The 576,716-nt window shown below is 39.7% G+C and overlaps 1 protein-coding gene and 1 non-coding gene across 2 annotated transcripts; both read right to left on the bottom strand.

Moving 5' to 3' along the window:
- Positions 1-124,180: 124,180 nt before the first annotated feature.
- UST (uronyl 2-sulfotransferase) lies at positions 124,181-499,888 on the bottom strand. The gene is made up of 8 exons (XM_049787764.1): positions 499,042-499,888; positions 351,927-351,970; positions 271,245-271,400; positions 258,926-259,005; positions 248,263-248,416; positions 190,209-190,306; positions 186,956-187,113; positions 124,181-124,605 (listed from the first exon to the last, which is right to left on the bottom strand). The coding sequence occupies exons 1-8, from the start codon at positions 499,886-499,888 to the stop codon at positions 124,322-124,324; spliced, it is 1,821 nt and encodes a 606-aa protein (XP_049643721.1). The 3' UTR covers positions 124,181-124,321.
- Positions 499,889-564,124: 64,236 nt separating this feature from the next.
- LOC126031823 (U1 spliceosomal RNA) lies at positions 564,125-564,288 on the bottom strand. The gene has a single exon (XR_007503647.1). It is a non-coding gene; the product is annotated as a U1 spliceosomal RNA (small nuclear RNA).
- Between the last annotated feature and the right edge of the window lie 12,428 nt (positions 564,289-576,716).

Below are 576,716 nucleotides of genomic sequence, written 5' to 3'. Positions count from 1 at the left end.
TTCTATTTTAATATATACATTTTTTCTCTATCCTTACTATTTTTGGTGCTGCTTGGTACAAAAAGCCTTGACTAGGATAAAAGCTCAGAACAAAACCAGATGACAGAGACTGTGTGTGCAGCCTGTCACCCTTACCCAGAATAGCACCAGCAACACAGTATTACACCATACATTTTTGTATGGGCACAGTAAAAAAGGGGGGAAACCATAGACACAGAAACAAGATCTTATCTTCTAGGGATAAGAACTCACTTTTTATAGCAGAAGGGTGCCTCCCATCCTGAACATATGTCATGTGGATACAATCAGTCCCCAGGAGATTGGATAGTGTTAGTCCAATCCGAAACCCCAGATTCCCGACGTAGAAATGATACAGCTCCAGGCAACACCACTAGGAACTAAGCTCCATTGGGAGATTTATAACACCACTCTGGCACCAACTTGTGCCAGTTTTGATATGACAACGAGGAAAGGAAAACTTGACCTAAGACCAGACTGTCCTATCACATCACCTAACACAAAATGGAAATCAGAAGAGCTATCAACCTTTGAACTGTGAAAAATCAGAGCATCAACAACAGAAAACTGACTTGGACAACTGTGACTGAACAGAGCCTACCTTGGGACTAATAAGGGAAACCCTACCCTAGGCTGCAGTCCAGGACACATAAAAAACAACAACAAGATGTCTTATTGCAGAGGTCCAACTTGGACAACAGAGACTGAGCAGAACCTTTGGATCCTAGGCTTCGGCTTAGGGACTGAACGAAAAGGGGGAGCAAGTGTTACAGAAGACTGAACACCACAACAACAATGGATAGGAACCTCTAGATTAGAACCTAGAGACTCTATCCTAGACCCTGACCTATAACCTGCACAAATACCAAGATCGCTAGCTACAGTGGCTTGATTTTCTCACACAAAACCGAGGGAAACTTTCCTGGCATCACAAAAAAGCCTTTGGGATGGGGTAATGAGTATATATGGAGCCAGGGGTTGATCCCATGATGGTATGCTTCAAGGATGGAGAAACCCTGAATCTCTTAGGCCATGGGAATTCCCTTTCTTCCCCAATGCTTACTGTGCCTATGCAAAAAAACAAACAAAAAAAAGTGGGGGGAATGCCAAACCCTACCACTCCAGCACCCATACTTTTTTTTGTTTTGTTTTGATTTGTTAGTTTTTGACTTTATTTTCCTTCTCTTTTTTCTTCCACTTTTTCTTTTTCACGCTGTGGTCATTATTTAGAGATTTATTTTTATTTTTATTTGCCGGGTCCATTTTTTTCTTTTTTCTTCCATTTTTCTTTCTTTCTTTTTTCTCTCTCTTCTTTCTTTTTTTGGTAGTTGTCACCAAATTTTTTTCTCCCCCCTTTTTTAATCCTTTTTATCTCCAATGACAGTGGAATGGATGCTCAATCTACAACAAGCTGTAAAGTGGAGACCAGTTGCACTAGCATAGTGCGGGGTAGAGGAGGGAGATATGGGATACATACTGGGAACAGGGGCGAAGGGAGGACAGCACTGGTGGTGGGAATGCCCCTCATTCATTGTCACTATGTACCATAAATGATTCAGTGAAAGATTTGTAATGCACTTTGGTCGCAATAAAAAAAAAGTTAAATATTTGAAAAATATCCTTGAATTCCAAAGGATATATGCATTTTTATCTATGTTCATTGAAGCATGTTTACAATAGTCAAACTATAGGGAAACACCTTATCAGTGCATTGAATGATGAATGGATAAAGAAGATCTGATATTTATATACTCCATGGAATACTGCTCAGATGTTACAAAAAGATGGAAATTTTGCAGTCCGTACAACTTCCATCAAAGTGAAAAGGCAACATTCGGACTTTGAGGGCATTATGCTACATTAAATAAGTTAGACTGAAAATAATGGGGCTAGAGAGATAGCATGGAGGTAAGGTCTTGCATGCAGAAGGTCAGTTGGTTTGAATCCCGGCATCCCATATGGTCCCCTGAGCCTTCCAGGAGCGATTTCTGAGCATAGAGCCAGGAGTAACTCCTGAGCACTGCTAGGTGTGACACAAAAACCAAAATAAATAACACACACCATCAAGTTTTAATCAGATGTAGGAAGTAAAGAAACAAAGAAAGTAAATAAAAGAAGACAAAACTAAACTTTTAGCTGCTGATGACAGAATGGCAATCAGAGGGATGGGGGTGGGTGAGAGATAGGTAGAAGGATACAAGGGCTACAATATTTTATTTGCTGGCATATGTTGTATATACAAATGGTACTGAAAAGCAAGTAACATTTCCTCAATTTTGAACATGGACAATTAAACTTGGTATCAAAATTTGCTATACAGCTGTCAAAGGTTTTAAAGACTGAGCAGGAGACCACATGTTAGTTATTTCAAACCTTTTCTTTAAAGGAAAAACTCTTTGCTTTTAGAAACCTGTTAATTTATGTGGTTTTCAAATACTAATTCATAGTCCAATGCTAGGTCTATAGGTAAAAGATGGTTGGAGACCACTAGGGTAAATATGCCCAGCTTGTTGATTTCAAGCTACTCACACATCAATATTAGATAATGAAGCTGGACAGAAATAAGAAATAATAGCTTGCTTTTATTTCGTACCTCACAACACACACAATGCCTGTAAATAATCTTAGAACTTACATAAAAGTCAAAGGTGTTAAATAAACAAAGGATTGCTTTAGTAATTGTTTTTTAAAATTGAGATTTATTATGTCATGTAATTTAATTTACAATAATGGCTGTATTTAACTCTTAGCCCCCAGAGCTTATAAAAATTTGACAATTGACTTTTGTAAACTGGAGCTAGCTGGTCCTAGCACAAGACTACTTATATTCCCAAAGGTGCTGGGTAAGTAAGGGGAGTATTATATGAGTTCTCAAAATTACTTGGCTCAGAAATCTTTCTTTAGGTAGTATTTTATAGGATTTATTTTGTGGGGGAGCTCATTTTGAAACTGCTGATCTAGTTCAGTTTTGTCATTTTTCCCTTGAGGTCCCCTCACCACCCAGGTTCATAACTTGTATAGATTTTCTGACTATTCACTGGGAACTTAACATACTACACTCACTTCTATTTACTTCAACAAATAACTCTTGTTGTGCAAAATATCACACTAGCATTACAGAGACTTTGAAAAGACTAGACAATATTGCTGTTGTGGGTAACAGAAGACCATAGAGAAAGTGATATCTGGTTATTATCCTAATGAAGATACAAGCAAGTAATGTGAGAAATATAAAGAAAAACAAAATGATGCCTGGTTGGAGGTGTGGTAGTGGGAGATGCCAGGACAAAACAGGTCCTCTTAGCTGGGGCTGGAAGAGGTACAGGTTGTCAGGGAAGCCAGTGAAGTGTATCTCATAACTCTTTTATTCCTTCTGCAGTAGACAAGTATGTGTAGACTGCAAGACCTGCCAACTATAGCTTTTTAGAAAGTTGTATTAACAAATGACCATTTAGATTGCCTACACTTTTTTTTTTGTTTGTTTGTTTTTGGCGGCACACTGGTGGTTCTCAGAGGTTATTCCTGGTTTGACATTCAGGAATCATTCCTGGAACTGCTCTGGAGGACCATACAGAATGCCAGGAATTAAATCTGGGTTGGCTTTGTGCAAGACCAGTATCTTACCCATTGTACTATGTCACAGGCCCTAGGTTGTTCATACTTTTTTCTTTTACCTATTTGGGTCTTCTGTAAATTGTCTACTTGCATCTGTGGACCATTTTCTACAGCTTATTTATTTTGTTTCATTGAAAATTTGCAGGCATTTTTGATCATGTAATAGATATTGAAAGTACTTCCTCCCTGTCTATTCATTGTCTTATTTGTCTGTGTTGTCTTGTAGAGATAATATTGTGTAGTGATTAAATATCGGGTTCTCTAGCTCACTAAGGTTGATCTTTCACTACCACACTCCTGTGACTTAAGATCAGTGCCTGATTTCCCGTCTGTTACATAGATAGTGATAGGTTGTATAATAGGAACCTTTGTCATTGGAAATCAATATAAGTAAATATTTTGTAAAATATTAACTGAGTAGACATTAATGTTTAATAATTGATCCAAAGTCTTTAAATTTAAACCCATTCACTACACTTTGATGACTTTTGGGGGCACTTTTAAGAAAGTCTCCTATGTTTATTGTACTGAATTTAATCTTTATTTTTACCTTTATATGTTTAATGGTATGAGACACTGTAAACTTAGTACTTTCCATGTAATGGCATTTCTAAATAATTTTTGTTAATAGGTATTAATATTAATAAGTCATTTAAAATAATTTATAAACACCATTTCAAAATTACATATGCTTTTAGTAAGGAATATACTTTGTTACTATCTTTACCTTAATGTTTTTGCCTGATAATAGTATTAGATTAAATATAATGTGTTGCACATCCATAAATATTGAACTAGTTACTGCATGTTTCTTTGGTACAATAAACTGGTGCATTCCCCACCCCACCTCATTTTTCTGTATTTTTTTAAAGGTGCCCCCTTGATCAGGCTCCTCTTCACATTCTCAGACCCTCTGCTTGCTCATCCAGCCTCTCAGTGGTTGCTTAAACTCTGTGTCACATGGCCACCACATGGCAGTCTGTACAGCAAATTACACATTACGCAGTTATTCTTCCAGTCACCTGATGAAGATAGGCAGGTAAGGAAAAGAACAACTGCCAGTAGAATTCTTCAGAGACTCCAGGCAGACTACAAAGATTAATCTTTAGCCAGCAGGAGCACAATAGACATAATGGAAAAGACACATAAAAGCCCATCAAATTCAATGAATGAGAACAATAACCTGGAAGGCTCAGACAGAACTAACCAGATCTACATATCCTTCTAGAATGATTTTAGTGACACCATGTTGAGGATGTTCAATTAGCACAAAGAAACAATGACACATTCAGTGGAGTACAAACAAATGTGAAATCTAAAATGAGAAAAGTACAACCAGAAGTGACCGAAATGAAGAGTATAATAGCCTTGAAACCAATCTTGCAATGTCAAAAAGTTCAATATAAGGTCTGAGTAACAGAATATAGCAGCTGAAAAAAAGATCAAGAAGAGATGACAACTTCTAGAAAATAACAAAAGATAGAAAAAGTCTGATAATGATATTTGGAAATAAGCACTCTGGACAAAAACTAGGTGTTGAAAAGAGGTTAGGGTTAGTGGGAGTGAGAGAGAAAAAACTGTCTTCTATATTGTCAAGAAGGGGGAGAAGAGCAGGGGAGTGAAACTGGGGTCATTGGTAGCAGTAAATGTGGGAACCACTTATACTAGCAGCCTGGGGGGCAAAGGAGAGGGATATGGGATGCATGATGGGAACAGGGTTGGAGGGAGGACAACACTGGTGGTGGGAATGCCCTAAGTTCAATGCTGATATGTATCTAACATATTACTGTGAAAGATTAGTAATCCACTTTGGTCACAATAAAAATGAAAAAAGCTAAATAGAATGTTTTTCTGCCTACAAGAAACACATTTGAATAGTCAGATCAAACATAGACTCAAAGTCAAAGGTTGGAGGACAATGCTTCAAGCAAACAACTCCCCTAAAAAGGTTGGAGTGGCCATATTTTAGACATAAACTATATTAGACACAGGCTTTAGACAAAAAGTCTATAAGGGAAAAAGATGGACATTAACAAAGGATATGTGTACCAAGAAAAAAAATCACACTCTTAAAAATATCTGCACCCAGTGAGAGCCAGCAAAATATCTAAACAATTGCTGACAGATTTGAAGAAAGAGATCAATGGCAACACAATAATAGTAGAAGACTTGAACACTTCCCTGTCACCCCTTGATAGGTCAACCAGGCTAAAACCAAATATGAATATACCAGTTCTGAAGGAAGAAATGGAAAAGAGTGGCTTAGTAGATATATATGAGACCTCCATTCTAGAAATCTGGATACACATTCTTCTCAAATGCACATGGGTCATTCTCCAAAATATGGCCCATAAAACATACCTCCATAAAGTCAAGAGGATAGAAATTGGGTCAACTACCATCTCAGATCATGATGCACTGAAATTATAAGTAAATCACAAATAGACACAGAGAAAAATTTTAACACCTGGAAATTAAACAGCCAACTACTGAACAACCAGTGGTTCAGAGATTAAATCAAAAAAGAAATAAAAAATTTCTGGAAACAAATGAGAATAAATACATTAATTATCATAATTTGTGGGACACAGCAAAAGTGTACCAAGAGAAAAATTTATAGTTTTGCAGGCACTCATTAGGAAGGAAGAAGGGGAATTCATAAATAATTTAATAGCGCAGCTTAAAAATTGAAAAAAAAAAAAAAAAAAAAGGGCCCGGAGAGATAGCACAGCGGTGTTTGCCTTGCAAGCAGCAAATCCAGGACCAAAGGTGGTTGGTTTGAATCCCGGTGTCCCATATGGTCCCCCAAGCCTGCCAGGAGCTATTTCTGAGCAGACAGCCAGGAGTAACCCCTGAGCACCGCCGGGTGTGGCTCAAAAACAAACAAAAAAAAATTGAAAAAAAAAAAAAGAGCAACAAATGAACCAAAAATAGCCAGGTGGAAACAAATAATAAAGCTTATAGAAGAAATTAATAAATTGGAAACCCCAATAGATCAACGAACCAACCAATAGATCAACCAACTCAATAGATCAACGAAGCAATTTGGTTCTTTGAAAAAGTAAACAAGTTTAATAAACCACTGGCAAAAATTACAAAATAAGGGAGAAAGAAAAAATTAATAAATCAAATTAGAAATAAAAAGGAGATTACTACAGACACTACAGAAATTCAAAGGTAATCAGTAATTACTTTGAGAAACTCTCTGTCACAAAACAAAAGAGCTGGAAGACATGGATAAATTTTGGACTCATTACCCCCCAGGGTTGAACTAAGATGATCTAGAATATCTGAGCATACCTACCACTATTGGGGAAATTGAAATCATAATCAAAAGGCTTCCTGAAAACAAAAGCCCAGGCTCAGATGGATTCACTAATTCTTTCAAACTTTTATTTATTTTTTACTTTTTATGTTTTTTCATAATAATATCTAGTTAAGCACCATGATTAAAAACGTGTTTGTAGTTGGGGTTCAGTTATAGAAAAACTTTTAAAAAGAACTTCCTACCAGTACTTTTTAGAATCTGCCAGAAAGTTGAAGAAACAGAAACATCCCTCCCCAAATTTCTAACAAACAAACATCACCCTAATACTGAAAGCAGATATAGATGCCAAAAAAGGTAACTACAGATCAGTATCCTTGATGAACACAGATGCAAAGATTCTGAACAAAATCTTAGCAAATAGGATCCAACAACTCATCGAGATCATACACCATGTTCAAGCATAATTCACTCTAGAGATGCAAGGATGGATTAACATATCCAAATCAATCAACATAATACACCATATCAACAAAGGAAAAAGCTCATATTGTCATATCAATAGATGCATAGAAAGCATTTGATAGGGTCCAACACCAATTCATGATAAAAACTCCCAACAAATTGGAAATAAAAGGAACCCTTTTCAATATAGTTAAGTCCATTTACCACAATACCATAGAAAATACTATATTAATTAATCTCTTCAAGGCGTGTCTCGCTGGGGCTGTGAGTTTTCTGTTGGAGTTGTGGATTGTGCTGGTTTCTTTGCTTGGCAGACACTTGGGGGCCTCCCCAGGCATCCCCTGACGGCTTGCCTCGGCTGAGGCGTGTCTCGCTGGGGCTGTGAGTTTTCTGTTGGAGTTGTGGATTGTGCTGGTTTCTTTGCTTGGCAGACACTTGGGGGCCTCCCCAGGCATCCCCTGACGGCTTGCCTCGGCTGAGGCGTGTCTCGCTGGGGCTGTGAGTTTTCTGTTGGAGTTGTGGATTGTGCTGGTTTCTTTGCTTGGCAGACACTTGGGGGCCTCCCCAGGCATCCCCTGACGGCTTGCCTCAGCTGAGGCGTGTCTCGCTGGGGCTGTGAGTTTTCTGTTGGAGTTGTGGATTGTGCTGGTTTCTTTGCTTGGCAGACACTTGGGGGCCTCCCCAGGCATCCCCTGACGGCTTGCCTCGGCTGAGGCGTGTCTCGCTGGGGCTGTGAGTTTTCTGTTGGAGTTGTGGATTGTGCTGGTTTCTTTGCTTGGCAGACACTTGGGGGCCTCCCCAGGCATCCCCTGACGGCTTGCCTCGGCTGAGGCGTGTCTCGCTGGGGCTGTGAGTTTTCTGTTGGAGTTGTGGATTGTGCTGGTTTCTTTGCTTGGCAGACACTTGGGGGCCTCCCCAGGCATCCCCTGACGGCTTGCCTCGGCTGAGGCGTGTCTCGCTGGGGCTGTGAGTTTTCTGTTGGAGTTGTGGATTGTGCTGGTTTCTTTGCTTGGCAGACACTTGGGGGCCTCCCCAGGCATCCCCTGACGGCTTGCCTCGGCTGAGGCGTGTCTCGCTGGGGCTGTGAGTTTTCTGTTGGAGTTGTGGATTGTGCTGGTTTCTTTGCTTGGCAGACACTTGGGGGCCTCCCCAGGCATCCCCTGACGGCTTGCCTCAGCCGAGGCGTGTCTCGCTGGGGCTGTGAGTTTTCTGTTGGAGTTGTGGATTGTGCTGGTTTCTTTGCTTGGCAGACACTTGGGGGCCTCCCCAGGCATCCCCTGACGGCTTGCCTCGGCTGAGGCGTGTCTCGCTGGGGCTGTGAGTTTTCTGTTGGAGTTGTGGATTGTGCTGGTTTCTTTGCTTGGCAGACACTTGGGGGCCTCCCCAGGCATCCCCTGACGGCTTGCCTCGGCTGAGGCGTGTCTCGCTGGGGCTGTGAGTTTTCTGTTGGAGTTGTGGATTGTGCTGGTTTCTTTGCTTGGCAGACACTTGGGGGCCTCCCCAGGCATCCCCTGACGGCTTGCCTCGGCTGAGGCGTGTCTCGCTGGGGCTGTGAGTTTTCTGTTGGAGTTGTGGATTGTGCTGGTTTCTTTGCTTGGCAGACACTTGGGGGCCTCCCCAGGCATCCCCTGACGGCTTGCCTCGGCTGAGGCGTGTCTCGCTGGGGCTGTGAGTTTTCTGTTGGAGTTGTGGATTGTGCTGGTTTCTTTGCTTGGCAGACACTTGGGGGCCTCCCCAGGCATCCCCTGACGGCTTGCCTCGGCTGAGGCGTGTCTCGCTGGGGCTGTGAGTTTTCTGTTGGAGTTGTGGATTGTGCTGGTTTCTTTGCTTGGCAGACACTTGGGGGCCTCCCCAGGCATCCCCTGACGGCTTGCCTCGGCTGAGGTGAGTGTTTGGGGGCCGGAGTTGCAGATCAGGCTGACTGCTGGACCCCTAGGCCCGGCAGACATTTTGGGACCTCCCCCAGCCTGCATCAACCTGGGAACTTTGACCTGATTCAGCATTAATCTCTTCAAGGCGTGTCTCGCTGGGGCTGTGAGTTTTCTGTTGGAGTTGTGGATTGTGCTGGTTTCTTTGCTTGGCAGACACTTGGGGGCCTCCCCAGGCATCCCCTGACGGCTTGCCTCGGCTGAGGTGAGTGTTTGGGGGCCGGAGCGCGGCCGCTCCGCTGCGCTTCGCGGCCGCGCACTCCACCTCGCCAATGAGTACCACCACAACACGTAGAAAAACCCACAGCGTAAGCGAGACAATGGGGAGACTACGCAGACCAACTTCAACCATAGAGAATGAAGATGGAAACTCTGATGACCCAACAACGACCAACTACCTAAGCAGTCTTTCAGAAATGGAGTTTAGAGACGAAATATGGAGGTTGCTATCAGATATCAAAGAAAGTATAAATCAGAGCACTAATAAAAATCAAGAGAATATGAAGACAGAAATCAGAAAACTCCAAACTGAAATATCAGATCAGATAACAGGTCTGAAAAACTCAATAGACGAATTGAAGAACATAATGGATGAGTTTTCCAACAGGTTAACAGCAGCTGAGGATAGAATTAGTGCTTTAGAAGATGAGATGCATAACAACTTTACACAGCAGAAGAGATTAGAAAAAAACCTCAAATCAAATGATCAGACAATGGAAAATTTACTCAAAGAATATGAGAAGATGAAAATAGAAGTCTTTGATAAGCTCAACAGAAACAACTTCAGAATCATTGGAGCTCCAGAGACCCAAGAAGAAAATCTTCAGGAAGAATCAATGGTTAAGAACATCATCACAGAGAAACTACCAGAGCTAAAGAAAACATGTGACCAAATCCTGCATGCCCGAAGAGTACCAGCTAAAAAAGACCCCAGTAGAAACACCCCAAGACACATCCTAGTCACCATGATGAAACCCACCGATAGAGATAGAATACTGCAAGCAGCAAGATCGAAAAGGGAAATTACATTCCACGGAGCATCCTTGAAATTTACAGCAGACCTGTCACCAGAAACACTCAAGGCCAGAAGGCAGTGGTGGGACGTAGTGGCAAAACTCAATGAAATAAATGCTTCGCCAAGAATATTGCACCCAGCAAAACTAAGTTTCAGGTTTGACGGATGTATACACGGCTTCACAGATAAACAACAGCTCAAAATCTTTGCAGACTCAAAACCAGCCTTAAAAGAAAAACTGAAAGATCTACTCTAAAAACAAGACAGAACAAAAAACACACCAAACTTCTACACAAAGATGGCAATAAATCCCATGACAATTATTTCTCTCAATGTCAATGGACTAAATGCACCAGTTAAGAGGCACAGAGTGGCGAAATGGATCAAAAAACTGAAGCCAACCTTCTGCTGTCTACAAGAAACACACCTGAATAGTCAGAATAAACATAGACTCAAAATCAAAGGCTGGAGGAAAATCATTCAAGCAAACAACACCCTTAAAAAAGCGGGGGTGGCCATACTAATATCAGATGACACAAACTTTATACTCAGAAAAATTGTAAGGGACAAAGATGGATATTATGTACTAATCAAGGGATTTGTACAGCAAGAAGAAATCACTCTCCTAAACATATACGCACCGAATGAGGGTCCAGCAAAGTATTTAATACAATTGTTGACAAATCTGAAGAAGGATATCAATAATAACACAATAATTGTGGGAGACCTCAACACAGGCTTGTCAACACTTGATAGGTCAACCAAATGGAAACCCAACAAAAATATACTAGACCTGCAAAAAGAAATGGATGAAAGAGGCCTAGTAGATATATATAGGGCACTCTATCCTCAGAAACCTGGATACACATTCTTTTCCAATGTACATGGATCATTCTCCAGGATAGATCATGTGCTGGCACATAAAACATACCTCCATAAAATAAAAAAGATAGACATTTTGCAGGCTGCCTTTGCTGACCACAAGGCTCTGAAGTTAGATGTGAACTGCAAAGGGACACAGAAGAAAAAATTTAACACCTGGAAGTTAAACAGCCTCATACTCAATAACCAGTGGGTCCGAGATGAAATCAAGGAGGAAATCAAAAGGTTCCTGGAAACAAATGACAATAAAGACACAAACTATCAGAACTTATGGGACACAGCAAAAGCAGTACTGAGAGGAAAATTTATAGCTTTGCAAGCACACATCAGGAAGGAAGAAGGAGCTTACCTGAGTAGCTTAATGACACAGCTAATAGAACTAGAAAGTGCTCAACAAAAGGACCCAAAAATAGGGAGACAGAAGGAAATAACAAAGCTGAGAGCAGAAATCAACGAAGTGGAAACCCAAAAAACAATCCGAAAGATCAACGAAAGCAGAAGTTGGTTCTTTGAAAAAATAAACAAGATTGATAGACCATTGGCAAAACTCACAAAGCAAAAGAAAGAGAGAAACTTGATAACGCGTATTAGAAATGAGAAGGGGGAGATCACTACAGATACTGCAGAGATTCAAAGGGTATTCAGAGAATACTTTGAGAAACTCTATGCCACTAAATATGAGAACCTGGAAGAAATGGATAAATTTCTGAACTCATATAACCTTCCACGGTTGAATAAAGAAGAGGTAGCATATCTAAACACCCCCCATAACTATTGAGGAAATTAAAACTGTAATCAAAAATTTACCCAAAAACAAAAGCCCAGGCCCTGATGGATTCACGAATGAATTCTTTCAAACCTTTCAAGAGGAACTACTACCAATTCTGGCCAGGCTCTTTTATGAAATCGAAAAAACAGGAATACTTCCAAATAGCTTTTATGAAGCCAACATCACCTTAATACCAAAACCTGATAGAGATGCTGCCAAAAAAGAAAATTACAGACCAATATCCCTGATGAACACAGATGCAAAGATCCTCAACAAAATCCTGGCGAACAGGATCCAGTGCCTCATCAAGAAGATCATTCACTTTGATCAAGTAGGTTTCATCCCAGGAATGCAAGGATGGTTTAACATCCGTAAATCTATTAATATAATACACAACATAAACAACAACAAAAATAAAAATCACATGGTCATATCAATAGATGCAGAAAAAGCATTTGATAAGGTTCAACACCCATTCTTGATTAAAACTCTCAGCAAGATAGGAATAAAAGGAACCTTTCTCAATATAGTCAAAGCCATCTACCAGAAGCCAGTGGCAAATATTATCCTCAATGGAGAAAAACTAAAATCCTTTCCTCTAAATTCTGGTACAAGACAAGGCTGTCCTCTCTCACCACTCCTATTCAACATAGCACTGGAAGTACTTGCTATAGCGATTAGGCAAGAAAAAGATATCAAGGGAATTCAGATAGGAAAGGAAGAAGTCAAGCTCTCACTGTTTGCAGATGACATGATACTCTACTTAGAAAACCCTAAAGACTCTACCAAAAAGCTTCTAGAAATAATAGATTGGTATAGCAAAGTGGCAGGATACAAAATTAACACACAAAAATCAATGGCCTTTTTATACACGAATAATGATAGGGAAGAAATGGACATTAAGAGAACAATCCCATTCACATTAGTTCCACACAAACTCAAATATCTTGGAGTCAACCTGACTAAAGATGTGAAGGATCTATACAAAGAAAACTACAAAACACTGCTCCAAGAAATAAGAGAGGACACGCGGAAATGGAAACACATACCATGCTCATGGATTGGCAGGATCAACATCATTAAAATGGCAATACTTCCAAAAGCATTGTACAGATTTAACGCGATTCCTCTAAAGATACCCATGACATTTTTCAAAGAAGTGGATCAAATACTTCTGAAATTCATCTGGAACAACAAACAACCTCGAATAGCTAAAGCACTCCTTGGGAAAAGGAATATGGGAGGCATTACTTTCCCCAATTTTAAGTTGTATTACAAAGCAACAGTTATAAAAACAGCATGGTATTGGAATAAAAACAGACCCTCAGATCAGTGGAATAGGCTTGAGTACTCAGAGAAGGTTCCTCAGACATATAACCACCTTGTTTTTGATAAAGGAGCAAAAAATCCTAAATGGAGCAGGGAAAGCCTATTCAACAAGTGGTGTTGGCACAACTGGTTAACCACTTGCAAAAAAGCGAACTCAGACCCCCAGCTAACACCATATACAAAGGTAAAATCCAAATGGATTAAAGACCTTGATATCAGAACTGAAACTATAAGGTATATAGAACAACATGTAGGTGAAACACTCCAGGACATTGAGACTAAAGGCATCTTTAAGGAGGAGACAGCACTTTCCAAGCAAGTGGAAGCAGAGATAAACAGATGGGACTATATTAAGCTGAAAAGCTTCTGCATCTCAAAGGAAATAGTGCCCAGAATACAAAGGCCACCCACTGAGTGGGAGAAATTATTCACCCAATACACATCAGATAAAGGGCTAATATCCAAAATTTACAAGGTACTGACAGAACTATACAAGAAAAAAACAACTAACCCCATCAAAAAATGGGGAGAAGAAATGAACAGACACTTTGAAAAAGAAGAAAGGCAAATGGCCAAAAGGCACATGAAAAGATGTTCAACATCACTAATCGTCAGGGAGATGCAAATCAAAACTACTATGAGGTACCACCTCACGCCACTGAGATTGGCACACATCACAAAAAAGGAAAACAAGCAGTGCTGGCGGGGATGTGGAGAGAAAGGAACTCTTTTTCACTGCTGGTGGGAATGCCGTCTAGTACAACCTTTATGGAAAGCGATATGGAGATTCCTTCACAAACTGGAAATTGAGCTTCCATACGATCCAGCTATACCACTCCTAGGAATATACCCAAGAAGCACAAAAATACAATACAAAAAACCCTTCCTTACTCCTATATTCATTGCAGCGCTATTTACAATAGCCAGACTCTGGAAACAACCAAGATGCCCTTCAACAGATGAGTGGCTGAAGAAACTGTGGTACATATACACAATGGAATACTATGCAGCCATCAGGAGAGATGAAGTCATGAAATTTTCCAATACATGGATGTACATGGAATCTATTATGCTGAGTGAAGTAAGTCAGAGGGAGAGAGAAAGACGCAGAATGGTTTCACTCATCTATGGGCTTTAAGAAAAATGAAGGACATTTTTAACAATATCTCAGAGACAAGAGAGATGAGGGCTGGTAGGTGCAGCTCAGGACATGCAGCTCATCACATAGAGTGATGAGTGCAGTTGCAGAGATGACTACACTGAAAACTATCATAAAATGTGAATGAATGAGGGAAGTAGAAAGCCTGTCTCGAGTACAGGTGTAGGGGGGTGGGGAGGAGGGAGATCTGGGAAATTGGTGGTGGGAATGTTACACCGGTGAAGGGGGGGTGCTCTTTACATGACTGTAATCATACAACTATAATCATGTTTGTAATCACGGTGTTTAAATAAAGATAAAAAAAAAAAAAAAAAAAAAAAAAAAAAAAAAAAAAAAAAAAAAAAAAAAAAAAAAAAAAAAAAAAGAAAATACTATATTAAATGGAGATAAACTGAAAGCCATTCTCTAAAATTTGGCACAAGACAAGGCTGCCCCATCTTGCCACTTTATTCAACATAGTTTTGGAAGTACTTGCCATAGCAATCAAGAAAGAAAAAAATATCTAGGACATTCAGATAGGAAAGGAAGAAGTCAAACCCTCACTGTTTGCAGATGACATTATACTATATTTAGAAAATTTTAAATATTCTACAAAAAAATCTTCTAGATTTGTAATAGAAAAGTGAAAGCCTACACATTTATAGGTGTGTTCCCTAGCACAGAAATGAAACAATACAAATGGACATAAATATAAAGGAGTTACAAAGGTTTCAGAATATATAATTTTGTTTTCTAAATGAAGTCTAGCTATTTTAGTACAGCTACTCTAACAGATCACTATATAGTGGATGACTTAAATAGCACTATTCCCCACAACTCTGGTGGCAAATGTGCAGAATTAAGGTCCTAATCTATTTTACAGCTGATGAGGGGCCCTTCCTAGTTTGCAGATGACCATCATTTTATGTAATAAAAGGTGGAGAGAAGATTGGACATACTTTATTTTTGGTAGGAGTTTGGGGACACACCGGGTGGTGCTCTGGGTTATTCCTGACTTTGTGTTCAGAAATTATTCCTGCAGTCTTGGGACCATATAGGATGATGGGAATTGAATATAAGTTGGCTGCCTGCAATGCAAACATACTTTCCACTGTGCTATCACTACAGCCCAGGAATACTTACCTTCCTCATCTTCTTTCAAGAGAAAAAAAATCCTATCAAGAAGGTACAATCTGTGATAACTACTCACTCCCCTTATGTTCCTACCAATTTACCAATATTAGGGCCTCATAACTGAGTTTCGTGGGGACAAAACTGCTCGATCCAGAGCATTTCTATCTTTTCTTCCTTCCTTCCTTCCTTCCTTCCTTCCTTCCTTCCTTCCTTCCTTCCTTCCTTCCTTCCTTCCTTCCTTCCTTCCTTCCTTCCTTCCTTCCTTCCTTCCTCTCTTTCTTTCTCTCTTTCTTTCTCTCTTTCTCTCTCTTTCTCTCTCTCTTTCTCTCTTTCTTTCTCTCTTCCTTTCTCTTTCTTTCTTTCTTTCTTTCTTTCTTTCTTTCTTTCTTTCTTTCTTTCTTTCTTTCTTTCTTTCTTTCTTTCTTTCTTTCTTTCTTTCTTTCTTTCTTTCTTTCTTCTTTCTTTCTTTCTTTCTTTCTTTCTTTCTTTCCGTTCTTTCTTTCTTTCTTTCTTTCTTTCTTTCTTTCTTTCTTTCTTTCTTTCTTTCTTTCTTTCTTTCTTTCTTTCTTTCTTTCTTTCTTTCTTTCTTTCTTTCTTTCTTTCTTTCTTTCTTTCTTTCTTTCTTTCTTTCTTTCTTTCTTTCTTTCTTTCTTTCACCTTCCTTCCTTCCTTCCTTCTTTCTCTTCCTTCCTTCCTTCCTTCCTTCCTTCCTTCCTTCCTTCCTTCCTTCCTTCCTTCCTTCCTTCCTTCCTTCCTTCCTTCCTTCCTTCCTTCCTTCCTTCCTTCCTTCCTTCCTTCCTCCCTCCCTCTCTCTCTCTCTCTCTCTCTCTGTTTCTTTTTTGTTTGGGGGCCACACCCAGCGGTGACTCCTGGCTCTAGGCTCAGAAATTGCTCCTGGCTTGGGATACCATATGGGGTGCCAGGAATTGAACCCAGGTCGGTCCTGGGTTGGCTGTGTGCAAGGCAAACACCCTACCACTGTGCTATCTCTCCAGCCCCCAAGGCCTACTATATTTCAAAGCAAATAAAATAAAATAAAATAAAGGAAAGTTCTGTGCTCTTATAAGCTATTTTTATGTAAATGCTTAAAATATATGACTGGCCTAATTTATTCCTCTATGTATGTTGTCTAAGCTAGAAAAAGTTTAATTTTTAGCTCAACTGTGGTCACAATGAGTTAACAGTCCTGAGTCCTGATTGATACTATTGGATTGTGTTCATTTGCAAGATACAGGAGGAGGAAACAGAACTTTAATTTCTCAATCATCATTTAGATCTTTAGACCTGTTCCAAGAGGAAAGAGCCATGAAGAGATTCAGATTTACTCAAAATCATTTCATTTTTTTCTTTCTTTTATGAACCATTTAAATTTTAGCTACTGGTCAGTCACTCACAAGGCTGTGTAATCAATGAAACCCGACCTTTTGAGTGGCCATCTTCCATTAGAAAAAATTGCATAATATTCCATGAAATTATAGTTTTGCATTGCATTCCTAAAACAGGCTCGGAAGCCACAGAGGGAAAGCAATGGGAAGTGAGTTTGGAAGAGGCAGATTGTGAAGCCAGGTCTTGAGGTCTGGAAGCCAAACTTTGGTGATGGAAATCACAGCCTCCAGAGGGCTTCGGGAACAGGGAGCTTCCATGGCCCCCATTTCCAGCTTTGATTTATGTTCCACTAAAACAAAATACCTCGCTTCCTGAGTGCTGCTTTGGCTTCATTTCAGCAGAGTAGCAATTCTTAATCCAAAACAATCAAGAAGAATTTGTTCAGTGGTCAAACAGCATTCTTCTGAGTGCTTGGAAATCAGAAAGGTCCACTTTTGTACAATAATCTAGCAAATAAGTCAGAGAAAAGAGTAAATGTGCCAGGATCAGACTTTCAGCTCTGAAACTGACCATGAAGCTTGTGAAGTGCATGTCTGGATTCCATCAGCTGTGAAGGAAGAATAGAACACAACTGGCTGGAATTTGAAAGTGTATTCTAATGGTGTGTGTGTGTGTGTGTGTGTGTGTGTGTGTGTGTGTGTGTGTATGTGTGTGTGTATGGGAGTAAAGCTCATCCACTTTTTAAAGATCGTTCCAGTCTAATAAAAAGGGAGCAGCAGATACAACTTTTGTTATTTCTCAGCATTTTAGGAATATACTATTCAAAAAAAATAAAGCAATGCACTTTGACAGTACGGCTAAGGTTACCTGAGGAGAATGGTGAGGGGATTGGGAGGAAAATATGGTAGATTAAAAATTAAAAAGAAAAGAAAAGAAAAACAAAAACAAATAACTTGCCCCAAGATGGAAAGTTCATTAAGAGCATGGAAGAAAAGTAAATATCAAGAGTGTTTGATCTCACAGAAAATCAGACAAATGCCAAGTAAAACAATGGGATACTAAAATGCTTTCTTAAAGGGGCAAACATTAAATCGTTGGAGAAAAAGAAGGATATGTTATTCACTATTTCCTCTGTCCCCAAAGAACTCTGTCCACATTTTCATATTTGTCACATTTCTGTTCTTGTTGGTAATTTATTATCCCAACAACTTTAAATTTTTTGAAATATGAGACTTTTGCTGTATGGAGTGGGTGTTCTTTACATGACTGAAACCCAACCACAATCATGTTTGTAATCAAGGTGTTTAAATAAAATATTATTTAAAAAAGAAATGAATAAAACTAAACATAAAAGGGTGAACTTCAAAAAAAAAAAGAAAGAAAGAGAGAGAGAATTGCAAACCACAGTACTTAAAAGAAAAAAGGGTAAACAAGAAAAGTATCTACCAATGAAGCAGGCTGGAGGGATGAGCAGGGGAGAGGAAGAAAATTAGGAATGTTCATGGTGGAAAATGAATACTGATAAAGGGCTTGGGTGTTGAAATAAAAATGCAATTCAACTATCAGCAACTTTTTTTAATCAGCAACTTTTTAACTCAAACTCATGGTGATTCAATTAAAAAAATTCTCCCACACTGGTGGAGGGGTGTATTCTGTTTATGACTGAAACCCAACTACAATGCTTGTAATCATGGTGCTTAAAATTTTATTATATAGAAAAATAAATAAATAAATAAAATTCTCCCAATGGTGTCACTAAAGTCATCATCTGAGTATTTATGGAAAAAAAGATGAGACTTTGTTTACATCTATGAATTTTGAAAGCTAATCCTGGAATACATTAAGCACTATATGTCTAAAGAATAAAGGTTTAAACCAACAGCTCAAGCCAATCTACATTCATGATAAGCCACTAAATTTGCAGTTACAAGATACTTTACTAGAATACCTTTGAAAGAGTAAAATACATAATCTATTTTATTTATGCACCATTTATTTTGCACCAAACTAAAGCAGGTATCTGATGGGATAGTAGAAGACAAGATATAGTGGAAGAGTATTTATTGGATAACAAAGAAGAAAAAAGCACAAATATATCATTATTGTTTTACTTATACAAAATAAAGAGATTTTATTATAAACATTCATTTTCTAAATTCCTGATCACTGAGAAAATTGGAATGTATAAAGTGGTATAAAATTTCAATATTAAAAAAAGTACATTTATACAATATGGGAATGGACAGTACTGGACAATGCAAACCCTTGCAGTTGAATGGTAAGACAGAAGATCCCCAAAGGAAAAAGAGAAGATGGAGAAGGAATACTGGACTAGAAATAATATTGGGTCATTGGTAGAGGTGTAGGGACTTTGATGGTGATGAGATGTGACAATTTGTACATTAACAGCCTAAATATTGGTCAGAATTATAGTATAGCAGGTAGGATGCGTGCCTTGAAAGTGGTTAGTCCTCGTTTGATCCTTGATATTCTAAGTAATTCACCCAAGTTTGCCAGAAATGATCCCTGAATGCAAAGCCAAGCTAAGCTCTGCACACTGCTGAATGTGGTCAAAATGCAAAAGAAACAAAAACAACAACAACAACAACAACAAAAACAAACCCAAACAAACCATAAAATATATTAGTACTATTGTCAAAGTGTTAACTAAAAGTATTCAGGGCATACTTTTGCTTCTGTACACAGAGATAACTCTTGGCAGTGCTCTGGAGAGCATATGTATTACTGGCGTTGAAACTGAGGTTGGCTACATGAAAGGCAAGTGGCTTAACAGCTATACAGTCTCCTTGGTCCAAAAGAGATCTTTAGGGAAATAAGTGAAATCGCAGAAACACCACTGGCACAAGTCAATTTAAATATCTATTTTTGGTAAAAAAAAATTATTAAGAGAGGAACTCATTTAAATTCTTTTTTTTTTTTTTTGACCACACCCGTTTGATGCTCAGGGATTACTCCTGGCTAAGTGTTCAGAAATCGCCCCTGGCTTGGGGGGACCGTATGGGACGCCGGGGGATCGAACCGCTGTCCTTTCTTGGCTAGCACTTGCAAGATGATACCCAGCTATTAATCCAAAACAAAGGCCTTCCCACATCTTCTTCTTTTCTTTAAACCTATCCTTTGATATGTAAAAGTCCACCTTGATCTTACTTCACTTTCTCTCTCACCCCTGTCCTGGTGAATTTTGTATTGCGACTAAAAAAAATATGTTAGTCTGTTTTTTGTGGGCAGGGTCTCCATGAGGTGAGGCGAGAAGCCACTAACTCCATGACTCTCTCCTGACTGATTTGGTTCATTTTTCTCCACTATCCTGCTTCTTCAGACCTGTTCACCCAGGGGTGGAAATATGCATGTGTGGTGATGTCACGATGTGGGATTGATTTTACAACTGGCACTCAAACTGTGACCCAGGACTTGAGAAGACAATGCTGAGTGAATTGATCCTCTGAATATGACCATCACAGCCTCTGGACTGAGTGTACAGTGCCTGTCACCAGAACATTGGTGCATATGGTCCCATTCTTTTTTTTTTTTTTTAAGTTTGCCTTTCCAGACATTTTTTTATTGTTTTCTTTCTTTCTTTCTTTCTTTCTTTCTTTCTTTCTTTCTTTCTTTCTTTCTTTCTTTCTTTCTTTCTTTCTTTCTTTCTTCCTTCCTTCCTTCCTTCCTTCCTTCCTTCCTTCCTTCCTTCCTTCCTTCCTTCCTTCCTTCCTTCCTTCCTTCCTTCCTTCCTTCCTTCCTTCCTTCCTTTCTTTCTTTCTTTCTTTTATTTTATTATTATTTTTTATTTAAACACCTTGGTTACAAACATAATTGTGGTTGGGTTTCAGTCATATCAGATGACATCCCCCATCACCAGTGCAACATTCCCATCACCAATGACCCAAATATTTCTCCTTCCCTCCCCGTCCCTACCTGTACTTTAGACAGGCTTTCCTCTTCCCTCATATATTCTCATTGTTAGGATAGTTCGCAAACTCATCACTTAGCCACCACGTGTGTGTGGCCTATCTCATAACCTTTTAAGCATTCGGCCATTCTTAGCCCTGCATCTTATAATTCAGTCATCTTCCTCCGAGAGCCCACCAGGGCCAAAAGGCAAAAGCCTTTAATCCCCTGGCTTCCGGGTTTATCTACCAATTTCAAGACCCCTCCCAGGAATGGGCCGGGTCTTGGAAGTAAGGTCACACCTATTATCCAGTTCCCAAGACCCCTCCCAAAAATGGGTGGGTTTCAAATAGGTACCCTACAATCACTCTTTGTGGTGAGGTTCATGAGGTCGGCTGTAACATCTAACCCTCCTCTCTTTTGTCTCTGAGAATTGTTGAGAAATGTCTTTCATTTTTCTTAAAACTCATAGATGAGTGAGACCATTCTCCCTCTTTCTCTTTCTCTCTTACTTATTTCACTCAGCATAATAGATTCCGTGACTTCATCTCTCCTGATGACTGCATATTATTTCATTGTGTATATGTACCACAGTTTCTTTAGCCATTCCTCTATTGAAGGGCATCTTGGTTGTTTCCAGAGTCTTGCTATGGTAAATAGTGCTGCAATAAATATAGGTGCAAGGAAGGGGTTTTTGTATTGTAATTTTGTGTTCTTAGGGTATATTCCTAGGAGTGGTATACCTGGATCATATGAGAGCTCGATTTCCAGTTTTTGAAGGAATCTCCATATAGCTCTCTAGAAGGGTTGAACTAGTCGGCATTCCCACCAGTAGTGGATAAAAGTTCCTGTCTCTCCGCATCTCTGCCAACACTGCTTGTTCTCATTGTGATGTGTGCCAATCTCTGTGGTGTGAGGTGGTACCTCGTAGTTGTTTTGATTTGCATCTCCCTGATGATTAGTGATGTGGATCACTTTTTCATGTGCCTTTTGTCCATATGTATTTCTTCTTTATCAATGTGTCTGTCCATTTATTCTTCCCATTTTTTGATGGGATTAGATGTTTTTTTCTTGTAGAGTTTTATCAGTGCCCTGGATATTTTGGATATTAGCTTCTTATTTGATGAATATTGGGTAAATAGTTTCTCCCAATCAGTGGATGGCTCTTGTATCCTGGGCACTATTTCCTTCGAGGTGCAGAAGCTTCTCAGCTTAATATATTTCCATCTGTTAATCTCTGCTTTCACATGCTTGGAGAGTGCAGTTTCCTCCTTGAAGATGCCTTTAGTCTCAATGTCATGGAGTGTTATACCTACGTGTTGTTCTATATACCTTATGGTTTCAGGTCTGATATCAAGGTCTCTAATCTATTTGGATTTTACCTTCATACATGATGTTAGCTGGGGGTCTAAATTAGCTTTTTTGCAAGTGGCTAGCCAGTTGTGCCAACACTACTTTTTGAAGAGGCTTTCCCTGCTCCATTTAGGACTTCTTGCTCTTTTATCAAAAATTAGATGATTGTATGTCTGGGGAGCATTCTCTGAGTAGTCAAGTCTATTCCACTGATCTGAGGGTCTGTCTTTATTCCAGTACCAAACTGTTTTGATAACTATTGCTTTGTACTACAATTTAAAGTTGGGGAAAGTAATGCTTCCCATATTCTTTTTCCTAATAATTGCTTTGGCTATTTGAGGGTGCTTATTGTTCCAAATGAATTTCAAAAGTGCCTGATCCATTTCTTTGAAGAATGTCTTGGGTATCTTTAGAGGGATCGCATTAAATCTGTACAATGCTTTGGGGAGTATTGCCATTTTAATGATGTTAATCCTGCCAATCCATGAGCAGAGTATGTGTTTTCATTTCCATGTGTCCTCTCTTATTTCTTGGAGCAGAGTTTTATAGTTTTCTTTGTATAGGTCCTTCACATCTTTAGTCAAGTTGTCTCCAAGATATTTGAGTTTGTGTGGCACTATTGTGAATGGGGTTTTTTTCTTAATGTCCATTTCTTCTCTAATATTATTGGTGTATAGAAAGGCCATTGATTTTTGTGTATTAAATTTGTAGCCTGCCACCTTGCTATATGAGTCTTTTGTTTCTAGAAGCTTTTTGTGGAGTCTTTAGGGTTTTCTAAGTAGAGTATCATGTTATCTGCAAACAGTGAGAGCTTGACTTCTTTCTTTCCTATCTGGATTCCCTTGATATCTTTTTCTTGTCTGATTGCTATAGCAAGAACTTCCAGTGCTATGTTGAATAGGAGTGGTGAGAGAGGACAGCCTTGTCTTGTGCCAGAATTTAGAGGGAAGGCTTTTAGTTTTTCTCCATTGAGGATAATATTTGCCACTGGCTTGTGGTAGATGGCCTTAACTAGATTAAGAAAGGTTCCTTCCATTCCCATCTTGCTGAGAGTTTTGATCAAGAATGGGTATTGGACCTTATCAAATGCTTTCTCTGTGTCTATTGATATGATCATGTGATTTTTATTTTTCTTGTTGTTGATGTTGTGTATTATGTTGATAGATTTATGGATGTTAAACCATCCTTGCATTCCTGAGATGAAACCTACTTGATCATAGTGGATGATCTTCTTAATGAGGCACTGAATCCTATTTGCCAGGATTTTGTTGATGATCTTTGCATCTGTGTTCATCAGCGATATCGGTCTGTAATTTTCTTTTTTGGTAGCATCTCTGTCTGGTTTAGGTATCAAGGTGATTTTGGCTTCATAAAAGCTATTTCAAAGTGTTCTCGTTTTTTCAATTTCATGAAAGAGTCTTGCCAGGATTGGTATAGTTCCTCTTGTAAAGTTTGAAAGAATTTATTAGTGAATCCACCTGGGCCTGGGCTTTTGTTTTTGGGCAGACATTTGATTATCGTTTTAGTTTCATCAATAGTGATGGGGTTGTTTAAACATGCTGCATCCTCTTTATTCAACCTTGTGAGGTTATAAGAGTCCAAGAATTTATCCATTTTTTCCAGGTTCTCATTTTTAGTGGCATAGAGTTTCTCAAAGTAGTTTCTGATTACCCTTTGAATCTCTGCAATATATATGGCCCCATTCTTAATGGTTTTATGTTGCTTTGGTCTGGTCACTTAGCTGCCCCACTACTTATGTTAGCAGAGGTTCCCTCAGGAAGGACAGAAGCAGGCAGTGAAGGAGAGATACCTGAAGACTGAGCAGCATCCCAGAGGTTGATGCCTACCTCCTTTCTTCTAGCAAAAGTTCTTTGTGTGAGAACCTCAGCCTCCCAACCTACAGTAGATTATCAAGGTCACTGATGGGATAGAAGCCAAAGAGAAAGCCCTATATGAGGGGATCAACAGCAAGAAGATGAACGTCTCTTCCCACCCAGATCCCAGCCCAGGAACCCAAGGCCTTTCCATCCTAGAAGACCTCAGCAGCCTACCACAAAAGGTGAAGATGGAGAAGATGGATAATCTAGTCGCAGGCACAGCCCAACTGAGAGAAGCTATCAGAACCTCCTGCAACTTTCTTCTAAGTTAATCTCTTTTTTTGTTTATTTGTTTTTCTGCCACACCTGGTGATGCTTAGGGGTTACTCCTGGCTATGTGCTCAGAAATCGCTCCTGGCTTGGGGACCATATGGGACTATAGGGGATCAAACCACGGTTCATCCTAGGCTAGCATGTGCAAAGCCTTATGGCTTGTGTCACTGCTCCATCCCCCTAAATTAATCTTTTGATCCTATTTACATCAGTCACTATATTGTTGGTTAAATTGTGTTCTACCTGTATAGATACTAATAACCACTTGTTTTTTCTATGCCCCACTGGAAACAGATAATTATGTATCCAACACTCATGGTTTAATATTAGTTTGCACAGTTCTGGGGAAATGCACAATATTGTTAGATTTTAATAGTTCTCAGATATCCTAGTAAATGTTTCCAAATTTCTGTGATTTGGGGGGGGAGGTTGGGCCACATCTGGTGATGCTCAGGGGTTACTCCTAACTATGTGTTCAGAAATCGCCCCTGACTTGGAGACCATAAGGGACGCCAGGGATTGAACTCAAGTCCATCCTGGGTCAGCCACATGCAAGGCAAATGCCCTACTGCTGTGCTATCACTCTGGCCCCTGCTGTGATTTTTGATTATGTATATTATTTAGCAATTTATTCTTAAAATTATTACAAAGGCAAGCACTTGTTATGAAAAATGTCTAAGTTGTTTTCTGATGTGGAATCATTCTTGAGGACCTGAGGGAAAAAAAACTAGTTGGAAATGGGGCAGGAAAAAAGGATGTCATCCTAGGGGATTAGCTGAATTGCCTTATTCCCAAATTTGGGGGTAATCTGAAAAAGAAGAGACATATTATGGAGTGGTAGGCTGGAATTCCCAGCAGGACTAAGTTCTCCACTTAACATGAGCTTAGGCTCTGTGGTATGACAGGCAATTCTCTTTTGCCACATTCTGGTCAACTATTGAATGGGATTGCAAAACTGCCTGCCTATTTATTGTTATTCAAGTGACTGCCATCTCGTAAGTAAGATTTTGTGCCCCCACCTAAGACACCACCACGTTTAGAACTCTCCAGACATCTGGCTAGGTGGATGCATAGAGTAAACTTCCAGAACTGGGAAAGTGTATATCCCTATGATATTGTCAGCAAGGTTTTCATACTTAAAGTGATTTAGACGAGCTACTTACCACTGCAGAAATTTCACCAGAACATTTATTTTTTTTTTGCCTACCCCTATCTTTACAACCATTTCTGTTATTTAAATTGTATTTAGTGGTCAAACAGATCGAACAAAAATTAGTTTTGATCTTCCTGAACTATTTAACCTTTGTTCCTAAATGTGGCACATCTCAGAGGCAGTAGAGAATGAAACTACCACTACTGCTGGTAACAGACATTCTTTCCTTAAACTGTACTTGTGGCTATCAGTGGCTCAGTCCTGCAAAGCATGTGCTCTACCACTGAGCCACACCCCAGGCTGAAACAGCATTTTTAAGGATTTAGACTTTTGTTTTCTATCAACCACAGGAGAATAGTAGGTAGTTTGCTCATCTTTTCCACTTTGTAGTTTCCTAAATTCTCCGAGTCTATCTGGAGGAATTCACAAGTTAATTGAATTGCATATTTATTTACTTTCCTGTTGTTTTCCTCTTCCCTTTTCATAATTGTCATTGAGGTCACACTAGGGAATCACAATGGCAGTGCCTGTGGTCACATTCAATGGCCTGGGGCAGACCCAGGGATCAAACTTGCAACCTTACTCAAATGACACAGGAATTTGTTCTACCACTGAGCTTCATCCTCCACTCAGGTCTCTCTATACTTTCATGACTTATTTCAAAATCTTGCACAAAACAAACAAAAGTGAAGGGGTAAACTTCATAAAGTTCCTCCATACTTTGCAATTTTGAAACACTCTTTTTCTGAGATAGTTAACATTAACACAACTCTATAATAGCTATTGAGATCAATTCTTAAAATCTGTTCTTTCAGGATTGGTATTATCACAAAGTCAAGATGAAACCTAATACATACTTGCTGTTGCCTACCCGGGAACAGTGTCTGACACTCATTCACTAGTAACTGAATGAAAGAACAGTATAATTAACAAAACAAAACAAAACAAAACACACATTTCCTGACACTACAGCCCCAAGTGTCCACATTAGAAATGGTAAATTGGAAGGCAGAGTACTCTTTCTATGTGGTACTAGGATGAAATACTGAGCCTTATTCTAATTTCTGGTGAAATTCTCTTATTGGAATTCCTGTCTTAGACCAAAGCATGTGGTTTTGAAGGATTTATTGGTGGCAAACTTTGGGTTTTGTGAGAGTATCTGGTATTTAGAAAAAGCAAAAGGCATCTGGAAGTCGGTCTGGTAAATATATTGAGTAATCTGGCATTTTAATCTCATTCTTACGTGATTAGAAGCACAGAAAACTGATGTTCAGATTCATTTTGCAAATTATGTCTGATAAAAATTCCAATCAAGGATTCCACAGATGTTTTGAAGAATATAGCCATCACTGGCATAAGAGTATAGTTTCGGGAAGTAACTATCATCAATGGAGATGCATTCTTCTAAGTGTCACTAAACAAATCTTTTGGGAACTAGGGATGTTGCTCAGTGGCAGAATGAATGTGCAGAGCCAGGGATTTGATCTTATTTATATAAAAATAAATAAAGAGGGCCCGGAGAGATAGCACAGCGGCGTTTGCCTTGCAAGCAGCTGATCCAGGACCAAAGGTGGTTGGTTCAAATCCCGGTGTCCCATATGGTCCCCCGTGCCTGCCAGTAGCTATTTCTGAGCAGATAGCCAGGAGTAACCCCTGAGCATCGTCGGGTGTGGCCCAAAAACCAAATAAATAAATTAATATGTTTATAAAAATAAATTTTATCAAGTTTTGTCAAAAAAGCAAAATACAATTCTAAGGGGGCCTTCCTCCATATTCCTGGGCTCCAACTGTAACCAGTGGGCCTGACTTCTACTCTGAATTTATTTGTGGTTATTGTCATCGGACCTTCAGAAAACAGAAGGAATGGCCTTAAATTTTTGTTGCTTTAACTAGTTATGTTTTTTACTTAGAGACTGAGTCTCTAAGAGACTATTGGTCTAGCAGGGGTCTGCAACCTTTCAGACATAAAGAGCCACTTGGACCCGTTTCCGAAGGAAACTGGGAGCCGCAAAACCATTGCAACATTTAAAACAAATATAACACTGCATATATTGTTTCTTACCTTAATGCTATATACGTCACCAGGTACGGCTGCCTCCATTGGCTCCGCTCCTCAGCTCCGCCTCACTGCTATAGATATAGCGGAGAGAAGCGGAGCTGAGATTAAAGCAGTATTTTTTTTTTCTGACATCGGCTCCGGAGCCGCGGCAAGCCTTCAAAAGAGCCGCATGCGGCTCCGGAGCCGCAGGTTGCCGACACCTGGATGGTGATGCCTGTTAACTTCCATCATAGTGTGATGAGAACAGCTTGAAGCTGTGGAAAATTGCTGATATACTTAAAATAAAGAACCAAAATAGCCATATAAACAAACCTCAGGGAATGTTAACCAAGAAATCATTGCCAAATCAATCTTCAGATAGTCATAATGCTGCATATTTTTGTTTGAAAAGAAATTACATTTTTAGTTACTGTCACAATGGTCAATGCTCAGTTATAACACTAAATTTAATCACTTATAAAACTCTTTTTCCAAAAGATTTTTTACAAACCTAGTTAACCTTCTCATAGATCCATGAAAATTTAAAGATACAATTGGTTATTGGCAATAACAAATGTTAGGTTGGGGATTGATAGAATGAGAATGTAGATAGCTACTCTCCTAGATCAGAAGATGGCTTTTTAAACGACCCTGGCTTCTATGGGGCTTCTTTCCACAGGAACAAAAGATGGCCTGAAAAATAAAAAGAAACTCTGGTCATTTTTCATTAGGGTTCACTAGAGCCTCTCCTTTCTTTTTCACTTTAGTTTTCATTTTATTGAACCCACTGCTAGGAAATGGATATGCAAGGCAACTGATCAGAAAAATTAGTTATGAAAATGTAAGCCTTTAGAATATGTTATTATTATTTAGTATTATATAGTGATGCTAAGATTTGAACTCAAGCCTCACACATGCCAAACAAGTGCTATGCCACTGAGTTACATCTTCAGCCTTAGAATACATAGTTTAAAGATATTTGATATGAAGTCCCCAGTTATACCTACTTATAATAAATATTTTCCTTTAGAATATTGTGTGTATTGCTAGATTATCTCCTCTCTAAAAAATACCACTGAGAAGTTGACTTTCTAAATCAAAGGGATAAGTTACATGCTTTCGTTACTATAACAATAAATGTAGCAATACTGACTTACTGAAAAAAAAAACAAAGAAATAACCTCTCCTCCATGGTTCTTTCAGAATTAAACAACTGACATTCGAACATTGTATTAATTAGTTTCATCTCTGTTGGGTACCACTTTGCAACTACAAACACTCTAATAAGTTCATTAGATAGTTGGTCTCTCATTCCACAATCTGCTATAAGGTATATTTACTAAGATCCTCAGATGCAAATGTAAAAATAATAGGGAAACATGGTTGCAGGGCCTGCAATAATCATCCTTCATTTTTACATAGACTTATGTAACTTTATTGAGTGTAGTGGGGCAATTTTTATAATGGATAGACCAGGAATTTATAACTCAACTCAACTCATACAAATGACATAAATTGGGCTTACTAGTAATCTGGACTACAGAAGCCTTTTTGGGCCAAAAGTTCTGCCAAGAGAAGGCAGAGAATGGAGCTAAGGTGTTGGGAAGAAAGAGAGAAGAGATCATTAGGACAGGGTAGAGAAGGTGGCAATAACAACACATGGGGTTACCCTGTTGGTTATCTGAGCTTTCTCAGCATGCATTTTTCCAACCTCACTAAAGACATTTTTTTTTTCATGAATCAACCTCCTGTTTCTAAAGCTGATTCAACTGGGCTTCTGTCTCCAATGACCAAATTGCCTCTATGAAACAATGGAACTAATATTGATCAATCAGTTCCCCTGGCCTAGAAATCTCAAGCACATGTTTTTTACTTACATAGTAGGATGCTAGTCAAGCAATTTTTTTTTATAAGAGCATCCCTATAAGCACCAATACTGTAAGATACCATGCAGACATATATACACACATGTGTACACACACACACATATATATTTATATATGCTCCTTTCAGAAAACCAATCAATGGAAGACAAAAGGGGTTGAGTGCATTGGCTAGGTAAGTGGATTTATGAGAGATTGTCATTGAAATATTGTATGCCTAAAGCTCAGTCATTACTGATTTGGTCATTTCACTGTGTTTATATAAAACAAAATATAAAAATGACTGGATAAAATATCTTAAATAATCTATTCAATATTTTCATTCTAGCATAGAAAAATTTCCATTATACATAATATTTTAATAGTTAATGGTTCTTTAAAAACTTGGTTAGGTCGTACTGTACTATATTTGGTGTACATATATATGCAATAGCTTGCATATATTTTGGGGGTTTTTAGGAATTTTTATTTTTTTAATTTTTATTTTGATCATAATGGCTTACATATCTTTCACAGTAGTATTTTTTTTTTTTTTTGGTTTTTGGGCCACACCCGTTTGATGCTCAGGGGTTACTCCTGGCTATGTGCTCAGAAATCGCCCCTGGCTTGGGGGGACCATATGGGACACCGGGGGATCGAACCGAGGTCCTTCCTTGGCTAGCGCTTGCAAGGCAGACACCTTACCTCCAGCGCCACCTACCCGGCCCCTCACAGTAGTATTTTAGGTACATATTAACATTGAATCAGGGGAATACCCATCACCAAATTTGTCCTCTCCCATCCCAGTTCCCTTTCTGTAATCCATATACCTCACCATCCTCCGCCCGTGCTGCTAGAGTAGGTGGTCCCCTCTTTGTCTAGTTTACTATTAGTGATCATATATCTGTTTGGTCCTGGTACCCTCCTTTGTTTCACCCTCTATTTAAGAGGCGGAGCTAGATAAATCAAGTTATGTGGTTTTGTTAGAAGGAAAGAAAAGCAATAGATTGGGGTACAAAATAAAAAAAAAGTCAAATACGCTGAAAATGGGCAGAGTCCTTCTAGAGGCTTTCAACCTCAGTTTGAGAGAGGATGTGAAAAAGGTAATTGAAACACCACAACAATACAGAAAGAAATATTAATTTAAATATCCAGTGAGCACTATAGCAATAAAGACAAGCACCACACAATAGTCTCGGTTCTGAAATCAAATCATGCTGGAGTGCAAAAAGAAAGAGAAAGATAAGATAAAATAAAGTAAAATAAAATAATATTGGAGACATCAACTTCAATCTCTACACCAAAATAAGGACGTCAAAAAAATCGATCAACTGATAAATAAATATGTGGAAAAATGATTGTTTTGTGCTTTTTTTCCCCTTTTCTTTTCCCCCCTGCATAGGCACAGTAACTCTTGGGGATATTATAGAGGGAATTCCCTTGGCCTAGGGTTTCTCCATCCCTGAAGTATACTGTCATGGGATTAACTATAGACTCCTTGCATGATCATTTACTCTCCCCTCGGTGCTTTTGTGGTGTATGGAAGACTTCTGCTTCATCTTGGATGGTAAAATCAGACCTCTGTATCTACTGTGACTGTGCAGCTCAAGGAATGGAGCTTATGGTGAAGTCTTTCTTTGTGGTTCTAGCAGTTCTGCTTCTTCAGTATCGTTTTAATCCATCTTCTGTAGTTGGTGTTCTTGGTCATTATGTTGCTCCTAGGATGGAGCCTTGGATAAAGTCTTTCATTATGTTTCCGGGAGACCCGTTCAGATGTGGTCCTACCTCATCAGCCAACGATAAGACAAAATCGGGAAACATGTCACCTTTGATCTGTGCAAAAGCCAAGATCGCTATCTACAATTTTTGTCAAGCAATTTTTAAAGAATAAAGAAACATTAAATCAAAAATGTGGAACTGCTGAATATATGATAATTTGAAAATACTATTTTTTTTCTCTAAGTGGATAGATAAAATTGGGCAGACCACATGCTGACATATGAATTTGTTTTCCCCAAAACAAAACAAAAGACCAAACACCTCCCAATTGTTCTGGAAGATGAATTAAACTCTCTCTCTCTCTCTCTCTCTCTCTCTCTCTCTCTCTCTCTCTCTCTCTCTCTCTCTCTCTCTCTCTCTCTCTCTCTCACACACACACACACACACGAATGAACCTCCCCCTCCCCCCAGCAAGTGGTTTTTTTTGGCTAGTACTAACAAAAATATATTCCCCCCAAACTTGGATTCTATATATTCAAAACAATAATATTAGCTGTTTCTTCTACCCCAGTGGGAAGACAGATGTAATAAGCTGCATGCTGTCTGAACTGGTGTAATAGTAACACGGCAGGGGGTTGAAAAGTCCTTGTTACCCATAGTCCAAGGCTGAAACAGGGAGAGCAGATTCTCTTTTATTCTTGTTTCTCTGAGAAGGTCTCAGTGCACAGAAGGTGCCTGGCTCCCAGCCCCTAGCAGCTGAACCTGTGCCCCGTCTCCCCAGATGGTACGAGAACCAGGAGGAGAGAGTCCAGAGAGTGGTGTCTTTGTTTCATGCTTTGGGTTTTATTTTGGAATGGCATAATAAGGAGATAGTGAGGTGATTGTTTTAGGAAAAAAGAAATATAGGAAATTCAATGGTTTTTCCCAGAAAGCCTCCTCTTAACTGAATTTCTCAGGTGCCAAAAGAAAAAGCAGAAAGAGCCAGTTTGCTTGATCCCCAAATTTTACACTCTGAGAAAACCTTCTTCCTGAGGAAATTGAAGTCAGTGGTGTCTTAAAACTACCTGGGCAAATTTGTTTATGAAAAGGTATGTGTGGCGTTTTGTGGGGGACATTTGAAAGAATTCAAATAGAATTTAGAGGCCCCCAAGTTCTTAACAAGCAGGGAGTGACTATGACTGATTACATTTCTAAGGCTCCTATCAAAATAAACATCGCTATCCCCTTTGCTAAGGTTCATGTGACATATTTTCACCTTCTGGGCAGTTATGATTTGACTTTTCGTACTGCTGGAAACTCTGATGTTGAATCACAATGTCCAGTTTGATGATAGTTTTGGGGACTGGGGTCTTGGAAGGGGGATTGGATCCCTAGGATGAAGCCTTACAAACAAGAGGAAACAAGAACATGATATCTTCTTTGGTTGTTAGGGTTACAACGAGAAGATGGTACCTTTGAATTATGAAGTGCGCTGTCACTAGAAATCGAATCTGCCTGAGCCTCCCTCTTGGACTAACAATCACAGGAAGTGTGAAGAATAAATATTTCTGGCTTAATTTATTCAGTTATGGTATTTTTTGTTTTACAGCTCAAACTAAGCATGCAAAAGATTTGACTATCAATTTCTGCTTGTCAATAATAATTGGGAAACTTTCTTGCTCAGAGTTTTGAGATGTATGTACATTATTTTGCCTAAGTTACTTTGTAGATACCTCATATTTTAAGAATATTTTCTCTGACCTAATCTGGGTTCAATTGCTATCGAATTACAGAGCATTAATTTCTTGACTATGGGTTTGCCCTGTATCAATAAATGATTATGGGAATGATAAAACAGAATACAATATAAAATAGAAAGAGGATGCAGAATTTCATAAGGAAATGGCCATAAAGCATTACAATCTGGAGCCAGAGAAATAGTACAGGGGTAAGGATGTACAGGGGTAAGATGCATGCAGCTGACCTTAGTTAAATATTTAGCACAGCATATGGGTCCTGAGCACATTCATGAGTGATTCCTATGTACAAAGCCAGGAAGGAGTAAACACTGAGCATTACTAAGTATGGCACCCCCCCCAAAAGAACGAAACTAAAAACGTATTGCAACCTGATGTTGGTCAAGGAGCTCAAGCTTTCAGTTCCATGCTAAGTAAATTTTGGATACCTAATTATAGCATGGCGACTGTTGAAAAAATGATGTAATGTATATTTGAAATTTGCTGAGTGTAGATTCCACGTGTTCTAATCATACATATAAAGCCCAATTCGAGAGATGTGAGGGAAAAGATACTTTACTTCATTAATCTTGGCAGTCATTTAATAATATCCATGCACATCAGCATTTCATATTGTAAACATTGAAATATACATATTTTATTTATCAATCCTTAACAAAACTTTAAAAATAATAACCAAACAAGAAACTGCATGAGCCTTGACATTGCATCCCTGATTATAATGATAAAAGAACAAAGACAACACAAATATCTATTAGTAGAAGAGAACCTAAATCATGTTATAGTTATCCAGAAAAAAAATGCATTTTAGCCATTAAATTATTGAGGAAGTTTTTGTAAATTGTTCTGGAAAAATCTACAAATTATATTGTTGGATTTAAAAATGTTGCAATCTGGGTGGGGCAGGGAATTGGAGGGGAGTTTGGGTATGCAGAAAAATATTATGAAAGAATTTCAGCAAATGATTGGGAAAGCAGACAGAGTCTAAGGTTAATCCAGGGCTCTCCTTGCTGGATTGTGGCTAGGCAATTTACTGGGCCAGTCCTATGGCAAGATCTACACAAGGTCCTTGCCTAGTTGATGTAGCCAGACTGAGGTGCTAATGCTTGTCACTATTTGCTACAACTGTAAATCCAGATTAAAATATTAATGCAATATCATCATGTAAGGTATGTATTTGTGAGGGTGATATAAATATGATAAACTATGCTACATTGAATATGCATGATCTAATTTTTAGATTAAGCTATCTTGATTAGTTTTCTTTTATTTTAAACTGAAGTCACAAAAGTTGATTAAAAGGTAGGAAAGAATATGCTTATTAAATTTGTTAAACCTACATGACAGCATTTGACTAGGTATATTAAGTGTATTTATAATACAATTATAATTGTATTATAATTGAAGGAAACTTTATATATTTAGGGGTGAAAAATGTAATCTTTTAATGAATTAATTTAAGAGTCATGAAAATGAAAAGAACTTCTCAGACATGGCTACATTTATAATTGTAAAAGAAAGAAGATTTGCAAGATGCATTTAAACACAAAAATAGATTGTTTATTTACGGATTTGATAAATTGATAAGATTTTTAAGCTCTGCTATAGGCATTCTGTCCGGATACAAAACTTCTCAATGAATAAACTTGACTGCCAACAAAATTTTAAAAATAATTTTCAAAAATACATAAAATCAAATAAGACTCAATTGATCATTCCCACTGTAATTTCAGAGAGAAAGAAACATTTGTGCTTGAGATTAAAAAAAAAAAAACCTTAGGAAAAAAATTTATGCAACATACAGACGAAGGGAGTTTCCCTCTGTCTTTGTGATCCTCACCTTGAAGCATTCCTATCTTTCTTGATTTTCTCCTGGGGGATGAAACTGCAGACCAGGTAGAAGAAGCTCAAAACTCCCTACATGGCTTTCGAAGAGGAACGAATTTGAAACACCTCCATTTCCTTCCTCACTGCTGGACCACTTTTACTGTTTTCTATGTAATTTTCTAATCTCACTTTTCTTCTGTCACTAAGAAGCAGTTCTCCAGGAGCATTTCTCTTCCACAGAACTGTCCTTTCTTCAGAGAAAGGTTTCAGGAAGTGAATTGCTGTCCACCAAGTTCCCATTGGAGTAACATGCGATAGGGGTGGGATCAGTTCCTAATTGGGTCAGACTGTTCCTTCTCTCTGTCACTGGAATGTTCTGTTCTCTTTTGGTCTAGCTTATTTCTCGTTTTTCAATATCTCATCTTGCCTGCTTTGAATTTCTTTCCCTCTTCAACATTATTGAGACCCACTGATGCCTGCTGCTCTAAGTTGTTACGTGGTATTCCATTCTATGAATTTATTCTAGGTTGTTTATTTCATTCACTGTTGATGAAGATTTCAAATTACTACCAGTTTTTTATTTCTTACAAACAAATAATTTTATCTCATGTATTAATGTATTAGAAGTTTGCAAGTATCTGGTAATTGGAGATTTTGACTCCACTTGTTTTTACTCTAGTAAAATGAATCTTCCTGGTGTTATGTAACTTTTAGTTTATTTTTTTATTAAGGCACAGTGATTTATAAATTGCTTATAATAGATTTAGTGTAGACATACTATATTCCAATACCAATTCTACCACTACTATGACCTTCTCTCCACCAATGTCTTCAGGTTCTCTCATATTCCTCAGCCTGCCCCCTTAGCAGGCATATGACAAATTTATTTACTATTTGCTTCAAGAAAACTTAAAGAAATGGCAAATGGAATTTGTCAGAAAATCTATAAAAGTCAACTTGTGATGATTGATTGCTGTAGGATTTTAACCTGTGAAAATTAAAGAAGTTTAAATACTTAAAATATTTATTTTTTTTGAGGGGTCAGACCCGGCTGCTCTCAGGGATTACTAGTCTCAGAAGTCACTCCTGGAAGGCTCGGGGGACCATTTGGGTGCCGGGATTTGAACTGGGGTCTGCCCTGTGGTGGCTGCGTGCAAGGCAAACGCCTTACTGCTATGCTATTGTTCCTGCCCCATATTCAAATAATTTAATACAATATAATATAATGCCTATTCTCATTCACATAAGTATGTTTTAAACCTGGCATCTAAAATATACTGCATTAAGTCTTATTTTTGTAGTTAGATCTCATTATGCTAATTATCATGTTTTCCTTATCACCAATAAACCTTTTTTATAATTCTACGCAAATATATTTTAGAGTTTACATGATTTAGGTAAAACCTACAAATGTAAATTTTAATAAGTGAAGATAATTAAGAAAATTTAAAGGAAAAAATATTCATAGGCCTATAAAATACCAAGTATTTTATTCTAGAAAGGGATTATTGGCTTTATTATAGTATAGATATTGCTTAAGTATCTGCATTCATAAGCAAAAGCCTGCAATGAATATGTCTGTGGATGTAAAATATTCTCTGGAACATTCAATATAAGTGAGATAATAATTCATTATTAAAATATATAAAATTCCTTAGCAAACTAGGACTAATTACACTTTATTTTGGGGGGGTCACACCAGGCAACGCTCAGGGTTACTCCTGACTCTACGCTCAGAAATCTCTCCTGGCAGGCTAGGGGGACCATATGGAATGCTGGGATTCAAACCACCGTCCTTCTGCATGCAAGGCAAACACCCTTGCCTCCATGCTATCTCTCTGGCCCCTAATTATACTTTTCTAAAGCTAGTGGAGGACAATCATAAACTCCATGAGTGAATCCATTACTCTATGCCATGTACTGAAGAGTTGGCCATGCCTTTTTTGGGGGGAGGGGTTTGGGTTACACTCGGTGATGCTCAGGGGTTACTCCTGGCTATGCGCTCAGAAATAGCTCCTGGCTTTGGGGGACCATATGGGATCCCGAGGGTCAAATCGCGGTTCCTCCTAGGTTAGCATGTGCAAGGCAGACGTCCTATCGCTGTGCCACTGCCCAGCTGGAGAGTCTGCCATGCCTTTTTAAGAAGCTGTTTAGGGCAGAGAAGAGACCACTATGACCATAATAGTTGGAAATGATCATTCTGGACACTGGGTGCCAAAAAGAGGTAAAGTGAATACATGATACCCCTTTAGTAGAAATATTGTAAACCACTATATCTAAAAGGGGGAAAAAAAGGGACTATAGTAAAATCTTGTTTCTATCAGTCAGAATATAAATCTCCTATTGTTGGCAGAGAATGTCTATGTCCTGATGAAGGGATGGGTATTGGACATGTAAGGCTGAAAATCAATACTAAACAATTTTGAAACTACAAAACAAAAACTGAAAAATCTTTAATGAATACATCTAGCAAAGCATATTTCAAGGTTTTGAATCCCTATCCTGTTGCCTGCCTCTGAAGCTCTGTATTGTTCCTTCAGAACTAAATGATAATGTAGCTGCATGGATATTCTTGATGTTCATTTCACTGAGTTTCTGGACTGTATTTATTTCTCTCCATTCTCTTCTGACTCATTTGATAGATAGTCTGTAAATCTTATGGGCTTTCCTGTGTATGTAAGTTCCTTTTTTGATTTTGCTGTTTTCAACATGCTGTCTTTATTTTGGATTTTGTCCTTCTAAGCAAATTCTGAGTTCAATATCTTTGAGTGTTTTTATTTGAGACTCTCTTCTCTGGGACCCATTGAGCCTCTTGGATCTCAGTGCCTCTGATCTCAATTTTGTGAATTCATTTCTATGATTAACTATATTATATTAATATTAACTATTCATTAAGTATTGTTTCATCAATTTTTTTTCTTCAGGTCTCCAATGATCTTTATATCTTTCCATTTGAATTCATCTTATAGTTCTTTTTATACTGTTAATTTTCAAACTTCTTCCTACTTTGGTTGTTTTCTAGAGGTTTTCTCCATCTCATTTTTAAGTGCCTCAATTATTTCCTCAGATGGTTTATTCTGTTTCTCATAGTTTCTATTGAGTTTTTTAAAATTATTTTTGAATATATATATATATATATATATATATATATATATATATATATATATATATATATATATATATATATATTTGGTTTTGGGGCCACACCCAGCGGTGCTCAGGGGTTACCCCTGTCTATCTGCTCAGAAATAGCTCCCGGCAGGCAAGGGGGACCATATGGGATGCCAGGATTTGAACCAACCACCTTAGGTCCTGGATCAGCTGCTTGCAAGGAAAACACCGCTGTGCTATCTCTCCGGCCCCTATTGAGTTTTTTTAAATATCACCTACTATTCCCTTCATTTTTTCATATAGTTTTCTCATTTAAACTCTGATAATTTCTTGTGTTTTGCTGAATAGTTATTCTATTGTTTCTTCGAGTTCAATAAACATCTAAAAGTCATTGCCTAAGGATTTCACAAACTGGTACTGATTGAGCCTTTTGTGTTATTATTTTGCTTACTGAGCTTGGTAGGTGTTAGTAGTGGCTTTGAATTGGTCTTCATATTGCCTTCTAATTAGATGTCTCTCAATTTGTTCCTTTGTTTTTCCTGTTTAAAAGATGTTTCCCCATTGCCTCCTCATCTGGCTTTCCCTCTTCCCCTTTGGTGGTGGGCTTTATTTTTACCCTATAATGGGTACTCAGGCAGCCTGGAGGGTGGCTGCCATCTTGGCTCGTGCTCTACATGGTGAAGCAACTGGCTTGTGGTGAACAGCTTGTGGTTAGTTTTCTGGCCTTCCTTCCTAACTGTGTGTGAATGATTTCTTGCATAGGAGTTGCTACCTGACCTGCATCTCTTGTCTCTTGTCCTACCTGTACAGGGGACATGGGAATACCTTTCTCTCTCTGGGGATTTGGAACACACAACCCGCCATTCAACCAGGTGGGATTTTAGGTGTCTTTCCCATTGGGTTTGTGGTGCTCCTGTTGTGCTGAGTGTGAATCTTTTTTTTTCTTTTTTTGGGACACACTTGGTGATTCTCAGGGGTTACTCCTGGCTATGTGCTCAGAAATCAATCCTGGCTTGGGGGACCAAATGGGATGCCAGGGGATTGAACTGTGTGCAAGTCAAATGTCCTACCACTTGTGCCAGTGCTCTGGCCTGCTGAGTGTGAATCATTGTAGCTAGTCACCGCTCTCTGCCTCCTGACTCTCTGAGAAATTCAGCTGGAATTTGAATCATCTTTTCCTTTCCTGCTTATCTTCACTTAGTGATAGGAAATATAATGCAAGCAGGTGGTGTGGGATATGATGAGGTGCTGTAGTTCAATCTTGTTTCTGTCAGTCAGAACATAAATCTAGTAACTTAGTGAGATGTGTCTGGAGCACTCAGTAGTTGTGGATGTAATGGCCTGGTGTTTTGTGTCTTTGTGAAAATTAGTATAGTCAAGATTGTTAGTATTTTGACAGTTATGTGTATCTCAAATGATTTATTTGTGCATGTCCTGCTTACTTATGTGTTGAGTACCTTCAATATTTATTAATGTGAAGATTGCTTCCTTTGTAAAATGTGCTCATTTTTCTATTGAATTGCTAGTTGTCTTTTAATAAAGTTTAGCAATTAGCGGGCAGAGTGAAGCATAGTGGTAGGGCGTTTGCCTGGCATGCTGCTGATCCAGGATAGACCTGGGTTCGATCCCTGGCATCCATTATGGTCCCCTGCCAGGAGCGATTTCTGGGCACAGAACCAGGAGAAATCCCTGAACACAGCCAGGTGTGCCCCCCCAAAACCAAAAGGAATAGAAATATATATGAAACTATCTTTCTAAGCCTATTGAATATTAAAAACATTGCCATGAATATTCTTTATATTTTAATAATTCTAACTCCTTGTTATCTTTGTATTTGGCAAATATCTTTCAAATGAAGACTTTTTTGATCTTATATTGGTTTGGGGTATACCAAAATCATACCATACCCAGTGGTGCTCAGAGTTATCTGCTGACTCTGTCCAGAGATCATTCCTAGAGATGCTTAGGAGAACATATGCGATTCTGAGGATAAATTGCAGGTCAGTTGTATGCAAACAGAGAACATTAACTGTCATATTATTCTGTCCCAAGTTGAAGATATTTATTATCTGACATTTATATTCTATGATATAATATATTATAATATATTATTTATATTATTATTTATATTATGTCACAATAAATAATGACAAAATCCTATCTACTGGTCAGTTAATTGTTGATAAAAGTGTTGATACTGGGGCCAGAGCCATAGCACAGCGATTGAGCATTTGCCTTGCCCGAAGCTGACCCAGGAAGGACCTTGGTTCTATCCCCAGTGTCCCATATGGACCCCAAGCCAGGAGCGATTTCTGAGCACATAGCTAAGAGTAACCCCTTAGCATCACCGGGTGTGGCCCAAAAACAAACAAACAAAAAAAGTGTTGATACCATGTAATAGAATAAAGAAAGCCTGTTCAAGAAATGGCGCTGGGAATCTTGCTCTACACAAAAGTTAACTCAAGTGAATTAAAGACCTTAAGATCTTCGTGAGGGCTGAGAGAGAGAGAGAGAGAGAGAGAGAGAGAGAGAGAGAGAGAGAGAGAGAGAGAGAGAGAGAGAGAGAGAGAGCAAAACGAGAGACCTCACAACCTGGAACACAGGAGCAATAGAAATAGCAGGAACACTACTAAGCAAGCAGTCTGGCAAACAGGGAGGCAGGCACTCTCTGGACTTGATTCACTGCAGCATCAGGCTGACAAATACATGGGGAGCTTGGCCAGGCCCCCTGAGCCCTCAGGCCAGCAGGCTCCCCTTGACCAACAGGCAGGCTGTGGCTCTATATACCCCAGTTCCAACTGCCCTCCTACAGACAGCATTTAAACTTTGGGAGCATTTCATCATCACCCTTAAAGGGTCAGGAGCAGGCTTATAGCTGGGTTCCTACAAGACCTTACTAAAAAACTATGAAATGCATTGAGGAAAATATAGGCAGATTCCTCCATAATTTGGACGACAGTGGTATTTTCAGTGATCTGATAATACTGGTAAAGGCCATTTCCTTATCGTAAAGAACACCAGTATGCTTCAAAACTTATTTGCCCTTATCTTATGGTCCCTGATGTGGCTCTACTATACCAGTGCCTCCCTTAAGCTTGCTTTGGTCCTCATAAAACGTAATGACTAAGACTGACTTTGCTTTTGCCTGAAAAGTATATAAGCTGAATGGTCAAGGGCCTCGGGGTCTCTTGTCTCTATCTCGTTGTGGACATGCATTAGACCCTGACTGGCCAAAAATAAAGGACTCGCTTGAGAAAAAAAAAGGCAATAAAATAAAAGTAAACAATTGGAACTACATCAAATTAAAGAATTTCTGCCTGATTAAAAAAAAAACATGACCTTAAACTAAAAGACAGTTAAATGAATGGAAAAATATTTGCATTCAACAATCAAATGAAGGCTTAATATCTAGGATATATAAAATAGTCACAAAGATAAATAGTATATTTCAAAATCTCTATCAAAAAATGGGGAGATGAATTGAGCAGACACTTCTCAGAAGACAAGTGAATCATAAGTAGACAGATAAAAAAGTACTTAGCATCATTTATCAAGACAACAATAAGACGTCATCTCACACCAGTAAGAATGATCCATATCAAAAGTAGTAGGAACAATCTGTGCTGGTGGGATTGTGGTAAAAAATGAACTTCATCTAATGCTGGTGGGAATGTTATCTGGTTCAACCCCTGTGGAAAATGATATGGCGAGTCCTCAGTGAATTTCAAATTGAGATGCCATATGAACCAGCAATTCCATTTTTGGGTATCTACCCCCAGAAATGAACATTTATTCAAAAGGATAGATGCACATCATTAATCATTGCTGCACTTAGTGCAATAGCTAAGGTATGGATTTAACCTAGAGGTTCAATGACAAGAAAGAATTATGAAGACATAGTATGGAATGGAATACTATGCAGCTATAAGGGATAATAAAATCATGCAACGTGCTGCAGCCTGGTTGGAACGAGAAGATATCATGTTGAATAAAATAAGCCAGAAGAAGAAAAACAAACACAGGATGATCTCACTTATCTGTGGTATATAGAACAACTGGATAAGGAGATTTAGTGTAGTAAAGGGGGTTGGCTAGATCACTCTTGATCCCAAAACGTAGGGTGAAGGACAGAAAAGGAAAAACATCAAAGTAGGAAGGAAGTTAAGGAAGGGAAAAGGACTGGGGCTTTAGTTATATCGGTGATACAGGAGAATGATTCAACTACAAATCCGAAGCACAGGCTCAACAACAGGATATCTAAGCTGTGACCACCAACCTTTGTTATGTGCCTGTCATGGTGGCCAGCAGAGGGTGGCACGGGGTGGGTGAGAGATGACAGAGTATGGAAACAGTAGTGAAGGGAACTGACGGTGGTGGTGGTGGGATTTGTGTTGAAGTATTATATGTCTAAAACTCAACTATGAATAACTTTGTAAATCACAGTAGTTTAATAACAAAACTTTTAAATCCTCTTACTTTGAAATAGTTTATGGATAAATCAAAAGGATTTATCCATAGTACACCCTCCATTCAGGTTTATATATTGCTTATATATTTTTTTATCTCCATTTCCTTTGCCTTCACTCTCACTCTCTCAAAACATTAATATTTTTCTCTTAAAGATATGATAAATAAATAATGATAATATATTTCAATATATGTACTTTTTAAAAACAGGGTTATATTCCAAAATTAAAAACTATTTCTATCTATATTAGAATATCAATTCCCAGAAATTAATATATTGAATAAGTTATTAGTAGAGCTTCTAGGTTAGAAAAATAAGTGTGATACGCAATCTAAGCATATTCTAAACACTTTTTGTAATGCCCAACAAGTTTTTTTTATATATTTGGGTCTATGTCTGTCCCTCTAAGCCTGTCCTATTAGTCTGACAATTGCCTTAAAAATGAAAGTTTTGTAGTTAGTCTTGAAATTTGATTGAGGAAGTCCTCTATCTTTTTCATTTTCTTTCAACTACAGTATGTGTTTTGACCTTTCACTTAAAATATAAAATTAGTCAACTTCCAAGGAAATTCACTTGGGTATTTTTATTGTGTTTTTATTAAATCTATAAATCAATTTTTCAAGCACTGGCATCTACAAACTGAACTTTATAAAGATGCTTTTCCATTGATTTATACTTTTGAAATGATTTTTGATACACATTTATGGATTTTTTGGTAAAAATTTTTGCTTTTTTGGGATATATTTCTAAATATTGTCTATGTTTTTAATATTATAATTGGCTATCTTTATAATATTTAATACATTTTTTTGTTGTTGGTTCATAGAGTACTATGAAACATAGTTCATAGGTAACTTTTAAAAATTCCATTATAACTATCAACTACAAACATTTTTAGAAGAAATTAATGTCAATCATTTTCTTGTAGGCCTATTTGAGTTTATGTAAACATAATTTGCATATAGAAACAATTTTATTATTCCACATCTAATCTTTATATATATATTTTTTATTTTTTGTTTTTTTTTTGGGTCACACTCTGCAGCGCTCAGGGGTTACTCCTGGCTCCACGTTCAGAAATTGCTCCTGGCAGGCTCTGAGGACCATATGGGATGCCGAGATTTGAACACTGTCCTTCTGCATGCAAGGCAAATGCTCTACCTCCAGGCTATCTCTTCGGCCCATAATCTTTATATTTTTAATGAAATTTTTCCTGCTTATCAAGGGTGACTTGTATGATTGGAGCAATACTAATAAAGTCTAAGAATGATGTCCTTAAATTGTTCCTGGAGTCAAAAAATAGTTTACTATTTTTACATAAATATGACAAAAAAATTTTGGAGGGTCACACCAGCAGCGCTCAGGAGTTACTCCTGACTCTATGCTCAGAAATTGTTCCTGGCAGGCTCTGGGGACCATATGGGATGCTGGGATTTGAACTACTGTCCTTCTGCATGTAAAGCAAATGCCTTACCTCCATGCTATCTCTCCAGCCTCGACAAAATTTGTTTATTATTATTTTTATTTATTTAAACATCTTGATTACAAATATAGTTGTGATTAGGTTTCAGTCATATAAAGAACACCCCCCTTCACCAGTGCAATGACAACATTTATTTTAACAAAACCATATTTGTTTATTTTTGATTTGGGGACCACAGTTGGTAGGGCTCAGGGAAGGGAGAATATCTGATTATCTGATTACCTGAATATTAACTAAATACCTGAATACCTGATTCATGGATCACTCTGGGGGGGGGTCTTGGGGGACAGATAGGATGCCATGTGCAAACAAGCACTTCATTCATTTTTCTCTCTCAACAGACTCATAAATACGATATTTATTGCATTTTAGAGGACCTTTGATCAGATGAAGAAAGTTCCATTATTAAGCCACTGAATATTGAATCATTGAATGCTTTTTCTGAATCTGAGATTGTCATATACTTTCCTCCTTTTTTGTCTGCTATGTAAATTATATTAATGGTTTATTGCAACCCACAAATACATTTAACTTGATTTTGCTATAACATAATGCAGTTAGCATTCTATATTAGCATTCTATATTAGCAGTTAGCATTCTGGGTCCAGAGAAGGGAGGGCTGAGAGGAGGGTTACTCTTCTATGGGTGGGGACAGAGTTTCCCTTTTGTAAGACGAAGATGGTTGGGAGATGGATGATGGTGGCGTTCCTACTACAAACTGAATGCTTAAGGCCACTGAACTGTGCACTTTATAAAGGGTATGGATTTGGGATGCAGCTGAAGGGTAGAACAAGTGCTTTGCAAATGTGAGACCCTGGGATTAATCCCTGGTGGGGGGGGGAGGGAGGAGAAGGAAGAGAAGGAGTGAGAAAGACGAGAGACGAGAGATGAGAGATCCAAATCCAAACAAATCAAAACAGAATTGCACTGGCCCAAGGCTGCCAGGGCTGCAGGCTACAGAGGTCTAAGACTGCTGGGGCCTAGTACTGCAAGGCTCGCAGGGACCTATGGGGCCCAGCTGCATGGTGGGGCCTCATGCTCTTCCAGGGATGCCCACCTGGGACAAAGAGAGAAGAGAGGAGATAAAGAGAAACCAAGTATGCTTTTTATTCCTCTTGGAGTCTGAGGCCTGCTGCTGTCACCAGGGAGTTTCAGAGAAGGAGAGAGATAGATGGAAATTCACCAGCCAGAGATGACTGGGAGAGATCTGATACAAAGAAGAAAGAAGAGGGAATAAAAACAAAACAGGCAGCATCTCTCTGATGCTTATCTCTGGCACCCCATGGACCAGCAGGCACTGTTTGGTTACTATCTCCCCCGCTAACAGTCTAAATTTTTTTTCGTTTTATACCCTGCATGACAGGGGGGCATGTCCAGGCTCAACAGTCATAACAGTGGGAGTATCCAAGGGGCTTGTCCAAGTGCAACTGTTGAGTGGGGGTATCCAAGGGCATGTCCAAATCCAACTGCCATACACAGAATAAATCAAAATTTTGAATTAACTCAAACAACAAAAATAGAATGAATCAAAACATTCCATTTTAGGTTATATAAGTTTTACTGCAATAAAAACAGGCAGAGTAACAGAAAACATTCCTTAGAGTTCTTTTCAACAGGTCAGTGATTTAGTGAACACAGAATATATCTACTTGTCACTAGAAGTTACCAGATTATGAAAATGCAGTGTTAAACTGTGTGGGAGTAATTCTCTGTGTGTGTTTGTGGGAGAGAGGGGTTCTCAACTTGGAGTTTCGCACAAGAAATCACACAGTCAGAAGTGCATTTTTTGGCTAAGGGTGTTGAGCAGCTTCTTGGATCTGGCTGAGCCAGCCAAGTTTCTTTTCTGTTGCTTCCCTGCCACTTTTATTAATCATCTGAGGGTTAGGGTTGATGTAATTAAGGGTACTTGTGCTAATTAACTCAAAAAAGGTAAAGGAAAAAGTAAAGTTATTTTAAAGATGTATGACAATATTCAATTACTTGAAACCTGAAGAACATGGTGCATAGGGGTGGGAGTGTTGAGGGGGGGATTGACCTAAATCAATTACAGTAAGGAAAAGCAAATTACACACATTTCAGATTGGGGTATTGGTAGGAAAGAGATTGGAGGTATGTCTGGAGCTAAGTCAGGAGATCCTCAGAAGGACCAACTTTTTGCTTCACAGAAAGTTCAGGAATGGGTTTGAAGAGCTTTGAAGAGTCGCAGCTCAGCATAAGGAAGGGTTCTCCTCATCAGTTTTCCACTTCTCAGTGGCTTGTAGGTGATGGTCTGAGGTTGCTGCATTGTCTGGAAGCATTACAGCTCCACTGCCTCTGTGGGCTTATAACTTTCAACTGTGCTGTCAGGAGAGTAGCCCCCCATAGCATTAATCCTTTATCCATACCCAGGATTGCATATTCAGCCTCCACACCAATAATAATACCTGTATGTTGTTAGAATAGCCATGATGTGATCTGGGCCTGTGATACACTTCCATCTTTGTAGCAGTAATCCCCTTCTTCCAGGATCAATTATTCTATTTCACTAATAAAGGCTCTTCAATACATACGTTTGGAGCACCCTGTACATTTAATTCACCAATTTTCTTCCAGTATTGTTCTAGATTGATGTTACTTGCTTCCATGCTTAGGCTCTTCCAGATCAGTACACCCCTATTTTATTCCTAATGTCATTCCAGCAAGAATCAGTGTGTGTGTGTGTGTGTGTGTGTGTGTGTGTGTGTGTGTGTGTGTGTATTGCCTTTTGGGACTTGCCACATGGGATCTCATGTTTTTTCAACCCATTCTTTCCCCACTCATCCCTGTGTATAATCTTTAGGAAGACTGAGCTCAGACTATGCTATAAGGCAGAAAGACATGGGTTGAAGCTGGCACTTGGCTCCCTCTTGCCTTATGGTCTCCCTATGAAGGACTTTTATTACTGGTCTTTTATCAACCTTAAGTGCTACTCAAAACATAAATCTCTATGAGAACCCTTCTTCCTGCCTGTGCTTAACTTTTATTTTTATGTCCCAGTCCTCCCTGGTTTACCTTTTAAAATATAACTCTGTTTTAAAACAAAGACATCATTACAGGCCTCTTTCCTCAATCCTTTTAGCCCAGTGAGCACCTTTCTCAACTGTCTCTGTCTTTATGTCTACCACTTTGATATTTGAGTTACTTACTTTTCATTTCTCATTATGTCTAAATGAGGACAGAGCACAGGATATATTTGTGTAGTTTCATAGTTTGGTAGGATGTTCTGCACAAATCAGGTACTCTAAAACTCAATGTGCTCTTCTGAGATATAAAAAGTGATAACTTATTTTGGGCAGGGGTTTGTGTCAGTATATTTGTGTATAGTTACTTAGCTCCATGTATACATGATACATTGATATGTTGAAATATATCTAAGGAACCCATTTAAGTGTGGGTATCATCTGCATCTTTTTCCTATGCTGGTAGATGTGGGTAAGTTCTTTACTGGGCTGGTCCAAAGTGATCAGTTTCTTGCAAGTATTTCCAGGGAAGGACCAGCTGATGCCATCATATCTCTTGGCAAAAAGTAGAAGGAGTCAGGTAGGACACAAAATAAAATAGAGAAAATTCTAGAAAAAGGGATGCACTTGGGGCCAGAGCGATGGCACAGCAGTAGGGTGTTTGCTTTGCATGTGGCTGAGCCATGATGGACTGTGTATCTCCCAGCATCCCATATGGTCCCCAAGCCAGGAGTGATTTCTGAGCTCATAGCCAGAAGTAACCCCTGAGTCATAGGATGTGGCCCAAAAACAAAAAAGCAAACAAACAAAACAAAACAAAAGGATGCACTTAGGGAAAGGAGCAGAAAGAATAGGGTGCAAAAGATCACTTCTCTCTCTCTTTTATAATATATTTAAACACAGTGATTACAAACATGATTGTAGTTGGGTTTCAGTCATAAAAAGAACACCCCCTTCACCAGTGCAATATACCAGTCACCAGTGCCCTATCTCCCTCCTCCTCCTCCTCCTCCTCCTCCTCCTCCTCCTCCTCCTCCTCCTCACCCCTCCCTTCCCCCTGTATTCGAGACAGGCTTTCTACTTCCCTCACTTCACTTCTCTTAATTAAAATTCTTTTTCCTGATCTGGATATGCCACGTTCTAAGAAAAAATTAAATCAAATAGTTTAGACAAAAGAATTCCTCACCACACTTTTTATGTACATAGTGAAATATAAATTTTTTCATTTGAACAGTTACCTCTGTGTTCATTGTTATGAAAAGGACACCCCCACCTGAATAGCATATCAACTTTGTGTAAGCTACCAAGACTTTTGAGCTCTGACAGGGGAAAAAAACTATCCAAATGAAAAAAATATTATGATTGTTACTTTATTACATTCAAATTCGGCCGAAACTTCAAATGGAAGCCAAGGAGACATCTTACAGACATCGCTTTGATCTCTACATTATTTATTTCCATATCAGCGTGAGTGTTTTTCTCAGGGAGTTTGTCATTTCTGGCATGGGGTTTCTTTGGCAGTGCAAATGCTGTGTCAGAAAGTGGGGCCCAGAGGCTTGCCCTTTCATTTCAACATGTCCATCTACCTTTGAAGACTTATAAACAATCCAAAAAAGAGTTGGAGAGGAAAAGAGTTATTTTTTCCCTTCCTACCTCTGAGTCCAATTACCTAATAAAAATTTATCATCCCTTTTGTCCAAGGAGCTCAGTGACCTAGTTTTGCTCCTTGCCGCATAGCAGTTATCACAACCTATTTTTATGCATTCAATGTTCCTAATGAAATTCACATGTCTTAAATCAATAAAGCTATTGTTTAGCTTCCTCTCTTTTTCTCTAGGGCCTTTTGCCCAGTCTATTTTGCTCTCATATTTGTTTGTAGGAAATATAGCTCTTTATCTAGACTCTAGCTCTTCCTCCATTTGCGGGAGCAGGGGGGAGGTATTCTTTCTTTTTCTGATGATCCGTTTGCGGATGTGTAGCTACTAGTGCAGGAAAATCTAGAGCAGTGGTTTCAAACTTTTAAACAGGGGGCCAGTTCACTGTCCCTTAGACCGTTGGAGGGCCAGGCTATAGTAAAAACAAAAACTATGAACAAATTCTTATGCACACTGCATATATCTTATTTTGAAGTAAAGAAACAAAATGGAAACAAATATAATATGTGGCCCATGGACCATAGTTTGAGAACCACTGGTAGAGGGAAATATGTTCACACGATTGTCCTTATTACTTGTTTTAGTTAGGTTAAGAAGTTAATGGAATATGCAATGTCTTTTGTGCAGTATCTTAGAATTTTACAAATAAAATTTCAGGGATTTCTGTGTAAAATTCAAACTTTCTGTGTAAACTCAGCATCTATGGCTTGACAGTGTTTTTTTCCCTTTCCCTCAGAACCCTCATTCTGTCCCTTCTTCCACCCAGAAGTCAAGCATTACTGAATCTGCAGAGATTTTTATATTCTTGAGTCCTCACTAATTATGCCTCACTAGCCAGGGAAAGGCCTCTTGTTAATGTCTTCATTTTTTTTTTTGTTTTTGGGCCACACCCAGTGATGCTCAGGGGTTACTCCTAGCTCGGTGCTCAGAAATCACTCCTGGCAGGCTCTGGGGTCCTTCTGGAATGCCGAGGATGAACCTGGGTGAGTCCTGGGTTGCTGTGTGCAAGGCAAATGCTCTACCACTGTTCTAGATCTTCAGCCCCACTTTTTCTACTAAGTGAATTGCAAACTCATGAAAGAAGTCTATTGGATAAGTAGGCTAATTTTTGCAAACATTTTACTTATTGGAAAATTCAGAACTAAAAAGGAAATCTTTTAAAAAGGAAAATAAGGTTCAGAGAGAATATTAAAGTTGGTAGTCAGGGGATTGGGTGGCGATTGGAAACAAATTTCAGAAAGCTTTTAGGTTAAAATGTGATCTGAAAAGGAATGATCTTTCCCTGTCCCAGGCTTAGGCTTAAGAATTAGACAAAGTACAGTGGGTAAAGCATTTGCCTTGCATTGGCTAATTTAGGTTCAATTCCTGCTCCCCAAATCCCATAGGGTTCCCTGAGCACTGCCAGGAATAACTCCTGAGTTCAGAGCCAGGAGAAACCACTGAATATTGATGGGTATGGTCCCAAAACAAAACAAACAAACAAATAAACAAGAATTAGATAAACCATCCCAGACTTATTTCAGCTTGATATTCCACATTAAGATTGACCTAGACCAAACAACCAAGATGCCCTTCAACAGATGAATGGCTAAAGAAACTGTGGTACATATACACAATGGAATATTATGCAGCCATCAAGAGAGATGAAGTCATGAAATTTTCTTATATATGGGTGTACATGGAATCTATTATACTGAGTGAAATAAGTCAGAGAGAGAGAAAGATGGAGAATGGTCTCACTCATCTGTGGGTTTTAAGAAAAATGAAAAACATTTCTCAACAATTTTTAGAGACAAAAGAGAGGAGGGCTGGAATTTACAGCCCACCTCATGAACCTCACCACAAAGAGTGATGAGTTTAGTTAGAGAAATAACTACATTGCGAACTATCCTAACAATGAGAATATATGAGGGAAATAGAAAGCCTGTCTAGAGTACAGGTGGGGACAGGGTGGGGAGGAGGGATATTTGGAACATTGGTGGTGGAAATGTTACACTGGTGATGGGGGGGGTGTCATCTTATATGACTGAAACACAACCACAATCATGTTTGTAACCAAGTTGTTTAAATAAAAAATATTAAAAAAAAGATTGACTCAGACCAAAATAGAATAATGTACACCCTCAGGAGACAATTCAGTAGGAGCAAAGGCCCTGAGAAGAGCCGAATAAAGATCACCAGAATTGGCGATTGCCCTGGCAAAGGGTGAGTATCCACACAGAGAATCCTAGGCCAAGGCAGCATAAATATGGCCCATATAATCAGCTTACCAAGCAACTCCCTGTGTACTCCAGTCTGAACTCTTCACATTCCAGGTCAGGGTGATTTCTTTTCTGTAGTGAGAGACAGAGTCTAGATCCAGTGGAGATACTGACTGACATCTATCTTGTTTAGAGATGTTGGCCTAAAGACTATGGCTCCCTAAAGACCTGGGTGGCTGGAACCAGCTCTCATACCAGGTAATTCAAGTGGATCTCAAGTATATCTTGGTATCTACCTTAATGAGGCCAGCAGGACTTTAATGTCCAGGTGGGACAGGAATGTGTGCATACTATTGCCAAATTCATGTCCTTGGACACTCACCTCACTTGCAACAGTACCATAGGATGCTTTCTTCCTGAATCATTCTATCCTAGTCTTCCAAACATTCTTTATTTTACATATCTTTTTATTTTAGGAGTCATACCTGATAGTGTTCAGAGATCACTCCTAGCAGTGCTTTAGGGACCTTATGAGATACTTGGATTGAATTATGAAATATTCATACTGTGACATACTGGGATTTGTGCATTCAAACATGCAAGACAAGTGTCTTAACCCTTGTGCTATTTCTCTGGCTCACGCTGTGGTTTTGTTTTATTTTGTTTGTTGGGCTGTACCCCACAGTGCTAAGACCTGGCTCCTTGCTTAGGGAACACACACACACACACACACACACACACACACACACACACACACACACACTGCCCAGCATCAGTGAGAATAGCACATAAAATAGTAGGAACAATTTATGTTGGTGGGAACTTGGTAAAAAAAAAAGCAACTCTAGTCAACTGGTAGAAATGTTGTCTGGTTCAACCCCTGTAAAAAAGGTATGGAGAAACCTCAGTAAACAATTTAAATACCATATAATACAGAAATGCCACTTTTAGGTATCTACCCCAGGATTTAAAAATATTAATTTGAGGGAGGGACTCCAGAGCATGAAAACCGGCCAAGCTTTGCAAAAGCCGGCTCCCTGTGTGTGACACCAGGCGGGGAAAATCCGAGAAAGTACACCGGCCCAGTGGGGCCCAACTGTGAAAAACTGTGAGTGTGACCTGTCTATGTCTGTCTACTGTCCTCTGGCGTGAAACTCTTGCGAGTGGGGCAAAAAGAGGCTCCAGAAACCTCGCTCGCCCAGATGCCATTTTCAGGGAGGGACTCCAGAGCATGAAAACCGGCCAAGCTTTGCAAAAGCCGGCTCAGCTTCGCTACGCGGCCGTGCATTCTTTCTAAGGAAAGAACTCCATTGCAACAAGAAGGAAAAATCACACTAAGAATGGCGCTATATCACAGAAGAAAACATTTCTCTCCGGACTGTCTTCTCTGTTGCATGCTCGGGCCTAAGATTTGACCCAGTGTGAGGCTTCATCCACGGAGGACTCCCCTCCCTTAGAGGCAAGTCAGCCCATCCAGAAAGGGAGGAGCCAGAGGAGTGTGCTGCCTGCATCATATAGACAATGAATACCACCACAACACGTAGAAAAACCCACAATACAAGTGTGACAATGGGGAAACAACGCAGGCCAGCATCAGACATAGAGAATGAAGATGACAATTCTGAGGACCAGATAATGACCAACCAACTAATCAACCTCTCAGATAAGGACTTTAGACTAGCAATATGGAAGATGCTCAACGGACTCCAAGAAACCATGGATCGAGTTGAACAGAACACTAATAATAACCAAGAAAATATGAAGACAGAAATCACAAAACTCCAAACTGAAATAACATGTCAACTAACAGGACTGAAAAAGTCAGTAAACGAAGTGAATGACAAAATGGATAAGCTCTGGGACAGGGTATCAGAAGCTGAGAATAGACTTGGTGCTGTGGAAGATGAGATACATAACAATTCCATACAGCAGGAGAGATTGGACAAAAAACTTAAAGCAAATGAGCAGACAATGGAAAAATTAGTCAAAGAATGGGAACAGATGAATATAGAAGTCTATGATAAGATCAACAGAAACAACTTAAGAATCATTGGAGTCCCAGAGACCCAGGAAGAAAATTTCCAGGAAGAATCAATGGTCAAGAACATCATTAAAGAGAAACTTCCAGAGCTAAAGAATATATGTGATCAAATCCTGCATGCCCGAAGAGTACCAACCAAAAGAGACCCCAGAAAAACCACCCCAAGACACATCCTAGTCACAATGACAAATCCCACAGATAGAGACAGAATTCTGAAAACAGCAAGATCAAAAGGGGAAATCACGTTCAAGCAAGCTTCCCTGAGATTTACAGCAGACCTGTCACCAGAAACACTCAATGCCAGAAAGCAGTGGTGGGATATTCTGACAAGACTGCATGAAATGAATGCTTCACCCAGAATACTATACCCAGCAAAACTCACTTTCCGGTTTGACGGAAGAATACATGATTTCACAGACAAAAAACAGCTCAGAAACTTCACAGACACAAAACCAGTCTTAAGAGAAAAACTGAAAGACCTAATCTAAGACAAGACTACCCAAAAGACACACCAAATTTTGAAATAAAGATGGCGTTAAATCCCAGGACAATTCTTTCTCTCAACGTCAATGGACTAAATGCACCAGTTAAGAGACACAGAGTGGCTAAATGGATCAAAAAACTCAATCCAACCTTCTGCTGCCTACAAGAAACGCACCTGAATAGTCAGAACAAACATAGACTCAAAATAAAAGGCTGGAGAAAAGTTATCCAAGCAAACAACACCCATAAAAAAGCTGGAGTGGCCATACTAATATCAGATAATGCAAACTTTATACTCAGGAAGGTTGTAAGGGACAAAGATGGACATTTTATATTAATAAAGGGGTACGTAGAGCAGGAAGAATTCACTCTCCTAAACATATATGCACCGAATGAGGGGCCAGCAAAATATTTAATACAACTGTTGACAAATCTGAAAAATAATATCAACAACAACACAATAATTGTGGGGGACCTTAACACGGCTTTGTCAACACTGGATAGGTCAACCAGACTGAAACCCAACAAGAATATACTAGACCTGAGAAGAGAAATGGAAGAAAGAGGCCTAGTGGATATATATAGGATACTCCATCCCCAGAAACCTGGATACACATTCTTCTCCAATGTACATGGGACATTCTCCAGGATAGACTACATGCTGGCACATAAAACATACCTCCATAAGATCAAGAGGATAGAAATTTTGCAGACTACCTTCACTGACCACAAGGCTCTGAAATTATTTGTGAACTCCAAAGGGACTCAGAAGAAACACTTTAACACCTGGAAGTTAACCAGCCTCAAGCTCAATAACCAGTGGGTCCGAGATGAAATCAAGGAGGAAATCAAAAGGTTCCTGGAAACAAATGACAATAAAGACACAAACTATCAGAACTTATGGGACACAGCAAAAGCAGTACTGAGAGGAAAATTTATAGCTTTGCAAGCACACATCAGGAAGGAAGAAGGAGCTTACCTGAGTAGCTTAATGACACAGCTAATAGAACTAGAAAATGCTCAACAAAAGGACCCAAGAATAGGAAGACAGAAGGAAATAACAAAGCTGAGAGCAGAAATCAACGAAGTGGAAACTCAAAATACAATCTGAAAGATCAACGAAAGCAGAACTTGGTTCTTTGAAAAAATAAACAAGATTGATAGACCACTGGCAAACCTAACAAGGAAAGAGAGAGAGAGAAACTTGATAACTCATATCAGGAATGAAAAAGGAGAGATCACTACTGATATGACAGAGATTCAAAGGGTAATCAGAAACTACTTTGAAAAACTCTACGCCACTAAAAATGAGAACCTGGAAGAAATGGATAAATTCTTGGACTCTTATAATCTTCCACGGTTGAAGGAAGAGGATGTAGCATATCTAAACACCCCCATCACCATTGATGAAATTAAAACAGTAATCAAATGTCTGCCGAAAAACAAAAGCCTAGGTTCAGATGGATTCACTAATGAATTCTATCAAACTTTCCAAGAGGAACTACTACCAATCTTGGCAAGACTCTTTCATGAAATTGAACAAACAGAAACACTTCCAAATAGCTTTTATGAAGCCAACATCACCTTGATACCTAAACCAGACAGAGACGCTACCAAAAAAGAAAATTACAGACCAATATCACTGATGAATGCAGATGCAAAGATCCTCAACAAAATCCTGGCAAATAGGATTCAATGCCTCGTTAAAAAGATCATCCACTACGATCAAGTAGGTTTCATCCCAGGAATGCAAAGATGGTTTAACATCCATAAGTCTATCAACATAATACAAAACATCAACAACAAGAAAAATAAAAACCACATGATCATATCAATAGATGCAGAGAAAGCATTTGATAAGGTCCAACACCCATTCTTGATCAAAACTCTCAGCAAGATGGGAATGGAGGGAACCTTTCTCAATATAGTGAAGGCCATCTACCACAAGCCAGTGGCAAATATTATCCTCAATGGGGAAAAACTGAAAGCCTTCCCTCTAAATTCTGGCACAAGACAAGGCTGTCCTCTCTCACCACTCCTATTCAACATAGCACTGGAAGTACTTGCTATAGCGATTAGGCAAGAAAAGGATATCAAGGGAATCCAGATAGGAAAGGAAGAAGTCAAGCTCTCACTGTTTGCAGATGACATGATACTCTACTTAGAAAACCCTAAAGACTCTATCAAAAAGCTTCTAGAAACAATAGACTCATATAGCAAGGTGGCAGGCTACAAAATCAATGCACAAAAATCAATGGCCTTTCTATACACCAATAGTAATAAGGATGAAATGGACATTAAGAAAACAACCCCATTCACAATAGTGCCACAGAAACTCAAATATCTTGGAATCAACTTGACTAAAAATGTGAAGGACCTATACAAAGAAAACTATAAAACTCTGCTCCAAGAAATAAGAGTGGACACACGGAAATGGAAACGCATACCCTGCTCATGGATTGGCAGGATTAACATCAAAATGGTAATACTCCCCAAGGCATTATACAGATTTAATGCCATCCCTCTAAAGATACCCATGACATTCTTCAAAGAAGTGGATCAGACACTTTTGAAATTCATTTGGAACAATAAACACCCTCGAATTGCTAAAGCAATCATTGGGAAAAAGAATATGGGAGGAATTACTTTCCCCAACTTTAAACTGTACTACAAAGCAACAGTTATCAAAACAGCATGGTATTGGAATAAGGATAGGTCCTCAGATCAGTGGAATAGGCTTGAATACTCAGAAAATGTTCCCCAGACATACAACCACCTAATTTTTGATAAAGGAGCAGGAAATCCTAAATGGAGCAGGGAAAGCCTCTTCAACAAGTGGTGTTGGCACAATTGGATAGCCACTTGCAAAAAATTGAACTTAGACCCCCAGCTAACATCATGTACGAAGGTAAAATCCAAATGGATTAAAGACCTCGATATCAGCCCCAAAACCATAAGATATATAGAACAGCACATAGGCAAAACACTCCAGGACATTACAGGCATCTTCAAGGAGGAAACTGCACTCTCCAAGCAAGTGAAAGCAGAGATTAACAGATGGGAATATATTAAGCTGAGAAGCTTCTGCACCTCAAAGGAAATAGTGCCCAGGATACAAGAGCCACCCACTGAGTGGGAGAAACTATTCACCCAATACCCATCAGATAAGGGGCTAATCTCCAAAATATACAAGGCACTGACAGAACTTTACAAGAAAAAAACATCAAACTCATCAAAAAATGGGGAGAAGAAATGAACAGACACTTTGACAAAGAAGAAATACTCATGGCCAAAAGACACATGAAAAAATGTTCCACATCACTAATTATCAGGGAAATGCAAATCAAAACAACGATGAGATACCACCTCACACCCCAGAGAATGGCACACATCACAAAGAATGAGAATAAACAGTGTTGGCAGGGATGTGGAGAGAAAGGAACTCTTATCCACTGCTGGTGGGAATGCTGTCTAGTTCAACCTTTATGGAAAGCAATATGGAGATTCCTCCAAAAACTGGAAATCGAGCTCCCATACGATCCAGCTATACCACTCCTAGGAATATACCCTAGGAACACAAAAGTACAATACAAAAACCCCTTCCTTACACCTATATTCATTGCAGCACTATTTACCATAGCAAGACTCTGGAAACAACCAAGATGCCCTTCAACAGACGAATGGCTAAAGAAACTGTGGTACATATGCACAATGGAATATTATGCAGCTGTCAGGAGAGATGAAGTCATGAAATTTTCCTATACATGGATGTACACGGAATCTATTATGCTGAGTGAAATAAGTCAGAGAGAGAGAGAAAAACGCAGAATGGTCTCACTTATCTATGGGTTTTAAGAAAAATGAAAGACACCCTTGTAATAATAATTTTCAGACACAAAAGAGAAAAGAGCTGGAAGTTCCAGCTCACCTCAGGAAGCTCACCACAAAGAGTGATGAGCTTAGTTAGGGAAATAACTACATTTTGAACTGTCCTAATAATGAGAATGTATGAGAAAAATGGAGAGCCTGTCTAGAGTACAGGCGGGGGTTGGGTGGGGCGAAGGGAGACTTGGGACATTGGTGATGGGAATGTTGCACTGGTGATGGGTGGTGTTCTTTACATGACTGAAACCCAAACACAATCATGTATGTAATTAAGGTGTTTAAATAAATTTAAAAAAAATAAAAAATAAAAATATTAATTTACAAGCCAAGGTTGACAGTCAGGAGACCCAGATTATAACAAGCTAAACACAAAATGGATCTGTTACACTGGTAGTCCATGGGGCTAGGAGTGGAGATTTTGAATGCATGTGGGAAACTTGGATGGAGGGAGATCAACACTGGTGGTTATGTAGTAAAGAGGGGATGTCTATATTATTCTTGACTCCACAGCTTCAAGAGGAAGAGGACAGAGAAGAAAAGGAGCAAGAAGAAAAAGGAAAGTAATGGGAAAGTAAGGATTGGATTTCAGTTATATCAGTGATGTAGGAGAGATGTATAGTTATAAATCCAAATCACAGGCCCAACAACACTGAAAAAATGAGATCTATAGAAACTTCAGCAACCAGATCTTATGATGTATCTGTCAGGCAGGAATTGGTGTGGGTGAGTGAGAGATGATGGAATATGGGAATGTTAGTGATGTGAGTGGACACTGTTGAAGATAGGATTGGTGCTGAGATACTATATGCTTAAAACTCAACTATCGAAAACTTTGTAAATCATGGTCCTTTAAGTAATTTTTTAAATTTATTTTTAAACTTATTATTTATTTATTTTTGGTTTTTGGGCCACACCTGGTCATGCTCTGGGGTTACTCCTGGCTATGCACTCAGAAATTGCTCCTGGATTGGGGGACTATATGGGATGCCAGGGGATCGAACAGCAGTCAATCCTAAGTTAGTGTGTGCAAGGCAAATGCCCTACTACTTGAGCCACCACTCAGGCCCACATTTTTAAATTTTTAATTTTTTTAACTTTTTAATTTTTTAAGTTTTTAAATAAAAAAACACACAACTAACATAGAAGGTATCTGGTGCACTGTGTATTAATCTTACATACCTTTCACAAGGATTCAGAAGTTAGCCAATTTACAATGTACCTTTACTCTTTTTTTAAATCTTCTTTTTGTGGATCTTGCTAGCCATTGCTATTCTTCCTCATAGTGGTCTTTTTCTACAATTTTATTTAAATTGCATCCTCAGAGTGCATTTTTTTCCTGTTTCTGGAAACATATCAATTCTAAATTTCGTGTATGAAGGGAAACTTGGAATTAAACCTCAACTTGCAGCATATACACCAACTTATAAAAATATCTCAAATCTACTCACAATTATTTTAGTCACATCTTTCTGAGGACAAATAAAGGCAAAACAATAAACTGAACATAACACACAATGTTTTTTTTCCACCAAAGAAATGCTATCAGCTTTCAGAATGCTTTGTTTTTATTTCTTTGGAGGAGGAGAAAGAATCTTGTTTGATTTGTTGGGATGAAGAAGTATTTGCCAACTTCCTTTTCCATCTTTATGTTCTCTCCCTCCAGACTCTTTACTCTTCTAAAATGTTTCCTCTTCAATATTTAGAATTGTTTTTTAGTCACTTTTGCAAACTTGGCAGACGATTTCAAGTCCTATGTATGGGCAAATGTTGCCTGCTGGTGGATATTTTTTGTCTCATTAAGCTAATTTTCTTAGGTCAGTAAAAGAACAGCAAAAGAGGTACAGGGGCTGAGGAGATGGTTCAAAAGGCTATTACTAATGTTTGATATCCTCAACTTTTCTGAGAGTAGATACTGTAGTAGTACAAACAATTGCTAAATAAATTAAACTTGGCTTCTCTAGTGCTAAATATTCTACCAGTGGGTGACTTTCCTGGCAAAGGATCCTAGGCCTTCTGCCTTTAGATGGGAACAAGGTGCTTGAACTGGTTGGAGTAAGGCTGTAAAAGCTCCTAAAGATTCTACTCCCTTGATGCCTCTCTTTCATCATAGTGCCTAATCTGCAGGTCATTCATCATAGATCCCAGCTGCAGGTCAAGATCCAAACACTATCTTGTCTTCACACAGCTATTTGCTTATATACCTCTATCATTAATTAGCCCAGGCAACAAAAAGGGGATGTTCTTGGAATAGAAAGCCTGTTTCAAGTATGTTAAAGTCTAGAACCCTATTTTGGTGAATTTGGAGACCTGACAGTGCCACACATAACCAATCAACTACAAGACCAACATGCCTAATTTCTCCCACTGTTTTTCTTGTCCCTGAAACTGAGAGTTCCTACAGATATTATCTATACCAGAAAGGTATACTAGGATATCAGAAAGGACATGTAATCCTCCCCTCCCAGAATGCACTAACAAATCTTCCCTTCTTCTATTTTGTTTTCTAAGAAATCTTTTTTGTGTCCAAAATATTCATAATTTCTGTTTGAGGTTAACAGCATCAAACACGAAGAAAGAATGATGAACCGGGCTATGTGTGACCTGATCACACCCTTGTCATCATTGTTATGATTATTGTGCACCTCTTCTATGATAACCGTTATGCCTGAATTATTCATGGATTTGAGATATATTAAAGAAAACAGACTAGGGGCTGGAGAGATAGCATGGAGGTAAGGCATTTGCCTTGCATGCAGAAGGATGGTGGTTTGAATCCCGGCATCCCATATGGTCCCCCGAGCCTGCCAGGATCAATTTCTGAGTGTAGAGCCAGGAGTAACCCCTGAGCACTGCCGGGTGTGACCCTCCCCCCACCAAAAAAAAAAAAAAAAAACCAGACTGTGGTAATGCACATGCCTTCATGCCTTGTATGAATGCGGTCCTGGGTTGAGCCCTGATAGCACAAAAGAAAAGAAGATGAAAAATAAAACACCCAAAATCCCAGGCTGATGTCCTGGCCTGCAGGACAGGTTATTTCGCGGGTATAGAGGGGTCCCAGCCTGAAAAGAGAATGGGGAGAAAGAAGGGGGCCAAGCAAAACGAGGCTTGTCAAGGTTCCGGTTTATTGGTTAGTACAGGCTCTTTTTAAGCACGATTTTACAGGGGGTGGAGAGAGAGCAGGATGGAACAGCCTGCATTACAGAGGTAATCTTTACATGCCATCTTTACATAAGGAGCACAGGAACACCTCAGGGTTAGTGAAGTTTCAAGGATGTTACAAGCTTCCTGGAATGTATACCTGATAGGAAACTGTGATATTTCTTTGGGCTCTGGGGCTAGCCAATGCCTTAAGTTATGTATTCTGGCCACACAAGACTGGTTTGTCCTGCTGAATTCCATATTAGAGTTTGGTCTCTGACAGGCTGGGTGCAAGGACAGAGACAGAAAAAAAGAAGTTTTATTTTGATGGCCAGCTCTCGTATTAGAATCTTTGATCTAGTCAGCAAGTAAGGGATTGTCTCTGGTAAGCATGGGAGAGAGAAGTGGCCACTAGAATTTTAACTCTTTGGTTCTGATACCTTCTCTTATCAAAGAAGGGAAAGGTCATGGCAAGTCTTTATTGACTTTTCACAGGAACAACAACAACAACAACAACAACAAAAAAGCTTCACTGGCAGTTGTTTAGCTCACATGTAGAGAAAGCTTCAGAGAAGTTTGGTTTTATACCCCCAAATTAGAGGAATACAACATCTACATATATATAAGCTTTCCAGAAAAAGCATGCATATTTATGAGATGGTGTATACTGCTGAGAAACCATAGGTAAGAAACATACAATAAGCATACATGATGTGGATAGAAAATGGTAGAGCAGGGCAGGTTTTTGTAACGTTGCAATGCAAAACAGGCCCAGCAGGCAATCCCTGTGAGGTCTCCATGGCTGTTTCTGTCCACATGATAAGGAATGATAAGGGGTCTGGTGACCTCAGTACAAAGGTTTTTGTAAGGTTCTAAGTCCAATCAAAATCAAAAGAAAAAAGGCTTGTGACTGCTTGAGATGTTGTTTATTTTTTCTTCTACCAAGAAAAAATATTTGGGGAAGAGGATTTTATGCCCCTTCTCCCCCATCCTCCACCTCGTGCTTTCCCTGTCTGTTCAATATTTTGCCCTGTCAGGATGTTGGCATTTGTATCTCAGTTAACTCCTGCCTGTTCTGTTTGATCCATTTTTTTTTTCCCTCTGCCCTCAGTGGAAACAGTAAACAGCTGAGTTCTACACACAACAAAGGCTTCTGGCTTTTGAGGAGATTTGATGAAAAGGTTATTGGCTAGACCACCACCCACAGTACGGACCTCTTGGGCCCCCGCTTGGAGCAGGCGGGTAGGGTTTTGCACTTCAGGGAAGCCAGGGGCACCACCAGGCACCAGTTTAATGCCATTGCCATGTGTGTGTGTGTGTGTGTGTGTGACAAATCCTGTGTTTAACTTGGGAGCACTTCAAAAGGTTCTCATTGCAGCACATTTCAGCTCAGAGCCTGCCACCAAAGGCCTGCATATGAACCCTGGGGAACATTTTCCGCAGCCCCTCAGACTTCCTAAGGGCAGTCAACAGAGTAACTGCGATGGCGGTGGCAGACGTGGACAGTGTCACCATTGTCAAAAAGTCATCTCAATGCTTTTATTACAAAGGGGCACTCGGCAGGGTGTTGACAAGGGAAACTAAAAAACCCAAACTCAGTGCAGACTCGCTGAGAAGATTCTGAGTTTCCTGCAGCACAAATCCTTCTGGGTCTGGGGGAGAAAACAGACTGAGCTTCAGAAGCAGATTCAGAATTTTCACTTGAAAGTGGTCACAGTACCAGTCTGTGCCCAGAAATTCTTACAACACTCCTCCATCCAAGACGCTCTGCCTCTAAAATTATCATCCTAAAATAAGATTTATTTTTTTCAGATGACTTTTAGTAGTTTTAATTGATGTAATTTTGGGTTTTGGAAACATGCCTGGCAGTGCAGAGAGGCTACTATTGGCTCTGTGCTTGGGGATTTGATGCTTTCTGTGGTGCACAGGGCTCCTTATCGTTTAGGAAATAGAACTGGGGTCTTCTTCATACAATGCACGTGCTTCACATCATTGAGTGAACTCATGGAGCCTTGAGGTTGTTTCTCATCTTACACCTTTCTCTATGACTGCTTTCTGAGTGAGATCTATGGGGTGTAAAGCCAGAGATAAATCTATAGGATGTGTGTCTAAAGGACTCTCAAGCAGACTCTATTGCTAGCTTCATCATGTAGAAAAGTAAATAGAGACATAGAAAAGTTAGCAATGTGTCCATGGCCATGAAGTTATCCCCAGGCACAATCCTAAGGGTGCAAGTTCCAGATCTTCAGGTACAGAATGGTATGGCATGACCAAAGCTAGTGTTGTAGTCAAATATTTGAATACATCTCTGATAGGCCAGTTACTGGAAGATGAGTCATTTGACCCATCAGCTTTCATGTGAAGAAACAGACAGGATGTGGAGTGGAGAGTCTTATGAAATCATGCAATCTCAAAGAAATGTTCATTGTCTGACTTTAGGCTATGCTTGGGATGTCCAGAGGGTATGTACTTCCTGGTCTGGGACAGACACTTTGGTGAAGTTTAGGAAGTCTGATGTTATACTTTATGCTGCTGTCCATTCTCCATTATGAAGCCCTAAATCAGAGATCAGGCATTAGTGACTGAGAATAAAGCTACTATTCTTTCCCTTAGACTTTCCTCTCCTCCCTATCTTCTTGGCAAGGTTAAGGGGTTGAGGATGGAGGTATTGGGGAGAGGTTGGTGGTGCCCGTGGCTCTACTGAGCCATTACTGTCCACTGAACCATTGAGTTTATTACTGTCCATTGAACCCCCTTTCTTCTTCAACCCCTCTAGCAACCTAGTTTTGTGTTCATAATCTAAGGGTTTGATTCCCCTTGGCTTTTTACAAATTTCAGCATAACTTTGCTCTTTTATAACCCACATATGATCACTATCATCCTACATATGTTTCTTTCCTCTGACTTGGTGAATTTATTATGATTTCCAGTTTTATCTATGTCATCTTAATAGGCAAGATTTTACCTTTGGTTGGAGCCATAACACAGAGGGTAGAGTGCTTGCCTGGCAACCCTGACTCAGGGTTGATGCCTAGCACCTCATATAGTCCCCCAAGCTCCTCCAGGAAAAATCTCTGAATGCAGAGCTAAGAGTAAACCCTAATCACTGTTAGATGTAGCCTAAATAACAAACAAATTTTTTTTATCTTTTTTTGAAAACCCAGTAGTATTCTCTAGTGCATATTTGCTACCTCTCTCTATACTTCCATCTGCCATGGGTCCATTGGATTGTATATATCAAAAAGATTGGGGCCGGAGCGATGGCACAAGCGGTAGGGCATTTGCCTTGCAAGTGCTAACCTAGGACGGGCCTCGGTTTGATCCCCCAGCGTCTCATATGGCCCTCCAAGCCAGGAGTGATCTCTGAGCGCATAACCAGGAGTGATCCCTGAGCAACACCGGGCATGGCCCAACCCCCCCAAAAGATATATGAAAATATGTATTGGATTATATGCATATGCAAAAGGTATTTACAAACACATATGTGGATATGTATATATCTCTTTGAATTAGTATTTTTTAATTTTCAGACACATAAATGAAAAGAAGTTGCTGAATCATATGGTAGTTTATTTGTAAGTTTTGGAGGCATCTTCATATTGTTTTTCACAAAAGTTGAACTCTTGAGTATAGCAAGGAGAAGGAAAGAAACTGAGTGAAAGAGGAGAAACACAAATATGAGAGGATGGGGACCAGGGACCAAGTGGTCTCAGGTGCATTAGTAATGATAAAAAAAGGACAGAACTAAATATCTAAGCCAAAAATTACAACAATGAAATAAAGAGACCCAAACTTGAACAATCTCAACTTAAAATGGTCCTGTTATACTGGCAGGCTAGGAGGTGGTGGTGGTGGTATGGGATACAATTGGGAAACATTAGTGGAAGGAGGTGGACACTGATGGTGGAATTGGCCCTGATTCATTACATGTCTGAAACCCAACATACACAATAGTTTCAATTTAAAAGATTGAACTCTTTTTTAAATTCTTTTTTTCTTTTTTTTTTTGTTTTTTCGGGCCACACCCGTTTGATGCTCAGGGGTTACTCTTGGCTAAGTGCTCAGAAATTGCCCCTGGCTTGGGGGGAACCATATGGAACACGGGGGAATCGAACCGCAGTCGTGATCTTTCCTTGGCTAGCGCTTGCAAGGCAGACACCTTACCTCTAGCGCCACCTCGCCGGCCCCTTTTTTAAATTCTTAGTAAGAGAAATATGGGTTCTATTTCTCCACACCCACGACAGGAGCTTGGGTTTCAGGACTTTTTGTTACAGACAGGTCTCCATGATGTGAGATTTTATCTTACTGTTGTTTTGATTTGTATTTTTCTGATTAGAAGTGATGCTGAGCTTTTTTTTTTTCATATACCAGTTGACCGTTTAATTGAGAAGTGTCTGCTTAGCTATTTTTTTCTACTTTTTTCTTCCGTTTCTCCTTTCAGAGCTAGTATATTCTTGTTAGGTTTCGTTCCGATTGACCTCTCAAATGGTGACAGGGCGGTGTTAAGGTCTCCCACTATTATTGCATTACTATTGATGTCTTCTTTCAGATTTGGCAACAACTATATTAAATATTTTGTGGGTCTATCATTGGATGTGTATATGTTTAAGAGTGTCATTTCTTCCTGTTGTACATCTCCCTTGATTATTACTAAATATTTATCTTTGTTCCTTATAACTTTTCTAAGTCTAAAGTTGTGTCATTTGATATTAATATGGCCACTCCAGATTTTTTAAGGGAGTTTCCTTGGATGATTGTCCTCTAGCCTTTGATTTTGAGTCTATGTTTGTTCTGACTATTCAGATGTGTTTATTGTAGGCAGCAGAATGTTGGATTCAGCTTTTTGATTCGTTTTGCCACTCTGTGTCTCTTAACTAGTGCATTTAGTCCATTGATGTTGAGAGAGATCATTTTCACGGGGATTTAGTGTCAGCTTTATGTAGGAGTTTCGTGTGTCTTGTCTTAAAGTAGACCTTTCAGTTTTTCTTTTAAGGCTGGTTTTGAGTCTGTAAAGTTTTCGAGCTGTTGTTTATCTGTGAAGCTATATATATTTTATTCAATCCTGACTATTAGTCTGGGTGGGTGAAGTATTCTAGGTGAAACATTCATTTTGTTGAATTTTGTCACTATATTCCACCACTGCCTTCAGGTCGTGAGGGTCTTTTGCGACATATCTGCTGTAAATCTCAAGGATGCTCCTTTGAATGTAATTTCTCTTTTTGGTCTTGCTGCTTTCAGTATTCTATCCCTATCTGGGGAATTGGTCATTTTGACTAAGTTGTGTCTTTGGGTGCTTTTCTTTGGATCTCTATTAGCTCTAGCAGGATTTGGTTGCATGCACTCTTTACTCTGGAGTTTCTCTACAATGATGTCCTTGCCTATTGATTCTTCCTGGGTATTTTCTTCCTGGGCCTCCAATTATTCTTATGTTTATTCTGTTGAGTTTATCAAAGATTTCTATTTTTGTCTGTTCATTAATTCTTTGAGCATTTTTTCCATTGTCTGATCATTTGATTTAGGCTCTTTTTCAATCTCTGTGTTGTATGGAGTTGTTATACATCTCATCTTCCAGTTCACTGTTTCTGTCCTTAGCTGCTGTCCTTAGCTGCTGTTGGAGAGGCTCTCCAGTGAGGTTTTCATTTGGCCTACCAAGTTTTTCAGTCCTGCTAATTCAGTTTGGAGTTTTCTCATTTTTATTTTCATATCCTCTTGATTCTTATTTGTGGTTCATTCAGCTTGATCCATGCTTTCTTTGAGTTCTCTGAGGATCTTCCATATTTCTTCTCTGAACTCCTTATCTGAGAGGCTAAGTAGGTGGTTGGCACTTTTTGGGTCATCAGAGTTGCAATCTTCATTTTTCTATGCCTGGTGTTGGCTTACATTGTTTCCCCACTGTCATGCTTATAGTCTGTTTTTTTCTGAGTGTTGTGCTAGAGTTCTTTGACTAGGAGATGTGTGCAGCCATGAATCGAAGTGGAACAGCTGCATTGAAAAGCCTACAGTGGCACTGGAGAGATAGCATGAAGGTAGGGCGTTTGCTTTGCATTGCAGAAGGATGGTGGTTCAAATCCCAGCATTCCATATGGTCCCCTGAGCCTGCCAGGAGCAATTTCTGAGTGTAGAGTCAGGAGTGACCCCTGAGCACTACCTAATGTGACCCTCCCCCCAAAAAAAAGAAAGAAAGAAAGAAAAGAAAAGAATAAAGAAAAGCCTATAGTATATTTTAAAGTGGAAGCAACTAAACCTGGAATTTATTTTGTAGTTCCTATTGTTACTCTCCTCTAACACATTGTCTGTTTTTAAATTATCTTGATATTTTAACGTAGGATTTCTTTTTCTTTTATAGAAGTCATTTCAATATATGTTGGCTAGTTGATTTAGTGGAAATGGATTCCTTTAACTGTTGTTTGTCTAAAAAGCTCTCTTGTTTGTTCAAATATGAGTGGTAACCTATCTATGGAGAGTGTTATTATTGCAGGTCCTTTTCATTAAGCGTTTTTGCATCTATCATGTCACTAGCTAGTAAAATCTTATGGAATCTTATATGTATATAGCTGTGCTATTGCTCTGGCCCAGAATTCTTTATCTTTAAATTTTGCCACTTTAATCATAATGCTTCTTGCTGTGAATTTGTTGGGTTTATTTTGTTTAGAATCTTTGAGCTCCTCGAAACTGGATAAATTTCTTTTTCTCAGTAGATGAGTTCTAGTTAGCATTACTTAAAATAAGAATTCAGCTCCTGGGGCTGGAGAGATAGCACAGTGGTAGGGCATCTGCCTTGCATGCAGCCAACCCAGGATGAACAGTTGTTTGAATCCCAGTATTCCACATGGTCCCCAAGCCTGCCAGGAGTGATTTCTGAACACAAAGCCAGGAGGAACCCCTGAGCACCACCAGGTGTGACACAAAAACCAATAAATAAATAAATAAATAAATAAATAAATAAATAAATAAATAAATAATATGAAGAATTCAGCTCTTTTTTCTACTTTAACCACTTGCATGTGGGTGCTGATATTTGTTATACTCACCCATAAAGCTATTATGTTTTCTCTATTGAAGTTATTTTTATCCTGATCTTTTTGGATGGTTTCTGTACTTTATTTTTAAACATATTGATTACATTTTTGGCTTCTTGATTCCTCTATTGTAATTTTTATATTAGTTACTGTATCCTCTGGTGTAATGATTTTCTTTGGGTATTTCTCTTACATTCTGGTAGAATTCTCTTCCATTGATAGCCTCATTTCTATGAGCATCATAGACTGTTGCATTGAAATCTTTAGATAATTTGCATAGCTCTCTTATATTAGGACTTTCCCCCAGACTGTTGTTTTGAATCACTTGTGAAAGTGAATTCTTCAGTGCCACATAATGTCTTCTCAGTATTTCCAGTGATGCACTATGGCTTAGGTAGGAAACTGGTGCTTATATTTAAGCAGTTCTGAGCAATGATTAGACTCTTCTCTATTGCTAATGCCCAGCTGTAGTATTGTCAAGACCACATGAGTCTAGACAGTGACCAGGGGATTTACATTTATGAGTGTTTGGCACTGGATTGGGTGCCAACTTTGAGCAACTCTTACTAACATCTGGATGTTTACAGTTTCTGAACTGGCTGTGGCATTGAGATCGAGTCAATCTGGGTGATGACCAGGGCTCTGGTTGATAGTCAGGCATGCCTTATATCAGCTATGGTGTTGAATTTAAGTGGGACTAGATAGTAATGGGATGGTTGACATAAATGAGTTGACATAAATCAATAATGGGATGGTTGACATAAGTCAGTTCCTGGCTCCTGCAGTTGTGCCAAGGTCAAGAGGACCAGGTGGCAATCAGGAATTTGTAGTTATAAGTGTATACAAAATTCTAAAGTTCTGTGATTCTGAACACCTTGGGAATTTCTAGGAAGCCTATGGTAGAATAGGTCTGAAAAAAGGCAGGAGATTCAGGTATAGTATGGGCCATCAAGAGTGGAATTTGCCTGGCAGTAGACTGGCTAGCATAAAAGCACAAACACTGTAGAGCCATTTTGCAGAATAGCTATCTTTTTGCCAGGATAACAGGGTTCTGGCTTTCTTATTTTATAGCAGTCTGGTGGGGTAGGAATTGAGTCTGTTTGCCAGGAATAAGTACTCCTGATAGTTTTACACAGTCATCTATTTTTCTAGGAGTTTCTAGGACTCCCCTTTTAATTTGTCCTCAGGGTCTGACTAGAGCAGTAAGACCAAATATGGCTGCTTCCAGTGCTGCAAGGTCGTGGAAGGTCATCAAGCCTGTCTGACCTCAGTTTATATCTTATAGTTTCTTGTCTCCTAACCCAGTGTTGTTTATAAGAAAGGAATTGCAGGGTTGGTTGGAGCACCAGCTTTCACAACTCTGCCTTGATTGTTCCACTTTAGAAATCTCTACTTGATTGGGGCATTTTTGTCCTATGGAACAGTTTCTTTCTTAATGATAATGATCTCTTTCTATTTTCCTGGATTTTGTCTCTTTGCCCCTTGCTAGAGAAATTATGTTTGTCTGGTTTTAGAGCAGTTTCTATGTAGACTGAGCCAGATGTTGGTATAGATTAGCTGAGATCATAGGATAAGATAAATACAGGTTTCTCTATTCTGTCTTCTTGGTTCCTCCCTGGGTTTATTTGTTAAAGAACCTGCCAAACTGTTTTCAAATTGGCAGTACCATTCTATATTTCCCCAAACAATGTAGGGGGTGGCAGTATCTCTTTATGACTGCTCTCCAGATAATTGGGTAGTGATAGGCTATTGTGGTTTGAACTTAAATTTCCCTGACAACCAAACAGGCTGAATATTTTTGTATACTTATTTATCTGCATATCTCTTCTCTGAAATATGTCTTTATGCATTTTGTCTGTTTTCATTTCTTTTGCAGTGCAGAAACTCCTTAAGTTAGATGTAGTTCCCTTTGTTTATCTTTGCTACTGTATGCTTTTTTTGATTTGATTTTTGACATGATGTTAGTAAGTTGTCTATGTTTATTTTTTTGGCATATGACTGAAAGAGGATATAAGAAAATAGAAACACATCCCTTATTCATAGATCAGAAGGGTCAATGTTTTCAAAACAGCAATATTACCCAAAGCAATATACAGAGTTAATCTTGTCTCAATAAAAATACTCATGACATTTTAAAAAAAGAGATAAATCAAATGCTTTAGAAATTTTTATGGAACACTAAAACGCCCAGAATAGCAAAAGCAATTCTCAGAAAAAGAAGATGGGATTATTTTTCTTAGCCAATTTTATATTATACTATGAATCTGTAAAAATCAAAACAGTTCAGCAACGGAATAAGCACAGGTTATCAGACCAATGGAATGGGATTATAAATCCAGATACGGATTCACAGGTATATGGACAGCGCTTTTACAAAGGAGCAAAACCTATGAAGTGTAGAAATTTCAACAAATGTTACTAAGAAAACTGCTCAGTCACATGCAAAACAATATTTTCTTTCTTAATTAAGATATGCTAAGTATATCATAAAAGCACAAAACAGATCATTGGAAACACTTCTCAATTTTTTGGTATACACCATTGTAACTACTATTCAGATGAAGATAAGAGCAGATATCCAATATATTTGTCTAGAAGGTTCCTTATTCTTCTAGTCAATTTGTATCTCTCTACCTGGAGAACATCTATTCTCTAATATCTTATAAGTGGAATCAGAAAATAATAATCTAGCTACTGCTGCTGTTCACCATTATGTCTGTGAGACTTATCTATGTGTGTCTGAGCTGTCTATAGACTTTATTTTGGATTAGTAGCCTGCAGAAGTCATCCATTCTCTTGTTGACAAACCTGTAGGGTGCTTCTGATCTGAGATTATTATGAAAGAAGACGCAATGAATTTTCTTACATCTATTGTTTGGCAGGTCCCTTCATAAATTTCTCCTTGGGTATACTAACCTAGGAGTAAAATTATTGGTCTTATTAAATCTACTTATTGAATTAAATTTGATAGCAGACACAAGTAAATTTAGGCCACTTTTTCCTTTTGGTTTTCTTTAATTTTTATTTTGACCAAAGTGAATTATAAATCATTCACAGTAAAATTTTAGGTATATAGTGACATTGAATCAGGGGCATTCCCACCACCACTGTTGTCCTCCCTCCTCCTCCGTTCCCAGCATGCATTCCATATTCTCCTCCTTTGCTCCCCGAGCTGCTAGTATAAGTGGTCCCCTCATTGTTGATGGGAAGTTTTTGAGGAGGCAGCCTGAAGACCCTCTTTGCCCCAGTGTCTTTTGTTTGCCACAAGCACTTTTTTTTTTTTACAAAGGTGCTATTTGTTACTCAAGATGACTCGAACTAAATCATGTGAGAAAGGAGAAGAGATTTAACCAGTCACTATAGTTTTGATGAGTGTGAGTTGAAACATGGCCAATACCAGGAACAACATGACTCCTGGCAGAAGCAAGACTCAGAATTCTTATCTTATCAGCTTGATCTAAGTACACACCAGGGATAGTTTCTTTGGCTCTTATCAAATACCTAAACTCCCAAAACATCCTTGATCTAGCCAGCAGGATATTAGGTCTTGAGGAGGGGGTAAAGGGTACAAGAAAAGGCTCCAGGAAATTTTTTTTTGAGTAGCCTCTGGAGTGGTGTCAGGTTCTGTAGGACATGGTATCTATCCTTCATCCATCCCCACACACTACAGGCTCTCTTTGATGGTACTATACAGGAATTTAGTAAAATAATCTGGAATTTTTAAGTCTCAGCATTGCATGACTGGAAAGAGAGGTCTGAAATTCAGACAGATGCTGATAAGCCAAATACCTGTCTTTTATTTTCATGTATTTAAGTTTTTTGCTCACACCAAGAAGTACTTCTAGCTTTGTGCTTAGGGATTCCTCCTGGTAGTGTTCAGGGCATCATATGGAATGCGGAATATTGAATCCAGGTCAGGTGTGTGCAAGGAAACCACTTTTCTATCACTTTAACCCTTGTCTTTTACTTTTTATCAATCTTTGCTTTTTCAATTATATAGAAAGTAACAGAATCTATTTCCTAGGCCTTTATGAGGCATCCCAGTGGATTTGTGTCCAAAGCATCTGCATAGACTTTGGGATATAGCTGGTATTTTTCTAACTGCAAAGTATGTTCCCATGTCACAGTTTCTCTGTGCCTTTGAAAACTTAGAGACAGTGGAAGAGGGAAGAACCAATGAAGAGATGTTTGAGCTGTACCAAAGCACCTTAAAAGGCTAAGGCTTCTCAGAACTGACTCCAAACCTACAGTCTGAACCATATGCATGTGGAGGGCTGCCCTGTGTGAAGAAGTTCTGCTTGGGTCACATATACCTGAATCCAGAGGATTAGGATGGAGCCAGGTTTGAGCATGGAGAAGCACAATGAGAGTCAGTCAGCAACCTGTCATTGTCATGAAATGGTCCCAGTTAGAATTGTGAATCAAATCCAGAGTGTATCCCTTCCAAGTAACTCCCTGTTTACTTTCTGATAGAATTATCATTGCTTTTGAAAGTACTTCCAGCTTCTCAAAAAAGATCACAAGACAGTATTCTGGACTAGTAACTGGGCAAGACAGTTGTGTACCTACCCCCTTTTATTGGTAGTTTTATTTTCCAAGGTTCATTTAACAGAGGTCAACTGCTATGTGAAAAATATGACATTAAGTGTGATCTGTTGCTAGAGAGACCACAGCACATAACTTTGATTTTAATATATTGTTATAGTTGTCCTATCTTATTGTCTATTTTTGTTGTTTATTGTTTAATGAGCCTCAAACATTGTTTGAGTTATTCTAAACGTTCTAAACATTCTAAAGTTGTTTATTAAACTTTATCTGAAATATGCATGCATTGGAAATAAAACCTAGTGCATATGCTGTTATCTATGGTTTTCAGGTCCTATGTTGTTTTCCCTGTATGGTATTTGGATCCTGTGTATTAAATATTAAAGTAAAATCTTTTAGACTGCTAACAACTCATGAGTGACAAAACTACCATAGAGCCCAAGGCTCCTTGGTGATGGGCAGCATACTGTCTGCTGATTTCCTCCAGAAGTCCTCCACTTCACAATGATCTCAGCCTTGTGACTTCTTGTACCAAAGAAGTAGACATTGGGGGTAAATTGGATAGGAAGGGAGATAGTAGCTCTTTGAAAATTCTTGCAATTCTGTGCAAGTACATGACCCCTTACCTGATTGTTATACCACTGCCTAGTTTTTTTTTTTATTCTTCTAACACTTGCCTCTTTTTTCTGTTCCTAGATCTGGCAGGGCTGGGGCAAGGCCCCTATCATTTATTGCGGTGTAGTGGTGCTGAAACCAGCAATGTGCTTGCTTTTCAGTCAATTCTTAGAACATAGGTAGAATCTATGACAAAATATATTGGAATCCTAAAGATAAAATCAAAAGAAGTCTGCAGTGAAGGCTTCTAAAGTTAACATGTCTAAGAAATAAGAGCAATGTGCTTTCATTTCAACATCAGGGTGGAAAGCCAAACAAAACCACTTTCAAATGCTTGTAATAAAATTCATGAAGCTGACATTGAAAGACTGTTCTGGAAATATTGTTAATAAGTTGAGATAATTCCTATATCAGAAGATGAATACAGGTACTTGCTTGCCTTGCATTCCATCAGCCTGGGTTCAGTCCATATGGTTTGAACATGCATAAAATGCATATCCCTGGATCCCACCAAGAGTATATCTGAACACAGAAAGAGTAACTCCCACCTTTCAGTATGGAGATACTTCCTATCTTTTTATGTTCAGAGTGTCTTAGCTGAGGGGTGGGGGTTAGTGGGATGCTAATCAACTCAGGAGCCTAAATTCATGTCTTGGGAATGCACTTTTCTTGATGGATTTTAGACGAGGAATGAATGTGTAATTGAAAGTGCCTATGCACCGTGTATAGAAGACTTATAAAGCAGAGAATGAATGTGGGGGTGGAGTCCCCATCTTTAGATGAACTGAAGAAGACAAAGGAAATATGATGTTGAGCAGGCAAGTTACGTCAATGAAAGAGGCATTTAATAGGAAAGAAATTGAAGGAACATAAAATATTCTCTGAAAACCTCCCAGAAATGAAGACTGTGGAGAACAGAACAGCCAGGGGCTACAAGGTGAAGTAACATCATTAGTAATCCTGCTGCTTCTTTGCATAAATAAAGGTTTCCTTATTCATGATTTTCATAAATGCTTGACTATTTGTGATGACGAGATGACCAAAAGGATACTTTTTCAACCTGCTGAAACATATAGAGCTCTTTTTTTTCAAGGAAAAGATGCTTCCATTTAAATATTTCAGAACTAGTTGGTATGTTCCTTAGCTGCAAGCCATCATATCTTAACTCCAAATCTATATGTATGGTCTTTACTCATATATTTGTGTATTACCCTACCCCTGAACTGGGCAGCAGGATTAAGGAGACTTATCAATAAGTTGTTGGCCCTCTCTGTCCAGAGTCATATCTGGCATCTTGGGGATGGTTAGTGGGAGAGACATAACCAACACTTTAATGTATAGGTGTTTTCTGTCAGGAGGGTAACAATGTGATTTCTAAAACAATATTCTTTCAACCATCTTTGCCTGAGACTCTTTTCCAAGAAGGTTCGTCTCATTGAAGAAGTGTACTCAACTTTAGGAGTGTTCTTCAGGGACTAGAGAGGTAGACAGAATAAGGCGCTTGCCTTGCATGCTGCATAAACCAACCTGGTTTGGTTTATGGCCCTACATATGACTACCTGAACCCTGCCAGGAGTAAACCCTGAGCACAGAGCCACAAATAAGTCCTAAGCATCACTGGGTGTAGCTTCAAAACTAAACAAATAATGTCTTGCTTCTAGTCTCCCTTCCAGCTCAGCTGGCCTGGAATTCCAGCTGTGATCACTGTGACATCAAAGTCTGTTGGAGAGTTCTGGGCAAGTTTTACTTTCCAAATATAGCTATTGCTCCTTTCTCTTATTTGTTTTTTATACTTTCTTACTACAATGTAAATTCAGACACAAGATTGCTGCAAAAATTAATGGAGAGTTTGGCCTTCCCCTCAGCAGTTTTTGTAAAGCAATATGGAAAAGCAAACTTGCCACTTGTCAAGTCAATTTTGTGGTTACTTGAACTTGAACATAAACTCTAATTGACCCAGGAGTTGGTGATGATAAAGAGATACTAGAAAATGAAGAGCAGAATCAAAGAGTAGAGAAGGGATGAGAGTGAGAACAAGGTTGGACAAGTGCGCCCTGTAATATTGCAAGCTACAGTTTGGAGAAGGAGATTTGTGAGCAGTCAGAGTTTATTTGAATAAGATTCTGAGTCAGATGGGCATTTCTGAACCAGAGAAATTACAAGTTCTCTAGCTGGCTGAGCAGTTTTATTTTTCTGAATGAGTAACTACTTTGGGCTTCTTGGCCATACCCAATAAAAACTTTTCACCTAAATTGGGACCAGAGCAATAGCACAGCAGATAGGGTGTTTGCCTTGCATGCAGGTGCTTTGGGTTTGATCCCTGGCACCTATTATGGTTCCTGAAACCTGCCAGGAAGGATTTCTGAGTGCAAAGCCAGGAGTAATGCCCAACTACATTGGGTGTGGTTCCACTAAACCAAAACAACAAATGCCATGTAAAAATTTTTATAATGTCTTTATTTAAACACCATGATTACAAACATGATTGTAATTTGGTTTCAGTCATACAAAGAACACTCCCCTTCACCAGTGCAACTACATTCCCACCACCAATGCCCCTTATCTCCCTTCTCCTGTATTCGAGACAGGCATTTTATTTCTATGACTCATTAACATAGTCATGGTAGTTAATGTAGTTTGTTTTTTTAACTGCACTCACCACTCTTTGTGGTAAACTTCATATTGTGAGTTGGTCCTTCCAGCCCTCATCTCTGGGGATTATAACAATAATGTCTTTATTTAAAAATAAACAAACAAACCATAGATCAGTGAGATTATTTTGTGTCTCTCTCTTTCCCTCTGGCTTATTGCACTCAGTATAACAGTTTCCATGTACATCCATGTATAGGAAAATGTCATAGATTCATCCCTTCTGATGGCTGCATAATATTACATTGTGTATATGTACCACAGTTTCTTTAGCCACTTATCTGTTGAAGGGCATCTTGGTTGTTTCCAGAGTTTGGCTATTGTAAATAGCGCTGCAATGAATATAGGTGTGAGGAAAAGATTTTTGAATTGTATTTTTGTGTTCCTAGGGTATATCTCTAGGAGTAGTGTAGCTAGATCATATAGGAGCTCAGTTTCCAGTTTTTTGAGGAATCTCCATATTGTTTTCCATAAAGGCTGGACTAGACGACATTCCCATCAGCAATGAATGAGATTCCTCCCCACATCTCCACCAGCACTGATTGTTCTTGTTCTTTGTGATGTGTGCCAGTCTCTGTGGTGTGAAATGGTACCTCATTGCTGTTTTGATTTGCATCTCTCTGGTGATTGGTTATGTGGAACATTTTTTCATGTGCCTTTTGGTCATTTGTATTTATTCTTTGACAAAATGTCTGTTCATTTCTTCTTCCCATTTTTTTGATGGGGTTATATCTTTTTTTATTGTTAAGTTCTGTCAGTAACTTGTATATTTTTGATATTAGCCCCTTGTCTGATTAGTATTGGGTGAATAGTTTCTCCCATTCTGATGCCACATAAATGGTTATTTAGGCTTGACTACCCTTAGTAAAATAATATCATTTGCTTCCTAATATAATTATAACTTAATTTTAAACATGGCCATTACTTTGGATGCAACAATTTTCTCTTCAGGCCCATAGAAATAGCTCAGTGGCTTAAAAACCTGTCTTGAAGCATATGATTGTGAGTTCAATCCCTGGTGCTACCACATGTATCCACTGTTGCTACTTGAGTTTGACAGCTCTGCTCTCTGTGATAATTAGGGTCACACACGATGTCCAGGGCTATCTCACCCAGAATTGTGACTCAAGAGAGCACAATAACAAAAAAAGGTATGAGAATTCATTAGCCAGGAATTTAGAACCCTGGCAAGCAAACATGTGAGTACTTTAGAGGCTCCTGATCATCTCTACAAGCAGAATGTGCTTGAACACCACAACTAAAGGAGCACAACCCTTGGTCAGCACCCTCACCTGGTCTTGGCCCCCTATGAGCACCACAGCCAGGTGTGTATGTGATCCTGTCATTGCAATAACAAAAACAATTAAGAAAAGGGGATATTTTTAATTATTAGAAAATACTGTATACTGTGCTTAAGGAAAAATCAACCCTACTCAATAATGATTAAGACACATCTTAAACATTTTTTGCCATGCATCTGGACTGGAATCCATTAGTTTTCCTAGAATTGAGCCCCTATTGGACAGTGGAAAAGTCAAGTCTTGGAAAAACCCACCTGCTTAAAGCTGTACCCCAGCCAAGCAATTCTGACCTTGACCAAATCGGGCACACACACACCCCTTTCAGTTCCTCATCAGCTCAAAAACAGTAGTAGACCCAGCTTCACTGCTATGTCATGGGAACATGCTTGTGCTAGACTCAGGATTGGCAGAGAGCCGGCATGGGTTATGTCCAGCTCCCCAGCCCTCCTCCCTCAAGGACTATGAACTTTACTGGTCTTTTCCATCTGACACCAAATCAGGAACAGCCCACTTGGAAACTCTTGCAGAGGTATTTGGGCTGTGTGACCCACTCCTCTACATTGGGGACAGAGTCTGACATTCCTTCCCTGTGTCCTAAACTGCCTGAATACTTTCGTTCCAGCCACAGATTATTGATCCCCAACTGAGAGACTCCTGCGTTTAGGATTATATTTTTTAATTTATTTTTTTTTTATCCCCAGATCCCACTACAATTCTTGGCCTCTAATTTACACTCACAGATTAACAGAATACATGAGTGAATGAATGAATTCCTTGAGCATGATAACACATCTTGGCAGCACAGAAATGTTCTAGCAAAGTGCTTTGGGCAGACAAGTGCTAGGATGATGCTGCTATAATGAAAATATTCTGGTGTGAGCTTTCCTGTCTTGGGGAGCTCCCCTTATTTGCTCTCAATTTCTTGTCACTTGCTTCTGTCAATACTTCTGTCTAGAATTAAGCAAGGATACCACAGAAGATCCCATAAGCATTCTAGAATCCTGTAACTATGCCATAGAATAGCTCTGTTATTTCACAAACTTTCTCTCTTTCATCTTCTCAAGGGAGAGAAATGGAGGTCCTCATCAAAATTGCATTGACTTGGAGGTGTGGGGTGGTGGCTAAAAAAAAATATTGCACTGACTTAGCTTTGAAGAAAGCAGTTTAAGTTTACCCTGGTGCATCAAATTGAGCTTAGAAAGTTGTGCATTAAAGAGATTACAATCTCTTAAAAGGACAGGGAGCTAGCTCCAAAGGCAGAGCATTTGCTTTATAGATAGGGGTTCCGTGGCACCTCTTGGTTCCTTGAACAACCTGGGAATACCCTTAGTTCTCAAATACTGAATTAGTAGCCCTAAACACTGTTGGGTGTGGTCCCTAAACAAGCCCCCAAGTAACTAGCCAAAACAAAACAAAAGATTACAATAAGACTCACAGTTACATTTTTTTTGATAAGGAAATGCTGGCTGTCACACTTGGCATTAACAAGTCATGTGTCTCCACATCAGACCATAGTCTAAACATTCCATGCACCAACTTTTCCCAACAGTCTAAGGAGGTAATCACTCATTACCCATTTCTTCACCTGTTTTACAGATGAGAAAATTTTAAGACACAAAGAAATTAAAAAACTTGCCTAAACTGACCAAAAACTGAGTAAGGCTTAGATTTGAAAGCCTTAGAAAGATCGAAGCACCCAGATCTGAAGTAGAACTGAAAAACCCTTAACCAGTGAGTTAGATTAAAATACATAATCAAATACCAAATAAAATATATTATTTGATCAAATAATATAGTGACTTCAATCCAAAAAAAGAACTCTTAGGTTTTGATGTATCTGATGAAATTCTTGAAATTTCATCCCTGCATTTGCTCTCCCCCTCTTGATAGAAACAGAATCCCAAAGATGACAGTGACGTTTGACCCCAACTAGCTAGTCTTCCCATGATTTGATGAATATTTTTCTATTCTATTTAGAAGATTCTGTTTAGATCTAAAAATCTTCCTTCTAAATCTAAATCTTCTATTTAGAAGATTCTGTCATCTGGCTCTCGCCTTCCCTTGGCATATCAGACAGAACGATCCTGCTTGTAGAGGAAGGCAACCAAGCAGTCATGATACCATGATGCAGTGAGTGCATGGGCCAGGAATAAAAATGACACCAGAACCATAATCTGTCATTCTGTCCATCATACTTATGGGAGCGTACAATTGCTCCAATTCAACTTTAAAATCTCTGTCTAAGGCCTTGTAACACTTGGCGTCCCGAGGAGCCTGCCTGAGAAGTAGGACTGCTGTTAGGACTCCTAGTGTCCAGCTGCAAGTTTCTTCTGGAGGGAAACAAGCCAACGGTTCATCAGCCACTGTGAAGTTTCCTTTCTCCATCAACCCTCTCAGTCAAGGAGGTGAATACCTGGGGGCAGGGCACTTACTTCTCCCTCCCTTCCTCCTTCCATACCTTCGTCCTTCCCTTTCTCTCTACCTTCCTCCCTCCCTCCCTCACACCTTCCCCCTCCCTCCTCCATTCGTTCATCCCCCTTCCTCTCTCCCTCCCTTCCTCCCTCACTTCTTCCCTCCCTTCCTTTCTTCCTTCCTCCTTCCCTCCCTTCTTCTCTCCTTCCCTTTCTCTCTCGCTTCCTTCCTTTGTATTCAGCAAAATAAATGAAATGAAGAACAAATACCAGATTATCTCAAGGAAATACAGTTTCAAATGAAACAGACACTTGACTTTAGATTACAAAACTCAGGTGCCAAGCAGTGGAGAGAATGTCCACTGAACGGGTGGATTAGAAGTGACATAGGGTGGGCCCGGAGAGATAGCACAGCGGCATTTGCCTTGCAAGCAGCCGATCCAGGACCAAAGGTAGTTGGTTCGAATCCCGGTGTCCCATATGGTCCTCTGTGCCTGCCAGGAGCTATTTCTGAGAAGACAGCCAGGAGTAACCCCTGAGAACCGCCGGGTGTGACCCCCCCCCAAAAAAAAAAAAAAAAAAAGAAGTGACATAGGGATGGGGTGGAGAGTCTTGGACATTTTGGTTGTGGGGAAGTGGTGCCAGTAACAAAAGCAAAAATGTTAGCACCATTGGAACCATGTCATCTAAACTATAATAAAACAGAATTAAAAAGTCAATCAGGAGTTGTGTACAATTATTGTACAAGTATAATCCTTGTTGTATACCTATACGGAAGTCATGAAATAGGCCACAGGGCCATCTTTTACTTTTATTCTTTGAACACGAAGCTTGTTGCTTTGCTTTGGGATCACGTTATGACAAGAAACATGAAAGAAGCCAGAGAATCAAATAGACTAACCACACAATCTTTTCATACATCTCTGATTGATGTGTAGACACACACATTATTCTAAAGGCAATGTGTACTCTTGTTTTTGATGTGTGTTTAATCACTTTCATTCAGGTACTGTAGTTTTCAATACTGATATCTATAATTTTCATGCATACATCAGTCCAACACCACACCTATCACCAGAGAGTCCACTTTCCTTCATCTGTCTCCCCAGAACCTGTTGCAGCCACTTTCCTAACATGTAAGCTCACTTCTATAGATGATATTTTAAATTATGATGATTTTGACCACTTTTTAAATTCTTTTTCATATGTCTGATACCTCTAATAAGAAATATATTTTTTAAAAAATGTTTGTTTATTGTGGAGATGGTGAAACCTACACACATCAAAATGAAAGAAACTAACTTGCCTAAATTCCATAAAGTTGTAAATCATTGATGAATAAAAATATTTTAAACTGTCTATATTTTATGAGTATATAAGTTAAAACTAATATTATGAATAAGGTGCTCATAGATTTTAACATTTATATAAAATAGATTAAATCCTACACATGTAAAATTTAGTAAAAGTGAAGAGATTTAAGAAAATTATAATTGGGGTGAGAGGCCCTGCACCTGGCAGTGCTCAGAACTTACCTCTGGCTCTGCATTCAGAGATCTCTCTCTCTCTGTGTGGAACTCCAGGGACTATATGGAGTGCCTGGGACCAAACCTGGGTCTGGGAACCAAATCTTGGTCAGCTGCATGCATGGAAAACACCCTACTATGAGGAGGAAAGGGATACTGCCTCACCTTCAGGAATGCCCAGGAGATGTTATCCTTTGAGAAGTTGTGGGAACAGCAGACACTCCAGTTTGCTTTTATTTTTTTAAATTTTGATTGTGAGTAATTCTGTCATCTTGAGTAGCAAACACTTCATATTACCAACATCATTTTCTTCCCTCTGACCGTTGCCTATAACCCACCTCTAATTAAAACAGAAATGATTGGCCTTCTCCTCTCTTGTAGTTATGGGACTCTGATTCTATTTGGACCAAGAAAATTGTAAAGAAAGTCTTCCCAGTCCTCTGTAATTAGAGATCTTGGTATTTACACAGGTCAAAGGGCAAAGATATACTCTTTCTTTATGGATCAGACCTAAACACCAAACCTAAAGTCAATGACAACAGAATCAAGATACCCAGTCTACAATAAGCTATACACAAAGGGGATCTGTTACAATAGCAGTCCAGGAGGCTAAGGGGGAGGTGTGGGATGCATGCTGGGTGAAGGGAGGACAACACTATTGGTAAGAATGGCCCTAAATCACTGTCACTATGTACATTAAATATAACTATGAAAGACTTGTAATTTACATTGGTCACAATAAAAATGTTAAAAAAAAAAAAGAAAGTCTTACCAGGAACTTCTATAAAAGTCTTCCTTTTTGATTAAAAAAAAATAAAGAACTGTACCAGGGAAAATAAGTGACTCTTTTGGAAGTCATTGGAATAGTTGCAGTCCTGAAAGGAACAATGCTGGAGGGTAAACATCACTGGACACAAAAAGGGAGGTCACCTTGAGATGGGGCTTCATGTCATTAGGCTACAGAGCCTACACTGAGATGACCCCCTCCCCCTGGGCTTTTGTTATAAAGAAAACATTCTCTTTGTGCTATGTCTAAGCTGTATTCGCACACTGCCAATTATATCTAAGAACTTCCTTCATGAGTCACCACTTAAATAGGTTAATATAGTTTGCTATGAGTTTTATCCTGCCTGCATTTTACTAAAAGGAGGTGGGAGGGAACCTTCTTGGTGGTCCAGGAGAGCTTGAAGTATCATGGTGGTACTTGGCCTTGATGAGATGATGCCCAAGTCTGTAGGGTTGCTCTAACCTAGCAGTTCTCATAAGCTACCAGGGCTGCACTTAGTTTCAGAATCAAACTCCAGACTTCAAGCATACAAGGCATGTTTTCTGCCTCTTCAAACTCTTTCCCTGACCCTGATCCCTTTTTCACAGTAAAGTTTTGTATTCTTTTTACTCTCTTGAGATTCAATATATGGATATGGGGGGCAGAGAAGCAGAGCAGGAGGTAAGGCATATACCTTGCATGTGGTTGACCCTGGTTCATCCTCTGGTACCATAGATGATCCCCTAATTTCTTCTATAAATAATCCCTGAGAACAGAGCCAAAAGATGCCCCTGAGAACCACCACTGAACATGACTCAAAACCCATCTATTTGAAAAGAAAACTATTTAAAAAACCTTTCCATATACTTTTTTGTTTTTGTTTTCTTTGGGATTTTTTTTTTGGCCACATTCACTGATGTTCCTGGCTATGCGTTCAGAAATCGCTCCTGGCTTGGGGGACCATATGGGATGCAGGGGGATTGAACTGGGGTCCATTCTAGGCTAGTGCTTGCAAGGCAAACACCTTACCTCTAGTGCCACCACTCCAGCCTCTACCTTTCCATATACTTGTTTAAAAAAATCTATAGGCTCCTATAACATAAAGGAGAAACATTCAGCATAACATTAAATTGGAGAGAATATTTAAATGTGCATATTCCGAGGTTAACTTATACCCCAGGACATGAGGATGTGGTCTGAGCTCTCCCTCTGTAGAGCAGCCCTGCATGCAAATGCTCATACTCACATCCTCCTCAGACATGCTATGCTGGCTGTGCAAATCCCTTCTGAGATGTAAACACCATTATTGTGATTTTTCAAAAGGTGAGCAATTTCTGGTAAAGTTCCAAACCAAACAGTATACAACAGTATGCTGACTCAAGTGGAAACTGCATTCTTGGAAAATCCAGGAAGCATTTAAGCCAGACGAAATGACTTTGTGATGATAAGTAACACAGAGCTAGGATCTAGGACCACAGACCAATTAAAATGTTCCTTCTCCACTTTGGTCAAAATAAAAATTATTATTATAAAAAAATGTTCCACCTCTAGGCGTGCCTGAGAATGGGAAACCTGAGGTCAGGTGGGGTTTGGGCCCATTCTTGGCTCTGTGAAATTTGAAAAATATGTGGTCTCTTAGCGAGTGAGCATGTATGGTGATTGCTAATAATTGTGACAATTAAATGATGTCTTTCTAAGTTTTGAGTGCTTTCTCTGGAGATGGTGATGCCACATTTCTTCTCTTCTCAAAGGCTGCAGCATGGAAGACAAATGCTGGTGCTTGAGTCCTGGAAGCATCATTCATTTCCCATCTTATAAGTTATAGAAATATTCCCTGGTATTTTATCTAGGGCTTGGGAGGCAGATGGAGAGAAAACTGCACCAGTCACAGAAGGGAACCAACTGTATTCTGTGGCTTCCAGAGAGCCAGTGACTCATCCTTTCTCTATATAAGTGCATTCACCCTCCTCTGATCATTTACTGAGTAAATACAAAGAATGGTGGTGGTGGTCACTGTTAGTAGACATGAGATGACTAAGACTTTCTTCCTGCCCTCAGGGAGATAAATTCTCAGGTAGGAGTGGAGTGAAGCATCCAATTAAGATGTAGCAGAGCTTCTTAGCCTGAACTATAGGAATGCATGTCAACCAATACTACTAATCTCTTGGCATTGAAGAAATTGCATGTGTGTGTGTGTGGAGTATATAGGTTTGGTCACATCCTCAGAGGATGCCAGAGACTATAAAAGCTACCCTATTTAATGTTTTTATTTTTCACATTTTACCTCTGCTCTAAACATCTATTGCACTGAAAATTCACCAGTAGATTAATTTCTTGTTGATGGCTAGTTCTTTTGGGACTTTGGAAGCATCATCTTTCCAACAGCTTTCAGGAAATGCTTGCCGAGCTTCTGCTGTGTGTCTGGCACAAGTCTGAAGACTAGAAACCAGCAATGAGTAGGGTGGAGATCTCAGCCCCTTGCAGAATATGGAACAGAAGAGGGATGCTGGGATAAAGGCAGCAGAACTAATCTTTTAAGAACCCAATACAGGGTAGCGGAGACATCATACAGAGATCCTTCCCTGCTTGGGTGTATGGATGTAGATCTGTGTACCAACAATGTCTCCTGTGTAAACAGAAGGTTTCTGGTAATGAGGAAATCTACCTTGGGTCTATGGATAAGGTCCCAGGAGACACAGTAGTAGAAGATTCAGCTGTCTCAAATTGCTTGGATGAACCTTCTAATGAACAGGTTTGGACTTTTCAGGATGTCTCTGATACATGACTTTCATTTTGATGCATGTTGAAAAGTCCCTTTTTTAGGAGACTTTGCTACTTGTTGCAAAACTGTATAAAAATCAGGCTGGGGACTCTATGGGACTAGAGAATGAGGAGGAGGATACTTTATAAGTGGGAAACTATGTGCTGACTATAACCATGTTGAGAAGCAGTGTGGTTTCTCTGGGATTCATTCTGGAAGCTAGTACACATTTCTGTTTCCCTCTGGAACAAGGCTTTTGCCAAAAAGAAAGCATACCTTGGTCACACACACACACACACACACACACACACACACACACACACACACACACATACACACACACACACATCACTCAAATTCCTTCAAAGCAGTTCTGTTCATTGAGGGTTAACTTGTTCTAAAGCCATCTTGTCTTTGGAAACCCCAAAGTAGCAAAACACAGATCTTTTTATGCCTTCCCCTTCTTTGTACAAAAGGAACAGGAATAATTGCCAATTCAGTAGGCTTCTTGCTCTTTTGTGCATTTTAAAAGCATTTGCTGTTTGGGATTTGGAAGAAAATCATGAGAAAAGAGAATCTCTTGCTGCTTTGGCTGGGAGCAGTCTCATTGTTTGCAGAGAGAGCTGGTTTCCATGGTTTGGGATTATAGACAACTGTTTTTTTTTTTTTTCAAATAATTTTTACTTGTGATGGGATCTAATAGCAAGAGATCTGGTCTGCCAACAATGAAAGTCTTGAAGTTATTTGAAAATATACCAGGACATTATCATTCACAACAAACTCTCTGTACTTATTTTTTTTTTTTGTTATTAAAAGTTATACATTTCACTGTGGCCAGGCCCCTTTGACCCAAATTCCTGCTTTATAAAAAATGTCCAATCAGGTTTTGGGCTTAGAGGCCTAGTTTTTCAAGTAAACACATTCCTCTTCTCTAAACTACAGGAGGCCCAGAGGATGAAGTGGGATTGGAGAAAAGGGCAGGCACCTGCAGTCTGGGAGACTGAAGCCACCACTTTGGAAAGGCCCTTTTAAGCCAAGATCATTATGACCTCACAGCCCATGTGGTCCTCCCAGTGGTGCCGCTGCAGGCTGGTCTGCTCTGGGCCCACATGATTATTTAAATGAACCACAATGTGGAAACTGACTGCTTTACCTTCTTCCCTCCTTGTTATTGTGTGCAGGCTAAGCATTTTCTTCTTTCTTTCACGATATTGGGAATAAAGAGGAACAGGCCACAATTTCACGATGCCTGTGGTTAGAAGCAATTCTAAAAGAAGTATCTTGAACTAAAGGCTCTATTCAGTCATTGATCCAAAAGCCTAAGTCTCACTACTATGTCCATGAAACTTGTATTACTCATGGCCCAGTTAGCTAAAACTCACGTTCTTTTTGTTAAGGGAGAAATGAGAGACTCTATTCAGATTGATAATATTACCATAATTTATTTGTGAGGTTATGTTTTGTGTTTTCCTTTCTCTGAACCTATGGATCTTGCACTGTGACATGTTTCATTTGATTGGCTCTCTTGTCATTTGACGTTTATTGTACTATTTTTTCTTTCATCTAATTATTACTACTATAGATATTTAGTTCCCTGAAAGCAGAGATCATATAATCTTTGAACTTTTCTGCATGCTGTTTCCTCACTGAGGGTGGATTTCTGGGGTTCACAGAGTAAATCAGTTGACCTGTGCTGGACTGTCTTTTTGTGGCCTTGTCGTCAAATGGAGTTAAAGATGATCTTTTACATCTCTGAATTTTTTTAAGGATCAATTAAACTCAACATTACCCATAAATGTACAAAATAAGAACAAAATCATGAACAGATTAGCTAAAAATTAGATGAATGATGAATGAGAGTAGAGTTTGAGAAGCTAAAATAAAAGCTTACCGCTTGTACGTAAGATAACTATTGCAGCACCTTAGTTTTTCAAGTCACTGCTGGTCTCCTAGCTAAAACTAGGTTTCTCCTGTAAGAAGCCTGGATAGTCTCATTTGCAATTCAGTATGTCTTAGGCTCTGAAATGTTGATTTTTCTCCTTTAAGGACTCATTAGAGGATAGTAATGATAACAAGCATATCTTTCCAAAGACTGAGCACTAAGCCATTCAGAACTGGGTCAAAAAAATGGTCAAAAAAAATTTGATTCATCCCAGAAGACTATTTCTTGGTGATGGAGAATCCAAAGATGGATTTTCGAAGTAGGTACCACAAGCCCCTCACTTGATGCCCCTCAACATTTAAAATGTAGTTGACACCATCAGAAATACTGCCTCTAATTTTAATTCAATATTTAAAATGATATAAAGTTGCTCGCTCAAGTATACTTTTGGGAAGTCCACACTAATTTAATAAGTCACTGCAATCTCCACAATTGCACTTAAAGATAAATGAGTTTCAATGATCCTTTGACAGAAATTTTTATTCATGGAATCTAAGTACTTGGAGATAAAAGCTTTCTCAGCTGAGGGCTTCTGATGTCTATGCCTAAGGGAACCATATGGATGGCAAAGGGACCACCCCTTATCTTGATAGTAGCACCTCTGGTACTGAACACTACTAGGAGGAATTATGTATGGTCATTGAATTTAGCCTCAGAGCACCTGGATTAAATCCCATCTTGTTTCTTTCTAAGCAATGTGAATTGACAATTACTCCTGACTCTGCTCTCAGAAATCACTCCTGGTGGCCTCGGGGACCATCTGTGATGCTGTGGATCAAATCCAGGTCAGCAAGCACCTTACCTGCTGTACTATCACTCCATACCCTACTTCTGCACTAATTTTTATTATCTCCTACTTTCTATTTGCAATGCTTGTTGTTTTTATAAGAAACTTATCAGCATAATATAGATAACTGACATAGAATATGTACTTTTAAATGAATGATTAACAATATAGAGAAAGTTTAATGTCTTGAAATAATGAATAAACAAACATCAGAAAAGATTAAATTATTTAAATATAAATTATATTTCTGAAGACTGTGGGAAGCATTTACTGTTTCACCTAATACATATTTATTGAATGTTTATAGTGTCACGCACAGAATACCAGGTAGGAAGACCAATAAGGAAAGATGGACAGGAGCTCAAGGGTAGTTGGAGGAGCCAAAAATGAACACAAATTTTAAGAGCCGCATACTAGAGTAACATGTTGTTGAAAAGAATAGATCATTAGGTAGACTGTATATTCTCTCAGTCTTGGTATCAGTGGGAATTTATTAGCTGTTCTTCCTGCTCTTCCCACAAAAAGATGGGCAATGGATGTGGACAATCTAGAATCTCAGTTAAAGAGAACTAAGTAAACAGTAGTTAGAAATACTAGGCATCTTTTTTCAACTTTGATTTTTTTTTTTGAAGAGGAGAGCATTTATTTTGATCTGATAGTTGGTATACAATTTCACTGTAATTCTCAAATAAGCTTGGATCAAGGTATCATAGATTAATATAACATTAAAATCAACTTTTTAAATAATTGAAGAGCTATGATTTTAACTTTCCCACCAATTCTTCATGATCCCCCTACCTAGACCTCAGTGACTTCACACTTGTACCCCCCCTTATCTTTCTCTATTAATCATGTCTCAGGATTACTGAACATTGGAGAATTTTCACATTGAAGAACATTGGAGAACTAGACACTGGAGAATTCACCGTTTCTGAGTTTCTTTCTATTGCACATCTGAGTAAAAATAATGCATTTTCCTTTCTGACTCCTTCCACTTAGCATGCTACCCTTGAAAACATTTTCAAACTGTAACAGGCTAAGTGCAAACTTAGAAAAGAGGAAGTAGGTGTCCGGATTGATGCCTGGTAGAGTTAGAGTAAAGCCATGTTACAATGACAAGTTGGACTAGGTCTCTGTAGCTTTGGTTTTATATAGACTTTTTTTTTTATTTAAACACCTTGATTACATACATGATTGTGTTTGGGTTTCAGTCATAAAAGGAACACCACCCATCACCAGTGCAACATTCCCATCACCCATGTCCCAAATCTCCCTCCTCCCCACCCAACCCCTGCCTGTACTCTAAACAGGCTCTGCATTTCCCTCATACATTCTCAATATTAGGACAGTTCAAAATGTAGTTATTTCTCAAACTAAACTCATCACTCTTTGTGGTGAGCTTCCTGAGGTGAGCTGGAACTTCCAGCTCTTTTCTCTTTTCTGTCTGAAATTTATTATTGCAAGAATGTCTTTCATTTTTCTTAAAACCCATAGATGAGTGAGACCATTCTGCATTTTTCTCTCTCTCTCTGACTTATTTCACTCAGCATAATAGATTCTGTGTACATCCATGTATAGGAAAATTTCATGACTTCATCTCTTCTGACAGCTGCATAATATTCCATTGTGTATATGTACCACAGTTTCTTTAGCCATTCGTCTGTTGAAGGGCATCTTGGTTGTTTCCAGAGTCTTGCTATGGTAAATAGTGCTGCAATGAATATAGGTATAAGGAAGGGATTTTTGTATTGTATTTTTGTGTTCTTAGGGTATATTCCTAGGAGTGGTATAGCTGGATCGTATGGGAGCTCGATTTCCAGTTTTTGGAGGAATCTCCATATTGCTTTCCATAAAGGTTGAACTAGACGGCATTCCCACCAGCAGTGGATAAGGGTTCCTTTCTCTCCACATCCCCGCCAGCACTGTTTGTTCTCATTCTTTGTGATGTGTGCCATTCTCTGTGGTGTGAGGTGGTATCTCATTGTTGTTTTGATTTGCATCTCCCTGATGATTAGTGATATGGAGCATTTCTTCATGTGTCTTTTGGCCATTTGTATTTCTTCTTTGTCAAAGTGTCTGTTCATTTCTTCTCCCCATTTTTTGATGGGATTAGATGTTTTTTTCTTGTAAATTTCTGTCAGTGCCTTGTATATTTTAGAGATTAGCCCCTTATCTGATGGGTATTGGGTGAACAGTTTCTCCCACTCAGTGGGTGGCTCTTGTATCCTGGGCACTATTTCCTTTGAGGTGCAGAAGCTTCTCAACTTAATATATTCCCGTCTGTTAATCTCTGCTTTCACTTGCTTGGAGAGTGCAGTTTCCTCCTTGAAGATGCCTGTAGTCTCAATGTCCTGGAGAGTTTTGCCTATGTGTTGTTCTATATATCTTATGGTTTGGGGTCTGATATCGAGGTCTTTAATCCATTTGGATTTTACCTTCGTACATGATGTTAGCTGGGGGTCTAAGTTTAATTTTTTGCAAGTGGCTAGCCAGTTGTGCCAACACCACTTGTTGAAGAGGCTTTCTTTGCTTCATTTAGGATTTCCTGCTCCTTTATCAAAAATTAGGTGATTGTATGTCTGGGGAACATTTTCTGAGTATTCAAGCCTATTCCACTGATCTGAGGGTCGGTCCTTATTCCAATACCATGCTGTTTTGATAACTATTGCTTTGTAGTAAAGTTTAAAGTTGGGGAAAGTAATTCCTCCCATATTCTTTTTCCCAATGACTGCTTTAGCTATTCTAGGGTGTTTATTTTTCCAAACAAATTTCAAAAGTGCCTGATCCACTTCTTTGAAGAATGTCATGGGTATCTTTAGAGGGATAGCGTGGAATCTGTATAATGCCTTGGGGAGTATTGCCATTTTGATGATGTTAATCCTGCCAATCCATGAGCAGGGTATGTGTTTCCATTTCCGTGTGTCCTCTCTTATTTCTTGGAGCAGAGTTTTATAGTTTTCTTTGTATAGGTCCTTCACATTTTTAGTCAAGTTGATTCCAAGATATTTGAGTTTGTGTGGCACTATTGTGAATGGGGTTGTTTTCTTAATGTCCATTTCTTCCTTATTACTATTGGTGTATATAAAGGCCATTGATTTTTGTGCGTTGATTTTGTAGCCTGCCACCTTGCTATATGAGTCTATTGTTTCTAGAAGCTTTTTGGTAGAGTCTTTAGGGTTTTCTAAGTAGAGCATCATGTCATCTGCAAACAGTGAGAGCTTGACTTCTTCCTTTCCTATCTGGATTCCCTTGATATCTTTTTCTTGCCTAATCGCTATAGCAAGTACTTCCAGTGCTATGTTGAATAGGAGTGGTGAGAGAGGACAGCCTTGTCTTGTGCCAGAATTTAGAGGGAAGGCTTTTAGTTTTTCTCCATTGAGGATAATATTTGCCACTGGCTTGTGGTAGATGGCCTTCACTATATTGAGAAAGGTTCCTTCCATTCCCATCTTGCTGAGAGTTTTGATCAAGAATGGGTGTTGGACCTTATCAAATGCTTTCTCTGCATCTATTGATATGATCATGTGGTTTTTATTTTTCTTGTTGTTGATGTTTTGTATTATGTTGATAGACTTACGGATGTTAAACCATCCTTGCATTCCTGGGATGAAACCTACTTGATCGTAGTGGATGATCTTCTTAATGAGGTATTGAATCCTATTTGCCAGGATTTTGTTGAGGATCTTTGCATCTGCATTCATCAGCAATATTGGTCTGTAATTTTCTTTTTTCGTAGCATCTCTGTCTGGTTTAGGTATCAAGGTGATGTTGGCTTCATAAAAGCTATTTGGGAGTGTTTCCACTTGTTCAATTTCATGAAAGAGTCTTGCCAGGATTGGTAGTAGTTCCTCTTGAAAAGTTTGATAGAATTCATTAGTGAATCCATCTGGGCCTGGGCTTTTGTTTTTGGGCAGACTTTTGATTACCATTTTTATTTCATCAATGATGATGGGGGTGTTTAGATATGCTACATCCTCTTCTTTCAACCGTGGAAGATTATAAGAGTCCAAGAATTTATCCATTTCTTCCAGGTTCTCATTTTTAGTGGCGTACAGTTTCTCAAAGTAGTTTCTGATTACCCTTTGAATCTCTGTCATATCAGTAGTGATCTCTCCTTTTTCATTCCTAATACGAGTTATCAAGTTTCTCTCTCTCTCTTTCTTTGTTAGGTTTGCCAGTGGTCTATCAATCTTGTTTATTTTTTCAAAGAACCAACTTCTGCTTTCGTTGATCTTTCGGACTGTTTTTTGGGTTTCCACTTTGTTGATTTCTGCTCTCAGCTTTGTTATTTCCTTCTGTCTTCCTATTTTTGGGTCCTTTTGTTGAGTACTTTCTAGTTCTATTAGCTGTGTCATTAAGCTACTCAGGTAAGCTCCTTCTTCCTTCCTGATGTGTGCTTGCAAAGCTATAAATTTTCCTCTCAGTACTGCTTTTGCTGTGTCCCATAAGTTCTGATAGTTTGTGTCTTTATTGTCATTTGTTTCCAGGAACCTTTTGATTTCCTCCTTGATTTCATCTCGGACCCACTGGTTATTGAGTATGAGGTTGTTTAACTTCCAGGTGTTAAAGTTTTTCTTCTGAGTCCCTTTGGAATTCACAAATAGTTTCAGAGCCTTGTGGTCAGCGAAGGTAGTCTGCGAAATTTCTATCCTCTTGATCTTATGGAGGTATGTTTTATGTGCCAGCATGTAGTCTATCCTGGAGAATGTCCCATGTACATTGGAGAAGAATGTGTATCCAGGTTTCTGGGGATGGAGTGTCCTATATATATCCACTAGGCCTCTTTCTTCCATTTCTCTCCTCAGGTCTAGTATATTCTTGTTGGGTTCAGTCTGGTTGACCTATCCAATGTTGACAAAGCAGTGTTGAGGTCCCCCACAATTATTGTGTTGTTATTGATATTGTTTTTCAGATTTGTCAACAGTTGTTTTAAATATTTTGCTGGCCCCTCATTTGGTGCATATATGTTTAGGAGAGTTATTTCTTCCTGCTCTACATACCCCCTGGATTAATATAAAATGTCCATCTTTGTCCCTTACAACCTTCCTGAGTATAAAGTTTGCATTATCTGATATTAGTATGGCCACTCCAGCTTTTTTATGGGTGTTGTTTGCTTGGATAATTTTTTCTCCAGCCTTTTATTTTGAGTCTATGTTTGTTCTGACTATTTCAGGTGCGTTTCTTGTAGGCAGCAGAAGGTTGGATTGAGTTTTTTTGATCCATTTAGCCACTCTGTGTCTCTTAACTGGTGCATTTAGTCCATTGACGTTGAGAGAAAGAATTGTCCTGGGATTTAATGCCATCTTTATATCGAAATTTGGTGTGTCTTTTGGTTAGTCTTGTTTTAAATTAGGTCTTTCAGTTTTTCTCTTAAGACTGGTTTTGAGTCTATAAAGTTTCTGAGCTGTTTTTTGTCTGTGAAACCATGTATTCTTCCGTCAAACCGGAAGTGAGTTTTGCTGGGTACAGTATTCTAGGTGAAGCATTCATTTCATTCAGTCTTGTCACAATATCCCACCACTGCTTTCTGGCATTGAGTGTTTCTGGTGACAGGTCTGCTGTAAATCTCAAGGATGCTTGCTTGAATGTAATTTCCCCTTTTGATCTTGCTGTTTTCAGAATTCTGTCTCTATCTGTGGGATTTGTCATTGTGACTAGGATGTGTCTTGGGGTGGTTTTTCTGGGGTCTCTTTTGGTTGGTACTCTTCGAGCATGCAGGATTTGATCACATATATTCTTTAGCTCTGGAAGTTTCTCTTTAATGATGTTCTTGACCATTGATTCTTCCTGGAAATTTTCTTCCTGGGTCTCTGGGACTCCAATGATTCTTAAGTTGTTTCTGTTGATCTTATCATAGACTTCTATTTTCATCTGTTCCCATTCTTTGACTAATTTTTCCATTGTCTGTTCATTTGCTTTAAGTTTTTTTGTCCAATCTCTCCTGCTGTATGGAATTGTTATGTATCTCATCTTCCACAGCACCAAGTCTATTCTCAGCTTCTGATACCCTGTCCCAGAGCTTATCCATTTTGTCATTCACTTCGTTTACTGATTTTTTCAGGCCTGTTAGTTGACATGTTATTTCAGTTTGGAGTTTTGTGATTTCTGTCTTCATATTTTCTTGATTCTTATTAGTGTTCTGTTCCACTCTATCCATGGTTTTTTGGAGGTCTTTGAGCATCTTCCATATTGCTACTCTAAAGTCTTTATCTAAGAGGTTGATTAGTTGGTTGGTCATTAACTGGTCATCAGAATTGTCATCTTCATTCTCTATGTCTGATGCTGGCCTGCGTTGTTTCCCCATTGTCACACTTGTATTGTGGGTTTTTCTACGTGTTGTGGTGGTATTCATTGGTTATATGATGCAGGCAGCACACTTCTCTGGCTCAGCCCTTTCTGGATGGGCCTGCTTGCCTCCAAGGTAGGGGAGTCCTCCGTGGATGAAGCCTCACACAGGATCAAATCTTAGGCCGGAGCACGCAGCAGAGAAGACAGTCTGGAGAGAAGTTCTTGCTTCTGTGATCCAACACAGTTCTTAGTGTGTTTTCTTTTCTTCTTGTGATGGTGTTATTTTTTAGAAAGATCGCATGGTTGCGTAGCGAAGTGGAGCTAAGTGCCTTCTGAAGCCTCTTTTCAGCCCACTCTCAAGAGGTTCACGCAGCAGGATAGTAGAGAGACACACACAGGCAGCACTCACAGTTTTTCACAGTCGGGCCCCACTGGACAGGCGTAGTTTTCACTCGCTTGCTTGGCAGCTTCAGAATGCTGTATTTTTGGGGTCGCTTCCCAATACTCTGAGGAGAGTTGCTGGGTACTTCAGTTTTTGGGGGGTTTGCTTCCCAGGGCTCTGAGGTGAGCTTCCAGAGTTCAGGAAAGACAGAGAAGAGTAGGACAGGGCTCCCTTCAGGTCCTCAGTTTCCTCAGAAGGAGCACAGCCGGGTAGAGACTCTGCAGGTAGAGCAATCAGCACTCTGCCTGGAAACCCCCACATCCAGCCATTTCTTACTCACTCACTGGCTCGCTGGCTAGCTTCCGAATGTAGTTTTTTTGGGGTTCGCTTCCCAGGGCTCTGAGGAGGGCTTCCAGAGTTCAGGAAAGACAGAGAAGAGTAGGACAGGGCTCCCTTCAGGTCCTCAGTTTCCTCAGAAGAAGCACAGCCGGGTGGAGACTCTGCAGGGAGAGCAATCAGCACTCTGCCTGGAAACCCCCACATGCAGCCATTTCTTACTCACTCCTCAACTTTGATTTTAACATGGCCAATCCCCAATATCTCAATGATTTGTTCTCCAATAACCAAGAGTGTGGCTTGTATGTCTCTCTTTGTGTTTTTATGATGTACATTGTCTGAGGACTAATGAAGACTCAGGAATTTAGGAGTCTAGTGGTGGGGAGGAGAGGAGACAGTGTCACTTAGGAGCCCATGAGCCTTGCTATTAGTTGAGGGCTGATTAGAGGGTACCATGGTCTTCCTGAAGGTGCAGACAAGCATGCAGTGATGTGTAAGGAGGTAGAGTTAGAGTACTCTACCTAACATGGAAGGAAAACTACAAAACCGTTTATGTATATGCCATATATACATAAAAACACAAAAATCAATGAGCTGACATATAACAATGTTAATTTTACCAGTTCTGCCTTGGAACTAAAGGACAACATTCCTGAGCATGTAGCATGCAGCATTTCCAAGCGTATAGTCACTGAACACTTGCTCAAAACTGATTCAGTAAATTCCAGAACAAATGTGTTTTCCCCCCAATGTTGGCTTAAAATTCAAAGAATTTCTATTGAAGTGTGACCTTCAGTCAATTGTAGCCTTCCTGTGCTGTCTCCTCTACTTTATATACTGACTATGATTGATTATATGTGGATATATTCTTCCTCATCACATAGGTATGTGTGCAAACTGGCATCTGTAGAGTTAATGTTTCATTGAGTTCTTTTTTTGTTTGTTTTTGGGCCACACCCAGCAGTGCTCAGGGCTTACCCTTGGCTCTGTGCTCAGGGATCACTCTTGGTGTGACTCAAGGTACCATACAGAATACCAGGATTGGGAGGCCGGAGAGATAGCACAGTGGTAAGGTGTTTGCCTTACATGCAGAAGGACGGTGGTTCGAGTCCTGGTGTCCCATATGGTCCCCCGAGCCTGCCAGGGGCAATTTCTGAGCATGGAACCAGGAATAACCCCTGAGTGCTGCCGGTTGTGACCCCAAAACAAACAAACAACAACCACGACAAAACCCACCAAAAAACAGAATACCAGGATTGAACCTAGCTCAGCTACTTGTAAGGCAAGTGTTCTAACCACTGTGCTCTCTTTCTCTGGCCCCCCAGTCAAGTAAGTCCCTTTTAAATTTCTTAGTAAAAAATTATGGAGAAAACTCAGTAAAAAGAATTTATATTTTGCTTGACAATCTTTAGCTTATTGATATTTTAGGATGATAAACATTCTTCATGTTTGCACATTTACAAAATGTGCAAAATTTATAAATGTATAAATAAGTTATAACTTATAAATTTGTTACTCAGATTTAGCTGTAGCTTCAGGTTATTGTTTAACTTGAGAACTAGACTTCTTGAGCTCTGCTTAGTAATGCCATTTGTTTCAGAGTACTAAAATTAGGGTCCCTGTCTGTCCACCGGTCTGAGGACAATTACATTACAGGACTCTTGATCTCTTTGCAAAAAATGTTTAAAAAACACACAAAAATCTAAGAGAGCTGAATTTTTAAAGCCAAAGGAAAGATCAGGTTTTTCAACTTAAGAGTACCACTGCTTAACTAAGAAGATGTAGATTCAAAGGTGCAGAAAGCTTAGTGACTTCCAGGAGTGTACTTACCAATGAACACAGTGATACTGTATTTGCTAAGTTGGAACATGCAGGCATTCACTTGCCACAAGACCTGCATCATTGCTTGGGCTTGTTCTGTGGTCTAACATGAAAAGTGTTTTTTCTTCTGTAGCACCTCTGCTATTGGTCCGTTGATTTTATGTTTCCCTTCTCACCTCTACATTTTACCCACCATTTCCCTCTACACAGAAATTTGTGATGAAGCAGTTTCTCTTTTTAACAAATAAGAAAAACTGAAAATTCTAGATGAATTCAGTCCTAGGTTTACTTTCCATTTTTCCTCGTCTTTATGGAATAATTAAGTTGTTACCTAGATCATACTTTACGCACTATAAAACTACTGTATTTTCTTTAGTTTAATAAAAATCCTAATAAAGACACTAATCAACAACCTTCTAAGTTCCCTAAATTCTACCCAGGTACAAGACTGGTAAAAGACAACTTTCAACTCAAGCATTGGTGTTTTATAAGTCAAGCTCTTCAAAAGATCTATGGTAACTTTCTTTTACTCTTTCCTTTCTATCCATTCATCCACTTAATCATTTATTCATTCTTTTGTATGTGTGTGTTTGTGTTGTGTCAGGTTAGGACACTGACTTTTAAGCAAAGACACAGTTTTTATTTCCAATGTCGCAGGGGTCCTCAAACTTTTTAAACAGGGGGCCAGTTCACTGTCCCTCAGACCATTGGAGGGTCTGACTATAGTAAAAACAAAACTTATGAATGAATTCTTATGCACACTGCATATATCTTATTTTGCAATGAAGAAACAAAACAGATACAAATACAATATGTGGCCTGTGGGCCATAGTTTGAGGACCACTGGTCTGAAGGTTTTGTACTTCCCTCCTCTTCAGTCAATCTTCTTTGAAGGGACATGGCCTAGGTTTCACTTGTCTTTTTCTTACCTCCCACTGCTCTTAGGATGAAGTAGAGGGCCTTTTTGCCCTTTTTGATACGTGCGTCTGGGTGGATTGGAGAAACCCCCCACTTCAAAGAAATCCTCAGACTCTACTGTTGTGTTAAATATGTCAAGAATAAATGGAAGAAGAAAGGTGTGTGGGGGGGGGGGGGAGGAGGAAGACAAGTCCCAAAGAGAGAAATGAGTCAAAAGCAGCCTAAAGGAACATGGGACAGCAAACCACTTCCTGCCCTTGCTAGAGGAACAAGCCATGCACTGAGGAGAAAGACTCTCTTCAGTTTCCATGGCCGAAAGACTGCAACCCAAAACCCAGCCCTATTTCCTGCTAGGCCTACATCTTTGCTGGGCCCTATGCCTCTAGCTTCCTGCTTTGGGTAAGTATAATTTCCATTCCTGGAATGAAGGTTGCTGCAACATTTTCCCTCCTTGTGCTGGAATGTTAAATACCTTGGTTACAAACATGATTGTGGTGTGTTTCAGTCATATAAGAGGACACCCCCCCCATCACCAGTGCCACATTCCCACCACCAATGTCCCAAATATCCCTCCTCCCCACCTGTACTCTGGACAGTCTTTCTATTTCCCTCTTACATTCTCATTGTTAGGATAGTTCATAATGTAGTTATTTCTCTAACTAAAATCATCTCTCTTTGTTGTGGGGTTCATGAAGTGGGCTGTAACTTCCAGCCCTTCTCCCTTTTGTCTCTGAAAATTATTGCAAAAATGTCTTTCATTTTTCTTAAAACCCATAGATGAGTGAGACCATTCTGTGTCTTTCTCTCTCTCTCTCTGACTTATTTCACTCAGTATAATAGATTCCATGCACATCCATATATTGGAAAATTTCATGACTTCATCTCTCCTGACGGCTGCATAATATTTCATTGTGTATATGTACCACAGAGGGCCCTTTCTTGTTCCTCTGCTCCACACTAAGGTCTTCTTTGTAGTTTCTGCAGACTTGAGGTTCGAACCATAAAATCCCATTAATTACCTTTCACCAGAGAGGGGTCGAGAGCTTGGAGTCTAGGTTTGAGAGTAATATCTAGGAGGGAGCCCTCCATTCCTACACTGTTGCCAAGTGGTACATTATCTGTGTCTTCCCTGAATCATTCAAAACCCAAGCTACACATAAAGAATCGCATTCATTTGCTACCTTACATTGTTTCTCATGGCTGCTGCTTTCAAGTCAGGAGAATAACTGGGTATTTTATATTGCTTCCTCCTCTTCATAAGCCTTCTGAGTTGGGCCAAATATACTTTGTCTATTCAGATTTAACAGGCATCAATTGAACCCTTGCTACAAACCAGCTGGAGATGAGGTAAGCAAGAAAATCAGGCTTACACCTCCATGATTCTCATTCTTCAGAATCGGCAGCAAAGTCCCCAGAGATGGAAACATAGATAACTGAGCTATAGCTTTTGAGTCTCTTACATTGTGGGTCTCCCCCAAACAAATTCCCAGGGGAAGCCAAGGCAGTTGTGGAGAAAGAGGAGAAGCAGGTTTGGAGAACTGGTTTGTTCCTGTGGTTAGTGACAGTGCAGATACGGGCAGGTGCTCTTGGTGTCATAGTGGGAGCAACAATGCTCTCAGAGAAGTGATACCAAATGCCAAGTCCTGATTGCTGCCCTTTGAAGGCCAGTATTCAGGAGACAAGTTTTTGTGTGAGAAAAAGAGGTCTCTTCAGATGCTAGGAACTTGAGAAAACAATGAACTTATTTGTTTATACTTCCCCTAATCTTACTCTTAAACTGAAGCTATAGTGGTTTATTTGGGACTGGTTGGGACAGTTCGCAGAAAATCTCAGGAAGTGGGTCTACAAAAGGAAGAAGTCTGCTCATCTTCAGGAACCTTCTCAGAGGATCTGTTGTTTTTTTCTTATCCCCCTCCCACCCCTGGTTTCACTATAAATATGCGATATACAAAACCACCGTTTCAGTTTGGGAAGCAAGATAGAGCCAAAGGGGGAGTGACATTATAAGGAAAATGTTTCAGAGAAACAAGATGGAGGGCCTGAGACAATAACACAGTGGGTAGGTCATTTGCCTTGCACACCACTGTCACAAGTGGGTTCCTTGGCACCTCATGTGGTCCTCTGAGCTCATCAGGGGTGACTCTTGAGCATAAATCCAGGAATAAGTCTTGAACACTGTCCAGTGTGGCCCCCAAACAAAACCAAAACCAAAACAAACATAAAGCCTAAAAACAAAACATCCAGAAAAATAAGATGGAGTCTCTAGTGCTTTCTCACTTACAGAAGGATCAGCCATTGCTGTAAAAACATGTTTGAACAGGAAATGATAGACTTTGTAGTCAGAAGTACTAAGCTACCAGGAAAGGGAAGACATTCCTTAGCAAAATGGCAGAATCAGTGGAACATGCTCCTGAAGGGGAACAAGGAGAAGTCTTGTGGGTGGAAGGTAGAAGCACATGCATCAGGTTTAGGTGCAGGGCCCTCCATTGCTTGAAGAACTTTGTGTGTGAGTATTTCTTCTCCGTGCCAATCTGCTCTTTTCTTATCTTCAAACATGAAGCCCTAGAAAAAGAGAAAAGACCATGAGAAGTGAAGGTCTCTGGGATCCATGAGGCTCCTACAGAGATCCTGAGGTAGAATTCATAGGTGTGCTTGAGCCTGGGATGCCTAGCTTCCTCATCACAGGCATTTGAATTCTATCATGGCTAAAGTCAAGTTTTCCACGAAGTCTTTAAAAACCTCAATAAACAGTGATCTGTTCATTCTCAGAGAAGACCAGGGATGAACCAGGGCTTTAAACATGCAAATCATGTCCTTTGCCTCTAAGCTATATCCCTAGTCTATAAACATTTAAAAATCATTAATATTCTATAATCACAGTTAATCCATATTGTTCAAGTGATCATTATCAAAGGTACAATTCTTTGATCTTAAGCAATCTTACCAGAGATAGAACTGGAGTTCATTGTATAGTCCTACTGAAAAACTGAGGCACAATTGTTAGTGTTCAGAAATAGAAGGACGAGACCACACAAATTGGAGTGAAATTTAAACTTTATTCCATCTGCCAATAGCTCCTAACTGACCAGCCAGGGTTCTCTCCCACGAGGGATGAAAGAACCCCACCCAAGGTTACAAATGAGATTATATAGGATAGGGATATAGGGAGGTTCTAGCTTTCTGATGATCCTTAAAATGATTGGCTGTCGTCTAGGAGTATTTCCCATTACTGCCTTTTGTCCCTTCCAGATAGGTTACCGGATATGGCCAGGTAGCTTGGGATGGTACAAATGGAAATAGACTTGTGAAGCCTCAGCATGTGGCCTACACCATGTGGTCCTTACAAAATGATATCTCTCCCTGCTCAGAACCTAAGAAGAAGCCTGCCATGTGGCTTTTAAAAAATGGCGTCCCTCCTTATTCAGAATTCAGGTCCCAACATACTGATGAACAATATGGCTGCCAGTCCCTGGAGCTTCCGCCAGATGGCCCAAAAAGGGTTCTGCTCTTATTATCTTTTTCTGTTAATGAGTGGCTACATTATACAGGTCTAATTCTGTGCAAGTAAACATTTAAGACAGCATTTCACACCATCCCAGTGAGGAGGTGAGACCAATTTTGGCTTTAACCAGCTGACTTTCACTTCAAGAGCCATTGCTTTGTTCTTTAAACTACCTGCCATTTGTCTGCAAAAGGAGCATAGGAAGGAGTGTCATGTCACTGTATATTATACAATCCCATACTGCACTCCCACATAAATCTTGCAGCTAAGAATGTCTATTGGATATAAGAACCAGCCACAGGCCAAGTCCTCCCCACTTTTTTGGGGAACAACATTGACTCCTTGTTCAACAAATAAATCAATTTTACCTTAAATCAAAGGATCTGAATTTGGACTGTTTCTAGACCATATCCCATCCAATTCAATCCAGGGCTGCCTTTAAAAAAAGAAAAATAATGACTTTTCCATATCTTTGTCCTTCTGAAGATTGTGTTATTTGGTTATATATTTTTTATTTTAAACTGCACTTTTATGAGAATTGTGGAGACCCAGGAAGTGCCACCCACTGGCTCAGATGGTTCAGTGATCATATCCAGAAAATGTGAACTACTCATACCTGGAAGTAATCACCAGGACACACCTGCAAGTGCTCAAGGGTTTGTTTATACTCAATTATGCTTTAGGAGGTAGGGGTGGGAAGCAAGTAATGCTGGAGGTTGAGGTAAGGTTATTGTGATACAAGGCATGTGCCCCAGTGCCTCAACTATACATTCTTTTCCTGGAATCAGACCATTGAAAGGTGGTGATTTTCTCCTCCTACTCTTTCTGCCTTCTCTCTTTCTCCTTCCTCTTTTGCTTTCACTGGATTAAGAAAATCAACACACACAATCTTATTTTGGTTTCAGATTCCCATCAAATCTTTTTCTTTGTTCATAAATTCTAAGAACCTGAGACTTCTGCTGTAGGTCAATCAACTCATCCAGGACTACCCCAACTATCTGAAAGTCTGACTTAGGATCCATTAACAGTACATGTTCATGTTTGATGTACTATTAGAAGGGCTTCAGGAGAAGGTCATTTCTTCTCCAAGTTTCTTCATCCCTTAGATTTATACTTGCCTTCTCAGGACATCTCTTTATTTGCGTTTTGGCTTCTTAAATCCATAGAATGTATTCATTGGTTCACATATTGCTAAAATCACTTTTATTCTGTTTCCTTCATGGTTCTTTTCTTTGTAGGGTGAGGCATACATTTATTTCTTCTTATTTGAAGAATTCTCATTTTCAGGCAGTATGAAATTGTATTGGGTCATATTAAATATGGCAGCTTCTCCTTCCTATTCATAAAGACAATCCAAATCAGGTATGCACTGAAAATATCTGCAGTTGGATCAGCAGCCTCCTTTGCAGCCCTACATCCTTCCATTAAATCAACCATGAGGCATAGTTCTATGCTTTGATCTCCATCATGGTCCCCATGCACATGCAGGCAGCTGTGAACCTCTCTGTTCTCTCCACTTTGGAGACCTGTCTTCCAGTACAGCTCTATTGGCACCATCCCAGTTTCAGACATTCTGGAGTGCCTCTCAACTCCAAGTTCTTTAATTTCCTTTATGGAGGTAGTAAATCATTCCACACTCCATGGAGCAGAGGAAAGCCTGATTTATTAGACCTACCTGCTTGATTCTTTCAGAGCAAGACTACCATATTGAATGATTCTCCCTCTTCCTTTTCAAATATCTATATGTTTGAAAGGTTTAGATAAAATATCCCTGGACAGGTTGGAGAGAGCACAGTGGGTAGGATGCTTACTTGCATGTGGCCTACCAAGGTTTGATCTTAGGCATCCCATATGGCCCCCCCAAGCACTGCTGGGAGTAATTCTTGAGTGCAGAGCCAGGTGTGGAGCACTGCTAGGTATGGCCCCCGAACTCAAATAAATAAATAAAATAAATAAAAATTTCATAAAAACTGACTAGAGGAATTTCAGCCCTGTTTGGTCACTTGTGATAATTTCCAAGAGGTGGCAAGCTATTGTCATTTCTTCTTTACTTTTTCCTTTCCCCCCCTTTTTTTGTGTGGGGCACACTAGTTGGTGTTCAGGATTCTGTGCTCAGGGATCACTTGTGGCAGAGTGCCAGGTACCATATGTGCTGCTAGCGGTTGAACCTAGGTCACCTACATACAAGGCAAGCATCTTACCTGCTTATCCCTTCAGTCCCTTTCTTCTTTTCTTCTCTTTGCTTCTTCTTCACCTTTTGCACTGTATGTGTTCTTTTATTCTTTCATCCATTCATTCTGACTACTTCTTTAGGTGCTGCAAACCCATCAATAAACAAAATAGCAGGGCCTGAACCTCTAGGGATCCTCAAACTTTGTTGGAGGGCCAGATTATAGTAAAAACAAAAATCATGAACAAATTTCTATGCACACTGTATATATCTTATTTAGAAGTGAAGAAACAAAATGGGAATAGATACAATATGTGGCCCGTGGACTGTAGTTTGAGGACCATTGCTAGAGAATATGGTCTAGATTAAGATCTGGTGAAAAGGTTATTTACAATATAGTTTGCTATGTGAGGGAGGATACTGATGAGGCCCTAACCCAACCTTGGCCAGAATCAAGCTGGGATTCCAAAAAAGTCTCCACTAAATATAAAGCTAAGCCCTGGGCACTGGGAAATGAGCCAGGCCGCTAGGCAGAAGCTGGCTTAGCTGGTTTTCTGACACTGTTTGGCTTTGCTTACCTGTGAGCTGAAAGATTCATATTTTGTGACTTTAAACTGTGCTAAGAAATTTGGCAGCAGATGTAACAGGTAGAGAAACAATGCTCAAGAGAAATCTGGGAGACAATATTTTAGAGTTCAGTTAGTCCTGGTTGAAAGAAAGGTAAATCATCCGAAATGCAAATGGTAATTCTTGTGTGTGTGTGTGTGTGTGTGTTGTGTGTGTGATGTTTTCCTGTGTCTGCATATTTCATGTGTCCATAATTAATAAAATCAGTTTCATCCAAACAAATCAATTTGAATTATAAACTTCACCTGATATTAGATTTTTCCCTAAGGCCTAAAAACAGTACTTAATTAAGAGACTAGGTATTTAGGCATTTTAGTTGCCAAATAAAGTTCAATAATATCTTACTCTTTGATTTCTTTTTTTTCTCTTGAGAGGAATGCTGTCTTAATATATTTTTACCATCTGTGTCTTGATGAGAGAGGTCTACATTTATTTCTTAATGTGAATTATTTTAAATCAGTTCAATGTAAATGTATCCAATTAGTTTCCTTAATGAGTTAAAGAACCAATTGTAATCAGTCTTGCTTTGCTTCAGACTTTATTTCTCACTCTGTGTTCATTTTCATTCTTAGGAAATAGATGAATTCCCAGGACAGGGTAAACTGAGACTTATTAGGAAGTAGACTAGCACTTTGTCTTTAACATGATCCAGGCATTTATTCCCTAAGATTTGGATTTAGGGAAGAGAGACCACTAGAAAGCAGAAATGCATAAATGATATCTGGAACTTTGTTTTCCTAGCTGCTGAGTCAGGAAGTGGTCACAGACTTTTCAGTAGTTGCTCTTACTTTTAGAAAAAAACCTTAATCTTTTCATCAGTCTTTAAAGGGAGAAGAGAATGCGAATATGGTTCTCTCAGTGAAATTACAAAAAGCAACATAGAGGGTTGGAGCAATAGGGCACTTGCCTTGCATACAGCCAACCTGAGTTCAGTCCCCACCACACCTGAGTCCATCAGGAGTGATCCCTAAACATAGCTCTAGGCATAAACCCTGAAAAACACTGGGTGAGATCTCTCCAAGAAAAACAAGCAAACAAACACACATTATGGAATTTTGGTTACTAGAAATATATAATTACAAATTTATCTAGAAGTTGCATAAACAAATAGTCCTTACTCTTCATGGCTTTGTAAGAGTACACTTACGATTTAAGCTGAAATTGTAAGAAGCAAACTAACTCAAGCAATTCTCAGTCCAATCCAATGTTACTGTGCCCTCATGGCATATGTTATTATATATTATATATATTATTTTCCTCATGGCATATATTATTATAAAATGACCTTGCTTATTTACTTGCTTGAAAACCAGACCCTGGTTGAAAAGCTTATAGGAAAATGTTTGATTGGAGATACTGGATTGTTTTTAATATCCATTTGTCACTTGAAAATGTGACTTGGTTTAAGTGACATATTAATACTTCATGAGATATCACTATATGTCTGAGAAAATCAAATTGATAACCAAAAAAGGAAGAAGGTAGCAAATAAGGAGTTTGGAACAATAAAGACAACTACAGTTATTTCTATAAATAAGAAATTAAGTGGGGCCGGGAAGGTGGCGCTAGAGGTAAGGTGTCTGCCTTGCAAGCGAAAGCATAGGACGGACCGCGATTCGATCCCCCCAGGTCCCATATGGTCCCCCCAAGCCAGGGGTGATTTCTGAGCACATAGCCAGGAGTAACTCCTGAGCATCAAACAGGTGTGGCCCAAAAACCAAAAAAAAAAAAAAAAAAAGGAAAGAAAAAGAAATTATGTAATTTCTGAGGCATTTAAAATTTAATGGAATTTTTTTATTAATTAAAATTTAGTTAGAAAAACTGATAGGACCAGAAGTGCAAACTAAGTATCCAACATCTCATATGGTCCTGAGTTCTATCAGGATTGATCTCTGAGCATAGAGCCAGGAGAAAGCCTTGAGCACAGCTGGGTAAGGAAGGAAGGGAGGAAAGAAGGAAAAAAGGAAGGAAGGAAGGATGAAAGGATGAAAGGGAGGAAGGAAAGGGAAGAAAAAAGGGAGGTAGGGAGGAAGGGAGGGTGGGAGAAAGGTGGTAAGAAAGGAGGGAGGAAGGGAGGAAAAGGAAAGAAAGAAAACTTGGCAGGTATTTTTCAAGTAAATTTGTCAAACGTGAACCTTGCTTACTGGGTAAAACAAATCTTTAACTCAATTCTAGGGAAGGTATGCATTCTTATTGCAACTGAAAGTTATTTTAGTAGTATATTCTTATGTGTCACTTTTTTTGAGAAAGCTCAAAGCACTCAAATGATTTCAGAATTTCACAATTTCTTGAAAACCAATAAGATGAAAGAGAATCTGTACCACTAAAAAGCATGAGAAACATGACTAGGAAAGACTATATCAAAACCTCTGAGACCTTTTTGTATATTATAACATGGTCCTTATAATTCTCAACTCTCTCCACTAGAATTTCTAGTGTTTTCATCTAATTGCTTTCCATGTAGCAAGGACATATGAACAACCTTTCATTTATCAAGATAAATTCTAAATTCTGCTCTCCTAGTGCAGAACAAAACCAAATCTAAAAGAGCATGGTATGTATTTTGCCTTGAGAAGCTTAAAAGAATTTGATGGTAGGAAAACTTTAAATAATGGCATTTTGATGACCCGAAACAAGGTGGGCTTTATATACTGAGAACGAATCACTAAAATGGTGACTTGAATTTGTCCTCCTGGGATTGACACAGTATGGCAAAGCTGATTTGATCCTAAGCATGTCCTAAGTTTTTGTTGAGAAAAGATGTTCCTGTGAAAAGTAATGCTTGGGTTGGAAAACAAGGATTAAGATAACAGTGAGTGTTTCCTTCTGTCAACAAAGAAAATGAGGACTTATGGATACTGAAGAAAAGAGGCTTCAGGAAAGTTTGCTTCCATCCAAGTTCTGCCTAGCAGAATCACCGAGATAAAGAACTCTGATGGGTTAAGTCCACTTGAGCTGTATTCAGTCTTCCAGGGAAGGAAGACTTGAATAACAATTGGTTACTTGGAGGAATTTATATAAGTGAACTTGATAGGGTGTCTGAAAAATACAAAACTTTTGATTTTGAAGTATCAGAATGATCTTGCCCTGAAGTCAGGCTCCAAAATCTGTCTGTGCCTTTAGAATTTGCAGAGATTCAGTCTTTAAATTAGTCTTAGACTGAACTGGTTCAGTCAAATCTATCCTGGTCTCCCTAAATCATTGATTATATTCAAAATATCTATTACTCAGACCCAATATTTCTCTCAAAAATCTCAGGTCCCTACTCCTGTCCCATGTCAGGCCAGTTCTTTTCAGCCTTAAAACACTACCCCCACCACCCCATTCATAGAAAGAAGCATTTCCTAAGCGTTAGATCTGTAAAGCTAAGGGAACTTCAGTAAGGCTCATTCACCCATGAGCTAAGGGTATGGTTTGAACATTTGTGATTCAAATTCATGCATTTGTAAGTTATAGCTTGCCAAATGTCAGGAACCTCAATGTCACTTGAGACTATTTGAAAGTAAAATATTACATATGCAGCAGCTCTGAGTCTATTGTAATTTATATGGAAGTGCTTTGAAAATTTGAAGACCGTAGCTCTTAACCTTTTTCTTGGTTACAGACCACTTTGAGAATGTGGTGAAAATATGAACCCCTTCCCAAGAGGATCACACACCAACATGCATCTACTTCTTTAGATTGTGCAAGTAAATTCAACAAGTTTGTGAATATACTGGTGTGCCATAGATTCCTCTAGCCAAAGGAATCCTTTTTTTAAGTATGAGGGGCTCCTCAGAGGTATTCAGAGGTGTGGGGGATTATGGGACTCCCACTAGAGTCTGGGCCAAGCTGGCTGTTGATTTCACAAAAGAGCTGGAGGAGAACTGAATACTCCTTGGGCTTTGCAGTACTGGGATTTTACCTGGGCCATCCTGGTTGGTGCTGAGGGCCTCTAGAACTGCATGTATGATGCTCCAAAAATCACACAGTGCCAGGAATTGAACTGAAACGGGGTAGGGGCATACTAGGCACAGGAACTTTTAAGTGCAGTATTCTTTAAAAGACACATGTGAAAATGCTTCATATCACTAATCATCAGGAAGATGTAAATCAAAACAACAATGAGGTACCATCTCACACCACAGAGACTGGCACACATCACAAAGAACAAGAACAATCAGTGCTGGCAGGGATGTGGAAAGAAAGGAACTCATATTCACTGCTGGTGGGAATGCCTCTATGGGTTTTAGGAAAAAATAAAGACATTATTATAATAAGCCCCAGAGACAATAAATAGAGTTAAGGCTGGAAGGGCTGGAAGGGCCAGAAGGACTGACTCACAATATGAAGCTCACCACAGAGTTATCTTAGGGAAATAACTACACTAACAACTAGCATGACAATGTTAAAGAATGAGAGAAGAAAATGCCTGTCTCAAATACAGGCAGGAGTGGGGAAAAAGAGAGGCTGGCATTGGTGGTGGGAATGTTGTACTGGTGAAGGAGGGTGTTCTGTTTATGATGAAATCCAACTACAATCATGCTTGTAATCGTGGTGCTGAAATAAAGATTAAGAAAAAAAAGAATGTACACAGAGAAAAGACAGTATTCTTTCTGTGTTTAAGTGAATAGTTCAGTGTAGAGGGATATATTTAGCATTTGCCCAGGATGCAGCATGTACTAAAAAGATTTGTGTACCTAGAGATCAGAAAAATATTACTATAAGGTAAGTATTGTACATATTTGGGTGATTGCTTGGGATTTTAATTGTCCAAAAATATAGCTACCATATTTTCTGTCGTATAAGACGACTTTTTAACCCATGAAAAACTTCTTAAAAGTTGGGGGTCATCTTATACACTGTATATAGCATGCTGAAACTTATTCCAGCTTCAGGGATGACGAGTAATCCACTCCCCTTTTAAGCCTCATCCCATTCAGCTGCCAGGCGTCATCACTCAGTCCTCTGCTTCTCCTGATTCATCTTTCAGGGCCCACAGAGGAGTTGACTTAACGAGCACTGCATCCCATTCAGCCACCCGGTGTCATCGCTGGTATGTGGCTTTCTGGTTTTCAGTCCTCTGCTTGTCCTGATTCATCTTTCAGGGCACACAGAAGAGCTGAGTTATTGAGCACCACATCTCATCCAGCCACCAGTTGTCATAGCTGGGATGCAACTTTCCTGTGCTCAGTCTTCTGTTCAGCTTTTATGGGACACAGAGGAGGCACTCTGTCTCCCTCTAGCTGTCCTATTAATCACTGCACCCCAGCCAGCTGCTCTTGGAGGAGCCCCTTCTCCCTGCTCTCAATGTAGATCACAATTTAAAAATCAGTCACTCACTACAAATGACAAATGTAAAATGATTGCTGACATGCCAAAGTCTAGCTTTATTAAACATATACTGTTAACCTTTGAGGATTCTACTATTTTTCTCTTATGTTTATTTATTTATTTGTTTGTTTTTGGGCCACACCCATTTGATGCTCAGGGGTTACTCCTGGCTAAGTGCTCAGAAATTGCTACTGGCTTGGGGGGACCATATGGGACGCCAGGGGATTGAATCACGGTCCTTCCTTGGCTAGCACTTGCAAGGCAGACACCTTACCTCTAGCACCACCTCGCTGGCCCCTTTCTCTTATGCTTTTTAACTTCCTCTTGGTGTGCATTAAAAGAGAGGTAGTCTTATATGGTAAATATAGCCCAAACTCTGTATTTTAACAGGAAAAGTAGGGAGTTGTCTTATACATACAGTCGTTTTATACACCCAGTTGTTTTATATGCCAGAAAATATGGTACTTGTGACTAACTGGAAATATCAGACAAAATGTTCAAAAGCAAATTTAAAAAAGGCACTATAACAACAACTCTTGGGTCAAAGCACCTTCTCTTTCTTCATATCCTGGGATCTATATCTCAGGAAACTTCCTTTGGGCTTTCTGATGGGTTCACAGTTTGATGATGATACAGCTAAACCAATTAGCAACTTACCCTAAGAATTTTCTGACTGATAATTAGCAAGGAGTCAGTTCTTCCTGAGTGAGGGAAGCTGTGAGTGAATAGGATCTTTGTGTGTTGAGAGGAACACATTACCTGCTGGGTTGCAGCAAAAGAAGGACAGTGAGACCCTCAATTATTCTTGGTTCCTATTCAGATCCTAAGATAACTCTGCTCCTTTGGGGGCAGAACTTAACTTCTAGGCTGTTTCTCTCACTCATTACCTTTGTCATGATAGTTGTCAGTGTAGCTATTTCTCTAAATGAACTCAACACTTCCTGTAGTAAGCTTAATGTCTTAGGCCAGACCTTCAGCCCTCATTTCTATTGTCTCTATATATTATTACAATAATGTCTTTTTTTTCTTAAAACCTTTAGATAAATGAGACTATTTTGTGTCTATCTGTCTCCCTCTTATTTTGTTTGAATCAGCATAATAGTTTCCATGTCTATCTATGTATTGGAAAATTTCATGACTTTATTCTCCTGACAGCTGCATAGTATCCCATTTATATTTGTACCACAATTTCTTTAGCTACTCATCTGCTGTCGGTTGTTTCCAAATTCTGGCTATTGTAAATAGTGCTGTAATAAATATAGGTGTGTCAAAGGCATTTTTGTGTTGTGTTTTTATGTTTCTAGAGTATATACCTAGGAGTGGTATAGCTGGATCATTTGAAAGCTCAATTTTCAGTTTTTTGAGGAGTCTCCATATTGTTTTCAATAAAGGCTGGGATAGGCGACATTCCCACTAGCAGTGAAGAAAGTTCCTTTCTCCACACATCCCCGCCAGCACTGATTGTTCTTATTCTCTGTGATGTGTGTCAGTCTCTGTGGTGTGAGATGGTACCTCATTGTTGTTTTGGTTTGCATCATCCTGATGTAAATGCGGAGCATTTTTCATGTGCCTTTTGGCTATCTGTATTTTCTCTGAGGAAGTGTCTGTTAATTTCTTCTCCCCGTTTTTGATGGGGTTAGATGTTTTTTTCCTTGTTAAGTTCTGTCAGTACCTTGTGTATCCTTAGATATTACCCCTTATCTGGTGAGTTTTGGGTGAATTGTTTTACCCATTCTGTGGATGGCCTTTTTGAAGAGACTTTCTTTGCTCCATTTTTTGCCCCTTTATCAAGGATTAATTGATTGTATGTCTGGGAAACATTATCTGAATACTCAAGTCTATTTCATTGATCTGAAGGTCTGTCTTTATTCCAATATAATGCTGTTTTAATGACTGTTGCTTTGTAATACAATTTAAAGTTGGGAGAGTGATGCCTCCCATCTTCTTTTTCCTAATGGATGCTTTAGCTATTCGATAGTGTTAATTGTTCCAAATGAAGTTCAGGAGTGTTTGATCCATTTCTTTAAAGAATGTCATAGGTATACTTAGAGGAATTGCATTAAATCTATACAATGTTTTGGGGGAATATTGCCACTTTAATAATGTTAATTCTCCTAATACATGAATAGTGTATGCGTTTCTATTTCTTTGTGTCTTCTTTTATTTCTTGAAGCAGTGTTTTGTAATTTTCTTTGTATTGGTCCTTCCCTCTTTAGTTGACTCCAAGGTATTTGAGTTTGTGTGGCACTAACATGAACGGGATTGCTTTTTTAATGTCCATTTCTTCATTATTGGTGTATAAAAAGGCCATTGATTTTTGTGTGTTAATTTTGTGGCCTGCCACTTTGCTATCGAATCTTTTATTTTTAGAAGTTTTTTAGTAGCGTCTTTAGGGTTTTCTGAATATAGTATCAAGTCATATGCAAAGAGTGAGAGCTTGACTTCTTCCTTTCCTATTTGGATGCTCTTGATACCCTTTTCTTGCCTAATGGCAATTCTAGTATTATGTTTATTATGTTAAATAAGAATGGAGGGAGCAGCCTTATCTTGTACCAGGTTTTAGAGGAAAGGCTTTTAGTTTATCTCCATTGAGAATAATATATGTCTTTGGTTTGTGGTAGATGACCTTGAGAAAAGTTCCTTCCATTCCTACCTTGTTGAGAGTTTCTTTTATTATGAATGGTATTGGGACTTATCAAGTGCTTTCTCTGCATCTATTAATATGATCATATAGTTTTTATTTTTCTTTTGTTGATATGCTGTATTATGTTGCTCAATTTTCTTATGTTAAACCATCCTTGCATTCCTGGAATGAAACCTACTTGGTCATGGTGTATGACCTTCTTGATGAGACAGTGGATCTTATTTGTGAAGATTGTGTTAAGGATCTTTGCATCAGTATTCATTAGGGATATTGGTCTGTAATTTTCTTTCTTTGCAGCATCTCTGTGTGGTTTTGGTATCAGTGTGATTTAGCTTCATAAAACTATTTGAGAGTGTTTCTTTTTCTTCAATTTCCTGTAAGAACCTGAAAAGGATTGGTAGTAGTTCCTCTTGAAAGGTTTGAAAGAACTTAGTGATTCAGTGATGTGTCTGTTTATATATGCTAGATCATTCTGATTCAACCATAGAAGATTATGAGTTCAAGAATATAGCCATTTCCTCCAGATTCTCATGCTTTGTGGCATAGAGTTTCTCAAAGTAGTCTCTGATTATCCTTTGAATCTCTGTAGTATCTCTAGTAATCTCCCATTTTCATTTCTAATCCAGTTTATTAACTTTCTCTCTCTCCCTTTCTTTGTGAGTTTTGCTAGTGATTTATGATCTTATTGATTTTTTCAAAGAACTAAATTTTTCTTTCATTGATTTTTCAGTTGTTCTTTGGATTTTAACTTCATTAATTTCTGCTCTAGGCTTTCTTTCTGTACACGTATTTTTGGTTCATTTTGTTGATCACTTTCTAATATTATAAGTTGGGTCACTAATGTGGGCACCTTCGTTCTTCCTGTGGCTTTTGGTGTTTCCCACACATTCTGATAATTTGTGTCTTTGTTATAATTTGTTTTCAACAATCTTTTGATTTCCCTTTTTTTTCTATCTCTGACCCATTTAGTGTTCAATAGTAAGCTGTTTATTTTCCAGGTGTTAAAGTTTTTTATTCTATGCCTGTTTGTAGTTCCCATCTAATTTAAGTGCATTATGATCTGAGAAGGTAATCTGTATAATTGATTATATGAAGGTATGTTTTATGGGTTAGCATGTGGTCTATCCTGGAGAATGACCCATGTGCACTAGAAAAGAATGTGTATCTGGTTTTGTGGGAGTAGAGAGCCCTATATATACCTACTAGTCCACTTTATTTCAGTTTTCCTTTCAGAGCTAGTATATTCTTGTAAGATTTCATTCCAGTTGCCCTATAAAAGGGTGACAGGGTGGTCTTGAGGTCTTTTACTATTGTTTTTATAAAATTTTAATTTAAGCACCATGATTATAAGCATGATTGTAGTTGGGTTTCAGTCATAAACAGAACACCCTCCTACAGTGCAACATTCCCAGCACCAATGCCCCCTCACTCCTCCCTTATCCCTGATTGTATTAGAGACAGGAATTCTACTTCTATCTCTCATTAACATTGTCATGCTAGCTGTTAGTGTAGTTATTTCCCTAATTGCACTCACCACTCTTTGTTGTGAGCTTCATATTGTGAGCCAGTTCTTTCGGCCTTCATCTCTATTGTCTCTGGGCATTATTAGAATAATGTCTTTAATTTTTCTTAAAACCCATATATGAGTGAAACTATTCCATGTCTGTTTCTCTCCCTTTGACTTATTTCACTAAGCATAATAGATTCCATGTACTTCCATGTATAGGAAAATTTCATGACTTCATTTCTCCTGATGGCTGCATAATATTCCATTGTGTATATGTACCACAGTTTTGTTAGCCTTTCATCTGTTGAGGGCATCTTGGTCTCCTACTATTATTGTGTTGCTATTGATGTTTTCTTTCAGATTTGTAAACAAATGCTGGCCTCTCATTGGGTGCATATATATTTAGAAGGGTAATTTATTTTCATTTTACATATGCTTGATTATTATGAAATAGCTAAAATTGTTCCTTATAGCTTTTTTAAGTTAAAAGTTTGTGTCAACTGTTATTAATATGGCCATCCCAGCTTTTATAAGGGAGTTCTTTGCTTGAATATTTGTCTTCCAACCTTTGATTTTGAGTCTACGTTTGTTCTCAGTATTCAGATGTGTTTCTTGTAGGCAGCAAAATGTTGAATTCAGTTTTTTTTATTCATTTTGCCACTCTGTGTCTCTTAACTGGTGGTGCATTTAGTCTATTGATATTGAGAGTGATCATTGTCATTGAATTTAGTGTCATCTTTGAGAAGGAGTTTGGTGTGTCTGTTGGTCTGTCTTGTCTTAAAATACATCTTTCATTTTGTCTTTTAAGGCTGGTCTGGAACCTGTAAAGTTTCTGAGCTATTGTTTATCTGTGAAGCTATGTATGCTTCCTTCAAACCTGAATGTGAGTCTGGCTGGGTGAAGTATTCTAGGTAGAGCATTCATTTCACTGAATTTTGTCACTATATTCCACCATTGCCTTCGGACTTTGAGGATCTCTGTGACAGGTCCTCTGTAAATCTTAAGGATGCTCATTTGAATGTAATTCTTTTTTTGATCTTGCTGCTTTCAGTATTCTATCCCTATCTCTGGGATTTGACATTGTGCCTAGGATGTGCTTGGGGTATTTTGGCTGCATGTTCTCTTTAGCTCTGGAGTTTCCCTGTAATGACGTCCTGGAATATTGATTCTTCCTGGGTTTTTTTTTTTTTTTTTCTTCTTGCTTCTCTGGGACTCTAATGATTCAAATGTTGTTTCTGTTGAGTCTATCAAAGACTTCTATTTTGTTCACATTCTTTTTTTGTTTTTGTTTTTGTTTTGTTTTGGGGCCACACCTGTTTGATGCTCAGGGATTACTCCTGGCCCCTGGTTTGGGGGGACCATATGGGACGCCGTGGATCAAACCACAGTCCTTCCATGGTTAGCGCTTGCAAGGAAGACACCTTACCTCTAGCACCACCTCATGGGCCCCGATTCTTTGAGGATTTTTTTTTCTATTGTCTGATCATTTGCTTTAAGGCTCCTTTCCAGTCTCTTGTGTTGTGTGAAGTTGTTATGCAGCTCATCTTCCAGCTCACTGATTCAGTCCTCAATAGTTACTCTATTGGACAGGCTGTCAAGTGAGTTTTCCATTTTGCCCACCAAGTATTTCAGTCCTGTTATTTCAGTTTGGAGTTTTCTCATTTTTATTTTCATATCCTCTTGATTCTAATTTATGGTTCATTCAGCTCAGCTCAATCCATGCTTTCTTTGAATTCTCTGAAGATCCTCCATATTTCTTCTCTGAACTTTTATCTGAAATGCTAAAATAGTGGTTGACACTTTTCAGACCATGAAAGTTGCCATCTTCATTCACTATGCATGGTGTTGGCCTGAGTTATTTCCCCATTGTCACGCTTGTAGGGTCTCTCTTTCTTTCTTTCTTTCTTTCTTTCTTTCTTTCTTTCTTTCTTTCTTTCTTTCTTTCTTTCTTTCTTTCTTTCTTTCTTTCTTTCTTTCTTTCTTTCTTTCTTCCTTCCTTCCTTCCTTCCTTCCTTCCTTCCTTCCTTCCTTCCTTCCTTCCTTCCTTCCTTCCTTCCTTCCTTCCTTCCTTCCTTCCTTCCTTCCTTCTTTCTTTCTTTCTTTCTTTCTTTCTTTCTTTCTTTCTTTTCTTTCTTTCTTCTCTCTTCTTTTTCTTTCTTTTTTGTTTTTGGGTAACACCCGGCAGCGCTCTACACTTAGAAATTGCTCCTGGCAAGCTTAGAGGACCATATGGGATGCCAGGACTTGAACCACCATCTTTCTGCTTGCAAGGCACATGCCCTACTTCCATGCTATCTCTCTGGGCCATGATGCTTTCTTCATGTTTGCTGGGGATTATTGACTAGGGGATGTGCACATGTTGTGGAGTGAAGTGTTACAACTGGCTCCTCTATCTCCACCTTTCATGAGCGTGGCCAGCTCACCTATGTTGATGTGACTTCCACAGGCTCTTCTGGGTGGGGTTGGTCCTAGCACAGGTATCTGTGGATTTTGGATGGCAGCTGTGTTGAAATGTTTGTAGCAGGGATTACATTCTACCCTTCATGCTCATGTTTTTTTTTTTATTTATGTTTTTTTTTTTTTAATAGAGAAGCCAGGGGCCTTTTGACAAGCCTCTAAGCTGGGAGAAAGATAGAGGGAGAGAGAGCTGGGTTTGGGATCAAGGTAAGGTCAGATTGATGACCAAGTACAAGGAATAGGCATAAAAAGTAAAGGATAAGTAGTCTAAACTCTACCTGACCTCAATTGTGGGTCTGAACTTTATTTGGTTTTTGGGCTACACCTGGCTGCTCTCCAATGTTACTCCAGGCCCTATGCTCAGAAAACATTCCTGGCAGGCTTTGGGGACCATATGAGATGCCGAATATCAAACTTGGTTTTCATCCCGGATCGACCGTGTGCAAAGCAAACACTATAGTGACAATCTATTGCTACAGTCCCTGAACTTTAAAAAATATATTTATTTATTTATTTAATATTTATTTAAGGACCATGATTACAACCATATTTGTAGTAGGATTTTAGTTATAAAAAGAACACCCCCCCTTCCCAGTGCAACCTTCTCACCACCAACGTGTTCTATCTTTCTCCTCCCCACCCCCTGCCTATATTCAAGACAGGCCTGTCTTGAATTTTATTTTTAAAGAGAGAGAAACAAAAATGAGAAGAGATATTATAGAACAAACAGTCTAGCCCCTGAGGCCTGAGTATTGGTTGGATCAGAGCTTCTGTGTAGAAGAGGAAGCTGGCAGCGACTTGCCTTTCTCTTTCCCTGTTTCTGGGTTTCAGGTTAGTGTTCTGGACAGAAAAATAGTCAGAGTCAAATTTGCTAATAATGCCTCAGCGCAAGCTACAAGGAGAGCATTAAAAAACCAGTCTCTCCTACCTCACTTGATTGTCTTGGGGATTAAGTGCTTGGGAATTTAGCAGTCAGCTTTGGGAGAAAGGAGATTGTGGAGGGAGGTGAAGGAAATCTGATTCCTGCTTTTGTATTCTGCCCTTGCCTCCTCTTTCCTTATTCTTAGGTTTTTGACCCCAAGATTTGAAAATTTCATTTTGAAAAAAGGAAATGGCAACTTTTTCTTTCAGCCAACTTTGGAAAGCAGCTAGTTATATTCACTTCTATTCCACTAGTATACACTCCATTCAACCAACGTTATGTTTTAAAACTACACATTTAGATTTTTTTTGGCCCCTCACCTCCCATGAAATTAAGTTCTATGCTACAAGTGATAGGGAGAATGTAGTAAAGATCAAGCCAGCTAACATACAGGTCTTGTCTCAGATTACCAGTACAGTGGGTAAGTAATTTGCCTTGCATACAGCTGGCTCTAGTTAGATCCCAGCACCACATATGGTGATCCCTGAGCACAGCATGGTATGCCTATCCCCAGAAAAATACATAAAATAAAATAATATATATTTATCTTAGCACAATTCATTCATAACTTCCTTCCTTCTTTCCTTTCCTTCCTTCTTTCCTTCTTTTTCCATCCCCTTTCCTTCCCTTTCCCTTCCTCCTTCCCTTTCCCCTTTTCTTTCACTTTCCTTTCTCTATCCCATCTCCTCCCTTCCCTATCCCTTTCCTTCCCTTCATAACTAGTGGTGATCAGGGCTTACTACTGATTTTTTGCATTCTGCAAGCAAACACCTAATTTGCTATACTCTATTTCTGGCCCTCCATAAATTATTTGTATTGGACTGGAACTTTAAAATTTACCTCCAAAATAGAGGGACATTTTATATTACCTTAGGGTTGAAGTTTAATGTTATCCTCTCATGACTAGGAATTCTGTTTGTTTGTTTGTTTGTTTTTGAGGTCATATCTAGCTGTGCTCAGAGCTTATTCCTGACTCTGTGCTTGTGATAGTCATTGTACCCACTTTCTTGAGAGCTGTGATGAGGAATATCTTAAGAGACCTGGTTTTGATCCCTAGCACCCCATATGGTCTCCTGAGCTCACCAGGAGCGATTCCTGAGCAGAGTCAGGAGTAATCTCTGAGAACGATCAGGTAGGGCTCCAAAACGAACAGAATGAAACCCTTTCAAACAAGAGCAACAAACTAAACAAACTAAGAAAGTAAATAAACTCTTGATCAACTGAGTTTGTGTGAACTATATTTTAAATACTCGAACCAGGATTTCCTTCTTGCTCATAGTGTTCTAAAACTTTAAAGAGACAGATATGCAACAGAAACTAAATTTAAAAAGACTTCAGGTTCTTGAGTAAATAATTATGAACACAGCTCCCCCTACTGTACTGACCACCACCAGTACTTTTCTGTGCAAACTTAAGTTCAAACTTAAGTTTGAATTCAGGGAGTGAGTGGGTGAGTAAAGGGGGAGGGATAGAATTCAGCATTTTCTCCAGTCACCAACCTGACCTGCCATTACTTGCCATTTCTATCTTGCCGTTCCTCCCCCACCCTCCCATTTTTTTTTAACCACATTCACTAACTAGAGAAGATATAGAATTGGGCATGCAGCCTTGATCTGCTTCAACTTGAGCACTGAACTCATGATATGAGGTACTGAAATTTAAAATGATGAACAATTCATTTCAAAAGAGCCTCTCCCTTCTCACAGGGTAGGAAAAATAACCAGAAAATAAGTAAAAAGGAAAGATTTTCTTATTATTTTACAAAATATGTTATCTGCCTTCTAGTTATCCAAGTGTTAATTTCCCACAAATATAATTTTCTCCACCTGGACCATTTGAAGACCAAAAATAAAGGATCTTAAAAGAAAGGATGCAACTCTTTCAGTGGTGGTTGTAATGATAGTAAGGATCACTTATATTTAAGCATGATCTCCAGATTATTAGTTCAATAGACTATTTGTGCCTCTTGATTGAGGAAGATAAAACTATATGGATGGCAAAGGGTTTTAAGTAATGGGTTTGACAAAGATAAACTCATTTTTTTAAAGTTGTAGAAATCCTCTGGGTCCTCCATGTATTAAAATATGCCTTGTATTACGCAGTACTAGGCTTAGAACTGCTGTTTCCTTAATAGTGGACACAAAAATGACTTACCTCAAAATGATCCTTTAGGATCATTTAATTTAGAATTTCATTTTAGGAATTCATTAACATTCAATCAAAGTTGGGGGACCTACAGGAAAAGCAAGGCGAGAGGCAAAAGAATCAGTAGTTTTGATGAAACAACAAATAGGGTTTTATCAAACCCTATATGTATGGAAGTTTGTGATCTGTGTTCCAATTCTTTCTCATGCAAGAGATGAAGAAGGTGGCCTCAAAAAGTCATGCTGTATGGCAGTCCTAGTATGGGGTCAGAAGGGTCTACAGGTTAGTTTCTATTTAAGACATGAAGTACTTCTATGAAGTTAGAGAAGAGTTTTGTTATTTTTAGCTAGAGAAATTTATCCAGAAGAGCAAGTGAATTGGAGACCCTAAGAGTACTTTGTCCTGGGATAAGAATGCCAATGCATTTATGAGAGTGTACATACATATTCCCTTCAGCTCAATCCACACTTTAACAGTAACACTGTCAATTTCTCTGGATTTATTGATGTGTTAGGGCAACAACCCTGGTAGATATTGGAAGAACAATTGGATCTAATGGGGACAATGGGTAATGGGTATTAAATTTGTTGTTCTCTTGCTGGGGATACAGCATTGTGTAGGGAAAACAAATACGTGTCAGCTCTAGAAGGATTGTCATTTCATGGGTCTTAGCTTATAGTGCAGATGCAGGGGTGCTCAAACTACAGCTCATGGCCTACTATTGTTCATATGTTTTTAAATTATAGTCTGGCCTCCTGTTTACAAAGTTTGAGGATCCCTGTGGAATGAGACCAGGTTCATCCAGAAGCAGCCCTTGGATTTCAAAGGCCATACCATCTCCCTCCTCCTGCTTTCCAGCTGGGTAGACTTTAGTCCTGGGGAGTTCAAGTGATTTACTCAAGCACCCTGTGAAACAGGCCAGCTGGGACTTGAACTCATTTAGAGTTTTCTGTGCATAGCCTTTTCTCTTCTCAGTCACCTGCTTTGCTTCCTGGGTTAAGCTGCTTCCAATGGCACCACAGCCAGCGTGCTGTCTGGTGAGACTTGTCCTCCACTGTCTCTGCTCACGAGAATCAGAGGTGTGTAACAGGTCAACTCTGAATGCTCTGGCAGCTCGTGGCAAGGCAGATTGCTCCGTGCCTGCTCAAAGCACACAGAGTCTGGTGAAAGCCAAACTGAAGATAGTTGAGCTCTTAATGCCAAGATTCCAAGAGGAAAATCTTAGCTCACATTTTTCCTTTGCATTGTGGTTTTTCTTGCCCTCCTCCCCACTTCTGTTTTCATGATTTTGTTTTTCTTCCAAAGGGAATTCCCATGTTTACACATTGAAACCCAAAATGCACCAGTGGACAGTTGGCAATTTTGTGACCTGGGAACATCTATGGGCCTGGGTGTTCCTTGGGAATTGGCAGGACTTAGAGCTCTGAGCCAAGCCTGCCCTAGACAGAAAGGAATTCTCCAGCGAGGGAGCAGGCATCGAGCGAGGTGGCCTGTAAGCAAGCACTTGAGCTGGTTAATCCCCCAGTCCAGGGGCATGTCCACACTCGACTAGAACTAGCTTTATGAGCTACTTCTGAGGAAATTCCGTCCAAAACTCCTTATAGGAAGTTAGACATGCAGCTTCATTTGCCTTTAAGAAAAAAGAAAATTCTATCGTAACAGACAGATGTGGTCCAAATCTGTTACACAGAAACAAGAACTGCTGTATGTTCTTTATATAAAGAGAAAACTCTAGAATAAAACCAAATTATTCTGACATCTGTTTCGGAGGTTTTAAGTGATGGAAAACAATATCCCCTCCCCACCACTGACAGGGGTTCCATAGGCCTGACTCATGGGACAGAAGCACAGGGAAGAGACTGGTGTGGGTGGAGGGGGTTGAGATCGAATGGGCCTTATGTATCTATTACAGAATTTAGATTTTACTTTCGATATATCAAATTTTTTTTGTTTGTTTTGAGACCATATCCAGCAGTGCTCAGTACTTACTCCTGCCTCTACACCCAGTAATCACTCCTGGTGGTGCTCTTGGGACCATATGGGGTGCTGGTGCTCAAACTCAGGTCAGGTGTGTGCAAGGAAAGCACCTTGCTCACTGTACTATCTCACTGACCCCTTATATCATCTTTTTTTTTTTTTTTTAGTTTTAATTTCAATAGAAACTTACCTCTCCTGGCTGGTGAAGCACCAGGATGCTCTCTCACTGTAATGGGAGGGACTAGACCAGTTGATTGCTGGGTTGGTAAGACTTTGAGAAGTCTACAGTGTTAGGTTGCTTCTTTGCTCTTTGGAGTTTTGTTCCTTTATTCTAGCTTTTAAATAAAATCTGGTGTGATGGAACAAACACAAAATTTTGTGTTCCCATAAAATTTTTATGTTAAAGTCCACACACCTCTAAGATCTCAGGATGTGACTGTCTTTGGAGCTAGACTAGAGCCTTGGCAGGGGGCATTTGTGTAGAATGAGGCCTTTAGGGTGGGTCTAATCCAATAGGATAGGTGTCCCTATAAACAGGGCCTGGCTTTTTAGACACAGACAAAAAGAGACATTCTAGAAAGTCTTCAGGGACACTCCAAAAAAAGATGGAGACTCCAAGCTGAGGAGAGAAGCCTCAGGAAAAAGTGGCCACAGTCATTCCTTCATCTCAGACTAGTTTTCTCCATATTTATGGAAAAATATATGCCTATTGCTAAAATATTCAGTCTGTGTGAAAAAGTCATACAGTAGGTCATATCACAGTGAATTTTCTGTTGTGAGAAAGAGGCTGTGTGTTTTCCAAATAGAGTCTCAATGACGCTTTTCTTTTATGGGATGTTCAAAGTATTTTTAGAAAAAAATTCTATTTCTCTGTCATCAAATGAGAAGGAAGTCATTTATTTAGTTCTAATTTCTGTTAAAGGTGATTTTATCATTTTGACTCAAGAATTACTTTTCTGAATGATCATGAATTGAGGAAATACTACCATTATCTATACATTATCTATACAACTAATTTTCAGTAAAATAGCTCATTGGATGGTGGGGGATATGGGTTGCAAAAAGGGAACGGGGAAGGGGGGAGGACAAATTTGGTGGTGGGTATTCCCCTGATTCAATGGGGATATGTACCATTGATATGTACCTAGAATGTACCTAGAATACTAATGTGAAAGATATGTAAGCCACTATGATCAAAATAAAAAAAATATTAAATATTAAAAAATAGCTCATTGGATAAAGCCCCCTCCAAAGCTGCATATTTATGTGAAAAAAAAAAACTTTAGAGCAAATAAAGAAATCCTAAAGAGTAGTTTTATAATTTCACCCTTCCAGTTCACAGAGTGGGAACAGAGGTTGGGAAGAGCCCATAGAGTGAACAAGTAAGGATAGACTCTTATGGCTATTATTTCAGAATCCAAGATTCTTTGCTAGATCTTTAGATTTTTTTTGTGTGTGTGGTTTTTGGGTCACACCCGGCAGTGCTCAGGGGAAACTCCTAGCTCCATGCTCAGAAATTGCTCCTGGGATGCACGGGGGACCATATGGGAAGCAGGATTCGAACTGATGACCTTCTGCATGAAAGGCAAATGCCTTACCTCCATGCTATCTCTCCGGCCCCCAGATCTTTAGAATTTTTTACTTTATTTTTCCTCTTTTGCTATGCAGGGGATGAAACTCAGGCCTCACTCCTGCAAAACAGATACCATTGACCACATCCCTGCAAGGTTACCAGATTTTTACCTAAAGTGCAGCATCCTATTCCCACTGCTGATTTTTTCTTTCACAGCAGTGCTAGAAATCTGATTCTTTGCTTTGACTAAATAGACCCATCTAGTTGGCCTGGAGTGCTCAGTTAGAAAACTGAGTTCATAGCTAAGTCCCAACTTGTCTGAGAGAGTAGAGGACACACTAGGCAGGGTATGTGGCACATGTGGCTTTGCCTTTCTTACTGCAGATGCAGCTGAAGCACCTGGAGCCATAAGTCAACTATAAAACAGAGCCTTCTAACCCAGAACTAATTAGGATAAATTGCTAAGTCAGCTGTTTGGTGTTTATGATACAACAAGGCGAGTGAATGACTAGCTCATTTGCTTAGTAGCCTTGCTGCTGTCATCTAATTAGAAGACTGGGAATTTATTATTGATTGAAAAATATATACCTTTCCAGAAATCACATCTTGAGGGAAAAACCTTGGCCAATTAAGGCGGATGGAGCTGAGAAACTGTAGGCACTTTTATTTCAAGCTATCAACAGAAAGGAAAAAAAAAGTCAACTTATTTATATTTATTTATTTATATGGATGAATAAGTTAAGGAACACTTTATCTCAAACACAGATTGCTTTTATTTTAGCTAAGTTTCAGTTCTATATATATTTTTTGAATTTCCATCAATGTCAAATACATTTTTTTTCTTTCTTCTTAAAAAAAAAAAAAAGATTTACAAGCACTTTTACAGCACTCAAGGAAAGTAGGCTGAAGGTTCCTAATAATAATTTTCCTTTTAAAAAAAAATCCATCAGACCAAAATAAAATCATTTTAATTAACTCCTTCCTGAGTAACTAAAACCTTGGAATGTGCTGAAAGGTTATAATAAATAAGGCAGTCAAAGATCAACCAGCTTAAAATGTATTTTTTTAAATTAAACTATGTAAAATGTACAATATATTTCAAGAAATTCAAACTGTGTTGGGCTCAGAGCCAAAAAAAGGTTGTCACTTGTGTCAAATAAATGGATGAAGGGCCTTGAATCTAAGGACTTAGGAGACTGTTTGTTGGAACAAAAGAACATTGAGGAGGCCCAGCTAGATCAGACTGGATCTTGAATTTGGATGTTCCACTGAAAAGTTCCACTGCTGAAAAGAAACCTCTGAACACACTGGTAGGAGTGCTCACAGGAGCTCACACCAAGGGGTTGTGTCTTTTAAATGACTAATGGTCCCAGATTCCTGGCAACAGCAGAGACCACCACGCCAACTCTGCTCTTTCCAGATAGTGAGATTGCAGTGTGCAAACTAATGATCATTTCCTCAATGCAGTCTCATATAAATGACTCATGGCACCCCAGTCAGTGGCTCTTGCCTTCTGGGTTGCTTTGTAAAGTATGTCTGTGGTAGAGTCTCTCTGATCAAGATAAAGGCTAGTTCTTCTAAGAAACTCCTTTACCTCAATCATTTGCCTGCCTCAGTCCTCCGAGGCAGAGAGGGGCCTATCAGTGGCCAGATGCCAGGAAGAGAGGGTTTGTGAAGGCTGAAGCCTTCTTCCTATAGCTGTGATAGCGTAGCTCTAGGGCACATTTGACAGATTCCCAATCACTTTCTCTCTTGGCTATCATCCAATTTTAGTGACTAAAGGAAAGATTTGTAGAGAGACTGATTGGTTTCTGAAAGGTAGAAAATGTGCAGCTTGTGGAAAGTCAGCATTTCAGGTCTTATAAAGTATTCCCAGTTTACACTTCAGTGCTCTGGGAGGGATTAGGTGGGGTGGGGTAACCAGAAGGAGAAACTGCGTCCTAAGTCTCCTGCTGCTTCTCAGTGGGTTGGAGATTATCTAACCAAGAAGTACATGCATTGTTTTTAGAGGTGAGTAGCTATAAAGAGGAAATCAGCTCAGAATCCAAAGAATAGGTTTTTGATGACTAAACTGAAGGACTATGGGTAGGTGATAGGTGGGAAGTAGAGAGTTCAGAGCAACTGAACTTTTAGCATCTCCTCAGATCCTTCAGGAGGCAGGTGCCTATGCCTAAACCTGGTTAAGCTGTCCCTACCTCAGAAACTTGCTTCTTCTTGCTAATCTCCCCAATCTGAACTCTCAGAGCTAGTAGCTTCTGTATCAAATGAAAATTCAGTTCATTGACTGCTGCATAGAAGACTCATTGTCCCCCTTTATCTAAAATACCACTAGACTAGAAGGTACTAGAAGGAGAACCAAGTACCATGATTTTTGGCAAGGATTGTACCTGCTAGATTATGCCTTGTTTGTGGTTAGGCTTCAAGCATTTGCCATAGGAATCAAAGACTCATGTTGTATTGGGGGTCCTCAATGTCTAGTGAATACAGTGCTAGGGAAACAGGCATTTTGTACTCTGTGCAAAATACAGCACTTAACCTTTTTACACAAGACACCCAGAGTTTCATCTGTTTTGCCTCCATTTCTTCTCTGCAAAACCAAGAAATTCTTTCCCCAACTGGGCAGCTTTACTATCAATCTGACTTATGCTTGAACCCAGACTACTTTAAAGGAGTTTGCCTTGCATTTTGCCTTGGAAAGGTGCTCAAGGATCCGATTTATTGGGAAGTTTGGCACAGGCTCACTTGTACTCTCAGTACCTGCTGTAGTGAACTGTCCCCTGAGATGACCCAGAGGCACAAATGGGTTCTCGGAAACTAGGACTTCCCTGGTCTATGTTCTAAACTGACCTTCCTTCCCTCTAGGACCCTTGTAGAGGAGATTCTCTGCAGGGCTTTTGCATTTCTTCTGAAATAGGCAAACATTTCTATTTCCTACCACTGAAGAAGTTACCTAACAAATGAATTGCTGAACTGTTGCCTAATTATTATTATTATTCTAATAATAATAATTCCCTTCCCTTATTATTTTAATAACAAAAGTTATTTGATGACAAGATACTGTAGTAAAGAACCATCTAATGAACCCAGGAGAAACCCAAGGAGCCAGGAAAACACACACACACACACACACACACACACACACACACTCACATACACACACAATAAAATTAAACAGATAGACCCCACAAAACCGGGCATCTCCCAATGACCCCAACATGTGGGAATGTTTGGTTCTTTTTAATGCAATGGAGCATTAATTCAGTCCTGAAGGAATTTTTTCACTCCAAACAAAAACCTTTCTGCAAAAGGGAGAGAAAGAGTCATCAGAGGTGGCATGGTGCTGGCATCACCTCTTATAAATATCTTCCAGCCACTTCTCATCATCTTGTTCCTCTTCATCCATAGGCTCCTCTGTTTCCAGGGGAGCTGGAATAAAAAACTGGGGTCTCAGAGGGGGCTTGCTGATGTGTGACTTCAGTCCAAACTTCCGCTTGAGTAAATGGAACTGCTCCTTGACGTAGTGGTAGAATTCGTACTCATATCGCATTCGCTGGTAGAGAATTTGCACGGCCTCTGGAGAGGGAACAGTCTTCCTCACGGTCACAGTCATGTTTCCCTGCTTCCTGTGCTCTGGAAAAGAAGAAGGATGCACATGAGCCATTTTTTGGGCTTTTCCTGCTTCCATGTGCATGGGAAACCCTGAGTGACCACCTCAAATTGGCAGCTCCGAGAGACAGAAACTCAACGCCTAAGACCTGGAAAGGAAATTTGGTTTTCAGCAATGGCTGGAAAGATTTCACCATATTGGACTAGGGTTTCAGATCAAAGTTAATTGGCAAAACGTGAATGAGCCAACTTCCTTCTCACAGGATGTAAACTATGAGCACAATCTCATTGTTTGTTCTGAGTGACACATAATTTTGAACAGCAAAATCTACCACCTTGGGTCCAGAGTGAGAGCACACGAATAGTTAGGGTGCTTGCCTTGCACTCGTCAGACCCTGATTCCATTCCTGATGCTGTATATGGTACCCTGAGAATCACTCTTGAGCACAAAGCTAGGTGCATCCCTGAACACTACCAGGTCTGGTCCCCAAACCCAGTTCTTCCAAGCTACCAACTTTTCATCATGTAAGTCCCATACACAGATCAAGACCTTTACTTTCAGAAAGAACAACAACAACAACAACAAAAAAGCTGTCTTACCATCTTCTTCTTTTTTTTGTTTTTTGTTTTTGGGTCACACCCGGCAGCACTCAAGGGTTACTCCTGGTTCTATGCTCAGAAATCGCTCTTGGAAGGCTCAGGGGACCATATGAAATGCCACTGTCCTGCATGCATGGCTAATGTCTTACCTCCATGCTATCTCTCTGGCCCATCTTATCATCTTCTAAATATATAATTTTATAAATTTTAAAACATTGGTAGTTGTTATTATTGATAGTTTAATTTGATATCAAATCATCTGCACTTATGTCAACAAGGCAACTGTCAAGAAAAGTAAAGAGCTGAAAATGAAATTTTAGGAACTTTGGTATATTTTGAGTGTTTATTCATTTTGCTGTGGTAAAGTAAATAAATAAATTATGCTTAATTGTTTTTTATGTTGATGCTCAACAAAATGTTACCTATAGATAGTATACTTAATGCCACATATAAACTATACATGATATAAAATTTTAACAATATTTTAAAGCTTACATTTTGATGACAGTAGTTGAATCTGCATTGTTTGGCAGCAATCAAAACCATTTCTAGAATGGAATTATTTTAGCATTCCAAGTGAAAACTCTAAACAACTATCTAAACTACCTCTTCCCTACTCATCCCTTCATAAGTCATTTCTCATGAATTTCTACGAATTTTACTATTTCAGGTTTTTCATAAGTGAAAACATACAAACTTTTATTTTAACTTAGAGTGATTCAAAAATTGTAGTAAATATCAGCACACCAAGTTCATTTTATGGTTGAATAATAGTCCACTGTATGAATAGAACACAACTGAATTTTACATTCATCCAGTGATGGAAATATGTGTTGTTTCCCTTGTTTGGTTATTGTAGAGTATGATATGAACATTTCTGTCCATGCAGGTGAGTTCTTGTTTCTGATTATTTGGGGGATATACATAGGAATGTCATGTTAGCTCTTGTGCAACTCCATATTTAAAAACCACCAATGGCTGTACCATATTAATTTCAGCTTTCCTGGATATGACAATCATTGAGAGTATTTGACATGTTTTCTGATGCTTCTGGTTGCAATTTTAATGAAGGGACCACAGAAAAAAATATTCTGAGTAGTATCAATAGGTAAAAATGTATACTTGGATTTATCCATTGTAGAATTTTTTTGATTTGTGGTGTGTGCCCAAAACAGGGTAGTAAATCCAGGGCTGACCACATACAAAGCAAATACCTTCCACAGTTGTATTTCTCTAGCTCCAGCTGTAGAATTTTTGTTGAAAGATTTGCAAAGAGCTTTATGTCTATTTTCTGTAAATATCAACTATGAATAATTTGCTTTGATACATATTAATAGCTTTTCAGTATAAAATCCCTTTGATTTTCGTAAACATGACTAAAAAAAAAAACAGTGCAAAAATGGCAAACCAGGCCCAAAGAGTTGTGAGTCAAATAAGAGAGACACAGGAAAAAAGGATTCATTCAAAGAAAGGAAAACAACAACAACAAAAAACAACAACAACAACAAAAAAAAAAAGAAAAAGAAAAAAAAAAGAAAAAGTATTCATTCATTTCTAGTGAATCCTTTTCTCTTTGGCAACACCAATCTCTATTGGGTTTTGTTACCTCAAAACAAAACTGAATTAAGAATCTTGTGATTCTTAAAGTCTTTAGTTATTTGGCCCAAATAAAATATGTAAAAAACGGTGGTTGGAGCAATAGTACAACAGGTAGGGTGCTTGCCTTGCATCAACCAACCTGGTCGGCCAACCGGACATCCTAAAAGGTCTCCTGAGCTCCACTAGGAATATTTCCTGAGTACAGAGCCAGGAGTAACCCTAGGGCACTGCCAGGTGTGACCTCCCCTTTAAAAATAAGAAATAAAAATGAAAAGAATTTTATCAGTAAATATCTGCTACAATTAGCTAACTACTAAAAGAAAATTCTACCAAGATAGAATGAAAATAAGAAAGAAAAAAATGAAGTAATATTGGTGTGGAGGCCATGATCTCTCCTACCCCTAAGAAAAGTCTTCCTTGGGCAATGTTGATAGCTTATGTTCCAGCCTCTCTATCAGGTAGAACTCTATCCTCTCTATCAGGAACTCAGGTAGAATGAGTTCCAGAACCTTTGGAAGAGAGTTTGGGATGATCATCCTCTGGGGAGAATAAGTCAGTCTGCAAAGACTTAAATTCTTCTGCAGGAGAGAGAGAGGGAGGGAGGGAGGGAGAGAGGGGGGGAAGGAGGGGGAGAGAGAGAGAATGAGAGAGAGAGGGTTCTCACTATGCCAGGCTTTCATTTTCTAGTCCTGTTTGTCTAACTATAGATGGAATATTACTTTCTCCTTAATCCTAATACAAATTCTCCCACCATGCTTCATTGTTAATGAAGTGACACCTGAATCTCTATCTGTCTTTGGTGTCTATTTCTCAATTAATTTAGAGCCCAGGCAAGGAAAAAAAAATGGGTATTATTTTCTTGAGCCCCAATTGTAAGGTGAAATGCATGCCGGGAAGACCTAACTACTTAAGTAGGAAGCAGGTTAAGACTTTGGCTCAACCAAACTTTTCAGCAGCAAAAAAAAAAAAAAAAAAAAAGTTAAATTAAATTAACTCAATTTAATAGTTTATTACTCTTCATTTAAAAAAAGCATTTACAAGGGACTGGAGTGATAGTACAGCAAGTAGGGCAACTGTTGCATGCACTGACTAGGATTCAATACCAGGCACCCCATAGAATTCTTGGTGCCCGACCAGAAGAGATCCCTAAGTGAAGAAAGAAAGTTCTGAACATAGCTGGGTGTGATAAGAAAAACAAACAAACAAAAAGTATTCACAACTATCCCAAGTTGTGAAACCAGAGGAAAAATATATTCTATGAATTTTCTTAAGATAAATACTGAAATGAAATTGGAATTCTGCCATGAATCATAGGGTCAACAGAGGGAGAAGGCACATTCCATATATTCAACTCTGTATTAGTCTGACTTCATCAGGGAATTATCTATACTAGTAATTGACAAGGGAGTCCAGAATAGGGGCTCTGCAGATAACCCAGAGTAGGGGTCCTAAACTCTCTTAAAAACCTGAGTAAAGAAAGAAGATGAAGATGAGGAGAGAATTTGAATTTTGGAAGTCCATATATAATTATTGTTATTTATTTATTTATTTATTTATTTATTTATTTATTTTTGGTTTTTGGGTCACACCTGGCAGAGCTCAGGGGTTACTCCTGGCTCTATGCTCAGAAATCGCTCCTGGCAGGCTCGGGACCATATGAGATGCCAAGATTCGAACCAATGTCCTTCTGCATGCAAGGCAGACACCTTACTGCTGTGCTATCTCTCAAGCCCCTATTGTTAGGTATTTATGGATATTTTAAGTAGCTTTGGTTTTGAGAAAGTGGTAACTCATTTTCTTTAACAATCTTTCCTATGTACTCTTTATTTTAGTAAGTATGACACCCCCCTATGTTCTTGACAAAAACTGGAATCAGTTATTTTACATGTAGATCAGATGTATAGATATAAATATTGCAACAGCTTAGAGGGGAAGAACTGGAGTTACATCTTCTGAAAGGTGAGAGGCTTACTAATCTCTGGCATAGAGTGCATTTGGCCTACCCTTTGGATGTGTATCTCATTATGGTGAAAGATCAAGGGAGAGATCTAGAGGAGCCCAGATTTTTGTAAAGATACAATATAGGACCTACTGTCAGACCTCAGAGTTCTTTGTCTTTTTTGTTTGTTTGTTTTGGTTTTTGGGCCACACCCGGTGAAGCTCAGGGGTTACTCCTGGCTATGCGCTCAGAAGCCACTCCTGGCTTGGGGGACCATATGGGACACCGGGGAATCAAACCCTGGTCCATCCAAGGCTAGCGCAGGCAAGGCAGGCACCTTACCTCTAGCGCCACCGCCCGGCCCCAGAGTTCTTTGTCTTAAGGTTGAAATACCTTTTTTTAAAAAAATGCACAGTGAGTGTAATCATTGACAACAAAATCATTCAAGAAAAGACCTCCTTGAATTTTAACATTAGAACAAGTTTACTTAGATAAATGGGTGGCATGATGTTGTTTACATATTGAATTAAGTTGACATCCTATAAACTTTTTTTTTTTTTTGGTTTTTGGACCACACCCTGTGATGCTCAGGGATTACTCCTGGCTATGCGCTCAGAAATCACTCCTGGCATGGGGGACCATATGGGATGCTTGGGAATCAAACTGCAGTCTGTCCTAGGTTAGCGATGCTTGTGCCACTGCTCCAGCCCCACTATAAACATTTTTAATGTCAAGTTAGTAAAATTTTATGAAGATGAAACTAAAAGGTTATATGATGAATTCATAGATTCTCCTCTTTTATTGTCAGGGAAATGGGCCAAGTGCCACAAAGCTATTTCTTCCATATATTATTTCTTTATGTCTGGAAAGCTGAGTGGGGTACAGTAGGTTACCAGTTCTGCCATAAGTAACAGTATGTTAGTAAAACATAATTGAAGGAAAAAACAGAATATGCACATATGATTGGTGAACTGATACTGACAGGTACAATTCTCATTGAGCCTGGTTCATTGTGATATACTTTGATAGTAATAGCTAAACTACTGAGGACCACGGGAAACAGCACTAAAGTAAGCACTTGTACACATAACTGTACTGAATCCTCACAATAACTGCTTTGTGGAAGAGTTGCTTTATTGATACAGATGCTGAGGCTGAGCAAGGCTGCTATGTTCAGAACAGCAGCTGGAAAGTGCTGAGCTAAAAGGATCCACGTGATAATCATCATTCGTCCTTTTGCTGTGTTTTTTAGCTGCAGAAAGACCTTATCATTGTTCCTCATTTATTTCTCAGCAAGACCACTGAGCATAATAGTGACCAAGAGTTGGGCCTTGGTAGTGTTTCCTACTCATATGGACCAGAATGCTCAGATTAAAAGATTAGGAAGCAAGTAGGCATTTTAAAGGTAACGGCTAGTTTGGCTAATTCAGAGAAAGAAAAAGGTTGATTGGGGAAAATCTACGAATCTATGCCTGCCCAGTGGGGCCTGACCGTGAGTGCTGCCTGTGTGTGTCTGTCTCCTGTCCTGTTGCTTGAACCTCTTGGGAGTAGGCCGAAAGAGGCTCCAGCAGAGCACGGCTACTCTGCTTCACTATGCGGCTGTGTGCTCTTTCTAAGGAAAGAACACCATTGAAACAAGAAGAAAAAATCACACTAAGAACTGTGCTGGAGGCTGAACTCTGCTGGAACTCAGAGGCCAGCACACCTATCTGCCCGTCTTCTGTGCTGTGCTCCATTTTTGGTCTGATTTCATCCTGTGTGTGGCTCATGTGCAGACGGCTCACCTTCCCTGGAGCCTTCTCTGGAGCTGAGCTTACACACCCAGAAAGGAGAAGCTGCTGAACTCTGCTGGAACTCAGATGCCAGAACCTCTATCTGCCTGTCTTCTGTGCTGTGCTTTATTTTCGGTCTGATTTCATCCTGTGTGTGGCTCATGTGCAGACGGCTTGCCTTCCCTGGAGCCTTCCCTGGAGGTGAGTTTACAAGCCCAGAAAGGGGAAGCCACTGAACTCTGCTGGAACTCAGATGCCAGCACCCCTATCTGCCTGTCTTCTGTGCTGTGCTCCATTATTGGCCTGATTTCATCCTGTGTGTGGCTCATCTGCGGACGGCTCACCTTCCCTGGAACTGAGCTTTCACGCCCAGAAAGGGGAAACCACTGAACTCTGCTGGAACTCAGATGCCAGCACCCCTATCTGCCTGTCTTCTGTGCTGTGCTTCATTTTCGGCCTGATTTCATCCTGTGTGTGGCTCATCTGAGGACGGCTCGCCCTTCCCTGCAGCTTTCCCTGGAGGTGAGTTTACAAGCCCAGAAAGGGTGGAGCCAGAGGAGCACAGCGCTCCACTTCACTTACCGGCTGTGCACATCATTTAGCCAATGAATACAACCACAACACGTAGAAAAACCCACAATACAAGTGTGACAATGGGGAAACAACGCAGGCCAGCACCAGACATAGAGAATGACAATGGCAACTCTGATGACTTGAACACGACCAACCAACTAGTCAGTCTCTCAGATAAGGAGTTTAGAGTCGCAATATGGAAGATGTTCAAAGAAAGTATAGAAGAGAACACTAATAAGAATCAAGAGAATATGAAGATAGAAATCAGAAAACTCCAAACTGAAATTTCAGGTCAAATAACAGGTCTGAAAAATTCAGTAGATGAATCAAAGAAAAACATGGTTGAGCTTTCCCACAGGTTAACAGCAGCTGAGGATAGAATTAGTACACTGGAAGATGAGATGAATAACAGTTCCATACAGCAGAAGAAATTGGAAAAAAGCCTTAAAGCAAATGATCAAACAACGGAAAAATTACTCAAAGAATGGGAACAGATGAAAATAGAAGTCTATGATAAGCTCAGCAGAAACAACTTAAGAATCATTGGAGTCCCAGAGATCCAGGAAGAAAATCTCCAGGAAAAATCAATGGTCAAGAACATCATTAAAGAGAAACTACCAGAGCTAATGAATACATGTGATCAAATCCTGCATGCCCGAAGAGTACCAACCAAAAGAGACCCCAGAAAAAACACCCCAAGACACATCCTAGTCACAATGACAAATCCCACAGATAGAGACAGAATTCTGAAAGCAGCAAGATCGAAAAGAGAAATTACACTCAAGGGAACATCCTTGAGATTTACTGCAGACCTGTTACTGGAAACACTCAAGGCCAGAAGGCAGTGGTGGGACATAGTGACAAAACTCAATGAAATAAATGCTTCGCCTAAAATACTGCACCCAGCAAAGCTCACTTTCAGGTTTGAAGGAACAATGCATGGTTTCACAGACAAAAAACAGCTCAGAAAATTTACAGACTCAAAACCATTCTTAAAACAAAACAAAACAAAAAGAACTGAACGCCTACTTTAAGACAAGACTGACCAACAGACACACCAAACTCCGATATAAAGATGGCACAACTCCTAGGACAATTCTTTCTCTCAATGTCAATGGACTAAATGCACCAGTTAAGAGACACAGAATGGCTAAATGGATCAAAAAAACTCAATCCAACCTTCTGCTGCCTACAAGAAACACACCTGAATAGTCAGAACAAACATAGACTCAATATAAAAGGCTGGAGGAAAATCATCCAAGCAAACAACACCCATAAAAAAGCTAGAGTGGCAATACTAATATCAGATGATGCAAACTTTATACTTTAGGAAAGTTGTAAGGACAAAGATGGACATTTTCTATTAATCAAAGGATACATACAGCAGGAAGAAATCATTCTCCTAAACATATATGCACCGAATGAGGGGCCAGCAAAATATTTAATAAAATTGTTGACAAATCTGAAAAATAATATCAAAAAAACACAATAACTGTGGGAGACCTCAGCACAGCATTGTCAACACTTGACAGGTCAACTAGACTGAAACCCAACAAGAATATACTAGACCTGAAAAGAGAAATGGAAGAAAGAGGCCTAGTAGATATATACAGGACACTCCACCCCCAGAAGCCTGGATACACATTCTTCTCTAATGTAAATAGGACATTCTCCAGGATAGACTACATGCTAGCACATAAAACATACCTCCATAATATCAAGAGGACAGAAATTTTGCAGGCTACCTTCGCTGACCACAAGGCCCTGAAATTATATGTGAACTTCAAAGGGACACAAAAGAAAAACTTTAATACCTGGAAGTTAAACAGCCTAATACTGAATAACCAGTGGGTCCGAGATGAAATCAAAGAGGAAATCAAAACCTTCCTAGAAACAAATGACAATGGAGACACAAACTATCAGAACTTATGGGACACAGCAAAAGCGGTACTGAGAGGAATTTTTATAGCTTTGCAAGCACACATCAGGAAAGAAAAAGGGGCATACCTGAATAGCTTAATGACGCAGCTCATAGAATTAGAAAGTACTCAACAAAAGAACCCAAAAATAGGGAGACAGAAGAAAATAACAAAGCTAAGAGCAGAAATCAATGAAGTGGAAACCTGAAAAACAATCCAAAAGATCAACGAAAGCAGAAGTTGGTTCTTTGAAAAAATAAATAAGATTGATAGACCACAGGCAAAACTAACAAAGAAAGAGAGAGAGAGAGAGAAACTTGATAACTCGTATTAGGAATGAGAAAGGAGAGATCAGTACTTACTGATATGGTAGAGATCCAAAGGGTAATCAGAAACTACTTTGAGAAACTCTATGCCACTAAAAATGAAAACCTGGAAGAAATGGATAAATTTTTGGACTCATAATCTTTCATGTTTGAATGAAGAGGATGTAGCATATCTAAACACACCCATCACTATTGAGGAAATTAAGACAGTAATTAAATGTCTGCCCAAAAACAAAAGCCCAGGCCCAGATGGATTCACTAATGAATTCTTTCAAACCTCCTGGCAAGACTCTTTCATAAAATTAAAAAAACAGGAACACTTCCAAATAGCTTTTTTGAAGCCAAAATCACCTTGATACCTAAACCAGACAGAGATGCTACCAAAAAAGAAAATTACAGACCAATATCGCTGATAAACACAGATGCAAAGATCCTGGCAAATAGCATTCAATGCCTCATTAAGAAGATCATCCACTACGATCAAGTAGGTTTCATCCCAGGAATGCAAGGATGGTTTAACATCCGTAAATCTATCAACATAATACACAACATCAACAAGAAAAATAGAAATCACATGATCATATCAATAGACGCAGAGAAAGCATTTGATAAGGTCCAACACCCATTCTTGATCAAAACTCTCAGCAAGATGGGAATGGAAGGGACCTTTCTCAATATAGTTAAGGCCATCTACCACAAGCCAGAGGCAAATATTGTCCTCAATGGAGAAAAACTGAAAGCCTTTCCTCTAAATTCTGGCACAAGACAAGGCTGTCCTCTCTCACCACTCCTATTCAACACAGCACTGGAAGTACTTGCTATAGCGATTAGGCAAGAAAAAGATATCAAGGGAGTCCAGATAGAAAAGGAAGAAGTCAAGCTCTCACTGTTTGCAGATGACATGATACTCTACCTAGAAAACCCTAAAGTCTCTACAAAAAAGCTTCTAGAAACAATAGACTCATATAGCAAGGTGGCAGGCTACAAAATTAACACACAAAAATCAATGGCCTTTCTATACACCAATAGTAATAAGGAAGAAATGAACATTAAGAAAACATGTGCCACACAAACTCAAATATCTTGGAATCAACTTGACTAAAAATGTGAAGGACCTATACAAAGAAAACTATAAAACTCTGCTCCAAGAAATAAGAGAGGACACATGGAAATGGAAGCACATACCCTGCTCATGGATTGGCAGGATTAACATCATTAAAATGGCAATACTTCCCAAAGCATTGTACAGATTTAATGCTATCCCTCTAAAGATACCCATGACATTCTTCAAATAAGTGTATCAGGCACTTCTGAAATGTATATGGAACAATAAACACACTAGAATAGCTAAAGCAATCATTGGGAAAAAGAATATGGGAGGAATTACTTTCCCCAACTTTAAACTGTACTACAAAGCAATAGTTATCAAAACAGCATGGTATTGGAATAAAGACAGGCCCTCAGATCAGTGGAATAGGCTTGAATACTCAGAGAATGTTCCCCAGACATACAATCACGTAATTTTTTATAAAGAAGCAAGAAATCCTAAATGGAGCAAAGAAAGCCTCTTCAACAAGTGGTGTTGGCACAACTGGCTAGCCACTTGCAAAAAATTGAACTTCAACCCCCAGCTAACATCATGTATGAAGGTTAAATCCAAATGGATGAAAGACCGCGATATCAGATCTGAAACCATAAGATATATAGAACAACACGTAGGTAAAACACTCCAGGACATTGAGACTAAAGACATCTTCAAAGAGGAAACTGCATTCTCCAAGCAAGTGAAAGCAGAGATTAACAGATGGTAATATATTAAACTGAGAAGCTTCTGCACCTCAAAAGAAATAGCGCCCAGGATACAAGAGCCCCTCACTGAGTGGGAGAAACTATTCATCCAATACTCATCAGACAAGGGGCTAATCTCCAAAATATACAAGGCAGTGACAGAACTTTACAAGAAAAAAACATCTAATCCCCTCCCCTCAAAAATGGGGAGAAGAAATGGACAGACACTTTGACAAAGAAGAAAAACAAATGGCCAAAAGACACATGAAAAAATGCTCCACATCACTAATCATCAGGGAGATGCAAATCAAAACAACTATGAGGTACCACCTCATACCCCAGAGATTGGCACACATCACAAAGAATGAGAACAAGCAGTGTTGGCGGGGATGTGGAGAGAAAGGAGCTCTTATCCACTGCTGGTGGGAATGCCTTCTAGTTCAACCTTTATGGAAAACGATATCGAGATTCCTCCAAAAACTGGAAATCGAGCTCCCATATGACCCAGCTATACCACTCCTAGGAATGTACCCTAGGAACACAAAAATAGAATACAAAAATCCCTTCCTTATACCTATATTCATTGCAACACTATTTACCATAGCAAGACTCTAGAAACAGTCAAGATACCCTTCAACAGATGAATGGCTAAAGAAACTGTGGTACATATACACAATGGAATATTATGCAGCTGTCAGGAGAGATGAAGTCATGAAATTTTCCTATACATGGATGTACATGGAATCTATTATGCTGAGTGAATAAGTCAGAGAGAGAGAGAGAGAAAGACGCAGAACGGTCTCACTCATCTATGGGTTTTAAGAAAGATGGAAGACATTCTTGCAATAACAACTTTCAGACACGAAAGGAAAAGAGCTGGAAGTAACAGCTCACCTCATGAAGCTCCCCAGAAACAGGGATGAGTTTAGTTAGAGAAATAACTACGTTCTGAACTATCCTAATAATGAGAATGTATGAGGGAAATAGAAAGCCTGTCTAGAGTACAGGCGGGGGTTGGGTGGGGAGGAGGGAGATTTAGGACATTGGTGATGGGAATGTTGCACTGGTAATGGGTGGTGTTCTTTATATGACTGAAACCCAAACACAATCATGTATGTAATAAAGTTGTTTAAATAAAAAAAATAAAATTTATATACATATAATATAAAAAAAAAAAGAAAAAGGTTGATTGGGAAAAAAATGGACCAGGTCACTTTTGGTTCAATACCCACAATCCTTGAAAACTCACACAAATGACACTCTTTGGGAGAGTTTCTTATTGTCAGAAAATCTCTTGTTGGGTGCTTTACTTATTTTGAAGTTAGTGTGTCTTTCTAGTAAGCAAGAATATTTAGAAGCTCAACCAAAAGTTGAGCTAGTCGAGAAAATTGGAAAAGTTCAACTTCTTGCTGAGTGTGAGCAATATCAGAAATTTATGCTCTTTATTCTCCACTGAATCTTCTCTGGAAATCCCACCACCCAATTTTTTTTCCAAATTTTATAAAGTTGTGAGAGATTTCTGATAAGATTTAAATTAGATAATATTTCATTTGTTATTTCCAAACAAATATTAATTACACCTCAGAAACCTAAGGGAAATGCTGTCGGTATTTTAATGCAGAGAATTTCCTTCAGAAATGAAGGAAATACATCCACAGACAGGACAGAATTTCAGGAGAAAAAGTAGAGAAACATTTTTTGGGGAGGGAGAAAATGAGGGGAAAAAGGTAAGCGATATCCAATAGTGTTCAGGGCTACTCTTGGCTTGTGTTCAGGAACAAATTCCTGGAAATGTGCAGGGGACCACATGTAGTGTCAGGGATTGGACCATGCAAAGCAAGCACCTTCATCCCAGTACCATCTCTCCAACTAAACAAAGGGAACTTGAATTTTCTTTTGCTTTCTTTTTTTTGGGGGCGGGGAGCCCAGTAGTATTCAAGTATTACTTCTGGTTCTGTACTCAGGGATCACTCCTGGTGGGCTGTGGGACCATATGCGGTTCTGGGAATTGAACCTGGGTTAGCTGTGTGCAAGGTAAGCCCTTGTCCACTATCCTATTGCTCTGCCTCAGGAACTTTTAAATTTGTGGCATAAGACAAAGTTTTGAATGACCTCTTGGCTACCTTAACCTTATTACTCTTCTTAGCTAGCTTCCCAAAGACCCTGTATTTGTGTGAGGGACAGGAACAGAGGGTTAAGAAGAATTAATTTTTGATTAATTGCCAGTTTTGCATTAAAAACCAATTCTTGCTTTAACCATCATCTCTCGAACTCAATCTACTTTGTCCTCTTCTCATATATCAATTTCTACTTTGCAGGTGGATCTTCCTGTCAAAATTCATTCTTGTTCAAGTCTCTGTTAAGAAAAATCTTTATCTCTATGTATCCCCTACATTTTGTCTTCTTTACTCCACCCTAGAAAAATAACTTGGAGACTGGTCTCTAAGTTTATTGTCACTCACTTTCCAATGTACACATTTGACTGAACTCATCAGAATCTGGGTCTCAGACTCTCAAGGCTCTATTAAAATAACTCTTGCTTCCTTGCTGAGAATTTCAATGGTCATTCCTTGGGAACTTCCACAACTTGTTAGCATGACCTCACAAACCTGATGGCTACAAGCTCCCAGCCAACACCTCCACTCTTTGTGACATCTCTACCCCTTTTCCAAGCTCTCCTTTTCATTGGGCCTTCCAACTCTCAACATCCATCCTCCTTTCCTGCCATTTATTATTTATTTATGTATTTATTTACTTATTTAATTCAAAGAGTTGTAATGCAAAGTCCTTCATAGTTGGATTTCAGGTATACAGTGAATCAGGGTCAACACCAATGTTGACCTCCCTCCACCAATACACTCCCAAGAGTGCATCCCATACCACTACCCCCCCCCCCCAGCCTGCTAGTATAACAGGCTCGTTTTAAGTTCAGATTGTTATAGTTTGGGGCTCTTGATTCTATTGTTGTTGACTTTGGACATTTAGTTCTGTCCTTTTTTTTTTTCCTCTCCACCAATGCACCTGAGACCACTTGGCCCCTGGCCCCCATCCTTTCTTTTTATTTCCTTCTTAATTTTACTAAAAAAATGCAGATATAGGAGATAAAACAAAGTAATCTGTACCCCAATATTCCATGAAAAAGGTGGGAGACCCTATTTAATAAATAAAAAAAATAAAAAAATAAAAAAATAAATGTGAGTGGCAGTTTCTTTGCATAGGTGCAACAAAAGTTGGGTGAAATAGAAAGGTGTCTCTACCCATAAAGCATCCTGCCATATGACCAACTACAGGCTCGGGTATATTAAGTTGCCTAACCCAGAAGTCTTTCTTCATGATCCCAGGAAAAGTTCTCCTCAATCACGGTTGTCACTGCCAGGCTTCTGTACTTAGAGATCTTGGGTTTTGCACGGATCCTATGTCAAAGTCAGGGTGTCACATAGTGTCTTTTGATTTCATCTCACTGTTAGGTGGTGAGGCAGGGAAACCTGTCCTGAGAACAAGTTGTTGTTGTTTCCAAGTCATCAGTATGAACCAACCCTAGAGCAAATCAGTGACAGGGCAGCATTAGGGCCTCCCCGGTAGAAGTTTGATTCCTGGTGCTGGTGCAGAAAACCATGCCAGTTCCAAAGATGGGATCCAAGGTTTGGGGATGAATGGCCAATGTCTGATTAACTGAAGCCTATGTCACATCACCATGACGAATGTTCAAGGTTAAATACTTCCCAGTCTTCTCTTCTCACCTCCCTGCTTCCTCCTTTACTGCTGAGTGGTGTCATCCATCCCTATAGCATTTTCATTTTCATACCACAGAGACACAAAACTAAAATTTAATATGAAATAATTTCAACATTTTGAGGTACTTACCTCACACCTGAAGAAATTTAGTTGGAAGGTTAATGATGCTGCCAAAAGGTTATGTCATGGTCAGATATTTGAATGTTATTTTTTTGAGATGTGAAGCAGAACTTTGACTTAACTAGCATTAATGGAAAATACCTATTGTGGCTGTGGTTTCTGACCATCTGTGTTATTTTATTTAGTAATCCCAATAATCCTGTGGGGGTCATGACCTCTGTTTGACAGCTGAAAAACAGAAGCTTTTAGATAAGGCACCTAAGATTATACAGCTAGGACCGACAGAGCTGGAATTATATGTGGTTTCTATCTCCATATGCAATAAAGTTGTCTCACACCAAGAAACGAGCCATAATAAGTCAAGTTTTTGTGTTCCAGTAGAAAAGGAGCACCGGCATAAGGAAAGGCTAGAGGGAGATTTGCCTTTGTGTAGTAAGGAGAGAATTTTAAAAAGTCATATTTCAAAGATGTATGGTTATGTGTCTTGCTGTACAATAATTGATGCTATGGAAAACTCATTCCACTGCTAAGGCTCCCACATTTTTCTAAAATGCCAAACTTTCCCTCCAAACATAACAAAGCTATGTGAACTATGGAATCAGTCTCTTTCCAGATTGCTGTAATAGTGGTTCTGGAGGAAGCTGTTATTTCAGGCTCGGCACCATCACGCTTTAAAAATTAGATTTACTATTAGCATCCTTGGGGAAAGTGAAGCAGCCCTTGTCAGGTGGCAGACTCTAGTGCATGGCCATCCAAAAGTGAAGAAATTCTGATTATAAATCATTTTTGAAAGATATAGAAGCTGACAGATGATCTCAAGGGGCTTGGGCCTCCAGGACCCACCGGTGAACATTTCACAAAGAAATTCCATGGCCCACATGGAATTTTTAATTTTAGAAACTGATTCCGTTGTTGTAAGACTTGGTCTATTTCACATGGACATCTGAATATTAAACTTCTTTCAAAGTGGCTAATTTTCTTTGGAAGTGTGACTGTGCCCACATAAAGAAAGGTCACTGGTCTCCAATGCAGGCCATATCTGCTTGTCACTTTTTATGTACTATAGGCTTTTTAGTTTTATTGCCTCTATTTGGAAGTTTTGAAATTCTGGTTTGGGGAACATAAGGATTTAGTAACAACCATAAGGCTTCATGCATATGTCTAATGCCATCTTCTTTCTGTTTTGTAGTGAATATTTATGGAGGCACTAATAATGTATTTAAAAGTTTCTGCCAGAGGTGGGTCGGAGCAATAGCACAGTGGCAAGGTGTTTGCCTTGCATTCGGCCAACCCCAGATGGACCCTGTTTGATTCCTGGCATCCCATATGGTTCCTGGAGCTTGCCAGGAGCGATTTCTGAGTAACCCCTGAGCGCCACCAGGTGTAACCCAAAAACCCAATCCCCCAAAAGAAGGTTTCTGAGGATGATTTTCCTGATCATCCACACCAATCTCTACCCAGGTGTTCTCAAAAGAAAATTGTTCTCTTAGGCTAGGAGAGAAATGATACCTCATTCTTGCATTGCAGTAGTTCAGTATTTGGGGAAACAGCCTAGCACCCATCACCATTTATGCATGTGTGAATCAATGAAAGAAACCAACAGCAGGAAGGGTCTGGGATTTTACGATTCTGTGGGAGACACAAACATTTACCAAGAGAGGACAAAGGAGCTATCTGAATGTACTTGAACATTCCAAGAGACTCATGCATGCTGTGTCTTTTGCAGGGAACAGTTTATCCTCACATCGTTGGGACCAAAGGGCCTAATTTTTCTTTATTTTTGTTTTGGGACCACGCCTGACTCTATTCAGGAATTACTCCTGGTTCTGCTCTCATGTATCACTCCGGGCAGGCTCTAGGAAACATATAGGGTGCCAGGGAGGAAACCTGGGTCTGCCATGTGCAAAGGAATAGCCCTACTCCCTGAACTATCTCTGGCCCTAATTTTGCCTTATTTATGCTGTTCGATTGTTTCATGTGGCATCCATTTTTATATTTTTATTTAATTAATTTATTGGGTTTTTGAGCCATGACAGCAGTACTCAGGGCTTACTTCTGGCTCTGTGTTCAGGATCACTCCTGATGGACTCAGGAGACCATACTGGGATGCCAGAGCTGAAACCCAGGTTGATGGGAAGCAAGGCAAATGCATACCTACTGTACTATTGCTTCTGCCCCAATTTTGATTTTTTTTGTTTGTTTTGGGGCCACACCCGGCGGTGCTCAGGGGTCACTTCTGGCTGTCTGCTCAGAAATAGCTCCTGGCAGGCACGGGGGACCATATAGGACACCGGGATTTGAACCAACCACCTTAGGTCCTGGATCTGCTGCTTGCAAGGCAAACGCCGCTGTGCTATCTCTCCGGGCCCTATTTTGATATTTTTTAAACGGTCCTTTTCCCCTCAGCAAAGGAGAATTACCTTGAGAGGTAAAACACTTATTCTAATCACATACATGTAACTCAAGTGAGCACAGGGCTTGTCTGTGAATGTAGCTGAAAATAAGATTCCCTGTCAATCCTTTTGTTTTGGGAGGTGGGTGGCTGGGCCATACCCAGTAATGCTCTGGGCCAGTCTTGAAGGCTCCCTGTTCGAAAACTTAAGGCTAGGCTGTTAGGAGTATTTAAACAGCTATTTCTGGGGTAAGAAGTACAAAGAGCATTCTATCACCTTCTTGGAAATACACTTTCTTACATGCCAAGTGCACCCTTCCCATGCAAAGAACATATATGCAGGTCTACTTCCTCCACTCGGTTTCTCCAAGGAACTACTGAGCAAAGTAGGAATTTAGTTAGAGTGTGAAGATAAACATAATTAACTCAGAATCCATTTGTTTTCGAGACTCAGCAGCCACAGGCATGGTGCTCCCAGCATGATCTCAAAAAGGTGCTTTCCTGCCTGAGAGCTGGACAGTTTTGCAAAGGCAAAACAGACTGTTTGCTGTTGCTGCTGCACTGGTCTGATGTTTGGCCCGTTCATAATCTTCAGAACTCTGCAACCCTCCTTTAATATAAATAAAAGGGAAATCACAGTCCTGCTTCGTGAAGTCCCCCTTCCCACCTCTCTTGATCTGTCAAACATGCATAATGGAAAATCGATGTACCCTTGACCAGAGGCCAAACCAAACACTGGGAAAAAAGACTGTGTAAACCCAGCTGCTGCATGGGAAGACCAGGCTTCACTTGAGGTCTACAAAGACCTGGGAGGTGGTTGGTTACCTGCATGCAAAATAACACAGCCTCCCACCCCGCCCGGGCTTTCTGTGGCTGCAGAAAATCTGGGCTGCTTTTGGCAATGTCTACCTGGATCTAAGAGCATGCACCACTCTCACCAGCCCCAACCCCCTCTCATCAACAATTTGGGTGGGTTTGAACCTGGTCCAGCCCCGATGAGGTGCAAGAAAGCGAGTCTAAGTTGAAAAGTAACCCCGAAGCAGCCAGATGTGACCACTGCAAACCAATCAGCATCGTGCAAAGGAAGGCAGTGAGGCTCCCTCCAGTCCCTAAGAGGCTGGGGAGTGAGGCCTTCTCATGAGATCTAAGAAGTTCCTAGCATGTGCAAAAACATAGACACAGGGTACATCTTCCCAGGTGGAAGGTATGATGTCAATCCCCCTGGCAGGGGGGACCAGGGATGGTGCTGCTCTGGGGAGACTGTGCATACTTGTTGTGCATGCCAGGGCTACACCTACAGGACCCACAGAGGGCTACCTCCCTCCTCAATCTGTGGGCTGCTCGCGACACTGTGTGGCCTGACGCTTGTCCCAGACAGAGTCAACCCTTTTCCTGAACCGGCGGGGAGTTCAAACAGGCGGCCCACCAGCAGCCGCCATCTGCAAAGGAGCGTGTGCGCTTGGAGAAAGGCGGCCTTTGATTTGCCACGCGTGATGGATGGCACGAGAAGGCCAGCTTCTCGGAGGTCTGGAATTAGGGGAGCGAAGAACAAAAGAGCACTTCATGGTTCACTTGGAGCCTGGGGATGGTAAAATCAACAGAGATGATTGGAGCACCTCCTTCCTCACCCTTTTCAATCTTCTCAGATCTGGAAATAGAAATAGTTTAAACACAAACAAGGTCCCTTTGGATTTCAAAAGGACCCTTTTACCAGGTCCCCAAGTAAAAGGGAGGCATGGCTTGTCTTTTACTTTCTATTTTTAAAGGCCCTGAGTGTGCAAGGCTCCCTGATGCACAGAAAGAACTGCTAATAACTGTGATGTGGGATGTGGTCTGATTTGGGGATGGGGTAGGGTATGCCGAGTTTGGGCTACCTTAAGCTTAAGGTTTTCTCTTGGCTCTGTGCTCAGGGATCACTCCCGGACATGCTCAGTTGGCCACACATGGTGTCCAGGATAAAAGCAGGGTCAGCCTCATGCAAGGAAAGTCCCTTAACAGCCTGCTTTTTTGGCTTTAATGTGAATTTCTGGAACCTAGAGTACCACCAAAGAAGTCAGAAGGAAAAGTAACTGAGTCATATGGGATGAGCCATGAGGCTAGATGAGGATGGAGCACTGTCCACTTAGGGAAGGAAACATGCAAAAAATAAAATAAAATAAAATAAAATAAAATAAAATAAAATAAAATAAAATCCTCCAGGGCCAGAGAGAGAGAATATAGTAATTGAAGAGCTTGTCTTGCATGTGGCCAATTTTGGTTTCATTCTCTGCTCCATGTATGATTCTTTGAGCACCAATAAACAGGACTGATTCATGAGCATAAAGAGCTAGGCATAAGCTCTGAGTACTCCTGGGTGAAGTTTCCATACTAAAACTAAAATGAAATACTTCTGTATGCATGTGCATAGTAAGAAGAGACAGGTGTATTTTTCTTGGCAAGAATTGTGCCAAATATTTCTATTTGAAATATACCTGCCTTCTAGGGGGTGGAATGATTGATTAGAAGCCTTCTTATGGCAATAGTAATAAAGTGTTTGTTTTGGGGCCACACCCGGCAGTGCTCAGGGGTTACTTCTGGCTCTGGAAGGTAAGATTCCTAGAAGGCATGAAGGGACCACGTGAGATGCCAGGGATCAAACCTGGGTCAGTCGCATGCAAGGCAAATGCCCTACCCACTATGGTATCACTTTGGCCATATAAAGTGTATTTTTTTTGTTTTGTTTTTGGGCCACACCCGCCAGTGCTCAGGGGTTACTACTGGCTCTCTGCCTCTCTTACTCAGCTTCTGGCAGGCACGGGGGGGGGGGGGGGGGGGGGAGGGAAAGGGGTAGACCATATGAGATGCTGGGATTTGAACCACAGTTGGTCCTCAGTTGGCTGTTTGCAAGGCAAATGCCCTACCACTATGCTATCTCTCCAGCCCACATCAGGTTTATTTTTTGTTGAAAATTCACATGATTATTTGAAATCATTATTGAGAAATGTATCTTATGACCTTTGTCATTTGTTATTTTATTTGGAATCATAATATGGCGACTCTTATTAATGACTGATGAAGGATCCCAGTTAAGTGGATTTATTTCTACAAAGAAGATCAAGAGTAACAACACTGACCTGGTGATTCTTGTTATAAAGTAAAATAATTTGGAGCCTACACTATAAACACACCTATTTATAGAGATACACACACACCTCTGTCAACATATAGTCAAATCTGGGAGAAGAGATTTAAAACGTAAAATGACTTTATGTCAAGTAACACTTATTGTACTGTCTTCGGTATAGTTTTATTGGGTTGGTTGTGAAATTGGACGCAGATTGCTGTTACATAATGATACATTATTCATGCCGTCCTCTGTTCTCTTAGCTGATCACAAGCATTTGCCTATAGCAATATTCCACCTAATATTCCACAATACGTTTTTATGGGTACTTTAGTAAGTCATATAACCAGTTTGCTACTGTTAAATAACTGAGTTGTTTTCAGTTTCTATGCCACTGAATCATATGAAATAAACATCCTTCTATAAAAGGGTTCATGTGCTTGTTTGGACTGTCTCCCTAAAATATAACTTTAGATGCTGGGGGGTGAACATTCTTGCCATTGCTGATAAAGTTTTCAATGCTGGCAGCTTTAAGACACCATCCATTGTATTTTGTAAAAGATACTAAAATTTGCATATGGAATTTTTTTAATGATAAGATCTTTTCTTGACTGTTACATAATGTCAATCTAATTATTACCTCACATACACTCTGTAAAATGCTCGCTGATTTTTTTATTGTTTATCTTTGTGCAATATTTGGCAATGCTTGGGGCTTTTTTTCTGGCTCTTCAGGAATCACTCTTGGTCAGTTCAGGGGACAAAAAGGGATGCCAGAGATCAGACCTGGGTCAGTGTCATGCAAGGCAATTACCCTACCCATTGTGCTGTTGTTCCAGCCCTGCACATAAAATTTTGAAAAACTTGTATCTTCTGCATTATGAGCATAGAAAGGACTATAACAATGCATTTCATATGAAAAAAAATGGTTGCTTGTAAAACATTAGTGCACAAAAAATATTTAATAAAGTAAGCAACAGGATTCATAGAAAGACAGTAATAAATGCCCTCTCATGTTTGGATTCTATGACTGGGGCTAAGACCAGAATCTAGGTTTTTATGATTTTTATAGTTAGTTCAAAATACATGCTCTTGAACAGAATATAATTTCGTTATTGTTGCCTTTACAATAATCAGCCTTGAGGAACCAACGGCGAGCCTCAAGAATCAGCAACCTGAATGTCCTCTCTGGAATGTTAAACATGGAGAGATTCTGACACATGCTTGAAGGGCTTTGGAGGAAGAGGATTATTCAGGGAGGTCAACCTTGCGATAAATGAGATATTTCACCTTTTGCCCAGGCATGAGGAAGTTAGTTGAGAGAGAAAGTGCTACTCAAAATAACCATTGCATCTTGCACCCCATGTCCCCAGATGCAAGATGGGAATGGGGGTAGAGGGAGGACAACTTTGGCGATGAAAATTCCTTGATTCAATGTTAATATGTACCTAAAATATTACTGTGAAAGAGATGTAACCCACATTGGTCAAAATAAAAATTACAATAAAAAAAAAAAACCATTGCTAGGTCAGGAAAGTGTGAGATAACGTTTCAAGGATAATGTCAGTTTTCATGAAAGTGTCTGCAATATTACTTTAAAATTTGCTTTTATCTAGGCTCCCCTTAGTTCTCTGGTAGCATCATGATTTGGGAGGATAGAAATTAGCATGTATATAAAAGCATATATACATATATGAAAGATATATATATATATATTCACCCTGCTAGCTATCAGATTTTCAACCACCTGAACTCTAAAACATCCAAGTTATTTTAGTCTTAAGAAAGCCTCATAGAGGGACCAGAGTGGTGGCACAGGGTGTAAGGTGTCTGCCTTGCCAGCGCTAGCCTAGGACAGACTGTGGTTTGATTCCCTGGCATCCCATATGGTCCCTCAAGACAGGAGCGATTTTTGAGCACATAGCCAGGAGGAACCCGAGCATCACTGGGTATGGCTGAAAAAAAAAAAACAAAAGAAAGCCTCATAGAACATTAGGGTGAAATTTTAAACTGTAGATTTGCTCTGAGAAGAGGGTCCATTTTTTTACCTAAAGAAGGTCTGAAAATGGACAAGCTAGTGAAGGCCAAAATTATGTGAGAGAAAATGCTTGGATGTCATGGTTACTACATTAATGAACCATGGGAAATGCTGGATATGAACACTTACGTACTATTCATATTTTATAGGCATGTCAAAATTTATAAATTCAATCTGGGGAAAAAGGAAGTTCCTTCAGAATATGTTATAAGGGGGGCTGGTGGTCACAAAGTCTTGTATTTGGAACTGGAGTTTTCTTATAAATATGAGAGAAGTAACAACAACAATAACAATAACAACAAACAATTTACCATACTGGAAAGACCATTTGGGGGATTAGAAACAATCAAGAAAGAGAGTAATCCCAAAAAGCATATCCCTAATGGAATATATACAGATATAGCAGAAGTAGAAATTAGAGACTGTGAACCTAAATTTTTTTTTCATTTTTTATTTTTAATTATGAGAACAAAGATGCAAAGAAAGAGGACAAGGTAAAGTTACAGTGGAAGGACAATCACCCATAAACAGAATTCTTAGTAGTTCCATTGCTGATATCTTAACTTTGAACTTTCAGCCAAAGAACATTAAGAAAAATAAAACAGAACCCATGCACAATTACTTTGTCCCTCAAGTCCCCAGATTGTAATACATAATATTTCTTAGCAGCACACAAAGCAATCTAAAGACATAAAACTTATGTAACTCCTTAAACATAGAAGGCAAAGTACTATTTTACATTTCCATGCACATGCATATTAGTTTAAGTTAACCTCAAAAGTTTAAGTGGGTTGTTTTTCTTAAGGATTAGAGTCAAAGGAGCACAGTAAAAACGGTGTTAGAGAGGCAATTATTGTTTGCATAGACCCACCAAAATATGAGGGACATGGAAAGGAAAAGCCTTGGCCTAAATACAAGGAGACCCTACCCCTGAAGTTTCCTGGCAAAAGACCAACTCTAGGCTCCAGGCAAACTAGTTTGTCCAATCCAAGTCATTGTCTGTAGTGCCATTACACTTTTATTTTTTACAAGTCTCTGTTGTTGGTATCGTGTTTATGTATTAAAGATCCTGGAATCTGCATATCCTATATTGCAGTTAGGATGGTGCAGAGTGTCCTCTCATATCACCTCACAATTAAAGGGCAATGCAGAGAACCTTGTCCTGTAAGCAGGTCGTTGTTTTGTTTTTGTTTTTTTTTTTTTTTGGGCCACACCCGGTGACGCTCAGGGGTTACTCCTGGCTATGCGCTCAGAAGTCACTCCTGGCTTGGGGGACCATATGGGACGCCGGGGGATCGAACCGCGGTCCGTCTCCTAGGCTAGCGCAGGTAAGGCAGGCACCTTACCTCCAGCGCCACCGCAAGTCTTCTGAGTGTTAAGGGAAGTCTCTTTTGAGCAGGTCGATGTCAGAGCCGTGGTAGTGTCTTCCCTGGTAGAGAATTGCTTCCAGGTGTTATAAAAAACCTTGGATGTTTCGTAGATAACTTCCCTGGTTCAGGGGAGAATGGAGGATGCCCATTCTTCTGAGGCCTGTGCCAGGTCATTATATCAATGTTCAGGGTATAAGGTCCCTTGCACTACAAGATTTGTGTGTTACAATCTCTATTAGATCAGAACTTATTTGTATGTATAGTATTTTCCCATTTTAATGTGCCTATGCAAACCAGGAACAATGCCACGTGGCGTTATCGGCGCATATGGGGGCTGTGAACCTAAAATTTACCCAGTGTTATAAACACCAATGAATTTTGGTTTTAAAAAAAGATGTGCTAAAGTTTTAACAATAAGTGCCCAGAGGTATCCTTAGGTTCTGTCTGGATCAGTTCTCCTTTAAAAGTGCTTTAAAGATAAGCAGGAAGGGGACAGGACAAAAGGATATTTTGGTTTATTAGTTTTCGGGACATACTCAATAGTACTGGAAGTTTGCTGCTGACTCTGTGCTTAAACTGGCAGGGTTTGGTGAACCCTATGGGGTGCCAGGGATCAAACCCAGAATGGCCATGTGCAAGGCAAGTGCACTACCTACTGTATGGTCTTTCTGGTCCACAAAAGAATAATTAGGGTTTTATTTTACATTTTAATTTTATTTTTTTGGTGTTGTGGTCACAACTGACATGTTTAGGACTTACTCTGGTCTCTATGCTCAGAGATCACTTCTAGGGCGCCAGGATCAAAAGTAGATTAGCTTCATGCAAGCAAGGCAAGTGGTTCACCTACTGTACCATCTCTTCTACCTTAATGCTACATTTTTTGGCCTTTATCCCCATTATACACAGGCATATTAATTAAATTGCTGTGAGATATGCAGTCACAAAGTTGATGGTTGAGTTTTGGTCAAACAATGCTCTAACACCCATCTCTTCAACAGTGTACCCTTCTTGACACCAATGGCCCCAGTTGCCCTCCTGCTTTCTTACCCCCAGCCTGCCTCTATGGCAGACACTTTTCTTCTTTCTCTCTCTCCTCTCAACCACAAGTTTTTTTAGACACTGTGGTCTGCAATACTATTACTGAAAGTCTATAACAGATATCACTTTATTTCCTTTCAGCACCCACTTCCTATCCAGAATGACCATTTACAATGTTCCTTGTCATAATGGTCCCTTCTCTGTCCTAACTGCAACCCACCCCTCAGCTCTTTGTACCACGCTTCCTACCATGGACCAGTCCTACTGACCCTCATTTTAATTATCCAAAAGGTAATTAATTTAGATGGCATTTAAGACATTCTTCAAAAATCTGTTCAAAGGATGAAAAGCCAAAAATATGTAAGAAGAAAAAATCAACAAGGTGAAAGTTGTGATCCATTACATTTCAGCTCTATTGGAGGCATGGAGGGAAGTGTCATGGCCTTCTAGAATCACCTAACTTTATAAAATTGAGCAAGTGAATTAGCATTAAATTCATACAAAAATTTTATCTCAGTTTGGAACACAATAAGAGAAACTGGTTAGTTGCAGTTTTTTTCCTCACACAGTTAAAGAAACATTAATTTTTTTTGAATTGTCATTATATTCCAAAAAAACCATCCAGAGGCTGGCTAGTTGATTTATGACTTTAAGTAACCTTTATTCCCTAATGGCTTTCACCAAATGATTTATTTATTTGGTCTCTGCTGAGGTAACATGCTGGCAGTACCCTCTATACTCTTCACAGCTCTGGGTCCAATGACTGAGTCTTCTCACACATGCTTTTTGGGTTTTTTTGTGGGGTTTCAGAGTTCTTGTGCAAAAAAATAATGAGGAGTCTCAAGTTCAACTTTAAAATGTTTCTTCTTGGGGTGGGGATGATAGTATAGAGATTAAAGTATTTGCTTTACATACAGCCAATCCTGGTTGGAACCACAGTACCTCATATGGTCTCCTGAGGACTACCAGAGGTCACTCCTGATCAGAGAGTCAGGAATAGCTCTGATCAGCATCACATTGAGCCATACCAAGTGACCAAGATTCTATATTCTTGCGGTCTATTTCTTGCTTTAGCTACCTTTGGGGTTCTCACTCACCTTCCTTTTGTCTTGATTGTCCAGTTCTCTTTCTGGGATTACAAAGAAATCTACTACATGCTATCTAAAATAGCAGAGAGTTATTGATTTAATTTTCTTAAATGGGGTTGGGGCCACACCCAACAATGCTGGGGTTTTACTCCTGACTGTATTCAGGGGTCACTCCTAGTGGTGTTTAGAAAGAACATGCCATGACAGAACTGGAGTCAGCCTAAAGAGCCAAGGACAAGACCTTTACTCTTGTACTATTTCTTCTTTCTGCCCTTAAGAGCAAGGTTTTAGACAATATTAGTGTGTTTATGATACAAGTACATGACCCCAAGGAGATGATACAGAAGTTTGGAGCTTGCTAAGTAGGTGTTAGCATTTCCTCTTCAAGTATCTTCATATCATCTTAATAAAAAAAATTAAGTTCTATTTTCATGATACTTAATTATCATTTCTGGGGCTTGATTTAAAGCAAGTCTAGTACCGTGTTGAGGATTGGGCTTGATCTGTCAAATTGTGTCTCTGTTTCTGCTCATCAAACTTGGCTTATCCAAATTTGCCACCAAACATAGCCTGGATTTCTGTACTCTTTGGCTAACTCTTGGGCCTTTGAAAGAGTTATTCCTGAAGACTTTTAAGGACTCTTTGCATTCCATGAAGTCTTTAGTTTCCATTTTTTGATATGTCATTAGTTCCACTTGAAGCATGTAACTCTATAATATGTGTATAAGGGAAGATGTTTTCAGTACCAAACAACAACTTTGGTGCATACTTAGACTGATGAGCTATGAGAGACCATTTTTTTCTTTTTTCTTTTTTTTTGGCACACCCGATTATGCTCAGGAGTTACTTTTGGCTTTGCGTTCAGAAAAAGCCAGTCCTCCTGGCTTGGAGGACCATATGGGAAGCCAGGGAATCGAACTTTCGTCTGTCCTAGGTCAGACGCATGCAAGGCAAATGCCCTACTGCTGCTCCACTGTTCCAGCCCTGAGAGACCATTTTTTTCTAACTACTGTAACTCTGATGAAATAACTGAGCAGACACTCTTGTACCATATGCCTGAGTATTAAAAGCCATCTTCATAATTGTCATGAAAACAATAAAGACACCCACACACCTGTAAGCTTGGAACTCTAGATGCAAATGAAAGAGAAGATAGTAAGAATAGTATCATTTTAATTGATAAAGAGAAAAATACCCTGAACTGAAACTTATTGATATTCATAGCTCTTCATCAGTAATAATCATAGGTAATAAAGTGCTTTGAAAAACAATAATTTTAATAGGCTAACAAGATGAAGTGGATGTAAAATTGATTTCACTACTCTGTAACATATTTATTTGATATGTTATTTACTTCAATAAGTAATTTTAGAATTAAATATTTCTATAATTTTAACAGAGAATATATCAGAGGCCATTTTTCCTATCTCCATTGGAATGATGCTGAGAGGATACCCCCTAAAGGATTTTAAAGAAATGCTCATTAATCATCTCTTGGTTCTATATGATAAATCATGTACTCGGAATTTTTAAGACTTTAACAGACATTTGTTGCAGCTAGACTAGAAAAGATTTCCACTTTTGCATTTGCTATTTTAGAAAAATAAGTGATTTTCCTGAGGCTGTTTGCTTTCTTAAATTCCAATCCCCAATTCATTAAAATCCTTAAGAAATCCAAATTTGTTGACAAAACGGAAACAAATGGATTTTCTGTTAACCAGATTGAGTCTACTGTGCAAGTGTCTTATTAAAACAGACAATTTCAGTAATTTCTACTCCTAAAGTTGTTTTTCCAGAAAAGCAGAACAAAGTAATACATCTAGAATATCAACGAACATCATCTCTATAGAATTTCTAAACTTTCCGGGGCTGGAGAGATAGCATGGAGGTAGGGCGTTTGCCTTCCATGCAGAAGGTCATTGGTTCGAATCCCGGAGTCCCATACGGTCCCCGAACCTGCCAGGAGCAATTTTTGAGGTGGAGCCAGGAATAACCCCTGAGCACTGCCAGGTGTGACCCAAAAACCAAACCCCCCCCAAAAAAAAAAAGAATTTCTAAACTTTCCAGAAACATTGGGTCCTTAATCTAGCAGAATAATTTCTTAGAAACCTAACTTCTAGTAATGACCCCATCTGCAATTTTGCTCTTTACCTACAGAGATGGAAGAATGACTCAGATCTAGGGGAATTGAAAACCCAAGCTGGATGTGAGTCCTGGTTCTGCCAATGATCAGCTCCAGGACCCAGGAAAATTAGAAATTCTCTCTAACATGACAGTTTCCTCATCTGTAAAAGAAGCATAATAATAGTATAAACCTTACAGGACTACTGTTAGTGAAATGATATATCTGAAGAGCTTAAAAAGTGCTATGGACACAATAAATCCTTAATTTATGGTAACTATAAAAGCCATGAAAATGATGATAAAGATCCACTTCTCAAAATATGTTTCTTGGCGCATCACGATTTTGTTGCTAAAACAAGAAAGTCCTAATCTTCCCACTTGAAACACAGAATTTGTGTTTAACTTAAGTTGAAACTTGACGGCCAAATTGTACTACTTGTAATTATACAATCAACAGTGGTAGCTATTTTAAAAGTTTAAGAACTGGTGGATTCTATAAATACAAACATACATTTATAAACTTAATCTACTTACACTACTTGCCTAATAAAAATTCTTAAAAATGTAGTTTGCTTACTAATCCGACACAATCTAGAATTTATTATATGATACATTAAACATCAAATATATATTTTGGATGATTCAAGTTCTTATGCTTTCTCAAAGTTCCATTTGAGTAGTACTATGATTTTTCTAGCCTTTTGATATATTATTGTATTTTATCTTAGGATGGGAAAATAAAAAAACTTGGAAAATAATTCATGTGTCCAACATTTAGAGAAAAAAGTAAAATTTTTGCAAAAGTTCCTTCCACCACTATAATAACTATACAATTTAGGTTAGAGAAAAGTGTGAAGAATTTTCCGATTTGTTTTCTTACGACATAACATATTACTTAAACTCATAATGCAATACAAATTGAAATTTGAAATTGTGGGTCAAATAACCTAAGTCCTAGCAATGATCATTAATTGATATTAGGAAAATCAGGTTCATTCCCAGATCCTTCCCTTTTCTATGCCAGCCTTCCTATATTTTTCCAGAGTCCTGAGCACAACAGGACTGGAGGGCAGTTTTGGAGTTGTCTTCTCTCAAATGTAGGGTTTCTTTAAGAATAGGACTGTACAAAACATACACATAGCACAGTGTGAAATTGAGATTTCAATGATAATTAAAATAGAGATTTTCTGATGCTAAATGGGATCCACGGTCCACCATATTGGGCTCCATCTTTCAGTCTCATCAGTCCCAACCCTAACCCTGTTATTGCTTCCTGGATGAGTATCTTGTTCTGTCTTGAGGCTGCACACATGTACCATGAACTAGATGTACCATGAACTTGCATCACTTCTGTTTTCTGCACCAACTGCCTTTGCAATCTGCTAACCACTTGCCCATTTGTTGTTCTGGCACTAATTTCTCAATTAGTTTTGGCATGTGAGCCTTTACAAATATTCTAAGCAAAGTAAGAGAGTTGTGTACCTTAATCCATGTCAAAAGGGAGAACAGATATCCCCAATAATTTTACATTTCCTTAGACTCGTGATTGTCAATAGTCTGGTACAATTAATCAACACTTTCTATAAAAGCTCAGAATAAATATATTTCAACCTGGGGTAGGACAGATAAAGCTAGTAACTATCCAAGGAAAAGTTCTTAATTTTATCCAAGGGAAAGTTCTTAAAAGTAATTGATTTTTGAGGGGAATTTAAAAATATATTTATATTAAAAATACCCCACAAAGTCCATATTTTGCTCCTGAATAATGCTAGTGTTTAGCTCTCAGAAAAGAACCTCATAAGTCAAGAGGGAAAGCAAACAAGCAAATGAATTCCTTGAGAATTGTACCATGGAATATGAGGGAGGCTGAGCAGAATCCTGTGTCCACACCTACCAAGCCTAATAAATCAATGACCTCAAGACACTGTAGCATGAAGACTTTATTAGGTGTCATCTGTAATCACTCAATTAAAAACAAATAAAGAATGCATAGTGAAATTTCTGTCTCTAACATAGAAATCGCTGCACAGACTGAGTCTGGTTGACTAAAACTGCAATGCTGGAATTTACTCTTTATATTCTGATGTCTTGAGGGAGAAAGGTATGTCAGCTACCAGATAGTCAATTTGTTATCAGGTTAAGGACAGTCACTCTGCAACAAAAAGATCTCTGAGCTACCATTTTGTCATGTAGCCATAATAATATGGTGCCTGCTTGGCCCCAAATGATGAAAGATCTGAACTGGAAGCTGATTGCTGTCTTGATGGGATAATTTATTTGTCAAGTTAAGAATTTCAAGATGAGGGGACAAAGCCAAAGTACAACAGTTAGGGTGTTTTCCTCATGTGCAGCTGATCTAAATTCAATCTCTGGCAACCCATGGGTCCCCTGAGCCCCCTAGGAGTAATTCCTGAGTGCAGAGGCAGGAGTGACACTGGGTGAAAAAAGAAAAACAAAAAAATTTTTGTTTTTAAGATTGGTAAAGAATTATATAGTCATAGAACGTTAGTATTTCTGGGCTAAAACCTTCACACAATTTCTTAGTTTTTAAATATACCTCAGTAAGAGTGTGTGTGTGTGTGTGTGTGTCTGTCTGTCTGTCTGTCTGTGTCTGTCTGTCTGTGTCTGTCTGTCTGTCTGTCTATGTGGATAAAGGAAGGCTTTTTTAAAATAATTTTTATTGTGACCAAAGTAAATTACAAATCTTTCACAGTAATATTTAAGACTTTTAAGGGACATTTGGTTAGAATTTGTCAGGCAATTTGATGAAACTCATAGGAGAGCTGCTGATAGAAGTTTTAAAGTGTTTAGAGAGAGGCTGGTAAAGTGACTGGCAAAGAGTTGGGTCTTGAATTCTATCTTCAGGAAGTCATGCTGCCTCTGGAGAATGGTGCTGTTCATCTGCTTTTCTCTGTGAATGCGGCTGGTGTGAAGTAAAGGAGATGCAGGAGAGAGGGGACACAAATTGATTCCCTGTGAGCTGAGTGAGGCACACTACCTAGTAGACACTGCTTTTGCTTCCCTATGGTGTGTGTGTGTGTGTGTGTGTGTGTGTGTGTGTTTGTGTGTGGCATACCCAGCGATATTCAGGTATTACTCCTGGCTCCTGGCTCTGAACTACGAAATCACTTGTGAAGGGACTCCAGAAACCATATGTGGTTCTGTGGTCCCAAACTTGGATCAAACCTAAGCCAGGAGCAGACAAGGATCACTTCCAAGCTATATCCAAGTACATCCAGTACATCCAAGCTGTACTGTCTTCTGGAATCCTGCTTTCCACTTACCTGTGGACTTTCTATCTATTCTAAGAATTTGCCCAATGTGAGTAACCATTCCCTACATTAAAAAATATTCAACATGCTTATTCTGCAATTGTTGGAAAATGAACTAAATATTTTGCCATATTTATTGAAGATCTGGAACTTATAATATTGTCAATTATTCTTTTTATGCATTTATCTTCCAACACTACTCCCATCACCAGTGAGCTGGCTTTTCTCCACGAGAGTCCCAAGAGTCCCTCACAGCCAACCACTCGATGCCATTTAAGCTCAGTTCCATAGACAAAATCTCCAATTCCCATGACTGTGGCCACTTGTTGTTCCCTTACTATTTCTTTATATCTTGCATCTGAGACTTTGCTTGCTTGTTTATTTATTATGGAGGTGGTTACACCTACATATAGATGAATAAAGCTAACTTCCAAAATTCTACATAATTGTAAATCAATAAGCTGATAAAGAGAATATTTTATTCAAGCAAACCATTTTGAAATTAGGAGTTGGGGTAGATAGTACAATGGGTTAGGCATTTGCCTTCCACGCAGCTGGTCCAGGTTTGATCCCTGGTTTGCTTGCTAAGCCCCACCAGGAGTAATCCCTGAGTGCAGAGCCAAGAATAAGCCCTGAGCACCAATGAGTGTGACCCACAAACACACTAAAAATAAACCCCAAATTTTAAATTAAAAAGTTGAAAAGGAATCAAGTGTAATCCTGCTCTGCAAAAGCATGACTAACCAGCAAAAAAGCATTGAGAGATTTCAGTTTCGTGGTTGTTTTCCTAGGCTTAGTTTTCCTAGTAACATTGGTGTCATATTGTAAATATCATCCTTTTCTCTCTACTTCATATTTTTGAGCATCATCCAAATCATACACTATTTTGGAAGGCATGATACTACTAGTGTAGCATGTGATAGCCTCACATGGATGTACTAACATTTACTTAGCCATTCCTTAATGTTTACATATTAAAATATTTTTTGTTGTGCAATAGTAAATATATTGTGAGGAATACCTTTATATTATATTTGATGTGCTTGTCTGAGTTTTTCTCTGGAATAGAATTGGCTAGCTGACTCTGCAATTATGAGCATATTTTCCTCATTAAGAAGAAATATTTTTGATCAAATAATTTTCCCTTTAAAGTATACAGCTGAAGCTGAATGAGTTTTGACATCATAGACATATCTATGTGTGAATCCACTGCCACTGTCAAGATAGAGGATAATTTCTACCACTCCCCTAGGTTGAGAACATTCTGAAAGCTCTTTTTTTTTGTTTGTTTTTTGTTTTTTTTTGTTTTTTGTTTTTGGGCCACACCCGGTGACGCTCAGGGGTTACTCTTGGCTATGCGCTCAGAAGTTGCTCCTGGCTTGGGGGACCATATGGGACGCCGGGGGATCGAACCACGGTCTGTCCAAGGCTAGCGCAGGCAAGGCAGGCACCTTACCTGTAGCGCCACCGCCCGGCCCCGAGCTCTTCATCCCTAATGTGTATTATCAAATTACACAGAACTTACTCTTCAATTTCTTGGGGCCTCCTTTGTACCAGGGCCCCCTCCTGCAGAAGTCTTATCAGGGCTAAGTTCTCTCCATTTTTTCCCAGCAAAGGTACACTTATATTGCTTAATGTCAGTGTGCTGAATAGACAATAACAATTCAGTAGAAAAGATAGTCTCATTGTCATGTGCAGTTCCCAGACTATTACGAGGAAGGGCTTATTTTGTAATATGCTTCCTGATCTCTATTTCTTTTCACTATTTTTTCTGTTGGTATTTTTCTTATGAATTTATAAAACTCTATATTCATGATAAGCTATAATACTGCTGTCACAAAAATTTTTTGCCAACTTACATGCGTCTTAAATATGCTGACTGTAACATTTTATTGCATATATACATTTATTATTTGTATGTATTTGTGTGATTTATTGTTTTTGTACCAAGAAAGTCCTTAGTAAAACCCCAGCACCACAAAAATAGTCTCTTATGTTTTCTTCTATTTCTTTTGTTTTCATTTAAAAAAAAAAAAAGCTCTCTAGACCATCTGGAACTTATTAAAGCTCATAGTATAATATGAGATCCTATTTTTGCCTCTAGACCTTAAGCCAACTATTTTACACCTTTTCTTAGTCTTTCTCCTCAACCATACAGCATACCACTTCTTATCCTGGCATCTACTTCTGTTCCAGTGACTTGTCTGTCTGGGCTTGTACCTTTACATAATTATGTAAAACCCAGGAGCTTTCTAATATTTTAGAATCTTATAGGGCCAATCTCCTTTTTAAAAAAGTAATTGCTGGCCATCTCATGTGCTTATTTTTCCAAATGACTTTAACTTTAAGTTAAAGTTTCTATATGCTAATCTGAGAAAAACATCATTTCCCTTATATTTCCCATGGTCAGGCAAGAATCTGGATTTCCTTTTGTTTTACCCTAAGTTTGGGATCTCATCAGTTAAATATGCCTCTGCTGCAAGGAGAAATCTGAGATCTCTCAAAGCTAGAACTACTGAGGGGAAATTCAGAGTTTCACAAAGGCAAATTACTAAAATCTGATCAAGGAATGGGAGAGCACAAAGTTGATTTCAGAATTTTACAAGCAAGTTTTCATTTTCAAATGGGTCATAAGTTTTAAAATCATTTCCCTTCCTTTACTAGTGAACTTTGGATTTGTTAAAACCCAGTTCTCATACAGAAAGACAAAAGAATGATGACCCCAATCTGTCCACAACCCTTAATTTGCCCTAAAACTCAGGTTTCTGAGGATGACTCGGAGCTAAGAGTGTTTGTCTTGCAGGTGTGAGATACCACGAGTTCAACCCCTGGCACTGCCCTGTATGTCCAGTACAATTCTGGTGCTGTTTGTGGTCCTTGCTGCCACAATAAGGGTTTGCAATCTGGGGTGCACAGCAATGGTATGTGCGAGACTAACTTGTGGTGAGTGCAATTGGAAGTGCTAATCATGCTATTGCAACAGCCAAACATGCTAATACAGTAACAAATAGGAAAAGAAAGGGGGGGAGACCCTCAACATTCAACTGGTATTTGCAGCATACTAGAATATGACCATATATTTCTCTATTGGCTTACTTCCTCTATTTTTTAGGGATGTTGAAACAAAGCCAAAATAGTGTGAATGTACTTTAACTCTTAGTTTAGATTAAAAATAAATTAGGAAAGCAAGTGAGAGTGTGCCCTAGGATGTGGTCAACAGGCTGCAGGAGACCTTAACATTTGCATTTGAGAACAGCTCTAATTTTGACTTCAAAGGTGACATTCAAAACAGGCAGAAGGAAAGTAACTCAATTCCAAAGACACTTCCAAGAAGCCAGGCAGTTGAGATCAGTAGGTAGGAACTAGGCAGGATTGTTCCCATAAGAAAAGCTACAGAGATAGAGATCTAGTGCAATACACTATGACCAGCTGCTACAGGGAATGCCAGTGTTGGACCTCCCACATAAGTCTGTGGCAAGTAGTCTTTCCAACAATTGTGTCGCTGTCTCCTTTGAAATTTGAAGATGGGACTTGACTAAACAATTACAAAATGGGGTCTGGATCTTGGTCACCATTATGGTCAGTGGCCTTGGTGAGAAATGGGTGATTCAGAGTGGATTCTAAACCCAATTGCACTGGTTCCCACACTCCTGATTGTGGCTTGGTTTCTCAAATCAGGAGAGGACAAGTGAACCTATTAATAGGTGTCTTATAGGACAAAATGACCATGTACTGCTTACTGTCTATCAAAACAAGATGAAGTGAACAAAGTTCAGTTAGTCTTAGCATCTGCTCAAAGGCCTTGGTGAACTGAACCTTGGTAGGTAGTGTGGTTCTGGGACCAACTCATAACACTACAGCATGTGGCTTGCACAATGCCACTAAGAAGATGATTTAGCATATACTTTTGTTAATCTTCCTGGATGAAATTAAAGCCAGTGCCATTCACTAATAGATTTTGTTCACCAAATACAACAAGGTTCCATAAATAGGGTTACAACAAGGCTCCATAAATAGGGTTGCAACAAGGCACTTTTATCCCAAGTACATTCTAAATGCATGAACCCTCTAGTATAGATTTTAGGGGGAAATCCCTTTCCAATTCTGTTGAACTTTTCTTGACTCTGGCCTGCAGGAAAGAAGAGTTCTTGAGAGACACAAGCCTGCCACCCAGTGATGTGGCATCTGGGCTCTTTATGATGAGCTGGGAAAGGTCCGTTATGCCCCTAAATAGGTCTATAAAGGGGGAGGAGTTCTTTTAGTTAGACTTAAAGTATCTTTTGGTTTCCAAATTTGGGTGACTGGTAATAAGGTCGGGTAGGCAAATACCTTACCTTCTGTGCTATAGCTCTGGCCCCAAACTGTGCATAGGGCTGGAGAGATAGTGAAGCTGCATCTCCCTAGCCCTTCAAGATAGCCTTATTTTATTTATCTGTTTATTTATTTATGTACTTATTTATTTACTTATTTATGGGTTTGGGGCCATGCCCATCAGTGACTTCAGAAGTTACTTCCTAGCTCTGTGCACAGGAATCACTCCTAGTGAGCTCAGCACACCATATGGGATGCTGGGAATCAAACCTAGGTTGGTCGCATGCAAGCCTTACTCACTATTCTATTGCTAGGGTCTGTTTTGTTGCTGCTGTTGTTGTTGTTGTTGTTGATTTTAAGTGTTTTCCAAACTCAAATGACCCCACACCAGGATCTTTGGGGTAACCCAGATTGATACTCTTAACACTTTACTGAAAAAAGTCAGCAAGCTTAGTAGTATTCTGGATACCCTTCCAGGAATTTAGCAACCCTTCTGATAAGTCCCTGAACCTAGTAGGGTGAATAAATACTAAGCTATGCCCCCAAACATGTGTGCCATTGGATTGAGTATGTGAACCAAATAAAAGCCTCTCTTTATATGCTGGAGATATGGAATCTTCGGTAAAAGAAGTTACTGAAAAAAAGAATGAAAATTTGGTGTCAGAGAGATAGGTAGTATTTGTGACTCCCTAAGTCCATAAGGAGTGATCCCTGACCACAGAGCCAGGAGTAAAACCCAATATAAATATATAAAATAGAAATATAAAACCCCAAACAAAAACAAAATATATGTAAAATAAACATTTATCAAATAAGACTATAATATTCAAAAGAAAGTCCACTTTTGTTTTTCCTCGAAGCCAATTATTACTTTAATAGCTAGAAAAGTCTTACAGAAAAGTCCTTATATTCCCTTTGCTCAGAAGCCTGTGCTCTAAAATTCAACCTCAGCATTCCTGAATCTCTCTGAATCCGAAAAGAGCATCAGGTTTAGTTCCACACCTAGCAAGGAATAGAAGACACCAACTTAGAAAGTTTGCACTCTCCACTGAGGTGACATGAAATATTTTAGCAATAGGGTCTCACTATGGGGTAAGAATCTTTTCCATTTTGAAAAACATAACAAAACAAGAAGCTTTCCAGGCCCAGAGAGATAGTACAGCAGCGTTTGCCTTGCAAGCAGCTGATCCAGGACCAAAGGTGGTTGGTTCGAATCCCGGTGTCCCATATGGTCCCCCGTGCCTGCCAGGAGTTATTTCTGAGCAGACAGCCAGGAGTAACCCCTGAGAACCACCGGGTGTGGCCCAAAAACAAAACCAAAAAAAAACAAAAAAAAAATAACAAGAAGCTTTCCTTCCAGACTGACATTTTGGCCTGTTTTTTTTTTTTTGTTTGTTTGTTTGTTTGTTTTGGTGGAATCCTCTTTGTGTCTTCCTGTCCCCAATCAATCTAATATTAGTGGTAAGTGTTACTGAAAGGAAGTCTGGTTACTTATGTTCAAAGACCACCAGGCACACTATGAAGCAAACTGAAAAAGGAATTGTAGCTTTGTTGAGAGATCTGCAGAGAACACTGCCATCTTTCTGAAGAACCCAGAGTTCTTGCCTCCATGAAATGTTATAGGCACCATGTTTTTCCATCTCATGGCTGAGTAGGATGGTCCCCATACTACTCGATATGTGATTGGACCTATATGTGCAGTAGTTACCCTTCTTAACACATTTTAAAAAAAAATGGAGAATGTATTTTTTTTATAAATAGAGCTTATGATTATGAGTCTTTACTACTGTGAGTTTTTAACTACTACCAAGAAAAGAAGGAGTGAAGAAAAAGGAGCTGTCACCACCATACCATCATTGAGGCTACAGTTAAACTACTGTACATCAATAGATACAAGTTTTTTTCTAGTGGAAAGGCATGGACATTTTCAGAGACTATGATAATATTTCTTCAGGATTACGAATGAGTCAGAATCTCAGGCAGTTCAGAGGCAGAACTCTCATGATATAGATTTAAAGTTTTATGTGGAATTAAGTTACAGTTTTTTGACGTTGGGTCATTAAAACCACACGTTGGCCAAAATGTATTTGGGATTTAACATTTTCTTTTGGAACAACAGCTTAAAAGTGACATACATACCCTAATTACTTAAAGGTTGTGAAACTCTATTTTAACAATATGATGGGGCCCATTTTCAGCCAAAGGGATATTAATAACAATATGGTCTAAGATGAGGACTAACAACACATGCGGTTTTGTATCTACTTATAGACTCTTTGGGAGTTTGTGGTCTTTCTTTGTAGCTATGAGGGTTGATTCTGGGTTGGACAAAGTAAGTCACTCTTTCACAGTCAATGCCAGGAACCAACGCTCATGCCCTATTATACTTAGGTCAACAATATCCTATGCTATAGTGTTGAAATCTAGAAGTGTGGCAGAGCCAAAACTTTCCCAGAGTCCAGTATTGGAAAGGGAGAGTGGAGTTGAGTTGACTGATAGAGACTGGGAGTTGGTTGTTTTGTTTTGGGACCACATCTGATGGTATTCAGAAGTAACACTTGACTCTGCACTCAGGAATCACTCTTGGCAGTCTCAGGGGACAATACAGTGTACTGGGGATCAAATAAGGGTCAACCACATGCAAGGCAAATGCCCTGCCACTGTACTATCTCTCTGGCCACTCTATACTGAGAGTTGAGAACAGTAGTGTAAATCTGAAAATATTTCAAACATTTTTCATATAAAACCTATAATTATGGGACAGTTGACAGATTTCCTAAAAATCACTTGGAATCCTTCAGGTTAAGAACTTTGGGGCCAGGGATGTGACTCAGGGGTAGAGCACATGCCTTACCTGACTGACAGGTATGAGGCCCTGGGCTCAGTCCCCTACCCAACTAAAACAACAAAACAAAGACAAATAGCCTCTTAAACTAGTATTGTGGTCTTATTTTGAATATCTTCAATTATTCATTTTCCAAAAGTACCTATAGTATTAGGTTGTTCTAGGGTTTAATTAAGTCCACATAAAATGCTGACATCAATATTTGCTTTCATTCTTAATTCAATATATATTCAATGCTCACAAGATTCAAAAAACTGCTTTACCTATTTCTATTACAATAGTTATTTTTCGAAATTTGAGCTACATGTTTCTAGAATGTTTTATTATGACTCTGAGGGAGAGAGTCACATGACAGCTACATTTCAGGAGAGATTTATTCTGATAACAAAAGTTATGAGTATCAGAAAACCAGCTGAGAATGAGTTACAGGTACACTGGAGGTTGGAAGCAGAGAAGAGAACATATTTCTAAAAGGCTTGAGGAAGATGCCAGTGGGAAACTCCATTTACTATCGGTAGAAAAGGCCATTATCACTCTTGAGAAAAGAATTAGGGTGTCCAGTCCTACAAGAGCACAAACATCATAAAGGCATATAAGGCATGGCCTGGGCATTTCACAAGGACCAAGACCTTACAGTGAAAAACTTCCTGACTGAAGAAGACTTGGTCTAGGGGGCTTGTTGGAAAGAAGAGTTCCTTCTTGAAGAGCCAAGAGCTGGGACAAGGGGACACAAAGCAGGAATGCCTTGGATCTAGAACCTTTCTTGCTTCTGCATCTTATAATGCTTGTCAGCAGTTGTAAACAAGTCACCCAGTTTCAAGTGCTTGACTGTTGGCATCTTTCCCTTCTGCTTGCTCTGCAGAACTTTGCAGGACTGGAGGGAGGTAGGAAGGAAGCTTTCTTGGGACACCGTTGAACTGGCGCCCTCTGGAGGGCAGTACGGATGTCAGCAGTGGTGAACAAGGAAAGAAAAGAGTTCCACAGCTGGAGTCACAAGATTGGATGATGCTCATGGGGACTGTGGCATCAGTGTTTGGTGAAGAAACCTCTGAGTTTCCCTCTCAGAAACTTTCTTTTCCCCTTCTTACATTTTAAGAAGGTAAGTATGAGCTTGGCTTATATTTTACTAAAGAAGGTGGTATTTTTCTCTACCAGACACTAAAAGATAATGCGGTTTTGGTTCCAGACCACTGCAATAAAGCAACCATTATAACAAATCCAGTCCTAATTTTTTTGACTTTCCAATGCATAAAAATCTTGGAATTATATAATACATAGTAAGAAAGTAAGCATGCATAAACACAATATCTGAAAAAAAAAAAACCTACAACAACCTGCATCCACCCATCAAAGCATACTTTATTGCTAAAACTAGTCATCATCTAAGTCTTTAGCAAGCTGAAATCTTGCTGATGTGAGAAACTCAGTAATTGCAAAGTTCAATAAAGCAAAAGCACAATGAAACTTTCTGTCTCAGCAGAGCAAGGAGCATCACGCATGGTCCATCCAATGGACAGAGAATGTACCAGTAATCCGGCTAAGAAAATGTACCCAGAGCCTGAAAATGACTTCTGGAATGAAGATCCTAGGCTTTTGTGGCCTGGAAGTTTCTGGGTACTTCCAGCCCAATAGAAACACAGCAAATTTGATGCAAATGTTGAATTGAAGCCCACCAAGCTGAATGAGTAAAAACAATAATGCAGAACACTCAACTAGCACCATCCTACTGGGAAACCCTCAATGACTTGGGAACACCTGGTGAGATATAATAGCTAATCATCACATATTGACTCACAGATTTTTTTTGATGATGAAGCAAGCAATGTGAAGTCAAACAGTTAAATGTCTGCTAAGAAGAATGTCCTAGGGTGATGGAGGGAGGGTCACACCTGTAGTAAGACTGCTTTTGGAACACAGTATGTCTAAAACAAACAATGACTGTTGTAAATCATTGTTACATATATCTAATATGATATAATATATTTGATATATTTATATATAATAAAAGCTCTGCCATGGAGTCTAATATGTGGGAACTCAGAGAATGGCACCACTGCTGAAGGAAATATGTGCCTGAAAATAGACTGAAGCACATGTATTCTAGGATAAAGAAAGGTTGTTTTTTTTTTTTTTAAAGAAAAAGATCACAAATATTACACATAAAAATTAGGCAAAGAAGAGCTTGTTGAGAATTAAAATTCTATGATGAGGGGCTGCAGCGATAGGACAGGGGTACATATCTTGAATGTGGCCAATTCCTGTTAGATCCTAGCTACTAGCACATGATCCCCAAGCTTGGCCAAATGCAGCTTTAGAGGTCCCTGAACACTTCTAGTATAAACTTGGAGCCCTCAAGCTTGACCAGGTGGTCCAGGTAATCCCTGATACCACAGGGCCAGAGCACTGCTGTATCCTTGGTACTTAGCATTTAACTGACACTGAAGGGCCTCCAAGTTTCCAAGTAGCACTTGGGAGGCATGTTTCCCTCTCCCCACATTCTCTGACAAAACTAGGAGATAGGTGGCACTTAAATGACTATGATGACATTGTATGGTAAACTAAGTACATGATGTAGCCATGTATCAATGGTTTACCATTGATATATATATATATGTATATATATACATATACCAATGGTTTACACAGCAGTGCAATCCTACTCCAAATGAAGTCTGAATTATTCAAAAATGGAAAGGACAACTGTTGCAAAATGTTTGTGCCATACTCAGAACGTTTGGTAGCAGGAAGACAACACCTGGGCACCAGGTCACAAAGATGCTTAGTGAGTCACTATGTGAAAACTCAGTTATTTCAGAAAAAGAGTAGCCAGGACCCTGTCTCCAAGGACCAAGAGGGTCAAACTTCTGAAGAAAGATGATGTCTTAGCTCAGGCAAAATGATTGAGACAGGTAAGGTAAGGTCTATTGAGGGAGCCCCCATTCTGCTTTCTTTATCCATCACTACCTTGAGAAAAGCTTAGATTTTTATAGTCCTGAAAGGGGAAGAAGTCACAACATCTGTGGAAAGCTCATACAGTCTGGGACCATTCACATTTTCTTCTCACCCGCCAGTAGAAATACTTCTCACTAGGCCAGGGTCCTGACACTGGACAGATGTGTTTCTTCCTCTGCAAATGGGCATCCTGGCAGTGAGCTGGCTGTGCCCTTGGGTTGATCAGGGTCAGGCCTGGAGCTCACAGAACATAGTGCAGGACATGGGAGGACAGTCTAAATGTCAGTGCTCTGGGGGTACACTCTAACTAGAGCAAAGGGAGACTGTGTGTATTTATGTATGTATATATATATGTATGTATGTATGTGTGAGATGGGGTCATCTTCAAAATAAACATCCCAACAGGCCAATTATACCTTAAGTTCTTGTTGTGATTTTTCCTTCTAATTTGTTTTAAGATGATTATGTGAGAATGACTATTTTAGAGAAAAGTTTAAATATTAAATTATGTAAATGTAAGTATAATGTCGCCTGACTTTTCATTCATTGTTCTCTATTTTTTCCGATGACACAAATGATTTTTGTGTCATTGGAAAATAAAACAAAGATATTTTGTTGGTCTCATACTAGATTGTTGAATCCTTACAAAATCACTTGTTTCCCTTTCGATACAAAGAAAGGCTGCTGACAGCAGGAGTTGGGGCTCATGTTTGGTGACTTGTTAGCTTCCCTGAATCATGCTTCACTCCTTGTAGACCATCTGGGTGGTGTTGGGGATCAAGCCTAGGTCATCCAGGTGCTTGGAAGGCAAGCACTCAATCCACTGTACTACCACCCTGGCCCTTCAAACTGCTCTGAACATGGACCATTCCTACTGCCTCTGGAGAGGAGAAAGAAGGTGTTGACCTGCCATGGTTTCTCAGAACTGACACAGAATTACCATAAACTGGGTGTAGTCAGTAGAGATTGACTTGTGCTCAGTTTAAGACTGGGAAATGTCCAAGAATCCAAGTGTCAGTGGAGCATTCTCTCTTCCAAGGCATGGAGGGCTGGAGCTATACTACAATGGGTAGGACACTCTCCTTGTATGTGGCTGATTTAGGTTTAATCCCCAGCACCCAATATGGTCCCCCAAACACTGCCAGGAGTAATTCCTCAGTGCAGAATTAGGAGTAGCCCCTGAATAACACAGGGTGTGTGGCCCCAAAACCAAGGCTCAAAGAAAATCCCTTCCCACTTTTTCCTAACTTTTGCTGGTTTCCAATCATCCTTGGCATCCTTTGGCTTGTGGCAGTGTAATCCCAACCACAGGCCTTCCTTCCCAGGCCTCCGAAGCTCTCTTTTTACATGGATGCCAGTCACTGGGCAGTGGGCCAGCCCTGATCCGGTATGATCTCATCCCAGTGCGATGCTTTCTGCAAGACCCTATTTCCAGAAAGGTTCACATTCATAGATACACAAGTGGACATGTTACCAAAGCTTCAACCTAGCATATTTTGGGGATGACAATTCAACCTACAATATTCCCTGAAAGAGCCATGAAGGAGATGTGAATGGATGTAACTCTTATGTACTTTGTTCATTATTAAATTTCTAAAAGGCTTAGGGAAAAAGTCTTAGGAAAATAAGCTTCAGACCTCATTTTTAGAGTCTGCGCAGCCCTTCGAACTTGGAAGCAATAAGGCAAAGATCCGATGGAAGAATCCAGACATCTCTAGCACACTGATGCCCTAGGCATAGTCTTGGGGCCCAGCAGGCCTCTAACTCACTTTCTCCAGAGTCCATATAGGTGCCAGTGCTGAAAGGAGGGAAGACTATTAACATCTGCACTTCTCAGTGGATATTGGAAACTGAAGTGGCAGGCCTGGACCTCACCCAGTGGTACTTAGAAATGTCTCAGGACTCTGTGCTCATGGATCACTCCTGATGGTGCTGAAATCAAACCAGGCCTGCCATGAAAGAAGCAAGTGCCTTCCTTACCTGGCCCCAGTTCTCAGTTCATCTTGTTTTCCCTTCACACACACCCCTCCCCGACAGTCCATTCTGAGATTCTTTGACAACACAAATCAGTTTTTAAATAAAGAATCACAGTCCTGTCAAGCTATCATTCACATTCCCTGAGGCATAAAATTTCAATGCTGCACTTTGCTCATCATGGAGCTGGCACAAGTAGCTTCAGAATAGTTCTGGTCCTTTCACCATACTCAGAAGTGGGGTGTGGCTGTCTCTGTGGCAGACCTAGAGTTCCCCCACACCCGCTCACCCCAGGAATACTCCCAAGCTCTCAGGCTTTAGAGAAGGCTTGAATAATCAAGCCCAGATGCCAGCTACACCCAGCAGGGAGGTGCATGCCACGGACTGGAGAGACCAATACAAGTCCAGCCCCACCAGTCGAGTCACATGCAGTGTTGCCTGGATGTTTGTTTTCACCCTGATTGAGACTTTCCTTCCAATAGGCCTTGGATGGATTGTGGGCCATCCCAAGGATCTCCACACAATGGTGCATATGGAATGCATTTAGCGAGGAAAAAACTGCAGCCCAGCAGCCCTAGAATTTGGAATGGGCTCAGCCATGGCAGGCTGGAATGTCAAAGCTGGCTTTGGTTTGTGTTCGACAGGAGACATTTGTTGGGGAAACTGCTGCTGCCATTGCTGTGAAGTGGTCCCTGGACAATGCTTGTTGATGGGAATACTGGCTGATTTTGATGCTGACAGCAGCCACTGCTTTTGCCCACCACCAGGGAAGTACTACTAGGCAGTGAGAAAACAGAGGCAGGTGGAAGGACAGGCTCCTATGCGGAACTGGAGGAAGTGGTGTCCCCTTTCCTCAACTGGAGTCTTCTTATTGAGTCTCTTCTCCATTCTCCCCTCCCAAAGGGCTCTGAGAAGGGTTTGGGGGTGAGGGTGGGGGAAACTGTCTGCTGATTCATTGTGGAAACAGGAGCTGGAGCCTTATCAGAGCAATGATCATTGAAAAGATCCAAGTTTCTGTTGGTTTGTTTGGTCTCTCAAAGTCTCCCTATACAATATCTCCCAGTGTGGTGCTTTTATATCATGATTTCCACTACAGTGAGGCCAATCTCCTGGAATAGAAACCTGTCTGGTGGGTCAGGCTAAGAGCTGCAAACTAGAAACTGGTGAGAGTCCTAAGTGAGGGTGGTTGGAACAGCAGGCAGTGAGTACACTTCCTTTGCTCCTATGAAATGACAGTCATGGACTGGGAGATAGAAGCGTGGGTGTATTCTGGATTTAACCACCTCCAGGCACTATGCTTCAAGTGGGTATGATTAACCTTCACATAAAGGGGTACAATTTTTGAGTGTCTTGCCCTCAAAGTTGGAGGTTGCTATGACCCAGGAAATAGAAGTACTTTAGATATGTGAATCTGAAGAGAATTGGAGGAATCAAGGAATCCTAAATAAGTTCCTAAATAAAGTGACTTATCAAATTGTTCAAGAGCAGACAGGGGTGGTGCTTTGATGAATTCAGTGGGAACTACAATCATCAATTTTCTTTGAGCAACTTGTGACAAGTTTTTAGTCGGCAACATGGCCTATGAGTTTAAAGACAATGTTTTTCCTGATTCTCTAGCATCTTCTTTTTTTTTTTTGACAATGGAATTGGCATTTGGACCACACTTAGTCATGCTTGGGTCTAGCTCTGAGCTCTATGCTTAGGTTACTATAGGAAGTACTCAGAAAGAATATCATATGTGGTGCCAGGATGCAAATCATGGTTGACCCAATGCAAGGCAAGTGTCTACATTTTTTTTTTACTGTTTCTGGCCCCTGTTCTCTCTTGTACACTTATATTTACATTTACCTTTATTGTGTAACTGGTTTTGAGCATAAAAGGGTTATGTCATTGAGATGGGGGTGATATACCCAGCAAAGGCCTAATTTGGTCCAATCATTGCGAAGATCACTGGGGAGTAGCCTCGCCTTAGTTTCTTCTTCCTTTCTCTCTCTATTTCTCTCTCTTTCTCATATGGTCCCCTGAAAAAGTCAGAAGCACTTCTGGGTATCGTCCTGGTGGTCCCCGGCATTCTAAGGTGACGCAGGTATCCCTGACCTGCACCCTTAGGTCCTCTCATTTAACCCCGAGCCTGGTTGGCCAAGAATTATGAGTGTCCCTTACCTCTCCTCCATAAATAAAATGACAGTCGAGGAGAGTCACTTTAGAAGAAATTGAGGGTCAGATTACCTGCTGAGAAATGGGTTCTGATGTGCAGAAAATATCTTCCCAGGTTTTTGAGCGATGAAAGGTGGGGAAGTGTATCTGATGTGGCAGATGGTGGCATATATAAGGAATCAGTTCACTGATGAGCCCTCCAGCTTCTAGTGAGAGCAAGAGACAGGCCCTGTTGTCTCATATGGAAAGATTGAGCATGAGGCTGGCAGCATGGGTGAAAGCAGGGTGGGGGTGGCATTTCTTTACATCTTTTCCATTTTGCAAGTGAGCATACAGTTGAAACTAGTCCCCTGAAAGAAGCTCCAGACTTATGTGCCAACCCCAAGATAAGCAAAGGAATCAGGGCCCAAAATTTAAGCAATTCAGGGAAAAGATCCCCCACATGTGCACATGAATGCATGCACACACATATACACAAAGACATGCCACATATATGCATATGGACAGACACACATGTACACTCTCTCTGTTTCTCTCTCTCTCTCTCTATCACACACACACACACACACACACACACACACACACACACACACACACACACATACACACACCATTCCATCTCCAGAACTCAGGCAACACTCACCCTTCCCTAACCTACTCACTCCCCAGCCCCCAAGTGGTTGCTCCTAAAACTCTTGAGGAGTGGACAGACTCCAGGAGACAGAACTACAACTGTGAACTAAAGTTTTTTTCCCCTGTGAAACTTGGTGTTGATCAGCTTTCACAGACCACACAAAGTCAGAGAGCTCTCAGTGAATCACTCTGTGATTAGACTCTCACAAAGCTCCCCAGAGGAACCCTTTCAGACGGAAGAGAACCCCAACCAATAGTGAAAAGGATCCTGGATCAAAGAGAGATAATATGAAAATGCATACAAAAGCTTTTTAAAATTGTTCAAACTCCAGCTACTTAAAGTTGCAGACAATAAAGGAGAACATGTATTGTGTGAAAGGATACTTTTTCCGAAAGAGAAGAATTCAACAGCATGATAGGAATCTAAATTGATACATGCTTCCAGAGGAAAAAAGGGACAAAGAGATAAAAATTAAGAGAGGAACTAGCAAGGAGACACATAGCCAGAAGAATCTTGAGGTTCAATTCTTCCAGAAATGAAAGAGAATGGAGCTCTGATGAAGATATGTGATACACAGAAGAATTCCCAGACATGGAAGATGTGAGTTTTAAGCCTAAAATGATTTTCTGAGTACTTGGAACCTAGTTGTCAAATTTCACAAGAGGTAAAAAGGGAAGCCCAGGAGAGGGTGTGTGTGCATGTGTGCGTGTGTGTGTGTGTGTGTGTGTGTGTGTGTGTGTGAATGTCAGAGAGAATAAAGTGGGAAATGGAATGCATGAAGACAGAAATCCTGATGCAGACAAACTAGAGATCAAATGACCGGGAGTGTCTCAGACATTCAGTGACTCAGAGAAGTCCCCCCACCCCCACCCCATGTACCTTTGATCAAGAAACAATAAGGGATTGCCTTTGAACTATGAGTCATTCCATCAAGAAACAGGATTCAGAGGACCCAAAATCCAGGAATCCAACATGCATATATGACAGACAGACATTGCAGGAGAGCTCTGAGCAATCATCCCAGCATGCAGACAGGGATGAAAGTTTGGGTGGGAAGGAAGAGAGAGTCCTTGGGAGGAGGTGATATAGGGACGTGGAGGAAGAAGGCAGGAAGAGCGAGAACTGTTATGTTTTTCTAAGGATAATGAAAGAAGAAGTTTTGATACAAAGATCCAAGGACACAGGAAAATGTTGATAAGTATAAATAAATCAAAACATATTTAAAAATCAAGGCAGTAATACATTTCAGGAAAATCAGTCAGCTATGAAATGAAATAAAGTAACAGTGTACTACTAGGATCAACCCTGAATAAAGCAAACATAGATAGTCATAATTATGGGTGATACCACTAGAATGTGGATCAAACCATTTGAAGAAAAGGGGGTAATGGACGTGGTAGAAGTATTAACAAATAAACAAATTTAGAGGTAGTAGCTTAGTTATAAATACTGAAGCTTTCAGGGTCAGAATGGTGGTGCAGGCGGTAGGGCATTTGCCTTGTACGTGCTAACCTAGGATGGACCATGATAGATCCTCTGTCCCATATGCTCCCCCAAGCCAGGAGTGATTTCTGAGTGCATAGTCAGGAGTAACCCCTGAGGGTCACCGTGTGTGGCCCCAAAACCAAAAAACCAAAAATCAAAAACCTGAAACTTTCAGGAGAAACATTTATGCTAAGCATTTGCGTCTTCAAAATCAGACTTTGGGATGGGAGAGTTGGAACAGAAGGCAATTTCATTTCCTATGCTCCTTTGTACTATTTGATTTTTTAAATTATGTACACACATTAATGTGTAACTTATAGTAAAAATCCAGATATATATAAATACTATAATATATTAATATATATTATATAAAATCTGTAAATATATTTTGGGTCACACCTGGCAGTGCTCAGGGGTTACTCCTGGCTCTATTCTCAGAAATTGCTCCTGGCAGGCTTGGGGACCATTTGGGATGCCCAGATTCGAACCACCGTCCTTCTGCATTCAAGGCAAATGCCTTACCTCCATGCTATCTCTCCGGCCTGAGAAAAGTGATATTTTCAATGAAAGTATCATTCAATAGGAAGAATATTCCTCTTCTCATCAGTGGGAATTATGCTGGGTTTCTCTGCGAGTTTGCAGATGATTTGCTTAATACAGGTCTATGAAAATACACACACCCTCCAGCAACCACCACCCAAACAATAACAACAACAACAACAACAAAAACAAAACCCACAAGTGTTCTGTGCACAGATATTCCTGTACTTTTTTGTATGTTTCTTCTTCAATTCAATACCACTGTCAAGAAGTGAAAAGCTAGGACATCCTATGTTGACACAATTGTCTGAGTTATTAAAAAAAATTGCACAGACTACAGAATGGCATTTTCATTTGAAAAAGATTTAGCTGAACACAAATAGAAGTTTCCTTTGTAAAATGTTGAGTCATGCAAAATGGGTCAGGATTGTGCTTCAGCCCAGCTGGGGGTACACTTTCTGTGCCAAGAATGTCAGTGAAACAAGCCCTAAGGCCAAGGAAACAGAAATTCTGTCTAATGCTCTTTCCACACCACTGCACTAATCCTCGAGGGAAGAAAAAGACCCTAGTGGTTTGGACTTTAAACAGGAAGGTCACAGGGTAATCTATCGATCAATTCATGTTGGTATGTCTGTCTGCTTGTCTCTGTTCATCTGTATCCATCCCTCTATCCATCCATCAATTCATTCATCCATCTGTCCATCCATGTCTGTCCATCCATCCATCCTTCCCTCCTTTTGTCCCTCCCTCCATCCGTCCATCCATCCACCACCCATTCATCCATCTATCCATCCATCCATCCATCAATCATCCATCTGTCCGTCCATCTGTCCATCCATCCATCCATCCACCCACCCATCCCTCCATCTATCCATTCATCCATCCACCCGTCCATCCACCCATCCACCCATCTATCCATTCATCCATCCATCCACCCATCCACCCACCCACCCATCCACCCACCCACCCATCCATCCATCCATCCATCCATCCATCCATCCATCCATCCATCCATCCATCCATCCATCCATCCATCCATCCAACCTTCTATTTGCAAGGCCACTTCTGAGAACCCAGGGCCTCACACATGCAAAGCAAATACTCTTCTATCCAATCCCATCCCCATTTCCCAGTGTTTTGGAAAGACCAAATACAGGGGGGTCAGGTCTCTACTAATTTCTTTTGTCTGAGCTTCAGAAGCCTTTCAGCTTTGTCAAGTTACCAAGGAAAGCCCCCAAACTGACATTTTCGGTGACTAATTCCACCCTCTTACTCAATGCAAAACAAATTATGGTCAAGTTTAAAGAGAAACTTGTCGAAGTAAAAGAGATGGAATTCAAAAGCAGGAGAAATTTACCTTCAGACTCAAGAATGCTGATACACTACCAAAACCAGCCAGTGCTTCCCTGGGGAAGTGAATCACAGACATAAAACTGTGACCACACCCTTCATGCCTCTCTGTGGGAGGTGTTATTAGGGTTCTGCAAACCATGAGGGTGGGACTCATGAGGTTTGTTTCCCCCGGGTGCATGGTGTTAGAAGAAATGTGGAGGGAACTTCCAGGGGCATGAGCCCCAAGTGTGTGTGTGTGTGTGTGTGTGTGTGTGTGTGTGTGTGTGCACACGCGCGCGCGCGCGCGCGGCTGGGGTCAGAAGGAGCAAAGTGTCATCAATGGCCACAATCCACTCACCAGGACACAGAGTATGACACTGCAAAGTGGGCAAAAGAAGGCCAGAGAAAGGAGGTTCAGTAGTGTCAGCACCTGATGCCAGAGTACAGTCATGAGAATAGTCATAAGAATCGCGTAGAAATGCCACCAGTTCCAACACTAGCTTCCTGGGTGCACAGGGTTACAGAAGATGAGAAATGCTCAGGGGTCTTTAAACTTTTTAAACGGGGCCAGTTCACTGTTCCTCTGACCATTGGAGGTCCAGACTATAGTTTAAAAAATTATGAACAATAGTGGTTGAGGGCCATAGTTTGAGGACCCCTGCCTGAGACTGAGAGGAGGAGTAGAAACAGAGAGAAGGAAGGAGTCAAAGTGTGGAGCACATCCCACTCATGCGCACTGTGGCCTGGGGTGAGTTGGCTGCTAAGCAGGACAGGTAGCAGTGGCAAAAATACACCATGGACTGGATAAATGCCAGGCCAACTGTGGCCTGCAGGTTGTAGTTTGATGACCCCTGGCTTAGGGCAACTGCATCTTAGCTACGGAGCAAGTAAAAAAGCAGGGAGGGGACACTTTGGTATATGAAATCAGGGGCCTTGGCAGTACTTACAACTGTCAGGAAGGGAGGAAACCTGGGGTTGTGATCAGGCTTGGCAGGGAATGGAGAAATGGGGAGGTGGCCCGGAATCTCTGGCAACCTTTGGGTAGGCTTGAGTCAGATCCGGGTGGTACCACATAGAGAGCAGAGAGTTCTGGGACCAGAAGGATTCAGCATGAAAAATAGGGTCACTAAGAGGCAGGGGTGGGCCCCTTAGACCTCTCAAACATCCCATACTGTGGGATCATCTGTACCCATTCCCCTGCCAGGTTGTCCCTAATATCCTACCCCTGCACACACCCCTTCGATCATACCTGGGCTCCAATCCATGCCCACTGCAGGGCCACAGAAGTGCTCTCCAGCCCTATCATATCTGGGCCTGGCTCCCTGGTTCACTCTGCTTTTATCACCTTTCAGGGGGCACACACCCATCGGTGCTCTAGGCTACTCCCTGCTTTGTGCTCAGGGGTCACTCTCCAGGTGCTTGGGGAACCACACAAGGCTGGGAATTGAACTCGTGGCTGCTTTGTCTTTCTATCGCTTATCGCAAACCCTACCAGTTGGTGCTGGTGGCATTTTTGTGCTGTTCTCAGCGTGCATTTGCCAGACCAAAGAGCAGCTTCACCACAGAAACCATTTCATAGGAGACCTTTGGGGAAAAGTTACTAGCAGAAATCTGAGTCCTGAATGATACACTGTTAGCCTGGGATAGTAAAACTGGAGTCCTGGTCTCTCCAGGAAGGCTCATTCCTGGGTCAGAGACAGGCAGGGAGATAGGACAGGGGTCGTGGCATGGTCTTGTGGAGGTTCACTGAAAGCACTGATATGGTCCCCTGAGCAAGCACTGCTAGGAGTGACCCCCACTAAGGACAGAACCAAGAGTAGCACTACCAAGGGCTCAATTTCCCACCCAAAAATGAAAAAAAAAAAAGAAAAAAAGAACCAGACTAAAAAAAAAAATTTTTTTTTTTTGGTTTTGGGTCACACCCGGTGACGCTCAAGTGTTTACTCCTGGCTCTGCGCTCAGAAATTGTTCCTGGCTCGGAGGACCATATAGGATGCCAGGAATCTAACCTAGGTTGGTCCTGGATTAGCAATATGCATGCAAGGCAAATGCCGTACCACTGTGCTATTGTTCCGGCCCCTCGACTAATGGAATTCTTGAAAAAATACTACAATAGAAAAAAAAATTTGTGAAAACTGTTACATTATGGATTTTTTTTTCTAATTTTGGGCCACACCTGGTGACGCTCAGGGGTTACTCCTGGCTCTGTGCTCAGACATCGCTCCTGCCTTGGGGGATCATATGGGATGCTGGGGATTGAACTGAGGTCCGCCCTGGGTCAGCCACGTGCAAGGCAAATGCCCTACTGCTGTTATATCACTCTAGCCCCCAAAGTAAACATATATTTTAAAGGAGTTTCGTTCGCATAAATTATTCTTTCTAATAAAACAAATAATAATAGCTAACACTGGGCCAAAGGATATAATTAGAGATAGAAAGATAATTGCAATTGAAATATTCATATGATGAATGAGATGTTCTCAGGCTGATTTCTTGTCCAAAAGTGATGCTTTTGTAAGCTCTGAATAAAACTGTTGGTGGTTTATGGGATTCACTTCTGGAAAAGTGTTCCCTGTACCCTTCTAAAGTGCCTGTGAGTTCATTTACAAGACACTAATTTCAAACTCTTCAATCCTCTGTGACAGTTGAAACGGTTACAAGCCTTCTGGGTTAGTTTTTAAGGTTGTTTTAAGAGCCTCATGCTATCCATCCCCACCACATCCAGGCCTACCAGCAAGCTCCCAGCTGCTGCCCCATAAATCCTTCTTAATGGGGCCAGAGAGATAGTGCAGCAGGTAGGATGTTTGCCATGCATGTGGCTGATCCTTGGCATCCCATTTGGTCCTTGCGTCCCCAGGAGTAATTCTTGAGGAATGCAGACCCAGAAGTAACCCCTGAGCATTGCTAGGTATGGCCCAAAATTTACCCCCCCAAAAATATTTCCTTTGTGGATTAAAAAGGAACTGGTTTAAGATAATAGCTGAGTGATACATAATTTCTGAAAAGTCCTTAGTTGAAAGCCCCATGTATAGACTAGAAACCCTCTCTAAATTGGTTATTATTATTATTATTATTATTATTATTATATCGGGGGCCTCAGATCAGTTTGCAGGGTCCTGGGGGCTCTCTCAGAGATTACCCATCAGGGCTTAGGTGCTTCTCTGGCCTCCGTGGTGCCAGGGAATACCAGGGTCATCTGTCTGGGCTTGGGGATCTCCAGGGCGAAACTAGGATCAGTCACATGCAAGGCAGGGTTAAGGCACTTATTGCCTAATACCTACTAGCTGTTGATTTGGGGCTTTAAGATGAGGCCTCTTAGGTCACAGGTTCCTGGTGTTTATGAGGATCTGAAAAGAGAAGCTCAGCTCTACCAGCTATTATTGCTAAGGACCTGAAAAACCCGGGGCAAGTTGTTCAACCTCTTTGTATCTCCTTCTTTGTTTAGAAAGTGGACAGATGATTGGTCTCCCTTAGTGTCTAAGGTGGGATACATGGAAAAATCAACGAACACAATCCAGATGAAAATGTTTCATAAACTCAAACAGGCAGGCAATTGATGGCACTTTGTGACTGTTCCTGAGTTTGTATCCATGGCTATTAACTCAGGTTTGCTTCATTCTATGGAGATGAATTGTTGCAAGAAGAAGGCGGGCCCGGAGAGATAGCACAGCGGCGTTTGCCTTGCAAGCAGCCGATCCAGGACCAAAGGTGGTTGGTTCAAATCCCGGTGTCCCATATGGTCCCCCGTGCCTGCCAGGAGCTATTTCTGAGCAGACAGCCAGGAGTAACCCCTGAGCACCAATGGGTGTGGCCCAAAAACCAAAAAAAAAGAAGAGTGAAGGCATGAGTGCATGTACTCTCTGTCTCTCTGTCTCTGTCTCTGTCTCTGTCTCTCTCTCTCTCTCCCTCTCTCTCTTTCTCCCCCTCCTCTCTCTGGTGTACACATTATTAGAATCTGAGCAGAAGACCTGACCAGCAAAACCCCTATCTTTATGGACAAGATTGACAGCAGATGAATTATAGAAAAATGGGCTGTTTTCTAATTGGAAATAGAGCCACATGAAAACGTTATTGATTTCTGGAGACACTCATGTAAATTTTTCTCATTCATCAGTTTTATATTTATAAGTTTCAAAATGCTTTCTTTCTAATTTAGTTGTGGTACAATTATTGTATGCATATATGTATGTATGGTTATAAAAATAAATTTATATGTATATGTAATTTGGGATCACACCACACCATGCTCAGGGGCTACTCCTGGCTCTGTGCTCAGGGCCACTCTAGGCGGTTCTCAAGAGATCATTTGAATTGGGGTTGATTATACACAAAGTCTAACCCCTGAACTATATCTCTCCTGTTATATATATATATATATATATATATATATATATATATATATATATATATATATATATATATATATATATATATATAACCCATATAAGATTATTGTTTGCAAAATCTGGTATTCTTCCTCTCGCCAATTGGCTTTCATATAAGTAGTTTGGACTATTGTCATCAAACATCATACTTGAGGGACTGGAACAATAGCAGGTAGGGTGTTTGCTTTGCACAAGGCTGACCTGGATCCCTCATTGAATCCCGAAGTCCCTGAGCCTTGTCAGGAGTAATTTCTGAGCATAGAGCCAGGAGTAGTCCCTGGGTGTGGCACCAAAACAAAATCGTACTTGGAATCCGCTTGGTAAACAGCATTTTGGTTTCAGGTCCCAGATTAGGCATGATCATGCATCTGTATTTGTTGAATGGTAGGTTGAACATTCCAAAGTCCCTAGAGGGGAAAAGGGAATCCCATGCTTCCTATCCGGGTAGGACAGGAGAAGCTGGTCTGATAGCAATTCCCCACAATAAATAATCCACACAGATATGAAGATTTTAGCAGGCAAGAAACTCACACCATAAGTTGTTCACACACACGCCAGTCGCTCAACCACATGGAACCACAAACCTGGACGGCAGCTGCCAGCTAAGGTCTCCTGACTTGCATTTCTTGAGATCACAAACTAAGGCCCACTCCCCAAAGGGAGGGAAAAAAGACAGATAAAAAGGCAATGAGGAAACAAGACCAAAGGAAACCAATTGAGATACATATGAGGACTGATTCAAAGGCCTCTATCTACATGTACTCAAGCATTATAGTGACAATTCCTGTCTGCAAAGGCAGATTGAGACCACAGTGGCAACATGGAGAGACAGCGCCACCTACCGGACCATGGTGACTGTTTTAAGAGCCTTTAGGGAAAAAAATTCCTCAAAACAGTCTCGGGTCCTAAATTAAACTTCAAAACTCCAGACACCCAAGCCATGACTACCAAATAACATGACAGACATATTTATGAAAAAAGATAGTCAACACAAGCTAATTGTCACTGGTCCTGGTTATTTATCTGCAGTTGTGCCTCGGGAGGAAAAGTGGCTCAGTGTTAAATAGGACACATGCTTCGCATGGTGAGGCCTGAGTTTGTTTCTGGCACCACACACAAACACACACAAATGGTCGAAACCATAACTTTATGATAATAAATAATATTAATAATAAATAATAATAAATGTGATAATAAATTAAGGCATTAAAACAGAAAACAGATGATCTTACATACATTAAAAAAAACTCAGTGGTATGTGTGATGTTTTTCAGCTCTTAAAAATCTGATTGCAGTAGTAATGTTTCCAGTAAAATGTTTTTGCCTAAGATTATTTAAAAAAACAAGGCATTAGACAAAATATCATGTTTCCATCCTACTAAATCTGAAATACAACTTTTTTTTTTTTTTGTATTTGTAACCCTGGCAACGTTCAGGGGTTACTGCTGGTGCTGTATCCAGAGATCATTCTTGGCAGGACTTAGGATCACATGGGATGTCAGGGATTGAACTCAGGGGTTAGCCATATGCAAGGCAAGCACCTCTCCACTGCATCTTTTCATGTAGATAATAATGCTTTGAAGACATGAGACTGACAACTTCCAACCCACTGGTTTATTAACAATAAAGCTCTTTCTTGACTCCCTCACTCTCCCTTTCCATTAGCCCTATGGGTAACTGCAGAACCAAACCTGCAAGGTTACAACTATTTGTAGAAACGTATCAGCAACTACAAATGTCTACTGAAAAGACATTTCCATAGAAATCTTTGCATCCAACAACAACAACAACAACAACAAAAAACCCACCCTATATGGGAAATGAACTTACATCCTCCAAAGCCATATTGTGTTTGAAAAGACACACTTTTAAAACTATGTCACCCTTAGTGGGTGGGTGGTGAGAATCTCAAGTCAGCTTTTACATACAAGTCTAGAAAATTCCATTCTGCAGCTTTCAGGTTTACATCTGTAACAGATACCAAGTTGAACCATGAACAGTAATATAAGTAACTAAACTTGTAGGTATTCAAAGCGACGAGCCATTCACAAATTTAGAAAGTATTATTATTATTATTTTTTTTTTTTTTTGGTTTTGGGGCCACACCCGGCGATGCTCAGAGGTTACTCCTGGCTGTCTGCTCAGAAATAGCTCCTGGCAGGCACGGGGGGACCATATGGGACACCGGGATTTGAACCAACCACCTTTGGTCCTGGATCAGCTGCTTGCAAGGCAAACGCCACTGTGCTATCTCTCCGGGCCCTAGAAAGTATTTTAAACACAAAGACAAATAATGAGAAACCCAAATTTTAGATTGAGTTCCCAGGACTTTCAAGCAGCAGAAGTCCGGTTTATGTTTTCTAATCCAGTTCTCTAGTATATGTCTTTTAATGGGAGAGTTTAGACCATTAACATTTAGGGAGATTATTGACAGAGAGGGCTGTTGTGTAGTTGTGTTGTGTAGGTTGTTGTTGTTGTTGTTACAATTGGGGATTTGGATTGTGTAATTCGTCTCTGAGTAGGTCATTTAAAATTGGTTTTGTTTGCGCAAATATTGCAAGATCATTTTTATTTGAGAATGTTTATAGTCTTCCTTCCCATATGAATGAGAGTTTTTCTGGATATTGGACCCTAGGTTGGAAATTTCTTTCATTCAGTCGTTTAAATATGTCATTTCACTGTCTTCTTGCTTGAATTGTTTTAAATGGGAGATCTGGTTTGATTCTTATGTCCCTTCCTTTGTACTTGAGGTTTATTTTCTCCCTTATGGATTTTAGGAGTTCATCTTTCTCTTTGTTTTTTTGCCATTTGGATTACTATATGTCTTGGTGTTGGCTTATTAGGGTCTATTTTATTAGGGACTCTTTTTTTACTTCCTGGAATTGCATTGAGGTCTCTTTCCAGAGGGTTGGAAAATTTTCTGCTATTATTTCCCTTACCACTTGTTCTTCCCCTTTCCCTATTTCCTCCCCTTCTGGTATATCTACAATTCTTAGATTATTTCTTTTGTCTTCGTTTATTAAATACTGGACTTTCTCTTCCAGTGCTTTGCCTTTTATTTCCTTGTTGGTTTCCTGGACGGTTTTTGATTGCAGTTTTTCTTCGAGTTGTTCTATACGCTTTTCCAGCTGTGAGATTCTGCTTGTATGGCTTTTTACATTATTTATTATTTCCTTAAATTTCGTTTGTATGGAATTTCTCATATTCTGTAGCAGTGCTTCTCTTAGTTGGTTGATTTGCAAAAGCCGGCTCCCTGTGTGTGACACCAGGCGGGGAAAATCCGCGAAAGTACACTGGCTCAGTGGGGCCCAACTGTGAAAAACTGTGAGTGTGACCTATGTCTGTCTACTGTCCTCTTGCGTGAAACTCTTGCGAGTGGGGCAAAAAGAGGCTCCAGAAACCTCGCTCGCCCAGACGCCATTTTCAGGGAGGGACTACAGAGCATGAAAACCGGCTAAGCTTTGCAAAAGCCGGCTCCCTGTGAGTTGGTTGATTTTTCATCCATGGTTTTCTTGTACTCGCTGGCTAGTGCTTCTTTCATTTCATTTATTTACCATGATTTGCATTTCTTTTTTCATGGCTGTTTTCAGATCTTCATCTCTTGGATCTTTTCATTTTGGTGGACTTGGAAACTTGTTTGTGTTTCCTTCCGTATCTCCAGATGTTAGGGTCTTCCTTGGTTTACCCATATTTCTTTGCAATTCTTGGTGTTGCCTGGTTTGCAGGGCCTTTCGATTAGAGCTCACTTTTGCCACCTGTCTTGTTTGATATAGGTATTTCTGGCTTGTTTGGTATTTTGCTTCCAATTTTATGGGCTCTTAATTATTTATGAAATTTGGATGTTAGGTCTGAGCTGGCTAGACCTATATGTTGTGTTAGGCTAGGTTCCTGCTGTCGGTGTGGGTGGGCGGGGCTTCCCTACCTGGAGCAGGCCGTGTGTGTGTGTGTGTGTGTGTGTGTGTGTGTGTGTGTGTGTGTGTGTGTAACCAGGCAGGAGGGGGCTGGCGCCTTTCATGCAGCAGCATGGGTGGGCAGGGCTTCGGTTGACACTGCATCCTGTAGTCTCCCACTACAACGCCAGGTGGCAGTGTTGGACTGGACCAATCACAAACCTAACAACTCAAACTCATTCTCAGATGTTCTCTGTCTTGAATTCGTTTGTGTATTTCTTTTGGCCTCTAATCTTTTTTGGCCTACATAATATTTTTAAAAGTTTTTAACTTCTAAACAAATTACGATGGAAGAGGCTGGAAAGATATGACAGCTGGAGAGGCACTTGCCTTGCACGTGGCAGACCAGGGTGCATTGTCAGCAATAAATTTGGTTTGTTTAGGGACCCTCCTAGGAGTGATGCCAGCACACAAAGCATAGAGTAGGCCATGAGCATGCTGGGTGTGGCCCCACATCTTACACACACACCCAAAAGGGAGAAAATTATAGGAAAAAAAGGAGGAAATTATGATGGAGACACGGTGTATTCACCAAGGCAAGAATGATCAGGGGTCAGACATGGCTGGGCCAGTTTCTGCCCCGTCCTTCCACAATGCAGGGTGACAGGGCTGGTTCTCTCGATTTCTTTATAGTAAAGGGAGAATTGGGTCACGCCAGATACTAAGAGCTACTCCTTTTTTCCGTGCTCAGGAATGATTCCTGGCAGTGCTCAGGCACCATAGGTGGTGCTGGCTGGGGACAGACCAGGAGTTGGCTGTAGGCAAGGCAAGGGACCACTCTGTACATTCTCCTGCCTTATTTCTCATTTTTGACAAGAGATAAGTACAGGTAATTAAGATTAAGCAATAAAAAGAAACTGTCTATCACTCTATGTCAAAACAACAAAGGGGTTCTCTCTAGTAATTCTGTGGGGGTCTTGCTTTTCCCTAATTCAAGCTCTTGCCCAGGTGTGTGTTTTGTGGGGTAAGTTTACAACAAGATCACTCCAAGGTACTTGCCCCAGGTGCCGACAAACTTGGTACATACTTTCCTGGTTGTACAACATGCAAAAATTGATTTTTATTTCATCTGAAGTGCTATCACCAGCTTCTTCTGAGAGACAATAAAGGAGCCTCTGAAGAATGCAAAGATGAATTACTATGGATTAGAAATTGGGAAGACAACAAACAGGCTACAATAAATGGACAAGTGGGCAAATCATCCAGGAGGTTATTTATTTCCCTTTGGTATGAGTTACTGAAAGAAGCTTGATGTGGGAGAATGACTGAAAATCATTCCAATCGAGACAAGTGGCAACCTGTTTTACTACCAGAGATTACTACTCTTTCACCAGCTCTTCAACAAGGCTTTGCTTTTGAAGCTTTTCCTCAACAAAGAGACTGATGGCAATATTTTTCATATTGGGAGAGACAGATATTTCTAAAAATCAGCACATGACTGCAGTTTTAAAAAGAATTTTAAAAAGCACTTAAGAAACATGGCCAGAGCAGTTTTCTCATCCCCCAATTGCAGTAAGTTTATCAACAAGAATTTAGGGCCACTGGGTCCTCTAGTAGCTTCAATTAGAATTTTTCAGTTTGCTGTTCCAGTCTGCTCAGTTCTAAAATTCTGGGTTTTTTTTTTGTTGTTGTTTGTTTGTTTTGGGTCATATCTGGTAATGTTGAGTGATTTACTCCTGGCTCTACACACAGGAATCACTTGTGGTAGGACTTCGGGGACTATATGGGTTGCCAGCGATCAGACTTGCTGCTGTGTGCAGGTCTGTGTGACAGGTCAGCTGTGTACAAGGCAAGTGCCTCACCAATCATACTACTGCTTTCTTCCCTGGCTCTCAGTTTTAAAATTCTGGGGAAAAGGTCAGCGTAATCATCTGAGTGGGCCATCACCCAGAGAACTGGGTAGAAAGGATGTAGGTAGAAGGTTCTGGCAGGAGATGACTAACAGGACTTGAAGGTTCTCCTCTGTAATGTGTTTGGCACCAACATCCCATTTTCAGGCCACATGGAAATGACAGAATCTCTCGCTGCAGGGGCTCTAATATATGGAGAAGCTGATTTTGAAGGAAGATTTCTCCTGTCCCTCCTTGGGCACATGGAAACTGTGGAGCTGCTGCCCTTCAACAGTCCCAAAAGGACATTTCCTCAAATGAACACAGAACTCAGCAGCAGTTAGTAAATACTTCAGAGGAATAGCTGTGCAGTGTAGTGTTGGGCAGAAGGACTTAGCCTGGAGCATCACTCAAAATGCTCGATCTGGGGTGATAGGACTGAAGGGATGGTGCTTGCTTTGTACACAGTGAATTTGGGTTCAAACCTGACATCCCAAATAGTATCTTGAGCTCTGCCAGGAATAATTCCTTAATGCAGAGTCAGTAGTAACCCCTGAGCACTGCTGGCTGTGGTCCTAAAACAAACAAAAAATGGTAACTACTGTTCTTGAGATCTAGCTGACTGGGTCATGGTCTGTGCACTGTGATTGACATCTCTTTGTACACAGCAACTCCTTTTAATGCAGGATGGGGAAGATGTATGCGATATATGTGTGCATGAGTGTAGATGTGTTGATCTGTATTGTGGATGTGCATGTCATATGTGTGCTGAGTATTTATGTGATATTTGTATGTGTATTGGGGAATACAAAGTGTGGCAATGTTTTAGAGTGGTGTGGGTGGTGTAGTGCATAGTTATCATGTGTGGATGGGTACATGCATATGAGGGTCTTTGTGTGTGATATGTGTCATGTGTATGTGCTTGGCATGTATTTGTGGTGTGAATGAATATTGTGTGGTATATTATTTATGTGCATGCATGTGGGGAAATGTTTTTGTGTGGTGTGGATGGTATGTATGTTTGTGGTATATTTGTGTGGGTTTTTTTTTTTTGTGTGTGGTTTTTGGGTCACACCTGGCAGTGCTCAGGGGTTACTCCTGGCTCTATGCTCAGAAATTGCTCCTGGAAGGCATGGGGACCATATGGGATGCCAGGATTTGAACAAATGACCTTCTGCATGAAAGGCAAATGGCTTACCTCCATGCTATCTCTCTGGCCCATATTTGTGTTTTTATGTTTTGATTTGGTTTTGGCCCCAAAACTTATTTAGAGTACTTAGTACTTTGGGCTTATTCCTGGCCCTGTACTCAAGAGACTATACAGTGCCAGGAATTGAACTAGGGTTTGTTGTTATTTGTGTGAATAAGTGCCTCAGTCAATCTTTCTACTATCTCTTCCACTCCATGAGGTATACTGTATATTTTTATGCATATCATATGGTGCATTTGTATGTATGTATGCATAGATGTGTGTTTATGTGTTTGGTTATTAAGCCACACTAAGCAGTGCTCAGGGCCTACTCCTGACAGGTTCAGGGACCATATGGGGTGCAGGGGATAAAACCCAGATCACTCTCTTGCAAGACAAGTGCCTTACCACTGTCCTATCTTGTAGGTCATTGTTTCTAAGAAGCCTCATATTAAATGGGGAAAAGATTTGAGAAGCCAAAATGGTACCCTTGACAGCAGATAAATGGGTCATTGGTTGAAACTCATGGTTGATATCGATTTATATGTCAGAAGAGCAAAGATAAAAATGGGCTTTTCTAGATTTTGTCCACACCTCATAAAGGAGCTTGGGTCAGTGTTGAGCCATGCTGGTAGCAGACTGTGAACTCAATCAGAACCCTTTCCAAAGGCTGGGTCAGAGCCTGTTTCTTCTCTCTCAGGCTGTTGTGCATCCCACACATGCACCTGTACACACAATCATGTACATACAATCACATATTCACACATGTGCATGCAAACAAGGGAGAGAAAATACAGAATCACAGAAATCTTTCTTCAAAGGTGTCTGATTTGGGATAAGTTCTTGCCCAAAGCTGAGAGTTAGATATGCTATCTTAGCTATAGAAGGGTCACAACAAGGCTCTTTCGATCTTTAAATTGAATTTTTTTCTGAAAGGACAAAGCAAGACCTAGTCTTAAAACCTGTCTATTCTGGTCTATCATCTTGCTGGCTCTTCACCCCCCATTTCCTGCCAAGGAGACATGCTTGAGGATGGACCTCGAGGGCCTCTTCATGCTCTTGGGTGCAGGTACATGGCATTGAGTCGGAATGGGAGAGAGATAGAGGGGCACAGCCCTAGACAGCTGTCTGCCTACAGCCAATGAGAGGTGGTGATCACCTCTCAAGTTCACCCAGGGTGCAGGAGAGAGGGCCCTCTGCAAAGACCAGCTCCCGGAGTCATCAGCATCTCCCAGGATGGTGGCAGGATCTGCCTGCCAGGGGTGAGAGCAGCTGGATACAAAGCAAATCCTTTACCTGCTCTGAATGTCTACAAGGCAGAATCACAAAGCAGCAACGATACATAGGCATGATGTCAGCAGGAGATTAAGGAGAACAGGAGGGAGACATGCAGTCATCTTTATCCTTCTCACAGGCTAAAACCAATGAGGAAAGTCAAGGATGGATTTAAAAAAAAAACAAAAACAATTATGACAGTGACACTCCATACAACCTGCACCATTGCTTCACAGTACCAGGCCTATATTGGGTCGAATAAAACCCAAACTGTATATTCAGTTTGCTCCTCCATCTCTTCTTTTGCCAGAATCTGGCGCCTCAGAGCATGTGTGTCCTTGGACATGCTTCCATCCAGCACACTGGGCCATGCACACGCCCATTCACTCCTCCACTCAACAACATACACAGGCCAAAGCCAAGGGGAGGAGCTGCCATATTCCACTTCTCGAAGGGAGAGACCAAAACACCAAACCACCACAAGGGAGAGTGTGTCCACAAGAGCTGAGCACCATAATGCTCTGTGCGCTACATTCAGAAGGGACACGTGGGGTGTGTCAGGCCACTGTCATTCAGTCTGCCCTTCTTTGGCCAAGCAGGGGAGCCTCCCCTCCTGAACAGAAGGACTGATTTTATACCTTCACCTCTTCACCCTAGTCCAGAGCCCCTTGACACAGCTCTCTGGGGAAGGGAAAGAAGCTTCCAAGGAAAGGAAGTTACCTGGGTCTTTGTATATACTGAGCACACCCTTGAAGTAATGAGGTAAAAATCTTTCCAGTAAAAGCAGCACATCTTCCAACTCTTCCAGAATCCCCACGAGCAGGAAGTTTTCGTTGACATTCAGTTTGGCTCTTTCTAGCGCCCACTCACCGGGTTCTCTGGAAGAATAGGAAGATGGTTTGGAATCAAAGACTCATCACATAGCAACCTGGCACTGGAAGTTGATTTCTGTTTATTTCTCTTTGCTTACCCCTGCCCCCTTTGCCTCACTTGAACTGATCTTTCTTCCAGCTGGGGCCCAGGCCTGCCAGCTGGATCTCCACACTCCTTCTCTACCCTCTCACCTGGACCCAAGGTTCAGCCCACGGCTTTGAATTTGGTGCATCTGTCTAAGTATGTCAGAGAAGAATACAGGCACAAGGTATGTGCTGAAACAAACGTTGATCATGGGGTAATTTGATATGTGGGGTTGTTTTTGGGGTGGGAGAGAGGAAGGAACTACTCCTAGCAGTGCTCAGGGCTTGCTTCTGGCTCTGTGCTCCGGAATAACTCTTGAGTTACTCCTGGTGGGGTGGAGGGACCATATGAGATGCAGGAGATCGAACACAGTTATCCACATGCAAGTCAAGTGCCCACCCCGCTGTGCTATCGTTCTGGCTCGTGTGTGTGTGTGTGTGTGTGTGTGTGTGTGTGTGTGTGTGTGCGTGCGTGCGTGTGTGTGTGTGTGTGTGTGTGTGTGTGTGTGTGAGTGTGTGTGTGTGAATTTTATAACAGTAGCATCGACATCTATGCTGGGGCTCAGGGACCCATTCCAGGGATACTTGGCTCAACTGTGGCCTGACAGTTCAAAGGTTGGGGCTGGGTGTTTAGGCATGCCAAGTAGAAATTCAGCCCTTTGGATGATCTCCCTGCCTCTCCTCTGTACCCCACCCCAGCAACATGGTTTTTAGTGAGACCAAACTCGACCCATACTATTAAAGTGGAAACATTATTGACACAATTGTATGAAAAGAATTTCTGTAGAAATAAAAATAGATGTCATTTCATATCTGTTCATCAGCTTTAAAGAATTTAATGGAAAGTATTTAAATAAATCTTACAATTAGTGATAAAAGGATACTTCAAATGTCTTAATGAGGGAGGAGGATCAGAAAGATATTACAGGAATTAAGGAATTAGCCTTATAGTTCCCAATCTTGAGCATCAGCCAGGAGTAGCCCCTGCATAAGGCCAGTGAGTAAACCCTGAGCACCACCAGGCATGGCCAAACCCATTCTCTTCTTTATTCCATTTAATTGTGAATGGAAAACAACCTTTGCTTCTTAATCTCTCTGAGACAGATCTCAGAGCCCAGGCCCAGCATTGGCATCTCAAAAACTGTGCTTTAAACTTGAATGCCACTTAGCAATTGGGAGCAGGGGCTCTGAGCAAATGAGAATTGTCTTTTAGAAAATTGCAATAAAGGACCTTTCAGCCTAAAGGTGAGTGGTCATAGTGGACTCGCTGGGATTCTGAGTTCTGAAAATGGTGGTGTGAAGGCTAAGGCAAGAGGTCATGAGAATTTTCCCTGAGATGAATGAATCTAGAAGTTTGAAAAAGAGGTGAAGGAGTATGAGGCATGTTTGGGGGAAGATAAATATCTTGTTGGTGATAAAAAAAATGAATCATCTGGTCCCTGAACTTCCCATCTGAACTGACCATGAATTTTGGACCAGTATTCACGAAGGGGGTAAGGATGCTGGAGCCTCCTAAAATCAGGAAGTGTCAGATGAAGCAGAAAACAGAGAGCTTCTAGATGCTGAATTCTGATGTTACACAGGCTAATGCTATGGTAAACCAAACCAAACAGTGAAATAGCAACACACACACACACTTATTGGGCGATTATCACCATGGAGACAAAAATTAAGATAGGAATAACTTGTGGTGTAGAAATAGCTGGGAATACAACTGACCTTTCTCATTCATGTGCCCTAGGGTAAAACATCTCTTCTATTTCAAACAACTCATGAAGTAGGAAGAGCACAGATTATCATCAAGCCAAGAGACCATTAACTGTTCCTGCCTTTTTTCCCCTGGGGCTGTACATTTGTCTAAAACAAGGAATTTCACCTTTGACAATGGCCCAAATTCCCTGGGAAGATGTAGAAATACGGAAAACAAAGTTCCAAGATTGGGTTTCTAAGAAGAGCCTAAGTTATATGGAGGAAATGGACAGACACACTTGGAAGCCTTTATTCTCTGAGTCTGCCCATTTTATATTTCACTAATTAAGTTGGGGTTTGGGGTCACACCCAGCTGCCTTCAGGGCTTACTCTTTTCTCTGTGCTCAGGGATCACTTTTGGTGATGCAGAGGAGATGACATACAGTGTAGGGATCAAACCAAGGCCAGTCCTATGTAAGGCAAATGCCTTGACCTCTTACTATTATCTTCCCATAATACCTTACTAAGAGGATCTTGCACTCTAGTGAGGCCAAGGGGTGGTCACAAGAACACATGTTGTGGGCTAGAGCCACAGTATAGAAGATAGGGCATTTGCTTTGCACACACTCTGCCTGGGTTTGATCCCCAGAACTCCCATAGTCCCATGAGCCTTCCAAGAGTAATCTGAGTGAAAGCCAGGAACAAGTTCTGAAAAGAACTAGGCATGGCACAATAAGCAAAAGTAAATACTAATAATAAAACGTGTTGTTTTCTATTATTATGATTATATTTTCTCTTATTTGTGTATAGGGGGGTTTTAGGACTATACTCTGTGGTGCTCAGGGAATATTCCTGGCTGTCTTCAGGAATTGGTAGTGATCAAAAAGCTATATTTGGAACTAGGGGACATCTCTTTTTCTATTAAAGAAAGGAAACATCTCAGAAGACACAGTGTGAAAAATGGGACTGGAGACACCATGTTTCAGACAGTTATTAAAAACATTCAGTTCCAGGAAAAAAAAGCAGTCTGTGTGATTGCTCCTCTCTCCTAGTCACCATGCCCTTCTGCACCTTTCGTTACTGTGTCCCAGTATACAAAGAGGATTTCAGTGACCTTCCAGCTGTACAGCCTTATGGACTGGCTTCAAGGTCTCTTAGACTCCAAGTCCTCAAAGATAGTGTGGATCTTTCAAGATTATTAGTTGATAGTAATGGAGCAGATTCCCTTAGGTCAGATGATAGGGGCCATAGAAGACTCCCAGAACAGTCCAGGGAGAGGCTCTTGGTCACTGCTTTTCACTTCCATTCAACAAGCCTTAAACTCTTACCTGCATCTGGGGTGCTGTCCACAGAAATAAGGAATTATGTAAAACAACCTGGGGTTGGAGCACTCAGGATAGTTCTCGAGAATGCACTCGTTGATATCCTAGGAGAGAAAACACAATAGAGGGATGTCTCTTGGTCTCATACAACAATCTATGCATGTTCACTAAGGCCTAAAAATCCACGCGGATCATTCCTGTGCACCTGTTTGTCTAGCAAACATCGACAGTCATCATACAGGGGGCTAGAAGAGTTAGAAAATCTATTGTTTAGATTTGGGCTGGACAATCACTTCTAATGTTCTACAAGGATGGGAAGTGACAGTGTTTGTCATCATTCTTGAACTTTGAAGGAAACAGTTGATTGGAAGGAAACAATGGCAATTCCTGCTGATTTTTTCCTCTTTCTTTGAAAAGTGTTTATGAAGTAATATTGTATCCATAAGCTAAGTTTCAGGTAGGCATTATCAAATCACCATTTTATTTTAAATTCACCACTGAGAATTATTCATCACTACAATGAATGAATATGAGGTTGAACAGATAGATATAATGTCCCTGTTCACTGGTTGATCAATGTGAATTAGAAGGGCTGAGAAACCAACTTTCAACAAGATGGACCAGGGAAGACATGATTTGTTCTTAGGCATATTCAAGGAAGAAGGAGAAATGAAATCACATCAAATCAAACAGGGCATGCTTCTCTATTGAGAACAGTGGCAAGGCAGATTAAAAATGCCTACAAATGGACTGGAGTGATAGCCCAGCTGGTAGGGTACTTGCCTTGCGTGTGGCCAACCTGGGTTAAATCCTGACAACCCATATGGTCCCCTGAACCTGCCAGGAGTAACTTGAGAACAGCACCAGGAGTAACCCCTGAGCATTGCTGGGCATGGTCACACTCCCCCAAAGTAATTAAAAATGCCTATAAACATGGTCACATTGTCAAATGGAGTTGCCCTGTATCTAATATATTTGGGATAAATGCTTAAGTATTCTTGAACTTGCCATGTTAGGTTTTTGTACTAATTCAATAATTTGCAAATTCAACTGGGATAAATAGGTTCAGCAGCAAACACACTCTAGCTAAGTTCTGGAGTCTCTTGTGAGATGCAATGTGCATGGTTCTATGAGAAGATCATTCCAGAAGCAAATCAAGTCCATCCATCCACATGTCAAGTCAAGGGGGGCTAAGAATGTCTTGTCATATGAGAAAGCACATGAGAGCTGGAGAGATGTCTGTATTTGGGGATTCATTGCCACCTGATTTATCATCACAAAATATAACAGGATGCTAATGAAACTTGATTTCTAGGGAAATTATGGAACATTCCTACAATAAAATACTGGGCTTAGAAGGATCTCTAAGTAATGTCCTGAAAACTGTCCGTGACAAATTTTTGGATGAACAAAAGTCAACTGTAGGACAGCATAAAATGTGGGATGGTAGAAAATAAGCAGATGCTTAATTAACAACAACATCTGGAAACATAAACATAATAACCAGCCTGGTATTATGGCGATCAATACAAAGGAAAATGAAAATACACAAATTGACTTTTCACTGTGTTTATTCTTGAAGTCTTAGCTCTTCTTTAACCTTATGTGGCCTACATTCAGCATGACACAATGCAAAGAATATTTTGCCTTGTGGGAGGAGATGGCCAGATCATGAGGATGTTAGGTCTCCTGTATCCTTTGGCCTCAGCCTTTCCCTAGGGCTTGGTAATATGCAACAGAGATCAACACTCACATCCCTGCCAGCACTGATTTGTTATTTTTTGTTTGTTTCCTTTTGTGTGTGTGTGTGTGTGTGTGTGTGTGTGTGTGATGTGTGCCATCATCTGTGGCATGAGATGATACCTCATTGTTGTTTTGATTTTTTAATCTTTCCTATTTTTCTTCTGAATCCTTTTTAAAGGCGTATCTTTGACCTTATCTGTTGATTGTAACAACCAATTTAAATTTAAGGATTCCTCATGATTGCATGTAAGTTTTTTTTTTACAGTATTTGATCATTTTATAGATGTTATGTTTTTCTCTAACTCTAAAGAAACAAGCATGTCTCTTATTTAAAGCTTTCTTTAAACCTGAAAGCTCTATTCTCTATCAGAATTCTTTATGTTTGCTTATCTTAGCCATTCTCTTCCAAAAGTCACTCTCTTCCAATATTTCTCCAAATATTTGCAATTTTTTCCTATTTATATGTAATATGAGTCTATAAAAACTCATATTAGAAGATGTATGCTGATACTGGTAGGTCTATTCATCAGTAGGTTCTACTGTTTTCTTGAGGATTGCTTCATTTCCAGATTGGGAAGTTTTTCCTCTGAGACAATTTATACTTTTTAGGGAAAAACCAATTTTGAACTTCCAGGAGATAGGAAAGTGGGAGAGATAGAAGAACACATGCTTAGAGTGCACACGACAGGTTTGTTTTCCAGACCATCCTGTTCAATGCTGGGTGTGCTCCCAGAAGCTCGTATCATCACTGTGGTCACCTAGGCATCCCTGGCACTGAAAAGCCTGATCAGCATTATATCCATGGACCTTAAATTGACCCACCTGCCTGGTTGATCAAAAAAATCACAGGTGGATCCCCAAGCTTCCTGAACACCCCGTGAGGGCACCATTCCCATCTTAAAAAAAGTTTTTCACGTGGAACACATCTAAGGCATGTGCATGTTATGGGAGAGCTTCAATTAATCTCCCTATGGCAACTTCTTACCTTACACTTTGCTTTCCAATGTGTCTGGTATTTCGTTATAGGCCTATGCAGTATCCAGGAGCTAGATTTTTATTCAGCTGTGTTTTCTTACTCAAATGAACTTCAAAACTGTGGCTACTATGGTCCCACCTTATCAGAAATTGACACCCCAGTCCTTCTCCTCCTTATTTGTCTCCTCCCTTTGTTTTCCTTACTGTCGTTTCCTCATAGTCTCTATCTCTTTATAAATTCCTCTTTCCTCCTCCTCATTTTCCTCCTTCATATCCTTCACCTCCTCTACCTTCTCCTCCTCCTCCTCATCATCATCATTATCATCATCATAATTATGGTGGTCCTAGGGGAGAACTAACTTGCTATGGTCCTCTTGCCTTCTTGAACAGAAAACTGCCCAAGAAGTCCAAGCTTTCTCAGGCCTACAAGCACACAGAACATTATTTACATACCAATAAAGATGGTGAAATAAAATTGATGCAAAGAAAATGCAACAGCAAATACTAAGCCCTCAGATAACTACTTCTACATTCCCCAGTACTTCAAGTTATTCTACTTTCATATTAATGTAACATTTCACATGTTCAAATGTCTATAAATATTAAACATGTATGGGTTTGGGACATAAACTCCTGCCTGTATGGGAGATTGCTCTTTATCTTTCTCTAGCCTATGGCAAATTGATAGAAAATCTCCTTTTACTGAATAAGTCGACTCATCAACAGCACAGCAAGAGACATTAGCCAGTAGGAACTTTACAAATCCACAGTTTATGTAGAGACAAGAAGGCAAACGTAAACAAAAATGTGCAAATAATGTATGGAAAGATGGACTCAATAAATGGTACTGGACTTTCACTCCACCTGAAAACAGGGAAATCACATCTTCAGTTTCAAATGCATAAGGGAGCACTTGGTCGGTTCAGATAGCTTTCAGATTCTTCAGCTCTTGAGGGCTGAGGATAGCCTAGCATCTGTCTCTATCAGTCAAGAACTTTACAGTTTCAAATGAAGCTTGGGATGCCTTTTCCATTACTTCTCAAATTAAAAAATGAACTCACTGAATGCATGAATCGAACCATTATTTTGTAGTAGAACTCCAGCAAGGAGGAATCATTCACTCATTTTCTCCATTAGACTTGATGTTCCTAAGCATCACTCAGAGAATTGCTGAGGGGGAATGTTTAAAGGAAGTCCTGCATACACTGGGCAGGACTCACACCACATTCAGGTAAAAACCCACACCACATTCAGGTAGCATTGATGATCAAGACTCCATAGCTGAGATGTGGGAAAGGCTTCACAGTGGTATTAGAGGCACAGGGTTCGTCAGGAGAGGCTATGACTAATTATTTTTAGTTGGCCATAAGCATTTTATGGGCTTTGGTGAAAACCTTAATTGAGGCCACTCTTTTAAATCCTTGATAGCAATGACAAGGTTCAGCCATAGAGACTAGGCATGTACAATGAGGCCACAAGAAAAACAGCCATGCTGAATCTTCCTTCCTGCTTAACGTAGCTCGACTGATTGGGTATGATTGTGGTCATGGAAAACTGGCCTTCTTGTTAGCCACCCCCTGGCTCTGAGAGGACCCTTCACCTTCCTATATGCCCATATTCTCTTTCTGATTTCCCCCTTTAACTCTTACCTCTCAAATATGGTGGTCTGAAAGAAATAGTCACATAAATTAATGCACGAATAGATTACAATGTCAATTAGCCTAATCTGATCCTCAGAAACATTTATATTTTAAAATGGAATTATCTGTGTGTTGGGGTAAGAGGTCCTGAGTGGTGCTTGAGAAGCCCAGAGGCTTGGAAAGTTCACTTGGTTGATTCTCAGCCAAAGATACTGGCAGCTTAGTGCAAGGGCCCAAATGTGTGGTGCTTCTGGGAAACCAACCTGAATAGGTGAGTGCAAGGCATGTGCCTTAACCCTTTATGGACTATCTCTTTGGCTCCTACGGAACCAAAAGAAATCATAAGGGGGCAGGGATGGTGCAAAGGAAATGAGAAGGAAAGAGAGAGCTACCCCGATAGAACTTTGACTTATTCATAAAAAAAGTCTGGAATGAATGAGAAATGTATAGGGGATGCTTCATTATTTTACCTAAATAAATGAACAATATTCAGGAGTCACATGGTGAGAGATAAGTAGACTCTTAGAAGGTTGGAGTAAGATGTGTGATTGCCAGAAACTAGTCATGTAGGTGCTGGCTCTTTATTTACGAGAATACCCATCCATGACCTTGAACTTAATGTCAGATACTGAACTTTAGCTTCTAGAATCTTCCCTATTGCCAAAGTCACTCATCCCGAAGGAGGAATTGAATGTGCATACATCAAAAGAAATAAGGAGGTACACAAGAGATGCCTGGTAGGGGACAAGGATCTGAATGGCAACCCCTCTGAGACTGGAAGTGCTATGATTGGTTAAAAGTAACTTATTAGGCTTTGTATACGATTTAATTTCATGAACAGGATCCAAATCTGAAAATTCATTGCTCAAGATTCCGGAACACCTAAGAAGACCCTTCTCTTGGGTTGCTGGGTGACCCCTTACTTATACTCCCATTGCAAGTTGTGGGTCCTCTTAGTTATCTATTTCTGGTACCAAAGACAGTTTCCTGGGTGTGAGTTTCTGTCTTAGCAGCTTTCTGGGAACTCAAACTTTCTTTAGGTCTTCTTTGGAAGAGGGTTTTCTGTCTCCCTTCTCCTTGGGAACCACTAGGACTCTAGTACATAGAGTGATGATTTTGATAGATACATCTCTTGATTTTATGAATTGGATATGATGTGTCCTATTGAGTGTATGAACTTTTAATATTGTCCACTCTTGGATTCTGGGCTAATAATTGGGACCTTGCTGGAACATACCTATTTGTCTTCTGCCACTGATTATGTATGAACTTTTAATATTGTCCACTCTTGGATTCTGGGCTAATAATTGGGACCTTGCTGGAACATACCTATTTGTCTTCTGCCACTGATTATGTGTCTGTAGGATTGACCCTGCTCCCAGAGGACAACAGGGCCCTGCTTCTCATCTCATCTCATCTCATCCTTGTCCTATGTGGCTGACTGCAGGACCTAGAAGGTTTGATCTTGCAGAATGGATGATGAGTGCTTGTATTCTCTCATTAAATAGAATCTCACAGAAAAAAAGGGCAAAAAGAATAAAATATTTGTCCTCTTTTTCTCTTTCCTAGGGATCAGGCTATAGAGAATTCTATTCCTCCATTCCTCCAACTTTTTAACTTTTAAGGAAATATGCGGGTCTTACACCCATGTGAAGTCAGGGAAGAGAAGGATTCTCAAGTGCCCATTTAAAAGTTTTCAAGGCTTGTGTCAAAATACTCTCCTAAAAACACATGGCATCCTTTATGAAAAAGAAATTTGATCTATTGTGCTTTTGGCCTCTGGTGTCTGTACCAAGCATTTATAGCAAAATATGTCAATTCCTTGGTTATTTTTGTTTTCTCTAGTCATTGTGAATCAACAGTGTCCCTTTGAGCCTATGAAGCACTGGGACATCAACCTGGCCTTCAGGAAAGAACAGGGCTCACAGGTGGTGGGCTGGGCAGGAATCCTGAATTCAATCCCCCAACCTTCTGCAAGCCACACCTGCTCCATCCATTACTGTTCCAAGACTCCAGGGCAGGCAAGGCTGCCAAGTATGCAGTTTGGCCAGATTGTGTGGTTAATTTATTGGGTGGATGAATGTCTACAGAGTCTAGTGTAAAAGCACTGGGTCCAACCCAGTTTTGTACAAACATTTTCAAAAGTAAAAGTGGAATACATTATCAGTTACTACTTCTCTTTAGTATAGTTGTTTTGGCCAACAATCACTTTCCTTCCTTCTGCATTTAATTTCTGGAATAGTAGCACAAAGACCGTCTTTAAGCAGAGGTTAGCACCATGGGTGTTAATAAAGAAATCATTGGAGAACCTAAATGTTGTCCCAAATGTGGCATTTTAGGAAAGTCTCTCTCGACACAAAACACCACCTCAAACTCTTCAGGCTTCAGTTTTATAGAAGCATAAATTATGAAGCTTAAATTCAGTTGATTAGTTGAAGCAACACTAAGAAAACAGAGGTAGAAGGAGCCCTCAATTTCTTCATGTTCTTAATTCAAAATGAAACCCAAGATAAACTTCACTTGAAATCTTAATTTTAAATGTTTAACTTTCAGTTTTCAATTTCAGGTTGATAATGATGTTCTCTTAGCACTTTGAAAATACTAATTTATATAATCTGGTGCCTATTAATCCTGATCAGAAGTCTTATCAGCTGATATGGTTTCTTTTTTGCTCATCTGCTTTTCTTCCTTTACTTTGATAGCCTGCAGTTAAGTATTTAGCAAACTAAAGAAAACTAGAAGAGACAAGAATAGAAATTTTTATTTAAGTTATAAAAATAAAAAAAAGAGTCACATTTTTTCTTTTCCGTACTAAGTCTGAATTCAGAATCACATTTTTGGGTAATATTCTGTTATCTCCTTCAAAAACTAGTTCCCAATCATTTCATCCTGTTCTTTTTTTTTTTTTTGAACTCCTATGGACGATGATTGAAAGCTTGTAATTTCTTTTCCATATCCTTCATTTCTCCTATCTGCCTATCTCTCTCTCTTTCTATTTTTCTCATTAATTTTATTTTGAACAATTCCTCATGGCTATTTTCTAATTACTAATTTTTCTAATTCTATTTATTTTAGGGTTAGTTTCATTACTTAAAGTTTATTTCAGTGACCACATTTTTATTTTGCGATTTACAACTAATTCTTTGTAATTATTCTCATTTATTTCATGTCTGCTTTATTTATAATTTCCTGCTTTTTTTTTAAAATGGAAGTTGTTCAGTCTTTTATCTTTTCAGACATCATAGTTTAAAAAGATAAATATGCTTACTTTAAAATCTTGCTCAGATGATTCCTAAAACCATCAGGAATAAATGTGTCTTCCATTTAGTAAATGTTGCTGCCTTTTCTTCTTAGATTTTTCAAATGTGTCTAGAATACTTGGCTTATATGTTACTTTTGAGTAGAGGATTCCTCTGTCTTTTCCTTCTCTCCTCCTTTTCCCTTCTCTCTTTCACTCCCTCTGATGCTTCCTTTCTTCCTCACTTGCTATCTCCCTCACTCATATGCTCTCTCTATTGGTTCTCTGATAACTGCCATCTGTATAACTAGACATTTTGTTCAGAACCAGGCCTCATATGCAACCTATGCAATCTATTCCAACCTAGAAGAAGACTGGAAATATAACAGACCTGGGTTCCTTAGAAGCAAGAGTTTGAGTCATTTCTTACTTGCCAGTTGGTATTATAGTTTCCCATTTCTCTGGAGCTATGCTTGTATCATATGCACGTAAGATGGCAGGTCAGGGGTTATTCTGTGCAGTGTCTGTACTGGGGAACCAAGGAAAGTGGGGCTCCCCACCCCAGCCTTGGATTAAAATACTCTTGAAAATGAATCCTCTAGGACTTGTCCAATTCCTGTCTATTGTTACCCTATTCTATTTTATTTGTCTCCAGGACTCTAGAGGTTGAGGCATCAGCAGCATAGAAAGTGGATCTTGTAGGTCAGCAAAGGGAGCTTGGTGAAAGATTAAATTCATTTACAAACAAGGTGAATTGCCGGTTGAAATGAATTCACTGCTGTTTCATGAGTAATTACAAAAGCATACAGGTCCTTGCATAGCTTGAGGGACACATCAATGTGGTTCCTCTCACAAACCTGGCAAACTACTAATATGTCACCCCTCACCCCAACTTCCTTTTTATCCCACCTGGATGGTCAGACCCACCCACACCTAGAAGGGGCTGTTTGTTTGGGATAGAGGATAATAGAGGCTAGCTGTGGGAGGGGAAAGGATAGCAGTAGGGATCAGGGAGGTCAGCAGGGTAAAAGCTGCTTGGAATAAGTTTAGCCTAGAAGCCACTTGAGAAAATGTACTTGGTGTTAGGGCTGTGAAATAAAGGTGGGTGACTCCTGAAACTTCAGCTCACTGCCTGTGAAATCATTTCTCTGCCATTACCCTGCAACCTTCAGACCTGCCAGCTGAAGAGGCTACAGGCACCAAATTAAGTCAAGAAAGGCCTCAGTTCCCAATACTAGGACTCTATATTTTATATTTATTAAAGACTAATATAGCATAGCAACAACCTAATATAATGATTCTACTTTGAGTTTTTTAATAGTTACAACATGTTTCTCAAAGTTCTAATGCTTGAAGAATAGCATATATATAGAAATAACTCCATCTTTACTCCATCTTTGTTTTTTTTCTTGGGGGGTGGTGGGTGGATGGGTGGGAGACCACACCTGATGGTGCTCACAGCTTACTCCTGGCTCTTGTTAAGAATCATTCCTGGCAGGCTCAGGAACGTAGATGATGCTAGGAATTGAACTCAGGCTGAACATATGCAAGGCAAGCACTTTTCCCACTATACTATTTCTCTAGCTCCCTGCTCCACACATTCTTTTTGCATAGCATACAATCTCTAACTTACAGAAGTCAAGCTTCATGTTCCTCCTTCTTCTGTATTCTGAAACCCACCCAGAGTTTGGCAGACGAACTCTTAGAATCATAAAAGAAACCTTTGAAGATGAGTAACTCTGTCCACACTGTGCTATGCCTAGCAAATTACCATGAGAATGTGATGAGATCTTTCAGAAGAGGATGCTATTTTTCACAAACAATTTTGTAACTCCACCCTGGATTTAGGTGTACCTATCTGAGACCCGCCCATTTCTGGGAGTGGTCTTGGGAACTGAATATTAGGTGTGACCTTACCTGCAAGACCCCGCCCATTCCTGGGTGGGGTCTTGGAATAGGTAGATAAGCCTTTGAGCGAGGGGATTAGGGGTCTGCCCCGCTGGGCTCTCTGGCTTTTGGGTCTTTGCCTCTTTTGGTCTTTGACCAGGATGGAGGTCAAAGGAAGATGGCTGAAAGGAATTAAGATGCAGGGTAGCTAAGAATGGCTGTGCTTGAAAGGTTATGATAGAAACCACACATGTGGTGGATAGGGATGAATAAAGTTGATGCTTCCTGATGCCTGTCTCTGGATGAGTGATTCCGCCGTTCACCTGGGCCTGGGACCCAGCGGCTGGATGGGGGTTGCGGAGCCATGTGGCCTGGGATGGCATCCACTTCCATCCAGCCCCATCCTTAATTATTTGATTCTTCAAATTTTTTAAAGAAAATTTTCACCAGCAAAAGGAATCGCAGAACGCTAGTATTGACACTTTAAACACTTTAAGCACAAATTCTTGAGTGATGGACATAAAGACATAACCTGGTGATGACCTAATTTTTCAAGTAGAAATCCATGGATTCAATGACTGGAGTGTCACTGATTGGCATAGAAACTACTTCCTAGGCATGTCTGCAATGCAAACTCCACTTGTGGAATGGCAGCTTCAGGTATTTGTGGTTCTGGTTTCCAAGATCCATAAGGAGCCATGTGACTGGACCTTTGCCCTGGACATCTCTGCCAAGAGCTCTGAAACACAGTCTCAGGGAACTAGGCTCATTCTAGTTCCTCCTATGCCCAGAAGTCTTCTGCCCCTGCACTCAATCCAGAGCATGCCAAGGGGTCGATGCTGATTAAATCTGCAAACATCCAGTCAATGGAACTATTTATCCTTCTTTTTATAAAATAAATTCTTTCATTAAATCTCCACGAGATCCACAGTCACAAAGCTGTTCATGATTGAGTTTCAGTCATACAATGTACAATACCCTTTGCCAGTGTGCAAATTTATTTATTTATCCTTATTTATTATCTTATTATTTATTACCTTATTTATCCTTCTAACAGGACTAATGTTGAGCTGCTGAGCAAGACATTATATAGAATAGACTGGAGTTCAGAGTTATGGACAGCCACACACGCCTTCCTGCTGTCTTGTCATAAGTCAATGCTCTTGGGACTTTCTATACCTGGAATGGGTTGCCAGAGGACTCAATCAGAGTCTGCAGTTTTCCATTCTAGATCTTTAATAAGACATTCTTTTACTTTTTATGCATTCTTTTACTTTTGACAGTTCTCTGCATGAAAACCAGAAGGAAATAGTGTGGCTAAAATGTAGGCCTGCCTGTGATCAAGATCAATGCAAGATTATGCTTAAAAGCTGAAAAGGGGAGGGAAATGAGTCATGCCCTGCTAATCTGTTCATTCACCTACTAAAAGCAGATCAGGAGGGTAAGCCAAATCTAAACACAGTAGGTGTTTCCTGGAGCTAAAAGTCAGGCTCCAGTGGATCTTCTCGACCAACATGAAACGTGGTAGGTATAAGAATGACAGGAATTCCTGGGAAACCAAGAGTGTTCTTTGAGTTTTATGCCATAGAAATTATTTACAACCCCTTTGGGCCACACAAGTTTCTCAAAGCCACAGAAACTGTCTTAGCCTCATGGAATTTAGATTATTATTTGCATTTCCAGTCAAAGAAGTTCAGAATTCCTCTCTCTTTATTATACATTCAATATTCTTAACAGCTTTGGCTTAAGAGACCAAAACAAACCACAAAAGTCACACTTTCAACTCTCAGTTAAAACTCTTAGGGTATAAACAATGTGTTTGCGGATTTAAAAAATTATTTTTATTTGGCTTTGGGCCACACCAGCTGTGCTGAGCTTACTCCTGGTTTTGCATTCAGGAATGAATCACTCCTGGTGGACTTTGGGAACCATATAGGGTACTATGGATTGAATTTGGGTGCCCAGCATGCAAGGCAGCCTCCCTACTTCTGTGCTATCTTTCCAACCCCATATTTGTAGCCTTTTTTCAGAACTACAGCCTCTCTGTTCTTTTTTTGGGGGGAGGGGGTCACACCCAGCTGTGTTCAGGGATCACTCTGGGCATGCTAGGAAGAACCATCTGGGGTACTGTGAGATTGAACTCGAGATGGCTGCATGCAAAGAAAATGCCCTACCCATTGTACTATCACTCCATTACAGGCTTTCCTTTCAATAGCTCGAGAGTTGCAACCTAGATGTTCACCAAGGAGTCACAACTGGATTAATAAAGAGATGCTGAGGCCAACTCATCAGAGGATGGTTTTTGGTTCGTTGGTAATTTCAAATTTTTAAGACCTTGCTGTCATGAGAAATAAAGTCTGTGGGTTTTTTGTTCTTTTTAATGAATCCTTTACATTTTCCACAAAGAATAGTAAAAGGACAACAATACTCTACCCACTCCAGTAAAATATTGACTATATTTAGTTCTCAGGTATGTACCTCCACTTTTTTCTGCCTCTTTTCTCCCTGCACCTCATTTTAATATCATAGTGTAATTCATTAGAGTTAAGTCATTTGCTTTGTATATAACTGAACTTGGTCTAATGCGCCCCACTGCATGTGGTCTCCAAACACTTCCAGGAGTGGTCCCTGAGCACAGAGCCAGGACTAAAACCTGAGCACCGGTGGATGTAGCCCCCAAATAAGCAAAACAATATCTGATTGAGCAAATATCTGATTTGCTCATTCATGCATACTCATCCCTACTTCCTTCCTAATGAATCAGTACTTGGAATGTTTTTCAGAAGGGAAAATGCTTCATGAGCCCTCAGAGTTTTCCTTTGTGACTTCCCTTTCACCGTCCAACCTCACTTTGTCTAGAGATCTCATTGATGGTCCCATCACTGACCCTAGTTCCTTGAATCTTTCTGCTATGAATGAAACACAACAATATAGAATGCAAGAAATAAAAAGAGTTACAAAGGCAAGACTGTTATGGAGGTTTCCTGCTCTGTGGGGCGCTCCCTTCCAATGATACTTTCACACTTTTACAATATGCTGTGTTGAAGGGTATACAATTAACAAACCAAGGCAAACCCAAATTCTTAGCTTTTAAGGGTGTTATTATAATAGTTTTTCTTTGATCTCTTTTTAAAATTCATTTATTAATGTTCTATTCCCCCCTTTTATGTCTGAGTTGATTTAGGTCATTACCCATCACTGCTCAGGGGGTTACTATTCCTGGCCCTATGCTCAAGAATTATTTCTTGTGCTGCTCAGGGATCATGTAGTACTGGGTATAGAAGAGGGAACAGCCACATGAAAAGCAAATATCTTATCCCTTATACTGTCTTGCTGGTTCGTCTCTCCACCTTTAAAACTATACATTTATGCAAACTCTATAAAATAATGGAAGAGTTCTAATTTCTACCATAATTTTATGCAAAGAATCACATTTAAATAAAGAACTATTGAAACAGTTTCTTTGATTTTTGTGGGGGGCCACACTTGTGCTTAGGAGTTACTCCTGGCTCTGTGCTCAGAAATTGCTCCTGGCAGGCTTGGAAAACCATATGGCATGCCATGGATCAAACCTGGGTCTGTCCTGAGTTGGTTGCATGCAAGGTAAACACACTGCCACTGTGCTATCACTCTGGCCCCTGATTTTTTTAAATTTGGTTACCAGGAACTGTGTGGTGGAAAGGGAAAAGTGAGAATTTAGTGTGAATTATTTTAGTTCCTTATATTGGTAACAAGAATTGGAGGCAGAGCCTCATGCCTTTGAGATATAAGCTCTATCACTAAACCATCTTCTCAGTTTTATTGTTTCTCAGTTCTGTTTCCTCTAAGCTTATCAAATTTAGATCCTAAGGCAAGAACAACATGTAGGTAAAACACTCCATGACATTGAGACTAAAGGCATCTTCAAGGAGGAAACTGCACTTTCCAAACAAGTGGAAGCAGAGATAAACATCTCCAAACAAGTGGAAGCAGAGATAAACAGATGGGAATACATTAAGCTGAGAAGCTTCTGCACCTCAAAAGAAATAGTGCCCAGGATACAAGAGCCACCTACCGTGTGGGAGAAACTATTCACCCAATATCCATCAGATAAGGGGCTAATATCCAAAATATACAGGGCACTGACAGAACTTTACAAGAAAAAACATCCAATCCCATCAAAAAATAGAGAGAAGAAATGAAGAGACACTCTGATAAAAAAGAAATACAAATGGCCAAAAGCCACATGAAAAAATGCTCCTCATCACTAATCATCAGGGAGATGCAAATCAAAACAACGATGAGATACCATCTCACACCACAGAGATTGGCACACATCACAAAGAATGAGAACAATCAGTGCTGATGGGGATGTGGAGAGAAAGGAACTCTTATCCACAGCTGGTGGGAATGCTGTCCAGTCCAACCTCTATGGAAAGCGATATGGAGATTCCTCCAAAAACTGGAAAGTGAGCTATTCCACTCCTAGGGATATATCCTAGGAACACAAGAATACAAAAAAAAAAAAAAAAAAAAAAAACCCTTCCTCACACCAGTATTTATTGCAGCACTATTCACGATAGCCAGGCTCTGGAAACAACCAAGATGCCCTTCAACAGATGAATGGCTAAAGAAACTGTGGTACATATACACAATGGGATATTATGCAGCCATCAGAAGAGATGAAGTCATGAAATTTTCCTATACATGGATGTACATGGAGTCTATCATGCTGAGTGAAATAAGTCAGAGGGAGAGAGAGAGAAAAATGCAGAATAGTCTCACTCATCTATGGGTTTTAAGAAAAAAAAAAGTCATTTTTGCAACAATCCTGAGACAATGAGAGGAGGGCTGGAACTTCCAGCTCACTTCATGAAGCTCACCACAGAGTGGTGAGTGCAGCTATAGAAATAACTACACTGAGAACTACCATAATCATGTGAATGAATGAGGGAACTGGAAACCCTGCCTGGACTACAGGTGGGGATGGGGTGGGATGGAGGGAGATTTGGGACATTGGTGGTGGGAATGCTGCACTGGTGAAGGGGTGTTCTTTACATGACTGAAACCTAATCACAATCATATTTGTAATCAAGATGTTTAAATAAAAAATGATATTGGAAAAAAGATCCTAAGGCAAAGAACAACAAATTAAAATTAAATAAAAATAGAAATTATTAAAATAAATAAAAATAAATTAAAAATAAAAATATAGGAGGGTTGCAGCAATTATGAAGAGACTAATTACACAGACGAAGTGTGTAATGTCTTTCTTATTGAGACACTCATTAAAGAGTCTGCATGATTCTCTGTAGAAACGAGTCTTGGCAAACAAATTGATCAAACACATTTTACTCTCATCATCACTCTCATCATTCTACTAAGCCACTGTCAAGGATTGGCAAATATGGAGGCTGTGTAGGTGTGGTGGAAAAACAACTTTTTGTAATGGTCAGGAGAACACTTTCAACACTCAAGGCTGTAAGGGTCAATAAAAGCTACAAGAGCTGTAGTCATTTAGCATTACTCTTACTTGACTCCTCAAAATGTGAGCCATCGTGTTATATACATACATATGGTCCATTTACTACTCTGTTCCCCAGGACTACAAGTCTTAGAGCACAACAGCAAATATCAAAGGTCAGAAATGCCTGTCAGGTGCAATGAATGCAATTATAGGACTCTGTGGCTGTGCCCGCTCCCAAAGTGGACAAGCCTGGATGCAAGTAAAAAGCACAGACCTATCACTGCTACACAGAATTTGTGCTAGGTTTCTCCATCTTCTTTTTATTCAAGAAAGGTTAGAAATCTGGAGTTTGTGGTATATAAGCCCCCAATTCCTAAACATTAGTACTGAAAGGAAACAAATTTGGGTACGACATAAAACATGTCTATAGGTCATTTATGATCTATAAAGGAGCCACTGTCTTGAGTCAAAGTCATATCAAATATGGATCTCTCTGAAGGAATAAAATACCCAAAATCTTATCATTTGCTTCTTTATATTTCTGACAATCATAACATTGGTAGGTAAAGCACAACTGAGATTTTTTATTACACTAGCTGGGGACCAAAGAGATAACTCAATGGCTCAAGAGACAGCTCAGGGCTGAGGTGGGGATGGGGACATGAAAAACCTGTTCTGGATCTGAACCCAGCAATGCCCCAGTACTGCTAGATTAAATCTTTAGATCCCTACCACTGCAGGTGAAAGGCTCTATATCCTTGGCCATCTGAATGAACCTCCCATGCTAAGTTTATAGAGTATCACCAGGAATGGCCCCTGGGTCTCCTGAGAACTGCTTGGAAGGTACTCCTAAAGAGATGCAAGTTAGGAAACAATGGTTTTGTCACTAGATGATCCAAGCTTGTTTGACTCTTGGTCCCTATTAGCTGACTGGATTATAATGGGCAAGTTACAAGATTATAATGACTGGAGAGTTAGTTCAAGGAGAAAAAAAGAAGGAAAGAGAAAGAAAGAAAGAAAGAAAGAAAGAAAGAAAGAAAGAAAGAAAGAAAGAAAGAAAGAAAGAAAGAAAGAAAGAAAGAAAGAAAGAGAGAGAGAAATAAAGAAAGAAAAAGAAAGAAAAGAAGAAAGAAAGAAAGAAAGAAAGAAAGAAGAGAAAGAAAGAAAGAAAAAAGAAAGAAAAAGAAAGAAAGAAAGAAGAAAGAAAGAAAAAGAAGGAAAGAAAGAAAGCAGGCAGGCAGGAAGGAAGGGAGGAAGGAAGAAAGAAAGGAAGGAAGAAGGAAGGGAGGAAGGAAGGAAAGATGGAAGGAAGAGCTGCATTTGTAAGTATTTTGGAACCTTAGGTAGAGATGTAGGAGGAGGACTTTTTGTTGTTGATTTTGGGCCACACCCAGCCATGATCAGGGCTAACTCCCTGCTCTGTGCTCAAGGATCAGTCCTGGCGGTGCTCGGAGAACCATATGGAATGACCCCAACTTGACTGCAAGCAAGACAAGCCCCTATCCTTGGTACTGTTTGTTCTTCTTGTCCCCTTGGAGTTTGCTTTTTGAATATGCTGATTAAGGTCTGGGAAAATCAGCAAGGGCTGGGCAATTGAACTTCCCCTTGGAAGGAAAGCGAAACATTTAGAGAGACCAACACTCAGAGCCAGCTTAAGGGGGTGGGAGGAGAGGGGGGTAGGAAGCTGGGCTGTGGCTTATTGGGAGATTGGTCTCCTCAGTGAGAAAACTTACTAGGACTCTAAAGCCCACAATGAACTCCTTGACTAGAGAAGGGGTGACTGTCCCCCCTGATGTATTATTTGTGGCACATTTCAAATCACAGGTTGGCTCCTTACTCCTGAGATATTTTCAAACCACTGCCTTACATCTCCACCCTTAAGTCAAAGAATAAGGACTCATTTAAGAATAGCCCAAGAAAAACACAATCAGAGGAGATCACGCTGCTGGCATGCCTTTCCTAACTCCAAGACTAAATATAGAGGATTTGGGGATTATCAGCTGTTTTCAATTATTAGCACCAACATTCTCTTTTCTGAAAGTGGATAAATAAGTTATTTTTCAATAATTCACAAACGTTTCACCAGGAGAGTGGAAAATTTCACTATGGGTTTATTATGGGCTTCACCCTCTCAGTAACCACATGACTATAAATTCTTTGCTTCTGAAGTTTTAGCACTTTAGCTAGATAGTTTCTTTATGTATAATAAGCCTTAAAGATACTGGCTTGGTTTAAGAAACAAAAAAAAAAAGTGGTAGATTGCTATACAGCCATATTTGTCTCCTATCTACTACCACTATCTACTATCTATTACTGGCTTTATACTTTTTAGCCAACGCCAGTGGACAGTTCATAATGATATAATAGACAGATAGTGCCATGATCTCATCCTCTGCTTAGGAGAATCTGCTATAAGAAAAGTCTACATTTATCAGGAGAGATGCAACCATATAGAAGGCACAGGAGAAACTCATTCCCTTTCTCTTATTTCTTGCCCTGAACTTGTTAGATCTAGAACTGGCCTTAATAACAGTCAGAATTTGGAACTTCAAGTTGTTACTTGAAGGAAACTCAAATGCAAGGTAATCCTTGGTATTTTCTCTTGCCAAGAAGATTTGGGGACTGGGGTGCAGGTGGTAATTAACAGGTACAAAAACCTGTCTCCTCGCTCCACCCCAACTAGAGGGTCTGTGGATAGATTTGTATTTTGTGTATCTACTTTCTTTGTGAGCAGAAGTAATATATTTCTGAGAAGAAGCCTATGGGCTTCACTAGCTTCATAAAATGAACACATGAATGAAAGATGAAGATTCCATCTTTATTTCCCATTGGGCAGAGAAGCCACGTATATCTGTTGTATGGTATATTTTTCTGAGCCCATCTTACACATACAAATTGAACTTCTTGGGGCTCATCAAAAATTGTTAGCAAAAGGAGCTGGAGTGGTAGTAGAGTGGGCAGGATTCTTGTTTTGCATGTGGCTGACTTGGGTTCAATCCTTAACACCCATATGGTCCCCACAGCACCACTAATACTGAGTACAAAACCAGGAATAAGTCCTGAGCACTGTTAGGTTTGGCCCCAAACAAGCAAAAATGTCAGCAAAGATTATTTTTGACTGAGATTTAAATGTTCCCTTAAAATTTTTGGAAAGACTTCCAGATCAGAGAGTTGTACAGCAAAGGACAACCAGGAACAATTTTACTTTTCGTGCAAACAGAATTCTCAGGATTGTTCAAGTGTCCAAAGAATATCTTTACTTGCCACTCAATCTGGTACAATGGTTCTCAAAGTGGGAATCCTCAGTAACACATTGAGATTTTTTCAAGGCTCTACAATATCATAACTATTTTCATAAAAATGCTAAGCTGCCAGGCCTGAGTGATTGCACAGATGGTAGGGCATTTGCTTTGCAATCGGCCTTCTCACGACCAACCTAAGTTTGATCCCCAGCATCCCACATGCCCCCCCCCCCCCAGGCCAGAAGCAATTTTTGAGCACAGAGTCAGGAGTAACCTCTGAGCACTGCTGGGTGTGGTCCAACATACCCCCCACCACACACACACCAAATGCTAAGGTGTAATTTATACTTTGGTTTTTGGGCCTCACCTGATGGTGCTTGGGGGCTCCTCCTAGCTGTGCACTTAGGAGTCATTCCAGGTGGTGCATTTGGGACCATATGGAATGTTGGAGATCGAATCTAGGTCAGCGTGCCCTACCTACTGTGCTATTGCTCAAACCCCTTTCATTTGTACTTTTGATAGTGTCACTATTTGTGCCCATGATGCAAAACTGTGGTGGAAATAAAAGGCTGACTCATTTACATTAATTAAGAAAAGTGACTAAACTAGAGTTAAGGCCATAATGTTCTTGATCTACCCAAAGACCTACAATAGAAAAGAGTTTGTATCATCATATGCAAAAAAATACCTCTAAATGGATTAAAGACATGGATATGAGACCTCAAATAAGAAAACATACCAAAACCAAAACAAACAGGTTCTCTATATACTCCAGAACTTCAATACAATTGACAGATTGCAAAACTCTACTGGCAAGAGAAACAAAAATAAGAATAAATATCTAGAATTATATTAAATTAAAAAGTTCCCCCACAAAGAAACTACCAGGAAAGCAAAAAAGAAAACCCAGTAGCAGAAAATATTTGAACATCGTGTTTAATAAGGGGTGATAACAGAAATATATAAGGTTTTCTCTCCTACAACTACACAAAAATCAAGAACTTCAATAAGGAAGAAATGGGCAAAGACCTGATCGACTTTTCTACAAAGAAGACATACAGATGGTCCACAGAGCCATAATATATGTATTTATAATATATATTAAAAATGTAAGTAAATAACATATAAATATACATATTTTATATAAAATGATTTCATATAATAATTAATATATAATATGTAAATATATGGTATGTATTTATTTATTTTATTTATATTATATATTTACTTACATATAAATATATAATATAAATAAATATCAATATTCAACTCCACTTAGTATTAGGGAAATACAAATAAAAAATAACATTGATGTAGAGAATTCTTGACAGCCAGTATTTCTTTGGAAGGGTTGGGAGTGCAGTCTTGGCCACACCAGCAAAACTCAGAGGCGACTTCCGGTTCTGTATTCAAGGAAGCATATACTGGGGACTGAACCAATTGACCAAGGTCGCCACATACAAGGAAACTATCATCTAACCCTTGATGAACAAATGAGGAAGTACAATCAGCCTCCAGATCCCATTGGGTATTCTTGTCTCCTCTTTCCTGTCCTAGCCCACATTCTCCATAGAATACCATCTCAGATATCAAATGTTATGCCTCTTACTACCGTTCTGCTTTGCAGCTATTTTCCCCCACTTAATCTGCATTGTTTTAGAAAGAAGCTTTGTAAAAAGTTAAGTCTGGAGCTACTGTTCCCTACTGCCTTAGGCTGAGAAAAGGCCAGTGACTGCAACCCAGCCAGAATTCTCAGCAAAATCCCTCAAGGAAAAGCTTCTGAGGGCAAAAATGGAAAATATGCATTTGAAAGTCTGAATTTCTGGGATTGTAATTTTAATGCCTTGGAAATACCCTGGCGTCATGTGGAAGGGGTCAAATAGCTAAACGGTTTAAATCTACCACCCAGTTCACTGAGCTTGGGATGTTTTCTTTGGCTTTTCAGTCTTCATGTATACATAGATTTGTCTAGCTTCAATTTTTAAAGAACACATTGGCATTAAGTCTTAGTCTTAATTTCTCATATGCTTTTGTTATCAAAATCAGCCCATGCTTATTATGAACTACACAGTTAATAAAACAGAAAATAAGAAAACAATCATCAGTCTATCACAGAGATATTAATATTTAAACATGAAAATGAAAAAGAATATAAAAATACAATGCATTAACAGAAAAATATTGTGGTGCCTAATTCTCTTTGGTATTTTTTTTAATATGGAAGCCTATTTATTTATTTTTTTACTTTGCAGTGTCTTGACTACAATGCCAAACTTCAGATAAAATATTAAACAACTGAAGCAAAAGCCTTTCAACTTTCTTACTTTGTACTTAATTCTTTTTAACATTAAATGTGAGATTTCTATACGACGGGGCCTGCTTTTGCTTGGTTGGATTTTCATCGACTTAGATGTTCTTCCATCTAAATGACAAGTTGAGAGGATGAAATTAATGAAGCAGAACTCATCTAATTCTAAAGCTCAGCAAAGTTTATGTCTTATTACATGAACTGACAACTTTTTGTTTGTGCTTATATAGAGGAACAGACACGAAGAGTAGAGAGGGTCTGATCTCTTGTATCAGAATGGGTGGCAGCCTTTTGGGTTTTGGGGGGCTCTGTAGGAAATGTCTGGAAGAGTGAGGACTTACTTTATTGAATCTATTAACCTGGAACAACATTACAGGGTGTGTGTGTGTGTGTGTGTGTGTGTGTGTGTGTGTGTGTGTGTGTGTGGTGTAGGGGTTGTCTGTTATCTTTGTAGATTTTGCAGAGACCATCTTCCAAAACCAATGAAGACAATTGTTTCCCATTTGTCTGGTAATTCCATGGGTTATTTTTTCTCCTTTAATGCCCGAGCCTATGTGATTTGGTAACATAGTAAATGCAATCTGTAAAAACGAAATAGTGCTTTCTGCCTTCCTTTCCCTTCCACTATTCCCAACCTCCCTCCCTCCCTCCCTCCCTCCCTCCCTCCCTCCCTCCCTCCCTCCCTCCTTCCCTCCCTTCCTCCCATCCTTCCTCCCTCCCTCTTCCTTCCTTTCTTCCTCCCCCTCCCTCCCTCCCTTCCTTCTACCATCCCTTCCTCCCTTTCCCTCCCTCCCTCCCTTCCTTCCTTCTCTCTCCCTTCTTCCTCCCTCCCTTTTCCTTCCTCTCTTCCTTTTCCTTTCTCCCTCTCTCCCTCCTTCCCTCCCTTCCTTCCTCCCTTCCTCCTTCCCTCCCTTTCTTCCTCCCTCCCTTTTCCTTTCTCCCTCCCTTTTCCTTTCTCCCTCCCTTTTCCTTTCTCCCTTCCTCCCTCCCTCCTCCCTCCCTCCTCCCTCCCTCCCTCCCTCCCTCCCTTCCTTCCTTCCTTCCTTCCTTCCTTCCTTCCTTCCTTCCTTCCTTCCTTCCTTCCTTCCTTCCTTCCTTCCTTCTTCCTCCTTCCCTCCCTTCCCTTTTTCTCTTCCTCCCCTCACCTGACAGTGCTTTGGGAGTTGCATCCTGCTCAGTACTTCTGGGTTGCTCCCAGACCAGAGAAACAGCTACTTCAGAAGCTTCGAGAGGTAATAATAAAAATGTGATAGCTTAGGGGGCTGAAAAGGTAGTATAGCAGGCAGGGTGCGACTGGCCTGGGTTCAATTGCCAGCATCCCATATAGTTCCCTGAGCATTGCCAGGAATAATTTCTGAATGCAGAGCCAAGAGTACATCCCGAGTACTGTCAGGTGTGACCCCAAACCAACCAAACAAAAATGTGATACCTTCTATTTCTTTTGAAGGGATTGAATCTATCTGACCCCATTTGGATTGACTGAGGGAGAAATGATGAAGTTCCCACATTACCGGAAGGGCCTTTGTGTGTGTGTGTGTGTGTGTGTGTGTGTGCGTGAGCAGCAGAAGTGACTGGAAAGCTCATTGCCTGGCTCACTAGTCACTCTGATGTAGAGAGGTGGGTGGGAGAGAACAGATGTTTGAGGGGCCTCTCCTGGGCCAGTGACTTAGAAGTGAATTACCAGAACCAGGGAAAAGAGGAAGAGGAGGAGTCAAGGGACTGTATTCCTGAGGTGCATCCTTTCGAGGATGGACTTGAAATGGAAAGAGGACAAGGTGGAGTGGAGTGAAAATGGCATGGCAGGAGGTGTGGTGGGTGGTCGGTCTTTTATTTTTTTAGGCCTTCTAGTTGGCAATTAGGAATGTGTCTTCTTCTGACTTGCTGAGTGTCCTTCAGAGAAGAACAAGAGCAAGAAGATGGGAGGTTTGATGTCCCTGGGGTTAATGAATGAATGGATGAGTGAAATAGATTTTTCCCTTTCTGTTGTTGCTCTGATGACTGTGAGTTGCACACACTTGGCTAAGAGGATCAAATCCTTGATTGTGGTCATCACAAATGTGTTACAGTACTTGTCAAAGGTGGGGGGGGGGAGTGCATACTTAATTATGGCACCAGGGGTCACCAAGGCAGAGCAGCTGAGATGGTACTTGGCATATGGGATGGTGCTGTGGATAGGACTTGAGGTATCTTTGTAAGGCAAAATCTAAGCAAAGCTATCCTAGGGCTCTGCTGTTGGATTTTAAGTTAAGTAAAAAAAAAACAAGGGAACTGATATATAGTACATATTTATTATTGCCTCCAATCCCAGATTTAAGTTCTTGTCCTTTACTGCACTGGACTATCACCCAGCACCATTTGCTTCCTTGAGTTCCTTCTAGGCATCTAACTTTCCACAGAGCTTCAATACCCAACTACTTTCTATATACCCTGCCAAATTCAGGTGCCATGTTCTTCAGGGAGTTTCCGTTCACATAACTACCTCCTTACCTGCTCACTGGTGCTTGTGGAAATGCTTTCTTGTTAGAACCCAAGAGTACTTTTAATATTTTCCTTTTTTTGAATGAATTCTTTGTAGGGGGAGTGGGATGTACTCAGCAATCCTTAGGAACCACACGTCACTCTGCTCATGGGTTACACCTAGTGATGCTCAGGGATTCATATGAGGTACTGGTATTTGAACTAGGTCTGGGTTCTCAGCCAAGGATAAGCAAGTTCCTTAATCTTTGTACAATTCCTCAGGTCCTAGAATGAGTAATATGAGATCTGAATCTACCTTTATTTTTTCAGCCCTGCTCTATCCCCCAGTGCTCACATGTCATGGAATGAAGCAAATACCTGTTGAGATGAATGAGTATGTATTTGATAAACACACATATTCACTCACACACACAAGAAAGATCAAGAGGCTACAAAAGTAAATTTGATTCTATTCTCTCAAAATTCCTAAGTACTAGAAAAAAGGGCATGAGTGAATAAGCAAAAAACATTTGGGAGATGGAGCACAAGTAGTGATTTACAGATCTTTGTTATGCCAAGAGATTTCTGAGAGCTCTGGCAGAGGGTTAGGGTTGTTTTCTCAGGAACTGCTCTATACTGGAACAGTCTTCAGGGCTTCCAACTCCATACTCACAGGCACTAGAAATATTTTTGTGGGTCATGTATCATGCTGTTTAAAGGGACTGTAAGACCTAAGACTTGGGCTCTCCTGGGCTGGAGAGAGCAGAGCTAGAAGGAGGAATACTTTCACAATAAGCTGCCAGTGGCTAGGGAGGCAGAAAATTAATGTATCTCTTGGTTTGTGGGTGGGAGTAGGCAGAAGGAAAATTGAACCACGTGACTGGGTTTTAATGGATGTCACAGTTCTCTTCAAAGGTCATCCTAAGTTTGAAACACATTTTTTCCAGAAGTATCTGCCTTCGAGATGTAAGGCAATCAGATATAATGCAATTAGGCTTTGAGTAGTAACAGATACAACCATAGCAAAACTACCTTTAAAATGGTTTCATTGAGGTCACTGATTCCGGTCACTCCTATAGGTATGCATAATAGTGTTGCCTACCATAGCAAACACTGTTGGGATTTATGGTGTTTGGATGGGGAGAGAGTGGGGGCTGGGAGGATAAGGGGGTACAGGAATATTTCTTTGCTGTAGGAACTTCATATGCAGGAACACACCAAGATGCAGATATTAAGAGGCAGATGCCACAAATTATGGGATGCAGAAAAGGACACAGCCTGGGGTCATGAATCTCTGCTGTAGGGACTCAAAGGAAAGAGGTGACTGGAGGAATTTTCCCCTATTTGACTGCCTCAGAGACTCATAAAGCCAATTCCATGTAGCACAGAGGTTGGAGGGGCAGTTTGGAGTTAGATGACCTGGCTTCGAAACGGCAATGAGCTGGTCACTGTGCCACAACCACCTTTCCAGAACAAATAAACAAAGGCTGGCCTGATTTATAGCCATTGCAGATTCCCATGGTGGAATATTCCTGCCACAGCCAGTCATACTACCATCTGGATGGCTGCTGACCAGCCCAATTCCTGAAAATTTCACTATTGCCTGGAAGCTAGACTGAGTCAGCTCCTGCCTGCAGTTGCTCGACAGCAGGCTTTAGCTTTTTAACTTGGTGTGACTCAAGAAAGTTCAAACTTTTTGTAAATCTGTCTCTCCCTGTGGGCACAGTGTTGCCTATCTCAATGGGCTGAGATAGTGCAGCAGGGAAGGTGCTTGCTTTGCACATTCTGTCCTAGGCATTGCATTTAGTGCCCTGAGCACCACTCAGGGTGATCCTCGAGCACAGAGTCAGGAGAAAATCCTGTGTATTGCTGATATGACTCAAACACCAAAACAACAACAACAAAAACAGCAACAAAATGAGATCATGCAAGGGGGGCAGCCCACTGTAGGCAGAGCAATTGCAAAAGGCAACTTTTCTTTGAATTCATTCATTACCTTACTTGTGCTGAAGTCATGCTTCTCAGGGATTATTCTCAACCAATGACTAAACAAGGGACCCTGCCAGCCCACTGGTGTAAAACACAGGACAGGTCAGATCTACACACATCTGATGATTGTAGTCCTCTTTTTTCCTTACTGACAATTTTCCTGGACAATCATCTGCACATCAAATATCCTTCAGGAACTTGATTTCTTAGAGGACTTTAATAAGATAATCACTTTAAACAGCGTCTAGTAATATACTAAATAAAAGTTTGATTTTTTAAAAAAGTGATATGATGTAGAATGCCTTTATTTTCTCATTTCTGGGCAGTCATCTAGATGGAGAACGCTCTTTTCTAGGACAAGGACACCTGCTAAGCCAGGTCTAGCCCTGTGTCTAGCCTCATCAGGACCCTGCAGGTGTGGCTTTCCCATAATGCCGTGTTTCAATTTACCTAGTCTTTCTTGCTCTTATCATCAGTTTCCTCTGACCTTCATCATCACTAAATGGAAATCTCCCTGGTCCAAATAACTTTCTCTTTCATTGTTCTTTTTTTTTTTTTCTTCTTTCATTGTTCTTAAATTAAAAAAAAACATGGCCATCTCTTTAGAAGTTTTATTTTGTTGGCTTCTTCTATGAACTTCCAACAGGGATGCACAACCCCTTCCCAAAATTCTTCCCTTCTGCTTCTGTGATGCCCTGTTTCTGTGATGGCTTCTTCCTGGGTCTTTTGTCTGGTTTCTTTTGCTTTCAAGTTTTCAATGAATCCTGAAGAATGGGTGACCCTATTGACCCTTTATCCTCATCCTGGATATCACCCCATGACTTTATTCAGCAATTGTCAGCAATACTTCTTGAGCACCAACAGAATATCACTCCTCATGTAACACATAATTTGTTAAATGAATTCTCTTTTATCTGGACACTGCAACTTTCAATTCTATACAGCCAGCCTAGATTTTTCTTCTGATTATTGGTTGTTTGCATTCACATGTCTTGAAGCATCTGAAATGCCATAGATATAAAAAGAAATTATCTTCCTGGCCCTCTGCCTCTTAATTTCCCATTCTGAACCATATCATACACTGAATTACTCCAATCAAAAGCCTAGGCTTTCCCTTAACTCCTTCTTCAACCTTATGCCTTATAATCCGCACTTGATTCTATCTCAGATGTGTCTTTCTCTAATCATTCCTGTCTACTGCCTCTATTATGACCATCTTATTCCAAATCAAAATAATTTAATTTGGAGCCAGAGTGATAGTACAGTGGGTAGGGTTCTTGCTTTGGTTCAATCCTAAGCATCCTGTATTGTCCTCTGAGCACTCCAAGAGTGGTTCCTGAATGCAGAACCAGGAGTAGTAAACCTTAAGTACTGCCAGGTATGGCACAAAAGAAAAAAAAAATTAACTTGCTCTACACCAAACATCTTCCCCTCACACAAGATTCCAATTGTAAATATTGCCATATTATCTTCCCTAAACATACTCAGTCTTTCTAGACTTTTTATTGTCTTCATCTTTAAAACACCACATTTCTTTTTTCAGTTTTTGAGCCACACCCTATGAAGCTCAGGGGTTATTCCTGCCTATGCGCTCAGAAATCACTCCAGGCTTGGGGGACCATATGGGATGCTGGGGGATTGAATCGCGGTTTGTCCTAGGGTAGTGTATGCAAGGCAAACACCCTACCTCTTGCACCACCACTACAACCCCAAAACTCCCCATTTTTAAGATATGTTTCAATGCTTTTGGTGATATAAACCTTGTCCACTTTGCAATATTCATATCACATCCCTTAAACCTCTTTCTAAGCTCTGTACAAATCACATTCTTATAGCAGTTAAGGTTTTTAACCTATGGCATACTGTGCATTCCCACAGCCTGCTATCTCTCCCAGCAACCTATTTGGCACCAAGTGTCCCTCAGAAATCACACGCCTTCTGAAAGCAAGAACCACATCCTCATTGCTTACTGCAGAATCCCCAATCTTTCAAAGTGCTGGTGGTAGAGTAGTTGCTGAGTGTTTGTTGAAAGAAAGAACAAATTAATTAACTAAAAGGGAATGTAAATAGTCCAAACATTTATATGTGTCATGCATACACCAGTTGTAGATAGGTGGGGACATTAAAGTTGTTGGGGGTCAGAGAGAGAATATGATAGGTAAGATGTTTTCCTTGTATTAACAGACCCAGGTTCAAGCCCTGATACCACCAAGTCCCCTAAGAACACCAGGGGTGATCAGTGAGCATAGCACCAGGAATATCCCCTGAGTACTGCCAGATATGCTCATGAACCCCACCATCCTCACACACACACACACACACACACACACACACACACGTGCGCACACACACAAATGCACACACACACACACACACTAATAATGGGGCTGGAAAGTCAGTACAGGGGTTAAGGCACTTATATTGCATGTGATTAATTTGACCCCAGTTTGATCCCTGGTATAGCATATGTCCCCTAAGCACAGAACTATTCTTTAGCCCCTAATCATCAGCATGTGTGGCCCAAACTTCTCCCCCAGATCCCCCACGAAAGATGTTGGTAACAAATGCTACATCTCCCATGAAGAAGGCTTCACTTTAACCAAAACAAAAATGGATTTTGACTATCCACAGGAGCCCCAAATTGGGAAACAACCCCAGCATCCAAGAACAGATGAATGGATAAAGAAACTATGATATGTTTGCACAATGAAATACAACTAGGAAGAAAAAATAGTCACTGAATTTGCTGCTACATGGAAGGAACTGGAGAATCATACTGGGTGAAGTTAGTCAGAGGGAGAGAGACCAACTCAGAAAGTCTTTCTTTCTCATATGTGAATATATAAAGACATCATGATGAAATTACAAAAATCCAAAAACAATGGAAACAAAAGTTATGAAAAATGATGTTCAGTAGGTGGGGATGGTGGTAAGGGGTAGGAAATACCAATGTTGGAGGAAAGCATTCAAACAAGAAGAGGACGTGGTGCTGAAAGGCAGTAAAGTGTTATATATAAAACCCTATAAGCAATAGTACTATAAACCACAGAGTAAAAAAATTTATATGTATATATATATGTGTGTGTGTGTATATATACACACACAGTATATTCTGGCATATTTTCCTACTTTTCCTGTTAAAATATAGGGTTTGGGCTATATTCGCTGTATCAGACTATCTCTCTTTTAATGCACACCAAATGGAAATTAAAAAACGTAAGAAAAATAGCCTGGAGGTAAGGCGATTGCCTTGCATGCAAAAGGACAGTGGTTCGAATCCTGGCATCCTATATTGGTCCCTGAACTTGCCAGGAGTGATTTCTGAGCATATAGTCAGAAGTAACCCCTGAGCGCCACTGGTTGTGACTCAAAAAAAAAAAAAAGTAAGGGAAAAAGCGTAGAACTCTTAAAGGTTAACAGTATATGTTTAATAAAGCTAGACTTTGAAGTGCCAACAATAATTTTACATTTGTCATTTGTAGTGAGTGACTGTGATTTTTTAATTGTGATGTACATTGAGAGCAGGGAGAGGGGGCTCTTCCAAGAGCAGCTAGCTGTGGTGCAGTGATGAATGGGACTGCTAGAGGGAGACAGAATGCCTCCTCTGTGTCCCATAAAAGCTGAACAGAGGACTGACCACCGGAAAGCCGCATACTAGCGATGACACCTGGTGGCTGGATAGAATGCAGTGCTCAGTAACTCAGCTCCTTTCTGTGCCTTGAAAGATGAATCAGGACAAGCAGAGGACTGAGTGATGACGCCTGGCAGCTGGATGGGATGCAGAGGTAAGAGGAGGGCGGATCACTTGTCCCTGAAGCTGGAGTAAGTTTCAGCATGCTGTATACCAGCATATAAGATGACCCCCGACTTTTAAGAAGTTTTTTATGGGTTAGAAAGTTGTCTTATGTGCCAGAAAATAGGGTGTATATATATATTAATTCTTGTAGTAGACTAATGGGAGATAACTAGAGTGAGGGGAGCACTGATGGAAGGAAATGGGCACTGGTGAGGAGACTGGTGTTGAAACCCTGTATGCCTAAAATCCAATCATGAATAACTTTGTAATTTCACCTTGGCTATGTATATATACATATATACATGTGTACATTATATAATATATATGTATGTATAAATATATACAATATATTAATATGAACTAATATTAATATAATATATATAAAGCCCTAAAACTTAAAATGTGAATACAAATAAAACAAAAACAAAGGCCTTTAAATTTCACTGTGTATGTGTAAACGAGAAAGTATTCATATGTATGGGAGGAGAGAGGGAGCCAACAGGATCCAACCATGATGATTTGATCACTAAGGAAACCATGTCCTCCTCTTCTGGACTGGTGTGGCATTGAAATAAGCTGTTATCACAAGTAGATTGGCAAGCAATTGACTGGGCATACTAAGGTGATGGCCATCATTCTCAGGGTTCATACTTATACTTCAGAACTCACCCCATATCCCTTCCAAGCTTCCCTACACTTCCTACAATTGCTCCTGACACAATTTAAGTTCATTTTTTTCTGGAAAACACTTTATTTGGCTCAGGTTTGGCAGCCAAGGGTGTCCTAAAGAGGTCTCTCTCCACATGCGGTGCCCAACCTGCCAGCTCCAATGAGTGATTGAGATCATATAACTTCTATATTTCTTTGTTCCCTGGCAGAGCAATGCCTAATTGAGGTCTGGTTTTTTTCTTTCTCCTTTCCTTTACTTAGATCCTTGGGACTACATGTTCAAAGGCTCCAATGAAAAATTCTGTCCTAAAATTTGGCCTCCTCCTGTAGATCATTTTCCCTTTTGCTTTGTTAGTGGCCTCTTCTTCTAATTTGCCAATAATGATTTGATCATAAGTCAAGAGCCTACCCAGCACGACTCCACTTCCATAGAGTTTGGTAATGGTCTTTAATTGCTTCTTGACACCATTTGTCACTTGAAAAGTGGAATAATAAGGCTATCATGGAGAACAGTGCTTTATTTGAGAATACTGTAGACTTAATGAGGTGCTTCTGAATTTCTCAAAAAAGAAACCCTTTGAAATCTTGGTGTTAACTCAGACCTGATGTAACATAATTTATTTTTGACTACATTTTTAAGATTCTCAATGTTAACTGTGGCTTTGTAAATAAATTACAGATTGTGCTCAGCAAAAATCTGACCATCAATAACATTTAGACAGGATTAGATGAGGCATCTCTTCCTCAAAACATTAAACTCAACACTGAATGAAAAGGGGAGATTGAAACCACCATCTTCAGGCAGAAGGTATGAAGCGAAAAATGTCTTTCTCCAGTTTAAAAGCAGCTTCTCATGAAGAAGAAATATTCCTTGTAATTACATGTTAAAGATTTGCTGAACCAATGATACTGTTTACTTATAATTAAGGAAGAGCTTTAGATCTGAGGTTTCAAAGTATGATTTGCTGGATGACTGAAGCTTCATATCTCTTTTTGCTTTTGATACAAAATCTTAGTTTAATTAAGTAGGGGCTATTTCATTATCCACTCTAATACAGAGAGACATATCCAAATCCTCTGTGCTTGCTTATTGCCTTCAAAACTGGAGATCCTGAAGCTAACTTAGCTAAGGGCAAGAAAGCATCTCATGTTTTAGAATCTAGAAAAAAGTTCGGCTACTCCTTAGTAGCCTACAGGCATATACATAAACATCCAGCTGAACATTTTTGAGTGGAAAAACTTGAGATGTGTACACAGACGTGATCGTATGTTGTCAAAATTAATCAATCATTTACTTAGCATTTTCTTCAGTCAATAGGAGTTTGAGCTCTATAGCATACCTAGATTTTCTTGCAGCCTTTGAAGGAAATTTGATAAGTAATAAGTTTACTACCCATGTACATTGAATTCTATTAAGACATTTCTAGGGGTGAACGAATGGGATGAATTAGAAGGAGGGAAGGTGACAGGTGCTCTCAGAGCAATAACCAGGCCAGGGAAGGCCAAAGTAAACAATTATGGAGTTAGTTACATAGGGCAAATAAGATAGTCTAGGAGAGTGGTTAGGACCTGGCCCTTGAAGTTTGACGGTCTGTTATTAAATTCAAGTTCCATCATGCAATGCATGTAACTTCACTCTTAGTAAGCAACTTAATCTCCCTGAACATCAGTCATCCCATCTCTTAATAAGAGATCACAATAATATGACAGTAATCTCATCAGGTTGCACAGAGAATAAAATGAATCAGTCACCTGCTAAATCATGTGTGGAACAGAGCAGAAACTCAAGGAAAAGAGATGGGTCAACAAAGCGTGTAAGTAACTGAGACCCTGAGATAGGGTTCTGGGACAATATAGATGAGATTGTTTAGGTTGGTTAGGATTGGGCTGGAGAGAGAAGAGGAAGATGGTTCTAATCTGGGGGAATAAACACTAACAAATATGGAAAGGGGACAGAGTTTGCTCCAAGGAAGAGGATATCAGTGGCATGCTGTGATGAGCATTGATTGGGGATGGCTGTAAGTCAAGGTTGGCAAGAGAGCCTGAAACCATTGAGTCTGGAAAGTCTTAGAAAGGACCTTAGGCTTCATAATAGAAGCAGCTTTGATGAACTTATCAAACTTTCTGAATAAGGCATGGACTGGCATGAAGTGAATAACTGCTTTGGAAAATTGTCAAGTATTTTGGTCTTTAAGGCGAAAAAAATGGAGGACACCTGGATTCTAGGGAGGGTTATCAGCTAAAAGCAATAATAAAGACTGTGGGGTTGGCAGTAGCCATGGAGACAGGGAGGAAATCTGAGGAGCATTTCAAGGAAAATACAATGGTTTCTAGTGCATATTAGACAGAAAAAGACTTTGTCCATTTTTCCTTTTTCATTTGGACTACATCTGGCAGGGATCTATCGTGCTCAGGGAACTATTTCTGGAGCAGTGCCCAGGGGTATCACATGTTGCCAGGAATCAAACCTGGTGCATTGCATGCAAAGTTCTTTGAACCATCTCCCCAGTTTTGGAAAACTTTCTTCTTTAAAAGAAAAGACCACAGGGTCAGAGTGGTGAGTCAAGTGGTAGGGCATTTTCCTTGTTTGTGCAAACCTAGGATGGACTGCAGTTCATCCCCCGGCATCCCATATGGTCCCCCAAGCCAGGAGTGATTTCTGAGCCAGGAGTAACCCCTGAGCATCACCGGGTGTAACCCCCCCAGAAAAAAGACCAGGACTTGATATATTAATGATAATGACATATCTTTTACTCAAATTGTGTTAGATAACCTGAGTAGTTAGAGGGAAGGCAGGATGGAAGAACCTGATTTTGTCAAACCACTACAAGGGATCAAGTCTGTGGATATGCAAGGAAGAAGCAGTGCAAGGCATTTTTGGAAAGGTCCACACTGGGAGACAGGTGCCCATTAGAGAAGGGATAAAAACAAAATCTGCATTCAACCCAAAGAAGGAATTACCCATGCTTGCAAATCTGGTCTTTATATACAAAAGCCAAAGTCACATACTAATTTAGGACATAAACGAAATGAAGTAGTCAGAAAGAATAAAAAAGGGAAGTCTTTGATATATTTAAAGCCAAAACAAGTCAAGCAAGGAGGGTTGTCTACTCATGTCAACCAGAAGTAAAGAAAAAAAAATCAATCTAATTTAATTACCCAGCATGCTTGCAAACCATAGGGGTAAGAGGATTATGGTGGGAATCTGGTGGAGGGAGGTATAAATGTTATTTTGAGATACTCCCAATGTGTTTCTTCAGTCCCAAATATCAACAGGCATCACTTCCAACCACATGTCTAAAGTCAAGCTTCTTCATGGTCTTAGCTTATTTGCCACCATCTTTGCTTTGAGTGGATAGATTAAAAACTAGTCCATGGACTAGAGATAATACAGGGAGGAAGACACTTGCTTTGCTTGTGGTCAACCTAGGATTGATCCTTGGCACCACATATAATCCCACGAGTACCACTAAGAGTGATGAGTAGGTACTAGGATTTGTGAGCACAACTAAGGGTATGCCCTGAGCACTGACAAATATAGTCCCGCTGAAAACAAACAAAAAAGAAACTAATACAGTATAGAGACCTAGTCAATATTTGGTGTTATCAGGAATACTTCTGGGTCCCTTTGTCCTTATAGGAAGACCAAAAATAACTATGGAAGTGGTCTGACCCCAGTAGAAGGACAAACATGGGCAGAAGACCAACATGATCTTGACCTTGGACCTCTTGTTTTCACGTTGGCTCTGAATTAGAAACAAAGCAGATAGGTCCAGAGAGATAGTAAAATGGTTAATGTACTTGCAAAGCAAGCATTACCCCAAGTTCAGTCCCCAATATCACATATGAAGTACCATCACTGCCAAGAGTGATCTCTGAGCCACAAAGCCCTGAGCACAAAACAAAAACAAATCATAAAGCAGAGGTTTACTTAAGTCTAACTTTGGGCCTCCCAAGCATCTTTCCTCTCTATTACAAAGTTATAAAATGATAATTTCATCCTACCTTTATTGTAATTTAGAAACGATGGTTGCCAGGAAACTGACTGCCAGGAAAACCAAATCTGGGAGAAATAAACAATTACACGTACTGATCATGGAGCTTTTTGGGAGCAAGACAGCAGATAGCAAAGGCCTCAGATAGAGCAAAGAATTTAGTGTTACTATGTGTCATGAATTATAACAAAAATCTTGAAGGACCCCAGAGAGAAGTTTTTAAAGAATAGTTTCAGAGCAGCTTCAGATTTCTAAGTTAGAAGTAGGACTTGACCTCATGCCATTGCCTTCCTTGTGCAAGTAGCTTAGTGAATGCTGCTTCTGTGATGAATCCTAACATCTTTTTTTGGGACTTTCCAGACTTGGTGGTCTCCTGCCAACCCAATTTACTGCTCTTTCTGATCAATGCTCATCACAGCCTAACTCCGCTGTCTTCTTCCCAGAACTGGCTCTGCCCACTTCCCTTCAGTAGCCACTACTTACAGATTCCACTGCTTACTGCTCCCTTCTCTATTCATTGTGATATTCTTTTGTCAATAAAATATTTCAATGAGATGCCAGTAGCTTCACTCTTCACATGTGGCCTGATGCTTTTTTGATCAGAGCATGAGCCTTTTATTAATCAAAACAATAATGGGAGCTAGTGTTTCATCCTGGGAGCAAAAAAAGAAGAGTTCAGTGGAGGAAGAGGGTGTCATTTGGATACCAGTCAATGAATTAGAAGAAGATGGCTAGAGATAGGGTGGGTTGCAGGTGACAAGCTATCTGGGGTTATTCTGTATAAAGTCAATGATAAATAATAACCAACAGTGTTGGCAACTGCATTTAATCTCCACATTCTCTGCCTAACATCCTCTTATGTACATGTTACTCCAGCAATTGCCACAGCAAAATTCAGGAATGTTATTAAGAACAACTTTGCTGAAATAATCAGAGGATATCTCTCTTTATCTCTGTTGCCAGGGCACTCAATGTCCCCGTGTGTGTGTGTGTGTGTGTGTGTGTGTGTGTGTGTGTGTGCCTTCCAGAAAGAGGGAACTCAGACTTCATGAGACACTCTTGGAAGAAATGCTCCCTTCATTTTTTCTTCACACAGCAAAGCTTGAACCCAGATTTAGAGAGAACAGAGAAGGAAAAAATAATAATCAAGGCAGGAAGAAGATGAGAAAGGGAAATCATGCTGGAACAGGAATTAGGGTTTCGTTATATTGGGGTTGTGGGAGAGTGGAATAGCTTTGTACCAAAGCACAGACTCAACAAAACTGAAAACAGGAGATCTAACCTGCAACCACTGAACTTTGCAATGTGCCTGACCAGGTGGCAGGCAGGGGTAGGGTGGTGGGGGATGATGGAGTAAGGGAACAATGGTGATGAAATTTGACACTGGTGGTGGGACTAGTGTTGAAATATACAACTCAACTATCAATCATTTTGTAAGTCATGATTCTTCAATTAAATAAAAATTTAAATAAAAATGGAGTCAACTATAATCCAGTAAGTAATTTTAATAAAAATGAACACAGAAAATAAAGCTCTGGTAAAAATGTTATTGTTCTTGCTATTCGAGGGTGTTTATTGTTCCAAATGAATTTCAAAAGTGTCTGATCCACTTCTTTGAAGAGTGTCATGGGTATCTTTAGAGGGATGGCATTAAATCTGTATAATGCCTTGGGGAGTATTGCCATTTTGATGATGTTAATCCTGCCAATCCATGAGCAGGGTATGCGTTTCCATTTCCATGTGTCCTCTCTTATTTCTTGGAGCAGAGTTTTATAGTTTTCTTTGTATAGGTCCTTCACATCATTGGGAAAAAGAATATGGGAGGAATTACTTTCCCCAACTTTAAACTGTACTACAAAGCAACAGTTATCAAAACAGCATGGTATTGGAATAAGGACAGGTCCTCAGATCAGTGGAATAGGCTTGAATACTCAGAAAATGTTCCCCAGACATACAACCACCTAATTTTTGATAAAGGAGCAGGAAATCCTAAATGGAGCAGGGAAAGCCTCTTCAACAAGTGGTGTTGGCACAATTGGATAGCCACTTGCAAAAAATTGAACTTAGACTCCCAGCTAACATCATGTACGAAGGTAAAATCCAAATGGATTAAAGACCTCGATATCAGCCCCAAAACCATAAGATATATAGAACAGCACATAGGCAAAACACTCCAGGACATTACAGGCATCTTCAAGGAGGAAACTGCACTCTCCAAGCAAGTGAAAGCAGAGATTAACAGATGGGAATATATTAAGCTGAGAAGCTTCTGCACCTCAAAGGAAATAGTGCCCAGGATACAAGAACCACCCACTGAGTGGGAGAAACTATTCACCCAATACCCATCAGATAAGGGGCTAATCTCCAAAATATACAAGGCACTGACAGAACTTTACAAGAAAAAAAACATCTAACCCCATCAAAAAATGGGGAGAAGAAATGAACAGACACTTTGACAAAGAAGAAATACACATGGCCAAAAGACACATGAAAAAATGTTCCACATCACTAATCATCAGGGAGATGCAAATCAAAACAACGATGAGATACCACCTCACACCCCAGAGAATGGCACACATCACAAAGAATGAGAATAAACAGTGTTGGCGGGGATGTGGAGAGAAAGGAACTCGTATCCACTGCTGGTGGGAATGCCGTCTAGTTCAACCTTTATGAAAAGCGATATGGAGATTCCTCCAAAAACTGGAAATCGAGCTCCCATACGATCCAGCTATACCACTCCTAGGAATATACCCTAGGAACACAAAAATACAATACAAAAACCCCTTCCTTACACCTATATTCATTGCAGCACTATTTACCATAGCAAGACTCTGGAAACAACCAAGATGCCCTTCAACAGACGAATGGCTAAAGAAACTGTGGTACATATACACAATGGAATATTATGCAGCTGTCAGGAGAGATGAAGTCATGAAATTTTCCTATACATGGATGTACACGGAATCTATTATGCTGAGTGAAATAAGTCAGAGAGAGAGAGAAAAAAAACGCAGAATGGTCTCACTCATCTATGGGTTTTAAGAAAAATGAAAGACACCCTTGTAATAATAATTTTCAGACACAAAAGAGAAAAGAGCTGGAAGTTCCAGCTCACCTCAGGAAGCTCACCACAAAGAGTGATGAGTTTAGTTAGGGAAATAACTACATTTTGAACTGTCCTAATAATGAGAATGTATGAGGAAAATGGAGAGCCTGTCTAGAGTACAGGCGGGGGTCGGGTGGGGCGAAGGGAGACTTGGGACATTGGTGATGGGAATGTTGCACTGGTGATGAGTGGTGTTCTTTACTTGACTGAAACCCAAACACAATCATGTATGTAATTAAGGTGTTTAAATAAATTAAAAAAAAAAACAGAAAAAAAATGTTATTGTTCTTAAAGAATCCTGGCAACATAAAACAAACTCCTTTCTCACAGGTAATCCTGCTTCTCTCCCAAAAATTGATGTTTTAATGAACCTAGGCAGAGTGAGCCTTGGTTCCCACAGGACTAATCACCCCAAGTGTTAAGTAACCACTGTAAAACCTTGGCCTTCAGCAATATAACTTGTTTTTTTTTGTTTGTTTGTTTTTGTTTTGTTTTGTTTTGTTTTGGCTCACATCCTTTGGCGCTCAGGGGTTACTACTGGCTCTGAGCTCAGAAATCACTCCTGGCAGACTTGGGGGACCGTATGGAATGCTGGGTATCGAACCAGTGCTCATTCTGGGTCACCCGCATGTAAGGCATACGCCCTACCACTGTGCTATTTGTTCAGCCCCTCAATATAGCTTCTTGGTGGAGTTGTCACCTAACAAGAAGTTCTGAAGTGAGATCTGGGACAGACAGAGGCCCACTTAAAATCCCCCGAAAGTGAGCAGGTGAATTAGTAATCTGTGTAAGGAGTTTGCCTTGCACAGGGCAAGGCCCTGTGGTTCGATCTCCGGTTTCCCATATGGTCTCCTGTGCTCTGCCAGGGGTGATTATTGAGTGCTGAGCTCAGGATAATCCCTGTGCACCACTGGCTGTAGCCCCAAAAGCCAAACAAATAAACAAAGAATCATTTGGAAGGACCCAAAAGGACATAGAGAGAAACCAATATCCAGAAACCATGCTCAAGCTCTGTGCATGCATTCAGGAAAGACTGGCTATGAGCATAGGCCAAAATGACTGGCTAGGAGCAATCAGAAAGCCAAGGCCTTTAAACAGAAACCAAATCAGCTGCGGAGAAGCATGGCTTCCTCTCTGGGTTCCTGGAATTAAAGAAAAAACCGTTACTCCCCTCGAAACGCCCCCCCCCCCCCACAATGAACTCTCTTGTTTTGGTCAGTCTCCAAGTCATTTCCAATCATCCTTGGTGGGAAGCTTTGGGCCACATGCAATGATGCTCAAGGGCTGTTCCTGGCTCTGCGCTTAGGATGGTCAAAGGACCACATGTGATACCAGGGATTTGAACCAACCAGGGTCTCTGGGATGCAGGCAAAGTGCTTTAATACTTGCACTGTCTCTCTGATGCCTCAAATCATGATTGAAAATGATAAAAACTTATCTCTGAGCTAAGAGTTATGACACACAGACAACCTTATATTCCTGATCTTCCCGTTTATCTAGTTCTATCTCCAAACCCCCATTGCGGTTCCCTAAAACAATGCTTCCTCTTCCCTCTTCTCCACAAGTGCTTCTGCCGTCTGTTGTAAGCAGGATTCCAGGCCAAGTTCATGGTGATCAGGTGTGTATGGGACAGCTAGAGAGAGAGACAGCCAGCAGGCCTGCGAGGCTCCAATTTCTTGTTTAGATGACTGAGCAGATGGAGGTTAAGAATGGAGGTGTGGGGGCAAGGAGGGGTGCCAGGTAACCTAGTGGTTACAACTGGTCATTTAAATCTTGCCAATATGGGTTAGTCAATTAAATAGATCATGGAAATGGCTCAAGGGCAGGAATAATCACACTTTAAAGGAGAACTCAGGTCAGAAAACTTTCCATTTGACTCTCAACTTGTGCCCAGATGAATGAGAGACTCCCTCTGAATTCTCACCTGTTACAGGTCAGATGACAGAAAAGCATAAGCCCCCACTGCCATGGCCAGAAAACAAACACCCCCAAAGGAACAAAGAAAGAATTAGGGGGCTCTGGGCCCTGAGAGCAGCCTGCAGTACCCCAGGACAGAGCAGCAGGCACCAGCAAGGGGCACAGCAACAGGACTCCAGCCATAGACCTCAGAAGTAGAAATTTTCCAGGGGGTCACATGTACAAGCACACAGCAAGAGGCAGGGCTTGGGAGGGGAGAAAACAGTTTAGAAATGAGATCACTAGTATCAGTGATGTCATACATGGGAGAGAGAGACAGAGACAGAGACAGAGAGAGACAGAGAGAGACAGAGAGAGACAGAGACACACACACACACAGAGAGAGAGAGAGAGAGGAGAGAGAGAGAGAGAGAGAGAGAGAGAGAGAGAGAGAGAGAGAGAGAGAGAGAGATTTGGACCTGGGGGAAAAACTAGAACCACCTACTTAAACTAAAAAATAAACTTCACAATCAACTGGAGTTTGAAGTGTACTTCTACATATCCAACGCAAGGCCTCACTCAGCAACAGGTTCATTTTATGGTCACCAGAGAGATGGACTTCTTGGGATGTGGTTGGGGGGAGACCCAGACACAAACTCTCAACTTGTCAGAGATCTTTCATCATGGTTCCTGGCACTTTTCAGGTGCAAAAAATGTATCAAAGTTGCACATGAAAGTTGAAGAAAAAAAAAGACAAGTAACATTGGTTTCTATGAGCTGGCTCAAAATGGCTCAAGGTGCAGGGATAGTGCTAAGATGATGAGGATAAATTTTTGGATTTTTGTACCATATCCAGCAGGTGCTCAGGGGTTACTTCTGGCTCTGTATTCAGGAATCATTCCTGGTATTGCTACAGGGACCATAAAAATGATAAAAATGATAAAAATGATGAAAAGGGATGGAACCTGTGTCAGCTGGCAAGCACCCTACCTACTGTACTATTTCTCTGAACTCTGGAGCAAAGATTAAAGGAGGAAATCATGTCCCTTCTTCTGAAAGATGCCATTTTATTTAAAAATATGAGCAACACCAGGACCCAGGTGATAGTACAACAGGTTGGGTACTTGTCTTGCAAGAAGCCAAGCAGGTTTATCTCTAGCACCACATATTGCCCCTCATCCAACACTGCCAGGAGTGATCCCTGAGTACAGAGGCAAGAATAATCTCTGACACTGCCAGGTTTGGCCTTAATGCATCCCTCAAATGAACAAATACACAAACAGAAAAATCATTGTGATTTTAAGAGTCCATATGCTAGCAAATAGTAATTCTTTGCAAAAAGAAATATGAATGCTAGTCCATGTTGACTGAGGCTAATTTTATTGACTAGTTTTTTTTTTTTAAGTGAAAACAAGAAGAGAAACCTCTGAATGTCCTTTCTTTACACTATGAATGCAGAGTCTTGAAAACATTTTTTTTATGTTTAGGCCACACCAGGTGATGCTCAGGGATTACTCCTGGCTATGCTCTCAGAAATCACTCCTGGTTTGGGGGAACACACGGGATGCCGGAGATCGAACTGCGGTCTGTCCTGGGTCAGCTGTGTGCAAGGCAAACACCCTATCTCTCCACCATCACTCCGGCCCCAGAGTCTTTAAAACATTTTAAATTTAATTTTAATGTTTTAGTTTTTGGGCTACATCAGCAGTGCACAGGGCTTACTCCTGACTTTGTGCTTAGGGATCACTCCTGGTGGGTTTGGGGGCCATCTGGGGTGCTGGAATTAGAATGCAGGTGGAATGTATTCCAAGCAAGTGCCTATCCACTATATTGTTGCTCTGGGCCTCCAAATATTTGAAAAAGCTTTGTCATGAAATTGAGTAGGCTCTGGTTACAATTTTTTTCATGCAACCACTCATATCTACAAGGTTTTCAGGTCAGAGAATAAGTAGCTTGAGCCTAGAAACGGCATGATTTTATAGCTAGTTTATCCTCCACCTTTCTTGTTCATTCCTGGCTGCTTTCCTGGGAAATCAATAAAAATGTCATGAAGGATAAAAATCAACCTTCCCATTAAGCCCTCCCTTCACACACACACACACACACACACACACACACACACACACACACACACAACACACACACACACAAACACACACGCCAGTTAGCAGCATCATTTCTTCCCTTCGACACTCATTAGTCACAAAAGAGAACTAAATAAGTTTTTTAACCACTTTCTACAAAACTGGTTAATTGTGAGCCATGCCTATCACTATGGCTTGGCATGATTACCTAGAACTTTTCCAGGCCTTTAATTCTTAAAAAATGTGAGAGCATTTGCCTTACACTTGGCTGATTCAAGTTCGATCCCTGGCAGCACATATGGTTCCCCAAGTCTCACCAGGAGTGCCTCCTGAACAGAGTCAAGAGTAAGTCCTCAGCATTGCTGGACCAAAAACAAATTTAAAACATGGTATAATTCTTGTCTTTCAGATGCCTTCCAGGAGCTTATGCACCTAGAATCTGTTTCTATTGAGAATGGTTGAAAACTCTAAGGTAGTTTGTATGTTAGGGGCCCCCATTCCCCCCATCTTTTGCTAGTAACCTTTTCAGAAGATGCCTTGCCAACATCCACAGGGTGGAAGATGCCTTAGGCAAAAGTGCCATCCATTCTCAAAGGATGCCCTATAGTCAGCCTTCTTTTCACTTCAATCCTTCCTGTAGCTCTAAGTATTGCATCTTGCCCTTCAATTTACAGCCATTAGAGGGCAAGGCTGCAGCAGCTAACAGGTTTCTGAGACTTGTTTTGAAAGAGCCTGAGCGAAGCAAACATTTTTCCAATTACACACTATCTAATTCAATTTACATTTATTAGAACAACTGCCAGCTATTTCATGTTAATATTGACATTTTCATAAGTGCTTGCAATTAGAATTCAAGCTGAGATTTCAATAAATCTCTTAGATGTTTTATACTTCACTTTGCTGCCTGTCTTCAGACTTTGCAAAATATTTTTAAGACCACGTTTTGAGGTCATTCTGTCTTTGGGGAGTTTGATGCTGTGTATGGAAGAGTCGGGCAGAGCACAGCTTTCTAAAACTAGCTCTTAAATGCATAGAGTAATAGGATCTTTGGTTTCTTGACAATAAATATTATACCTTCATGTAGAAGAAAGTCTGATTAAAGACACACACAGATCTTTCAATATCATTAAGCTTCTCTCGTGATATTTATTTGCATGCATCAATTAATGCAGAATGTAATTTGGCAAAGCAAATGGAAGACAACTACAGAGGTGTTCCAGGTTCTGAAAAACAAGTGTCAAGCATGAAATTCAAAATGTTTATGCAGATTAATTGAGCCATTAGTTTTCACTTCTATAAAAATGTACCCTTCCAACTTGTTGAACTAGAAAATGTCCCAATGTATTCCAAGAACATATCTCAACTGCACTTCAAAATGAAATTCTGAGTAGGAGAGAGATAGCTTAATGAGTGGAGCACATGTTTTTGCATGCAGGAGACCTGGATTCCATTCCTGGCACAATATTATACCCTAAGCACTGCCAGGATGACGCCTGAGCACAGAGCTGAGAGTAGCTAAGCACTGTCAAGTATGATCCCCAAATAAATAATAAAATGGAACTCTATTTTTCTTGTCTCTCTATCTACTGCTTATATGCATTTGTACGAACAAGCTGACCTTTAAAGACCGGCACATCTCTTTGGCAATCAATCTTAAATGGCTTTGTTTGTTAAATAAAAAGTTGCTTTTTTTGTTGGTCTATGGAATTCACTACCATGAAAGGATGGTGTGGATGAGGGACCCTGAAATAATAATACAGGGAAGCAGATACTCTAGTGGAGGGTGTGATACTGGAGCAGAGTATGCATGGAACTATAATGAATAGTAATGCAAGCACAGAGTGGCAAGTAAAGAAGAAAAAAATGTCTTTATGCTAAGAGAGTTCACTCATCAAAGTGCTCGCTCTTTGCCTAAAGCACAACTTTCTAGAGAAGCTCTTAAGTGTACAGGGTAGCAGGCGTTTTGGTTTCTTGATAATAAATGTTATACCTTCATGTAGAAGAAAGCCCAATTAAAGACACACAGAAGATCTTACACTCTACCATCATACTGCTGTAGTGATAGAGAATCTACATCTTTTCAGAGTGAGTGAGTGAGAGAGGAAGAGGGAGAGAGAGAGAGAGCGAAAGAGAGAATTCATGTGACAGTCAGGAGGTACATCTGTCGGGGTAAACAGCTCTTGTAAAGCCAGCCAAGAATGAATGTGTCATAGCTGCATGGTCTTTCTTAGCTACATATTAGTATCATGTGGACCCCTGATCCTTCCAACCTGAAACTTTGGGTGTGGAACACAGGCATAAATTAGCTCCCAGGATGATTCCAAGGAATGATCAGGTCAGTCCCCCTCCTAAGTCTGAGTCATCTGTTCCAGTAGGGGAGCAGCCCTGAGCCCCACTGAGATGCACAGCAGGAGGACTGATGAGCTCAGCAGAGAGATGGTCTGCTGAAGGCACCTGGATGTGCTTGGGCTTGAAGGTTTCCAGTGGATCCTTCTATAGGGAGGGCCAGTCAGGCAAAGGCTGATTTTAAAGTTAGCAGAGCCACACAGTTGCCTATTCCTAGGGACCTCAGCAAAGACTGCTTGTCCAAAAAGCACCTGTCCCAAATCACTTCTCCCAAGCCTCTACCCTATCCAAGCAAGGCAGTTCACCATATAGCAAGCCCCAGGCTCTCCAAATTTTACACAGACACATCTTCTCCTGACATTATTATTATTATTAATTATTATTATTTTGATTTTTGGACCACACCCAGCAGTGTTCATGGGTTACTTCTAGCTCTGCGTTCAAAAATCACTCCTGGCAGGCTCAGGGGACTATATGAGATGCCAGAAGATCAAACCCAATTTGGTTGCATACCAGGCAAACACCCCACCAGCTATTGACTATTGACCTGGCTCCTCCTGACATTTTTTCTATTATTCTCACCTCTCCCATCTCTTTTATAATGCTTCTCCCAAACCCCAACTCTCAAGGATGGGTGTCCTGCCCAGATGTCAGCTTGTACGTGTCTGCATCAAGATTTCCTAATTAGGGGCCAGCGAGGTGGTGCTAGAGGTAAGGTGACTGCCTTGCCTAGCCAAGGAAAGACCACAGTTCGACCCCCCGGCATCCCAAATGGTCCCCCCAAGCCAGGGGCAATTTCTGAGCACTTAGCCAGGAGTAACCCCTGAGCATCAAACGGGTATGGCCGAAAAACCCAAAAACAAACAAAAAATATTTCCTAATTACTATACTAGCCTGTGACAATCCCTTAATGCTACATGGCTTAAGTATGGGTCCTTTCGGTGATGGCTGAGCAATCAGTTAGCAACTGGGAGGACAGTGTCTTACACTTGTTTGGAAACTCCCCCATTGATACCCTGAATCCCACCAGGAGTTTGCATTGGGATTACTATAGGGGGTTTGGATTAGCAGTCTATCTGTATATCCTCCAAGACCTTTGACTTGATAGTTGCAGCCAAGTATTTTTGGTTTGATTTTTCTCCAGAAATTCACATAAATATTATACCCCTTCCTTACATTAAGTTTTAGTGTCTCTAACAATGACCCACTCTCCCTTTTCTCATCTTGGCCTTAAGCTTTTCTATCTCCAAGTGTTCCCTAATTGGGCCTTGAAGTCTCTGCTTGTTTACTGCATTCAGCTCTTCTCTTCCTTCTTGGGCTCCCATGTTCCAGCTTCCTTTATTTATTTATTTTTTATTTCTTTGGCTAAACTGAAAGATGTTCAGGGGTTGGGGCCGGAGCAATAGTGCACTGGTAGGGTGTTTGCCTTGCATGCAGCTGACCCAGGACAGACTGGTTTTATCCCCGGTGTCCCATATGGTCCCCCAAGCCAGGGGCGATTTCTGAGCACATAGCCAAGAGTAAGCCCTGAGCGTTACGGGATGTGATTAAAAACCACCCCCCCCCCAAAAAAAAAAAAAAGAAAAAGAAAAAGAAAGATGCTCAGGGGTTATTCCTAATTCTACACTCTACACTCAAGAATTATTCCTGGCAGTGCTCAGGGGACTGTATGGGTCACCAGGGATTAAACCTGAATCATTCTCATGAAAGGAAAATATACCTGCTCTACTATCATTTTGACCCTAGATTCCCTGATTCTTGTCCCATTCTTTTTTTTTTTTTTTTGTTCTCTTTCCTGCCACAGGACTTTTGTGTGAGCTTTTTCCCTGGCCTGCCTGTCCTTCCTCCTCTTTCCCTCTACATCTTAGTCCAACTATTCTAATTTCCATTCACACTTATCACCACTTCCATCTTCTGCCTGGTCAGTGCCTTTTCTCTCTCTTTCTATAAGGTAGCTTGAGATAGAGACTATTTAATCCAGGTTTTTATGGTTTGAGAATTAAAGTGCCCTTCCCTTGTAAGATTAGGAGCTCTATCAAGCAGACACCAGGTCCATTTTTGCTCAATATTTTATCTCTAGTTCCTAGGACCAAGCCTGTTACAAAAGGTTCAATATTTCTTGAATATAGGAATCATAGAATGATGAATGAATATATGAGATAATGCCAAAGTAGGAGAGGAACAAAAAATGTAACTGGGCACTTGGCTTGGCAGATTACAGACAGGATACAGTTGGGTGCCACGGCATGGAAGTGGCAGGGCTGAAAACAGAGCTGGGCTGTCCACTTGTAGGTGGAATAGGCTATGCTCAAGGGTCACTCCATGGTTCCCACAGCCCTTGCTTAGGCAAGTTTTTAGGGTAGGAAAAAATAGTATAGCAAGTAGGGCGCTTGCCTTGCTAATGGACAAACTGAGTTCATTTCTTGGAACCCCATATGATTCTCCGCTGCCAGGAGTGATCCCTGAGTACTGAGCTAGGCATGAGCTCTGAGCACTGTTGGGTGTGGTCAACTCCCAAGAAAAGGCTTTAGGATTACAGTGAGAGTACAGTGGGTGAGGTGCTTGCTTACCGTGCACTGACCAAGGTTTTATCCCTAGTATTCCATATGGTTCTCTGAACCCTGCCAGGAGGGATTCCTGAGCACAGTGCCAAAAATAACCTCTGAGCATTGCTGAATGTGAATAACCTTCCTTTTCTCCCCAATAAAGGAAATAGGCCTTGGTGATGCTCAAGGAAATCCAAGTCCATACCGCTATCTCTGGAACCTCTCACTATAATGTCTTATATGGCAAAAGGAAGATGTGAGGAAGGTCCTGGTAGATGGGAAGAATGTTCTGGACTACCTGTGTAGACCCAACGGAATCAGACACATTCTCAAAGGTGGAGAATGTTTCTCAGCTGGACTAGAAAACTGAGGTGCAGGAAGTATGAAAGGGACTCAACCCACCATCACTGCTGAAGCCAGAGGAATCATGTTTAAGAAACGTAGGTGTTGAAGCTAGAATAATAGACAGTGGGTAAGGCACTTGCCTTGATGTGGATTCAGCCTAAGCTGGGTTCAATCCATTTCCTCACTGTTCAGTTGCACAATACTAGGTTCAATCCCCAGCATCCCGTAAGATCCCTTGAGCACTACTAGGAGTGATTCCTGAGAGCAACACCAAGCATAAGCCCTGAGCTTCTCCAGGTATAGCTCCCCCACTCCCCAAAAAGAAGAAAAATGGAGAGATGTGTCTAGAAACTAGTACTGTGCAACTGAACAGTGAGGAAATGGATCTCAATCCTATAACTTTAGGCTATGGATTCTATCAGCCACTCCAACAATCTTCCCTGGAAGTTCCTTCCCTGTACCCCCACACACCACCCCAAAGAACTCAGTTCTGCCAGCACCCTGATTTTTGCTTCTGTGAGATCCATGTGTTACTTTGACCCTCAGCTTCTAAGTGCCCAATTTCTGTTTTCTAAGTCACTTTCTTGGCTCAGATGCCAGGAAGTTCCAGGCACTGAATACAAACAATGTATATATAGGGGTCACTATTAGGGCCACCACTTGGGACTTGTCTCAAGCATAGTCAATGAGAACCTACAAGTCAGGTGAGCAGAAAACACCTAGATGACGTGGAGTCATCCTCAGGGGCATGAAGGAGAGCCCAAGAGAATATGAAAGGCTTCTGCCAAGAGCATTAGGCTCTTCTCTCATGCTTAGAAAAGTTAGGCATTTGGTCTGCAGAAGCTACGTGTCTGAGTGCACTATTTGGGAACCTGGGATAGGCACAAGTCCTTGAGTACGCATGATAAAACCCAGGAGAAATAGTGAAACCTTGGAAATGGGACCTTGGGAACAAGCCCCAGGCAAAACAGTGAAACTCTGGGGACTTGAGAATGTGTCTCCCCTGCAAGTTTATAGAAATGCTATGGCAGGAGTCGGCTTTGTTCAGTTTCCAAAGAGAGAAGAGTTCATTAGGACTGTGTGGGACAGAGAAGGAGCAAGCCAGCTGATGTACAGAAATGTCAGAGTTGCTATTACGCTGCCACTATTTTTGGCACAGAAGGGAGGAGCTGCCCCTTCTGTAAGAGATATGGAGGCAGAGAGCAGGCACATTGTCATAGCAGAGAGGAACCCCACAGTACTGGAGCTTCAGCCAAGAATCAGACTAAGAGACAGACAGAAGAGCCAAGGTCTCAGTGACCAGAGAGTGTGTGGTTAGAGAGCCCTGACACTACATGGTCCAATGAAAAGGGAATGAGGTGGATTATTCAAAAGGAGGGAGCTAAGGCAAAAAGAATAGGCTAGTCCAGACCTCTGTCTCCCCAACTGGTATTAGTTGTTGACACTTTAGATGGTGACAGGGTATTTCTTCTCATCCTAGAAGACTCCCAGCTTTTCTCTCTCTCTCTCTCTCTCTCTCTCTCTCTCTCTCTCTCTCTCTCTCTTTCTCTCTCTCTCTCTCTGTTTCTCTCCTCTTCTGTGTGTGTCTCCTCTTCTCCAGAATCTCTGTTGTTTTCCCATTCCCTGTCCTCATTATGCACTTTCTCCTACACTATTACCTTCCTTGTTGATTTAGACCTATCACTCGTCCCCAGAAGTGTCTTGATTTTCTCACAAACTGTTGATCCCTGCCTCCAATTCCCCTCAGAACCAATGAATTCCAAAGTCAGTTCTCTCTAGACAGTGAGGGGAGAAGGGGGGTTCTCTCGTCCACTGTGCGGTGCTTTTCCTCACCACCCCCTGAGAGAATGACAGAGCTGTTCCTATGACATTATTCCTTTCTGCCCACACCTGCTTAGGTTTCCAAATAAACAAACTGAGGGTCCAAGGTCTGGGCTTAGAAAGGGCAGCTCCAGCTGTTGTGAACACAGAGGGAAGCAGTTTCTTTGGAGAAAAAAAATTCCAGGGAAGGACTTACTGGGGCCACTGAGAGTCCAGCAATGGTTGGCCTAAGAGTCAGGCCTGGCACAGCTTGCATGCACCACATGGGAATAGCAGCCTCTCCTGCCTCCCCAGCTGTGGCTTCCCACAGGGAGAGGAAATGGTTTCTAGGCCTCACAAAACCACTGACAGACTCAGAGGATGGAAGAGCCAAGTCCCCCCTGTGCTTTGGAAAGTCTGATTTGGAAGCATACTGGACAGAAGAGTTCACTGATTCTATACTCTGAGCTAGGCAAGACCAGGGCAGTATTCCTGAAGTGCAGATAAGGAAAGTGAAGTTCTCTGAAAGTGAGTGAGGTTCTCTTCAGCTAAATTACTGCCCCAGGGGAGAACCTAACTGCACCATCTCTGAGGTTACTACCTCTGACTACAATCAAAGGCCAAATCTCGATGAGTTGGAGACAAAGAACAAACTTTTCTTAAGAGCCAGAAGACAGATATTTCCTGAAACACTTCAAAACAACAGATCATCCAAATCCCTCATTCATGTTCTTTCTCTAAGAAAAATGATGTTTCAGGGAGGAGACAGAGCCTGAGGTTTCATTCACAGGACAACTCTGGCTGGTCAGGTCAGAGTGGAAATTTCCAGAAATGAGTATTTCTTATATACAGTTCCAAAAACTTAAGGATATTCTGAGTCCAAAACCTTGAGGCAGATGAAAATGCATAGCTTTCTGGAAACCTTTGCTGGTGCTGGCCAATGTTCAGCCTTCTCCAGAATCCAATGGGGCCAGCATGACTCACTGAATTCCTTATGAACTGAGAAGTTGTAAATTAGACATCTTTTCTTTTAAACATGAATTATTTTCTATGCGTTATAGCCAAGCAGAATCAACAGTATCACAGAAGCAGCTTTCTAGCTGGGGTGAATTTTTCCCTCTAGCCTCTGGTTGTTGACATGGAAGATCTCCTGGAAAAATGTCTCTACACCTGACTGAACTAGATGCACTCTACTTGAGTAAGGAGTCCAAGTTGACACTTCTATGGAGTTGGAAAGGGCCAAGAGCTCTCTAATGCAGATTTCACCGCAAAACTTTCCAAAGCCAGGTTTGAGGCACATGTTAAGAAGATGGCATATGTGAATGGCGGCAGGAGAAATCCATTTTCAGGGAAATGCATGAACTGGCAGAGGGAGGAGTGTGGTTGACTGAAGTTGTGCTCCTTCACTTGTAAATAATAACAGTTGCTTTTTATTAGCTGTCATTCATCCTTCCATTAACTAAGGTCTGGGAACCAGGTACTTCCCTACCCTGACAGAAGGTGGCTGGGCCCCTGCAAGAGATGTCTCATGGGCAGTGGTGCAGTGCAAAGCTCTGGGCCCAGATCTGCCAATCATCCAATTGATTGTAAAACAGGAGTAAACCACCTTTAAGCCCCAGAGAACTGGTTTCTGACAAAGAGAAATTATGCAAACAGAGAGCTGTCCTTTCATGGGGTTGAAGTGTAGGCAGGAGGGACTATTTTAAATTAATTTGGTTCCCACTGATTATTGATTATTGAATTTATCCCATTGATGATTGGTTGGTTGAGGAATTGAATTTTGGTTTAGTGGTCACACTTAGTGCTCAGAGGCTTTTTGGCTCTGTGTTCAAGAGCAATCCCTGGTGATGCTCCAGGGAGAATATGTTGTACTGGGGATCAAATCAGAATCTGGCTAAAGCAGCTGCGTTCTAAGTAGCTTATCACCTTCTATACTATTGCTCCAGCTCTTTCAATAATTGGTTTTAAAATTACTACCTGGTAAATTCAATTAAAGAATGTAATAGGAAGAAACAAAACAGAAACAATTCTTGGACTCTGACAACAAAGTATTGTTTCACAGTGGGGAAGGGGTGTGGAAGCAGGGGTTATGGGGTTCAGAAGGGCAGAGTGAATGGGACTGGAACGATGGGGTGGGAGTCCTCTGGTCTCTATTTATTGAGATGTGAAGCTCAACTCTTAAAGCCAATAGAGAATAATAAACAATGGTTATAAAACTTCGAAACGTTAAATACTCTAATTCTTTCCAGAAAATATTTGGTGCAGCTTTACAAAGCTTAGATTAAAAACAAAAGGTGTTGTCATGTTTGTTAAGATGTGCAGATAGCTCAAACAAACTAGCATTCCCTCGCTCTTTTCTCTACTCTTCTCCCTACTGTTTTTTTTCTTTTTCTTTCCTTTTCTTTTTAATTTATTTTCATATACTTTCCCCTTTCATCCCTTTGAAAATTCGACTATCCCTTCACCCTGCAATCCCATCCAGATTCCCCACCTCATTAAAACTCTTCACCCTCAGTTCCTAATCCATTAGGCATCAAGAATGACCTCCTTCCCCAGCAAACCAGTACCCAGCACCCAAGCGAAGGGACAACCAGTCAAACCCACACCTCGCCCCTACAAGAAAAGGCAACCAACTCCCTTGCTGACTCATGCTGCGTGGTCCTCCTTACCAACCCTTCCTAACGTGGACTGTTACTTGAAACCGGACTTAGCTCTACAAGTATACCCCAATGCATGAACTCTTCCCAAATCCTTCCTACCGCAAATCTTTTGCCAATCTCAAGAAGGTCAGATTGGGAGATGGAAAGCTGCCCGGGAACCCACACACCACAAGAAAATCTCAAAAGACAATGGGGAAACCTATACTACCATCATAAATATAAGACCTGTATTATACTACCTCTTTACCTGCTTTTCCCCAAATGCAAGATACTTTCTTGCATCACCTTGTTCCTTTAATTAATTTCTTACTTCATTTCTTAAAAATCTTTTTTTCTTGTCATATATATACATGAGCACTTATTTTTTTATTTCTATTTTTATCTTTTTTGGGTGTGTGACATGTTTTTGTTTTCTTCTCTCTCCACCCTCAAATGCACTGGCAATATAATGTAGCACCATTTCTCCCTGCAAAGGCACACTAAAAAAAGGGGAAATCTTACGTATAAAAACGAGCTCTTATTTACTAGGGATAAGAACTCATACTTGTTTACAATACAGGGGTATCTCCCACCTTGAAAATATGTCACATGGACCCAACTTAGACCCCAGGTGATTAGACACCAACCGTCCAGCCTTGAACCCTGGACCACAGACATAGAAACGACACACTTCTTCACAACAGCCACAGGAAACAAATCCCAACCGGGACATCCTTAACAGTGCTCGGACACCAACAAGTGCCAGCCCTAATATGATACCCTGACAACGAGGAAAATGGGAACAACTTGACCTAAGAGCAAGTTATCCTACCTCACCAGCTAACGATAAGACAAAATCAGAAGACTTGAGACTTGTCACCCTTGTCACCCAGGGGTAAGGGAAGAGATTATGGGAAGAAGGATGGGAACAGAGGTGGAGGGAGGACAATTCGGTGATGGGAATTCCCCTGATTTTATGTTAATATGTACCCTTTGGTCTGTCCAAATGCCAAGATCACGATTTACAGATGACTGGCTGACAGAACCATGACCAGACTGTATGTATCCTGGGACCAATAAAAAAGCCCTAGTCCAGAGTGTGAGCTATGACCTGCATAACAACTATGATCCCTAGTTCCAGAGGTCTGTCTGACACTATTGCAATGGAAGGGGACCTCTGGAAACATAACGGAAGACGCTATCCCAGCCCATCCTAGGATCAGCGCAAAGACCAGGACCGCCAACCACAGAAGATGGATGACACTGAGGGAACAGAACTTCTAGACCCACAAAGAAAGACATAATCATAAGTTCAACTCCTTGACTCGTGCAGATTCCGAGACCTCTAGATACAGAGGTCTGATGTTATCACCCAGGATGGAGCAGTCTTCCATACACCACAAAAGCACTAAGGGGAGAGTAAATGAACCTGAAAGGAATCTATAGTTAATCCCATAACAATATACTTCAAGGGTGGAGAAACCCTGTATCTCTTAGGCAAAGAAAATTCCTTTTCGAATGACCCCAATATTTATTGTGCATCTGCAGGAGGGGAAAAAAAAGCACAAAACAAATTTTTATTATTATTTACTTATCTATTTTTTTGTTGATTGCATTGTTGTGGTTTGGCTATTGAAGTGGATGTCTCCATTTATATTTATTTATTTATTTTCTTCTTTTCTTTTGTGCTCTGCCACATTTTTTTTTATCTCAATACCATGGCTTTTATATGGTGCTTACCCATTTGTTTTGTTTTGTTTTGTTTTGGAATGCTCACTGGGTATTTTATTTGACAGTTCTTTATGTACTGTTGTGGTGTTTCACCTTCTTTTTCTCCTTTATCTCTCAAACCAAGGATGAAAACCTCTAGAAGGACTCCGTCCATTTCCGGAGTATCTGATTCCTTTTTTCTTTTTTTTCTCCAGGTTATTACTTTTCTCTTCTTCAAACAAAACCGCATAACTTAAACTATCTAGTCCCGCCTCCCAATTAGGGTGGGGGAATAAGGGAAGTACCAAGACCAAATAGGTGTAAGACCACTAAGTAGTAAGCTAGGCACAGAGGGGACCACTTATTCTAGCATCCCCAGGGGTAAGGGAAGAGATTATGGGAGAAGGATGGGAACGGAGGTGGAGGGAGGACAATTCGGTGATGGGAATTCCCCTGATTTTATGTTAATATGTACCTAAAAATTATTGTCAATGATATGTAAGCCACTATGATTAAAATAAAAATTATATTTAATTAAAAAAAGATATATAGATAGGGGCCAGAGCGGTGGTGCAAGTGGTAGGGCATTTGCCTTGCATGTGCTAACCTAGGATGAACCTCAGTTGGATTTCCAGCATCTGATATGGTCCCCCCCAAGCCAGGAGCGATTTCTGAATGCATAGCCAGGAGTAATCCCTGAGCGTCACTGGGTGTGTTCCAAAAAGCAATAAATAAATAAATAAATAAATGTGCAGATGTCAGACTTAACAATTTTGCCTAAAGAGTAAAAAGCTTGGCTTCATCCCCCTTCTATACTAATTAGTAGGTAAAACCTAAGGCCCTAATGTTAAAACTGACGGGAACAAAATAAAGGGGGGTCTTTCTTCCTACTAAAAAGCAGTTAGGTATGGAGAGGCTCCAACTTCTCACACCTTAAGCAAAAGGGCCAGACTACTGAAGGTCTGCTAGTTCAAGGGTCCCCAGTTCTTTCATTGTCTATGAACAGAGCGGTGTAACTCCTTCATCCACATAGAGCTGGCCAATCACAAGGAGGCCCACAAGTGGGGACTTTAGACTGGGGACTCTGTAATCCATCCCTTTATCCTCAGCTGCAGCACCCCAACATCTGCCATGACAGTTCCCAGTCATTTGGAATGAACAGAGGTACAAGTCCAATTCCAGGTAAAGAAGCTGAATTTTCAGAGACATACACCTATAGGCCACCTCTGAATCCAATAGTGCTCCCCTAGAGAAGGGGATGTGAGCCAGCATGCCAAGACCAGGGCCACCATGGTTACTCACAATGGGTTCTCATGGTTTATCCCATCAACTCTCTCCATTCTAATTCTCATGGATCATCCTATCATTCTCTTCTCCATTCTAATCCTCATGGATTACCAAATGGTTTCTCCATTTTAATTCTCAGGGACATTCTCTCCTCCATTCTACTTCTCATGGACTAACCCATGGATTCTCTCATTCTGTTTCTTATGGGTTATCTTTCTCCTCCTTTCCTCCAATAAACTTACTTAGTGTGGAGAGAACACTGGAGAGTTCATACATTCCTTATGCCTTTTTTCTCAAGACCTTTTTATTATCCCAACCAAACCATGCAGGTGTGGTGTCAGAGCTTGGCTCTCACTCCCAGATGGGGTTGGAGAGTAGTCCTGGTATTCTTACTGCACCAAATTCCTGACCCCCAACGACTGCAAAACTCTATCATGCCTTTACCCTACTCCATTTTCTTTTACCCCATCCAGAATCACAGGATGATATTATTTGACCACCCATCCTCCCCACAATGAACTCTGAGGCTCTCAGCTGTATGCTAATAGCTCTGCCAGGCTGCAGGCCAAGAGCAGAATGGTCTGCTTTTTGGCAACTGAATAAAACAAGTGGCTCCAGAGAGCAGAAAGCTGAAATAACATGGACGAAAAGGCAATGCCACTATATGAGGCTCGAACCCTGGGCTCTGAGTGTTCCTGTGCAGGTAAAGAGACTCTGTTGGGTCTCCAAGGTGCAATCTGTGGGTCTGCCTCTTCCAGGCAGTGATATTCCTCAGGTCCTTATACCCCCCTCCCCAGGAGAGGGAATTATGGGCCCCTCACAGTGGCCCTGCACCTAGGGCAACACAAACAACACCTTTGGAATAAAGCATTGAACCACTCAGGCTTCCTAAAATGCAGACAAGGCTCCGAAAGAGGACAGGAAGGGGGACTGGAGCAATAGTATAGTGAGGAGGGGGCTTGCCTTGTATGTACCTGACCTGGGCTCAATCTCTGGCATCTCATATAGTCAGTCCCCTAAGCCCTGCCAAAAGTAGTTCTTGAGTGCAGAGCCAGAAGTAACCTTAAACATTGCCGGGTGAGGCCTAAAACCCCAAACCAAACCAAACCAAAGCAAAAAACCCCAAAGGGAGAAGAGTTCAATAGGCCATCTTTCTACAAATAAATAACTCTCCTCTGCACAAGAAAACAGTTTTCTCATGGGTTAAGCTGGGCCAGATAGTGAAGGCATCATAACAGCCCCGGCCCACTTTCTACCTTCTGTTTTTCTGATTTCTCCCTCCCCTGCTTTGGAGGCCTTTTCCAGAGGCTGGTTCTCCCATTTTGGAGGGGTGTGTGTGCGCGCACTATAAATCTCTTAGGGCAGAATTCCAGGTGAGGAATTTCCTGGAATCTCTCAAATCTCACCACAAAGGCAGCCCTTCAAAGCTATGCGTTGCCTTCACTACCAGCTTTTATTTTTGATCTTAAAACTTTCATGTTTACATTAAATGGATGTTTTCCACATTTATGATCTTGCTTGCTAATTACTCTTTGAATGTGAATGTGTGATGCCTAGGGTAGGGTGAATGATTTATAGGTTAGGAAAAACTAATTGTTAGGATAGAAAATTTTCTTCCATTCCCACATTAGCATTTGCAGCACTATTTACCATAGCAAGACTCTGGAAACAACCAAGATGCCCTTCAACAGACGAATGGCTAAAGAAACTGTGGTACATATACACAATGGAATATTATGCAGCTGTCAGGAGAGATGAAGTCATGAAATTTTCCTATACATGGATGTACACGGAATCTATTATGCTGAGTGAAATAAGTCAGAGAGAGAGAGAAAAACGCAGAATGGTCTCACTCATCTATGGGTTTTAAGAAAAATGAAAGATATCCTTGTAATAATAATTTTCAGACACAAAAGAGAAAAGAGCTGGAAGTTCCAGCTCACCTCAGGAAGCTCACCACAAAGAGTGATGAGTTTAGTTAGGGAAATAACTACATTTTGAACTGTCCTAATAATGAGAATGTATGAGGGATATGGAGAGCCTGTTTAGAGTACAGGCGGGGGTCGGGTGGGGAGGAGGGAGACTTGGGACATTGGTGATGGGAATGTTGCACTGGTGATGGGTGGTGTTCTTTACATGACTGAAACCCAAACACAATCATGTATGTAATCAAGGTATTTAAATAAAAAAAATAAAATAAAAATTAAAAAAAAATAAAAGGCTATTAAGAAAGGTCTCTCATTGTTCAGGTCCTCTTCTGGGTGCTGGGGACACACAAACCCTAAATTGTCCTCAAGAGATTCTAGACCATTAAAGGTGAAAAGCTAAGGCACTGACCCTGAGAAACAACAGAGCTAGCACAGAAGTTGGTGACAGCGGAGGAAGAACATTAAGAGCTTCATGTACAGTGTATAGTCTGTGCACAGTACTACTCTGCCACCTTCTCTTCCCACCGTCTCTCTATGCCAGCTCTTTGTGTGGATGAACTGACCATGAGCTTTGTTTCTGCTGCCCCTGGACTTGGAGCTGTGCACTCGGAGCTCCCACTAGGCCAGTGCTTCTCAATTATTTTCTGATTTCATGCCCCCCTAGGAAGAAGAAAACGTTTTTTTGCGCCCCCCCCCCCCCCGCGCAACTGTAAACAGTATCTTTATTAAAAAAAACTTTAACCAAAAATATATAAAATAATTTGAGCTGATTCTTTTTTTGGGGGGGCCACACCCGGCGGTGCTCAGGGGTTACTCCTGGCTGTCTGCTCAGAAATAGCTCCTGGCAGGCACGGGGGACCATATGGGACACCAGGATTCGAACCAACCACCTTTGGTCCTGGATGGGCTGCTTGCAAGGCAAACACCGCTGTGCTATCTCTCCGGGCCCTTGAGCTGATTTTTTAATCAGAGGTGATGTCTGGATTAGTGGCTACAATGAGCATGTTTTGCAATGCATAGCTTTTTGAAGTGGGCTTTGAAGCAGGGCACAGCAACTCTCAGCTCCAGAGACATATAGAGACATAAACACGGGGCTTAGCTTGTTATGACAGTGTTTGCTGAGGTCAAACGCGCCCCCCTTTACAGAGCCTCACTACGCCCCCCCTGGGGGGCATGTCCCACTATTTGAGAAGCATTGCACTAGGCCAACCACATCTTAGACTAGCCTTTTGCTCAAGTTCAAGCACCACTCTCTCAGCAAGTTTCCTAACCTGCAGATGAATATCTTCAGCCTGTTCCCACCTGCTCAGGAATCCCAGATGCCAGGCTTTCTCTTGTTTTTCCAAATCACTTTCACCAACAGGTAGACTATGAGCTTAATTATAAGTGACATTAATATTGGAAGAACAGGATTAAGCCACCTTGTTTCCATCACTGGCTTTAAGCTGTTCAGCTTTAACTTGGGTCTAAATGTCCTAATATCAAGATGAAGTTAAAAGCTGCTTTGCTCAAGTGGATTATGTTCTATGTGTTTAAGAGATCACATAAATACTATTCAGGATCTAATACAAACTATAACGATAATTAAAACATATATTATTCCTATAATAAGTAGCTCTATGCTCAATATATATCGGTATTCATCACTAAACAATGTCCAGACATTTTCATAGTAGAGACTTGAACAAATAAGTGATGGGTATACAGCCTTGGCTTCTGGTCTTGGCCTACCTAAACACTAGTTGTATTGGACAAAACAACTCACTTCTCTAAATTTCCATTTTGCTCAGTTCTAATCCAGCTATGGGCGTATTTTTTTTATAGAAAGGCATCCCAAAAACAACTTAGGAAATTGGGGACCACTCCTACTGATAATCAATGAGTGGAATTAGATGCTAGGATGCTAATGCTTAATAAGGCAGCCCTATTCAGACACAGATGGGCCAAAGGCCACCACAGCTACACATCCAAAGGAGCCAAAAAGACCATGAGGTACTAGAGATAGAACTTGTGGCTTTGGCTATTGTAAAACATATGTTCTAACTCCAAGTTATTTTTCCAGACACAATCAGGAATTTTCAGGCACAAAGGAGATATCATTCTCTAAATACATACTTCTAGTATGTCTTGAATGGATGCAAGAGGATATGGAGATCAGGTATGGTGAGTGACTCTTCCCTTCAGCTATTGAGATGCTATCAGGTTCTGGGTCATTGTCTGGTAGAGGAGAAAGATGAATATTGATGTTGTGCCTCTTTCTTCTTGTCTCCAACAGGCATGGACTTGGGCACAACTGGTGAGCTTGGGCTCTCCCAGACAAAGGCCAGGATTTCAGCCTCCTTTACTCCCAGCTGTGTTCCCATCAAGTGAGAGAGATACCTTTTACTCAGGCTGAATGGAATGGTTAGCAACTCTGGTTGGAAGAAATTATTAGGATAACAAACACAATTCCTACAATGACAGGGATCACAAATTAAGATGCAGAGAGAGTAACAATGTGTGTTGAGAAGACCTGACTCTGTTGTTTAGAATAAACCCTGAATTTGAGTTTAGTGGCCCAGAAACAGTACGTCATGATGGAGCCACATTTGCTTGGAATCTCAGGGTTGACATATAATCCCTCACCTGCCTCTCAGAACTGCCATAAAAGTGAGAGAGGCTAGAAAATGCACCCTATGACCTCTGTGACAGCTCCCCAGATACCTCAAAACAACCATGATAAGGCTGGTCAGGGTTCCTTCTTTTATCTCTGAGACCAATTCTCTAGCCAGAAACAAACCTAGGAAAACAAGACTCAAAAGTTTTTGTGGAAATCTTTCTAAGGCTCTGGAATAAATTTCCAATAGAACAAATGCTCTCCCTCAGCACAGGAAGATGTGGTGGTTTTGTAGCTTGTTTTGTAGGAGGAGGAGGTGAGCCCCCAATTATTGGGGAGTTGCTGTCAAGACAGGGAAGGGTTCATCTCTTGGACCCAAGCAGACTTACCAGATAGCGCTCCTCCTGCCTCATGCTGGGGGTGCGGATCATGTGATTCTGTTCCCCTCTCCAGTCTCCAAACCGACGAAAAAAATAGTTGGATAAGAACCGGTTGACCGGATCTCTGATGATGTTGATATAGACAGGCTGGTCTCCTCCAAACCTGAGACACAAACATGGCACTCATTATACAACCCATTCCCTATCAGTGAACATCTTTCTCTCAGCTGCTAAGATGCCATAGACAATTCAATCCACAAGAAGGGTTTTCTGGGATACATTTCATTATCAAACAGGAAGTGCAAAAGGTGATGCTTGCTCAGGCATCGAAGAGGCTGTGAAACTGTTCCTCAACAGCAGGTCTAGACCATCAATATAATGATTTGGTACCATGATCACTGGGCTGTAGATACTGAGGGTAGGGCAGCATGATTGTGAAGTCTTCTATTCTGGTATTAGAAATGTGGTTATCTCTCTGTGAGTGTTTCAACTGATGGTTCACTTTTGACTTCCACAACAGTGGCAATAGGATGTTCTTTATGTTTGAATGAATTCAAGTGAAAAGGAGCTCTGAAGCCAGCAGATTAAAAATGGCCAACATGCTACTGTTCGCCTAGTTGGAAACCCTTTATTTACATGCCTGAATCACTGATGTCTTACAGGAACTCAATGGCCTAGGAGCCCTAATGATCCCTATGATGCCTGAGGAAATGGGGACAGAGTGAGATAAGTTACTTGAGGCTGAGCCAATGTATGAACCCAGGTCATGTGTCTCCATAATGGGTGTTCTGAACAACAGAGAATATTCTAAAGTTGAAAAAAGTAATAATAGTATAGTGGGCATCATGGCCACAATAAAAATCTCACATAAGTACCATTCATTGATAGCAAGTGGGTATAAGATAAAAATATAACAAGCATCTAGATGTTCCATTAATGATTCCTCCCACAGAAAGACTAGACACTGGTGCTGAACATCGGCCATGAGGAAAGTCTTCCTACAAGGATCAGGCTGGCTGGATTTTTCTCAAGTATTCCTTCCCTTTTTCTTTGCACTGTTCATGAAGAGGCAGGTAAACATTCAAGGCATAGGGTGAAGGTCTTAATCCAGAGACCCCTTAGGTATCCTCAGGCTTCTCTTCATGTGAGCCTTCTCCTGACTTTCTCATGAAGAGGACCAGACACTCTGTGGGGAGTCAGGAAGAGCTCCAAAAACTAGCTGTCTTGACTACTCCCATCTCTTGCCAGCCTTTAGACTCAGCCTTTCACAACAGCTTGGATTCTCCATCCCCTTCTTCAGAAAGTGCTGTCACCCTATATCAACCCTTCCTCCTTTGACCTCTCCCATCAAACTGTGGGCCAACTGAAAACAGGAATGATGTCATTTAACATCACTGTGACACACAGAAGGCACTTAACTGAGCCAGAGTGGTGGCGTTAGAGGTAAGGCATCTGCCTTGCAAGCGTTAGCCTAGGATGGACCACGGTTCAATCCCCCAGCGTCCCATATGGCCCCCTCAAGTCAGGAGCGATTTCTGAGCGCATAGCCAGGAGTAACCTCTGAGTGTCAATGGGTGTGGCCCAAAAACAAACAAAAAACAAACAAAAGAAATAGAAGGCACTTAACCAAGGAAGACTTTGTCCAGATGCGTGCCTCTGAGCTTTCCCTTTCTTTTTTTTCAGTGACAGGGATTAATCTAGGACCTAACACAACATAGATGCAAGGCATAAGTTTAGCAGCTGAGCCACATCATACCTTCATAAGTCCTGTCTTCTAAGTTTGTGTTACTATTACAGGACTCTATTATCAGAGGAAAAGGGGACATACAATTCTTAAGCAATCCTTTTGTTAGAATTTCAATAATGTCCTCCTGGTTTATGTGTAATTTACTTTTTGTTTGTTTTTGAACTATACCAGGTGCTACTTCCCAGCTTTGTGGTTGGGGACCACATGGAACCTCAGATCAAATCTAGGTCTCGCTCATGCAAAAAGTACACATTCAGTCCATTCATCTATCTCTCTGTCCCTTTATTTGCCACTTAAAATAGAATTATCAGGGCTGGAGAGATAGATCAGGGGTCAAGGCACTTCCTTGCATGCAGTTCTATCCCTGACAGCATATATGGTCCTCCAGCTACTACCAGGAGTGATCACTGAGCTGAAAGCCAGGCGTAAGCCCTAAGCACTATGTGGCCCAAACCCCAAACTCCACCTTTCTCCATCCCTACAATAAATAAAAGAGAATCTTCCAAGAAATAATAAGGAAGTTTTTTCCAATTGTGCAATAGCAGTAATAGTAAAAACTATTTTGAATCCCTTGAATACTATGACTCTAGAGAGACATACCTATGAGTAAGGTTAATCTGGACAATTTGGAACATGTCACCTGGACCCAAGATGACATGGAGGTAAGTGGGTGAATAGCTCACTAGTCCCAGAAGCCAGTTGTACCAACCAACAGTTAACCACCACCATCCTGAATTATCTATTTTTAAAAGGCCTTCTTATCTATGATAAACAACACTAAGCCAATAATGCTAGGGATTTAGAACATGCACTCCAGATGTGAATGCAATTAAACCCTCAGAAATTGCATCATACGTTCCAAAACCTCATGTGTACTTCATCTCCATGGAAAACAATGCACAGCTTCCCAAGATGACTCTCAGTTCTCAGTCATCTTTCATAGAAGATTATGGATGGATAAGTTGGACCAGGCTGGTTGAATAGGGATGACCAACTCCTGTCTGTATACTCTAGTCCAAGGCAAGAGTTCCAGAACAATACTCTGAGAAAATAGTTTTCAATGATTTAAGAATCTATTGACAAGTATCAACAAAGTGGGAAAATCTCTCTCTAGAGAGTTTCTAACAGTGAAAATGTAAATTCTCTAGAAGTTTCTAACAGTGAAAATAGTAGATAACTTTTATCTTCCCCTCTATAGAAAGCGACAGTAATGATGGCTGTATGCTGTCAACTAAACCTTTTTCCTAGGACACTAGAGCTTCCACCCAAATAGGCACAAGCTAGGTTGGCATATCAGTTACATGACAGAGGAAAGAATACCACTGAGGTGTCCTACTACCTGAAAAGAACACATTCTGTCCTGATAAACACACACACACACACACACACACACACACACACACTCATACTCCTGTACCTTCCATTTACCCATCTACTCTCAGCATTAGTTTCTCTTCTCTCAGTAATATCTGAATCCTGTTCAAAAGTCTGGTAACACTTAGAAGATCTCTGAATCATCTAAATGTACTGCTCAATGCTGAATCTGTTTTAGAATGAAGCTGCGTTGTAACTTGCCTCACCCCCAATGCTAGGTAGAACCACACTCTGTCTTATTTATAAAACCCTGTGGAGAAGACACACAACTGTATCATAAGGTCCATTCTACTGGCAAGCCCAAAGTTGAGGGGGTCTTTGTTCATTCAGCCCAAATTCCAATTCTTTTATGCACACTTCTTTTGATTTGATTCATCAGAGGAGGATTAGCTCTTCCTATGTTACAACAATTTTTTAGTATTTTCAGCTTCAACTTTAATTCCTCCAATGCTCTTTGTGGGGTGTGTATATGTGCGTTTGTGTGTATGTGTGTGCATGTGAAATTCCTTTAGCATTTGTTTTGATGCTATTTCCCTTCACTTTTGAACCTACAAGTTCTAATTTAGTCTTTTACAAGTTCTCATCACAGCTGATGGTAGGTTCTGTACGTGTAGAAACTGGATGGTAGAGAAGTCAAGCCACATTTTCTTTTTATTTAAAAACACGCATTTTTGTCCCTTGCTTACTATCATAGTCTTTGTAAAATTTAGATTTAAGTCAACCTAAAAGAACAGTTATTACCAGTCTCTTTGACATTTGCTTATAGGCTGTAGTTAGCAACTCTCTGATCCCTCCTGTGGGTCCTGCTCCAATCTTATTCAAATTGGCCATGTCCTTTTTATGTTATTTTTATAGATAAAAAGAGGAAATAAAAGGCTCTTGGTATAATAACAACCTGGTTCCCTCTGCATTCTTAAATATCTTATTTTGCACATTTTCTTCAACATATGTCCTTTCCTAGTTTCTCAATCAACAAATGCATCAACATTAGTCACCGTATATAGTTCACAAAGCAGTTGGATCAGATTTTAGTTTAGATTTTATCAAAATGTTGAAATATCCTTTCTAGAATATTTTGCTTATATTAGATAAGAGAACTTAAGACCTGAATTACTCTGGAGAATTAAGCCAGCTTTATATTCCTACCATAATAGTTTTCTACAACTCAAAATAGTTCTTGAAAACATATTTTCTTTTTAAAATTGTGATGAAAAAGATATACCAAAAGTTCTCACTCTTGGTAAAAGTACAGATCAATAACATTAAGTACATGCATTCTATTGTGTGTGACCTTCACCACCACCTGTCTTCATTACTTTCCCATTATCTCCAACTGAAACTGTCCCTGTTAAACAATATATCTCTTTCCCCATTCCTCCAAGCTCCTGGAAATTTGAATTTTAGGTAAGTATATCTTCTTTTTAACCTCAGAACTGAAAATACAGAATTTTTTTGGATTATATCTATACTAACAATGACTAATACCTTGAGACTCGAAGCCCCAAGGCCTTGATCCTTGACCATGCAGCAAGAAACCATTTGAGGTAAAGGAGAGATATCATGGAAGAAAGATATGACTGTTTGGGTAATGGGGGCCAGTATTTAGAATTGCATGCAGAGGAGACAGATGGTTATTTACTAATCCTGTACTGGAAATTAACCCCAGTAAGGACCAGATCCTATGGAAAGTCCCATTTTTACCCCATTTCTCTCTATAGTGAGTACGTGAGCACCTTCACTATTCAGAGTAGAGTCTCTTATCATGAAATACAAACAGAAATAACTATTTTCTATTCCTCTACCCTCTGAGTAGCTCCAAGGTGGAGAGGTAGAAAAAAGTGGATACATATGGATGGGGAAAGGATGAGGCCATTGCAGCTGGGGAATGAATGACTTGATCATGTAAGAAGTAAGTATATAGTAGGAAATAAGGTCATTTTTAGTGTCTGATAAGGTGGATTCAGGGCAAGTCCAGATTGCAGTAACCCTACAGTGAGGGACCAATGCAACATGTGTGCCTGTTCTCTGCTCTCTGTACAATGAAGAGAGAAAGCCAAGAAGGAATGAGCCTTTTTTAGGAGGTGTTGACAGCATTTCAATCTTAACTTCAAACCCAACTTAAGAGAAAGCTTTCAGCAGGGAATGATTGTTAATATTAATTTTCATTTTGAGGCTCTCTTCAAAGTGTGACGCTCTCCATGATGAAAGATTCAAAGGGCACAGCATGCAAAAGGATAACTTAAAACAAAGCCAGTGTTTGAATGAAGAGAATTAACTAGATCAAATTTGTTTTGATACATAATGCCACCAGAGAGTCGATCTGGGTCACCTGCTTCAACAAAACTTCCTACTAAGGGAAGAGACAAAATGAGGACACAGATCTAAAAGCAAAAGTAGCTGAGGAGGTGAGTAAGGACAATGGCCTAGTATGGGTTCAGACAAGAGGTTTCTATCCATTTATTTTACATATTGTTATCTCTGGAGCTATTCTGAGAGTCTTCAGCCTAGATACAAAAGTTCACCTTTTCCCAAGTTGTAAGACTCAAGTTGTAAGTTTGAGAAGAACTATAGATCTAGATTGGATAAAGACTGATTGCCCCTCTCTATTTCCAAGCTCAGAAACTAAACAGAAAGTGGGGGCGGGGGACAGAACCAAACAGTCAAGCAAACTTTCCAGAATCTCCATCTAAAGTTGGGCATGAATGTGGAAGAGCCTCTTGGTCACTCTTTGGCTACTTCAGCCACAGGGAACAGACAGTATGGGAAACCAGAGCACAGCGATGAATATTAAGATTCAAACAGCTCAGAGGAGACTACTGTGGCCCAGTCAGTTTTGACTCAGTTCTTCAGGCAGCTCAGGTAAAAGGAAGGCATGTGGCTGAATTTTCAGTTCATTCAAAAACTGCATGAAAAGCAGGGTAGGAGGTGACCTCAAGAATCCAAATTGGTCTGAAGGGTGGTGTTTATCTCCCCAGTAGGAAAGCTTTCTAAGGCAGCTACCCAATCCGCACTGTGGTCTACTAGGATTGCTTCTCAAGGCTGGGTGAGTAAAACTGGATCTGGGATAAAACATTCTTCTTATCCTTAAAAAGTAAAACTGGGAAGGGGCTAGATGCCTCAATGGTGCATACATGAAATAAGTAGTTAACTACTGAGTCCCATTAAAGCTACGAGGGCAGCAACTGACATCAACCTGGGTTTGAATTTTAAGGTGAGAATGCCTTTAGTAGGAACTTTAGTAGGAGCAGAAAGGCAGGGCCCTGATAAAAAGTGTTGGCATTATATGTTGATACTATATTTGAAAGATCCCCCTAAAAAAGCTATTCCCTTCTACAGAACTAGCTGACTAGTTGGCTTTCACTTCCTGAACAATGACAAGAGGTTCCTTGGGTGAGAATATGGGGATGAGCCCAACAGTTCAGGCTGATTGAGGCACTCTGGTTTTTCCTGATGAAAATTCCCAACTTCATATCCTCCCAGCTGCACCCACTACTGGGCCTTCTTAGTAAATGCCTTCCAGTCCAGTCCTTCTCAGTCAGGCTTGTGTTCTCATGGGTCTCTGGGCTGCCATTGCCTTTCATACCCTTCTGCAATGAGGAATCAGGGCTTCTCTCCCAGACTTTGCTTTTCTAGAGGGAAGCTGCTAAACTAGTATATATATATATATATATATATATATATATATATATATATATATACACATATATATATACACATATATATATACATATATATATATTTCCAAAAATGTGTGATTATCCCTTAATGGAGAAAAACTAAAAGCTTTCCCTCTAAATTCTGGCACAAGACAAGGCTGTCCTCTCTCACCACTCCTATTCAACATAGTCCTGGAAGTTCTTGCCATAGCGATTAGGCAAGAAAAAGATATCAAGGGCATACAGATAGAAAAGGAAGAAGTCAAGCTCTCATTGTTTGCAGCTGACATGCTACTATATTTAGAAAACCCTAAAGACCCTACCAAAAAGCTTCTAGAAACAACAGACTCATAGCAAAGTGGCAGACTACAAAATCAACACACAAAATCAATGGCTTTCTTGTACACAAATAATGATAAAGAAGAAATGGACAATTAAAAATAATACCATTTACAATAGTGTCACACAAACATAGTTACCTTGGAGTCAACCTAATTAAAGAGGTGAAGGACCTATACAAAGAAAACTACAAAACCCTATTTCAAGAAAAGAGGACACAAGGAAATGGAGACACATAACCTGTTCATGGGTTGCAATAAAAGGGCAAGGAATGCAAAATGGAGCAAGAAAAGCCTTTTCAACAAGTGTTGACCAATGTTGGGACAATTGGTCAGCCACATGCAAAAAAGTGAACTTGGACCTCCATCTAACACCATGCACAAAGATTAAATTCTAATGGATTAAAGGCCTGGAATTATAAGGTATATAGGTATATAAGGTATATAGAAGAACACTGAAGTAAAGCACTCCATGACATTGAGACTAAAAGAATCTTTAAGTAGGAAACACAACTGTCCAAACTAGTGGAAGCAGAGTTGAACAAATGAGACTATACTAAGATGAGAAGCTTCTACACCTTAAAGGAGATAGTGATGAGGATACAAGGTCACCCACAGGATGGGAGAAATTATTCACCCAATACCCATCAGATAAGGGGCTAATATCTAAGATATACAAGTCACTGACAAAACTTAACAAGATAAAAATCATCTAACCCCATCAAAAGTTGGTGAGAAGAAATGAACAGACACGTCTCAAAGAAAAAATACAGATGGTCAAAAGGCATATGAGAAAACGCTTCATATTATTAATCATCAGGGATATGCAAATCAAAATAACAATGAGGAACTCTCATTCACTGCTGCTAGGAATGCCTTCTAGTCCAGCCTTTATGGAAACAGTATGGAGATTCCTTAAAAAAAAAAACAAAACAAAACAAACTGGGGCCCGGAGAGATAGCATAGCGGCGTTTGCCTTGCAAGCAGCCGATCCAGGACCAAAGGTGGTTGGTTCGAATCCCGGTGTCCCATATGGTCCCCTGTGCCTTCCAGGAGCTATTTCTGAGCAGACAGCCAGGAGTAACCCCTGAGCACTGCCGGGTGTGGCCCAAAAACCAAAAAAAAAAAAAAAAAAAAAAAAAAAACCTGGACACTGAGTTCTCATCTGATCCAGCTATACCACTCTTAGGGATATATCCTAGGGACACAAAAACACAATTCAAAAATTCCTTCTGCATGTGTATACTCATTGCAGTGCTATTTACAATAGCCAGAATCTGAACACAATCCAGATGCCAACAATGGGTGAGTGGCTAAAGAAACTGTGGTACATATGCACAATGAAATACTTGGTATCTGTCAGGGAAAATGAAGTCATGAAATTTGTCTATACATGGATGGACATGAAAATTATTGTGTTGAGTGAAATAAGTCAGAGGGAGAGAGACAGACACAGAATAGCCTCACTCATCTGTGGATTTAAGAAAAATAAAATACATTATTGTAATAATACACAGACAATAAAGATGAGGGCTGGAAGAACTGGCCCATGATATGCTTACCACAAAGATTGGTGAGTGCAGTTAGAAAAATAACTACACCAACAACTATTATGATAATGATAGTGAGTGAGAGAAACAGGCATGGGGTGGGGTGGGGGGAGGAAGACAGGGAGTATTGGTGGTGGTAAGGCTGCACAGGTGAAGGGAGTGTACTTTTTATGACTTAAACCCAACTACAAGCAATGTTTATAACCACTTTTATAACCAAACAAAGGTATTATAAAAAATAAAGTAAAAGATAAGAAATCAAAAATATTAAAAGAAAAATAAAGAAAAGAAAAAAAAGGGGTGCTTGTGGCAGTTTTTTGTTCATTTGTTTGTTTTGTTTTGCCTTTTTATTTTGGATAGGTGCTGCAAAAGATAGGGAAAATAGAAATATAAAAAATTTTGGACTAAAAACAGAAGCATTCTGCCATAAGTCCAACTACAGGTTTTGAGCTACTAAATTCTATAACCTCAAAGTCTTTCTTTGTGGTACCAATAGAAGTTGTATTTCATTCTCTTTATCTGTCATTAGTATGGCCTGGGACATAATGGAGAAGTCCTTCTGGGTTATTAGGCATAGGAAGGGGTTAATGCAACTGTGCCTGGCCAGTGTGAACTCAAGAGAAAAGTAATGCCATACTGGAGGTCTTGCCCTGGGGCCAGAAGGTCAGTACCAGACAGCAGCTCATTTGCAGTGCTGTTTCTTTAAGTCCTGAAAGACCACTATGGAGAGCTGACCAGTGGGGCCCAAGTTGATCAGCAGAACTATGGTTCATGGGCTCAGCCAAAAGCAGTGTGATCAGAACACCTCTGTGAATGGCCCCAAGTGAAGAGAAGGCTCCAAACTTAAAGCTAGTCACTTAATACATCAAGGACCTAAAACTTCATTTGAAGATTTATATTAATAGCTAAAGTTCCCTGAAGCTAAAGGAAAAAAAGTCAGCTATCTAAAATATGCAACAAAAGATCAAACATGTCAGACATAGAGAAGTCTCAGGGAATATTAAACAGGTAGTCTAGCATTCCAGGTCCTATAAAATCCACATCTTTTCACCATGGAGAATTATTCTCAGGATTTTGTGAAAGTTCAAATATATAATTATGTGCAAAAAAAAATCTCCATTAAAATATTCATCTCTTTGCTTCCAAACTTATTTCAATACAAAACCCAATTTTTCCTTCCTTCCTTCCTTCCTTCCTTCCTTCCTTCCTTCCTTCCTTCCTTCCTTCCTTCCTTCCTTCCTTCCTTCCTTCCTTCCTTCCTCCCTCCCTCCCTCCCTCCCTCCCTCCCTCCCTCCCTCCCTTCTTTTCTTCTTTCTTCCTCCTTCCCTCGTTCTCATCTCCCTTCTTCTTGATTCTTTTAGCAGCTATTAGGTCAAAAGTTTCTCATTAAAAAGCAATTAAAAATTGTTTTTGGTTTTTGGGCCACACTCGGTGATGCTCAGAGGTTATTCCTGGCTATGTGCTCAAAAATATCTCCTGATTTGGGGAACCATATGGGACACCATGGATTGAACTGAAGTACATCCTGGGTCAGCCATGTGCAATGCAAATGCCCTACAGCTGCGCTACTGCTTCGGCCCCAGCAATTTAAAATTTTTAGAAGATTTAAGATGAGTATTCTAGAAAGAAAGCATCTTTCCAAACATTTTAAAATCTTTCCCTCTGCACAGGTTCTCAAACTTAATTGGCCTATTGTCCCATTTTCAAAAGAAAAATAAAAGTCACCGAATTCCCCTCTTCCCTGGAAATCTATTTTCTTTAAGTGAACAAAATGTGACTCCAATTATAACCAAGTCAACTACTGCTCCACATATCTAGAGATAGGGCAGTAGTTGGTCACTTTTGGAATCACTGCTTTATTCAAAAATTAATGAATTAAAAATCTCCTTTCAAAAGCAATCACACTTTCTTGGAAATGAAAGTAGATTTTGAAGTGATTGTTCATAAGAAAGGAGTTTTACATGTTAAAAAGACATGAAAGAACCATTAAATTAGAAAATATCTTACCTTGAGAAGTTGAGGAAGTGAACATGTCGAGTGAATAAATAGGGCTGTTCAGCAGTACTTATATTTTTAATCAGTTCCATCTATGAAAAAATGTACAAAATTAGCATATATAGGATCTCCTTTGCCAAACTATTTTTAGCTAACAGGTATTTACCCAACTCTTTTATCCTTGCTTATTATCCTTGGCTCTTGAACCAGGGCAAGATACTTGTGTTTTGTGCAATGTTTATGAACTTTCCATCAGGTTTCTTGCTGTATCGAACAGTGCTGACCCTGCTTTTAATTTAGCTGACTGCTACCATGAAAACTATGTGACAGTCACTGGCATCAAAAAAGCCAGGGTTGCTGAACTGAAAATGCAAGTACGAAGACACATTTAACTCTTTCCCAATAAAGCAATAGTGAAAACAAAACATTAAATGTTATTTTCTCTTCCAACAGTACCATAGTGTGAGGATATCTCGTGCTTGTTTCGTACCTCAATTATAAAAATTACAAAGCAAATATTTCTTGGCATATATATAAGATTCTTTCTCCCCACACTTCCTGTGTATGTGTGTATTTTGGGGTGGTTATATGAATTATTTATTTGCAGTTGTCAGCAAAGCAAAAAGTTGTATTTGTATGAACTAATGTTTATGGATCTTCTGGAACAGGCCATGAAACAGAAAGTGTTAAGCAAAAGTTGATAGTAATGTCATGCTTTCTGACTTCCTGAAATCATCGTGGCTTAAACTTTCCGCTGAGTCCCATCAAGAGAGAACCACCTTGGTCTTTGTTCAAAAACTCTTGAATATACATCAGAAGTGCAGTAGTCCCTATTTTATGAAACAATTCCAACAGGAGACTAGAAACAAATATGGAAGTGCTATATTGACAATAACATTGGAGTCTAAACTTCATGCCTTTCTCATGACAAAAGTCTTGTAGAATTAATTAAATTAAGAAGAGGCCTGGATGGATATGGATGATGGTGGATGGAGTGAAGAGGCCTTTCTTCTCCATCCCAGTGCCTGCTTCCCCTTCCAGCCAGCGGGTCTGCAGGTTCAGAGTAGCAATGAGGAAATGACCCACAGCAGTTAGATTTCAGGAGACATCAGCTTTATTACAAGGCTCTAACCACCATGCATGTATTAGACAGGAAGTTGTGGGGAGGGGTAACAGATCTCACTAGCCTTGCTCCCTCAGATCTAATTACCCAACACACATGGTCAATAATTATTAAATATTTGTGGAATAAATGAACTATGACACTACATGCTATAGACATCAGCACACTCATTGAGAGCTTGGTATCCAAACCCTTTCATTTGCGATTCATGGCTACAGTGCTTACTTGAAAAATACAATTGAACTGGAAAAGTAAATAAGCTGTAGTTTATCACCCTATGCTTCTCTTGGTCATGGTAGATGTGGGGAATAAAGGTGTATCTGTTTCCAAGGAGCATAAAGGGAAGTTGTATTTTGCCTCTTTATTTGACATTTATCCTCTCCATTTTATCCCCATCCACACCACCACCACACAGATACATGCCCCAGAACTTGCTTCTGATAACACAACTTCTGATGTGCTCAAATTGTAAACATGTGTTTTTGGTGGGTCTACCAATAGAATTACCATTTTGGAAGCATGGCCAAGGATACTCCTCATCTTTGTGAATATCTTCTGAGAAATGTAACACTGTGCTGTGTTATGATTAACATAAAAACTATTTACATCTGGAGATTATTTTTATACAGACATTCCTCTACACACCTGAAGAGAATCTGAGCCATAAAACCTCCGCTTATTGTACAAGAAGACTGGGAGAACAGGTCATGCGAAATGTCATTCCTTTTATATCATCAACATTCTATTACATTCTGAAACACATGTCAGTGTGTTCAATTTGTGAGAGAACAGTAGTAGTTAGGTTTTGAGAACACTGTCATAATAGTCATAAAACTTCTTTTCCAAAAGGGAATAAAAGGATCAGTAATAACTATATTAACTCTTTCTAGATGCATCTTTAAACATAGGAAAAATTACTAAAACTTCTCTTTATCACATTAGTAACCTGAAGTCACAAGTTACATTTCGGCTCTCCTCTACTTTATCACAACACATTGAGTAGTTAAGTCACTTAGGAAGAACCAGGAGCCCAGTTTGTTATTTGACCATTATCACAAAAGCTAATTCCTCATTTTTTAGAATGAGCAAGTTTCCTGATTCATGGTTGCCAATCACCTGGGGTCCCTCTCCTGGGGTCCTATCTCTTGGGGTCCCTCTCCTCTACAGGTCCCCTGTTACCTGTAGTTGGCCTAGTTTCTACTGAGTCCCACCATCATGATGGCAGTGGCTTGAATCAACAAACTAACCTTCCTTCTCCTTGTCTCAGGAGGGGACACTGTTGGCCTTTATTCTAATTCCACTGCTCACATTCATTTACCACGTATTAACTTGGCATTTATTGAGCACTTATGAGGTTTTGAAGAGAAAACCATTGTGAGGAGAAGCATAAAGGCAATCCAGTGTGGGCTGAAGAGATAGTACAGAGAGTAAGGCACTTGCCTTGCAAGTGGCTGACCTTGGTTCAATGGTGCCCTGAATATTGCTATGAGAAATCCCTGGGGTAAGACTTGAGTGCTGTTCATGTAATGCCTCAAAACCCAGCCCCTACCTCAACCTTCCCTGCCCCTCTCCCCACCTGCCAAAAAGTTGTGGGGTATGTGTGCACAATACTTCTAGATCTACCATGGCTTAAATCATCCTCTTGTTCCTTGACTGACTTCACTTATGTAGCTCTGTCCATCTCTGGAGGGTCTTCCGGTGCTGGTACTCTGCAACCCTTACTGAGTTGTGTTCTACCTTCAGTGACTCCTCTGAATGTAGTTTCCCATGGCTAGACATTATAGACCTGACTCTTTCTTTCCTCACACCAGGTCCAAATTTTGGCTCCAACTTCTTCTGAAATTCATATCCAAGTCTGGCCCTCTCTGCATCTAACCAAGTTCCTTCTGACAGGCTCTTGCAACTACTCTCCTTCCAGGCAGCATGCATTGATCTTCAACTCCATGTCAGACAAGTTTCTGCTTGGGATGCAATTATACCGGAAATGATTGAGTGCTTGGTCTCAGGAAGTCCAGTCTTATAGATGAGCTGGGCTAGTAGGCAGGCACCCTCCTGTGATAAGGAACAGCAATGAGGCACATCTCATGGCCTGTGCATGGAGAAGCAATGCTTCTGAGCAGTGTGTAAGGGTGTACAAAGTCAGCATTGCAGACAGTGTGAGTAGCATATGCAGAGAACAAACAAAACATATAATAAATGGAGATGGAATAATGTTCAATTCAAGCAGCCAGAACTATGTTCCTGTAGCACTATTGATAAGAGTCAAAGCCCAGAAACAACCCAAATGTCTAAGAACTAGATAAGTGACTAGATATAGTAACTATGGCATATATTACACAATGGAATACTACTGGGCTATAATCAAAAATGATATGAAATTTGTCACAATGTGGATGGATCGGGAGAGCACTCTGCTGAGAGAAGTTAGTCAGAAGGAAAGGGACAGATAGCATGATCTCGGTCATATGTGGATATAAAAAAAAAATAGTAAAGATATAACAACTGCTCAAAGGCAGGATCCAAAAGCTGTTTCTGTTGAGAAATAGATTTACCAAGGGCATGGTGCACAGAAGGGGGCAGAAGGAAATGTTGGGGCAATGGTGGAAGAAAATGAACACTTTGGTAGAAGGTGTGGTATGGGAACACTGTATTCATGAAACCCTCTCAATAGCGGTATTCTAAATCATGGGTGCTCCAGATTAAAAACAAAACAGGCAGATATTCAGTAGACAGAGGATCAGGAATGGACTCAACAAGGAAGTAGGTATGACTACAAAGCAGTCATATACAGATTTTTATATTTAAAAATGCAAAATCTATAGCTAGAATGATTTGGGGGGCAGGTGGGTAGTGCTCAGGGGACATTTCTGGCTTTGGACTCAGGAGTGGTCCCTGGTGCTTTGGGAATTGAATGAGTATCCCTGGGGTGTAAGGCAAGTGCCTTAATCCTCTGGCTTTTTGTTTGTCTGTTTGTTTTGAAAATCAAAAGATAAAGTGAAAAATGAAGAAAACTGGTAGGAATTAGAGACAAAGCTTGGCTAGGAAGACAGAAATCCAGCAGGAAATGAGAAGGGCAAGAGCTAAGTCACTCAGCAGGGTGTGTAGAGTAGCAAGGAGAAACAGGCTGAATAGTATGTTCAGACCCACTAGAGACCTGAAGTTAGAAGAGACTCCAAGGCCCCTTCCTCTGTGATTTAACAAGCTCTTGGGGGAGATCTGAAGGCTAAAACATTTGAGAATCACAAAATGAAGAGGATGGAGTAGTCTGATGGAAGAGCTTGCTGGGTCCTAGGCTGCCAGTAGAGAAGAGAAGGAGTAGATGGGGACTTGCTTCTGTGCCTGGCTGCATTGTGCACACATAGTGGTGGCCTTTCATGGGGATGGGGCATACAGCAGAGGAGAAACCTGAGTACAGAGAGAGCCTGGCCCCTACCTAGATCATATCCCCATAGCTGCTTATGGAACACAGATTGCCCTTTGGTAAGACTTGCATGGGGATCAGGAAATGCACAGTGCATAAAAGTCAGTTCCTGCTCTCAATGCCTGATTTTTCTGGGGGTAGATCTGTACCCTTGTTATTCAAGTGTCATGGAAAGTAATCATTACACTATTCTGACATGCAGGATGGGACCATGTGTGCTGAGGATTTCCGGGATACATTGTGTATCTGACACTCTCTGGACACATGCTGTTATTCCTTTCCAAACCCATAAGATGAGAAAATAATGTTATCCACATGCATTGGGAGGCTTCATCATTGGCATAAACTGTAACTGAAATAAAAAGATGGAACTAGAATTCAAATTCAAGTCTATCTGACATCCTCAGTTTTGCTCTCTATCACTCAGTGGCAGTTTTCTCCTGTTGGCGGTTTTTTTTATTTTTTTGTTTTTTTTTTTTTTTTATTATTTTGTTTTGTTTATTTATTTATTTATTTTTAGCCTCACAAAAGCTCTCAAGATGAGAGGAAGGGTTCATTTACAAAAATAACACTGGAGAATAAGGAGGGTTTAAAGGGATATTATATTTGACTTTTCAGGATCTGTGTCAAACAATAGACAGGTACAAGAGGTGGAAAATCATTCCAGAATACTCAAAAAGTAAAAGCTTAAAATGCTCAGAGAGAATGATTTTTAAAGTTCTAAGTGGAAAGGAGGGTAGAGGAGAACAAGAACAGGAAGAATTTAAAAATGCTCAAAAAGAAAAAAATAACAATAAAATGGAAGGTGTTCAAGGGAAGCAACTAAGTCACAGAGCCTGAGAATGAGTCTGGAAGAAAGTTTAAAAAATGGGTGATGGTGGAACCAAATGGGTTAATTACACAAAAGAATTTCCAGGAGTAGTTGGTAAATATTTTGCTTTCTACCTGTCAGACTTGATAGAGTAGAAAGCCCTGTAAGTAGATTTTGCTCCTGTCTACTCTGGAATGTTTATCAGCAGTGACAAGCATTGACCCTTCATTGGTCTGAATTCCTTAGTCTCTCACAAACAACATGATGTCCTCTAAATGTGCAAAACATCTTTAAAAAAAATGGTTCTGTGTTTTTTAGAGATAGGGACGCCATATAAGGATTAGCTCAGAGAAGAACTCCAAGGCAGGTAATTGTAGGCTCAGATTACTCTCAATTCCTCTTGCATCTAGGGCTAAGTCCCTCCAGCAGGACTAAGATCCTCCAGAAGTCTTCCAGCCCAACAGATAACGAACAGGTCAGAATATGCATGTAGTACACCAGGGGGGCCACAATGAAGAGGAACTCCACCAGGGGGCGCCATGGCATGAACAAGGCAAAGATTCTGAACAAAAGTGAATAGAATTTGTCTCAGAGATACAGTTGGGTAGAGAGAAGAAAACATACTTTGATCAGATTGTTTGCCCTTCGTTTCATCCTCTTCTGTCCCCCGAATTTCTATAAGTCGGCCCAGCTTTTGTCCAGAAGATGCCAAAATGAGACTTTGTATGAAGGGTCTCACCCCTCAACTTGGAGGTAGACTAGGACTACTACTCTGGCCAGTTTGATTCCCCGGCCAACTGGACATCATTTGGGAGTAGGGAGTACCTTCCTCCTATTCTAAAGTAAGGAGGCTTTCTGGGTCACTCTAAAAGACACTTGGCCAAGATGGTTCCAGCAAGGGGATGACTCTGGAGATGCCAGACTGTGCCAGATTCCAAGAGAGACTACTTATGAGATCTGCACGGAGGATTCTTTAGAAGTTTCAGGCCTTGTTAATGGAAAAGGGAGTTTTGGGGCTTGGTGGGAAATTCACTTTAATCAGGGGAAGTTTTTCTAATAGAGTGTCATGATTCTTCATTAGAATATGTGTCCTCACATAGGAAATTTCTTTTCCTTAAACCTATATATCTTGGGGATCAGGGCTTTAAAAACTTGGCTTTATTGAAACTTGCATTGGGTGAGTGGAGAGGGGATGTCTAAATATCACAAAGGAATGAGTACTGCTATTGAACAAGAGTTCAGTGCAAGGCCAGGGATGTGTCTTAAGTGATAGAGTATATTTCTGGCATGTGTGAAGATAAATTTGATCCCTGGATGCCTGCCCCCTTTGCCCACCCAGTACCACCAAATGTGGCCTGAACATCACTAAAGGCAACTTCTCTAATAATAACAAGAGAGATTGAAGAGATGGTAGAGGGGTTAAAGTTGGTGCCTTGTATGTGGCTGACCATGGTTTGATCCATGGCACTGTATGGTTCTGTGAATCACCCAGAGCCTGAAGTAGGCCCTAAGCTCTACAGATGTGATCTAAACCCCCTCCACATGGAGAGACTAAAGAAATGTAGAGCACAGGAGGACACAGGCAAAGGATCCTTTACCATCAACCCTTTGATTATTTGTCAAGGTTTTGATAATTTGACAGGAAGGAGTCAGAGCGGAGGGTAGGGTCATAGAATCAGCTGCCTTTGCTGACAGGCCTGACCAGCGACATAAGCTGGTCCAGCCTTTTGAAAACTCAGAATCTTAGCTCTGTGGGATGCAAATGAAATCCACCTGTATATATATATATATAGATCTTTAAAAATTTTTTTTGGGGGGTCACACCCGGCAGCACTCAGGGGTTACTCCTGGCTCTATGCTCAGAAATCTCTCCTAGCAGGTTCAGGGGACCATATGAGATGCCAGGACTTGAACCACAGTCCTTCTACATGCAAGTCAAAAGCCTTACCTCCATGCTTTCTTTCTGGCCCCAAGAGATCTTTAAAATTTTGATGATGGGAAGGTTGCACTGGTGAAGGGGGGTCTTTTTATGACTGAAACCCAACTACAGTTATGTTTGGAATCACGGTGTTTAAATATATTATTTAAAAAAAATAAAATTTTGGTTTTAACATTATCGTAATAATGCCTAGCAAAATAGATATGAGGCTCATGATATGAAGTTCACCACAAAGAGTGGTGAGTGCAGTTAGAAAAAAAAGTTAGCTACTATCATGACAATGGTAATGAGTGAGAGAAGTAGAATGCCTGTCTCAAATACAGGTGGAGTGTGGAAGGTAGGTAGGGGGCATTGGTGATGGGAATGTTGCACTGGTGAAAGGCAGTGTTCTTTTTATGACTGAAATCCAACTACAATCATGTCTGTAATCATAAAGCTGTGCATAGGTAGATTAACATTTTTTTGTCTTAAATGAAAAAATTTAAATTTACAGTCAAAAATGTAAACACTCCTAGTTAAAAAATATATATATATTCTCAAGTGAATCAGTGGATCAGTACTTCCCCAATTTATGTAATGTGATTTATTTTTCTCTTTTTCTCCCGAGTGCCTTACACTAGGATTTTCTGGAACACACTTGGAACTGCATAAGTGGTGTCTGAAAAAAAGGGATTTGGCACTATTAGTATTAAAGCAGTTTGGGGCACTTCATTTCCAAAAAAACATTTTTTGAAGACTCAACTCAGAATGCCCAGTGGGGCATTGCGACTGTTTGTTTCAAAGGGTTCAGCTTTAGATCTTGTATGGCAGCAAGTCCCGAAACCAGTGCCTTAGGAACAGGAGCAGTGTGGTTAGGATTTTGAACTTGGCAAGGCTTAAGTTCTAGTCAACATACACAACTAGTCATTCTTCTTCTATTCTGCAGTAGATATGATTGTCTTCATTTTCTCACCGATAAACAGGGAAGCAGACACATAGACAGATATAATTTTAAGTTCAAGGGAGGTCAATAAAATAACCAAGTGAATAATGAAGATGCTGTGAGTGCTGTTTCCCATTTACATTCATCAGTTGTTTCTATGATTTACTTTTATAATCTTTTTGGTCCAGGTGCTACATGCTGGAGATATTTTGCTCTTCCCCAATAAAAAGAAAATGCTTGGAATTCCTGTGGCTTTTCTTAGTTTTTGGCACTCAGACCTTTACTGTAACAAGAAGGATTTTCTAAAAGAGCCATGGGCCATGGTCAATCTGAGTCTTGGTTCTTTCACACTCAGGTCTTATAGGAATTAAGTCCCTTGCTTTCAAATTGCATAGTCTCCACTTTCCAAGGCATGCTTCAAGCATACCCAAGAAATGGAAATCTGGTCTTGAAGCACACAGAAATGACATCATCAAGGGATTGTGTAACTTGCCCCCCTCCCAAAGTGTCAACATTTGGCAGTAGCAGCTGTCCATGCTCTTCTGTTGAGTTAGAGTTCTTAAAATATGAGCTCCAAAGGTATTTCTATTTCTATAAGGGCAGATGTAATAGGATTTTTATAGGTATCGTAACATTTGGTGCCTTCATGCTCTCTTTCCTCTTTAAATAAGTCCTTCAATGTCTTGTTCCATTAAATAGATGTTTAAAATTTAGTATTATGTGTGTATGCAGTGTGTATGCAGTGTGTGTGTGTGTGTGTGTGTGTGCATATAGTCTCTGGTGAGAAATATCAGCTTCTGGGGATCTGTATAAATGAAGCAGTATAGTTAACTTTAGTCCTCTAACTGGAGAATCTTTCAAAGTTCATTTGCAAGTCAGTAGTTTATATTTTCTCATAAAAAAAATAGTTCCATGTAGTGGCTGGAACTCTGAGCCAGCCCCCATTCCCTGTTTACTATAGAGTGCACCTGAAGCAGGCTTGCTCATCGTTCTGAGAAAGTTTCTATTGGGAACACATTTTCAGAGTTCTTTTCCTTGAAAGCTGAAATCCAAGAGTTAGAAACTGAACTCATCTCCATAATCCCCAGCTCCCTTTTCTATTAATAAATTACCAAGAAGAAGAGGTCTTTAGCCCAAGTATTTCTCAAATATAACAGGTTTAAATAACATGTCTGTCTCTGCTTCTCTTACACACCTTGAAACTTTAATAAACAGGCTGTGTGTGCCCAGGCAAAGATTTCTTTAAACTTCCCAACTCCTTCAAACCTGATTTTTTTTGTTGTGAAGACTTTTCATCTAAAGGCAGTCACTGTTGTTCTCATTTATTTTTAGATAGAAACATGAATTTGATTCTTCAACCCCTCTGTGCCTTTCATCTGGGTTTTTTAAACTTGCCTTACAATTGAATAAGAATGTGGAATAACTAAGTAATGAAATTTATTCTAGGTCACGCTGACCACAGGAATCAAAAAGGTCTCCACTACACCATATACAGATTATGCTAGAAGTAGTATAAATATATCACAGAATCACAGGGCTGGAAAAGAACCTTAGCAGATTGTCTAGTCTATTCCCTTGGCTTGCAGACAAGCCAATCATTCCAAACAGATGAGGGCAAACCAAGACACTGTCTTTAACCCTTTCTAGATTGCCACGACTACACAGTAACACACTGTTCTTTTTTTTTTCTTTCTTTCACGAAATCCTTCTCAACTAAAGCTGCATTTTATTTCCTAGTAGCTGTTCCTCTTCACAAAAGTGTTTTAATTTATGCAAAATGTCACGATATATTTTTAATATTATGTGATGTGCTCTCTTCTCTGGTATTCCTAATTCTAGCAGTGTCTAAGGAAGGGACACCCTTCCTATCTCTGGTTGTTTTCCTACATTTCTCAGCATGGGTTACTAAAAGGAAGTTTCTGTGTTTACTGATTTATCTGAGAAATGAGCTTATTTTCCTCACATGGAAATGTTGGGTACACTATGATAAGCAGACTTGAATCTCGTTTTCTAAATAAGAGAAATTCAGTCATAAGAAATTTGAAATAACATTGGGTATTTCAGTATAGTTTCTTCTGACACTGAAAAAGACATACCCAATCTCAACCTATTAGCTCTTTATTCTGGTAAGATGATTAAAAGGCACTCCCCTAGTGAGCTGTTCAGAACATTGTGCTGACCTTAACATCACCAAGCAGAGTATTTCTATCAGAGGGAATCTCCAAATACACATTTTGCTGTTGTGTAATGACTACTTGGAGTGGAGACTCAGATGCCTTTTTGTGGGAAGTTTCCAGAAGTGTTTGAAGCTGGATGATCTGAGCGTGAAAGACAGTAAACATACTTTATCTTGCTTTGTGTGGGCTCTGATACCATCTTAAAATAGTGCTCACCTGCTCCCAAGAAAATAAGAGAAAGAGGTATGGGAAATTCCTCTGTGAGATCAGAAATGCCTCAAAGGTGAGGATGATGCCAGAAAGAAGGTGATGAGACCTAAACATTGTTATTACATTCCCAGTGTAAGAACAAACCAGGGGCCTTTTCTATCCCCCAGATGTAGTCACTTGACTGATTCTGGGGTAAGCTTCATTCATGGGTATGTTTGGGGGAGGAGTGCATCTGAATGGGGGGAAGGGTCAGTAAAGTAACTTTTCTCCTCCATGAGGGGGCCATTGTCCACTCTGTCTGGACCCTGAGTGGCCTAAATAGAATATTATGGAGAGGATGGAGGAATCTCTTTCCCCCCCAACTTACTGAATGTGTTGGGACAATTTCAGCTCCTCCATAATCCCATACTAGGACTGGCTTCATCAGCTTCACTGGCTTGCAAGCCTTGGTTCTCTAGGTAAATTAGATAGTTTTTCTGGGTCTTAAATGGCAGATTGTGAAATTTGTTTTTCATTAAATTAAAAATTTAAATTAAATTAAAAAATTAAATTTTTCATTATTGTGTGAGCACATTTTTCATGATAAATGCATCTCAGACAGACAGCCACTCACTCACCTACATTCCCTCCCTGTCCCATTCTTCCATCCTCCCATCTATCTCTACCTATTAATGTGTGTATTTAAATATATATGTATATGTACATATATACATACACACATATATCCATCCTGCTGATTCTGTTTTCTGGAAAACCTTGACTAATCAGGTCAGCCTACAATTCAAGTGGAGAGAGCAATTTTTAAAATTTTTGTGTTAATTTTTTCTTTGGGGTCAGGTCTTTGGCACTCAAGGCTTACTCCAGACTCTGTACTCAGTGATCTCTCCTGATGGTGTGCTCAGGGGGCCATATGGGATACCAGAGATTGAATATAGGTCATCCTCAAGCAAGTAAAACAAGCTACCTGCTATACTATTGCTCTGGCCCCAGAGAGAGCAACTTTTTGAGACCAAACCTAATGGGATTGAAATATTATGAGAGCACTCAGCCTAACTTTTCTCACGTTATTAACGTACCTGTGTGATGACTTGTGGATCTTATCACTGAATATGATTCAGAGTTGAGCCCCTATTTATAGCTTCCTGGCAAAATATAGCAAAACATGCCTACTTACATAGTTCATTTATATTAGAGCAGACTTGTGCCTGGAAATGAAAAATTTATTTGCTATCACTGCCTGTACTAAATATTTTAGAAACTCAAGGTCAGTTATATCATTCCACCAGCAACAAATCACGTTTCGAGACCGGAAAAGGTTTCTCTTGATTGTAATCATACAGATGGAGGGCACGTATGAGAAAATGCAGAGAAAGAAATAGTTGAATAACATTTTCTTATAGCTGCTCTCAGGATGGCAACATTATTTATAACTCAATTATGAGACCACTTGAAATGTATGCATTGTTAGGTTTATAAGCAGACAATGATGCATAAACACTGTTCTGCATTGGTCTTCAGAAAAGACAAATGGAAAGTCCCTCTCAGGGCATCTTCTTGGGTTAAAAACTTTCTCCAGGAAACTTCATTTAATTTTCTTCCACATTGGCATAGGTAGAATTTAAAATGGCAGCTCTGGTTCATTGGGCAGAGGATCCTGGGAGGATGAATACTAACAATACAATTGAAGGGAAGGCGAACACAATTCAGATGTGAGCAAAGACAACTGACCTGTTCATTTTTGGTAAGCCTGGTTTTGTTGTGAATGTCTGACGTGACCAAATTAAATCCGTGCCTCTCTGATAAGATTCTCAGAAGCAAAACCACAGTTCGGCTCCCACACTTGCCAACTCTGTTATACACCACCTGGCTTGGGAAAGGCAGCACCTGGGAGAGAACAAGAGCAAATATGAGGCTGTAGGCTTCAGTGCTTAAAAATTGTTCCCTCAGTTTCAGAACAACAAATGCTTTGTATCAGTCTCAATGAGAAAAGCTGTATCTGATTGAAGAGAAAACAAAAGTGATCACTTATATTTAACTTAGCAACAGAATTGAGAAACTTGCTAAATTCATTGCTCCATGGATACCTGAAATTCATCATATTTCTGGACCAGAGAGACAGTGAAGGGGTTAAAGCATTTGGCTTGCCAGCTGCTGACCCAGTTTGATCACAAGAACTGTACATGGTTTCCCTGAGAAAATCCAGGAGTCACTCCTGAGCACAGAGCCAGGAATATCCCTTGAGCGCTACAGGTGTTACCTCAATACCCACCCATCTCCCAAGAGAATAAGCATTAAACTACACTGTTTTTCCTTAAGAACAAAAATCATGCACACACATATATGTTTTAATATCAATATTATTAAAATGGCAAGCTATATCATGCTTAGTTATGACAATTAACTTATAGTGGTCAAGGAAAATGATATTTTAAAAATATTTATTTAGGAACCATGATTACAAACATGTTTGTGGTTGGGTTTAATCCATAAAAAATACACTCCTTCACCAGTTCAACCTTCCCACCACCAATGTCCCCTATCTCCCTCCTGCCTGACTCCCTGCCTGTCTTGGAGGGAGGCATTCTATTTCTCTCACTCACTACCATTGTTATGATAGTTGTTGGTGTAGTTATTTCTCTAACTGCACTCACCACTCTTTGTGGTAAGCTTCATAGATTGGTCCTTTCAAACCTCATCTCTGTTGTCTAGCTTTAATTTTTTTTAAACCCACAGATGAATGAGACTATTCTGTGTCTATCTCCCTCTGAGTCAATTCACTAAGCATAATATTTTACATTTTCATCCATGTATAGGAAAATTTTATGACTTCATTTTTCCTGACAGCTGCATAGTATTCCATTGTGGATATGTACCACAGTTTTTTAAGCCATTCATCTGTTTTCGGGGATCTGGGTTGTTTCCAGATTCTGAATATTGTAAATAGTGCTGCAAAATTATAGATGTGCAGAAGGCATTTTTGTTTTGTGTTTTTGTGTTCCAAGGGTATATCTCTAGGAGTGGTATAGCTAGAAAATATGGGAGCACAATTTCAGGGTTTTTTTTTTTTGAGGAATCTGATATTGTTTTCCATAAAGACTGTACTAGATAGTATTCCCACCAGTAGGGAATGAGAGTTCCTTTCTCCCCACATCCCCACCAGCACTGATGGTTCTTGTTCTTTGTGATGTGTGCTAGTCTCTGTGGCATGAGATGGTACCTCATTGTTGTTTTGATTTGCATCTCCCTGATGCAAATCATGGATCATTTTTTCATATGCCTTAAGGCCATCTGTATTTCTTCTTTGAGGAAGTGTCTGTTTATTTCTTCTCACCATTTTTTGATGGAGTTAGATTTTTTCTTATTAAGATCTGTCAGTACCTTGTATACCTTAGATATTAGCCCATTATCTGATGGGTATTGGGTGAATAGTTTCTCCCATTCTGTGGGTGGCCTTTGTATCCTCACCACTTCTTCTTTCCTGCTGTGTTCTTGCAAAGCTATAAATTTTCCTCTTAGTACCACTTTTGCCGTGTCCCACAAATTCTCATATTTTGAGTATTCATTCACATTTATTTCCAGAAATTTTTTTATTTCCTCTTTAATTTCATCTCTGACCCATTGGTTATTTAGTAGTGATGTTTATTTTTCAGGTGTTCAAGTTTTTCTCTGTGTCCCTTTGTATTTCACTTCTAATTTCAGTGCATTGTGACCTGAGAAGGTAGTCGTACAATTTCTATCTTCTTGAGTTTATGATGGTATGTTTTATGGGCCAACATGTGTTCTCTCTACATACATATATAAATTTATTAGGCCACTTTCTTCCATTTCTCTTTTTCAGAGCTAGTATATTCTTGCTGGGTTTCAGCCTGGTTGACCTATGAAAGGGTGACAGGGAGGTATTGAGGTCTTCCACTATTATTGTGTTGTTATTGATATATCCTTTCAGATTTTTTTAACAATTGTATTAAATATCTTTCTGGTCCCTCATTTGGTGTGTATATGTTTAGGAGTGTGATTTTTTTCCTATTTTACATATTCCTTGATTATTAAAAATGGCCATATTTGTCTTTTATAATTTTTATGTCTAAAGTTGTGTCATCTCATATTAATATGGCCTCTCCAGGTTTTTTTTAAGGGAGTTAATTGCTTGGATGATTGTCCTCCAACCTTAGATTTTGAGTCTTTGTTCTGATTATTCAGATGCATTGCTTGTAGGCAGCAGAATGTTGGATTTAATTTTTTGATCCATTTTGCCACTCTATGTCTCTTAACTGGTGCATTTAGTCCATTGACATTGAGAGAGATAATTGTCATGAGATTTAGTGTCATCTTTTGGTAGGGGTTTGGTGTGTCTGTTTTGTTTAAAGTAGAAATTTCATTTTTTATTTTAAGGCTGGGTTTGAGTCTGTAAAGTTTCTGAGTTGTTTTTTTTCCATGAAGCTATATATGCTTCCTTTAAATCTGAATGTAAGTCTGGCTGGGTGCAGTATTCTAGGCAAAGCATTCATTTAATTGAGTTTTGTCACTATATCCCACCACTGCTTTTTGACCTTGAGGGTTTCTTGTGACAGGTCCATTGTAAATCTTAAGGATGCTACGTTGAATGTGATTTTCCTTTTTGATCTTGCTGCTTTCAGTATTATATCCCTATCTGTGGCATTTGTCTTGAATGTGTCTGAGGGTGCTTTTCTTCAGGTCTCTTTTAGCTGTTACTCTTTGGCCATGCAGGATTTGGTTGTATGCAATCTTTAGCTCTGGGAGTTTCTCTGCAATGATTTCCTTGACTGTTGATTCTTCCTGGGAATTTTTTTCCTGGGTTTCTGGGACTCCAATGATTCTTATGTTGTTTTTTTTTTTTTTTTTGAGTTTATCAAAGACTTCTATTTTTGTTTGTTAACATTCTTTGAAGATTTTTTCCATTGTTTAATTGTTTGCTCTAAGGCTATTTTCCCATCTCTTCTGTTGTATGGAGTTGTCATGAATCTCATTTTCCAGCTCACTGATTCTGTCTTCAGCCACTTTTACTTACTGGAGAGGCTTTCCAGGGAGGTTTTCATTTCACCTACCAAGTTTTTCAGTCCTGTTATTTCAATTTGGAGTTTTTTCATTTCTATTTTAATATCCTTTTGATTCTTATTTATGGTTTGTTCAGCTCATTCGATGCTATCTTTGAGTTCTATGAGATCCTCCATATTGCTTCTCTAAACTCCTTATCTGAGAAGCTAGAAAAGTGGTTTGCACTTTTCCAGTCATCGGGGCTGCCATCTTCATTCTCTATGCATGTTGGAGGCCTACACTGTTCCCCATTATAAAGCTTGTAGTGTGATGATTTCTATGTGTTGTTTTAGGGTTCATTGGCTAGGAGATGTACGTGGCCATGAAGCAAAGTGCAGCTGCTGGGCTCTTCTGGTTCCACCCTTGATGGGGAGTGGCAGCTCACCTCTGCTGCCACTCTTTCAGGAGGAATTGTTTCAAGGCTGCAGCAGGGCCTGTTCATAATGGCCCATCTGTTGCTGAGTAGTCAGAAACTCTTTCAGGCAGGAACTTTTTCATAGCCACAGCAGAGCCAGTTCAAATCTAAAATGGTATTTTTAAACTGAGATAATATACCATAAATTTCACCTTTTTAATATGTAAAATTCAATGATTTTAGCATTTCCTATGGCTTGTAGCCATGATCATCATTTATCAAAATGTTTTGATCACTTCAGAAAGAAACCCCAAAGCTACTACATCATTAAAGAGTTTCTGCCTGGCAAATGAAAAATGAGCCAAAGTTAAAAGACAGCTAACTGAATGGGAAAAAATTCACATTTAGCATTTCAGATAAGGCTTAATATTAGAATACCTGAAGTACTAAACAAAGATCAACAAAAAACCCCTCAAAAGTTCTATTAAAATGGGGAAAGAAAATGAATAGACAGGTTTCAGAGGGAGACAAGAGGATAGCCAGTAGACAAATGAAAAAGTGCTCACCATCATTTATAACTAAGGTATGGAGTCAGTGGTTGGTCCCATGACAATATGCTTCAAGAGTGGAGAAACCCTGAATCTCTTAGGCCATGGGAATTTCCTTTCTTCCCCAATACTTACTGAGCCTATACCAAAAAAAAAAAAAAAAAAAAAAAGGAAAAAAGGTGGGGTAACACCAAACCCTGCCACTGCAGCACTTTTTCTGGTTTTGTTTTGTTTTATTTTTGTTTGTTTTTTGATATTATTTTCCTTCTCTTTTTTCTTCCACTTTTTTCTTTCTTTTTCACTTTTGTGGATATTATTCGGTGATTTTTTTTTCTTTTTTAGTAGTTGATACCAAATTTTTTCTCCTCTTTTCCTTAACCTTTTCATCTCCAACATAATAGCATAACTTGAATCATTCAGCCTCATAAATTGGTGGGGGGAAGAATGATACCAGGACCAGTCATATGAACATGTAGTGTAAATAAAAAATGACCAGACTGGAACACCAAACAGAATACATACCCAACCTGTAACAAGCTGTAAGGTGGAGACCAGTTGTACTAGGATTCTGGAGGGTAAAGGAGGGATATGTGGGAGACATGCTGAGAACAGGAGTGGAGGGAGGACAACATTGGTGGTGGGAATGCCCTTCATTCATTGTCACTATGTACCATAAATAATTCTGTGTAAAGAACTTCAGTCACAATAAAAAAAATTGAGGAAAAAAAAAAGAATCCAAATCAAGGTAACAATGAGATATCACCTCACACCAATGAGAATGCCATGTATCAAAAATAGTAGGATCAATATATGCTCTTGGGGATGTGGTGAAGAAGAAACTCTCATCCACTGCTGGTGAGAATGTTGTCTGGTTTAACCCATGTGGAAAACAATATGAAGAGTTCTCAATAAACTTGTGACTGATCTTTCATTTGACCTAGCAATCCCACTTTTCAGTATCTATTCCCTGAACTTAAAGAAACATTCGTTCAAAAGAACATATGTACAAGATTATTCATTGCTGCAATGAGCACATTAGCTAAGATAGAGAATCAACCACTATGATAGATGACAGGTGAATGGATTATGAAGATGTGGTACTTATACACAATGGAATACTATGAAACTGAAAATCATGCAATTTGCTGCAACCAAGTTGGAACTAGAAGATACTGGAATTTTTGAGTGAAGTAAGACAGAAGAAGGACAAACATAGGACAATCTCACTTATCTGTGGTATATAAATCAGATTAGGAAATGTAATCTAGCAAAGGGAGGATACCTAAATAACCCTTGGCCCCACAGTCTAGGGAGAAGGATAGAGAAGGAATGAAATTGAAGGGAGGACGGTAGAAGATGAGAAAGGGTAATGAAGGAAAAGGGATCAGGGGCTTTGGTGATGTAGGAGAGTGAGATAGCTCTGCATCCAAAGCACAGACTCAGCAACACTGAAAACATGAGATTTATGCTAAAACCATTGCACTTTAATTTGCTTGCCAATATGGCAAGCAAAGGGTAGGGTAGGTTAGTTGGGGGTGGGGAATGAGAGTATGGGAACACTAGTGATAGGAGTTGTCACTTGTGGTGAGATTGGTGTTGAAATGGCATATGCCTAAAACTCAACTATTAATTACTTTGTAAAATATGTTCTTTAACAATTTTTTAAAAAACAAACTCCAAAGCTACTAGCACTCACTTTTAATTTCCCTTATTACTTACACTTAAATCTCTTGAGGTCATATCATGTTTTACTTTTATGATTTGACTATACATTCTGGATCTCATAAATTGAATCACACAATCTGTGTCCTAAAACATCTGACTTTTTCACTCAGCTTAAATTTTTTTTTTTTTTTTGGTTTTTGGTTTTTGGGTCACACCCGGCATCGCTCAGGGGTTATTCCTGGCTCTATGCTCAGAAATCACTTCTGGCAGGCTCGGAGGACCATGTGGGATGCTGGAATTCAAACCGATGACCTTCTGCATGAAAGGCCTTACCTCCATGCTATCTCTCTGGCCCCAGCTTCATGTTTTTTAAGTTTTACCCCAAAATATGGTATGAATCAATATTTCATTCCCTTAGATGACTAAAAATGATTGCATTGTAAGAATCTAGCTTATTTTGTATATTGGAATTCATTAATTGATGGACTTTAGTATTGTTTCCATTTGGGGGTTACTATAAAAGATGCAGTTCTTAACATTTGTGTACAAGTTTTGAGTAAACATATGCTTTTAATTTACCTTGAGTAGAAGTACGGAGTTCTAATTGTTGATCAATCTGGGCAACTCTTAGTTTTCTGGAGAACTGCCAAACTGTTTTCAATATAGTTGCACCATTTTATATTCCCACCAGTAATGTAGGAGAGCTCCAATTTCTCTACTTCCTTGCCAATACTAGTTGTGCACTTTTTAAATTACAGTCAATTTGATAGGTGTGAAGTGGTATCTTGTTATAATTTTGATTTGTATTTCCTTAATTATTAATGATGTTGGTCATGTTAAAAGTTCATGTTGGCCATTTGTATACTTTGGAGAAATGTCTATTTCCATTCTTTGCCTATTTTAAAATAAGGTTAGCTGTCTTTTTATATTGAAGTTTAAGAGTTCTGTATTTTCTCTGGATTTGCAAATATATGATCTGAAAATATTTTTGTCTGTTACTAGGAGCTGCCTTTAACTTTGTTAAAAGTGTCCTTGGAAACAAAAAGTTTTAATATTTGATGGAGTATGATATATCTAACTTTCTTTAGTTGCTTGTGTTTTTGGTATTATATTAAAGAAACTATGGCTTAATTTAAGTTCTCCAATATATATTTATGTTTTCTCCTGAGAGTTTTATAGTTTTAAAGCTAACATTTAAGTTTTTACTCATTTGGGTTAATTTGGTTGAATTAACTTTTAGTAATTTTGTATACTATGTGTGTTGGTGATATAACTTATTTTTTCATTGTTTGCATGTAATACAGCTATATATAATAATTTTGTATAAAGAGGTTAGAGAGATAGTACAGTAGGTAGTGTGCTTGCCTTGTATGCCTTGTATGTTGCCAACCCAGGTTTGACCTGAGCTCCATTGGATGTGGCCTCCAAACCAAAAATAATTAAAATAATTTAGAATATAACAATATTTATAATTGTTATCATTCAAGCATGTATTTGGTGGTTTTAAGTCCATTTTATTATTGTGTAACTATTACTGCCATCTCCTGAACATCACATTGGAAAAACTAAGTCATTTTCAATAAATGAGTATTCCTTTCTTCCTTGGCCTTTTTTTTCTGAATGCCTTCTCTGTCTCCTGTATGTAAGTAATTCAAGAATTCATTTTATCTACAGCATCTCTCTTTGTTGTTGTTGTTGTTTTTGGTTTTTCGTCCACACCTAGTGGTGCTCAGAGGTTACTCCTGATTCTGCGTTCATGGGTCATTCCTGGTGCTATAGGGACCAGACTGGTTTAAAGGAATGCTAAGTCTTGAACTCAGGTCAGCTGCATGCAAAACAAACACCTTCCTGCTGAGTTATTTCTCCCTTTATCTACAGCATCTCTTATCTGAAGTGAGTCTTAGACGAAAGCAGACCACACAATTTTTTGGAGTCTGCCAGGCATTAATGGGATCAGTCACTAATTTCATTCTTCTGAAAGTACATAGTCATTTGTCCCAGGTTTATTTATTACAAAGACTATTCTTTTTTTATTTAATTGTTTGCTACCTTTGTTGAAATCTATTAATAATGGATGTAGGGATGATTATAGATGATCAAAAATCTCTGATGACTAAATTGATATCAATATCAAAATGTCTGAATCATATTGCTTTTATTTTAAGTTTTGAAATTGGAAGAGTACTTTTAATCTTGTTCTTTTTCAAAATTCTTTTGGCCATTCTGTATCTCTTGCGTTTTCATATAAAATTTAGGTAATCTTTTCAACTTCTGTATTAAAAAAAAGCAGAGATTTTGATCATGTTGAAACAGTAGATCAATCTGTGGACTCTTGTCACATCAACAATATTTTCTTCCAATCCAGGAGTAAGAGATGTTTTTCTTTGTATATAGTTCTCTTTTAATTAGTTTCATTGACACTTTCCAGTTTTCACTTTATAAGTCTTAAACTCTTTTTTCATATGATTGTAAGTAACTTTATTTTGCATTGATAACTTACAGAAACTTGATTGATTTGTTGTTGTTGTTGTTGTTGTTGTTTTTGGATCACACTTAGTAGTTCTCATGGTTACTCTTGGTTCTGCATTTAAGGATCATCATTCCTGCTGGTGCTTGCAGGGCCATATGGGCTGTAGGGGATTGAATTTAGGTTGGTCGCAGTAAGGCAAATGTCCTAATTGCTGTATGCCATCTCTTCTGAAACATTACTGATTTTTATAGATCTGATTCTATACCCTTAAATCTTACTGAACTTATTGGTTAGTTCTAATAGCTTTTGTGTGTGTATGAATTCATGAGGATTTTCTCCATGTAAAAGCATTGCTTGTGTAAACAAAGTGACTAATCCTTTCTAATCAAACAGTTATGATTTTGATAGGCTGAGGAGCCATTATGAAAAGCATCTGTTTAAGAATCTATAACCCCCAAAAGACATTAATTACATTTTGAATTATCAACATTGAGCAACAAATGATAATCATATTATTTCATCACTCTGTGCATAATCAGAACAGAAGGTCACAGCCTAAAGCTAAATAAAGAATATAGTACTACACAAATATGAATATATCCCAGATTTACTATGGCACATAATTTAATTTGTTCTTTGTAATCACTTATTTAATGCAAATTTTCTTAAGTATTTTATTGAGTGACATTTCATATATTTGGAGCTTTAAAAGCTAATTGCCATTGGTAAAATATAATTTTTATTTTTCTCACTTAGCAACCAGTCATGCATCTTTTTAATGCAAAACTATTTTCTTTAAGGTCTGTCAGTCTTGTCCAATTTTTGTTCTCACATTGAAGGGACATCGATTGGTTCTTGGCAGCTGGGAGGGAAACTAATGTGCTATTTAACACTCAATAGCACAGGACAGTAATGACTCAGCACAGTAATAACTTAGCTAAACCTGAGAATGGGAGAATCTTACTAGAGCACGGATCTTTCTGACCAAAAACTACTAAAGGCTTCAGAGTAAAGAGATAGTTATTAGAATAGGTCATGTAACTTAAGAGTTCAGTCAGTGGGGAACTCAAAAGTTTATTCTCTGGCAGTGATGGCAGAAATTCAGATATTTATATTTCTATTTTTACAAGGCTATACATAGGGAGTCTAAACCAGGCTTTGTGTTTAATATAATGCGTTTTGAAAACTGGACTTTCCAAATAACCAAGCTGGGGTGCAGACTACAATGTGACAGAGCTGCCAACATAAATAGCAAACTTAAATTTCTCTGGGGGAAATAAACTTCTCAAGGGATTGGGAATTAATGTGTTTTCTTGGTCATCTTCTCTGAACTTATGGCCTTTGAAAATGAGTACTTTATTCCTGGATCGCTTGAAGTTCTTTATTAAAAGACTTGAAAAACTTAGGCAGTTACATAGAAACTTTATATAAAACACTTTAATTTTCCAGGATCCCTTGAGTTTTCAATGTAATAATAGATTGAGTATCTATTCATTTCCCTTTGCTAGTAATGAAAGATACTAATTACATTAAGGCTATTGGTGAGTCTCTTAAAAATATGTTCATTCCAGGGCTGGAGCAAATGTGCAATAGTAGGGCATTTGCCTTGCATGCACCTGACCCAGATGGACCTGGGTTTGATCCCAGCATCCCATATGATCCCCTGAGCCAGGAGTGATTTCTGAGCACATAGCCAGGGGTAACCCCTGAGTCTTTTCATTCTCTCAAGTACTCGGTGAGTAGATATTATGATTTTTTATAAATGAGTAAACTGAGACCCAAATATATTAGGCAGTTCCTTCCCTCTCATTCATTTTTTTCTTTCTTCCCCTCCTTTCCCCTCCCTTCCCCTGGAATTCCCTACCTTCCCGTCATCCTCTATCTTCTTTTTCTCTTTTCTTCCACCATTTACTTGTACCAGACCACTTTATGCACCTTGGAGCCATCAGGTGTGTTTACTGTGGGAGTCCAGGCTCCCAGAATAAAGCTGCTTGCAAACAGGCCCCCAAGGCTTTCATCCAAATAAATTAGCCACACTTGCTTCTAAGAAATGTCAGGAAAAGTCTAAGAATGTCTAAAAATGTCTAAGAAAACAGTCAGGACCAAGGTTGAAAACACCTAGGGATAGAAGACAAAGCTATACCCAAGCCAGTTGTTCCAACTGTCACCATCTTCCCCTCCCTGCAACTGTTTCAGGAAAGCATTGAAGTACTGCCATGAAGATGAACCCCCTGTGTGAGTCCATGAGACACTTTATCAGAAAGGGACACAGAAAAAGGACATTGATTTTAAGAAATCAGTTCAACTTGACTGAGCAATGTCATGCTACTAGGCTTTCTACAGCTCCAATGCCATTGGGATCTTTGGGGGGCATTAGTAACTTGAGGGCTGCCAGTGGGAACTGAAAATTTCCTGGCAGAAATAACTTACCATGGAAAGAGATTGAGTTTCCTCTGACCTAGCTTTCAAGTTTTACTCATCCCTAAAAGAAATACCACTCTGGGGCCAGAGCGGTGGTGCAAGTGGTAAGGCATCTGCCTTGCCCGCGCTAGCCTAGGATGGACCAAGGAAAGGAAAGGAAAGGAAAGGAAAGGAAAGGAAAGGAAAGGAAAGGAAAGGAAAGGAAAGGAAAGGAAAGGAAAGGAAAGGAAAGGAAAGGAAAGGAAAGGAAAGGAAAGGAAAGGAAAGGAAAGGAAAGGAAAGGAAAGGAAAGGAAAGGAAAGGGAAAGGGAAAGGGAAAGGAAAGGAAAGGAAAGGAAAGGAAAGGAAAGGAAAGGAAAGGAAAGGAAAGGAAAGGAAAGGAAAGGAAAGGAAAGGAAAGGAAAAAGGAAAGGAAAGGAAAGGAAAGGAAAGGAAAGGAAAGGAAAGGAAAGGAAAAAGGAAAGGAAAGGAAAGGAAAGGAAAGGAAGGGAAAGGAAAGGAAAGGGGAAAGGAAAGGAAAAGAAAAAGGAAAGGAAAGGAAAGGAAAGGAAAAAGGAAAGGAAAGGAAAAAGGAAAGGAAAGGAAAGGAAAGAGGAAAGGAAAGGAAAAAGGAAAGGAAAAAGAAAAGGAAAGGAAAGGAAAGGAAAGAAAAGAAATACCACTCTGGTGGTCAGTTGAAGGAAAGAGGAAAGGAAAGGAAAAAGGAAAGGAAAAAGAAAAGGAAAGGAAAGGAAAGGAAAGAAAAGAAATACCACTCTGGTGGTCAGTTGAACTTTGGAGATTTCAAGGGTGATGGAAAGAAAGAGGGAAAGGCTGGCTTCCACTCTACCTGGGGGAATCTGTCTGTGCCAGGACAGGGAGAACAGGAGCAGCTGGGTAGGATCTTAGGGTCTGGGCCACGGGTCTGGGGAGTGACTCAAGTGGTAGAGTATATGATTTTCAAATGCAAGACCTGGGTTTGATCCCTAGAAGCTCAAGGTCCCTTCTGCCCTCACTGACCCCACAATCCTTGCTTGCTCTATTGCTCACATTCCCAGGATGCTCAAGGAGAACAACTAAATCATTAAATTTCTCTTTTGATTTCTTAAGGATACTTTAAGAAGACTCTGAAAAGCCAGATCATGGGGAAAAAGCAGAAAGATGTTCTCATTTCACTCCTTCTTCTTCCTTCCCAGCTGCTGGGGACACAGTCAACCACTGCCACCCAGAATGGGAAAGGTCAGGAAGCAGGAAATTCATGCACATATAACATGTAAAATGGTTCTCAAGACAAACAAGGGCCCTCTTTTCATGATCCTCTTAAAATGCATCTCAAAATCACCAATTTCAGGCAAAAAGTTCTAGCCCGCTAAAATGCTCCTATCATTATGAGCACGCACACTGCAAGCACTTACTCTGTCTTTGGATGTCTTGTAGGGAAGTCTATACTACTGAAAGGCTTCTCCCCCAACCCCAATGATTCTTAGATTCTTGGCAACTTGAGTTCCACGAATGTTATGTCTGTGGTTTCTGTTTTATGGCCAGTTCATAAAAATGAATGGAGCTCCAAACGATGTCATTTCATGAATTATATATTGTTTTTATGCTGCCTGCCTTGTAAGCTGTGCAAAAACCACAAATCCTCGGGAGCAGCCAGTCTTGTACACAACAGACCAAATAAACAGAAGTCTCCCTAGATTCTTGAGCATTAAAGATTCCTACCAGATGACAGCTACCACTTCCACAGCTTATCCCTGGTATGAAATAGAAAGGAATAAGATGCCCAGGTAAGAAGCAAATAGGAACTGGATAGAAACATCCAGGGCCTCTGATTTGAGAACAGTCTGGAGACTAGTTTTGTTAATCATCATCGCTGCTTTCAAATCTTTGTAAAATGGTATTTAATACAGTGTATTATAACCTGTGAGCCCAAGTGGTGGTATATTCAGAGTACCTATGGAAGTTGACATATACATTTCTTTTTTAATGGAATTACTGTGAGATGCAGAGTTTAAAAAGCTGTCAATGGTTGAGTTTCAGTCATAAAATGTTCCCACATAAATCAGTGTACATTTCCCACCATCACTGACCTCAGTTTCTCTCTCACTAACACCCCCACAGACCTGCCTCAATGGTGGACATTTTTTTTTTGTTCTCGGTTTCTCTTTTGTTAGCCCCCCCCCTTTTTCTGTTAACATTGTAGTTTATGTAGGTCTGAAATAGCACAGCCGTAAGGTGTTTGCCTTGCATGCGGCTGCCCTGGGAAGGACCAGTTCGACAACACTCCCCACCTCATTTTTGGGCACGCTTCCTATCATGGACCAGTCATCTTGGACCTCATTTTTATTGTCTTTGGGATACTGTTTTTTTTGTTGTTGTTGTTTGTTTGTTTTTGTTTTTGGGTCACACCTGGTAGCGCTCAGAGATCACTCCTGGCTCTATGCTCAGAAATCGATCCTGGCAGGCCTGGAGGACCATATTGGATACTAGAATTCAAACTGGGATTCGAACCACTGTCCTTCTGCATGCAAGGCAAATGTCCTAACTCCATGCTATCTCTCAGATCCTGGGATACTTTTTATTTACCTCACAAATAAGTGTGACCATTCTATGTCTGTCTCTCTCCCTCTGACTCATTTCACTCAGCATGACATCTAAAAGATGCTCCCAGGCTTCAGTCACCAGATGATTCTTTTCAAGATCTCTGTGATATTACGAAAGGTAAAGGAGGGAGAAGTGGGATGCATGCTGGGAACAGGGGTGGAGGGAGGACAACACTGGTGGTGGGAATGCCCCTCATTCATGATCACTATGTGCCTTAAACATTACTGTGAAAGATTTGTAATTCCCTTTGACCACAAAAAAAAAAAAATAACAACGAAACAAAACAAAACATTTCTATGATAGAAGATTTCTAGCCTTCCAGTGAGAAGGCTGAGTGATAACCAATGTAACTTCAGGAGGGATTCAGGTGGAGGAGAGGGCCAGAAAAATGATCGTACATGGGGTCTCTGTAGAGGACCCTCCTAACTACTTGGATTCCTATGGCATGCTGATGGCCTCCCCTGCACAATTAAATCATGCCAATAGGTAGAACTTGGGACTGCTAGCTAACTAATGAGCTGAAACTCATCAAAGCATCAGACCGTCACTGCTAATACCACTGTGAAGATGAAATGCTTTTATGAGATGAAAGATACTGCACACTGGTTTGGTAGCACCTCCTACTCATAAGTATGCATACCATGAAGGGGAAAGGTCAAAGCCTGGTCAGACATGATCCCACAATGCTGCTTTCTTTTGAAATAATTGTCTCGTTTTTAACATAGATGATACTGTGATATAACTTGGAAACATCTCAAAATTAAAAGTAGATGCCAACCCTTGTTTTTCTTGTCAAACTCATCAAATAAATAGGAACTATGGAAGATTTAGAAGTTACTGTTGATACTATTACTTATAGCTAATACGTGTTCATGGTTCTCCTTTGGGGTCTTTGGCATTTCTGCTTATGTCACTATGGCATTTCACAATATCTGCCTTGCCTCTATTGTCTCTTCTGCCTCTTCTTTCTATAGCTGTCATCATTTCCAGCTCAACAAAGCCTGCACAAGACCTCAACTTTCCAATGACCCTTTCCAGATCTCAGTGGTGATACTATGATTTTTTAGTCATTAAACTATATGGTTCTACTTATAGATCACCTTTGCTTTCTGTGCACAATCATTGTTAGAGTCCAGGCTCAGTTCCTGCCTTCTGCAGGAGGAAATATTTACAGTCCATTTAAACAGAAAATTCTTCCTATCTATATCTCTCATATGACATCCCCCAATCTTATTCAAAATCCATCTTCTCTCTGCAGCCTTGTCAAGTCAGAACCTTGTTCTTTACATCCCGTCCATACTTGAAACAGCTCTATGTCAAATGATATCTACAGAAAGGCAAATAGCTATAAATTCATTTCTGGTCCATTTTTTATTGTTGTTCTTTTTGAGCCACACACAGTGGTCTCAGGGGTTACTCCTAGATCTGCACTCAGGAATCACTCTTGGAGAGCTCATGGGGATCATATGGGATGCAAGGAATCCAACTCTAGTCAGTGTGTGCAAAGAAACACTCTTCTCACTGTGCTTTAGCTCAGGCCCCGTCCCTTTCTTTTATTTCTCTTTTAAGCACTCTTATCTTTTTATTCATGCAGTTAATTAGTAAATAAGTCTGCTAAAAAGATAGGCTTTTGGGATAGAAATATGCTAAAATGTTGCTGTAGAATCAGTCATTTTTATTATTACTGTTTTACTTTTTGGAAATTTATGCAATGTGGTTACAATAGTTTAACTCATGCAGTGATACACAAAGTCACTGCACCTTCATCACCAATAAAGTGTGAAGCTGACCCCCCTCACCCTTTCACCCCCCTCCACTATTCTCAGGTCACTCCCTACTCTATCATCTCTCACCTTCACTCTTCTTCCCCCCATTACTTTGTAACCAATGCTATCTTAATTACATTCTAAAGCTTGTTCTTTTGTTTCATAAACCTAGAAAGGAAATCTACATTTTTTTAATAGTTTACCCAAACGGGGTGGGGAATTCTGCCCAGGGCTTTTGAATATTAAGCAAAAGCAAAACCATGCTAGCCTTTAGCCCTTTGAGCCATCATCTTATCCTCCCTATCTCGTTTTCTTAATGCTCACATTTTGAAATACTTGCCTTTGATGTTATTACATAAGAAAAAGGATGATCAAGTGGAAAAAGTATTCAAAACTAAAAGTTATCAGATGTTTTGCCCTGATCACAGGAGTCGAATGACCTTGAACAACTTTTCTAGAAGGTTTCTGACATAAACTTCAGCTTTTCAGGCTCGTTCTTGTTCACATTCCAGGTTGCTAAGGCTGAAACAACATTTTCAGAAGTTCATGGAGCTATCTGAAAAGCATTCTGCGCTTTAAATATTCCTTTCATTCTGTCCTATCAAATGCCCCTATCTCTTCCATGTACAACATCATTACGCTAGTTCCAGAAATGTAATACCCCGCACATTGTAACGAAATCCTCCCACAAAGAAGCAATTTTCACAAGGAGCCAGAAGTAATTTTTGGTGTGATGATTAAACTATCATAGTTGGAACTTTGAAGTATTCTTCGGGAAGAAATTACTTTGGCTTTGATTAAAAACTTAAATTTCAGGTGACCTTGCATGAATGCTATCAAGGTCGTATGCGGAGGAGGAATTTATCTCAACTAGAAAATGACACAGGTGTAAAAAGGACATATTCAGAAAAGGAAGAATTAGTTTGAATCCTTCAGTATTGTTCCTACCTCTTTCTTTATGGTGTATACAAATTCCAGACAAGAGAAAGTCCATAAAGGGAGCTCCTAAAGGAGGTATATTTTATTTCTATAGTATGTTATGGGTTATAAAATGCAAGTCTCCTTTTAGTCTATAGGAAGTTCAGTTGGTGTAATACTTTCATGTTTGACAGAAAAGAGGAATGAACTCCACTGGTGACATAGGTGAAACATGAGCAGAACAGAGAGAATGCAAACATTTTCAAGGCTGAACTATCCTGAAGAAGTATTTCAGGATGTTTTATGGGTCTTGGTTTTGCTTCTGCAATGTTTTCATGGGACTTGGTTTTGCTTCTACAAACATATGGTAGCTGATCAGACTTCTGCCTGGCACCTCTATTTTCGCTTCTGAAAGCAATTTAAACCACTACAACTTTTACAATCAAAATGAAATGGAGAAACCCAATATGGTTTGGGCACTCTATTTAATCCTCATCTTCCTGTCTATACGTGTGCATATATGCCTATGTACATGCCTAATTCTTTGAGCTCCAAAGCACTGCAAGTGATGTTGTAGTAGTAAATCTGAGTCCCTTCCAACCATTCTGGCACTGTCTTATATGCTATATATTCAGTGGTCCAAAGATATTAAGCAAACTTTTGGGAATGAGAGTTGCAGATTTTCCTGGTAAGAATAGAAACAGTCTTGTGTTCCTCAACTAAGTTCTAGAATTGGAGTTGTTTCATTTTTCATATTAATAAATTTAATGGACCTTTAACATAAACTTTTGGAGTAGAATATGGAATTATGCAGATCCCTTTAGGTAGCTAATCTTTCTACCAGATCCCTTACATTTGTTTAATTCTCCATTCAGAAATAGATGACATGTTTTCTTTTAATCACCCACATCTCCAAACAAAACATACATAGACACTCTATGTGACTTTGAAGATTTAAGAGTCTGCTCTAAAGTTAAGCTATTTGTTAAGAATGTATATAATCTTTTAGTACAAGCTGAAAACTCATTTGTTATAATGCAATGGGGGAATATTGATTATTGATTTATATTATAATATATATATAAATATTTATAATTTATAGCAGGTACTATTAGTATGAGCCAATCATGTGATTTAGATTGGTCTCCTTTGGACTTTGTAAGGCGAAGTGTCACAGATTCTCAAGAAACTTGTAGGAAGCAACTATCTTCAATGGAAATAGTAAAAAGGGAAGGAAACATGGACTCAGTGGATGAAAAGTATCAGAAATTCAACTTACACATCAAATAAAATGGAGAACTAAAATTTTCCTATTTATTAATTCTGCTCTGCACTCAGAATCACTCCTGATAAAGCTCTAGGCACCAAATGGTGTACCAGAGATGGATCCAGGCTGTCTACATGCAAGGAAAGCACCCTATCCTCTGTACTATCACTCTCACCCCAAAATCCATCAACTCTATGGACTAGCAGTATCCCTCATGCCCAGTAGACTTGAAAAGACAGAGAAATCCAATTATGAACATGAGATAGCACAGCAGTATTTGCCTTGCAAGCAGCCGACCCAGGACCTAAGGTGGTTGGTTCGAATCCCAGCGTCCCATATGGTCCCCCATGCCTATCTGGAGCTATTTCTCAGCAGATAGCCAGGAGTAACCCCAGAACACCACCGGGTGTGGACCCCCCAAAAACAAAAAATAAAAAAACAAAACCAATTAGAAACATATTTGTAATCATATTTAAGTAAATAAAGATAAATATATGTGCTTAAATAAAGATAATAATTTTAAAAAAGTAATAGTTAAGCTTTCCTTCTATTAGGCCAAAGGTAATCAAACTTTCTTTTATAAAAAGTCAAATAGGACATATTAAAAAATATTGAGGAGACACAGCATCTATAAATTGGCTTAGATGTGGCTAAAGGATTTCCGAATTGTTTTGTTTCCTATGTCCATGAATCAAGAGCATGGGTCTACTGCTTTCTGCAATAGAAAAATATACTCTCAAAAATGCATTAGTAAAAGGGAAATATAATATCTTCTTTTTTTTCTTTTTTATTTATTTATTTATTTATTTATTTATTTATTTATTTATTTATTTTGGTTTTTGGGCCACACCCGTTTGACACTCAGGGGTTACTCCTGGCTATGCGCTCAGAAATCGCCCTTGGCTTGGGGGGACCATATGGGACGCTGGGAGATCTTTTTTTTTTTTAATGCATAATTTTTTTATTTAAACACCTTGATTACATACATGATTGTGTTTGGGTTTCAGTCATAAAAGGAACACCACCCATCACCAGTGCAACATTCCCATCACCCAAGTCCCAAATCTCCCTCCTCCCCACCCAACCCCCGCCTGTACCCTAAACAGGCTCTACATTTCCCTCATACATTCTCAATATTAGGACAGTTCAAAATGTAGTTATTTCTCTAACTAAACTCATCACTCTTTGTGGTGAGCTTCCTGAGGTGAGCTGGAACTTCCAGCTCTTTTCTCTTTTGTGTCTGAAAATTATTATTACAAGGGTGTCTTTCATTTTTCTTAAAACCCATAGATGAGTGAGACCATTCTGCGTTTTTCTCTCTCTCTCTGACTTATTTCACTCAGCATAATAGATTCCATGTACATCCATGTATAGGAAAATTTCATGACTTCATCTCTCCTGACAGCTGCATAATAATCCATTGTGTATATGTACCACAGTTTCTTTAGCCATTCGTCTGTTGAAGGGCATCTTGGTTGTTTCCAGAGTCTTGCTATGGTAAATAGAGCTGCAATGAATATAGGTGTAAGGAAGGGGTTTTTGTATTGTATTTTTGTGTTCCTAGGGTATATTCCTAGGAGTGGTATAGCTGGATCGTATGGGAGCTCGATTTCCAGTTTTTGGAGGAATCTCCATATCGCTTTCCATAAAGGTTGAACTAGACAGCATTCCCACCAGCAGTGGATAAGAGTTCCTTTCTCTCCACATCCCCGCCAACACTGTTTATTCTCATTCTTTGTGATGTGTGCCATTCTCTGGGGTGTGAGGTGGTATCTCATCGTTGTTTTGATTTGCATCTCCCTGATGATTAGTGATGTGGAACATTTTTTCATGTGTCTTTTGGCCATGCGTATTTCTTCTTTGTCAAAGTGTCTGTTCATTTCTTCTCCCCATTTTTTGATGGGGTTAGATGTTTTTTTCTTGTAAAGTTCTGTCAGTGCCTTGTATATTTTGGAGATTAGCCCCTTATCTAATTGGTATTGGGTGAATAGTTTCTCCCACTCAGTGGGTGGCTCTTGTATCCTGGGCACTATTTCCTTTGAGGTGCAGAAGCTTCTCAGCTTAATATATTCCCATCTGTTAATCTCTGCTTTCACTTGCTTGGAGAGTGCAGTTTCCTCCTTGAAGATGCCTGTAATGTCCTGTAGTGTTTTGCCTATGTGCTGTTCTATATATCTTATGGTTTTGGGGCTGATATCGAGGTCTCTAATCCATTTGGATTTTACCTTTGTACATGATGTTAGCTGGGGGTCTAAGTTTAATTTTTTGCAAGTGGCTATCCAATTGTGCCAACACCACTTGTTGAAGAGGCTTTCCCTGCTCCATTTAGGATTTCCTGCTCCTTTATCAAAAATTAGATGGTTGTATCTCTGGGGAACATTTTCTGAGTATTCAAGCCTATTCCACTGATCTGAGGACCTATCCTTATTCCAATACCATGCTGTTTTGATAACTGTTGCTTTGTAGTACAGTTTAAAGTTGGGAAAAGTAATTCCTCCCATATTCTTTTTCCCAATGATTGCTTTAGCTATTCGAGGGTGTTTATTGTTCCAAATGAATTTCAAAAGTGTCTGATCCACTTCTTTGAAGAATGTCATGGGTATCTTTAGAGGGATGGCATTAAATCTGTATAATGCCTTGGGGAGTATTGACATTTTGATGATGTTAATCCTGCCAATCCATGAGCAGGGTATGTGTTTCCATTTCCGTGTGTCCTCTCTTATTTCTTGGAGCAGAGTTTTATAGTTTTCTTTGTATAGGTCCTTCACATATTTAGTCAAGTTGATTCCAAGATATTTGAGTTTGTGTGGTACTATTGTGAATGGGGTTGTTTTCTTAATGTCCATTTCATCCTTATTACTATTGGTGTATAGAAAGGCCATTGATTTTTGTGTGTTAATTTTGTAGCCTGCCACCTTGCTATATGAGTCTATTGTTTCTAGAAGCTTTTTGATAGAGTCTTTAGGGTTTTCTAAGTAGAGTATCATGTCATCTGCAAACAGTGAGAGCTTGACTTCTTCCTTTCCTATCTGGATTCCCTTGATATCCTTTTCTTGCCTAATCGCTATAGCAAGTACTTCCAGTGCTATGTTGAATAGGAGTGGTGAGAGAGGACAGCCTTGTCTTGTGCCAGAATTTAGAGGGAAGGCTTTCAGTTTTTCTCCATTGAGGATAATATTTGCCACTGGCTTGTGGTAGATGGCCTTCACTATATTGAGAAAGGTTCCCTCCATTCCCATCTTGCTGAGAGTTTTCATCAAGAATGGGTGTTGGACCTTATCAAATGCTTTCTCTGCATCTATTGATATGATCATGTGGTTTTTATTTTTCTTGTTATTGATGTTGTGTATTATGTTGATAGATTTACGGATGTTAAACCAGCCTTGCATTCCTGGGATGAAACCTACTTGATCGTAGTGGATGATCTTCTTAACGAGGCATTGAATCCTATTTGCCAGGATTTTGTTGAGGATCTTTGCATCTGCATTCATCAGTGATATTGGTCTGTAATTTTCTTTTTTGGTAGCGTCTCTGTCTGGTTTAGGTATCAAGGTGATGTTGGCTTCATAAAAGCTATTTGGAAGTGTTTCTGTTTGTTCAATTTCATGAAAGAGTCTTGCCAAGATTGGCAGTAGTTCCTCTTGGAAAGTTTGATAGAATTCATTAGTGAATCCATCTGGACCTGGGCTTTTGTTTTTCGGCAGACATTTGATTACTGTTTTAATTTCATCAATGGTGATGGGGGTGTTTAGATATGCTACATCCTCTTCCTTCAACCGTGGAAGATTATAAGAGTCCAAGAATTTATCCATTTCTTCCAGGTTCTCATTTTTAGTGGCGTAGAGTTTTTCAAAGTAGTTTCTGATTACCCTTTGAATCTCTGTCATATCAGTAGTGATCTCTCCTTTTTCATTCCTGATATGAGTTATCAAGTTTCTCTCTCTCTCTTTCTTTGTTAGGTTTGCCAGTGGTCTATCAATCTTGTTTATTTTTTCAAAGAACCAACTTCTGCTTTGGTTGATCTTTCGGATTGTTTTTTGAGTTTCCACTTCATTGATTTCTGCTCTCAGCTTTGTTATTTCCTTCTGTCTTCCTATTCTTGGGTCCTTTTGTTGAGCATTTTCTAGTTCTATTAGCTGTGTCATTAAGCTACTCAGGTAAGCTCCTTCTTCCTTCCTGATGTGTGCTTGCAAAGCTATAAATTTTCCTCTCAGTACTGCTTTTGCTGTGTCCCATAGGTTCTGAGAGTTTGTGTCTTTATTGTCATTTGTTTCCAGGAACCTTTTTATTTCCTCCTTGATTTCATCTCGGACCCACTGGTTATTGAGCATGAGGCTGTTTAACTTCCAGGTGTTAAAGTGTTTCTTCTGAGTCCCTTTGGAGTTCACAAATAATTTCAGAGCCTTGTGGTCAGCGAAGGTAGTCTGCAAAATTTCTATCCTCTTGATCTTATGGAGGTATGTTTTATGTGCCAGCATGTAGTCTATCCTGGAGAATGTCCCATGTACATTGGAGAAGAATGTGTATCCAGGTTTCTGGGGATGGAGTGTCCTATATATATCCACTAGGCCTCTTTCTTCCATTTCTCTCCTCAGGTCTGGTATATTCTTGTTGGGTTTCAGTCTGGTTGACCTGTCCAGTGTTGACAAAGCCGTGTTAAGGTCCCCCACAATTATTGTGTTGTTGTTGATATTATTTTTCAGATTTGTCAACAGTTGTATTAAATATTTTGCTGGCCCCTCATTCGGTGCATATATGTTTAGGAGAGTGAATTCTTCCTGCTCTACGTACCCCTTGATTAATATAAAATGTCCATCTTTGTCCCTTACAACCTTCCTGAGTATAAAGTTTGCATTATCTGATATTAGTATGGCCACTCCAGCTTTTTTATGGGTGTTGTTTGCTTGGATAACTTTTCTCCAGCCTTTTATTTTGAGTCTATGTTTGTTCTGACTATTCAGGTGCGTTTCTTGTAGGCAGCAGAAGGTTGGATTGAGTTTTTTGATCCATTTAGCCACTCTGTGTCTCTTAACTGATGCATTTAGTCCATTGACATTGAGAGAAAGAATTGTCCTGGGATTTAATGCCATCTTTATTTCAAAATTTGGTGTGTCTTTTGGGTAGTCTTGTCTTAGATTAGGTCTTTCAGTTTTTCTCTTAAGACTGGTTTTGTGTCTGTGAAGTTTCTGAGCTGTTTTTTGTCTGTGAAACCATGTATTCTTCCGTCAAACCGGAAAGTGAGTTTTGCTGGGTATAGTATTCTGGGTGAAGCATTCATTTCATTCAGTCTTGTCAGAATATCCCACCACTGCTTTCTGGCATTGAGTGTTTCTGGTGACAGGTCTGCTGCAAATCTCAGGGAAGCTTGCTTGAACATGATTTCCCCTTTTGATCTTGCTGTTTTCAGAATTCTGTCTCTATCTGTGGGATTTGTCATTGTGACTAGGATGTGTCTTGGGGTGGTTTTTCTGGGGTCTCTTTTGGTTGGTACTCTTCGGGCATGCAGGATTTGATCACATATATTCTTTAGCTCTGGAAGTTTCTCTTTAATGATGTTCTTGACCATTGATTCTTCCTGGAAATTTTCTTCCTGGGTCTCTGGGACTCCAATGATTCTTAAGTTGTTTCTGTTGATCTTATCATAGACTTCTATTTTCGTCTGTTCCCATTCTTTGACTAATTTTTCCATTGTCTGCTCATTTGCTTTAAGTTTTTTGTCCAATCTCTCCTGCTGTATGGAATTGTTATGTATCTCATCTTCCACAGCACCAAGTCTATTCTCAGCTTCTGATACCCTGTCCCAGAGCTTATCCATTTTGTCATTCACTTCGTTTACTGACTTTTTCAGTCCTGTTAGTTGACATGTTATTTCAGTTTGGAGTTTTGTCATTTCTGCCTTCATATTTTCTTGGTTCTTATTAGTGTTCTGTTCAACTCGATCCATGGTTTCTTGGAGTCTGTTGAGCACCTTCCATATTGCTAGTCTAAAGTCCTTATCTGAGAGGTTGATTAGTTGTTCAGTCATTATCTGGTCCTCAGAATTGTCATCTTCATTCTCTATGTCTGATGCTGGCCTGCGTTGTTTCCCCATTGTCACACTTGTATTGTGGGTTTTTCTACGTGTTGTGGTGGTATTCATTGTCTATATGATGTAGGCAGCACACTCCTCTGGCTCCTCCCTTTCTGGATGGGCTGACTTGCCTCTAAGGGAGGGGAGTCCTCCGTGGATGAAGCCTCACACTGGGTCAAATCTTAGGCCCGAGCATGCAACAGAGAAGACAGTCCAGAGAGAAATGTTTGCTTCTGTGATATAGCGCCGTTCTTAGTGTGATTTTTCCTTCTTGTTGCAATGGAGTTCTTTCCTTAGAAAGAGTGCACAGCCGCGTAGCGAAGCGGATTTTCCCCGCCTGGTGTCACACACAGGGAGCCAGCTTTTGCAAAGGTTAGCTGGTTTTTATGCTCTGAAGTCCCTCCCTGAAAATGGCGTCTGGGCGAGCGAGGTTTCTGGAGGCTCTTTTTGCCCCACTCGCAAGAGTTTCACGCAAGAGGACAGTAGACAGACATAGACAGGTCACACTCACAGTCTTTCACAGCTGAGCCCCACTGGGCCGGTGTACTTTCGCGGATTTTCCCCGCCTGTTGTCACACACAGGGAGCCAGCTTTTGCAAAGGTTAGCCGGTTTTTTATGCTCTGAAGTCTTTCCCTGAAAATGGCGTCTGGGCGAGCGAGGTTTCTGGAGGCTCTTTTTGCCCCACTCGCAAGAGTTTCACGCAAGAGGACAGTAGACATAGACAGGTCACACTCACAGTCTTTCACAGCTGAGCCCCACTGGGCCGGTGTACTTTCGCGGATTTTCCCCGCCTGTTGTCACACACAGGGAGCCAGCTTTTGCAAAGGTTAGCCGGTTTTTATGCTCTGAAGTCCCTCCCTGAAAATGGCGTCTGGGCGAGAAATATAATATCTTTTAAGACAGAAATCTTGGTTGTGACTCTTGACAATGCTCTGGAGAATACAAGGCAAGAGCCTGGACCAATCTAGCCAATCCTAGTTCCATTTTTTTTTTTTTTGTAATCTCTCACTCTTCCATCCTAATATGCCAACATTTTCCTCAGACTAACTTTTCTTACATTGCAGAATGACTGCTGCAGTTCCAGAATTCCAGTGTTCAAAGAAAGATGAGATTATTTTGAGGGTGCTTTCTTTAAGATCTGAAAATATGACTCTGAACACTGAGACAATTTCCCTTTCTGTTTCTCTGACCACACACAAGCTACCAGTCCACATCTCAACTAAATATTAACATAGGAAATGAAGAAATCTCATAAGCTTAAACTAATGAGGATTCATCCTTGGGTTGGGTTAGGATTATCTTCCACACTGAGTAAAGCTTTCTTCTAAAAAGGAGGACTATGTGGGAAGTGGATATAGAGTAAACGCCTGGGTTCACTACACTAAAGGTATTATTGTTCTTAATTTTCAACATTACTGTATTTTCCGGCATATAAGTCTACTACTGGGCGTATAAGACGACCCGCTAATTTTGCAGTTAAAACATAGGGTTAGGCCTGTATTCGCTGTATCAGATAGAACGTTCCTGTGCTGCAACTGTATGTACCACAGTGAGCCAATCACAACAAGCAAAGGTTCAAAGGGTATACGGTCATAGACTTCCTCTCTGATTCTGGCCAATCTGAGCAGGCTTTTGACAGTGTAGATTGGGTCCAGAACATTGTCTAATTTGCATGCATAAAAAGCCTGCTTGGATTGGCTGAGTTAGAGAGGCTGTCAGAGCAGCCTGGCAGTGATTGGTGCAGGATCGAGTTGGAAAATTCGTTTTGTGGCAATATTCAGAGAATTTTCGTTTAGCGGCATATTGAAACATTTTTCGGGATATTCTCCGCGTATAAGACGACCCCCGATTTTCGGTTGACTCTTTTTGTTTCAAAAGTCGACTTATACGCCGGAAAATACGGTAATTCATGAAAACTCCAATACTCACTGAAGAAAAAGAAGTTCGACTAAGTGATTAAAACACAGAGAATATTTCTAAACACTTGAGGAGGGTCAGCTTTTTGGTGTGTCCCAGGGCTTTTCCCTCTAGCTAGCTAGATAAGTAGCTAGAGAAGGTAGTGAAATGTGCCTCTTCTACATAAAATAGTTCAACCCCCACTCCCACCCTGAAATGTGATGGAGGATTAACAACAACCTGAAGTAGATGATTAAATCCACAAAGAATCTAGAACTCATAGGCATTTTAAGCCGTGGGTGATCATGAGATATTTAAATTGCCCTCAGATAAGAAATATCATACAACAACATATTGCAGACTTTTCAAAAATGTGACTTTTTTCTTGTTATTTCATTTTGAACAAACATAGCACACATAGAGACTTAGCCCTCCAGAAAAACCTGATCCTTTCCCCACAGTATCTGTGGGCTGGTTTTATTTGTTTTCTCTCCTTACTTGGTGATAGGCAAACACATTTTTTCAGAAATTTCTACCAATCTGGAGGAAGGATTCCATTGCCTAGAGGAAATTATTATCATGCTCAGGCACTCAAACAAAGCTAAGTGAAATAAATCATGACTTCCCCCTCTTCATATTTTAAAACTTTGACACATGTTACCCCATCAGCATTTTTCTGTCTACAATAAAGAGGAGAAAAGGAAGACAATTTTCAGAATAACAGCAATCTTGAAAAATGTTTCAGTTAAACCAGGGCACAGAGATGATGGAGCCTGGCACTCTCACCCCTAAATGCACCAGCAATATAATATACCACCATTTCTTCTTGCAAATGCATACTAAAAAGGGGGAAATTTTGCATATTGAAACAAGCTCTTATCTACTATGGATAGGAACTCATATGCTTTACAATAGCTCCCACCTTGAACATATGTCATGTGGTCCTAATTTAGACTCCATGTGATTAGATAGTGACCATCCAACCCTGAACCCTAGATCTCAGACATTGAACTGACACAGTTCTCCACAACAGCTCCAGGAACCAAACTCCCTCTTGGACATTCTTAATACTGCTCTGACACCAACATGTGCTAGTTTTGATATGACATCCTCATAATGAGGAAATGGCAACAACTTGGACTAAGAGCAGGTTGTCTTACCTCATCTCCTAATGATAAGATGAATTCAGAAGACATGTCATTCTTTGATTGGTACAAAAGCCAACTTCAATATCTACAGAAGACTGACTGTGATAACCATGACTAGGCAGAACTTATCCTGGGACCAATAAAAAAAGACCCTAGTCTAGGCCTTGGCCTATGATCTGTACAACAACCAAGATCTCTGACTCCAGAGGTCTGAATGAGACAACTGCAACCGAGCAGATCTTCTGGAAATACAAGGCAAGACTCTATTCTATGCCTCATCCCAGGATCAGGGCAAAAACTAACTATAGAAGACTGATTAAAACAATGATGGAACATAACTCCTAGAACCACAAAGAAAGATTCCATTCTAGGCTCCATCCTTGAACTTGTGAAAATACCAAGATCTCTAGCTACAGAGGCAGGATTTTATCATCCCCGATGGAGCAGAAAGTTTCCAGACATCACCAAAGGACCAAGGGGAGAGTAAAAGAACATGTATGGAGCCTGTAGTTATTCCCATGACAGTATACTTCAAGGGCGGAGAAACCCTGTATCTCTTAGGCCAAGGGAATTCCCTTTCTAATTTCCCCAATATTTATTGTGCCTATGCAAGAAAAAAAAAAAGAGAAGCACAAATTAACATTTGGGGGGGGGTTGCTATTGGTGTTATTTGTTGCTTGTTTCTCCCACCCCCACCCCGTGAGTTTTCTTTTGTGTGTGTGTGCTTTGTTGTTGTTGTTGTTGTTTTATTTCAGGACCGTGGTTATTGTGTGGTTGGTATCTTTATTACTGTGGTGCTTTTTGAGTTTTTTGTTTTTTTTTTTTAAATTTTTTTTAGTATTGTTGTTAGGTTTCTCCCTTTCCCCTTTCTTCTCTTAAACTGATATTTATAGCCTATAGAAGAATCTCTCCCATTTTTTGCTTGTTAGATTTTTGCCCCATTTTATTTATTTTTCTTTTCTTCAAACTGAACCACATAATTTGAACCATCTTATCTCGCCTCACAAATTGAGGGGGTAATAAGGGAGGGTACCAAGACCAGACAGTCATATGAACATTAAGTAGAAATAAATAAATGATCAAACATGCTAGATACAGAGGGGAACACTTATACTAGCAACCCAGGTTGTAAAGGAGGGGGATATGGGATGCATGGTGGGAACAAGGGTGGAGGGAGGACAACATTGGTCATGGGAGTGCTCCTGATTCAATATCAGAATGTACCTAAAAATTACTGTGAACGATTTGTAATCCACTTTGGTCAAAATAAAAATTAAAAAAAAAAAGAAAAATGTTTCAATTGAGGCAACATGGTTGCAATGGTTTAACATTTATATTTGGTAGAAATACCAAAACATTTATATTTGGTAGAAATATTAAATAAAAATACCTTGCCAGATCAAAGTGTCCAATATACTCCACCACTATCTTTATGTAACTTCTTTTTATTAATCTTTTATTATTTGTTTGTTACATTTATTTCTGCTCTGATTTTATTACTTTCTTCCTCCTCCTGACTTTTGATTTTTTTTTGAGAAATTTTTGTTTTTATTTTTAACACAGTGGATTAAAAATCTTTCACAGTAATATTTTTGGTACCTAGTGACATTGAATCAGGGGCTTTCCCACCACCAATGTTGTCCTCCTACCACCCCTGTTCCCAGCATATATCCCATATTCCCCTTCTTTGCCCCCAGGCAAAGTGGTCTCCTCTGTGTCCAGTTTGTTGTAGATTGGATATGAATTTTGTTGTCATTGGCTTTGGATTTGGTGTTTAAGTCTGATCATTTTTTATTTCTACTTGATGTTCGTATGACGGTTTGATCTTGGTGCCCTCCATTTATTTTTTATTTTATTTAAACACATGATTACAAACAGAAATGTAGTTGGGCTTCAGACACCAAAAGAACACTCCCCTTCCCCAGTGCAACATTCCCACCAACAATGCCCCCCCATATCCATCCTCCCACAGACCCTGCCTGTATTGGAGACAGGCATTCTACTTCTCTTATTCATTGACATTGTCATGGTAGTTATTAGTGTATTACTTCTGTAACTACATCACCCCTCTTTGAGATGAGTTTCATATCGTGAGCTATCCTTCCAGCCCTCATCTCTGGGCATTATCACAACTGTCTTTTATTTTTCTTAAAACCCATAGATAAATGAGACTATTCTGTGTCTTTCTCCCCTGACTTATTTCACTCAGCATAATAGTTTCCATGTCCATCCATGTATAGGAAAATTTCATGACTTCATCTCTCCTGACGGCTGCATAGTATTCCATTGTGTATATGTACCACCGGTTCTTTAGCCATTCCTCTGTTGAAGGCATCTTGGTTGTTTCCAGAGTCTGGCTATTGTAAATAGAGCTGTGATGTCACTTCTTATCTATCTCTTCCTACCCCATCTACTCCTGATGGTGGGCAATCTCAACCCTGAAATCAAAGGTCAAGGGTTGGTATTCATTTGACATTGTCAATGTCTTTTTTTCTCTCTAGACCATGTGCAAACATCCAGTACTTGTCCTTTTTCCTCTGACTTATTTCACTTAACATAGTAGCTTCTAGTTCTTTCATGGCGATAACTATTTTCGTAGCTCAAAAGTCCCACTTGGATTGTAAACCTTCATTCCTCCTCCAAACTCCTCATAAGTGTCAAGGACTTTAGGGCTGAAATAGAAATTAGAAAATCCTTGTAAGGTGAGTTTAGATTATGACTATGATTAAGTGCAGTAAAATAAAGAATACTGAAATAGGAAGCTAGAGAAAGAGCCACAGGCTTTATGAATCCAGGACTAGTTCTCAGTCAATTCTCAGTGGAGCAAAATCCATCACTATATTCATGTCCGTAGACCAGACTCAGGTTAGCCTGATATACCACTCACATCTTTTAAGTACAAGGCTCATGATCCCCTAGCAAGACCAATACTTACACTTCAGGCTCCCACACGAGAGTAGAGAACACTCTTATCTACCTAAAGTTTGCTTGGCACCTATGAAAGGTCATTTGAAAGACCTAGAATCCATCCATTTCTCCTGAGAAATGGACACAGTGAAGTTTTAGTCTTGGATCAAGTTGGGTCCTCACAAAGCTGTCTATTGAGGCATAAATTTTTGGCTTCACCTCAAACTGCTTTGGCTGAGTGTCATTTTGGCTTTATACCCTTGGCAGCCAACATGTGGTAGTCAGCATCATAAAGTCTAGTTCTGTCTTTCTGATAATAGGAGTGCCCTGATCACTCTCATTTCTAAATTCTCAGGGATTTTTCTTAGACTTCTTATTTGTTTGCACTTTATGTGCAATTATTATCTCAATTTCTAAAGCAATTCAACACAAAGAGTAAGGTACTCCTCCATTAAAGATTAAAAAATCCCACACCTTGGAAGTGGATTAAATAATTGGTTCAAAGCCAATTGCAGAGTTGGTAATCAAGTCAAAACTTTGCTCTCTGACCTACTCTATATACTATCTCAAAGACTAGGATAGTTTTGCTTAGTGGAAAATGGAAAGTGCAGAATTCTCAGGACCCTTTTTTCTACTAGCCACCAGGAAATTCAGGTGAAAGTTCAATCATAACAATTGAGAGGTATTTAAGGTCTACCCTGATTAAAGAGTGGGGTGTTTTTGGTCATACTTGACAGTACTGAGGGATTATTTCTGGCTCTACACTCAGAGACCACTCTTAGAGGAACTCAGAAAACCATATATAATGTCAGGGTTTGAACCAAGGGCAGTCTTGTGCAAGGTAAGTACCTCATCCACTGTACTATTTTTCTCCAGCCAGTTTTTAGTTCAATTTATATTTTTCATGAGCCTGATAAGTTTTCATTTATAGTTCATCATTTAATTGCATATTTTCTAGAAATGACTCCAATTTGTTTAAAGAATGATCAAGGCATTAAATAAACCTGCCAGTGAACAAACAGAATGCATATGCATTATAGTTTGTTGCCTCATAAGACATCAATATATAATAAATCATTATTTTTCTTTTGGCCTGTGGTCATTTTCACAAGTTCATGGTAGACTAGCTCAAACCTGATTCATGTACTGGAATTTATTGTAGTTACTCATTTTAATAGTTCCGTCTCTACTGTAGTTACTCATTTTAATAGTTCCTTCTCTTCTAGTAATCACATTTCTCTGTTCTTTTGTAGCATCACTTCCTTCCCTGATCTGTATAAGGCATTTTGGACAACTTCCTTCTGTGCACACTTTAGGAAGGGTGCTTAAACTGGGCATGGTCAACCAGAATATTCCATTCTTTGAATAAAAGTGACCAGTTCAGATAGAGATATCAAATACACCCAGCAAAATTACACCTTAGAATTTTGTAGGGCTGTTGAAAATGGAACTATTTTTTCCTATGATAAATAATACTTTAGGGGGGGCATTAGTCTTAGCTTGGATCTGAGGGAAGCCATTTAACCAAAAGAGAGAACTTAGCTAAGAAATAATTTGTATAAGAGCTGAAGGTAAGGCTAGAACGGGGCTGGTGATACAGTTTGTGTTCTGGATTTAGCCATATCTGATTGAGATATTTTATATATTACTTTCCCCGGAAAGAGCCTCCACACACGTGTACATGTGCACACACATATGTACCCCTTAGTATATGTTTAAGAAGCTTCAGTTGGATTTTTATCATTTACAAAACTCAGAGACCTAGCTTAGATTTGGACAAAGTGGTGGGAAAGCTTGTGGTGAAGTTGATTTTACTGTGAAGTTATCTCTGACTCTGTGTGTCACACTGATGTTCTGGATCTCTGAACTCAACTTCAGTTTAGACCTAGTAACTCATCCTTAGTTATGTGCATGATGTATACTTTAAAATTAGTCTTGTAACTAATTAGATCAACCTAATTCATTCAGTAAACAGCAAAGAATTGGGAATACAAAGAAGACATTAATGCTATGTGTGATTTCTTCCCTTCTTTTCCATCCCTATTCCTTATTTCTTTTTCCCATGGGACTATCACAGAACATAACAGAGATAAAATGCAGTAACCATTGATTTATTAATCAATTATTATTGCATTCCAGCATTAATGTCTCTATTGAGTATTTTATGTGGAAGTTAAATATACACTATTTTTGTCCTAATAGCTATGTTCTCTTATTCCCACAGTCTCTTCACCTTTGATATGGAAAACTAGGAAGATTTTCAAACCTATTACCAACTACATTAACTATTTTGAAATGCTGATTATCTGTTTGCTAACATAGCTACTTTCCCTCTTAGATCCATTATTTCATTCTAGGTAACATTGTGTTCAACTAAAATTATTCACCCTCCTAGAGCCAGTTGAAGCTAGAAGTAACCAAGTGATTAAGTTCTGGCCATTCATTCAAAAAATGAATAAGATATAAATGAAAATTGCAGATCTGGCCTTTTAAGAAATGCTTTAACAATGAATAGACTTGGGCCTGGAGAGATAGCATAGCAGCGTTTGCCTTGCAAGCAGCCAATCCAAGGACCAAAGGTGGTTGGTTCAAAACACAGTGTCCCATATGGTCCCCCGTGCCTGCCAGGACCTATTTCTGAGCAGAGAGCCAGGAGTAACCCCTGAGCACTGCTGGGTGTGCCCCCCCCCCAAAAAAAAAAAAAACCAAAAAAAAAAAAACAATGAATAGACTTCACTGACATCCTTTTTCAATCTTTTACTTTGGCATCCAATTTCTTCATCTTCCTGGAACAGATTCAATGCCTAGAAGGGGAGAAGTCTTCTCATGACCATATGGATAAGCGCAAAAGCTAATAGAAACAATGAAAGGAGCAAAGAGATAGATGCCCAGTGATGTTACTGGGCCATTAAGGCACCATGGTAGCTAGATTGTTCACTGAATATAATTAATTAAGTCTTTTCATCTTTGAAGCCCCTGCTTCTTTTGCTTCTTGCCAAAGTACTTCCTACTTTTTCTTTCTGTATGTGTATGATTTTATTGCTACTATTTTTAAATAACCGAAGGTATTAATTTCCTATGAGAAAATCAAGGGTAATCCCAGTGGAAAAGTGTTTTAGGTCTCAAGCCACTCCGTTAGGTCCCAATAGAAAATCAACACTACATATCATGGCATATCATGCCATTCACTTAAAAATTCTCTCCAAGGGCTAGAGAGATGATATAATGGGTGAGATGCTTGGTTTGCATGAAACTACCTTGTGCTCAGTCACCAACACCACCGAGAGTGATCTCTGAGCACAGCACCTAGAAATATTCCTGAGGATAACTATGGAAAATTCTCTACTTACTTATTGAGGGTGTCTGGGCCACATCTGGTGTGATTAGGGGTTACCCTGGCTCTGAGTTTTCTGTACTCAGGGGACCATATGAAATGCCTGAGATTAAATTTAGGTCAGTCATGTGCAAGGCAAGTACCTTACCCACTGTATTGTCTCCTCAGTCCTGTTTATTGCTTTAACTTGAAAATACTTCATCTTTTATAGTATTCTCTCTTCTAGAACAGTTTATAAAACATTTATGATTAGAAGTCAAATGATGCTAGAGAAAAGCTTGCTATAGACTCATTTGTACAAGCACCCTGTCAAGTTTAACACTGTAGTGCTTTTAATCTGCTCATGGATGGTAAAGATACCCTCAGAAATACAACTAAAGAAACCTTCAGTTTACATGTGCCCTCACCACAAATGTAGAGTAAATGCATGACATATTACTCTACATACTTTACACCTGGAAGATTATGTGGTTGATCAGCAATATTTGATCTAGCTCTGTGAGTGATGCTCAAAGTCAAACTCTGACCCTAAACTATCATGGGCCCTGATCTCATCCAGTGGACTACTTGCCTCCATGGACAAAAGTGCAATTTATTTTTTTAGGATTTATAAACAATGCCTTTGAAACTTCTGAGGAAGAATCCTTGGTCAGCTTAGATATAAATTGTTTAGAAACTGTGACTTGGCAATATCTCTCTCTTGCCCCCACTGGACAATGTTTATAAACAACCTACATGTTGTAAACCTTTGGAGAAAGTCAATTATTATGTGTGATTATTTCTTTCCTACTTTTCTATTTTTGATGAAAAGCCAACAAGTCATTGTGAGTTACAGATCCTTTGTTTGCATCTGTCATTTTTCTTTTCAAAATATTTCCAACTAAAAAAAGCCGTACTTATTTTTCCCAAGAGGTATAAGCTGCTTGACTCAGATTTCTGACAGTCCAGTACCTTGAACAGTTTGTCCCCTTTACCATGTTCTGTCTTACTTGCAAATTGCACCTCCATCTGTAGGCCAAACATGTGGGTTAAGGAATCAGGGTCCAAAGCAATCTTCCTCTTTCTGTCTGATAAACAGAGCTTAAACATTGCTATATTATCTAGCTCTGAATTCCGGCCACCAAATCCACCAATGAGCCAGATTCTTGGATGGTCATTTTAAGTCTCATATTTCTTTTGAGAGGAGCACAGCCAGTGATGCTCAGCACTTACTCCTGGCTCTGTGCTCAGAGATCTTTCCAGGAGGATCTTGGGGGGAACCAAATGGGATGGCAGGGACCAAACCAGATTGATTATGTGCAAGGCACACCCTACCTGCTATAAAATTGCTCTGATAATGAAATAATATTTTATATATTAGGTAACCATAATGAGCTACTATGATTAATAAGATAGATGACCACAAATCTTGGCAACAATGCCAAAAAACTGGAATCCTCATGTGTTGTTGGTGTGAAGTAAAAATAGTGCACTAAGTTGGAAGAACAGTATAGCAGATTCTTAAGAGGTCAAGCTCTGGGGCCAGCGAGGTGGCGCTAGAGGTAAGGTGTCTGCCTTGCAAGCGCTAGCCAAGGAAAGGACCACAGTTCGATCCCCCGGCGTCCCATATGGTCCCCCCAAGCCAGGGGCAATTTCTGAGCGTGTAGCCAAGAATAACCCCTGAGCATCAAACGGGTGTGGCCCGAAAAACCAAAAAAAAAAAAAAAAAAAAAGAGGTCAAGCTCAATGTATGACCTTGAAACTCTGCTAGCTGCTAGCCTAAGTACTTATATAGGATTCTTGAGCTGTGCTTTTGGAAGGTTCTTGGAGCACCTGGAGGAAGGAACAACCAAACATCCAGAAAAGGGTGCCAACCCACCCAGGAAATCATCAACAGTTGAGACCAAGAGGAACACTACCACTTCTGTACTTTGGTCCCTACCAACGCAAAGGCCACTTTCCCCTATTTCTAATAGAAAGTTCTCCACTGCTGGGTAGGATTTACATTAAAATGAGACATATGATGTAAGCTGAAGCATGTGTAAGCTGAAGCATGTGAGCCAGGATGCATTCACACCATGATCTTCAGGCAAACACAGAAAAAAAAAAACAAACCTGGGGTCCAAAGAGACTATGAGACAAAGGAACACAGCCACTCAGTGACTAATACAGCCCTTTCTATGCTGCCTACACAAGAGTCTTGCTTGTTGACTCACATCTCTTGCCTCTCAATTCTTTCTTAAGTAAAGACAAAAACCATGGAATGCACTCATTGCGGCTAACAATACTAAGATATTGGCCTCACTAAATCGTCTACACAGGAAATCAAAGTAGCATGATCATAACAGCTCCACATCGGAAACAATCCAGCTGTCCATTAAATAATCTGATGAACACAATCCAGTAGCGCTATACACAACAATTAAAAGATTATTTCAATTCCTCATGATGGAAAAACAAATTGATAGTGGCTCTCACATAAATGAGCCTTTTTAAAAACCTGACCCTAAGGAAAAGACTATCAGACCAAAAAAAAAAAAAAAGTCTACACATTCTAAGCATACATTTCTCTGAAATGTCCAGAAGAGGCAAAACTTCAAGTACAGAAAATAGATTCCTGGTTGCCAGAGGCTGAGATAGGGAAGCAGTGGGACTTCCACAAGTACAGAGTTTCTTATTGGGTGAATGAAATTGTCCTAAGATGGAAGAGTGGCAAAGGTTGCATTACTTTATAATGACATTAAAAAAATTACTGGACTGCATGCTCTACAGGAGATATTTTATGGTTCCTTAATTATATCTCAAGGCAGGATGGAAACTGATCTATTTTCCCAAACAGAGTCTTCCCAGCTCTTTTCCCCCACATCCCTTCCATGACATCCTACTGAAGTGAGTTTCCTGTGCTAACAGAGCAGTTTACGAGTCCAGGTTCAAACCAGGCTGTGTGTGGAGGAGAATACATGGTGAGAGTCCATGTCTGGAAAGACAGGAGTGACTAAAAAAGCACCATGTGCTCCCAATGATAAAGCAGAAGAAGGAGTGAACTTCTATGGAGATGGTGGAGGGACTCGGGACCACAAAACAGGAGATGTGGCACTCAGGGGCAGCTGAGTCTTTGCCCCTTCTGTCTCCTCCACTCTCTCCTCACAGGGAGCTTCTGACCCAGCAATCTACATTGCAGTGGATGCTATAGGCTCAGAAGAGTGCCACACATGGGTGAGGTGGAAGGGGAGAGTTCCAAAAGGTTTAACTCTATCATCATAGTTTGTTCATGGTGGAAACCAGGTACTAAAGTTTTCTGAAAGTAAGAGAACTCTATTGGCCAAACTCACTTGAGGAGGGATTTACTTAGCTTTTCACAACAGATTCATCCAAAAGTCTTTTTGGTTTTTGTTTGTTTGTTTATTTGTTTTGGTGGAGGGGACCCACAGTCATGATAAGGTCTTATACCTAGTTCTGTGCTCAGGGATCACTCCTGAGGAATCTGGAGACCATATTGGGAAGTAGGTATCAAAACCAGGATGATCGTGTGCAAGGCAAGCACTCTATCTGCTGTACTATCATTCCTACTCTCCACAGTCTTTGTCATACAAATATAAAATCATGGGGAAAAATTTATGGTGTGTGTGTGTGAGGAGTGCAAAGTAATTTGTATTCGGCACAACTGCCTTTGTTGTTCACTGTACTGGTGAGCACAAGTACAGATCTGGTTGTCAAAACATTTATCTTCATAATCTACATGTGTTTAGCATGTGCTCAGCAATTTATGTTAATTAAACCGCATTCAAGTCTGAGCCATTGGTGGTACGCACTAAGTACCAATATGTTACTCTTTTCCAACAGAATTCAGGTTCCCAGAGGCCACTGCTCTGTCTTCATGGATCTCTTTTCCCTCCCTAGGGGAAGAGAAAGATGTTCAGTCCTATGCTTTCTGCCTGGTCACTGTAGCAGGTCAGCCCCTGAAGAGGTTGACTGATGGAGGGATGGAGAATGAGGCCCTTTTCTTCCAGCTCGGAGCACGCGTCTGCCACCCTGTCTAGCCCACGGTTCTGAGGTGAAACGGCGGGTAAACAGCTCGCAGACAATCAGGCTCGTGGAAATATTTGCTTTATTCGGATGGACAAAACTGAAGTCCAAAGACTCAGATTCAGTTCCAGCCAGCAAAAAGCCCCTCGCCTTCCACAGACCCTTGCTCTTATAGTCCAGAGTCAGGTCCCACCCAATGGTGGGATCAGATACCAACCAATGGTGGAAGCAGAATCAGGTCCTACCCTAGGGTGGGAGCAGAATGCCAGGTCACACCCTAGGGTAGGGCACAGATTAGGGTGAGCAACATAGTAATCCCCCAAAATATTTACATACACAACAGTCACCACCTCCAATTGGCCAGTAACTGATTTTATTTAATCCTAACATCCTTGTTAGAAATAATTAGCAGGCTTAGGAAAACACCCCAAAGTCTTCAGCCGGTTAATTCCACCTAATTAACTCTCAGGCCTTCTATTTTAAGTGCTGGCAATGTAAGCTTTAAGAAAGACTTATAACGGGGCCTGTGAATAACCTCACAGGGCTGGGATCCACAGCTGCTCTTGGTCCCTTCGACACACCTGATAGAATACAGCCAAGCTACCAATGCACAGGAAGTTGAGCTGAGTAACTCAGACAAGCCCCCAGTCATAAATATTTGAATATTTTAAATATTTTAAACATTAAATATTATTAAACTATTAAATACTACAACTTTATAATTATTATAAAATGATATGGTTATCATACATAAATATTTTATTATTATAAAATAATATTATAATTATTATACATGAATATTTTATTATTATAAATATATTAAAGAAAGCCTCTCCCCTATTATGGAGAGAGAGCTTGGAGAGTTGGGGTAGAACGCTGTATTCTGAGGGGAATCAGAACAGATGAAGCTGGGATGTCCCCAGCAAATGCTTAAAAAATGTAGACTACTGCAAGGGGAGAGAAGAGTTCTGGAACAATTCAAAGGGGCAGTAGTAGCCTTGGGTGCTACTAGAAGGTAAATACCTTCTGTTTGTTTGCCTAGAGAAGAGATGCCTGTGTTTTTAAGTTCCTTATATTAAAGACGTTTATATTGAGTGTCAGTCATTTTTGGTAAACCAAAAATCTTTGGGAACATCTGGTCTAGATAGACCACACAAGCAAGTATGGAGAAGATGAGAGGAAGATAGAATTGAAGTAGGCAGCCAGGTATGGAGACCCCTTGACAATGAATCTCAAATAAGACCAAGGGGAAGAGGTTTAAACTATAGTACAGTGGGAAAGTATTTGCCCACTTGGCTTGATCCTCGCATCCCATATGGTTGGTCCCATGAGCTTGTGAGGTGAGATTCTCTGAACAGAGCCAAGAGTAAGCCCTGGTGTGGCCCCAAAATCAAAAACAAAAAAATACAAGATAAGATCTGAAAAGAATTTTCCTCAAGGATCCCTAGCTCCAATGGAAAACAATCCAAATATTTCCCTGTATAGATAATCCCTCAGGATAGAAGCCTGATGAGTTTAAATGACACAGGCCCAAAGCATGCAGCAGGGCTCACACTAGGAGAGATCTTTCTGCAGGAAGCAAGGTGGAAATTAAACTGAAAAAAATCTTCTTCCTTAACAAGTCCCTGGCAATGAATACTGACCAGGCACAGAGTCAAAGTTAAGGTGGCCTAAAGGAGGCCTATATAACCAACCTTGCGACAGCAAGCCTGGCACAATTTATCCCTGAGACACTCACATTCTCACCACCACCCAATTCTGGTTGCTTGACTTCTTCCCTTGACTTTATAGTTTGCTCCATTCATGGGTTGCTCATAGCCTACAATTTGGATTGGAAATTCCTTTTCTATTTTATTAAGTATTCTTTACTTTTCCAAATTTTCTCAGTAAAACTATTTTGCTTCACTGCCTCCTGACATTCTTTTCAGTAACAAAGAGCCTAGCCCCTGGGTGAAATATCGGTGGTTTTTCATACACAGAATTCCAACACGACACTCATCACCAATGTAGGCACCTCCTTCCTCCAAGGATCCTAGCACCCCTCCCTTTCAACCCTCCCCACCAATTCAATTGTGTAGTTCCGTTTTCCTGTTGTGTTACCTTTGACACTTTGTGCTACCTCACTGTGTAAATTTAGGTCCCACATATAAGTAATATCATTCTATTCCAGATCTTAATGCCCAAGCCATTGTAGGAACTCAGGCAGGCTTTTGAGTCTGAATATCTCCAGCACTTCACCAGTAAGGTTGAGATGGGAAAAAGTGCTCTCCGTTGTGCATACCTTCTCCCACTCACCCTCTGGGCAATAGAACAAGAGCATAATAACAACTTGACAGAAGACAGGTTTACAGAGAGCTACGGTGTCTGATGTGAGGATATGTCCATGCACCCCTTCAGGGTGGGCTGATGCCTGGGTGGTATCTACTGGTTCAAGTTAAATGCCATGAGACAGGGCAGTGAGGCATATCTATAGACCTGACTGCACTTGTTTCTCCTACAAGCTCTAGGAAACAGGAATCACTGCCTTCCACAATTTACAGGGAAAGAACTCTGGAGATGTGAATAATTTGTCAAACTCACCCTGCCACTACATCCTGAGTTGGTCCTCGAAGGAAACAAGGGCCAGTAATCACTGAAGAGGGACCATTATGACAATAATAGTTGGAAATGATCACTCTGAACAAGAACTGGGAACTGAAAGGAAGTGAAATGATATGCATGATACCCCTTCAGTAACAATATGGCAAACCACAGTGCCTACAAGGAAAAAAAGGTATATGTGTGTGAGAGAGAGGGGAGGGTGAAGAGAGAGAGGAAGGAGAGAGGGAGGAGACAGAGGGAGGGGGGGAGAGAGATGGTGGGCAGAAGAGGAGAAATCACTGGAAAGTCTAAGAGGCTTCCCTGACACCAAAACTGTAAACACTGAAATAAATCCAGGGCCTTCGGGATGTGACTCAGTGGCCAAGCTCATGCCTGGTAAGTGTGAGGCTCAGGAACTCTCTTCCTAGTACCACACAGAAAAACTAAACCTTATGTAAAAATTTGGAGACTGATTACTTGCTTTATTAATGATAAGGAATTATTAGAAGAAAAATACCAAGAAAAGGTTGGTACTGAACAGCTGTCTTTAGATAACCAATTCTTCTAAAAATTCAAGGGTCCTACATCTTGCTGTAACCACCATACTTTTCAGTATTGCTAACCTGATTCTGAGTATGGGAGCACCTTACATAAACCTTTCCTATTCTACTGTGAGCTCACCATGGAAACCAAGCAGGTATTCTCTGCCACCCATTTGCACCCACCCACGACACCATAAGTTCACACACTTGCACGTGCTTGCATTCCACTCCAGCAGGGGGAAGAGGGGGGGACAGTCTCCCCCAGCTTTTCCACGCTCCTCTGACACTTCCCTTTCTTGTGCTTGAGTGAGTTGGGGCAGCAATCACCACTGCCAAGATGAGCTGGTGAGAACTTTGGCTGTGGCTGCCATGTTGGAAAATACACTTGAGAGGGCACTTGGGTTCTTGGCAACCTTCTTGGTGGGAAGGAGGAAGCAACCCTTGGTGGTATGTATGGTTGACACATCCTCACTGGCTAGAGAAGGCATCTATGTGTTGGGTAATATTTCTGATTTAGAGAGTTAATATCAAGGAGGTAGTTATTTTATTTTTCCCCCTCTTTCTGGAGGAGATTAAACTTCTGTGGAGGAATTACAAGCCTATAGCAATCTTCAGGCACAAATAAAACAAAATGAAGATTGGCAGCTCTTTTTTACTTTTTTTAATTATAAAAAGTTAACGCAATTTATGTATACATAGCCTAATTTATTCTAACCAAAGATACAAGGTAGCCCAGAAAAATATCTTGCAGATGACAAAGAAGTACACATTTAAAATGATTATTTGGGGGGGGGGGGGCGTTACACCCAGCAGTGCTCAGGAGTTACTCCTGGCTCTGTGCTCAGAATTCACCCCTGGCAGGCTTGGGAGACCATAGGGGACATCGGGGATCAAACCCATGCCTGACCAACATTAGCCGTGTGCAAGGCAAATGCCCTACCGCTGTGCTACTTCTCTGGCCCTAAAATGACTATTTTTAATTAATAAAAAATATATAAATATAACACCTGGTCTCCAACATGGTTTTAGTAATTAAAGCTAAAAACACTTGTCCTTAGATGTTACTGATATATTTCCATTATCCTGTTACAGGTGATTAGGGTCTTCTATCTGAGACACATTAGAAAATGTCCTTAGGGGCTAAGAACACCCATTACACACATGTTCTAGGATGCTTTAATCAACCTAGGAAAGCCAGTGAGAAGAATAAAAAAGGAGCATTTAGCAAAGAAAAATCTGAAGATGTCCCTATGAGATTGATATCAAAAGCACAACACAGCCCATTTTTGAAAAATCCCCATGAATGCAGTCAATGCAGGTGCAAGTTAACAAAGAATCACTGATAATCACGCTTTGTTCTAGCAAATGGATTTCTAATAGCGAAGAGCAGCAGATAAAGATGGGGGTAATTTTGATAACTATCAGATAAAAATACTTCTTCTCCGGGTTATATTCTTCAAGAAAATAAGTTACCACGAGCTCTTTCCATAGACATGTCATCTTAAAACTCACTTATAGGTAGTCAATAAAGAATCTAAATGGAAATCACAAGTTTAATTGATTTGGGAGTAGGTCTAGGAATCTAGTTAGTACCCCATTCATAAAGCATTGTGTGTGCTTGCTTGTTTTTTCCTCCTATGGGTTTTATTTCTGTGTTTTTGTTTGTTTGTTTTTGTTTTGCAGCAAATACTAAAGGTCTTCCAGGAGTTTTATCATGTTGAAGGACTCAAAATAGCCCATACCACAAAGGGGACTCTTCTGATATGTGTCCCATATGGTTCATGACCACTGAAAAATCCCAGTTATTAATGTCAGAAAGATCAAAACATGCTATTGAGGTCTTTTCTCAAAGCAAATTTATAGTCAATCCATGTTAGAATCACAGGAGACACAAACTCCAAGTTCAGACCTGTAGCCCCAGACCAGCTCCACCCTACCTGGCCCTCATCTCTGTGGTGTGAGCTAATCTGTCCTTCAAATAGTAAAAGTCCTGGAAGAGCTTTAGTATTCACTGCAAAAACAAATAATCTGTAAGGAGGAAAACAAAGAAGCACACACAATGCGTTATTTTTCAAGTGAGGTCTGAGAACCTGCATTTCTACCAGCTTCCTAGAAACTGTTCTGCCTACAACTCTGGGGACAATGTATAGTATGGAGAGTAGTCATTGTGTTTATTTCCAGGTCAGAGAAAGTTTTAACATTCTTAAGTTGAAGGTTGATGATACTAGTGAATGGTTCATTAAATATTTATCGGAATGGGGCCATAGAGATAGCACCGTAGGACACTTATCTTGCATATGACTGACTCAGGTTTGATCACTGGTATCCCATATGGTCCCCTGAGCCTGCCAGGACTGATTCCTGAGTGCAAATCCAGGTGTGGCCCCCAAAGAAGCAAATAACAATTATCAAGGGCTGGTTATGTGCAAGGCCCAATACACTAGGCACAGTGACAGATTTAATAGACATTAAGGTGATTAAGACAAGGCAGTCCTCCTCAAGGATTGTCCCTGTGCTGGTCAAAGAAAGAGATGTTTATTTTCTGGAAAACTGAGTGAAATACTAGGCTGATGCCCAGAGTATGAACACCTTGCCTTCCCCAAGGCTGCTAATTGGAGGCCAGAACCCTGACAGAACCCTCTCTTCAGTCCTTTCCCCACTTCTCTTTGGTCTACAAACACTGCTTGTGGCTGGCCCACATGATCAGATCAGAGAAGAATGGGAAGATGGATATTCATGGGCATTGGGAGGGGGAAGAGGAGGCAGCAGGAAGGTTGGGAAATGGGTAGTTGGAGAGAGATAAAATCAATAAGATCATCACAGTACAACAAGAAAAGCAGGACTCTTGTTCAGCTGTTCTCCCAATGTTGGTTTCTGCTAAGCCAGAAGTATTTATCAGCTTATCTCAGTGGAAATCAGAGGCCACTTACAAATCCTAATACTGTACACAAAACAGAAGCCTGCAAACTCTCAATGGTGGCATACTCCAATACAAGGGCTTGGGCTGTGCCTGTGGGTCTGTATAGGGCAGAAGGCTGTGTCTCCTGACACTTAGTGTCTAAGGAAATGAAATGGCAGAAGGAAGGGCCCTGAGTTCAGACTACTGAAAAGATTTGGTCTAGGGCCTTTATTAAATTTCTGAAACCTCAACATACCAGCAAATCCTCTTTTTAGTGCTGACCACTAAACTCACCGAGAATTAAACTTGCCTCAACTATGAAACCCCGGCCACACTTACTGTCAACTGCACATTATGATGCAATCAAATTGCAATTATCACTTATTTTTTGATTCAGAGAGAACACTCCCTCTTCCTCTTCTTGTTTTCTCAAACAACTCACAAGAAAACAGTTAAGAAGGTGGTCATGTGGATCTGTAACCTGTTATTTCAAAAAGCCAGCATTCAAATCCCGGCTCTATATCTTACCAGCAATGTGAATGTAGGGGAGTAACTTGGCCTCTCTGGGGCTCAGCGTCTTCTATCTATAGAATGAGTTAATGCATGGGGCTCCCACTCCCAAAGTATGTGCTCCATCGCTTTAAGTGATCTCATCAGCCCTTCAAGTTTTAATTTTAGTGGGGGAAAAAGGTACAACTGTTTACAGAAGTGACAGCCTGAAAACTATGGTTTCTGGAGAAGCTGTCTACTCCTGTTCCATCTTAGGTAACTGCACAGCCCTCACATTTGGCTCAAACACCCTTCTCCCAACCACCCTATTCTCCTATTTTTGAAAGCCATCTTTGACATCTTTTACTCTTTAGATTAGAAGTGTTCTTGCTTTTTTGAGTGATGAGTGATGCTAAGGGTTTACTCCTGAGTTTATGCTCTAAGATCTCAACCTGGTGGGTCATTAGAGAACCATTTGCTGAGCCAGGGATCAAAAACCTGGTTGACCACATGGATAGCAGTGCCTTGATTCCTGTCTTACCTCTCCAACTTGATGTCTTTCCTTTCTTTTTTTGCACAGAACTGACTTTAGTTTCTACTTCATTTTTTGGACATAACCAAACCACTGACAGTTGTCCTTCATCTATAAAAACTTCTCAGGCATTGCAAGTCTATGCATGTAGTCTACCTACCTCTTGGATTATATGTTTGGTCTCTGGAAATTATGTTTTTGTTAAAAAAAAGACATTTTTTGACTTTTTTGTGTAACCAAGTCATTTTTTTCAGTTATTGTAAAAACATTATCATTATTATTATTATGTGCCATGGTAGTTTTGTAATCTGTAAATAAAAATGGATTATAGCAAAAAAAAAAAAAACTTCTCAGGCATTAATAATATTTTTGCCAAGAATTTATCTTCATTTATAAGCATGCCTCTAATTTTATACCCAAATTAATGTTCTTCCAGAAGTTAACAATTATATTTATAATAGTGGCACCAGGTTACAATCACATATTATACAAAATGAACAGTTGCATTTGTGCCTGCCTTAAATATTTGGAACACTCTAAATCAGGGATCTCAAACTCAATTTACCTGGGGGCCGCAGGAGGCAAAGTAGGGATGATCCTTGAGTGCAAAGTCAGTAGTAAGCCTTGAACATTGGGGGGTGTGACCGAAACAACTAAAACAAAACAAAACAAAACAAAAGATTCCTCTAGGGCAGGGCCACAAAATATTGTACGGAGGGCCACAAATGGTCCGCGGGCCACGAGTTTGAGACCCCTGCTCTAAATATTGTGCCATTTTCTCACAATGTGAATTCTACACTTTTAACTTTTTTTGCTTCCTTGAACTTATGGGTGACCATTTAGAACTAGACAAAATTCTTTGGTGGATGTTCTGAAATGGTATCTTCTTTATGTTTAACTTAATATGAGAGCTTCTCCTAATAGTATTAAGGGTAACCAGGGCTAGTCTTAAAGATGTGAAGGGGACATCTAATGTGGAAACTAAACCCACATTCCTGCCTATGCAAAGCATATATTCTATCAATTGAGCCACATTCCAACTTCTTAAAGTAAATTAACTCAGTTGAGAAAAATGTACTTTTTCCAATCTATTCTTCATCCATGCAACCATCCTGGTAAGTAGAGTACAGAGCTGATGCTCTAGGAGTCATTTTGGGACTGTGATACCCTCTTAAATATAGGAACCATCTACAAAAACAAAGGCTCCTAGATGATTGTGACTATCATGCCAGTCTATACCTGCCTATCTATGAGTTTTACAAAAATAAAAATAAACTTCTATCAAATCTAGGCCTCTCTTTTTACTGTTTGTACCCAATATTTTTGTATTTTTCTATTCTGTACTTATACCTTATGTTCCACTTATCAAAGGTAGACTCAAATTTCGATTCAGACTTTTGAACTTTCTTGTATGAAAGATAAAGACCATTGCAGCAATATTTCAAGAGAGAGAAACAGATATTCTGTTTTTCCTCTGAAGCAATAGAAAGCATTTAGCACCAATATGATGTATTCTTACCAAAACACTGAACTGGATTCTGAATAAGAATCTACATAGAACTACCAACTTAAGAGAAATATAAGCAATAGTGTGGGGAGCAGAACTATTGGAACCTAGAACAAAGGTGCCTCAGAAATCCCTGACCTTGTCACCCAGGTGACCAGAGGCGCCCATGCCCTGAGGACAAAGGAAATAGACAAACACTAAAGTAAATTCAAAGCAGCCCAATACATCCAGCCAGAAAGGAAATTAGAGAGCAACTTGCCTTTGTGTTAGCAAAAGATTAATATGTTTACAGCTGATGTTTTTTATTTATGCTTGCTGAGTAAAATTTATAAGACCCTGTTTGGATCTTGTGCTTTCAGTATAAACATGTGCTCAGGTCTACCTCTTTACCCCTCCCTATTACCTGCCCTCAGCTTATGCTAATGAGTGCTTGCAGTTGTAATTGGTGGAAACCTGTAACACCCTCTGACGTATTTCGCCCTTAAAAGCTGATCTCCCCGGCAATAAACCCCTTTTGAACAGCATGCGTTGTCTTGAGGGTCTTTCTTACTAACTTCTTAAGTCTTCTTCACAGATCAGACCTGCTCTAGTAAACTCACAAATTACTAGCGACCCTCATTCCCACACCCCCGCGGGTCAGAGGTCCCCCACCAAGGGTTGCAAGTAATAGCTTCTCTAATACCATATGAATATAATCATGTAAGAAATGTAAGAAATTCTAGTCATCAAATCAAAATATTTCATTTTTAGAAGCAACACATTTCTATAGTTGTTGCATATTATCAAGACCAAAAAAATCTTCGAGGAGAGTTTGGGTGACCTGCAAATTAACTAGAATAGGGCAAATATCATTATGCTATTTAATCAAAAATACTTCTATTGCCAATGAGACAAGTTCCTAAAACTTGGAAATTTCAATGGTAGGTTATACATCTCCTGGGATTTTTTATTAGTTCACATGAGTTTCTGATTCCAATGCTTTTTTTTCATGCTAGTTTATAGGAAATAAACTGCTAATTCTCTACTTACTGATTTCATAGAGAAAAATCTACCATCTTGATTGTTCTATCAATCACTCAAATCTATTAAAAGTCTACCCAATAAATAAGTTGTTTTTAAATTTTTTTCCTAAATATTTCTTTAACTCACAGAAAAAAATCAAATTTATATAAAAATTAGACTCATTTGACAAGACATTTGATCCCATCTTTCAACTACACATGAAAATTAGGGATTGAATATTGTGTCCCCTCAGAATTCCTATATTAAAGCCCAAATCTCTATGATGACAATATTTTTTTTTGTGGTTTTTGGGTCACACCCGGCAGTTCTCAGGGGTTTTTCCTGGCTCTGTGCTCAGAAATTGCTCCTGGCATGCAGGGGGACCATATGGGACGCCGGGATTCGAACTGATGACCTTCTGCATGAAAGGTAAATGCCTTACCTCCATGCTATCTCTCCGGCCCCATGATGACAATATTTTAAGTGATAGGATGCTTTAGAATTAGAGTTTGAGAGAGATATGAAAGAAATGAACAATTTTTTCACTGTCACATATATAGCAATTCAATTATAGGCAAGCTAGAAAGAGGCCTATAACATGAAAGCACCCAATGGTCCACACTATGACTGTGGACATCCCATCTTCAGAACTGTGGAAATAAGTTACTGTTTGAATCATTCAGTCTATGCTCTTTGTGGGTAGGTGAATATAGCCAGCAGTGTTCAGGTGCTAGTCCTGGCTCTGTGCTTGGGGGTCTCTCCCAGAAGTTCCTGGGGACCATGTGTTACTTCAAAGGTTGAGCCTGGGCTTCCTGCATGCAAAGCATGGGTTCAGTCTGTTGAGTTATCTCTCCTGCCCCAGTGGTATTTTTGTGATAGCAACCAAAGGTGGCTAAGACATGGCCTTCATCATTTATATTCTGAAACATCTGAGCTATTGAATTATTTTATATCAAATCCCAGATAACATGTCCTTTATATGCACGCAGAACTTTAAAAATATCACAGTAATACTATGATTACAACTCTAAAAATGAACAATCATACTTTAATGATATTGGAAATTTATAAAATCATTGTATTTTCCTGATAGCTTCAATAGATAGTTTAGTTATTGTGTTCACCCAGTACATGAAGAAGATTCTATATATGCATTTATTGATATGCCTCAAATCCCCTTTTATGTGTAAATTCCTTTCCTTTTACACTCCAACTCCCTTCAAGTTAATTTTGAGAAAACACAATTATCAGCCCCCATAGATTTTCCTACATTGGGGATGTTAATAACTGCATCCATGTGGTGATGTAGAACATGGTACTCAGCTTTTGATCAAATGTAAGAACCAATTTTGAATGGATATTTGCCAAGATGCTGCTGCATAGTATTTACTGAATTCCCTTGCTTATGCTACTGTTCCAGTTAAGCAAGTCCTTTAACGATCAGTGAGCTGATGGGTCTGAAAAGCCCCTGACAGCACAAGTCCCTTCCAGACCCAATAATTCAGTAAGAAATGTCTGCATAAAGCTACTCTAGATTATCCAAAGTTCCATTAGACTTTTATGTACACACAGAAATTGAATGGTACCAGAAATGTAAACTGGAAGCATGCAAGAAAAATGCAAAGTCTTGTGTCCCCCACAATTCTGAACAATGTTGTCGATGTCAATGCCTATTACAATTTGGTAATTGATCTTTATTGTGCCTTTGCAAAAATAAAAAAAAGAAAAGAAATGAAAAAAAGAAAAGAAAGCCTTTTTAAGAAGTTGCTGGTTTGGGTATTTATTTTTTGTTTTTGTTTTTGTTTATTGTTTTGATTTGGGTTTTTGTTGTTTTTATTTTTGTTTTGTTTTTGCTTTTTGTTTGTTTTTTGTAGTTGCGGGGTTTTTTTTTGTATTTTTGTTACTACTGCTTTGTTGTTTTTGTTTTCGTCTTGTTTTGTTTTGTTACCTTTTTCTTCTTTTTTCCCCTTCTTCTAAATTGATATTTATAACACTAGACGAACTCCTAACAGTTTATTTTTTCTCTTTTCCCTTTTCTTTTCTTATATCTCCAACAGAACCACATTACTGAAATCATCTTGTTCAGCCTCATAATTAGAGGGGGGAAAAATGGATGATACCAGAACCAAACAGTCGCATGAACATTTAATGGAAATTAAAAAAATGATCAGACATGAACACCAAACCCAAAGTCAAGACAACAGAATCGATACCCAATCTACAACAAGCTGTACAAATGGGGACCAGTTACACTACCATTATGGGGGGTAAAGGGGGATATATGGGATGCATGCTGGGACCAGGGTTGGAGGGAGGACAACACTGGTGGTGGGAATGCCCCTCACTCATTGCCACAATGTGCCTTAAATGTTAATGTGAAAGATTTGTAATTCACTTTGGCCACAAAAAAAAAAAAAAAAAAAAAAAAAAAAAGAACATGAAGGTGCACTTACCTGGAACGATACTCATTTAGTGATCTATTGTGGAACTATCACTAATTGGCTTTCTCTAAGAGAATTCAATCCTTATTGGAGCTCTAAGAGACTTCCCTCAGAACTTATTAGTAAGTGCTTCATCGGAAGCTAAAAACACCAACTCTCAGGGAGAATCTACCACACCTGAGCACTTTTTCTCTACTTTTCCTACAAAAACATTCAGTCTATGAATAGTCTGTGGTTGGCAATATTTTTCTGATTGCCTGTTCTCCCTCTAAATAAATCATGGAAGCCATTGCAAACAAAGACAATGTGGACCAGAGCTGCTTCTCCGGGATCCTTCTGGTTTTCTAAATTAAATGCTACAGGGTTAGAGCTATTGATTAATCACAGCAAGCCCTGAAGTTCCCCCAGTATAGAATGTAATAACACACAGTTTGGGACTGAGGAGGAAAATAAGCTGTGTTCTCTGTTTTTTATTTTCCTGCCTTTTTTTTATATGTTATGCTGTGTCATATGACTGGCAGTGAAAGAAATCACTCACCAACTGAAAATTCCTTGGAGATATTTTTTAGTGATACATACAAACACACACACACACACACACACACACACACACACACACACGACATGCACAGAAGAGCCTCCTCCAAGACTATATGTTGGGCATTTGAATGCATTTTTAAATTATATATTTGAATATATACATTTTGAATGTATTTTTAAAAATTTACAGCTAAAAATGATTCCAAACTGTTTACTATTCTTTTCACCTTACAATTCTTCCCACAAAAGCATAGGCTCTGTAAGACAAAAAATAGAAACAAACCAAACTCTAAACACAAGAGGATGATTTCCATTTCACATCTGATTTTTTTTTTCCTCTGATGATTTCTACTTTGTGCTTTCTTTGTTGAGCTTCTAAGTTTTCATCTGTGACTTTCTTAGAAAAACTGAATTCGATGATCTCAAAGCCAAGTGAGTTAGAGGAGAGCAATTTGGGAATTTTAAAAAGTGAAGTCAGGGGATAAAGAAAGAGTATAGCGGTTAGGGCTTTTGCTTTGTATGCAGCAGACCCAGGTTTGATCTCTGACACCCTAGATGCTCCCCTCCCCAAGTGCAGCCAGAGAGACAGGCTACTTCTTGAATGCAGAGCCAGAAGAGAGCCCTGAGAACAAAACCAGATGTGGCCCAAAGACTAAAAGAAAATAAAGCTAAAAAGGAGATCTGAAGTCCATCCACATTGTCAAATTGGGTCTAAGAATCTGAGGAGTTGAGTCCATGAGAAGAAGGATGGTCAATGGGAGAGTATGAAGAGTAAGAAGACTATCTTGGGGGCTGTTTGTCTCTGAGAAGAAACTCCACATTCTTTTTGTTTTGTTTTTGGATCTCACTCAGTGACACTCAGGGTTTACTTCTGACTATGTGCTCAGAAATCGGTCCTGGCTTGGGGGACCATATGGGACGCTGGGGAAATCTAACCTTGGTCCGTCCTAGGCTAACGCGTGCAAGGCTAATGCCCTACCTCTATGCCACTGCTCTGGCCCCAAGAGATTTCACATTCTTATCCAGACTGTTTGGATCCACTGAAAGAAACCTCAGTCTATCACTGTGAGCCAAAGACAGGAGGTGCTACCCAAGGTATGTTCAGTGAGGCTTTAGGCCACACTAAGAGGCCTCACTTTTACCTAGAGTTGGACTTCAGAAGGGCAATGGCCAACAGAGCCTCTCAGGCCCTAAACTATCAGGTCTGGAAAGAGAAGTCTTCTGGTATTTACTAGGAGATAGAGTTGAGGAACATGGGTTGGAGACTGATGGGACAGCAAGTGTGGACTATCATGCCAGGTATCCATGTGAAACTGGGATTAGCTGACTCAAGTGGAGAAGTCATAGCTGAAACATAGGCCTGGTGACCTGCCTGGGAGGCAGGGGGCAGCATCCGGTCAGTGGATCAATCTCCAGAGGTCACACAAGTCCCCATCCTTCAAGAATTGGAATGAGTTACAGGGAGAAGGGATCAAAGGAAAGGTAACAGGGACTCTGGAAAGGTGGATTTATACAGGAAGAAACTGAGCTAGAATTTTACCCTCCATGAAAATGGGAATCACACCCTAGGTTTATTTATAAGGGAATGATATAAGGAAGAAATCTGAAAGTTCCAGTTTTGCACATCCATTTACAACTATATTCACTTAGGTACTTTATATGTAGAAATATGTGGGCATGTGGATATGAGTGTGGGTATGTATATGTAATGTGTATGTGTGTGTATGTCTATACCTAAATTTACTGAAAGGTTTAATGGAGAGTAGGGACAAGAGAAGTCCATGTAATGGCTCTGAGTACAAGTCTGAAATGCATTCATGGGGAGCCTGGGGGTGGGGCCCAGTGAAAAAGTGTCTGCTGATGAAGCTCCTTCCCTGGCTGTGCCCACATCAAGTGCACGTCAAGTGATTGTTGGCACCACAGTGAGTGTGATTCCCAAGTATTTGTGAGCACCATAAACATGCGCATCATAAACATGCGCACTATCCTGGACAGCACAACAACAACAAAAGGGTAAGTGGGGGGAGAGCTTAAGGTTACTTTAGGAGATTTTCAGAAGCTTATTTATTTGTTTGTTTTGTTTTATGGTCACACCCACCTGTGCTTAGCTCAGGCTCTGCTTCAGGGACAACTACTGGCAGGCTTAGGGGGCCATATGGGATGCCGAGGATCAAATCGGGTTATTTTATTAAGTTATTAACTTAATATTTATTAAGTTATTATATTAAGTTTTCTATCTACTATACTATAGCTCTAGCCTCTCAAAAGCCTATTTTGATGCCAAAAATCTATTTGCCTTTTTTCCAATGCAATTAAATGAATTCTAGACTCCATCAATAGAAAACAAAATTCAAAGTCATTAAATAAAGTCAATTTTATGCCTTCCCCCAACAAAGCAGTGGCTTACTGCTCTTTCTTTTAAGTAAGGTCTAGTAATTTCATAATTAAAAGTTCTTAAAATAATGCATACTTTTTTATCCTGGGAAAAATGGAACTTGTCCATTTAGTCATTCTAATACATTGCACCTGCCTCCATTTCTGAAGGGAGAAAAGAACTTAAGGAATTTCTATCTAGTAAAAAAAAAAATTGATCTTTCTTTTCTGGTACTGCGACCATAGTCAAGTAATCACTTAGAGGGCAGGAGCACAAGTTGCCAATTTTCTAAGTGCAAATAGAGTTGGTCTGCCAGTCACATCACCTCCATGAAGGGTTGCACTACTGAACCAAAGCATGAATAATGCAGATTTGAAGAGCTTGGGGAAAGAAGGGATCCCTGGGGACCTTCAAACTCTCCTGCAAAATCAGAACCAAATCAAGAATTCTGCCTTTCCAAAGCTTCTTTGGATGCCTAAAATTAGCATACCAACAGTTTTTTTTTAAGTTAATAGAAGAAAAAGTTGCAATTTTTGCCCACAAACACATGCATGGAAGCATTCAAAATCAGGCATCTCCCCCAAAAAGAATATCAGCCATCTATTTTTATTGCCATTTACACACCTACTAAGGAAGCCTAGGGGATTGTTTTGTTTTCTATGACTTACTGTATTTTTCTCTCTATAAGATGCACCTGACCGTATGATGCATATACTGTATTTTCTGGCATATAAGACGACTTTTTAACCCATGAAAAACTTAAAAGTCGGTGGTCGATTTATACGCCAGTATACGGCATGCTGCAACTTACTCCAGCTTCAGGGACAAGTGATCCGCCCCCTCTTACCACAGTTCAATCCCCAGGCGTCCCATTTGGTTCCCCAAAGCTGGAGTGATTTTTGAGCGTATAGCCAGGAGTAGCCACTGAGCACCACCAGGTATGGCCCAAAAAAACAAAACCAAAAAAAAAAATAAATAAAGCCTTAATGAATCCAAGTGTTTTGGATAGTGCACCTAGTGTTGCATTTCAAGGTAAGACTTTGGTCAGGGGGCATAAACATTCAGACTCTTATGTGGATTATTATTTTTGAATGTCTTTTATCCTCTGTTCTTTTACCTGTGTAACAGAGACAAAAGTTCCTATTTAACAGATTTGCTAAGAAGATGGATATCAGGTAGTAGCAGCAGGGGGGAAAAAGACAGATGCAAAGAAAGAATACAAAATGCTTAGCCCAAGCCTATTACAAATTTTTTACTTGAGTTATATTTCCCAATGCCACTGATTGATGAAATGGGTTTGCTGGCCCTTGATATTATTTTTTAACAACTACTTATAATATCTGCCAAGGTTTATTAGGATAAATATTTTCAACAAATATAATCATACATTTTTATGACATTTGGTTCAGGCTAGATTTGTTTGTTTGTTTTTTGTTTTTGTGTCACATCCGGTGACACTCAGGGGTTACTCCTGGTTCTGCTCTCAGAAATAGCCCCTGGCATGCTCAGGGAACATATGGGATGGTGGAAGTGAACCACTGGTGATCTGCTGGGTTGGCTACATGCAAGGCAAACACCTAACACTGCTATCTCTCCAGCCCAAGACTAGATTTTTTCTTCTTTTTTTTCTATTAGCTAGTATTTTTCCCCTTTGCAAAAAGTGTGGGGTTTGATACAGAACATTTTAATAGGTATAACCAATTATTAATCAGTGTTATATTAAGATACCTGTAGATTACTGTTTCATCCAATCAGAAAAACACATAAGGAACATCGTAATTTTACTATTAGCATCAAAGTCAGTGAGCACACTACTGAAATGTTTCAGAGAAGACCCATTTCATTTGAACATCCTAGGTTTGGATGTGGGTAGGGTCCTGGGCCCACACCTAATGATACCTGACCAAAGGGTCAGATAGTTCAATGTTTGGCCCTTGTGATATGCTACTGCTCTGACTTAAGCATTGCTGGGTGTCTCTAGGACTACAGCCAGTGATGCTTTGGAAGGGGGCATTTCACAGCCAGTGATGCTTTGGAAGGGGGCATTTTACAATGTTGAGATCCAACTCAGAGCCTTTCTTGCAGTTATCCCCTCTTGCCCTTTGAGCTGTCTTCTTGGCCCCTAACTATCCTGGATTTTTGAAAATGTATTTTCAGATTGGTATTGGTGACACTTCACCATTATGGGAGTCCAAATTACAAGTTATTACTTTACTGATTGCATTATATTAGTATACTTATGCCTGACATTTATATTTTGAGTATCTGTAAAAGAAATCCACAGATTTGTAATTTCATAGTTTAGTTATAAATATAAAATTTCTTTGAGCTGTATGAATGCAAATTGGATTCTACATTATGCTTATAGTAGAATTTTAACAACATACTCAAAAAGTACAAATGGAAGATGAATTTCTCTCATTTTAACTTCCAAATGATTTTGTAGTATAATGTTTGAAAAGAAGAAAAATTTTACACAGAATCACAGAATTGCTTGTGTTTAAAATTCTGAACCAGTTATTAAAATGCTGAGTCATAAAATATTAGATGAATTCATGTGGATCTCATTCTTCACTCATACCAAAAATAGTTTCAGTGGTTTGTTCTCAATCTTGTAATTACTTACAGTTGGTATTAAGATTGTGTGATCCTTGAATGTTTGAGCTATAACTTAAAGCTATAGTTTATTCAAAGTTAAGAATGATAAGGATGTGTTTTTGCACATTCTTTTGACTCTATTCTATATTTCAAAATATGTGAGATCATATAATTATCATTTTTATAAGCCTTTCTTGAGCAGTTATGTGAATGTATTGTTTCTGGTGGAAATTTTATTGGAAAGTATACCTTATAATGTTCTTCTAGAGAATAAGTATATTTTCTATATAAATTTCTCAATATATTTTGTCAGAAACTCAACCTTAATGGGAAGTAATTCAACTTTTTTTCAATGTAAAAAGCTATGATTGTAACCAATACTAAAGTGTATAAATGGTTATGCTATCTACTTTTGACCTTGAAGAGTTTGAACAATAATAACTCAAGAAGCATTCTAAACTCCTGCTGCCAACACAGGGACAGAGTGCCTCTTGATTCTCAGAAGTCACCACATACCGTATTTTTTTGAACGATAGGATGCACTTCCCCCACAAAAAAAGCTGGTGGAAAATGCCTGTGTCTTATGGAGTGAATGCCACCTGGAGGTTGGGGTTCCCAGAAAACTTAAACTCTCTCCATTTGGTTTTGTTGTTGTTGTTGTTTTATTTGGGGGGGGGGGTTACACTGGGCTCTGATCAGTGGTTATTCCTGGCTCTGTGCTCAGAAATTTCTCCTGGCAGGCCCTAGGGACTATCTGGAATGCCAGGATTCGAACCACTATTCATCCTGGTCAGCTGCGTGCAAGGCAAAACATCCTACCACTATGCTATCTCTCCAGCACCAACTCTCTTCATTTGTTAATGACAGTATAAGAATTCTTTTGGTTTTGGGGCCATACCCAGTGATGCTCAGGGTTTACTCCTGGCTCTGCACTCAGAAATTGCTCCTGGCTTGGGGGACCATATGGGACGCCTGGGTATTGAACCGTGGTCCATCCTAGGCTAGCGGGGGCAAGGCAGATGCCTTATGGCTTGTGCCACCGCTCTGGCCCCAAGGCTTTAATTTTGAATTAAGTTTTGATGATTGCATAATCAGATACCTTTACTTTTGCAGCAGTTTTTTTTTTTTTTTTTTTTTTTTTTTTTTTGTGATTCCCCCCCAAGCATTCACTCGACTCTACATGGGGTGGCAAATCACAGTTTAAGAAGCTACACTTTAGACTCTGAACTGTTAAGAATATTTGACCTTGAGATAATTAGTCAAAAATAAGATACACCATTTATAGATGTTTCTAGATTTTAGCCTCTAGTAGTCATCTTTATTGTGTGTATGTGTGTGTGTGTGTGTGTGTGTGTCTATGACTCTATGAATATTGGTGCTCAGAGACTGCTCCTTGCTCTGTGCCAGGGGTTCACTCACAGAGATGCTCAAAAGGAGGATACTGTATTTGGCATTGAAACTAGAGCCTCTTTCTGCATTAAGCATGCAAACCATGCATTTCTCCCCTCCAAACTATCTCTCCCACCATCTAATCCATTTTTAAATATAAAAGTTGAATTATTTCCCATTAATGAGTTTCTGACAAAAATAAATGAAACTTTTATTAAGAGTATGTTTGCCCTCAAAGAGATCATACGATAAACGTAAATTCCAGTGACATTTTAATGGAAACAGTATATGCACATGGCATTAAGATGGAAATTGAGTTCCCATCCAGCACCCCATAGGGCTATGCTTAAGGGTGCCTACTTTCACAAACTACCTTGCACTATGAAAGATTTTGAAATTTTAGAAACATTGTTGGGAGATCCTCACTACTTACCTGTTAAGGGCACAACTGACAACCCCATGTCTGTTTATTTCTCCCTATTTTTCCAAGATCTCATTACTTAGGGGTACAGAATTGACTCTCAATCAAGGGACCCCAAATCCTCATAAAACTACAAGGTGCTTGAAATGCCAAACATACATATTATCACTGTAATATTCCTGTTGGCCAAGGTTTGGCAGCTTCTGGTTTTGAAGAAGGAGGAAAGCTCAGGGATTAACATCATTTGAAAAAAAAAAAGTAAGAGCAGAAGGATCACCATACTATTACCTGGCCAAACTTTAATGAGTTTTTTTCTATGGTACCATCTAAACTATTTGAGCCTGGAGTAATGGGCAGACCTCTAAATATACAAGTTCATTTAGGCTATCCATGATTATCAAATTAAAGGATTCCTTTAAGTATACATAACTTCTATATAACCATTAAACAAACAAAAAGATGTATAAAACATATTCCATTTGGAATAACAACATAGTTGGGGAGATAAAGATATCAGAGTACAATGTATAAAAATGTGTGCCAACTATCACAGGAAATTGTTATAAGATCGTATTAATAGTTGTAGTGCTTTATCATTTTGCCCACTGTGATCTCCAATAACAGTTGAAAGTCTTCCTCCTCCCCTGGACAATTTCTGTCAGATTATGATTATTCCACAGGTATAAAGTTAGGCCATTGTTGATAAGGAAGAGTCTGTCGGGGGTGATACCAAGGCTTAAAATTTTTTTCCACAGGGAAAAGTCAAGAGAGAGTCTGGTGAAAGCTGAAGGGAAAGGTCACAGGGAATGTCTAAGTGATTCCACTCTGCCCTGGGTCTTGGAAGAATGGCCATTTCTTTCCTGCATCTTTTTGCCCACCATGAGGGGTAGAAAAGCTCAAGATGAGAATCTTTACCTGGGAAGAACTACCTCTGCCTCCCTGTGACTAGGATTTGGGGCTAGAAGAATCACTACAGCTCCCCAACCAAACAATCCAAGCAATCTAAACAATCCATCTAACCCCACTGAAGTTCACCTGTGGGGTTCCCTTAAGGATGTGCAATGAAGGATATTTGAGAACTCAGAATTTCAGGGATGTGGATAAATCTCTCTATTTACCCATCATGACACAGCCAGCCCTCTCTAGCCCATCTCAAGCATTCTACAAATACATCTTCTTTTCCTAAAATGACATTGTGATGAACACAGGAAAATCATGATTACTTTCCATATTACATATGAGGAAAATAATAACTCAAAAAGAGGGTTTTTCTTTGGCCAAGTGTAGGAATTAGATGAAGGTGGAATTCTGTAGTCACAGAAGGTGCTAGATATCAGCAGAGGCTTCAAGGTAGGAAATCTGAAGAGTACTGTTTAGAGAAGGGTTTGAAAAGCTTCAATAATGACTAAACTAAAAAGAAGAACCAACAGTTATTGTCCTTTTAGTTTACTCCTATGAGAGGAAAGAGGAGGTTGAGTCATAGTCACTGGTGCTCAGGGATCACTCCTGGCAGGGTTCAGGGTACTTAAGGTGAAACTCAGGTCAGCCACATGTAAGTCAAGCACCTAACTCTTGGATTGTCTCCCCACCCCACATTTTATTCTTCTTAGAAAAAAATTTATTTTCTATTTTATGCAAAATACAAAAGATTTCAATGGGTTCAGGAACATTGGCTCTAAAACATTAGACTGTCTACACACACAACCTTGCTCCCTTAATTCATTGTGAATTTGTCATCCATGATTAATCAGTCCTTTTCATGGGCACTGAGTTACAGTTTTAGCCTGTGCTGTCATTTGGGCACATAAGAAATAGAATATTCATTTGTCCTTAATGCACCTTATTTGAGAACTGAGGGATCCTGTGTCCATTTACTTCAAAGCAAAAATCTGTTCAAGGCCTTTGTGAATAGTTTTGAGTTTGCATCAAATACATTACTTCTGGTTTTATTGACTTTGATAATTTTCTGGGGCCAATGTCTTTCCCAACAAGAATCATAATAAAATTTAGTCTTTTTTTCCTCCTTCCAAGATCACTGTAGTTTTTTTCTGGATGTGTTCCAATTCAATAAAGCCTCTTTTGATCTTTGTTCAATGAAATTCTGTAGGATCTTTTGAGTGTATATAAATTATATATAATTTACTGTCCTGAACTATACTAGAACATGGTCTGTTAGAATACTATCTGTTTACAAGGGAGGGCACCAGGACCAAACAAATGTATGATCACTGATAGTAAACTAGACAAAGAGGGGACCACCTACTCTAGCAGCCCGGGGAGTGATGGTGGGGGAAATGGGTTGCAGAAAGGGAACGGGGAAGTTGGGAGGACAAATTTGGTGGTGGGTATTCCCCTGATTCAATGTTAGTATGTACCTAAAATGCTAATGTGAAAGATATGTAAGCCAGTATGATCAAAATAAAAAAAAAGAATACTATCTGTCTACTAGAATATGGTCTGCTGTAATATTGTCTTCTAGAATACTGTCTTTAAACTAGAATATGGTCTACTAGAATAGTCTGCCTACCAGAATACTGTCTACTAAAGCACTGCTTACTATAATACTATTAGAATACTATCTACTAGAATACTGTATGCAACTAGAATACTGTCTCCTAGAATACTATATACTAAAATACTGTCTGTCAACTATAATACTCTCTACTAGAATATGTCTCTTGCTGCTATTACCTCTATGGGCTGTAGACCCACATTGGTTTCCAGTCCCCAGGTGGTTGTGTACAAAAGCTCTAGCATCTCTAAATGGTGCTTTGGCTCAGTACTATCAACACCTTCCCCCTTTCCCAAGCCTCCTACAATTTCTAAGATGTAGTCTACACAGTTCTCAGCTCCTCCTTTTTCTCTCACAATGACTTTGAAGGTCACACACTGAGATCATAAAACCATGAAATGGAAAGAGCCTGGATTCCTAATCAAATTCCATTCAGGAGCTTCCCTAAGAGTTAAGAGTGACTAAACCTACACAATAACTTAGACATAAGGAAGGCCATGAGATTTTTGCACTGCTCTAGCCTAGCCTGTCATTCCATTCTGGACTCTGATGTCCTGTCAAACAGTCAGTGAAGGATAAAATTAAGCCATTTTCAGAAATGAAACATTTCAAAAAACTTCTATCCCATGTACCTCTTTATTCAGAAACTACTGATGGCAAGGAAAAGGTAAACCTGAAGGATCGCAAAATGACTGTCACAGAAATGTACAAGTCCTAGTCTCTAGCATTTATTAATGTAAGTTACCATATATGGCAAAGGCAATTTTGAGAGTAGGATGACTCCAGTAGACCCAGGGTCCTTTTGATTTGAAGAGAGAGAGATCAAGGGTCTGAATTGGGGATTTACAATGTTATAGTGCTAGCTTTTTGTTGTTGTTGTTGTTGAGTGTTTTGGGGAGGCATAGTTGGCAACGTTACTCCTGACTATGCACTATGAATTACTCCTGGTAGTGCTTGGAGACCATACATGATGCCAGGGATTGAACCCAGGTCAGTCACACATGTAAAGCAAGCCACTTTCCCTTCATAGATTTGCTCCAGCTGTACAATTTGGACTTTGAGGACTCACAAAGGGGTCACAAGCCAAGGAATACTGGTGGTCTCTAGAAGCTGAAACAAGCCAGGAAACAGACTTTAGCCTGTAAGGTCAACATTCATATTCTTGGGTGACTTTTAGGTTTCAACCCAGTGAGATCTGTTTCAGCTTTCTGAATTCCTGAAGCATAAGAAAACACATGTGTAATATTTAAAAGCACTAGGTTTATATGTTGACAACTGGAAACATATAACATGTGGGACTTGGGACATAGAAGTAGACATAGAGGTGAGAGAGACATAGTGTTTTGAGGCACACTCAAACTGGAGAGAGAGCCTATGTGAAAAGTACCGAGAGGTCCAGGAGAGAAAATATCAATTGGATGTAAGTGGTAAGATTCCCACTGAGTTTTGAGGCACTAATGGAGTTTTGCACACTTGAAGCAGAGTTTGAAGATAACTTGGAGAGTGTAGAAAGGATATAGCATACAGAGCAAGAAAATTAACTTCCACAGAAAACAAGATACTGAACAGAAGAGAAAATAATACCCTAATGATTGAGTTAGCCCAAATAAGACAGGCCCCATTTAAGAAGTTGTGGAAAGAGAAGACAGGGTCTCTAAATGAATTAAATCCTCCTATTCCACAGAAGGCTGTCAACAGAAATACTCAAAGCTAAGAAAAAAAAATATGGTAGGTTATTTAGAGATGTTAAAGGGAATAATTAAGGCTGGATTAAGAGAGTTTAGTCATTTGGATGAAAGGCAGGAAGTTTGGGGAGAGGGGACACTTTCTAAGAATAAGTTTATGAGCTATTTGGTGCTAAAATGGGCAGTATGTCCACCCATGACTTTGACTAAATAGAAAAACAAACATCAATAGACTAGCAAAGGACTCGCAACAATAAAGAGTAGGCTTTAATAATATTAATGTGCTCAGAGATGGTTAAGAATGGTGAAAATTCTTCATTATGGTATTACTTTCAGATACTCTCTCGGATCCTTTACTTCAGAAGCAAAACAAAATAGGGATATGTATAACTTTTATGTAAACTTTAAAAAAAATGAAAAAATGGACTATAGACTTCAAGAGAAATTAAACACACAAACAAAAATATCTGGGAACTATATTGGGGATATTTAGAAAGAATAAAGTCCCTGCAATTGGAGAACTCCAAAGCAGTATAATCCTGCCAAAGAATGCCAGCCTGGGTTTTTCTGAATGAACTAATGCAATTTCTTGATTAAATATTCCTAGCAGCAATATGCAATTTTAACATTTCATGCTTCATTTAAAGCTTTCAGTTTGTGTTAAAAGCAATCCAGCCATGATAACCTGCAGAGGCCATGGTGGTAATTGGTACCAGTTTACAGAAGCTTCAGAGACAATATGATCAACCACAACTGGACTTTGGATCTTGGGGAGTGGGGTGTCAAATAATCTGAAAGAATAACAACATATTTTAAAGCCTCACCAATTTTTTTACTTTAAAATCTCAGCAGTGGAAGCTGCATTTATGGAGTACCATTTGCTGAGAAAGAAATGGATTTCCATGTCCCTTTTCTGGAAAGACTGGAACATTGCAAGCTTATGACATTGATAAATTTTGGATCATTTTCTAAACTTGGAATCCAGATCTCAAGGAAAAGTTCAATCTCAGGAAGTCTCAGAAGTCTGGGACCAAGACATCCTGGTTAAGAGCTGTGATGAGGGGCCAGCGAGGTGGCGCTAGAGGTAAGGTGTCTGCCTTGCAAGCACTAGCCAAGGATCAGGACCTGGTTAGATCCCCCGGTGTCCTATATGGTCCCCCCAAGCTAGGGGCGATTTCTGAGTGCTTAGCCAGGAGTAACCCCTGAGCATCGAATGGGTGTGGCCCAGAAAAAAAAAAAAAGAGCTGTGATGAGAGCACAGAGTGAAATACAAATGCAGGTGATTTTATGAGAAGAAAACAAGAGTCTACTGAGGGATGGCTGACATTTTCCTCTTTGACATATTTTTGAAAATATCTATGCTCCTAGTGACCCATCTCAAACAAAAGACCAAAGAATAACACACACTGAGCTCAGAAGCTCTTAGATTTATTTAGAACTAAAATATGCAAGTCAAAAAAAAAAATGAGAGGATTGAGGGGGACTCCTGGAAGGTCATATTCATCAGAGTAATCCTGCTTCCCTCACTCCTGGTCCCTTTCTATCCTGCTAATTTTCTTTCTTCCTTACAACCTAATATATTTATCATGAATCATTTAAAACAGCCATATTCACTAATGCAATGGATTCAACCAGAAAGTATCGCAAGAAGCACCTTTATTTCAGCAGTTGTCTGAAATGAGGACAATCAGATGTGGACCTAAAGGACAGGTTACAAAAAGTTAAAGGGGTCATAGAAAACCTGTTGCATAACACTTGCCCAAGGAATAAAATGAGGAATCTGAAATGTCTTTGAAGTTAGGAGATGCTCTCTAGAGTGCCAACTTATAAGAAATTGGCTTTCAAATCCAAAAGAAAATAGGTTTGGGGCCTTGGGATTGGGGCTTACTCTCAGTTGTAGCAAATTAATTCTCCAGAATCTATAACCAGCTGTATAAATGTATTTTGTTTAGTATTTCAATCATGGTTATTATCCCCCCATTCATGAAATAGAAAATTAGAACTCAAATTGATGGCTGAGGATTTAAACTGAGTTCTTATACCCAAATCCATGCTTCTGACTTCTGGCCACCAAGATGAAAGACTCTTGGGAATGAATACTCTGGGAATCTACATAATGGGAGGATCATGGGATGCTTGCTTTTTAGGTAGAACCAATTCTTTTGTACTTGGAGAATTTCATAACTAAAATGTGACTATAGGGGCCTGAGTGACAGCACAACGGGTAGGACATTTGTTTTGCATGCAGCTGCCTGGTTCTATCCCTGGCATCCAATATGGTTCCCCAAGTCTGCCAGGAGTGATTTCTAAATGCAGAGCCTGGAGTAACCCTTGAGTGCTGCCAGGTGTGACCCCAAAACAAACAAACAAAACAACAAGAATTGGCACTGTTTTATATTCAGAAAAAAAATGAGATATTCAGATAAAAATGATGTGGCTGTATCAATAGCACAGTGATAGGGTGTTTGCCTTGCAAGCAGCCATGAAGGGATTGATCACAGCAACCCATATGATGCCTGAGCCTGCCAGGAGTAACAAAACAAAACAAAACAAAACAAAAAAAAGAGTTGAAAACTTCATGAGAATGACAACTTATTCTAAAGAATACCAGCATGCGGATCTTTGCCACCCTGAATGCCAGTCAGAGCAGAGTCAAGGCAGCTAGAAAATAAGGAGGACATTTATCAGCAATGATTTTAGTAATTGTCTGAGTAGAAACTCAATTTACCTGGGGGCCGCAGGAGGCAAAGTCGGGGTGATCCTTGAGTGCAAAGTCAGTAGTAAGCCTTGGGGGGTGTGACCCAAACAACTAAAACAAAACAAAACAAAAAATGATTCCTCTAGGGCAGGGCCACAAAATGTTGTATGGAGGACCATTTGAGACCCCTGGTAGATGCTTTGAGGGAAAGGGATCCCACGCCCACACCCAACTTTTGTCTAAAAATTAATTTTCTTCACAGGGTTCCTCACAGATGGAAGGGAAACCAGCTAGGTACCAATGTCTATGTCTGGCAAAATATGTTTTGAAACCTGGAGACAGCAAATCAGGAACTCAACTTTTCTCTTCAACATAACAAAGGATTCTGAAAAATCCTCAGATCTCACACAAACCTCAGCTACTCTGCTCTAGGAATGGGGTGCGGGGGGATGTTCATGATCCAAAAACCCTTTCCAAGTCAACCCATGCTTAGTTATGACCCTTAGAAATAACTTGGCTCTTTGGGGCCGGTGAGGTGGTGCTAGAGGTAAGGTGTCTGCCTTGCAAGCGCTAGCCAAGAAAGGACAGTGGTTAGATCCCCCCAGCGTCCCACATGGTCTCCCCAAGCCAGGGGCAATTTCTGAGCTCTTAGCCAGGAGTAACCCCTGAGCATCAAACGAGTGTGGCCCGAAACCCCCCTCTCAAAAAAAGAGAGAAATAACTGGGCTTCAGCATCTTAGGAAGAGAACTCCTCTCCCAATTTAAGAGTGATTGATAAGGAATTATGAACAGAAACCAAAATGTATCTTTTTGGGGAGTGTGGGGGTTGAGGGGATAGGTAGTTTTGAGAAAGTGTAGGAATAAACGTCTCCGATAAGAAAGGAGGCAAGAATTTTAAGTGATAACAGATTTCTTGACACCTCTTTATTATTCTCATAACCCCTGGTCCTATAAAAATAGAAGTTCCCCTTTAATAATCTCTTCAGTTAAATCTCACTGAAGTCCTTTTACATGAAAAAATATAATCTATAATTGATTTTATAAACAATTACTCTAGTAATGTATAGTGGATTTTACTTAAAGATAAAAGTGCAAATAGAAGAGGAAAAGGGATTTCAGAGAAAAGATTGGATTGAATATTGGGGTAATAATATAGTTAAATGAGCATTACAAAGGAAAAATTACAAAGAAATATGAAGAAGGAATATGGAGTGGAGAATGTTAGTATTGTGTTGAAACAAGAAGAAACACATGATAACATGATAGAACTAAGGGTTCATTGCTAAGCAATATAAGTGTGGAGGAGGGAGGCAAAACAGGATGTTCTTACCAATGTGTGATATAAAAATTAAAAAAAAATCCAAGGAACAAATAATATTCAATGGAAATAAACCATTAGATTCTGACTACACAACTTAAGTGACCAGAAGGCAGTGCCAGAAAGTGTGGAGGATGTATTGGGCCTGGCATGATATTGGGTCTGGTATGCTAACCTTGTACCCTTAAAACGTACAAACATCAAGGGGGCCAGAGCGATAGCACAATAAGTCGGTCTTGCACAAGTCCAACCAGGTTTGACCCCCAGCATCCCATATGACCCCGTGCCTGCCAGGAGCTATTTCTGAGTGTAGAGCCAGGAGTAACCACTGCCAGGTGTGGCCCATAAAACAAACAACAGCAACAGAACATATAAACAGCCCTATTTTTGTAAATCAATGTTATATCAATGAAAAGTAACTAAAAAGAAAAGAATTTATCAACTGTAGAATCATTTGCTGTCATAATCTTTGATTTTTATCAGACCTTAAGATGCAACGTCGGTTGGGCCGGAGAGATAGCATGGAGGTAAGGCGTTTGCCTTTCATGCAGAAGGTCATCGGTTCGAATCTCGGCGTCCCATATGGTCCCCCATGCCTGCCGGGAGCAATTTCTGAGCATGGAGCCAGGAGTGGCCCCTGAGCACTGCCGGGTGTGACCCAAAAACCACAAAAAAAAAAAAAAAAAGAAAAAAAGATGCAACGTCGGTTACCTAATGGATTATTAGGTAAAGAAAGAATCTGTGGCATTGAATAGGCACTCAATAAGTAATTACTAATAAAGATAAATTAGTTTTTGAGGAAATGGGCAAGAAGAACCAGGCTTCACTTAAGCAACTGCTTGTGGCCTGACTTGTTAGGTGGCTTTTATTTTTGTTTTTGGTTTAGGGTCACGCCCAGTGGTACTCAGGGGTTACCTGGCTCTATGCTCAGAAATTGTCCCTGGAGGGCTTGGGGGACCATATGGGATGCTGGGAGTTGAACCACCATCCAATCTGGGTTGGCTGTGTGCAAGACTAAAGCCCTATCACTGTGCTATTGCTCTGGCCCCATTGTTAAGTGTTTATCTCAATGAATATTACAATTTTTTTTATTCATTTAAGGGTTTCTTGCTCAGCATATAAATTGTGACACCTCTTCTATTAAAATCTGTTTAAAATAGATAAATAAATACCAATACTAGCTATTACTTTATATACAATATAATCTATAAATATTATCTAATACATAAATATTTTATGCAAAATAGAAGTCAAAAATATATCTTAAACCTTGATGTATATCCATTGGGCCAAATTTAGATATTTTTTAGAGTTTGAGAGCTGATTTTGGCAGTTCTCCGTATTTGTGAGAATTCATATTTCTTGACTTTATAATTCTTAAAGCTAATGCACAGAAAATATATTTTATTTTAATAAAGAGAATAAAAATCATTCTACCTTATAATGGCCATATGTGTCTACTTCTCAATTTAAAATAAAATCTAAGATCCATTATGGGTTCTTAATGACTTTAATTTTCCTGTATCTTAAAATACTTTGATATCTCATCATCTTAAAATAATTACCTACCAATTATGCACCAATTATTCCCAAATATGCTTTAAAAATACCAATGTGACAAAAAAATGAAAGACAGAGTAAGACTGTAGTCAGAAATGAGGAAAATATTCTCTTCTGTATTTTTCAATATAAGAGTTCCTAGCCACAGATGGCTACAGTGTGACTAATACATCAGAGAAAAATTTAAAATTAATTTAAATTTAACTAATCATTTGAATCTAATGGCTACTGTAATTGAAGAGTGTAGATAGACTCAGGAGGAGAATAATTTGTAGGAATATAAATCATCAGAGTTACACCCCTCACCCTATTATTTATTATACTGTCCAGAGTATTGCATTATCTCGCAAAAAAAAAAAAATTAAAAGGATGGGGGCCAGAGAGATAGCATGGAGGTAAGGCATTTGGCTTGCATGGAGAAGGTCGGTGGTTAGAATCCCGGCGTCCCATAGCCCCCCCCCCCCCCCCCCCCCCGAGCCTGCCAGGAGCGATTTCTGAGCAAAGAGCCAGGAGTAACTCCTGAGCGCTGCTGGGTGTGACCCCCCCCCCCAGAAAAAAAACACAAAAAATTAAAAGGATGATCGAAGGCACCAACTTTGTAATTTGCTCTTCATTTTTATTGAGTAGAATAGAATGTATTGTTTTTCTTTACCACTTATAATGACTAAGAGGTGAAAACAAATAGAGTTATTTCCCAGGTAGCAGAGGAGGTAGAGATCAGAGTTAAACATCAGCACTCAGGATGCTAATAATGATTATAACAATGATGGTGTGACTGAAATCTCACACTAGGAAACTCCAGGTGATGACATAGATTCAGTCTCTCAAATTCAAAGAGTTGGTCACTGAACATTGCATATTCTTTTTATTTGGGGGGCCACACCCAGTCACACTCGGGGGTTATTCCTGGCTCTGTGCTCAGAAATCGCTCCTGGCTTGGGGACGCCAGGGATTGAACTGAGGTTCGTCCTGGGTCAGCCGTGTACAGGGCAAACACCCTACCACTGCGCCATCACTCTGGCCCTGAATATTGCATTTTAAGGAAACAACAATGTGAGATTCTAATGCAGGTAGTCTTCAAAGAGCAAGAACATTTTCGAACACTATTCTGACAAATATTCGGACCATTCTGTTGCTCAATGATCATGGGATAGAATTCTGTCACCCTTTACAATGTTTGTACTCCCAAATTTGCTTTGCACATTTTGCAAATTAACAAATATTGAAGGTAGATTCAAAGAAGGAAGATGAGATAGAAATTTTAGAATTCACTGGGTTGATTTTAAAAAAGTTAAAAACATCCATCAGATGCAGAAGGTAAATAAATAAAAAATAAATAAATACAACCCATTTTATTCTGGTATTTTATTCCAGTAAATATTCCGACAAATAGAGGACTAAAACTTGATTATAGCAATAATCAATATAACATCTGAAGAGGTAAATTTTTAGAAATAATATAAATTAAAAGAATGCATTTTAATTTAAACTTATAACCCTGTAATGCCTGAAAGTATGAAACCTGGAGTGACCAGGGCCTGGATCATGACCTGGAATTCCAAGTTCAATACTTAGTACATGACCTTTGGCTGTTATTCAGCCTCTCTAATAGACTGTGCCCTCAAGTGTAAAATAAGGATTAAGTAATGACTTCCTCTTTTGTAGAGTTTTGTAGAAATAAAGCTTATGCGCCAAAAAGATTAGCATTTTGTCCCGCACATAGGAAGTGAAGGACACCAGCTTCAGAGAGGTTTTATCTATCTTGAGTTGTTCAACCAAATCTTGCTATGTGTCAGATCTGGGAGTACAACATATGTGAAATGATAACTGGAATCTATTTGTCACCACCAGAATTTACGTGAATTTATGTGACTAGCCCATCCTGTTACTCTGATGCTCCTGATGGGGTGAAGTCGGGAGAAGAAAACAGCAAGCTGGTAAGGTCAACTGTGCTAATCAGAATTGAAATCAGACCCACTGTTATTTTTTCTTATGCCCGGACATCTTTTTCCTTTGATATTTCAATTAAAGAGCCAGTGATCTTTTGAGAGGAGTTAGGGGATAGTTTGAGCTACAGTCAGAGGTCCTTAGGGCTCACTCCTGACAGTACTTAGGGGATCATATATAATATCAGGGATCAAAATGGTCAACTACATGCAGAGCAAGTGTCTTAACCCCTTCCAGTCACAAAAGCATTGCTTTGATGAATTCAAAATGAACCCAAGAAGTATAAACAAATAGGGGCAAAAATCTCCAGAAATCACATCCATAGAGCCTCTTAATTTTACAAGAAGTGCAATCACTTCCTACTTGCTGTTTCCTGCCTGTTTATGTAGCAGGTCTCTTTCTACCACATTCTGTAGAGACTCATGTGTTCATGACCTAAGTCTAACCTAGATTTCATGCAGACCCAGGGTGCTAGTAAAAAAAAAAAAAAGAGTCCTCAAAAGAGGTAATTAACAGCCACCTTCACAATAATTGCTTAGCTCAAAAATGGTGAAAAGAAATTTTAAACAAATGGAAATCAGAAGTGTTTGGGTCTTTCTGGGGAAAATCTGGGCGGCCTGGGCTGCGGGTGTGCTGGGAGGTACACACCCCAGTCCCTAAATGGCAATTAGTTGTGGAATGTGAAACTTGGGGAGCCGGACTTTTAATAACACAAGAGCTTGCCTGCAAGCCTCAGACCATTTTCAGGGCTTGAAAATCATTTTATCTAGATCACAGCTCCTTCAGGATTGGCATAAAAAGTTATTTCTGGTGCTAAGCAAAACATAAAGATATGGCCTTGGACTTAGTCTTGCTTTTCCTGCCAGGCTGGAGGTTCATTGCAAAGGTTACACCATGTGTGAGGCCTTATCCTCCAATGCCACTATGTCCAGGAGGTAGGCCTGTGGCCTGGAGCATTAAATAATTGGGGTGCCCCCTCAGAGGAAATTTCAGGGACCTACATCTGGATCCCTGACCACAACACTTCTGAAATTAGTTTTCCTTCCAACAGAATAAGCATGGATGAACAGACGCTAGCACACCTGAACTGTTTCCCCTACTCTCTTGGTCTTCTGCTTAGGCTACAGCTTAGCCAGGCAAAAGCATTTTACACAGGCCTAGATAAAACAAATAGAGAGTGAAATCATCTCTACTAGAGAAACTTCCACTGATTTAAAGAGAAGACCTTCTCATTTTCGAACTTGAAAGATTGCCTGATTAACAGATATACTTTAAAAGGGCTCTAACGGAATTTGCCTGGATCCCATCTTTATGGAGGGTATCACAGGGAGGGGGTGGAAGCTGGGGGGAAGGGAACAGAGGATTTAAGATTTAAGACCTGAGTGCAAGAATGAGAGAATACATACCGGAGCAAGGCCAATAGGGGCAAGAGGACAAAGAACCTAGCAAACATGGAATCCAGGCACCAAAAAAATGACTTGCAAAGAGGCAGCTGGAAAGTCACCCCAGCAAAAGTCCTTTAGACCTTAAAAGGGGAACTTCCTAGATGGACACCCAGAATTGAGCTTGAGAGAGTAATTTGTTATAAAGTGAGTGTGCATTGCAGCAAAAGCAATAGGATAGCAGGAAGGGAGCCTGACTTTCACGTGGACAACCTGGGTTCAATCTGGCATTCCATGTGGTCCTTGGAGGAGTGATTTCTGAGTACAGAGCCAGAAGTGACCCATAAGCATTGCTGGGTGTGTCCCTCAAACAAAACAAAACAAAACAAAAAGTGGATCTGCATCTCTTTTTTTAATACAATTTATTTATTGATTTTTTTAATAATATATTTAAACACCATGACTACAAACATGTTTGTAGTTGGATGGATCTGAATCTTCTGATTAGAACGAATCCTAATTGCCAAACCTGGAGTCAAAGCAACATCTCAACATGCCACTGAAGAATTCAGACCAGTGTCTAAAAGAAAAAAAAAATAACAAAAAAGGAGAGAGACAAAGAGACAGAGACAGAAAGACCAAAAATGTTTGCCCCAGAGGCAGCCAGGGGGAAGGGGAAGGAAACGGACATTAGTGGAAAATGTGCACTGGTGAAGGGGGTTGTACACTGTCTGACTGAAACTTAATCATGAACAACTTTGTAACAAAAAAAAACAACAACCAGATTGTAATATGAACAACCTTATAAACCATGATGTTTAAATATGGTAATGAAAAAAATAAAATAAAGCAGCTGGCAGAGCCTAAGCAAGCTCTTGTTCGCTCATCTCTGCAGAATAGAGAGTATAGGGAGGGTTCATTTGGCCACTACTTAGGGGAGAAGGAGGTAATGGGAGAAGGCACTCAGTCATCTGCACCATTCTGCCCCCCACCCACTCTACCCAATTTCTTCCTATGAAGTAGACTGAAAGATCCGAAGAGATAGCACAGCAGTAAGGGTGTTTGCCTTGCCCAGGATTGACCCGAATTCAATATTCTATATGTTCCCTCCAACCTGCCAGGAGTGATTTCTGAGCATAGAGCCAGGAATAACCCCTGAGTACCACTGGGTATAGCCCAATACCCCTTACCCGCCCCCCCCAAATACCAACAGAAGTATACTGACCAAAGAAAAATTTTTATCAGCTAGTATGGAGAGTAGAACATTTGTTTTGCAAAGAATTGAGAGGAATTTAATCTTTGGCACCACATTTGGTTCCTTGAGCCTGTGGACAGAGCCCAGAGCAATCCCTGAGCACCAGGGTGTGGCTTCAAAACAAAACAACCAAAAGATTAAAAAAAAAAAAAAAGAAAGAAAGAAAGAAAAGAAAAAGAAAAAGAAAAAATTTTTCCACTAAAAGGAAGGTTAAAGTGTGAGCAATCATCACTGGGGCCTTTACCTAGTAATTAGAACCTCTTGAGCCTATTCAACACACACACACGCAAAAAAAAAAAAACAAAAAACAAAACAAAAAATGGCCAGGAAAAAATGGTTTTCTTCTAATTCGTGGCCTTCGGTCTCAACTGTGAACCTCTCCTCCAGCTTCTGCATCCTGGAGAGCTTGTTGCAGTCTTGTTCTCATGAATTTCTCAGACCTATGCAGACACTTAAGGCTCTGGGTCCAGGATTTGTTGTTTTAACAAATCTCCAGGAGCTTTGGGCTCTAAGAAGACAGGACCAGTGGAAAGAACCCAGGAGGAAGCCATTGACCTAGTTCAGGTTCCAGCTTGGAACATCAGCAGTCCAGTTCAGTAAAATTTAATGAACGATTTCAACATGGCTCTCAGCGTATCAAGACTGACTGCAAGGCCCTGAAGACTCAGAGAGGGATGAGCGAGGCAGGGTTATCATCTTCAGATGGGGTCTGATCATCTACCCTTCTGATCCTCCCCGGCAGGGCCTATTTTGTTGTTGCTTTTTTTTTTGTTTATTTGTTTGTTTTCATGTATATGTGTATTCCCTGTGCCTACAGCATCACCAACCTGGATGCAAGGTATAGGTAGAACCATTTAAGACTGTAAGAAATATTACTTGATTAAAAAATATCTACATAAATATCCTAATGCTGCTCCAGACTAGTTAACATATCCCTGTGCAGGGGATGTCCATCACTTGCCAGACATGATCAGCTCTTTTCAGTTTATCAACTCTTTATTTTTTTTTAATTTTTAATTTTTTGTTTTTTGTTTTGGGGTCACACTTGGCAGCATTCAGGAATTACTCTTGACCTGTGATCAGAAATTGCTCCTAGCAGGCTTGGGGGACCATATGGGATGCCGGGATTCAAACTGTGGTCTGTCTTGTGTTGTCCACATACAAGGCAAATGTCTTACCACTGTGCTATTGCTCTGGCTCCTAACTCACTCTTTCTTTTTCTTCTCTTTCTTTTTCTTCTCTTTCTTTCTTTTCTTCTCTTTCTTTCTCTCTTTCTTTCTCTCTTTCTTTCTCTCTCTCTTTCTTTCTTTCTTTCTTTCTTTTTTCTTCTTTCTTTCTTCTTTCTTCTTTCTTCTTCTTCTTCTTCCTTCCTTCCTTCCTTCCTTCTTCCTTCCTTCTTCTTTCTTTCTTTTTCTTTTTCTTTCTTTCTTTCTTTCTTTCTTTCTTTCTTTCTTTCTTTCTTTCTTTCTTTCTTCTTTCTTTCTTTCTTTCTTTCTTTCTTTCTTTCTTTCTTGTTCTTCCTTCCTTCCTTACTCCTTCCTTTCTCTTTCTTTTTTCTTTTTCTTTTTTTTTTAATTTATTTAAACACCTTAATTACATACATGATTGTGTTTGGGTTTCAGTCATGTAAAGAACACAACCCATCACCAGTGCAACATTCCCATCACCAATGTCCCAAGTCTCCCTCCTCCCCACCCGACCCCCGCCTGTACTCTAGACAGGCTCTCCATTTTCCTCATACATTCTCATTATTAGGACAGTTCAAAATGTAGTTATTTCCCTAACTAAACTCATCACTCTTTGTGGTGAGCTTCTCTTTTGTGTCTGAAAATTATTATTACAAGGGTGTCTTTCATTTTTCTTAAAACCCATAGATGAGTGAGACCATTCTGCGATTTTCTCTCTCTCTCTCTGACTTATTTCACTCAGCATAATAGATTCCGTGTACATCCATGTATAGGAAAATTTCATGACTTCATCTCTCCTGACAGCTGCATAATATTCCATTGTGTATATGTACCACAGTTTCTTTAGCCATTCGTCTGTTGAAGGGCATCTTGGTTGTTTCCAGAGTCTTGCTATGGTAAATAGTGCTGCAATGAATATAGGTGTAAGGAAGGGGTTTTTGTATTGTATTTTTGTGTTCCTAGGGTATATTCCTAGGAGTGGTATAGCTGGATCGTATGGGAGCTCGATTTCCAGTTTTTGGAGGAATCTCCATATCGCTTTCCATAAAGGTTGAACTAGAGGGCATTCCCACCAGCAGTGGATAAGAGTTCCTTTCTCTCCACATCCCCGCCAACACTGTTCATTCTCATTCTTTGTGATGTGTGCCATTCTCTGTGGTGTGAGGTGGTATCTCATCGTTGTTTTGATTTGCATCTCCCTGATGATTAGTGATGTGGAACATTTTTTCATGTGTCTTTTGGCCATGTGTATTTCTTCTTTGTCAAAGTGTCTATTCATTTCTTCTCCCCATTTTTTGATGGGGTTAGATGTTTTTTTCTTGTAAAGTTCTGTCAGTGCCTTGTATATTTTCGAGATTAGCCCCTTATCTGATGGGTATTGGGTGAACAGTTTCTCCCACTCAGTGGGGGGCTCTTGTATCCTGGGCACTATTTCCTTTGAGGTGCAGAAGCTTCTCAGCTTAATATATTCCCATCTGTTAATCTCTGCTTTCACTTGCTTGGAGAGTGCAGTTTCCTCCTTGAAGATGCCTGTAATGTCCTGGAGTGTTTTGCCTATGTGCTGTTCTATATATCTTATGGTTTTGGGGCTGATATCGAGGTCTTTAATCCATTTGGATTTTACCTTCGTACATGATGTTAGCTGGGGGTCTAAGTTCAATTTTTTGCAAGTGGCTATCCAATTGTGCCAACACCACTTGTTGAAGAGGCTTTCCCTGCTCCATTTAGGATTTCCTGCTCCTTTATGAAAAATTAGGTGATTGTATGTCTGGGGAACATTTTCTGAGTATTCAAGCCTATTCCACTGATCTGAGGACCTGTCCTTATTCCAATACCATGCTGTTTTGATAACTATTGCTTTGTAGTACAGTTTAAAGTTGGGGAAAGTAATTCCTCCCATATTCTTTTTCCCAATGATTGCTTTAGCTATTCGAGGGTGTTTATTGATCCAAATGAATTTCAAAAGTGTCTTATCCACTTCTTTGAAGAATATCATGGGTATCTTTGGAGGGATGGCATTAAATCTGTATAATGCCTTGGGGAGTATTGCCATTTTGATGATGTTAATCCTGCCAATCCATGAGCAGGGTATGTGTTTCCATTTCCGTGTGTCCTCTCTTATTTCTTGGAGCAGAGTTTTATAGTTTTCCTTGTATAGGTCCTTCACATATTTAGTCAAGTTGATTCCAAGATATTTGAGTTTCTGTGGCACTATTGTGAATGGGGTTGTTTTCTTAATGTCCATTTCATCCTTATTACTATTGGTGTATAGAAAGGCCATTGATTTTTGTGTGTTAATTTTGTAGCCTGCCATCTTGCTATATGAGTCTATTGTTTCTAGAAGCTTTTTGATAGTCTTTAGGGTTTTCTAAGTAGAGCATCATGTCATCTGCAAACAGTGAGAGCTTGACTTCTTCCTTTCCTATCTGGATTCCCTTGATATCCTTTTCTTGCCTAATCGCTATAGCAAGTACTTCCAGTGCTATGTTGAATAGGAGTGGTGAGAGAGGACAGCCTTGTCTTGTGCCAGAATTTAGAGGGAAGGCTTTCAGTTTTTCTCCATTGAGGATAATATTTGCCACTGGCTTGTGGTAGATGGCCTTCACTATATTGAGAAAGGTTCCCTCCATTCCCATCTTGCTGAGAGTTTTGATCAGGAATGGGTGTTGGACCTTATCAAATGCTTTCTCTGCATCTATTGATATGATCATGTGGTTTTTATTTTTCTTGTTATTGATGTTGTGTATTATGTTGATAGATTTACGGATGTTAAACCAGCCTTGCATTCCTGGGATGAAACCTACTTGATCATAGTGGATGATCTTCTTAACGAGGCATTGAATCCTATTTGCCAGGATTTTGTTGAGGATCTTTGCATCTGCATTCATCAGCGATATTGGTCTGTAATTTTCTTTTTTTGTAGCATCTCTGTCTGATTTAGGTATCAAGGTGATGTTGGCTTCATAAAAGCTATTTGGAAGAGTTTCTGCTTGTTCAATTTCATGAAAGAGTCTTGCCAGGATTGGCAGTAGTTCCTCTTAGAAAGTTTGATAGAATTCATTAGTGAATCCATCTGGACCTGGGCTTTTGTTTTTCGGCAGACATTTGATTACTGTCTTAATTTCATCAATGGTGATGGGGGTATTTAGATATGCTACATCCTCTTCCTTCAACCGTGGAAGATTATAAGAGTCCAAGAATTTATCCATTTCTTCCAGGTTCTCATTTTTAGTGGCGTAGAGTTTTTCAAAGTAGTTTCTGATTACCCTTTGAATCTCTGTCATATCAGTAGTGATCTCTCCTTTTTCATTCCTGATACGAGTTATCAAGTTTCTCTCTCTCTCTTTCTTTGTTAGGTTTGCCAGTGGTCTATCAATCTTGTTTATTTTTTCAAAGAACCAACTTCTGCTTTCGTTGATATTTCGAATTGTTTTTTGGGTTTCCACTTCGTTGATTTCTGCTCTCAGCTTTGTTATTTCCTTCTGTCTTCCTATTCTTGGGTCCTTTTGTTGAGCATTTTCTAGTTCTATTAGCTGTGTCATTAAGCTACTCAGGTAAGCTCCTTCTTCCTTCCTGATGTGGGCTTGCAAAGCTATAAATTTTCCTCTCAGTACTGCTTTTGCTGTGTCCCATAAGTTCTGATAGTTTGTGTCTTTATTGTCATTTGTTTCCAGGAACCTTTTGATTTCCTCCTTGATTTCATCTCGGACCCACTGGTTATTGAGCATGAGGCTGTTTAACTTCCAGGTGTTAAAGTGTTTCTTCTGAGTCCCTTTGGAGTTCACAAATAATTTCAGAGCCTTGTGGTCAGCGAAGGTAGTCTGCAAAATTTCTATCCTCTTGATCTTATGGAGGTATGTTTTATGTGCCAGCATGTAGTCTATCCTGGAGAATGTCCCATGTACATTGGAGAAGAATTTGTATCCAGGTTTCTGGGGATGAAGTGTCCTATATATATCCACTAAGCCTCTTTCTTCCATTTCTCTCCTCAGGTCTAGTATATTCTTGTTGGGTTTCAGTCTGGTTGACCGATTATCCAGTGTTGACAAAGCTATGTTAAGGTCCCCCACAATTATTATGTTGTTGTTGATATTATTTTTCAGATTTGTCAACAGTTGTATTAAATATTTTGCTGGCCCCTCATTCGGTGCATATATGTTTAGGAGAGTGAATTCTTCCTGCTCTACGTACCCCTTGATTAATATAAAATGTCCATCTTTGTCCCTTACAACCTTCCTGAGTATAAAGTTTGCATTATCTGATATTAGTATGGCCACTCCAGCTTTTTTATGGGTGTTGTTTGCTTGGATAATTTTTCTCCAGCCTTTTATTTTGAGTCTATGTTTGTTCTGACTATTCAGGTGCGTTTCTTGTAGGCAGCAGAAGGTTGGATTGAGTTTTTTGATCCATTTGGCCACTCTGTGTCTCTTAACTGGTGCATTTAGTCCATTGACGTTGAGAGAAAGAATTGTCCTGGGATTTAACGCCATGTTTATTTCGAAATTTGGTGTGTCTTTTGGGTAGTCTTGTCTTAGATTAGGTCTTTCAGTTTTTCTCTTAAGACTGGTTTTGTGTCTGTGAAGTTTCTGAGCTGTTTTTTGTCTGTGAAACCATGTATTCTTCCGTCAAACCGGAAAGTGAGTTTTGCTGGGTATAGTATTCTGGGTGAAGCATTCATTTCATTCAGTCTTGTCACAATATCCCACCACTGCTTTCTGGTATTGAGTGTTTCTGGTGACAGGTCTGCTGTAAATCTCAGGGAAGCTTGCTTGAACGTGATTTCCCCTTTTGATCTTGCTGTTTTCAGAATTCTGTCTCTATCTGTGGGATTTGTCATTGTGACTAGGATGTGTCTTGGGGTGGTTTTTCTGGGGTCTCTTGTGGTTGGTACTCTTCGGGCATGCAGGATTTGATCACATATATTCTTTAGCTCTGGAAGTTTCTCTTTAATGATGTTCTTGACCATTGATTCTTCCTGGAAATTTTCTTCCTGGGTCTCTGGGACTCCAATGATTCTTAAGTTGTTTCTGTTGATCTTATCATAGACTTCTATTTTCATCTGTTCCCATTCTTTGACTAATTTTTCCATTGTCTGCTCATTTGCTTTAAGTTTTTTGTCCAATATCTCCTGCTGTATGGAATTGTTATGTATCTCATCTTCCACAGCACCAAGTCTATTCTCAGCTTCTGATACCCTGTCCCAGAGCTTATCCATTTTGTCATTCACTTCGTTTACTGACTTTTTCAGTCCTGTTAGTTGACATGTTATTTCAGTTTGGTGTTTTGTGATTTCTGTCTTCATATTTTCTTGGTTCTTATTAGTGTTCTCTTCAACTCGATCCATGGTTTCTTGATGTCCATTGAGCATCTTCCATATTGCTAGTCTAAAGTCCTTATCTGAGAGGTTGATTAGTTGGTTGGTCATTATCTGGTCCTCAGAATTGTCATCTTCATTCTCTATGTCTGATGCTGGCCTGCGTTGTTTCCCCATTGTCACACATGTATTGTGGGTTTTTCTACGTGTTGTGGTGGTATTCATTGTCTATATGATGCAGGCAGCACACTCCTCTGGCTCCTCCCTTTCTGGATGGGCTGACTTGCCTCTAAGGGAGGGGAGTCCTCCGTGGATGAAGCCTCACACTGGGTCAAATCTTAGGCCCGAGCATGCAACAGAGAAGACAGTCCGGAGAGAAATGTTTGCTTCTGTGATATAGCACCGTTCTTAGTGTAATTTTTCCTTCTTGTTGCAATGGTGTTCTTTCCTTGGAAAGAGTGCACGGCCGCGTAGCGAAGCGGAGCGGCCGTGCTCTACTGGAGCCTCTTTTTGCCCCATCGCAAGAGTTTCACACAAGAGGACAGTAGACAGACATATACAGGTCAAACTCACAGTTTTTCACAGTTGGGCCCCACTGGGCCGGTGTACTTTCGTGGGTTTTCCCCGCCTGGTGTCACACACAGGGAGCTGGCTTTTGCAAAGTCTTGCCGGTTTTCATGCTCTGCAGTCCCTCCCTGAAAATGGCGTCTGGGCTAGCGAGGTTTCTGGAGCCTCTTTTTGCCCCACTCGCAAGGGTTTCACGCAAGAGGACAGTAGACAGACATATACAGGTCAAACTCACAGTTTTTCACAGTTGGGCCCCACTGGGCCGGTGTACTTTCGTGGGTTTTCCCCGCCTGGTGTCACACACAGGGAGCCGGCTTTTGCAAAGTCCTCCTTTCTCTTTCTTTCTTTCTTTCTTTCTTTCTTTCTTTCTTTCTTTCTTTCTTTCTTTCTTCTTTCTTTCTTTCTTTTTCTTTCTTCTTTCTTTCTTCCTTCCTTCCTTCCTTCCTTCCTTCCTTCCTTCCTTCCTTCCTTCTTCCTTCCTTCCTTCCTTCCTTCCTTCCTTCTTCTTCCTTTCTTTCTTTCTTTCTTTTCTTTCTTTCTTTCTTTTTTCTTTCTTTCTTTCTCTTTCTCTCTCTCTCCCTCCCCCCCTCCTTTCTTTCTTTCTTTCTTTCTTTCTTTCTTTCTTTCTTTTTCTTTCTTTCTTTCTTTCTTTCTTTCTTTCTTTCTTTTCTTTCTTTCTTTCTTTCTTTCTTTCTTTTCTTTCTTTCTTTCTTTCTTTCTTTCTTTCTTTCTTTCTTTCTTCTCTCTCTCTCTCCTCTCTTTCTATTTTTTTATTTCTGAACCATACCCCATGATGCTCAGGGCTTACCACACCTGGCTGTGCTTAGGAGATGAAACCTAAATCAGTCACATGCTAGGCAAATGTTCTACCTGCTGCACTATTTCTCTTGCCTCTTATCAGTCCTTTTAGACATCCTATATATAGGAAGCCTTTACATTTATTTTTTACTTTAGCCTCTGTGATTTAAAATACTAGTAATGGAAGGGTTTCATGTATCCAAGTCCCAGCACCACACCCTCCACCAGGTATCCACTTCCCTCCACTAGTTTATTACTGTTATTGTTGTTTTGGGGTCACACCCAGAGATGCTCAGTGGGCAACCCTCACTCTGTATTCAGAGAGGGTGCTTAGAGATTCAATGGGATGCTGAAGAGCAAACCCAGATTGGCCACATGGCAAGTGTCCTACCAGCAGTATTACCTCTGCTATTCTTCTATTGTCCCCTCCCAATCCATTATCTGCTCACCCTACCCCTCTGCCAAAGTCACCTTCCTACTAAAGACAAGTTCTTAGTTTATGTTGCCTTTGAGCATTTATTACTTCCTTACTCTTTTTTTATATCCCATATATGAGGGAGATCATCCTGTACCTGTTTCTCTCCTGAGCTGCACTCAGCACAATATTTCCTAGACCCATCCACATATCAGCAAATTGCACGATTTCATCTTTTCTTAAAGCCATGCAATTTTCCATTGTGTGAACATAAAAAGGTTTTTTTGTTTGTTTGTTTGTTTTATTTTTGCTTTTGGACCACACCCATCGCTGCTCAGGGGTTACTCCTGCCTCTGCACTCAGAAATCACTCCTGGCAGGCTTAGGGGACCACATGGGATGCTGGGAATTGGAGCTGGGTCCATCTCAGGTTGGCAGTGTGCAAGGCAAATGCCCTCCTGCTGTGCTATTACTCCAGCCCCAGTAACAGTTTTTTTTTTATCCTTACCTCTGTTCCAGACACCTAGTTTCCAGATCTTGGTTATTGTGAATAGTGCTGCAATGATCGATCCTACAATCTTCAGTGTCTTTTCTGAATACTTGGGGACTCTTGGAGTGGATGCTAAGAAGTGGGACTGCTGGTCATATAGAAGCTCATTCCTAGTTTTTGGAATAGTGCTCCTTTTGTTTTCAAGAAGGGTTAGATAAGGGGTCCTCAAACTTTTTAAAGAGGGGTTAATTCACTGTCTCTTAGACCTTTGAAGGGTCAGATTATAATTAAAAAAAAAACTATGAACAAATTCCTATGCACACTGCACATATCATAGTTTGAAGTAAAAAACAAAATGAGAACAAATAAAATATTTAAAATGAAGAATTAATAAAGTTAAAAACAACAAATTTATTAGTACTTCAATTGGAAGTGTAGGCCTGCTTTTGGCAGGCTGTAGTTTGAGGACCCCTGCCTGACTGAGAGGAGGAGTCAAGAGACAGAGAGAAGGAGGGGAGACAGAAAGTGTGGTGTACATCTCACATATGCACACTGTGAGCCTGGGATAAATCGGCCTGGGATAAGTCAGCTGCTAAGCAGGACAGGCAGCAGTGGCAAAAACATCTGGTGGGCTGGATAATGTCTTCAGCGAGCTGCATGTGGCCTATGAGCCAGAGTTTGAGGACCCTTGTGTTAGACCAACAACATTCCCACCAGCATAGATAAGGGAGGCTCAAATTACTACAATATGCTCAATCATATCACAATATAAATGGCAGAATCAGTGACAAACCCAGAAACATGGTATTGTAAAGCTCTTTCTCTTAAAAGGTGGTGGAATTTGCATTCAAAACTACAAACTCAAATGCTGGCTTTGGGGTCAATTTCCTCCTCTCAGATAAATGGTAGATAATCTCAAAACATACTTTGAAGGCATTTGCAATCATCTTCTTAAGGCTTCCCAAGGCTAGTCTCTCCACCTCCTATTTTTGGGAAAATGAATATTTGGTTTTCACTGAGCTGAAGAAAGAAGACTGCGGTAGAGAAATACACTAATATTTTTCTAGACCATCCAGGTCCTTCAAAGTCAGGCCCTAGCTGATGATAAGAAGAATAAAAATAGGCCTGTGACCTGGAGAAGGCACTGGCAGAGAGATTAATGCCAGAGGGTAGAACCTTGGGTGGAGGATCCCAGTCAAGACAGATCAGGAAAATGTATTAGGGGTGATTCTAGGCCTATAGCATTAAGATGTTGGGGGCCAAGTAGAAAACACCAAATCCTAGGTCTGTCCAGAGATCAAGGCAATCACAAGCAAACAGGAATAAGTCCAGGTTTTGTACATACAGGAGAATTCTTGGAATAGTATAGCTCTTGCTTTCTTTTTATGTGGGTTCTCTTCCTACCTCTCCTCCTCTCTCTTGCTAGGATGAATCTGACACCCACGTCAACATGTTAATGTATGCATTTCCCAGCTATGAGGAGGAATCTGGTTGGGCACAGGGAAACTAAGAGTGCTAATAAAAGGGGAAAGGGATTTATACCTGGGGCAAAGACCTTACCTTACTAGGAGGTGGCCCATGGTCATCCAAGTACGTAGAATTTCCTAGGGAAAAAAATATAAAAAAATCAATAAATAGTCTTTTTTTAAAATCTATTTTGGCTTGCTTTAGTGTTAGTTTTTGACCCACACCTATTATGCTCAGGACTGACTCCTGGCTCTGTGCTCAAGGATCACTCCTAGCAGTGCTCAGGAGCCCATATACAGTGGGGACTGAACTGGAGTCAGTTGCATGCAAGGTTAGCACCTAACCTTGATATCTCTCCAGCCCATTGAATCAATGATTTTAAAGTCACAATGGATTTAGTACCAAATCATTGAATAAAAAGATTCTAATATAAACTACTCATATTTTCCTCAAGAAAAATGAGAAATGAACTGCCAGTGTGGTGGGATTTTGCAAGCAGTACAACCCTAGGTTAATAGTCTCAGTAGAGAAAGCCTTGGTGGTTCCTTGATCACAGAGAGGTTGCCCTGTTATGCATTTGATCTCCAATAACACACCACACTGCTAGTATAATCATCTCTCAGTACCAACACATGCACCTTATATATTAAGCCCAGAACCCTGGCCCGGCAACCTCAGGGACCCCCAAATTGGTCCCTTTGCAGTTTCATTTCAGCAGGTATATTCTATAATTTAGTGTGCGCTCACTCACAGCCACAGAAACACATTCTGCTATACTCTCCAGATGTCTGCTGTCTCTCTTTTCATTTGTATTTAATTTTTAATAATTTTATTTGAACACTGTGGTTACAAATTTGTTCATAATGCAACTGGATTCCCTCCCCCAACACACACAGGTACAAAGTTGTTCATGATTGAGTTTTGGTCATAAATGTCCAACATCCCTTAAACAGTGCACATTTCCCACCACCAATGTCTGAGTTCCCCACCCCCCACCTCATTGCTTGCCTCTGGAGAAGGCATTCTCTCTCTCTCTCTCTCTCTCTCTCTCTCTCTCTCTCTCTCTCTCTCTTAATTTTTCCCCTTTTAGACTCTGTGGTTTGCATTGTTGTTACTGAAGGACTATTATGCCTATCACTTTATCTGCTTTGAGCACCAAGTTCTTGTCCATAGTGCTGCTTCTACTTTTCACCAGTGGCTGGCAACTTACTCCTGCATCCAAAATTAGTAGGGCATTTTTGTGTTAGTAGGGCATATTGTGTTTTTGTGTTCCTAGGGAATATTCCTAGGAGTGGTATGGGAGCTCAATTTTCAGGTTTTTTGAGGAATATCCACATTGTTTTCCAGAATGACTGGACTACTTGGCACTCCTACCCACACAGACTATGAGTTCCTTTCTCCCACTAGCACTGGCTGTTCTTGTTTTATTTGTATGTGTGTGTGATGTGTGCCAGTCTCTGTAGTATGAGATGGTACCTCATTGTTGTTTTGATTTGCATCTCCCTGATGATTAGTGATGTGGAGCACTTTTTCATGTGCCTTTTGGCCATATGTATTTCTTCTTTGAGGAAATGTCTGTTCATTTCTTCTCCCCATTTTTGGATGGGGTTAGATGTTTTTCTTGCTAAGTTCTGTCAGTACCTTGCATATATTAGATATTAGCCACTTATCAGATGGCTATTGGATGAATAGTTTCTCCCATTACATGGGTGGTCTTTGTATCCTAGTCACTGTTTCCTTTGAAGTGCAGAAACTTCTCAGTTTAATGTAGTTCCATTGGTTTATCTCTGACTCCATTTGCTTGGACAGTAGTATTTCTTCCTTGAAGATGCCTTAAGTCTCAATGTCATGGAGTGTTTTGCCTACATTTTCTTCTATACACCTTCTTCTATATACTTTATATTATATCAAATTTATAATGTATATAATTTATATATTAAATAATATTTATTACTACATTAAAGACATAAAGGTCTTTAATCCCTTTGGATTTGATTTTGTGGATGGTGCTAGATAAAGGTCTGAGTTTGCGTTTTTTGCATGAGGCTGACCAGTTGTTCCAACACCACTCCTATGCTCATTGCAGTGCTATTTACCGTAGCCAGAATCTGGAAACAGTCCAGTGCCCAATAGCAGATGAGTGACTAAAGAAACTGTGGTACATCTACACACAGAATACTATGCAGCTTTTAGGAAAAATGAAGTCATGAAATTTGCCTATCCATGGATGGACATGGAGACTATTATGCTGAATGAAATGATTCAGGGAGAGAGAGAGAGAGAGAGAGAGAGAGAGAGAGAGAGAGAGAGAGAGAGAGAGAGAGAGAGAGAATAAAGGATAGCATGGTAATATTATCCAGAGACAATAGAGAAGAAGAAGGCTGGACGGACCAGCCCATAATCTGAAATTTACCACAAAGAGTGGTGAGCAGCACAGTTAGAGTACTAACTGCACTGACAACTACCATGACTATATTAGTGAGAGAGATAGACAGAGAGACAGATAGAGAGAGAGAGAGAAGAGAGAGAGTGAGAGAGAGTGAATACTTGTCCTGAAGACAGGCAGGTGATGGGGGAGGTGGGAAATGGAGACTATTAGTGGCAGGAAAATGACACTGATGAACGGTGGTGTACATTCGATGACTGAAACCCAACTATGAACATTTCTATAACCGTGGTGCTTAAATAAAGAAATTATTAAAATAAAATCAAAGGGACAAGAATAAACATCAGATGATGTCATTCATCAATTCAGATCTCATTTCTTTCTCAAGTCAGATGTGTATTCAGAATAGTTGCTTAATGGCATGTATATTTGCAGACAAACAACAATTCCAAGCTGAAAACGGAGAACACCAGGTTATTGGATTTCTTATGTTACAGATACTCTGCTAAGTGTCTGATTGCATTTAATTCAAATGCAACAGGTCTGGATTCATTCAAATACAGGTCTGATTGCATTTAATTCAAATATCAGGGATGGTTAAGAATAATCCCATTTACAGAGGAGAGAAGAGAGGAGAGGCTGGAGAAGTCTCTGCTCTCAATCACATAGAAACCACAAAGAGGAACGTGGCTTTTTTCTGAGAGAAACAGGCAGCAGTTCATTGGAAATCTAGCCTAGAATCTCCTATTTCCTTCTTTTGTGCTGCCTGGGCTCAGCCAATGATACCATCTGGCTAAGTCACATAGGAGAGGGAGCCAATCCGAATGGATCCTCCCTAAGAGGGGAGTGTTTATCAGTTGGGAGGAGGAGGAATCATCTTCATAAAAAGTGAAAATGAGCAGACTTCTTAGCTAAAGAAGGAAAACACAGGAGCTAGAATGTTCCTTGAAGAGGATAGTAGTCAAGGGCTGGGGTCATGCCCTCGATGGGTCTTAGTGAAAGGAGCTTTATCAGGAGGAAATTGGAATAAAATTCAGAAGGAATTGGAAGAAAAGGGAGGAGTTGGAGTTGAAATCACCCACAGTTCAAGTGGAGGCACGTGTCCAATCATAATACGAATGTGGGTCTGACTTCTAGGCTTTCCATCTTGAGTCATCTTCCACCCTCTTTTCTTGCTCGTCTTCTGGGTGGTCACCCATTTGGTGTCCACAGTGGCAGGCTACCTACCATATCTGGTCAAGGCACCAAGGGATCAGGTTCTCAGTGCTAAAATCCTCAATACAAATTCCTGGCAGACCCGGGATTGGGTTATTTCAGGAACCTTCTCAGCAGGAACATGATGAACAATGTGTTAGATTTAATTACATTGCTGCTGCTCCTGGGAATCCACCTAAATATGAAGTTAGACCAGCAGCCAAGTAAAGAATGGAGAGGTACATAAAAGAGAACTCATTACCTAATTCTACTGAAATATTTGAAATGATTCCATAACAATACAGGGGGAATCACTGTTGAAGGGTCCTGTTGGCTCATCGTGTGAATGAGTTCCACCCAGGATGGAGACGAGGAGTCACCACACACGCTATCATGCTCTTTGGTTGTCAATCTCAGGGATCAATTATGGGCTTTTGGAATGCCGAAAGTTTCAAAATGAAGCCAAGTGTCCCCAAACTCCCTAGGTGCTATCTCAAAAACTCCACAGTCATCTCGATTCCTCTGTGTCCTAGCTTGGATGTCTGCAGAAAATTCACACTTCTCCAGTTTCAAAAGAATTTATTTGCTCCCATTCCAGCTCCTGAATTGTGGCCTTGCTTGTTTTTCCTAACCAATGATGTATCCCTCCTTCCCCAAGGTGCTAATGCTCAAAGTCTTTCTAGATCCATCTCTTCCCCTTAAATTCTCTGCTTCCACACAGTAACACCTTTGTGGGATTGACCTTCAAAGTATCAGTGGCTGAGTACTTTTACCAGGTCCCTGCTCCCAAACATCTAGAAGGCCGTAAATCCTCCTCATGGGTAGCCAACTATTTCCTTCCTCATCCAGGAGCCAATAGACCTTGTAAGTCTTGTCCATAAGGCAATATCAGTCCGCTACTGAAAAAACCATTTCCTTTTTACTGTAGTTACAATAACACTTTTATTGGAAAATACAATATCTTTTGAACCTAAAATTTAACAGGCCATGAATAAAACAATTTTTCAGTAAAATCAGAGAGTTACTTCATGTACGTCTACTGTGGGTAGATATGTTTTTCCTCAATAATGACCCAGTCTTTACAGAGACTGTTACAATTTGGTGCTCTTAAGGAAATCATTGTATAGCTAGCTGATCTCTCCATATTTATCTAGAATTTTGTGGGAAGAAAGACTTAGAAAGCAAAGAAAATTTTCCTTAAAAACCCATTTTTTAAGAACAAGAAAGTCAACGTTTTCCTAACAGGACCCAGGCCCTGCTTCCTAACATAACCAAGTTCCATTTACATGAGCTTTCTCTCAGCTCTGGCACACAATCACTTGTTATCAGCTAGATATTGGTCTGCTGCTGTTGTTTGAAGTTTAGGTCAGATGGTTTTTATAGTGTTAAAGTATATCATATTGATGTACAGAGTACTGCATCCCACCACTAATAGAGTGCCCATGAGCCTCCACAGCTGAGCTAGGAAACTCTGAGACTACTGGAGGTTCTTTTCCAAGTCCTTTATTCAAACGCAGATCAATTGTCCTATTTTCCTCCTCCCTTCCTTATAGAAGACAGCACTTATTTTGCCCAAAAGAAAAAGCATGGAAATGATTTATAGATATGGCCAGTTGGCCATGCGTACCATGGGGAAGGTACCCCTTCCCCAATGCCCTAAGCTTTCTATTGAAATGTTACTATCGCCTGGATGGTCAGACCCACCCACACCCGGGAGGGGTCTGAGTGTTGGAATCAAGAATAAAAGATGCTGACTAGGGGCAGGGGGAGAGGCAAGGAAGCATGGAGAGCAGCTGAAAGGGAGACAGAACTCCTGAGAGAAAGGGAAGAGTTAGGCAGACATGGCACAGAGTCTTCACAGGGCAGATAGGGCATAGAATAAACTGAGCTGTCTTCAATGAAATATAACTGACTGTGATTATTTCTCCATCGTTATCTTGTGTCTTCAGACCCATCTGCCAAAGGGGCTAAAGGTGCCCGGCCAGGCCATGCCGAGAAAGGCCTCACCCAGACACATGGTCATTAGACATTATATTTAATTAATTTATTTACTTATTGGTTTTGGGGTCACACCCAGTGATGCTCAAGGGTTACTCCTGGCTCTGGGCTCAGAAATTGCTCCTAACTTGGGGGACCATATGGGATGCCGGGGATCAAACCTAGGTCCCTCCTGGGTCAGCTGAGTGCTAGGCAAATGCCCTACCGATGTGCTATTCCTCTGGTCCCTAGACATTGTAGTTTAAAATAATCAAGAGGTACCATTGCACTGCCATCAGAAGATCCCCAAGTTCCTTTTATAGCATTATCCCACTGGTTGACTAGAACAGTGACTTCAACTGTCTCATGTGTGACAGGTACAGAAATGGAAAAGAGGGGCCGGAGATATAGCATGGAAGTAGGGCATTTGCCTTGCATGCAGAAGGACGGTGGTTTGAAACCCAGCATCCCATATGGTCCCCTGAGCCTGCCAAGAATGATTTTTGAGCATAGATCCAGGAATAACCCCTGAACGCTGCTGGGTGTGACCCAACCCCCACCCCCAAATGGAAAAGAAAAGCCACTCAAGTAAAAAAGCATTTTGATAGTTGGAGAATTTTCATTCTCCTAAGTATAACTATGTTATTAGTTGGTTGGGTTTTTCCTCCTAGATTTATACGCTTATAAAATGCTTATAAAGTAAACAAAACTCTCCAAGTTTTCAGATCAGAGACTGCTAACTTGTTAGCTTGGAAGATCAAAAGATAAGCCCTGGTGTCATATCAAACTTTGCTTCCTTAAACTGACTTCTAGTACCAAAGAATACTCCAGCTGCAGAGTTTAGGGAGGTAGAGATGAATTTTAAACAGGGGAGAAGGAAGAGCAGAGTCAAGCTCTCTGGACCCTGAACTTGGGAGTCAGGTCAAAAAAAACAAAATCTGGCCTCACGAGAGGTAAGTGGTGTCAATGTTTGCTACCAGCTAAACAACATATTCTTAATTCCATCCTTCCTAATGCTAATGTGCTAGGGAGGATGTCAGCAGAACATGAGCTCACTGAGAAACTCTCAATGCCAGGTCCATGGAAACTACAAACTGGACACATACTCACCAAAATCTTAAGCCACAAAGTGTCACTGTCCTACAGAGTTAATATCTACCTACTTTAGCCATCTGACAAACTCTGTAAATATACATTTCAGAAAACTCATGTGACTCTGATGCTAAAAGTCTGAAGATCAGGACATATGTCCTGCAACCTGTACGTTCCTGATGACCTTCATTGTCACATTCAGGTCTCAGTGAGTAGATAGGAAGCAAATTAGCTGTTCAAGAACCATAAATGTCTTAGGTATGAGCAGAGCAATGATATGAAAATTCATAATATATCATACTTGACAAAGGAATTGACTCTCCCTTTCCCAACAGAGGCCAAGATTGTCATCCCACTCAAATAAGAAACCCACTCACTCATCATTTTCCATGTACACGTGTGTCAAAATACTATTTACTCCTGCATTATTGTACAGAGTGCATGGAGATTACTTTATTTCAGGAAAGACTCATAGAACAAGCCTGAACATAAGAAGCACTCATGACTTTATTAGCAATGCTAGCTGTTCAATGAGTAACCACAGTAGCAGTGCAAGGACCTCCCTCACTATTTCTTCCTACACCAATACCCATGTCACTTGCCAATAGATTTTAAGAAAATGCTAGACCCCATTTAGCTGATTTAATTTTTCTTGTGCAAGTCATTTGGAATTTGTTACTTTCAAATTTTTTCCAGATCATCCACTATCTAGCTAGGGCTACAAATCACCTAGTTACCAAAAACAAAAAACAAAAAAACAAAAAAACAAATATAACTATTTCCTAATAGAGACCACAACTCATTTTCTAGAAGTAAAAAGTAATAAACCTGAATTAACCTGCTTTTGATCTCAGATCATGTCCCTCTTCCTGGTGAAAGATGCCCCATACTGACTTTTTGCTGATGGAGCACAATGAGGAACAGAATGATCCATCCCTGAAGAGCTGTTAACTTATCAGGCATTTCCGGTTTCTGCACCTGCTCCCAGGCTTGGGCTGCTTCAAAGTGGGTTGGCTTATGGCATCTCTCAACTTAATTCCGCATTTTTTGGGACTCCAAAAACTTGTTTCAGGAATGATCCTCAGAAATTTTCAATTCAGAACAGGAAAAGCTCAAAATTAAACCTCCAAATGCATCGTTTTCCCCAGATCCTCGCTGATATGGATGCATAGGAAATATTCTTACAGGCTCAGAGAGATTCATGTTTCATTCATTCCTACACATATTTGAAGGATATAAAGGGAAGAAGTCTCTTGAAAATTCAAAGTAAAGGCACTGTCTATTCCCTGTGTTGTGTGATACCCTCTCTTTCTAGATGAAAGTGAAGAGAAAGTAGAGGAATCTGATGGAACACCAGTGGCCATGCCCAGGTGGATCCAATAAAGGCCAAATAATGGACAAAGAAAATGCCTGGAGCAGAGGCATAAAGGATTACTGAGGAGAAGTTCCAGGATGCCACAGAGAAGCAAGAACAAAGCTCTCTTAAGTAAGAGGGATGGTGGAAAAGGTGACCTGGGGACATCAACCAAAGGATTTGGATGACATCCCTAATTCAGTGTCAGTGGCAACACAGTAGTAGTTTGGGGTCATTGAGGGGATTCTGCTGACTTAAAAAAAAAAGGAAAAGGACTCGGGTTCAAATGCCAGTCATAGCCCTTAGGGTTCAGTGACTTCAAAAAGATAACTTAATTTCCCAAATGCTTAATGTTCCCATTTGCAACATGAGGACACACAAGTGGCAGAGTTATTATGCAGACAAAACAAACCAATCTTTGAGGATAAAACTTGCTCTGGTATCCAGAAAATGTGCCAAGAACAGTAACTCCTTCCTCAGCTTTTATTGCCTGATTTTTATCACATTGACTTCATTTTACTTACTACTGAGAAAATCAAAGGGATCCTTAGACCAAATGAGCAGATTATCATAAAGAATAATTATTAATCAACTTGTATTTCCCATTACTTTCTAAAACTGTCCTGATAGGTTTTCAAAAATTGAGCACGAAATTTTTTTTTCACCAGTTGTTTAAAATACCTTTAGCAATGTGCAAATGAACTTAAAGAACCTTTGGGGGTTATAATTTATTCTTGATGTTTCAGCCGTTCATTATCAGGTCTATTTTTTGTCTAAAGTGGTCCCTGTAGAATAAAAATGTTTTACATTCTAATTGCTCTTACAGAAACCATAATATGCATTAGTGTCACTGTCAAAAAAAAAAATAGCTGCCTTTAAACTGTGTCAATTCTGATCCAACACTGGCAATTCTTAGTCTTTCTTCCACAGACCCTTCTAAAATCATAATCATTAGCAATTGGAATCCCTTCTTTTTCATCCAGGAGCAGCCGGTTCACTTAGGCTCTAGTTACCTCCAACACAATCCTGGGGTGCCCCGACCCCCAAGACAGAGGCTCCAATAAGACATTCCTAATGAAGGGATCACTGTTGAAGGCTAGGCTGCAACTTCAGCTCTGTGCTTGCCAAAAAATTATGCTAATGCCACCCTTTCCCCCATGAACCACGAGTTACATTTCTCTAAGAGGCAGCTGTCAGCACACAGCAGTTGTGGGTAACAATGAGGAGTTTGTGTGCAGGGTAAAAGTCTCCAATAGCCCCATTTCTTATAATTAACGCAGCCCCCAAGACACTGAAATGGAGGAAAATTGCTTGTGCAGCTTTACTTAAAGGCTTAATAAAATTATTTCCCACTGAATTGAAACAAATGGCTTGACTGACAGTCAATACTGAAATTATTTTACCCCCCCCAATACCTTTTACAAAAATTCTGACTGTTTACTCAACCATGGAGAACATATCTTGAAAATAATTTTCTTGGTGGTAAATGAGAAAAGGAGCATTCCAGACATGGAACAATAACAACACAAAGTCCAAATACATACATTACCAACGGCTTTTATTTCTAAAAAAAATATTAAGCCCATTCATTTTCTCTCTGTATTTCAGGTTCCAAAGCACAGCCTTGTTTTATAATACATCTCGCTTTTATTTTTTCATTAAATCTGAATGTACATTTTCAGATGTCAAGGATACATGTGTAGAATGAAAATTACTTTCGAAATTAAATGATTTGTGCACCACTACTCTATGACCTGAATATAAATATGAATTCTTGCCAAATGAACTCATATTTCATTGTAATCATATTATAGGATCTTATGCAGCTAGGTATGGAATATCAGAGAGAGATGGAATCACTTCAGTTCCTGCTTCATTCCATTAAATTCTTCTCCGAAAGTAACAAACACAGCCAAATGACCCCACCAGTGTAATTCTAGCACAGCTATTAGTGGAACGGCCTGGTTCTGCACACCACAGGCTCACAGAAGCGGACAGGTGAGTTATTTTCTATTCTGGACATGTAATCACTCATAAGAATCAACACTTCCGGGGCCGGAGAGATAGCATGGAGGTAAGGCATTTACCTTTCATGCAGAAGGTCATCGGTTCAAATCCCGGCGTCCCATATGGTCCCCCGTGCATGCCAGGAGCAATTTCTGAGCACTGAACCAGGAAAAACCCCCGAGCATTGCCGGGTGTGACCCAAAAACCACACACACACAAAAAAAAAAAGAATCAACACTTCCTGGCACAGGCTCATGGGAGCAAGCACCACTAAGTGTAGAAGGTTGGTGGGATGATGACAGAACAAGACACTAACTTAGGACCTAAATGCTACTCAATATACTGTGGAAAACAAAGCTGTGGTCTGTATACTCAATGAAATATTACTTCACCACTAAAAAGATGGCATAGTACATATTTGGGGGCCTAAGTGGATGGACTCTGAAGCAACTGTACAAAGGGCCTTTTATTATTTTTAGTTTGGGAGTCATACATATTAGTGCTCAGGGATTACTTATTATATATATATATAATTTTTATTTAAGCACCATGATTACAAGCATGATTGTAGTTGGGTTTCAGTCATAAACAGAACACAACCCCCCTTCACCAGTGCAACCTGACACTGTCATGGGGTCATATGCAAATCAAGGTTGGCCACATGCAAAGAAAGCACTTAAACCTCTTTTTTAGTAAGGCAGTAGAATGGTGGTGGAGTACTGACAATAAAGCAGTATTATATACATATAGAGGTGTGAAACTTTGAGCTCTGTCACATTGTGAAGTGATGACAAATCAATCCATGGACACAGACATAGAAAAGAATTTATCCAAGGCAAAGCCAAGAATCAGCATCATCATTCTCCTCCAAGCTTGACATTGAAACTTATGAAGCTTTATGCTATACCCTCTACAAACAACATCCCATGGAACTCCTGTGAGGAGCTCTGAGGCCAGAGCTACAGGTATCCTCCTTCTCAGCAGAAGAATCTGAGACCCCGAAATACTGAGTATGGCTAGTGACACAGCAGGAGCTCCGGAACCAAACCCCAGTTACCTGACTGCAGGCATCCAGCTAGTCAAATATTCTGCTAGGCTCTGAGATATCTGTTGGGGAGCCCTGTGTGCTTGGCGCCTCACTCAGCTCACAGGCAGCCCAGGCTGGTCAGTCAGGGATTGTCTAAGCAAAGCAAGGTCATCCAGCATGGACCAGAAAAACAGGACCTCAGAAAGTCTCTCCAGCTCACAAGAGACCAGAGGAGGTTGCTAACAGCTTAACATCCACAAAGGTGCAAGGGAGCATTTGGGGTGGGGCAGGAACTAATTAAATGTGGCCCAGGTTCTAGGGATAATTCAGAACCTCTGACTAGCTTGTACCCATGCTAGCTTATGTTCCATCTTTGTGCAGTCTGCAGAATGATAGCTCTGCATGCACCCAGTGGTCAGAGTTGTCATTATTTTTGAAATATTTGATTTAAATAGCTTAGATCAGAAATCCCATCTCATTATTGCAATTAATTCCAACATTGCATTTGTCAACCCAAGAAAATAAAGCCTTGGGTAATTCTATAGAACTTCCATTGGTAGGAACTTCTGAAGGAGAGTGGGGTAAACTAGCTCATGATCCCCTGAGCTATCACAACATAATTCCTGAAAACGGTGACTATGTAATCATTGCTACTTGGCAAATGGGATTTTGCAGATGTGATTAACTGAAGGACTCCAAGATCGATAAAAGTATTTTCTAAGTATTCCATAACTGGAAAAGTTGTAACATATTTCTCCATTTCATAAACACACAGACATCAATGTAAAAGAGGTTGGTCTTAGAAAAAACAAAGTCCTTCGTTCCAACCAAAGTGCTTCTTCATAAACCAAAGATTTCTTCCTAATCTGGGGTTTCTCTTTGGCTTTGTCATGAAGCCAGCATGGCCACCTGCTCCTCCACACACTCAGAAATAACACCTGAGCCCATAACAGGAAACTAACCACAGACATGACATAGTTCAATTGCTCCCCTTCCAAAGAAACAAACTGAATCAAACTGAATCAAGAAACATGGCTTCATAACATCGAAGGTGCAGACTAGAACAAGATCATTCATATCTGTTCCACAACTTCATGATCTCACTATATACCAAATGGTACCTTCAGACTCCATCACTTGTCTAATTCTCTACTCTGGAATCAGAAAGACTTAGATATTTTTATTAGATAATCAAATTCTTTTTCTAAGGACAAGGAGCTATCATTACTAAAAGGAATTAAAAAGAAAATATTGCCTCAAACATGGAAGACAATTCTCAATGAGAACATAAGAATGCCCCCACATAGTCTGTGTGTGGTTACAAACATTCATAGCAAATAAGTTCATTCAGATGACAAAGTTGTATGACATTTTTAGGCTGAATGATTTTGAGTCATTCCCATATTTGCTCAGACTTTACGCTGTACCCTGAGATCACTCCTGTATGTACTTGGGGGATCATATGATGTGTTAGGAATTGAACTCAGACTGGCTGCATGCAAGGCAAGTGTCTCACCCACTATACACTGTTCCCCCAGATCTTTGAGTTTTAGCACGTATTGTGGGAAAATATGTGCAAATTCTCCAAAGGAATCAAATACTGTGAGTGGGAGCTGTATAGAAACATCAGTGGAAATAAAATGCTATATAACTGAAAAATGCAAGGAACACGGTGAAAGAGGAACTGAAGAGTTAGAGGATGTTCCATTGTTTGCCTATCAGATATTTATTGAGAGATTCCGCTGTGATAGACATTGCTCTGAGGGTTGGGTAATAGATAATGATTTTCAAAAGTGGATGATACTGATCTCTACCCAATGGCGGTGGGAGGTAGTATCTTTAGGTGACTTTAAGAGACATTTTGTGTTTGCTTGCTAGAAGAAGCTAGCTGGGGGGTGGGCGCTATAAATTATTTTATACAAAGGGAAAAATAAAGTTCCCCAAAAAGGTTGGGAACCTCTGATATAGACATTATTAAAAATATATGATCCCTGGGTTGAAGAGATAGTATTGGTAGGATGTTTCCCTTGCCTGCAACAAGCAATAAGATTGAAGGATCTCCTGAGCCCCATCAGGAGTGATCCCTGAGTACAGAGATAGAAATAATATCTGAGCACTGCCAGTTGTGATCCCCAAACATATGTGTATATGTACACACATATATATTTATATATTCCCTAATTGTCTCAGTTTGACAGTTATAACCAATGACCAATGGCTAAAACAACAAAAATTTACATCTTACAGTTGGGGAGACTGTTTGAGATAGGGGTCCCAGCTGGTTGGGGTTCAGATTTGAATGTGCATGCCTGAGGGAGATCTTGCTGTATCCTCACAGAGGAAGAGAAAGATCTGTGTTCTCTTCCTCTTCTTAGGACACAAATCCCCTCCAGAGGTTTCATCTAAACCAGATTACCTCTCCTCCAAATATTAGGTGCTTGGGGCATCAACACATTGATTTTGGGGGGGAAAATAACATTTTATTGATTACAGTAATCAATCAATTACTGAAGTTTGTAGTAAAAAGAGGTTTCAAACTTTAAACAGTTGTAAAATAAGTAATTGAGATTTTGATGAGTCTCCTTTTATAATTTGAAAAATTATTTTAATTGAAGCATAATTGACACAAAACCTATTGGTTTTAGATACACAACAGCATGGTCCCATTTGAATATATTGAAAAAATAATAGCTTCAATCAATCTAGTTAAAATCTATTATCTTATGTACATTTTTCTTCTGGTGATGAGAACTTTTAAGGTCAACTCTCTCAGAAACTTTTGAATATATGATACAATCCTGTCAACTGCAGTCATCACACTGGACTTTAGATCCCTAGGCCTTGGTCTGATAACAGGAAGTATGTGATTTTTGCCAGCTCCCTTACCTGTTTTATAGCTCCATCTCCACCCACTTCCACCAGTCACCACAAATCTGCTCTCTGAATCTGTGAGATTTGTTCGGTTATTGGGCTTATGTTTGATTTTTTTCACTTAGCCTAATGCCTTCAAATCCCTCCAAGTAGATGGAAGATTGGCAAGATCCCCCCTTTTATTATTTCTTTGGCTAAATAGCAGTCTGCATTGGTTGATAGGGACACTTTGTAAGAAATCTGTTGACTATTTTTTGTTTGTTGCATTTTGGGCCACATCTGGCCCAGGGATTCTACTAGCTCTGCACTCATGAAACACTCCTGGCAGTGCTCAGGGAACCACATAGGATGCTTGGGATCAAACTGGGGTGAGTTGCATGTAAGGCAAGAGGCCTTTCCAATATATTATCTCCCCTGCTCCATTGTATGACAACTTTTATGATAAATGCTAGAGATTGACTTCTATTAGATAAGCCTAGATGGTATAATTTACATCGTACAGTCTTTTGGGACTATTGTCCTATATGTGGTCTGATGTTGACGAAAACATCATGAAGAAGTATTTGACTGTATGTGTATACAAGTGTATGTTTATGTTTCTTTTGGTATTACTTTTGATGTTCTTAGGGAGTATGGGTTTAGAGTCACACCTAACAGTAGCCAAGGCCTACTCCTGTCCCTGTGCTCAAGAATCACTCCTGACACTATATTTTTGGGAGACCATAGATAACACCAGGGTTTCAACTGGGGCCAGTCACATGCAAAGCAAATGCCGTATCTAATGTACCCACTGTCTCATCTCCATAATCTTTTCTGTAATCATCCATCCATCAATAGATCAAGGCACAATGTGGCAAATTTAGAAGGATTAAAGTATAGGGTAGTATGAGATGGAACAGAGACCTTTAACTTCAATGATAAGAAATAATTCAGGAATAAATCAGACAGATGAAGGGTTGTTCATATTGGGGCCCCACGTAGAAGCACCCCAGCAATGAATTGTCTGCAACTCCATGCAAACAACTTCAGAATCTCCCCAGCTGAGTCTTGCAGAAAAGAGAAATAGGTGCCTCTGTTATAGTGGCAGTATTAGGAATGCAATGCCCAGTGGTAGGCAAGGCACTTCCATATCTCTACAAAAAGGCAAGTTAATAAGCTAAGGATTCTTTCATAGCCTACAAATTACAATAGCAGATACAGTGTCACAAGAGGCAAAGGGAAGTTCTTGCAAAGAGGCCTATGGCATCAGGTCACACACCTGAACTGAACTGAAGTGTGTATGAAAAGCTAATGTTCCCGTGTTCTGACAGCAACCCTTCCCCCTATATCTTGGGAGATCAAGAGGGCAGAGTCAGGGCCCCCCTTTACAGGAAGGAAGGTGAGTCAAGTTCACATGGCTAGGAAAGATCACAGCTAGACTTGAATTTGGGTTCCTTCTCCTGGGACCACATTCACATTACTCTTAGCTCTGTTCACAGAGCAAGAGTAGGCAGACTTGAGGGGCTTCTGTGAACCAATTTCCCCTCTGAGTGAGAGTCTCTCTTTCTCTCTCTATCTCTCTCTCTCTTTCACACACACACACACACACACACACACACACACACACACACACACACACACACACACACACACACACACACACACACCCACCACCACTGTGGCCTTGAAAGTAGGCAGGCCAGCTTGGAAACTAAGAACCAAGAAGCTGGAAGGTGTCTAAGTTGTCTAAGAACTACGCTCCACTAAGTTGAGCAGCACCATGAGAAAATTACTGGCAGACCCTGGTGAAGTTCCATGAGTGAAATAACTTTCAGGGTTATGGATCATCCCTTGCTTGAAGGTTTCAATCAAAGCATACACAGTTTTAAATGGATAGGGAAACCCATTTGTGTTTCTACTTCCATCTCCTATTTGATAGGTTTCTGGGCTGTGGCCTGAGGCTAGTGGCAAATGAGTGTCAATGTATTCTACATTCTAAACAAATAAGTCATATGTCTGACAGAGAAATTACTTGCCTACTGCCAATTCTTTCCCCGTTTTAGGGAAATGAGTAGGAAGGAACTTTCTACAGGGGGTTTCAAATAAACAGCACTAAATTGATATGCATGCGAACGAGAGATTTGAAAAGCAGCTCATAAACCCTGATGTGGATTTGGAAAGATTGTAGATGAAATTGGTTTGAAGGCAAAGTCAGCCTCACACAGATGTTGTGGTGCAGACAAATGATCCCATCTGGGATTATACTTCCACATAAACTTTCCAAAAAGCACAAAAAAGAGATCAACGTTTCATCTCTATTAGGTCCTCTAATGTAAATGAGGATCTTTTTAATAGAGCATTAGAAATTATGGAAGTCATTCAGATCAGTAATCCTCAGAAAATTAACCAACAATCTCACATATGAGCCTGTTGGTAACTCTTAAAGAGTGAGTTTCAATAAATTCATCATCTCTTCTTTTTTTTCTTTTAAGCTATTGTGCTTATTCTATTTTGCAGCAGATTCAATAGGATTTGGGTGAGATTTTGTAGTTCATAGCACTAGAATATTAGAAGATAAAAAAGGATTTTTATACTACCATATGCTATTCTGTAGCACAGACAGCCACACTCTCCCCATATCCCCCACAATAGGAAAAGGCCATTCAGTAAATCAAGTTCTCTTTGCCAAAGATGAACAAAAGGGACAGAAGAAAGAGTGTAAACAAAGAACAACAGCTTTGCAGTCAAAATGTCCAAGTAAATTCACTTACTGGATATGTGATCTTGAGCAAGGTCATAATATTTCTGGGTTTTGATTTTTTTCCACAGATAATGCATGAAAGAGAATAAAAAGGCTGGAGCAAAAGTACAGCAGGTATGACACTTACCTATGTACACAACTTATCTGGGTTCAATCCCCAGCATTCCATAAGGGGGACTCCTAAGCCTCACCAGGAATGATCCCAGAATGCAAAGCCAGGAGCACTGCAAAATGTTATCCAAATATAAACAAACTAACAAACAAACATAAAAGGGAAGAAAACTCATCTCATAGGACTAAACAACTAGAATAAAAAGTGCACTTTAAAAAGTGCCTGGCAAGAACAAAATAAAGTATATCTCTTATGATTATGTTTAGAATAGAACTTACTTTAAAAACTTGTGCATAAAATAAAACCTCTTCCAAGTATTCACAATCATAAATATCAGTATCAGCACGGAACTATGTCTAACTCATTATGCACTGAAATGCCCTGACACTGTCATGCTCCACATTTTTTTTTCAAAATTTATGCTGGAAGGTTATACCTGGGCATAAATGAAATGTGATTTTTTAATACCCTGGCAGGATTTGGGCATCCGTGCTTGTATTAATATTCTGAAAGATAAAGTGTTTTGAGAGTCATAAAAACCCTTTGGCACTTAGTAGATCAGTTTAATCCTACCTTTTAATAAAATGAATTGGATAAATATACTTCCTTTTTTCCTTTTTGGGACACACTCTGCTGTGATCAGGGATCACTCTTGGTAGGGTCTTGGGAACAATCTAGGGTGCTGGGGGTTGAAATAGGATCATGTACCAGGGAAATGTCTTAAAGATTTTTCTATATCTTCAGCCCCTGAAGTGTGTTTTTTATGTCCAACATGTGAAATTCTTTCTAAAAGTCAGGCTGCCTTATATTTTTTATAACTTGGAAATATTAATGGTAATTCATAGGCACAAGGCATTCACTTTTCTCAACCACAAAGTTTGAGTTGAAAGGCAGAGGCAGATACAATACTCAGATACAATGACCAGCAGGAATCTCCTGGGATAAAATTCAAGATCCGCTTTATTTTAAGACCATTAGTTCCCTGCTTTTCACACTCATAAATTTCAGGTATATATACTCAAGCTTACTTAATATCAATTTTGATGTTGGAAAGTATTCTTAATTTAAAAGGCTTTATCCAATAGCAGAAAATAACAGTCAAATAGTCAAATGATTCTCTGCCTACCACCAAATAATCTGATTGTCCTGGTACAAAAGGAAGAATTAGCTGATCAAAAGACACAGCATTCCTTCCAAAGAGTTGTCTCAAGTGGTAGGGCCATGTTGTAAGAGTGTCATGTGAACCTAGCTTGCACAACCCACACAGACATCAGGAAGAAGATTCCTTCTCTTCATGAAAAGAGATACCTGAGTGCAGTATATGAAAAAGTTTCCATAAAATTATTCTTGGAATTGTTGTATATAAAAGTATTTCCTTAGGATTGTTCTGTGACTATTGCCCCACCTAGCCCTTCCAGGTGGGGCGCTGTGGAGTTGGCAATAAATAGCTTGATGGACAGGGGAGAGAGGTCCTTTTGCGAAAGCTGCAGGCTGCAAGAGGATTCTCTGGCTCTCTCTCTGTACCCAATCTTTTACACCCTATCCTTCTTGTCTGTGTAGATTATTTGCTGCGGATAAATATTACCAAGGTTTCCCCCCGAAAGGGGACAAGGAGATGGGAAGTAATTTCTCATTCTGGGGACTGTTTTTGGATTCACAAATACCCAACAAAGGATTTAACAGCCAAGATAATTTACACCTGAGGACCTCTTGGTCTTCTTCTAAGTCTCAGATTCCCTAAAGGGTCCTTATTGCAACAAGCAAGTGAAACTGTTCCAGACTATAAAACCAAATTAGTGGTTACCTGAAGGGAAAAGACTCAGGAGATTGGTAAATCAGGTGTAAATAGTCCATGGTAGGGTAAAGGAGAGAAGCAACTTTCATTGTTGACTTAATGTGGTCTGTACAAACTCTGACTTACAAAGATGTTCACATGAACTTCTATAATGTAAAAATAAAATGTTATCCCAATAAGAAAGTTATGTTCTGTGTCAAAAATTTACAAATATGAAACTGTTTATCATTCAATCACACAGATAAGTATGATTAATGCCAATAATATAACAATATTGATGATACCAGATTGATGTTTTGGTAGAAGCACAACTCTTTTTAGGTTAAAATCTGACAAATAGGTCTCAGGTGCATTGGTGATGTTAAAAAGGACAGAACTAAATACCCAAACAAAAACTCAAAAATAGTAAAAAATCAAGAAACCTAAACTTTAACCATCAAAACTTAAAATGGACTTGTTATGCTGGCAGGCTAGGGAGCAGGGTAATGGCATGTGATGTAGTCAGGGAACACTGGTGGGGGGAGGTTGACATTGATGGTGGAATTGACCCTGAAATTGTATGTCTGAAACTCAATTATGAAGAACTTTGTAAATGACTATGGTTTCAATAAAATACTTTTTAAAAATATGGCAAATTATATGACTTGTAAATGTATATAAGCCAACAGCATTTCAACACTACCTGAAAACAGTTGGGAAGGGGAAGGAGGAAATCAGATTAAAGGTAAAAATGTGTCTTCCTTTCTGGAGTGACTGTTAGGAAAATCACATACATGATATAAATTTTCTTGTGAGTGCCAGAAAAATATGTCCTGACTCATAACTGCTGGAGTGGTAGGCACTGGGGCTGCATAAAGATAAACTATAACTGTAGGACAGAGGGACTGATGCTTGAGGTGAATGTATATATGAAGATTTTGGGTGTAGAATCTAAAGCTAAGATTTTACAAGAATAGCCAAAGACCAGGCAGCAAGAACATGTCTCATGACTACAGACCTGGAATACTTAAGAACCAATCAAAACCATTACAAACCCTACAATCAAATAAGAATTATGCTCTATGAGAACCATAAAAAGATCCATCATAGGAAGGTACTTGAATGCTTGTATGTGTAACCAAAAATAATTGGAGAAACCACTCAGCAATGGAGAAGTTATATTTCATGATAGTACAAAGAAGCACTGGAGCAAAAGCAACTTCTCAGGATTATAAAAATAATGCTGTAGGGTCATAAATCACATGAGAAATTGAATATGCTAATAGAATGGGGATGATAAACGTTGAAAATAGAGAATTATATTGGGTAATATAAATGGGAAGCACAGAGAAATGGAATTAGAGATGGGCACCTTGTAGCTTTTCTAAGTTCAAGAAAACAGAGAGAGAAATGAGGTGTTTTTTTTTGGGGGGGGGCGTTTATTTTGGTTTTTGGTTTTTGGTTTTTGGGTCACACCTGGAAGCGCTCAGGGGTTACTCCTGGCTCTACATTCAGAAATCGCTCCTGGTAGGCTCGGGGGATCATATGGGGGTGCCGGGATTCAAATTACCATCCTTCTGCATGCAAGGCAAACAAACGCCTTACCTCCATGCTATCTCTCTGGCAAGAAATGAGTATTATATGCCATAATTATCAAGAATTGTGTATTCATGCACAAAGGTTAAATCAAAGTGGATTAAGGACCTTGATATCAGGCCTGAATCCATAAGGAACACAGACAAAAACACAGGCAGAACACTTTATGACTTTGAAACTAAAGGCATCTTCAAGGTTAAAACTGACAAAGCAAGTGGATGAAAAGATAAATAAATGGAACTACGTTAAATTAAAAAGCCTCTTCATTACAAAGGAAATGATGACTAAGATATAAAGACTACCCACAAAATAAGAGAAATCATTCATCTAATACCCAACTGATTGGAGTTAATATCTAAGGTATCTAAGACATTAGTGGATCTTAACAACAATAACAACACAACAACAAAAATCCAACCAGAAAATGGGAACAAGAAATGAAAATAAATTTTCTCAAAGAAGAAATACAGATGGCCAAAGGGACATGAAATGTGTTCCACATCACTAACCATCAGGGTGATACAAATCAAAATAACAATGTGATATCACCTCACACTGCAGAGACTGGTGCGCATCAAGAATAGATAAGAACAACCAGTACTGAGATAGATGCAGAGAGAAAGGAACTCTTATTTACTGCTGGTGGGACTATTAACTGGTCCAGCCTTTTTGAAAAACTGATACCCAACTGATACTATTATGTCTGTAATCAAGATGCTTAAATGAAAATATTGTTTAAAAATGTTTTATGCGGGGGCTGGAGAGATAGCACAGTGGTAGGGAGTTTGCTTTGCACACTGCTGACCCAGGAAGGACGTGGTTCTAATCCCAGCATCCCATATGGTCCTCCAGAATTGATTTCTGAGTGCAGAGCCAGGAGTAATCCTTTAGCACTGCTGGGTGTGCCCCCCCCCAAAAGTCGTGCTTTTCTTCAATAAGTTCCATGTAAATATACCTATCTAATTTACAAAGAATAGTTTTTACTGTTTCCTCCTCTAAAGTGTTTCAGCATCACTTTTCACCCATCGAAACTCAGCCCTGAAGTCCCATTTTTTCTTTTATTAAGTATATTTTTACAACTTTAAGCCACATTCATTTCTCTCTGTATTTTCACTGTTAGTGAAAGAAAAATAAACACAGGTATAATATTTATATTGCATCTATGTATTTATTTCTCCTCTTTACCAGAAAAGACAGCAGAGACAAAACTAATCTGGGCAGTAATCAGATTTGATTTCTGCACCATTTCATTTTGGCTTGGATCCAACCCTGTGTTCACATTTTCTAACTTTCCATTCTCCGTGCTAAAAATGGAGAGTAAAAGCCAAGGCACTTAAGAAAACAACAGACTTTTCCCAACTGTATCTGTGATCACAGAATTGGACACCATACTGAAAACTCAAAGTGTGATTCATTGTCTGGGTAAATCATCCAAAGTTTTAAAGCTCATAACCCAAAGAGCACTTGAAAAACAGTTTTCCAGTGAGTTCTGCTGTTTCTCTGCTCTAGGCTCATCAAGAAGGTTACCAAAAAAAGTCACCTGCTGGGCTGCCATGATAATACAGTGCATGGGGCATTTGTCTTGCATGTAGCTGACCAAGGTTCAATCTAAGGCACCCTATATGTTTTCCCCAAGCGCTATTGGGTGTCATTCCTGAGTGCAGAGCCAGAGCATCACTGGCTAGAGCCTCAAAACAAACAACAATGATAAAAAGCACACATGGAGCTAAATTCCTCTAATGGTAACCATTGTTGACTGCGCTATAACAAGCAATCACAGAAGTATTGCATGTACTGCCTCTATTTTAAGAAAACCCAAATTGGCCAGAGCAGTGGTGAAAGCAATAAGGTGTCTGCCTTGCACCCACTAACCTAGGACAACTGCTGCTTCAATCCCCCTGTGTCCCATTTGCTCCCTCAAGTAAGGAGCGATTCTTCTGAGTGCATAGCCAGGAATAACCCCTGAGCGTCTCTCTCTCACACACACACACACACACACACACACACACACACACACACACACACACACAAAGAAAAAATAAAAGGAAAGAAAGAAAGAAAGAAAGAAAGAAAGAAAGAAAGAAAGAAAGAAAGAAAGAAAGAAAGAAAGAAAGAAGAAAAAAGAAAGAAGAAAGAAAGAAAGAAAGAAAGAAAGAAAGAAAGAAAGAAAGAAAGAAAGAAAGAAAGAAAGAAAGAAAGAAAGAAAGAAAGAAAGAAAGAAAGAAAGAAAAAGAAAAGAATACCCAAATTATATAAATTGTAGAGATAATTATTTATTATTATGCTTTCAAGGGTAGGAGCCCAACTGGCAGTACTCAGGGCTCATCCTGGATCTGTCCTCAGGAATTACTCTAACAATGCCAAAGGGCCATACTGTGTTGCTGGTAATTACCCAAGTTGATCACATGCAAGGCATGTACCTGACCAACTGAACTACTCTCTCCCTCCAGCCTAAATTTAATTTAATTTTTAATTTAGGTTTTAGGTCATACAAGATGCACTTCGGGCTTACTCTTGATTCTGTGCTCACCAATCATCCCTGACCTTGCTTATGGTGCCAGGGATAGAACTGGGGTCAGCCACATACAAGGCAAGCGCCTTAAGCCCCTGTACTACCTCTGTGGCCTTCAGATTCATTTTTTTAATCTTTAAATAATTTCTTTATTTAAACACCATGATTACAAACATAATTATAGTTGGGTTTCAGTCATAACAAGGTTGCCTTCATCCAGGCAACCTTCCCATCACCAAAGCCCTCATCTCTTCCCTCCCCACCTCCAAACTGTATTCAAGACAGGCTGTCTACATCCGTCACTCATTGACATTGTTATGATAGTTCTCAGTGTACTTATTACTCTAACTGCACTCAACACTCTTTGAGGTGAGCTTCATATCTTGAGCCAGTCTTTTTGGCCCTCATCTCTGGGAATTATTTTAATGTCTTTAATTTTTCTTAAAACACATAGATGAGTAAGACTATTCTGTGTGTCTCTCCCTCTGACTAATTTCACTCAGCATAATAGATTCCATGTCCATCCAGGTCCAGAATAATTTCACGACTTCATCTCTCCTGACAGCTGCATAATATTCCATTGTGTATATGTACCACAGTTTCTTTAGCCATTCATCTGTTGAAGGTCATCTTGGTTGTTTCCAGAGTCTGGCTATTGTAAATAGTGCTACAATGAATATAGGTGTGAGAAAGGGATTTTTGTATTGTATTTTTGTGTTCCTAGGGTATATCCCTAGGAGTGGTACAGCTGGGTCAAATGGGAGCAAAATTTCCAGTTTTTTTTTTTTTTTAAGGAATCTCCATATTGTTTTCCATAAGGGCTGGACTAGATGACATTTCTACCAGTAATGAATGAGAGTTCCTTTCTCCCCACATCCCCACCGGGGGCGGGTGTGTGTGTGTGTGTGTGTGTGTGTGTGTGTGTGTGTGTGTGTGTGTGTGTGTGTGTGTGTGTGTGTTACACTCAGCAGTGCTCATGGGTTATTCCTGGCTCTGCACTTAGAAATTGCTCCTGGCCGGCTTGGGGTGATGCTGGGATTCGAATCACCATCCTTCTGCATGCAAGACAAACGCCCTCCCTCCATGCTATTTCTCTGGGCCCAACTGATTGTTCTTGTTCTTTGTCATGTGTGCCAGTCTCTGTGGCATTAGATGGTACCTCATAGTTGTTTTGATTTGCATCTCCCTGATAATTAGTGAGGTGGAGCATTTTTTTATGTGCCTTTTGACTATTTGTATTTCTTCTTTGAGAAAGTGTCCCTCAGATTAATTTTTAAAGTTTGAAGCCAACGTAGTATTCAGAGTCATGAAGGCCTCTCGATTTAAATATTAAACAGTACAAAAACAGAACTGCTGAGTAAGCTAACCTAAAGGTGATGTCTTTTAGGAATAAATGAACCATAAATACAGTACACACAAGATTTATAAATAGTTTTATCAGCACCTACAGAAAAAAGACATGTAACCTTCCAGAACATCACTTTTGGTGTTACCTGGAGAAATGCTGTTTCTGGAGGGAAAATAGAAGGAACCAGCAAAGAACACTGGCCCATTTCACTGTGCGGTAGACGTCAGAGCATCTTATTTTTTCATGTTCCTCCTCTTGCCTTTGCTAGGACATTTTTAGAAACAGGCAGGAAGAAGTGCTCATGATTGCATTCATACACAGCCTTCCTCTCTGGTTCTTGTAAAAACACTCTTGCGGTCTCAGAGGCCCACATGAGAGTTACTTACATTCTCAATCATAATGAAGCTGCCAGTGCTCCATTCTTCAAAACCCAAATCTACTTATATGCAGGAGCTGGGCTCTCAGCTGGTGACCATCCCTGCCCCTGACAGGAGACACCAGCATCTTGTGTTTTCCCAGTTCCTAGCCACCCACACCTGGAGCAGATTGAAAAATAAACAAAAATTGAGAAGTCTTGCTGTGTTTCATCCACTTTAATCTGGGTCATTTTGAGTGAGAACCTTCATGGCATTAGGGATCTGAGTTCCTGAGTCATCAATAACAAGCTGAGTAGTAAATTTCTCATCATTTAGAGTCACAGAGCCTGGCCTGCTTCATCTGTGAAAATTGGGGAGAAGATGGATATAACCAGTGGGCTACAGATCTAGTGCAGGGATTAATGGCTATTCTTTGGACACGGCTGAGCCCAGTTTGATCCCCAGCATCATAAAGGGTGTTAACTGGTTGACAGTAAATATGGAAGAAGGGTGAGATAGCAATGTTGGCAGACTTAGCACTGAAAGAATATTCATGCCAAGCCTTCTCAGATGGAAGAAATTCAACTAAAGATGGGGTGCAGGAAGACATGGATGGTGAGAATGGATCAAATGTCATCAGCATGTAGATAGCATCAGCCCAGCCTTGGTGTTTTAGAGTTTGAGATGGGGACAGTCAGCACCCCATGGGAGACATGACTGAAAAGGCAAGATGAGCACAAGGTGGTCTGGAACTTTCCTATGAGCATGTTTATAGTTGGGCAAGGACCTTGTGTTCTGTTCACTAAATGGATTGGCAGTTTCAAAATGTTCTTAACTGAGCTCCTTACAAAATAATTCAGACACCCCAAACCTAATATGGTACATCACTATGCTTCCTTTAGATCTAATAAAGATGTATTTAAACATAACACAATTTGTGTATATAATATTATGGATACTGTTTATGTAACAAATATATACATTTATATGATATAGATAATATTTATGTAGCCCAAAGCTGTCACTGTCAGTGTTTCCTAATAATTCACTTGTTCTCTCTGGAGGCCAAAGGCATAGGGGACAAGAAAGTCTCAGTGTAACCAGGTGATACTGTCTCTCGTCTGGGTCTCAAGTTAGCTCTGGTATGAAAACCAACCAGAAATATAATGACTCAGAACAAGTTGACAGTCATCATTCTCCTACTGTAGACAATTCAAAGGTGATGTTCCTGTTTTAAGAAAAATTAAAAACATTGAAATAATTCCCAGAGATGAGGGCCGGAAGGATGGACTCAAGATATGAAGCTCACCACAAAGAGTGGTGAGTGCACTCACTGTTAGAGAAATAACTACGCTGAGAACTATCAGAACAATGTCAGTGAGTGAGATATGTAGAAAGCCTGTCTCAAGACAGGCGGGGGTGGGGAGGGAGGAGATGGGGGCACTGGTGATGGGAAGGTTGCCCGGGTGAAGGGAGGAGGAGTTCTTGTTATGACTGAAACCCAACTACAATTATGTTTGTAATCACGGTGTTTAAACAAAGAAATTATTTAATTAAAATAAAATGGTGATGTTTCTGATAAAGTCAAATGGTTTGTACATAAACACCTTATTTGCCTTTACAGTAAAAACACTTTATCTACAGATTCCCTGATATGGCCCAAGAAAAATGCATGAGAAAGCTCACCACTTTCAACTCCAGTCCCATCTCCTGGGAAGGTAATTGCTGCCTTGGTCATTGGCATTTGGGACTAAAGGAAAATTTACCACTAAGGACATTTACATAAATAGTCCCTCAGTAGGTTCATCCAGCTACAGCTTCTTCCTAGGAACAGAACTTCGCTTACACACCATGATTCCAGGGTTATGTGAATGAGCATGGTTCTGGTTTTGTTTATTTGTATAGTATAAATCATTTTTCAGTGACTCTTTTCCGTATTTATTTTGCATAACATTAACCACATGTTTCTTTTTTCAAAGTTGAAAGTAACTGGCTTCAGTTATAGAGACAGTGAAATACAAAGAAAGGAAAGTTTCACTGGTTCCGTGATTATTTTTTTTCAGGTCTAAGGGAAGCCTTGGTTGCTTTCGGCTCAAGTATTTATGATTCACACAACACAACCTGAGTAGGCTGTGGGTGCAGGCAAAGGGCACATGTCCTGCTCAATTTTCTAACTGATTTCATTATCGCCAAGAGTCCACTTTTGTCCTGAAGTCATACTATCATGAGTGAGCAAAAATCAGGTTACAAAAACAGATTCTAATCTGTGTTGGATGTACACCGAAATGAAATTCTTCTCTTCCCAAACTGCCTTCACATACAAGTCCCCACTTGCTAGGACTCCTTCGCTCTGAATGGAAACTGCCATTTATAATTTGCTGAGCTGCCTGGCTGGCTCTCAGATGCCAAACAGGCCCTCTTCCTGTTAGCAGAGATCTTTCCAGAAGGCATCACGTTTCCTCTCTCCCACCTGTCCCCAGGGACCTTTCCCACCCCTACACAAGTTTATTGTCACAAGACCTGATACTTCTTTGATTAGAACAGAAGTTTGCTACTCCCTGAACAAGAATTGCTTCCCTAGCAAAGCTGGGTGCTTTGAGACTCAAAGAAAATAGGAGGAGCCCTGGGAAGAAGATAACCAATCATGGCAAGGTGAGTGGAAAGGCTATCAGAAAGCCACTCCATGGAGGGCCTAGTGCAAAAGCCTGGGAAAACCATCAGTGGAGCATGAATATGGGAACCATTGATAGCAGGCACCATTTTACAACATTTCCATAACAGCTACTACTATTTTTTTCTTTCTTTCCATCCAAATACTACTCATAATGCCACCTCAATCAGAACCAAGAACTCACACCTTCTTTTCCTCTCCCCTATAACATTTCCACTTCAACACCCCCATTTGTCTATAGGTTTATTACTCTGCTTCCAAGAGCAATATCAAAATAATGAGGAACCCCTCTGGAAATGAAACTCTAGGATTAAACCAGTGTCACTAACGCATTGGCCAGAGGGCTACAGGGCTATGAGCAAAAGTGAAGAAAAGACCAGATTGACAAAATTTAATTCTCAGTTCTATAAAAGGTGATTTTTATGAGTAGTCTAGACACTAGGAAGCAATGAGAATAGTCTCTGAAGTGTGATTTTTTTGGCTTAATGCTGGTTGTTTTACTTCCCCAGTCATCGACTCACAATCATGCCTGGTCTCTAGAGCTTGCAAAACTCAAATCTATCCCCTAACTCTAAGATTCTATTGAACATACTCAGGAAGTAAAAAGAGTGGATGCCAGGATGGGATGTGCTTGGGAGGCTCACTGCAATGTTTCCAAGTCGTTTTATAATTCCATCAAAGCAGACTTAGCCTGAAGACTAGAGTTTGCTTGTTGAGTCTAGGCTCGACAAGACTTTTCTTATTTGACTAAACAATCTTCCAAGAGCAATCAAATTAAATCAGATTGTATGTAGGTCATGTATATAATCTGTTAGGGAATCAAAACAGGAAGTCTGCCACACACTGATGCAAGAATAATATATTTGGGGCCTTTGTGTATCTAGCAGAGAGGACATCAGTTGTCACATCAACATTTCTGGGGTGGTCAGGAAGAGGTGATTACGTCATTGGGGATATTAGAATATATACTAGTTCCTTTCCTAATGGACAAATACCTTCAAAAGATAGGTGTCCTCATTCACTCAACAGATGTCTCCTAAAATCAGAGCAGACATCATTCTACAAACATGTTTCTGATTCTTGCACACCATTCACCCGGTGATGGTTGGAGACCAGACACAGTAGAATGGAACCATATGTTAGAAGCAGAGGACAAATGGTCAAGTCATTGTGAAGGAAATCAGTGGCAACTTCCTGGGGAAAATGCTCTGATAAAACAGGAAGGACGATAGCAATTTAGAGATTAAGAGGAAGCTGGTAAGAGAGAAACTCATTCAAGGCAAAAGGAACAGAGTTTTATTGGATAGATCTTTTTGTGCCCTAAAGTCATTTGTTTTTTACCTTCTAAAGCCCAGAATATTTCTCGACACAACTGAATAAAGAGCAAAAAAGATGTGGTATGCCTAGTGAGATACAGGAATGTTAATCTTGGTACAACCCCAAGGTTGAAAATCAACAATTTGAAGAAGAGCCTGGTCTAACATTAATAAGGAGAGGCTCCTGACTGGCAAATACCACTTTAAACATATTTGCAGATCCAGGATTGCACAGCGAGTTCTGGCACCAAGATAGTAAATAAGAGATTAGCAATTAACCAAATATGACACATGCTTTTAATTGATTCAATATAATTTATCTACAAGGACTGTCACTCTCCCCATCCACCAGAAGAATCAGTATTCTTTGTCCATGTTTGTTTCTAAACGACTTAGACATAGTGGTCCCCACTCTGCTTTGCCGTAGGACCCACCTTCATGGCAACACTGGCATTTTTCACAGATACTTAACATAAACAAAGAGAAAATGTCTTTTTTGGAAGAGGATGAAAGAATCCAATGACTGATGAGCCTAGATCTTCTGGCTGCTGATTTTATCTGTATCAACTTATCTTCTAGGATGATTTTGGCTTCTTGAAAGAGCAAAATGTCTTGAAAGAAAAAAAATCTTCGAATAAAATCTTGAAAGAGTAGCCAGACTGCAGGTCTGAGTAGGGCTGGATCTTGGTCAGGAGTGGGAAGAAAACTTGACTACTTCTGACTTATAGGTCCTCAACAACCAGCCAGTCATCAGGGCTCTCCAGTGTAGGTTTCTGTTCTGCTCATTTACCTCATCCCCTCATCTCCAGAGAGATTTCAGAGAAAATTTAGGCACATCTGCATCAGCCCAAACACTCTGGTCATTCTCTCCACGTAAGAAAGTCAGAATGTCTTGCCACACATTGTTATTTCTCTAAATGAATACAATAACTGAGATCAGCATCTATTGACTCCTAAAATATCTTCACAACACCTAGCTGGGTGGAAAATGTTTTAAGTAAATTAAGCCTTATCTGTGCTTAATAGGATGTCAGGGCATTTTCCCCTTGCTTCTTCATGAACTTCATGGACATCTGAATTATTGTTTCATTTTATTGTCAGTAAGAATCATAAATATATACATAATGAAAACTATAAATATATCAATTTATTAAGACTATATATCAATGACTACACATCCATGTATGGATCTCCATATTGATTTATCTGAGCAATAACACACATTCATGTGTTTGTTTTTTTACTAGCATTAACCGGATTGTGTGACAGGGTGGCTGTCAAAGGGTATGGACTGGACTTGAGGACTGAGTGGCACTTAGTGGTCATGACTGATGTGTCTGTGTCTGAGTCCAGCCTTCCTCTGCCTCCAGTCATCTCCACCATGAAGGCCTTCACAAAAGGCAATGGGGCCTGACTGCCCACCTCACTGGGACAAGTCTGGGAAAAGTGTCAGACCATGGCCAACTCAATTTCGATAGGGTGGCTTTCAAAGACAGGTGCCCAGTGGGCTTTTGGCTTTGTAGCCTTCAGCCTAGAAAGAGCCCAAGCCAGAAAGCTTTCCCCTTAGTGGACACAGATTAGTCCAAAGGAAAGTCTTCTCAGGCTAAGGAGAGGGACTAATGAGAATGGGAGTAACAGGCAGGGTGGAAGGAATAGATGTTAGTATAGAGTTCAAGACCCCTGTGAGGCTATAATGATCCTTCTAGAATCTTCTTCCCTCTTCAATATTAGAATATTGGGCTTTTCTCACTTTCTCTGTAAATATCTTTGTCAACCAACCCACTACACTACAAAATGTCCATGGAAGCTTTAGGGAAAGCTCCAATCACCCCTGAAACTTCAGGGATTATTTTTTGTAGGGGGTGGTTTGGGGTCATACTGGCACTGCTCAGGGGCTGCTCTCAGATTGGTCCTTTGAGGTTATACCTGGAAGAATTCAGGTGATGGTGATCAAACCTGGAACTTCTAGGAGGGATTGAACACATGGTCTGGGGATCAAATCTGGGCCTCCTGCATACAAAACTTGTGTTTAAAACCCACTAGGCTAACTCTCCAGCTCTGTGGAGAGGAGGGTGGATCTTTTTAATCCCTTTAGCAAGTATGCTACATGGCCCTTCATAATCATCACAATGAGGCCATTCCTGCCAGGTGTTGATCTTTAATAAAAATAGGGCTTTCTCAGAATAGTTATTCTAACTCAGAAGTTTAGGTCACACTGAAATGAGTAAGAATTTTATTTTTATTTATTTTGTTTTTCCTGGAGCTGTGATACAGAGCTTTGTTTTTGAGGCTTTTATGGATTTTATTTATTTATTTAGTATTGGGAAGGGTGGTCATCGTCTCTGTGTGTAGAGAAAACTAGTCTCATGGTGTTGGGTAGACTAGGAGCAGGCTGTGGTTGCTGCCTTTCACATGCTGGCTTGACTGGGTATGCACTTTGAAGGACAAGGCAAGTGCCTCATCTATACAATGAAAAGAGTAGTAAATATAGGAAGAGCATAAATCAAATATTTATTTAACTCATTAGCAAGGGTACCAGCAAGATGAGAACACTAACTCAAAGGAGAACATGTATATTTCTGTCCAAGTTTGGGGACAATATTATTAGCAAAAGGTTCTGAAAATTAAATTCATGTACACACACACATACACACACACACACAACTGCATAGAATAATGTTCAGTATATAGTAAGCACTCTATAATTAGCACTACTATTTTATTTTTTTTAAGTTTTGGGGATTACTCTTGGCTCTGCATCCAGAAATCAGTCCTGGTGGGCTCAGGGGGACCACATGGGATGCTGGGGATTGAACTCAGGTTGGTCACTTGCAAGGCAAGTGATAATACCTGATGTTCTATCACCCCAACACACAATTTATATTTTGTAATTAAAACAAAACTCTCAATTTGCATCTAACAAAAGAAGCATTTTCCTTCCTAATATAAATCGTCTACAACTAATCCAAAATGTTGCAAAAGAAATTCCTGAATGCATTAATATTGCTTTTCTTTTTCTCATTAAAAGAGACAAATATGCTATTTTCTATTATGGGAAAAATTGATTCCTATATTCTAGAAAGAAGGTAGGAAGCTTATCAAGGAAACCAATTTTGAAACAAATTACTTAAGTCCAATTATATATCCTTTAGTTTCCCAAAGTTTTCTAAGCCATTTAAGAATTCTAAGAATACTTTCCAAAGTTTGGGAGATAGATAGAACCTGAACCAATGTTATTGGTTTAAATGTGAAGGGAAAAAAATAGGGCATTTATATACCTTATGATCAAGGTTAGAGGAGATCTTCAGTCTTCTTTAACTATTTAAATTTACCAGAGCTCAGGGCTAAAGCCTAAATATCTTCGAGATATCTGCTAACATTTTGTGTATGCTGCCATCTGTACACGAGACTTGCTTTTTAGATTAAAAATAGTTTGCCCCAAAGCATGGTCAATTTCGTTTCATGGAAAAGACCTATAGAGTTCTATTCTGTTTGGTCTGGGCCAATCGTTGGTTCCAGATAAGCAAACTCCCTGCCAAAAAGTTTGGCTTCCCACAAGTGGGTTACAGGGGTCTCCCTGCCAGTCTTACTACTTCTTTAATCCATGGCAAATTTCAGAGCAGAAGCTCTGTCCAGTAACAGAGTGTAGAAAAGAGCTAATTCATCTATACTGAATGAGCCCACTGAGAAGTATTTATCCAGAAATCACTTCATGCTTTCCTATCAATCTTCTGTACCCGTGGACATGAACTACAGATAATTTACCCAGAACAGCGCCTTTCTGTTGGGGGGGAAAGCTGGAGCCTCTGAAACCATTTATTAAAACTATAAAAATTTCATATCCCTTTAGATCACAGCAATGATTTTTCTCAGCCTATCTGTATTTCCACTTTTAAAAAGAATTGCAACAGCTCCTCTGGGGCAGGCAGACAAAAAGCTGCCCTCCATCCCAAATAATCCTACCTCTTGGTGTTTGTATTGATATATTAACTTCTTCACGAATTAGCCAAGCAATTATGTTAGAAACAATGTAGCTTGCTTATGATTCACAGAATATGCAAGTGACAGTATATCCAGAGTTATGCCACATCTAGAAAACTATTCTATTTTATTAAGTGCGTCCTTACCAGTTTTGATACAGAGGGCAGGCAAATTAAGGCTGCCCACATAGAGAAGAATAAAAATAAGTAGCTGAATAAGAATAAGATAGATAAGAATAAAATGGTTGTTGGACTATAGTCAACATCCAGAAAAAACCTATGATCCTCAGTTTACTTAGAATGAGGCCAACAACCCAAATAATCTATACCCCATTTCTGATCCACAGAAACTATATAATAAACAAATATTGCTTGAAGCTGCTATATGTGTTGTCATATTGTTGTGTACCAATCAAATAAAACATGATTTTACAGAAGTCAGTTCTTGTGCTTTCAGTGCTGCATATGACTTCCATAGATGAAGAATAGTTTCCCAGCAAGCAGTGATCTCAACAAAGCAACTGGTTCAGGAGAAATGGATGGAGTCAGATGACACACACTTCTTCACTAGAAATAACAAAGATGTCACCTGGCTTTTAGATTTCTACTCCCCTATGACAATGAAAATCTAAAGCCTTTTCCATTAAAACCATATGCATGCTACAAGGCATAAGGCCACAATTCTAGATTTTCATTGCAAGAAGGGACCAGACTGCATCTTTAAAATCTTCAACAGTAAGAGTTGCACATACATCATCTATGGCTATAAATATGCCAGAGATAGAATTAAGACCCGTGGGTACAAAGATGAATGCTCTAGATCCCTGTTTCCCAGCCATAGGGAGAGGCTCACGTTGAATAGAAAACAGGCTATTTGAAAGTCTATTAACAAATAACATCAAATGCTAAAAGGATATAAAGAACTGAAACTCTCAAGTAAAATCTCATTTACTGAAAATGCATGAAACCACTTGGATGACAATAATTATAATCATTAAGGCTCTATGGGTGAATCGCAAAGACATGATGTGTAAAAGAAGAGTCAATAATAGGGTGAAGATAATAATAATAATAATAATAATAATAATAATAATAATAATAATAATAGGATGAAGAGTTTGGCTTGAATGTGGCTAAAACCACTTTGATCCCTGGCACTATATATGGTCCACTTAGCCTACCAAGAATAATCTCAGAGCATAGAGCCAAGCATAAACCAAGCCAAGCACAACCTCACCACCAAAAACAAACAAACAAAAAAACAACAACAACAACAATAATTCTGTAGCTCAATTTCTAGGACGTTCAAAAACAGGTCATCTTAATTTTGTGAGGATGGGACTGAGGGAAAAGGGGGCAGGATGGGAATTTGGGTGGAAACCTTCCTTACCTTGGTTGAGTCCATGTTTGTATAATGTTTGCATGGACCAAAACTCAACCCATTATCTATTTCAGATACCTGTACTTAACTGAGTAAATTGGATCACTCTTTTTTTAATTATAAAAATCTTTATTTAAGCACCATAATTACAAGCATAATTGTAGTTGGGTTTCAGTCATAAACAGAACACCCACCTTCACCAGTGCAACATTCCCACCACTGATGCTCCACGATCTCCCTCCTCTCCCACCCCTGCCTATATTCAAGACAGGCACTCTACTTCTCTCATTCATTAACTCTGTCATGCTAGTTGTTAGTGTAGTTATTTCTCTAACAGCATTCATCATTCTTTGGGTGAGCTTCATATTGTGGGCCACTCCTTCCAGCCCTTCAGTTTATTATCTCTGGGATTATTACAATAATGTCTTTACTTTTTTAAACCCATAGATGAGTGAGACTGTTCTGTGTCTATCTCTCCCTCTGACTTATTTGACTCAGCATAACAGATTCCATGTACATGGATGTACATGGATCACTTTTTCTGAAGAGTAAAATTAAAGCACAGATGTAGGGAATCCATAAGATCTGAGATCCTACTGCAGCTCTGAAGTTAATTATAACAAAATGAAGATATTTAATTCATCACTCTGGGCTTCACCATCATCACTTGAATAAAGGAAAATTATGCTTAAGGTTTGTAGTTTCTCATAGATGTTTTAAGGGTTAAAAAGAGTACATAATGTACATAATGCACTAAGTCATAAAGAAGCTTTTCTATTTCAATGACAAAGTGAATCAGAAAAACCAGCATATAGGTAGTGATGGTCTAGACTGATGATCTGAACTAGTCTGAAATATTATTTTAGCAGGAGGTAGGAATGGTGGAGCACTCCCATCTCCCCTCTTTTTCTTTTCTTTTTTTTTTTTTTTTTGGGTCACACCCGGTGGTGCTCAGGAGTTACTCCTGGCTGTCTGCTCAGAAATCGCTCCTGGCAGGCACGGGGGACCATATGGGACACTGGGATTCGAACCAACCACCTTTGGTCCTGGATCGGCTGCTTGCAAGGCAAACACCGCTGTGCTATCTCTCCGGGCCCTCCCCTCTTTTTCTAACAAGTTATTCTGGTCCTGGAAAATGCAAAGTTTTCAGGAGTTCAAGGTGGAGTAAATGTTGTTATAAATAAAATGGGTTAATAAAATGCATAAATCGAGCATGAATTTATTAATTAACATTAGGTGCAATCCTGGGAGAAATAGCAAAACATAGAAATAAACCTCCAATGGCTGGGTTAGACTGGAAGTGTGGTTACTGCAGATAACATGGAAACCCTAACCAAATTACAAACATAATCTATCCTGCTACACCAACTTCAGGTGAATCTCAGCTATGGAAATGCTTTTCAGCCATGGTAAGATCATAGACAAAAATGAGTCTGGGATGCAAAATGGCCTACAGAGATGCTGTGTAGGATTGAAAAAGTAATCTAGCTAGTTAAGCCTCAGTTTCCTCCCTGGAAAATGCCTCTGAAAGCTATCCTGGAGGTTACATGGGATAAATGGGGTCAAAGCATCCAGTAAAGCAGAACTAGTACAAGGGGAGCAGCTAGAATAGTGAGAACTTTCAAAAGACATGGAAAGACATGGGAATACTGAAATCTAAAGGCTTGAGTTTGGGTAGAGACATGAAGGTGCTTCTTAATCACAAACTACAACTGCATTTACTCAGTGACTTTGGTTTTAAAATTTAGTTCTTTTACAAGTAAAACATACTGTTACTATTGCAGTGTTGGGGATTGAACCAGGACCTCCCACCTGTGCCTTATCATTGAGTGACATCCCTGGCTCTATAACTTTATCTATTTTTAAAGACACCTGCTTTTTCATCTACTTTTAGTTTGGAGCAACACCCTTTAGAGTTCAGGACTCACTACTAGCTTTGTGCTCATGGTACACTCCTGACAGTGCTCAAAGTACCATATGTGGTGCCAGGGATTAAACTAGGATGAGGGGGTCTCATGCCAGGTAAGCACCGTATCCTTTGTGCTATCTCTCCAATCTTATTTTTATTTTATGTATGTATTTATTATTATTATTTTATTTATTTATTATACTATTTATTACTTATTTATTTTCATTTTATTTATATATTTTATTATACTATTTATTACTTTTTATTTATTTATCTATCTATCTATTTGGGTTTTGGGCTACACCCAGCAGTGTTCAGGGGTTACTCCTGGCTCTGGACTCAGAAATCACTTTTGTGGGACTTCTGGAAATCAAACCCTGATGAGCCACATGCATGGCAAATGCCCTACCTGCTGTGCTATCACTCCAGCCCTATTTATTATTTTTTTTATTTTAGGAAACATTTTGGCCAGACCAGGCAGTGCCCAGAGGGCATATATGGCGCCAGGTGTTGAACCAGGGTTGGCCACAAGCAAGACAAGCACCTAAACTAACTCTATCACACCAAGGTCAGTACAGTCTGGCCACTAAGTATGTCTTGGGTTGTCCAAGTCACTGGGAAAAAACAATCGACGTCAGTTTTCAGGGACAGCTTTAGGGGCTGTTAACAGAGTCTGGATCCAGGTTTCCTTTTGCAAACACCTGCCTCGCTCCACAGCTGTTTCTCCTAGGATCAGTCTAATGTTTGCCAAAGATTTCCTCTAAATAAGACGAGTGTCCTGTCTGCAGTTTTTATCAGGGAAAAGATGTTTGTTTATGCCATTGAGTTTTCAGGTGTCCTGACCACACTCGAATTTACAGTTTCAGAATTTCATTTCTGGCAATAATTACATAGGTGTGTTCTTCGTTTTATTTAATATCTATTTCCTGTGTTTTATTTAGCTTTTAGAACCACACTGAGTATGTCATCACGAAGAGAGCGTGGTTTACAAACCCTTTAAGTGCTACTCAACAGTATTGCCACAGACCAGCCCTGTTATAAAGAATCTCTTAAAATATACAACACTAGCCCGAGTTGGTTGTAGTGCCTCCAAGGGCATGAATCAGCGACATGCAAGCATTTGCCTACAGAGGAAATGATCCTATTCCCATGAAATAGATGGAGCATACACAGTGCAAAAAAAAATCTTCTCCCTGTGTTAGGATAACCACAGAGGATATGCATATAGGGACATAAAACGCCTACCACCTTTGCTCAGAAGTCTACTCAGACCTTCAGAGAAAAGATCCCCCTTAGTTTCCTTTCTGTTCCTTTTGGTTTGTGGGCCACACACAGCTGTGCTCAGGGCTTATTCCTGACTTTTCTTTCAGGGATCACTCCTGGTGAGACTCAGGGGAACATATATGGTGCCACAGATGGGTTATTTGTGAACAAGGCCTGAACCTGCTGTACTGTCTCTTCAGCCTTTAGCTTCCTTATGAAAGGCCTGCATACCACTCTTATTTCTCTTATTTTAAATGTTGCCATTATTAAATGTTACATTTTAAATGTAAATCTCATGAGTTTGAAGCAAGTGCTATGAGACAAATAACCATTGAACCCCATCCCTGGTCCTACACATTGTACTTAAAGAACATTAACAGGGGCTGAGAGGAAGTGGGTCAATGGGCTGAGTCATGCTTTTTTATAGGGAAACCAGGGTTCACAAGGTCTTCTGAGCACCACCTATCAAAAAAAATTAAACTATAAAAAAAGGGGAGGTGGAAGATACTGACAGATTACACAGATTTTAGGAATTAGGAGTTTATTTTCTCTTTTCTCTTTTTTCCTCTTCTCCTTCGTAATACAAGACACCCAAGCTGTGGTATTTGAAATGTTCACTATCAAACAACTCTACCCCACACAACACCACAATTAGTATAAGACAATTACATGCAATCAGTGCCAGTGTGTGACTTTTATTTTCTTCAACTGAGAACTGAGAAAGAATGGTTTTTGTAGACACAACAAATGATCTGAGGTTTATGGGGCCTTTTCCTAGAAAGCAATTAAAGTCAATCTTCAGTATTTTACTAGTGTTTCCTATGTCCCAATGACATGCTCGGAACAATATCGAAATGATTGCAAAGGTGTCAAGTAATGACCTATAATATCTTTAGATTTGGGTTGGCATGTGCCTAACTTCGTTCGTCTTGCCCTGGTAAGATGTTAATTCATAATTCTACTCACACACTTATTTGTTCAAGATAAAACAAATGAACTAATTGAGAGAAACTCTCAGGTGCACATAGTCAGATGATAAAACTCTTTTGTCTCCTCTTGAAAAGACTTGCAAACACTTTCTATCTCTTCAAACATATAAGCAAAGCCAGGTTCTGTTGGTCAAACTGAAAAAAAAAAAAAACAGTGGAGAAAAGTTTTCTAAGACTTTAAAAATAGCAATTCAATCAAAGAAGAACAGGAAATAACCAACAATCTCTGCTCCCCAGACTATTAACTTACAAGGAATTATTTTTCTCTCCAAGTACAGAGATTAAAATTCACAGATGAAAATTATAAGAGTAAAATTTTGGCAGAAAAATATTTTAGTGATGAATCTCCTAATTAATTCAATTAATTATAGGAGAAGAAAATTATGTAAATAAATGCAGGTATAGGAATTTGTTTATGGATTCAAATTAATTAGTAATATCTTAAGAAATTTCCTAACATTGCTTTTTAATGTATCACTTAATAAGTCATTCTCTTTTTATACATTTTATTCCAAAAGTAGGAGAAATACATTTTGTTCTATTTTAAGCCTTGTGAAACTTTACTTTTAAAGATTAAAATATCAAGTACAGCCATTATGATTTTAGTCATTTTCTAAATTTTCCCATCATTGAAATTACATCAAACTTTAGGAGATAAGACTCAATCCCACACAAAACACAATTTTCACTAATCAACACAGGAGATACATGGAGGGACAAATTACATAGTGAAAGGAGACTTCACCACCCCAAATGGGAAGACTCAGGAAGCTTAGGTAAGAGTGGGAACTAGGGCTGTTTGGGAAGCTCAACTTGTAGAAACATGGCGAGTGGAAGAGGGTCAGAGCCAAATGACCCTGTAAGGCAGGGGTCTCAAACTCAATTTACCTGGGGGCCGCAGGAGGCAAAGTCGGGGTGAGGCAGGGCTGCATAAGGGATTTCGCTTACCAAATATTCGCAATAAAAAAAATCACATTAATAAGAAAAAAATCGCATTAAACATTTGCATACCCCGAACGGAACTGCTCGGGGTATGAGAATGTTCAATGCAATTTTTTCTTACTAATGCGATTTTTATAGCGATTATTCCGTAAGCGAATAATCTCGAATACTGCAATATTTGAAGGCTGGCCACGGGCCACAAAATGTTGTATGGAGGGCCGCAAATAGCCCGCAAGTTTGAGACCCCTGCTGTAAGGACACGAGTAATAACTAGATATTTCTGTGTTCAGGCATCAACCATGGTTTTCACATCCATCACATACCTGATGCAAGCAAATATTGTCTCCCAATCAGGTAGCAATCAAACTCCATTTTCCCTCTGTGTTTGGATTCAAGGGGTTTGGGGTTGAGACTGGGGTTAGCCAAGAAGCCTGAGTAGAGTGGCTGTGTCTCCTCTAGCTGTGCCGAGCATATTGTGCTCATAGTTTCCTGCCCAGACCCGTGGGCAGTTTTGAGATCTTTGTGAACACTCCTTCCATTTTCTCCAACTACAACCATTCTCACCTACCTCTCGCAGCTAACTTCTTTCAATATGATCTCTGGAGACCCTCTCCTAACCTGTAAAATCTGAATCCACATTGTGCACAAGTTCCAGCCGAATTTTATGTATGTGACAACCTGAGCAAAAGTGGCCTAGAACACAGCTGGCATATGGAACAATCATGGCACCTTAGCCATCAAAGGCTGAATCTGCATATTGGGCTGCTTCCTACTGGAACACATACCGTATTTGCTAGCATATAAGACGACAGGGCGTATAAGACGACCTCCTAATTTTGCAGTTAAAACATAGGTTTAGGCCTATATTCGCTGTATCAGACAGAACATTCCTGTGCTGCAACTGTATGTACCACAGTGAGCCAATCACAACAAGCAAAGGTTCAAAGGTTATACTGTCATAGACTTCCTCTCTGACTCTGGCCAATCTGAGCAGGCTTTTGACAGTGTAGATTCGGTACAGAACACTGTCTAATTTGCATGCATAAAAAGCCTGCTTGGATTAGCTGAGTTGAGAGGTGGTCCGAGCAGCCTGGCAGTGATTGGTGCAGAACATTGTCTCATTTGCATGCATAAAAAGCCTGCTTGGATTAGCTGAATAGAGAGGTGGTCCGAGCAGCCTCGCAGTGATTGGTACAGGATCAGTTGGAAAATTCGTTTTGTGGCAATATTCAGACAATTTTCGTTTAGCGGCATATGGAAACATTTTTCGGGATATACTCGGGGTATAAGACGACCCCCGATTTTCGGTTGACTTTTTTTGTTTCAAAAGTCATCTCGTTGGAAAATACGTTATATGTGCAGTAGCCTTGAGTGGAAACCCTGAAATCTTTGTTTTGGAAGAGTAGGAGCCCAGCACACAATCTGGAACACCCAGGCCCTTCTGTGCCTGGAAATTCGTAGTCATTAAGATGAAGGGGAAAAAAAAAAACCCAAAACAGAAAATGTTCCCCCAGTTACTCTTGAGGTTTTTTCATATCCTCCCCAGATTATGCTAAAGACTCTAGGGGGCCAACATCACCTACTTTGAAAAAGACTGGAGAGGTACATAGTGACATTGAATCAGGGGTATTCCCACCACCAGTGTTGTCCTCCCTCCACCCTTATTCCCAGCATTCATCCCATAGCTCTCTCCTTTGCCCCCCAGACTGCTAGTATAACCCGGTCCCCTCTGTGTATAACTTGCTGCAGACTGGCTATCGATTCTGCTGTCATTGACTTTGGGTTTGGTGTTTAAGTCTGATTCTTTTTTATTTTTATTCAATGTTCATACGACTGTTTCGTTCTGGTACCACCCATTTTTCCCCCTAAATTTATGAGGCAGAACAAGATGATTCAAGTTATGTGGTTCTGTTTGAAAAAAATAATAAGAAAAAACAACAACAACAACAAAATAACCTGGGAGGAGTCTCTCTAGAGGTTATAAATATCAATTTAAAAAGAAGAAAGGGAAAAAAAGAAAAAAAACATAAAACAAAACAAACAAATACAAACAACAAAATAACTAAAGAAACAAAAATCAAACAAAAGACCAAAACCAGCATCTACAAAAAAGCACCACAGGAACAAATACAACAATCAAATAATAACGATGAGGATGAAAGGAAAAATAAAAGAAAAAAAAAAAGGGAGGAGGGCTGGTGTGGCAAGGTTTTTTTTTTTTTTTATAGGCACAGTAAATATTGGGGAAATTAGAAAGGAAATTCCCTTGGCCTAAGAGATACAGGGTTTCTCCGCCCTTGAAGCATACAGTCATTAACAAAACAAATTTGATTCCAAAGACTTCAAATTTCTTTGGAAGATAAAGCCTATGTTTTCTTCATAATACAGCAGTCCAATTTCCAAATTCCAACTAAGATTTAGTAAGCTTTGTTCTATTGAATAGTTGTTATATATAGTAAGTGTCCTATTTTCTCATCCACCAACTTTTGGGGAAACTTCTTGCATTTCTTGGAGGCTCATCTGTGCAATACCCAAAAGTTTTATCCATCCATTATAGATACTTAGTGATCCCAACGGCTATTTCTTTCTACAAGGTCTCTCAATGGTTCTAATGCTATTCCAAAGTCTCAGAGAGAAGTAAACTTATCCTCATAAAAAATCAGAATAAATTATAAATTTAAAATCTCTAAATTCCTTCAGAGCAAGATGAAGCTAGATATTTTCTAACCCAGTCCCTACAACAAGAATTTAAGTTTTGAAGACATTGAGTGAGTTACTTAAGGAATCAAATAGAATACCCTAATCAACTTGAGAGTATCATCAAGACCTGAATCCCTTGTCAAGATTAAAGTTCCTACAATCTTTAATAGAGAAACCAGACACTTGTGTAAAAAGCTACCAGATGCCAAGTAGGTCTTATGAGATGTGTTTGTTGGGTTTGTTGTGGGATGGCGTTAAGAAACACTAACATGAGCCAGACATCGGGAAAAAATTGATAAAATGCTGCCAAATCATTATGGTACCAATAACAACGATAGCTAAGAAAAGTAACTTATGACTCAGAATAAAATAATTTTCATGCCTATTAAATAACCTTGGCCTTTGGTAAGGCTGGCTGGGAGCCTATGTAGCTGCAGGGATGGCTTGAGAATGCTATCAGGCAGATACACCCCCTGTGTGCCTTTCCCTTCCTCATAGAACATCATGAACTCTGATAGCTCAAGTTCAGGATAAAAACACAAATCTCCAGAGTCTCCTGTCAGTCACCACAATCAGTCATATACATCACCACTGGTCAATTCCGCAGGCTATTGGCCAGACAACAAAAAGGCTCATTTCTTTTCATCTTTCCTGAAAATGATGATGAACTTTCACGAAAGGAGGGCACAAACTCCTCTTCTTTAAACTGACATGAGTTTTCGCATGCCCTTTTCTTAATAGTCATGAAATTGAAAAGGGAAAATTATTTCCTAAAGACAGCTGACTGCTTTAAACTTCCTGCCCTACACATTCCAATGTTTTTACTCACATGTTAGTACTTAGGATTCAGAAATTAATCAACGGATATCATTTAAAAAAAAAACCATAAAGTGGCCCCACCTGGCATGTGGATAGGTGGCCAATACTTTGGGTGCAAATGATGAGCAAACAAGATGTCGTAATATGGCAAATTACAGGCTGATGGCTTAGAAAAAGATGGTGCTTGAGCCTATTATAACAAGCTCACTTAGCTGTAAATTGGTTCAGTCTTAATAAGGCATGATGAGTGCTGATCAGTAATCTGCATCTGGTCATCCTGAGCAGAGCTTTGCTTGATGAGAACATGATCTCCCAGAGAAAACTAAGTCATTACTATTCTCCCAATTGGAAGTCAGGTCATTGAGCATCTTGTATGTATTACACAGGAATCTTAAAATGCTTTTTGTTTTTCTTTAGTCAATAAGCGGTCTTTGAGTTTCCTATAATGTAATTTAATATCAATAGCAACATACTGCCTTAAAGATTGATTATATTTGTATATAGAAGATTATTGAATTTTACAGGTCATATTGAAAGGTCATTTTTATAAGCGAACTGCAGATTAAATTGATCTTTAAAGAAATGTGAATTTGATTACATCAGGAACTATATACCCTCTGATATAAGTATCTTGGCAAGAGCACAGAGGTCTCTTAGAAATAAACAATTGTCTGTTGTAAATAATAGATTCAGCGAAGAAAATGCTTCCTCAATTGATTTTGGTGAACCTGGTAAAGCTAGGGTAACCAACTCATAATATTTTTTCTGTAAGAAGTAGCTAAGCAGTTTGTTAAGCTAACTCATTTGTTAATTGGTAAAAGTAAGATTTTCTGACTTTGTCTTTTTTCTCTAAGTAGGTTCAGAGTCTTATCACTTCATGTGACATTTTTCTTTCTACTGTGTATATCAGTGCTATTCCTTCCATATAGTTTCTAAGCTGTTAAAATAATATGAAACCACAGAAACTATAAGAGGAAAAGAGTCACACATTAGAGACAGATTCTAACCCATACTGTTTCAATAACAACAGCTATTTCTGAACAATGAACAAAATGGAAGAAAGAAGGTCAATGCAGCAGCTGCTTCTCCCAATTTGGGGGAGCAAGGACATTGATGGAAATAAAACTTTGTTCTCAAACTACTGAGGTATGTGCAGGCCCTTAATGCTGGGCTGAGGTGTGGGTTTCCCTATAATATTTTTTATGAAATGGCTAGATAAGGGCCCATTTTTCTCTCTTGAAGGATATTTCCCCCACTAGAGTTGCTGAGATGCAAGATGCCTGCAGCAGTGCCCCTCAAATGTTTTTCTCTAAAAATCTTGATTCCACTGCCTCATTATAAATTAATTATTTTAGGAAGAGTGATTATTTTAGGAACTAAAAATAACGGAATCAGACACTCTTTGCCCTTTTTGTGCCTAATTTATTTCAGTTGGCTTATTATCTCACTATGGACCTTTTTTTTTTTTTTAATGATCTTTATGTTCCTGACAGTCCGCAAGTAACTTTCTTGCTAGTTTCTTATCCAAAAGTCTGGAAATCATTGAACTAGAAAATATTTAATGTCTGGTTAATACCAATATTCCACAGTTCTATGATTAAGGTCAATGGTCATATTTCCAAAAATCTAGGACATTATGGATTGCTCAGTAAGTAAGAAATAATGGCCTTGGGTCACAAAACTCAGATTACCAAGCAATAGAATGAGTGGAAGGCAGAAGAAAGGGGTGAACTAATATTGATATAGGAACAGTGGTCGAGGGACTTAGGCTTTGGGGGGCTCTTTTGTACAATGAATACCAAATATATTTACACTATTTTAACCATGTAGAAGAAAGAAAGGAAGAAAAGAAGGAAGGAAGGAAGGAAGGAAGGAAGGAAGGAAGGAAGGAAGGAAGGAAGGAAGGAAGGAAGGAAGGAGGAAGGAAGGAAGAAAGGACGGGAGGGAGGGAAGGAGGGAGGGAGGAAGGAAGGGAGGGAGGGAGGAAGGAAGGGAGGGAGAAAAGAAGAAAGGGAGGGAGAAGGGAAGGGAGGGAGGGAAGAGGGATGGAAGGGAGGGAGGAAGGAAGGGAGACGAGGAAGAAGAAAGAAGAGGAAGAGGAAGAAGTTTAGGGATGCCTTGACTCCTCAAATTCCCTTCAGAATCACATATCTGAAGTACTTCTAAGTACTTCTAATTCCTGAGTCATAAGCAACATTCAACTTCACAGGCAAGATGCTTCAAAATGTGTTCCCCCTTTTTGCAGAGGTTAATCATACCCACTTGAAGAGTAGTGCCTTGGCAGTGTTTAAATGTTTCAAAGATGTGTGTGTGTGTGTGTGTGTGTGTGTGTATACCCATGCGCTAAATGCCAAATATTCTTCCACTTTAAGTCACAAACTATCAAATGACTAAAAATAACTGCTTCCAAAATTCTATTTCAAAATAATATTTTGTAGGCCATCCCAGAGTAAGTGGAGAAATACATAATGATGGGTGGGGTAGAGTGGTTTCACTTTTGGCACTCAAGCTGCAAGTTCTATTAGAAAGATGAGGAATACAAAAAGAAAAAACCTTCAGTATTGGGATATCATAAAAACAGGCTCCAATTTCAATGCATCAGGAGATAAAAATATCTAGCAAAGACCCAGGGAACAAAGTGACCCCAAGACAAGCTGCTTCTAGCCCAGAAAAGGAGTTTTGAGTAAGGGAGCTGAAGAAAACAGAAGAGACTCAAACTGGATGTGGAAGCACTCTGGACAGCACAGACTCCACCTTCCTAATATTGGGACTTGAGCACAGAGACTGCAGCGCATCGCACTGCTCTCATGTCTTCCTGGTTTTTTGTAAGGTCTGGGAGTAAGTACCTGCATTCTGACTGTTTCTGCATTTCCCATTGGAGACCCTGGACAATGGAGATGATCAGTAGAACACAGCAGCCTGCTCAGCTGTTGAGAGCAAAGTGGGGGCCCAAAGATCCATGCTGACAAAGTCGAGATGCTGAAGGCACATGGGTTAAAAAAAAAAAAGCTTTGGGTGGGATCTATTTCTTCAAACACTGTGCAACACGTCCTGAGTTAAAAATTTTCCATGAAATGAATCTCAACTAAAATATCTACTTTGTTCCTAGATGTCACATATGACAACAGAAACATACACTTTTAATTTTTTAAATTGACCTACCTTAAGATACACAGATACAAAGTTGTTAGTGGTTGAGTTTCAGTAGTACAACGTCCCAATATCCTTCCCTTCACCAGCTCACATTTCCAGCCTCCAAGGTTGCCAGTGTCCCGCCTGTTTCTACCCTCAGCCTATGGCAAACACTTGTATTTGTAGTCTCTCTTCCTTTCTTTGCATTTAGGTGCTGTGGTTTGCAAATATTGTTACTAAGGAGTATAATGCATAATACTTTACCTCTTTTCAGCACCCAGATCTTATCCCGAGTGATCATTTTCAGCTATCTTTGTCATAGTGGTCCCTTCTCTGCCCTAACTGCACTCCCTACTCTCTTTGTGGCAAGTTTCCTACCTTGGACCAGTCCTCCTGGACTTCATCTCTATTGTCTTTGGGAATTATTCTCATTATGGTTTTTTTATGAGGGACGCACATCTTAAATGGATTTTCCACTCTTACTTCAAGATCATAATTAATGGCATTTTGTCTTTCGGTAGACAATGTATATTTTAAGTATTGTCTGCCTATTCCCTCCAAATAAAGATCATCTGCCTTCTAACTTGTAAGACAAAAAAGGTCAAATCTGTTTTCAGTTGCTTACTCCCATGGAATACTAATAAAAAGTTAACCACAGTGTGCTACTTGTTATGAAAATATTATTGTAACATTAAATTGTTTCTACTGTTGAGCTGATTAGCTTAATGATTTGTTAAACTTTGAGAAATGGCTGAAACTTTGTAGGTACTTAAGAAATATTATGGAGTTAATAGTCTGTTATAGAGCTAAATATCTTTGCCGTCGTAGTTGTCATCATCATCATCATCATCATCATCATCATCATTATCACAAAAGCACAGCATGCATTTCTTAAGTGCTTTAAGTATATAAATTTGTTTCATTTTCTCGTTCATTTTAGCGATGAAGAAAATGAATCCAAGTGAGAGAAAAAAAATGGCCTGCCAAGTAGCACATACCTAGAAAACGTCAAAGCCAAGGTTTCGAACATCAGTGTGGTTCTTAGTGGCTCTTAACATCATATTTCTTTCCCTCTCTTAAACACATCAAATAGCTTTCATCTAAGGAGTAAAAGGCCAATGAAGTGCACTTCCAGAATCTTATGTTTCTAAAATGCGCTCTGCCATCTCAACTTTATTATGACACTATTAGCTCATGATACTGCTCTTTCTAAGGTCTTCCTTCCTATTATGATTCTTGGTGCTGTTAGAATTCCTTTTTTTTTCAATGTTTTTTTATTGTAATAATTTATTCAAGAGACAAAATCGATTAACATATTGAGGTAAACTGACATAACATAATATAGTAACATAACATAACATATAATTAATATAATATAATAATACATGTAAGTCAAAGAACATTTCTAAATAAAACACATTTTTATCATAATGACTTACATATCTTTCACAGTAGTATTTTAAGTACATATTAACATTGAATCAGGGGAATATCCATCACCCCCAGTGTTGTCCTCCCTTCATCCCTGTTCCCAAGCATATATCCCTTTCTTCCTCCTTTATCCCCCAGAATACTAGTTTAACTAAAAGCATATATGTGAACACTAATGTAAACCAATATTTTTTGCAGTTCCAGATATTTTTACTAGTGGTTTCTTAAAGGTTTAGAGTCAAAGGAGCACTGTATAAACAATGCTAGAGTGGCAATTATCGTTTGCATGGGCCCACCAAAGTATGGAGGTCATGGAAAGGAAAAACTTTTGGCCTAAGTACAAGGAGACCTTACCCCTGAAGTTTCCTGACATAAGATCATTTCTAGGCTCCAGGCAAACTAGTTTGTCCAATCCTGGTCATTGTCTGTAGAGCCCATACAGTAATATTTTTCACAGTCTCTGTTGTTGGTATCCTGTTTCTGTATTGAAGATCCTGGGATCTGTATATCCTACACTGAAGTCAGGACGGTGCGGAGCGCCGTCTAATTTCAACTCAGAATTAAAGGGCAATGCAGAAAGCTCTGCCCAATACGCAGGTCATTGTTGTTGTTTAAATCTTCTCAGTGTTAAGGGAAGACTCTTTTGAGTAAATCGATGTCAGAGCAACAGTAGGGTCTTCCCTGGTAGAGAATTGCTTCCAGGTGATGACATAGACAACTTTGGATGTTTCGTAGATGGCTTCCTGGTTCAGGGGTGACTGGAAAATGCCCAAACCTCTGAGGCCTGTGCCAGGTCATCATGTCAATGTTCAGGGTGTAAGGTTCCATTGCACCACTAGATTTGTTTGTTCCTATCTCTATTAGATAAGAACTTATTTGTATGTATAGTATTTTCCATTTTAATGTGCCCATGCAAACAAGGAATAACGCCACCTGACGTTATCAGCGCATAAGGGGGCCGCAGGAACAAGTCCAACAATCCCCGTGACCTGGTTCAAACATAAGCATTAAACTGGGGGACTCTTTCACCAACATTCCTTATTGAACAGTTCACAAAGAGAAAAAAAGATAAAAAGTGGGGAAAATAAACAATCTAACTTAAGACAGTGGACACAATTGTCACCGTTTAAGAAAATTTGTGTGTTCCCATCTCTATAAGAACGTGCTTGTATATAATTTCCCATTTTAATGTGCCTATGCAAAGGAAGAATAGTATCACATGGCAAGATTGATGCCTATGGAGATGCCAGAACAAGTCCAACAATCCAATTGACTTGGTTCTTATATAAACATTAAATGGAGGGACACTTCTACAAACTTCCTTATTTAACAAATAACAAAGGGAAGGAAAGATGGAGAGGGACTCTTTCACCAAAATACCTTATTGAACATTTCACAAAGAGGAGAAAAGTTAAAGAGTGGGAAAAATAAACAATCTAGCTTAAGACAGTGGACTCAGTTGTCACCGTTTATAGCAACTAATCAGAAACCTAGTATGGTAGCAACCTCAGTTACACAATAAAAGAAGGAAGAGGCCAAGAGGCCATTGAGAGTAAACAAGTAGGTAAAGAGTACTGGCCTCTTCCCAGCCTGAGAGTCCATCCTCTCATTTTTATTTTGAAAATATATAAATATATGGTACCCCACCCGAAATGGTCTCTTCCAAACTAAAAGTCCATCCTCCCATTTTATTTTAAATATATATGGTACGGTTTTTGAAATGGAGACCAATGAGGAAAAAATACCAGTGAATGTCACGATGTAATGTCCCGACATACACCAGTGCTGCATCAGCCTGCCATCCACCCCATGTGTCCCCCACTTAGTGTCGGGAGAGAAAGGGGGAAAGCCTGAGGACCACGATTGAGTCCACCTGGGGCGGCAACCAGGGAAGACCTGGAGTAGGGGAGGAAATAGGGGAATGGCTGGAGGCCTGCCAAGCCTCCCAGCACCCCCCAAGCTAGGGAAAATGTAGTCTGGGATGACCCCTAACCCCATTCCTGGGAAGAGCCGGCCTCCAGGATCAAAGCACGGGAAGCCAGCTAACTGCCCGGTCTCTCCCTCTGCTCCTCCTCGATAGATTAGGGAGGGGGGAAGCCTGAAGACCCCTAATAGAGTCCACCTGGAACCCACAGCAGGCTACCCGAGGTGGCACTCAGGCTGGGCCTAGAGTCTAGGGGGAAATAGGGGAATGGATGGAGGCCTGCCAAGCCTCCCAGTGCTGTTAGAATTTCTAAAAGTCATAACCACCACAGTTTTCTTTGCAAAAGGAAAGCCATACAAGTAAGAAAATATTTGGAAGTATCAAACACAAGTGGAACACATGAACAATTTCACAGAGGTTAAAACTCTAAAGAAGAACAAAAACCAGAAATTGGATGATTCAAACTAATTCCTATGTGCATGGAAACATGGAAATGCCTATGAATACACAACCCCTTTCCTTAAATGAAAATATATCATTAAAGGAATTGAACCCCATTGTTTTTAATCCAGGCATTTTTGAGGCATGAAAAGACATGAACACACAAAAAGAGGACCAGACAGGTTATACGAAGTTTATAGTGTTTGCCCTTCATGAAGCAGACACTGATTTCAGAGAACCTTTCTGATTGATCCCCTGAGCACAGGTGTGTGTGTTCCTCCCTCTGAAAAACCCACCAAATCCTTTTTAAAGCATAGGACATATCTGTTCTGAATTCAGAATGTCAAATTATATGTTTTGAATACAGAATAAACCCTTTAATTCACAATAATTTGTTTGTTTTGGGGCTACACTTGTCAATGCTGAGGAGTTACTCCTTGCTCAGCACTCAGGAATTATTCCTGGCAGTGCTTGAGAAACCATATGTGGTGTTAGGTATCAAACTCAGGTGGGCTGGTGCAAGGCAAGTGCCCTACCCATTGTACTACCCCTCTAGAATAATGTATATTTTTTTATTTTTGGTTAACACCCAGTGACAGTCAGGGGTTACTCCTGGCTATGTGCTTAGAAATCGCTCCTGGCTTGGGGGAACCATATCGGACACTGGGGGATCAAACCACGGTCTGTCCTGGGTCAGCCATATGCAAGGTAAACACCCTACCACTGCACCATCGCTCTGGCCCCTAGAATAATATTTTTATACAAAGAACAACTTTAAAATTTAGAGCCTGCAAAGGTGACCAGATCATCACAAATAGTCTTGCTGAGATCATTTAATTTTAAGTTCAGATTTTTTCCCAGAGGTCACACATTTCTCTCAGTGGAAAATATATATAAACCTTTTTATTCAGACTATCACTCTGTTCTTTAAGTAGAATTAATTAAATAAATCTATTTTGATGATAAATTAAAAACCTGAAAGTTAGGTTTGCCATCAAACCCCAAAGTTTAGCCTGTGTATGAATTGTTCACACTACAGAACAAGCAAGTCGACTGTAGTTTGACAATTATCAGCAAAGCACTTAATTGTTGATATTTGTTGCTTTTATTTTTGTTTTAGGACCACAGCTGATGGTGTTCAGGGATTAATTCTAGCTCTTCACTCAGGGATCACTCCTGTCTGGCTCTGGGGTCAAATGTGATGCAGGGGATTGAACTTGAATTGGCCACGTGCAAGACAAATGCCCTACTTGCTATCCTATCTACAGTTCCAGTCCTGCTTTATTTAGTATTTTTTGGTAGACAGAATAGTGGGCCTCGATGATGCTCATATCCTAATTCCCAGATTCTCATCTGTGCTAACCTACCTAGGAGCTTTGCAGATGAGGTGAAGTTGATGTCCATGTGATGGGGAGATTATACTGGATTGACTCCATGGAATCCTATTTAGTAGGAGAAAAGAAAGAAAAGATGCAAGAACCAAAACAAAGTCTAAGGAAGGCTTGATGAGGGTGCAATCTAACAGTGATGGTTAGAAGATGGAAGAGTTGGGCCTGGGAATTCAGCAAACAGCAGACAGGAAAGGCAAGGAAACAGGTTCTCCCCCTAGAATTTCCAGAGAGGTACACGGTCTTGCTAGTCCCTTAATTTAGTCCACTGTGACCTCTGACCTCCAGAACTGGACTTCTGACCTTCTGAATTATAAAAGAATAAATTTGGGTGTTACAGTTACTGAGCTGGATGCTATTTGTCATAGCACCATAGAAAACTAATATAGAAAAATAAAGTTGAAGGTTAAGTCCGTGATTAAGTTAATTTAAGAAACTTAAGTCAACAAGTTCAGAGAGAACTGTAACGACCCATGAAGTTTGGCACCTTGGAGACAGGCTGTTCAAGAAAGAGTGAAATTGTAAAAATAAAAAGCCAGTAACCACAAATGCACACCGCCACAATCTGTGCAGACGATCCATTTACAAATCATGATTTTCAAAAAAGACTGACAAAACTCACTTATTTAAAATCCAAGCTTTTTCCTATGATCCATGAGTTTCAATCCTGGCTTACTTATATTTCAGGATATCACAATGGGCTTGGTAGCTATTGGGAGCCCCACTTAAGAGTTGCATCTGCCTCTACCTACATTATCCCCATAACAAACTATTCAGAACTATACTTTATTTATTACCCTAATGAAATATTTCACCATTACAGAAATCCATATGAACTCTTTCTGCTGTGTATTGTTCTGATGCTTCACTAACTATAAAAATCTTCTTTAAAAGGAGAAACTTCGAGAAACTGGTTCTTCTTTGCATTTTTGATAGCCTACAAACTCCTCTTACCTAGGCATAGGAGCTGCTTAAAATCAGTCTTGCTGAGCTCATGGCAATGTCATTCTCCTTCCTTCCCTCATGGTGTCAAGTCTATCTGGATACTAGCAGGTCAATGGGAAAGATGGATAGCCCCATATCATACCTCCCAGAATACTTTCCTAGGACTCACTGGAAAATGCCTTATGAGCTCTAAGAAGTTCTGATTATCCAATAGGGGGTGCTGTGACCCCTATTTGCCATACCAGAAACAAAAATCAACTCTTTCCAAACAGACTGCCCCATAAAATCACATCAGACTCCTACTATACTAGCTATCATTGGGAAGAGGGCCATGGCAGATCAACCTGCCAACCCTATTCTTCCTAATTTTAGTCTCTTCATTGCTGCCTTTTAAATTTACAAGGGTGGGCTGGAGTAATTGCACAACTGGGAGGGCATTTATCTTGCATATACCCGACCCAGGTTCAATCCCTGGCATCCCATATGATCCCCGGAGCCTGCCATGAGTAATTTCTGAGTCCAGAGTCAGAGTAAACCCTGAGTGGCTCTGGGTGTGGCCCAAAATAAACAAACAACATTTAGAAAGCTAATTCTGGGATTAGGAGGACAGATTAAAAGACTTTGTCAGGCATGCACAGAGCCTTGAGTTCAATTCCTGTCACCATATGATCTCTCAACTACTTCCAGTATCTTTGGGGAAGCCCCAAGTGAAAAAAATATATATAAAGCCAAATGGATGCTGCACTGGATATCTTATTGCAAAGATATAAGTGGTCCAAGTAGCCAAGGAACCAGATTCTAATAAAAAATTTACTATCATCCCCATCAAATTAATTCAGAGGTAGTGAAAAAGAAACAAGTTTTACCCTTAGATGTCCAAGGCCCCTGCAGAATATCAGTGTGATAGTGAGTAGATGTTTTAAAATCTCCCCAACTATTAAACTCTTTGCCAAAGCACTTCATACATAGCCATTTGCTTTTATCGTACAATATAAATAAGCCTGCAAAGAAGGTTTGTTTTACTGATCAAATTTAGTAAGTTGGTTTGGAATGTGTTGATTAGGACGTTGAGAAATTGCCTTTTACTCTATCTGATTGCACAATCACCCAGAGGCTGGGCCACAGACCTCATCTAATTTACTTTCATTTCAGAACTAGATAGTCAGATTTATCCAAAACATTCTTGCAATTCAATCCCTAAAATCTAACTTCTCTAGACCTCTGAGCAAACAGCATCAACAAAACTTGAATTTGAAGCTCAGAAAAATGATTGAAGCTTCATGAAGCGAAGTGAATGCAGATGGTTTTGACAAAACCATTATAGGTTTGATGTAGCAGAAAAACAATCAGATCACTAGGAACCTCTTTAAATTTCCTAGTATTTATGAACCACTATTCTTACCCCTTCCTGATATTTAGTTTCTTTCTGTTCTCTTCTTGGATTCATCAGTTTTCCTTGGACTTATTTCCTTTAATTCTAACATGAATGCCTTTTTGAAATATCTATGTAATAGAAAAATTGCTTACAAACTAAGTAGTAAAAAGAAATAATGAGAAAGTACAGTGAGTAGGATGCTTGCCTTGTAGAAAGCTGACCTGGGTTCAATTCCCAACATCTCATATGGTTCTCCTAAACCTACCAGTAGTGATTCCTGAGTGGAAGTCAACAGTAACCCCTGAGCACCACTGGGTGCAGTTCAAAAACAAATTAAAAAAAAACTACAGAAATAAAAACAAATAAAACAGATGTGTTACATCAACACCAGAAGTCATATTTGTCCAAGTTTTTTACTTTCATTTATTCTGAATCTATTTTGTATGGTAGAAGTCAAGACACATTTAGTCTTCTCATTTTATTTCTATTTGTGTGGAGTATTTCCCCACACTTTCACTCTGTGTATCATCAACACTGAAATATGTCTTTTATAAACAGCAGAAAATTGGATCTTAATTTTTTCACTTCAGTTTATCTATACCTTTTTATTATTTTTATTATTATTTTATTAGTTATTTGGTAGTTCCTTTATTTTATTATTTTCTTTTACAAAGTAATTATTTTTTTTGACTTTTGGGCCACACCCAGTGATGCTCAGGGAATACTGCTGGCTTGGGGGACCATATCAGATGCCAGGGGATCAAGCTGGGGTCCATCCTAGATCAGCCATCTGCAAGGCAAATGCCCTACCACTGTGCCACTGCTCTGGCCCCAGTATAAAGCAATTATTTTCTATTGTGGTATATTTTCATACCCTTTTCTTATCCTGTACATACCTGCTATGCAATTTTATTTAGTCGCTACCCTAAGGTTGAAATAGACATTTCAACAGATTTCAACCTGTTGATTTTTCTACATTTCAACATGTAGGACAGGTTTATTCTAGAATGATTATAAGTCTTTCATCATATACAAAAATTATACGTTTTTATACCATCTCCCCAACATTTTATGATTTTGTCATAATTTGCTTTTTTGTTTGTTTTTGGTTTTGGGGCCACACCCGGTGACACTCAGGGGCTACTCTTGGCTATGTGCTCAGAAATTGCTCCTGGCTTGCGGGACCATATGGGATGCTGGGGGATCAAACTGCAGTCAGTCCTAAGTTAGTCCTAGGTTAGTCACGCACAAGGTGAATGCCCTACCATTGCACCACCACTCTAGCCCCATAATTTACATTTTTATATTAGTTACCATTAACGGATACTGAAGCAACTGGAATTTTAAACAACTTTTTCAAATAAGCTAATTTACATTTAATATTAGTATTGAGGGATTAACCGTAAACACTATTAAAGTATTTTGAATCTGGTTACATACCTTATTTTTACCAGCGTGCTGTGTATTTTCCTGTTAGTAATTAGCATCCTTTGTTTTTTGTTTGTTTGTTTGTTTTCAGGCCACACCGGTTTGATGCTCAGAGGCTACTCCTGGCTATGCGCTCAGAAATCGCCCCTGGCTTGGGGGGACCATATAGGACACCAGGGGATCAAATCGCTGTCCTTCCTTGGCTAGCGCTTGCAAGGCAGACACCTCACCTCTAGCACCACCTCGCTGGCCCCAGTAATTAGCATCCTTTGTGTCTGCTTGAAAAAACTCCTTTCAGCATTAATTCAGCAAAATAAGTCAGGAGTTTTTAAAACTTGCTCAGCTCTCATTTGCATGCAGACAATCCAGGTTCAATTCATGAAGCTACTTATGGTCTTCTGATTCCTGCCAGTAGTAAATACTGAGCACAGCCTGAGTAGCCCCCAAAACAAATAAAAATAATAACATGACCTCCCCTATTCACCCATGTAGCTCATGACATGAAGCTCACCACATAAAGTGATGAGTGCAGTTAGAGCAACAACTACACTGAAAACTATCATAACAATGTGAATGAATGAGGGAAGTAGAAAGCCTGTTTCGAGTACAGGTGTGGATGGGGTGGGGAGGAGGGAGATCTGGAAAATTGGTGGTGGTAATCTTGCACTGGTGAAGGGGGCTGCTCTTTACATGACTATAATCATACAACTACAATCATATTTGTAATCACGGTGTTTAAATAAAGATAATTAAAAAATAATAACATGAAATAAAATTTGGGCCTCACATATAGGTTTCATAAGTTTGAATGTCCCCAAATCTTCCAAGATTTTGAAAATTTTTAAATAAGCTCTTCAAACTTTTTTAAAGAAAAAAAACTTTTTTTTGTTTCCCCTCTTTATTTTTTAGGGTTTCAATGATACTTAGATGGTTTTTCTTAAAGTTCCCCCAAGCAATTCTTAAGCTTTCTTATTGGCTTTCCTTTTTATTTCTTTTAGTTCCCATAAATTTGATAAATTTATTTGTTTTGTCTTCAAGTTCACTGGTTCTTCTACTTGATCCAATTTATTTTAAATAGCTCTATTGGCTTCTTTATTCTATTCTATTATTCAACTCCAAATTTGGTTTGTTTTATTCATTATCTGTTGTAAAGGGCTTGGAACATCCCAAGATGTGCTCAGGGCTTACTCTTGGTTCTGCTCAGGGACCACTCTAGGGATTACTCAAGGATCAGATGTGGTGACAGGGATCATACTGGGATCAGAAGCATGAATCAAATGTCTTATGCCTGTACAATCTCTCCTGCCCTGTTTTGATCCTTTTAAATATTTCTTTTTAAAAAACAATTGCTGACTCTCTGATCATCTTTTTTTTTTGGGGGGGGGCACACCCGATGGCGCTAAGGGGTTACTCCTGGCTTTGCGTTCATAAGTCGCTCCTGGCTTGGGGGACCATATGGGACGCTGGGGGATTGAACCAAGATCCATCCTAGGCTAGAGCTGGCAAGACAGACACCTTACCTCTGGCACCACCACGCCAGCCCCATCTGAGCATCTTTTAAATAATTATTTGAATTCTTTGTCATGAGATGACTGTCTTCCTTTCTTTGAGCCAGTTACTAGAGGTTCATTGTATTTCTTGTTACGCCACATTTCCATGAAACTTGCTAATCCCTTTAGCAAGCCTAGTATAAGTGCCTGTACACTTAAAGAATGCAACTTCTTCCAAACTTTATGGAATGACTTTAGTAGTGGAAGATTGTCCCTAGTGGATGCTGGACCAGGCTCTGATTCTGGGTCTAGCAGTCTAGAACACAAAGTTTAGGGGCAGGTGGTTGTAACTCCACCCTGGATTTAGGTGTACCTACCTGAGACCCGCCCTTTTCTGGGAGGGGTCTTGGGAACTGGATATTAGGTGTAACCTTACCTGCAAGACCCCTCCCATTCCGGGGAGTGGTCTTGGAAGGTTATATAAAGCCTTTGACCCAGGGGATTAGGGTCTTGGCCCTTTTGGCCTTTGGCGGGCTTTGCCTCTTTTGGTCTTTGACCAGCATGGAGGTCAAAGGAGAATGGCTGAAAGGAGTTAAGAGGCAGGGCTAGCTAAGAATGGCTGAGTGCTTGAAAGGTTATGAGAGAGGTCACACACATGTGGTGAATAGGGCATGAATAAAGTTGATGCTTTCTGATGCCTGCCTGTGAGTGAGTTCAATACCCGTCACTTTCCTGGACCCCAGGCCCGCCGGTTCAAGGGGGATGAAGCCACAGGCCGGGGCCTAAGGACAAAGGCCTCTATCCATCGCCATCCAGCACCATCCTTAATTATTTAACACTACAGGTGGTAACTACAGATCCAAAGAATAATGGTGATTTGTTGCCTCCAGGCATGGATTCTACAGTGTGAACTCTGGTGGTAAGCACTTGGGTAATTTGTGAGCACTTCAAGAATTCCTATGGTAAAACCAAAGTGGATCCTGCATGCATTATTTAAAAGATTGGCAAAACTTCTAACCAATCTTTTTTCAGAAGGAACTCTTTCATGCTAGAAAATTTCCTACTATAGTAAACAATGTCAATTCTTTAAGGTAATGGGATAATGCATCTAAAAGAAAACCATTATTCTTTCTTTTTTGTGCATTTATTATTGTCTCCTTCCCCCACTATGTTACAGACATTTCTTAAGTAAACACAAGAGTTTCTCAAAGATGTTTCTATTCCATTGTAGCTGCCTCATAATGGATCATTTTGGGGAGATAAAGGCTGGAACATTATATTCCTTTATTTTGATGCTATCATACCATTATGAGCCTAAAAATCTGAAAAATCCTTTTCATTCCCATCTCTGAGTAGAGGAGAGAGGATATCAGAGAATGATGGTCATTGAAACACTAAATTTAAAAAGATTTTGAATTTAGGAGACAAGTCTTTCAAAATCTTTTTTTCCTGTCTTCCAAAGTTAAGGCATAGAACAACCTACAATTTTTAAGACCAATTTCCTTTTTGTGCTATCAACTGGGAGATGAATAGGAAATTAAGATAACAGGATAAGACAAATCTCTAACAAATAGGCTCAGGAAGAAAATAGAAAACCTTTATGTTTTACGAATCTTGTCAAGTAAGGACTATTGTGTATTTTTTTTTCCTCATATAACATAAAAACTTGTGGGACTAGAGAGAAGGAAGCAGTGCATATTGTGAGAATTGGTTACTCATTGCATTGAGCAAAAAAGGGAACAGAAAAAGAACAAAGATATGTTTTTTTATCAGACAGTTATAGAGGAAACAGAGAAGATCAGAATAAACTCAGGGCATTATATTGGTATTGGAGTAGCAATGAGGCCTAAGTTTTCCTAGACAGAGAAAAAATCAGTAGAAATTTGTATGTTTGTGTGTGTGCATTTGTTCATGTGTACTTTATGTGCATGCACAGGCATAATTTCTAACTATTTTCCCTGAGAGGATATAGAATAATATGACTACAATACCAACATGCATACATAATATCCAGATCTGGATTTATTAAGTACCACTCTCTACTATTCCAGGGCATGTCAAGTATAAATCTGATACATACTGTTGGAGTGTAAAATAAGAACAAATTCTAAGAATAATGCAAACAAAACCCACATTAACAGAGCCCAGAGTGACCACATCTGGGAAACTGGACATCAAACTAATAGTGGATTATTATCCACTGAATCACCTAAAAACGTCATCTAGACATATTGAAATAAATATATACAGCATAACTGTTTAAGTATATACATTTCTATGTTATGGCTGTTATGAAAAAAAATAAAGGTAGAATGAGACTGTAGAAAATCAGTGTATTATGATAATATGTAACAACTGAATCCCTCTTGTAATAATTGATTTTTAGTGATAGACATGGTATGAACTCTTGAAACATACAGAATTCAGGCGGAGAGATAGCACAGCGGCGTTTGCCTTGCAAGCAGCTGATCCAGGACCAAAGGTGATTGGTTCGAATCCCGGTGTCCCATATGGTCCCCCGTGCCTGCCAGGAGCTATTTCTGAGCAGACAGTCAGGAGTATCCCCTGAGCATCGCCGGGTGTGGCCCAAAAACAAAAAAGAAAAAGAAAAAAAAAAGTTCCAAAAAGAAAATAGACATGACAAGCAACTGTAGTCTGTGATCCTGTCTTGAGTCTTTTTATAGAGAGGACATTATTATTTTATGGTCTCTTATAGGGACAACTGACAAACTTTAAATAGGGTCTCAGGGGCTGGAGAGATAGCACGGAGGTAGGGTGTTTGCCTTGCATGCAGAAGGGTGGTAGTTCTAATCCCGACATCCCATATGGTCCCCTGAGCCTGCTGGGAGCAATTTTCTTTTTAAGTTCAAATCTCCCTTAATAGATTATTTTTTGAGGTATATGACTTTTCTTTTTTTCTTTTTAATATTTTTATTTAAACACTTTGATTACAAACATGATTATGGTTGGGTTTCAGTCATGTAAAGAACACCCCACTTCACCAGTGCAACATTCCCATTACCAATGTCCCAAATTTCTGGGAGCGAGTTTTGAGCGGAGAGCCAGGAGTAACCTCTGAGCGCTGCCGGGTGTGACCCAAAAACTAAATTAAAAAAAAAAAAAGAGAGAGAGATAAATAGGATCTGAGTATTAAACAGTAGAATAATAATCTGTTAAATCTCCTGGTTGTGATGAAAGAATGTTATTTTACATGAAAAACAACTTAAGGTTTATGGGGAAGAGAAATAACACAGTCAGTAAGACTTGCACATGGCTGACCCATATTCAATGCCAGGCATCCCATATGGTCACCTGAGGCCCTACAAGAGTGACCTTTCAGTGCAGCACCAGCAGTAAGCCCTGAGCACTGCTAGGTGTAGCCCCAAAAAGAAAAAACAAGAAGAAAAGAAAAACCCTATAGGGTTTTAAAAGGACTATGGGAAATTGTCTATAACCATCTCTCAAATTAAATTTAAAATATAGAAAAATATGTGTATATATATATATACATACATGGATACATACTCAAAGAAAACAAAAATAAAGCAAGTCTGTTTAACTATGAATTTTGGAGAAACTTGAATAGTGCATGGTAATTACATGTTTCATACTTGCAGCATTTTTGAGTTTGAGATGACTTTTAAGTAAATATTTTATTTATTTATTTGTATCTGTAGGGTCTCCCAACCAGTTCTCGGGAGGTCTAGAGGCACCTCTTTGCAATTCTCTGCCCATCTGGCCTGAGATTTAATGCAAGGGCCCGAGAAAGTAGTGCTGCTCTGAGCCGCTGTGCAGAGATTATCAAGGTCACTCCAGTTGGGTTTAGGGAGGCTCCCTGGCTGCACACAGATTCACAGAGGACTATGCAGTGCTGGAGAGTCAATAGGAGCTAGCTACATGCAAGGCATGTGCACCTTGATCCCTGCACTTTCTCTGTGGCCTCTAAATTAAGGTTTAAAAAAAAGAAAAAGATTAGGGGAGTTTACTATATCAATCACTCTATATGATATTCACTGAGCACATGCTTGGCACACAGAAAGAAACCAGATAAAAGTCTGAGGTTCACTACCAGAGGAGAAAGAAAACATGTACAGCAGGATGGGAGAGCCAAGGCTTTGTTTATATCCAGTGCTGAATGGGTTGGCCAGACGAGCATTCTGGGAACAAAATAAAAGGCAGCTCCTGGGAGGGGGGGGGGAGGGAGGGAGGGAAGGGGAGGGGGGGGAGAGAGAGAGAGAGAGAGAGAGAGAGAGAGAGAGAGAGAGAGAGAGAGAGAGAGAGAGAGAGAGAGGAAAAACAAAACAAACAAACAAACAACAACAAAGAAAGATGTGAAGTTTTATGGAAGGAGAAATGGAGAGCAAGGTAACTCTCATCATAAGTTATTAATAGATAAATAGGAGAAACAAAAGGAAGAGATGCTTATTTTCTTATGTCTCTGAGTCAATAGGTTTTCCAGTCCAATGCAAGTCAAAATCTTGATGACTTCTGCAAATGTAAGAAATATGGGGTATCAAGACTGTGTAGTTATTTGACCCTAAGATATCTACACAATGAACATTATGTCAAATATTCTGTTCTGCTGAGTAATGGGAGAGGGTAAATCAAGAACCCACTGTGCTATTTTTACATTCTCCTTAAACAGTTAAACCACACTAGCTCTTCATATCATCATTATCTCTGCTAACAGGATCAGCCATTGAAGTCTGATGATTTTCCAGGCTGAAAGGCAACCTAAATTGAAATCTATTACTTTCTTCTGCAAATCTGCCCTTTGTTTAAATTGAGGTTTAGTCACTGAACCTAGCCCAATTCTGCTCCAAACATACTCTCTATATGCAAGAGAAAATTCAGTGAAAATATTAATCTTTTATTTCTCATGCCCAGACTTATTTTTCCCAAAATAAGGGCTGTATGTTACATAAGAGTCCATATTTCTTTATTCCCCTATCAGGGGTCCTCAAACTTTTTAAACAGGGGGCCAGTTCCTCAGACCATTGGAGGGTCTGACTATAGTAAAAACAAAACTTATGAACGAATTCTTATGCACACTGCATATATCTTATTTTGCAATGAAGAAACAAAACAGATACAAATACAATATGTGGCCCACGGGCCATAGTTTGAGGACCACTGATAGATGAAAAACTGAGATGGACATAAGATATTACATAGGTCTGAATGCCTTAGCAATCAGGCACAAGAAGTCAGGAAAAGAAAAAAAATACACTTTTTTCTTTCTGCTTCCCCTCCTTCCTTAAAATAATCCAGTATATAAAATACACAGGTCTTATTTAGTGTTCATAAATACATGATTTATAAGGATTCAAATTATGTTAATGTCATCCCAATTAGACTCAATGAACAACATAATCCTGGCCTCTAATACTGCTTGGAGTAGTTCACATTTTTCTTAATATTTGTCAAAGACTCTTTGAACTTGACTACAAGCTTAAAACTTCCTTACAATCACAAAATTTGCCCCGGGGGCTAAAAGCCAGCCACCCACGTCTGAAACATTTATGTCTGAACCTGCAATTTGTCGGCCACCCACATTAGCTCATTAAAATGTTGGAACCAAAGTTGCTTTGCCAGCTTAATTATTAAAGCCAAGAAATCCATTTCCCACCAGCAAAATTAGTGACAGTGCTCTCTCTTTCTCTCTCTCTCAATGGAAAGGTGAAGACTATTTCACCCTCTTCTCTACATTAGTTAGTGCACCTGTCTACTTGCAATGAAAAGTGAGGTAAGAACAAATTTGTGGGACCCTGTGAAAGTCAAACCCAAAGAAGAGCCAGGCTTGTGACCCCAAGTCACAAGAGGGTAAATGAAATAAATCATTTCTTTCAGTGGTCTGAGACCAAAGAGCTCCTCCAAGATCTATGACATTTTTCATTCATCCCCCATTTGGTACTTACTGCATTGTTAGTCTATTCAATTCCCTTGGCTAATGGAAACTGACATCTGATTTGCTAACAGTCAAGTCTTCTGCTGAAGGTCTTATTTGTTCAGAGGACTAAGGGTTTTATGTCACATACATAATCACGGTGACTGACAACACTTTTTGTAAATGGCCATATTGTAAATATGGGTGCTGTTGTTTTTCTGGGGCATGTGGTCTTGGTCTCAAACACTCCTTCCCACTGCAGCAAGCACATCCATATACAATAGGTAAACTAATGTGCAAGGATGCGTTCAGTAGAACTATATTGACCCAAGCAGAAAGGAGGATAGTTCTGGTTCATGGGCTGAAGTTTGTTGAACCCAACTTTAATATTTACTGGCTGTTCTGTCTAATGGAAATAGCTTTTACCAGAAAACAAACAAACAAAAAAAAAACCTAAAACACTGGATCATCATTTCTGAAAGAGTTGTTCATATGACAACTGCATTGGTCTTTTATCATGTTTGAAGACCATTCCTACTCCTATTCGTGGGCTCTTGTCCCTGTTAACTGAAAAAGAATCTCCACAAGCAGAAGCCCAGGAATCTATACGTGTAAATTCATTTATAATCTTCATGGTTAACTCTTTTATAGCAACAGTGTTCATGCTATCAGGACTCCAAGGTAAGTTAGGGTATAAAACAGATGCAGACATCTGTTGATGGTCATGATCTGGAGGAAAATTTTATTCTCTAACCTTAAACCCAGAAGATTCATTCTCATTTTAAGGACTCATTTGCTATCTCACAGATAAGTGCCAGAGTTAGCTGTCTGATAACAGCAAGAAAATTTATGTGCCCTAGTGTAGTCTGTTTCTCCTTCGTAATGTTGTCTAGTGACTCATTCATTTTGATTTTTAGTAATACACTAAAAATAGGGTTGAAGTAGCTCTCCATTTGTTGGTGAATACAATAAATGTATAGAATACAGAATTTACTGAAAGTCCCATTCTAGCCTAGTCATTGAGTTTCAGTTTTGGTCTGCTTATAAGTAAATGGATGTGAACATGAATTGCTAAATACATTTGAACCCATATTCACATACCCATGTTTACTCTGTACTTGGTGGCAACAGCTCCAAGAAAACTTGTAGACCTGAACTGAATCAGTGAGTAGCACACACAGAGGACTACATCGAAGTCTATTAACTCCTTTTACATGTTAGACTGTGCAAAAAGTCTCCCAGAGGTCACAAGGAACATTTCATCTTTACCCAATACCTCAGAAACATATATTTATTTTAGAATTTAACCATCTACTTCCCCTAGACTGGAAACTCCTCTTCAAAGTTCACAAAGATCTCCCAATGGTATAATTCACTTTGTCTGTCTGGGTGTCCTAGTTTACCTAAGAGGTCTTAGTGATATCAGATGTCATTCACCTCCTCTCCATAATGATTGTGATGCTGAAATTTACCATTTGGAATGAATAAGGATCCAATGGTACTTGACTAGCCAATGGCTCCCTTTTCTTTCCAGGTACTTGGAATTGTAACTCATACATAAAACATTCCATTTGGATCTCAGCTGACTATTTCAGGAGGCACAGTCATCACCTACATCACAGAAGATGGTGCCCATAGTGAACTTCTCTTGTAGATTATTAAAATTTACTCTTTGGCAGGAAGCCTGTGCGTTCTGCTTTTCAATGAAAAGTCCTAGGCAAACAGACAGGGGAAAAGGTGACAAATGTCTATGGAAAGACACTTGGGTTCAGGACACAGCCTGCCTTCAATTAAGTCTCTGAGTTTCTGGTTAAGAACAAAATTCTCCCACTCTCCAATTCCAGTTCACATAGTCAGCTATCTAAATCTGAAAACTAGGTTCTACACAGAGCTAAAAAAAAAAACTACTGGGACACATTCATTATGGATTCCCAACCCCAAACTCATTTTCTCTTGAACCAAGTGAACTTTTTCTTCTGAATTCTTTGGAGATTCTGTTTGTTCTTCTTTATGTCCAAAATTATGTTCTTAGTGTGTACAGTGATTTTTAAGTATGAAATACTTGGGACTAAAGGTTGGCTACATGCAAGGTTCTTAGCACTTAGAACACAAGTTTTCATGGTGGGAAGGATGGAGAAAGAATAGAGAGCGTGCTCCCTTGCCCTGTTTGGGGTTCACTTTGTACCAGATCTCTATTTACATCAGCATGGCTTGTTCCAACATTGCTTTCTTTCAATATTGTTTCCATTTACTTAATTTAATTTTATGGATAATATTGTCCTTTTAAAATTTTATTTACTCAAAGAGCATGAAAGGCTGTATCTTTCCCATTTCTGTCTTTCAGCTACTAAATGCCCTCCCTAGAGGCAATCTATTAGCTCTTTGTATAGCTTTTCTAGAAAATGTTACAGCCTAAAAGAACATACTCTCTCAACTTCTTTTTATAAAAAGAAAAGTAAAATAAGTACCTCATGGAATGCACTGTTTATACTAGATAAGTTTTGGAATCCATCCCATATTAATACATATTATGTGTAGCTATGTAGTAGTACCCTGTCAATATGTTACAGTTTAGTCAATGCCTTGCTTCTGATGAACAATTATGTTGCTCCCCCCCTTTTTTAGTTAAACATTGTGGTTTTTATTTTTTAATATATAAAATCTTTATTAAACACCATGATTACAAGCATGATTGTAGTTGAGTTTCAGTCATAAACAGAACACCCCCCCTTCCCCAGTGCAACATTCCCACTACCAATGCCCCCCTCCCTCCTTCACAACCCTTCCTGTATTTGAGACAGGCATTCTATTTCTCTCACTCATTAAGATTGCCATGATAGTTGTTAGTGTAGTTATTTCCCTAACTGCACCACAACTCTTTGTGGTGAGCTTCATATTGCAAACATTCAAGAGGTATTTTGTCCTTCACAATGTATACTCTAATATACAATGCTATCCTTCTCAGGGTTACTAAGTATAGTATATCCTCTGCACATGTATATGGTTTTTAATCGAGAAGCAAACAACACTTAGTGACCCAGTCTGCCCACATCAGTGAGGCACCCCTCTGCCACCTCCCCTAAAAAAAGTTATGACAAAGAGATTTGTCATTCAGATCTTAAAGTGCTGTAAATGTTGGAGCAATTCCTTGGGAGAAAGGGAGAGTGTGACATTCAGAAGAGACTCTGAAAATCTGCAAATCATCATCTTGTTTTTCCGAGCTCTACAAACAACCACGGCAAACTGAATGGACCCAAGTGCAGCCAGAAGCCAGCCAGATCAGCTGCAGGGTTAAGAGCTTACAGAACTGTGACCTTGAAGTCACAGATGAAGTTCAGGCACCGGGTGTCATAAATCCATAAAATTTCTTGGTCCAAAGCCCTCTTGGCATGATTATTTTTTCCAAGATGCTGTTAAAAGCGTTGAGTTTTTCTTTCTTCCTTCATGCAGCTGCAAACGAGGCTGGCTAACATGCCCCTACAAGAAGGTATAACTGGAGTGCTTCCTCTTCAACCTTTTAAATCAAACACCTTCTATAGGTCCTCTGGCAGTACTTCTAAGTCTTTCAGAGCAGAAAGGGGCAGATGGGGACCACCCAGGCTCCACTGGGTTTATTTGCACAGCATAATCCTTATGGCCGCCTGCAAAGGTCAGCTGCCCTCACACACTGCTTACAGGTGCTCCTCTTGGCTCTATGACCAGGACTTCATTATCAATGCAAACCTTGTCATTAGCATCAATGGCCAGTGTCCTGTCCTTATTACCCCATCCGTTAACATGGTAATAGCAATTTATAAAGTACCCACAAACTGGAAGGGGCTATAAAATTTATTTAATTTTGAAACGATTAAGAGTGCATCGGAAAATGAATCCAGATGTTTTTCTGGCAAGGCTGAAGAGATTTATTTTACATACATACAGCTTTATTTTACCTATCGCCAATAGGGTGGGGGAATTCTAAACTCACAGAGCATATGAGTATTCATTTATAATGTAGTAAATTAGTTCACAAGTTGTAATAAAGGCTTTAAAAGTCACCTGACATAGAGCAGCCCTTTCATGGCTCTGCTCTGAAGCATAGCTCCTTTATGTGGCTGTAAAACAAAGAAGGGAAAGATACCAGAACTATAACTCAGCACAAAGGGTGAAGGACACATTCTATTCCATATTGTTCGTTTCCTGCCAATTAAAATTCTCTCTGTTAAAAGAACTATTAATAGTGCTGACTTATATTTGATTGGGGGAAAATATGGCCTAACTTATAAAAACTAGGTATCACATTTACAAAAATTTCTGGGAGACAGAGAGCACCCAATAGTGACAATTTCTCATTGGTCCTCTTAAATGTGACCTAGCTAAGGACACTTTCTGACACTTCATCATCATCAACACACTTTATAGAACGTTCTGAAGTACTTTATGGCATATTAAAAATACTGAAGAAATAAGTTTACAATAAAGAATATCTTATAAAGTAAACCTATTTATAGCATCACCTTACAATTTAAAACAGAGTAGAGACAAGGACCAGAGAAATAACACCTGGATTAAGGAATTTGCCTTTCACACAGCCATCCCAGCTATATTTTCTTGTGGTCCCAAAATTATCACCAGGAGTGACTCTAATGCACAAAGCCAGGAGTAAGCCTAGAGCATCACCGTTTGTGGTCTAAACACCCTCACTGTCCTCCCCTAGAAACACAGAATAAGATAAAATTTTCAGTCTAAATTTAATGTCCTACATACTAATGTTGAATTTTTAAGATGTTCACTTGAAAAGTATACACTGTTATAACACAAGGATATATCAATAAAATATTAATAATAAAAAGATGCCACCGAACTATTGATCTCTCTGATCTGGACATTCTACTTTAGGGGTTTTGCTAAGAGTAAATGTTTTTTTTCACTGATTAATAAAAACTATTTGGAGAAAAGGGTTTCTACCCATTATCCAGCAAATTGCCAAGTCCCAAGATGATCCTGTCAATAAATGTCACCATCTCTTGGCATCCACATTCACATGTTGTCCCTCTTACATCAGATGTAGATCAGTTGTGTGACAAATGGACTCAGACAGAAAGTATGGTACATGAGCTACATCCTCCTAAATTTAGGCTATAAATATCTGGGCTTACATTTGCTCAGTCTCAGTCTAGATCTGCCTCTCATTTACTTGGGGTCAGCTGTCCTGTCATTATCCATTTCACAGAGAGAACTCTGTGACCAACACTTAAATCTCTTTCCAGCGGCCACAAAAATGAAGAGGAAACAGATACTCCAGTTCCCATGTAGCCCTCAGATTAGACTGCAGCCCCAGGCAAAATCCTAATCCAAAACCTATGAGTGATCTAATGAAGATTACTTATAATGAAGATTCTGGATTCCTAACACAGAAATAACCTAATCCCTAGAAATTACCTAAGATGCTAAATGGTGCTTTATTTTATTTTCAGCTGCTAAGTGTTGTGATAGTTTGATATACAGCAGTATATAACTCATAGAGGGTTGATATAATTCTAAATAATCAAGATACCCAAATTGTACTTAGTCAATGATTACACTGTTAGCTCAAGATACTCCTAGGTCATTAAAATTATGAGTATTTTGGGTATATAAAATGACTTGGAAAAAACAGAGCATGAATTTCTACATTAAAACTATATAGAAAGCATTGTCTCAAAGGTCACTGAAAAGTGGAAGTGAAATTAAAAGTGATCCTCTTCTGGAGTTGTTTATAATATTAAAAACTACATAAAACAGGAAAAACATTTGAGAATGTACTTTATGAGTGCACTACTTAAAGAGAATACTGCAAGATGTAAAGATCATCACTAGGAGCAAATTGGCCTATCCCCCATAATAACTGTGAAATTTGCAGAATTTTTAACATGTCTGAACATTTTCCAATACTTTTTCACCAAGAGGTATCATCTGCTTCACATTCCCTTGAATTTGGGTTGCCGTTAGTGGTTTATTGTTACTAAATGAAGGAACTGGAAGTGAAGACATGTGGAAGTGAAGACACGTGGACTATATCCAATAAGGCCATTTAGCTCCTCCTCACTTAGGTTGCTTACCCTGAGGGAAACAATCAACTGTTATGAGGCAAGTATGACCAAGGAACTTTTAGAAAAGCCATGGTAAGCTAATAGTCATGTAAATAACCATCTGGGTTCTCCCACTGAGCCTTTAATGACTGCAGACCCAGCCCGAAAACCTCCCAAATGAGAATACCAAGTTAAGCCCTCTAAATGCCTAAAACACAACACCATGGGCAAAATAACATACTTTTTAAGGCCACTATTTTATGGGCTATTTTGAGCAACAGAAGTGACCTGAACAATATTGATTATAATTATAATATGATGGCAAGGGATCAAGGAACGTGCCTTGATTGAAGCAGACCTCAATTCAATTCCTGGCACCACCCTGAGCATTACCAGGAGTCACTTCTGAGAACAAGTCTACTAAGTACTTCCAGGCAGGATCCAAACTCTCCCCTTATATATAATATCAATCTCATACCAATAGACATATTTTTGCTATATGGTAATGAGAAATAAAGTCCTTTTGCCCACCTACCTTTAAAACTAATCTTGTCTTTTTGTTGATTTAACCAACAGAACTTAGGAAAAGTAATGGTATAGTGCTATCAATGTAATTAATTGTAATCCAAGCTCTACCCAAATATTCTCTCCTTGCACATTCAATACTCTTTATGCATTATAATGGCAAACTTTGGTTCATATTTTGGAAGAGTTAAGTCAAGGATTCCTAGTGCTGCCAGACCAGACCTATCAGCTGATCCACTGTTGACCACAAGTATCTGAAAAGTCTCCCACTCAAGATAAGAAAAATTGTCCATGGACCAATAACACTTAAATGCACATCTTTTTCGACCAGAGTTTTGGGGGTGTTTGTTACACAGCATTACTGAGGTAATAGATATCTCATACACAATCACACAAACTACTCTTTTTGGTTTACTTATATATCTGTCATACAACTTGAAAGTATCAGTTTGTTTATAAAAATCCTCGGTAATTTTGTATTATTAGAATACATATTCATCATTGTTTTAGTCTTTATTTTGTAGCTTACCAGATTATTTGTCATTCATACACATGTGTCTAAGAGATTCTAGTTTAAAGGAATTAGTTTAATCCCAGCATAAATTCACTAGAAAAGCACCATGCTAGGAATAAGAATTTGGAGGACTTTTATTTGAAAAAGTGCTTTCCCTCTCTAGTGGCACCTACTATTGTAGTTTGGGAGGTTGTAGAGAAACATCAAACTCACTTCCAAAAATGCTAGTATCAAAAGTACCTGATACTTACTTTGACCCCACATGGATTAGTAGATGGGCAATAAAGTTCAGACATAAACAGCAGGGTTGATTTTACCACATAATTATCCTAATAATAGCCATGTAGTAATTAGGTACATGGAAACTATGCCCCAAATTAGTGTGGTGATCTATTTAAGTAACAGAAATGGAAATCTCCACATATAAAACATATCACTCAGAGGAAAAGACAAACTTAAATACTATTTACATCAATTCAGATCATCATTACCACAAAAGTCAATAGCAAACCATATAATGAAGTGTTGAAAGGACACTTTTGAAAGCATATTTACAGCCTTGATTCTAATCCTGATCCAAGGCAGCTTACCAAAAATTTCAAAAGGCAGTTATAATTCTAAGAAGCCTAAAAATACATTGCTATTCAATCCGCCTTCTCTAACCTTTCAACCCCAAACAGTAGCCATAATGTTCAATGTTATGGTCAGAATTCCAAAGTTTTAATGTGCAGGTTACTTCTAGCTACCTACTTTTCTCTTCTAGTTACTAATTAAATGCAATTGCATCATCCTGAATTAGATTCTGAGAATCCAGTAAAACATGTGGCAAAATCATGCTCTGTGTCCTCCCTGTCTTCCAATAGAGAATGTACCTTCATAACCTAATATCAAGTTTTCTGCATAGGATACTGTTTCAGACACCAACTGATAGCAGCAGAGCTGGGGTAAGGACACACACCTGTGCACACTGAGATAAACGATTGCTACTGAGCCACACAATCAAGCCCACCATTGAAAAGATGCCACAGAATTATGTCCAAAGGAACAGAAACTGAGAAAGCCAGAAACTGGTTTTCAGTAGAAAGCTCATCATGGAAGAGGAGCGAAGGTGAAAGTGGGAAGAGGACATTCTGGTTAGGGTGTGTTGTTGGAATGTTTTACTCATAATACTCTGCATTAACTTGTTTGTAAAACATACATTTTTTAGTAAAGAAAGAAAAGATGTCATGGGCATAAATTTGAAAATCATTTTTTAATTTTTTTTTGTTTTGGGCCACACCCGGTGATGCTCAGGGGTTACTCCTGGCCCTGCACTCAGAAACCGCTCCTGGTTTGGAGGACCATATGGGACACCAGGGGATTGAATTGCTGTCTGTCCTGGGTCAACCACATGCAAGGCAAACGCCCTACCACTATGCTATCATTCTGGCCCAAATTTGAAAATATTTTTTTTTTATTTTACTGCAGGATGCAACAAAGCAACGTGTGTCCCTCTTACAACCTGGGGCTGCTGACTCAATGGTCCAGGAGTTTGGGAGAGAGCAAGACTGAGTATATACTCAGTGAGTGAGACAAAGAAAATACTCCACACAATATTCACTTTTGGAGGGCATGAGAAACTGCGGTAAGGAACCCAAGTGAACAGACACCCAAAAGGTGGCATTTTCAACTGTGGGAAGCAAAAATGGACAAATGGTTTTGGAAACACAGAGGTAGCAGCCATAGAAGCAGTGGGAAGCAAATGATAAAGGATGTGAGACGTTGTGTGGAGGTCAGTGTGAGCCTATAGGTACCCGTGTTGTCCTCAGAGACTTCACTTGGCATCTCACAAGTGTCCAGTTGCTCTGTTGTCTAGTGTGGTAGCTAGTTAACTACTAAAACTACTAAAACCACTCAATAAGCCCCAACTAGCCTGACTTTTGATGTTTCCAAACCTGTAGATATGTAAGACTCATCTTCCCATCTGCATTCCCCTTTTCCCTAGTCTGGTCCCTGCTCCCCAACTCTTTCTCAATGGAGCCTCTTTGGATGTGAAGAGAAAATCTGGAGACAGATGAAGACCTGAGAGCTCAGAATGCACTGAGTTCACTGGAATGGTAGAACATGAGGGAATGGGGCTCTCCAGAGGTACCAGTGTGCACTGGGCTCTGGCAGGAAGTAGAATAGTGGGCAGATGCATGTGAAAGGCTGGGCATTATTCAAGCTGCTGCTTTTGCAAAGAACCACAGTTCAGTCCAGGAAATCCAAGACTAAGATACCATAGAGTGGATTCCAGTGATAGTCGGCTTCCTGCCTTGCAGGGCCAGGTAACAAAGGAGAGGGGAGGGCAGGAAAGGGAGATGAGAGAGAAAGAATATGAGGGGATAAGAGGAGAGAGGAAGGGAGAGAAAGGAGAAAAGAGGAGAGGATGGTGGGGGGAAGAAATCAGGGGGAATTAGAGGATTAGAGAGGAACAAAAAGAACAAGGTGGGTATGGGGGGAATGAGAGAAGGGGTACAGAAAACCAGAGAGGAGGTGGGAGGAATGGAGAGGAAAGGTGGAAAGCAGAGAGGAGAGGAGGACAGAGTAGAGAGGAGGGAAAGAAGGAATGACTGAAAAATGCTGCTCCATAGAATCAGCCTTCCCCTGTCAGTGTTCCAGTCTCATGTGAAGCCCAAAGAGGTCAGAAAACGCTGGAGGCAGTTTCTCTGCATCCCCAGGAAAGACATCCAAAAATGTCACCACCTGCTTTTTTCAGCTCATCCTTGAATCACCCACATCCATTTTTCAGCCAAGAAGGATCCTGCTTGCCACCCCTAGAACCAAGGCAGGTACCTACTGGAAAACAACTTTCCAGGGAGATAATGGTCCCTCATTTGAGAATCCTTTCCATTTTTCTCTCCCCTATATTCTCAGAACCCCCAATCCTGAACTACCCTAAAAGCATCGAGATTAACAGGAGAAAATAAAAAAACACTGGGAAAGAGAATCATGTTTCTTCTTTCATTTCAGGAAAAAACTTGGGGCAAGGTAACCCAGGCAAGGCTCAGTAGTAGAGATGCTGCCCTGAGTGTGTGAAGCTGATGACTCTCTGGCACCACCCTAAGTCACTCAGTATGACTATCTTATGGTGCAGTCTGACCAAGAATGTGAGCCTGGTTTGCTGCCCCACCGCCAATAAGAAAGGGAAATCAGAATCAGCTTGAAATATATATTGAAAATAATATAATCATGGGGTAAATGCCTTAAGTTGAGCTTCATGATAAGCATCAGGACAAAAATTCTACCAAATTAGGATTCACATCAAAATCCAGTCTAAGGGTTGGAAATCAGGACAGTGGAATAGATGAGGCACTTGTTTTAATTTCTGGCACCTCAAATAGTCCCAAGCACTGCCAGGAGTGATCTCTGCAATAGAGTCAGAAATAAGCACTGAGTACTACTCAGTGTAGCCCCCAAACAAACAAAAATTCAACCTGAATAAAACTGGGTTCTGATTACATACCATAAAGCACTTTTGCTTTCAAAGGAAGCAGCAATTACACTGCAAACTTTGACAAGAGGAACTCTTGTTCCTTTGATGTCCCCAAGTTAGCCAGCAAGAAAACTGCCCATCCTGGCATCATTGAGTCCCCATCCTACCCCCTTGGATAAACCCCAACCCTTCGACAAAGATAATGGGCAAAGGACAAGAGTTGAAGTCTGACACTGGAGTCCTACAGTGATACCCATTCAAGAGCTCCAGAACATGTATTCTATTCTTGCTATAAGAATTTAAGAACATTGTTGAAGTGGGGAAACATGTTCTAACTTCCTTCACCATCAGAGTCACCTGAATGATCACTGCTTTTTAAGGAAGACAAGTTCAAAATTTTAAAGAATCAGCTGATTTTAAGAAAGATTTGGAGTTTTCAAAAATGAAACATAGAAGCCTACATTGGGAAGAGCTTTGGAAAATTACATCAACATTGAATTTCCTCTCCAAATGGGAATAACCTTAAAAAGAAATGTCCTCCTTTTTTTTTTTTTTTTTGGAAAAACTTATTCCAAAAACACTCACCACTTTCTTTCACTTCAGTGGAATCACTGTCAGGAGACTGAGTTCCTCAGAGACCTTCTCCTCCCTTCCCTAGCCTAATGTCTTTTCTGTGTACCTTGACATGCAAAACAAAAGCAAAACCTCTGCTAATTTTCCTATATCACTAGCTTTTTCCATTTGACGCTAGATGGCTAAACATGGAATCAAATCAAGAAGATTATTCATTTCTTACTATTTTCCTAATTAACATGAATTATGAACATTTTTCCACATAACCGAAGCAGAAATAAGTCCTCCACAGAATCCCCCGAAGACATTTATATAAAAAACATTTATATAAATTGCCTGATGGGGGATGTAGCGATAGCACAGCAGTAGGGCATTTGCTTTGCATGCAGCCAACCTGGGACGGACTCTGGGTTCATTCCCTGGCATCCAATATGACCCACTGTGCCTGCCATGAGCAATTTCTGAATGTAGATCCAGGAGTGACCCCTGAGCACCACCAGGTGTGGACCCCAAGCCAATACAATAAATTCTTTAAAAATATATATTAAATGGTGCATGATAACTATTAGATGTGAGAGAATATCTTTCAAAAAATGTACCATGCTTTGGTGGTATTAAGAAAGGATAGAACTAAATATCCAAGCATCGGGGCTGGAGAGATAGCATGGAGGTAAGGCGTTTGCCTTTCATGCAGGAGGTCATTGGTTCGAATCCCAGCGTCCCATATGGTCCCCTGTGCTTGGCAGGAGCAATTTCTGAGCACGGAGCCAGGAATAACCCCTGAGCACTGCCGGGTGTGACCCAAAAACCACACACACAAAAAAATATCCAAGCCTCAAAACAGTCCTAGTATGATAGCAGTCTGAGGCAGGGGGTGGTTACATAGGATGAATTTTGGAAACATTGGTGGAGAGAGGTTGACACTGTGGTATAGGATTGGTGCTGAAACATTAAATGTCTAAATCCCAACTATGAATAACTTTGTAAAACACAATGTTTTAAATAAACATTTTAATCAAGATAATTTAACATGCTCAGTAAGAAATAAAATTCTTTGGAAAAATAATTTAGCAATACTAAAAATGGCATGTGTTTTTGCTTACCTTTAGATAAAGAATTCTGATCTAGTAAAATTCCAAAATAATGAAGACAAACATGGGCCTACATACAGAGTAGGGAGACATGCTGGGAAAATACTACATGTTAAAGTTAGAATCTCACACATTTTCAAGTTTATTTTCATTGTACAAATATTCAAAAATAGTTATTTAAGGCTCATGTGTATATATATTTGTATATATAAAAAGAGAGCAATCAATTACAGCTTCACAGATGTACTATTAAATATTTGTTTTACCGACCTAAATTCAGATTTCAAAATAATATGACATCACATACATTTCAAGTATATTAGACTTTCACCTATATCTTTTTCTATGGGGGGCTGCCATACTTCGCAATTCTCAGGGATTTCTCCTGCTATTGCTCAAGAATTGCTCCTGGCTGGCTCAGGGGACCACATGGGATGCTGGAGATGCAACCCAGTTGCTTTCAAGGTAAGCGTCTTTAACATATATCTTTAAAGATCAATGCCTTGAAAACAAGTGGTGAAATTTTAACTTTGACATGACCTTATGCAATGTTTCCCCAAACTTCCATCCATTTAATTTTCCCAAATATCGGCACTTCAGGGTGATTTTTCTGATCACCCCCACTGGAAATTGAACTCCCATATGATCCAGTTATACCACACCTAGGAACACATATACCCTAGGAACACAAAAATACAATACAAAAACCCATTCCTCACACCAATATTCATTGCAGTACTATTTACAATAGCCAGACTCTGGAAACAACCAAGATGCCCTTCACAGATGAATGGCTAAAAAAACTGTGGTGTATATATACAATGGAATATTATGCAGCTGTCAGGAGAGATGAAGTCATGAAATTTTTCTATACATGGATGTACACGGAATCTATTATGCTGAGTAAATAAGTCAGAGGGAGAGAGATAGACACAGAATAGTATCACTCATCTATGGGTTTTAAGAAAAATAAAAGACATTTTTGTAATAATTCTCAGAGAGAATAGAGAAGAGTGCTGAAAGGTCCAGCTCACAATAGGCAGCTCAGCACAAGGAGTGGTGAGTGCAGTTAGAGAAATAACTACACTGACAACTAACATAACAATGTGAATAAATGAGGGAAGTAGAAAGCCTGTCTCAAATACAGAGGGGTAAGGAGGTGGGAGATTTGGGACATTGGTGATGGGAATGTTGCACTGGTGAAGAGGGGTATTCCTTATATGATTGAAACCCAACTACAATCATGTTTATAATCAAATTGTATAAATAAAGACATTAATTTAAAAAAAAGGAAAAAATAAAGAGGCCTCCTTAAAAACAGGACCAAGTCAATTGCCCATGAGATGCTGTTACCATCATTCACCACAGGGGAATGGGAGGCACTGTTCCAGAGTGAGGGGTGGAAGCCCATACATAACCTCTACCTCCAGAACTGGAAGTACTTGAGGGATATCTGGCTAATGGTGTATAAACATTTAGGGATTGTCATTTAGGGATCTAGAGAAAGTGCGTAAAGGCACCTAAATGTCTCATAAATGTGAAAAGAAGGTGCCTCTATCACCAAGACTGGGGCACGATCACTTGAAAAGCTTGGGATCAGTCAATCCATCTGATCTCTTCTAATATGTGAAAGGCTCCGGGTTACAGAAGACACCTCTTGAGATATAAGAGGAGTGGCCAAGAGTAGGTCAGCCATTCTATCACTCAGCTACTCTGTCTCTTGCCCTTCATCAAAGTATTTATCCAACAAGCATTGGTTGAGTCTTATGTGTCAGGTCCCTGAAAAACCTATGATATCATGAAGACAGACCCAAAGCACACATCTCTGGCTTCATGGCATATCATCAAATTGGGTAGAAAAGAGTGAGGAACTTTCAACATGGATTGGGAGAAGTCGTTTTGAAATCTGATGGACAAGTAGGGTTCAGTGATGCAAAGAGAGGTCAGTGAAGACAACATGTGCAATGTGGCAGGGCTAAGCAGGACAAAGTCAAGGTCAGTGTGGTGAGAGTCAGTACTTCAAAATGAAGAATGATATAAAAATAGGTGAGGTTGGCCACAGCAATCTTACTGTGCCAGGCTGAAAGAATTCAGGAATCATAGAATGTCAGAGATGGTAGGCAGGGTGAGAAAGGTATAAGGGGGTGAAAAGAGACATTTACTTTATTTCCATAGAAATATGAATGGAGAATAGAGAAAGTCTGTCAGAGAATCTGACTAAATATAGTTAAAATAAAAATATAGTTAGAAAACTAGAGCAACTCGGTAAAGAAAAATATGGCTTATATTATGGTGTCAATAGTGAAACTGGATAAATAAAAATAATAGAAAAATCAATCAGATCAATGATAGATTATTTCTAAATTTTATTAGAGATGACTTCGGACTTGAACACAGATTATCATCAATCTGTGGCAAAGGAAAACTATCTCCTTACACATAACAGTCATGGATAAGAATTATGGATTAGGACCTACTTTCTATTTGATACCACACAGAGGGCAAGCAGAAACAGACAGCAGGGAAAGGATCGGAGGGAGGACTATTCTTAGGCGTGAATCTGGAAATTACTAGGCAATCCTCGATTCGGAAATTTAACAATTGCAACATTAAACGTGTGCAGAGTTTGAGAACCAGAGTCCAGGCTACATAATACTGCTTATCCTGAAGACAGAGAAGACACAGGATGAGGGTGGAATTTTTCTTATCACAATCATCAGTAATAAAAAAAAAAGAACAGCTATTTCCCAAGAACCTTGCAGCAGGTAATGGAAGACAGTATGGAATCCCTACAATATTTATTACTAGGCAATAGATGAGACAAATAAAGGTCAGAGATGCTGAATCCCAATCTGCCCTATTAGAGGTGTGAAACAATTGCCTTCTGGATCCACAGTTCTACTCTAAGTGCTGAGCTCCTTTTCACATTTTCAGTCCTAAAATTATTCTTGCTAATTCGGGTAAAAGGGACATATTCAGTCCTCAAACATACCTTGATTACTTTGGATTTCTTTGCTTCCAAAACACAGAATCTGGGGCAACACATTAGCATTTCTCTCTCGCCTCAACACTCAACACACAGCTTCATTATGTAAACTTAGCCCTTATAAATCTAGCTATGGTATACAGCAACCAGGGTGGTATGTAAAATATTCCATAATGTATAGATAGCAGAGGGATAAAAGTTATAGATGTATTATTTGGGGGGACACACCCGGCGATGCTCAGGGGTTACTCCTGCCTCTGTGCTCAGAAATCGCTCCTGGCAAGTTCGGGGACCATTTGGGATACTGGGGATCGAACCTGGGTCCATCCCTGGTTGGCTACATGGAAGGCAAATACACTGTTCTATCACTCTGGCCCAAATTTATATCTTTAATTTTTTTTGTTTTGGGGGCCACAGTCAGTGATGCTCATGGGTTACTCCTAACAGAGGTTCACTCTTTGTAATGCTTGGGGACCAGATGAGATGCCTTGACTCAAACTGGGGTTGGCCACATGGAAGGCACACACCCTACCCCCATATTCTATTACTCTGGCCTCTAAAATAATCTTCAAAGCTTTTAATCTATAATTGTTTTTATTTTAAAATTCATTTTATTTATTTCCTTTCGTTTTGTTGTTGTTATAACCAGTGCTTACACGTGCATGGTTGTGATGGTCACCAGAAAAATCACGCATGTTGTTGCAATTCTTACACACTTGGCCATGTTGCTTGCCAGGAGCCACACACTCTAATCTTGGTGCTTGCACATGTGCTCACCGGTGATTACCCTTTAGTTCAAGAATATTCTGATTATCATTAGAGTCTCACACCAGGCCTTGGTCCACACACATCTCTTTAGTTGTGTGGTACTTCCTTTTGAGTTGGAATGGTCCAGATTACCTTTCTTATCCATAGATTTGTGCCCAGATCCATGAATGCCAAGTTCTAATGAACCTCTCAACTAAATTATACTTTCATAGTATAATTCTTCACATGAAGAATTAAGAAAGCAATCAGATTATTTGAAAACACAATCAGTGACTTACTGTCCCTGTTTCAAAATGTAACTTGTGAATTTTTGTAACCTGTGATGTACTGGTTTATGAAATTCTATCTCAATTTTTAAAAACTATTATGTGTTCCTACCATTAAGCAACTATGACTTGTTTAAAGGGCATTCTACTCATGTCAGACTGAGTTTTGTAGAATTAGACACTAAGAATTAGGATGCTCTAGAAAGGGAGCTGCTGTGTACCTTAGATGTCTATATTTAGAGGGGTTGGAGGAGGAGGGGCTTCACCCAAAGAATGATCTAGGCTGGACTCCAACAGCATGTGCTATAGTTTATTTTTTACAATATGAACTTTCTTTCTTATATAATGCTTTACAGAAATTTTTTAGAAGATGGAATCCCCTGTTAGATGTCCTCATCTTCCTTTAAAGAGAAAACTGAAACTCAGAGAGGAATTACGCAGAGAGATCTAGAGAGAATCTATTAGCAGCATTGCTACCTAAATTCAAATTTTCAAACTTTAATTTCCAATAATTAAAACTGAAAGCCTGAAAAAGCTCCTTGTATGAAATATCTAGAAATGTTCAATGAAATAAGATAAATCTGAGGAGTCCTGGGGTTGAGGGTGGAGGATATGGGAGGCAGGATGGGAAAGAAGGTGGAGAGAGAACAATTCAGTGATGGGAATTCCCGATTCAATGTTAATATGTACCTAAAATATTACTGTGAACGATATGTAAGCCACTATGATTAAAATAAAAATTATATTAAAAAGAAATATGATAAATCTGATTTACCAGCTTGCTTGAGCTCAGAGTGAGAAACATATGTCCACAGGCCAAAAAAAAAGGCGAAACCCGAGAATTCAATGTATGCTGGTGCTCAAACAACCTATGGGAACAAACATGGGTAACCCAAAAATTTGGATTTTATTTTGAGTCACCCTGCAGCTCTCAGGGGGCAACTCCTGGCTCTAGGCTCAGAAATAGCCCCCTGCAGGCTCAGGAACCATATGGGATGCTGGGATTCCAACCACCCTCCTTCTGCATGCAAGGCAAATGCCCTACCGCTGTGCTATCTCTCTGCCCAAGAATTTGGATTTTAATTACCAGAGAGGCTGATGTTTTTTTTCTGGAACCCCATTGTGAGATGGACTAAGAATTGAAATATCCACGTAAAGCTGAAATTTTCACAGAGCTATATTGAAGAATAAGGCAGAAGCAAAGTTGTCCATTCACACAAGGATAAGTACCTTATCTCAGAGTGAACTACAAGTCAAAGAAGCTTTTTTGAGCATTCATCATTCTGGCTTTCATTTAGGTTTGAAAGTCAAATCACTATCACTGAGTCTAGGAATCCTCAGGAAAAGGATGAACACAACTAGTCTAAAGTAGCATAAAACATAAGATCTTACTATGGAGAACTGCTCTTCACCAGACTCCACAGAATCCCACAGATAACAAGCCCACAAATTAAAACTGATTACCCAGAGGAGGCAGGAAATCCACCATGACAATGTCAACAGACACAATAAGCTACTAAATTAGGTCTTCTTATGTTCAAACTCAAGAAGGCTTCCTGGTATTTAAATTCCAGAAGACTATTGACAAGGAAGCTTCACTCTTGAATCACATAATTCCTAGCTCTGCAAGGTTTTTTTGAAGTTAAGAAAACCTTTTCTGTTATTTATCAGTATTATCTACAGCTTTGGGGCATCACACCCATCAGTACTCAGGGCTTACTCTTGTCTCTAAGCTCAGGAGTCACTTTTGGTGGACCATATGAGAAGCCAGGAATTAAACCAGAGTTGGCCACATGCAAGGCAAAGCAAGTATCTTAATCCCAGTACAATCTCTCCAGTATTATTCAGTTGTTTTTAACAGTTTATCTTAGAATTTGATTTTAAGGTTAAAATGAAAATGACTTCATATTAGGTCACACCCTACCTTTATCTAAACAAAAGCATTCCCCCATATTCCTCTTCCTTTTCAACTATCCCTTTGATTTGTAAAAGTCCACCTAAATCTCATTCGGCCCTCCCTAATAAAGAAAGGGCAGTTTGGCTTGGAGCACAGAGAGAGCATGAGGCGAGAAGCCGACCAAACTCCATGATTCTCTCTTAATTGTCTTGTTTTATTAATTCTTTGCAGCTACCCTTCTTTTGACCCATCCATCTGGGGTTGGAAATATGGTGTATGGGGTGATTTCACAACTTGGGGATTTATTTTACAGCTTCCTAATTCATAAAAGTAAGACTTTCCAGTATCTTTCTTATAAATGCAAGACATTGGTGGAGGCAGCCATGTAGACTAGTTTTCCTCTTAAATTATGAGTTTTAGGATTCTATAAGGATCTCTCTAGAACCATGTGTTTCAATCAGCATTTCAAAAACATTAAGTTTGATCTGAAAATGCCATGCAATCAATAGGATGGTGGTGAAGAGGCTACATTGTTTGCCAGTAAAATCAGTAACTAGAACAAAAAAAAAAACAACTCCTTTGTATTTGGCAATCTCTCTTATTGTAAACCACAGATGACACAACTATTTTTTGAAGAAATCTAGAGTGAACAAATGTAAACAGATGCATAATGAATATATAATGTTCACTCATAATTGTTAAAGAAGGTCATGAATAATAGTCCTAGTGTGATTTCATGAGACCAGGGCACTTTCCAGCTCAAAAATCAAAGCCATATCCTTAAATAAACAGAAAAGAAAGCTTTCTTTCCATAAAATGATTACTTGACTCATTTTCAATGGTTCATTCTAATTAACAAGAAAGGATCAGAGAGGAAAAAAAAAACTGAGGTCAGCCTATAAAGTGAAAGGAAGAGAAAAGTTCAAGTGGTGATAATGTTAGAGATTTTTTGTGGCAATATACAAATATTGTTTCACTATAAAATGAAGTTATAAAATTTGCTTATACATGGATAGAAATGTAGAGTATTCTGTTGAGCAAAATGAGGCAGAGGGAGAGAGAGATAGACATAAAATTATTGCACTCATTTGTCAGATATAAAAAAAAGTATAGTAATAATATCCAGAGACAATAGAGATGAGGGTCAGAGGACTAGTCAATGATAGGAAGCTTGTCACAAATAACGGAGGAGTGCAGCTAGGTCAGAAAAGGAACCACAATGATAATGACAGTTGGAAATGATCACTCTAAATAAGAATTGAATACTGAGGGGCCGGGCGGTGGCGCTCGAGGTAAGGTGCCTGCCTTACCTGCGCTAGCCTAGGAGACGGACCGCGGTTCGATCCCCCGGCGTCCCATATGGTCCCCCAAGCCAGGAGCGACTTCTGAGCGCATAGCCAGGAGTAACCCCTGAGCGTCACCGGGTGTGGCCCAAAAAAAACCAAAAAAAATAAAAATAAAAAAAAAAAGAATTGAATACTGAAATAAAAAAAAGTGATAGGCATGATACCCTTTCGTTAACAATACTGCAAATCAAAATATCTAAAAGGAAAAAAAGGGAGAGTGAGCGAGAGAGAAGAAAAATGTCTACCATTGAGGTAAGCAGGGGAGAGGGCAGCTGGAAGTGTAGGAAGGAAAGTGGGGACATTGTTGGAGGGAAATGTGCATGGTGAAGGGTGCCTACATTGTATGGCTTAAATTCAATCATGAACAAACTTTGTAATTGAAATTTCATGGTGAATCAATTAGTTAAATAAGTTAGTTATAAAAACCAATAATATATGTTTTATTTCACTGCATTCTCGCCAAGTCCTGTGCCTTCTGAACCAATTTGCAGATAAGAAACTTAATGAGAAAATGATTGCACTATAAGTGGTAGAGCCTATGCCAACTTGCTCAAACTTAGCATTTTCATTAGGCTCTGCTCAACAGCATCTGAATGAAAAGTTTACAAAGGAAAAAAAATTCTTCTGCATTCACAAAGCTCTGACACTTGTTTTTTGGAAGTTTTCATTGTTTTAGTGAGATTTTTTACAGGTTTTGTAGTATTTATATTTATGAGAACATAAGTTCCCCAATGCTACCAGGCAGTTAAGTTCCATTTTGTTTATGAAAATATAAGTTCCTTGATGAATTTGACATCAAAAGAATATACCACAACACATAAAGTTCATCTGAAACAAACCCACAGCTAACATACTCAATGGTGAGAGACTGAGAGCTTTTATGCTAACTAAGATCAGAATTAAGATAGGCAGAACTTTCATCACTCTTACTTAGCAGAGTACAAGCTACAGCAATCAGATACAATATGGAACGGAAAGACATCCTTAATCAGAAAAGAAGAATAAAATAGTCATTATTTGCAGCTGATATAATCTGTAATTTCAAGAGTTGAATTTCATTTTCTATCCTTGGTTATTAGTTATCCCTGTACCAATTAAAGAAGAGACTCTCTTTTCCCATCCAATAGTTGTGACTCCTTTGTCAAAAGTTAATTGTTCGTGCTATGGTTTGTATGATCACTTATATATGGAATTTAAAAACACCACTTTTAGAAATAGAGAGTGGAATGCATAGACAGTTAGGAAGATAATTGGTCAAAGAAATATAAACATACAATAGAAAATGCATAGATTATGAAGAGTTAATGCACAGGCAGTTATTCTAACCAACAACACAGTATTATATAGATCGAAGTTGCTAAAAGACCAAATTTCATATACTGTCACCATGAAAAAGAAACAATTATGTAATAAAATAGAGGTGTGAGCTAACTCCTACATTGGTAATCACACTGCAATCTACAGACATACCACGTTGTATACACTTAAACTTATACAACATTTCAAGGTCGAATATATTCTTAATTTAAAAAACATACATAGTGCTGACTTTACAAGTATCAACTCATTTAAATTCAAGGACAGAATAGTGTCCTCTTTTGATAGACACACAGAGGAGAAGGAATTATAAGGTTGCACAGTTGTGTAAGTGGCAGAGGTAGGAATACATTAAGACAGTGGGGAGGAAGTACCTGAGTTCATGGTCTCTCAAAGATATGCTGCCATTTGGGCCCTGCAGTACCTAGGATTTCTCGAGACAACCTGGTAGAGCTTGCAAAACAGATGCGGCTGGGGAATCAAACTTGTGTCTGCATGTACCTTAATTGTTGTATTATCTCTCTGGCCTCATCAGTGATTATCTCTAGAATAAAGAACCTGAGAAAGTGGCCCTGAGTGAGAAAGCATAGGCATCTACCACCTACCTTGGCTGAAAATCAGTGGTCACTGCAAAACCTGTTTGAGGCAGATTTCCTAAAAAATTATGCTAGAGGTAGGAAACTTCCCCTCATGCCTTGAGGCATAAGAGAGCTCCTCCCTCCCTCCCTCCCTCTCTCTCTCTCTCTCTCTCTCTCTCTCTCTCTCTCTCTCTCCCTCTCTCTCTCCCTCCCTCTCTCTCTCTCTCTCCCTCTCTCTCTCCCTCCCTCTCTCTCTTCTCTCTCACTCTCTCTCTCTCTCTCTCACACACACACACAAATCCTGAAGAAAAGTAGTTGTAAAGTGGATATCACTTCAGATTTATCTTGGGAACTGGTCACTAGTACACATATTTTCTTCCACTTGCCCCAAACAAACACATTGACAGCTTCTGATTTCCTTCTCTGAGAGTGTTTGGGAGTGCTTGACACTTTTGGAAAAACAAACACTAAAATATATGTCATATATATGTAAAGAGAGAGAGTCAAAGTCTAGATAGAATATTGAAAGAATGTTAAAGTATTAAAATGAGGGGCCAGAGAGATAGCATGGTGGCGGGTGTTTGCCTTGCATGCAGAAGGACAGTGGTTCAAATCCCGGCATCCCATATGGTCTCCGAGCCTGTCAGGAACAATTTCTAAGCATAGAGCCAGGAGTAACCCTTGAGCACTGCTGGGTGTGACCCAAAAAACAAACAAACAAAAATATATATATATTAAAATGTGTCACATATATGTAGAGAGAGTCAAAGATTAGATAGAATACTGAAAGGAGCAAAGTCTAAAAGAAATTTACATAGAGAGAAAAGCCCATAAGGTTCACAGCAGAACTTTCAAATCAGAAGAGAATGAAGGGATATAGTATAAAAACTCAGTGAAATAAATACTCTATTCCACTCAGTTATCATTCAAATCAGAAGAAACAATACAGAGTTTTGTGGGCAAGCAACAGCTTAGTGAATTCATGCTCCTGCAATCAGTGTTACATGAAGTTCTTTAAAAGACATGACAAATTTCTTTGTACTTGGGTTGAGTATGCTATTCACTCATACTCTTATATATTTCAAAAAGTTTTGTTTATTCAAGGGATTACTAAGGAATTTTACATTTTTCGTAATGTTTTAATGTTTCATTTATATTGAATGTTCTGTCTGATCATCTGCCTTTTGAATCATAGTATTTTTTTTTTTTTTTTTTTGGTTTTAGGATCACACCCGGCAGTGCTCAAGAGTTCCTCCTGGCTCTACACTCAAAAATCGCTCCTGGCAGACTCAGGGGACCATATGGGATGCCGGGATTCAAACCACCGACCTTCTGCATGCAAGATAAATGCCCTACCTCCATGCTATCTCTCCGGCCCCTGAATCATAGTATTTTTATTACAATATTGATGCGGAGATTTAAGCAGAATTTATAATATTTTACAACATAGGAGCTGAAAAGTTTGGGTGGGGAATTTGCCTTACATGTACCAAACCAGATTCAATCCCCAGTACCCCTTATGGTACCTCCAAGCCACTCAGAGTGATCCTTGAGTGCAGAACCAGGAGTAAACTTTGCATTTTGTTTGTTTGTTTGGCACACATCACAAAGAACAAGAACAATCAGTGCTGGCAGGGATTTCTGGAGAAAGGAACTCTCATACACTGCTGGTGAGAATGCCATCTAGTCTAGTCCTTATGGAAAACAATAAGAATACTCCTCAAAAGACTGGAAATTGAACTCCCAAATGATCCAGCTATACCTCTCCTAGGAATTTACCATAGGAACACAAAAACACAATAAAAATGTCTTCCTCACACCTATATTTATGGCAGTGCTATTTACAATAGCCAGACTCTGGAAACAACCATGGATGGACATGGAATCTATTATGCTGAGTGAAATAAGTCAGGGGGAGAGAGATAGACACAGAATAGTGTCACTCATCTATGGGTTTTTGTTGTTGTTTTTTTTTTGGTTTTTGGGCCACACCCAGTGATGCTCAGGGGTTACTCCTGGCTATGCGCTCAGAAGTCGCTCCTGGCTTGGGGGACCATATGGGACACCGGGGGATCGAACCGCGGTCCATCCAAGGCTAGAGCAGGCAAGGCAGGTACCATACCTCTAGCGCCACTGCCCGGCCCCTCATCTATGGGTTTTAAGAAAAACAAAAGAAAGTATTGTAATAATGCCCAGAGACAACAAAGATGAGGGCTGGAAGGAGAGACTCACAATATGAAGCTTCCCACAAAGAGTGGTGAGTGTAGTTAGAGAGATGACTACATGAGAGAGATCACGACATGAGTGAGAGAAGTAGAATGCATATCTCAAATACAGCCATGGGGTGGGGAAGGGGGGGAAGTGGGGGCATTGGTAGTGGGGCATTGGCACCAGTGAAGGGGGGTTTCTTTTTATGACTACAACCCAACAAAAATCATGTATGTAATCATGGAGCTTAAATAAAGAAAAAAATTAAAAAATACTATTAGAGGACACAGCTTCTAAAGACCCACAACAGTGTATTGTGAAAGAGCTGCAATTTGGAGAGAAATCACCCTGAAATCAAAGAACAGGAATCCTTCTTTCCCTGCAGTCCACTTCCCTCTCTCCAGTCCAGTGTTTATTCTGATGGGATTCACAGAGCATGACATTAGAGACAGGATCAAGAAACACTCATTTGCTTTCAAAGCAAAAGCCTTTCTCAGCAGGTGGATGCACAGTGTCTTGGGTTGCTACAGTTAGAGGGGAGGATTCTGCCAGCACAGCTAGTGAGTATATTAGAGCAATTACCCACCCCGCTGTCCTATCTTATTTGCTGAGTGATTAAGCCACAGGTACTTTAGGCCTAAAGAAGATTGGCTGAACTGTAAATATTTTCCTGATAATTTTATATGTAGGTGTAGTTAAGAGTCAACCTTTTGTTTTGCTTGTAATAAACTGCCTCTAAAAGTACAAATTAAATTAATGGCAGCATGTCCCTTTAATGGGCACACAATGAATGGGCAGAATGAATGAATCAATATTAATAAGCAAACATTTTTCAGAGCTGACGTAACAATCATATAAATCAAGACCACAGCAAGGTTTCTTCACATGAACTTTAGAATGCATAGATGATTTGCATACTTAGCAAAGATGAAACAGCAGAGCAGAACAAAGAGGATTCTAATAAGGGACTCTAAGGATTTGGGGTGATGGAAACTCAGCAAGGCCAGTGTAAGGCCTACAGAGACCCCTCCCAATCATACCACAATATCTCCTGAAGAAATATTTTTGCAAATAAGAAGGTTCTTCCTATTTTATACTTCCGTAGAAATTAGGAGATGCTGAAAGGACGCTTTGTTTCTTACCAAAAAAGTAAGGCTTTCTTAATACAGCTCTGAGTTTTATTTAAAAACTATGTCTTCTGGGTAAAGAATTCAGAAAGCAGGTTCTCCTGCCAGGTTCAAGAAGTCACACAAAGGCATAACTTGTCACCAATCAAAGGCACAGCTATGGCTTGTCTGGGCTCATCTGAGCAAGATGACCTTGACAGTGACCAGGCAGGAGGAATCGCTCATTGAGGCTTCCCCAAATGGCAGGATATAGACCCAGACTTTGCTGCCACTACGTTGTCCTTACCCACCAGCTTCTCTGAACTCCCCCATTCAGCCCACACCTCCATTCCGACTCTACACTCTCAAAATATCTTACAACAGTGCAGACATTTTAGATTTAATTTTTCTATAATAAAAAGTAGTAGGGGGGCTGGAGTGATAGTATACTGGGTGGGGCATTTGCCTTGCACACAGCTGACCCAGTTTAGATAAATGGCATCTCATATGGTCCCCCGAGCACCACCAGAAGTAATTCCTGGGCACAGACTCAGGAGCCCCTGAGCATCACCAGATATGGCCCAGAATAAAAAAATAAATATTATGGTATACACATGATTGCAGTACTACATTTTGTTATTATAATAAACTATTTATTGTAGTACTATTTTCAGTAGCCATGGTCTAGAAATGGTCTAGAAATTCTGCCATGTGCACAATGACAGGATAAGTGGATAAATAATATGGAATCTAGGGACCGGAGAAATAGCACAGTGGCATTTGCCTTGCAAGCAGCCGATCCAGAACCTAAGGTGGTTGGTTCGAATCCCGGTGTCCCATATGGTCCCCCGTACCTGCCAGGAGCTATTTCTGAGCAAAAAGCCAGAAGCAACCCCTGAGCACCACCGGGTGTGGCCCAAAAAACAAACGAACAAAAATAATTGGAATCTATATACACAATGGAATACTACTCTGTAAAGGAAAAGATGAGATTTTGTCTTTTGCTATTGCATGGATGAAACTTGAGGGCTCATGCGAAGCAAAATCAGTCAGCAGTCAGAGAAAGGCATATACTGGATATCTTTTACTGATATGAGTTAAAAAAAAATCCAAAGAACGGACAAAGTGAAATATATAGCCAAGAATTTAGGCCAAGGAATTGAAGCTATCAAAGGAAAATCAAAGCAGGAAGAGGATCCTGTTGACTGAGAAGAAGGGTCTCTGGTATTGGGATGGTGGTGTGATGTGATATTTAAAGAGGTGTGGCTATTCCTCTAAAGTACAGTGTTGTAAATAAATTCTGTATCAATTTTAAAAATTGAATCAAATTCATACCTACGCATATGCACACACATTCACACAGACATGTGCATTATGAATCACATTACAGAAAATTCAAGAAATGATTCATTGCAATTTGACCAGAAACAGAAGTCAGGAAATTCTAGTTTATTAGACTTTGCATCAACAGCCAATGCCCTTCCTCTCATCTTTGAGAGCAACATGAGTCAGGATTTAGGATGACTGACTGCTTCTCCTTAAGCTGTGGAAAACCCACACAGTCTTCAGAGAGTGTCTTGACTGAGCACTCCGAAATGGAAATAAACTTGAAAAGGATGAAGGCTGTCCACAGCAGTGAAGAGAAAGTGGAGAAAACAAATGGGCTGTATGCCCCTATATGCCACTTTCCATTACTTTAGAGGTGAGCAGGGACCTTAAATGGACACTTTCCCCACAAACTTTTCCTCATGCCTCACAATACCACAATACTAGTGGTCGCTGAGGCATCATCCAGCCAAGCAGAACCAAGCTTTGGCTCTATCCCGGGCTGTGTTATATGAACTTTTCTGACAATTTTTGTTGCCCTTCCAATGTTGTATCAATGAAGGGAAAAGTCTGCAACCAGGGAACATTCCTGGCAGTGCTTGGAGGACCAGATGGGATTCCAGGAATAGAATCTGGTCGGTAGTGTGCAAAGTGCCTTACCCCACAGTACTATCTGTCTAGTTCCTCAATGAGGGAGCATATTTTTTAAAAGCTAAACAAAACTTTAATCCATCTGCCAAAGGCCATCAAACAGACCGGTCAGGGTCATCTCTAAAGGAGATGAAACCTGCCAACGTCATGAAAAGGATTATATAGGGAAGGTATATAGGGAGATTCTAGCTTTTCACCAAAAATGATTGGTTATTGTCTAGGGGTACCTTCCTATTTCTTCCTTCTGTCCTTTCCTGATAGGCTATCTGGTATGTCCTGATAGCTTAGGACAGTATTAATGGAAATAGGCTTGAGAAAATCTAGCATGTGGCTTACGCCATGTGGTCCTTACAAAATGGCATCTCTTCCTGCTCAGAACCTAAGAGAAGCCTGACATGTGGCCTTTGAAAAAGGCATTCTTCCTTGTTCAGATCCCAGGACCCCACATTCCCTCCTCTTCTTATAGACCTGAGTCAAATCATTGACTCTACTTGAGGTTTCTTGTCCTTGTCCCTACTTGTGGGCACATACTGGAACCTTAGCACAAGCCTCTTAATCAGGGAGATTTTCCATTTTCAATCAGGGTGATTGAACCACGGTTCATACCAGATGGCAGTATCTTTCCATCAACTTTCAGCTCCTGCAAACTAGCCTTCACCTGCTGCAGTGTCTCACAGATGATCCCTGATCTGTTAGCATAGAAACAACATTGCTCTCCCAGAGTCAGATAAGCCATCCTTCCTTCAGGAAGAGTAGGTCCAGTCCCTGTCTGTTCTGGAGAGCAACTTCAGCTGGATGGGCAATTTGTTCTTCTAACATCCCAATAGAAAAATGGTATCTTCTCAGATCAGTGTCCACTTGTTGGGAGAGTTGTTTAAGTTGCATGTCTCCCTTGACACTCAAGGCCACTCCCAAGAGTTGCTACAAAATCTTGAATAAAAAGGGTAATGGTCCTGCTCCAGTGGGGATGATAGCAATACTCAACGTGTTCCCACCCTCTTTCTCCCCCCACGTATGACATCTGGAGTGGGAGAATGACTGTGATGCAAACCTCATCTGGGTTTGCAAAAGCAGTGGCAAACTCACAAGGAGTCACTTCCTTGGTACACGTAAGTCATGTCTCATTCGGTTCCTGATGGGAATTACTTCCCCATGCAGCAATAGTGGCCTCTATGGTTTCATTGCAATAGTCCAGGTAAGGGGAGGGGACCCTGGTGGCCACTGTAGTGGTGGGTAAAAGGCGCATGCTCTTGCCTTGTATTATCTGCAGAGAGATCCTCCCCTCAGTCCAGGGACAGCCAGTCTATTGTCTGGACCACTGTCCCCATTATTCTCACTTCCCATGAGATATGGGGGCCTAGGGTCCAAGCATAACCAGCAGTCTTTTGCCAGCCCCAGCTGGTGATGACACTGAGCAAATGATAGGTCGCTACTATGATCCTGAGTGCCTCTTCCTCTTCATTTATTAGGCCAAGAAGAGGCACAGGAATGTGGGGCTTATTCTGGTACCTTAAGGAAGTGTTGAGCTTCTAGTTCCCTCCTTATTTGCCTTAACTGATATTTCCCTACTAGGGTACATTCCCTACTGGGTAAATTCTCTTAAAGGCCCTACTGATATTTGGGCCAGACAGCTCTGGTTAACAGAACTCCCAAAACTCTACCTGACACCTCCAGTCTTAGCTTCAGGGTCTGGCTTAAGGGAGCATTTTAAATGAGGAAATATTGGTTCAAAAATGTTGCTTGAGAGGCCAAAGCAATAGTACAGAAGGTAGGGCATTTGCTGACTCAGGCTCAAGCCTGCTTCAATCCCCAGCACCTTATATAGTCCTGAGGCTGCCAGAAATGACCCCTGAGTACAGAGCCAGGAGTAGGCTCTGAACACCCTCAAACAAAACACCCCCCAAAAAATATACCCCAAAAATAATTTTTGTCAGATCATATCATCTTTTAATTCCTATCTAAAATGGACAATAACCTTCACAAATGTTTGGCACCAGTCAATGTTCCATTCTTGATATTTTTTAATTAATTACTCTTTTTAATTTCTTTACACAAAAAAAAATTTAATATTAGGACACTGATTTACAGAGTTATTCATAATTGAGTTTTAGGTAAATAATGTTCCTACACCATTAATATCAACTGCATCAACTGCTTTCCCTTTATTCTTTCCCCTTCCCCTTGCCTCCCTGGCAGGCACTTTGTTAAATTTGGTTGCTGTAGTTTGGGTATCCCCCTTACACTATTGTCTCTGTGATATAGATACACATACACTTCATCTCTATGCCATCAGTGAGCCCAAAGCACCTGACCCTATTCCTGTTACCTCCCATTCCCTTGGTGTCTTTCCTTCTCTATCCTCATTCCTCTGATCTAGAATCAGGATAATATATATATATATATATATATATATATATTTTTTTTTTTTTGGTTTTCTGGGCCACACCCAGCGGTGCTCAGGGATTACTCCTGACTGTCTGCTCAGAAATAGATCCTGGCAGGCACGGGGGACCATATGGGACACTGGGATTCGAACCAACCACTTTTGGTCCTGGATCGGCTGCTTGCAAGGCAAACGCCGCTGTGCTATCTCTCCGGGCCCAGGATAATATATTCTTATAATCTGGAGATCCCTGCTTTAATGATTTACGTTTCTGTTCCTGCTATTCTCTTATCTATCAAAGATAAAAAATTTTAACATGAAAAAGTAACTTTCGGTACAAGAAAATTTTAGAGTTATAGTCTTTATATAGAAAATGCTATAATGCTAGACAGTATTATTATAATGTATAGTAAATTATCTTGGATTTATTTTTTGCTTGAGGGCCTTACCTGGTAGTTCTCAGGGTTTACTCCTGGCTCTGCACTCAGTGATCAAACCCTACAGGGCTCAGGGACCATATGTGTTAGTGAAGATCAAACCTAAGTCCATTACATGCAATTACATACAACTACATACAAGGCAAGTACCTTGCCCATTGTACCATCTCTCAGGCCCCGAATTTTTATAATAAACTTCTGTCATTGGGAATAAAATACTTTAATATTCTCACAATTCAAATATGATAGATATTTAAAAAATGTTGCTGCTACCCATTGTTTAATCACAAAGATTTAAGAAACATTTAAGCCATTCTGAAAAATAAAAAAAACTCGTCTTAATCCATCAAACACTACTGCTTTCAACACTATACCAGGACTGAGTTTTATGGAACATCTACCTGACAATCAAAGTAGAACTGCAGGGGCCAGAGAAGTACCCAGTGGTAAGGCATTTGCTTTGCACGCGGTCAACACAAAGTAGAACTGCAATCATGATATAGGTAAACCTTATTTCAAAGATGGCAGCATCCAATAGCCCAGGACAATTCCAAGCATCCTAAGGAACCTGGCAACTATTAATATAGCTGGAGGAAAGACATGAGAGTATCATTTGCCTAAACATTTGGAAAACTGGCAGTAACTCCAAATGCTGAACACAAACAGATCCTAAGAACCAACAAGTCCCTTCCTAGGAGTTCCCCAGCAGACCTGTGCTAACCATACTGTGTTTGCAGCAGCACTTTGCCATAGCTCCATACCAGGAACAGTCCAGGAATGAATTTAAGTTGCAGAGTTTGCTCATTTTAAATTTATTTTTTTCTTTAAAAAGCATGTATTGGGGCTGGAGAGATAGCATGGAGGTAAGGCGTTTGCCTTTCATGCAGGAGGTCATCGGCACAAATCCCAGCATCCCATATGGTCCCCCGTGCCTGCCAGGAGCAATTTCTGAGCATTGAGCCAGGAGTAACCCCTGAGCACTGCCGGGTGTGACCCAAAAACCACAAAAAAATAAAAAGCATGTATCACATAATTGACATCATTGATCATAATACATGTGTTTCCAGATAAGTGGAAATGAAATTATTAACAACAAAGGAAAAAAAAGAAAAATAAGGAAGAGGAAAAAAAGAATACAGCAACATGCAAATTTGTGAGCATTATTTTATCTCTAATGAGGTCATTAAGTCATTGTTTAGTTTTAGTAAGCTCATATTGTAGTAAATACAAAAGGATGCAAATGCTGCAGCAGACTCCAGGATGTCCAAGCTCTATTGCTAATACTACAGCTTTTCGACACAATGGAAAACTACAGTGCAAGGAAATTGAACAAATGATACATACTCACCTCCATAAGTGTCACTCATGAATACAATGTACAGCAGAAGCTTGGCTCCCAACAGGACATATATTGCACTATTTTAATAACTTCAAGTTAAAAAAACAAGCACTAACCTCTGTAGTTAGAAGTCAGACAGTTTCTCCAGTGCAGTGGAGGGGAAAGGCAAAATCTGTGATGATATTAGGGACACAAGGGGCTTCAGGGCCCTAATATATCCTAAATACACTAGATGTTAGCTACTGAGTGTATTTAATTTGTGATACCCCAATACACTGAACGCTTAAATTTTATGTTCTTTTTTCTGTTTGTTTGTTTGTTTGGTTGGTTGGTTGGTTTTGGGGGGGCCACACCTGGTGATGCTCAGGGTTTACTTCTGGCTATGCTCTCAGAAATTGCTACTGGCTCTGGGGACCATATGGGACACCCGGGGATCGAATAGAGGTTCGTCCTGGGTCAGTCGCATCCAAGGCAAATGCCCTACTACTGCATCATTGCTCTGGCCCCAGATTTATGTTCTTTTTAATATCAGAAGCCTGTAGCTTCCAGTTTTATCATGTCTCACATACACAGCTTCTACTATGACTAATTTTAAAAAATTATTACAAAAACAATTCCTATTTAATGTAGAATAGATCCCCCAAATAAACTGTAATGCCCCTATCTATAATCCAAATACCCAGGGGTAACTTCTGGATATGTTTTCAAAACAACAATGAGATTATTCCTTCTCACTATGACCTTCTTTCACTTAATATCATAAATCATCCCATGACACTAAATAGTCTTCAGAAGAATCAATGCAAGTGTCATGTTACAACCCTTACCAATTATGTACTCCCCCCAAAAATAAGCTCAGTAATGATTACTTGGGGCTAGATAATAGCTCAAGAATTAGAGCATATGCCTGGCATGTGTGAGATCCAGAGTTCAATCTCCAGCACTACACAAGTCCCAAGCTTCAGTGGAAGTAGCTCCTATTAAAAAATCAACAGTAATGATCAACACTTGCTTTGCTAGACATTTAAGCTGCCAGGCATGAACAGTCATTAAAATCAATACTAAAATAAGCATGCCTGATGCTGAATCTTTAGCTATATCTACAGCTATTTCCTTGACACAAATTCCCTAGTGGAATATCTGGATCAAAGGTTTTGTAACAAATGATTTCCAGGCTGAAGCTGGCAATTCCAAGGGCTTGTTGGCAATTCCCAACAGCTGTGTTGAAATAAGTTCCTATTCTAAAGGCATTCTTGTTTTGAAGAGTGCAGAAAAGAGAGTTCTAGCAATGCAGTTTCAACTGCTAGGTTTTTCTCTCTCCATATGAGACATTGAAAATAGATCCCAGAGAGTGGATAATGAGCTCAAACTCTAGAACTTCCCAGAAAATAAAAAGCATTGGCTACATGAGATTGAAACTGTATGGGACAATCTCAGCATCAGTTACCAAGTCACAAACTGAGAGCAAAGAAGTGACACATGGCAGGCAGTTATCACATAGATATCACTCACACATTTTCTTTTTCAGGAGTTTACAAAGCTGTCACTCTTCAACCATAAGCATCTGGAGGGTCGGGAGACTTCCGGTTTTTGTTGAGCAAGAACCTGGGCTCTGAGATAGGCAAGAAAAATTTATCTGGGCACCTCAGTGCCAGCGCAGATCTATTTTGGACCAAGTCACAGTTTCTTGCCTTTTTTTTTTTCCAGTTTATAAAACTCTGTCTTGAATATATTCTATCTATTGTAAAGGTACATTTACTCAAGTGTAGAAAAATATTTTTTAAATTCTATAAATTGGGTTTGAAGAGATAGTCCAACAGGTAAATGCACTTGCCTTGAATGCGGCCAAGCCCAGTTTGATTTCATATGAGGGAACCCCTTGTGGTTCTTGCAGCACCTCTAAGAGTGATTGCTGATCACAGAGCCAGAAATGAGCCTTGAGCATTGCCAAATGTGTCCCCAAAACAAAGTAAAAAAAAAATTCCACAAATGGGATACTGATCATTCTCTAAGTACCTTCAGTTAGGAACATTAGGTTGGTGCAACTTGGTGGCATTAGAAAGAAACCAAAGACATGGGTGTTGGGTGTCTCCTGCTAACTTGTCCATCTCCTCAGGTCTTTTCTCCTCCTTTCCTCTCCCCCTTTTTTTTTTCAAGGAATGTGCAATCTGTTTTCTGTCTTCCTTTTTGGACATGAAGCAGGATTTATCAGGGGGATAGTGGAGAACAGGAGCTCAGGAGGAGCTCAGCTCCAGAATTTTGTCCAGAGGCCCAAGATTAAAAATGCATTGTACCCACCCACAGCAATTTAGGCTGAATCACTTTTAAGCCCCAACACTTCAAACTCATCTTCATGAAACTGAGAAAAAACCCACTTCTCGGAAATAGAATTCTGGCAGCCAGAGAATTCAACTTGGCCTGATATAAAGCCCAGATCATCTGTTCCTTGTTCTTTAGTGTGATAAGGATGGTCATGATGACTAGGCAAACATATCTTTGGATTTTTCCAAAGACACCTGGAATACCTGTGTGGAGCTTAAGCATGGTAACAGCGCGGAGGCAGATATGAATGTTCAATACACACACAACACACATTATCTCCAGCCTGTAAGTGCAATAGACTGTATACAGAAAGTTTCACATTGGTGGTAGGAAATATGCACTGAACAAGGGATGGATTTTGAAACATGTATGAATTAAACTCAATCATTAATAATTTTCTAACAGCGTGTAATTAATTTTAAAAAAATTTATTTTTTTATCAGTTTTGAGCCAAGGCCAGACTCAAAGTAAAGAGGCAGAGCTCTGAAGAACCGAGGGAAGGAAAAATTAGGAAAGGAAAAAGAACTCCATAGGGAGATCTGAACCTGGAATGACACTTCAGAGCTGTCCCAAATTGAGGCAAGGTAATTAGGTCTCTGTACTCCCACAGCAACCCAGCACTGGCTGTGCACTCCTTAAGAGAAGCATGAGCAAGGAGGCTACCTTCAGCCCAGAACAAAGTTGATACAGGGAAGTATGGAAGCCCTTGTTGAATGGTAGGTTGTGTGTTCCACAATCCCCAGAGAGGGAGAGGAATTCCCATGATCTCTGCCCAGGTAGGACAATAGACACAGATCTGGCAGCAGTTCCGAGGCCGGAAATAATCCACACACAGTTGGGAAGGTCTAGCAGGCCAGAAACTCACACTTCAAGCTGTTTACCCACAAGCAGGTTGCTCCTCCATGTGGAGCCAGGTACCAAGATAGCAGCTCCTCCTCCAGGCCAGATAAGGAGGTAATGGGAAAAGATCTTTTTAACAAGAAAAACCAAAGGATCCAATGGAGAGACATCTAATTAGAAGGCACTATGAGCACCAATCCAACAAGTCAGCACTCAGGGCTTGATGGATGAGGACCTTCCATCTTAATGCCATCATAGGTAACTCACCAGAAAGTAAGCCCATGGGGTAGAGTATATGCAAGGACTTCAAAGAAGTCAGCACTATGGTTTCTGGAAGTGAGTCCTCAACTATGTCCTGGGGTTGCACTCTCCCCACCAGCCAGCCAGCTGAAAGAGGACTAGAGGGGGCCATCAAACATGGAGCAGCTTCACTGTGATCTTGGCTTCTCGCAAAGGTCAGTAAAATAGTTTTCTGAAGTGGATGCAGTTAATGTAGCAGCAAGATAATCTCTCTTCCTCAACAGAGCTCCCCCTCAGAAAGCTCCTGGCAATAAAGGGGACAATGGAAGTGAAGAAGAAAAGATGCACCTTACATCACAAAAGGAACACCACCACAGTTAGTGGGAGATTGTAATCCTGATGACTCAATTAGTAACAGCCACCTATATAATCTCTCTGATAGGGACTTCAAAGTAGAAATGCTTACGATGACAGGGATGAGTTTAGTTAGAGAAATAACTAAGTTTCGAACTATCCTAATAATGAGAATGTACGAGGGAAATAGAAAGCCTGTCTAGAGTACAGGCGGGGGTTGGGTGGGGAGGAGGGAGATTTGGGACATTGGTGATGGGTGGTGTTCTTTACATGACTGAAGCCCAAACACAATCATGTATGTAATAAATTTGTTTAAATAAAAAAATTATAAAGAAAAAATGCTTAGGATGTTTAATACTCATGGAAACAATAGAATGGACTCCAATAAATCACAAGAGGATAGAAAAGCATAAGTGGGATAGTTACAAACAGAAATGACAAAACTGAAAAAATTGGTAGGTAATATGAAAAACTCACTGGAAAGCCTCTCTAGTAAAGTAACAGCTGCTGAGTCAGTGAGATCCAAGATGAGGTGTAGAAAACTGCCAGACAAAAATAGAAGAAATGAAAAAGGCCTCAAAGTAAATATACAGCTGACAAGAGAACTTTGGGATCGACTAAAGAGGAACAATGTAAAAATCATCATATCCTCAGAAGTCTAGGAAGGCAACTTTATGAAGACATAGCAGTCAAAGACGTCATTGCTGAGGAGTTCCTGGAGCTGTAGAACGCTTACACCCTTATTCTGGATGCCTGAAGGATACCAGCTAAAAGAAAACCCAATAAAAATACTCTAAGTCACATCTGAATCAGAATGATAAAAAATGCATAGATATAGGTAATGAAAGCATCAAGATCAAAGAAAAAAAAACAAATATAACGGCATCCTTTATAGCAGATTTACCAAGCAGAACCCTTCAGGCTCCAAATCAATGATGGGATTTAATAAAAAAATTTTTGAATTAAATGAATGTTTCACCAAGAATATTTTACCCACTTTCATTCATATTTGAAAGAACAATATACAACTTAATGGATAAACAACAGACTTAATATAAGCAAACAATACAATCTTTGCAAGAACAATTCAAAGGGATACTTTAAGGCAAGAAAAATCGCAAAAACACACCAAATTCATACAGAAATATGATACAAAACTCCATGACAATACTCTCTCTCTCAATGGACTAAATATACCAAGTAAGAGACATAGAGATGCAGGATAGATTAGTAAATTGAATCCAACATTCTGCTGCCTGCAAGAAATACACCTGAATAGTCAGAGCAAAAAGATACTCAAAGTCAAAGGTTGAAAGACAATTCTCTAAGCAAACAACTCTCTCAAAAAGGCCAGGTGGTCATCATAATATCAAACATTAATATCAGACTTCAGGCTCAAAAAGGTTAAAATAGATAGTGAGGGTTATTTCTTAATGATCAGGAAGAACTCACATTACTAAGCATATGCACCTAATGAGGGACCAGCAAAATAAATATAAAAAAAAAACTGCTAATAGAATTGAAGCAAGATATTAGTAGCAAAAATTTTGAATGCTATTAGTTGCTACTTCCAAATTTCCTGACCTTCTTTTTCATAATCACTGATCTCCTTTCATCAGGCAGACTGGTTATCTTCAGTCTCTGATCAAGTATAGAGCAAACTACTCTCTGCACCAGATATTTTTTTAAATTAAATCACCATGAGTTAGAAAGTTATTTATGAGTTCCAATCATACAATATTGCAACACCAATTATTGACCATTTCTTTTCCTCCGCTGATGTCTTTAATTTCCCTCCCAACCTGCCTGACTCAATGACAGGAACAGTTTTGGGGATTTTTGTTTTCATTTCCCCCTTTTCTAAGGCACTGAAATGCACCAGGCATTTGGGAGTGGGAAGGGTTAGGCCACCCTGTGGTGCTTAAGGGTTACTCCTGGCTCTGGGCTCAGAAATCACTCCTGGCAATCTCGGGGGACCTTATAGGATGCCAGGAATAGAAGCCGGACCTGCGCCAGGTCGACTGTGTGCAAGGCCAATACCCCACAGCTGTGCACCTCTGTGAGCAATCCTCAAGCACAGAGCCAGGAGTGTTCCTGTTCATAGTTTGTTGCTCCCCAAAAATAAAAACCAAAAACAACAACATAAAATAACAAGGGGTTAAACATGGCTGATTTGAGATCACTCTGCTAAAGGTTTACGGATATGTTGCATTCTTTTGACTTTATGAGCACACATCATCAACTTTGTCTTCTACACCTCAGCCCAAACCCAAGTTTTAAGGAAAAATAATTTTCCATTACTACACTTTTACACTAAATGCCTCCAATTAATAAAGAAAGCATACAAATCTCTTTCATGTGCAGATACTGTTGACCTGTTTGGGAGGAAAGATGATGTTGATGAAGAAGCATGAAAGACAGTGCAAATTTACAAGATTTCTACATCTAGAAAACATTACTTTGAATAGAGAAACACAGAGAGAGAAAGAGAGAGAGGATAGAGAGAACACTGCCAGATTCAATGTTTCCTGCATAGTCTCTATAGAAATTATGTGTTCAAAAATTTAAGCTGCTAATTCAAAAGGGGAAAAATGCATATTCAACCTATGCCAAAAATGTTTGTCTCTATATTGTTTGCCTGAGGGAGAAAATAACACTGTGAAACTGCAGTATAATCAAGTTAATAAGTTGCTGTCAAAATAATAATTTAAGTACAGAACATTCTATTTAGTGCAGATACTAATCCAGTGGATTAGAGCCAGGCCCAAGAGAATGAATGCACTGTAAAGTTCCTAAGGGATGCTGCTGCTGCTGCTTCAGACATAATGAGGAGCATACTTCTAGATCATCATGCTCAAATGATTGTTCCACTTCAGGTGAACCATTCTAGGTATAAAAGGAAAGGTGGAAACAAGATTGCACCGAGAATCTCAGAGCAAAAGTTCTATGTTCTTTACAACCAAGTGCACTCTTTTTTTTTTTTTTGGTTTTTGGGCCACACCCGGTTGACGCTCAGGGGTTACTCCTGGCTAAGGGCTCAGAAATCGCCCCTGGCTTGAGGGGGACCATATGGGACGCCGGGGGATCGAACCGCGGTCCTTCCTTGGCTAGCGCTTGCAAGGCAGACACCTTACCTCCAGCGCCACCTACCCGGCCCCATTAATTTTAACATCTTTTTTTTTTTTTTTTGGTTTTTGGGTCACACCCAGCAGTGCTCAGGGATTACTCCTGGCTGTCTGCTCAGAAATAGCTCCTGGCAGGCACGGGGGACCATATGGGACACCGGGATTCGAACCAACCACCTTTGGTCCTGGATCGGCTGCTTGCAAGGCAAACACCGCTGTGCTATCTCTCTGGGCACCAAGTGCACTCTTAATTAAAATCTTCAACCAACCAGAGATATTCCCTTCAGCAACTAAAGATTATGTGGAAGTACCGTTTGCTGGCAGGCACAGGTAGTTACATGGTCTTTGGATATATTATTTACAACATAAATACCACAAAACAAGACTTGAATAATATTACCCCATGTGAATTGGGGCCAGCCCTTAACCACAGACTTTTCCTGAACTGAACTGGCATTTACAACCATCCCCTTCAAATGTCAGAGTGGAGCCCATAAGTAAAAATAATTTGCTACAGGCATCATGTTGATGAGACCGCTCCTGAATACTTTTTAAAGGGAGTAAGAGTAGGGTTTGGAATTAAAAACTGTAAGAGCCCAGAGAACTTGAGCTTCTCTTGACAGTTTTATTCTGAAAGCTTGGCTTTAGCCAGAAAATAGATCACTTCTTAAAGATCTCATCAGACACAGTATAAATCAGCATCTTAGGTCATAGTTTAATCATTGTCATTCAGATTGTATGTGTCAAACAATTACTATATGAGAAGGATAAAGGACTTTTGGAATGGCTTAATATTATAGAGCTGGGCAGATCTTTATGAAATATGTAAATAATAGCATAAGAACAGCATTAAATTCCTAATGGAGTTTTGGGATGTTCTCATATAATAACCTTTCCAAAATCAGCTATTTTAGCACCCATTGAAGCTAATCCTGATTATTAACCAGGTAATTAAGAATATAAAGTGATATCTGTGTTTCAGTTTTAAAATCTACTATTATACCTGAACTATAATTGAGAAAAGTAAACTATAAAAAAGTATGTAATAGGAAAAAATTCCCTTAAAATTTACCATGCATTAGTGAGTTTGATTATAATTTTAATAGAAATGCCACCATTTGAATTTTCAGGGTTTTTGATGGAAGAATTTATAATAAGAAAATGGGCCTTTAGAGAGAATTCTGTTTATACTATATTATGAAAATACAGCTTTTTGGGGGGCCAGACAGAGAGCATGGAGGTAAGGCGTTTGCCTTTCATGCAGAAGGTCATTGGTTCAAATCCTGGCATCCCATATGGTTCCCCAAGCCTGCCAGAAGCAACTTCTGAGCATGCAGCCAGGAGTAACCCCTGAGCACTGCCATGTGTGACCCAAAAAACAAAACAAAACAAAACATAGAAAATACAGCTTTTGGGGGCCTGGAAAGATAGCACAGCAGTGTTTGCCTTGCAAGCAGCCGATCCAGGACCAAAGGTGGTTGGTTCGAATCCTGGTGTCCCATATGGTCCCCCGTGCCTGCCAGGAGCTATTTCTGAGCAGACAGCCAGGAGTAACCCCTGAGCACTGCCGGGTGTGGCCCAAAAACAAAAAAAAAAAGAAAATACAACTTTTTGGACAGAGGAAAATGAAGTCATTCGTATTAAATAATATTCCCCAAAACACCGATAAAAAGTACATTCTGTAACTTTTCTTACCTATATTCCATGTTAATTTCTCAATTAATTTATTTTTATAATAGGAAATTAATATAAACTAAATATGTTTTACATGAGTTTTTTATATACATGGTTTGAGGTAGTCAATCACAGTAAGTTATATTCCTATATTTCTACAACATTTTTGTTTTTATTTGTTTGGGGGCCACACCCAGCAGCTATCAGGGATTACTCCTGGTTCTGTGCTCAGAAATCACTCCTGGCAGTCTCGTGCAACTATATGGGAAGCTGGAGATTGAAACAGGGTCAGCTGCCTGCAAGGCGAACATCCTACCTACTATGTTATCACTCCTGCCCAATTTTCTATAGCTTAAAAAATTGCCAAACCAGGGGTTAAGGCACTTTCTTTACATATGGCTGTCCCGAGCCTGATTCTCAGCATTCCATATGGTCCCCCAAACCCACCAAGACTGACTCCTAAGTGCAGAGCCAGGAATAACCCTGAGCACTGGCATGTGTGGCCCCAAAATAAACAAACAAAAATACAAGCCAGATCTATAGTGGTTAAGGAGCTTGTCTTGCTTGCAGCAGGCACAGGTACAATCCATCACTCCATATAGTTTTCTTTTTTCTTTTTTTTTTTTTTTTGTGGTTTTTGGGTCACACCCGGCAGTGCTCAGGGGTTACTCCTGGCTCCATTCTCAGAAATTGCTCCTGGCAGGCACGGGGGACCATATGGGATGCTGGGATTCGAACCGATGACCTTCTGCATGAAAGGCAAACGCCTTACCTCCATGCTATCTCTCCGGCCCCTCCATATAGTTTTCTAAGCATCACTAGGGGTGACTCTCGAGATGGATCCAGGAATAATCCTGGTACCCCACCAGGTATGACTCAAAACCTAAATACATGAGCAAATAAAATTCCAGCAGTCAAGTGCTGACCATAAAATATCCTGAATACTCATCCAAATTACTGAGCTCATTAATAGTTTTTGTATTAAGATTAGTTTTTATAATTTTTTACTTATAAGGATGCATTATTACTTATATATACAGAATATTTAGTCAGAATGTCTTTTAACCAGTCATCTGTAAAAATGGCAGTGTATAAGTCATTTTAAAAAAAGTATATTATTTCACTTGAGCTATGGCTCAAGTGGTAATGCAAAAACACTGGGTTCAATCCGCCCATGCTGCAAGCCCAGATCCCAACTCAGTTCTTCTGCATATGTCCCCTTTATAGGTGTGTATGTGTGTGTATACATAATTTCAATAAAGGAATATGGAATAGTGTTTTGGTCTTTAAAAATTGATGAGTATCAATCACTCAATCCTCACAGAAACCTTTGAGGTACGCATTATAATAATTTTCCATCCTTATATCTGAGGAAGGAAAATGTCTTATCGTCATTCTTCTCCCCAGATCTCTTCCTATTGGGCACCAAAATCATAAACTCAAGTCAGGAATCTATAGGTCTTCTCCTCATGAGTACCAGGGACTCCTAAAGACAACATAAAGGAAAGTATGACAGAGACCACAAAGATTATGGCTACATCTTCTTCCAGGTTCCTCATGGTCATTTCAAACTCCCTGACTTAGCTCAGCTGTTTCTAGTTTTCCTACATGTTCTTGCTTAGGATGCTGTAAGGCAATTTGTGAAAAAACTCTGACATCTGCTATTATTGCGGTCTGACAAGATAGTACAACTGTTTCCCAGTCGTTCATTCAGAAAGCCATATTGAGCTTCAGTGTGTAACACCTTGCTCTGCTCTGAGTCAACGGATACATAGAGCACAGTGAACAGCCAATAGTTATACTTCTATTTAGCTCTTTATCTTATTTTTATGAGGGAGAAGTGGGTATTCCAAAGCTGTGCTCAGGGGATCTGAAGATCCCTCCAGGTGATTCTTGTACAGCTAAGTTCAACACAAAGGCCCAAGGATTCGAAGGTACTCAGGCTCTGTAGTACCTAGATATCCATGGCATTTGGGGAGTGCTGGGGAAGCCTTTGAGACTGCACCTGCCCATGCTGGAGGACCCTGAGTACCAGGAATCCAATCTGAGTTGGGAACATGTGACTGTGTACTAATTTCCACACTATTATCAAGGGCTTCTTTGCACTAGCATGTCCTGCCTTAGATTTGTGATGAAGTCAATGACTTTATAACTAGTTTGGTGTCCAACCAAGTGATTTCGGATATGGCTCTTTGCAGTTGGGAAGACAGCCTCTAACATAGGCAATACACTCACTCACCATGAAACCTGAGAGATTTCTTTGGGTGGTTATTTTTTTTTGGGGGGGGGAGGGTGGATGTAGGTTTGGGCTAGTGGTGCTCAGGAGCTAACTCCAAATTCTGTGCTTTGGAATTGCTCCTCATATTGTTTGGCAAACCAAGTAGTGTTGAAAATAGGATTCAGGGGCCCGGAGAGATAGCACAGTGGCGTTTGCCTTGCAAGCAGCCAATCCAGGACCAAAGGTGGTTGGTTCGAATCCCGGTGTCCCATATGGTCCCCCATGCCTGCCAGGAGCTATTTCTGAGCAGACAGCCAGGAGTCACCCCTAGGCATTGCCGGGTGTGGCCCAAAAACCAAAAAAAAAAAAAAAAAAAAAAAGAAAATAGAATTCAAAACAGGGTTCTCACATGCAAAACATTCGCTCCAGCCTATTCAACTATCTGCCTCCTTGAGAGAATTTTAGATGAGCGAGTAAACACTTACTCATATTTAGATCCATCAAATTCACTTTCAATAAGATAAATGCATGTTTTGGAGCTGCTAGAGCTTTAGCATCTCTTTTCTAGCAAAATTTCTCCTCTTAGCAAAGACCAAGTGTCAGGTTCAGAACCTGGAAGAGGTAAATTCATTTAGTTAAAATTTCATGCATCCTTTGATTTCATTTATTTTTAGTGACCTTTTTTCACAGCAAGAGAAAGCAATTCCTGCATTTCCCTCTGGAACAGGACATAAAATTTTTTCTCTAAATTGTTAACATATAAAAGTCAGCCTACTTGTTAAGTGATGGTGCCTTTGATCATAGATGGGAGGGCATGATGTGGCATGAATTATGAAAGTACAGAAATTCACTGGCATTTGGGCAAAACTCCAACAGAGAAAAAGTGGTGAACTGATCATAGACAGCATGGCTCTATGCCAAGTGGTATCACTTTAAAGAAGTTACTGCATTTGGCAGTAGTACCATCTTCATCTGCAAAATGTGGGCTTGCGGGTCAAAGACAAAGGACAGAGATTATGGCATTTGCTTTACATTCAGCTAGTCCAGGTTCAATTCCTGGCACTATACATGATCCCTCAAACTCCAACAGGAGTGATCCTTGAGCACAGAAGAAGGAGTAAGCCCTGAGCACCACCAGGTGTAACCCCAAAGCAAAATCAACAACAACAACAACAATAACAAAAAAAAATGTGATTTGGCCCAGATCTGTACTGCAATATGTGTCTCCAGTTCCCTGCGTGTGGACGTGGAGAGAGTCATCTGACTACCACAATAACACCCATAACTATGTGCCATAAGTAGAGAGTTAGAAGGCAATGTATAGTTTTCAAACATTCCCCAGAATTTCCCCACCCTTGCATTTTCTCATCCTCAGTCTCAGGATCTTCCTGGCTTAAAAGATCATTTCTAATGCCTCGTCTAAACTCTAAGAAGCTCTAAATGTAGAAGTTGATCAAGATGTTGGAGCTGCTATATCTGTACCACATTCAGAAGATCTAGTCCTTGTTTCTCCAAAGAAAGAAGCTGCCAAATAATAATAATTCTGATTGATTAAGTAGAGACTGTACATGCTCAAACTTCAGAAGATAAATGCTCGGTGAGGTGGACTCAAATTGGAGCTTGTCTATTAGAACATAATTCACCCAACTCAGATAAGACTCCTTTACAGTGTTAGATATGTGGATAGGAAGTTGCCTAATGCATCTATGGATGCACTCACCCACACAATTACAACAGCACCGTATGCATAATCATGCCTGGAAACCCCTTGCTTCTGAAGAAACCCAAGAATCAGTAAATGAGTAATCAAACAAAATATCCTCAAGTCCTCCTTAGAATTCTCAAATCCTTAGAATTCGTGTGTCCTCCAATAACTTCATCTACCATAGCTAACTAGAGAATGAAGGGGAGCAAGTTATAAACCCTAACTCATATGCATCTGACATAAAGGATTCTGTTGAGCTGAAGACTATGAAGAAACAGTCACCAGTGGCATTCTCCATCTGCCCTACTCACCTAAAAGTAGAGTATAGACTTCTCTTTGCAGAGGTAATACCAAATACCCTCATAAAAGGGCCTCCTCTTCTGTCCCAGGAAAAAGAGAAAGCCAAAGAGAAGCCATATTGTCATGAAGCTGCATGACCAATTTGTTACTACACCAGCTGTATCTATTGGGCTTCTCCTAGCCCTCCTTTCCTTGAATCTCCTGCCCCTCTAGAAAGACCCTTCTTTCTTTGATGTAGCCACTTCTGTACCCTTTGTCCCATTGTTCAAACAGCAAAGTCTGGGTCTACTCACTTTCTTTTTTTTTTTTTTTTTTTGGTTTTTGGGCCACACCCTGTGACGCTCAGGGGTTACTCCTGGCTATGCTCAGAAGTTGCTCCTGGCTTCTTGGGGGACCATATGGGACGCCGGGGGATCGAACCGCGGTCCATCCTAGGCTAGCGCAGGCAAGGCAGGCACCTTACCTCCAGCGCCACCGCCCGGCCCATACTCACTTTCTTAATTTTTCACCCTTTAGAATGCCCAGAGGCACATACAGAGGTAAAAATGCCCATCTTTCCTCCTGAGAATTCATCTGAATCCACAGTCCCTGGAGACATCACCTAAAAGGGTTGAGGGTTAAGTTTATTCTACTGTCTCAGAAGAAATTTTTCTTTTTTGAAAAACACTCAGTTAAATGGAATTAAATAGATCTTTCCTGTAGAAATAGAGGAGAATCTTAATATTAATATAAGAATCTTCGAGAGAGGAAAATTCACTTTTTCCTAAACTTACATAACTCAAATCTCTCTAGCTTAAATTCAAGAAGATATCAACATTTCTAGAGCTCACATATGACACTAGACATTAAGAACTTTGCCAAAGTCTACAAGCATCTCATTTCTTCATGACAACACCTCATGGAATGAGTGGGAATTTTTATTTCCCTAGATATTGTAAGAAATAGAGGCAGGACCAAAACCAGAATCAAATTCCCATTCTTGCCGCAATACCATTCTCATGACTGTGGGAGAACTAAATTCTTGTGTCCTTGGATCAAAGCTCTCCTACAGAGTGGTACATTTCCTGGAAAATACCCAGCAAGTGATTTCCTTAAAAATCTCCTTCAAGGGGTCAGAAGTCAATGGTGTGAGAGGTCAATCCTGCCTGCAGCCTCCTCTAGTGTTTTGATTTCCTGAAGCCAAAGACCTGTTTGAAATACATATTTAAAAATCAGACAAAAGTGCTGAATCCATGGGAGCAGGGTGACATTTCTGAAATCATGGGAACTTTTCCAAGAGGTTAAGGTAGCATCTTCTGATGGAGGGAGAAAAAGAGCGCCACAAAGAACATTCTTAAGAAAAACAAAGCTTAGTCATTTAGAAGATAAAGAATGAAGCCTCACACCTGGGGAAGACAGTCCGGGCTGTGGACTGTTGTCTAGGGGCTGGTAAGGTCATTAGAGAAGAGACCAAAGGATCTGTATAGGGTGTCCCCCTCACACAAGGCAATAAGAACAGAGAAGAAAAGGGGATAGAGAGGTAGTCAATGCATTCTAGACAGGATGGAATAGACTAGCTTTGTACAACCAGACACTCTTGGACTCTAGGCCCTACTCCAACCACATTCTGGCTTTCACACTCTCAGCATAACAGAGACCCTGGATTTCAGAGACAGAGTCCATACTATGTCAGAGGTGGTTGCTTAGGTTACTACAGCCATGGCCCACTGACAACTCTGATAGTTCAGAGCCCATATCTTTGAGCTTTACAGGGTACCCCCACCAGCCCCTCCTGACCTACATATGTGGTTTGAGAGGAGAAGGCAGGACAGAAGTGAAGGGGTTCAGATTCTGTTCCTTGTCCTCCACCCCAGGACATTCACCTGTGTACTAAATTAAGCCCATAGAGCCTTCTTTTATATATATATATATAATTGTTTTATTGAGAGCCTTCTTGTTTTTAAAATCCCACAAAGAAAAAAGTTTAGGAGCCCCAGAATTTAAACTTTCATTCCATACCCGATGCAAGAAAAATCAGACAGGAAGTGGCTCTAGTGGGCAAAAGCTCCTTGTCGTGCTTCTGAAATTAGGAGGGAAAGGAAAAAAACAACAACAAATAACTCCACTTGAGTGACTTAAAAAAATCAGAGATAAAATGGGGAAGCAGAACATTGAACTTCTTCTGAGGAGGGGCCCAGAGAACCTTTCTGTCACCTTTATTTTTAATTTATTTTATTTAAAGAGCATTATCACTTAGCTTACTCGATTATAATGTATTAGTTTCCACATAAGTGAGAGCAAAATTATTTTAGAAAAGACGTAAGAAAAGAAGGAAAAAGATAAAAAGAAAGAAAGAAAAAAAGAAAAAAGATAGAAAGAAGGGAAAAAGAAAGGAAGAAAGAAAAAAGAAAGAAAAGAAGGAAAAGAAAGAAAAATAGTATGCATTTTTCTAAATGGACCATTCAAGTTTAATTGTAGAATTTTTTTTTCACTTATTTCTGATATTTTTCATCTAAGGTACCTGATTCAAAGTATTCACACTAACTGATGGTAGGAGAAAAAAAGATAAAAGAAAGCCTTGATAAGGATACGGTTTCCTGTGTAGTTTGGTGTGATCTGAGAAAAATCCATGCATAATTCGGTCAATTCTGTTTCATCCACCTGTTGGGTTATCCATCAGGCTCAGCCTTCTCCAATGCAGTTGAGAACAGGAGCCAGAGGAAGAACAAAGACATGGGATAACAGTGTGAAAGAAGATCAACAAAGTGGCTCATTAAGCCAGTCCTAAGCTGAAAGGTCCAGCCCACAAAGAGTGGCAAGTTCAGTTAGAGAAATAACTACACGAACAACTATCATGGCCATGGTAGTGAGTGAGAGAAGTAGAATGCCTATCTTGAATACAGGCAGGGGTTGGGGGAGAAGGGTGTTGGGGGGGGCAGGGCGGCATTGGTGATGGCACTGGTGAAGGGGTGTTCTTTTTATCACTGAAACCCAATTACAAGCATGTTTGTAATCATGGTGCTTAAATAAAGATATTTAAAAAAAGAAAGAAATGAGAATAGGACTAGAGAGATAAGTATAGGAGTTAAGGCATGCCTTTCATACAGCTAACCCCAGTTTGATTGGGTACTACAAAAGATCTCCAGAGAACCACCAGGCGTGAGTCCTCAGCATCTCCAGATGTGGCTAAACTCTCTCCCCTGGTAAAAGGAAAACATTTTGGATGCTAGGGATTAAAAAAAAAAAAAAAAAAAAAAGATGGGCCCGGAGAGATTGCACAGCGGCATTTGCCTTGCAAGCAGCCGATCCAGGACCAAAGGTGGTTGGTTCGAATCCCAGTGTCCCATATGGTCCCCTGTGCCTGCCAGGAGCTATTTCTGAGCAAACAGCCAGGAGTATTCGCTGGGTGTGGCCCAGAAACAAACAAACAAAAAAAAACAAAAAACAAACAACAAAAAAAGATAGTACTGAGTAGGCACAAGCTGCGAGAGGTAGGCTAGGTGGGGTGGGGATGATTGTTGCACTGGTGAAGGGTGGTGTTCTTTTTATAACTAAAACCCAACCAAAATCATGTTTGTAATCATGGTGCTTAAAGAAAGATATTTAAAAAAAAATTTAAATGGCCACAAACCTCAGACTGCCTTTCACAGGAAACACCTGCATACAGGGAGCTAATTTCACCTGTTGTACCAAACACTCCGAGGAACTAACTCTGTGAATCTCTGTCTGAATTTACTCTGAGAAAGCAAGGAGAGCTTCTACTGTTGGTTATGCCTGACTTCCCTCTTAAGGGGTGCCCAGATGATTTTGGAAACTGTAACTTTGAGTGAAACAACATAGAAACAAAGCAGGTTCCCGGGGTGACTTGTGCCTCATCAATATCTAATTAAAAAAAAAAAACGAGCAAAATGAGAACCTGAGCATAGGGAAAACCATCTGTGACAAGAGGAAATGATCAGAACACCAGACAGAGTTCAGGTTGCAAAGAGGGGAACGTTCCCACCCATCCCCCCATTTCCCCACTGCTGATCAGAACATAGAGACCCAGAGCCCAGCCCAGCCCTGAGCTGAGCTCAATGCCTTTGCAGAGCTTGGGAGTCATGACATCAACAATAAGAAGAAAGGAAATGTCAGTGGGGTCAGAGAGATTTCTAAAAGAACGGCTCTAAGAAGAAAAGAGAAAAAGGGGGTGTAGGAGGGGGAATGTGCATGAAATATAAAAACTTTTGGGGGGTGGGTAGAGACAGTGTCTAAAAGGGAAATAGAGAGTATGTGTGTATGTGAGAGAGAGAGAAGAGAGAGAGAGGAGAAGAGAGAGAGAAGAAGAAGAAGAAGAAGAAGAAGAAGAAGAAGAAGAAGAAGAAGAAGAAGAAGAAGAAGAAGAAGAAGAAGAAGAAGAAGAAGAAGAAGAAGAAGAAGAAGAAGAAAAATGTCCATCCTGATGCAGTATGGGGAGGGGAGGACAAGGACGAATGGGGATCTTGGTGGGAATCGTGTATGGGTGAAGGGTGCTGTATATTATATAACTGAAACGCAATCATGACCAACTTTGTAACTGTGAATAAAAAACAAGAACCCAATTATATATTGAACAACCTTGGAACCAGTGTTTAAATAAATTAATAAAAAAGAAACTTTGTTCAGCAAAATCATAAATGGCAACACTATTATAACCCTGTTATCTAAATTAAAATAAGTCATTTGTCAATTTTAAAAAAAAAAGTGGAACCTTCTAGAAAGCACTAGAAGGCATTGTGGCCCAGAACTGCTGTTCCAAATAGCAGGCATTAAAAAAAAAAAAAAAAAAAAAAAGAAGGCCTTATGTTGCTTTAGATTGCAATTGTCTTTCTTTAGAACTCTTTTTTTTTTTTTTTTTTTTTAAATTTTTATTTTTAATTATGAGAACAAGGGTGCAAAGTAAGAGGACAAGGTAAAGTTACAGTGGAAGGACAATCACCCATAACATAATTCTCAGAAGTCCCCTTGCTGATATATTAACTTTGAAATTTCAGCCAAAGAACATTAAGATAAATAACACAGAATCCATGTACAATTACTTTGTCCCTCAAGTCCCCAGATTGTAATACATTATAATATTTCTTAACAGTACACAAGGCAATCTAAAGCCATAAAACTTACGTAACTCCTTAAACATTACAGGCATAGTATTTTCTTACATTTCCATATACATGCATATTAGCTTAAGTTAACCTCAAATTTTAAGTGAGTTCTTTTTAAGGATTAGAGTTAAAGGAGCACAGTAAGAATGGTGTTAGAGTGGCAATTGTTGTTTGCATAGGCTCACCAAAATATGAGGAACATGGAAAGAAATAACCTTGGCCTAAGTACAAAGAGACCAGACCCCTGAAGTTTCCTGGCACAAGACCAAGTCTAGGCTCCAAGCAAGCTAGATCGTCCAATCCAATACATTGTCTGTAGTGCCAACACACTTTTATTTTTCACACAGTCTCTGTTGTTGGTATCATGTTTCTGTATTAAAGATCCTGGAATCTGCATATCTTACATTGAAGTCAGGACGTGGAGCATCCTCTCCTTTCACCTCACAATCAAAGGGCAATGCAGGGAGCCCTGTCCTGTAAGCCGGATGGCAAAGAGACCAAGGCAGGTGAAACACCGTCTGAGAACCCTGCTCAGAGCCCTGCAAAGAGCCCTGTCCTGTAAGCCGGATGGCAAAGAGACCAAGGCAGGTGAAACACCGTCTGAGAACCCTGCTCCGGCCATTGAGCAGAGTAGTGCTGAATAACACCAGGCTCCCAGGCACCAACTCCATCCTCAGGTGACCTAAAGAATTCATGACCATTGAAACAAAATAAAACTATAAAAAGCAAGCCACAACCTTACCAACACCAAAGAAACACGAAGGCAATAAAGTGGAAGACGAATCAAGATGTGGACATCAAAGTGTTTACTGTTATTCTTTATGAAACAAACAACTACAAATAAATATCAGCACATTTTCCCTCTAAGCTGGTATGCCTGCATCCACAAGTTCCTTGCATGCTGGAAAATAGCAAAGGTTTGTCTGAGAGAGCTGGGATTTCCATCGCACAGGTTTTGTGGAGAATGCTCTCACATTGTCATAGGAGCACTGATAAGCTGCCCCGGGCCTTGTAACATCTTGTTTAGTACATTCAGCTTATGTGTGATGTCAACAGGAAAAGCTAAGTCCGTGAGCCATTTGTGATCACTCAACTCAGAAAGAGCATTCCCATCCTTCTCCATGAAGGCTTTCACCACTTCTCTCAACTCAAAAATCTTTTCAGGACATTTCTCCTGCTGAGCCAACGTACCTCGGTGAAATAGAGCACATCTCCATATTCTGACACCATTTCCTCTAAAAAAGCATGGAACCTCCTGTGCTTTAAGCCCCTGGATCTGATTTGGTTGATGCATTTCACAACAACAGACATCACATTGTCACACGGCAGGCATTTACTGCAAAGGGCCTGCTGATGGATAATGCAGTGAAGAGCAATGACCTTCTCTACACCCTCCTCTTCAAGTTTTTTTTGAACAAGTGCCACCAGTCCATTTTTCCTTCCTGTCATCAATGACGCTCCATCGGTTATTATTCCAACAAACCTCTTCCATGGCAAACCTGCATTCTCAATGGCATCACACAGATGTCAAAATATCTCATTAGCGCTGGTCTGGCCATGCATTGGAATTATTGTGAGCAGCTCCTCTGTCAATTTAAAATTGCAATTAACGCCACGGACATAAATTGTGAGCTGCTTGTGAGCTGCGCAGTGTCTGTTATATCTGTGCCGTCATCAAGAGCAACTGAGTATGCATTAAAACATTTGGCTTTCTCACACAGTTGATGATAAATGTCACTTGACATGTCAGAAATGCGCTCTGCCACAGTGTTGGCAGAAAGGCTGATTTTGCTAAACTGATCTTTCTTTTCCAGACAGGTAATACTTGCAGTCTGTAACATGCATTTTTTAACAAACTCTCCATCTGTGAATGGTTTCCCTGCCTTAGCAATCATCTCACTAACCATGTAACTAGCTTTGACTGATTCAACATTCTCTATGGTTGCTTTCTTGAAGAAATCTTGTTGGCTCATTAGACATGCTTTAAGACTGGCAACCTGCTTGGCTCTCTCATTTCCTTGATAATTTGCACATTCCTCAGCATGCTTAGTTGAATAATGGCATTTCAAGTTGTATTCCTGTGCACTGCAACTTTCTCTGAGCAAATAAGATATGTGAGAATGCCTCTGTGCTCAACAAAGAAATACTGTGTCTCCCACTTTTCCTGAAATTGTCTGTGCTTGTCATCAATCTTTCTCTTCACTGCAGGCTTTGATGAAGTCATGATGAAGGTATGACAAAATCTAATTCTGTAATAAACTTCTCTCCCTTCTCTCCCTTAGGCCTCCGATAATGCAAGGGACTGCTGTGGCAGGAGCAGCAGAAATGACGTCTGCACTAGGCACAAAGTATTTGCAATTATTCGCTTACCGAATATTCGCAATAAAAAATCGCATTAGTAAGAAAAAAAATCGCATTAAACATTTGCATACCCCAAACGGAACTGCTCTGGCTATGCAAATATTCAATGCGATTTTTTTCTTACAAATGCAAATTTTATAGCGATTATTTGGTAAGCGAATAATTGCGAATACTGCGATATTTGAAGGCCGGCCGCGGGCCACAAAATGTACTGAGGGCCGCAAACGGCCCGCAGGCCGCGAGTTTGAGATCCCTGATATAAATTATCCTTACAATGGGACATCCTTGGTAGAGGTGAAGTTGCCAGTGAAAGAAGGAATTAGGTTAAGGAATGGCAGGAAGGTTAGGGAAGGCAGGAATGGTGGGAACTGACAGATTCTTGTTTTCACTCACTCACTCTTCTTTGATAACTCGTATTTTCATTCCACCACCACCCCCCCACACACACACCATTTTGTGTTGGATGATAATATTCTTTCATGTTTAAGAATGCTTTGATGACTTTATTCTATTTTGTACAATGTTAATATGTATCTAAGTGGATATTTGTTTTACAAAGTTTCCTGAGTACTCTTGTAATATAAAACTTAGCACTGGTGCACAGTTGATTTGGAACAATTTTATGTTCTTAAGCTGAATTTTAAAGGTAAAAGTAAGATGAATTGGAAATGAGATAGAGCTGAGTAAATAAGACTGTGTATACTGTATAGCTTAACCATCTATATCTATTGTTCAGTTTTACTGATTTAATTTGATTCCTCATTCAATTAATTGGTGGGAGTGGGAAGAGTCATTTCATAACAGCACTACTCATTTCTTAAATGTCTTTCTATTTCTCATAGTGATTCTTTGATTACCTGCCTAAAGAGAATGTGGTTTTATTTCCTTTTAGCTGAAAACCAAGAACCAAGTCCCTGAGTTGGAAGAGCACTAATAAAAGGGTGTTTAGGAAAAGATAGTGTAAAATGAGAAAGCATGAAGAACCAGTTCTCTGGGAGGTAGATTTTGGGGGAAAATATATGGCAAATGTCTTTTCTCCATTGCCTTTCTGAGCTCTTACCATATATTTCAAGAAGTGGAATTGCTGAGCCAAATGGGAACACAAGTTTTAGTTTTCTAGAAAGGCTGGACCAGTCAGCATTCCTACCAGCAGTGAATGAGAGTCTCTTTTTCCCTGCATCTGCCACAACACTGATTGCTCTTGTTCTTTTTGATGTGGGCCAGTGTCTGTGGCATGAAATGGTATTTCATTGTTGTTTTGTATTGCATTTCCCTGATAAATATGGGTGTAGATAATTTTCCATATGTCTTTTGGCCACTTGCAAATCTTCTTTAAGGAAGTTTCTGCTCATCTCAGGTCCTATTTTGGGATGAGATTTGTTGTTATTGTTGTTGTTTTGTATAGTTTAATCAGGTCTTTATATTACTTTCAAATTAAACCTTTATCAGACAAGTGGTGGGAAAATATTTTTTTCTTAGGCTATGGGCTATCTTTGTATTTTGATCACCACTTATTTTGAAGTGTACAAGCTTTTTTTTTTTTTTTTTTTACTATAGTCTAATTTGTTTATCTTTATTTTTGTTCCCTTGGCCAATAGCATTGACTCCTTAAAATGCCTCTATCTAGCTTCACTGTCATAGAGAGTTCTCCTTTTATTTTCTTCAATGCAACTTATGGACTTAGGTCTGATATAGAAGTCTTTAATCCATTTTGAATTGACATTCTGTTAGAAAAAGGTTTGAATTCATTTATTTGCATATATAGACCGATTTCCCCAATTATATTTGCATATAACAGACCAATTTCACTTGTTAAAGAAGCACAGGGAGGAGGGAGATCTGGGAAATTGGTGGTGGGAATGTTGCACCGGTGAAGGGGGGTGCTCTTTACATGACTGTAATCATACAACTATAATCATGTTTGTAATCACGGTGTTTAAATAAAGTTAAAAAAAAAAGAAGCATTTCCTGCTCCACTTCAAACTTTTTGCTCCATTATCAAAGATTATATTCCTCAGGATCTATTTCTGAATTTTTAATTCTATTCTATTAATCTGATATGATGTCCTTATTCCGGTAACATGCACCACTCTGTTCTTTGCAGCACTATTCACATAGCCAAGATCTGAAAACATCCCAAATATTCAAGAACAGATGACTAGATAAAGAACTATGGTACATAGTAGACAATGGAATATGTCTCAGCCATAAGCAAAGATAAAATCATGCAACTTGTTACTACATGGATGGACCTGAAGTGTTTCGTGCTAAGTGAACTTAGAGGGACAGAGACCTGACACAATAATCTCTCTCATAACATGGGCTATAAAGAAACATAATAGTGGCATAATAAATGCTCAAAAGCAATTGAGACAAAAATATGAAAATTGCTCTTCAGTAGGAAGCCTGTCACTTTGGCGGAGCAGGGACTATCACAACAATGGTGAAAAGAAGGAAAGGGAACATTATAATGAAGAGTTCAAACTTGGAGGAGCTGGGAGCAAGGCTGAAAGTTGCTAGGATGTCATACATGAAACCCCATCAGCAACAGTATCATAAGTACAGTGCTGAAAGTTCTTTTTTTTTTTTTTTAAAAAACGTGCCTGTCATAGAAGCAGACTGGTGCATGGGAGGAAAATGGGGGAGCTTGGTGGAGAGAAGCAGACACAAGTGAAGAGATTGGTGTTGAAATATTAGATGCCTGAACTCAACCATGATTATAATCCACAGTGACTAAATAAATATGAATAATGTTTTAAACTAGAAAAACATTTGACCCCACCCCCAATAAAAAGAATAACGAAGCAGTGGATGACTGAGCCTTTGATTCTTTTCAGGTAATTCTAGTTCAATAACCTTTGGGAAGAAGTTATGACGTACATAATACCCAAACAGATACAAAACTCCCAAACATCAGAGAACCATACTGTAGCCTGAGGTTCTAAGTCACCAAAGTGTTTTAACATCTGTCCTCTCATAATTAAAAATAAGGGTTGGAATGATAATACAGTGGTAGGGCATTTACCTTGTACGCTAATGACCCAGGATAGACCTGGGTTCAATTCCAGGTGACCATATGGTCTCCCAAGTCAGGAGAGATTTCTGAGCATGTAGTCAGGAGTAACCTCTAAGCATCACTGGATGTGGCCCCAAAACAAAACAAAACAACACAAATAAAGTAAAAATAAGAAACTATGGAAGGCATATAAAAATTACCTGGAGAAAGGATTTGGATATGTACCAGTTCAAGTGCACTAAAAAATGAATGTGTGTCTGTGTGTGAGTAAATGAGCCTAATGTGCATGTCGTCATATTTCAAACACTAAATATTTGTCATTTTCTAATTATATATGGGTCAAATTAAAGATCTGGAAAGAAATTTAAGTCCCAAATTTTAACCTAATTAGAACTTATTGGATAAATAAAAGCCCTGATTCTCTATGATATTTTTTTTTCAAATTTCCTCCTATATCCTTGGGATATATACTCAAGGGTGCTAAAGTTTAGTAGCAAAACTTTACTGAATTGGAAAAGGAGATATTAAGTATTAAAAAAATATAAGAGTATTGCTTAAAGTTGTTAAAGAAAAGTCAGTAAAAAACATTTAATTTCTCTTTTTCCTTTTTTGCTTGTTTTGTGTCTACACCCAGCAACTTTTAAAAATAGTATCTTTATTTAAGCACCACGATTAAAAGATGTGTGTAGTCGGGTTTCAGTCAAAAAAAACAAAAAACAAACAAACAAAAAAAACCCTTCATAAGTGTAACATTCCCAATACCAATATTCCTCATTTCCTTCCTCCCCCACCCCCTGTCTGTTTTCAAGACAGGCATTCTACTTCTTTCACTCATACCATGACCATGATAGTTGTTAGAGTTGTAATTTCTCTAACTCCACTCACCAATAGACTTGAGTATTCATAAAATATTCCCCAGACCTACAATCAATTTATCTTTGATAAAGGGGAAAGAAATGTAAAATGGAGCAAGGAATGCCTCTTCAACAAGTGATGTTGTCACAACTGGTCAGCCACATGCAAAAAAGCGAACCCAAACCTCCATTTAACGCCATGCACAAAGATCAAATATAAATGGATTAAAGACCTTGATACCAGGCCTGAAACCATAAGGTATATAGAACAACATGTAGGTAAAACACTCCATGACATTGAGACTAAAGGCATCTTCAAGGAAGAATCAGCACTTTCCATACAAGTGGAAACTAAGATAAACAGATGGGACTATATTAAGCTGAGAAGCTTCTGCACCTCAAAGAAAATAGTGCGTAGGATACAAAAGACACCCAAAGAATGGGAGAAACTGTTTACTCCATACCCATCAGACAAGGGGCGAATATCTAAGATATATCAAGGTAATGGCAGAACTGAAAAGAAAAAAACTTCTAACCCCATCAAAAATGGGGAGAAGAAATGAACAGACAATTTCTCAAAGAAGAAATACAAATGGCCAAAAGGCACCTAAAAAAAAATGCTCCACATCACTAATCATCAGGGAGATGCAAATCAAAACAGCGATGGGGTTCCATCTCACACCACAGAGACTGGCATACATCACAAAAAACAAGAACAATCAGTGCTGGTGGGGATATGGAGAGAAAGGAACTTATTCACTACTGGTGGGAATGCCATCTATTCCAGACTTTATGGAAAACAATATGGAGATTCCTCAAAAAACTAGAAATTAAGCTCCCACATGATTCAGCTATACCACTCATTTGGAGTCAGGAAAGCTAAACAGCTTTTCCCTGTGAACAGTAAGGAGGCTACTGATAGTGTGATGCAGTAGTCTCTTGACCTCCAGAAAATCAGGCACAGGCAAATACACGTGCACAGACACAAAGACACATACATGCACACTTCTTTCATGTATAGCTACAAAACTCTCTGCCTTCAGATACATCTTATAATTAGCTTAGTAAACCTCTATGGCTACTAAGTGCTAGACAAGTCCAGACAGGCGCATCAAGGTCTGGCTCATCCACTGAGATTTGTTCTCATCTCCTCTTTTCTAAATAGATGTCATGCAAGTCAAACATGCATTCCTAAAAGGACAACTCCCAACCCCCTCCCAGTCCACATTTCTTCTGTGTGGCCAAAATCTCATTCCTCCAACTGTGTTTGAACAAAATCCAAGACTCAAAAAACCACTTCTAGGGTTGGAGATATAGTCCTGGGCTTAGGACTTTTACCTTGCATAGAGCTGACCAGGTTCAATCACCACCAGGTCCCCTGAGCAGTGTGGAATGTAGCTCTGGAATCCCACTACACAGCTTGTATGACCCCCAGCACTGCAGGGCCTGAGTAGCACAAAATTCAAGTTTCCTGAGCACTATTTGTGGGGGCCTCCCAGTTCCCAAATATTAATAATAAAAAATAAAATAGAAAAACCGCATCTGGGTTATAAAGATAACACAGGGCATAAGGTACTTGCCTTGCAAGCTATTGATCTGGGTTGAAATCCTTCCTGGCACCATGTACGGTCCCACAACAATGACAAGAATGGTGGCAGGAGCGATAGATAACACTGAGGCTAGAGCATTTGCCTTGCACTTGGCCAACCTGGGACCGATCCAGGCTGGATTTCCAGCATCCCATATAGTGTTGTTTGGCTAGGCCTGCCAAGAGGGACTTCTGAGCGCAGAGCCAGGAGTAAACCCAGAGCACAACTGGCTGTGGCCCAAAAATAAACAAGCAAAAACAATAGCAAGAATGATCCCTGAGCAGCACTGGGTGTGGCCCAAAACTCTGCCACCTCCCAAAAAAGAGAAAAAAGGAAAACTATTTCTGGCTTTTACACACACACACACACACACACACACACACACACACACACACAATCACAAAGCAAAAATGACTGGCCCATATTTCAACCTCACAGAACAGGTGGCAGCTCCTAGAGGACCAGATCAATCACCAGGAGCTGGAAGGGCTAACGTGCTCTGAAAAAAATAAGCTGATCCACCCATCAGATCCAGCATCTGGAACTTCAGACATAAGTGGAGTCACTTTTAAGGAATCTTTAAGAAAGCTACAGAAAATAGATCTGCCACACTCTGAAATTATTATCTAAATGCCAACTTAATTGATGATGAAATAGCCATGATCAAAGGATTTCAAGATAGCTTATATCTGATTCTAATAAAAACATAGGGGACATTTTTTTTCCTGTTTTAGCTAATCTGAGAAAATAAACCATAACCTTGTAGAATACTCTCTCTCATCACAGAAAGTTGTCAACCACAGGGCAAAGCAACATGCCTCTATTACACTAAATAAACACCCGCAAGATAAGAGTTAGGTTGGTTTTCCTGTCAACTCTCTTTATCAAGATGAAAATTACTTTGAACATTCTTGCTAAAAGTTAGAAAAACACTTCAGTGTTTTGGTTGAAATATGCCTCCATGTATTATGCACCAAAATGGAAAACATTACTCCATGGCTGTGAATAGCTCAGTGGTCTTAAAGACACCTGCAAGCCCGAGGCCAGTGAAGTATGATCCCTGGCCCCATCCTGTATGCCTGCGTGTGATCCCAGTGGCTCTGCTGCGGACTCCTAGGGCTATAACAAAGTGTGTGCTCTCTGGAGCAGAAGAATCAAATGCATAATCTTTAGAGGCCACTACAAGCAGAAAATGTGTGAGCACCACAACTAAAGAGTGTAAGCACTGAGGAGCACTGTATACAAACTCCATGACTATGAACACAGAATTGTGTGTAACTATTCCACTCATTCCTGTAACAGCAATGAAGGCAGGGAGGGAGGGAGGGAGGGAGGGAAGGAAGGAAGGAAGGAAGGAAGGAAGGAAGGAAGGAAGGAAGGAAGGAAGGAAGGAAGGAAGGAAGGAAGGAAGGAAGGAAGGAAGGAAGGAGGCAGGGAGGGAGGGAGGGAGGAAGGAAGGAAGGGAGGAAGGAAGGAAGGGAGGAAGGAAGGGAGGAAAGAAGGGAGGGAGGAAGAAAGAAGGAAAGGAGGGAGGGAGGGAAGAAGGATGGGAAGGAGAAATGATGGGAGGGAGGGAGGAAGGATGGAAGGTAGGAAGGAAGGGAGGGAGGAAGGATGGAAGGTAGGAAAGAAACAAGGGAGGGAAGAGGGATGGAGGAAGGGAAGGAAGAACAGCAATGAAGGCAGGGAGGGAGGAAAGGAAGGAAGGAAGGAAGGAAGGAAGGAAGGAAGGAAGGAAGGAAGGAAGGAAGGAAGGAAGGAAGGGAGGGAGGGAGGGAGGGAGGGAGTGAGGAAAGGAGGGAGGGAGGGAGAAATAAGGAAGGAAAAGAGGGAGGGGGGAAGAAGGATGGGAAGGAGGAATGATGGGAGGGAGGGAGGGAGGGAGGAAGGATGGAAGGTAGGAAAGAAACAAAGGAGGGAAGAGGGATGGAGGAAGGGAAGGAATAACAGCAATGAAGGCAGGGAGGGAGGAAAGAAGGTAGGAAGAAAGGGAGGAAGGGAGGGAGGAAGGAAGGAAGGAAGAAAGGAAGGAAGGAAGGGAGGTAGGGAGGGAGGGAGGGAGGGAGGGAGTGAGGAAAGAAGGGAGGGAGGGAGAAATAAGGAAGGAAAAGAGGGAGGGAGGGAAGAAGGATGGGAAGGAGGAATGATGGGAGGGAGGGAGGGAGGAAGGATGGAAGGTAGGAAAGAAACAAAGGAGGGAAGAGGGATGGAGGAAGGGAAGGAATAACAGCAATGAAGGCAGGGAGGGAGGAAAGGAAGGTAGGAAGGAAGGGAGGAAGGGAGGAAGGAAGGAAGGAAGGAAGGAAGGAAGGAAGGAAGGAAGGAAGGAAGGAAGGAAGGAAGGAAGGAAGGAAGGGAGGGAGGTAGGAAGGGAGGGAGGGAGGTAGGAAGGGAGGGAGGGAGGAAGGAAGAAAGGAAGGAAGGGAGGGAGGAAGGGAGGGAGGAAGGGAGGGAGGAAGGAAGGAAGGAAGGAAGGGAAGAAGGATGAGAAGGAGGAAGGATGGGAGGGAGGGAGGAAGGATGGAAGGTAGGAAGGGAGGGAGGGAGGAAGAATGGAAGGTAGGAAAGAAACAAGGGAGGGAGGAGGGATGGAGGAAGGGAGGGGAGAACAGCAATGAAGGCAGGGAGGGAGGAAAGAAAGGAAGGAAGAAGGAAGGCAGGAAGGGAGGGAGGGAGGGAGGGAAGAAAGGAGGGAGGGAGAAAGAAGGAAGGAAAGGAGGGAGGGAGGAAGGGAGGTAAGAAGGATGGGAAGAAGGAATGATGGGAGGGAGGGAGGAAGGATGGAAGGTAGGAAGGAAGGGAGGGAGGAAGGATGGAAGGTAGGAAAGAAACAAGGGAGGGAGGAGGGATGGAGGAAGGGAGGGAAGAAGGATGGGAAGGAGAAATGATGGGAGGGAGGAAGGATGGAAGGTAAGAAGGAAGGGAGGGAGTAAGGGAGGGAGTGAAGAAGGGAGGGAGGAAGGGAAGGAGGGAGGGAGGAAGGGAGGAGGGAGAGGAAGGAAGAGAGGAAGAAGGAAGGGAAGGAGGGAGGGAGGAAGAGTTAGGGAGGAGGGAGGGAGGAAGGAAGGAAGAGAGAAAGGAAAGGAGGAAGGAAGGAGGGAGGGAAGGAGGCAGGAAGGGAAAGAGAGAGGAAGGGAAGAGTAAATGGAGGGGAAGAGAAGGAGAGAAAGGGAAGAGAACTGAAGGATAAGTAGGTGAGAGGGAGGGAGGAAGGAATGGAGGGTAAGGGGAGCAAAGAAGGAAAGAGGGAAAAAAGGGAATGAAGTGCCTAGTCTGGATAAGATGAAATCACTGAAGCAATTCATATTCCTTGGAAACTCAGCCCTGTCTGTCAGACAACTTAATCCCCATCACTGGGCCAAATAAACTTTGAAGTGTGTTAGCAGGTGTGCGAGAACTTTTTTAATGTTCTGGTGTGATTTAAATCTAAAAAGAAGTTCACACACCTGCTTTGGCTCCTCCATGATTTCTAATAACAGAATTATCATGTATTACAATGTCTCGATATTCTGCTTTTCCCCTGCTTGCCAGTTAGCAAGTTCCTTGACAATCTACTCTACTAGTCTCTCTTGCAGCAGCCCCCTTCCCAACCAAATTCCTGCCACTATCTTTCACCAGTCACCCCAGCCCCAGTGTCACCTCTTCCAGAAAACCCCTTGATTCTCCAAAATATTTTCCCTTCCTATGATCCTAGATGCATGTGGGAAAAACTCTACTACCAAAAACAAATGTTTGGGAATGAATAACATATAACTGTATCAGTGGCCCCGGAAAGATAGCACAGAGGTGTTTGCCTTGCAAGCAGCCGATCCAGGACCAAACGTGGTTGGTTCGAATCCCGGTGTCCCATATGGTCCCCTGTGCCTGCCAGGAGCTATTTCTGAGCAGACAGCCAGGAGTAACCCCTGAGCACCGCCGGGTGTGGCCCAAAAACAAAAACAAACAAACAAACCAAAAAAAACAAAACATATAACTGTATCAGAGCAAAAAAAAAAAGCAGATATTTTGAAAATCTTTGTGCTTCAGCATATTCAATAAATATTCGAGAAACAAATAGAGGCAGATGACCACAATATAAATGTTTTGCAACTTTTAACCCTCCAACTATTCTTGACAACTAAAAATGAAGCAGCCACAGGTCTCATTACAAACACACAAAGAAAAAGTCTTTTTCTGGAGAAAAAAAAATTACAAAATACTCAGGAACTAAAATGCAATTTACATAGTTTTCGAAGATCCCCTTCTGACAACAAAAATGTAAATGACATAAAAGGGTAGAAATAAATAAACATCAAATTACTACTTTTATGAGTGCCTGGAGAATTTTGATGGTCTATTTGAAGATACACACACACACACACACACACACACACACACACACACACACACACACACACACATACACACACACACACACACACACACACACACACACACAGTCCATCCCTCTGGTCTCTACTTGTGTCTACTGCTCTTAGGCTTCTACCCACATAAAGAAAATGAAGATAAATATTAGCATTACTAGAAATGCAAAAATGCACAGAATTCCAGCAGCATAGTACCAGATAACACTCTCTTTATATATATATATATATATATATATATATATATATATATATATATATATATATATATATATATATATTGGTTTTTGGGTCACACCTGGCAGTGCTCAGGGGTTACCCCTGGCTCCACGCTCAGAAATCATTACTGGCAGGCACGGGGGACCATATGGGATGCCGGGATTTGAACCAATGACCTTCTGCATGAAAGGCAAATGCCCCACCTCCATGCTATCTCTCTGACCCCCTCTCTAGCAGGTAGGGCACTTGACTTGCACAAGTCAACCTGGGTTCAATCCGAAGCATCCATAGAATCCCCTGAGCATTACCAGAAGTAGTTCCTGAAAGTAGAGCCAGGAATATCCCTTGAACATCACCAGGTGTGTGCCCCCCCCCAAAAAAAGGAAGAGTCCCTATCAAATTCTAGTAGAGACTCTGAAAGGAGTAGTGTGAATTCCTAGGGTCACACAGCTGCAGAGCCTTAGCAAATTTCTGATTTAAAGTCCAAATACTCTCACATTCTATTGTGTCTTCAGGTTCACTAAAAGAAAATGGATGTTCCTGCAAAGAAGCAGGAGCTCTATTAGATGTTCATGTTTCACACAGATTCTTTCCCAGTTATAAACGTTAAAAAGAATAACAACACACCAGACCTATACAAATAACCATCGCCTAAAAGAAATAGAAAACATTTAATGCTGTTGTGGATCTGGGAGAAATGTGGATCTGGGAGCTCAGATGTTCTTGGTGGGGATGTCGAGTGGCTTACCTTCTTTGCTAAACAATGTGGTACTTATCCCCCCAAATAAAACAAAAAACTAATAATTGATTTTCCATATGACTCAGCAACTTTATTGCAATCTTACCCAAGGGCCCAAAATGACTGTTAAAAAGACATCTGTGCTCCTGTACACTTTTTCACAAGTGCCAAGATCTTAAAACAACCCAAGTGTACAAGAACAGTTGACTGGATAAAGAGATTGTGGTATGTATTCTCAGCAGAATACTATTCTATATCAGAAAAGATGAAATCATGCAATTTGGTATTATATGAATGGAACCAGAGGGTATCATGCTGAGAGATGAAGTCAGCCAGAAGGACAGATATACATTTATCTCTCTTGTGGGTGGGACATAAAGAAATACAGTAAGGGGGAAAATTGGTCAAAAGAAAAAAATCCGAAATCTGGTCTATAAACTGAGTTTAGCAAGGGAGGGGGCAGAGAGTGGACAGAAAGAACTTTGAAATTATGATGGAAAGAAGTAAATACTTTGAGGAATAATGTGGTGCTGAAACACTGAATGCATGAAAATCATTAACAGCATTGTAAATCATGGTGCCTCAATAAAAAAGGAAAAGGGAAAAGAGAAAGAGTTAAGCTCCAATCAATTAAATTTGATGTCTGAAAAATGACATTGCTGTTAAAGCATGCCCTCAAATATGACTGTTTTTTTCCAGCTAGATGTTAAAAAAATCATTGAGCTAATTTCCACCCAAATAAATGCCAAAAAAGGATTTAAAAAGAAATGAGGTCTAATATTAGAACTATAAGAAAATACACAGAGGAAATAAATTTTATGTCAGGATATATGGCCTGTCTGAACTTAAAAGAAAGGGGGGGGAGGTAAAATTATTGGTTACAGGAGAAAGAAAAGAAAGTAATTTAAAAAAATTAAAGGATAATGATAAAAGAGCAAGTTGTTATTTGCAATTATTGGCTAATAACTTTATCTCTTAGGAATTCTTATAGTTGATAGAAGAAAGAATATATCTATGGAAGAGATTTTAAAGGAATTTCTAAAGGAAGACAGTCTTATAGTCAAATTGTTCAACTTTACTAATATGCAAACAAGTGTAGTAAGAACATAAAAAATCACTTATAACCAAACAGGTGAGGATTTAGAGACAATATTTAGTGGCTATAAATGTGTGAACGAAGAAGGTTAGAGATTGCTGGTAAAACACATCCATTTTTTTTTTCTATTGTACTAAGAGCCATTTTGAAAAGAAAACACAGATCAGCCCAGCAATTCCAAGTCTAAGAATTCTTACCAGGGGATAGTGTGCAAAGATTTAAAAACATGCTTTGCAGAGAATCCTAAGAAACCACAGTCAACTGCCACCACGAAAATCAATGCTGCACAGAAGTATGAAGAGATATGGAATAGCACTGCTCAAACAGGCATGAGGCATCAGTAGCCACACCTAAGTAATTCTGATTAAAGTTTGGTAGAGTAGTTTTTGCTTTGTACTGTACTCTATTTTCCAATTTCTACAATAAATTTTATTAATGGTTTTTTTTTCCTTAAAACTGATTCCAAAGCATAAGTGCGAGTCATTCTAATTATTTGTCCTAGTTTCATTCAAGCCAGCTTCCAGCTATTTAAAAAAAAAACAAAAAACTTTATCTATAGTACTTGGATACTAAGGACACTTGGCAATGAATTCTGGTCCTGTATATCAACGTCAAAGTGTGAAACAGTCAAAGAATTTACAGCAATTGGAGCTGAAGAGATTGTATAGCAGGTAAAGACATTTATTTGCCTTACATGTGCCTGATTCAGGCTTGATCACTAGCACCTCGTATGGTTCCCAAGAGCCAAGAGAAATGATCCTCAAGTGCAAAGCCAAAGGTAACCCCTGAGCACCACCAGCTATGGCCAAAAAAAAAAAAAAAAAAAAGGAAAAGAACTTATAGCAACTATTTGAAGAAAATAATAAAATTCATACCTGACACCAGTTGTTTTATTTCCTGTGCCAATTAATGGACTTGACCGTAGCTCAACAGCTGTAGACAAGTCTTCTAACACCCTACATTCAAGACTGTAGATTGCAGAGCTTAATAAAAAGCAGACATTTGAAACTTGAATCATGCAAGAGTGTGATTCTCACGTAAGAAAAATCTGATGTTCTTCAATTTGAACAAATTGGTCGATAAGAATTCAAGTAGAAATGTATGAAGCATTTAAGAGCACAGATCCTTAAAAAAGAGGGCTAAACACTGACTCTATTTACAAGTCTGAGGGACTTCTCAGAAGTGCCGAAGTGTGGACATCCAACTCAAGGCACTAGTTAGCTCCTGTGGGCTGGCTGGAAATGCAGACTCTTGAGCCCTCTCCTAGACCCAGAATTTGATGAACAAATTCCCAAATGAATCACATACATGAGCAAGTCTTAGAAGAGCTGGTAAAATGTTCTGTCTCATTCAGATCAAAAGATGGCACTATTTTAAGACAGAGGCAACACAAAACTGCCCGCTCGTAGAGACTGCAGAGGTTCTCATCTGAAAATTATATGGGGGTTCTGTTATTTCTTTAGTTCTTTATTTGAGGGCCACACCCAACAGTACTCAGGGTTTACTCCTGGCTCTGCATTCAGGGATCACTTCCTGACAGGCATGGGGAAGGGGGGGACTCGTGGAGGCCAGGGCCAAGTCCACCTTGTGTATTGTCTCTCTGGCCCCATATGGAGTGGAGCAGGTTTTTAATAAGCATGGTTACTCAGGCCTTTGAATGAATAAATGTATCTGAAGGTGTTTTAGAGCTCTCCAGATAATTCTATTACATGGCCAGACTTAAGAAGTCTGATTTGCTGGCATTAACCAAAGAGATATTCAGCCTAGGCCTAAGCAGACATAATGAATCCCTGCTTCTCTTCTCCTTCAGTTGCATACAAGCTCTGGCTCACTTCCCCCCTATTTTTATCCAAGGTCCTTTTCCTCCTGCCCCTCACCAGAAAATGCATCTCCACTCTCAAAAGCCCCAGTACAGCCCTGGAGTTTGATGAACACTTGCTGAAGAAATGGACCTGGAAAGATGAAAGAGATGACAGAGCGGAAGGCTGGCTGCCAAGCGCACTGTGAAGGAGGGTGGGCATATGAAAGCAATAGGAAAACACATGTTCGCTGAGCCTTTAAGTCTCACTGATGGTAGACTTCAATGAAAAGTAAATCTCGTGAGCAGGACTCCCTCGGAAATGAACATCACTACACGTCATGCTCTGGCCCATGGGAGCTCTGTTTTGCAACGGCAACCTATTATGCCATCAGGAAACTAAAGAATGTTCTAGAAAAGTTTATCAAAGTGGGGTGCAAGCCTAATAACTTGTTCCTCAGAAACACTCTCCCTAAGAGATGACAGAGACCAGAATTTAGCAATGTGGTAAGAGGGAGCATTTTAAGATACAAGGCTGGAAACCCTCTAGTCACCTCCAACCACAAGGAATAGAAGGGTGATTCTGAGAAACTTAATTAAAGTTATATTCTGATGCATTTTGAAATTTCACCATCAAACTGCAAAGCAGACGCTAAATACTGTCACTCAATAATCATTCCAGGTGAAAGGGGCAGCTAGAAGAGAGTGAGGGAATGTAGGAATGTTCATCAGTAATATTTCCTTCTTGCTCCCTTTAATTTCTCTTCATTTTGCAGCACATAGCCACACACATCTCAGAGTAGAGGGAGCTGGGATCTCTGCTGATCAAACCAACTAAGACACTTACTTTTTTTGGTTTCTGGACCACCTCTGGCTCTGCTCAGCTCTTATTTCTGACCCTGTTCTTAGAAATCAATTCTGGAGATACTTGGCAAATCTTGTATGGTGCTGGGGAAAGAACCCCAGTCAGCATGTGAGGCAAGCCTCCCTGTACTAGCTTTCCAAACTTTTGTATTGAAGGGGTGATGGTAAAAACACAGAAAATAGAATATCCTTAAGACCATCATCAGTCAAAGCAAACTCAAGAACCCACCACATGGTGAGGATTTATGGAGAACTTTCCAGAATCTTGTCCTGAATTGTTGTGTATGTAAACATTTTACGGGATTATTATGTTACTAACCCTACCCTGATCTGTGATTGTACCCTACCCTAGGGTGTGACCTGACATTCTGCCCCCACTCTAGGGTGGTACCTGATTCTGCTTCCACCGACCCTTGTTTTTGTCCCCCAGAATCAGGTAACACCAATGGTGGGATCAGATACCACACAATGGTGGAAGCAGAATCAGGTACCACCCTAGGGTGGGGGCAGAATGCCAGGTCACACCCTAGGATAGGGCACAATCACAGATTAGGGTAGGGTCAGTAACATAATAATGCCAATGCCCTAAAATGTTTACATACACAACACTGCATTTTTCACCTCTGTCCTTCTACCCAATTCCTAGAGCACAGCTTCTCTAGACCACTCTGAAGAGTATCCACCCCATTCTGAAAACCGAGCCCACAGGCGTAAGCAGGCATCTGTTTAACTGGAATGTCACAGCCCTACCTGCCTTTCCCAGGGATGTCCAAGGATCCAGGCCCTGCCATCAGGCTGCAGAAGCAGCTTCTGGAGGCTGAGCTGGGTGCTCACTCACCTACCCCTGCCCTTCACTCCCTTCTTTCCAGTCTCACTTTTCATTTGCTCCTCCACTGTGGTAAAAATAACTTCCTCTTCAAGTCTCTAAATCTGTATGTGATTTTACACACATTTTGGGGGCACATGGCTAGATGAATTTTGACACTGAGGCAGGATGAAATCACACGAAATCTGCAATCCCTTTTCTGAAAATCCCCAATTTGGTGAATCAACTCCACAGTTTCTCTGAGATGTTGAAAAACTACTTCCTGGCTACCTTTGGATGATTCCATCTGGTAAGAGGAGGGGGATGGGGGCAGCAGGATAGAATATGGGGTGTTATTTGCTGTCTCTATGCATAGCTTGCTGTGGTTCTAGTGGAGAGGTGTTTCAATGGGCAGCTCATCATGGAAATGAAACTACTTTGATTTTTATATATTTGGAAGTCCAAAAGTGCTCCCCAGGTCACAGACCTCCACTTACCTGTTCAAGATACAGCAGAATTTTATGAGGACTCATTCTTATTCCCAACAGACAACCTAGAAAGATTCCCCTCTAGAAACCAAAGATCCCCTTTCCAGTTCCACAACAGTAGTTCATAAATCGAGGCCTCTGAACTGAGTTCTCCAGGTCAATATAGTGCAGTAATGAGTGCTCCAGGAACGGAAACCATCTTCTCCTATGATCCTATGCCAGTGTGTTCCTCTGTGGGGAACTGCCTGCTGACACACTTGGCCCTTGCCACTCATGTACTGTTTCTTTTTCTTATTGATGGATTGAAGTTTTAAAAATCAGCCTATCAATCCTGTTCCTAGAGAGCCATCTGCCTTCAAGCTGGGTCTGTTCATTATGTGTCTGGAATGTTTCTGTTTGGAAGATTTTACTTGAAGCTTATTCCCCACTTGGTCTTTGGTGACTTTTTGTGTCTTCATCTGAGGCAGTAGGCATTCAGGTGTGGGGTGTGGTGAGTACCAAGGATATATGTCTAGCTTCAGTTCTTGGAAGGACTAGGATAGGCACTAGTCAATGATGCTCCCCAGAGAAGAACTGTAAGCATCAAGAAACATTGTAGGGCCCGGAGAGATAGCACAGCGGCGTTTGCCTTGCAAGCAGCCAATCCAGGACCAAAGGTGGCTGGTTCGAATCCCGGTGTCCCATATGGTCCCCCGTGCCTGCCAGGAGCTATTTCTGAGCAGACAGCCAGGAGTAACCCCAGAGCACCGCCGGGTGTGGCCCAAAAACAAAAAAACAAAAAAAAAAAAGAAAAAGAAACATTGTAGTTACGGAGCTACCATGCAGAAGAGAATTCTCTTGACCCAAAGTACTGTCTGTGACAGAAAGGTGTAGCTACAGCCCAAAGCCCAGATAGCTAGACAGAGGTGAGGAGAACGGTTCCTCTTCTGGTTAACCACGTGGCTTTCTGGTCCTGAAATTTCATTTCCTTTTTCCTAGTCCATCATCAGACACCATCCTAGAAAGTCAAAGCCTCTACACTCTCTACCCCTCCTTTTCCCTACCCTACTTTCCCTCTAACACTCCCCTTCTCTCCTCTCCTCTTCCCTCCCTTGCCATACTCTCCCCATCTCTAACCTCACACCTCCTCTTTTTTTCTCTTCATTTTTACTTTCCTCCGCTCTCCTACCTTCATTTTTCTTCATTTATTTTCTGTCCTCTTCAGTTCTTTTTTCCCCTTCTCTTTCTTTCCTTTCTTCTCTTCATACATTCTTTCTTTTCTCTCTATTCTTTCCTTCACCTTTCCTAGATACATTCTGCCCTCCCCCACAAACCAGTGTTGTTAGGGGGAAAGTGCTGCCAATTTCAATTACATTCCCCAAAAAACTATAATTAAGGCTATAAAAATGGTGGCCCAAAAATATTTTGTATATTTTACTTGCTCTAGTCATATGAATCTTAAAAACCTCTTAAATACTAGGCTTAGCTCCTCTCTTTCAACAAATGATTTTAAGAGAAAAGGGAACCCTCAAATAAAAATCACCTAATTCAGTGATTCTAAAAAGAGACTTCATGTCCTTGGGCTTTATAAAAGAATCACTGATCATCTACATAGAAGAATCATAGGTCTTCTACTGTGAACCCAAAGCCATCTCCATTCTTCTGGGCATTGGAATACATTATCAGAAGGACCATCAAGATTATATTAATGGGGATCCTAGGAAGAAATACAACTCAAAGTCGTAGTCTGTCTGACTTCACTCTTATAGGGAAAATGAAACCGAAGACCTGGGAAGTGCCTGTGACTTAACAGCAGAATTGACCACTGACCTTAACTGGGGATCCCTTCCAAATGAAGGTCCACTGCCCCTTCCATCAACCAAGCAGTTAGCTTTTGCCATTCAAGGGAAGACACTCATGTCACTGTCTTTTGTTTGGAAGCACTAAGCAAGGATTTCAAGATCATGGTCACTGTCTCTAGACAAAATGTCACCTTCTATTAAAGTCACTTTAGATACCAGGATAACACTCCTAAGAATGACCTTATATCTCTCAGTTTATAAAACACATAGCAGAAGGTGTACACCCCAAAGAAGTATTTGGGAGCAAGTGCATCAGCCTTTGGCAAAGACTTTAACAACGATTCTAATCCTGACTTGCAGTGGTAGTAAAGTAAAGAGTAGTAAAGAGTGTACCAGAACACAGGATGAGGCCAAACAGCTGTGTCTGGTTGCTCCACCAGAAGTGGCAGATGTTCTGTGGCAGTCATTGGGTCTGTCTGGTGATATTCTAGACTGACATGACAAGGTATGGAGATGTGCCAGTTCTGAAATGGTTGGTGATCTCAGAGTATAAACTACAGCATACTCCCTCTGCTCAATTATTTTTTTTATTTTGTGGGAAGAAACTAAAGTGTGGATAAATTCAAAAGAGAGGAAGAGGTTTTGCAAAGAAATAATAATAAAGACATACCAGGAAGCAGAAGTGAAAATTAAAACCAAGCAGGAAGGTTTGTGTGTATATAATTAACCAGCAAATGGTTGGTTCTTGATGGTGCTGAAGAGCTTTTGCTGATGTGAAGGTATCAGGTAAATCGGTAAATAAAAGTAGTTTTGTATGTTCCTGTTTCTTGTTTGCACTGGTTTTATTTTTGGTTTTGGTTTTTGGTTTTTGGGTCACAGCCTGTGATGCTCATTGGTTAGTAGTCATGGCTATGTGCTCAGAAATCGCTCCTGGTTTCTGGGACCAAATGGGATGCAGGAGGATCAAACCAAAGTCCTTCCTAGATAGACAGTGTGCAAGACAAATGCCCTACCAGTGTGCTATCACTCTGGCCCCATACATTGTTTTTTTTTAAAATTGAAAGCCAAGCCATGAATAACTCTACCTATTTTACTAGTTAGTACGTTTGCATGTGTGACATGTGTGAACATATGTGCCTAATATGCATGTAAATCCCAGAAGAAAAGTCAATAAAAATCAAAGAATGTATGTAAATAAATGGATGTTGGTAGAATTCAAATAATTGGTCATGGATTTTTGTTGTTTGTTTGGGGGCCACACTCACTGGTGCTCAGGGACTATGAGATGCCGGAGATAGAACGCTCTACCCATGGTGCTCTTGCTCCAGCCCCTGCTCTGGAATATTTTTAAGTACTCTCTAAAATGAAAATTATTAATCCACAATGTGGACCCAAATATCCGAGATTCAAAAAAGTTCAGGAAGCTGGCCACATTCCATTTATCAAGGGATAAATACTCAGAAGCCAACATATTTTTTTAATGTTTGGTGCACCTCCAAAGGCCTTCAACATATATTTACTGAGTAAATATACTGGACAAAAGCACTTATGGTTCAGAATACTTGCATTCTTATTTCCATCTAGGCAACTAGAAGAAAATTATCAGTGCCTCCAGAGAAGTGATGCAGTTCCATGTAAGTGGTTATTAAACTCACATCTCAGTGAATGCACTAAGAATTACTGAATCAATGCCATGACTTCGGTTATTTCAGTATCATCTGTCAAATGGGTTCAGGCAGACACCCCTAATTTTATAGTCTGTCCTTTTGCAGTTCTGGGTGGAAATCTGTTCAGACACTATTTCAAAAGCCACATTATCCTATGCTTAAAGACTCAAAGTATTGCGAGGAATGCGCTAGTTAATTTAACACAAATTGTTACCTATGTAAGTTACTGATCTAGAGAGAGAGAGGAAACTGGCTACTGGTTCCCCAACAGCTGGCCCTTAGCACAGGAAAAATGACTAAAAAAATAAGTTTACATTTAGATCTGTGAGACCAAATCTAGACTGACTTTGGGCATTCTTAATTCCAGGCAGACAACATAAGGTCCAGATTCGCAAAGGTATGGGCCAAACAATGACCCCCATGACCAGAAGAAATGTTTACAGAACTAAATGTCATATTGTTTCTTTATACCAAAATGCTTGAGTTTCTGCTTCCAGTGCCCCCCCCCCCCAAAAAAAAAGATGAGCTGCAGACATCAAGTGACCCAGGTCGTTCCTGTCAGTCCTCCCCACATTCTCTCCTTAAAATAGAGACCAAACAAAGCAGGATGTGGAGGGCCCTGGGTTAGCTATTGAGAAGCCCTGCAGATGAGAGGTCAAGAGTTCAATTCCCAGCACTACTCTATATGCAATGACCACAACTCTGGCAATCCAATAAAAACAACACAACATGCAGTCTCATGTGCTCACAAACATGTTACACAGAGCCACAACTAAAGAGAGTAACCCCTGGTGATCATGTATGCAAATACTGTGTCACGTGTGCGACTCCCAGTAACAAAAAAAGGGGGGGGGGTAAATAAAGGGAAATACATGAAGGGGAAAAAAAAACAGGATGTGGAATCCTACTGAAGGGACAATTAATCAGTTTCTACTTCCACAGGGCTATGCAAAACACTCAGGAGAAGTGTCAGAGATGGCAATTATCCAATAAGCTCCTTTTCTCCCTTTCAGGAAGAATGATCACAATGCACAGTAAAGTGGCACAACTTCAGAAATGAACATGAAATATGTACTGCAGGAGTTTGAAGATCATCACTGGAATTTTCACTTCCTAAACCATTAAACTAAAGGCGAGAGCAGAAGCCAAGACAGGAGGCAGCAAGAGTGAGCGCCTCTCTTTGGGAAATCAGAGATCAGTGGCATAAACCATGGCACAGACCACGAGGTACAGCAGATCCTAAACAATTCTCCGGCTCCTGGCTAATTTATAATGAGTGTTACTGATTATTCAAGGAGAGGCAGCATCTAACTGTACCTATTTTAAAGCACTTATTTTGATAAGATATATACATTTAAAACCTACTCAAAATTACCTGCATTGCTGGGGAAACCATGCTGCTTCCAGGAAAATCATAAGCAATTTTACTAGAGAGAAATGGAGAGAAATGTTGTTCATATAACTGTGTCCTGTATATTGTTCCGCAACATGAGTAGAAATGGAATTATGTAATTGTGTGTAAATTCCAATCTTATGAGCATGCTCAAAATGTCTTGGGTTACCTCAGAGTAGATGATAGGTAAACATACTGTACCCAAACTTTTTAAAATAGCTGCCCCCTTTTGCCCTCACTGAGCTCATCAACTTTGTTTTAATGAGCAAATACGAAAACAAAATCCATCCATGGGACTATACCTGTTCTAAATTAACTGCCTTGATATTCTTCATACAAGTCACAAGAATCTTTAAGACATCTGTAAAATAGGTAAGGCAAAACTGTAAAATAAATTCCCACGTTGTGAAAACTCCACACATGCGCATTTCCACCTCCAGATGGACGGGTCTAAAGAAGTAGAATAGTGGTGAAGAATTAATAAGCCACGCCAGTCAGGAGAGACACTTGAAGTCAGACTGCTTTCACCTTGTGGTATCTCTATGCGCCAGAGCCAGACTGACCTTTCTTTATTCTCCTAGTACAAACAGGAAAGAATTGAGTGATCCAGGTATGCTTTTACATATAAAAGGGATAGGTTTAAAGGAAAGAGGAATATGGGGAAATGGCTTTGTTTAGGGTTAATAGCTGAGTGTCATCTTATAATTTCACTCTTTCTATTCAAAACAAAAAGAAAATTGAGAAAGTTTTGCTCTACTGTTCTCTACCAGAGGCAAGAATCCCAGATCAGAACTTATAAAAGTAGTTGTTACTTTATATAGACACAGTAAAATTTGGCGGTAAAAGCAACGAAGGTTAAATAGTGATTACATTATTCTTAAAAAATCATCTTTTTCCATTACCTTTGTATACATATCACAAAATTTTTTTCATAAACTTCTCTGAGCATAAACATTAGAACCTTTTTGCAGATACACTTAATTTGAAAATTCTTAGGCATTCTTACAGAGAGCACTGTAATACTAATCTAGAACATCCGAGTGCCTTTTCCATCAACTTCTGTGGGCAAAGACATAGAACATTTTTGCCAACATAATTTGAGAATAAGTTGCTACTTGATATACACAATCAAGCATCACAGTAATTGGGAAACATTCCCAATTGGATAGCTGAGAATCATTAAAATATCTAATAACTTTATGCATTTCCCTGGAACTGTGCAAATTAATATTAAGCCACTAAAGATGAATACATAATTATCTGTTTGCAGTGGAGCATAGAACAAAAGAGTAGCCATTAATATCCATACAGGTAGAATACACACTTTAACCAACAATATAGTGACCAATGCAAATAGAGTTAGAACTGAACCTAGAAGAAAATTGCAAGAAGCTCTGAAAGCAGCTTTTCCTCAATTGGGTTTTGGCTGGGCTTGGATTCTCCATCTTCTCCTCCATCTTCTGTGTTAGGCTGCTGAGGTCATCTGGGACAAAAAGGCCTTTGGTACCTGGGCCCAAATCTGGGTGGGGGAACGTGCTCATCTCCCGCTGTTAGTCCCCCTCCAAATGAGCGTTTTCTTTGACTTTTACCCCATCAGTGACCTCAACAAACTGCTGCAGGTTGGGGGGCCAAAGTTCTTGCACAAAGCACCTTTGGTAGAAGAAAGTCAGTGGGCATCAGCCTCTGGGATGCTGCTCAGAGTCTTCAGTTCCCTCCCTCTCATTGCCTACTTCTGTCTCATCTGCAAGAGCCTCTACCACATTCAGAACAGGGGCTATGTTCACTGATGTTCTGTTGAAGAGCACTGAACACTCAATCCACTCCAGAAGGCCATCAAGGGGATAATCCACCACAGAGTAAAGGAACTCACCATCATTGCGGTCTTCTTGAGTGTCTGAGTCCCTGTTTAGGCTTCAGTTGTAAAATAAATGTCCATGTTCTGAAATCACTGCACATATGATTTTCTATCCCCAGGAAGATGGGTCTGAAGAAGCAGGGGTAGTGGTGAAGAATAAGCCAAGCCAGTCAGGCGAGAGACATGGAGTCAGTCTGCTTTTCACCTCATGATTTCTTTGTTCACCAAAGCCAGACTGACCTTTCTTTATTCTCCTAGTACAAAATCCACCAGGCAGAGGAGGGTCAAGTAATCCAGGTGGGCTTTTACACATAAAAGGCATAGGTTTAAAGAATATGGGGAATATGGGGGAATGATAATGGCTTTTTTTTTGGGGGGGGTAATAGCTGGGTGTCATCTTATAATAAAAAAGATTGGGGATCATCATGAATTATCACACCTGAGTGTTAACTGCAAATAACAATCCAGCTATTTTAATACTTAAGTGCTTAATATACAATTTAGGTGTTTTAATAATTAAGTGCTTAATTTTTTAACTGTAAAGCAAGTATCTCCATAATTCTTGGGGAGAATCCTTGTTTACAGTTAATCACTGTCAATATTTATTTAAATGTTATTATCTTCCCACATATCCTGGACATAGCAGTGTGAGAGCCGCTAAAATAAGAAACTTATTTCCTGTTGCTTGAGAAGGTGGCCACATATAATCTAGAGAACAATATATAACAGGCTTGTGTAAAAGCAAGGGTCCTTCTTTGTAATTCAAAAGTTAATAGAAAAATTGCCATGAAATCATGGTTATACTAGCCGAGCAGCTGAAAATGACACTCTTGGGAGGAAAGGGCAGGCCAAGTCCCCACCCTGTTGAAGCCACACCAACTGTACCTACCACCCACAATCACCATTTTGCCAATGGTCCAGCTTCACCACTTAACCACTAATCACTGCAGAGACACCAAACAGACCAAACTCCAAATATGCTGGTATTTTGACTGAAATCACCAGATCTTTTTTTGGCGTGAATGCAGACAACCTCTCCCTACCTTCTCGTAACTCTAGGAGGCCTGGAAGTCAGAATCACACTCCACAAAAGAAACACTATAAGCCACAGAACTTCGAATTCCTCGACCACACAGCCACATACATGGTCATGCAACAACTCCAGATTTTTTCAATACTGTCATTCCAGTCAAACACACCAAGATATCACTGTGGATTCAAAGTTATCTAATGTTCAGAAGCAAAGCAAGTAACAGAAAAATCAACTAAATCAACTAGCAACAAATAGTTTAGCAAATCTTCTAACAGTAACTTAATGGCCTCATTGTGAAATGCAATCATTTTTACAAATTTTCTTATTAATTTAGACCTTTAATAATTTCATTACCATTTACATGTAAATAAGCAATATGAATTACATTATCTTATGCCTGAAATGGGGTAGGCTTGGAAATGGGTGGGAATTGAGGGACAATTGTGGAGTAAATTTTACACTGGTGGTGAGATTGTTGTTAGAGCATGAATGGTAGATGTTGACCGCCCAACCTTGAACCCTGGATCCCAGGCATAGAAACAAAACAGCTCTCCACAACAGCTCCAGGAACCAAACCCCCTCTGGGACATCCTTAATCCTGATCTGGCACCAACATGTGCCATTTTTGATATGATATCCTGACAATAAGGAAATAGTAACAACTTTATCTAAGAGCAGGTTGTCTTACCTCATTATCTAATGATAAGACAAAATAAAATCAGAAGACTTATCATCCTTTGTTCTGTGCAAAAGTCAATATCGCTATCTACATATGACCGACTGTGACAACCATGACTGGCAGAACGTATCCTGGGACCAATTAAAAAAACCCTACCCTAGGTTTTGGCCTACAATCTGTACAACAACCAAGTTCTCTAATTTCAGAGGTCTGACTAAGACAACTGCAACTGAACGGGTCTTCTGGAAACATAATGAAAGACTTTATCCCAGGCTTCATCCTAGAATCAGCGCAATGACCAAGACCACCAACTACAGAAGACTGATTAAAACAACAGTGAAAGAAATGAACTTCTAGACCATAAAGAAAGACTTCATCATGAGCTCCATTCCTTGACCTGTGCAGATACCAAGATCTCTAGATACAGAGGTCTGATTTTATTACCCTGACAGAGCAGAAGTCTTCCATATGTCACAAAGGACCTAGGGGTAGAGTAAATGAACAAGCAAGGAGTCTGTAGTTATCCCCATGACAGTATACTTCAAGAGCAGAGAAACTCTGTATCTCTTAGGCCAAGAGAATTCCCTTTTTAATTTCCCCAATATTCACTGTGCCTATGCAGGAAAAAAAAAAAAAGAAGAAGAAGCACAAAATAATCTGTTTTTATTTATTTATTGGTTTTGTTATTGTTGTTCTCATTTTTTTTGCACTCTGTTTTGTTTTTATTTCAGGACCGTGATTATTATGTGGTGCTTGTTTTTATTGCTGTAATGCTCATTTTATTTTTTATTTTATTTTATTTTTTTTGTATTGTTGATGTGTTTCTCTTCCTTTTTCCCTTTCTTCTCTCAAACTGTTGTTGAGAGCCTCTAAGGATTCCGCCATTTTTGGCTTGTTTGATTTTTACCCCATTTTATTGCTTTTCTTTTCTTCAAACAGAACCACCACATAACTTGAACCATCTTGTTCCACCTCTCAAATTGAGGGGGAAATAATGAAGGGTACCAAGACCAAACAGTTGCATGAGCACTAAGTAGTAACAAAAATGATTGGACTTAAACACCAAATCCAAAGCCAGTGACATCAGAATCGATACCCAACCTACAACAAGCTAGACACAGAGGGGACCACTTATACTAGCAGTCCCCCGGGGGGGGGGGGGGTAAGGGTGCAAGCTGGGAAGGGGGGTGGTGGGAGGACAACTTTGGGGATGGGAATTCCCCTGATTCAATGTTAATATGTAACTTAAATATTACTGTGAAAGATATGTAATCTACTTTGGTCAAAATAAAAATTATTATTATAAAAATAAAGAACATGAGTGGTAGAAACAAATGTATTATGAGCATCTATGTAATACATGGTCTTTAAATAAAGTAATTTATTAAAAAAAATTAACAATAATGTGACCAAATGTAAGAAAGTGGTGCCAGGGTTAAAATTTTCAACAATACTGCTTGAAATGTGCTCTACTCTTTCTGTCAATTCTTGTTGTGAACTTGCAAATACTCAAAAAGTAAGCCTACTAAGCATTTATATATTCCTTAGAAAGTGCTTTTCTGAGAAGGTCCTAGCACTTAAATCTCTAAACAATGTTCAAAAACATAATGGCAAATAGCTCAATTATAAAATAGGCAAAGGACATAGATAACCTGTCTTTTTTTTCCCTAAGAAGGTACAAAAATGGCCAACCAGGACATAAAAAGATACTCAACATTCCTCATCATCAGGAAAATGCATATCAAAACCACAGTTAGAATACCACTTCATATCCATTAGAATAATGATGATTAAAATAATGGAAATAATTAATTGTGATGAGGATGTGGACAGAATGGAATGTTTTTACATTGTTGCAGTGTACAAGAGTCCAGCCACTGTGGAAAATAGCCTGGCAGTTCACTGAGATGTTAAAAACAAAACTGCCATTGGACGGATTAAGGCATTTTCCTTGTATGCAGCCTTGAACCTCCAATTCAATTCTTGGCACCACATACGGTCACCTGAGCACCACTTGGAGTGATCCTTGAACACAGAGCAGGAGTCAGAAATAATCCCTGAGCACTGTTGGGTGTAGCCCCTTAAGCAAAAAAAAAAAAAAAAAAAAAAAAAAATTCCATCTGACCTAGACATTCTACCATTATTATATATACAAAGAACAAAAAGCACATGCTTAAGTAAAAGTTTATATTCATAGGAACTTTATGTACAATAGCCAAAAAATAGAAACAACTAAGATGTCCATTAACAGATGAATGAATAGACAAAATCCCGCAATAGAATCTTAATTATAAAAAAGAAATAAAGCACTAAAATGTGCTCTATGAGTGACTCTTAAATGAATTAGAAAGAAACAGGAGAAGCAATGCAGGGCTAAAAAACTATCTCCAGTTTAAACCTTAGCACCATATGCTCCTCTGATCATTGCTGGTGCAGCTGCGAAAATCCCTAAGTACAGCCTGAGGCACCCAGATAATGCTTGGTACTACAGGAAAGCCACATTCTCACACCCCCAAATTGAACCACAAGCCCAATTGGCTAAAGAGTTGCCCAGACGGGGCCCTGGGTCTTTTGAGAACTGTCTGAGAGACTTTCCTTCAACAATAATAACAACAACAAATTCAATTTACAAAAAAGAAAGAAGCTAAAGAAGTCAAGCATACAAGACTACACGAGATGATTTTATTGCTAGGAAATTCCTCATTGAAAAAAATCAATCTTTAGACAGAAAATAGATTAGTGGTCTTATAAGGCCAGGAGAGTGGAATAATTATAAGCTAATAACAAAGAGAATAAGGCTTCTCTTTGATGTAATAAAAATGTTCTGAAAATTGATGATAACAATGGTGGTACTTAAAAATATACTAAAAATTACTGAAAACCTTTAAACCAGGGGTTTCAAACTCAATTTACCTGGGGGCCGCAGGAGGCAAAGTCGGGGTGATCCTTGTGTGCAAAGTCAGTAGTCAGCCTTGAACATTGGGGGGTGTGATCCAAACAACTAAAACAAAACAAAACAAAAAAAGATTCCTCTAGGGCAGGGCCACAAAATGTTGTACGGATGGCAGTTTGCGGCTTTCGGGCCTCGAGTTTGAGACCCCTGCTTTAAACTCTTAAAACTTAAAAATAGATGGACTGACTGTGACTATCTCAATTCCATTTTTTTTTTTTTTTGGTTTTTGGGTCATACCCGGCAGTGCTCAAGGGTTATTCCTGGCTCCAGGCTCAGAAATTGCTCCTGGCAGGCACGGGGGACCATATGGGGCACCGGGATTCAAACCGATGACCTCCTGCATGAAAGGCAAATGCCTTACCTCCATGCTATCTCTCCGGCCCCTCAATTCCATTTTTTTAAAAGTATCTTAGTGCCATTTTTTTTTCTTGTTAAGTTCTGTCAATACCTAGATATTAGCCCCTTTCTGATGAGTATAGATGAATAGTCTCTCCCATTCTGTGGGTGGCCTTTAAACCCTAGTCACTATCTCCTTTGAAGTGCAGAAGCTACTTAGCTTAATATAATCCCATTTGTTTATCTCTGATTCTTCTTGTTTGGAAACTGCAGTTTCCTCCTTGAAGATGCCTTTAATCTCAAAGCCATGTAGTGTTTTACCTTCAGGTTCAATACTAACTACATTAATTATCTTGAAGATGGTAATGAGTGAGAGAAATAGAATGTATGTCTCGAAGACAGGCAAGGGGTGGAGGAGGAGGGAGATAGAAGGCATTGGTGGTAGGAAGGTTACACTGGTGAAGGGGGTATTCTTTTCTATAACTGAAACCCAACGACAAACATATTTGTAACTATGGTGTTTAAATAAATATATTATTTTAAGAAAAGAAAAAAATCTTAATAGCAAAGACTGAAATGTGCCTCATTTGGAATTTTCTTGTTCTTAATTTCTGATCTTGTTTCTAATAAATAAAAATGACTAAGGTATATCACAAGTTGCTGAAAGCTGAGTTTGTGTAATAAAGATAAATGTGAGGTAAGACAGAATTGATCTATGGCCAAGTCATATTTACCCCCAACACATAAACACACAGCAACACACACACACACAGCAACACACACACACACACACACACACACACACACACACAAACAATGGCTCCTAATAATTCTAGCAGCTACAATGCATCTATCATAGATCCCCGTCAGTACAGCTGCAGAATAGGCTACTATTTCTGAGTCTGCATCTTCCCTATAGGGAAGAAATATACTATTTTTTCTGGCAACTCAAATTAGCTTGACCTCTTGTACTCTAGTTTCTCAACCACAAAACCAACTAGTGTTTTAAAAACTGGATTGATGACAAGGAATTTGAAGAGAGACAGAACCCAGATAGTGCATATTTATGTGTATTTTTAAAGCAATTCACTGAGACTAGTCTACATTAAAAATAGTTTACAAAGCAGAATGCTTTTCACCATTCATGCCATGTGTTCATGAAATAGACTGCCATAGTTAAACTCCATTTTTTGTCCTTCTCTCATAGTGTCCCCAACCAACCCTGAGAAGAAGATTTGCTTCTAGGAACAAGAACATCATTTTGCCTTTATGTCAACAACTTCTACTGATAATGTGATATTTTATGCATTTATTTCCTAGATTACATCTGGGGCCTAAAGTACTATACTTAAACTATGCCTGATATCATGAGGGTAAAAAAATGGCTTTGAATGTTTATAGAAACTATTTTGTAATAAATCTGTGTTTTCACATTTTGCTTTAAATTTGCTTAAGACTTAGAGAATTCCAAGTTCATTTCATTGCATCTTTTGCTCTCTCGCTATTGGATTCAAAACTGCCATGCTTATCTATAATATATATATATAAAGATTGGCAATCTTGAGAAATGAAAGCTCTACATTTCCATTTAAAGTTGGATAAATTGAAAATGGAGGGAAGGAAAATCTATCAACTCAAGATCTACCCATCAAATTTAGTTCCCATAAAGGCAAAATCCCATATCCAAGGCTTGATGTTAAATCATTAAAGTTTGATGGTTGGATAAGATCGGTAGTAAGCCATCTGGCTTATTCAGTTTACATCAATGAAACGACTGTTATTCCAAGTTTTTGATATTTGCACAGCTCCTAAGCAATGAGGCTACTGGTAGAGGTTGCGTCATAACCTAATTTGCAGGGGAGCTGTTATTTTATTTTTGTTTATTTTTCAGAGCAAATCAACGTCTGAATGCTTCTTGAAATATATCATTCACTGAATTAGAAAGACTGTGTTCTCTAAATTTAATCTAGCAGTAGTTGGTGCTCTCCTCCCTCCAACCATTTGAGAAAAAAAAAAAGTCAAGACAACAGTTATTATGCCTGCATAACTTTCCTCCCCAATTTCCAGTTCTTTTTTGTTTGTTTGTTTTTGTTTTTCTTTTTGTTGGGGGGGGGGGTCACACCAGGCAGCACTTAGGAGTTACTCCTGCTCGGAAATCGCACCTGGAAGGCTCGGGGGACCATATGGGATGCCTGGATTTGACCACCGTCCTTCTACATGCAGGGCAAAAGCCCTACCTCCATGCTATCTCTTTGGCCCCTCAATATCCAGTACTTTTCTCAAATTCATCTCAGCAGGAAATCTTGAAGGAAAAGACTTCCCCAAAATTGATAGAAATAAGGAACTCCTTTGAGCCCAGAATTTGGGACAAAGAGAAAGAATCGCTATTGGTTTCTTTTCTTCCTTCCCTACAGGAAGCTTCTTGAATCTCACAACCCCCACCTCATTACATTTATCTCCAAACTAATCAGCAAACAGTGCATCATAGATGTCAACATTTCAAAAACGAAACCTACATGTCCGTCATCTTTAGAAATAACTTTGCAGGAGCCAGAGAGATCAGACAGTGGGTAAAGTGCTTGCCTTGTGCCTGGCTGAGCCCAGTTTAGTTCCCTGCACAGCAAATAGGCCCCTAGCTACTGTTAGAAGTGATATCAGAGCAGATCATCATATATAAGCCCTGAGTACTGCTAGGTGTGGTCCCCAAAACCCCCAAATAAAATAAATACTGAGAAAATCTCCTTCTTGCTTTTTACCTTCCTCTTTCTCTCCAATAGGTCTAGAAGTCTTCTTGAAAGAAATACCTGTTCTACCCCCAGGGTTCTGAAATATGAGCCCAGCCTGCCTCAAAACCAACATCAAAATCAGACTTGCTGAACCAGCTGCTGGGCCCCTCGCTCAGCCTCTTATTCATTAAGTCTGGGAATCTGCATTCCAAGTTCCCAGATAATGCTGAAGTGGCAAGTCCAGGGACTACAACCTCTGTGAAGAACAGTTGCTAAAGAAACAAGAAGACAGTGAGACACCCCCCCCCAATTCGGACAACCCCACTTCCACCCCCGACTATGTGGCTCTGGGAGGGAGGAGTCCCTGGTGAAGAAGGCCAAGTGTGACTAGCACAGGAAGTGGAAGTGGGCTGAATTATTTCCTTTCCCACTGGCCTGCGAGGTCTAGCTTGACTTCTCAAGAAGCTGGGCAGTTCTTCTGGTTCCTACATACACGGTAGCCTATTTGCACCTATTTCTTTTTTTTCTCTGTCTCCTTTTTAATATTTTTTAAACCATTGCAATTATAATACCAAGTTACTCATAGTTGGGTTTTAGGCATACACTATTTCAGGACCTATCCCACCACTAGTGTCAACCTCTCTCTACCAATATTCTCTGAGTCCATCTCATGCCACTACCAGTACCCCATGTTATTGTCATGACAGGCACCTTTTAAAGTTTGGTTAATTAAGTTTGGGTCTCATAATTTCATTGTTGCTGACTCTGGCTTGGATATTTAATTTTGTCCTTTCTTTTTTGGGGGGGAGAGTTGGGCCACACCTGGTGACTCTCAGGGGTTTCTCCTGGCTATGAGCTCAGAAATCACCCCTGGCTTGGGGGGACCATATGGGATGCCGGGGGATCAAACCTTATCTCTAGTGCCACCTCTCCGGCCCTTGTTTTGTCCTTTGTTAATTCCACCAATGCACCTGAGGCCCCATGCCTGTTTCCCATCATTCCATGTGAGTCTTCCTCCATCCCCTCACAATTTTTTTCCTTCTCCTCACTATATGTCACAACTGTGGTTTCCAGCCTGCTCTTTCTTTCTTGCATCTATTTCTTAAACTGTTTCTACTGCTAGACAGTGGGTACCTAAATCTGATAGACTTGAAATTCAAGTCCTGACTTCCTTGTGTGCCCTTCATTAAGTCATTGGGTTCCATGACCTTTTTTTCCCCCAAGTCAAATAAAGGGGTTAATGGAAATCGTGGAACTGAACCCCTTGTGGCATTGTTGCCTGTATAGATTTTTATTCTACAAATTCATTCCCATGAGGCACTGTTACCTCTTATCCTGAATAGCTCTTCGGTGAGAGTATTAAGTGTTATATTTCATACTACCTTCATGATAAAAATGGGTTGACAAATCACTTCCATAAATATTTATGGAGTGGCTACTGAGTCTGAGGTATAATGATATGAACAAATATATTATTATGTAGCATTAAAGCTATTATTAACAGGTCTGATGTAAAATAACTCTGTAAAGAAAGCAGTTGGCTATCAATATGATTTCCATTTGTAAATGTTTAAGTTCGTATACATTTATTTTTAAGAAAAATGTCTGTCTCCATTATTGGCTAACTGGGGTAATTGAGAGGATGTGTTTACTAACCACAGTTTGTTTTGTCAGAAACCACAGGAAAGCACTCTGTGGATACCCTGCCTTGTATTATTAGGGGTATATTTTAGGCCTTTCTACTTTTCCTGAAAATCACTGTTTACGTAAGAAAACAAGAGGTAACACCCTTGTCCAGGGCACTCTATTCGCACTTCACAAAGACATCACTGTTTTTTTATGATTTTTGGTTTTGGTCTTTGAGTCACACCTCGTGATGCTCAGGACTTATTCCTAGCTCTGTATTCAGAGATCATTCCTGGAAGGTTCAGAGGACCATAGGTTCAAACACTGGTCGGCCATATGCAAAGCAAACGCCCTAACCACTGTACTATCCTTTCAGCCTACAAGTGACTTTTTTGTCACAGCACCTGAGTCAGAAACTCAGCTGGTAGTAAGGCAATCCCTAGTTCCTTAGCTCTTATGTTGCAGTTCGGATTCTGGTTGTTGTTAATACTGTGAATTTGCCCAGCCCACCCATTGTCCCATCACCCCAAACCCCACCCAATGAGGGCACCCCGAAAATGTCCAGCACCCTTTATGAAGTAAGTAATGAAACACTAAATTCCGGATAGTACTGTGCTTGGCTGAATTTTCCAAAGATCCACAAGCTAAATATCATAGCCCATTGATTTCACCTTCAGCAAACTTCTCCCACCTCCCTGCTATTCCCAGTCTCAAGGCAGGGATCAAACCCACAAAAATCTCAGTCGCTAAGTGGTCTGAGAAGCAATCTAGTGCAGCCCCAAATGTGTGAAAGAAAAAAACTGAGGCCCACCCTAAAGCCACTAAAGAGATGAGTGTCAAGTGTGTGAATGTGTCTATGCTGTGGCCACCAGCCACACATCTTGGGTTTCATTCATTAACAGGAAGGAGCCACCCAACTCCGCAATGTCCTCCAGCACCTCAGGGAGCTTCCTCTGGGTACTGAGCTAAGAAAAGTTCCGGAGTGCCCCCAAACAAACAACAAAACAAATTGCTGTCAGATTTTATAGAGACAGACTTCCCATCCCCAACTTCAACCCCCTTATTTCCCCTGCTAACAGTGAGTGATGATGGCCAAAAATAGTCATTTCTGGGGTACTAGTAGGTGTTAGAGAACCTTTCCTCCCAAGCTATCACATGGAAAACAGAGCATTAAGTTTGAATCCTTTATAAGAGATATGTTGCCCACACACACACACACACACACACACACACACACACACACACACACACACACACACACACACACACCAATTACTTGTCTATGAAACCAAACGCTAAGGATAGTACTCTGCCACTGAATTCTCCCTATCACAGTCCTCCCAAAGTTGCTACTGAATTAGAAGTAACTATAAACACTGAGCAAGTATGTGTGTGTGTGGGGGGGGGTGGGTATGAGCTTGCATTATGGCATGTGTTTCCATTCCCAAACACTCCAATGCGTCTCCACTCGTGACCCCTTTGCTTCCCACGGAGAACGACCTCTATCCCTAGACCTGTGGCTTCTGCGGCTAAAGAAAGGATTTTGGGCAAACCTGGGGGCTTCCGAGTTAGTTGGCCCATGAGGGTCCCCAAGACTCGGGTGGCTTCCAGAGGAGGGTGCTTCAGGACTCTAGAAGCTGATGCCCCCTGTTTCAGGTGGGTGGGTCGGTTTTAGGAAGCCCAAGTACTCCCCACCTTTAACTCTTGCCCCATATCCTCTGCTTGCACCTTCTCCCGCCGGCCTTCCAGATGCGCGCTTGAAACCCGGGCAACCCCACGCTCCGCGAGCGAATCCCGCAACAGCGAGGCTCCTCTTCTTTCCAAGAGCTTTTCGCTCCCCTCTTTCCTTTCCTGGTAATCCCTCCCCATCTTATTTCAAGGCAGGATGCCTCGCTCCAATCTCTCCACCACCGGGTCCAAGGATGACCTGAGACCGTGCGCAGAGGATGGTGTGGACCAGCATCTCTCAGACAGTCCAGGAAAGGAACCACGGAGTTCCTTTGGTCCCTCTCCCGAGTCTCAGAGCCCTCTAGACCCCGATAGTTTGGGATGGGACCAGACCACAGGACCGGCCAGAGACCTCCGCCTGTCTTCTTCGCGCCCTGCCTGGCCGGAACGACGTTCCACCTTTCCCCACGCGCTCACACCCACAAACACGCACAGACACGCGTGCACTCCGCAAAGGACGGGGTGGCAAAGCCCAGGGAGAGTCCTGCGAGGCACCGCCCAGGGGTCCCTGCAGGGTTCGACCCCAAACCAGCGCCGCCAACCTGGGGCTAAACCGACAGCCGGAGGCGCGCGCGCGCGTGGGGTATGCTGGAAGCCAGGACTTGGGGTGTCCCACCTCGGGGAGGCTCTGGGCAGAGCCGGGACTTGGACTTGGGTGCCTCTGACCCTCCCCGGCATGTCCCACCCGGGGAGAGTCAAAGTCCCCGGCGCGCGCGCCTACCCACCCGCCGTCCCCAGGTCCTCTCCAAGCGGGCACCACCGGGCGCAGCGCCCATCGGGCTTCCTTACCCAAGAACCGGCGCAGGTCGATCAGGAAGCGCGGGGGGCCCCCGCCGAGCTGGTAGAAGAGGGAGCCGAGGCAGAAGACCAGCAGGGTGGCCATGCAGAGCCCGTAGTCCCGGAGCGAGAAGCGCAGCCGGGGCAACAGTCGGACCCCGCCGGGATGCTGCGGCTGCGGCTTCTTCATGGCGCGCCCGTGCCCGTGCCAGGGCCGGGGGAGGCTCGCCCATCCGCCGGCGGCTCCAGGGCTCCGGGGGCAGCGAGTGGGCGCGCAAGGAAGGCCCCGAGTCGCCGTGGCCGGGCTCAGGACACTTTCCTCGGCATGGTCCCCTCTCCTGCCGCCGCCGCCGCGGCCCTGCCCTGCCCGGTCCTGGCGCGCCCCGCTTGCGCCCGTGCGCCCCGCGCCCTGCTGCGCTCCGGCCCTGTGGGCTCCCCCGGGACCGACGCAGAAGACCCCCCTCGGGCTTGGTGCGTGTCGGAAGGTGGGTCCCAGAGGGGTTTGTCCCGGTTCAGGCTTCTCCACCACCGCAAGGCAGGGAGGAGCGGGAGGCGGACGCCGTCCTCCACGCTCCACCTCCTGGAAAGGGGTTTTCCTCCTTCTTCTCCTCCCCTCCTCTCCCTCCGGCTCCCCCAAGTTCTCTCCTCTGCTCCTCCTCCTCTTCCTCCTCCTCCAAATCCAAGGCCTCTCCACCCTCTCCAGCCCCCCGTTCTCCGCTTCTCTTTGGGGTGTCACGTTACGCGTCGGCCCGGGGAGGAGTTGTTGGTTTGGAGAGGGAAGCGGGGGTGGTGAGGGTTCGCCACGAGTGAGAAAACTTTTTTCTGGGTGTTGTTGTCCTTCCCCCCTTTTCTCTGCCATCTGGACCCGGAGCCTGGGCCACCAGCGACCCCTGTCGTAGAGTGTCACCAGAGGGAAGAAATCTGATCGGATGGAGCTGGGTTGATTGATTGGTGGGTGGGGACTGAGTTATTGAGGCTTTTCCTCCTCCATCCTCCACCCCCTTTATTATTATTATTATTATTATTATTATTATTTTGCATTTGCCTTATTTTTTCTTTTTTTTCAGAAGCTGAATTCTCCTAAAGCCTGGGATACTTCCAGGAAAGGGATGGATGTGGGTTTAGGCTCCAGACTTTATGGAGAGGGTTATGGAGAGGGCAAGGGGGGCAGGGGAGGGCTAGGAGGGGGGATTAGAAATTAAACACGCCCCTTGAGGCTTAAGCTCCCTGCAGGGACTTGCAGCTCCGGAGATTCCTCCAGGCTGCGACTCCTTCCTTCCACACTAGTAACCGGTTCGGAGGACAGATTCCTGGCGCTTTGCTTCCCCTCTTTGAGTAGGAAGGGGGCAAAGCCCTCGCGTGCTCACGACCTCTGCAAGCCACGACCCCACCCGTGGCTTGTCCGTCTCTCCTGCTTCCACACAAAGCTGTTGGACCTAAAAACCCTCCCCAGGGGACTGAAGCTCTTAGGGGAGTGGGAGATGCCCGAAAGGGTAGTTCTCTGGCAGCCAAGCCTAGGTAGGGGGAGAACAATACGTGCCTTCTCGGAGAAGGCACCCTGAGCCTTGAGGGGGGAGTGTCCGTTTGGGAGCAGTCCGCAAATCTATTTGACTCTCCAGCCCACTCGACTCACCCCTGCAGGCACTAGCAACAACCGCGTTCCTTATGATTTCTGCAAGGAGATGGGGGATAAGATAAAACTCGTTTCTCCCTTCCCGCCTGGGGTAACAGAACCTCGTTAGGATGCCGCTGACTCCAGGCTGGTCCATCCTTGGCAGCTGCTGACAAGTCAGGGCTGTGTTCCTGGAAACCTTTAGAAAGTTGTGCCTGGGGCCCGGAGAGATAGCACAGCGGCGTTTGCCTTGCAAGCAGCCGATCCAGGACCAAAGGTGGTTGGCTCGAATCCCGGTGTCCCATATGGTCCCCTGTGCCTGCCGGGAGCTATTTCTGAGCAGACAGCCAGGAGTAACCCCTGAGCACCGCCCGGTGTGGCCCAAAAACCAAAAAAAAAAAAAAAAAAAAAAAGAAAGTTGTGCCTGAAGACAAAAAAAAAGGGGGGGGGGCCTAGGGAATAGGATGCTGAGATGGCGAGTAGAGAATTGAGGAACGGTGGGGTTTTAATCATTAGCTATACATACGTCCAGAGTACTTCTGCTATGTGATTCCAGCCAGTCAAGGGGACACACGGGTCATAAGTGGGAGAAAGTGACAGATGGGGTGAAGTTAGAGCTCACATTCGAAATGCACAGGAATTGTGCTTCCCAAAGTTTAGATGGTTCAGGTCCGTTTTTTCAGGAAGAACTAGGTTCTTTTGGAGACCTGGAGAGATAAAAGCCCCTTTGATATGCCACAAAAAGTCCTGCTTTTTGTTTCACAATTGTTCTGTCAGAGATTTATTTGGATTATATCTAACAAACAAATGTGCCTGAAAGAGGGATGTCAGTTAATCCTTGCCCATAAAAGTGAATTACTTTAATCAGCACACTGAGTAGCCCAGAATTGACTTCCAAACTTCCTTTTCTTTTTTTAACCTTTTTAAAATTTTTATTAAGACAATTATGAATTACAAGTCTTTCACAGTTGTATTTCAGGCATATAGTGACAGTGAATTAGGGCCATTCCCACCACCAGTGTTGACCTCCCTCCAACATAGTTCCCAGCAAATCATGAACAACTTTATCTCTGGGAAAAAAACAAAAAACAAAAAACTGTAGTATGAACAACCTTGTAACCATGGTGCCAAACTTTCTTTTCTAATTTTTATTATAACACCCCAGTTTAGTAGGATTTTCATAATATAATCATTTCAGTTTTTACGTTGTTTTTTGGGCCACATTCGGTGACACTCAGGAGTTACTCCTGACTATGTGCTCAGAAATTGCTCCTGACTCGGGGACCATCTGAAACACCAGGGATCGAACCCAGGCCCGTCCTGGGTCAGCCACTTGCAAGGTAAACACCTACTGTTGCACTACAGCTCTGGCCCTGGTCATTTCTGTTTTTAAATGTTCAAACGCCAATTTCACCACCAGCTTGATCTTCCTTTCACCAGTTGGAAGTGAACCCAAATTGCTGTCAATTATGAGAGCCCACCTCCACGCCCGCACAAATGTACTTCATATTGTTACACACAAAGACAAATGGAATTATCAAAACGTAGATCAACAAGGGGCTAGAGAGATAGCACAGTGATAGGTTTGCCTTGCATGAGGCCAACACAGGTCGGTCCAGGGTTAGATTCCTGGCATCCTATATGGTCCCCAGAGCTTGGCAGGATCTATTTCTGAGCAGAGAGGCGGGAGTAACCCTTGCACACCTCCGGGTGTGCTGGGAACAGGGGTAGAGGGAGGACAACACTGGTGGTGGGAATGCCCCTGATTCAATGTCACTATGTACCTAAAATATTACTGTGTAAGATTTGTAATCCACTTTGACTAAAATAAAAAATAATTTAATTAAAATAATAAATAAACAAACGTAGATCAACATGGGCCAATCTGAAATGATTATTCTGTCTCTCCGTGGTATTACTAGTCAGTATCTACGGATTTACTGGGTTGGTGCTAATGGAGCCTTCTGTGTTACTGCTTAGGTTCAACCAGCTTGGTAGATTTCTATGGAAATTTCCTGTCAGATTTCTGTAACACTACTGGGCTGATACTATTATAACATATTGAGGTGTTGTAAGGTGCATGCAGTCAGAAACCAAAAAATAAATTTTGATGCTAGAGAGATAACACAGGGAATAAGATGCTTGCCATGCATGTTCAGCCCACCCCAATTCATTCCCTTGCACCTCATATGGTCCCCTGAGCAAGGCCAGAAATGATCCCCGAGCACTGAGCTAGAAGTAAAGTACTGAGTACAGTTATGTGTGGTCTCCACCCTCCCCCAAAATAATTTTTAAGTTCAGAAAGAGAGAATCAGAGACTGGGAAAAAGAAACAATTTTCACAATGTTTGCAAGACCAATTTGACAAAGGCTAAATGGCACCTGAGACTCAGTCTTACGATGTGAGTTCCTTCTTCTTAGATGGAAAACAATAAGCACATTCCTCTTTGCTTGCAAGGCCCTATGAGACTAACACTCATATTCAAAAAACCTTCTGTTTTTTTTCTATTTTCTCCCCAGGAGAAAAATTATCCTGAAAGACAAAGGTTATTGCTGAAGGATGGAGCAGGAAGAAAGCAAACAAACAGCTGTGTGAAAAAGTAAAAAGTAAATATGGGTTTAAGTTTTTTTTCTTTTTAAAAAAAAAAAAAAGAACAGTGGAAAGGTCAGGAAGGAAGTACAAGAGGTCAAGACCCAGTTTAGAAGAAACAAGCTCTGACATGAAGAATGTTGAGGAGTGGAGAGGAACAGATCCATTTGTAAAATCTTATGTTAATATAATTGGCCGCCAAAAAGAACTTGTCCAAGACTAAGAAAAAAAATGGATATACAAAAAAGTTTCACATGGGGGTTGGTAAATGCTTTGTATATTTACCAACAGAAACTAAAATGGTTGGGTACAGGGCTGTTCTTTAAAATCTGAAGCTGGGCTGGAAAGATAGGACAGTGGTAGGTATTTGCCTTGTATGTGACCAACCCAAGAGACAGTGGTTTTATTCCCGACATCCCATATGGTCCCCTGAGTCTGCCAGGGGTGATTCTGAGTGCAGAGCCAGGAGTAACCCCTGAGCACCTCTAGGTGTGACCCAAAAACCAAAAAATAAAATTAAAAATTAAATCTGTATCTATCTTTAAAAAATGCAGCACTGGAGCTAGAGAGATAGGACAGTTCTCACAGAGCTGACCCAGATTTGATCACTGGCACTCCACATGGTTTCTGGGCATCAGTAGGAGTGATTCCTGAGTGCATATTTAGGAGTAAGCTGTGAGCACTGCTGGCTATGGCAAAAAAGTAAATAAAAACCTAAAGCAGAGTCAAAAAGATTGTAGGGGTCAAAACACTTGAATTGCATATGGCGGACCCTGGTTTCATTCTACATTGCCCCCAAAGCCAGGAGTAACCCTGAATGTCTCTTCAGCACCAGAGTCTCTTCCTTCTATCCCCACCCTCAAATTTTCAGTTAAAATACTTGTACTAATCAATATAAATTTTAAGATTTTGTGAATAGTCTATAATTTAGTATCTTGGGTCCCTCATCTTCTCTCTCCAGTGACCTTTTATCTATCAACCAAGTTACTGATTTCCAGCACCTCATCTTATAACCACTTCCACCTTCTCTTCTCCTTCTTTCCCTAGTTTCTCATTCATCACCTACCTCATGGTAACCCCCTACTCCACCCAATCTATATCCCACACTCTCTACCTTCCTTTATATTTCTTGTCCTTCCTTACTATTAGCAAGGCCAAATGACCATTGTCCAAGATTCTGAATTCCACCAACACCAGCATCATCCCTAGTCCCACTTGGTTTTGTGTGTGTGTGTGTGTTTTGTTTGTTATTTTTGTTTTGTTTTTGAGTCATACCTGGATGCTCTCAGGGGTTACTCCTGACTCTGCACTCAGAAATCACTCCTGGCAGACTCGGGGACCATATGAGATTTCAGTGATTGAACCTGGGTTCGTCCTGGGTTGGCAGCATGCAAGGGAAACACCCTACCACTGTGTTCTCACTCTGGCTCCCCTATCTCACTTGGACATGTGCATCTTTGTCAATAAAAACACCATTTATTTCTCTTTCTTCTCTCTCTCTCTCTCTTTCTTTCTTTCTTTCTTTCTTTTTCTTCTTTCTTTCTCTCTTTCTCTTTCTTTCAGTTTATGAGACATAATCATAGGGAATAGTTATATTGTTGATTAGGCTAGGGATCATGGAAGAGAAAGGCTTTTCCTGTCATTTATTTATTCATTCATTCATTCTTTTTTATTGAAGCACCATCTGTTTCAAGAACAAAGAAGTCTTCTTACGTGTTTCTCCTTCTCTTTCTTACTTTTCTGTCTATGCAATCTAAAAGTATCACACACTTTGACCTCTAAAAATGTCTAATCTGACCTCTTTTTTAGCCATCATTTTGGTTGAAGGTGCATGCTTTCCTCTCAGAATTACTACAATGGCCTATTATTTGTACTTGTGTTTAGATTTAGCAAAATAGAAGAGGAAAAACCTGGAGGACAATAATGACTCAGACCAAATGGAAATATATTTCTTTCTTATTTGAAACAAGCCTATAAATTGGCTCATCTGAGTTGATGATACATTTCTGATCTCTCATCAGAGATTACTGGAACTTTCTGCTGCCTCATGTGGAGCTTTCACTTATGGTGCAAAGATGGAAGCAAGAGAGTTACAAGAGGGAAAAAAGAGTCTCTGCAATAGTGTAGTGATCCTTCAACAAACTTAAAAGTGCTGCTTGTTGTCTTCCAGTTCTTTGACCTGTACTGCATCACATAGCTGTGTCCACATTTAAGAAAGAACTTATGGGTGATGTGCTGCCATCAAGGTCCTCTGACTAAAGCAAGAAAGGTCAGAAAACCAGGAGTGGTGATCAGCAGCCCCACTCTATCTCCTTTCTACTCCCAACACTATACTTCATCCTCCTCATAGCAGCCAGAAACTGGCCCTTCTGCTCAACAGTTGCCATTGGCTCCCAATGCACCTGAAGTAAAAACCTGAAAGTTTCCAATGCCCAACAAGGCCCCCTGTTGGGCATTTTTCCCCCAATGCCCATATGGCTTTATATGATTCAGCCTTATCCAATGAATCTCACATCATCCCTCAACTCATTCCGTCTCATCCTTGCTCTTCAACCAGGGTCCTGGCACTGGTGGTCCTTCCGCCTGGTTGAATAAAAGGTTGTTTTAGAATATGAATAATTATGTGACTCAGATTTCAGAGATCCATGAGGAGATGACAGTGTGGGCAATGGGTGGGATTGAACAGATCTGCACCTTGCTTATTATAACCTTCAAGGGTCATCCAAAGAATTGATGGTGATCAAATTAAAGTAGACAGGTGAAAGGAAAAGAAGAATGAGTGAATGAATAAATAAATGACAGGTAAAGCCTTCATCCTCCATGACCGTGGTCTAATCAACAATGTAACTCTTTCCTGTGATTGTGAATGACTCATGACATTCTGAAAGGATTATTAAACTAGAAAGTTTGCCTGGTATAAGTTCCCCCATTTTACAGATGAAGAAACAAAATGTGAAGAATTGTATTTGTCACAGAATAGTCTCACTCATCTATGGGTTCTAAGAAAAATGAAAGACATTAAAATAATTCCCAGAGATAAGGGCTGGAAGGACCAGCTCAAGATATGAAGCTTACCACAACGAGTGGTGAATGCAGTTAGAGAAATAACTATGCTGAGAACTATCATAACAATGTCAGTGAGTGAGATATGTAGAAAGCCTGCCTCGAATACAGGCAGGGGTCAGGGAGGGAAGAGATGGGAGCATTGTTGATGGGAAGGTTGCATGGGTGAAAGGGGGTGTTCTTGTTATGACTGAAACCCAACTACAATTTTGTTTGCAATCACAGTATTTAAATAAAGAAATTATAAAATAATAAAAACTTAGCAAAAACAAACAAAGAATTGATGTGTCAGTTCTAAGAGACCTAATCCAGAAAGGCCTACTAGAAGAGGAGGTATAAAGTGGATTGAATGAGCAGAATAAGCAGGCAGTACAGTGATTAGTAGACGTAGTCCAGAGGGGCTATAATTAAGCAGAATCAATGGGAAAATAATAGCTAAGTTGTGTCACTACCCGCAAAGGTATGTCTCCATTTATTAAGGAAGCACGCACCAGATGTGGCTTTTGGCTTTCCTGGTGCAGTACCTAATTTTCCTCCCAAGAAATATCTGCCAGAAGTTCTGTTTGGAGAACTCAATCATTGACCCTCGCGTGGATTACTGGCTATATTTCTGACATGGCTGTGACATTATATTTCTCTTTTTCTTTTATTTTGATTTTTGTCTCCTTTTCTACTACAGTAATTTGGCCTTAGTTATCTTGCAGCACAAAGAAATTTCAGTACCAAAGAAAGCCCGCCAAAACCTCCCCGCTGACTAGTTTATTTGTGACTCTTACTTCAAGTATAACCTGGCGCCAGCAGCTTGTTTTTCTGAGTCTAGCTCTATGGTAGTAAACAATTATTTCCGTCCTCCTCAAAATTCATTTTCCGGCCACTGCAAATACATTTCTTCCAAAACCTGTCTCTCTCCTCCTGGTTTCTTGAAAAACCTGTTTTTGCTTACTTAAAAACACCTCCACCTCATCTTTTCATCCAGCCCTCTAGCAGGGATCTTTCTCATCTACATTAGGTAGTTATTTGATATGTAGATCTAGGGCCCTGTCTCATTGTACTGCCCCTCCAGAAGATCTCCTACTCTTTGTTTTCCCTGAAGACACCTTGCATACCAGAGTTTGTGCTTAAAATGTCATGGGCTGAACAGTAAAATTTGTCTCTAGGCTCATGGACGTGGGTCCCCATACAATGCATTTTGTGTGGTCTCATTTATTTCATATTTCATATCCGTCCACTTCGTGCTCCCGCTTTCTCCCAGTGAGGATTTACGGACCCCACTAAGGTCTTGCTTAGGGACGCAGTACGGCCGCAGCAAAGTTGTGTTTGGTGTGGGCTTAGAAAGATAGTACAGCAAGAAAGTTGCTAATGCACATATCATTATCTATCAAATATAGGGAATGTACAAAAGGTAGGCATAGCTTAAATTTATGCAGAAAGAAATCACATGAGAAAGTTCTGATAAGTACACATACATTTTGTAATCCTTTCACTGCACAATGCAAGTAGAATTGCCATAACTTGGTATCACACAACTTTGAGGAAAGGGAAGAACGACAACTTGTATTTTTCTTTTATGCTGTATTTTCTTCAAGGACTCTAGTTTATATATAACACCTAATGAAGTAACTTTGTTTGCAATTAAAGAAATTACAAAATATTCTTCTAAATATATGTTCAATTGCTAAATGTCTAACCTTAATAGACAAGAATTATATAGCTTGAGCAATACAGTTTGCTATTTGGGCCATATTTTCAGATTTCTTGGCAGTACACATTATTACACTAATGTTAGAATAGATTGTTTGGCTGATTTATTTTTCAATATGCCCATAAGCAATTCTAAACTGCAATTATTTTTGTATCCCTTTTCTTACAAAAACTCTTGAGCAGATTCTTAATTCATGTAACACAATTTAAAATCAATACATTCCTTTTCATTCTGCAATAAATATATGTTAAATTCTATTATGTGTCCTTTGCTCTACTAATTGCCATGAAGCAAAAAAGAAAAGTGAAAGAGCACTCATTCAACCTTCAAAGAATTTGCAATCTTTTCACAGAGACAGGCCTGTCATAGTGAAGAATTTTTACCTTAACACAAAGAAATATATAATCAAATGCTCCATTGTTTGCCATGCATTGCCAATAGTAAAGTCATTCAGGTCTTTAGAGCAGTCATGTACAAACACTCAAGAAGAATAAAATATAACTTGAAGTTTTTAAGTTGTTTCCCAAACCTTTGTCCTCTGAGGGTGGAAATAATTTTTATATGTGAGAATAATTTAATCAAACATTATGAATACAGTAAATGACTGAATTTGTTGAATTACTTTTTATCCATGGGTAGTGTAACTATAAAAATATGCTACCGCCTTCTCCTTGGATATATCTGATGAACATTATTGGTGAGGCGGAAGCACGATGTTAGACCTAGGAAGGGAAGCTGTGAGAATTTCCATAGCTCTGTTGTAATAACTAGTTGAAAATTTCTTTTCAGAATGACTTCATGTGGTGCAGTGTGATTGTTCATTATGAAATAAATATGCCTGGTGTTTTTCATGCAATAAAACTGAAATATGAATTCCCATACCTTCGATTATCACAAGATATTTCTTGCCTTTAATTAGTTATGTTCGTGATTTGATAGACCTATCTGCCTTGCCTATAGTTATAAAAATAAAGTAATTGAATGTTGCTATTGTTTTAAAAAATCATATGGATTCACAATATGGATACTAGTTTAAATTGTAATGCTAGTGCCCAAGCTATCAAAAATATGACATTTGCCTTGTTTCCCGTTACTGGCATAGCTTGTGCAGTCCTCAAGACCAGGAATGGTAGGAATCATCTAGTTCAGCCTCTTTAGATGGTGAACCTCAAGCTCTTTCAGGTGAATTTACTCCATTAAGACACATTGGTGTTGGTAAACAAGCAAAACTTAAAATACATTATAAGCTTCACAGAGAGACACTAGGCACAGTAGCTCTCAGAAGAGATACTGGTAACTGCAATCCATGGTGAATGAAGCTTTAATGTCCCACAATGTGACTTCTAGCTCAGGGGCATCTGCTCAACCACCTCTGCTTCCTGCCCACGTGAAGCAAATGACCAACTCTAAGTATGATAGTTACCTGTTGTGCAGCCATGAGGAACTTTAGACTTTTCTTTGGCTACCAGCATGTCCTACAAACCTATGACTGCCTTCATGGTCATCTCAGACCATTTCTGCTTAGCATTCTTTCTCCACCACTTCTAACTTCTAGTTTCAAGGCCTATGGGAATCCAATGATTTCCCTAGAAGGCTTCTTCTAGCCCAAATCAGGCCTAAATACCAAACCCAAAGTCAATGACAATAGACTCAAGAGACCCAATCTACAACAAGCTATATACACAGGAGACCTGTTACCCTAGCAGTCCAGGGGACAAAGGGGGAGGTATGCTGGGAACAGGGGTAGAGGAAGGACAGCACTGGTGGTGGGAATAGTCCTAATTCTCTGTCACTATGTACCTTAAATATAATTGTGAAAGTCTTGTGATTCGCATTGGTCACAATAAAAATTATTTAAAATTAAAAAAAAAAAAAGAAATCACAAAGCTTCCCAAATTGTATTCTAAATCTACCCGTCTCAGTGAAAATAGCCTGCTGCAAGGACACACCATAGTCTATGTGTCTCAAACAACTATTATTTGTCACAAGTTCCAGTGGCTGGAAAATCTGAGAGCAAGCAATGGAAGTGTCAAATGACAGCTACTTTCTGTTTGTATCCTTTTATGGTAGTGTGATGAGATGTACGTGCATAGTCTTCTCTTATAAGGAAATTGATCCCATGTATGAGATTGATCCACACATGAATGAACTCCTAAAGGCTCAACTTCCAGACATCACAAGAATCGGAGGGCATCCATATAAGAACTAACATGCAGTTGGTTAAAAAAAAAACAAAACAAAAACAAAACAAAAAAAACCAAAAAACAAACAAAAACAAAACAAAACAAAAAAAACCTAAAAAACTAAAATCTAAAAAAAAACAACTCCAAATTCCTAGTTATTTCCAGACTTCCACTGGAAATGGGAGACAGCCAAAAGCAATGTTTCTCATACCTTACCTCTTTTCTCTTTCTCTACTTCCTGCTCAGCATTCAGGAATTCTTGTTTTCTCTGTCAATGTTGACAACAGGCATCAGAGGAAGAAACTAGAAGACAAGAAAAATAACTCAAATGATGTCATCTCTCATTCAACGCCTTTGGGTCTTACATTATTTCCATTTCTTTTTCTGTTTTCAGTTGCTTGATGAGAACGTATATATCCTCTGAAGACTGATTCGATTTTAGTGATAACCCAAAATACCGATTCTAGAGATAGCCAAAGCATTTATTCTTAGGCAAATCTATTGAATAAAGTAGATGACATATTTTCTGTTGATTAAGGAGTAAGTGCAAGAGAGGAAAAGAAAAGGAGTGAGTGAGAAATGGCTGCATGTGGGGGTTTCCAGGCAGAGTGCTGATTGCTCTACCTGCAGAGTCTCCACCGGGCTGTGCTTCTTCTGAGGAACTGAGCACCAGAAGGGAGCCCTGTCCTACCCTTCTCTGTCTTTCCTGAACTCTGGAAGCTCTCCTCAGAGCCCTGGGAAGTGAACCCCAAAGAAACTACATTCGGGAGCTACCCAGCGAGCCAGTGAGTGAGTGAGAAATGGCTGCATGTGGGGGTTTTCAGGCAGAGTGCTGATTGCTCTACCTGCAGAGTCTCCACCGGGCTGTGCTTCTTCTGAGGAACTGAGCACCAGAAGGGAGCCCTGTCCTACCCTTCTCTGTCTTTCCTGAACTCTGGAAGCCATCCTCAGAGCCCTGGGAAGCGAACCCCAAAGAAACTACATTCGGGAGCTACCCAGCGAGCCAGTGAGTGAGTGAGAAATGGCTGCATGTGGGGGTTTTCAGGCAGAGTGCTGATTGCTCTACCTGCAGAGTCTCCACCAGGCTGTGCTTCTTCTGAGGAACTGAGCACCAGAAGGAAGCCCTGTCCTACCCTTCTCTGTCTTTCCTGAACTCTGGAAGCCCTCCTCAGAGCCCTGGGAAGCGAACCCCAAAGAAACTACATTCGGGAGCTACCCAGCGAGCCAGTGAGTGAGTGAGAAATGGCTGCATGTGGGGGTTTTCAGGCAGAGTGCTGATTGCTCTACCTGCAGAGTCTCCACCAGGCTGTGCTTCTTCTGAGGAACTGAGCACCAGAAGGAAGCCCTGTCCTACCCTTCTCTGTCTTTCCTGAACTCTGGAAGCCCTCCTCAGAGCCCTGGGAAGCGAACCCCAAAGAAACTACATTCGGGAGCTACCCAGCGAGCCAGTGAGTGAGTGAGAAATGGCTGCATGTGGGGGTTTTCAGGCAGAGTGCTGATTGCTCTACCTGCAGAGTCTCCATCGGGCTGTGCTTCTTCTGAGGAACTGAGCACCAGAAGGGAGCCCTGTCCTACCCTTCTCTGTCTTTCCTGAACTCTGGAAGCTCTCCTCAGAGCGCTGGGAAGTGAACCCCAAAGAAACTACATTCGGGAGCTACCCAGCGAGCCAGTGAGTGAGTGAGAAATGGCTGCATGTGGGGGTTTTCAGGCAGAGTGCTGATTGCTCTACCTGCAGAGTCTCCACCGGGCTGTGCTTCTTCTGAGGAACTGAGCACCAGAAGGGAGCCCTGTCCTACCCTTCTCTGTCTTTCCTGAACTCTGGAAGCTCTCCTCAGAGCCCTGGGAAGCGAACCCCAAAGAAACTACATTCGGGAGCTACCCAGCGAGCCAGAAACTGAGCACCTGAAGGGAGCCCTGTCCTACTCTTCTCTGTCTTTCCTGAACTCTGGAAGCTCTCCTCAGAGCCCTGGGAAGCGAACCCCAAAGAAACTACATTCGGGAGCTACCCAGCGAGCCAGTGAGTGAGTAAGAAATGGCTGGATGTGGGGGTTTCCAGGGAGAGTGCTGATTGCTCTACCTGCAGAGTCTCCACCCGGCTGTGCTTCTTCTGAGGAAACTGAGCACTGGAAGGGAGCCCTGTCCTACCCTTCTCTGTCTTTCCTGAACTCTGGAAGCTCTCCTCAGAGCCCTGGGAAGCGAACCCCAAAGAAACTACATTCGGAAGCTACCCAGCGAGCCAGTGACTCTCCTCAGAGTCCTGGGAAGTGAACCCCCAAAATACAGCATTCTGAAGCTGCCCAGCGAGCGAGTGAAAACTACGCCTGACCAGTGGGGCCCGACTGTGAAAAACTGTGAGTGCTGCCTGTGTGTGTCTCTCTGCTATCCTGTTGCGTGAACCTCCTGAGAGTGGGCTGAAAAGAGGCTCCAGAAGGCACTTAGCTCCACTTCGCTACGCAGCCGTGCGCTCTTTCTAAAAAAAGAACACCATCACAAGAAAAAAAAAACACACACACTAAGAACGGTGCTGGATCACAGAAGCAAGAATTTCTCTCCAGACTGTCTTCTCTGCTGCGTGCTTGGGCCTAAGATTTGATCCTGTGTGAGGCTTCATCCACGGAGGACTCCCCTAACTTGGAGGCAAGTCGGCCCATCCAGAAAGGGCGGAGCCAGAGAAGTGTATTGCCTGCATCATATAACCAATGAATACCACCACAACACGTAGAAAAACCCACAATACAAGTGTGACAATGGGGAAACAACGCAGGCCAGCATCAGACATAGAGAATGAAGATGACAATTCTGATGACCAGTTAACGACCAACCAACTAATCAATCTCTCAGATAAGGACTTTAGAGTAGCAATATGGAATATACTCAAAGAACTCAAAGAAACCATGAATAGAATAGAACAGAACACTAATAAGAATCAAGAAAATATGAAGACAGAAATCACAAAACTCCAAACTGAAATAACATGTCAAATAACAGGCCTGAAAAAAATCAGTAAACGAAGTGAATGACAAAATGGATAAGCTCTGGGACAGGGTATCAGAAGCTAAGAATAGACTTGGTGCTGTGGAAGATGAGATACATAACAATTCCATACAACAGGAGAGATTGGACAAAAAACTTAAAACAAATGAACAGACAACGGAAAAATTAGTCAAAGAATGGGAACAGATGAAAATAGAGGTCTATGATAAGATCAACAGAAACAACTTAAGAATCATTGGAGTCCCAGAGACCCAGGAAGAAAATTTCCAGGAAGAATCAACGGTCAAGAACATCATTAAAGAGAAACTCCCAGAGCTAAAGAATATATGTGATCAAATCCTGCATGCTCGAAGAATACCAACCAAAAGAGACCCAAGAAAAACCACCACAAGACACATCCTAGTCAGAATGACAAATCCCAGAGATAGAGACAGAATTCTGAAAACAGCAAGATCAAAAGGGGAAATTACATTCAAGCAAGCATCCTTGAGATTTACAGCAGACCTGTCACCAGAAACACTAAATGCCAGAAAGCAGTGGTGGGATATTGTGACAAGACTGAATGAAATGAATGCTTCACCTAGAATACTGTACCCAGCAAAACTCACTTTCCGGTTTGACGGAAGAATACATGGTTTCACAGACAAAAAACAGCTCAGAAACTTTACAGACTCAAAACCAGTCTTAAGAGAAAAACTGAAAGACCTAATCTAAGACAAGACTGACCAAAAGACACACCAAATTTCGATATAAAGATGGCATTAAATCCCAGGACAATTCTTTCTCTCAACGTCAATGGACTAAATGCACCAGTTAAGAGACACAGAGTGGCTAAATGGATCAAAAAACTCAATCCAGCCTTCTGCTGCCTACAAGAAACGCACCTGAATGGACAGAACAAACATAGACTCAAAATAAAAGGCTGGAGAAAAGTTATCCAAGCAAACAACACCCATAAAAAAGCTGGAGTGGCCATACTAATATCAGATAATGCAAACTTTATACTCAGGAAGGTTGTAAGGGACAAAGATGGATATTTCATATTAATCAAGGGGTATGTAGAGCAGGAAGAAATAACTCTCCTAAACATATATGCACCAAATGAGGGGCCAGCAAAATATTTAAAACAACTGTTGACAAATCTGAAAAACAATATCAATAACAACACAATAATTGTGGGGGACCTCAACACTGCTTTGTCAACACTGGATAGGTCAACCAGACTGAAACCCAACAAGAATATACTAGACCTGAGGAGAGAAATGGAAGAAAGAGGCCTAGTGGATATATATAGGACACTTCATCCCCAGAAACCTGGATACACATTCTTCTCCAATGTACATGGGACATTCTCCAGGATAGACTACATGCTGGCACATAAAACATACCTCCATAATATCAAGAGGATAGAAATTTTGCAGACTACCTTCGCTGACCACAAGGCTCTGAAATTATTTGTGAATTCCAAAGGGACTCAGAAGAAACACTTTAACACCTGGAAGTTAACCAGCCTCATGCTCAATAACCAGTGGGTCCGAGATGAAATCAAGGAGGAAATCAAAAGGTTCCTGGAAACAAATGACAATAAAGACACAAACTATCAGAACTTATGGGACACAGCAAAAGCAGTACTGAGAGGAAAATTTATAGCTTTGCAAGCACACATCAGGAAGGAAGAAGGAGCTTACCTGAGTAGCTTAATGACACAGCTAATAGAACTAGAAAGTACTCAACAAAAGGACCCAAAAATAGGAAGACAGAAGGAAATAACAAAGCTGAGAGCAGAAATCAACGAAGTGGAAACCCAAAAAACAATCCGAAAGATCAACGAAAGCAGAAGTTGGTTCTTTGAAAAAATAAACAAGATTGATAGACCACTGGCAAACCTAACAAAGAAAGAAAGAGAGAGAAACTTGATAACTCGTATTAAGAATGAAAAAGGAGAGATCACTACTGATATGACAGAGGTTCAAAGGGTAATCAGAAACTACTTTGAAAAACTCTATGCCACTAAAAATGAGAACCTGGAAGAAATGGATAAATTCTTGGACTCTTATAATCTTCCACGGTTGAAAAAAGAGGATGTATCATATCTAAACACCCCCATCACCATTGATGAAATAAAAATGGTAATTAAAAGTCTGCCCAAAAACAAAAGCCCAGGCCCAGATGGATTCACTAATGAATTCTATCAAACTTTCCAAGAGGAACTACTACCAATCCTGGCAAGACTCTTTCATGAAATTGAACAAGTGGAAACACTCCCAAATAGCTTTTATGAAGCCAACATCACCTTGATACCTAAACCAGACAGAGATGCTACCAAAAAAGAAAATTACAGACCAATATTGCTGATGAATGCAGATGCAAAGATCCTCAACAAAATCCTGGCAAATAGGATTCAATACCTCATTAAGAAGATCATCCACTACGATCAAGTAGGTTTCATCCCAGGAATGCAAGGATGGTTTAACATTCGTAAGTGTATCAACATAATACACAACATCAACAACAAGAAAAATAAAAACCACATGATTATATCAATAGATGCAGAGAAAGCATTTGACAAGGTCCAACACCCATTCTTGATCAAAACTCTCAGAAAGATGGGAATGGAAGGAACCTTTCTTAATATAGTTAAGGCCATCTACCACAAGCCAGTGGCAAATATTATCCTCAATGGAGAAAAACTGAAAGCCTTCCCTCTAAATTCTGGCACAAGACAAGGCTGTCCTCTCTCACCACTCCTATTCAACATAGCACTGGAAGTACTTGCTATAGCGATTAGGCAAGAAAAGGATATCAAGGGAATCCAGATAGGAAAGGAAGAAGTCAAGCTCTCACTGTTTGCAGATGACATGATGCTCTACTTAGAAAACCCTAAAGACTCTATCAAAAAGCTTCTAGAAACAATAGACTCATATAGCAAGGTGGCAGGCTACAAAATTAACACACAAAAATCAATGGCCTTTCTATACACCAATAGTAATAAGGAAGAAATAGACATTAAGAAAACAACCCCATTCACAATAGTGCCACACAAACTCAAATATCTTGGAATCAACTTGACTAAAAATGTGAAAGACCTATACAAAGAAAACTATAAAACTCTGCTCCAAGAAATAAGAGAGGACACGCGGAAATGGAAACACATACCCTGCTCATGGATTGGCAGGATTAACATCATCAAAATGGCAATACTCCCCAAGGCATTATACAGATTCAACGCTATCCCTCTAAAGATACCTATGACATTCTTCAAAGAGGTAGATCAGGCACTTTTGAAATTTGCTTGGAACAATAAACACCCTCGAATAGCTAAAGCAATCATTGGGAAAAAGAATATGGGAGGAATTACTTTCCCCAACTTTAAACTTTACTACAAAGCAATAGTTATCAAAACAGCATGGTATTGGAATAAGGACAGACCTTCAGATCAGTGGAATAGGCTTGAATACTCAGAAAATGTTCCCCAGACATACAATCACCTAATTTTTGATAAAGGAGCAGGAAATCCTAAATGGAGCAGGGAAAGCCTCTTCAACAAGTGGTGTTGGCACAACTGGGTAGCCACTTGCAAAAAATTGAACTTAGACCCCCAGCTAACATCATGTACGAAGGTAAAATCCAAATGGATTAAAGACCTCGATATCCGACCCCAAACCATAAGATATATAGAACAACACATAGGCAAAACTCTCAAGGACATTGAGACTTCAGGCATCTTCAAGGAGGAAACTGCACTCTCCAAGCAAGTGAAAACAGAGATTAACAGATGGGAATATATTAAGTTGAGAAGCTTCTGCACCTCAAAGGAAATAGTGCCCAGGATACAAGAGCCACCCACTGAGTGGGAGAATCTATTCACCCAATACCCATCAGACAAAGGGCTAATCTCCAAAATATACAAGGCACTGACATAAATTTATAAGAAAAAAACATCTAATCCCATCAAAAAATGGGGAGAAGAAATGAACAGACACTTTGACAAAGAAGAAATACAAATGGCCAAAAGACACATGAAGAAATGCTCCACATCACTAATCATCAGAGAGATGCAAATCAAAACAACAATGAGATACCACCTCACACCACAGAGAATGGCACACATCACAAAGAATGAGAACAAACAGTGCTGGCGGGGATGTGGAGAAAAAGGAACCCTTATCCACTGCTGGTGGGAATGCCGTCTAGTTCAACCTTTATGGAAAGCGATATGGAGATTCCTCCAAAAACTGGAAATCGAGCTCCCATACGATCCAGCTATACCACTCCTAGGAATATACCCTAAGAACACAAAAATACAATACAAAAATCCCTTCCTTACACCTATATTCATTGCAGCACTATTTACCATAGCAAGACTCTGGAAACAACCAAGATGCCCTTCAACAGACGAATGGCTAAAGAAACTGTGGTACATATACACAATGGAATATTATGCAGCTGTCAGGAGGGATGAAGTCATGAAATTTTCCTATACATGGATGTACACAGAATCTATTATGCTGAGTGAAATAAGTCAGAGAGAGAGAGAAAAACGCAGAATGGTCTCACTCATCTATGGGTTTTAAGAAAAATGAAAGACATTCTTGCAATAATAAATTTCAGATACAAAAGAGAAAAGAGCTGGAAGTTCCAGCTCACCTCAGGAAGCTCACCACAAAGAGTGATGAGTTTAGTTAGAGAAATAACTACATTTTGAACTGTCCTAATATTGAGAATGTATGAGGGAAATGTAGAGCCTGTTTAGGGTACAGGCGGGGGTTGGGTGGGGAGGAGGGAGATTTGGGACTTGGGTGATGGGAATGTTGCACTGGTGATGGGTGGTGTTCCTTTTATGACTGAAACCCAAACACAATCATGTATGTAATCAAGGTGTTTAAGTAAAAAAAAAAAAAAGAGAGGAAAAGAAAGAAAAAAAAGAGAAGATATTTGTGAAAGACAGAGACTAGAGACACACAGAGAGAAAGAGATTGTTTTGTTATATGGAACAGAATAGCATTGAAAACACTTACTGGGTGGTCATCATACCTGCCTTTTCTTGGATGCTCATTTGAAACTCCCAAATAAAACCTGTACTCTTGAGAAGCACCTTCACCTTTTTAACAGCTGTTATCTGGTTTCTGTTCTGCACACTGGTCCACAGACTGACACTTAAAACCACTGCAGTAGACTAGCAGTTTTCTTCACTTGTGGACTGCCACCAGTCATGGACCAGTGGTCAAAGACCACTGCTCCAGAAGAATGTTTGAATGAAAAAGGCAGTAAGAGATTAAAACTCAAAGGCCAACAAACATTTTCAAGGTTATTGTCTGGTGTTAATATGTAGAGCTGAAATCAATGTAGAAGTGATATCCCTTTTCTACCCTTCTTAACAATGTCATTAGTCCTTGTTGAGTGAGTATGTCACATACCTTCCTGTTCTCTTAGAGAAAAATATTGCTCAAGCTTTGGAAAAGTCTTTTTAAAATAATTTTCTGAAGAATGGCCACAACCTGAACTGTGGGGATAGAGAATCAGTTATTCAATATAAAAACACTAGTAAAATCAAGATTTCCAAGGACATATTTAAAAGAATAACTAACTAAAGAGTCACATTTAAAGCACAACCTCTCAACTCTACAACTTACTAGCTTTCTGACCTCAGGGCAATTAGTTAATCTCTTAGCACCTCAGTTTTCACTCTCTAAGTAATGAATAATATGACCTGCTTTTCTGGGTTCATGGTGCTCTTTTCTGGGTCAGAATAAGACTTAACTGGCCAGAGAAGCACTTGACCAAGTAGCTGTCTTTCCCTTTTGCTCCTTGCAATGATGTGATACAAGAAATTAATTTTCCTGGGACCAGAGCAATAACACAGCAATAGGGCATTTGCCTTGCATGCAGACAACTCAGGGCAGACCTGGATTCTATCCCTGGCATCCCATATGTCTCTCCCCAGCCTGCCAGGTGTGATTTCTGAGTGAAGAGCCAGGAATAACCCCTAAGTGGCACAGGGTGTGGCACAAAAAAAATAAATGAACTTGCCTAGGGAAATTGGAATATAAAATTCTGAAGTGCTAAAGTCTTTTCAAAGAGCAACCATTTGGAGGGTAAAAGAAGTATAAGATTTCACATGGAAATTATCTAAGATGAACTTGGGCAAGTAACTGGGGTTACCTGACCCTCATGGTCATTATTCATGAGATGTAGTAAAGTACCAAATAGTCAATGATGAACTGAAATAGATTTTATTGGAATAGATTTTCATGGTGCTAGTTGGAATATAAAATATGTAAACTGGAGCACAAAAGTTTATTTTTAGAGATGAGAAAACTAGAATGTAAATAAATGGCATGTTTTGCACATTTATATTACTTAAGAATGGCAATCTCAACTTTCATACAGATCTTGTGGATTCTTTTCTAGTACATTTTCTACAATAAAAAAATTTCATTTGGGTCACTAACTTCTGAGAATCTCACAGATTTATGAACCTATCTATCAGAAAGAATGTGAAAGATTTTTGCATATCATTTCAGCTTATTCATGGATCTCTTAAGGGACTATGAACCTCGTATTATTATATACTATAGTCTCTCTTAAATACTTTTGGTTACATTTACCAAATGAGAGTGTCATTTTTCTTTCTTGGATCAGAAAAAAAACTATGTTTTATGAACTGAAAGTGATACAAGAAATATTAAAGTGATATTGAAAATATGGACTTTTGAAGCCTTTAAAACCTTCTTGAGATGTTGAGGCTATTGCTAAATGTAGGGCATATTTCAGATTTTCATTCAGCAAATCCTTGCTAAGTCTTCATTGACTGCTTGATCCAAGAATTATAGTGGTCCTGCTCTCATGAAGTGTATACTCACAATAAGGCAACAAAACCAATAAACAAAGCTATTATGCCACATGATATTATGAGCCAACAAGAAAATAAGAGAGTATTGAGAGCAGTGGGTTTTGATGGAACGTACACTAAAGGCCATGTAGACCAGAAAGGCCTGTTGAAGAATTTGCACTTGAGTTGCAGCCTAAAGAATGAGAAGGGTCTTGTGGGGAAAAAGGGAGATTCAAAGAAAGATTGAGACAGAATAAAACAGATTAAAACACAATGTACTTCATATGTGGAAAAATAAGGAAACAAACAATGAAAGCCTAACAAAAGTAGCTATTAATTAGGGGCCAGAGTGGTAATATAGCAGCCAGGGCATTTACCTGAAAAGCGGTGGACCCGGGTTCTGTCCCCAGCAGCTCATATAATGCCCTTGAGCACCACCAGGAGTAATTCCTGAGCAACACCAGGTGTGCCCCCCAAAAAGAAGAAGTTGTTAGAACAAAAGAACAAAATAGCAGTTATCAGAGAGGAGCAGAGAAGCTGAATGAAGGAAGGAAATGAAAAGCACTTTTGTTTGGAGGTGGATAGAGGCAGATGGGAATCATAATCAAACAATAAATCAAGATACTCTAAGCTGATATCTATTTTAGAAATCTAATTGGACTTAAAATTTAAAAAGAGAGAGAAAGAGTGAATTGCCAAAGCATGATTATTATAGAGTAAAAATTGCCTAGGGTAAAAAAAAAAGTGCAATAGGATAAGACACATACTTAATTCATTTGACATGGGTGGCTCTGAACAGAAACCACCAGCGCTGTGGTTTTCTGTGACCAGTTCTGTCACTTGTGAGCAGTGGTTCAGTGTTCAGCTATACTTAACCTTAGCTAGTGTTTGACTAAGGATGAAGGGAGGGCAGTGGAGTTCAACCTGTCTTAAAGGAGAGCTTACGATAATAAGCCCTGGAACAGAAATCTAGGAAAAGTCTTCAAGTGAAAACCATAATGTAGATATGGCAGGTCATAAATCACTACAACTTGCATGCTCTCTTCAAGATAAAAACACAAGTTATGTTTACAGAGTTATTAATACAGAATTAGGTATATGAATTAATAGCTTTTAAACAGTAAGAATAACGTAAAGCTCTAAAATTGATTAATCTTATTAGTTTTAAATGTTTAAATACAATACGAGCAGGATTTTTGTAACTAAAATTTGTACACAGTGATTGTTGTACTTTTTAATTCTCGTAGTCTTTTTTTGTGCTTTCTCGAGAGTTCATATCTGTTTTAATTTTCAAAGTATGTGCTTAAAATAAATCTGATTACTTTATTTTATTTTATTTTATTTTATTTTTTTGGCTTTTGGGTCACACCTGGCGGTGCTCAGGGGTTCCTCCTGGCTCTGAGCTCAGAAATTGCTCCTGGCAGACTCGGGGGACCACATGAGATGCTGGGATTTAAATCAATGTCTGTCTTGGATTGGCTGCATGCAAGGCAAACACCCTACCACTGTGCTATCTCTCCAGCCCCTGATTGCTTTATTTTTCTCACTAGATTCTTCAGTTCAATGCTGAATCAAAGTGGTAACTATCCTGACATGATAGAGATTTTTCAGCATATCACTTTATATGAGAGCTTTGCTATCATTTCTTTATTGATGACCTCTATTAGGTGGTCTTACCACTTACTCTTTCTTTTCTGATTGGAATAGAACTTTAACCTTAAATGGGTATTGGGATTTGTGAAATCCTCTCTTTGTCTAAATAATTTCCTGTATTATTTTATTATTATATTTGTATTCATTGGTTTTGGAATATTAACCATAAATTTTTATCTCTATAATAACCCCAACTTTATTTATTAACCATCTATTATTCCCTTGTATAGAGAAGCTTTTCAATTATTTGTTTATTAAGTAGCTACATCTGTACTTAAAAATTACATAGCTTTATAGTTTGTGTTTTTCCCTTGTGATATCTTTTTCTGCATTTAGAAAAACATGAGCTTGTAAGTTGAGTTGAGAAACTTATCCTCTGGTTTCTAGAAGAATTTTTGTAAGATTGATTACTGGCATAAATTTATTCATAATATTTTTATCTTTTCAATTTTTTAAGATCCATTTTAATGCTTCATTTTTAATATTGATCATATTTGCTCCCTGGCTCTTTATCTATGCAGTTAAAGTTTACCAGTTTTGAGGACATTCAAAGAATTGACTTCTTTTATAGGTTTTCTGTAGTTATTTGCTTTTTAATTTTTGGTTTCTTTAGTATTTTGGGGTCATAGAGCATACCTGGTAATGCTCAGAGGTTACTCCTGACTCTGTGCTCAGGAATCATTCCTGGCAGTGCTTGGAAATTCATTTAGGATGCTGGTGATCAAATTCAGGTCAGTTGCATGTAAGATGAATGCCTTGCCCGAGTACTATCTCTTTGTCCCTAACATTTTCTCTTTTCTATTTACTTTGTATTTTTTATTTGTTGATTTAAACTTTGGGTTTTATCTTCCTTTGTTCCCCTAGATTCTTTGAAAACATTTAAACATTCTATTGTAGTTTGGTTTAATAAAGTGAAAGCTTAGATTATATTTTTTAGCTTTACAATTTTGTATATATTCATTCCATTATTAAATCTCCTCTATTCCCTTTTCTACACTGAATTTCTTAAGGTTGTTTGGATCTATTGTGATGATTGATTTCTAGCTTAATTCCATTGTGACTAGAGAATCTATTATTTATAATGTCAATCCCTTTAAACTTACTGAAATGGATTTTATGACCCTGAATGTAGCCTGTTCCAATGGATGCCCACTTAAGCACTTGATATAATGACATTTCAGGGTTGAATGTTATATCTGTGTAAGACAGATAAAGTCAGTTAATATCTTTTTTCAAATTTCTTAATCCATTTATAGATGTCCTGTTGATAATTAAGAGGTATTAAAATAACATGTATTGCAGTATTTACTTTTAACACATCTTAAGTGTTTTTATGTATTTAATAGGTCTTTCATATTTACTTAAGTAGATTCATGTTAGCACACTTTTACAAATTTCTACCTACCTAAAGGAATTACAGGTTTTAAATTAAGAAATTACAACTTTTTGTAGTGTAATTACTTTAGCATGAATTATATCAGACTTTACTTATCTAAAAATGTGTTTTTCCATTTTATTGAAAAGAATATTCTTGAATTAAACATTTAATTTTTATTTTTTGAAAAATGATTTATTCTTTTTACATATATATATATATATATATATATATATATATATATATATATATAAATTCTTAAACTGAATAACCATGAAATGAAAAGTTGTTCATGATTGAGTTTTAGTTATACAATGTACAATACCCTTAACCAGTGCTTATTTCTTGCCACCAATGTTCTCAGTTTCCCTCTTTTTGGGGGGGGGGGTTGGGTCACACCCGGCAGTGCTCAGGGGTTATTCCTGGCTCCAGGCTCAGAAATTGCTCCTGGCAGGCACAGGGGACCATAGGTTACGCCGGGATTCGAACTGATGACCTCCTGCATGAAAGGCAAACGCCTTACCTCCATGCTATCTCTCCGGCCCCTCCCAGTTTCCCTCTTGCCCTCTCTTCTACCTACTTTTTTGGCAGACATTTATCTACTCTCTCTCTCTCTCTCTCTCTCTCTCTCTCTCTCTCTCTCTCTCTCTCTCTCTCATTCTTGCTCTTCCTTCCTGGATATAAATTCTTTTGCAATGTACATGGGTCATTCTCCAGGAGACCAGATGCTGGCACATAAAACATACCTCCATAAAATCAAAAGGATAACAATTTTGCAGGCTACCTTCGCTGGCCACAAGGCTCTGAAATTAGATGTGAACTACTAAGGGACACACAAGAAAAACTTTAACAACTGGAAATAAAACAGCCTGCTGCTGAACAACCAGTGGGTCCGAGATTAAATCAAAGAGGAAATCAAAACTTTCCTGGAAACAAATAACAATGAAGACACAAACTATCAGAATCTATGGGACACAACAAAAGCGGTCCTGAGTGGAAAATGCATAGCTTTGAAAGCACACATCAGGAAGGAAGAAGGAGCATACCTGAACAGCTTAATGACGCAGCTTATAAAATTAGAAAATGATCCACAAAAGGAACCAAAAATAGGGAGACAGAAGGAAATAACAAAGCTTAGAGCAGAAATCAATGAAGTGGAAACCAAAAAACAATCCAAAAGATCAATGAAAGTATAAGTTTTTTTTTTTTTTGAAAAAATAAACAAGATTGATAGACCACTTATCCACTGCTGGTAGGAATGCCATCTAGTCCAACCTTTATGGAAAGCAATATAGAGACTCCTCCAAAAACTGGAAATTGAGCTCCCATACAATATAGCTATACCACTTCTAGGGATTTACTCTAAGAACACAAAAATACAATACAAAAATTTCTTCCTCACACCTATATTCATTGCCGCACTATTTACAATAGCCAGACTCTGGAAACAACCAAGATGCCCTTTAACAGATGAATGGATAAAGAAACTGTGGTACATATACACAATGGGGTATTATGCAGCCATCAGAAAAGATGAAGTCATGAATTTTTTTCTATATGTGGATGTACATGGAATCTGTTATGCTGAGTGAAATAAGTCAGAGTCTGGAGAGAGATAGACACAGAATAGTTTCACTCATCTATGGGGTTTTAAGAAAAATAAAAGACATTTTTGCAATAATTTTCAGAGACAAAAGAGAGGAGAACTGGAAGTTCCAGCTCACTACATGACGCTCACCACAAAGAGTGACGTGTGCAGTTAGAGAAATAATTACATTGAGAAGTATCACAAAAATGTGAATGAATGAGGGACGTGGAAAGCCTGTGTAGAGTACAGGCGAGGGTGTGGTGGGGAGGAGGGAGATTTGGGACATTGGTAATGAGAATGTTGGACTGGTGAAGGGGGTGTTCTTTACATGACTGAAACCCAACCACAATGATGTTTGTATTCAAGGTGTTTAAATAAAGAGATTTATTTTAAAAAAATCTAAATGTAATCATTGTTCATGACTATCAGTTTAGAAAGAAACGCTGTATCTCTACACACATGGAGATGTGTTCATAGAGGTATTTTAAATAAATGTATTTCATTACAATGATTAAAAAATATTTTCTTTATTCAAACACTGATTACAAACATAATTGTAGTTGGATTTCTGTCACACAAGAACACCTCCTGTCCCCCATGCAAGCTTCCCATCACCAATGCCCCATCGCTTCCTTTCCTCCCACCCCCCCCCCATATTCAAGACAGGCTTTCTACATCCTCACTCACTGACATTGTCATGATAGTTCTCAGCATACTTATTTCTCTAACTTCACTCACCACTCTGTGGTGAGCTTTATATCTTGAGCCAGTCCTTCTGGCCCTCAACTCTGGGAATTATTTCAATGTCTTTAATTTTTCTTCAAACCCATAGATGAGTGAGACTATTATTCTGTGTCTCTCTGAGAGCTTAAATCTTAAATTCAGCCCATCTGGTGAAATTTTTATTTCAGTTACCTTACTGTCTCATCTCCAGAATTTTCATGTGTCTTTTTTATATAGTTTTTGCTTTTTTATTGAAAGTTTCTATTTTTGCCCCCTAATTAAGATATTTTCCTCTAATCCTTCAAGCATATTTATTTTAGAATCTTCTACTAAAATGCAGCATTTGGGACTACTCCACACACACCCTTTTTTGGAAAAGCTTTTTTTAAAAATTTTTTATAATTGTTCTGTTTTTTTTTTTGAAAGCCTAACAATTTTTTAAAGGAAACCTAGATATTTTATAAGCCGTGCGATGCCATCTCTATTTTCTTTTTTATTTACTTTTAATTATTTTAACAGTAGTTGCTGTTTGTAATAGTTGCCTAAGTAAATTATTTGCATTTGAGAAAGATTGTCTACACCTTAACTTTCATCCTTTATGTCTTTACTCAAATTTGTTTGTTTGATTTAGTTTTGTTTCGTAGTCTCCTTGTGCCTGCATGGTTTAGTAGTCAACTCATTATTTGGATGAGGAGATGCTATCCTCAGACTTTTGAAGCCATAAAACTTCTATTTTTTTTTCCACCCAAGCCTGTGTTGTTGAGGAATGTTTGTAAAGACACAGAAAATTCTCAAGCCTCCTCTGGGACCAAGTTTTTGTTGTGCTCTCTGGGATATCTTCCCTGCACATGCAGTTCAGTAACCATCCAGAGATTTGTGGGTTTAGTGCAGTCAATCCTTCCATGAGTCTCTCTTCCAGTATCTCACATTTAAGTTTCCAGCTGGTCACCATCTGAGCTCAAATAGCACATTATGGTCAAGCTGCAAGTTGTGCCTCTCCACTTCAAATTGTCTTTTTTGTAAGAGAGGGACAATCCCACAGTGCCTAATAAGAATCTTGTGATTCAGGAATTGAAATCAGAACTACTGTTGCAAAGCCTGAACTCCAGACCTTTGAGTCATCTCTTCCCCATCTTACTCACCAAAATTTAACGCTATCATCTCCAGTTAGAAAAGATGCAGGTGGGGCCAGGCGGTGGCGCTAGAGGTAAGGTGCCTGCCTTGCCTGTGCTAGCCTTGGATGGACCGCGGTTTGATCACCTGGTGTCCCATATGGTCCCCCAAGCCAGGAGCGTCTTCTGAGCGCATAGCCAGGAGTAACCCCTGAGCATCACCGGGTGTGGCCCAAAAACCAAAAAAAAAAAAAAAAAAAAAAAAGATGCAGGTGTTTATCACCTAGGACAAGTTCACCATTTCTGATTAATGAACCTTATTAACTGATGAAGAGAAAAGATCAGAGTACCTTCTGAAAAGAAGCCTATAAGGTAGGGCTTATATTGTAGTATAAGTACCTTATACTCTAGTAGCTTTCATGAGAACCTTTCCCTCGATATGGTGTTTGATTTTGGTTATGATCCAATGATTTAGTGATTGGTGGCTGAAGGATAAGGGGGCTATGCAATGCTTTCCAGTTTTCTGTTTATGGATAGGGAAGTAATTTTCCACAGACTTTATCATCCTTGTCATATAAGCAGAGCCATATTAATGCAAACCAAGTACCATTTTATCTTATTTTTATTTTGTAAAAATTTTTGTGCCTCACCTCGCAGTGCTCAGGTCTTACTCTTTTCTCTGCACTCAGAGATAACCCCTAGCAAGGCTTAGGGAACCAGATTGGGCATCAATGATTGAATCCCAGTTGGCTGTGTGCAAGGCAAGCACTCTACTCTCAGGCCCCCAAATACAATTATAAAGAGCAATACTGAAAATGGTTCTGTAGTGGACCTATAACAAATAAGTAACCTATAGGATAAACAAAGCAACAACAACACAGACTTAAACAAAAGTACAAATAATGTCATTCATTGCCTTCAGGGGAACCTTTATCTCCACTAGTTCCTTTTTAGTATCATTAATATTTGTTCACATCTTGTCTCCTATGTCCCTTACTAGCTACAAGAAATAAATATTGATTAATCTAATATGACAGTGTTTAATCTTTTTTGACACTTATTATCCTGGACATAACTTATGACTCAACGCTGACCAATGAAATAAAAGCATATTCCTTTCTGTTGGATTTGGAGTCTTTTTGTCTCATATAATCAGGCATAAGACATAAGTTCTCTCACTGTCCTGCTTTTGATAGTTATTTTATAAAGACATAATGATCAAAAGTTTCCCATAGAAAATCCTCAGATCAGTGGAATAGACTTGAGTACTCAGATAATATTCCCCAGACATACAATCAACTAATCTTTGATAAAGGGACAAGAAATCCAAAATGGAGCAAGGAAAGCCTCTTCAACAAGTGGTGTTGGCACAACTGGTTATAGCTACTTGCAAAAAAGCGAACTCAGACCCCCATCTAACACCATACACAAAGATCAAATCCAAATGGATTAAAGACCTTGATATCAGGTCTGAAACCATAAGGTATATAGAACAACACATAGGTAAAACACTATATGACATTGAAACTAAAGGCATTTTCAAGGAGGAAACAGCACTCTCCATACAAGTGGATACAGAGATAAATAGATGGAACTATAGTAAGCTGAGAAGCTTCTGCACTTCAAAGAAAATAGTGCCTAAGATATGAAAGCCACCTACAGAATGGGAGAAACTTCACCCAATACCCATCAGACAAGGGGCTAATATCTGAGATATACAAAGTACTGACAGAACTTAATAAGAAAAAAACCATATAATCCCATCAAAAAATGGGGAGAAGAAATGAACAGACACTTCCTCAAAGAAGAAATACAAATGGCCAAAGACACATGAAAAAATGCTCCATGTCACTAATCATCAGGGAGATGCAAATCAAAACTACAATGAAATACCATCTCACACCACAGAGACTGGCACACATCACAAAGAACAAGAGCAATCAGTGCTGATGGGGATGTGGAAAGAAAGGAACTCTTATTCACTGCTGGTGGGAACACCTTCTAGTCCAGCCTTAATCGAAAACAATATGGAGATTCCTCAAAAAACTGAAAATTGAACTCCCATATGATTCAGCTATTCCACTCCTAGGGATATACCCTAGGAACACAAAAATACAATGCAAAAATCCCTTCCTCACACCTATATTCATTATAGCGCTATTTACAATAGCCAGACTCTGGAAACAACCAAGATGCCCTTCAGTAGCTTAATGGCTAAAGAAACTGTGGTACATATACACAATGGAATATTATGCAGCCATCAGGAGAAATGAAGTCATGAAATTTTTCCATATGTGGATGTACATGGAATCTGTTATGTTAAATTAAATAAAATAGAGGGAGAGAGAGATAGGCACAGAATAGTCTCACCCATTCATGGGTTTTAAGAAAAATTAAAGACATAATTGTAATAAGGCCCATAGATAATAGAGTTAAGGGCTGGAAGGACTGAAAGGACCGGGTCATAACTTGAAGCTCACCACAAAGAGTGGTGAACTCCATTAGGGAAATAACTACACCTACACTAACAACTAACATGACAATGTTAAAGAATGAGAGAAGTATAATGCTTGTTGCAAGTACAGGCAGGGGTGAGGGAGAAGTGGGGAGCATTGGTGGTGGGAATGTTGCACTGGTGATGGAGAGTGTTCTGTTTATAACTGTAATCCAACTACAAACATACTTGTAATCATTGTGCTTAAATAAAGATTATAAAATACAAAAAGAAATGTTGGCTAACAATCTGAAAAAAAAAAAAGAGTTTCCTATAGATAACAAAAGCCATGAACTGGGTTCTTGATGTTAGAACATGATTATCAGTCATGCCAGTTGGAACAGTCAACTGTCTTAGTTTTAGCACTTGAACATCTTATGTCTCTAGAAATCTTTTATCTTTCAGAAAGCAAACAATTCCATTGACCCACCACTGAATAAACAACACTTGAATAGCCTCATCATCAGACTTGTGTGAAATTCTCACAATAAATTCCCTGCTATTTAAGCTACCTATAGTTTATCTCTATAATTTATAGTAAAAAAAATACTTTATTAGCTGAATTCAAAGAGCTTTAACCAATTTGCCATGATTTACTCATTCTCAACAAATAAAAGGAAGTCTGCCTGAGAATTGCTCAGGGATTCTTGGCCAACCAGGTCAGAGTTTCAATTATATCAGAACCTGATGATGTAATGATGCTTGGGCCCTACAGTGCCAACAATACCTGATCCAGTGGTGCTGGGGCCTCCCAGGTATCACCCAGCTAGGGAAATTGTGCTGCCAGGAATCAAGTCTGAGGAAGGTACTTCATGATTGTTGTGGTGAACAATGCTTGTACATAAAAAGAAGAAAATGTTAGTTCTATAAAATTACAGATTTTTACCCACCTTGTAAGGAACTATGCTTCTCACTATTGAACATAGTGCTCAGCATATGACAGGTAGTCAATAAATGCTTCCTGAGGGAATGCTGCTCATTATTTTCACTAAAAAATTCTCAAGCAAAATCTGGAAGTGTCCCTACATGTCAGTTGAGAAGTAAACATTAAAGTAAAACTCCTTTAAAATATTGATTTTATTGTCAAGCTTCAACAGGTCTAGTCTATCACAAATCAGAGAAAACTAGAGAACTTTATATCTTTGTGGAAAGAAGTAAACTAAGAAAGAAAAAAAGGAAAACATCCTGAATCTTGGAGGTTTAGCATTAAAAAAAGAAGTGTAGAGCAAATAGCTCACTCTTCATGGTGAGAGAAAAGCATTCATTTACAGATATTAAATTTGTGCTTAACTGAGTACAGTATAATTTTAAATGTGGCTATATTGCAATCTGACTAGGCAGATTTGGTATCTAAATAAGTAATGTGGATGTCAGGGCCAGAGTGATGGCACAGTGGTAGGGTGTTTGCCTTGCTTGCGACTGACCTAGGACGGATCTCAGTTTGTTCGATCTCCTGGAGTCCCATATGGTCCCCCAAGCCAGAAACGACTTCTGAGTTCATAGCCAGAAATAACTCCTGAACATCACCGGGTGTGACCCCAAACCCACCTCACCCCCCCAAAAATTAATGTGAATGTTGCGTGGAGAACTAGTAGGCTAGCCATGGGTGAGGTTTTGCACACAATACAGATTGGGAATGGACAGCCAGACCAGCTGGCTGGTTGAAGACCCTGGCAAAGACACAAGAGTGCATAGCCAGCAGGAATCAATGCCATGCTGAGTCAGCCCAAGGAGCAGTGTTAAGAGCCAAAACACAAATGATGAATTCAACAACTGCATATTTCAGCTTTAGAGACTAGTGGGTACTTGCAATCAAGCAGGCATGACCCTTCCCCAATCCAGAGGGTTACTTCCTCAAGCACCTCAAATTATTCTTCTCTGTTCATCTCATGACATTAATCATTACAGGGAAAGAAGCAGGATTGGGGAAATGTGCAGGAAAGACCAAACTATTTGATTGAATAGAGTCAACATCAATGATCAAATATAAACCATATGCTTCATACCATTGAGCATTTTATTAATTTCTTCCTGCTCACCAGCAATTTAAAGTGCAGGAGGAAGACTATTAACTATAGATTAAATAAATTAATTTCCTGCCATTATTAATTATTGAGTTAAATTGTATGACACTCTTTCCATCTCTTATCCCCATGTATATTACATATGATTTGTGGGAGTGGGTGAGATAAGGAACATAGTTTTCCAGGGAAGTTGAAAATTGAAAAGAGATGCATTAGAGAAAGGATGAAATCAAAGAACTGGTCTGCATTTCTCAAATTGAAAATCTCTGAAGCCACCTCTGGCCGCTTGCAAGCTATTCGCCTCTTTTTGCCCTGCCACACAGTCTGCCGCTGCAGTTTCTCCACCGGGAGCATCTGGGTATCTATAATTCAAAGTGATTCAAGCTAAAAGTCCAGTCCGAAATTTTCAAACTCAAAGTCCAAATTCAAGCCGAAGGACAGTGGTTCGAATCCCAGCATCCCATATGGTCCCCCGAGCCTGCCAGGAGCAATTTCTGAGCCATAGAGTCAGGAATAACCCCTGAGTTCTGCCAGGTGTGACCCAAAAACCGAAATAAAAAAAATTGAAAAATGATTAAAAAAATGAACCAAAAATAGGCAGATGAAGAAATAATAAAGCTTATAGCATAAATTAATGAAATGGAAGCCCATAAAATAATTCAAACAATCAATACAAGCAAGATTCAGTTCTTTAAAAAAAATAAACAAGATTGATAGACCATTAGCAAGACTCAAAAAGAGAGAGAGAAACTTAATAAACCAAGTTAAAAATAAAAAGGGAGAAGTTACTACAGAAATTACAGAAACTCAAAGGGTAATCAAGATTACTTTGAGAAATTATGTCACAAAACAAGAGAACCTGGAAGAAATAGATACATTATTGGACTTCTATAATCTCCCAAGGTTGAGCCAAGATGATATAGAATAATCTAAACAGACCTACTAATGAGAAAATTTAAATGGCAATCAAAAGAATTCCCATAAACAAAAGCCAGGCCCAGATGGATTCACTAATGAATTATTTTAAACCTTTAAAGAGGACCTACTGCCAATTCTTTTCAGGCTTTTCCAAGTAATTGAAGAAACAGAAACACTTTGAAATAATTTCTATAAAGCTAATATCACCCTGATAACAAAAGGAGACAGAGATACCACAAAAAAGAGAACTACAGACCAATATCCTTGAACAGATACAAAGATCCTCAACAAACTACTAGAAAATAGGATCCAACAGCTCATCAAGGTCCTAGACTATTACCAAGTAGGATTCATTGCAGAGATGCAAAGATGACTTAATATATGCAAGTCAATTAATATAATGCACCATATCAACAAAAGAAAAACTAAAACCATATAATCATAGAAACAGATGCAGAGAAATCATATAACAAGGTTCAACATCCATTCATTATACAAACTCTCAACAAGATGAGAATGGAAGGAACTTTTCTCAATATAATCAAGGCCATTTACCACAAGTCTATGGCAAATATCATGTTCAATGGAGAAAAACCAAAAGCTTCTCTGCTAAAATCTGGCATAGGACAAGGCTTCCTTTCTTGCCTCTTCTATTTAACAAAGTACTAGAAGTATTTGCAAAAGATATCAAGGACATCCAGATAGAAAAGGAAGAATTCAAGATCACATTGATTGCAGATGACATGATATTTTATTTAGAAAAGCCTAAAGACTCTACAAAAAAGCTTCTAGAAACAATAGATCCATATAGTAAAGTGGCAGACTGTTGCAAATCAGCCCCTGATGAGGTTGACTGATGGAGGGATGGAGGATGAGACCTTTCTCCTCCTAGGACCACGCGTCTGTTACTCTGTTCAGCCAGCGGTTCTGAGGTGAATGCGGCGGGAAGAAAGCCAACAGGCAGTCAGGCTTCCGAAGAAAACAGCTCTTTATTTCGTGAAGAGGCTGAAGCCAAAAGGCCTAAGAATAGACCCCAGGAAAAAAGCCTCTCATCTTTCACAGACCCTTGCTTTTATGCCCCCAAATCAGGTACCACCCAATGGTGGGATCAGATACCACCCAATGGTGGGAGCAGAATCAGGTACCACCCTAGGGTGGGAGCAGAATGCCAGGTCACACCCTAGGGTAGGGCACAATCACCATCAGGGTAGGGTCAGTAACATAATAATCCCATAAAAATGTTTACATACACAACAGCAGACAACAAAAATTAACATAAAAACTCATGGCTTTTTATATACAAATAATGAAAGACATTAAAAATCTATTTACAATTGTTCCATAGAAAATCAAGTACCTTGGAGTCAACTTAAATAAGGAGATGAAAGACCTGTACACAAAAAATTACACCAATACTGCTTCAAGAAGTAAGAGAACACAAGGAAAAGGAGGCATATACTTAGCTTGTAGATTAGAACGATTAACATCATTAAAATGGCAATACTTCCCAAAGCACTGAACAGATTTAATGCAATTCTTATAAGAATACCCATGAAACTTTTTAAAAATATGGATCAAATGCTTCTGAAATTCATTTGGAATGATAAAAGCCCTCTAATAGCTAGGGGCTTGGGTGCTGCTAGAGGTAAGGTGTCTGCCTTGCAAGTGCTAGCCAAGGAAGGACCCAGGTTCAATCCTCCAGCATCCCATATGGTCCCCCCAAGCCAGGTGCAATTTCTGAGCGCTTAACCAGGAGTAACCCCTGAGCATCAAATGGGTGTGGCCCGAAAAACCAAAAAAAAAAAAAAAGTCCTCTAATAGCTAAAGTAATTCTTAGGATAAAGAAGATGAGGGTCATCACTTTTACAACTTTAAATTGTACTATAAAGCAGTAGTCATTAAAACAGTATGGTACTGAAGTAAAGACAGACCCTCACATCAATGTAGTAGACTTGTATATTCAGTGTTTGACCAAGACATACAATTAATCTTTGATAAAAAAGGCAAAAAATAGTAGTGGATCAAGAAAAGTTTCTTCAACAAGTGGTGTTGGGATAACTGATCAACTACATGCAAAAAAAAAAAAAAAGACCCCCCCTTCTCTCTTTGGTTTTGGGGTCACACTCAGGAGTCACTCCTGGCTCTACGTTTAGAAATCACTCCTGGCAGGCTCGGGAGACCTCTCTTTAATGCCATGTCTTTCAGCCCTATTGTGTGACAAGGTTCACACAGGGCAGAAGGACATTCAAAGAATGCTCCTTCCTGAAACAAGACAACAGCCTCTCTTATTTTGTATAATCTCTAGGATTTTGTATAATAGCATTCTGTGTTACAAATGTGGTTTTTATGTTTGGGCTTAAGGGCTTATAGGGCTTATAGGGGCCTAATAGGGGGACTTTCACATTCAAGATATTCACAAAAGTTTTTGAGTCAAATGGGACCCTTAGACAGTTCATGGATGAACTACAAAGATATGAACAGGTAATAATTCAGGCTTGGAAAATTCCATCAGCATCAGGCATAGAAAATCCCCACCTTTGGGGGTCCTGAACCCTTGCTGCAACAAGACTGTAGTAGATTAACACCATGCACAAAGGTCAAATCAAAATGAATAAAAGACATTGATATCAGACCTGAAGCCATAGGTACACAGAGGAAAATGTAGACAAAACATTCCATAACATTGAGACTAAAGGCATCTTCAATGAGGAAACACCACTGTCCAAGCAAGTGGAAACAAAGATAAACAAATGGGACTACATTAAGCTGAGAAGTGTCTGTACTTCAAAGGAAACAGTGATTAGGATACAAAGGCTACTCCTGGAATAGGAGAAACTGTTTACCCCTTACCCATCAAATAAGGAATTAATATCTAAGATATACAAGGTAGTGACAGAACTCTACAAGAAAAAAAGCTAACTCCATCAAAAAATGGGGAGAAGAAATGAACAGACAATTCCTAAAAGAAGAAATACAAATGGCCAAAAGGCTCATAAAAAAGGGAGATGCTAATCGCAAGGGAGATGCATATCAAAAAAACAATGAGGTATCATCTCACAACACAGAGACTGGCACACATCACAAAGAACAAGAACAACTAGTGCTGGCATGGATATGGGAATAAAGGGACTCTTATTCATTGCTGGTGGGGATGCCATCTAGTCCCTCCTTTCTGGAAAAAATTGGAAATTGGGCTCCCATGTGATCCAGCAATACCACTCCTAGGGATATACCCCAGGAACACAATGGCATAATATAAAAATGGTTTCTACACTCCTGTGTTCATCGCAACACCATTTACAATAGCCAGAATCTAGAAATAACTCAGGTGCCCAAAAACAGATGCGTGGCTAAAGAAACTGATGTATCTATACAATGAAATACTACTTAGCCGGCTGGAGATATAGCATGGAGGTAAGGTGTTTGCCTTGCATGCAGAAGGAGGTGGTTCAAATCCCGGCATCCCATATGCTCCCCTGCCAGGAGCGATTTCTGAGCATAGAGCCAGGAGTAACCCCTGAGTGCTGCCTGGTGTGACTCCCCCAAAAAAACAAACAAAAAAGAAATACTACTTAGCCATTAGAAAAAAAATCAAGTCATGAAATTTGCTTATACATAGATGGACATGGAGATTACTGTGCTAAATGAATTGAGTCAGACATAGGGGAGAAGGATAGAATAATCTCATTTATCTGTGGGACATAAGGAAAAAAAACAGTATGGTAATAATATTTAGAAGCAACAGAGGTGAGGATCAGGAGAACTAGTCCATGGTATGAAGCTTGCACAAAGAGTGGTGTGTGGTTCTAGATATCTGGATCCATTGAGTGATAAGTTTTCATTCACTAAGACCTTTCCCTGGAGATTCCATAGGCTTAGTTCTTCACACTCTATATTTGTGGCAGTGCTATTCATTCAGTTCATAAGACATAGATGGGCAAATGTGGGCTTCTGAATTTGTACTTTCTAAGTTTATAATTTGAAATCTAGTTCTTTTTTTGTTCAAGATTGATGACTCTAGGGACAAGAGAGATAGCACAGTGGTAGGGTTTGCCTTGCACGCAGCTGATCCAGAACAGACGGTGGTTCAAATCCGGGTGTCCCTTATGGTCCTCTGAATCTCCCAGGAGAGATTTCTGAGCATAGAGTCAAGAGTAACCCCTGAGTGCTGCCAGGTGTGACTCAAAAATCAAGAAGAAAAAAAAAGATTGATGAGTCTAAATAGTATTACATAGCTGCTTTGAAAACACTAGAGAATCTGCTTTCAAATAGATGTTTATAAAATTATTAATAGAAATATTAGACATTTTGAAAAAGTTTTGAATACCCTTTAATTTTGTAGTTTAATATTTGAAACTCAATTCACCCAAAGAAGGACCTTCCAGGTTTAGTGTAGATTAAATACTTACTTTCCTTTATATAAAAATAATTTCTTTATTTAAACATAGTGATTACAAACATAACTGTAGTTGGGTTTCAGTCATAATAAGAACACCCCCACTTAACCCATGCAACTTTCCCATCACCAATGCCCCATCCCTTCCCTCCCTCACTTTCTGCCTGCATTCAAGACAGGTCCTCTATATCCTCACTCACTGACATTGTTATGATAGTTCTCAGAGTAGTTATTTCTCTAACTTCACTCACCACTCTTTGTGGTGAGCTTCAGATGTTGAGCCGGTCCTTCTGGCCCTCAAGTCTGGAAATTATTTCAATGTCTTTAATTTTTCTTAAAACCCAGAGATGAGTGAGACTATTCCATATGTTTGTCTCTCTCCCTCTGACTAATTTCACTCAGCATAATAAGATTCCATGTACATCCATGAAATACTTATTTTTCAAAACAAATTGTTTATGAAATGGATTTCTCTGTGGATGCAAAATAAATTTTATAAAGTTTTATTTTGAAAAATGTTGTTTCAATGATTCAAAAGCAGACACATTTAATTCTCATAGAAATACACAAGTATTTAGAAATGTAAAGGGATCAATATGATGTTTTAAAATTATTTGGAGTGGGAGCTTGATAGCCCACAATACTCAGGGGTATTTCTGGCACTGTGTTTAGGAGTGATGCCTGATCATGCTGTAGGGAATATGTGGGACCTGGAATTGAATCAGGGTCAGCTGCATGCAAGACAAGGATTTTACTCAAAATGCAAGACAAGGATTTTACTAAAAATATCCTAAGATATTTTTAAATAATTAAGTTTTTTGCTGGAACAAAATATTTTCATATTTCCACTTGTATCTTCCCATTTTATCTAATGTTATACTTTGATTAAAGAATCTATAAAGTTACATTTTAAAATACTTGATAATGTTCAAAAGCACTGATTTACTCAGTGTTTTAGTTTTTTGTCAGAATTGGTTTTGAGCTAGAAAAACACCAGAGACAGAAAAAATAAGAAAGAGACAAAAAAAAAAAAAAAAAAAGGCACAAGCAGAAGCACTGGCTTCTTACATAGTTTCTTAATCATTTTAGTTAATTCCATCATCACTTTTCTTAATTGCTTTTACTTTTTTTTTATCACACTAGAGACAGATGTAAGACACCGAAGAAATCCTACTCTGCACTTAGAAAAGTTAGATTCTATTAAAATTGAGTACTATTCTTCTAACAAAGTTGTTTGAGTTTGACTTTTTCACTGTTCTTGGAATTTCCACATGTTAATATCGTAACTTACATAACTGAACTACATGGGCATTCTCTCAAATATCTGAAAGATGATTTCACATATGAAAATGAAAATTGCCAGACTTCTCTAACTCATTCATTCACACTCCTTTTCACCCTCAGTCAACAAATATTTATGAATCTCTTTATGCCCATGCCAAGAATTTAAGGTCAAACAGGACTGGCTCTTCTTCTCATATTGCTTACAGGCTTTATATGCTAGTCTGGTTTTTATTTGAAACTCTGCTGGGCTTTTTATTTAATTAGATGCTTTTATTTAGATCAAATAAATGAGCTTATTTCAATGTTTTATTATCCTTTCCATACAGAAATTTAAAATTAAAATTTCAGAGTTTCTCTCTTTTCTCTTGCTAGTCAAATCACACACCATTATATTTTTAACTTGCTGGGGTGATAGGTAAATGGGTTCATGAGAAATATATTCTAATCAATAGATAGGTAATTCATTCATTTATTTATCAACAGTCATTTGCTACTTTAGGTCAGACATTGTGGCAGGTATTGCAAATATGATGTGAAAACAGGTATAGCGCCTACCCTCAGGAGTTTTTGTGTTCACTCTTCAGCCAAAGGATCTAGTACTGAATTATACCACCTACATGTTCATTCTGAGAAGTTCTTCACTAATAGTGCCCTGATTTAATTCAGAGCCACAATGGAACCAGTTAGGAATATCTGTCTCATCTTCCTGGAAACTAAGGATAGCAACATGAGCCATTCTGGTCTTGAAAATTTAATTATAAATCAGAAGATGTTTGATTTAATATAAGATTTGATTTTTAAGGTGGAGAATAGATTCCTCCATAGTGCTTAGTGGGTCCCACTTCTCTCACTACTTTCCCTATGGTGCTGGGCCTGGTGGTAGTTAAGCACTTGGACCTGGTGATGCAGTATTGCTGAAATCATGATGTGAGGGACCAGTAGGCCTCCTTTTGGCAATGCATAGAGGTAACACAGCACCAAGTTGTTGGATTAATGGGATTGATCTGATCCTACCTCACTCCTATTATGCCTTGTTACTCAATAGTTGGAAACATCTTGGAATGTAGCACCTTGGATTGGCATTTGGACCATTGGTCCCACCTCCAGATGTGGTCATTTCCCTCAGATTAAAGACTAGGATTAGAAGAATGTCATGAGCCACGGGACTGGGCAGAAGCAGCTAGACACAGGAACAGCAGTGTGGTCTTCTAGGAGAGTAGGCATAAAGTAGGTAAAGTGTGTAGACCGCACACCAGGAGAGGAGTTTGGATCTAGCCCATTTATTCACTCAAAGAGCAGGGTTTTTTGTTTGTTTTCAGGCCACACCAGTGATGCTTAGGGGTTACTCCTTGCTATGCGCTCAGAAATCGCTCCTGGCTTGGGGGACCATATGGGATGCAGGGAATCGAACTGAGGTCTGTCCTGCGTCAGCCACTGTGCAAGGCAAATGCCCTACCATTGCACTATCCCTCTGGTCCTTAAAAGCAGGGTTTTTATACATTTACTTTATCAAGTCATTCTGAGTTAGCAAGCAAAAAGGAGTGATCAATAATTTACATAGCAGGAAAACATGTGGCTTCTGCGAGGTATAGATAATCATCAAAACATTCTTTAGAATTCATTGACATCCTCTTTAATACAATGATTTCAATTCTTATTGATCTTTATCAGAGACGTCACTTATTTTTGGCCTAGGATTTAACAATATTTTAATTTCTCAAAGTCTCCTAAGTCTGCTGAATCAGCTTAGTGGCTTAAATGCCCAGTTCCTGTTTTCTAGGGGGTCTTTTGTGTGACTGTTTACTGCATGCCTACTTTGGGTTTTGTTTTGATGCAAAGATTATCTTTAAAACCAAGTGCCCATGGCTCAAAGCTGGAAGCTCTAATTCTTCAGTAATTTACACATTCTTATCTCTTATAGCATTCCTATACTGATCAGTAAGGCCTAGAAATCAGGCCTCAGTACATTGCCTTGATAACTTGGAAACAGTTTTGATTTACAGAAGTCTTGGTAGTCTTTAGAGGGACTCAGAGAGATGCCCTTAGGTTCTTAGTAAAATTATGTCTTAAATTAGAGGGGAAATTTATGTCACGACCTCTATCAATATTCCCTTCATCCTAAGCATCTCTTGGCAATTGCGGGTACAGGCAACCAAAGGCTTGTTTGAGCCCAGTACCCTGCCTTTAGCCATGGGCTCTAGGCTAAGGTTCCTTATACAGAGGTCAAGACAGGAGGAAGTTTCTCTTTTGTGTTTCCAGATCTCCACAAAGCTTGCTGAATCTTGGAATAAAAGGCAAATGTGTGGGAATTCCTGAAAATCCATTTTTCCCTCTGTGCTTGTGCATGTAAATTATTTTTCAGACAGCCATTCACTTCCAGATCTGCTTTGTTTCTTCAGTGTTCTGGTGCTAGAACCTGAGGATTTTATTCTATACCAAGTATTAAATTCATGCCCTTGAGCTATCAAGTCCACCCTTTGGGTTTTTAAATCCACCCCTTGAACTATCAACCTGGCCCCTAAAAGATAGTAAATAGGATTTCTTTCAAAGTTTAAATGGTACTTCACAATAATCAGAATGATGGACCTCAAAAAGAATAAAAACAATCAGTATTGCTCTGGATGTGGAGGAAAAAGGAAGCCTCATCCATTGGTAGGTCCAGTTTCAATGAGTATTAGACAGGATTACCACACTAGCCTAAGATAAAGATAGGACCATTGTACCAAGCAAGATAATAGCTAATTTTCTCTCCTTTAGGTACTTTTGCACATAAAAAACAGATGTGACTAACCCAACTTGTAGATCAATGGGATGATTGAAAAGTCCCCTGGTAGAATAATTTCTTTGTGTGAAACAGATTCTCTAAGCCACAGAGACCAGAATTGTTAAGGTAACAATCACAAACTAGATTATTATAAATAATGGCAAGTAGAACCACTTTTCTATTTACCTGTTGGTTCATGGGTGTATTTATTCCAACTGTTGGAACACTGGACTATATAAATATAGTTTAAAATATATATGGCTTTATATATATGGTTTAAAATATATATGGCTTTCTGGAACTTTATCTAGAAAATTGGTGTTGGTTTTTGTTATTTTTAAGTTTTACCACTGACTGTAATAGTTCTTAGAATAGATGTGGTAAAGTAGGACATCATGCTGTTTGGATACATGCTGACTCTCTATTATGCTCTCATTGTGTTATCAGTGGAAGGGCTAGTAATGGAGGCTGGCTGTAATGGGGTAACAGTGTGAAGTCAATTGGATGGATCCCACAGGAGCATTAAAAATGACATGATTCTTTAGGGTTGAGAATATTGGACTGGAATGAAACTGCTGAAATCTAAGGGCTGGTATATATATATGTATATATATATACACATATACATATATATATACATATATATGCATATGAGAGTGTGTTTGACAATACTTTTTGTGACTAGAACAATAAGCTCTTAATTTCTAAACAAGATTCTTGGTTCATGGTATATGCTATAGTACGATGGGAATAAGACCACATACACTTTAACAAATAAGATAATGTTGGATAAGTTTTGTGAAGGAGGTGAACAGGATAATGGTATAGAAATTATTACATTGAGAAATAAAGTGATGCTTTTAAATGAATATTTAGTGAATTCCTGAGAAAAATAGCACCTATCCTGAGAACTAAAACCTGAGAATTATTCAGTCATGAGAAAATCTGGATAACAAGTTTACAGAAAAAGGAAATTGTTAGTGAAAACTCTACTAGGAACAAACTTGGAGGAACATGAAAGGAAAGCTGGTCTGAAGTACGAAGAACTTGGGGATAAAAATATAGAGTGGACTTGGAAATGTAGGAAAAGGCTAGATTATATATGATTTGGGAGGTCATAGTAAAGATTTTGCTAAATAGAAGACAAAATCTTTAGAAAGTATAAGCAAGAAAGTAAGAGTTTTTGGTTATAATTTAAAGGAGTGCACCAAGGGAATTTTGAAAAAATGACTGTGAAAAAAATTATTGTTTTTCAATCTTCCTAAATCCTCCACATAAAAGGACACAGTAATAAGAATAAGAAAACAATATATGGGCAACATCCAAAAGCAAAATCATTTGATGGGGCCAGAGAGACACTGCATGTTTAAAGCACTTGTGTTGAGCATGGCCAACTTGGGCTTGCTCCTGGGCACCACTCATGTCCTCCAAGCACCACCAAGAGTGATCTTTGAGCACAACAGCCAGTAGTAAACCCTGAGCATTGTTGTGTGCATCCCAATAATTATATAAAATTAATTTTTCCTAACTTCTTAAAATCTTGCGTAAAATTGGCTTTTTTTTTGTTTGTTTTTGGGCCACACCTGATGATACTCAGGGGTTATTGCTGGCTCTATGCTCAGAAATCTCTGCTGACTTGGGAGACTATATGGAATGCCAGGGATCAAACCCAGGTCCATCCTAGATTAGCCGTGTACAAGGCAAACACCCTACCACTGTGCTATCACTCTGGTCCCAAAATTGGCATTTTTGATAGGAAAAATCAGAAAGAAACAATGGGGGCAATTGGCTATTCTAACTTTCCCCATCCGTTTGAAAACTTTGTAAAACAATTTCATAGATGTAGCTAAAATTAGTAAAGATTTTTACACTACAATTCCAGGTCAACAGTAAGGCCTTATATTGCTGAAGAGGTCTGGACTCACAAACTCTTAACACTTAATAACACAAAGCTCCCTTTCAGGAAAATACCCCACACTGAAATTCTTGGCAGTCAGATAAAAATTGAACACACGAGGGTCAATAGAGGCAAACACAGAAGGAAAGTTGGGATAAAAGATAATAGGGAACACAGCCAAGAAATCTCAAAATGTAAGTCACTATATTTCCAAGCACACTACAAAGGTAACAAAAGAGAGGTCTGGTTTCATGAAGTTGGAAGATTCACGTAAAGCTTACTATTGTAGATTTAATGTAAAAATGAGCAACATAAAGGGGATGAGTTCAAATTCCAGGTGAAACTGTTATAAAAGAGGGAATAAAATGCAAGTTTAAAATTAACATCCCTAATGCAACAAAAAGAATCCAGATAGACATATCCTCAAGACATAAGAAACATAGCTGATACTTCAAAATAATAAAAGCACCTGAAGAAAATCATATAAAGGAATGAATATTCATCTAAAGATAATATAAGGACAGAAGCGGAGACTCGTGGGCACTCTAGTGGTGGCAGGTGTACATTAATATTTTGTACAGCAATAAAATCAATACTTTGTCCATCACTTCCATGAACAACACTACTCTAACCATGTTACCTCAAAAATAATTTAAAGAATAAAGCTATACAAAGTCTTGAAAGATGAATCAGAAAGAAAACTCAGAAATGTGGAAATAGAACTCAGGAAAAGCTTTAAGCAAAATACTTATTTCTAAAAGAAAGCCCAATAGTTAGAAGAATATAGAATGGATAAATAAACTGACATGCATAAAAATTGAAGATTGAAAAGAGTGAGATACACAGAAAGATAGTACAGGGTTTAGTGTGTTTGCTTTATATATTACCAACCACATTTGATCTCTGGAATCACATATTGCCCACCAAGCACCCCCAAGAATGATCCCTGAGCACAGATCCAGGAGTGAGCCCTAAAACACAGTGAGGTGCGTACCAAAAATCTGACCCCCCAAAAATAAGGAACCATAGCGATACTCCAGTTGGTATTGTGCTTACTTTGCACACCAGCTGACCGGATTCAATTAATGGCACCACTACACATGGTCTCTTGAGCTCTGAACATAGAGCCAAGAGTAGACCCTGAGCACTGCTAGGAGAGGGCTCACAAATTATAAATGACAAAGGACTGGGGAGATAAGACAGAAGATAGGGCACTTGTCTTGTGCATATTCAACCCAAGTTCAATCACTATTATCCCTGAGTATCACCAGGAGTGATTGCAGAGTGTAGAGACAGAAGTAACCTCTAAGCACTGCCAGGTGTGGACCTCAAATCAAACCAAACAAAAAACAAACAAAGCAAACAAAGAAACCAAACAAACAAAAAAAACCCCACAAAACCTGTCACAAAATATAAGTTAAAAAAAATAACTAAAATGAAAATGAGTAAGGGCAGGAAAGGTAGTATGGGCATATGATACTTGCCTCACAGCAGCCAAACCTGATTTATTCCATCACTTAAGTGCTTCCCCCAGCAGCAGTGGGAGTAGCCCCTGAGCATCACTAGGTGTGGCTCAATCCCTTAATAAAAACTAAAATTGTTTTTTTTTTTTTGAATTTTGGGTCACACCAGGCAGCACTCAGGGGTTACTCTTGGCTCTATGCTCAGAAATCGCCCCTGGCAGGCTTGAGGGACCATATGAGATGCCGGAATTTGAACCACTGTCCTTGTGCATGCAAGGCAAACGCGCTACCGCCATGCTATCTCTCCGCCCTAAAATTGTATTCTTAAAACCCATAGATGAGTGAAACTATTCTGTGTCTATCTATCTCCCTGACTTATTTCACTCAGCATAATAGTTTCCATGCCCATCCATGATAAAATATATTATTGTGGGGGTTTGGAAAAAAAAAGACATTATAGTAATAATACACAGTGACAATAGTCATGAGGGCTGGAAGGATCGGCCCACAATACCAAGCTTACCACAAATAGTGGTGAGTGCAGTTAGAGAAATAACTACACTGAGAACTATCATGACAATGGTAGTGAGTGAAAGAAATAGAACATTTGTCTTGAATACAGGCAAAGATGGGGAGGAGGGAGTTAGGGGGCATTGATGGTGGCACTGTTGTACTGGTAAAGGGGGTTGTTCTTTTTATGACTGAAACCCAACCATAAACATGTTTGTAATCATGGTGCTTAAATAAAAATATTAATAAAAAGAGTTAAAACTGTAATAATGCCATATTAAAAAGTAAAGAATATGAAGCTTTTTCTTAAAGTTTAGGGAATACACCCAATGGTAGTAGTTCAGTGCCATGCAGACTCAACACCTCACATATGCAAAATGTTATCTAGCACTTGAACAATCTCCTCCGCCTGAATAAAGAGTTTTTAAGAGAGTAAAAAGAAAATTACAAATCTAGAAGGCAGGTTAAAATAAAAGAACACACAAGTAACAGAAGGTTTAGAAGTGAAAAGAACTTCCAAAAAGGGGTGGATAGATATAGAGATAAATTATTTTCCCATAACAATGAGAAGTGCTATATTTTTTAAGTACTGTAAATTGAAAATATCATGATAAAATTCTGGTAAAACCAAATCCAGAATGATCAACATTGCAATATATTCTACTAAAATTTTGGGAGTAGCCAGTGACAATCTAGGTCACTTGCATGAGGGAAATAAAATCCTGTCAATCTCACTTTTTTTTTCCACAGCATTGCTTTGCTATACAAGAAAAAGAGAAAAAGATGCTTAACATATTCAAGAAGAAGAAACATAGGCTAAGGATTTATATCCTTACTCCCAATGGTGCTTCCAAATGGATTTCAGGTACTTCATGATATAGGAAAACTGCGATAAATATCCAAGAATTTGAAACTATAATTTATCTTTCTGTTTGAAAAAAATCCCAAAACATAACAACAGCAAGATGTATACTGCATTCCATAATTTTCAATTCAGTAATTTATATATGTTCTTATATGACAATGCTAATTGAGAAAGTTGGAAGTAAAGAGTAAAAGAATCAGAAGTTATTGCCAAAATTATTTTTATTATTGAATCTTTTTTATGCCATATAACATTATAATAGTTTCAGAGATTCAATATATTGATTAGATATTTCTATGTATTGGGAAGAAATTATCACAAGTCTATCTAACATATCCCAGATACATAGTTTGCAAAATTACTTTTCTTGTGATAAAACTTTTAACATTTATTCTCTTATAACCTTAAAATGTGTGATTCACTACTATTAAATATTTTCATCATGCTGTACTTTAAATCTTATGACATTTGTTTCCTACTGGGTATTTTGTACCTTTTCACTGCCACCACCTACTTTGTTCCTTCCTACTCTCTGCCTCCACTGGCAACCACCTCAGCTGACAACCCTCCACAACAATCTGTTCTCAGCATCTGTGAGCTCATTCCTTTTTTTGTTATTTTTGTTTGTTTGTTTTTAGATTTTTACATACAAGCGAGATCATATATAAATGATATTTGTCTTTTTCTGGCTGACTTATTTCAAGTAAGACTATGCCCTCGAGGTCCATCCATGCTGTCACAAATAAGGAGACTTGGCTGTTTTATGATTTTTCTTCAATGCAAAGTTACATACCATGTATGCGCATATCCAATTCCTTCATCTACTTATTCATTAAAGACACTCAGTATCTTTATTACATAGGTTGTTTCCACGGCTTGGCCATGGTAATAATGCTACAACAAATATGGGGGTGTGCATGTGTTTTAGAGTTAATGTTTTTGTTTTCTTCAAACATCCAGAGTGGAAATGTTACATTATATAGCACTTCTTGCCTTAACTTTTTTTGGAAGACCATCATACTATTTTCAATAATGACTGCACCAATGCACAGTCCCAACAGTATGTAGTATTTCTTTTCTCTACAATTGCCAACACTAGCTATTTTCTTAATATCTATTGTGAAAGTAAGACCATAGTGAACGTACAGCGGGTAGGATATTTGTCTTTTACAATGCTGACCCCGGTTTAATCACCAACACCCCATATGGTTCACTGAGCCTCATCAGGAATGATCAATGAGCTCAGAACCATGACTAAGTCCTGAGCACTGCTGGGAGTGGCCTAAAAACAACAAAGAGGTGTATAAGATGACATTATAGTCTGATTGTATATTTTCTTCATGATTGGCCATGCTCAGAGTATTTTCATGTACCTGCTGGTAATCTCTAATTCTTTTATAATTTGAGAAATATCTATTTATATCTTTGGCCTTTTTAAAAATCAGTTTTGTGGACATTTTTGGTTTTTTGCTCTAAGATAGTGTGAGTACCTTTTTTGAATAGGAATTCTTTTTTTTTATCATATATGTGATTTGCAAATAATCTCTCCCATTTAATAGCTTGCCATATCATTTTCAGACCTAAAATATGTAATTTTTCCTGATTATATTATGTTACTTCCCAGCATAAATACTACTCTGAATATAAAGAAAACACACTATCCTTGAACAGAATGAGTTGTGAAGCTCTGAGAAAAATCCTGAAGTCAGTAAATAAGGTGAATTGAATTTTCTATCACCATTGGAATAAAAGTTAGAAGTAAAACTTAATTCACTTGTCTAAAAACTATATCTATCTATCTATCTATCTATCTATATATATATGTTTCACACCTAACTTCATTCTTATGAGATGTTTCTACTATGTTTTTAATACTTCAATTAAAATAAAGGCAAAGTTCTCATCTGAGAGTTGAAAGGGAAAGAAAAAGATTTAACAGTGATTCTAGAGGTGAATAATAAGTGGACTAGAGATACAGACTCACTAAGCACTACTGAGTTCCTCAGAGATTTGTGTCAGTATGGATTGAAGGGGTCAGAGGAGGTGCTGGAATCTAAATCCTGCTTGGTCATAATCTTGGGGTGGGAAAAGAATTTACCAAGAGCAAGTTTAGGCACAGAGAAGCCAGTGTACTGAAAGGAAGTGCTCTGCTCAGAATGACAGAGAAGAGCCTCCAAAGAGAGAGGCCTATCTTGTATTCTTAGGGAACACTATTTTGAGGACAGTGCTTAGGGCTTGTTGACTCCTGGCTCTGCACTTAAGGATCACTCCTGATTCAGGAGACCATATAAAATGCTGTTGATCAAGACAGGTCAGCCAAGTGCAAGGAAGGCAAACACTCTTACCCACTGTAGTCACTTCATTCTCTTTAGGGTACACCTTTATTGTAATTATTTATTTGAAGGACTATGGTTTACAAAGTTATTGATAGTTGAGTTTTAGTCATATAATATTACAACACCAATTCTACTACAAGTGTCATCTCCTGTCAGCAGTGACCTCAAACTCCCACTCCCATTTCCATTCCCCTGCCTGCCATCTTGGCATATTACAAAGTTCTATAGTTGTAACTCAGATGTTCTGTTTTCAGTGTTGCTGAGTCTGTGTTTTGGATGTCCAACTGTTTCCAATGATTTGTAGGTAAGGAATTTGACACCTGTGATGTGTCTTATCACAGAAAATATGTGTATTTGGTATTCCTAGCCTGGAGCTTCTGAAACTCTTGGGATTTCCTAAGTAGCTTAAAATGCCTTTGTTAATAGAAAACTTTTGAACCACCCTCAAGGGTACTGAAATTTGTATTTTCCTAGAGTAGCTATCTGTGATAAAAGCTTTAGAATGAAATCTTGGTCCCACTTTCCTGACCCCTGGGGAGAGGAGATGTTTTGGAGGTTGAATGAAACTCCAATAATCCTTGACTAATCAATCACACCTATATCATAAAAGTTCCTTAATCCAAAGTATAAGGACTCAGAGAATTTATGAATTGAAATTCTGGAAGATTCTGGGAGAGTATGGTTCTGGACAGGGCATAGAAGCTTGGTGGCCTTCCCCAGACCTTGCCTTAACATTTCATCCATCTGGTTGTTGCTGAATTGTATCATTTTATAATAAGCAAGTCATTCAGAAAGGAAAATATCTTTTTAGCAAATTAATCAAATGTGCAGAAAAGGTCTTTAGCACTTCCAATTTATAACCTTTGGGACAGAAACAAATGGTCACTTGGACTTGCGATAGGCATGTGCATTGCAGAGGGAGGTTAATTATGAAGGACGGAGCCCATAACCACGCAGTGTTATTTCCAGATACTAAGTGTAGAATTAAGTAGAGTGATGGGCACTGGAGTGGATCCCGGATTGCTGATATGGGAAACCACCCAGTCCTCCCTCACTTCCCACAGAATTGATGATCAGAACCCAGTAGTTTGTAAAACACTGTATAATGAGAAGTAGAAAGGAGCAAGGTTGATCGCCTTTTATAAGAACTTTATCATGTTTTAGTATATTAGGATTGGAAAAAACTGCAATATAATACTTCAGACTAAATCAGACACTGGTACAATAATTCCTTGTGAGTAGTGTTCTTTTAAAATAGCCACTGCATGCATAGTAGAAGAATCTTAAACAAAAATAATTATGTCACCTTTAATTTATAATTATAAAACAAAATATTTTCATTCTTTGCTTTTCATTCTTTGACTGCCGCACCTGGCAGTCAGTGCTCAGGGCTCACTCCTGACGGAGATCAGGGGAGATGAAACAAGGGCCATCTGTGAGGAAGGCAAGTGCTTTAACACCTGTACTATTTTTCTAGCTGAAAGGTTTTTCTTTTATGAGTTCTTTTTATGACTTCAAGAATCTGTTTTGTAGTTTATTGCATTGACGGGACTTTAAAATTTGTGTCTCATTCTCATTTTGATTTATTCCTAAAGAACTGTTGCAGCTGGCTTAGATGAAGTGGGGACAAGAGATGAATCTACCACTTCCTTCTCAACTCACTTAGGTCCCTTAGGAAATGACAGGGATGTCTAGAACTAATGAAAGTTTGTAATGAGCTTCTGCATGGCAAAGATCTCAAGTCTCACAAGCCCTGTAAGTCCATCATCACGCTGCACTGAAAGTCTACTTGTTCTGCACAGCATGGGTAATGATTTCTGCCACCCCAATCCCCCTTGAGCCATGGACTCACATTGAAGAGTGAGGAATTCTACCCCAAGATTCTTGGTCCACCACTTATCTTTCACAGACAAATTTCAGGAGACAAATAGTGAAATAAACAGTCTTGTTTAGATATGTGTATTGTGTCTGTGTGTCTGTGTGTGTATGTGTGTGTGTGAGAGACAGACAGACAGAGCGAGAGAGAGACAGAGAGACAGAAACAGAGAGAGCGATATGCTGGTTCACACATAGAAAGGAGAGGTGCACTGCTTGATTTTGCAGAATTGATGGTTTTATAGGTTTTTTTTTTTCTCTCCCAAAATGCACCCATGTGGGTTTTTCTACCTACAGAACAGTTCATTGTTGGGGCCAGAGTGGGTAGGACACTTGCCTTGCTCACAGCTGGCTCTGGTTTGATCCACAGCATCCCATATACCGTAGTCCCCTGATCTCTTCCAGGATTAATTCCTGAGTGCAGAATCAGATGAGACCCCTGAACATAGCAGGGTGTGATCCCCAAAGAAATAAACAAGAGCCAATTGTTATGGTGTTGTCAAGAAAAAGAGCTTGAAACTTTTGGTAGTACACCTTCATGTCTTTATCAAGGCTTTTATGTCTCTGCTGAAGCTTTTCTCTGAAGGGGTGATTCAGCCTTCTCTGGGTTTGTGCTGGGGACTATTAAAACCTTATCAGATTTCAGCTCTTGTGCCCACAAGGTGAATCTGGCAAATGCTTTTAGCTGCTTTAGAGCGAGGGACAGAGAAACTTCCATTTCTTTAATTTTATTTTTAAAAATCACTCTTTTAAAACACCATAGTATACAAGGTTGTTCATAATACAGCTAGTTTTTTTTTTATTTTCAGTTACAAATTTGTTCATGACTTTCAGTTGTATAGTGTACAACACCCTTCACCAGTGCAGAATTCCCACTACCAATGTTCTCAGTTTCCCTCCCACCTTAACTCCCCGCCCTCTCCCCTGCCTGCCTCTGTGGTAGACATTTTTATTTTCCTTACCTCCTTTCTTCCCTCCCTTCTTTTCTTTCTCCCTCCCTCTTTTCTCCCTCCTTCACTTAATCCCTCCCTCCATCTATCTCTTCCTTCGTTCCTCTTTCTCTCTTTCTCTGTCTCTGAAAAACTTCTTTAAATGTTATCCTGACTTTATTTTGTTCAGAAGAACTCATTATCAACCTTTACCCACCATTAGTACCTGCTTGCTTCAGAACCATATGACAAAATGAGCTCACCTTTTCTTCAGAGGAAAAATAAATTTTTTACATAACCCTGTGATAAGTATTGCTATAGATGTGTTTCTCTAATTTAAGCAATTGAGGTACTTATTTTCAATGTGCTAAAATTTGAAGGCAGTATTTGGGGAGCTAATTAGCTGTGGACAAAGTTATGTCCATGGAAACCCCAAGATGAGAACACCGTATTTATTCGAATACAACGCTCAAAATTTTCTACCAAAAAAGAAATCAAAGTTTGGGTGCGTGGGTGTGTTATAAGGGAGGGGTGGGGTGGGGTGGCAGTGGCCGCCAGTCCAATGAGGGCGCAGGCGAATTGTGAGTTCGCATTGCGCCTTTTCCGAGTACTCGAGGGTAAAGACAAAAAACAAAACAAAACAAAACAAACAAACAAACAAACAAAAAAACCTCAGGAGACCTGGCATATCTCTCATGACAACCTGGGTTAAACATCATGGGAAGACATACCAAAAGAAATGATCATCAAGAGTTTTTGGAAGACAGGCATCAGCAATCAAATGGATGGCACAGAAGACGACCTGCTGTGGAATTCAGACTCAGAAGAGAGCGAGGAAAATGGAGATACAGATGTTGCTGTCAACTGGGCTCCTGATGAAAAATTAACTCGAGAAGAATGGGAACAACTCTTTAGTGTACCTGATGATGAATCTGACCTGGAAGCATTTTAAATACATATTGTTACTGGTCATTTTCTTTCTTTCTTTTTTTTTTTTTTAGCAAAGAATCAAAATTTATTATCACTGTGGAAGAATAATTATGATAATTATTCCATCTTGGGAACCACCTTGGCCTAAATATAGGAGATTACTTTCAAGGCATCTGATTTTCAGATAAAGTATAAACTATATTCAAAAGTATTGCATTTATGTAAGTTGGAGACAATTTTAGGAATAAAATAAGTATATGTAAACTCTAACAAAAAAAAGCAAATTAATATAAAATTATATCTCTGTATATTTTGCTTTATATATCTTTGTATATTTTGCTTTATTTCGGTATTGTGTTTATACCAGTTTACGTTGTCAATAAATTATTTTTATCATGGCTGCACGGGTTCAACAACGTTTTTTTTTGTCAATTACAATGAAACAAAATTTTATACCAATTTTTAATCGAAAATTAGGGGTGCGTGTTATACATGGGTGTGCATTATACTTGAATAAATATGGTATCTCCTTACAGTATGGTGAAAAGATTGGCATTCTCTTTCTCTACCATGTGAAGATCCATGAAGAGAGTCCTCGCCAAGAACTCCACTTGACATCCCAATTTAGCCTCCAGAACAATAAGACATGAATTGTTGTTTAAGCCAGCTAGTTTATAGTATTTGTCAGAGAAATCCAAGCAATTAAGACAAGTGTATAAAGTAGTAAAAATACAATGTATAATCTATGCTGCAAACTCATACAATTTCTTAATGTTGGAAGCTGATGAACTTTACATCTTGCTTGTCAAGGATATAGTATGTATATAGATATTTCCTAAAATGTGGGATTATCTTTTGAAAAGAAAAAGTACATGAAATACCTTTAATTCATTATTATAGTTTAATTATATACTCCTCCACAGATAGATTATTCTTCACAGACTAATTTATAGAAGACATCTTAGCTAAATGTGATTTCCTGCGGAAATAATATTCTGACTTGTTAGGGTTAGAAGCCTCACAGTTGTGTTCTGAAAACATCAAAAATTTTCTTTTGGTTAAAGGGGTATTATAATAACTGCTTGCCTGATTCCCTTCCTATGAAACTATGAACTCTCTCAGAATGGGATCATGTCTTATTCACCCTTGGCTTCGAGTCTAACTCTGCTCAAGATAAGAGTTATTTGTACTTTTTATTGAATGCGTAAGTCATCTGTAGAAAAGTCAGTAGCCAATGTGACCATTTTAAGAGTTGTTACCCTACCCCCTTCCTATTTTTTCAGCAGCAACAACAGAAGGAAAAAGGAGTCAAAGGATAGAATTTTAAAAATTGTCCATGTGTTAGAAATGCTGGAGACATTTAAAAAAAATGAGAACACTAAAGAAAAACAATACATTTTGCCAAGAAGGAAACAAGAATGTGACATTAAAATTAGCATGGCCATACCAGACTCTACAAAGGCAAATATCAGAGGAATTTCTGAGGATAATAAAAGGTTTTGTTAACATGGAACTGAATAAGTCCATACAGTTCATGCAAAGATTTTGTTCAAATCACTTCATTTAACCCAAATGAGCATGTGAGCCCATTCTGGCACTTTTGTTTGTTGTTGTTTTTGTCCAAACTCATGTGCTCTCAGGAAAACTATGAATTGCTTTAAACATTAACAGATGCTGGATTTAAAGAGTGATCAACTTCTAAACTGCTGATCACCATGGAAAAACTAAATGCATATTCTCTGTTTCAGATCAAATTCGGATATAATAAAGAGGTTTCTTGTGTCTGAGAAAATGTAAAATATGGGCCATAAAAAGCACTGACTTCTTGGGTGTTTGTTTTTGTCTTTGTGTTTGGAGTTTGTTGACGTCAACCAACTTTTTGCTAAAATGTCCCCAGCATGATGATAATAGCTAACAGTTATTGAGAGCTTATAGAGCCAGGCACAGTTCTTAGCACTTTCTATATATTTATTCGTATAAGTCTCACGAGAGGAATCTTTGAATAGATGAATCTGAGGCATGGTGAGAAATTCACTTATCAGAAAGACATCTACAATTTAAATCAAAGCTGGCTAAGTGTTAGAATTTGAATCCTCTCTTCTGCTAGTCAAGCCAACTTTGTCAACTTACTGGAAAAATTTCTTCAAAGAAAAGAGTGGAGCACTACAGAACTCTGGGAAAACAGAGAAACAGACTTGAGACTAGAGATCCAGAACATTCCCTGAAACCCACATCATTCAACTGACCCCAACTGACTACTTGATGAGATTTATCAGGCACAAAAAAAAAAAAATGACCCTATTTATTTTTTAATATAAATTACTTTATCTCAAGACCATGTGTCACAGAGTTGATATAGTTGATCATAATACATCTGTTTCCAGGTAAGTGATGAAAAATTATTTAAGAAAAGGAAAAGAAAGAAGAAGAAAAAAAAGAAGAAGAAAAATAAAAGTGCATCAACAAGAAAATTTGTAAAAATTATTGTATCTCAAAAAATGGTCATTAAGTCATTGTCAGAAGGTTCACTAAAATCATGCTGCTAGTTGATTATTATGTTACTTATTTTATTTCTGAATAGTTGGTGCTACAGATGCACACTGGTGTCTAAATTGGTGTATTCCTACATGTAGTATATAAACATATAGTAAAATAAAATTGGAGTTAGAATTCCAAGCACTATTGCTGATATTGCAGCTTTTGTGGGGCTTCTTTTTGGCTTCCAGGAAGTCCAAAAGTACAACAAAGCAAGGGGAGGGTGCCCACTAACAGTCTAAATACCTCCTGGTGCTGTTAGCCTAAATACTGACATACCCAGTATTTTGATCAGATTGGTGTCTCTGCATAGAACTGTAGAAGAGGGCCCGGAGAGATAGCACAATGGCGTTTGCCTTGCAAGCAGCTGATCCAGAACCAAAGGTGGTTGGTTAGAATCCCGGTGTCCCATATGGTCCCCCGTGCCTGCCAGGAGTTATTTCTGAGCAGACAGCCAGGAGTAACCCCTGAACACCGCCGGGTGTGGCCCAAAAACAAAACAAAACAAAACAAAGAACTGTAGAAGAGTGGTGAAGCAGGGCCATTGGTGAAGCGGCATTGTGGATATTGGGCAAGGACTTGGTCCACCGTCTTCATCAGAGATTGCCAGGTTTCAGCTACATGGCTGGTATACTCACAATTTTTCATGGTTTGGTTTACATCTCTTTCAAGAACAGAGTGGGTCTATGAAGCTGGCCGAATGAGGACATGGCAACTGCGTTTGTCAATGTTCTCTTATTTCTGATGCGAGCAGACAACTAAAATAGTCTCTCTTGTTTTTTATTTTTGCCATGGTATAAATTAAAATAGCTAATATATGTATCCATATAGATATAGATATATCAATCAACATTTCATCATTCTATCCCTGATTCAGTTGAAAAAATGTATTTGGAATTACTTAATAAAGGAACTACATCATACTGACATGGTGGAATTTGATCTGTGTGATGGAAGATATGGCCATGGCAGAGGTTACAGAGATGGTCAGATTTAGGAATATTTGAAAAGACTCATTAGAGTTCTCCATGGTGTTTGGGAGCTAGTGTGTGTACCAGAGATGCAAGATTGGGGGACAAAGTCTACTTTTAAGGGATATGGATTCCTTGTTTTCAAAGATTTTTTTTCTTTTGGTTTGTTTTTTGGGTCACACCCAGTGACATTCAGAGGTTACTCCTGAGTCTGCACTCAGAAATCGCTCCTGGCAGGGTGGGGGACCATATGGGTTGCCGAAAATTGAACCACTGTCTGTTCTGAATTGACTGTTTGCAAGGCAGACATCCTACCACTGTGCTATCTCTCCAGATCCTAGCTTTTTTTTTAATATATGATTTCGATTTTGATCATAGTGACTTACATATCTTTCACAGTAGTATTTTAGGTACATATTAACATTGAATCAGGGGAATTCCCATCACAAAATTTGTCCTCCCTCCACCCTTGTTCCCATCTTGCATCCCATATCCCCCCCTCACCCCCCCCCCGACTGCTAGAATGAGTGATTCCCTCTGTGTCTAGCTTACTACTTAGTGATCATACAACTGTTTGGTCTTGGTACCCTCTATTATTTCCCCCTCTATTTGAGAGGCGTATCTAGATAGTTCAAGTTATGTGGTTTTGGTTAAAAAGAAAAGCAATAAAATGGGGTAAAAATCAAATAAGCCGAAAATATCCTTTTAGCGACTCTCAACCTCAGTTTGAGAGAGGAAAGGGAAAAAGGAATTGAAACACCACAACAATACAGAAAGAAATATCAAATAAAATATCCAGTGAGCACTACAGCAATAAAGACAAGGGCCGCATAATAGCCACGGCCCTGAAATAAAAAAATGACAGAGCGCAAAAAGGGAAAAGGAAAAAAAAATGGAGACACCAATTTTTTTTAATTTATTTAAACACCTTAATTACATACATGATTGTGTTTGGGTTTCAGTCATGTAAAGAACACCACCCATCACCAGTGCAACATTCCCATCACCAATGTCCCAAGTCTCCCTTCGCCCCACCCGACCCCCGCCTGTACTCTAGACAGGCTCTCCATTTTCCTCATACATTCTCATTATTAGGACAGTTCAAAATGTAGTTATTTCCCTAACTGAACTCATCACTCTTTGTGGTGAGCTTCCTGAGGTGAGCTGGAACTTCCAGCTCTTTTCTCTTTTGTGTCTGAAAATTATTATTACAAGGGTGACTTTCATTTTTCTTAAAACCCATAGATGAGTGAGACCATTCTGTGTTTTTCTCTCTCTCTCTGACTTATTTCACTCAGCATAATAGATTCCGTGTACATCCATGTATAGGAAAATTTCATGACTTCATCTCTCCTGACAGCTGCATAATATTCCATTGTGTATATGTACCACAGTTTCTTTAGCCATTCGTCTGTTGAAGGGCATCTTGGTTGTTTCCAGAGTCTTGCTATGGTAAATAGTGCTGCAATGAATATAGGTGTAAGGAAGGGGTTTTTGTATTGTATTTTTGTGTTCCTAGGGTATATTCCTAGGAGTGGTATAGCTGGATCGTATGGGAGCTCGATTTCCAGTTTTTGGAGGAATCTCCATATCGCTTTCCATAAATGTTGAACTAGACAGCATTCCCACCAGCAGTGGATAAGAGTTCCTTTCTCTCCACATCCCCGCCAACACTGTTTATTCTCATTCTTTGTGATGTGTGCCATTCTCTGGGGTGTGAGGTGGTATCTCATCGTTGTTTTGATTTGCATCTCCCTGATGATTAGTGATGTGGAACATTTTTTCATGTGTTTTTTTGGCCATGTGTATTTCTTCTTTGTCAAAGTGTCTGTTCATTTCTTCTCCCCATTTTTTGATGGGGTTAGATGTTTTTTTTCTTGTAAAGTTCTGTCAGTGCCTTGTATATTTTGGAGATTAGCCCCTTATCTGATGGGTATTGGGTGAATAGTTTTTCCCACTCAGTGGGTGGCTCTTGTATCCTGGGCACTATTTCCTTTGAGGTGCAGAAGCTTCTCAGCTTAATATATTCCCATCTGTTAATCTCTGCTTTCACTTGCTTGGAGAGTGCAGTTTCCTCCTTGAAGATGCCTGTAATGTCCTGGAGTGTTTTGCCTATGTGCTGTTCTATATATCTTATGGTTTTGGGGCTGATATCGAGGTCTTTAATCCATTTGGATTTTACCTTCGTACATGATGTTAGCTGGGGGTCTAAGTTCAAATTTTTGCAAGTGGCTATCCAATTGTGCCAACACCACTTGTTGAAGAGGCTTTCCCTGCTCCATTTAGGATTTCCTGCTCCTTTATCAAAAATTAGGTGGTTGTATGTCTGGGGAACATTTTCTGAGTATTCAAGCCTATTCCACTGATCTGAGGACCTATCCTTAATCCAATACCATGCTGTTTTGATAACTGTTGCTTTGTAGTACAGTTTAAAGTTGGGGAAAGTAATTCCTCCCATATTCTTTTTCCCAATGATTGCTTTAGCTATTCGAGGGTGTTTATTGTTCCAAATGAATTTCAAAAGTGTCTGATCCACTTCTTTGAAGAATGTCATGGGTATCTTTAGAGGGATGGCATTAAATCTGTATAATGCCTTGGGGAGTATTGCCATTTTGATGATGTTAATCCTGCCAATCCATGAGCAGGGTATGCGTTTCCATTTCCGTGTATCCTCTCTTATTTCTTGGAGCAGAGTTTTATAGTTTTCTTTGTATAGGTCCTTCACATATTTAGTCAAGTTGATTCAAGGATATTTGAGTTTGTGTGGCACTATTGTGAATGGGGTTGTTTTCTTAATGTCCATTTCATCCTTATTACTATTGGTGTATAGAAAGGCCATTGATTTTTGTGTGTTAATTTTGTAGCCTGCCACCTTGCTATATGAGTCTATTGTTTCTAGAAGCTTTTTGATAGAGTCTTTAGGGATTCTAAGTAGAGTATCATGTCATCTGCAAACAGTGAGAGCTTGACTTCTTCCTTTCCTATCTGGATTCCCTTGATATCCTTTTCTTGCCTAATCGCTATAGCAAGTACTTCCAGTGCTATGTTGAATAGGAGTGGTGAGAGAGGACAGCCTTGTATTGTGCCAGAATTTAGAGGGAAGGCTTTCAGTTTTTCTCCATTGAGGATAATATTTGCCACTGGCTTGTGGTAGATGGCCTTCACTATATTGAGAAAGGTTCCCTCCATTCCCATCTTGCTGAGAGTTTTGATCAAGAATAGGTGTTGGACCTTATCAAATGCTTTCTCTGCATCTTTTGATATGATCATGTGGTTTTTATTTTTCTTGTTCTTGATGTTGTGTATTATGTTGATAGATTTATGGATGTTAAACCAGCCTTGCATTCCTGGGATGAAACCTACTTGATCGTAGTGGATGATCTTTTTAACGAGGCATTGAATCCTATTTGCCAGGATTTTGTTGAGGATCTTTGCATCTGCATTCATCAGTGATATTGGTCTGTAATTTTCTTTTTTGGTAGCGTATCTGTCTGGTTTAGGTATCAAGGTGATGTTGGCTTCATAAAAGCTATTTGGAAGTGTTTCTGTTTGTTCAATTTCATGAAAGAGTCTTGCCAAGATTGGCAGTAGTTCCTCTTGGAAAGTTTGATAGAATTCATTAGTGAATCCATCTGGACCTGGGCTTTTGTTTTTCGGCAGACATTTGATTACTGTTTTAATTTCATCAATGGTGATGGGGGTGTTTAGATATGCTACATCCTCTTCCTTCAACCGTGGAAGATTATAAGAGTCCAAGAATTTATCCATTTCTTCCAGGTTCTCATTTTAAGTGGCGTAGAGTTTTTCAAAGTAGTTTCTGATTACCCTTTGAATCTCTGTCATATCAGTAGTGATCTCTCCTTTTTCATTCCTGATACGAGTTATCAAGTTTCTCTCTCTCTCTTTCTTTGTTAGGTTTGCCAGTGGTCTATCAATCTTGTTTATTTTTTCAAAGAACCAACTTCTGCTTTCGTTGATCTTTCGGATTGTTTTTTCAGTTTCCACTTCATTGATTTCTGCTCTCAGCTTTGTTATTTCCTTCTGTCTTCCTATTCTTGGGTCCTTTTGTTGAGCATTTTCTAGTTCTATTAGCTGTGTCATTAAGCTACTCAGGTAATCTCCTTCTTCCTTCCTGATGTGGGCTTGCAAAGCTATAAATTTTCCTCTCAGTACTGCTTTTGCTGTGTCCCATAAGTTCTGATAGTTTGTGTTTTTATTGTCATTTGTTTCCAGGAACCTTTTGATTTCCTCCTTGATTTCATCTTGGACCCACTGGTTATTGAGCATGAGGCTGTTTAACTTCCAGGTGTTAAAGTGTTTCTTCTGAGTCCCTTTGGAGTTCACAAATAATTTCAGAGCCTTGTGGTCAGCGAAGGTAGTCTGCAAAATTTCTATCCTCTTGATCTTATGGAGGTATGTTTTATGTGCCAGCATGTAGTCTATCCTGGAGAATGTCCCATGTACATTGGAGAAGAATGTGTATCCAGGTTTCTGGGGATGGAGTGTCCTATATATATCCACTAGGCCTCTTTCTTCCATTTCTCTCCTCAGGTCTAGTATATTCTTGTTGGGTTTCAGTCTGGTTGACCTATCCAGTGTTGACAAAGCCGTGTTAAGTTCCCCCACAATTATTGTGTTGTTGTTGATATTATTTTTCAGATTTGTCAACAGTTGTATTAAATATTTTGCTGGCCCCTCATTCGGTGCATATATGTTTAGGAGAGTGAATTCTTCCTGCTCTACGTACCCCTTGATTAATATAAAATGTCCATCTTTGTCCCTTACAAACTTCCTGAGTATAAAGTTTGCATTATCTGATATTAGTATGGCCACTCCAGTTATTTTATGGGTGTTGTTTGCTTGGATAATTTTTCTCCAGCCTTTTATTTTGAGTCTAAGTTTGTTCTGACTATTCAGGTGTGTTTCTTGTAGGCAGCAGAAGGTTGGATTGAGTTTTTTTGATCCATTTAGCCACTCTGTGTCTCTTAACTGGTGCATTTAGTCCATTGACGTTGAGAGAAAGAATTGTCCTGGGATTTAACGCCATCTTTATTTCAAAATTTGGTGTGTCTTTTGGGTAGTCTTGTCTTAGATTAGGTCTTTCAGTTTTTCTCTTAAGACTGGTTTTGTGTCTGTGAAGTTTCTGAGCTGTTTTTTGTCTGTGAAGCCATGTATTCTTCCGTCAAACCGGAAAGTGAGTTTTGCTTGGTATAGTATTCTGGGTGAAGCATTCATTTCATTCTGTCTTGTCACAATATCCCACCACTGCTTTCTGTGCATTGAGTGTTTCTGGTGACAGGTCTGCTGTAAATCTCAGGGAAGCTTGCTTGAACGTGATTTCCCCTTTTGATCTTGCTGTTTTCAGAATTCTGTCTCTATCTGTGGGATTTGTCATTGTGACTAGGATGTGTCTTGGGGTGGTTTTTCTGGGGTCTCTTGTGGTTGGTACTCTTCGGGCATGCAGGATTTGATCACATATATTCTTTAGCTCTGGAAGTTTCTCTTTAATGATGTTCTTGACCGTTGATTCTTCCTGGAAATTTTCTTCCTGGGTCTCTGGGACTCCAATGATTCTTAAGTTGTTTCTGTTGATCTTATCATAGACTTCTATTTTCGTCTGTTCCCATTCTTTGACTAATTTTTCCATTGTCTGCTCATTTGCTTTAAGTTTTTTGTCCAATCTCTCCTGCTGTATGGAATTGTTATGTATCTCATCTTCCACAGCACCAAGTCTATTCTTAGCTTCTGATACCCTGTCCCAGAGCTTATCCATTTTGTCATTCATTTCGTTTACTGACTTTTTCAGTCCTGTTAGTTGACATGTTATTTCAGTTTGGAGTTTTGTGATTTCTGTCTTCATATTTTCTTGGTTCTTATTAGTGTTCTGTTCAACTCGATCCATGGTTTCTTGGAGATCTTTGAGCATCTTCCATATTGCTAGTCTAAAGTCCTTATCTGAGAGGTTGATTAGTTGGTTGGTCATTATCTGGTCCTCAGAATTGTCATCTTCATTCTCTATGTCTGATGCTGGCCTGCGTTGTTTCCCCATTGTCACACTTGTATTGTGGGTTTTTCTACGTGTTGTGGTGGTATTTATTGTCTATATGATGCAGGCAGCATACTCCTCTGGCTCCTCCCTTTCTGGATGGGCTGACTTGCCTCTAAGGGAGGGGAGTCCTCCGTGGATGAAGCCTCACACTGGGTCAAATCTTAGGCCCGAGCATGCAACAGAGAAGACAGTCCGGAGAGAAATGTTTGCTTCTGTGGTATAGCGCCGTTCTTAGTGTGATTTTTCCTTCTTGTTGCAATGGAGTTCTTTCCTTAGAAAGAGTGCACGGCCGTGTAGCGAAGCGGAGCAGCCATGCTCCGCTGGAGCCTCTTTTTGCCCCACTCGCAAGAGTTTCACGCCAGAGGACAGTTGACAGACATAGACAGGTCAAACTCACAGTTTTTCACAGTTGGGCCCCACTGAGCCGGTGTACTTTCGTGGATTTTCCCCTCCTGGTGTCACACACAGGGAGCCAGCTTTTGCAAAGCTTAGCCGGTTTTCATGCTCTGTAGTCCCTCCCTGAAAATGGCGTCTGGGCTAGCGAGGTTTCTGGAGCCTCTTTTTGCCCCACTCGCAAGAGTTTCATGCCAGAGGACAGTAGACAGACATAGACAGGTCACACTCACAGTTTTTCACAGATGGGCCCCCTGGGCCGGTGTACTTTCGCGGATTTTCCCCGCCTGGTGTCACACACAGGGAGCTGGCTTTTGCAAAGCTTAGCCAGTTTTCATGCTCTGTAGTCCCTCCCTGAAAATCAGAGACACCAATTTTAATGTCCACACCAAAACAAAGAAGTAAAAAAAAGTAAATAAATAAATAAATAGATATATAAATAAGAAGGATTATTTTGTGCCTTTCCCCCCCTGTATTGGCACAGTAAATATTGGGGACATTAGACAAGGAATTCCCTTGGCCTAAGAGATACAGGGGTTTTCCACCCTTGAAGTATACTGTTATGGGATTAACTGTAGACCCTTTGCATATTCATTTACTCTTCCCTCGGTGCTTTTGTGGTGCTCCATCATGGGTGATAAAATCAGACCTCTGTATCTAGAGATCTTGGTATCTGCACAGGTCAAGGAATGGAGCTTATGATGAGGTCTTCCTTTGTGGTTCTAGAAGTTCTGTTCTTCAGTGTCATTTTAATCTGTCTTCTGTAGATGGTGGTCTTGGTTATTGCGCTGCTCCTAGGATGGAGCCTGGGATAGAGTCTTCCGTTATGTTTCCAGAAGACTGGTTCAGTTGCAATTGTCTCAGTCAAACCTCTGGAATTGGAGATCTTGGTTGTTGCTCGTAGGCCAAAACCTAGACTAGGGTTTTTTTATTGGTCCCAGAATAAGTATTGTCCTGTCATGGTTGTAACAGCCAGTCATCTGTAGATAGCGATCTTGGCTTTTGCACAGATCAAAGGGTGACCAGTCTTCTGATTTTGTCTTATCATTAGCTGGTGAGGTAGAACAATCTACTCTTAGATCAAGTTGTTCCCATTTCCTCGTTGTCAGGATATCATATTAGAACTGGCACATGTTGGTGCCAGAGCAGTATTAAGGATGCTCCAGAGGGGATTTGGTTTCTGAAGCTGTTGTGGAGAACTGTGTCATTTGTATGTCTGGGATCCAGGGTTCAAGGCTTGATGGTAGGTGTCTAATCATCTGGGGTCTAAGTTGAAGACTCTAGCTTTTATATTTCTTTCCTTTAAAGCAAAGGAAACTATTTTCCTCTTATTATTACTCAAGGCCTTATATTTATTTGCTTTGAATCCTTGAGTTTAGCTACTCTTTTTTTTTGGGGGGGGGCCACACCCGGTGGTGCTCAGAGGTTACTCCTGGCTGTCTGCTCAGAAATAGCTCCTGGCAGGCACGGGGGACCAGATGGGACACCGGGATTCGAACCAACTACCTTTGGTCCTGGATTGGCTGCTTGCAAGGCAAACGCCGCTATGCTATCTCTCCGGGCCCTAGCTTTTATATTTCTAAAGATTTCCTTTCATCTCCACTTCAAAGGATACCATGTTGGTGGCTTGAAGTAACTCTTGGGAGAGTGTTTCTATCACTGAGTCTGACAATACCTTCAAACACCTTTAATATACCACTTGCTAGACCCTTTCCTGTTGGGCAGATTTACTGTCAAAAGAAAAAAAAAAGGGACATAATGAAAGTGGAGGCGACCCAGTCTTGTTTTCTAGGAAACAAAATCTAATACCGTGCCCCCAAAGGATCTCTAGTTTGTTTTTATTTTTAAATTACTACTTGAAAAATTAAAGAGGAAGCTGAATCTAAAGCTCCTTGGAAATTTATTTTTAAATGAATAACTAAAGAATGTTCAAATCAACACATTAGAATGTCAAAATCAGATTTTAACTTTGCAAACAGTATCTAAGAAGCTCAAAATATGTTCAGGGCTAAAGATCTTTTTGAGAATGTTCATTTGGTGAACGAAGTGGTGGGGGGGGAGAGAGAGACATTGAGAGAAGAGAGAAACAGATAAATAGAGAAAGTAACTCAATAAAAATAAGTAATTTGGGTCCTTGGGGAAGAAATGTGAGTACAGAAGTGATGGGTGTGGTGTTGGAATCATGTACATGGAAAACCATTAATAATAGCATTATAAATCACATAATATCAACTGATTTTTAAAGAGAAATAAAATAAAATTCTACCAGCAATAACAAGGAAATTTACTGGTCAATTGTGTTAGACATTTTGGTGGTTTAGAGGTGAAATAACTTAGTATTTCAAAACCATAAAAGCCAGCTCTGCTCTAAGTATGTGATCCACACCATAATGAGTATTTCTTGGGGGAAGGAGGTTTGTGGCCACATCCAGTGAGCTCAGGGGTTACTCCTGGATAAGAGCTCAGAAATTGCTCCTGGCTAAGGGAACCATATGGGATGCCAGGGTTCGACCAGGTTCGTCCTGGTTTTCCTTCATGCAAGGCAAGCACCCTATCACTATGCTATCATTCCGGTCCTATAATGAGCATATTTTTTATTAATAATTTTATTTTGACCAAAGTGGATTACAAATCATTCACAGTAGTATTTTAGGTATATAGTGACATTGAATCAAGGGCATTCCCACCACCAATGTTGTCCTCCCTCCATCTCTGTTCCCAGCATGCATCCCATAATGAGTATTTTTAAATGAGTTTGCTAGTAAGGTGGGAGAGGGTGGGAACCTTGGGTGATTGGTGGAGGGACACTGATGATGGGTTTGTAGTGGTAACATTGAATGTTCAAATCTCTGTTAGTAACAGCTTTGTAAATCACATGTTTGTATAAAATCTTTTAAATATAATCCTATCATGCAAGAGATTCTCTTTTATTACTTTATTTAATCTTAAAAACCCCTTACTCCAAATGCAGTCACCTGGGGAATTAAGACTTAATTATTTTAGGGGGACACATACATTGAATTCTTTTTTTTTCCTCAGGGGAGAGCACGAATGCAGTGCCCCACTACCACAAATTATGCAGTCGAGTTTCCCACATTTGGGGAAATCGCAGGGGTCAGCATATCCGGAATGCAATGGATAAGCCTCACCCTGGGAAAACCACCTTCGTGATCATGGTATCTCCCCTGCCATACATTGAATTCTTTTTTTTTTTTTTTTTTTTTGGTTTTTGGGCCACACCCGGCGTTGCTCAGGGGTTACTCCTGGCTGTCCACTCAGAAATAACTCCTGGCAGGCATGGGGGACCATGTGGGACACCGGGATTCGAACCAACCACCTTTGGTCCTGGATCGGCTGCTTGCAAGGCAAACGCCGCTGTGCTATCTCTCCGGGACCATACATTGAATTCTTAAAGTCATTGTCCACCACCCTTTGGAACAGAGGGTCCCTCTGATCTGTTGTACAGTATTGAGAAAAGCATCTCTCATTGCTAAATATGCAGCCTATTGTGGACTTACTGCTGAAGTTTTCTTCAGTTTGAAGAAAAACATTGATGACAGAGATTTCCTTTCTCTCTCCCAGATAGTCAGGGTTGAGAAAGGGTATTAAAAAAATGCAGGTAAAGGAGTAAGACATAAAAGGCAGTTGGGGGTAAATCCTTTTTATAATGGCTTTGATCTTGTCCATTACTATTCAAAGCATTCCCTTCCTAATGGGGCACTTTTCTCTTGTGCCCTGAGCCTTCAATTAGGGTCTTGGAGTCAATGAACCAAAAGAAATTCAGCTCTATTGCCCTGTTATGAAGTCAGGAAGTCACTGCCTTGGTGTCTTCTAGAAAGTCTGAATACAGATCAGGAAGGGGAAATTGCCATTCCATATAAGGGAAGTAAAGACACCGAGGCATAGAAAAAAACACTAAGACACTAATGTTAATTATAAACAATATACTTATTTAGCAATATTACCTCAATGAAAAAATAACTAATAAATTTTTTTAAGTTTTATTATTACTTTTTGCTGTGCTGGGAATTAAATCTAAGGCCTAGTTTTCTCTTACGGAGTTACAGTCCTTGTCAATATTTTAAAATTAAGATTTAAATTTTATTTTAGCTATTGTTTTTTTAAATTTTAAGATGTTATACATTTCTCTTTTAGAGAAATCTCTGCAACCCCAGTGATGAAAAATACCCAGACCAGCACTTGGAGTCATGGAAACAACACTTTGTCCTGCCTCCTGGGTACTTGGGTGTGGTTCCAGTTGTCTCCAGTGAATATATATTCCTGATACCACTTCACTTGTGCTTTCAGCACTCTGATTTTTTTTGAGAAGTCTGATTATTTTTGTTGTGTGCTAACATGTGGGCTTTGCCCACTATCTAATTATTACATTCTGTTATTACAGAGGGTGAATCTGTACTAGCTATTTGAGTGGAAGGCAATGTTTCATACTGACATTTTAATCAGAGGAACTTGCTATCATAAAATCTTAGTGAGACAGCAATGATTTGCAAAACCCAATATTACATCTTTTGTAGAGCTTGGCATCTATGCATAATTGACCAATTTATTAGATGCTTGTGGTTCATTGATTTTCTAGACAGAAAAAAAATTGAATTGTAGATCTAGCAACTATTGTCTTTGGATTGATCATATTGGCTCTCAAAAATGTTCTCTCTGGACTCATGTACTTAATTTTATACAAAACAAACTATATTTACAATGTAGTATCATTGGCCTGGAATTAGAATCAGATTTATTTTTCTCGCAGGAGCTTCTTTTTTCAATAGTGTTGTAAAGTATTTAGAGATAATTCTATTTAGAAAACTTTTGCTCAGAAAATATTTTTCAGTTTCTAAATATATGATCTCTCCAGTTTGGCAATGTCCCTATAAGGATTCTGTAAAAGCTACTTTGCTTCATTTTCAAGATGCCAAACACATATATTTATTTGCAATTTATCTACAGTGTATTATGTACAGTGTATTGTGTTAACTGACTATCTCAAGGTTATTGTCAAAGCAAAGGATGACTTTGAGAAAACTTTTTTTTTCATGCTATTGCCAATTATATGCTCTTTCTCATTGGAAATAAAGATTTTCTAGAAGAAATCATAGTGTTGAAACCTAAGAACCACAGAACTACTTGAAACTAATAGTTGTCACTTTTCTTTCATTCAAAAAATAAAGGAATATATGGGGAAAAACAAGCAAAGTTTAATATATATGTATGAATTTATTATTATTGACACTTTTGATCTTATTAAAAAATTAACATAAATAGAAGAAAAGAGAAAATAAAAACAGAAGAACTACTTGTTAATTCTACAAGACCAGTATAATCCTTACACCAAAGACATTGCAAGAAAGAAAACAACAGACTTTTATTAACACCAATGCACAACCCTCAACAAATGTTAATGAAGTGAATACAACATATAAAATGATTTATTAACCATGCCCAAGTACATTTATTACAGGTATGCAAGGCTGGCTTAATATTTAAAAATTAATTAATGTAATTCATCACAACAACAACTTGAAGAAGAAAAATTATAACAATATAACTAGAGAAAAATTGATCAAATTTATTAGCTCTTTATGATTTTTATAAAGCACTCTACAAATTAGAAATGGTGGAAAATTTCTCAAATTGGTAAAAATATGTGCAAAAGCCCCATAATTGCTGAACAACAACACTTTCTGCCAAGTTATGGAATTGAAGACAATGTGGTAATATTGGCAAAATGTTTAACAAGTAGAAAAATAGAACAGAATACAGGTTTTCTCTACTGTCTGAAAGGACTGCTTCTATGAAAACTTTGTGAGCCAAAATAGAACAAAATGAATAAAAATAACTGGGGTGAGGGAATTCACTGTAGTAAAGGGGAGAATGGCTAGCTCATCATTGATTCCAAAATATAAAGAGGATAACAGAAAAGAAAATAAATCAAGGGTAAAAGGAAGAAGATGAGAAATTAAAAAAAATCATCATCATAAAAGTCAAATCCTTTCTGATTATTTTTTTCAGTTAGCTAATGCAGCTACTAATGTAGCTTTTATTTGGGGGAGGGAAGGTGTTGTTTGGTAAAAAGAAAGAAGAATGACATGAACTTCCAAAAATAGTTTGACTATTTGGGTACTCACACTGGGTACCTGTAGAGAGTCCAGAATTTAGCACAATCTTTTACAAAAAAAAAAGCAAAGGCAAAGAAAATTGAATCCTCTTTTCTTGTTTTTAATAGATTTATTTAAGCACCATGATTACAAACAGGCTTGTAGTTGGGTTTTAGTTATAATAAAACAACATCCACCCTCTTAACCAGTAACCTTTAATCACCAATGCCCCCTAATTCTGCTCTCCCCCTGCCAGTATTCAAGACAGCATACTACTTTTCTCACTCATTAACATTGTCATGATGGTTGTTAGTATAATCATCTCTCTAACTGCCCTCACCAATCATAGTGGTGAGCTGCATAAATGTGAGTTGGTCCTTCCTGCCCTCATCTCTATTGTCTCTGGGCATTATTACAATAAGTCTTTTATTTTTCTTAAATCCCATAGATGAGTGAGACTATTCTGTGTGTCTCTCTCCCTCTGACTTACTTCACTCAGCATAATGTTTCCATATCCTCCCCAAAGCATTGTACAGATTTAATGCGATTCTTCTAAAAATACCCGTGACATTCTTCAAGGAAGTGAATCAAACACTTCTGAAATTTATTCGGAACAATAAACACCATCAAATAGCAAAAGCACTCCTTGGGAAAAGAAATGTGGGAGGCATTACTTTCCCCAACTTTAAACTGTATTAGAGTTATCAAAATAGCATGATATTGGAATAAAGACAGACCCTCGGTTCAGTGGAATAGGCTTGAGTACTCAGAGAATGTTCCCCAGACATACAATCACCTAATTTTTGATAAATGAGCAAGGAATCCTAAATGGAGCAAGGAAAGCCTCTTCAACAGGTGGTGTTGGCACAATTGGCTAGCCACTTGCAAAAAAGTGAACTCAGACCCCCAGCTAACACCATGTATGAAAGTAAAATCCAAATGGATTAGAGACCTTGATATCATACCTGAAACCATAAGGTATATAGAACAACATGTAGGTAAAACACTCCATGACATTGCGTCTAAAGGCATCTTTAAGGAGGAAACAACATTCTCCAAACAAGTAGAAGCAGAGATAAACAGATGGGAATATATTAAGCTGAAAAGCTTCTGCACCTCAAAGGAAACAGTGCCCAGGATACAAGAGCCACCCACTGAGTGGGAGAAACTATTCACCCAATACCCATCAGACAAGGGGCTAATATCCAAAATATACAAGGCACTGACAGAACTTTACAAGAAAAAAATCTAACCCCATCAAAAAATGGGGAGAAGAAATGAACACACTTTGGTAAAGAAGAAATACAAATGGCCAAAAGACACATGAAAAAAAAATGTTCCACATCACTAATCATCAGAGAGATGCAAATCAAAACAACTATGAGGTACCATCTCAATCCACAGAGATTGGTGCACATCACAAAGAATGAGAACAAGCAGTGCTGGCAGGGATGTGGAAAGAAAGGAACTCTTATCCACTGCTGGTGGGAATGCCCTCTAGTTCAACCTTTATGAAATGTGATATGGAGATTCCTCCAAAAACTGGAAATTGAGCTCCGACACGATCCAGCTTTACCACTTCTAGGAATATACCCTAGGAACACAAAAATACAATACAAAAATCCCTTCCTCACACCTATATTCATTGCTGTACAATTTACAATAGCCAGACTCTGGAAACAACCAAGATGCCCTTCAACAGATGAATGGCTCAAGAAACTGCGGTACATATACACAATGGAATATTATGCAGCCATCAGAAGAGATGAAGTCATGAAATTTTTTTATACATGGATGTACATGGAATCTATCATGCTGAGTAAAATAAGTCAGAGGGATAGAGATAGATGCAGAATAGTCTCACTCATGTATGGGTTTTAAGAAAAATAAAAGACATTTTTGCAATAATCCTCAGAGACAAAGAGATGAGGGCTGGAAGGTCCAGCTCACGACATGAAGCTCACCACAAAGATTGGTGAGTGCAGTTAGAGAAATAACTACACTGAGAACTATCATAACAATGTGAATGAATGAGGGAAGTGGAAAGCCTGTCTAGAGTACAGGTGGGGATGGGGTGGGGAGGAGGGAGATTTGGGACATTGTTGATGGGAATGTTGCACCGGTGAAGGGGGGTGTTCTTTACATGACTGAATCCCAACTACAATTATATTTGTAATCAAGGTGTTTAAATAAATATATTAATTAAAATAGTTTCCATATCCAACTAGGTATAGGAAAATTTTATGATCTTATTTTTTCTGAAAGATGAATAGTATTTCATTGTGTAAATGACAAGTTTTTTTTAGCCACTCATCTCTTTTGGGGCATCTGGATTGTTTTCAGTCTGGCTATCATAAATAGTGCTGCAATGAATATAGATGAATATAGATGTGCAAAAGGCATTTTTGTATTGTGTTTTTGTGTTGCTAGGGTATATCCCTAGGAGTTTTATAGCTGGGTCATATGGAAGCTCAACTTCCAGTTTTTTGAGAAATCTCCATATTGTAGATGGCATTTCCACCAACAGTAAATGAGAGTTCCTTTCTCTCCACATTCCCCTCCAGCACTGATTGTTCTTGTTCTTTGTGATGTGTGCCAGTCTCTATGCCACGAGATGGTACCTCATTGTTTTTATTTACATCTCCCTGATGAGTAGTGATGAGGGGCATTTTTTCATGTGTCTTTTGGCCATTTGTATTTCTTCTTTGAGGAAGTGTCTATTCATTTCTTCTTCCCATTTTTTGACGGGGTTAGATTTTTTTAATCCTCTTTTCAACAAGTGGTGCTAGAACATCTGGACTCCTACATGCATAAATCTACACATAGTTACAAATATTATTTTTTCACAAAAATAAACTCAATAATTGATCAACATAAAATTATAAAATATAAAACTTGAAAATATATATAGTTAAACTTGTTTAACGAACATTTTTAAGATACAACATCAAAAGCATGATCCATGAAAGAAAAAGTGATCAGTAAATCAAAAATTTCTGCTCAGAACTGTAGAGATAGTTGGAGAAGGTAAGGTGTCACCTTGCATGTGATCATTCCTGACTTGATCCCCACTACCTCATACGGTCTCCCATCATCATTGTCAGAATCACTCCTGTGCAAAAGGTCATGTATAGCTTCTAAGCAATTTTGGATATAGCATAAACTCCTGCCTCTCCAAAACAGAGAAGCAAAAACTCTGCTCTGTAAAAGACATTACTAGAAGAATGGAAAAGTAAGTCAAAGGGGAAAAGAAAATTAACAAAACACATGTCTGCTAAAGGACTGATCTCCAAACACTATGCCTCAACAGCATTAAAAGAATCAAAAAATGATAGTGTGAAAAAGGAGTTCAAATATGGTAATAAATATATGAAAAGATATTCAATATATGTGCCACTTGGGGCCAGAGAGATAATACAGTGGGTAGGGCTCTTGTCTTGCGTGTGGCCAACCAGGATTATTTGTAGGCAACCCCCTTATCATCTCTGAGCCCTCCAGGAGTTGTCCCTTAGCACAAAGTCAGGAGTAAGTAAGTCCTGGGCTACTTACTTAGTTACAACACAGCTGGATGTTAACCAAAAACCGAAAAGAATTAAACCCAATATATATGTCACCAGAGAACTACTAATGAAAACAACAATGAGCTATTTCCACAACTGTATTAGAAAACTAGCACAACTGAAGGTGTTTAGAAAGTAATAGCAATAAGAGTAAACTCAAATTCATTGCTGGGGGAATTGCAAAATGGTAGATACTTTGGAAGATAGTAATTTTTAAAAATAATATCTTTAAGCACCATGATTACAAACATGCATGCGGTTGCATTTCAGTCATAAAAAGAACACCCCCCCTTCACAAGTGCAACCTTCCCATCACAAATGCCCCCATCTCAGTTCTCCCCCACCCCTGCTGGTATCCGAGACAGACCTTCTATTTCTCTCACTCACTACCATTGTCATGATAGTTGTCATATAGTTATTTATCTAACTGGAGTCACCACTCTTTGTGGTAAGCTTCATATCGTAGGTCAGTCCTTTCAGCCCTCATCTCTATTGTCTCTGGGTATTATTAGAAGATAGTAATTTTTAAATGGTATATTTTAACCTAAATGATTGAAACATGTTTTTACAAAGACTACATGTAAATATATATAACTGCTCTATCCTTACTTACCCAAAATTGAAATCAAAGTGACTTGCTTAGCTAAGAAAATCAATACATCAACAGTTGTAGAATCAAGAGACATAAAGTAGCCTGAGATAAAATAACTACCAATCCAAGAAAGACTCAGGGGAATCTTAAGTGCATAGTGGAAAGTTCAAAAAGCCAGGTTGAAAAGGTTCTATATTGTGTAAATATATTACGTTTTGAAAAAGACAAAACTATGGAGACATTGGTGGCCAAGGATTTAGGGATAGTGTAGGAGAGATGAGTTGCAGTGGTGCTTATGGCTTATGGCTTATTCTGGCTCTGTGTTCAGGGTTCATTTCTGGTGGTTCAGAGGACCATCTCAAACCCGGGGAGGCTGCTTGCAAGGCAAGTGCCTTACCTACTGTACTATCTCTCTAGCACCATGAGTGCAAGAAAAAATTTAAGACTGTGAAACCAATGGCTATGATGTTAATAATGGATAGCTATGATTTAGCGTTTGTCAAACATATAGAATGCACAATATAAATAGTGGCCTTAAATGTAAATAACAGATTTTGATTATTAATAGCATATTAATATTTACTCATAAGTTGTAATCAATGTACCACATTGATGCAAGATAACAATAGTAGAGCAAACTGTGGGCAGAAGGCAGTACTATTTTATTGATATGAAACTGCTTAGTACAATATTAGCTAAATATATTTAAAAGTAATATTTCAAAATTATATTTTAAAATAGGGGGAAACATAGCTATATAAACTCTCAAGAAATCTTTAACATGAAATAAGTACAAAAAAGGAACCTAAACACATGAAAATTGATAGTAGACATTGAAGTTTTATAATAAATAGAAACCCAAGCCAAATATAAGCATTCCCTCAAAATAGTACAAAATTAGCTATCACTGCAAGGCAATGAAAGGAGCAGTCTGGAGTATCATGATACAAGCTAAGGTACGAATAGCCCTTAAAATAACATTCTCACTAAAGCTGTGGATGCAAGCTGGTCCAACAGCCCACTCTTCAGATGTCCTAGAAAAATCAGCTACATCTATCTCTTGCTGTCACTGAAGGTGTTTTCTGGGTCTGTGTTTAGGTCTCAGGAGAATTTTTGACAAAATGGAAAGTATGAAACCAGAGATTATTATAAACCTAACCCCCAGGAACTAATGACCATCAGTGGAGGAAGCATGATATCTTCCTCTCTAAGATGGGGTGATTCCATAGCTAGTCAAGAAGAACTTTGGTGTCTATGGACTCCTGATTTTATTGAGGGGTTCATAGTCCTCTAGACCTTCCCAGGGCAGGCATGAAAATCTCACAAAGACAAGCAAATGAGGAATGTAGATGTTAGCAGTTATTCCCTTCTGGTTTCTTCTCCAGAGCTCACCAATAGATTCTTTATCTTTGCATGGCTCCCTAGATTACTGATATAGAACAAGCTGAAGAACTTAATTTTGCTTTTCTCTCCTCTGCTGTCTCTTTTTAGAGTGTGCTCTTCTTTTTTTCTTGACTGCTCTGCCTATCCTTGGTTCAGGTTCTGGATCTTCAGTTCTATTTAGCTGAGGAATGCAGCTTATTTTGACAGGGAAAACTACTTTTAAGAGGCCAAGACTACAAAATGGATAGAACTTCCCTGGAACCATGTAAAATCAATGGGAAAGGGTACATAGTGTTCTCTATGCTGCAGCAGCTTGGAGACAGATTTAACATGAAACTGAAACTAACTTTAAACTACTGGAAGCACTAAGGTGGTTATCACTAGAGGGGACTTGGTGAGATCCCAAGACGTTGAACAACTTCTTTAACCAAAGAATGCAAGGAAAAGAAAGGAAAGAGAAAAGAAAAGAAAAAAGCTTTCTTGCTTTCTGGCTCCATGGCCATAGGGCTGAGAAGTAGGCAGGAGAAACAATTTGCATCTGTTTTTCTCACTGGGTAGACTTTTATGGTCGATAATAAAAAGAGAAAAAAAATGACACCTTTACCTTTGAAATCCTAAAAGCAAACCACCAGAATCAATCTGAGGAAAAAAACAAATGAGAAAAAATGGTAGAAATAAACTCACCCAAACATTAGAAAATAAAACATGGACGTTTAAAAAAAATACAGAAATTCAAGAGAAGAGTAAAGTTGTGGTCAGAAACTGAGCAGCAGCAAAAGGCATAACAAAAACATAAAAAAATTGAATAACGGCTTAGGGAGAAGAGCATTACAGAGAAATGGCTTTTCCAAGTTCTGGGGAAATGAATGGGACCTACTTCAGAAGATTCTGAAATTGCACAATTGTTCTTTGGAATTAGTACAAGGTTAAATTGGAGATTTAAAGATAAGGACTATCTAGGGCAGAATGACTAATTCCTCTATGTCTGAAATAAATATTTGCTTTCTGAAGGAAAGGGGAAAAAAACAAGTGTTCAAGACCTTTTTTAAAATATGTTTATTTATTTTTTCCTTCCATTCCCTTTGTGGTTTTTGTTGCAAAGAACAAAGGGTCACACACACTTGGTTGAGATCCTCTCCCACTTTGTGTTGGTGCCATGTAGATTACACTTGGTATGTGGGGTGAACCTTCTACCAAGCCCTCCAACGTCCCCCAAGACTTTTCATTAAAAAAAAAACATTAAGCACCAAAAATGACCTTTGATATTTATTGGCCTCCAGTAAATGAAATGAAACTGCTGAGAAGAGAAGCCAGTGACAGCACCCCTGACTCAGAAGAAAATACATTTTATTACCGTATCACATCACTGGACTTTATTTGCAGCGAACCAATCAAGTGACTGCTGCTATTATTATCATTAGCAGTCACACTGTGACCAATGTTGCTTTCCTATGAAAAGCTAAGTTAATAACACAGGAAAGGAACTGACCTAGATTCTCTCCAATATTGACTATTAGAGTATCTTTTCATGTCAGAAGGATTTTTATCATCTACATAATTGAGGAAAAAAGAGAAACTTCTGATTGAATAAGAATATTTTAGCCACTGGAAATCCAAACTTCTCCCTGCAGAATGATCTCACACTACCTGGGCCCATCCTGGCTCTGTCCCGTTTTGGCTGGAGACCTCAAGCTCATGCCCAATTTCTCTGCTGGCTTCCTTGTTCTTAGCCTGAAAGTGTTCATGAAACCTACGTTCAATGGTTTAAAAGGATTAAAACAACTAAGTTAGGGAAAGGCCCAAAACCAATGAGAGCAGTATATCATGACACCCTCTGTTTTTTGCAGAACTGGGGTTCTGGGGCTTAACTGCTTCAGAAGCAACGCCCTTCTTCCCAAAACACTCCTTGCATCTCCCAGAACAACGGTGCTTCTCAGAAGCCCCGACATGTCCCCAGAGCCTGCCCAAGTAGGCAGACTTAAACTTGGCAGCATATTTGCCAGGAAGAGTCCCTCCAGAAGAGCAGGATCCCCAAGTGTATGGAGAGATGAAGTTCTCATACCAATCCAATTCCTATGGAGGTGGATCAGGGGTGGAAGCATCTCACTCTTGAAGAGCTGTAGGGTCACAGTAGCCAGGCAGGTAAGTCTTCAGAATGTCAAAAACATTTGACATTTGTGGGGGTTATCTGGAAACTATCTCTTCTTGGCTTTTATTTTTGAGAAGCAATCAGTGGAGACACTGGACACAGGGAAGAGATACAGGTATACAAATGAGGAGAGAGGGAAAAGATAATGGACTCATTTCTTTTGTATTTTGGGCCACACATTGTGGCACTCAGGATTTTACTCCTGACTCTGCACTCAGGGATCACTCTTGGCAGTTTCAGGGAACCATAAAGGGTGTCAGGGATCAAACCCAGATCAAAAGACACATGCAAGGCAAAAACTCTACATGCTGTATCTCTTCAGTCCCAATAATAGACTCTTGAACATAGTGAATTTATCATATAAGCACACCAAAGAGGGACCATCTCTAGCAGCTGGCTTCTGGACATTGAGTTCCCTGCCCAAGGTCAAGTCTAAAACAATGGAGCAATTTCCAAGATCAATGTAGTCATAAACAATTATAAAGTTAGGAATGACTGGGATGGGCCACCCAGCAGTGGAATTTCTCAAAGCCCTACCTTGGATAAGACCTCTCAACCATCTGGTAAAAGGCAAACAAACAAAAGCCTGGCTAGGGGCTGGAGAGATAGCACGGTGGTAGGGCATTTGCTTTGCACGCAGCCGATTCAAGACAGACGGCGGTTCCAACCCCAGCATCCCATATGGTTCCCCTTGCCTGCTGGGAACAATTTCTGAGCGCAGAGCCAGGAGTAACCCCTGAGCACCGTCAGGTGTGAAAAATAAATAAATAAATGCTTAAAAAAAAGCCTGGCTAGCAGTTAGGAAGAGTAGGAAGCCAAGAATTGAGCCCAAATAATTACTGCTATAAATGTTCAGAGCTGGATTTCATTTTACTTTTGAAAAAAAAATTAAGTAAATGATAGGTTTCATTTCTTAGCACTTGTTAGCACTCAAAAAAGAAACACACCAAAAAGATACCAATCATCAAGATGCCTAAAAAAAGGTACCAAATCTGTTAACATTTTCAATTAGAATTGTAGGCAATCTTTGAAAGTGAATTTAAGTTTTTAGTTCCTATTAGCTTATGTTCTTTTTATTATATTTTTCTAATGAGTCAAGTGCTTATGAAGTGGAAAACAGATTCTACAGAACAAGACAGTGACCAATTGATGAACCAACATTTAAATTATTAGGAGGGGCCAAAAGGAAGTTATTTTAATGCAAACATGACTTATATTCAAGTTGGTTCTTGTGACAATTTGACCATAGATCTACTATGCATTGACTTGTTTTTTTCTTTTTTAAATCTTTGATTTCTGAATTAAGAATACCTTTTAACTGAAGTTTTTACATACTGCTACAACATGATCCTCTAATAAAATTTCTCTTCAATGTGAAATAATTTCTGACTGAAAAATTGAAACTGGCTCCTTTGAACAGATATAAGAAGTAGCATGACCTGTCAAGAGACTCAGTTTATGTGAAGGAGACAAAGACTATAGTTTCTATCATAACCTGAATGCATTAGTCACATTTTGCTATGGCCAAGAGAGGAGTCATTGATTAAAAAGGCATCTATCATTATGTTTCCGGAAGACCCGTTCAGTTGCGATTGTCTCAGTCAGACCTCTGGAATTGGAGATCTTGTTTGTTGAACAGATCGCAGACCAAAAACTAGGCTAGCGCTTTTTGTTGTTGTTATTGTTGTTGGTCCCGGGATGCGTACTGTCCGGTCCAGGTTGTAACAACCAGTCATCTGCAGATAGCGATCTTGGCTTTTGCACAGATCAAAGGATGACATGTCTTCTGATTTTGTCTTATCGTTGGCTGGTGAAGAAGGACAACTTGCTT

Source organism: Suncus etruscus, chromosome 15 (genome assembly GCF_024139225.1).
Source record: "Suncus etruscus isolate mSunEtr1 chromosome 15, mSunEtr1.pri.cur, whole genome shotgun sequence".
NCBI lineage: Eukaryota > Metazoa > Chordata > Mammalia > Eulipotyphla > Soricidae > Suncus > Suncus etruscus.
The sequence above is the reverse complement of the archived record's forward strand: the minus strand, read 5'-3'. Positions and strand labels throughout refer to the sequence as shown.

What these genes read in the sequence shown, in the direction of transcription:
- UST (XM_049787764.1), bottom strand. Translation starts at nt 499,888, where the DNA reads ATGGCAGAGAAAAGGGGGGAAGGACAACAACACCCAGAAAAAAGTTTT. An exon ending in CACTTCCTCAACTTCTCAAG is followed by an intron (nt 248,417 to 258,925) that starts GTAAGATATTTT and finishes TTTGTGTCTCAG; the next exon opens with GTTTGGAGGAGACCAGCCTG. An exon ending in GGCAGGAGGAGCGCTATCTG is followed by an intron (nt 190,307 to 248,262) that starts GTAAGTCTGCTT and finishes TTTCTCTCCTAG; the next exon opens with GATATCAACGAGTGCATTCT.